At 44.9% G+C, this 576,716-nt stretch overlaps 4 protein-coding genes, 1 non-coding gene and 1 pseudogene across 8 annotated transcripts; 1 reads left to right on the forward strand and 5 right to left on the reverse strand.

Annotated features, from left to right (window-relative positions):
• Window positions 1-7,080: 7,080 nt before the first annotated feature.
• On the reverse strand, window positions 7,081-393,682 carry KIF26B (kinesin family member 26B). The gene is made up of 15 exons (XM_069484638.1): window positions 393,620-393,682; window positions 392,375-392,779; window positions 237,528-238,061; window positions 191,307-191,473; window positions 99,582-99,765; window positions 55,195-55,401; window positions 52,579-52,672; window positions 51,155-51,417; window positions 48,607-48,790; window positions 39,678-39,837; window positions 21,258-21,420; window positions 16,868-20,261; window positions 10,746-10,948; window positions 10,230-10,380; window positions 7,081-7,229 (listed from the first exon to the last, which is right to left on the reverse strand). Exons 1-15 carry the CDS (start codon window positions 393,680-393,682, stop codon window positions 7,081-7,083), a joined length of 6,321 nt encoding a protein of 2,106 aa, XP_069340739.1.
• A 19,448-nt stretch (window positions 393,683-413,130) lies between these two features.
• On the reverse strand, window positions 413,131-450,183 carry EFCAB2 (EF-hand calcium binding domain 2). Its single transcript, XM_069484639.1, has 7 exons — window positions 449,976-450,183; window positions 433,371-433,455; window positions 425,932-426,004; window positions 418,299-418,378; window positions 417,342-417,384; window positions 417,149-417,215; window positions 413,131-413,320 (listed from the first exon to the last, which is right to left on the reverse strand). Exons 1-7 carry the CDS (start codon window positions 449,998-450,000, stop codon window positions 413,205-413,207), a joined length of 489 nt encoding a protein of 162 aa, XP_069340740.1. The 5' UTR covers window positions 450,001-450,183; the 3' UTR covers window positions 413,131-413,204.
• Window positions 422,256-422,559, reverse strand: LOC138393428 (GTP cyclohydrolase 1 feedback regulatory protein pseudogene; annotated as a pseudogene).
• Window positions 429,233-429,337, reverse strand: LOC138393528 (U6 spliceosomal RNA). The gene has a single exon (XR_011235208.1). It is a non-coding gene; the product is annotated as a U6 spliceosomal RNA (small nuclear RNA).
• Window positions 450,184-507,785: 57,602 nt separating the features above from the next.
• On the forward strand, window positions 507,786-525,962 carry HNRNPU (heterogeneous nuclear ribonucleoprotein U). 4 transcript variants are annotated; one of them, XR_011235178.1, is made up of 16 exons: window positions 507,806-508,708; window positions 509,602-509,713; window positions 509,799-509,872; window positions 511,894-512,033; window positions 512,590-512,689; window positions 513,132-513,244; window positions 514,021-514,284; window positions 514,595-514,714; window positions 515,147-515,275; window positions 515,393-515,561; window positions 515,842-516,096; window positions 516,403-516,587; window positions 516,960-517,031; window positions 522,994-523,064; window positions 525,227-525,331; window positions 525,899-525,962. XR_011235178.1 is itself a non-coding variant. In XM_069484534.1 (15 exons), exons 1-14 carry the CDS (start codon window positions 508,021-508,023, stop codon window positions 523,039-523,041), a joined length of 2,469 nt encoding a protein of 822 aa, XP_069340635.1. In that variant the 5' UTR covers window positions 507,806-508,020; the 3' UTR covers window positions 523,042-523,064; window positions 525,227-525,513. The 4 variants fall into 4 exon arrangements, 3 of the variants coding, with proteins under 3 accessions (XP_069340634.1, XP_069340636.1, XP_069340635.1); XM_069484534.1 differs by lacking the exon at window positions 525,899-525,962 and having other exon boundaries at window positions 525,227-525,513; XM_069484533.1 differs by lacking the exons at window positions 522,994-523,064; window positions 525,227-525,331; window positions 525,899-525,962 and adding an exon at window positions 517,471-520,321 and having other exon boundaries at window positions 507,786-508,708.
• A 1,124-nt stretch (window positions 525,963-527,086) lies between these two features.
• On the reverse strand, window positions 527,087-535,428 carry COX20 (cytochrome c oxidase assembly factor COX20). Its single transcript, XM_069484536.1, has 4 exons — window positions 535,356-535,428; window positions 528,812-528,926; window positions 528,619-528,682; window positions 527,087-527,844 (listed from the first exon to the last, which is right to left on the reverse strand). The coding sequence occupies exons 1-4, from the start codon at window positions 535,395-535,397 to the stop codon at window positions 527,706-527,708; spliced, it is 360 nt and encodes a 119-aa protein (XP_069340637.1). The 5' UTR covers window positions 535,398-535,428; the 3' UTR covers window positions 527,087-527,705.
• Between the last annotated feature and the right edge of the window lie 41,288 nt (window positions 535,429-576,716).

Genomic DNA, 576,716 nt, shown 5'->3' on the forward strand with positions numbered 1-576,716 from the left:
CTCTCTCTTCCCCGAGCGAGTGATCGACACCTTCGTAAGCTCTTCTAGTTGAAGGCATTGTTTTTAGAAAACGCTTATGGCTTCTTAACTTACGGTTACTGCTCCTGTGACCCGAGGGGAGCCCAGGAAGTTCTTGCGGACTCGGGGAGAAGCAGGGAGCCCAGGAGGGGTGCGTGCCCAGGGGCTAGGGATTCAGACTGGGGCCCTGCCAGGAGTGGAGCGCGCATTGGCTCGAGTGGCCTCCCAGCCCTGGCCTCTCCCAGGACAGATGCGGCACCAGCAACTAGGAAAGTGCCTCCCTGCTGCTCGGGGGAAACTCACTGCAGTGGAGGGGGAGAGAGACATCGTCCTCGGAGACCTTTTTCTACTTCTCCTCTCTTTTCGCTCCCTTGCCTGAATGTGACCCGTTTCAGTAGAGACAAGCACCAGTGTAGCAGGGGACCCGTGCACCTGGGCCCAGGCAATCTGCAGGGACGGAAACGCCCTGATGTTATGTGAGCCCCAGAGACCCTGCACCCAGGGAGGCCAGCAAACTGTATCACATCAAGACCAAGTTCTGCCCCACTTTGTGTGTGTGATCACCAGCCCCGGGTCCGAGTCTCAGGCACGTTGAACAATGCCAGGCTCGGGGACTGAGCTCCAGCCCTGACTCACGCCCAGCTGAGCTTCTGCCCTCGTGGAGGCCACAGGGGAGCGAGGCGGGCCTCACCCCAGGAAGTCCGCAGGGCAGACCTAGGCCTGGCATTGCTCCAGCGAGAGGAACTCACCCTCAGGCCTTGAACCGCCTTCCCCGTGTAGAGAAACGTCAGCTGGACAAAGAGGAACTCGGGACTCCGCATAGAATAAAAGTGAACATTTAATGCCACCATAGTTTGATTCTTTAAAACACCAGATTTCTTTTTTTGACAACATTTTACACCTCATATGCCACAAAAAGTCAGAGATCGTAGCCAGCAAACATCTTCACACTGGAAATGGCACACAGCTTAATGGGTTCATGGCACCAGTTTGTGAGAACTATGACTCTTTTTTTTTCTGGACTGTTCTGCAGGGAGCCTGCTCCTATTTATCAGGATCAAGCCAATAGTTAACTTCTATATAGCCATGGAAAGGCCCCTGCACAAAAACTAGCCTGCAAGTAGGACCTGCCCGAGTACAGCATTGCTGAATTTCTGACCGTAACAAACGAGCGTTACTCAAAACATGTTAACACTTGTGAACCGAGAACTTAACTTTGAAAATGGCCCCAATCTTCTGTCCAGTTAAACAGTGGATTTAAATCAATGACATCAGGTACCACAATTGCATTTTTTAAAACCAGATTTTGTGAATTCCCTGTTCCTGCTGCGGCAAATGCACTCGGGCAGGCCTTGTCTCCAGGGTTCCAACGGGCCGTTTCCACAGATAAGCATATTTCTATATACATACATACATACATTGCGAATCACAGAGCCAGGGCTGGAGGGAATTACAAAGATCCTTTAGCACAATGTCCTCCTTTTCCAGATTGGAAAACAGAGCTCCAGAGAAGTGAGGTAACGCACCCAAGGCCGAAGCTGGAATCAGAACTCAGGTGTTCCGTCCTCCACTCTTCCTGCACACGCACCTTAGCACAGCGGAATGACGCGCGTGTTCACGTCTACACTCGCCTGGTGCAACGCCATCTAACAGGAAGAGTCCAGCGTGGGAACCTGCAGTCCCAGGAGTGCTAGACGACTACTGTATGAACTTGGGCCCTCTGCCGCTTGACTTCAGTTTCTTCATCTATCAATGATTATCCCCAGCTCCTATACAGACTTGAACTTCTTCGAAGCACTTCCCGTCCGGTCTACCATTTTCTCTTTGGACTGTCCCCCAGGGACAGCTGCATGACCACAGTCTTCCACTGGGGAACCCGAGGCGCAGCAACATGCAGAGACTCGGCCACGGTGGCACCGCGGGCGACGGGGACCAGGCCTGGCGTCCTCCCTCCTAGCTCAAGGCTTTTGCTCCTAGGCTTAGCTGCCTCTCCCATGAGACTACCAACCCCGACCCCTTCCTGCCTCTCCGGGATCCACTGACGGGACACGATGCCTTAAGTATACTGGGTTGCAAGACTCACTAAAGTGCTTTGGTTTCTCCAGAAGAAAACAGGAACCACATGCATCCAAGGTGAGGAACTCTGCTTGCTTTCCCAAACCCCCTTCCGTGGCACCGGGGAGCGGGCAGGAGTCTTAGGGAAACGTAGGCACCTAATGCTGCCCGCACTTTGCTCAGCCATTTAGTGTGGAACCAGCAGGAAGAGGTGAGATTCTCCTCCACACAGAAGAGGATGGGTTTCCAAGCTCATTATCACCAAATTCAAAATGCAGGGTCTTGTCCCTCAGGCTACTCACTACAGAAACAGCTTTGATTTGAACTAAGCCCTGTACTTTCAGGATTGGACCCTAATCCCCATCCTCCTGATTTATTTACCTTTCCTCCCCTCAGCCCGTGTGTCCAAACAGACTTTGCTAGAGTGAGAAAAACACAGAAAAAAAACGTAGCCACAGACAGACCCACCAAATTTACACTCTGCTGCGTAGCACTCGGATAGCATTTCCAACCGTGAGACAGACTTGAATTATGGAACACAAGCAATGAATGCTGTGACTCAATGTCCTGAGTTCACAAATAAGTTATAACTTCTTCATAAGCTGGATATGACAGTGCTGGGTGTTAGCAGTAGGGAGATGAAGGAATGAGCCACTTTTAGTTCTGGGGGTAATTTCTACGAGTACATAAAGTAGATGTGTTAGTGCTGGTATTTCAGGACTCTGCTCGTGTGGACATGGCGAACAACCCATTTAGAGAAAATTATAAGCCATGAAGGCTCGATCCTGCCTCCAGCCCCACTGTGTGTCCGATATTATGACAACACCTCAGGTTCTGAGTAGGGCCACCCCAAAGCAGAATGTGTGTGTTCAGGGAGAGATAAATAAGATTCTAGGAATTTTCAAAAATTTAAGCTAAGATGAGCTTAAATTACAATAGCTTCTCTTGAAGTGGAATTATACTTTTATTATGGAGATAATGAATAGGTATGCTATTTTGTCAGGAAGATTGCTAAGTGACAATTTTTTTTTTTTTTTTTTTTTTTTTGAGACAGGGTCTCGCTCTGTTGCCCAGGGCTAGAGTGCAGTGGCATCATCATAGCTCACAGCAACCTCGAACTCCTGGGTTTAAGAGATCCGCCTGCCTCAGCCTCCCGCGTAGCTGCGACTACAGGTAGGTGCCACCACATCTGGCTAATTTTTCTATTTTTAGTACAGACGGGGTCTTGCTCTTGCTCAGGCTGGTCTCAAGCTCCTGACCTCAGTAGGTCCTCCCGCCTCGGCCTCCCAGAGTTACTACGATTGCAGGTGTGAGCCACTGTGCCTGGCGTCTTAGTGATAAAAATTTTGAGCTTTTACCCACAAATCTTGACAGAGGGGAAAAACAGATGTTAAAATCCAAGGGAACTGTATTTCTATGCTGTCTCCCTTTTCCCCCAAACTTTAGACCCATTTACTAGCAGTGTTGGTGACACCGAATTGCTTGGCTTTGTTTCATTTGGCACAGAGAAAAGTGGGCTGTGCTTCCCTTTCCTCCCCTCCTGGAAGAAAAGTGTCCCTTGCATCGTGGAAAGCTGAGCCCAGGCAGCAAGAGGGAGGCCCCGGGGACAGTGGCCAGTGGACGCCTTAGTAACAACTAATAGGACTTTCAACCAGTTTCTCACGGGCATAGCTGCAAGGTGTAAGAGAGACTGCCTTTAGAAGGGAGGAAATCTTTTGGTGGATGCTCAGAGAATGGGCGTATAGTCCGGCAGGAAAAAAATAATGAATAAGCTCAGGAATTCTCCCATTTTCACTTTTGAAATCAACTCATCTTTAGTCATTTCTTGCACAGTCCCAAATCCTTTTTGGAACAAGAAACCTAAAAACCTTCAATATGTTATTTTGGAAGGCCCGGCTGCAGCTCAGCAGGGCCTGGGCCGCTGGTCTAATCCCCAAATTAAACCCAGACAACCAGGTTTGCTTAAACCGACCTATGGCTCTCGCCAGCCTCGCCTCTGTCCCGAGACACCAAGGTCAGACGGTGGCTTTCCCACAAGGACACCTGGGAGGAGGCCCAGAGCTGGTGGCTGGTTTATCAGCACATGCAATATATACCCACATGGGCACACCTGCCTTTTTTCCCTCAATACTGGAATAGAATCCAGGCTCGTCTGAGATCCATGTGTGGGAGACTTGCTGAGCCAACAGCCTGGCTGGTACCTGTGGCCCCATTTAAGTCGCTGCTGCCTTATGGGAACACAGTGGATTTCAAGCTCAAGGCTAATTTACAACAAGCTGGGCCAGATGCCCGCCTGCCCGGTTCCCCATGCCAGGCTGCATGGCTTTTTATCCCAGCTTCAGATGCAAGGGCCCTTCCTCTGCTGGGGGTTCCCAGTGTGAGTCCCCCCTGTGTCTCGATGGGACCACCCCTGCACTGGCGTCTCAGCCTCCCTACCATCAGAATAGCAATCGGAGATTAAACAACAGGTGGGGTGTTCTGATCTCAAATCCAGAAGAGATCAGAGTTAGAGACGGCTCCCGGCTCCCCCAGGAGGGACCGGGGAATCCAAGGACAAGGAGATTAAGGGTTGGAGCTTTCAGGTGCAGAGTGAGAGCCCAGGATGAAGCGCCCGCCCCCTGCGTGGATTCACTGCCGGGGAAGCAACATCCCTGTTGCCTTTTCCCAATCTGAGTTTCGTTCTGCTGCTAATGCTTCTACCTGACACTAAACTATTAATATTTCGAGTGGGGGTGGCGGACAGGTTCCAGACAGGGAATTAAGGCTTACGCGTCTCAGCGATCATTTCAAATGATGACATAGAAATGGGTTGACAGTCCCTTGGCCTGCTTGGGTTATCTGTCACCAAAAGGAGACCTGGAACTGCCTGTGCTTCAGTGGAGCTGGCCAGACCTCCTTCCTTTGGGCCTAAAGTTTATCATCTCTGTAGTTAATCTGTAGACAGAGGCAGAAACAAGCGCATCATAGCATAAAATGCATGGTTTCTTTAGGTGATTCATCAGTTCTTGGTAAATTAAGATGTTTGCAGCTTATTTAGGTTCTCCTCCCTCCAAAGACAGGAAAAGAGAGAGAGAATGGACACCAGCCATGCCAAGTGGTTCTCTTACACTGCGGCCTGCAGGACCCTGCGAGATGGTCCATCGGACTTGGTAGGTGAACTCTTGGTTTCCTGCAACCTTTTCTGATATCCTGAAGTTGCTACAAACATGTAAAAGCAGGTTTAGGCAGCGGGCGAGCTGAAGGCTGCGCCCCTAGGGAGGGTCCCACGGGCCGAGATGTTAAATCTGTGGAGGTGTCACTTAGTCTCACTCCGGGAAGGGCCCCAGGCTCGGGGGGGTCAGCCTACTCAGGAAGTCCACGCAGCAGGGGCGACAGCTAAGCTCACTGAGGACTAATCAAATTTGTTTCCAACAACAGGAAAACCCAGGACACTCACCTTTGAAAATCCCCAAATCAAAGGCTCATAAAGATAAGATGCATTTGGAGGCAAAACAGAATGGTACACCGTGCAAATGACCCCTAGGCCCCTGCATGAAGGTGGGAGGACACAAGTTTCTATCACTAAAATGGGTACAATGATCGCTAAGGGAATCGGTACAGGGACGAACCTCTGGATTTGAGATGGGGGCCTGCGTTCTCAGGAGCCAAGCTGGCTGTCCACACTCACTAAACCCTGTGCTCTGCCCACCCAGCGTTATACGAGTCAAGCGAGGAATCTCTCTCTGCCTTCGGGTGCCAAGCTTGAGAGGACAAGCCTTGTCCCTTCCTGGGATTGAGGCTTTGGGACACGGGAGAGCTGAAATTCTTGCTTTTAAGCAGGACTCTGGGCCACAAAAAAGTTCTGCAGTCTCAAGAATCTTTTTTGTTCTAGCCCAATAAAACTGGAGTCTCTAACGCACATATGATACTAAACTGGACAAAAAATCCCCCACTCTCATTCACAAAACTAGAAACCAAAGGACTATGGCTCTGTTGAATTGGTTCAAGCTTTCGATGCAGAGTCTTTGGAATGAAAATAAATATGAAAAGTGTCTTGAGGGCCATGAAAACCCCGGATGTGGGGCTCAAGGAGCCAGCACGTGTCTGAGACATTGGAAGCATCTACAGAACAAACAGCCCCTGCCTGGAACAGGCAGGGCCAGGTCGCAAAGGACTCCTGTCCCCTTAAAGACGCCAGTCCTGTCCCCCTCTCCCGCGCACCTGCTCTGCCATCAGCCTTCCGAGTCGGTCCCGGCTGTGCTGCTCCTGGGAGGTGGCACCGAGTGTCACCTGCTTCTCCAAACCTCCTGGGGAAACACGCACTGGCTGGTGCGGCGGAGCCTCTGGGTCCTGTCTGAGTGGCTCCACCGGAGCGACCATAAAAGACAGTTACCCTTGAGTCATCTGCAACACCGATCAGGTAAACCTCTCTCCAAACACAACTTACTCAGAAATAGGATAAAACACCAAGAGGAAACGAGCTGTAAATGTATTTCAAAAACGTGATTTGCTTGTTTGTTTTGTGGTTTTCGTCTGGACTAGCACCATCTGTACACGGGAAAGTAGGAACATAAAGGTTTGGCTAAGAATAAAGATTTGCAAGGCACTTAATCAGTCCTTCTGGGTCCTTTTTTTTTTTTTTGTCGTTTTGTGTCACTATCCACAGCAATCCTACGGCCGCCCTCCCCCTTCCTCACGGGAGCAGGTGGCAGGGGGTCCTCCTTTGCCAGCAGTTGTATGTACAAACAAGGTCTTTAAAGTTTCTCAAAGTGCTTTTTCAGTCTCACGGGGCTTCGACACCCCTCGGGCTTCCCGTCCCTTTCTCCTTCCACGGGGGTTTGGCGCCTGCACCTTTTCCTACAGAAAACAAAGACCCACCGCCTTCCGCGCCACGCTCGCTCCAGACCTGCCACCGACCTTCATCCTCATGCATTGTCTCCGGGGCCGCCGGCACACAGGGCCGGGGGCGTGCGACGTCCCTGCGAAGTCCTGGGGAGCGAGGGGACCGCGAGGCCGGGGACCGGCTCTCTACCGGCGCCTGGAGGTGACGTCAAAGCAGGTGATCATCATGAGATGCGCCTTGCAGAAGTTGACGCGGCTCTCCAGGCGCTCGGTCACGCACTCGAGCGCCTCCAGGTACTCCAGGGAGTCCAGCTCTAGCACCTGCTCCAGGTCAACTGCAAGAGAGGAGGGGCGCGGTGAGACGCGGCGGGGACGGGGCTGGAACCCGGGCCCGGCCCACGGCGGCCGTCCCCCAGCTGCCCCTGGTCCCCAGCTCTGACCCTGCCCGTGTCCGCAGCATCCATGCCCCACCTTGCTCGGGTGGGACACAGCCCGTTCGCCAGCGTGTAGATCCTCAGCATCGTGTCGAGGTCATACTGAGGAATAAGGTGACACTCTGGCTCCCCCACCTCCAGCCAGCCCAGCCCAGGCCTGGAGGACTCTCCTGCACCTCCATTTTCTACCAACCACCGTGTCAGCGGCTCTGCAAGCTGATGTGGGGAGAACCCATCCCTCTCTGGGGTCTCACTGAGGGACGTTTAGCCTCGGCCTCCTTGTGCGAAAGGGCCTGCGGCTCTGCTCCCTCCTTCAGTGCAGCTGCCTGTCGGGCTGCGAAACGGGACCCTGTCTCCCGGCACTTCCTGGCTCAGCCTCCCCTACGCACTGGTCACTCGGGAAATATGGGGATTTGCAAAAGCTATATTAACATTCTTTGACAACAAGCTGGGACTGAACCACCCAGATACCATCCCTGATGTTCACGCCGGCGCAGGGTGACAAGTCTGTGCCCTGCAATTCCTGAAGAGCAGGGATCTGGGGTCAACCCCTCCTGGCCCCCCACATTGCTCAGTGATGGCTGGGCAGAGGGGTGGGCTGCCTGGCCCTGGCCACAGGGGGACAGCAGAGGAGGCCCAGTACCAGGAGGACAGGCACAGACCACAGGGTGGGGGGTGGCCCTGGGATCCAAGGTAGGAGACTTACATTCGATTCCCAGCTTGGCCACACGAGCTCTGTGACCTCAACCTCTCTGGGCACAGTTTCCCCCAAAGTCACATGAGAGTAAAAACTCCTACCCTACCTGCCTTGAGTTGCTGTGAATAAAATAAAAATGAGATAATGAGCGTGAACCTGGTTTGAGAACTGTGACCTGCTATAGGAACGTCAGGGATTGCCATGGAAACTTTCCACAGATGACTTACTTCCCTGAGATCTGGACAGGGAGGTCACTCACTCAGGGTGACACAGTTCATCAGGACAAGTCAAGAGCTGGAAGGAGACCGAGGGCCCCTGAATACCAGCCTAATATGTAAGAAAAAAAAAAAAAAGGCAAAACAACCCATAGGCTGTGACATCAGGCTGTATTACTGGACCACCTTGAAGGCGGCATCAGAACTGAAAACTGAAAATGTGAGCAGACTCCCCCAGGGAACAGTTGGATGCAGCCCTCCTCAGTCCTGGTTTCGAGTCTCCTTAAAGAAACGATCTATTTCCCCTTTCATCCAGCTTTCCGTTCATCCCCTTCCTCGACATCAAAAATGGGCTGACTTCTGACATCGACAAAGACACGAGGAAAGCGATTGTTTCCTGGAAGCCTCCAAACACACCCGTGCTGATGCCTAAGCTCGTTCCCACCCTGGGAAAAAAATACGACTTTGTAAGATGGGGCTGATTTTCAATTCCGCCTTGGGCATGAACAGCTCTTGAAACATCAAATTTTAATGAAAATAGTAAAAATGAAGGGGAAGGGACTGAATGGGTGCCCCTGGGATCCTGGGCTCGGGACAAAAGGGAAAGGTGTCCACACCCGGGAGAGGAGTGAGCCCGAGGCTCCCCACCCTGCCGGGTTGGACACGACCAAGTGTCTGCGCTGGCGCCTCGTGTGGCCCTTGGGTACCTTTGATGAGACGCCCTTGGAGGAAAAGTTCACGTCTTTGTGCAGGTTTCTAGCAGGGGACTGAACACGGTGCCTCGAGCAGGCACTAAGGAAATGTCTCTCCTGCTAGGAACGTCTACTTAGCAGAACTTTGGGGCAATAAAAACAGATACCGAGCGCTCAACCTGGGCCGACCGCTGCCCTAAGCACGTGCCCAGTAAGAACCAATTTACCGCTCACAACCACCCTAGGCAGTAGGCACCAGTCTGTTCCCCATTTTGCAGCTAAGGAAATCAAGGCCCAGAGAGGTTAAGTGTCTTTCCCAAGGTCCCACAGCTAGAACGCGGGAAAGCTGGAGTCCAAAACAGGTGTGTGTGACTGTGGTCACAGCCACGCACACTGCAACCCAGCCGCAGAAGATGCCCCGTAGGTTGGTCACAGTCCCCAAAACCCAGTGAGATGCTCAGGGGTGGTGGTACCATCTTACTCCTATGGAAAAGCCACTGCTGGAAGGCGACCGTCACAGGTGGCGGGGGGGGGGGGGTGGCGACAGCTCTTGCCACTTTCTTCTTCACTCCCAGCCTGTCCCTGGGTGAACACAAAGCTAAGCCTCCAGCCACCACCCTGGGCTCTCCCCACCAGCAAGGACGGCAGGGAGGGGACGGGGACAGAGCCGGGAGGCTGAGGGAGCGTAAATGCCAGTAACGCACGTCACCCCCCAGACTCTGTCCTCCAGCATCGGTCCCCATATCCGTGTAATAGTTTGGGGCCAGACTGAAGTTTCATTTTGTGGCAAATGGAATGGTCAGGAACAAGTAAATAAGAGACAACTAACTGAATCCGTCTTTCAAAGAGAGCACCGTTGTTCTGAATGGTGATCAGACGGTTACCGTCATCCTGGACTTTCTATTAAATGGAAATCACACTGCGGCTGTTATTTTTTTCACTCGGAAATGTTTTCCCTGCTCTCTGAGCTCTATCAATTCTTGTCTATTTCAGGCTAGATATGCAGTGTGATTGGGTGGCCTAGGAGCAGATTTGTAACACAGCTTTCATGTCTGGGTGATCTTCCGCCACATGCAGGGGGAGAAATCTCATTTTCAGGTGCTTTGAACTGAGACACGTAAGAAATAATCTTGCAAGAGCAATATTCACACCCTCCCGTCCTCCCCGAGTGACGGGCGGCGGGTGCCCGCAGATGCAGCCCCGGCCCCGGGGGGACCTCGCCCAGGCCCCGCGCCAGGCCCGGGCAGCTGGCGAGCCCGTTAGCCACGGCGCACGTGGAAGGGAGCCCCGGGCTTACACTCGCTGAGCCACTTGTTGGGATCCAGCATCAGATACTGCTTGGTCGTCTCCAGCTCCTTCATCAGCCACTGGTACTTGGCCCGCACCTCGGCGATCCGCTGCTGGCGGTGCTCCAGGATCTTCAGCTTCGCGTTAAAGCACACGACCTCCTGGCGCACAGAGGAGGAGAAGGGGACCCGGGGTCACAGCCGGCCTGTGCCACCTCTCCTGGAAAGGAGCACTTACGAGCACAGTCGAGGGAAAAGGTCACTGGGTATTACAGGCGTGTCTTAAATTTAGGAAGCAGAAGAGCCCCCAAGACCACTCACTGCCCCAGCCTTTGAGCCTTTAGGACGTGTCAGGAAGAGAAGCACAGAGCTCTCTCCCAAGTCCCTGTCCCTTTCCCTGCCACCCACACCAGAAGCCCGCAGAGACGTCCCTCTGGGTCTGAGCTCTCTTCTTCAGTGCACAGCCTTGGCAACTGCACACGGACTTGCTGGGGACCCGCCCCCCACGTGGGGGGCACAAGCCTCACCTTGCTGGAGCCCCCGCGTCGCCGCTGCAGGCGCTCGACGTCGTCGATCTCGTAGACCTTGATCTCGAACGGCTCCCCGAGGCCCCGCTGGGCGCCCCGCAGGGGGCCGTCCACCCAGCGGACGCCAGTGCTGTTGGCGGGTTTCCTCACGGGCGACGAGGTGTCCAGGGACAGGGCTGGGATGAGCCTCCGTCTCTGGGAACCTGAGGAGGGGATGAAGGCTGCAGTTAATCTTCTTGCATTTTGGTATTTTAAATCTGTTTTTGACACAAGGGACGATGAGGTCATGACAGGCACCCTGGGCACAGGGCTGTATCCGAGACGCCCCCACCTCCACCCTTACACCAGCACTCGGGCTCTGCCTCCCTGCTCAAGCTCTAGGACTAACCGACTCCTGGTTTCCACCTGGGGGACACACAGCCCCCCCAAACACACACAGCCTAGAGCTGGGAGCCACAGTGGCACCCCCAGCGTGGGTATGTGACAAGCTTCTAGTGTTTGTCGTTGTAGTTATGAGCAAATAAACACTGTTTTCTGGAACTTCTATAACAGCAGCAGCAGCGCTAATAAGCACCTAGTATGTGCCAGGCACAATTCAGGGACATTGGGACAAAGACTGCCAGCTGTCTCCCAGTATCTGTCCTCCTCTTCCTCAGCAGCAGAGACCCTGGGCTCTAGTGGGGCACACGGCCTTCCAGGACCGAGACTAAAGTCCCGCATGGTCCGGGTGACTTGAGTGTTGGCCAGGTACCCTTAAAGGCTGGGTGTCTAGTCTTCCTTTCTCCTTTGTCCTGGATGACATGGGCTGGTCCCTGAGGTTCCCATCATAAACAACACAAAGACAAGACAGAAGCAGCCTGGATTCTTGATACCCCAGAGATTTTTCTGTGATCATCTACACGGACTTTTATACGAGAATAAATCTCTATATTGTTTTGGGGGACGGTTTCTGTCACAGACAAATCTAATCCTAAGTGATGTATACATCGTATCTCATTTAATTCTCACAGTAGAGGAAACCAAGGCACGAAGAACTTAAGGGTCCCCGGAGAGGGCTGTAACAGGCCATCGCGCAGGACCGGCGGGGTCAGGAGCCACCGCCCCAAGCGTCACCTTTCTTGTGATCCGTGGCATGCGTGAGTGAAGCTGTGGCCTGGCCTTTGGGGGACAGGCCTGGTATTTTCCTCCCTGTCTGAAATGGAACGTGCCTCTTGCTTTGGGAAACTACAGCGTCTGTGTCACTTGTGTGGCCCCCCTGTCTGGGGGAGGGTTGGTGTCCCCCCAGCCCTGGCTCCGTGGAAGGGGGGCCGGGAGGCTCCTTCAGACAGTCCCGCCTCCTGAGACCACTGCGCGGTTTCCTTCTGGGGAGAAGGGGCGTTTCCGAGCCTCGCTTCCTCCTGGAAGGGGAGGGTTGGGAACAGCGACATGATCCGTCCCCACAGGTGTATCCTGAAGCTGAAGGGAGCCTGATCTCTCACTCTGCATGGACATGTGTCCCCTCCCAAGCTGGGTCAGAGCAGGTGGAGTCTGCCGGACGCCCTGCTGGCTACGCTTGGAGTCTGGGCTTGGCCGGTTCTGCTTCTCAACAGAGCGGACGCGGGTCCCAGCCCGGGCCCGCTGGACTGAGAATAAGAGAGAGCAAGAGGCGGCGACCCACAGGCCGGGCCCATCACTCTGCAATGTCTACTCAGCACCAAAAGAAGGGAAGGCATGACGTCTGATGCTTAGAATGACAGAGGAGAGACTAGGCTAGACGCAACATTAAAGCACCATCACCACCAGGACAAGATATGAGAAAGACACAGAAAAAGAACACGGGCCAACTTTTGGCACTAGACTGCCACCCAGCCAACGCATCAATCAGTGGTATCCAATGGGGACCAAGCAGGCTGAGCCACGTGCAGAACAGGCCTTGGGGGAGCTCACGTCCAGGCAGGTCAAGGCTGGGTTTATCCCAGAACTACCCTGCTTCCCTGGGGTGGCGTCTCCCAGGGCAGACCCTCCCCAGAGCACTCCCAGGCTTTTTGGATGCTGAGTCCCACCAGACCTGGCCTCCCTGCAGTGGGCATGAACTTCATTCAGACAAAGGTGCTCATCTAACTGCCAGACTGCCCCATCCAGCCTGAAAGAAGCCAAGGGGGTAACACGCCAGGTTTAGGGGGAGATGTAAGGGACTGGAGGAAGGAGACCGAGTGTGCCTGGGGAGAGTTCACGTGATGAGTGGGTGAGACAAGAGGGATGTGACAGCGTTAGGATTGGGGGTCGGTTGGCACGACTGTGGCATAACTTGGGTATTTCCATCCTCTTAGCAGCTTACGTGCACACTGGCCAGGACAGACACTTGCTCCCACCCTGGGCTGGTTGTCATCACTCTAATTCGTGGCTATCGGCTGTCTGTGATGCACATTGCTGACCACAGTGGGGCTGGCAGGGAAGTGTGGCTGGATCAATGGAAATCCATCAACAAAAGCAACCCCAGGCTTCTCTCACCTCATCACGTTCCGGATCAAGAGCTTGTGAGGACTCCCCATTGCCAACCACAATACTCTACTGCATATTCTTACTATAGGTCCATAGAAAAATACAGAATAATGTGTTATGATAGTTCCCAGATGTTCAAGATATGACTAAATCTGGGTTTGCGTTCTCTAGTCTCTTGTTACGCTTGTTAGGAACAGCCCCCTGCTTGAGTTCATCTTGCTGGGCTGGGCACAGGCCATGCTCCCGCCGCCCTAAGCTCGTGCTCCCGTGACCGCCTCAGCCCACAGCACCCTGCACCCCCTCCCCCCGTCCAGATGTCAGCGCCCTTCAAGACCTGGCTCAGTCCCGATGCTGCCCTGCAGCCTTCGTCAGCAGCTCTCCTTCCCCAGACCCCGCCTCTGTCTACATGCTCCTCCGCTTGGGTCTGCACTACCCCCATTTGGGCACTCAGCAATGCCCTTCGGTTCCATGGTCTCTGCTCCACGCTTTTCCTCCTTTTCCTCCAATTAGATTACAAACCTCTTACAGGCCTTATCTTCTGTGCTTCCTGCCCACCCCTTAAGCCCCCGTGCCCGAAACTTCTATGTCTCCCAGATGACAGAGCACAGCAGACGCCTGATCAGTGTTCAACAACGGAAAGTGACCCCCGCTGATCACGGGTTGTCTTAAGGAAAGGGTGTCACATGACCAGCAATAGTCTTTGTACCATTTGCCTCGTCGCATATGACATGGGCAGCGGAGAGACCGTGGCTGTCATCCAAACTTCTCACTGTACTTGTACATGAGAAAATTGAAGCCCAGAGAGGATAATTATTCCCAAAAGGCCACACAGCTCAAGACCCCAGATCTCTTGCTTTGGAGGTTAATTTTCGCACTGCACCGTGCCACGGTGCGTGGAACAGGCCCGATTCCATGCTCTCAGCAAGAAGGGGACTGAAATGATGAACCATCACGATACTTGCTTGTCTCTCTTTTATATGTACTACAAAGGAATCAGACAGGCCAAGGTTATTTTCCCATAATTCTAGTTCACTGTGACTAAGGAAATAACCAGAGCATTAAACGTTTTCCAAATTCAGAAGCCATCTCAGACGACAGATAACCACCCGTCTCCTCTGCAGTTCCAAATGTCTACTTGTCACTGCAAACCCCAGCCGTCCAGCCAGGAATTTCCTTTGAGGAGTTTTATAGCTTCTCTTGAAGAAGTTGCTTTTGATTTATGCTGATCACGCCTGACAGCCAGCATTTCTCTTAATAATCATCATAAATAAGCGAGACAAGGTCACCTAACCCAAGACGAGCACGTCTCCACCGCCACATCCATCACAGAGCCCCGGACGCACGCGGCCGACTGCACAGGTCCAGGGCTCTCGAGTTCTGTGTGTGGAGCCGTCTCCAGCACCGCCTGGCCCGCTCACGCCGCCCTGTTTCCTGCCGCAGCCTGACCTAACGGGAGGCCCTCGGAGGACGGCGTTTATGACAAGGCGCAGCCCGGGGCAAGGGCACGTGCAGGCCTGCTACCTGCTCTCCAAGCAGTGATTTTGCACATTGGTTTTTTTCACAATTTTTCTTCCTCTTTACTCCAGTGTAACCACCACACCAAAATATGAAAGTGTTGGGGGGAAAAAAGAAAAAGTCAAAGATACGGAAAGGCTGAACTGGATTGGTAGACACGGGTGCTACATTAGAGCACGTGAAAGCACTCTGTAACTCAGCCCACGTGACCACGTGCAGCCACATGGCATGCTGGACCGGGAGGAACAAGACTCAGTGGATTATAACAAGGTTTAATCAGCCAGGTACTGGGAAGGCCAGCAGGTTTTTTCCTCGCTTTCTTGTTATTTTTAGTAACTAATATCAACACGTTTCGATGGCCCTGGCTCTGGCCACGGGACACAGCAGCTGTTGTGTTGTATTGAGTAGCTTTTCATTTTCAGCTTGTCTTCTACGGGGTTCTGCTTCCAGCTCTGGTGCTGAGACTGGGGGGTGAAATGAAGCACAAAGGGTCTCAACGACTGAGGCGCAGGCCACCTGGGAAATAAAGACGTCAGGGCGCTGACAGCCAGGGCGACTCCCCACCGTGCTCAGAGCCCAGCACCCTTATGGATGGGATCTGCGGCCGGTGACGGGTGTGCGGATGGGGGCTGTCCACGTCCTAACACTGCACAGTCCTTTAAGGTGGATTTCTCAGATTCGAGAAGACCAATGGTTTAGGATGTGCCTTGACCACAGCCCTTGAGTCTGGGTTGGCACACGGAGCCTGGGCTTCCTGTGCGGGAGAACAGAAAAACCAACCCCACGACTGGGAAGTACAACTGCAGGGTGGCTGCCGGAGCAATAGGAAAGGGGAGGCCCCACTTCTGCCTCTCACCCCATTTTTTAATTCCAAACATGCTGCCGGCACTGACATTCTGCAGGGCCAGGGCTTCCGAGAGCTCCCGGAGACCCTGGCATGCCACGGGAGGGCGGTGGGATGGCAGAGGACGGCCCAGGAGGGAGGACCCCAGGCCACCCTCACTTCGACCAAGGCACAGAACTGCAAGTGGGGATCTGCAAAAGATCTCGTTTCATTAACACGAGTCTGTAGGCTAAAGCCAGCAGGGCCCGTTTCTTTGGAAGCCATCTAAGAGCAGAGATGATCCCAAGCGAAATTCTCAAGTAGCTTAAGTTGTTCTTGGGACCTTTTGCCTCTGTCTCTGTCTTGTTCTCTCCTTACCCTGCTTTCACCTCACCTACCCCACGGCTGCCAGAGCACCAGCTCTGACCTGGGTCCCCTCTTCCTTGCCCATCATAACGTACTGTCACGTGTCACCCGAAACTCCAATTCACAAGTCAGTGGGCTTTACACGTTAGATCTTCGGGAGTATGTGCCTCTTGGTAGGAGGTTCCTGGAGGTGGCAAGGACTTCCTACGAAGTCACGCGTTTCGGGCAGCACCCTGGTGTGAGTGTATGGTGCTGCGCGGTGTGTGGGGGAGGGCACTGCAGGCCGAGTGGCAGGTGTGAAGATGTGACTGTCCCCGAGTGTGCTTGCGCTGGAAGTGAGAAAAGGCCTCTCCCATTGCTCTTTCAGTGAGACAAGCTGTGCCTCACGCCATGTCCCCGAGAAAGGCTGCTGGAGTCTTGGAGGCCACCACCAGCCTCACCTGGGCTTCTACAGCCTCTGGGGCACAAGGGCAGTTGCCCTAACGCCATCCCCCAGGAGGCGCTAACTGGCACTCGGTGTTCTTGGTTAGGGAGCAGACAGACCCACGTCTGTGGACACGGGTGTGGGGACCCACAGCCCAAGAGCCAGTGTCCCCACGGCTAGCAGGCGACGGACGGTGTCCTGCTTGCGTCCTGCCCTGGCCTTCCCACGCTGCTGGTGGCCAAGGGGCACTCCTGGCCTTAAGCCTAATGATACCCACCACAATGAGGCAAGTTTGAGGGTTTTTTTTTTTTTTTCAGTGAAACCCCACCTGGTTATGTCCCCAGCTGAGGCCTGCAGGGTGACAGGCTGTGGGGAAAGGAGAGGCCAGGCCTCAGTCCCACGCAGGCCTGGAAACCCCTCATCATCCGCACAGCACAGGGCAACGGTGGGGTCCCGCCAGCTCACTCCCCCGACACCCCCTCTCCCTGCCCGCGCCCCTGTGCCCGCGCCTACCTGAATTGGACCGTTTCTTTGGGGTTTTGAGGCTGCGGCACCGGCCGCCCACGGAGCTGCTGTTCTCGCTCATGGAGTCCTGGGCCGAGGACGCGCTGCCCGTGGCCTCGCTGTCCCGCATCATGCTCTCGTAGCCGCTGCTGCCGCCGCTGTGGTAGAACAGCGCCGTCTTCCCCATGGCCGGCGGGAGCTCCCCGCTCAGCACGCTGCTGTTGTCGCTGCCGTGGCCGCTGCTGCAGCGGTGGGGCTTCCGCGGCGGCGTGATCTTGCTGTAGGGCGACGGCAGCAGGTGCGCGGCCGCCGGCTTGTCGTCCGCGGGGGCCCCGCCGCGCTCCTCCGCGTCGGGCCGGGCCCGCAGCTGCGAGCCCCGGGCGCCCGCGCTGCCCTGCAGCAGCTCCGAGATGCGCCCGTTGACCGCCCGCAGCGGCAGCTTGGAAGCCAGTCCCGAGCCCCGGCTCCTGCTGAGGGACTGCGTGGACCAGGACATGTGCTTCCCGCCGGGGGGCAGGCTGGAGCTCTGGCCCACCGACTGCGGCAGGGACTTGGTGGAGAAGCTGAGGGTCTTGGTGGTGGAGGTGGACAGGCTGCGCGCTTTGGGGCTGGCCAGGAGCAGCTTGCTCACGGCCGAGATCTTGGACTGGGTGGCCTTGGGCGAGGCCCCGGCCGACTGGCAGGGACCCGCGACGGGCGGGGAGGCCCCCGCGCTGCGGCCCAGGCTCCTCCCCGCGCGGGGCATGGTGCTGTCCTTGCCGGCGTGCAGCCGCGCGCTCACGGAGGACAGGCTCTCCGCCCTCTCCAGAGAGAGGCATTCGTAGTGGCTGACGGTCGTCCTGCCAAGGGAGTTGGTCCTGCTGGCCAGCTGCTCCAGCTTGGCGCTGAACAGCTTGCTGCTGGCGTCCTTCATCTTGCCGCTGGGCTCGTCGGGGAAGCTGGCCAGGAAGGCGGCCGGCTGGTTCAAGGGGCTGCTGGTGCCGCTGCTGCTGGCGCTGTGTTGGGGGCTGGCCCGGTTCTTCTGCTCCAAGCTGGATTTCCGGACGGGCGGCAGAGGCGGAGTCGCTTTGGGCCGGGCCAGGACACAGTGCTTGGGGGAAGCCACCTTCCTCTCCAAGGTGGCCTTGGAGGGCTGGGCGCCCGAGGCTGCGCCGATGCCGTTGGTCTCGGCGGCGCAGTGGTAGAAGAGGCCGTCCAGCTCCTCCTGCCTGCTGGCTTTCTGCGACGCCCGGGGAAGGCTGCTCGACTTCACGCTTCTGCTGGGATACACGGGGCTCTGGGCGGCCAGAGCGGGCAGGGCCATCTCACACCCGTCCGCAACCCTCCTGAAGTTGTCCGTCACCGGCGACGCGGAGACTTCCCCGCTGCTGCTGCTGAGCCTGTCGCCGGGGCTGGGCTTCCCGTCCTGCTCCTGCTCCGATCTGGCCTCCGCCTTCGCGGGGCCGGTGACAGTCTCACACCTGATCCCTTCTTCGTTGGGATAAGAATTCTCTTTTTTCACTTCCTCTTCTCGTTTTAGCCAGGGGTCCTCAAATTCCATCTCTTTCTTTGCACTGGTTTCCGAACCCTCCTGGGCTGCTTTAGGGGCCGCTTTGGGGGTGGCAGTGGACGCCTCAGGCTCTTGGACATTCCGGGGGCTCATGGCGATGCAGGGGTACACCGTGATGTTGGTCTTCATGGGGATGTAGCCTTCGCAGCCGCTCAGATTGGCCGTGTTGGAGATCGTGACCATGGCCTTGCCCAGCGTGGATATTTTGCAGCCTTTGATGGGGGTGGCTTTGTTGAAGGAGTCTTCCCCCATCTCGGACAAGATGAGCAGGTTGTCAGAGCCTGCCTTGGGCTTCTCTCTGCACACCACGGCCGTGTTTTGGAAGCTGCTGACGAACTCCGAGGCCGGAGGCTCTGCCATGGCCTCCCCGTGCCCAAAACACGTCTGGGCGATGAAGCTGTGGCACGACTGCTCGCCGTCGCTGCCCGCGCTCATCTCGCTCAGCCAGGAGCTGATGGAGGAACGCCTGCTCCCCGCCTCCCGGGCCTTCTCCTCCAGGCTCAGCTTCGGGAGCGGCAAGAACTGCGTGATGCTGACTTCGGACACGGGCGCCACGGCGGAGTAGCACTCCAGGTCCTCGCTGATGCTGCTGATGATGCTGACGGGCCGGGAGCCCGAGGCCACGGCCTGCACGGAGCAGTCGCTGTTGAAGCTGATGATGCTGGTGGGCCGGCTGCTGTCCAGGACGCCGCTGATGGTCAGCTCCTCCACCAGCGTGAACACCAGCTCGTCCTCGCCGTTCAGCTCCAGCGGCTGCTGCACCGTCACCATGGTGGTGCTCAAGATCTCCTTCTTAGAGTCTGGGGGACTTTCCGCCCGGCGCTCATCATCGCCGGAGGTTTCTGGGAACCCTTCGCTCCCAGCAGACATGGATTTCTTCAAAACCCGGGGGCTCATTCCAACCGGGGGGGTGCGCACCTCGGGCTGCAGCAAGGACTCGCTGGACGCCGTGCCGGAATCCTTGCTCAGGGGCGCGGGAGACGGCAGGACCCCCTTCTGCGTGTAGACCTTGCACCTCTGGGAAGGCGAGCTGGGCGGTTTGTACTCCGAGGTCTTGGACAGGCTGGCGATGCCCAGCCGCGGGGAGCCCATGGGCCGGGGCTTGCCGTCCGCGAAGCCGCAGGAGCTCAGGCTCTCCCGGCTGCTCTGCAGGCTGGGGCTGTGCGCGAGCGGGGTGGCGCCGTGCTGGCTGCTGCTGCCAGGGACGCTCCGGGGCGAGGCGGGGCTGGGGCTGGGGGCGGTGGCGGCAGGCACAGGCGAGTGACTCCTCTGCAGCTTGGAGGCCGGGGGCTCCGTGCCTTCTCTGTCGCTCAGCTGGCCTTCGGACCCGTTCTCTTCCCTGTCAGACTCAGAGAGGGGGCTTGCTCCAGCCGCTTGGCTTAACGGGGGGCACTTGTTCCCCGGCTCTGCCCCAAACTGGACGGGCAGTTCCTCGAAAGGGAACTTACTGGGCTCTTCGCTGCCGTCGATGCAGTCCAGTCTCTCCTGCAGCTCGGCGAACGTGTTGCACTTCAGGCAGTCCCTTTCGGATGTGCTGGCCGCCGCCTCTCCTGCCTCCGCCGGCCGGCTGTCGCCCCTGGTCTTCTGCAGGGCCGGCACGATGGGGACAAAGTCCGGGGGGCCCTCGTTGTCAGTGAGCTCCTTGTCGGAGAGGGCTGTGCCGTTAGGCCCGATGTAGATGACGGTGTCGCAGGACTGCTCGCTGCTGGAGGAGTAGTCGGGGTCGCTGGACAGGTGGGCCATCGAGAAGTCGGGGTCCACCGCGGCCCTGGCGTGGAAGGGTCGCAGCTGGGTGGGCCGGCGCATTCTGCCCTCTTCACAGGAGCTCTCCCCGCCGGAGGAGCTGGACGTGTACTGTGCGTGAGAGAAGAGTGCATTTAACGCGGTGGCTCTTCCAAAGCAGCCCCCCCCCCCCCCCGTGGAGCCCAGTGTCACGTGAAGAGTGGTGGAGGCCACTAACTGGACACAGGCTACCGAAGGCCACCCAGTCTGGCCTCCTGCATGACTTGGGATGTGCCCCAGCGTGGCTGAGTGTGTGAAGGATAATCCCGGACAGCACACGGGGACACAGGCTGCTCCTGGAAGGAGGTGACCCGCCCAGGCCCCGCCTGGCCTTCTAAGGGCCGAGGGGCCACCGATTTGGCACCCTGTACGATGGGACACCAGTTGTGAAACGCCATTTTCTACCAAAAAAAAATAAAAAGGTACAAAAAAGGAGAAGAAAGAAGCAGCCCCTCACATCACCAGCTGCCCCGGGTCGGAGTGACCACAACCTTGGTGACGTTCTCAAACGCCCGTCACGCTACCGTCCTGCCTTGGCCTCCGCCTGAGGACATGATCCCCGTGATTTCCGGCAGACTCTTAGCGTCATCCGGAAACCACTGGACGAACACGACGACCCAGCAGCCAGAACCTGCCTCCCGGGAATGCAGAGGGGCAGGGGCGCTGTGAGCTGGGGGCTCGTCACCTCCTGTGGCTCCACCCCTCCAAGGACACAGTCGGCATCTATGTGGGACTGAGGCAGGCAAGGGAGACCATGCGAATGTTTCCCGTCCCTCCAAAATGATTTCACCTCCCACTAGCATCCACTCGTACCATCTACACTGGAACAAATGCTCCCTGTCCAGGTCCAGGCTGGGTGACCAGGGACAGCTCCAGGTGTGGGGAGGGGACCTGACTTTGTGCCGTATCAGCCTGCAGGTGTCCTTGCCCTGAGCTGGACGCCGTGCCGGGCGTGGGCAGCCCCAGGCACACACCCCTGGTGCCGGGGCATCGGCTCGTACAGACTCAGTTTCAGGGCAGGCTTCGAAAGCTCCTTTATCCACCGCACCGCCCCCGCAAACTCCTTACCTTCGTCTTCTTTTTCTTCATCCTCAAGACCCTCGAGGCGATCTGGATGGTGGACAGGGTCTCCGTGTAGCTCCCCGCCGCGGCCGCGATGTGCGCGATCATGGTGGTGCGACAGTTGACGTTCCCCAGGGACTCGCGCAGCAGCATGGTGAGCTTGCTCTCCCTGCCGACAAAGTGGATTAAGGCTGCATTAGCGGCTGTGCTGCGCTTGGGCCGTCAGGGTAGGACTCCGGGTCTGCACACGGCTATTTTGTGGTGGGTGGCGGTCTCTCTCCCCCTTTTTGATAATGGCACGCTAATTAGCATCCATTTCCAGCATGGGGCTATTTGCACTTGGCAAGCCCTGAGCAAGTGCTTCTAAGTCCAAGGAGGGAATTCATGCAAAGCGCCTCCCTTGGTACTTCTGTCCCCGCGATGGGGTGTGCCTGTGTCCACATGACACCGCACATAACGAGGCCTGGGAATAGAAACGAGAGGAAGGGACCAAGAGAAAATGGCTTTGTGACTGGTGACGGGCCACAGGCTAACGCACACACGTCCCTTCTCCCCGAGTTTCCGCACACAGGCCACCCCTGCAACGAAGAGCGGTCCCCACCACCTCCCCGCCATGAACGCGCACTGAAGATCCAGGTGGCTGTAACACATGCCGTGTTTCTCCTGCCAGGAGTTGCAAGCGCTTCATTGCTGTTGTCTCTCAACTCTTGTATTTGCACCTAGTAGCAGTGGAGGGGAGGCAGTCACATTCACGGTGACAAGCGGGAAACACAGACACAGTCCCAGGCACTCCAGCAGCAACGCAAAGCAGAGCTTTCTACAGAAAGGTCTCCCCTGGGGACTCGGGAGGTGCCTTGTGGGGCCGCTGCCCCAGTGGTGAGAGCGAGGCCCAGGGGGTTGCGCTTGGCATTTAAGAACTGAGCTTCGGGAACGGCGCAGGCTTTTCCACTCCTGTACTTGTCCCGACATTTTCCCTGCCTTGCTTTTAAAAGTCCTCCGCTTACTTCACCAAGAGCACACGTCCTCTCAACTGCTCCAAATGCCATCTCAGCTCTGGATGCTGGAGGCGGAGGTGGCCTCTCTGTTTCCCATGCCCCGTGTGCCTACGTCGGTGTCGTGTCTGTGATGCCAGATGAGAGCAGTCTGTCCTCGTGTCCACGTCCCGCCAGGCTGTGAGTCTGCCATCCCCCGCAAGGCTCCCCGGAGAGGGACCGTCCAGCTCAGCACACTCTGAGACACACAAGGCTACGGCTGGCAGACACGTGACCTGCATCCGGCTCCAGGGAGGAGAGGCTGTAGGGTGCTAGCGATAGTTTTTCCTTCCCATCTGGGACCAATTAAGGTGTCAGTTCAGGGACGCTGGGCTCAGCATGGCTCAGTTCCAGAGCAATTTCAGAGTATGGCCGGGCTTCCCTTCAAGCAAAATAATCAGCGATAAACGTGGCTGTAAACAGTTAACTCCCTTCAAGATGTATCCAGCAGGCATGTCATGGACACCACCACTCAACGAGGAAGTCAAGTCCTGTTCCTGGCAGGCCTTGTTAGCAGAGACACTGCACCTGGGTGAGGGACGTGGACGACGGACTCCTTGGGTTAGGGGGTCCTGTACAGTCAGGCCTTCTTCTTCGTGGTAGTCATATTCGCTACATACCTGTGACCACTGAATTAGTGACTTCTGGGCCATTGTTCTTAAATTAAATATACAGCTTAGGTGCCTACGAACCTCTGGTCATGACGGTTTTGTCAATTGGCCAATACATGACCTTGTTAATTAGACACCTTATTGTATACTGATTTCTTACAAGTAAGAAATTACATGTGGTATTTCTTTATAATAAAATACCAGCTTAAAAAAATTTTTCCTGGCCGGGCGCGGTGGCTCACGCCTGTAATCTTAGCACTCTGGGAGGCCGAGGTGGGCGGATCGTTTGAGCTCAGGAGTTCGAGACCAGCCTGAGCAAGAGCGAGACCCCATCTCTACTAAAAATAGAAAGAAATTATATGGACAGCTAAAAATATATATAGAAAAAATTAGCCGGGCATGGTGGCGCATGCCTGTAGTCCCAGCTACTCGGGAGGCTGAGACAGGAGGATCGCTTGAGCTCAGGAGTTTGAGGTTGCTGTGAGCTAGGCTGACGCCACGGCACTCACTCTAGCCTGGGCAACAGAGTGAGACTCTGTCTCAAAAAAAAAAAAAAAAAAAGAAATAAAAGAGAAAATAAAAAATTTTTCCTGCCCTTGGATAACACGATCATAAATTTCTTTGGTGTTTGGCCTTACAACAATGCTATCGCGCTTTTTAAAAACATTGTCATCTCATGAATTCACAAATTCAACTACTTTTTCCGTCTCTTCCGTAGCTTCATCATGTACCAAAGATGTCCCCTTAGCACTTGGTGGAGTGGCCTGAGATACAGATCAAGAATCTCCTCTTCCTTTTCCTTCATCATTGACTCATCAGCACTCGACTCGCAGCCACAGCACTCTAACTGGTGCCTAAGCAAAGTTATCCAGTGCACGTATTTCCTCCGTAAGACACATTGCAGCCTTCTTGCGCTTCAGCACTATACTTGGAGGCTATTTCAAACAGCAAAACTACCATCAAAAAGAACAAAAATGTGAATAACGTGGCACTAAAGAGACTGCAGAAAAGACCCTTGTGTTCACTGTGAGAGTCGAAACACGAAGGCAGAGCTTCCCCTGTTCCACCTCAGCTGGGACCACGTGCATCGCGTGACTCAGAGTTCTCACCGCTCTGCGCACGTCTGCAAACGACTGAAGCCACCGTGTCGCATTTGCACACGCAGACTCTGCAACCTCTGAGGGCTGACCGCAGGATGAAGCTCCTCACGACAAGCCTTGTTAATCCACTGCACGCGGCCCAAGGCACCCCCCGCCCCCCGTGTCTCCACGTGACCCTATGCGAGTCCTCAGGAAAATGTACCAAAGACAGAATAAAATGCTGTAACGCTGATGTCAACCTGTTTGCCCTGTGCGTTCCACGTGAGTTCCCACTTACGACTCAATCATACGGGCAAATGTTTATCGATTTTTTTTTTTTTGCAGTCCACATTGCTGAAAGCAGCCAGGGCATGTGTGTTGCTTAGCAACCAAGATGTCCGCTGTCCTTGTGGAAAGCCAGCCAGTAAAGCCACCAGTGTACCTCCTACAGTGGACTCTAAACTGTGTGCACAGGGTGGTGGCTTGGAGAGCGCCTTGGTGTCTTCAGCCACAGAGTGTCACTTCGCTTGGAACAGAGACAATGGAGTTGGGGAGGAAGGGGCAGGGTACTAACGGCGCAGCCTGTGGGATGAACTCAGTGTCTTTGGGAGGGAAACAAAAAGGTTCAAGAGAGTTTCCAGGGCAGCGGTCAGCACAAACTCAGCCCAACATTTGCATCAAGACTACAGCAAGAGGGAAAGGAGAGAGGAAGAGGAGGGCAGAGCTGTTGGCCACCCGGGTGCCAGGCTGGAGGGATGGCGGTGGAGGCTCGGGGTCACATGGGAGGGCCCCAGCCAAGGAGGACGCGTCAGGCAGGCATAGGACAGGGCCAGGGACGCAGCAGAGCCGACAGGGGCCTGGGGAAGGACCGTGCCACTCCTTCAAGTAGCCACGTTTATACACACACATATTCCACCTCCGCTTACCGCGCTCATGCACACGGACATTAGGATCAAACAGCTTCATGTGGCCCAGATGTTATCTAGACTTCATCCGCCGATGTGCACAGCATTGAACTATTAAAGTTGTAACTCAGACAGGCGTCTGTGTTGTAAAATGAGCCTCTTTCAGTACAAACACAATGAAGTCGCAGAATAAAGTTAGAAGAGGCTGGGTCTCTCCGAGAATGTCAACTCTTAGTAAAATGGCAAAAGAGAGGCGCTTGCTTAATCCAGAAAAGTTCATTAAGCTCCAGACCGATTTGCAGGAGAGGGATTCCTGTGGGTGGCGGGAATGCAAGTGGCACAAGTCACACATACACACCCCGCCACACACACACAGGAGTGCTCTCTTTCAGAAGAGGGAGATGGTTTCTGTTGTTGTTTTAAATTTTTTAATACACCATTGGTATTTCAGAAGGGAAACTACACACGTAGAATTCTTTTGCGTTTCAGATGATCAGGTCAAGATAACAACTGATATTTAAATGCCAAGACGACACTGGTAGCGCTCCCATTCTTAAGGCCGGAACCCTGGAACTACAGCACCTCCCAGGAACTTTGCCACGTCTGCCGCTCACGCCACCTGTAAAGCGCCGGGATGTGCTGTAGAGACGCCGGACACGGGGCTTGAGGGGCGGGATGGAGGCTGCCAGGCATCAAGCCAGCTCCAAGCTGCTGGTCCCCAGCCTCGTCCCCCAGCCCAGGCCTCTGCGTCCACCCACTGACCACCAGGAGCCGTCAGTGGAGAGGAGGAGGAGGAGGAGGAAGGAACACGGAGGGAGAGTAGAGTCATGGCCTTGACGTACACTTTGGCTACGCACATGGTACTCTAGAGCCCCCCTCCACTGACCCTGCCGCCTTCCTTTCTACGTTCTACTGGCTTGTGAACATCCTTCCCTACTGTCCCCTCAAGGGTCACCAGTGACCCTCTGAGGCCAACCCACGATGCCCGGGACTGGGGTCCCAAGATGCCAGCATCCGCGGCCCAAGGTGGGCAGCATCTCTGTGGTTCTTTACCCCTCGTGAGGAAGAGATTTCTTTCCAAGGACAGATGGCGTCACCAGCCCTGCTGAGCGAGGGCAGTTCTGCCCCATGTGTCTCGCAGGTCCCAGCAAGTCTCTTTATCTCTGACAATGCTGAGTTGTAACAGACGGAAACATGTCCTCTATAGGGGAAAATCACTTTTTTGAGTGTATTTTCCAGGGATTGGATGATCCTCGTGTTCATGACCACTTCAGGGACAGTCACGAGTTTGAGGGAAAACCTTTCCACGGGGAAGCCATCCGCTCTGCATAAGCGGCCTTGGCTCAGCCATGTTCCCCCTTCAAGGATGCTCACATTTTACGGCATGAATTATCCGGTTTCCGGTACTAGAGAAGTACCAGAAACTTGGTAAAAGCCAAGCTATACTGACAGCATTTTCAAAAGTAAGGCACACAAAGTCACAGTACGGGCTGTCCCATTTCAGATACTCCATTTGCACAGAAAATGGCATAGGCAGATCTCTGTGGGCCGCTGGGAAGACGACTAAACAACACTGGCAAACTGGACAGAGAAGCAAAGATCTCACGGCTTCCAACAAGGGTGATTCTGGCTTGTATGATGAAGTATGGGCAAAAATAGCTCCGAGTCCAGCATGTGCGTTGGACTGCCTCCGAAAACACTCTCAGTATTTGAGATGATCAGTTGTCTCGTCAAGGGAGAGCTTAGAAGATGACCCTGCAGTGAACCACTCACCCAGCTGAAGGGACCAGCCTCTGAGGTCCAACGAACATTCCACCTGCAGTGAGTTCCTGCCTTGCTTATCCTAAGACCACCTGTTGGCAGAAGTCTTGAAACCTTAACCACCAAGAGTGGATGAGGTTAATGTATTTATTCCCTCATAGAGCTCTTTTCTTAAATACTACAGAACCCCGACATGCAAGCAGCACCATCTGGGAAGCCTCTGAAGCAAGAGGATACACAGGAGAGGTGTGTTCTTCCCCACGCCATTCTGGTTACCCAGGGCTGGCGCCATTATGGCTCTAGAACTTTGGTGGCAGTGCCCAGTGAGAGGCAGGAGAGATGGTGCCTGCAGGGACCTGCTGTCCTGGGTGAAGCAGTAGTTGCTCCCAGCAGGACCAGGCGAGTGACCAACAGTCCTGAGAGTTCCCTTAGAGACATCAGCAAATACCTGGGAAGAGTTTACACAGTTAACTGGAGGTTTATACATTGCAAGTAGGGGTTGAAGCCAATGAAATCCTAGTTATAACTTTAATAGTTCCACACTGTACACACAGGAGGAGGATGTCTAGATAAAACTGGGGCCACATGAATCCATTTGATCCTAGATGTCAGTGTTCCATTTGTCTCAATAAGATAAAATGAACGTTAATTCAGTCTACCTCTTGAGAAAGACCAGCTGTAAACAGTCTCAACAGAATCTTTTAAGCAGATGACGTAACTAGAATTTATAAATAACAGAAGGTTCCAAGTTAAAATCCTAACTAATCTGCTTTGATCTCATTTCACAAGACTCACAATGACTATAGTGGATATAAAACATGGGTTCACTTACACAAATCAAACATGTTCCCTGAAAACCTTGTTTTTACCACTCACTTGTTTAACAACTCATTTCTTATCTAGGGCAAAGAAAAAACATCAGCCCAGTGGTGACCATGCAAAATTAGTAGAATCTGAACGACTCTCGATAGTCTAAAGTTCTGCTCAGGAAACGTACATTCACTCCAAGGGCACAGCACCCAAGTGTGAGATCAGAAATATTAACGGTAAGTCACAGCATAAGAACTATGATATAAATAGTCCACTAATTCCAGGATACAATTCTGAGTCAAGATTGAAAACTATTTTTAGAACCATGGAGTATTAGAGTTGAAAGAACTCTTGGGGTCCTTGCGTTTCCTGGTAAAAGGGCCATGGTGACAGGCTTTCTGCTTTCTGCTTTAGTATTTTTAACTTGGGAGAACTTACCATCTCCCAGGGCAGCTTGCGTAATATTTCTGAATAACCTCAATTATTAGAAAGCTCTTACTTATACTGAACTTAAACCTTTTTTATAACTTCTAACCCATGGGCTCTAGCTCTCTAGGATTACACAGGGTAAGAATAATCCCTTTTGCTCACACTGGCCTTTCCACTTTTAAAAGACATTTATCATGTCCTCCTTAAGGGTTCTGTTGCTTAGGAACATTCCTTGTTCCTTCTGCTGCTCTTCAAATATTTAGTCGGCCATCCAAGCTCACACTAACCCCTCTCCTGCTCGTCATTTAGCACTTCCTCTCTGCTCAGACTTGAGTAGTAAAGAATTTGGCTTTGCCCAAAGAGAGATCTGGCCTTTTCCATGAGTTTCTGGGAGGTATACTCTGTCATACCCATCAGGAGTGCCTTTGTCTAGGGTGGGTTGGCTACACCTGATAGTCTTAGGGTGGGGGATGGCCACATGGTTAAGATCTACCACGTAATTAGGGCAAGGGCTTTGGGTCACACAGTATCAGTCAACCTAGGGACTGAGTTCAGCCGTATGGGCAATCAATCAATCATGCCTATGTAATGAAGCCACAACAAGAAGTCTGGACACCAGCACACCCTGGTCGGCAATACTCCATATATATTGTCACACGTGGATGCAGGGAAGGTGACATGTCCTAAGGACAATGGAAGCTTCACGTTTAGAACCTTCCCCCACTTGCCCCATGTGTCTCTTCCTTTGGTTGATTTTCATCTGTCCTTTCCATGTAATAAATTGTAGTCACGAGTACTTTCAGGGAGTTCTGTGAGTCCTTCCAGTCAATTACAAACTAGAGGGAGGTTTTGGGAACCCTCCAAACTTGCAGTTGGTGTCAGAAGTGAGGGTGTCTTGTGTGGACTCTTCCAGCTTTGGAGCTGGATCCTGATTCCTTGTAGTTGTCGTCAGAAGTCTCGGGCAGACTTGGGGCAGTGCGGGGATGGAGCTCTTCAATTTTGACATTTGGGTAACACGGAGCAGCTCTTCCCACTAACATCCTGAAATCTGTGGTGGTGGGAGCTGTGTTTTTATTTTGACCTTTCTTTTTTTTTTTCTTTGAGACAGAGTCTCGCTTTGTTGCCCAGGCTAGAGTGCCGTGGCGTCAGCCCAGCTCACAGAAACCTCAAACTCCTGGGCTTAAGCCATCCTCCTGCCTCAGCCTCCCGAGTAGCTGGGACTACAGGCATGCGCCACCACGCCCGGCTAATTTTTTCTATATATATTTTAGGTGGCCAGATAATTTCTTTCTATTTTTAGTAGAGACGGGATCTCGCTCTTGTTCAGGCTGGTCTCAAACTCCTGACCTCGAGCGATCCACCCGCCTCGGCCTCCCAGAGTGCTAGGATTACAGATGTGAGCCACCGCGCTCGGCCTTGACCTTTCTTTATAATAACTCGGCCGATACGTGTGACTTGTTAGTTCTAGGACAGAAAGGAAAAGATCTTACATTTATTTTTATTCAGTTTATCATAGTCAGAAGCTAGGAATGTCATCACTTTGTTGGAAAAAAAAACAAACAATAACTTAGAAGGCAAATTACTAGACCTTATAAACAGAAAATAGGTTCATAGATTTCCTCTGAATCAACAGACTGCCAAAAATTTCACATGCTAATGAAGTTGAAGACGATATAAAGGGGCGCTGAATGGTTCGATAAGATCCTGAGCACTTTCTGAACACGTAGACTATTGTGTCTTAGATGCATATTCACTTAATCCACCTGCAGGACCAGATTAGGAGTAATGAGGTTTTCATCATTATCACTACTGAGATTTAGAATGTAAATACTCCTCTGACATGTCTCACGTTGTCTGAAGTCTCATTTCCTTTTTACATTTTATTTGGCCCAAGCCATTATCATTAATTATCAATGCTTTGCAACAGACGTTTCCATAGCCCTGTCACTTTTTACAGAGCTTTTACAATGGTTTATGACAGCTTTACTCGGGGAGGGATAAGGAAATACCACAATTATGTTGCACTATGACCATTACACATCTTCGGAGTAAAGATGAGCTCACTGTCCTATTGAGAAACTTTGCTCTCCTTCAACTTTAAATCAGCTTTAGGAGCACGTGTTAATCCAACGCCAGATCCCTGCACAATCCAAAAGGGAGCCGGGTGCTGATGGGTTGCAGAGATGGAGCCAAGAGTCATGTTGTCATGGAAACCCAGAGCCTCTCCTTCGATTCTTGCTCACCTCTGTCCTTCTCCACGGATTTCAAAAGACTTTTCAAGAACGACGAAAATGAAGAGCACAAATGGAATTCCTGATATAATGCAATCCTAGTCCAGCCTGGTGCCTTGCGGCTACACCATCTCCCAACCTCCTGGGTCTCCTCCTCAGCAATCAACTTACATTTTTAGAACATTCCTGTGCTTTTCCATGAGTTTTCACGTTTGTTTCCGTAAGAAACATACGTGAAATTTACATGTGATGTGACATTGTGATAGCACCTCTTTCTGTAGTTCAGTCTGTGATCTCCCTTCACAGGGAATTTACGGTTGGATACTCTGATTGAAGTTCTATTAACGTTCAAGACAGTTTTTTAATGAATTAAGCCCCAACTCGTTTGTACGCTCCATCCCTTCCGATGCCTTAATTGTGCCCACATCAAGCCATCCTTGAGTGATCACCAAGCCCTGCGGGTGCCCAGGGCATCTTGGGCTCTCTGTGCGCTGGCCCTGGACTAACCCAGAGCCGCCCTCCTCCTCCGGCTGTTCTCTTTCTGGTGTAGCAATACGATGTGTGATGTGATGATTAGTTATCATTAAAGATAACAATGAGCTGTGGATTCGGGGTCTTGCATTTGGCTCAGCATTTTATCATGATTTGTGCTGGACAATCTCTATCAATGCTGGGAACGACACAACAGCTGTGACTGGCTCAGGCGTTTCGAGGACGGACCACGGAACACTTTGGAAACACAGATGCGTGTGCGTGGAAAATGAGTGGGAGGAGATGAATCACTGCCCCTGCCCAGAGAGCCTTCGCTGCAATCCTTAGGCCTCCCTCAACCTCACCCGGCCCCTTCCTTCCTGGTGCAGCGAAAGTGCTGACGTGTGTATGTTGCCGGGTCTCACCCCGGTGTTTAACGTCTGCATCTCCACTATACTGTAGGGTCCCCAGGCGTGGGGTCACCTGTTATGGCCCCAGTGCCTTGTGTATTACACGGGCCCTAAAAATATTTTTGAATCAACAAATGAATAAATGGATAAAAGAACTTGTATTTTGGCTAGACATTTCTCGAATTATTTTCTGTATATGTTGGGTAGCTGCAATCAGACTTGTAATGCAATCGGTCCCTTAAATTCCTTAACCGGTTTTTTTTTTTTTTTTTTTTTGAGACAGAGTCTCACTCTGTTGCCCAGGCTAGACTGCCGTGGCGTCAGCCTAGCTCACAGCAACCCCAAACTCCTGAGCTCAAGTGACCCTCCTGCCTCAGCCTCCCGAGTAGCTGGGACTACAGGCATGTGCCACCATGCCCAGCTAACTTTTTCTATGTATTTTTAGTTGTCCATATAATTTCTATTTTTTTAGTAGAGACGGGGTCTCGCTCTTGCTCAGGCTGGTCTCAAACTCCTGAGCTCAAACGATCCGCCCGCCTTGGCCTCCCAGAGTGCTAGGATTACAGGTGTGAGCCACCGTGCCCGGCCGCTTAACCGGTTTTTTGGGGCCAGAATCTACCTTGCCGACCAGAACAGTACTGAGCTCTGTGAGTAAGGGAGTTCAAGTTTATGAACCACGCGGGGATTCTAAAGTAGAAGCTGAAATTTACATCATCAAAGGCAGCCTTGAAAATCTCTTTGGAAGAAAACCCTTTTCTCATTAAGTCCAACACAGACAAGTGTTACTTCAGCATTGGAAACTTACTGTCTCTGGCTGAGCACTGCACGTTGTACTTGGCTTGCATTTAAAGGCCAAGATCTATGAAAACTTTGTATCTTTAAACATTTGAATCGTGCCCCCATCAGTGGGGTACAGAGATACAGCTAGGGGTGCAGCGGCGTCTGACCCCCAACACTGGGCTCATTCTCAGGCCCTGTGGACTCACTGAAGGTACAGTCCCTTGCCTCCTTAAATCACTACTTCTCTCTTGTGCAGAGTAGAGTTGAATTCTCTTAAATCAAACATCTGTATCAGGCAGCCACCCCGTACGTGAAGCACACAAACTGCTGAATAAATGCATGAAGGCTCACACTTTAATAAAAAGTAATTCTAATCCACTTGGCCAAAACAGATGCCTACTTTTTAAGGAATAGATAAAAAGATATGCTAGTGCTGGATTAATCCAGATCATAAAATTCTGAAATATGTTGAAACCATGATCTTTTTACTTTTGAAGCATGCTGCTTTAAAGGGGCTTGTCACAGACATTGTCTCCATGGGACCTACAGTATGTCTCCCCTATCGCAGGTGGGAAGAGGAGGAGGATGATTGATTTCACGGATGGAGACACGGAAAGCTCAGGAAGCATCTCGCGGCGCACGAGGTCAGCGGTGGCGCCGGGACTAGAACCCGCTTCTCCCGGCCCCGGCTCAGCTTCAGCTCCGCAGCCCCGGTGGCCGTCCATCTCCTTTAGGAACCTCGGCTGTCTGACCTCACGTGCTTCTCTGGGAGTTCAGTCTGAAGAAACTTCCCAAATTCCAGTTGAGAGGTTGACTATCTCATCTGCCAACGGTGGAAATGTTCAAAGCTTCTATTCTTAGCCAGATGTTTGGGAAGCTCATTCTCTCACGCCCCCCGACAGCCCTGCTGTCATTGTCACCTCTTGCTTATCTTTCGTGTGCTCAGCGAAGCTTCAAGACACAGCCCGGGTGATAACCTTTCCTGCTCCGACACAACCCACCCCCTCAGAGTGGCTCTTCTTGCTCCACCACCCTGGGGACGAGCGACGGGAACTGTCCCATCAGCCAGCCGAGCCCCACGGCCGTTCTCTGCTGTGGGAGATGGTCGCACCCACGCCGGGAACTGCCCCGGGTAAGGCAGGGGGGGGCTTCGTAGGGGTCCCACAGCCCAAGAGAGCGTCACAGGCTCCTGCCCTCTTTGCCATCCTTGGGGTCTGTCACGTGGCTCCCTCAACTTTCAGGCTCTCACGTGACAAACACTGTAGAAATTTAAAAAATGACTCGTGAGCTAGGCTGAGGTTTGCGGACGTCCTCCGTCGGTGGAGCCCAGAACATGGGGCTCGGGCAGGGGCCCCACTGAGCCGTCACTAAGGCTGAACCGAGTCCCAACTTTCCAGCTGCCACCGGGGCCTGCATACGGGTGCGTGCGCGGTCAGCAGAGTCTCGTCGATTTCAACAATCTTGCTGGATATTTCTGATTCAGCCCGGATAGGGGGCTTAGGTCCTGAAAGGAAGATTTCTGTCCCTTCCTTATCTCCCCTATTTCACAGACAGGTGAGCCAGGCAGACCGACCAGAATGTACCAGCTGGACACCGCCAGGCCCACACCTTGGGTCTGTGCTTTCATTTACCATCAACTACACCTGTGTAAGCTCTGCAGCTACACGTGATCCCCTGTCACATCTCACTTGTCATTGCAACACGAGCAATATTCCAGATGCTGGATTCGGTGGCGGTGATATGCTAGCAGGCAGTGGGACAGCTGTTACCCACTAGCTGCATACACGTGGACAGGTTATTCACCCTCTGTGCCTCGGTTTCCCCACCTGTAACACGACTACGACCGCAACAGTACCTGTGTCACAGGCTGTGGTCAGAATCAAATGCCCACAAAGCATTTAGAACAGTTCCTGATGCGCAGTGAGAGAGCAATGACCGTGAGCTATTGTCATGATGTTCACATGTGAACTCCAGAGGGGCAGAACGCGGTCCTCTTGAGAACAAACAAGATGGTGTGTGGAGTTTGCACGTCAAGCCAGAGGAGAAAACAATGAATGCTTGAACCCAGGGCTTGTGACTCGAGCTGATTCCCAGACGGTGTCATTTCTCCCCGAGTGACTTGTGTGGTTCTATAATGAGCCTGGCAGAGTTAATTTCATGGGAGCTCCTGCCTCAACTCTTAATAATAACAATCTCTGGAAATTTCTGTAATTAAATATGAAGATACCACTCGCCACAGAAGCAAACAGAGCTAGAAGATAAAAGAAAGCATGAACGCTAAAAATCTCATAAGAGGAAAAGGGACTTTTATGTCCCAGTGATGTTCTGAACTCACTTTCTCTGCATCCTAACAGTCATTAAAATGTATAAAAATGAATGTTTTTGAAGCAGCAATTCTAAGAATTATCATTGCTACTGTTGCCTGGCAACCTGGGACTTTGGTTATTTTGCTTCTAAACAGGGAATGCTCTAAACTGGTATTTGGAGTTTGTGCAAATAGTTCTAAATTGATGTTCTCCCTGTAAATCAGGAGGAGATAATACCGCATTAATGTACACTTAAAGGAGGTTAAATAAGCACATGTCTGTCTCTCTCCCATTGCACACACACAAGGATTCCTGCACCAGTTTCTCCCCATTTCATGCTATCTTAACTACATCTGGAGAACTGACAGTCCTTTGCATTTTCCCTAGCAAATATCTATTCAATTTCATGGTATCTAAATAATACACATTCAACTCCAGAGGAACAAGCCTCTCCTCTCCTGGATGATCGGGAGAATTGAATGCTGTAGTTAAGAGCAATCCTGAGCCCTTTTCCCCAGCCTCCCAGACCTGATTGAGTTTCCAGTTCTGAGAAAACAGAGAGTAACAACCTCAAACCCAAATGGGTACTGGGAGGAAACATCTCTCAAGGCGAGGCAGGGGCATGTCTGCGATGCACGTCCCGGGAAGTCCTTACGAATTGCAGACCTGCCGCAGGTGCTGCCGCCGGCGCCGGCACCCCATGCCCTCTCGGACTGGACGAGGTGTTCACGTTTTGCAAAAGCTGCCTCTATTTATAAAATGTCATTGCCTCTCAAAGTCACTGACTTGCATTTGAGTTTCTCGTGCTGCCTGCGCGGTGCGAATGAACCGCTGTGCTCTGGATGCTTCTACCTTCTTAAAAATGACCTTGGTGTCTGGCTTCTCCCCAGGGGCTCAGGAGGAAGAGAGTTCCCATCGCAGACCCTGAGGATGGGCGTCTTTATCGCTTTTGTGGAACAGAGGCTTCTGGAAGTGGATGCTGCCTGCAGTGTTTGCTCGCAGCCTGAAGCTTGTGATAACAGACCGCCTCAGGCTCCACCGGCTTTCTCCGAGCTACTCCACCGCTGAGAGAAGGAGGTGACGTCAGCTCGGCTGCCTGAGACCCAAAGCGGGTCAGCAAGTGACCTGAACTAACCAGGATCAGGTCTCGGTCGGAACCACAGACCCGAGCCTTAAAGGAGAGGCACCGGGCATCACTCACATCACGGGACGGTTACCGGGAAACGCATCTCAGACAGGCACAACATGTAACATGACTGTAGAATGGTTTTCTGCCACCTCTTGTTAAGTGGTAGCCAAGACCTTATCAAACACCTGTTGTTTAGAAACAGAGTGCGGGCATCCTGTTGGCAAATACGCAAATAGATCATAGCACCTATTAAAGTAATTGTTTCTCCAAATGGATTAACAGTTATAAATGAAGGTACAGGCTTCAGGGCTGGAAGTATCGCTGCGTGAAGGGTGTGCTTCCTAAGGTTTGGAGCCTTGACGAGACAACACCTAAAAGGCACTAGAAATTCTTTTTTTTTTTTTTTTTTTTTTTGAGACAGGGTCTCACTCTGTCACCCAGGCTAGAGTGCAGTGGCATCATCATAGCTCACTGCAACCTCAAACTCCTGGGCTCAAGTGATCGATCCTCCCGCCCCAGCCTCCCAAAGTGTTAGGATTACAACCATGAGCCACTGCGCCTGGCCCAGAAATTCTATTCTGAGAGAACTATTGCGGTTAGAATTTCTGAGTCTCTGGAATGACTGTGGTTCTTCAGAGGTGCTGGGACATAATAGCACCTTGGCCAAAGCTAAGTTCACCCTGATGGATCCTTTGGGTGGCCCCTGGGCCAACTCCACTGATGTGTGCCTGGAACACTGGTTTTGGCCTGAGAATTCATTTCAGTGCCCCTGCCTGTTTTTTCTTATCAAATGGCAAGACTCTTAGTGCCTTGGTACCCAAGTGGTGAGGGACAGCAAATGACTAATGAATGAGCGATGGAAGCAAATTTGCAAAGACACTGTCAGCGTGCTCAGGACTAGGACAGATTTCCCCAGACATGAGGTTTCCCCTCAAAGTCAGACAGAAATCTGTGCAGAACTGACTAGGGGGTGAAGCCCTCGGTGGTCTCCCTGCCGTCCCTGTGAGCTTTTCTGAATGGTGTCACCAGTCACCAGGATCGGCTGGAAGCCCATGCTGAGGTCAGTGCCCTGCTCTGCGCCTGCGTCTGTCACCTGCAGTGACAGCAGGGTCATGTGCAAAGTCACAGCCATTCGGGGCACATCCAGGGTGCCGGTGGGGGCGCCTGCGATGGGCAACGAACCCAAACTCCCCTCCCAGCTTGCTCACGTGACAAATCGTCTGGTAAAACGATGAAGAGAAATGAGGACAGGCTATAGCCCCTCTGTGCACGTTCCAGTTAATTTCCCAGAAGCAAGCACGAGTGACACGGCTTCCAAGCACAGAGCCGTCCGGGCTGACAAACAGAGAGGCAGAGGGGTTTCTGTGGTTTGGAGGGATGGGGGAAGGTAAAGGACATGGAATTTGATTGTCTGTTTTTTCCTGTAAGTGAGCAGGAATGAGAGGAAACTGCGTGGGCAGGAAACTTCCCCTCTCTAAGGAAGCCCTTGCAAAGGCGAGGTTTGACACCCTGAATGGTGTTTAGTATGCTAACAAAACGCCGCATAACGTGGCTATAGACGCTGACGGAATGGATAAAAGAAATCTGGGCCATCCTGCTGCGCCGAGCCCCCCGCTGTGCAGAGCAAAGGCAGCTAATCTATTACAGAGCTTGATGAGAAGGGGGGAGTGGGCGGGTGTGGGCTCCAAACCGTCAAGGTCTCAGAAACTGTGAAAAGTGCGGCAGTTTGATCCTGCCACCAACTGGCTGGGTGATTCGAGTAAGCCTCAAAAAGGGGTAGTTTCTAGTTGATTAATCACTTTGCAAATGTCATTTGCAGACGCCAAATATTGACTATATGCTGTGGCTGAGTCTCTGAGAAAATATTAGAGCCAGGGTCTTTCAAAGCCTGTATGCAATGACTGGCATCAAGGACCGAGGGCCGGGCGAGGTGGCTCACGCCTGTAATCCCAGCACACTGGGAGGCTGAAGTGGGAGATCGCTCGAGGCCAGGAGTTCAAGATCAGTCTAAGCAACACAGTGAGCCTGTCTCTACAAAACATACAAAAATGACAAGCATGGTGGTTTGCACCTGTAGTCCCAGCTACTAGGGAGGCTGAGGTGGGAGGATCCCTTGAGCCCAGGAGTTTGAGGTCTCAGTGAGCTATGATGACACCACTGCACTCTAGTCTGGGTGACAGAGCAAGACTCTGTCTCAAAAAAAAAAAAATAAAATAAAATAAAATAAAAAAAGACTAAGGGATGTCAGAACAAACACACTGGCCAATGGATGTCTGGGAGAGGACAGGGCTGGCTGGCTGGCCAGGCCACCATGCTCTCTGGTACTGGGCTGCCTGGCACGGTCTAGATGAAGCGTGTTAAGCAACTCACACCTCAGGTACCGAAAAGCATCTGCACCCCAGCATCCAATGGCCCAATGAGGCCGACGTCCATGATGGGGAGAGAAACCTCCATGACTGTGTCTCCCACAGACGCAGCATTTGTGCTAAGTCTGTGCTTACGGAAGACGTAGAGACACTTGCAGCATCACTCTCTTGGTGCCAGAGTGGAAGGAAGGGGACTCCTGGAATTGTGGCATCCGCTGCCCGCAGGGACCAGTGAGTGGAGGTTTCACACTCCGCCAGCCCTCCCCAGACGGCAGGGGGCTGCTTTTTAGGGCTGGCTGATGTTACAAATACGTTTAACAAGAGACCCTGAACTATTAAGAAATTCTTAATGTTTCCCTCCTTGTTTATAATAAAAGCCAACTCCAACCAAAAGGAAGTTGCTTTATCTAAATTAAAAATAATTTTGTATGTTTACATTCATCCATCCTTCCTCCATCAATTCAACAACTATTTATTGAAATCATAAAAGCATGTCACTCAACAGCAACAATGTGAAAGATACAAGTAAAATACATAATCAGTGGCCTCAAAATAAGGTGGTATTTGAATGCTATCTACATCATGGTCTATTAAGTTGTGACATTGATAGACATGATTCCCATTTTATGGAAACCAACTAAGGCAAAGAACTCTGCACTTTCTTTCTCCAGCCTCGCCAATTTCCCTCCTTCCCTCTCTTTCTTCCCACAAGTTGAATTTATTCAACTACGGAAGTGACAGCAAGTGAAACTCTGGAAACCTTAAACTTGAATTTTTCTCTTATAGAAAAGGGTCATTACAAGAGCTGGGAAAACCACTTCTGGGTTTATTCAAAGAGGATTCCAAACTTCAAGGATTGAGACAGACACAGGATTATAACCACTGTTTACGCTCCTAAAGTCAGTTCAGTATGATCCTCCTGGGGGCAAATAAGCTCAGTGTTTTGGCGGGTACGGCATCGACTCAGGGCAGAGGGAAAGGAGAACTCCAGGACCCATCCTGAGTCTCAGTTATTGTAGAACCAACTGCCCAACTGACCTTTTTCCTCCCACACCATAGTAACTTATGTTTTATAGGATTTTTACAGATTAAAAAAGTGATTCTGCATGTATGCACTCAATCCTCATGGCCACTAAGGTAGGCTTTTTTTCCATCAAAAGAGATGAGGATGGGGCTCAACCAGATTGTTGTTATTGGGTAATGGCCCCAGTGTTCTAAATTCTACAAAAAATTTTCACACATACCATATCAGTCTGCGTCTTATATCCCTGACGTAGAGCAGATATATAGCTCGGATCCCCATTTTACGATGACTGAAGGGTCACTTAGCTCACAAAAGGCACATCTGGGCCTTGGCAGGGGCGCGGAAGTCAGCCAAGCACCCAGCGCCACACTGTGGCAGAGCTAAGGTGCAGTGATGGCAGGAGGGGTGGCTTTAGCTGTGCCAGACATAGGGGCAGCTCTCATTTGTCTTGGAGCAGTAACAGAAAGGGGAAGGGTCCCGGAAGTGGAGCAAACATTTACACAGGAAGATGAACGGTAATTCCCGAAGCTTGCTAAGCTCTCCTAAGTAGGGCTGTCAGATAAAATACATGACACCCACAGTCCCGTGTAATATTGGAGGGCATAGTTATAATATCATTTATTGTTTATCTGAAATTCAAATTTAACTAGGTATCCTGTATTTTCAGTGGTTAAATCTGGCGGCCCTACTCCTATGGGAAGGGTAAGCCAGTCTTCCTCACCTTGCTCACGTCACTATGAAACAGACACATCTACATCATGGTGACAATAATCCACCAATAGCAATTGTGATTGGAGACCTCAGCTGAGATAATTTCCTATTCCTTCTGACTTGAGCAGCCTAAAGTTAGACCTGGAATAGATGTATTCCTAAAACTTTCAAATGTGGATGATCATGCCTTATAGAATTATTAGCTAAGGCTGCTCTCTCTTAGCTGGTTAGCTAAGGCACTGAACTAACAATGTGGTCCAGACTGTCCCTCCGTGCCACACCTCTCCTCAAACGACACTGGACCGAGAGTCCTACACCCAGCTGTGGCACCACGCTCCCTCCTCCCACTCTGCGAGCAGAATGGGCACTTACTTGTATGGAATGTGTTTGCTGCCGTTGACGAGAGCCAGGATGACATTGCCCAGAGCAGACAGGGAGAGGCACAACCCGGAGCCTCCTTCACGATTTTTGCTAAGAGCTTTCACACAGCTGCCGAGATCAATGAGATGCAGGCGGCTGCGACCTCCAGACACTGCCACAGGAGAGAGGACAAGAGAAGAGAGAAGTGGTTACGTTTTGGGAAACACACATCTGTTCTTCGTGTAGCTCCTTGGGAAATCGGAGGAAAAAGGAAAAGGTTGAAGTTCATGACCTAGCAGGAAACCCTAACCCTAAATCCTAGTGGGGTTGCATAAAGCATTGGTCCTCGTCAATTCTGTCCATCCCCCATCAATGATCTCCTAAAGCCTATTGACATTCATAGTGTAAATAAATGAATAATTCTGGCAGGTTAAATTGGGTGAGATTTCAGAGAAGTTAAATGTCTAATTGAAAGAGGATAAGGTTTGTACCCAAGTGTCCTTTGAATAACAGAATTATGAAACTCTTCAAGTTAAAACCTGAATGGCCCATGAGTGATTATCCACTTTGGTCATCTTAGGGGACCTAATCTAAAGCTCAGCTGGGAATCAGGTTGGGAACTCCGTGTAAAATCAGGAAGAAGTAACAACCAGGTGCAGAGACAGGGAAAGCCCAAATATTTGCTGAGTATCTGCCAAGTGCCAGGTGCTACACAAACACTACTCTCATTCAATTTCCCCATGGCGAAATCATAAGCTAAATACTATTATCCTTTTTTTAATAGATGAGAAAATAGCACTCCAGAAAAGTTGAGTAACTTGCGCATGAGTACTTCTGCCTTTGAAGTACAGGGAGACCAAAGTGACAACAGTTTACAGGATAGAATACTGGAAAAGAGAGCACTTTGGAGATTTGCAGAAGGTCCCTGGAGTATTCAATTGAGTACTGGCTCAGCGCATGCATGAAACTACCCAAGGCTTGTGAATCAACCACCTCAAAAGATTAGAGGTAATAGCTCACAAGAGGCCAGGAATAGTGGCTTTTCCCAATATCCAGACTGGAAAACCTCAAGATTCATAGAACACTGGGTAGAATACACAGAAAAGTCTTATTTCAGCAGTATGGAATACTTAGCCCTGACCTGGTCCCACCTAACAAACATTAAAAGCAAGACCAAAAACGATCAAACTGTTTTCCAAGTAACCCAACCACATCCTAAAATAAAGCTTATTTCCAAAGTACAAAAATATCCAGTACTCAACAAGGTAAATCCAAATGTTGGCACCTAATCAAAAATAACCAAGCATGTAAATAAATGGAAAACGAGACCCATAATGAAGATAATTGAAACCCGCCCAGCATGAGCATAGATGTTAGAATTGACAGAGAAGGCTATTATAATAGTTACTACACTTGTATTTCCAATGTTCAAAAAGTTAGGTAGAGACATGGAATATATTTTTAAAAGACACAAAACTGAACCTCTATCAGTAAAAACTACCATGTGTGAGATAAAAAATACACTAGATGGGATTAATGGCAGATTAGGTATTTCAGAATGAAAAATTAGTGAATTGAGCATCTGGCAATGTAAACTATTCAAAATGAAATACAGAGAGAAAATCTGAAAACAAACAAAAACACACAGGGAAAAAAAAAGAGCTCTAGGACAACCTCAAGTGTCCGAATACGTGTGATCAGAGTCCCTGAAGGAGAAGACACGGTGCGGTACGGATAAAATATTTGAAGAAATGTGGCCAAAATGTACCCAAATTTGATGAGAACTATAAACCCACAGATCCAAGAAGATACATGAACCCCGAGAAACGTAAGGAAAACTACACCAAGGCAAATCATCATCAAACTGCTCAAAACCAATGATGAAGAGAAAAACCCTGAAAATAGAAGGAAAAAAGCACACCACATGTAAAGGAACAAAGAAAAGGAGGATGACAAATTTCTCCTTTGAACTAATACATGGGAGAACACAATGGACCAACATTTTAAAAGCACTAAATACTGTAAAGCTAAAAGTATACGCTCAGCAGAAGTATCAAGCCAAAACAAAAGTGAAATAGAAAACATTCTCAGGCTTAAAGACGCTGAAAAAGGTCATCATAAGCAAACATAAAAAGAATATACACAAAGGAATGAAGAGCTTGGGAAATGATAACCACGTGGGTAAATGTATCAATTTTCTCTTATTTAAATCTCTTTAAAAGATAACTGTTTAAACAAATTAACAATGTAACGTGTGAATTACGACATACGTAAAATTAAAATGTTTAACAACAATAGATCAAAAGTCAGAGGGGAGAAATGGAAGTACAGTACTGTAAAGTTTTTATTCTATATATAAGTGGTATAATATCATTTGAAAGTAGTCTGTGATAACTTAAAATGTGTATTATAAATTCTGAAGCAACCATTAAGTAATAAAAAGTTATAGCTAATCAGCCAACAAAAGATACAAGGTGGACTCATTAAAAAATGTTTAATCCAAAAAAAGGCAGATTAAAAGGAGAAAAAAGAACAGATGGGACAAAAAGAAAACATAGAAAAGTAATGCTCTGAACCAAACCACAGCAATAATCACATTAAAGGTAAATAGTCTGAATACCCTCATTAAAAGGCAAAACTCAATTTGGATAAAAAAGTGGGACCCTACTATATGCTGTCTACAAGAAATGCATTTTAAACATAAAGAAACAATAGGTAAAATGTATAAGCATGGAAAAGCAAACAGTAACCACATGAGAGTTAGAGTGGACATATCAGTAAAGAGAGAGAGAGAGAGAGAGAAAGAGAGAGAGAGAGAGAGAGAGAGACGGATGGCGGACAGTTGGGGAACTATCTCATTTGTGCCAAGACCTGCAGGGAGACGTCTACCTGTCTGGGCCAACGAGACAGGCTCCCCAGCCTCCATCCCCCAGAGGATCCCGAGGAGTCCCACCCAGTCTCAGCCCCGGTTCTTCTTCTTGCAGTTGAGGGATTAACCCCACTTGTGCAGGGACCTACTGGGTGGCACTCAGTGGCATCGGCATTCTCAGCCGATGAAACAAGTCCACCAGCCTCCTCCCCACACCAGGTCCCAAAGGGGCCCGGGCTCAACTCCAGCCCCTCTTGGTGCAGTCAGGAACCCGTCTAACCTGTGCAAAGACCTTCTGGGAGGCATGTACATGGGGGGCCACGGGGACAATCTTCTGAACTACATCTCTGGCTACTGTTCCCACAGAGCCCTGGTACCCCACTTGGATCTTTCCCTGGTCCATTTGGGCCAGAAAACTGCATCAACCTCAGAGCCCTCATGAGATTCACGGCAAGGCTGGGCACACAGCATCCTCTGAAATGGCTAAACTGGTCACAGACACAGGGAACGTGGCAGCCAGTTGGCTTAGCATACGAGGCTGCCTTCCTGTCCCCCCTACTCTCCCAGAGTAATGTGACCCTCAGCACATCACCTAAATCCTTGACCACCTCCCTTGATCCTCTCCCTCACTCCCAGGCAGCAGCAGACACCCCCCCCCCCCCGACCTCTGGACTCTGATGGTTCCAGATGGCCCAGCTCACACCATCACACCTGGTCCACTCCTGTCGCTTCCAGGATGCCAACTTTTCCCTCTGCCCCTCCCTACTCTGTACAGACGGACGACAGGAGAAGGACAGGTAGAGATGAAGACTTCCCAAAGCTGTTGCAGAGGCCGGGTAATTTGGGCCAAGGTTGACAGGAGTCGGTGGAGAAAGCTAAGGCAGGTATGTGGGTGTGTCTGGAGCATGCGCAGTGTGGGGGGCGGGTGCGGGGCCCCGGGCGCCCACGCGCATGCGGGAAAAGCCCGCAGTTCAGCACTGATGGGGAGGGCGAGGCAGTGCCCATGCTGTAGGATGAAAACATTCAGGAACCGCTGTCCTCACCTTAACCTTGTCTCTCCCCCTCGCCACCCGCGGTTTCCACCCCTAGTACTGACAAGAAAGGTGATGGATATTTACAGAAAGCACAGCAATGAGTGCTGTTCAGGCTCTCCAGCTGCTCTGGTAACGTCTATGGCAACGAACTTTTTACATTAAGGATGTTATATTTTGTTCATCTTCCACTATCCCCAGCAAAACCCCTTAAAAGGGAAGATATGTTACTTCTCTTTTATCCTATTTTGTATCATGCAAGTTTGGGTCACGGCAGCGTGCTAAAGGAAATAGTTATTTTTTTACAGCAAAATATCATCTGTTTTGCAGCCTAATTATATAGAAGGAGCAGCTCAGCTATTCCACGCACACTGCAGATTAAAGGGCAAAGACAGGGACCAATTTGGACTTTCAGACTCTTAATAGTCCATTTGATGTAATGGAATAAAATGCATAATGTACATGTAGTAAAATAGAACACAGAGAACAAAAGGCACAGTTTAGACTGTGCTGAAGAATAATATTATAAAATACCTATAATTATACCTGCATGACTCAAAATGAGAGTCACATTTAGACAATGGAAAATCTACTCTCTGCTCTACACCCGCTGGAGTTACAGTAGTCACAGAACTCTGAATTTCACACATGGTGTGTTTCACCTGAAATGTACGAGCTGAGTGAGCACAGGCCATTTGCTATTATCAAGAATTTACATCACTACAAGTGGCTGGGGAGAAACTAGTTCTGTAACGAATGAAATAGGTGATTATTATTAGCAGTAAGAAGCAGATTCCTTGTCAACTTTTCAGATTTCTGAAAAGGCTACAGGGTTAAAGGGCCATAACTCAGTAATCCTTTATTTATAATATGTATATTTTAAGTCTAGACTTTGACCACACCAAATTACCCACATGCCTTATTCTAACCACAGGAGGCAAGGTGATAATTTTACCTACTCCTGAGCCACACTTTATTAAGCACCTGGAAAGTATCAGGAAATTCTAAACTCTCCTAATATCACTTATTTCTACAATAATCCCGTAATGCAGAAATTAGCCCCATTTTATAGATGAGGAAACTGAGGTTCACAGATACTAAATAAATCACCCAAGATCGCTTAGAAAATTAATGCTGAATATAAGATGAAAATCCAAAGCTAAGTACAAAGCATGCAGAAGTTCTTTTAACTCACTTTCTTTTAAGTGGCTCTCAAACTCAGCTGCACATTGCAATCATCTTGGAATCTTTAAAGAAATACTGAGGCCTGGCTCCCACTCCAGACTTTCTACTTTAATTGGGCTGGACTGCAACATGTGCATTGGGATTCATTTAAAAGCTCCCTGGGTGAGTCCAATGTGCAGCAAAGTTTGGGAAGCACGGCCTTACACCTGGACAAAGGATAGTCAACCTCTGCTATCTTGACTTAGATGTCCAATACACCCGTCATCACAAGGAGCAGCTCCATGATCTTTAGGGCTTTGGGGTCTCATCCTCAATGCCGAAATTCCCAGGGAGGCTCTCACACCACTACAGAGTTAGTTTAGCAAAGCAGAGGAAGGCCTCTATGGTGGCTGAAGACTCAGCCTAATATTCCAGAAAAAAATTATTTTTTTGAGACAGCGTCTTGCTCTGTCATCCAGGCTGGAGTACAGTGGTGCCATCATAGCTCACTGCAGCCTCAAACTCCTGGGCTCAAGCGATCCTCCTGCATCAGCCTCCTGAGTAGCCAGGACTATAGGCATACACCCACCATAGTGCCTGGCTATTTTTTTTTAATTTTTATTTTTGTAGAGATGGGGTCTTGCTATGTTGCCCAGGCTGATCTCCAACTCCTGGCCTGAGTGATTCTCCTGCCTCAGCCTCCCAGAGTGCTGGGATTACAGGCATGAGCCACTGTGCTAGGCCTCAGGGAGATATTTTAAGCTTAACCTAGTGCAATCTGTACAACACTGATACATCAACAAAGAATTTTCTTTTCTATCTTAACTGGACATGTTTAAAACATTTGTCTATGGATATGTGTATATAAGTGTGTATATAACATGCATTTCTGTATGTAAGATTCAGGTGCATGTATACATGATGTATTCAGTATTTGCAGCAGAGATCTCTTCTAACAGTCGGTTAACAGCAGCATGTGCTGCTATCTGCTTCCCTGCAGGGTGACTAATTAATAAACTTTCCTCTAATTGAGTTCTGGCTGCCAAGTCCATAGAGATTATTATATATAAGCAAATAAAATTTCCATTTTAAACACCACCCCAAATCTTCTCATTATATTTTAAACAGTTATAAATTCACTGAAGTCAAGCAGGCCGTGGGCTGGGGGGCTGTGTGCATTCTGGCCTGGGTCCCTTCTCAAGAGGCAAGACGTGTCCCCCCCAGATCTTTTTAGGACTGATGCCCAGTAGCCTGGACTTTTGCCCCTTCTCCGTTCTCATCTACTAAAACATTAGAAAGAACCTCTAAGAGGTTGGAAGCCATTAATGGTATTTGCCTTTTCCTTTAACCTGAATTTATTATTTAAAAGCAATTCTCTTTCACAAGTTAAAAATAGGAAGAAGATGAGTTTGACGCTAAATATTTAATACATGCCAAGGATTCATTAAGTACCGATTTGGGATGGATCATTGAGTTTAGGAAACATCCAAACCTAAACTTCTTTGGAAGCTCAATTTCAGGTTCTTACATTGGAAGCAATTTAATTAACTGTTTCCTGGTTTTCACGATTTCTCCCAAAGTTCAGATTTCAAATTGAGAGCAGAACCAGGAAAAAGTAAAAAATGTAAACCCCAAAACAGAGTTCTTTTCAGTTTGGTTTGAAACCTAGGAAGAGGAGGACATTATCCCATTCTCCTGAGATTTTCTGCTCGGTGCCATTTGGCTCAAGATTCAGATCCTTTGCGAGTCACCCTTTGCTGAAAGTGCAAGAATCCACTGCAGACTCTGATTATTATTATTATTATTATTGATGGCTGCTTAAAAGAATAAAATAAACATCTTTCAGACTCTCACATTCACACCGCTAAGACATTACCCAGAAAAAAACCAACAGGGCAGGATTCAAGGCCAGCTCTCAGACGGTTAGGAGGAATGTGGATAAAATTCTGTTGTGGATTCTAAACTAAAGGTCTGGATCTTCTCATCCCTATCCTAATCCCCCGTTTCCTTCTTTAAGAACATTACTCTAAATGGGAGCGTACTACATGGTGTGAACCCTTTATTGAGAATTAATCTCCCCTGAAAGATTCTCATTCAACATATTCTGCTCTTCCCCGGCCAGTCCTTTCTCACCATCACAGGCTGTCCAGAGAGATCTGGTCCCCTGCTAATGAGGACACCTCCCTGGGACGCCCAAAGTACTGCCAGTGAGAGCCAGTATCTCTGGGGTCCTTGGGCAGCGGCCGTGGCCGGTCGCGCAAGGCTGATTTGCAGAGCTATGAAGGCTTAGCTGGTTAGTGGACCACCAGCCCCAGGTGCAGATATTTGCGTTCAGTCCTGGAGGTGAGGGAAGGAGCCAGGTTTCCCGGCCCCGTCAAAACTAAAGGAGCAGGCGGCAATGTGGGGGAATCACAAATGCACTAAATGAAAGAAGCCAGACACGAAAGGCCACATAAGGACCACAGGATTCCATGCGTATGATATTCTGGAGAAAGGCAAAACTAGAAAGACAACAATCTGATCAGTGGCTGTGGGCAGAGAGAGGTATGAGGTAGGGACAGAGGGCAAGAGGGACCTTGCATGGTGATGGCACTGTTCTATCTTCACAGTGGGGGTGGCTATATGACCACATAGATTTGCCAAAACTCATCTAAAGACACACAAAAAGCATAAGTTTTACTGACTATAAATCATACCTCGATAAACCCGAATGCAAACAGCAACTAAGGAGTAGGAACAATGGCAGGAGACAGGTCAGAAGATCACTGAGATGGGGGGAAGGGAGGAACTTCCACTTGGGGGTAAGAGGCCCCCAAGAGCTATCTCCAGGAGTCCTGGTTTTCAAGTCTTTGGGGCCACAAGGAGACTTAGGGAGAAATGGGGGAGCCCGTCCAGAGGTCCCAGTGGGATGTCTTAATTCCAGGATTCCCCTAGGATAGGTTTGCTGATTGCCTCTGCTTTCGTCCATTAGCTTTACAATTTCCAGGCCAGGGTTAGTCTCCTAACTCAGAGTTCTCTGTCTTTCTGGCACCCAGCGTCCTGGAGACAATCATTCAGAGGCCACTGGCGTCCAGCTGCCCATGTTTTGAGATCCCCACCGAGGTGGACACGGAGAGACGATGGAAGCCACTGCCTGGCCAGCCCCGTGGCCCTGTGGCCCACAGCTTGCCTTAGGGACCCAGTGAGGCCGATAGACCAAGACTCCACCCGAGACACTCAGCTGCGGCCGGCACTGGGCTTGGCTGGGCGTAGAGCAGACACTACTGGACGGAGGACAGAGACCTGCACCAAGGACCGTGCTGACTTTGGTAAAACAGCCCGGAGGGGTCTGTGCAACCCCAGGGCCGGTTCCCGAAGGTGCAGCTCCCGGGGCAGGTGTCGTGCCGGGGCGTTCGCAGGGACTCCGCCCTGACGGGCACAGCCTGGGGGAGGCAGCCAGGGCCCGGGTAGAGTCGTTCAGAGTCTCATTTCTACATTCTTTAAAAACACGACTTTCTTTTGGGCCCCTATAGCAGACTCACGCTAATGATTAACAACATCTTCCAGGGTGCTTTGATGGGTAAATGTTGGTCTTTCATGATAACCACATTTAGGGTTTATGAACAAAAAGATACTATTAAGCAGTTGTTTTTGTTTAAGTTTGTCCTTTCACCTTCTCACGGCAGTCACATTTGTACATTATCTCGACTGAAACAAACCCTTTTCCCCTGGACAGTTCAAAAGTAAAGTTCAGCCCAGACCCTACTGTCATCTTGCATTGCCAATCAGCGGCCTACACATCGTACTCCACTGAGTCAAGGTCACGGTCACCCGGGAGGAGGGGTCTCTGGCTGGGGGAGGAGGGGAGGGGGCTCGAGGGGAGACAGCGGCCACTCACTTCCCCCTTTCCCGCTCTTCTCCATCCGGTACTGGTAGATGTGCAGCGTGAAGAACATGTGTGAGCTGCGGTGGGCGTCCTCGTCGCAGTCCTGCTGGTGGCTCCGGCGGGAGGCGATGGCTGCGTCCAGGAAAAAGGCGGCCTTCTCCGCCGTGGGGGCGCGCAGCTCGCTCTGGTTCTGCAGCTGGAAGACAGAAGCCGAGAGCTGAACGAAGCTGCAGGCTGAGGGGCGTCTGCCTGCCTGTCACCCACGCCTGGGCGCTACGGCTCCATTCAGCCGGCCCTCCCTTCTGTACGGTAAAGCCACACGCTTCTCTAAGGCTGAAAGTCCTTCTGGAACCGGGCGCTCTACGCAGGTGCAATTCTCAGCTTAGTTAATTCACTTCTGAAGATTAAGATTGAGCACACTCAATTGGATACTACCTGTTTTTAGACATTTTACAACTTACAGAGAATCTGTGAGTTGCAGGTGTGAAAAGCAAATGGTGGCATGGGAGTGACCCGTGGGGGCAGGTGGCCCAGCCTTATCTCTGCAGAGGACAGAGGACAGCAGCCCACCCCCGGCTGTCCATTCACCTAAGACAACACGAGGGATGAGGGACGTGACTACATCTTGATCCCGAAGATTAGACTGTTTGGAGACGGGCAGGCTGCAAAGTGTGACTTCAGACCTGAGAGTACTGCTGTCCCAAAGCAGCAAAAAACTTCATTAGCTTTCACGTGACCCCTCATTTTTCAGTTATTTAATTAGAGCCAATATTAGGCCACACTTACTAGCATAAACAAGAAGTGTAAAAGGCACCCTGAAACAGCCCTGTGTCTCCCCTGTATTTAAGAGATATCTATTTTTACCTTTAGTTCCTGAATTCTCATCTCAATTTAAGCGGTATCATCTGTATTTAAGAGCTATCTATTTTGAACGTCTCATCTGTATTTAAGAGATGTCTATTTTTACCTTTAGTTCCTGAATTCATGTTCCTGGCATGACTTATTAATTAACTAAAGAAAGCACAGAGGGTAATGTGTCTAAATCTTACGAGAACACTTGGCAATTATAGTAAACCTGAATCACAACGATCATATTATCAAAATTTGACCAGCACTCTTTTTTGAGGGAGAAAAAGAAACTCTTGTGCCTGAGTTTCATTCCAAGAACTGATTTGCAGTATATGCCTTAGGGCTGGTACAAATTCTGACAATTTTCTACTCTAATTTTGAACTGCGAGAGCCAATATTCAGAACCTGAGACCACTGAAGTCCTTGAACTTCAAGAGAGCTTCTATTGTGTTCATGGTTTCATACTTGCAATAGAAAAATAAACCAAGGGATTTTAAAGATTTTTCAACAGGAAGTGTTAAAGAGAATGTTGGTTTCTTCCTCTTCTCAGCCTTCAGTGAACCAGATCTTTCACCCAGATGGAACTTTGCCCATGGGGTGACCAAGGTGAGTGGAGGTGGCATGTCTGAGTGTCCAGGAAACGCTGGGACCAGGAGCAGTGGCTAGGGTCCTACTGATTCCATCACAGGTGCTGTGTAGCTACCGTCCGAGCACATCTTACACTTCAGAACAGTGGTTCTCAAAGTGTGGTCCCTGGACCGGCCATCAGCATTACATGGGAAATTGGCAGAAAAGCACATTTTGCAGCAGTAGGTCCATCCCAGACCCACTGAATCAGAAACGCTGGGGGTGGAGCCAGTGATGAGTGTTTTAACAAGTGTCCCAGGTGACTCTGACGCAGACTAAAGAGGATTCATAAGGAAAAGGGAAGGATCTGAGATGCTTTAAGCACGGGGAGAGCATGGTGAGGTTTGAGCAGGCGAGTGTACCAGGCCACTGGGGGTGTCCACACCTGTGCAAACAATCCCCGTTGGGATCACGTGGAACACATATGTAGAGGAGGAGGCAGCTGATAAAACTGGAAAATAAAGCCTCCTGCTAGAGCCTGGAAGAGCGGATTGTTCTGGATACGAATCGGGGGCTCCCGAGTCATCTACCGTCAGACAGCAAGGGGGAGACACTCAGGCAAAACATCCTGAAAAGGCAACGGGAGCTTCTCTTGGCTTCCATAGTTCTAGCAATTATATCACGGCTCTGATTAGAAAGCGGTTATTACCGTTTCCTACAGCACCGCTAATCCGACTGTAAACCAGTGCCAGAAACACAGTTTATAGAGCCATAAACAGCCCCGGGAATGGCTGTAGCTATTTGTGCAGAGCAGTAAATATTTCGGTTTGTTGTTAAACAAAAGAAAGATTGTACTCTTTTTTTTTTTTTTTTTTTTTGAAAGGGACGTAAAGAAAGTCAATTCAATTCCCCCCCCAAATGCTACAATTGTGGTCCTGCGCATTGTCAATTAGATGCAAGGTACAAATATTTAGGTTGGGCGGGCAGATGGCCCCGCAGCTGCAGACCATAAAGTTCCAGTCCACTTTAAAGTAAACAGGCGGAAGCCTCCCTGTTTCCAGGGTGATTCCTGGGGTTGGGCTGCCCCAGCCCCTGAGGCCAGGATGAGCCGCTTTGGGGCAAGCCACGCTCCGGGAGCAGTCACCTGCGTGCCACAGATGGGGTCCTCGCACAGGTACACGCCCGGGGACTGGCCGTCCTGCAGGCTGCCCGTGGCCACCTCTGACAGCAGGTCCCGCAGGTTCTCCTCCTTCCCCCACACCTCCACGGCCGAGATCCGGACAGAGAAACGGGCGCCGGTCTTTTCCTTCCGTTCGTTTATGAGCTTGAAGAGCCAAGAGATGGCGCAGGGGATGATGCCGAGGTTCTGCATGGAGTCGTCCTTCCCGATCATGGTGTAGGATTTTCCTGGGAGAGCCGGGGCAGAAAGAACAAGCAGTTTGAGCATCCAGGCACCATTCTACAGTCTTAAACACAGATGCCAAGGCTGCAGAAGGCACCGGGAAGTGGGGAAAAGGGAAGAAAAGGAATGAAAGGGTCAGAGAAATAGTACACATTTGACAAGAACAGAAAAAGGCATTTCCTATTCTACTGGTTCAATGGCTACCATAAAGAAGGCAAATGACACGATCAAATCCCAGTGTCCCTTGAGCAGGGTCCCAAATGCCACAAGCTATCCGGTTTCTGCATGGTTTTACACATGCAGTGTGCGGAAAGCAAGAACTTTTCATCATTATGATTCTTTTTATAGCCACCCCGCCGATTAAATCCACATACTCGCACTTTATCTCCTTCCTCAAGTTAAATGCTGTGTATATTTTTATAGCCTGAGCAAATGTCATTAAAGCCCAGATCATTGCTTTGATGGAGATCCGGGGAAGAGGAAGAGCTGGCTGGGACAGAGGGGCAGAGAGAGGTGACGGACGGGCTTTCTGTCCTGGCCGAGCACTGGCCTCCACGCCCTCTGCAGGGCCTCTGTCATGGACACTTGTCACAGCTCTCCAAACCACTCATGCATCAAGCGTGCAAGGCAAGGCCTGGTGAGCAGATGGCCACAGGTCAGGGTGAAGATGGGACAGTGAGGGGATTTAATTGAAACCCCTGTGTGTGTGTTGGGGGGGCGCTGTCTCCTTCTCTAGATGCTCGTGCCCGGGAGTGTCCCGATGGCGTGCGGATACCGTGTGCTGGGCAGCAAGGGCGGCGGCCACATTGCCCTCTAGCTTCCCCATCAGCTCCGATCACCTTGCGGGTGGAGGCGGGTGCTGGGAGCCCTATCTGCTTCCCTAGCAGCCCCTGCTCCAGAAACGTACATTTTCCCGCTTGCCTCTCCGACCCGGACCCAGTGCGAACAGCCCTGCCACTGTCCTCGGTCCACCTCCTGGACTCGAAGCTTTCCTGCATGAATGGTGTCCACTTAGGACGGACACCTGCATTTCAAACGCACAAATGCTCCTTCAGCACCTAAGAGAAAACCCTTCCTTTCACCTGCAGACCCCGGACTGATACAGAAGAACGCCTGGGGCACCCGGGAACCCAATGAGTAGCACGGAAAGTAAAGCTCCCACTAACCCAGCTTGGCGTGGCCGAAACAGAACACGCAGCCGTCGGCCCCGTTGACCACGGACTGGATCACCTCTGCCACGGTTCCAGCACACACTTCAGCCTGTCAGACACAAAAGGAGACACGAGCTGTGAATGGACCATACGGCCAAGGCACTGTTAGTGACATAAAATTGAGCCCACCTTCCTGGGGCGTAGGGTCCCAATGTCACCGCAGTCCCAGACGGGCCAGCCCTTGCCAGAGGCCTGAAGGGGCCCAGAGTCCTTGGGTACCTTCCACACTTTGCAAGCGTGAGCATTACACGTGTTAATTGCAAACCACCCTTCTGCTGATCTGTGGTACGAGTGAGCCGCTCCATCTGTGGACCAGGCAGGAGCAGGCTGGAATGGGGACAGAGGGTCCTCATGGATGTCGTCACGCCCTTCCCCCATCTGCCATTCCAGCCTCCTGGACAAGGCAATTAAAGTCTCCATTCGCCCTTTGCTAACTGGATCCTTCCTTGCACACCACAGCTTATGAAAGGGGCCAGGCTATGAGCGGGGAAGAGGTGATGTCCCATTTCAGGAGAGACACCTTGGGAAACACAGTAGCTCTAACGTAAGTGGGAACTTTGTGATGTGTGTCTGCTTTCTCTCCCAATCTCTTTCTTCTTTTCCAATCCATGTCCTCCTCTTTCCAAAAACCAGCCTTTTCTTTCTTTGTCTATGGACACGTTCAACATACACAATATCAACCGCCACTTGCCAGGATGTGATTGCGGTGTTCTTCAGCCTGTTGTGTGTATCTCATCTCCAACTGGACTATTATTAATAAATCCTTAGCCAGGGACCAGGCTCTGGATGACTTTCTGTATTTCCCCATTAACCCCCAATACTACAGTGCTCTGCAAGCAACCGCAACTCCATAAATTTTGTGGCCCAACTTGGAACTCTGGGAAGCCTCTCTCTGGTTGGTACCCGAGCCTCTTCACGGCAGCAGGAGGACAAAACCATGCCCTGTGTCCCGTTGCCTTCGTTTCTGCCTCAGGGCCGGAGCCAGGGCTCGCAGAAGCATCTCGAGGCCATGCACACACGGGGGCCCTGCAGTAGGCAGAGCAACGTGCGTCCCAGAGGGAACCTAAAACCCAGCAGCCCAGGCAGTGAATGTAGCCATTCAGCTCCAGGTTTCAGTAGTACAACGACCCTGAGTATTTAGAAATCAATTTTCTCTCCCCAAACTGAAATTAAAAAACCACGCTCCCAACAACCATCCATTGCTCCAAGGCAGTTGCCTCAGCAACTCTGCTGGGGGCTCCTCCTTGGCCAAGGGGGCAGCGGGGCAGGGCTGGCTGTGGGGAACCGCAGGATCTTCCACACCCCCGGGGACCAAGGCAGCGAGACCCTGGCGCTAAACCCTAGACTGAGGCAGCTGAATCGTGATGAACTGGCCCGAAGTGCCACTGCAGAGTGGGGAGAAGTCGCTGCCTGATGAGCTAGGCCGTCTCTGAACGTAAGCGAGACGGGAGTCGGGAGGCTGTGAGCCCACCCTGAGCCATACGTCAAATAAACCATTAGATTCCTGAGTCACCAGGAAGAATGTTGGTTGTACGCGGACCAAACCGCCATCACTGAATCTCCTGCACAGAGGAAATAGAGGAGCACGGGGCTGGTGTTGGAGGGCACAGGTGGGCAGGCGTCCCCTTGCAGAGGTCCTGTCTATCCACCGAGAACAGAGCAGTCAGCAACTTGCCCATCTGGTGCTTGTTAGGAGCTGACCGTGGCTCCGGGAGGCCCCTTGCTGCTTTCCCCTTGGACGTGGAGACGCACGCAGCTTCCTGAGCACAGACCCCGCGGGCAGGAAGCCTCTGATCGATCCCCCGACTTCCAACCCCACCAGCCAGACCACCCAGCGGAGGTTTGTCCCAGCAGTCGGCAGCTAGTGACTACCAAGGCCACTTAGGGGAAATAAGGATGCTCATTCAGGCCACAGGGAACCCGGACTGTTAACAACCATTGCTTAGCTTCAGGAAGCTGATATCCTCAGAAACTGAGAAAAAACAAATTTTCTAACTGCCTGGGGTCACCGTGGTGGCTGCTGTTTCACAGCCTAATGACAAGGACCTCAGAGCAGAGGCCTACTCTGAACGCTTTCTGGGTTTTGACCTTTGTAGCCTGTGGGGGCTGAGCTGACCGTGGCTGGTGGCACGATACAGACATTGACAATGATGTAACGGTCGCCCATCCAAGTACTAACCAGGCCCGACCCTGCTTAGCTTCCGAGATCAGACGAGATCGGGCGCGTTCAGGGTGGTGTGGCATAGCCTGACGATGTCATGGTAAACGTAACATTTATTGAGCACTTGCTATGTTCCGGCACTCACTACTGGCCGGCTCGCTCTTCCTCTCCCCAAGGATGTGTTTTGTCAAAATCCCGGCACTGGCCCAACGGCCCAACGCACGACACCGGTCATTCAAAAGCACTGAACTACTCAATGGGCCTCAAAGTGACTTCTAAAAGTTGTGCAGATGAAGGAATTGGTCCATCAGAATGCCCCGAGAGACACCCTCCCTGATCACGGGTCCTAGCGAATGAGTCAATGCTTCTTTGATCACCGCCAACCGAGCCTGAGCCGCACTTATACCCACCTGAGAGGCGTCTTGCGGAAAAACCGCATCAAAGGCAAACATCTTCGGGGGAACCTGGTTGCCTCTCTTCTGGAAAGCGTTTTGGCCTCCGCAAGTCAGGGGATCGTACAAGGTGATTTGCTTCTTCCGCGGGTCCACCTTGAGGAAGGAGCTGGATTCCGAGGTATCCCGAGCCAGAGTGGAACAGATGCGAAGCATGACTTTCACCTGGCAAGAAACAAAGACGGGCAACAGCACAGATGAAGACAGCTGGATGCTGTACAGGGAAGCACCTTTACACACGGTGGCACTGAACTTCCTCGTGATGAATTACGCTGACGGGCACAGTGAATCGGCAACACAATCCTCTCTGGGTCACGGGAAAGCCGATTTACTTATAATTACCAGGTAGAATATTTTGATACGTCCATTACTTTGATACAGAGGTGGCACATCATGTTCTTTGTCTTCCTATTAATATAAATTGAAAATTAACTGTGCCCTGGTGGCCCAATTACATAGATGAAAAGGTAATCTGGACCGCCGAGCTATAGGGGCTGGCTGGCGTAGTTCCCTTGAAGCTCACAGATCAATAAACCGCGCACATAAAAGTTAGCTCCGTAATTTACTCCTTGGCCTGGCTCATCAGGACTCTAGGAGACAAAAATCCACAGTTATTAGTGTCATCATTAAAGGCCCGTGAAATGGCCTGTTTTTAATGGCCAGCATTTGAAACGTGTTCCAAGGGGCAACAGTGATGAAAGATTGGTTTGCACCGTGTTATTTGGGATCCCATTAAGTGAGTGCAGAGAAGTTGTCATTTCAGGGCATGAAGGTCCATCTCGGTAGGAAACGGGAGGCAGTGCCCTTTCACCCACCCTCTGAGTAATTGATCACAAGCATCTCAAGTGCTCGGCCCCACTCAGTGCTGCTCATGGAATTGGACCGCCTGCCTCGGGGTCCTAAGGTGAGCTGGGATCAAGCTGAAGCCACACACAGGTCTAGAAGCTACAGTCATAGGAAAACAGCATTTGCTCTTACCGGATCTTTGCTATTATGTCGGTAGTTCAGTCCAACTTATGATGGGCACGTTTTCTGAGCACCTACCATGTGCCAGGCACTATGCTAGGCATGGGGAATGCAAAGACGTAATGCATAGCGTGGCAGGGCAGACAGACACAGAGACGGGTAATTTTAGTAATGTAACGTGGCAAGTTTTGAAGGTGTGCACCAAGGTTATTTTTAAACTCCTCTCTGTGTCTTGCCCTCTTTGTTTAATCATTCAGGTCTGGTGAAATCTCCATCATGCAGTTTTTGGAGGGAGATTGTCCATTTTTAAATGAAGTATTTCAAACATACAGAAATGTTCGGAGATTAATATATGCTGTGCAGGACGGAGTGAGGCCATCCTCCTGGCATCGGGACTGACCTGCAGCTTACGCCGCTGAAACGTAAAGAATTCCGAGGGCACCGTGCCCCGGCTGTGCTTGTCCTCTTAACTTCAGAATAGCACTCAGGTGTGGATCTGGAGGTGTCATGGTGGAAGGGGCCCGAGGGAGGGGGGACGCCGACCTCTGGGAGTTCAGATCTTGGTTCTCCGACTGTGAGATCACAGAAGGATACCTGCCATTTTCAGAGGGTTTATTGTGCGCCAGGACTGTGCTATTATTGACGTTATCTCATTTGATCCTCCCAACAATCCAGTGGGCGGCACACTCGTCCCGAGTTTACAGATGAGAAAGCAGATGTTACCCAGCATGGCCCGGCTCACTGAACCCGTGGGTGGTAAGGCTGCCCTCCGAGCCCACCCCCAAAGTCCATACTTCTTCCATCACGCCAACTGCTGCCTCCCACAAATAGTCAAACTTCGCAGAGCCTCAGTTTCCCCACCTGCGTATCAGGAATCACAATGCTTCTCTTATGAGCTGTTGGGAGAATGCAACGAACCGGCGTGTGACAGGCCGAGCGTGTCACTGAGCACACAGTGGGCGGTGGATTCCTGTTTCTCTTCCCGCCTCCTCCCTTTCCTTGCCTCCCTCCGGATCGTGATATCTTATCATTTTCCAAACACGGTGTGAATGCTAAGGTTTCAGACCTCCTTGCCGTGGACTCTGGCTACCATGACTCACACACAGGTTACCACGGGAGATCACTATAGACACGGCTAGTTACTAAGCGCTGGGCTCCTCTTAGCAAAACACCGTCAACTCCCACAGCCACTGCCTCTAAGACAACCCCTACTTTTACCTGCATTCCATTCTGGCGATTTTCCTGTTCACTGCGACTTCCTATAGTCTGACTTCAGTTCTATTCATGTCTATAGATTTGCCCCAGTTACCCAGGAGGTGCGCTAAGAGCGTGTATTCAAAGCGCAACCTTTGGTAGGTGTTTGGGGCCTCCGGGCTTTCTGTAAGCGAATCTCCTAGCCCAGGCCCTGAGCATTGCAAGTCAAGGATGCTGCAATGCCAGGCACAACTGATGGAGCCATGGCCCTATGATTTTCCATTTCACAATTTTGCATGCAATTTCTGGGGACCTCGAGGTGCTGAATGTAAAATATAAGCTAAGCCAGGCAAGGGCCTGCAAGGAGAAGCAGGAAGGAAGGGGCTGACCGAGTGAGCCATTTGTCCAGGAGGAATGCTCCTGCATCTTAATGAAGTCCAAGCCTGCGGTTCGTTTTCTGCAGACAGGAGGAAGATCTTAGCTGCTGGTCTGGCCAAAGAGAGACACAGTTCTTTAAAAACCCACTGAACTCTGGGCTGGGGGAAATGCCACACTCCACTCTTTTCTTTGCAATTCATTTAAATAAATGTGTTTTTTTTCCCCTTAAAAGGAGGAGATTGGGTTTTTCTGCTTCACCTCCTTTGTGTCACTATTCCCTTAGTCCTGCATCCCACAGCCAACTTAATCTGCTGTCATTAAAGTGCTCAGGAGATGCCACTTGTGATGAAGAAAGTCCCTCAGACTTCTTGCCAGGAGCTCTTGCTTTTGTCACTGACACTGTTAGGTTCTTGGCAACACCCACTTCAGCCCCGCCTGGCCCTGCCGCTCTGCACAGAGGGTCTGGGCAGTTGTTAACACGCACAGCCTTCTCCCCGGCTCCCAGGGTCAAGGGGACAGTCACTATTTCACTCCAAGAGCAGACCTGGGGGAAATGGGATCCTGGAAGCTAAAGGAATAGCCCGAGTGGGGGCAAGCAAGGCCTGACACCCCGATTCAAGCGAGAGGAGACTCGTGTCTCCTGCACCCAAGTCCCCACTGGCCGACACCTCACTTTGACTCTAATTATTCAGTGGGTGGTGCGAGACAGCTGTTGCTTTGGGCAGCATTGTCTTTACGTCCTGCTCATTAATCATTTCAGCGCCTCCTTCTAGGTGGCAGTATGGGACAGGAGGAGAAAGGAATCTTGGGACACTCTCCAGGAGAGGCAGAGCCTCGGTCCCCGAACTGCGCAAGTGCTCTGTCAACGCGGAGGTGACTGCAGGCTGCCACCCCGCCTGATTCGGGGCCAATGAGGGGCAGCCGGTCATTGCTCCCGGCTACACAGGGTCACAGCACGCAGAGACCCCTGTGTGCCCCGAGTGGCAGAGCACGGCCACGTGGGCAGACCCACCAGGCTCATCGCTGCCTGTGCCTCCTCCCAGAAGTCGTCCAGCGCAAGGTTTTCTCCAGACTAGGGGGCTCAGGAGGGCTTTGGGCAACTTTGACCGTGTGAAGGACCATCAGCAATCAGAGAAAGACCACGGATGACGATGGGGTGGAGGCAGAAAGAGACAACTCCATCGTTCATGCTCATGCACGAGCTCTGTTTAGATTCTTTTTGTGGGTGCCCACAATGAAGGCCCTTTGCAGACACAGAAACGATGGACTGTTCGCTGATCTGAGTCTCGGCCACAGTAAATGCTCAGTAAGTGTGTGCAGGTGATAATAGTTTTTTTCCTCTACAAAGTTATAGGCCACAGAATTAAATTAACCACTAACATCTCCTGGTTCCTTTACGTCTCTCTATTTTAACTCCCTTCACCTTGATGTCTGAGCTCACAGATTTTTAACAATCAGACCGGTAGAAACCGGTCAAGGTGCAGACGGATCAGCCTGACCAGCAATGCCATTCGGCATCACCTTTGCCTCGGTCTCGGCAGCGTGAGAACTCTCTTTACGCCCTCCACCTCTGTTCTCAAGCTCCTAAAATATGTCTGGAAATTGTCCTCCAAGGCAGAAAAGATTGGGGTGATCACAACACCTCACCGTGAAGAATGCTGGGAAAAGTAGAAAGAGTAAGATTGTCAGAAGCGATTCTAAAACCAAAGGGTCATCAAATGGGACAGACGGCACAGCCCAGAGTGGAGCCAAGTAGCAGCTCACTCCAGCGCGGGATCCGGCTCCCCCCTCCCCCCGGCAAGGCCAGTGGCAGTGACAGCGACAGTGATGCTGGGATTCCTCGGGGCGAGTGTGTGACACAGAGACGTTGAGCCTCCTCTCAGCCTCAGAGGAGAGCGAGCCCACGTGCGGGCAAGAGACTGAGTTGAAGGTGCCAGGCCACGTCCCAGGACAGCCCCGGGTGTTGTCCTTGGTATAGACCAGGAAGCCCCTCCTGGTTTCCACATGGTTTGGATTCAGCCGTCAAGGGAAAAACTCGGAGGGATAACAAGAGGGACGATCGGGCGTCCCCTTCTGCAGGTACAGGGTGTGGACACTGCAGCGAGGCAGGAACGGAGCTCTAACCCAGACGTCACCAGCACTGAATGGCCGTGTGACCTACAGTACGGGCCTCAGTTTCTTTGTCCCCAAAATGGGCCTGTTGTGCTGCCTCCCTTGAAGGACATTTGCAAAGAACCAGAGATAAGAACAGACTGGAAACAGCATCCAGACCTAAAGTATCACTATCTCAAACAAGGAAGGAAGGCATAAAAAGTTCATTTTCCTCAAATCAACTGGTATGAGATTGACTTCCTACATCAAATTCATGACCTCAGAAGCCTTTCTCCTAAGCTTACTATTACAAATTAAAGCAAAAACGTCTTTAATGAACACAGAGACAAGAGAGACAAAGAACAAATGATCCCCCCCGAAATTAAAGAATCTATGGCCTGCTTGCACTTTTAGTAAGCGTGAGTCATCTATGCAAACTTTGATCCGAGCATCTGAAAGATAAATGTGGTATTTGCCACAGTTTATTCCTTTGCTTTCTGTCTTGTTCAGACTGGGTGATAGATGCGCTCACACTGTCTGCTCCGGTACATCAGTCACTACGGGGAAATTCCCAGCCATGCTAGGTGAGATGATTGGAGACAGGAAACCTAAACAGCGTGCGCTTCTCAACGTGTATTCTCAATGCTCGCTTTCCTGATCTACCAAGAATTCCAGCCGCCTTCCCTCTCCTTCTATGCCGTGACGTTCTGACAAGTGTATCAGAAAAGATTTTGATGGAGTGCCAATCGCTGAAAACACACTGTGAGGAATTAAGGGTGCACTTTTCCAGCCATTATTCAAAGAGCCCTTTCCTCTTTAAATACTATAGTGCAAGATCATACTGCTAACCCGACACTGGCACAGCGAACTCCATAAATGGGACTTTCCTTTCCCCTTTTTATTGACCCCGTGCACCTGCTTAACCAGGTAGGAGAGAGACAGGCAACGATGTCAAAGTAAATTAAAATCAAGTTTCATAAGAATAGAAACTTTAAATACTTTTCTGGTAAGATCTACTATAAATGATCTAAAATTACTTTTTCTGAAGGAAGATCTTTATGATTTCATGTCACTGAAAGGTTCCAGAAGTTTGTGGGTTTTTTTTTTTTTTTTGGAGACCAAAGGAATCATATTCCGGATAGTAATGATCTTAGAGGTCTCAAATAACTCCAGTGCTAGGAAATACAGGGGACAATAGGAAGGTTGTAATCCCTAAATTTAGAGGGAGCTTTTACACATACCTTATGAAGTCATTGTTCCGTTAAACTACAGTTACCAGGACGGAATCACAGAGCTGCATCTGAGACGCTATAGAGGTTCTAAGCACAGTTCAGTTGTTACAGAACAAAACTGAATCGGATTTCTTTGCATAAAAACACAATAATAATCCTTCATGGCGTATTCAAAGATCACGGGGCTACATTCACCTGGACAAAGTCCAAAGCCTCGTGATCCTGTGCTGAGTCTGGCGGCTGGGGGCACAGACTAGGAGGCCGAGGTGTCCTCAGCCTATTTGGGGACCTGTTTTTGGACAGTATCTGCTCCGGGTTGACCAAAATCGATCCATCAGCCATCAGCATTGCTGACATAGTTCTTTACAAGTTTCACAAATCTTACGCTTTACAAAGATGTTTCTTACTTCCATTTGGTTCCCCTACAACAACTTTGTTAAGGAAATATTATAATTATTGCTACCCACCTCCTTACTTGGAGACTAAGGAGATTGAGGTTCAGGGTACTTAAGTGACTTGCTCAAAGCCCATTGCCCTGACCCCTGACCCCTCTTCCCTCCGTGAGCATCTTGGGTCGCAGCCAGGGCCGAGCCGCCTTCGGGGAGACCGGGGCAGAGGAGGAGTCTGTCCCTGCACCATGGGCGGGAGACTGGCTTCTCAGAGGTGCCAGCAGGTGAGCCTGCGTGGTGCCAGACAGCAAATAATGAGCAGCAATGCCATCAAAGGGGGAAGATTTACATTATTAAACACCAGGCTGGGGAAGGTGACAAGTGGTGGCACAATGCAGCTGAGGGTGAGGAAGCATGTGCAAGACCAGAAAGTGGAGCCCGTAATGAGATGTGCTCAATCAGGAGCGCTTGGGGGGCAGTGGGGGTGGAATTCCCCGAAGCTCTTCATCAGCACGCGTCTGTCACCAGGCAGGCCCAGCAAGGGACAGCAGCGCTGGAGGGAGGGAGCTGAAGCCAAGGAAGAAAGCCCTTCCCGTGAGGCACCGCTAATGGCTGAGCAGCCATGGGGAGCCGGGTCCCCCACACCAATTAGCAGGCGGGGGCCAGTGCCGGCCGGCCGGGCCGTGAGGATGGAGACAGACGTGTTTCAGGGGCCGGTCTGTCAAGGAGGATTGGAACTCTGACAGCCGTGTGTTTGCAAGAGGCCCCAGCCTGAGCTCACTGTATCAGGGAACTGATTGTAAATGGTACCAAGACACAAGCGAAGACAGGCATCCTCGGGTCTGCGGTGAAGCAGGGTATGGGATTTCTGAGCCATCCCTCAATGACCCACTCCAATGTCGGTGACACTCACTGTCAGAGTGTCCTGTGACTTACGTGGCATCTAGCCCGGAGCTTGGGGGCACGGGCTCCAGAGACAGGCTGCTGGCTTTGGGTTCTGGCTGTACCGCTCACTGCTGTGTGTTCATGGACAAGTGATTTAACCTCTTCTGTGCCACAGTCATCTACTGGTCATGACGACAGTACTGGCCTAGCTGGTAACTGTCGTCATTAAAAGAGCAAATGCCTCTAACATTCCTTGCAGCAACGGTGCCTGCTACCTAGCAAGTGCTCGATAATTATTAGCCATTATTACCTTATTACTATTTTTTTTTTTTTTTTTGAGACAAGGTCTCGCTCTCTAGCCCAGGGTGGAATACAGTAGCACAATCATACATTCACTGCAACTTCGAACTCTGGGCTCAAGTGATCCTCCTGCCTCAGCCTCCCAAGTAGCTGGGACTACAGGCATGCACTGCCACGCCCACCTAATTTTTTAAAAAAAAATTTTTGTAGAGACGGGGTCTTGCTATGTTGGCCCAGCTGGTCTCAAACTCCTGGCCTCAAGTGATCCTCCTGCCTTGGCCTCCCAAAGTGCTGTGAGCCACTGCACCTGGCCTCTTAATACTGTTATTGAGGCTACTGAGTCTACTGGAAAGAGCGCGAACTTTGAAGTCAAACAGATCCTGGCTCTTGGTATCTGTGTGACCAGGAATATACTATTTTAACACAGTTTCCTCATCAGTCAAGTGAAGATACTAACCCTTGTCTTGAAGAATTTACATGATTATTAAGCAAATAATCGTACTAAGCACTTGGCACAAAGTCGGTCCTCAGTAAATAATAATGGCTGTCACAATCAACCCCCATCCATGACGTCGCCACAAGAGCCCCTTTTCCCCAGGAACCTAACAATGTCCACTGCCTTCCCGGGTCTCCCTTCATCTACGTGTGACCTAGGTGTTCAGGATACTCAGGCACGGGATTCTGAATCGTCTCCTGCCCACAGCGCGGAGGCAGACCCAGCTCGGCCAAGGTCGCCCAGTGTTTATAGATGCAGCTATGCTCATGTCTTCCAGCACCCACCCACTCTCTCTTTTCCCTGATACTCACTAAATAATGGGTGAGTGACAACTGGAGATTTTTCTGGATACTGGGTAGGAAAACTATCAAGGGTAGAATGGAGAAATACCCATTTGAAAGATTAAAAAGCGTGGAAGGAATTTTTGAGACAGTGGCAGTGGGCACTCAATCGGAATTCTTTCAGATGTACTCAGTTTGGATTTTGGCACTTACTGTTAATAATGGGCCCATTTACCACCAAAGCTCACTCATGTGTTACAAGTGAGGAACTAAATAATAGATCTGTCGTTAAATAGCGAACACTCAAGAAATGTTGCGTCTGTTGACACAGATTCGTCTGTCACCAAAGAGATGCTGTTCCGCTTAGGAAACAACAGGACCCAGACAAAGCTGTTTTTCTTTTCTGTAGCCCACTTCCTTGTAAATATGAAAACTCCAGCTTGCTAACGTGACACTTGATTTAGCGTCCTCTGTACCTCATTGCCACGTTCTCCCTAGTTCTAGGAATATTCGATGTCCTACTGCTTCTGGCCTTTAACCTAGAAAAATAAAACCCAGAACTCTGAAAATAAGCCAAGTGACCCAAATTAGTTGTCTATCTAGAAATACTAGCTACCAGATCCACCGTGGAACTTATCAAAGCACCACAATGAACCACCTAGTTATCTAAAACAAAAAGACAATGTCTGTGGATCACTTAATAATTAGGCATACTGTGTATCTCTCTGGCATTCATCCCTGAAGGCCATTTTCTCTATAAAACTGTGTCTTAGGGACACTGTCTAAGCTGCCTCCCAAGTTCTCTTAAGTGTGTACAGCTCCCAGGAGGTGACCATTTTGTTTCTGGTAGTAGCACATACGAGACCTGCACAGAACTTGGGGGTGACAGCAGTAGCCGGTGTTCTCAGTGCTGCCTGGGGACAGATGGCAGGTCACCCAGTACCGAACCCATCCAGTTCATCCTTAAGGCCTTTCCAGCCTACACGACTGCAGCCTGGTAGTAGAAAAGGTGTCCTTTGCAGGACCAGCTGGGGAGGTTGGTTCTGTGCAGGGTTGGGCATCCCTTCGTGGAAAACCCTGGGGCAGGCACACTGCAAGAGTGGGCTGTTTCTCCAGCCTGGAACTCTGCGGCCCTAGTTCCAGGAAGGTGGGGAAGGAAAAAAAAAAAAAAAAAAGAAATCCAGGGAATCATCCTAGTAAGAAAGACTATCGGAGGGATCTTGTGGGTCAAGACGTTAAAATCTGGAATGGTCTCACCTAAAATTCAGGATGTTAGGTAAGTTTAGCTTTCACTGAAGCCTGACACATACTCAACAGATCAGTATGCTGAACTCTACGCCTTCCTGACTTCCTCACACTAAAAGAGGGGAGAAAAGGGAGTAAGGAGGAGGAACAAAGAAATGATGCTAGTATTTAAGTCTCAAATCCCTGGACCTTTGGTAAGTCTTAGGGATTTTCATTCTCAAACAAATAAGGAAGAGTAAGAAAGTTCAGTAACTAGCCATAGTTACCCCAAATCTTTCTCCACGACTTCCTCCAAACACCCCCCATCCCTCAGGAGGGCGTCTGCTCACTTCCACTCCGCGTATGCTGAACACACACTGATGCCCTACGCCAGGGCTGGGAGGGAGAGACACAGGAGAGAAGCCCAGAGAATGGAGACACAGTTGGGCTTATGCATAAAACAAAAGAGAGACGGTGGCATTTCCACTTAAGAGTTCCTTTATTTTCAAGTTTTAGGCTTGGAACCAAGGCAACTTCAATTCTCAGCGCCAATGAGCCCCAAGCTTACGGCTGCCATCTTGTTGGAAGGGACCGGAGTGGAGGGGACAGCCTGGGGGAGGTGCAGGACAGGCCAATAAGAAGAGGGGCTCAGTGAGGCCCGGCAGGAGGAGAGGGAAGGACACACGCTGACGAGCTGCTCCTGCCGTCCCTGTCCCCGCTGCAGGCAAGCCACTGCTCACCCCGCTGGCTCCCTCCCCTGCCCCTCCACCTTGGCAGAAGCCACCCTTGCTGGCAGCAGGGGACAAGTTCAAAGCGGAATGGTAAGTTCAAATATAGAGGATCATGAGGAGGACGTTTTCTCTTTATTGTGTTCTTACAATGTGTGTGTAGGATCAGATGGAGGTTAGGGAGGGGTGTACCAAGTAAATGTGATATTTACCTAATTCCAGTGTACTCTGGTGTACATTGGTTAAAAAAAAAAAAAAATTAAGGTAGATGCCCACGTTCCAGCTACGATAATCCTCTCTGCCTGAAAGGCTGGGGCCGGAGGAGGCCGAGAGGGGGGCGCCCCCTCTGCGGCTGAGGGGCTTGGAAACCTTTAATGGGCGGCATCTGATCAATACGGCAGACGCCTGCATTTGAGAATTTAAAAGCCTTCCTAGCAGGCTGCGTCTGAAGGAAATGTCAGAAGCATTTATCATGCGCTGGGACGGACGGTTTGCAGCTGCAGCGTGCCGAGCTACAGAGGGTAACTTTGCTCAGGCCCTCGCGCTGCACGTGGCATCAGAAAGCAGATGGGGGCCGCCTCACGGCTCTGCAGAACAGATCCCCTCCTCCACCCCACCGGGCGCTGTCCCTGCAAGTCGCTCCCATCACCGAGCTTTGGATCTGGGCTCCGGCTTACATAGGCCTGTTTTATCTTGCCTTCAGGTGAACCCACAAACTGTCCTTTTGTGTTTCCTAAGATCCTGAGCTGCTGTCCCCTAATTGGAGCATTGTGTACGGTTCACCTTGTTTGGACTTAGAAACCTCCGTCTAAAACGAAGTCGCCCAGGGGATGTGAACTGGACAGGGCCGTGGCCAGTGGCTCTCCCAGACTCCTGGCCACCCCCCAAACTAGTCCAGTGCATAAACACCCAGGTCAGAAACCCATGTCTTCCCTCCTTAGGCATCTGCTAAGAACTTCCTGATCTGGGCCAGGCACCATGCAAGGCTCTGGGTTATAAAGAGCTTAAACTCTAGCTGCTGTCTCGAAGGGGCTCACAGTTTATCAGGTGAGACAAAAAAGAGTACAATAGAGTAGTACAAAATAATAGAGTTCTGGACTGGGGTACAGTGAGGACCCTGATGGGTCCATTTCCACTTGGGGAGCAGTGGCCAGGAAGGGTTTCATGAAGATGATGATTAGTGAGCTTTGGAAGAGGGGTCAGTGTCAGCCGGGCACAGGACAGGGGTACCCGGGCAGAGGAGCAGTGTGCACCAAGGTGCAGAGGTGTGAGGCAGGCTGGTGCCTGGGAACCTGGGGCCTTGGGACAAGGCACTTAGAGTCTCTGTGTCTCAGTTTCCTCACTACAAAGCAGATGGCAATAGTGTGTTCCCCTCATAGAAGCTATTATGAGGATTAAATGAGATGATGTGTGCGAAGCTCTTGGTAAAGAGCCCGGCACATGGGAAGGGCTTAGTGAGTGGTGTTTTGTATTTCACGCCGACTGTAGTTTAGTGTGGGCAGGGCAATGCCAAATTGTGGCGAGATTTCTTTTCCAAACTGGAAAGTCTGTATTAACTGGACAGTGGGGAGCTACTGGGGGGACACAGAGGGGACATAACTGGGAGGTTCCCATTGCTCTGCAACAGAACACGACCCCACATGTCACCGTTCTGACTTCTCTGTCTGCAACACAATGCTAACGATGCCACCAACTTTCTTCCGATGTGGGGCAATACGGAGTTAAAGATGAAAATGTTCACTCAATTTACACTTTCACAGCACAGCATGTTTAAATGTGTTTTTCGGGGAGTTTTCTGCAGGGATTGTGTAGATGACACACACTATTGCAGAGTGAGGCGCCTGCTGTACGCGTATGTGCGGGGTGCTAGGAGCAGCCTTCTGACTTGACATAAAGGATAATGAATCGGTCAACCAACAAATAAATATTTATTAAGTGCTGATGAGCAACACACTCTCCTTTACCTGGGAAAGCCAAGTATGACAACATATCTGAATTCACGGAAAGAACCAAAGACACATCTGCTTTAGCACTCTCAAGAGAACGCTTGTGTTACAGCCATGCACATAAATCCAGAGGTAGACTGCTCTCTTCTAGCCACGGGACAGAACACACTGGCGGTAGCTCAGGAGCTGCCTGATAGAGGAACATCTCTGTTCTCCTAGTGGATTGGGAATAGCATGCTGGCTCCTGCAGCCTCTGGGTCACGTGTCAGCTCACCGATGAGACATTTCTCCGTCCCTCCTCTGATTCATACTCCCAGTTAGCGACTGCGTTTCCACCTCATAAGGGAAACAGCACAGATTCTTCACTTTGTAAACTTTTATAAGGCAATTGGCCACCCAATTTGGACTCCCTAGACATTTTTGCGTAAGTAACTACCAAGTTGCGGCGAACTGGTTTCATACATGCACACAGGGGAACACTCACGTCTTCTTGCTGAGAGCAGTGGTTCTCAGACACAAGCTATGTGTTGAAACACAGATTGCTGGGCCCCCACTCATAGTTCTGATTCAGTAGATCTGGGGTGGGGCCTAAGAATTTGCATTTCCAACAATTTCCAGCTGGTGTGAATTACGCCGGTCTGGGGACCCCACTTGGAAACCCATGCTCGGGGAGGCAAGTTGGCCTAATCTTCATGGAATGTTCCCTTCTAGCTCCTTTGCAAATCAAAACCACAATGGACGTGCGTGTTATATCCTGGGAAAATCACAGTCTTATCACTTTTTAAGATTCCAGTAACCACGGAAAGAACATTTCTGTGCTGTCAAAACGGTAGTGGTTTCTGACTCTATTCCATAGTTCTAAGTGAGGAAAACTCTGGAGTTCCAAAGTGAAATAAGATCAGGGTTAGCCTTAGGAAGGATCAATAGGTCAAAGAAAAAAGTAGCGCAAGTCCTGGGTCTATACTTACTTGGTTCTGTGGCTTTTCCCCATTGCTTTATTACGATCATGTTAGCACAATAGAATCCAAACCAACTCTTCCTATAGGTTCTTTTCTTTTTCTCTTTCCCTCAAACAATTCTTTGGAATCTTTTTAAAATTATACTCATTAGGAAATATTAGGAAATCAACATTAAAGGCAACTAATAATTGTTCGGAGACCATTTTTGCTCCCAGAGAACACTGTCCTGGCACCGAAACCATGTGTGTGTGCACACGCGTGAGTGTGAATGTGTGCACACGCGTGAGTGTGAATATGTGCATGACAGTGAGTGTGTGTGCGTGTGTTTGAGGATAATGTTTAACTCATTTAACAATTTCTAGACTCAATGAGCAGGTATGGTTGGGTAAGATAATGTTTATTTCATGTGGAAAATAGTTACTAGAATCAGAAGACTTAAGATGATTTCACCAGGGAAGGATCCTCTGCTTCTAGGTCATGGTTCATCCGGAACGATGTCTGAATTCGATGAAAGTATTCTAGAATATACCAGTCACTAAACACAGGCAACTCTCACCGGGCAGGGCAGAGGAGCTGCAAAATTATGCTCTGTTGGGTAGACAAACACTGGCGACCTTCCAGCCGGTTTGTCCCGTTCTGACACACTAAACGTGAGGACGATGATGTAGCCCAGATCCATCCTGAAGCCCATTCAGGTACCAGAAATCTTATTATGATGTCATCCACCTGTGACACAGTCCAGATGGCACAGGCCCCTGGGTAGCACTGGAGACAGCTCTAGTCAACTCCACTCAGAAGGAACTGATTTAATCAACTCTCATTCATGATAAAAAACATTCACCTATAAAAACGGAGTAAGCTGGACTCTAATGAGTTTCCCCCAGAAGGTTGAGTTCAGGGTGAGGTGTCTGGTTGGGGACCCGACGGTGGCAGGCGGCTCATGCTGAGAGCGACAAAGATGCTCAGCTAGGGCTTGGCCCTGGGCCTGGTATTCAAATCCAGCCCTTATCTGTGGCCCTTTGACTCCAGGCAAAAAACCCATTTCCAAACTTGCAGGGCTGTGCGTGCCTTGAGGACGGCCCGTGTCCTATTTATTTGCAGGTCCTCAGCTTCACTGACAGCGCCTTCCACACAGTTGGGGCTCAGTTTTACAGGACCCATAATAAGCTTTTAAGTTGGGAGTTCGAAAGTAGAGACGGAAGTTCCAAAATGGGATCTTTCCCGGGAAGGTTCTGGAAATGAAAGGAGATACGAAGGAAGAGGAAGAGTGCTCTATAAATCATGATGACAAACGAGATCAAAGGCAGGACATGTTTTAAAAACAATCCTCACCGACTCTCGATTCTTTCTTCTTGTATTGTTAGGGGGTGTGCAGAAGGTGGCAGTTACGCTGCCCCCGGGGGGTGTTTGAATTCACCGAAGAGATGGAGCGTGTGTATTCCGATCACTGGCTCCTCTTGCAGGGCGGGACAGGGACGACACAGGCCACCCTCACGCTCTCAGCTCTTGCACGTGGCTTGAATTCAATACACATCTGTTGTATTGATGGCTTTGCCCTTGGTCAGAATAGCATTGGGGTTTTGTTGCAAATACGTTCTTCAGCATTATAATGGTGGAAATAGATAGGAGTGTCCGTGTGTGTGTGTGTGTGTGTGTGTGTGTGTGTGTGTGTGGCTTCCTTCTGCCTTGCCTGTGCCAATCCTCACAGCCGCCCTATAAGGTGGGCATATTCTTGCCGTGTCAGAGATGGGTTCAAAGGAGCAAAATGGCTTCTGTGAGGTCTCATGGTAAGTAGGTAGCAAAAATGAGAATCATACCTAGCTCTGGCTCTGTGTCCTGTGCATTTCTCTACCACAATTGCCTATCTAGGGAGATGAGGCAAGAGGACAAACATAAATCCCTTAGATCAAGCCCAGCCTATGGCATGTAAATTGTACACAAACCAGACCTCACACCGAATATATTTATGGTTGCCTTGGTAAGTTTTATGGAATGCTCTAGTCATTTTTTCCCTTGTGCTGCTGTGGTTTAGCATGCCGAAACATATTTCAGCACTTAAAAAAAAAAAAAAAAAAAGCACAGGCTATGATTAAGTATATTAAGAGACTTTTAAAACTTAGATTAATGGTCTGATAAGTTGTAAAACAACTCAAAATTGTGTAAATTTGTATTCAGGGATTTTCTAAAATCGTAAGTTATTGACTTGATAGATTGTAACAAGGCCTTTGAAACCGTTCTGCTCTATTATTCAAACCTTTACTGTGTAGTTTATTGGCAGATTGGCGAATACAATGACCCCCTTGGTGGGCACACAGTAAACTCACAGCTCGTGTAGCCCTCTGCAAAGGGGACCTGGTGATCACTCGGCAGACACCTCAGAGAGGACTGGGGATGGCTCTGCAGTCACGTGAAGTTTAGCATCCTGTTTCCTTGTCTGTCTGATAAGTCTGACATCCAAAGGCTAGAAAGGTCTTTGCTCAAGTCTCAGTAGTGGCCTGGATGTAACAGAGACCCAGTACTTTAGTACTAGTAAGATGGCTAAGTTACTCCACATTGTTCGCTTGGAGAGTAACTGCCACTTCGCTTATTCTGTTTCCAGATAAGGTCCCTGAGACCCAAAGAGGTGAAGTGATACACACAAGCTCAACAGGTACATGTGGTGAAGCCGGGGTAGCACCCATGCCTCCTCCTCCCTCCGCATTTAATGTCTTTCACCAGAGAGAGGTGTCAATGAGGCTGTCAGTGGTCGTGGACTCCTACAGGAACAGAAGAACCTCTAAGACTGAAAGCCCAGTTAGCCGTCTTGCACATAGAAGCCATTCACTGAATAGAGGTCAAGGCAGGAGAATGGGTGGCTCTAAGAAAATGGACCCCATTCTTTAAAAATAAACACACACACACACACACACACACACACACACGTGCGCGGACACTCCTATCTATTTCCATCATTATCATGCTGAAGAACGTATTTGCAACAAAACCCCAATGCTATTCTGACCAAGGGCAAAGCCATCAATAGCTCTTGGCTGGAACATGGGGATAAAACCAGGGGCGGAAAGCCTGGTGATTACCCGTCATGGTGGCGTCAACTCTTGGGTATCGACCATGTATCTTCACAAGCAATTGTCTAAATGTCACTCAAAGGACCAAAAAGGTTGACATCCAAAGGGTGTGCAGTTGGATTTCTCCTCCCATGTGGACCCTGCATTTTAGCAACTGGCTGGGGGGGGGCCAAAGCTGTCACTGTGCCCTGCGTCCCACGCAGCCAGGGTATGGTCAGGCAGGGAGAAGGATGCCGAGAAGGATGGTCTTACTGAGGGAAATAGGTACACGAACTCGGGGCAGAACTTGTGTCCTGGGTCTGTGTCACCCTAATGGCAGAACAGCCTTGGCCGTCGGCAGCAAGAGATGACGTGACATGGCCCTTAGCTTGCCCGTCCATTATACGGTGCTGGTGGAACGAGGAACGAGGGCAACACACAGGACAGAAAATGACAGGTGGGGAGCGCGAGCTGTATCCATCCGAGGACAAAGAGGGGCGGTGGGAGCTGAAGGCAAGGACGCCCTTTAGTCCCGGACTGAGGAGGGCTCTTCAGAAAGACTAATCCGATCCATGCTGGGCCCTTTTCCTCTGTTGCCCTCCCCGCACTCAGTCTCTGCGCCTGCTGCCAGCCTGGCCCACCCCTCCCTCTCCTCTGCCGCAGAAAACCCCCTCCCCCTAACCCTTCACCCCCAGGGGGACCCAGAGCTCTGCTATTTCTAGCCCTGGGCTAGTAATAAGTGAGATTAGCCCTTTTCAGTTTTCTACACCGTGTCCGTCTGTTGGTAAACAGTGCCTTTATTAAACTCTTCTCAAAGTGCCCCGTTGGAGTGTGACATCTTTTTCCTGTCGGCCCCTAAGTGACACACCTGCTCACTCAGGTAGTACCTGTGTCTTTCCGTTTGCAGTCTGCAGGGAACAGCTGCTCCTGGGGGAGGAGGAGGAGGAGAGAGAGGAGGCTCTCGTTTTGATATCCGATTGGCAAAGGGAAGCACGTGCGTGCTGCAGCAGGGAGAGGCCGGGGAGCGTTAAGTGCTAGGTGGGCACGTTGGGGTGTCAGCCTGTATGATATGGCATTGCTGTGTAAGAGTCGGGGTTCTGTCCCAGCTGTTGCGGCAGCTGTGCTCAGAGCATCACTGTAATGACAGCCGACACGATTGTCATCCCCAGTGTAGCTAAGAAACACGACGGAGGAGTGAGCAGGTGCATCCAAACCCCAGTCTCCTCAGGGAACCGCCATGGCGGAAACCCGGGGCCTCGACAAATGTCCTGGCCCCTCCCTCAACCGCACAGTCCACCCCTGAGAGGACGACGGCACAGACCGGTGTTAATGAAAATCAAGGTCCCTTTAAAACTTGATTTGCTGCTATTTTCCCCCTTAGAAAACACCAACCGCAGAGATAAATACTAATTTTTCTTTGTGTAAAGTTTCCAGAATATTCCTCATCTAGTGGAAAATGGAGCACTGTTGCGATCCACACGCCAATGGCAATGAAATACAGCTCGCAGAATCAATCTAATTTGTTTTTCCCTTTGGATTATGACCAGGTGGCTGGGACGGAAATAACTCAGAGAGACAGCGAATACCCTACTGTTCATTCAAAGAATAAAAAAGAAATAAGACAGGAAAAGTTTAGAAAGGACCTTTCTCCCCCCTGCTAAAGCAATGATTTATTAGGATAAAACCACAGTTTCTAGTAGCATAACCAGAAACCATTTTCCCACAGTTCATTAACTGTGTTCTTAGAGCCTGTTTTTCCTACCCCAAAGTGATTTCACCTAACGGTTCAGTTTCTATTTCGGTATTGCTGACATCACGGGGACAAAAGACTCAAAGAGTTGTGTGAAATGACAGCTTTGCACGTAGGCACAGCCACTAGATGAAACCCTGAGTCTAGAGGAAGGCACCTCAGAATGTTCTGGTAAAGCCCTACAAGCTCAGTAAAGGGATCTTAGAACAGTCTCCACCCAGACTCCAATGCAGAACTTTCTTACCTTTACACAAGGGAAACACAGGTACACACCTAGGCCCGGAATCAGGCCCAGCAGGAAGACTTCTATTCTCTCAGCTGTGAAATCTCTAGAAATTACATTTGTCTCGTCCACACCCCTCATGCTGAGAGCTATACATGTGCTCTGAAACTGTGGCCGAGACAGAAAAGTGAGCCCACATCAAGGAAAAGACAGAACGGAGCCCCGTATGAATTGGGTGTTTGGTTCAGTTCAGGAAAAAGTGCCACCAAAATTGTGTGAATCGGGGCGTCCACAAGAGGCTGGCGCTGAGAGCCACGCTGATGTCTCCCTGGCTGAGGAGGAGCTGCGTCCACTGTATGAGGCTGGCGAAGCCTTGGCCTTGGGGCTAGTCCCAAGTTCTGGGTGTTTCTCCAGCACTCGTGCAGAAACACGCCTCTGCCTCTTGCATTTTCTCCCCTAAATCCGTTCAACTCTGGATGCGCATCTTACGGATTTCTAGAACCTAGCAACCGATAGAAGATCCCTATAGAAGTTGGGTCATGGAGTCACTGGCCAGGTTTGGTAAGCAGATGGGGAGACTGGGTAGGGAGACGCATGCCCTGGAGTTCCACAAAGCCCTTCCTTGCTCGTGGTTCCTTCTCCTCCTAAGCCCTCCATCTCCCCGGTGCTCCTGTCACTCGGAGCCCTGTAGGGGGTTGAGAACTTAATTCTGTTGCCCAACCTGCGTCAGGACAGCTGGGTCCTGACTCCTGGCTTTACCAAGACTTAGCTGTGTGATCTCTGTATCTAGGCCAGTAGTTCTCGACCAGGAGATGTTTTTGTTTGTCCCAACTGGAGAAATGCTACTGGCACCTTGAGGACAGAAGCCAGAGACGATGCCGCACACCCTACACCAGACATCCCCTCACGACAAAGTCACTAGTGCGGCTGTTGAGAAACCCTCCTCTAGATTTCTATTTTCTCATCTGAAAACTAAGAGGTTTGGATGGTATCATTTAAAAATCATTTTCAAAGATACAATTCTGAAGTTGGGGAAGTGCATAATTTCACATTAAATTTAGATTTGAATCCTATCATAAATGATGCTGAGAAACAAAAATTAATCTCCCTGAGTATGTGAGCAGAATTACGGTAGCTCGTATCAATAATAAGGGACTGTGTCCTTGTGGCTCCGGCAGGCCCCGTGCTGTGAAGAAGGGAGAGACTGCACTTTGTCAGTAAGGTACTAACAAGGCGTTCATTTTTAGGAGGGGGGAAAAATCCCAGGTTCCAAATCCCAGGCTTCCCCCTAGGAGAGTCCGGCGGGAAGTGAGACGCACAAACTGCTCTTTGTCTAAACAACGTGCCGAACAGAAAAAGGCCAGAGGTGATTCATGTGGAAATGGGTTTTCAGAGGAGCTGCAATAAAGCACCCCCTTTTCCAAGCCCTGCAGAAATGCTAGCGATAATCCACGCAATGCAGTGGGCGAGGCCGGGGAAGCGCCAGGGCCACCTCCCTGCTGGCCGGACGCACGGAGAGCAGGCTCAGGGGGCGACGGGTGTCTGGCCAGGACACTCGACAGTCACCTTGGCTGTGCAGCGTGGGGCCTGCTCCCCTGGGCTGTCACGCCAGCAAAGGGTGACATCCCAGGTCTTCAAACAAGGGCATCGGTATCGGCGTCCGTCCCTACAAATGGCACTAAATCTCCACAATCAACAAATATGGTTACTGGGAGTCCTGGGGGAACCGAGGAAAAAAGAAAAGTTCTATGAAAAGGAAAGAAACCCCACGCCCCAGGAACAGTGGCCTTCCACGTATAGACGGCTGCCTGGCGGAACAGAACAGTCGCACCCTGCTAACTCCAGAGCCTGTATTCAAGGACGGTCTAGATGACTGAGAAATGCCCGTCTGGCCTCACAAATGACCCCCTGTGTTAACGAGCCTCTGGAGCTTCATTTACTTTTTAGAGACAGGGTCCCACTCTGTCACACAGGCTGGAGTGCAGTGGCGTGATCGTAGCTCACCAGAACCTCGAACTCCTGGGCTCGAGCGATCCTCCTGCCTCAGCCTCCCGAGTAGCTGGGACTACAGGTGTGCACCACCACGCCTGGCTACTTTGTCTTTTGTAGAGATGGCGTCCCGCTATGTTGCCAGGCTGGTCTCAAACTCCTGGCCTCCAGTGCTGGGTTTACAGCCATGAAGGCCACCGTGCCTGCCCGGCCTTAATTTTTATGTTTCTCACCATTTTCAGATTGGGGAAAAGTGGGGCATACAAGAGTTGGCTGGACTTTTCACATGTCAGGGCCCAGAGAGACTGACCCTTATGTGATGGTGTTGACCCTGGCTCTGAAAACCTGTGTAGGAGCAGGAAGTGCAGGAACGGTGGGCGGAGGGTGTCATCGCTGGCTCAGACCCCTGCATGAAAGGTCCCAGGTGGGCACAAGGAAGTGGCACAAGTAAGTGGCACAAGTAAGTGCCAGGAAGGGGAAGAGGCCGATGAAAGTTCCGGCCACAGACTCCGCTGACTACCGCCTCATTTTCATAATTCAACAAAAGTCATTCAGGAATGAATATGTCACACACACACACACACACACACACACACAAAATCGATAGAAAAGGTAACCTCTGCCCAGGTCTGGTTTCCTCCTAGGAACATTTATTAAATTATCGTATTGACAGCACTAATATAATGCTATGGATTTTAAATCTGCATTTCCCCAACATCCTCATCCATCCTCACCCACACGACAAAGCCCCTATGATATGAACAAGGTCATTCTCTGAGGGGAGACTTAGAGAATGCAGCTGTTAGTTCAGTCACCAACTCCAGCAACCTGACATACCCCGGAGCTGGAATGTAGCAAGAGAATCCAAAACCATGTCCAGTAAGCAAAATCTAATTTCCACTGAGCCATGAATAGATGATGGTTTTTATTATTTTTTTTTTTTACCTTTTTCTTTGAAAAAGATATAAGAAAGAGAATCTTCCCCAAACATCACAAATTCCTATTTTCATTGTTCTTTGCAAAGGAGGATGGAAATGCACAGCGATGAGGGGAAGCCATGTCCCCCGATCCCCGCATCCATGATGCTGGCGGTAGGTGCCACTCACCTGCCTTTGCAGCCACTGGGACAATGGCAAGAGCAGTCAGTGGCCCTGACACAAACAAGAGGGGCAAAAGTGGACTCCAACACAGCCTGAACTCTGGAATCTTCCAGGGGAAACACCAGTCCTGATATACATTAGGGTAGCAGCCAGCCTGAGAGTGGGGTGGCTCCCTGGCCACACCCTGCTGTCCTTTGGCCACAGGGACCTCCTCTGGCTGCTCTAGGATCATGTCACCTGCCTCAGCTGCTCCTTGTTTGGGTATTTATTAAAATTAAATGGTCTCTAAGAACTGTTGAGGGCCGACCTAAAACAGGCCAAACCCGAGCACGTCAATCTTCACTGTCAGAATTTACAGTGGTCCCCTCTCAGCCAGGGTTTTGCTTGCTGAGGTTTGAGTTACTGTCAACGACAGTCTGAAAATATTAGATGAAAAATGCAAGAAATAAACAATCCGTAAGTTTTCAATTGAACATCGTTCTGAGGAGTATGATGAAAGCTTGTGCCACCTCGGTCCGTCCCGCCGGGGACACGAATCCTCCCTTTGTCCAGCATATCTGTGCTGTCTACAGTCCCCGCTGTTAGTCACTTAGGAGCTGTCTCGGTCATCAGATCAAAAAACAGAGCGTATACGGAATTCAGCACTTTCTGAAGTTTCAGGCATCCGCTGGGGGTCCTGGAATGTTATCCCTCAAGGATAAGGAGGGGCTACTGTAGAAAACAAACTGTGCTGGCTTCATCCTTGGTCAATTTTCTGTGAACAAGAACAAATTTCTGCGTGGGGGGGTGGGGGGCCGTGAGATATTAGCTATAAAGAAAAAAACAAGCAGTAAGATGATATAGAAGGGACTGACTTCAGGGAAAACTCATCTTCGTTGATTTAAAAAGCATTGTGATTTAGGTAAACTTTGGGGCTTTAATGTGAAAAATAAGTATTTTCATTTAGATAAAATTTGCATTTCTAAGTCCCACGTGTAACCCTCTCGGGGACGATGGCGGAGCATAAACCCTTTGTGTCTCATCTGTGTTCTGGGATTTCTCTCTTTCGCTTTTTATTCTGCGTGTGTCTCAGTTGAGTTCGAAAGGGTTTATGCCTCCTTCAGCTCTGGGCGAAATGTCAAGAACCTTATCAATGTATATATTTATAAAAAAATTTTATGCTACAGAATCGAAGTGTTCGGAGCAGACAGAGGTTAGGATGTGTTTCCCCGTGTCCATGTTGGACAGGGGTCCTTTCCAGCAGAGGACACCTGGCATTTCCCCCCAGCAAACCCATCTGAAGCCACAGAAGGACCTTACAACTTCATTTGCTTTTGGCCAGACGGGCATTTCATAGGGTCATACATAAATAAAAACAGATATACCATCAATACGTATAGGTAACGTATCTTGAAATAAACTTGGGCATTAGACTGTGAGAAGGAATAGGTATCATTGGGATGATTCTTTCCAGGAGATGAGATTCAGTATTTGGTTTTTTACATTTTATTTTTAACTGTTTCAGATAAAATCCACATAATGTAAAATTTCCCACTTGAACCATTTTAATGAGGACAAATCAGGGGGTCTTTTTGTTTTTAAACAAGTCTATACAAAATCTGGTGCAGCCATCAGCGCTATCTAGTTCCAGAATATTTTCATCATGCCCAAAAGAACCCCCTTACCTGTTCGGAGTGACTCCCGGCTCCCTGTCCCCCAGCCCCTTGGAAAGCTGATCCACCCTGTGTCTCTACAGCTACGCCTGAGAATGAGGTTTGGGGGGACCTCACACGGCTGCCACAGCAACAGTCCCTGTGCCCTGGGAACGGTGACGGGTGTGCAGAGGCGGAATGGCAGACCGCTCGCTGGGAGACCCACCGTGAGGTCGGTGATGGCCACAGCGCCGGTGGTTCAGGAGTCCCTGCTGGAAAACAGTCTGGGGAATGACACAAGCGTGCTGTGCCCGGTCGGTTTTTCAGAGGTGACACCCTCAAACCCACCACGCCTGGTCCGGCAGCACCTCTGTTCCCATGGAGAGTCGGGAGCTAAGCGACGAATCCCCCACAGCCTCAGCATCCTCAGTCTCCAAAATACAAAAGCATCTTTTACCTCCTCCTGTCTCCAGAAGGGATTACCACCAGGAGCAGGCACGAAAGGGTGACATGAAACACTCCAGGCCAAATGACAAAAGGTAATAAAGCCTTTGCCAGGGCAAACCCCTCCTATGGCTACTGAGTAAGAGTCAGCCTGTCGCTGCTGGGGTCGGTACACGGGCCCTCGGTCTCGAAGCCTCTGCAAAGCGAGGCCACGAGATCTGGGCGTCGTGAGCATTGGCCGCACTTGTCACGCTTAGCAGATAAAAGCTGTTCCCCGAGGATGTTGTTCTAGCAGGATTCTCCACTGCTCCGGCCAGCAGCCCGCTCCTCTCGTCTCCATCAAGATGGCGCAAAGGGGCAAGCCAGCCACGTGTGCCTGTCATTTGGATGATTAGCTCCTTTGACAGCAGATACTTCTTTGAAAGGCGGGCTCTTACGAGGGCCTGATTTCTCAGCAGGAGATCCTTTCCCCCTCCCCCCCACATCTATCAAGGACAGGGAAGGGTGAATGTCCTTAGAGGGTGTGAACTAGAGGCTCACAAAGGAACCGGTGTAAATACACTGGAGATACCCTGGTCATCTCTGACCACACCCAGAGCCCAAGCCTTCAAGAAACAAGAGAGGCCACAACATAGAATCTACCGTGCACAGAGGCTGCCCATGACTCCTCTCCTGAGCTGCTGCTTAGTGTTCTAGAACCAAGAGGAAGGCTGAATTGGTTCGGTTACGGAAATAAAGTGTTCAGAGAGCCTAACAAAAGGAAGGCGAAAGCTAATGGATAAGCGCCTCTCAAGAAAAGCGAATCAGGAGGGAAAGACAGAACAGTCTACACCTCCAACTCCAACCACTTTCTCATCCATGAAGGAAGAGGCGAGCCGGAACAGCAAAGAGGCTGGATCTGTCCGGAAATCTGGCTTCTCTGCTGATTGATCTAGGGATCAAGTAACTTTTCACAACTGGACAGACCCTTCCTCTGTCAATAGCACTAACTTGGACGTAGTGTGGTGTCACGTAGTGTGGTAAAAACACAGGTGACGTACCACGCCTGGGTACATACATCACTAACACCAAGCAACAACTCCTACAGGACCAGGGGTAAGTCGAGGGCCTTCCACACAATGGGTACCTTCTAGATGTCTTAGTGAACTGAGAACATGAACCAACACGGGCCTTTGTCACCGAGGGTCCTACGATCCAACTGGAGAGGCGGGCATGATAGAAGATAGGATACGATGTATTGATAGTTTTATTATTTCAAACAATGAAAATGTGGATTATAAAGTAGGCAGTATTATCGTTGTGACAGTTCATCTTATTATGATAGGTTTTAAAATTTTAGAAAGATTTGGAAACATCTGGAAGGCAACATGAACTTGGAATTACAGACATGAACATGTGGCCCCAGTATGCAGTCTGTGACGAGAGCCATGAATCCTCATTCTGGGAAACAAAACAACACAAAACAAAAAAACCACAGCAATTTCAGTGTGAGCTTTAGCTGACTCGTGTGACCTGATGTTTAATGACTGTGTAACACTGAAGGGCTCATGGACTCATACGAATTGTCTGCCAGATAGAGGTGCACAGGCAAAAAAAAAAAAAAAAAGCAAACACCAGCAGCTGGTGTGAGTTGGAACTGAGGTGCAGGGGAGACGAGTGTGTTCATAAATGAAGGGAACGGGTGTGGAATCATAGTCCTAAAGTCTGGAATACTCAGGGAAGGCACCAAAGAGGCAAGACTGGTACATGGAAGTTACCGTGGAAATCCAATATGATAGTCCAGGCATGAGGTGATGAAGCCCCAACTGGTATCAGTGGATGTGGAGAGAAAAAAGACAGATGGGGGTAACATCACAAGGAAGAAATTAACAGAATTCGGTGAGGGATGGAATGTGGGATGCAGAGAAGAAACACAAGAATGATGCTGACGTTTCAAGCCTTGGTAGCATCGTCACTGACATCCCTGAATTTGAGCTCTCTCCTCTGTAAAGAGGAAATTAAAAACATTTATCTCCATTGAACACATAGGTTTTCCTCAAGGCAAAGATAAATGATCATTAAAAAAGGGCTCAGATAAAGACCAAAAAAAAAAGAAAAAAATACCCCAAAACCTATATTGGATCATCAGAGTTCTCTTGACTAATCAAGAATCCCCTAGCTGAATTCTTTAGTTTTGTTATCTTTAAGGGGAACTTTTCCTTAAGCCCCAGGGAGATACTTTGGAGAGACAGTCAACATTCAACAGGGTAAACTCCACAAAGAGAAAGGAAGAGAACGTAAGAGGTTACTTGCCTAATCCTCTGCCTCCAAGATCCAATTTCCAGTGCTGGGGCTCTAGGATCCTCACCTAATAGCCTATCACGACATTTACTCATTGACAACACGGAATATTCTTCTTCACATCCAACCAAACTCTTGATGTATCTTAAACCTATTTCTCATCTGAGCCCGGTGGGGGTGAAGCAAAACCACTCATCTTCATCAACCTAAACCTGGCAGTAGCAATAATCTCCTCTTGCTCAGAGTTGGAATATCACAGAATCTGGTCTCTAGTTTCAAAATCACGTGTACTGTGTTCACCTCGTATCCGTCCTGGCTCAGCTCAATTCAGAAGCACAGCTTAGATGAAGCTTTTGAGACTCTCGAAGATTATGAAACTCTGGAGATTGTTTACTATTTCCTATTTCCTTGGTTCTTGCCACGAAGAGTCAGAACATGCAAGACACAAAATAAACTACTTCTCTGCGTAACTTCAATTTCTTTTGAGAATCTAAAGATACCCCCCTGAGATCCTGTCACTCCAAGGACCAGCTGTGATGCTGCGAGTTGGGACCAACCACAAACACTCCCTCTGGCTCCCTGTTCCTTTTCATACCTTTGCACGCAGCAAAGGAAACGCCTCGAACTAGTGATGTGTCACGGGCCATTCAAGCCCTGAGAGCTTTGTTTCCCCTTTGAACGCGAACCCCAAACTCTCAGTTTAGATTAAAATTTTTGAAAAGGCAACGACGATGATGATGAAGAGACAACGGTATGTTTTCCAAAACCCTATCCTACTTGTGCTGTTAGTATTTAACAGACGAGTTTTGTTGTGAGATCCAGCTACTCAAGACTCCAAAATTTTGCAGATGTCAGCTAATGAGAGCCATTTGCCAAATAGGCCAGTTTTTTCAGAGTTTTTTCATGGCCACTGAATTATCGCCATGGTTTGGGTTTGGAGTGCAAGAAAGCCCCTCCAACCAGAACCTCTCTGTAACGGCTATATTCCTGCCCCTGGACATCCTCACACGCCTTTGGAAGCCAAAATAAAATGTCAACATTTGGTGAAACTACTCAGCGGCCCCTGGGGATGGGCGGGGAAAGGTGTCCCAAGGAGGAAAGGTGGCTGGGAAGGCACGTGTCCCACCATTTGGGAAGGGGAGCTTTGTCCACCACTGAACACTGGAAGGGTGTCCAAACCACAAGCCTGACAACCGCATCTCAGAAACCAAACGAGGTCACCTCTGTGGAAATCCCCACGTAAGGAAAGCCCGTCCACGACGGAATAAATCAGGGCAGGAAGAGCGCTGCCATGTCGCGGTCCAGCCAGCAACATCTGGAACGTCTCTGGGGAAACATTAGCCGCTGGCCTTGCTGGGTCTGCTTCTTTCCACAGTCTGGCCTGCAGAGATGACAAACGCTGGCTGTGTCTCAGGACAGGGGCCACCTGATTAATCACCAGTTGCTGCTTCTGACCCTTGACACTGGCTGGGGGCAGGGCTATCTGCTCCGGGAACCCAGGACATGTGAGCGCACATATTGCAGTTCAAGTTCGCGTGTGGCTACAGATGGAAGTTTTAGAAACCACCCTGTGGCACGTATGAGCGTTTGCTTTGGAGGAGAAGAAGTAATAATAATACTTTTGCCCTTACTTTCCCTATGTTTTTTTTAAACAATCTCAGCACGAGCAGAGGTACTTATTTGGTATTCATTTATTCATTCCATTTATATTTTACCTTATTCCAGAAATTATTTTATGTGGCAAGCACAACTTTCATTGAATTTGCCGTTCACTTGCAGGACCCTGAGGGAATGCAAAGTCAGTGGGGAGCCGGTGGCTCTTTTGGGTGGTAAGTCACACCTGGCAGAGAGACAAAGGGGACAAAATGGCGCCACGACCAAAAGTTAACTCATCCTGCATCTCTGCTGGGCTGGCCGCCATTGCAACAGGGTAACTGGCGTCCTATAGGAAAGTAAAAATAATCTGGCACGAACACACTCTGAATAGCTCCAGGGCAGGGCCACACCGGCAAATGAAATCACCTCCTTTGCCCAATGTACGTATATTTTGGAAGGAGAGTAACGTTCAGCAGTACTGATGTCACACCTTTAATTCCTGAGCTGAGGAAGGAACGCTGTACCGATGACTGGTACGACTGCATCACAGACTGAACATTCAATGTACTCTGGGGGCCACCAATAGCTAGAGCATTCCTGACGGCGACATCTGAATTACTACAAAATTTCAACGCAGTGAACAAAAAACTGCAAGAATTCAAATTTGGCTCTTGATGTTATTCTGGAAAGGAAACCCTCTCGTGGAGTCTGTGACGTTTGCTGTGATGGGCGGGTGCACGTATGTATCTCGAGTTTGGGTTTCAGTGAAAAGGCCTTAGCGGATGCTTCATCTAAAGATGCCCAGGTAAGGGAGCCCTTTCCTTATCTTCTTGAGCTACTGCAGACAGTATTTAACCCAAATCTTTCAGATAGGCGATGCTGTTCTCTCCCCACCTGTCAGCAACACTTAAAAGGGGGAGAGGAAGAAACTCCAGTGTCACTCTGGGTACGGGAAATGCAAACATGACCATGGCCCAGGCCTTGCTCTGGCGAAGGTCTCGGTGTAGTAGGGGAGAGAGGACAGAACACGGACAGACCCTGGCAGAGACACGGACAAAGTGAAGCACATGCTGCCCAGGTAGAATTTGCTCACGGGATTAGTGGCGCTTGTGAGGCATGGAATGGGGGTGAGGAGGTGGTTCTAACGCAGAGGGGACAGGTGTAAAGACAGAGACACTAGGGGGTCCGGCATGTGCAGGGGACCCTGAAGCTCACGTACGGCTGTAATACAAGGGAGGTGGCATTCTGGGGTAGGCGGGGACATTGGGAGCCTGACTGGTATTTGGGATTGGATCGTGCAGAGCCCAGCGTGACCTGCTTAGCTGTTTAAATGTAACCTGGCTGTTCAGGAAAATGATCACATTTGGTTTTGTGGAATATAATTCTGCCTGTTCAGAAGACACACTGAAGAGGAGACAGGAATAGAAGCACGCACCGACAGCGAGAGAAAATAGGAACCTGTGGTGAAATCTCCCTGAAAGATGCCGTGGGCCTGACCGGAGGATGGGGGCAAGGTCAGGTTCAATAGAGGACTCAGTGGGTGTCCCTGGGAAGAGCCCTGGACTGGCATGGAGCACAGAGCTTTTGAATTTTGCCGATTTCCACCTTCCATGGACTCATCTCAGAACGATTTACTGATGAATGAACTCACGTTCATTCCCTGAGCAGGAGGAAGGGGTCTCAGCCACATGCACAGTAGACTCAGTAACTGTTTACAGACGTGAAGTTGATCGGTTACGATAGACAGTGGGAAATCGGTGCGCATAAAAATTGAAAACAGAGCCTCGAATCCTGAAGCCTGGTCCTGGCTGGTGGAGTGAGAATGTTCCATCTCAGTAGGGCCAACCATGGAATTTTTGGTAAATTTCTCCCTGAAGCCTCCTTTTAAGCAATGTGAGGGTCCTACCAATTTTAAGGATATAAGAATTGCCATTTCTGCCCGTAGGTTATAGTTTTTGAAGAGTCTGCCCATCATATTAAGTACAAAAGGCTAAAGTCACAAACCCAATTGCCCTCTCCCCTCCGGTACCCCCCCATAACTCCTGACCTGCCTCCAGCTCTCTGCCTCTGGCTATGCTGATTGCAGCCATTTAAGAAACTCTCTGGGCTTTGTTCTTGGAGGTGGCCACTGGCACAGCTGAGAAGGGCTTTAGACCTGACCACGGCCAAGCCCCGCAGAGGAGACAGAGGGGGCCTGGAGGACGGGTGTGGAGTCTGATTTGGCCACTCTGAAGCTGCCACCCGGCCCATCCAGGCATGAAACTGTGATCCACGGTGGCCCATAGGGAACAACTAAAGGGTGCTCTAAAGCACCTGCGGCAGGAGAATGAGGCCACAGAGAGCTGGGAAGGTCCCTGGGCACAAGGTCTGTTGTGTCGAGTGGGCTAAAGAAATTACTAGAAAACCAAAGGCACTGTCCACACATGACAGTCCTTCAGATGCGCACAAATATGCTACAGATCCACATCAAACCATCAGAGGCAGCAAGCGCACATGCAGAGCAGTCAGGAACTGACCTCAGGCACGTGACTCTGTACCTCAGTTTCCCCATCAGTGAAACAGATTATTTAAATGAGTTAATATACGTAAATGAGTTGATGTATGTAAATGAATTGATGTATGCAAATTATTGTGTATGCAAGTGAGTTGATATATGCAAATCATTACATATGTAGATTATTATGTATGCAAATGAGCTGATGTACGTAAGGCATTTAGAACAGCACTCAGCACCCAGCACTTGGATTTCATTTTTTCCTTTTTTAGCTGGGATTGAAATATCAGTGCTGAGTCAGAATTACAGATAAGTCGCTCTCTTCACAACGCGTGGACCTACACTGCACCTTAGAAAAACAGTTCCCGAACCTGGTTTCCAGGCGCAGATGACTCTGCCTTTCTCATTTCAGGTTTGCTCTTGTCCCCAGGAAGAGGAGCGCTGCACGCACCAAATGGCTTCCCTCTGTATCTGCAGCTGCCCAGGCTGCTCCCCAAATGTCCCACTCTCCTCCTCCGCCCACCTACTTACTGTCTGTCAGTTTGTGCCTGCACTATGGCTGTCTCATCATTAATAATCCAAGATCAAACTAGAAATCGCTCTGTGCCGCTGGGTTTCAGCACTGCCTCCTGTCTGCCTCACACCCCTCATGATAAAAGCCGCCTGCAGGCTGAAAAGACTCCCGGCTCCCTGGGGCACCTGGCAACCAGCCTCTGGGGGCAGCACGTGCCCTGCCTGGGAGGCACTCCGGCTTCTCCGGAAGGGTCTGGGGCCACCCTCTGTTCATCTGCACGGGCTGCTATCTGCCAGGCGTCCTGTGGGACTAGAGGGGGTCTGGCCTGGATCACACCTTAGCGTGGCTTCCCCCTCCGGAGCTGTGATTTTGCAGGTGAGACCTCCCCCCAAATCCAGAGCACAGGGGAGTCTGGAGGAGGCTGTCCCTGTGTGTAGGGATGGGGGGTGAGGGGTAGGGGTGAGACTGCCAGGACTGGAGAGAGGGACATTTTCCAGGGAGACAGCTCATCTGACAGCAGGTGGAACAACTTGAGATTCACGTGTCACATGTCCTCGAGAGCGGAGAGACTGACAGGTTGACAGGGCTGCGTTTCCCACTTTCCCAGGAACTTACGGGGACCCCAAGAACCTCCACGGATCGAGGCGAGATGTTCTAAACCTCCGTGCTCTGTGAATGTGACACAAAGGCCAAGTTCCCGCTTTGCTCTTCTTCTAACGTAATCAGGAACAGAGTATCCGAAGAGGATAAACACACAGTCGCCTCTGAATTTCAAAACCATCACGAACATCACGGCAGAATTAAAGTAACACCATAAGCTACACTTTCGTTCCACAGGAAAGCAAGGAAATAGCATCCTGGCGGGCGCAGCGTCCAACGCAGCTCAGCAAGTCTATCCCTCTCTGCAGAGCGAAAGCTCCTTATCCTTCCACACGGGAGAAATTCCTCCCGGGCACGTAGCAGACGTCCACGGAAGTGGAATGAGCAGGGGTGCGGTCACATGAATAAACACACAAAGAGGTAATAAGATCCAGCCCCTTCCCCCCCCCCAACTCAGTCTGCGGCAGGGACCCACGCACGGTGCACGGAGGTGGGACATGGGGGCGGGCTGCAGGTGGCAGGGACACAGGAGCTGGGCCTGGGGGGTGAGCAGCATTTTTCCAGGCCAGCAAACGAAGGGGAGGTGAGCACTGAATTTTAATTTAAATATCTGCACATACAAAGACAGAGAAAACATAACGACTCTCGGTGTGTGTCGTATAACGATGAGTTTTCTTACATAAACTGACCCGTCAATCAGCCCTCTCCCCGTGTCACCACTTCCCAAGCCCGGGGCAAGGGAGACACTGGTCTGAGGGCTTCTGGGTCAAACAGTGTCATGCATTCTGCCCTGTAAATAAACGTGTCTTCCCGACATTACGTTGTTATCCGAGTACAAAGTGACTGAAGTGACTCAATCCGCATGTTCAGAGAGGCCAGGCAGGATAACGACACAGTGGGCTCCGTCCCTGCAAACTTCTGAGCTCTGATCCTGAGTGAACACACATCTATCCAGCACCTTCCATGTGCCGGGATGGACCCGGTGTTGCAGCGCGGTCAGATACGATCTCTGTCCTCAGAGCTCTCCGTCTCGAAGGGGAGGACGACAAATTTGACACAGTGAAATAAATGCCGAGTTAGAGCCGAGCACAGGGCACCGCAGGGACAGCGAGAGGTTGCCGGTGACCAGCCTCCTAGTGACAGCTGCTGTTACCCCTCAGTGTCTGCCCCTGGCCTCCTTGACCTTGGAGGGCTGGTCACTAAGTGCCTCACCTCTAGCTAGAGGGGACAGTCTCTGGGACTGGCCTCAGTTTGGACCTTCCAAAATTACCCGTAACTCACCTATGTTTTTTCCTCTTATAGGTTTAAATCCTAGTTCGAGGCCTAAATATAGACTCACATCACCTGTTACCTATCTGTTGACCAGAGACATCTAAAGCTTCCGCACCTCCCCATGGATCATCCGGGAACCTTAGTCCCAGCCTTTCGTGCTCTGGGACATCTCGCCAAGCCCTGAGCTCCTGGGACTGGTGGAAGTGGCACTTCCCAGAGCCTGAGCCAGGTCTCACACCTTGCTTTCCCCAGCGTGGTCACTGGGGCCTCACAATCCCCCCTGGGAAAGTACGATTAGCTTCTGTGTTTTGCAGACAAGCAACCTAAAGCCCAGAGAAGTTAAGTATCTTCTCTAGGGTCACGCAGCACACAGAGAAGACCCGGGACGTGCTGGCTGTGACGACAGAGGAGGTAAAGCTGGGAGGCCTTGCTGCTGGTGACGCTTCTGCAAAGAGGGCCGGATCATCTCTGCCTTCAAATTCACATCCACTTAAAGTCAATAAACCTGTTCAGATTTTCTGCTAATTAAAGACTAATACATATGAATACCAATTGTTGGTATTATCCAAGTTATATGGAAAACTGTAGAAATCCAGAATTTTTAGAAGACTACATCTATTTTTGCTTACATTGCATAGTGGGTGTCTCGCACACTGCCTGGTACATTTGCGGCGGGCACTCGGAAGTCTTAGTGGACTGAGCGTTCATGGGTAATACAAGGAGTTGGTACACGGCCTACGCTGAAACAGATGTCCCTTGTCCCAAGTGTGTGCTGCACCACGGAGCTCTCTGGTTGGGTTAGTTCGGGAGATTGAGCCCTTCTGGCTGTGAGTTCCACACACGGGGGACATGGGACGGTAGTGGCGAGGCATGGCAGGAGTGGGAAAAGGAAGAAGCAAAATACCTTCATCAAGATCAATGTGCTAAAATTCAGGTATTTTTGTCCTAGACTTGTTTCACAGAGGACGCAGGCTGTAGCCGCAGTGACCGGCAGACGTACGACTGTCCATCCGGCGTCAGCGACCCCAGCGAGCCAGCGCTCTGAGTCAGGACCGCATCTCTGTCTCTTCCCAAAGAGCCACGAGCCTGTCTGTGCCACCTGCTGCAGGAATGCTGAGCAGTCGCCTTTGATTTTCCTCCCGAGACACCTGTCCCCAAGTACTACTCCTGGGTGGATCCCTACACCAGCTCTGTTCTCTAAGCTCTGTCTAATGTGCATGTCACCTTCCTCCCCTGGAAACTGCTACATGATTGTGGAGTAAGTGGTCCATAGAATCAACTTCCCCCAAATCCTCATTTCCAAGGCACTTGCTCAGTAATACTCACTGGGTAAATGACTCCCCTTCTCCCTGGCGCTGGGTCATGTCTGAGTCTGACACGTACCAAGCTCTGCATCCTCCCGAATGCTCTCGAGTGCTTCCTACAAACCATCGCAATGTGCAAGGTGACTTTTGCTCGTCTGCCCTGCCTTCCTGCAGGGAGTATCTTCCTGCAGTGAGACGTGGACCTTCCTCACTCCAACTGTGTATGCCAATCTGGGCTCATCTGATTCCTTCCCTGCAATTGTTTTGAGTTTAGAGCCACAGTGGACAGGAGTTTGTCCAGTCTGATGGTGGAAGCTGTAAGATACGACACTTTGGAGCTGTGGGCAGCTGTGAGAGGGAAAGCTGGCCTGAGATGAAGAAGAAAACGAAGCCAAAATGTTGGAAGAAGCACAAATAAAAGACAAGGAGAGAAAGAGGCCTGGAGCTCTCAGTCTACGCTAGTTCCAGGTGTTCCTGACCTTCCCGCAGTCTGGTTCCACGAGACACCAGACTCCTACCAATCACTCCCGTGCCTGACAGCTTGCATTTCTGTTGCTCAGAACAAAAAAGACTTCTCTGAATATAAAACCCTTCCATTCTCCTTTTTTCTCCTCCTCCCATCCCCAACTCCAGGCTGTGCTACCTTCCAGGACACCCATTCTTCAAGATGACTTCAGAACCTCACCTACCCTCGGTGCCGCCCTCATGGCTTCCCAGGGACACTCTCAAAGGAGACCAGGAAATACCAGGATTTTTAAAGGTATGAAGTTTCTCCCTCGGTGCTAAAAGCAAAGTGGAGATTGCACAGGTGTTGGCTGGATGGAAGAACGTGGACCCAGAATAGGACACGGCTTCCTGGGCGACCTTGAACAAAGCCCCTGGCTTCACCCCGGCAGAGAGGAAAAGTACAACTTCCTCATCGCATATGTTCACGGGAATTCTATCCAAAAGCAGAGGATGTGTGAGTTCTCTTGAGAAAGTCTGTATGAACACACGTTTTGCGTGCCACCGTGACTCATGCATATGAACTGATCACAAGGCAACTGCCTGTAGCCCATCAACGTGTTAAAAATAAAAGTACAACCTTCCCTGATGGCTGTACTATCAGTTGTCATCACAGTGCAACATGAGTACTGTAGGAATAGTATAGTACACTCAGTAAAAAGTGGGGAGACAGCTCAACAGGAAGCCAATTATCTGGCACAAATTTCAGCCTTACCTGCCATGATAAGTGAGAGTGATGACAATAACAACAGGTATTTTTAGTTTGGGTTGTCTACCTAAACAATGATTTTTTTAACTCTTTCAAATAGAGAGAAGAGCACTGAAAGTAGAAACCTAAGAAGCTACCATTGGGAAACTGAGACCGATGTTACCATCACTGGTTTCAGCAAGGAAAAAAGCCTTCCGATGGCTGGCCCAGCGCTCCACCAATGACTCCACCTAACATTCGCTGTTGCTGGTGAACAGATCTCAGCTGAGCTATGTAAGTGGACAAAATTTCTATCTGAATGGTTGGTTGTGGCATGGAACACACAGGTAGACCAAGGAAACAGGAAAAGAGACTTGGCAGGAAATCTGTCCCTAGCACTCACTAAAATGCTACTATAATCACTCTATTTTTGGTTGTTTTTATCTGGAAAGTTAAGACTTAAATTTCAGTGCTGGCATTTACAGGTCAGCGTTACAGACTACAGCACAGACCAAAATTGGACTCGTAAAGCAATACGAGAGAACACAAAAGGTTAGTGTTGTAGCTCTAAGTAGCTAGAGGATTTTTATTTCAGAAACTATTGAACAATCTAAAGAAAAATACATTTTTCTTTTAAGAATGTATTGGAATTATTTCTCCTTCCATAATGATCCACTTCAGTTCAATGAAGCATCATAAAGGGATTCAAATATTTTCTATCTGATGCAAATCACTCAGTAGGCAAGACCAGCATTTCCTACTGTGAGAGGCACAAAAGCAAACTTCTGACTAACTCAGCAGTTTGGACTCACCTTTTTTTTTTTTTTTTTTTTTTAAATAAAACACTGCTGTCAATCCCATTTTAATGGGATAATTATAGCAAATCATGATTAACTTTCCTCTCATCCATTAGTAAGAAAAAGACATAGAAAGATAAGACGCTGCAAATGTTAGCTTAAAATATACCTCCTATTTCCATTCTCTTTATATCAGTAATTGTCTAATTGTGCTGAGTTTGACTCAAATGTGGTTTTTGGACAAAGAGTGATCAAAAGCCCTATTCTGGCATTATCCATCTTATTGCCCTTTGGTTAATTGAGACAGTGGCATATATTCCAGAGAGAATTCCCATACTTTTTCTCATGTTTTCATTCCATAAGTCAGGATGCTAATTAGGAATTACAGGTATTCCAGGTGGCCCCAAACCTATCCTCCAATTAGGATAAAGGTTGCCAGTTTTTAAGAAGTCTCCTTATAAAAATTCTCTTCCTTCTACACACACACACACACACACACACACACACACGCCTACCATCTCTAGTTAATACCTAAAAATACAGAGATAGGAGAATTGAGATTTAAAGTCACAAAATGAGGGAAAAAGATTATGCATTTCTTGTTCCAATTCTGACTTACAGTTTTTATGACAGATCTCATACATTCCCAAGTTTAAACTTCTGTCTTCTCCCACATAAATGAGTGGACCAGTTAGTTCCCCTTGTTAGGCCTGTTTCCTTATATGCACAATAAGAGGCTAGGACAAGACGGTCTTTAAGGAAATTCTTTGGTGAGGTATGTTGACAATGTTTGCTATTTGCTAGTACAGCATAAGGTGTTATCTTCTCCCTGACGTAGCTCCCCCAGGGCACCTCGCACCCTAAACAAGTAAGTGGGGCCAAGAACCAGTGGGGTCTTGTCATTTAGATGTTCTTGGCATTTGTGCATCTTTCTCACAGCTGCCTCTGTCAGCAAGGACCCTCTGTGCCCAATCAGGACCTCACAAGGACTCAATGGAACTATGAAAAAATAATTAACATTTACTGGCTGGGCGCGGTGGCTCACGCCTGTAATCCTAGCACTCTGGGAGGCCGAGGTGGGCGGATCGTTTGAGCTCAGGAGTTCGAGACCAGCCTGAGCAAGAGCGAGACCCCACCCCTACTAAAAAAAAAATAGAAAGAAATTATATGGACAGCTAAAAATATATATAGAAAAAATTAGCTGGGCATGGTGGCGCATGCCTGTAGTCCCAGCTACTCGGGAGGCTGAGGCAGGAGGATCGCTTGAGCCCAGGAGTTTGAGGTTGCTGTGAGCTAGGCTGACGCCACGGCACTCACTCTAGCCTGGGCAACAGAGTGAGACTCTGTCTAAAAAAAAAAAAAAAAAAAAGCATTTACTGAGTGTCCTTTCTGTAAGGTGGCGCAGGAGGGGTATGGAAAATGAAAAGGACACGATTTCTTCTCCAAAGAAGTTAACCACCTGGCGTAGGAAACTGAAAAGGCTATTTTGCCAGAACGTTAAGGAACTGAGCTCTAGCTTGCCCACAGATGTCTCCCACGGAGTGTATCTATATGTATCAGTGTCTGCAGCGGTTCATGTCCCTGAAACTCAAGCCAGAAGGTTTTCGGAAGATCCCAGCTCCTCATGTGAAGCACGCAGGGGAAGTTTAGAGAAGTGGAACCTGCAGAATCTCCATGAAGAAAATGGATTTAAAATTCTCTTTCTGCACCTGAAAGCTCCGATCGCAGCCCTGGGATGCAGGACAAGAAACCCTGGGCTATAGGACCAGACTTATTCCTCCCTGATCTCCCCCAGACCTTTCACCCAGTTTGCTCCTTGTATGTATCTCAGGCCAAAAAAGCCAGAAAAAGAGTCTTTTATATGTAGTAAGATGCCATCCTATCAGAAACCTGATCTAATTCAACTGAAATGTGCTGCTCACACCTTCTAGTTCTCCATCTGATAACGGAGACAACGGAAAATGCCATCCAGACAACTTGATCAACAGAATTAAAGACAGTCATGTTAATAATGAAGAACAAAAATGACTTCACACTTTCTTTACACATGTCTTTCTCATGACTTTCCTATCCAGTGGCCTTTCACGGAGAACATCTCCTAATAGCTCCCCATCCCTTTGCAAGAACGAAGACTGCTAAGTTCAAGAGCGGCCTGGCATAGAAAAAAGTGCTCATGACTTTCAGGTTTGCCCCAGAAACGATATGGTCCATCTGTGCAGTGTGCACTTGTTTTTTTTTTTTTCCCTGAGCTCTGGGAGGGGTCCGGGCAGGGCACGCGGCACATACTGCGCATGTGCGGCCCAGGGGCTGGCGCACGCTAGTACCGGGGATGGAAATTTGCATCAGTGGGAAAAAAGAAACGGAGAGGATTAATGAGTCAGAACATTTTCCCCAGATCTCTTGAGATACGGGTTGGAGGAGGGGTCCAAGTAAGAAATAAAGGAAAAAACAACTACCAACCAACTCTAACTACACGAGCTTAGGAGACTCAACCAAAACCAACTGAGCGCAGCAAAGACTAACTGTAATTAGAGAGTGGAAGGTCACAGTTTATTTCCCAGAAGAGCTAACAATTTAATTTACAAAGCTATCAGGCTAGCTATAGTGATTAACGTGTATATATTATTTATGCCGTGTTTCCTTCCCTCTTTTTTCCCCACAGCACACAAAAAAGGTAACTCACAGTTCACTTCTGGTCTTTAGCGTTTTAAGGATGTAGTGAATTTGAGTGACCAGTGGAATCCAGAATTTTCCGTAACATTTTAATTCTTTCCTTCATATATAACTGAAATGAATTTTTAACACATTAACTGCCGTGTCAGTTGTATTTAACTCACACTAGCTTTGAACCCTCGGCTTCACGAAGCACATGTAACTCACACATCTCTTTACCCTGAGCTGTGTGAACAATTTTTCAAGTTGCATGTAACTTATGCACAGAAAACAATGAAAAACAACAAATTTTTCATTAAATTGGTATCATTTTGTTTCTGAAGTTTTTATTGTATTTTTGTAATAAAACACCGTGGCCCCAGGGGGAAATTTTTTTTTTTTTTTTTTTTTTTTTGTAGTGTGGCAGTCAAAGTGTTAAGACTGGCTCAAACTTTTGCTCTTGTTTTCGATAAAGCTTCAGGATGAGGAAGGGTAGAAATGGTAATGAGGAACTGTGTAGTTTGGATATACTGTTTAAATAACCTGTATCTTAGTGGGCTGGAAGGCATGAGATTTTACCCTCAATATAACCTGGCATCACTTCCTGAACAAGACAGAGCTGTCTTTGCCATTTCTATTTGTTGAATAAGTCAATTATAGCTATATAGTATCTGTTTAAAAATCTTCTTTTAATCTAATTTTTAAGTCTTATTATTAAATATTTTCTTCTTCTTATAATCAGAATGTAAATTGAACAGAAATCTTGTCTTTCTTTCTCATACAGTGTCACAAGGAGTTAGTAACTGAAGGACTCCTACCCTAAAAATGTTAATAAATCTGTAAAGGAAAAGAGTCTCTACTAAAAAACACACCTGGCTCTTTTATTTTTTTTTTCTATGCTATTAGTTTTTACACCAAACAAGACAAAGTTGTAAGTCTAACTAAACCTAGACAATGTAGGACCTGGTGGCATGGGACAAGTAGTGTTTAAGAGAGTGTGTGTGTGTGTGTGTGTGTTAGAGAGAGAGAGAGAGAGAGAGAGTATGTGAGTGAGAGATTTAGCAAATGTAAGTATTAAGAGAGGTCAAAATACGCCAGCACTGGCTTTGAAACACAGTTAGAGACAGGCGACTTATGTGTGAGGGCTAAGGGGAACAGAGAATAATGGTGCCAGCCTTTATTGCTTTAGAAAGATAATGTGGCCAGACGAGTGAGTCTACTTCCCAATCGTAATTCCAACAAGTTCACCGAATTGCCTGCTTTGGGGCTGCACTGCCCTCAGAGGAGAAATGCAGACGCTTGCTCCTTGGTCTTCTGGCCAGGATTCAGTGAGAAACGCACAGGTGAACGGGTGTGGGTGGGGATGGGCAGCCACTGTCAACAGACCCCACTCGCCCCTCCTCTACCCAGACGAGGCTAAGTGGGCACCCTAAGGTCTTGGAAACAGCATTTGTGGCACGGAAGTGGTGAGAGGCTAAAGGCCAAACATGTTGATGGAGATCAGGATGTATCTTCCCCTTCCCGTGCAGCCACGTGGCTTGGAGCAGCCAACCAGCTCCTGTGCCCTGTCCCTATCAGTGGCAGCTACTGCAGTTCCTGGACACAGCAGAGTTGTTACCTGCCAAGTGAATCAAGTAGGACAAACCCTCCTTGACGTGTCCCCAGCTTAATTTCCTGCAATTCCTCTCCATGTTTGCACAACCAATTTTTTATGACACTTCCAAATTCTACAGAGTCTGCTCTCTCGCTGCTAGCATCCACTTACAAGAATTTTCTGATACTCCCAAAACATGTTTGGGTGGGGGGGGAAAGGCTGGCTGCTGAGCATTGCCGTTCTTTGGAGGCGTCCCTGGAGGTTATGAAGAAAAACAAAGTTTTTTCCCTTCAGGCTTCCTGTAGTTCCCTTCAGGTATTCTTCTGGGAAGAGGAGCATCAGCCAACCTGCAGAATGCTTGCCATCAACCCACTATGACTGTCACCATTACCGCTCTCACCCTTGCAAGTGTCTACGCACCCATGGTGTGGCCGCAGAGGTACACACTCGGTGCGCTAAACAGATCGCATGCTTTGCTCTAGAAGCTTGTAATCCAAGACAAAAAGCTCTGACATTAAGCTACGACACACTAACAAATGAACATTAAACATGGGTGTTAATTAATTGTGCAAACAAATTTCAGGAAGACTGTTTACTGACTTCGGAGAAGGAACCATGTTCAAACAGATTAGACGTATCATTTACATATGAGCCAAATCAGTGAAATGTAAATGGGGAATAAGCCGATTTGATCCACTAGTCACTTTTATCTATTCATTAAGAATGTCTCTGTTAGCCCACTTAGTAGCATAATTTCTTTATGTAACTTGAAAGTTAGACAGAATCATTTCAAGTCTGTAATTCTGACTTTTCCTTAAATCAGCTTGTCCCTCGTATTCATCTAAATTGGTGAGATTTCTAAAAGTTTGGTTGGAATAAAGCACATTATAAGTGCTAGAAGGACAGGCGTTCTGCCCTGTCCATCACTGTAAAGCCAGCACTCAACTTGACACATAATAGGTTCTCAATAAATATCCACTGTGTACCAGGCTCTGCTCTAGGTATTGAGAAGCCTGAGATGTTTCCTGTGTGTATGTGTGTGTGTGTACACACTGTGCTTCAGCTCCAGGCACGCTGAAGTTACATCAGATTCTTCCATCACCATGCCCTCTAGAAAAGCTTTTGCCTCAAGAAGTGATTACCGGCCAGCAGTGACTCGGGGTGGGGGTGGAAGGAGATTTGCCCCTGGAGACAGCAGGGAGTGGGAACCAGGGGAGGGGTGGGCTGGAGATCTCCAGCTTCCTGTGTGTCTGTTCTTGGTTGTTATTAACCTTCCTCTCCCAACCCTGACTCTGCAAAGCGAAGCGTGTCCTTCTCCCCGGGATGAAGGCAGCCGGTTCCCAGCGTTGTCTTCCTACCACTGTGGTCCCACGACACTCTCGTCTCTACCCCAAATTTTACAGAGTCACGTATCTCCAGTGGCAGCTCAGTGATACCGTAGAAAATAAAATGGCTTAAAGGTCTCAACTTCTCGCCCAGAAGGAGGTCTTGGCTGGCTGGGTGACAAGGCTGTCGCCTCCGGGCTACCTCAAACATAGGAGCTTCCTTGCTCCTCCCCCAGCCCCACCCCAGGAGGTCCCAGCTCAGGTTTACATCATCGATTTGCTTTTGGCAATTCAGTCAAGCTTGCCTACTTCAAACACGCCAATGTATTCTATGGTGCTAATTATTTATGTTCTATATTGAACTCCACTGTATTTCTTTGAGATATTAAAATATAAATTATGCAACAGAAATACATTGATGGGAGTTTTTCCATATGGGTAAAGAGAATGACAGCTCCTAATTACGGCGAGATGTCAGTGGGGGTGGAAGAGGAGGGAGTCCGGGGAGACGGGCCCCAGCTGGGGTCAGGCAGCCTGGCTTCCCTGTGACGTGGCACAGTAGGAACCTGCTGGCGTGTGAGAGTCAGACGCTGCGCAGGAAGAGGTGTAATCTCTTGTTTCAATCACAGTACGCGTTTTAATATCACAAGCATGTGATCATCATATTAAAACTATCTTCCAAAGGACACACTCCCTCCCATTGTCACTTCCTCCCCACCACTGTCCCTCTGAGGCCTGGCAGGACAACAGGGTGGACTCAGCTGCCATGTGGCCACTGGGCAGATAGAAGCCACCCTTTCTATCACGTGCTGGGACCCCAGGGTGATGCCCTCGTCCACGAAGGATTTCCACGGACAAAGTCAGGGCTTTGATTGCATTTTGGATGGCGAATGAATGAGGGGGCTAATTCCTTTAATTAAGAACAAGTATAGGCCGGGCGCGGTGGCTCACGCCTGTAATCCTAGCACTCTGGGAGGCCGAGGCGGGTGGATTGCTCAAGGTCAGGAGTTCGAGACCAGCCTGAGCGAGACCCCGTCTCTACTAATAATAGAAAGACATTATATGGACACCTAAAAATCTATATAGAAAAAATTAGCCGGGCATAGTGGCGCATGCCTGTAGTCCCAGCTACTCGGGAGGCTGAGGCAGTAGGATCGCTTGAGCCCAGGAGTTTGAGGTTGCTGTGAGCTAAGCTGACGCCACGGCACTCACTCTAGCCCGGGCAGCAAAGTGAGACTCTGTCTCAAAAAAAAAAAAAAAAAAAAAAAAAAGAACAAGTATGATTTGCAGTGTTTACTAGCAAGCATACTCTTCCCCACAAGGCCCCTTACCCTGGTCTCTACATTACGGTACATCATGAAACCAAGAATGGACCAGTGCCCTTTGCCCTCCGGACCATTTCTGTGTAAGTGCTGAGTTCGCCTGCTGGCTGGGAACACGCTTTCTGCTCTTTTGGTCCCTGGCTATGGTGCCCTGACACCCTTGTCTCAGAATTCCCGGGAGGGGGTTAGAGACGGGGAAAGTGGGGATGGAGACGCTGGGCTCGGGGCCCAGGCCCACCTGAGGATGCGTCCACATCAATCCTCTTAGAAACTGCAGGCAAGGCCCAGGTTAGAGACACAGGAAGACAGTGTCTGGCGTGGTGCGTTTTGCGGTATCCCCGACAGGGCCATGCTGGGGCGTATGAGTGCCCCAGGTTGGCTAAGAACCTGGCACCTTTCCAAAGGGACATCAGTTAAACATTTGCTCACACTCATTTAGAGGGAAAGCGAGATGCTGCTTAGAGCACAGCGGGGCAGGAGACTGTACGAGCAGCTCGCTGTCACCTTGCCCAGGGCGGCTCAGCTCTGGCAGAGAAGTTCCAAACTCCTCTTTGCAAAACAGCAGACCATGAACACTTGACCATGGTCAAGATGGTAACTTCTACGTTCTGTGCATCTTACCACAATTAAAAATACAAAATTTCAGAAAAAGGAAAAAGAGCCCCCAAGTTACGTGACACCACCCTCCTTAGCAGGCAGCATGTCATCCACCCCATCACTCCCATGTGCCCCTGTGGGGTGTCCCCGCCATTCCTCGGCGCTGCCACCCACGTGAGTCCTCTGGACAGGAGTCCTGGCCACACCGTTTTCTCCACCTGCTTCCACGGCTGGTGATGCTGGAACAGCCCCCAGAGACCAAGCCCAGGCCACCGCCCTGCTCCTGTGGGTCTGGCTTTACCTCTGGGCCTGGGAGAGCCTTCAGCTAAAAACCTGCCCAACACCACGGACAGTTCCAGGCCTGAATGCTTTCCCTCAGGGTAAGCGTTGTCCTACTCACTGTCATCGTACAATTTAAACTCTTCTTGTGTTCGAGTGAGTACCATGCGAAATTACTATCTTCCCAACAGGGTGGTGAGACTGAGGGTGGGAGAGCATGGAAGGAGACATTCCCAAGGAAAGGAGAAGAGAACAGAGGAAGAAGGCGGTAAAGTCCAGAAGGACTAAGGCCTTCTGAAGACCACAAACCTGGGCATGACCCTGTCGGGGTCCCCGAGATGGGCAGTTGGTGATCTGAATACGCAGAACCTTGACCAGGCAGCTTAGCGGTTGCTCCCTTCAGCAGATAAGCAACTGCCCATGTTCCTACATCTCTAAGCATTTGTAACCATTCAAAATTGCATTTCTTGGCTAGAAAGGCAGCACTGAACGTGCTCCCCAGAAATCCCATTGGTCGTCTAGTTTAAAAATAGAAGTCATGATTTCCCTGAAGGGGAGGAAAAAATGCAAGTGTCACAGGGAAATTACAAAGCGTCTTTATGTCTCATTTCTGTACTGTGTACTGTGTTTTCTCTCGGTCTCATACCTCTGCCTCTGTCTTTTGTGTCTTTGTGTTTTCTTTAAATAGCTACGGTTCTGCCAAATCATGCAAAAGCTGTTTTTGTTTTTCTAAGACAGGGTCTCACTCTGTCACCCAGGCTAGAGTTCAGTGGCATCCTCATAGCTCACGGCAACCTCAAACTCCTGAGCTCAGGTGATCCTCCTGCCTCAGCCTCCTGAGTAGCTGGGACTACAGGGGTGTACCACCATGCCCAGCTAATTTTTTTTTTTTTTTTTTTGCTTTTGCTTTTTGTAGAGACAAGGTCTTGCTCTTGCTCAGGCTGGTCTCAAACTCCTGGTCTCAAGAGATCCTCCAGGCTCGGCCTCCCAGAGTGCCAGGACTGCGGGCATGAGCCACTGTACCTGGCAAAGCTGGGTTCCCCCCCCCCCCCCACCAACATCAAATCAGATCTCCGACACTTTGAATGTCTTAATTTACTACTTAGTCTATGGAACCGAAGAAAATCTTACAGGACTTCCAAATGAATTTCATTTTGTCTCCTTTTCTCCCTGCCACCTTCTTATTTTAACAAATCGGAGCCCCCATTTTCTTCTTTCCCAAACCTGACCCAGAACCCCACACTCTGAGCGGCGGCGGGGACGGAGCCGGCGCCTACCTTGCCCAGGCCGGGCGTGTCCTTCACCTTGTTGACGGCCCTCAGCAGGCAGGGCGGGGCCGGGGGCGGGGACATCTGCAGAATCCCGCTGAAGCTGGTGGCGAAGAGGGGTGGCTCAGCCACCGAGGAGGTCGAAGGTCGATGCTTCTTCTTTTTAGAAGACAGGTTTAACTTCTGGGCGGCTCTGGAGGGTATAACGTAGAAAAGAGAAAATAATGGAAAAATTGTTGTACAGCCAGATCCGTTAGGGTTACTTTATTTTCTTTCTTTTATAAGAACTCTCTAGTTCTTATTTAAAGCCCAATGGTTCCGTCTGTCCTCACCCCCCTCTGTAGCAGCCCCTTCCTGCAACAGAGTGAACTGAACGAGCTGCCTAGTCATTTAGACAGCGGAAAGAAGCCACAAAAATTGCATGGTTCTGCAATCACGATTCACAAAGAAGTGTTTGTGATCCACTGACATTCGGCTTCAGCACGAATAAAGCTGGTCATCTTTGGGGATAAACGGCACCTACGAAGCTAATCATTCCGTAACTTCTCCGGTATGAACTCAAGTGTGAGAGACCTTACGAGCTAACTTAGAAACTCTAACGGATCCAAGCCAGCTTCATGAAGAACCACGTGGTGACCAATCAAGGCATGCTATGTATGTGGCTGAAGAAGAAAAATACAAGCCCTGATGAGAAAGGGAAAATAGAAATCAAACTGGTTTTAGAAATGTAACACAGAATCAGAATATAAACTCCAGCCAGGGTGCAGGGTGCTGAGACTATGGGCTGAGCACGTGGGTCACAGGCTACCATGCAGGGCAGTCCTTAAGTGCAAATTGCAATTCATGGGCAAGTGCAAGGTGAGGGGGTCATGACAACAAATGGACACAGACAGGGACAGGTGGGCACGGAGGCGTCCGGCGTCATTAGCAACATTGGCTGTTCACACGACACCTTCTATCACTCAAGTACCCTGCAACACCCAAAACACGATAATCTTACTATAGAGAAGAGGGCAAGGGGCGGGGTGAGGCACAGGTATTTTACAGACTATGACATACTCATTTCTGGGCTAATTCTTGGTATTTTCACACGACACTCTTGTGCTAAGAATTCGAATTTCCTCATCAAATGTCATTAAACGTTTGAGCTGCTGCTTAAAACAAAAGCACTACCATGACTTTATTCTACAGATCAAAACCTCATCACCCATCCAGTGTGCTTACCAATTACATGACACGTCACGGGAGAGGCAGGTCAGTAAGATGAAATCAACATTGTTGGCACCTCCTCCTCCCCCCAAGCCCAGTCTCTGGAATAGTTGCTTTTAAATTTGTATCAGTAAGTGTCATGCTTTTGACAAATCCCCTGAGCTACAAAATTGCCACTGCACAAATACAGCAAATGGCGTTGTTACCATTTCGAAGCTTAATTTTTCTCAGCTGTAAAACTGAAAATCTATTTCACGAGAGTGAGATACAGAGGGTTGGGATATACATGGGGGATAACGGGTTTTGATGGAAAGATTCTCCAAGTCCCAATACCATGTGCCCAACTTAGGGGAGCCTACAGTCACTCTATCATACGACGGTGGGAAGTGAAGGGCACGGGAAGGAGATTTCTACAATGCTTTCCTTTTCCAATCAGTGAAAAGGAAAAGCTAAGAATATATATTTTTTTCATGATTTCATTGCCACTCTTCTTGATGCTTTCCTTCTAACACCAAGGGCGAAATGGAATTGTTCAATGACTTGTCTAGCGCTTCTCTTGGCAGTTTTCATATTCCTCTTCGAGATTCTCTCCCTAAATGAGCAGCAACTCGTCCCGCGGTGTGTGTCAGTCAGAGACAGGAGGTGTCACATCACCTTCTCTGACACCTGCAAACACCTCTGCTCCGCAATCCCTCCCTGCTTTCCAACCTCACTGCCTGCCTCTCCGACAGCGACAAGAAGGGGGAAGATGATGATCTCCTAGTAACTGACAGGTGGCTTTACCCATTCCCATTTTGGATTCTTTTGCACAGTGGGAAAAGGACCCGGCAGCAGCTGGGGTTCCCAGCCCCTCACCAGCTGGGGTTCCCAGGCCAAGTGGCGAGAGACAAAGGGGAAGGGAGTGACACTAGAGGCAGCTTAGAAGGGGCAGTGGCCCAATGGCTTTTTCCTTTTTCTTATCTCCGCCACCCAGGCTCACCCCACACATCCCTGCAGAGGAGGAAAGCAAGGGGCTCTGAAATTCAAGCACACCCCTGACAGCCCTCCAAGGTTTCCCTCCTCTGCAGTATCACATCTTCCCTCTCTCCTACATCATTCCCAACAGCATACGACATGTTATTTCTGCCATCTTAAAAAATAAAACAAATCCTTCTCTTGATTCTTCTCCTCCGGCCAACTACTATTCTATTTCCTCGCTCATCTTGGCAGCAAAACTCGTGGGAAGTGTCGTTTGTACTCCCTTTCCTCAACCCCTCTCCTTCCCACTGTCTATAAACTCATTGCTGTCAGGCCTCTGTCCCTCTAGTCCTCTGAAACCGCTGTTGTCTAGGTCGCCGATGACCGCCATGGTTGCTGAATGCAACAGTTCTCAGCCCCGACCTTGACCTTTCACAGCACTGAGTGTATCCTTCCTCCTTGACACACTGTCTCCTCTAGGCTTCAGGGACCGTCTGGTCGTTCTTTCCCGTCTTTGTTGGTTCCTTCTCTGCTGCTGCCCAGTCTCTTAATGGTGGGGTGTGGGGGGCCTCAGGGTTCAGTCCTTGTCTTCTTCACGTCCACCCTCAATCCTTTGGTGTTTTCTTCCAGGATCACAATTTAAATAACATCTCTATTAAGTAATACCCCTGTGGCTATAATTTCTCAATTTTTTTTTTTTTTAAAGATATGAGGTCTCACTGCGTAGCCCAGGCTGGAGTACAGTGGCGTGATCATAGCTCACTGTAACCTCGAACTCCTGGGCCCAGGCGATCCTTCTGCCTCAGCCTGCTGAGTAGCTGGGACTACAGGCATACCCCACCACAACTGGCTAAAGTTTTTAAAAAAATTTTGTAGAGACAGGGTCTTGCTATATTGCCCAGGCTGATCTGGAACTCCTGGCCTCAAGCCATCCTCCTGTCTCCCAAAGCGCTGGGATTACAGGTATAAGCTGCCATACCCAGCCACAGTTTGGGGAAAATTTATCACACAGCCACAGTGAACAAACCACCACCCACTCTCAGACTCTTAATTTTCCTTATCCTAGTTGCCCACAAACATGACCCTTATTATGTTTTAACACAGTAGATGATTTACTTAGCTGTCATTTCTATTGTCTATCACCTGTTTTCCTTCTAGAATGTACAAGTTTCATCAGGGGGGTGACCTCATAAGTATTATGCTAAACGAATGAATGAAGACGCAAGGAACTGGGGATATTTAGCCTGGAGAATGAAAACCTGGAGAAAGAGGAAGGAAGAGAGACTTTTCAAAAATTATCTTTAAAGAAATGAATAAATGGTATGTGGAAGGAAGTATTTTTCAAGCAAGGATGCCAGATACTTTCATAAGCCATTTTTTGAATCTCAGAAGACTTTATAAGGAAGGTAATATTACCCATATTTAGCAGACAAAGAAATGAGGCATAAAGATGTTAAATCCAGAGGACTTTCAGGATCTGACCTGAGTTTGAACCTGAGATACCAGGTAGATAATTTTAGGCAAGTTACTTAAATTCTGATCATGTATATATAAAGGGCTTCGCACAGTGCCTGGCATGGAGTTGGCACACAATAATGCTATCACCATCATCGTCATCACTATTATAGGCATTATTATCAAGTCTCAGTTTCTGCATAAGATAAAGCAAAAATAGTACCCACTTTCTTAGACTTTTTATGAAAATTAAGTAAGACAGTGCATGTAAAGGGTTTAGTACTCTAATACGTGATATTTCGAAGGCATATAAATAATTAGAGTTGAGAGTGAATATAAGTTCTCTTGTACCAGATCATATGTGAATAATGGTTACATTTATATAGCACAGGCAGCTAAACAATAGATGAAACATTAAGGCATATTTAGCTTTATAAGCTTAGGGGACATTTTTCTAAAAATTGGAGTAACCCATTAATGATGGGTCAACTTCATAAAGCAGTGAGTTTTTTTGTCACTGAAATTGTCCAAGTAGCGGGTAGAAAACCACTTGCAGGGAATATCAGAGACAAGAATGCATGCAATGGGAAAACCAGATGATTTCTAAAATCTCTTCCAATGCAGAGTTTCTGCAATGAAGCCTGGAATCGCTATTCCATTTCGGAAAGCCTCTGTTGGCTTTGATGCAAGAAACCCCAGGAATAATAGAGGAAATTCTTTCGAGAATACGTTTAAAATTATTTTCTTCTTAAAATTTGCATATAAAATATATCAGGAGATTTTCAGAATAGTGAAGTTAATATAAATCACATTTTTATAGCCACGGATTCCATAATAGCATTTTATTTTAATTTTGACATCATTATAACCGGCTGTTTGATCTCTGTTTTCTATATTCCAATTTCTTGCAGGTCAGCAGCTTCAGCTCTTCATACAGCACTTCAATAACACACAGATAGGAGAAGGTTAAGATTCAGAAATCATTCATGTCTAATTGTATTATTCAGGGGCTTTAAAGGAGAGGCAGTCATGAAAGAATTGAAAAGGTAAAGACATTTTGGCTAGAATGTATTTTCTGTAACTAATGCCTTACAAGTTCTTTTTTTCATAGTAAAGAAGACAGATGAGTGGGTTGTTCTGTAAGATTTCAAATAGCAAAAATACTTAACCTAAAAAAGCTATTATAAGCAATATTTACTTGTCTTGTTCTTACCCAGGATACTATCATATATTTCCTAAAGCTATTCATCCCAGCCTATATCTTTAAATATCCATTAGCTTCATTTAATTGTCTGTGCCTTATTTCAAGGAAAAAGATGGTCTCTCTAGCAGGATGAAATTAATATGTACTGAACGACTATAAAGAAACTGGCGCCATGCTAAGCATTATCAGGCTGTGAAGAGAAGAGCAGTGGACTGTGGTTGGCAAGAATTTAAACCCAGTGAGCTCAATCCTTCCCTCTGTGTTCTAGCCCTTTCTCTCCATATCCTCACCCATCTCACACAGAAGACAACTCTCTTAACACATCAGTGTGGCAACATCTGAATTCAGAAATCAGTTTAGAATTGAAATGACCTTCACATGCGATGGTTACTTGTCCTCATTGGCCAGATCTACCCAGCTCTAAGAAAACTAGGTAAATACTTATCTGGTGAATTTAATTGGTTTAAAGTGGGGAAGTCTTAGGTCTTTAGTTATATAGATTAGAGGGGGAATTTATGGCCATTTGTGGACTTTTTTTTATATTTATGTGATAGGACTATTTGCCAAACTACCACCCTGGATTTTTGAAATTGTAGGATATTCAAATGGAAAACTCATTCTAAGTGCATCTCAGTTGGGTGCAGTGGCTCATGCCTGTAATCTGAGCACTTTAGGAGGCTGAGGAGGATCACTTGAGCCCTGGAATTTGAGACCAGCCTGGGCAACATAGTGAGACCCCATCTCTACCAAAAATAAAAAAATTAGCTAGGAGTGGTGGCAGTACCTGTAATCCCAGCTAACTTGGTAGGCTGCGGCAGGAGGATCATTTGAGCCTGGGAGTTTGAGGTTACAGTGAGCCATGACGGTGCCACTGTACTAGACCCCTGGGTGACAGAGCAAGACTATCTCTAAAAATAATAATAAAAAAAAATAAGTGCATCTCATGAGAATTCAATTGGGGTCTACTGTCCTTAGTGTCTAGAGATTCTTAAAATGTTGACCTAACAATCTTTTAAAAATTATTAGCTTCATGAAGAATAGAACTCTTCTTAGGGAACAGGTAAGAAAAATCAAGCAATATAGTTATTTTTAAATAAGGACCTCTATATCCTTTTAAAAATTCTACATACCATGTGTTGCTAACTATATCTTAAGAATATTTCATCTTGTCTGAGGGGTGTTCAAGTGTAGGATGATCAGATAGGTGGGTAAAAGATTTATAAAAATTAAGAGGTCATTCAAGCTCTACTGAATTCGACCCAGGTGACTGATGGGTGAGATATCCACTGAAAAACTGCGAGGTCTTCAAGAGCGGCTGCACCTGCTGCACGGACAGGGTCCTGACCCAGGAGGGGGACGGCAGGTGCAGAATCTCCACTGTCAGCATGAAAAGGATGATCTGAGCCGCAATTTAATGTGAAAATGCCTGGTGCCGCCTTGGGCTCCACCGTGCGTGAGCCATTACAGAAGTATTTCAATGCTCTGAGGATTAAGACTATCTGATAATGAGCAATGACATGACAGATCACAGCAGCCCCTAGGAAGTCCATGGGGTCAATGACACAGGGGGAGAAGATAATAAAACAGATTATAAACAGCAAGTATATGCGACGAGATCCCACGTTCTGAGGCAGAGTCTCCGGAGGCGGCTGAGATACCCATCCACACGTAACCAACAGCAGTAAAGCTTCGTTTTAAAACAACACCTATTTAGATGTGTTCTGGCACAGCCGTGAAGCACGCTAGTCACTCTGGAACTTCTCCAAATCGGGAGTAAGAGCATCCTCCTCCTCCTCCTTTCTGTTTTCTAATTGGCTGTCAGGGAGGTCATTTCCATGTCCCCAGAGACTGAAAAGCATATGGGTCCGGGTTTTTTTTTTCTGATTTTTATGTAAATGATCCATTTCATTAGTGCAGGAAGATAATTCATGACATGACTTCAAATAAAATGTTTACTGCTAGGAGGCAAAACATGGCTGACCATTAACCTCAAACAATATCGTGTTAAAACACCACACCCAGATACTGGTATAATTTGGAAATGGATCGATTGATTTTTGCAAGTTAATGCATAGTTAACCCATAGTGATCACCGCTGTGAATGTCCCTTTAAGACTTCTCCTAAAAATTTACCCATGCTTCTTGGACTGTACAAGTGGCCCTCATCAACAACGTTGGCTCTCATGGGGCATCATCCTTTTGCCTGAAGTCTTACGGCAGTTGGTCCGGAGAGGAGATGTCTTACGTTTTAACACTTACTGAGATGCTGCTTTGCTGTGTAGTCTATCGCTTCTGCCTGCCTCCATCACTGCATGTTTAACTCATTCAGGGTCAATACCACGTGTTTACTTTCTTCCATAGCCCCCAGACCTGCCCTATAGCTTTGTGCCTTGCAGAGGGGATGATGTCTACACACTCTGTACTTCATAATCAATCGAGCCTTTGGATTTACACCAACAGGCCTGAAGTTCCAGGATTAAGTAGCCTGGAGTTCTACATAATGCTTAGACTTTGAAATCTTTTATTTTTTCTAAAACATTTTCTACGCATCATTACATCCATCCTTAACCCGGCCCTGTGAGGCAAGCAGAGAAGGTAGCTATACCACAAGCTGTAGGTTAAAAAAAAAAAAGTGATTTTACCCATGGTCACCAAACTAGTGATTCTTCTATCTGGGACTTGGATTCATGTTTTCTGTCTTCTAGACCCAGAGTCTTCCCGCCACATCTTGTTATGATGCACTTTGATAAATGAAAGCAGTTATTTTATATTATTTGGACAAAATAAAACCAAATGATCATCATTTGTCTAATAATGAGAAAAAAGCCAGTTACATATTTTTGTATGTAACTCAAATCAAATCATATATAAGCACTTACCAATTACTGATCTAGTTGCTTAGCAACATACCTCTGTATTACAGGGGGGAAACATCTCAGCTGAGTGAGTTAGGTCATGGGCAGAATTAGAATATAAAGGCAAATTATAGGAAAATGGCTCTTCCATTCCTACAACCTGGAGTGGGTCCTTGCACAATAATAATGACAGTAACAATTATCGCCACCGCAATACAACGTTGTTAGGTACGGTCTTGCACAGCCTTGTGCTTCTTCCTCTACATACACAAGAAGGATGCTGGAGGCTGCTCAGAATGAATCTCGGCGCTCTGGGAAACTCAATCCATCAGTATCTGTTGACTGACAATCATACCCAAAGAGCTATGCAATCGGTATGCTATAAATGTCACCAAAGTCCTCTTTGAGTCACCCAGCCACTGTTCCATAGCAAAGAGTCGACTCCTAAATTGCACAGATAAGAATCCACACCACCAAATTTTTTTTTTTTTTTTATTTCATCTTGTTATGGGGGATACAGAATTGCAGGTTACATACGTTGCTCCTGTACCGCCTTTCCCCCCAAGTCAGAGCTCCAGGCGTGTCTGTTCCCCAAGTCATGCGCATTGCACCCATCATGTAGGTATATATCCCTCCCTTCCCCACCCCCCCTTCCCGAGTCAGCACCTTCAAGTGTTACCACTCCCCAAACGGTGCGCAATGCACTCATTGTGTAGGCATACCCCCATCCCCTCCCCCGCCCCCCACCTCAGTCTGACATCCGATTGGTGTCGTTCCCAGATGTGTATTTAGGTGATGATCAGGGAAACCAATTTTCTGGTGAGTACATGTGATGCTTGTTTTTCCATTCTTGGGATACTTCACTTAATATAATGGGTTCCAACTCTCTCCAGGAGAACCATAGAGATGTCGTATCTTCATCATTCCTTATAGCTGAGTAATATTCCATGGTATACATATACCACAGCTTACTAATCCAATCATGTATTGATGGGCATTTGGGTTGTTTCCACAACTTCAGCACAAATGTTATTGATAACTTGACGTTGGCTCCCAGCAGCAGAGATCAAGAGGACCTGGGAGAAGCCTGAGGACTCACAGCAGGTGAGCCCACCACACAGCTAACGAGCTTTCCTATCGGAAAGGGGCTCAAAGCTTTCCTGAACCGTGTTATCTGGGCACTACACCATTCACACTCACGCCTGGAGGTACAAAAAGGGTAAAAAGCAGTATGTGACAACCACACTTGCTGGTGGATGTTGTTAATCCATTTGTGTCTGCATTTTTTCACGGTCAGTATGAGAATACAATGAGTAAATGAAACTATGACTAAAGGCAAAAATCACTGGAGAAAAAGGAGCCCATTCATAGACTCATTTTTTTGTAAAAGCCATTCAGAGTAAAACCTTCTCCTCTGCTTAAAGCCAGGTACCTATGGAAGTGTTTGCCGAGTCAAGCTCCTTGTGTGAAAACAGACGCTTTCATTTGCCAAAGTAAAGCAGAAGGTGTTTGATAAAAAAAAAAAAATTAGCTGTTGGCATGGAAGCCTAAACAGAAGTACAAAGCATGAGTTTGTTGTTTCCTGGCGTAGAGATGTGGATTTTACAAATGCCAAATAAATACTCTGTCAGTGGCAGAATCCATGCCTTGCTGAGGGCCTTTGCTGCAAGGTGGTCAGAAGCATCCTCTAGTTTCTGATAGGTGTGTAAATCCTCTTGGTCTGTCTGATGCTGTGATGTCCCTGGGCTCAGCTAAGCTGCGGTGACGTATATTGGGATTTGAGGCATTTTAGCAATGATTCTTCTCCTTGTCATGCCAGGGGTTAACCCCTCTCGGCTCATCATACAGCAGCTGCTCAGTCCCCCGCCGTCCCCCAACCTGCTCACCTCTGGCTGCAGGGCAGCGGGAGAGCAGACGTTGCGGCTCATCTTCGCGGCTTCCTTTAACGTTTCGTATGACAGGGACTCTGATGGGGCTGCTTTGCTAATGGCCAAGGTGCCATCTGCCAGAGCTGGGTTTCAGGACCCAGGAGGAGGTTGGGAACTTGGGCTTTAATGAACCTAATTTCCCCTAGAACTTGACAAGTTGGTGCCACACTCCACGGGCAGCCTAAGGACATGTCAACTTTCTCATTACACTTTTCTATTTTTGTGTGTCCAGTAAGGCAGACCCACATACTGCGAGACAACAAGTTCCAGGTCAAGACCTAGAGGAAAACGCTCATTAAAAGCAGAGTTCTGTTTCTGAGACTAAATGATCTCAGGAAGGTGATAACTTGCTTCAAGCCTTGGCAATCTTTCAAATTCTTGGGAGAGAACACTCTCGTTTTTCAAGGACAATGGAAGATGGAATAAAGCAAAACTTATTCACAATGCATGTGAAATAGAAAAGTCTACAGTAGTAACATGTTACCAATTTATAAACTGCCTTTGATGCCACGTGACATACACGTTAGCTGGGATTCCATGGCTTATAGCTACCGTAGTATGCATTCATCATTATTTATCTCCAGTCAGACCTACAAAGCTACAGTGCCTTTGCTCCTTGCTGTTCTGGAAGGGTGGGCTCCAGCCTGCCAGTGCAGACTCATAAAACTTTATCAGGGAGGAGAAAAAGCATTAGGAACACAGAAGCCTGAAGGTGTGCCTGCAGGGCATTCTGCTTGAAGCATGCCGAATACAAACGCCCTGGACAATCACAAGTGAGAAGTCCCTACCTGAGAAAGGACAGGGGGGCAGTATCACTCAGCCTGTCCATCCCTGTGGGACAGAGCTTCGCCTGCTCTCTGACCTTGTGCCAGTGGCTGTGCACACAGGTTACTGATGACCTAGCCACTCCTGTGCCCTAGGTTCTACCTGCTTTTGTTGTTGTTGGTTTGCCTGTGCCAAGCCCTGTGTCCTGGTCTTCCCAGATGCCCTAAGCATCTTGATTTTAGCTTCCTGATCTCCCGCACTTTGGCTTCTGCTTGTCTGCTAGACTTTCACGTGCAAGGCTCAGCTCCAGCCTGGGTTCATCTCCCTGACTTACTTTCTCATCTGCACTTACACGCAAAGGCAGTTTTCCTTGTGCCAACTGACCTTCTGGCCATCAATCCTTCTGACCAGACGCTCCCTGCTCTGCAGATCTTTATGCTCCTGGGCTGATGTGCCCGGCACAAAGCTTGCTTAGTACCAGGGCAGTTGGGAAAGCTTATCTCTTCCGAGTCATACCTTTGTAAGTTGGGCTTAATACATAAATTGAAAGAGCTGTAAACACATAGACACTGGACCCAAGTAAATGTAAATGTAAGTTAAAAAAAAAAATCCTCAAGCCGGATGTAAATGATTTTAGTGAATTGACATTATTGGTGTCGTTCATAAATATGAATAATAGAGAACTGGCTTATCTTACTGAATGGAATTGATGCAACCATGAGTCTACATTCAGTTGCCTACAGATATAGACAGAGAGAAAGACAATCACAGGCTAATCCAAGCCCACTCCTTGTGGAATGCCAGTGCCCAGTTTTGCTGCAGAGAAACAATTGTCCATAAAATACATCTGCGTATCTTCTAAGTACAAGGACCATCCAACTAAAATTAAGATTCCTTCAAGGAATAAGCATATTCCAGATAATCTGATTCCAAGAATCTAACGAATCTAATGTTCTTTTCATTACATCATGCTGCCTTTTACATGCTAACTCCAGTAGTTTCTGGTTAAATCATTTATGCATATGCTAATGTAACCTTAAAAGGAAGAAGCCGCATGATTTACCATAAACAGCCTGTTTAAAAGCCAAAGGTGATCACCAATTCCTTGGGCGTTTTCCTTAATATTTATCTTTGTTCTTTTAGCTGTTTGCTAGAAAATTATCCCGAAGAGTACAAGAAACTGAAAAGCAGTTGTTCACTTTTAACATCTTTATTTTGGGGGAAAAAAAAAAGTGCTTTATTCTCATTTCTTCCATATTTTAATCACGTGACATTAAACACTGACATGAAATTACACACTTCAGATATCATTTGTTGCCAGAAGCAGCAAACCGCTACCGAGGGGTGATAGCTCGAATTGGGCAGCGTTAGAGGAGCAAGTAAAGCCTTTAATCCGTAACTCTTCGCTCAGCACCTGTAGCTCTTTCAGAGCAAAGCTAATTAATTGTCAACACTGGGTGACACGCTCTGTGGTTTGGGGGCTTCTTGGTTAATTAAATTTGAATGTAACAGTCTCACCTGCTAAAGGAAGTAATTTCTTTTTTCTCCTTTAATACCAATATTTTTATTTAACAAGTTATTTACTGTAGTTGAAATCTGAAGAAATCATTAAGTAAGTTGTTTCCAAGAGAAAACAATTAGCACGGGATCTCTGCATTGTAAAAATATGCACCAGACACAGAAGTGGGTCAGAGTCCCCACCCCTCAGTCTGCTGCAAGGCTGGATGGCCCCAGAGGCTGGGCAGTGGTTGAGAGTGCCGGCACCTCAGCAGCTCCACTAGAGGCAGAGAGGTAGAAATTCACATCCCCTCCTCCTCTGTTTGCGCTATTGTCAGGTTGCCTGGGATGGAGTCCATTCAGATCTCTGAAAACCATGGCAAACGCACACTGTGCCATCAGATGCACTCGTCACAGGCATGTCAAAGCTCTGAGATCAAGCAAGCAAGCAGTCTTTGTTTTTATTAAATAATAAAAGGGAGAAGCAATCTCCATGAAGATTTCGTGAAAACTTCCTAGTTAACCTCTGTAAAGAAACCGGGGCCATGCTAAATTGCGTACTTAACTAATGTTTACTTAACGGACATATTTGTAGGCAGGTGAAATTTACAATATAATTTCTAATGCTGTGGATACTCTCAGTTATTGGAATCCCAAGTAATTCTCTTTTTTTTTTTTTTTTTGCAGAATCTGCAGCATAATCACATTGTTTTAAAGTAGCCATACAGGTTTAAAGTACTATCTCAACTTCACTAACACATTGTTAATTGTAACTATAATTTTTTGACGCTGAATCCTTGGCTAAGAGTAAAATCACCAAGTCTGATATTACTATGAAGAAAATCGTATTTATGTTCTGATAGAACTTCTAGGAACACACTGTGTGGGAAGAAGACAACACTTGTTCTCTAAATCAGGATGCCTTTCTGCTGCCTCTGCGAACATATTCACGTGCCACTGGACAGAACGTAACACGTGTTATATAATCAATCAATCAATCGGCTTTTCCTTGTGTGGATTCCCACCTTTATATAACAGACATGCTTCGACAAATCGCTTATCATGTGAGATCTCATCAATTGAATCTTACTTCACATTGATTTCTACTGAAATTTCAGAGACATCTTTTATTTATGAATGTTCAATTGAGAAGGGCTTCAAATCCTTTATCTTTAAATACCTGTGCCTTCCGTCCACCCCATCAAACAAATCACTAATGACAACAAATGCAGACTCGTTCGATACTGTCCTTAAACATAGACAGACGTGACGCCTAAGGCATGACTGATGACCAAGAAATGGCTGAGAAACAGATAAGATTCTTCACTTTTTACAGTAGGCTTTGACTCCATAGACAGAAAGCATTTTTTTTCAAGATGTGTTATTCTTGGCTTAGATCTTCATTTATAGTGTTTGGTTACAAAACATATCTGATTCAGGTTTTCAGATTTGAGAGTCTCCTGCATGAGGTTAGCAACGGGAGTTAGGAGAGTGGATGAGATGGCCGTGGGAGGGGCAGAGCGGAGTGGGAACAGAGGGTGGCCCGGGACAGATCCGTGGGAAACCTTAACACTGAATGAAAAGATAGAGAAAGAGGAGACTGCAGAGGAGCAGCCAGAGAGGTAAAGACAAAGATGGAACAAGTGGTTAATAATGTTAAATGCTCCTGCGAGACCCAGACAGAGCATGCAATGTGTCCACTGGATTAGAATTAATGACTTTATCATCGACCTTGAACAGAGTCAGGAGAGGCGGAATACAGTTCAGTGCGTTGAGAAGTAAACGGGGGCTGAAGCAAAGGGGGTCTACACAATTCTTTTGAGAAATCAAGTTGTGAATGAAATGAAAAAATATAAAATATTACATTTTTAAGCCTTTACCTAAATGCCTTGTACTGAATGATGATGCTATGGTGTGGCTTTGTTTTTTACAGAGGTTAATATGAAAGTATCCATAAAAAACAGTTCTATAGCTTATAAAAATTAAAGATGGTATCTTTCATTTTATTAACTATCCATTTATTTATTCATGTTATTCCATAAACTCTGATTGAGCACCTACTATTTACAGATTACTGTGTGTTACCCAATGTTCCCTGTATAAGGATCCATTGAGACAAATACTCAAAGAACGACTAGGAGCCTCCAGACGAGCCACGTGTGTCACTTTACTGGGAGAGAATAACGTAACCTAAACCTAACATGAAAACACAGAGGCTTTGGAGAGTCAGGGGATTGGTTCAGATCCTGGCTCCGCCACTGACTGTGATGTGTGTATAAACAATGACACCTCCCTCAAGGGTCTGTTGTGAGAATGGGGGCAGAACATATGGAGAAGTGGCCACCAGAATGATCTGCACACAGTAAGAGCTCAACACACGTTTTTGTTCCCTTCCCCTTTCTTTTACTCCTCTGTGCTCCATGTGCCTTAGCTTCCAGAAAATTCAGAGCCTCATTAATGTCCAAGTGCAATTACCAGCTTGGTTTAGGTCGGAACTGGTATCTCACTCTCTCCTTCTAACTGCTTTCTAATATATATTTTAAGAGCTAATTTATTTTACAAATATTTAATTTTATAAGTCACTTAAAATCACTTGGGGATGAAAGCCAGTGCAGCTGTGGCCTCTGGATCTGGGTTGTCCCCTGCACGGGCACCCTGGGTGCCACGCCCTGCATGTGCCCCGCCATACCTGTGCAAACCTGCCCCGTGGCTGCCCCAGCCCCGGGACCTCCTCCATCCCGCATAAGCATACTGCCCTGCAGGTCCACTCTGTCTGGACATTCTGTTCCATCTCACACGTGAGCTGCTACCTGCGGGCCTACTCTGTGCCAGAGGCTGCTCCACCTGGCATCACTATGCCCTGTGCACCTGCTATGTCCTGTGCTGCACCCTGGGCAGACCCCCTCCCACCCACACACCGGGTACCCCAGCTGCTCAGGACTGCACGCATGCATGCCATGCCCAGTGGACCTCCTCCATCCTACGCACACGCCCTGTCCTGCCAGCCAGCTTTAACTCGTGTGTCACCTGGTTGCCTGGTGACAACCACAGAGGAACAGGGGAAATGTAGCACAGCGGAATTAAAGGCTCACAGTCCATCTCCCCCTCTCTTGCCTGGTCAAACTTCTGGAGTAGAAACTAAGCATAGCATCCAGGGACCCAACAGTATCTTCACTGAGCAACGGAGGTCCCAGCAGAGGAGAACAGGTGTACCATATCTGCTATCTATTCTGAGCTGAGAGAAGTGGCCCCAGGATGAGAAGGCACCAGAAAAAAAACTCCAGCAACATGAAAAAACAGGCTGTCTTGACACCCCCAAAAGATCACAATAGCTCTCCAGTAATGAACTCCAACCAAAAGGAAATTGTTGAAATGAAAGAAATGGAATTGAGATTACAGATGGCAAGTAAGATGAATGGAATTGAGGAGATGGTAGAAAATCATCTCAAAGAAGCCAAAAAAATAATTCAGGATATGAATGAAAAATTCACTAAAGAGACAGGTAATGTTAGAAAAGAGATAACGTAACTGAAAGAAATAAAAGAGCCATTTAGGGAATTTCAACATATATTAGAAAGTTTTAACAACAGACTAGACCAAGCAGAAGAAAGAATTTCAGACCTTGAAGACAAGGATTTCCAAGTAACACAGTTAGTGAAAAATGCAGAAAAAAGAACAAAGAAAAATCAACAATCACTGGGAGAAATATGGGATTATACAAAGCAAATATAAGAATCATAGGTATCCCTGAGGGAGAAGAAGAAACAGCAGTAAGTACAGAAAACCTATTTAAGAGAATAATAGAGGAAAACTTCCCTGGTATCAGTAGAGATTTAGATATCCAGATACAAGGTGGTCATCAAATACCTAGAAGACTCATAGCAAACAGGACATCACAAAGACATGAAGTCATCAGCCTGACCAAAAGTCAAAGTGAAGAAGAAAATCCTACAAGCCATGAGATGAAAGTAACAAGTTACTTAAAAAGGAAAACCCATCAGACTAACAACAGACTTCTCAGCAGAGTCCTTTAAGCCAGAAGGGACTGGGGTACCATTTTTAATCTTCTTAAACGAGTATCCTGCAAAACTAAGTTTCATAAATGAAGGAGAAATACAGTCTTTCCCAGACAAGCAAACACTAAGGGAATTTGTCACCACTAGACCTGCCTGTTTTCCAACATGGAAAACAATTGATACCCACCAATGTAAAAATCTCCCAAAGTTAAAGCTCACAATTCTTATCAAACATTAACACAAGGGAGAAAACAAAGCAACTAGGTATCATTCAATAAGATAAACAGAACAGCACCTCACATACATCAATACTAAGTTTGAAAGTAAACGGTCTCAATGCTCCTTTTTAAAGATATGGACCAGCTGAATGGATGAAAAAGCACACCCCAAGTATCCACTGTCTCCAAGAAACCCATCTAACCCATAAGGATATTCATAGACTCAAGGTAAAGGGATGGAAAAAAATATTCCATGTGAATGGAAACCAAAAGTGAGCAGTAGCTAGTCTCCTATCAGATAAAATAGACTTTAAATCAACAATGGTAAAAAAAATTTAAAAAAATGACAAAGACACTCATTATACAATAATAAAGGGAGCAATTCAGCAAGAATATACAACAACCCTAAATATATATGCATCTAACACGGGAGTTCCCAGATTCATAGTCAAATACTACTAGACCTAAGCAAAGAAGTAAACAGCAACATAATTGCTGGAGACTTCAACACTCCCCTAACAGAACTGGACAGATCATTTAGGCAGAAGATCAACAAATAAACACTGGAGTTAAACAGCATTCTAGACTAAATGGATCTAAGATGTATCTATAAAACATTCTACCCCAAAACTACAGAATATACATTCCTCTCATCAATGTATGCTACATTTTCCAAGATAGATCATTTGTTAGCTCACAAAAGAAGTCACAGAAAATTCAGAAAAATCAAAATCATTTCACATATCTTCTCAGATCACAGTGGAATAGAACTAGAAATCAACTCCAAAAGGAACTCTCAAAGCTACACAAATGTCATGGAAATTAACCTGCTGCTGAATGATCCTTGGGTCAGTGATGAAATTAAGATGAAAATCAAAAGATTTTTTTGAACTGAATGACAATTATTGCACAAACATACAAAATATATGTGGTACAGAAAGGGTGGTGTTAAGAGGGAAATTCATAGCCTTAAATGCTTACATCAAAAAGACAGAAAGACCACAAATTAAGAACCTAATGTCTCACCTTGAGGAATAGAAAAAGACGACCAAACGAAACCCAAATATAGCAGAAGAAATAACCAAACTCAGACCAGAACTAAATGAAATGGAAACCAATCAATCAATACAAAGGATAAATGAAAAAAAAAAAAAGTTGGTTCTTTGAAAAGATAAACAAAATTGATAGACTTCTAGCTAGAGTAACCAACCAGAAATAGAAGAGAAAGGGCCCCAATCTCAATCAGAAATGAAAAAGGAGACATTACAACAGATACCACAGAAATACAAAATATCATTCATGAAAATATGAAAATCTCTACACAAACTAGAAAACAGAGGGAATGGATAAATTCCTGGAAACACACAAATTCACAAGCCTAAATCAGGAAGTAACAGAAATACTGAACAGATAAATAATGAGCAGTGAGATTAAAGCAGTAATAAAACATCTCACAACCAAAAAAAGCCCTAGAGCAGATGGATTCACAGCTGAATTCTACCATGCCTATAAAGAAGAACTGATACCTATCCTACAGAAATTATTCCATAACTCATTCTATGAGCCAGTATCACCTTGATACCGAAGCCAGGTAAGGACACAACAAAAAGGGAAAACTGTAGACCAACATCCCTTATGAACATAGATGCAAAAATCCTCCAATACTAGCAAACCAAATTCAACAGCACATCAAAAAGAGAATTCATCATGATCAAATGAGTTTCATCCCAGGGATGCAAGGATAGTTCAACATACACATATCAATAAATGTAATTCACCACATAAAGAGAAGCAAAAACAAAGACCATATGATCATCCCAATAGATACAGAAAAAAGTATTTGATAAAATACAGCACCTTTTCTTGATAAAAAAAAAAAAAAAACCCTCAACAAACTAGGCACAGAAGGAACATATCTCAAAATTATAAAATTCACGTATGACAAAGCCACAGCCAACATCATACTGAATGAGGAAAAGTTGAAAGCATTCCCCCCGAGAACTGGAATGAGACAAGGGTGCCTACTGTCACCAGTTCTATTCAACATAGTACTGGAAGTCCTAGCCATATCAGGCAAGACAAAGAAAGAAAGAGCACTAAAATAATGAAAAAGGAGGTAACTATCCCTGTTCACTGACAATAAGATCATGTATTTAGAAAACCCTAATGTCTCCACCAAAACACTCCTAGAATTGATAAATAAACTCAGCAAAGTCTCAGGTTACAAAATCAATTTATATAAATCAGTAGCATTTCTATATACTAATAGCAGTCAAACTGAGAGTCAAATCAAGAACTCAATACTATTTACAATAGCTACAAAGAGAATAAAATACTTAGGAATACACTGAACCAAGGAGGTGAAAGATCTCTACAAGAACTACAAAATGCTAATGAAAGAAATCATAGGTAACACAAACAAATGGAAAAACATCATATGCTCACAGATTGGAAGAATCAACTTCATTAAAATGTCCATACTATCCAAAGTGATTTATGGATGCAACGCAATTCCCATCAAAATCCAAGCATATTTCACAGATGTGGAAAAAATAATCCTGTGCTTCACATGGAACCAAAAGAGAGCCTGAATAGCCAAAGCAATCTTAAGCAAAAAGACAAAATCTGGAGGCATCACATTAACCGACTTCAAATTATACCACAATGCTATAGTAACCGAAAGAGCATGGTACTGGTATAAAAACAGAGACATAGACCAATGGAACAGAGAACCCAGAAATAAAGCCATTTACCTATAACCAACTGATCTTCGACAAAGCAGACAACATACACTGGGGAAACCAAGTCCTGTTCAATAAATGGTGCTAGGGAAACTGGACAGCCATATGCAGAGAATGAAATAAGACCCCTATCTCTTGCCATATACAAAAAATAATTCAAGATGGACAAAAGACTTCAATGTAAGGCATGAAACCATAAAAATTCTAGAAGAAAACAGAGGAAAAACTCTTCTGGACATTGGCCTAGGCAACGAGTTTATGACTAAGACCCCAAAGGTAAATACAGCAACAAAAATAAATAAATTGGACTTAATTAAAAAGCTTCTGCACAGCAAAGCAATAATCAGCAGAGTAAATAGACAACCTACAGAATGTGAGAAAATGTTTGCAAACTACACAATCCTACGAAGGACTAACATCCAGAATCTACACAGAACTCAAAGAAATCAGCAAGAAAAAAACAACCCAATTAAAAAGTGGGCAAAAGACATGAACAGAAGTTTTTCAAAAGATATACAAATGGTCAACAACCATGAAAAAATGTTCAATATCACTAATCATCAGGGAAATGCAAATTAAAACCATAATAAGATTATGGTTTTACCCCTATCAAAATGGTCATTAAAAAGCCAAAAAACAATAGATGTTGGCATGGATACAGAAAGAAAGGAACACTTATACACTGTGGGTAGGACTGCAAATTAGTACCACCTCTATAGCAAACAATATGGAATAAATATTGTTTCCATATTATATCAATGAAATAAATGTAGACCTACCATTTGATCCAACAATCCCACTACTGGGTATCTACCCAAGGAATACTAAGTCATATTATCAAAAAGACACCTGCACTCAAATGTTTATTGCAGCACAATTCACAATTGCAAAGATGTGGAATCAACCTAAGTGCCCATCCATTCGTGAGTGGATAAACAAATCTGAGATACACACACACACACACACACACACACCATGGAATACTACTCAGCTGTAGAAAGGAATGAAATAATACCTTTTTCAACAACTTGGATGGAACTGCAGACCATTATCCTAAGTGAAGTATCTCAGGAATGGAAAAGCAAACACCTCATGTATTCTCTAATAATTGGGAGCTAAATGACGGGCATACATGGGCACAAAGAGATCTAAAGCATATTGGAAACCAAGAAAGGAGGAGAGGAGGAGGGGGTGAGTGGTAAAATCTTACCTGTCAGGTACAATGAACACTATTCTGGTGATGGGCACACTAACAGACCTGATTTAAGCATTATACAAGGTACCTGTGTAACAAAAACATTCATAACCCCCAATATTAATATTTGAAATTTTAAAAATAAAAAAGAAAATAAAACGTGCATGGAGAAAATAATCATGTAAATTGAGACTTAGTGACTCAATATATGCTGCAGCAAACATTTATTTAGTATATATAATAGTACTTCAGTATTTCAGAGTTCTCTCGAGAGAGGCAGAAAAGAAAAACAGTGATGAGTACAAGCTGTGGAGCCAATTGTCTGACTTCAGATCTTTTTTCTCTGCCTCTCACAGCTGTGTGACCTCAGATGAAGTTTCTTAACTTTCTTGTGCCAGTTTCCTCAGCTATAAAACAAGAGTGGCTGTATCATGAATTGTGAGATTTAAATAAGCTAATATACACACACACATATCTTAGAATAGTTCCTGACTCATAGTAAACACCCCGTAAATGCTTGCTCTGTAATTGTTATAATACATTATAAAAATTGTATTCTAAATGTTTCTTTTCAGAGATTCTTTCTCATTAACTTAACATACTAATCCTAAGAGCAAGTCAAAGAGACGCCTTTGCTCTCAGCCCTGCTGCATTCTGAGTCACCTCTGCAGATTCCCAACAGAGCTTGTGAATATCGCGACTGAGTCTATGATCCTGACTCTGATGTCGGTTTTAGGTCCTGGACATCCTGAGTATGAGTTTTGGTTGGGCTATTGGGCTAGGAAGGTCTCATTTATAGCCAAGGGCGGGCTGAAAAGAGGACAGCCTCAAATTCAGCTGATACACTTGGGGTCTTTTGCAGCCTTAAATAAGATGTCAGGAAAATCTCTCGTCAGTGCAGTTGCCTTGCCATGGAAACTACCAGCTGAAACCAGATTCTCACGTCAGCCATGTGTCTGCAGCCTTTGCGTGTTGGAGGCAATTACTTACTTGGTAACGGCTCCTCTGACCGTGTGTCCTTCTGCCAGAATGACCAGGGACAGGGCAACCGATTGTCAACCTCACCAAGACACTGTAGGCAGTGTTCTGGGGTACTGAACGTCGTGCAAAATCAATGCATATGCACAAACAAGATGCTGTGTTAAGCAAACCAACACAGCTGGCTCACGATCTAAATCGGGTGTAGACAGTATCGCTTTCCTTAATGCACTGGAAATAAGTTTTCTGTGCTGGTCACCAAGGCGATAGACTCTGACTGCCATGTCTCTCTCATCAGCCAGCCATCTGCCAGTGTGGACACTGGTCAAGATGAAGAATGGGCCAAACGTGTGACTCACCACACTGCTTCTTAACAATTGGCTATAATTATTTGCATCTTCCTCATAGGACTGAAAACTCCATAAAGTCAAGAGCCATGTCTCTAAGGATTTTCCCAGCTCTTTCCGACGACTGTCTTCCCCAAATTGCCTTGCCCAGAGCACCGTACAAGCACGGATGGATGAATGGATGGGCAGATGGAGTCGGCTCAAAATCACTGACACCACTAAAGTCAGTCTGAGGGGTGTCTTCCCGCTAAGGGTAAGGGCTGGGATCCTTACATCCTTCCCATCCACAGAAGCATTTAGAAACACTGGTCTAGGTGGAGGCAGACTTTTCTCCAAGGATTGCTCCAGCTCAGAGGTTCTGCAAAGCTACATTTTGGGATGTATATGGAAGTATCTAACTACCTTTCCAAACGAGCCTGCCAGATTATATTAACAGGTTCTCCAGCATCTGTAGGGAAGGCGATTATTTTTACTGTGTAGGGGCAAAAGAGATTCTGTGCATTGTTTTCTAAAAGGTGTGGCACAGCCCAACCTTTTAGGGGTTCCCCAGATTCACCAGTATCCTTGCTTCTCTGCCTCCATAGCCACATCTTCTCTCTCCTGCAACACTCCCTCCCCAAGGGAGGGGCACATGGTCAGAGCTGATGCTTTATGTTGCCTGTTCCAATGCAACTTCCATGACGGTAAGAGCTTTTGCTACATATATATATTTTTTATTGCCAAGAATGGTGCCTTGTCTACGATAGAGACTCAATAAACACTTATTGAATAAATGAATAAATGAATGGTTTGTTTTCAAGGTTTGCTGGCTTCTTAATGGTGACAACGCCTAAAGTATTTTGTGTTAGGGGATTTTTCAGGCTATTGTGTTCATAAAGCAAATAGAATTATTACATTCATTATAATTATTTTTCCACATCATTATTAGTCTGTGTCCAACATCTGTCTCGCCAAGCTTTTGGGAGAGGGAATTTTTGAAGTTGCTGGTTGAAGCAAATAAGCTCACTGGGTTCTCTGAGCTAGAGGCTACAGACTTGGGTTTCATAAAGTTAATTTCCAAAGTCTATTTCATTGGGTGATTTTTTTTTTTTTTCCATTTCTGACCTTTAGAAAAGAAACCATTTGCTGCCAGACTAGCAGGGGAGGGCTCTCCCCGTTTCCTCCAGAGGGGGCTCCAAGTCCACATTTTCCTTGGCTTATTCCTGGGGTAGTTCCCAGCATGGTAAGAGAGAGATGCCTTTAGCTGCTGTTCCCATTTATTGGGAACTAACTGAGTTACCAGTTGAGTGTTTGATTTTAGTTGATAGTATGAGTATTTAATTATTTAAAAATACAGATATTTTCAAAATTATATTTTCCAAGTAATCAAATCAATGGTATTCTTGTACTTGAACAATATGTTCTTATTAGGCTACCAACTAATGACAACAATGCAACAATTCAATTCTAATCTTGTTCTGCATTTCCCCAGAATAAAAATATGGGCTAAGCCACATACAGTCATATGCAGCCTAAGGAAATTCTTGTCAATGACAAACTGCATGTAACACAGTGGGGTGGTCCCGTAAGATTATAACCGTATTTTTACTGTACCTTTTCTATGTTTAGATATACTTAGGTACACAAATACTTACTATTGTGTTACAATTGCCTCTAGTATTCAGTACAGTAATGTGTTGTACAGGTTTTGTAGCCTAGGAGCAATAGGCCATACATACAGCCTAGGCATGTAGCAGGCTATACCATCCAAGCTTGTGAAAGTACACTCTACAATGTTTGCACAATGCTGAAATCACCTAGTGACACATTTCTCAGAAGTCATCCCCATCATTAAGTGGCACCTGACTACTTAATTTTACTTGTTTTTTTCTCTGTATGCTCAAAACTTCTTAAATAAAACAAATACGAATGAGTGTGTAAATCAAAGTTAATGCAGTAAATTTTCTATCATGGCCATAGTCATCAATTTTACTTAGAAATCATTTTCCATCTTCTAAATATTAATAGCTCTATTTCATTGTATTTTAAAAATAACTTCCTGTTTATATTCTTTACACACATGCCTTACCTCCTTGCAAAGCTATAAGCTCCTAGAGGGGAAGATCAGTATCTTATTCAGATAAGAAAATTTGTTTTGAGACAGAGTCTCACTCCGTCGCCCAAGCTGGAGTGCAGTGGCATCATCATAGCTCACTGCAACCTTGAACCCTTGGGCTCAAGCAGTCCTCCTGAGTATCTGGGACTACACATGTGGCACCATGCCCAGCTAATATTTCTATTTTTTGTAAAGATGGGGGTCTCACTATGTTGCTCAGGCTGGTCTTGAGCTCCTGGCCTCAAGCAATCCTCCCACTTTGGTCTCCCCAAGTTCTAGGATTTCAGGTGTGAGCCACTGCACCTGACTCTTATCCAAATATTTATCCTACATGTTGCAAAGGCTTTATGAACATTTGTTGAAAGAGTGAATGCATAAATGGACCCAAGAATGAGTGTGTAGGAGTGTAGCACTCCTTCTCATCGACTCCCAGCAGTTTCCCTTCCCAGAATACCATTCTTCAAAGAGTTGAAAATCAACAAAATACACGATCTCTATGGACTCTCCCAGCTCTAAAATACTATTGCACCTTAAGAAAGCAACTGGTTAACAGAATGCTGGCTGGCAGTGTTTACTACAACTGAAAAAAGACTTTCAATTACCTGAAAGGTGCTATAAAATCCTGTGCTTTTTACTGTAAATAGTTTCCCAGTGACGACTTATGACTTTTCAAGTGAAATCAATTGTTTGGACTCAATCTCCTGTTCTCTCTCCTGAATGCTCTTCCTTTTCAAGCAAGGATTTTCAGAAATGGACATACTAATAATACCATCTTAAGACAAACAGACATAATGAGTTAACGAGTAGTCTAGGACTATCCTCCCACTGAGTCCCAAAAGCAAGGTTCTAATCACAGGGGTGGGTCCATTCCTACACCCTCTCTCCTAGTGACCCACGATCAGCTGTTTCCAATCAGCTGTGAAAATGGGACATGATTTTGAATCTTATCTGATACAGTTATTCATCACTATAACATCCAATTTGATGTGATCTATTACTAAGCATTGCCTATTGAAAGTCTGAAAAATACATACTTTTAATCGTCATGAAATACACATACAATGACATGATACCCATGCATTTTTATGCTTCTGTGAGTAAACAGAGACTCATGCCATTGCTCTGCCTAGAATAGTCTCCCTTCCCAGCCACCTCCTACTCATCCTTCCAGACCCAGCTCTAACGTGTGTGACTCTCTCCCTACCACCCAAAGCAGAATTTATTCTTTTTCTCCCATCAATTCTGATAGTATTTTGCGAATAGAACTACCTTGCGGCTTATCACTGTATATTACAATAGAATTAATTTGTGTCTTAACTGCTCCTTTCTTTGATTCACTTTTGAATTCCCAAAACCTTACAAAGTGCTTAGAACATACTAGGTGCTCAACAAACGTTTGTGTACCAAATATCTGCTTTCCACTTACATTTGGTCTGCAGGCCTGTATGTTAATATGAAAGTTGATTGGATTTCTATTATGCTCCCAATAGAGTTTCAAACATAATGCAACAGAGATTGAAATTTGTACAGATTTAGTTGCTGTTGCCAAAAGCAAAACGCTGGTAACTATTTGACTCTCTTCCTATCCCAAGTGCCACACTGCAAAATTCTGCCTGCACTTAGTTACTAATCAGATGCCAGGAGAGAAAGCTCTCGATGGATGGCCGGGTGGGGGAGAGGATGGCTGGGCCGGGAAGAAGCCCGTAGCCGGGGAGAGCAGCCCGAGCAATCAGCCCAGCTCTCCCTCCCCACCTCCCATGCGCCAGCTTTTAGTCCCCTGTATCCAGGGACAGTCTGGCAATTGGAACTTTCGCGTTCAGCTGAAGAGAATGTGCAAATGACAGTTTTGGCTGTCAAGGAGCTTATTACCTAAGCAAGGAGCTTACATATTTATGAGCTGACATCTCACATTTGTGGTTTTGCAGTGTTCCTCAATTTCCCTTTAGAGCAGCCAATAGGCGCAGTGAGGCCTTGCAGGCTCATTACTCCGTCCCACGTCCCCACCCCCACCCCGGGACACAGCAGGTGGCTCATTTGCGGAGACATCCAGGGTCAAAGGGAAGTGAAAAATGAGCCTCCACCAAATTCCTGGGCTGGACCTGAAGAGGTGAATAATAGATCCACGGCGTGTTTGTGCTGCTGGCAAAGGCAGCTGCAGCCGGGCTCTCACACAGATGCATGCAATATTAATACCCGATCCCCACGGAGCTGCCTATTAACAAAGCACACTTAGGGACGTCATCTCATGTCACCCTCTGGACCCTCTCGCGGCTCTGCACGAGGACTGGCCACTGGAATTCACCATTCCTATTGAAACAATTTTTTTTTTTCCCTGCAAAGAGCATTTTCTGAAGGAAAAACAGACCTACTACCAAGGAAGTGCTTGTTTCATCATGAACCAGAGTTGAACCATTGCTACGGAAAACTACAGTCGTTCTGTGGGGAAAAAAAGGGGGAGACTCAGATCTGGCCTCCAAGGCAGGGTTCATGAGAGGGAGAACGAGCCAGTGTCATTTCCCTCCGTCTTGGGGAGTCCCGTGCGGAACAGAAACCCACAGGAGAAGCAGAATAGGATCCAAACCCTCCTCCAGCAAAAGATCTTGTGAATTGCAGCAGAAACCCGGGTCGGAGGCTGGAATCCAAACCCAGGTTTGTCAGACTCGGAAATCTTTGCTCCTCCCTAGACAATGCTGCCGCCATGACGTAGCAACGTGGGGGTTCTATTCCCCAGCACGGGACACCTTTTCCTTCTCCCCCCCATCTCTGCTTTTAGAAACCCATTTCCCTCCTCCATCCTCAGACAGCGATCTGCGGTCTCTCGCTCACGGCCCGGGTGAAGCCGAGTTACAGACGGACCCCTCCCAGGGGCACCGGCTTCCAGAGGCTTCTCTCCCATCTGGAAATGAAAAGTTTTGTTGCTCACAGAGTTTCGAACATCAGAGGCTCGAGCCCACGTAAAGCCTGCCCGGCTTCTGTGACCAAGGACGGGCCTGCACCGCAAGGACGGTGCAGAAGGGAACATTGTCTCGTTTCGCTAAAGTGTACGGATCTCGGTATCTGAGAAACCAGCTAAAACGTTGCTACTAGAAAGACATCGTGGTCACGCTAACTCAGAACCGAAGGCAACGACACGCCCTCTCTGCTCCATCACAGCCTTCACACACGGTACAGCATTTTATCTTCACTCGGGACCGACGCCCGAGGCGGGCAGGTATTCCTCGTCCATTCCTCTTTTCATTTGCACGTCCACGCAGCAAACATTTTTCGAGCAGCGCCCTTGGTCTTGACACCGAAGGCAGAGCTTGAAGACAGAGGTGCCGCGACAGCGTGGGTACAGCCCAGCAAGAGGGGCAGTAACGTCCACGTGGTGGAACCCAGGATGGAGAGACGTCGGGGCCCGTGGGACCACAGAGGAGGGGCCCTGATCTGGGGTCACGAGGTCAGGGGAGGTTTCGTGGAAGAAAGGAGTCATCCAAGAGAAGAAGGACAGGCTGTGCTGGGGGACCCCCATGTGTCACAGTGGGGAGAGTGGTAGAGTCAGGAATAACCTACGTAGGGAAATGAAGGATTTCAGTAGGGCTGGAGCATGGGGAGGGGGACTCAGTCATTTTCTTAAGGTCACACAAGTGGTTCCAAACAAGGCTGGGACTAAAACATCCAGGTCTGGACTTCTAATTCTAGCACTCCTTCCATTCAATCTCGGCATCTTCCCCGTCTTCCCGGGACCCTCACCATTTAGGACCTGGGTCTGTTTGTTTAAGTGTCTGCTCCAAAGGCCACCACTGACAGGACAATACAAGGACAGCACAGATAGCAAGGCCATGGCCAGGCACTAAGCTAAGCGCCATGTGTTAGCTCATTTCATTCTCATAGAACCTAATGAGGGAAGCTTTGCATGTGTTTTATTGATGCAGACAACAGAAGCTAAGCAATTTCCTGGTCAGTAGCTCAAATGTAGATGATAACTACAGGTTCTACTGAATTTAGATGTTACCCAGTAGCAGTTCTTCTCCTAACTCCCAGGGAGGAAATGTCTAGGAGAGAAGGCAAGTCCTTCCTCCGATCAGGAAAACTTGAAGAGCCATTTATCACAGGGCATTTTTCTCTTCAAATTTATTTATTTATTTATTTTTTGTTTTAGAAAAACAACATAAATTCCTATAGTTTAATTGAAAAAATAAAAATTGTACGTATTGTGTACAACATGTTGATCTGCAATATGCATACATTGTGGAATGGCTAGATTGAGACAACTAACAATTGCATTACCCTCACATACTTTTTTTTGGTAATGTTGAGAATACTTAAAACCTACTGGCCGGGCGCGGTGGCTCACGCCTGTAATCCTAGCACTCTGGGGGGCTGAGGCGGGTGTATCGCTCGAGGTCAGGAGTTCGAGACCAGCCTGAGCAAGAGCGAGAACCCTGTCTCTACTAACAATAGAAAGAAATGATCTGGCCAACTAAATATATATATAGAAAAAAATTAGCTGGGCATGGTGGCACATGCCTGTAGTCCTAGCTACTCGGGAGGCTGAGGCACAAGGATTGCTTAAGCCCAGGAGTTTGAGGTTGCTGTGAGCTAGGCTGATGCCACGGCACTCTAGCCTGGGCATCAGAACAAGACTCTGTCTCAAAAAAAAAAAAAAAAAAACAAAACAAACAAAAAAAACACACCACCTACTCTTCACAGCAGCAATTATCAAGATTGTGATCCATTGCTATTAACTCTATTTCTCGTCCAAATTTAATGAAGACATGCTTCTCCCCTGCAGTCTCTTCAGGGAAAGAAGTGGGAAAAAGAAGTTAATGAACTTGTGGGGGCGTGGCACAGGCTCTGTGGCAAAACTCACTAGGAACTTGGGAGTTCTCCGCAGGGCAGATGAAACCAGGGAGGAATGGCGTTCACGGGCAGGAGGAGGTTGGCAGATGTAAAACTGAGGCTAGTTCAGACAAAGGGCAAAAACTAGCACCAGCGATGTCTCTAGTAAGAAAAGTGCGGGTGATCCTAATAGACGTGCTGCTCTTCCTCAGAGTTAAAGATCTGAAGACCACACCTTGTTTCAGAACATTCCTTGAACTCCCAAGTTTTCAGAACAGTAACCCGCTGTTAAGGAAGATGGCTATAGAGAGAGGGAACATTCTAACATAGCAGGGATTGCTGAGCAGTGAGAGAACTGGCAGTGTGTCTCGAGCAAAGCTTTCCAGAGAACATCAGGCCAAAATGCAAGCTTCGTTCCATCTGTAAGGTATTGATCAGTTTGAGATTTATCTTAACCATCTGGCGTTATCAGTGTAGACCTTCTGGGTGCTTAGCAGAAGTTTGCTTGAAACTCCTCGGAGACAACCCGCTGCTTTCTCTTCTCTTTCTCTCCTTTCTTTCTTGCTCTCACTTTGACTCCAGTATTTATTTTTTAATTGCTCAGCAGTTTTCCTGATGCCAATCAGCTGCCTCTCACAGAGATTGTTTGCAGGTATCAGCAGATCTGCCCTCTTTGCTCATTCACCAGTAAAAAGCGCTCTCCACCCTCCACGGAAACCCTGCCCTCGGCAGCTCATCTTTTTACCTTAATAGGACACACAGGAGATTCCTGGGGGGGTTGGCGCTGTCCACCAGGGACACTTCAGAGACACACAGAGGCAGGGCTGGGAGTGGAGGAGGAGGTGCGTGCAGGAGGGGGCAGGGTTGCTTGCTCTGTGACTGTGAGCAAGAACTCAAAAGACTGTTTCTTTCTGCCTTCTCTATTTCTGGAGAAATCTATCTCCCTCCTTTGCTCAAAATCCAAAAGCACTATGAAAGCACTATCTCCACCAACCCAGGAAGGCTAATAATCAGTATCTATTGTAATGGGGAACCAAAAACAAGGATGGGAACTGAAGTTTGGGTACGAAAATGATTCCTTTTCTAGTCTGACTTTATTTTTTAATGATTTCCCTTTTCCCCGCATGTTTTGCTCCAGGTTTTTCACTCCCCTCCAAACCTCTTCCAGATGCGTGAGTCTGGCAGAGTTCACATAAACAAGAAACCAAGACAAAACAGCCCAAGATCGAAAGCATTTCCCCTTGTGCTACAACCACTTTATGTGCAGAGAGGCACCCACGTGACGCTGCCAACATGTGTTTTCTGTCTTAGATTTCCCCTGATAACAAAGGACAGATTTTAAAAGGCGTGGCCCTAGGTATATTTCGGCCAGGAGGGCTCCAAGAGGAGTTTGGGGATTTAGTTTGGCTTTAGGCAAATCCTCTCAGGTACGCAGTGCTGCAGCGCTTGATGGTGTGAAATGCCAATTAATAAAGTTAGGAACACTCTGGGTCAGGTTTGTAAGATATGATCTCATTCCACTGCTCACAGAGCTGATTTAATATTCAGCAATCAACTGAGCTCATTCAGTTCCAAAATTGGCAGCCCTGTGTGTGGCTGTACAGTACTTCCTCTGTCCAAGGCTGGGCAGGGCGTGTTAAAAGGGAATCTTTAGAGGGGTCTTTCATGATGTTCCAAGACTCAGAGAGGAGGATGGGGGCTGGGAGACAGGCAGGTGGGAGGGGCAACAATCCTGCCCGGGGATGGATGTTATAGACAGAGAAAGGCAACGATAGCCCAGAAAAACTCATGACTGTTATTGTTAGAAATCCCACTTCCGAATCCATGCAAGTTTTAGGAAGCCAGAAACAGTTGTGTTAACGCTATTGCATAGGCTGTAAAAGTTGCAAATGGCCATTAAAAAAATAAGCCATCTCTTCTGATGTCCTAAGTGATTTATGATCTTACAAAGTGTCCTTTAACATACTGCTTTTTAATCAAGAAAGCTTCTGTTACTCTTTCTACACAACATTAACCTCATTTCAAATTTCCAAGGAAAGGTAAGTCCTGTTTTTTAATCTGAATTTGTAATCTTCTAGATATCTCTTCCTTTCTCCTGTGAAATAAACTGATTTTGATTTTCAAGTTACTCATTTCCCCTCCTGCCCAAATACTTGGGAATTGAAGTGCTTAAATCAAGACTTAGCACATATAAAGATAGCATAAACCTCTGAATGGCATAAACTAGCAATGACCAGCTTTCAATGCACCAGGGTCTCGAAACCCGAGGGTGACCAGACATTGTACTCTAGAATGGGGAGGTGTCAAGAAAAGCTGCAATGGACCGGGAACATAGTCAATGTTTGACACTAGTTTTAAAAAAAAAAAATCCATCTGCCGTTCATGCAGCCAGAAAGAACCTGTTCTGAAAGCCACAGGCTAACTTCATTTTTATGATCCTATGAAAAGAACACATTTCGATTCTGTCTTTGATTCTAAAATGAGCCAGTGTCAAATATTTTAGCAACTCTGAATAAGTCTGATTATAGCAATGACTGTCAGTTCAAAAACCTGGTTCATTTGTTTTGTGTTTTATTCCCATCCTCCAGGGGATGTTTGTAAATTCTATGTCAGTAGTTTGCGTGTCTCTTCTGATACAGCTGCGTGTGTTCTGCGAGTCGACTGAACAAGATGAAAGCTCATATAACCTGGACCCTCCTAACTTCTTTGGAATACTTCATACATTTCACTTGCACTTTTCTCAAAAGGAAATTCACTGGAAAAGTTAAAGTAAGAAAAAACAAAAAAAGTAAACAGACCCCTTAAGTACAGGAACGTAACTGTTACTTACACCGCTTTCCAATCCATCATCACTGACAAATCATGGCTAAATAATCAAGTGCAGAATCCATTTCTTCCCATCTGCTAATACACAGCTTCATCTCAAATGTCCCTTGTAGATCTGGGGCCATCGCAGGAGGAAGTAAGAGAGCGCGAAGGTGAAGGCGAAAAGGCTGGAAAATTCTAAAATCCATGGGGGTCTGGGAACTCTCGGAGCAGACCCTGGTGAAACATCCCTGTGATTCCAGCCTTTGGCTAAACCGTGATCCTGGCCTCGCTGAGCTCTCAGCCGCCTTCCCAGTGCAGCTCAGCCCCTCCAAGAATGTCCCTCCAAGAACACGGCATCGATGGGAGAGCAGCTCGCAGGGTCCTGCCAGTCTGCACATGCAGGCACGCTTCTCAGAGGAAGCCGCACCAGTTTCTCTCCCTTGTCTGCTATCTCAGAGACAGGCAGGGAGGGAGGGGCAGAGGCAGGCAGGCAGGCAGGGAGGGGGGAGACAGAGAGAGAGAGAGAGAGAGAGAGAGAGAGAGAGAAACAGAGAGAGAGGATCTTTGCTAAAAGAGACAGCAGAAAGAGAAACACTTGCTACAACTCCCATTAACCCACAGTAGCTTAGGAATTTTCTCAGCACAGCAGCTGCAAAACAGACTGTCAAAATCAAGTGTTTAAAATCTTTCGTTACACACCCGTATACACATGTAGTCGTGTGTGTGCAAAGCTGACCGAACCGAGGTTCTGTGCACGCGCGTCACTCCGCAAGTGAACACTCGTAGACAAACAGAGGCAGACAGGCATCCCCGCGAGAATAATATCTGCACGCACGTATTTCATTTTCGGAGTGAAAACGTCTATCTAGTCTCACAGTTCAGGTGTCTCCAGACTGTTCAGACGCTCTCGGTGATGGACGTGCACATCCGACAAATAGCCCTTTGCCCTGATACCACCTCGGATCGTGTCTTCCCCAGTTTGATCTGGGTTCCCGTTTCTTTTTCCCTGGCCTCAGGGTGGCAGCTCCCAAAAGGAAGAGAGTGGACAGGTGAGAGGTAGGGGCTTTCAGTGGGACCACCCACGTCGTTCGCCCCACTCCATTGTTTTTGTCATTGCAGCTCAGGACGTTCCACAGGCCCAGCCAAGGCACAGATTATGTCCGAGGCAGGGAGTGGCATGTAGCAGGGACATGGGACACGCAGATGGGGCTCTGCAGTAGCACAGGGACCGGTGGAGGCACGGAAAGGAAAAGCAGCAGCAAGAGGAGCTGGAGGCAGGAAGGGAGGAGGGAGACAGGCTGGAGGGGGCGGCCACGTGGCAGGCAGCACAGAATGGTCTCCAACTGATTCCCGAGTGGTCTCTCCAGCCCTCCCCTCTCTTTACAAGGAATCCTTTCTCCTATGTTGCTCCACGTGTGGCCCCCATCATCCGCACTCCAAATACCCGGTGACAGACAGTGTCTCAAAACTGCGCATCCTTGGGCCCTACCCCAAAAAGATGCGGATTGAGCTGGTTGGGAATGTCACCTGCAGTTTAACATGCTCCACAGATCTCTCCTGCAGCCTGGAGTTTCTGATGACTCATGTCTTCATCAGTGTTGAGTGAATGAAAAATCGCATGATGTGAGAAGAGATTCTAAGGGAACATCTGTGGGCACGCTGCCAACATTTATGGGGGGGGGGGGCGTGGAGGGGCCAAAGCAAAACCGAGAATGAACGGTCAGAGTGGTGGGAGGGGAGCCGTGTGGGACCGCACGTGCTACGCTGCTCCCTTTGCCTGGAATGCTCTTCCTTCCTCCCCAGGCAAACCACCCCTTAAAACCCAGTTCAAAAGTCACACCCGGTTGGGTGTGTCTGAAGCGGGCAGATTGCATGAGCCCAGGAGTTTATAAACAGCCTGGGCAACAGAATGAGATCCTGTCTCGGGGAAAAAAATAAAATAAAATAAAAAATAAAATAGGCACATCCTCCTTCTGACTCTCATAGGTAATAGTTCCAAAAACATCCTGTTTCCATTTCTTGCTGCAAGTACCTTTATGCATTGCAATTATTTATTGGCCGGTCTCTCCCCTATTTGAGGATGACGAGCTGTTTTATGTAGACTAGATGATCTCTCAATCATCGTTATGTCCCCCAATTCTGGCTACAACTAGACGTTCAACGCGCATTAATTCAAAGGCTAAATGTATCATAAGAGTGTTTCTTAACCTGGGTGATTAGTACAGAGATGTTTGCTCTATTTTTGGTCTTTAAACTGAGCATCCGCCTACATTTCACATATTTTCGCGTAAGATACACTTCACAATAAAGAAAAATTTTTAGGTAAGTCCTAACATCTGGGATTTGGCCTAGTGTTATGACTTAGTGGAGAATGAAGAGAAAAAAATGAGAAAGCGCCAACCTAGAAAGAAGGTAAACAGGACAAAAAGCAAAGAATGATCCAGAGTGTGGTGAACTCAGTGGAATGTGGATTGCAGGGGGTTTTATAAACTGATGTGTCTGGGCTTCAGGAAGGTGTCCCATTGGCAATTAACGGTGGCAAGGAGATGGCCTAAACAGAGAGGAGCTGCTCAAAGAGAGCAGACTCACACTAACTCTTCCGGAGAAGGACCACCAAATAATTAGCAGAAAACAAAATACCTCATTTACTTGGCTTAAAAAATATGGAGGAATTATAGATTAAAAGGTAGGAATCACACTAATAACTGAATGAATGGATGAATGAGTGGAGTGGGAACGGGAGAGGGTGAGAACATCCCCAGGAAACACCACCATTTCAGGGGCATTTTAAATACCATTTTATGTTTTTTAGAGTGTTTCATTCAGTATCAAGTCCTCCACGTACAACTGAGGAGTTGGCTCAGAAAGAGAAATGACTTGCTCTTGGTCACACAGCTAGTAACTTCCTCAACCAGATCTAGAGCCCAACCTTCCACGCACAACCTGCTGCATTTTCCACTGCACCAAATTAAGCCCCAGTGTATGAAAATGGGCATTAAAAGTTGGTGAGCCAGAGATGGAAGTGAAACATATCGACAGGAATCCACCTTGAAACACAGAGGAGAAGCCACCTGAAGGACTGGTCTACTTGTCACACACATCGGGCAGGCAGCACACTTAGCACCCTGAGCTGGGATCCCCTGACCAGAAGTCCAGGGTGGCCTGGCGGGGAAGACTGCCGCCAGCACCGTCCTCTCCACTCTCTCGTGTTACCAGCACTTCCCGGGGCCGTGTGTAGACGACAGACATGGTGCTGTACCTTCCAGACCCTGCTTCAAAGGAGGACTTGTTGCCCTAGGTGTGGGCAGCTGGAATCCAGCTGTCAGCTCCTCCAGCATTTGCCTCAGCTGCAGAAAAGTTGCTGCAGAAGGCCACGACCATGGCTCCCCTGGGTGGCCCACGTTCAGCGACCCAGGGGAGTGAGGGCATAAAGGATCAGCCACTAAGTCCAACGCAGGACTCTGATGGGCCATGTATGCTCCAGAGCTTCCTCGTGGGGTTGGCCAAGGCTCCACTGGCCTATTTAGCAGTTTGAATTTTTCCTCTGCATAATCCCGCATCCCCTTCTCATTTCTACAGGTGTCAACCTCTACTAAGCATCCTGCGTGCTCAACTCTGTCTGAGTAAACCTGCAACTCCACGGGAATTCTGCTCCGTTTGAGACTTAGGACCAGCAATTTCCACAGGTATGTATCTCCGGTGATGTCAGAGCTTCAAGGCAACGCACACTGATTCTTCCTCCCTCACCGAAATGCTGGGCAACTGATCTTACCTCTAGAGGCATCAGTTCTCTCATCTAGAGAGAATCAGAGCCCGTGGAGCCCTCGTGCCTCCTGGGAGGTGTGAGGAAGTCACAGTGCCCCTCGACCCATGCCTGTCAACTAGAGTAGCTCTACTTTCGTCTGTTTTATATGTTGAGGATCTTGTGAGATTTCACCTGAAATGGGGACTTTGTGATTTAAGATTTCCACTGGTTCCAGTGACACCAGACACACCTCTCATCTGTAATAGTCTATGATGCTCCAACCGTCCTCAGAAGGCACACAAAAAAGTAGAACAACATGGTACCTAAGGCCATGCACTAATTTGGAGAAACAAATCAACTCCCACATAAAGACAAGATCATAATCATGTAGGTTAAGAGAGAGATGCCTTCAAGGCTCGATTCTGGTTTATTGGAGGGATAGGGAACTATAAATGATGGTGGAGTTAAGAATTATTTCCGGAAGGAGTTCGGACAATTTATTAGCTTGCAGGGCTAACAGGAGGATTTAAGATAGGCAAAGTGGAAGGAAGAGCTTTCAGTTCAATGAACCAAATTCCTTGGCAGTTACCTCCTCCCTCATAGCCCAATCACAGCAGTGTCTGTGATAAAGGCTGACGTGGGGGACACAGGAAATTAGGCCCCACTGTCTCTGTTAATAGGCCCAAGAGAGAGGACTAATTTCTTTATTCCTCTTTATATAGGAAAATACCAGTCCAAGTAATGGTTAAAAAAGAAAAAACAAGCAGCTAGCTGAAGCTCTAGTGAAACACTTTATCTAAAAAAAATCCATGTATGTATTCTACGCAAGAAAGAAGGTTTAATGGTTACTAAATAGTTATAAATAATGGGAAAAAAACCTCTAAAAGATTCATACCTAAATTACTCGTAGAATTTTCCTACGGGAAATACCAAAAGTGTGAAAATCCTTAATCATTTAAAGACACCAGGATGAAAACGAATCGTGGATTCTGAAAATACAACACAGAGACAGTTAAAAAGAGATCTGTGTCCCTTGATATTCTGTGCCTCCCAATCTACACATTTTATTAGTGTTCACATTTGGTAATTATTTCTAAAATCCATGTTATTCTGAACAGGAGGTTTGACAGAAAGAATGGAAGTGCATTATGGTACATAAGGACATTTGTACATAATGTCTCATATATAAATCTTTCTATGTGCAAAACTTCAGTTGTCCACAAGTATGAACCCCACGTCTGCTAATGAGAAAACTACATCCCTGCAACTATTTGGAGGCATTGTGGAAGCCTACATACTCACTTATTTTTCATTTATTTAAACAATACTGTGTTTTATTACTTCATTTTCCAAGGTTAAATCATCGTGTCATTTGTCTTTCACAGTAGGAAATTCAGGATTTGTTCATTTTCAATTCACTTAAATGTTACCATTTCTTTCGTAGCCTATTAGAGTCTTTGTGCTCCCTGTTTTCTGGGCCTCCTCCCTTCCCAAGGCTGCAGCACTGACCTCCTGGCCCTGCCCTCACCCGCCCAGCTCCAGCAACTGGCAGAGAGGATAGGACAGTTTGGAAAGCCTGGGAACTGACATTTTATCAAGTAGTTCCTAGGGCTGTAAGCAAAGGACCAAAGCAGGGTCAGGTTCCTTTCCTTAGGAAGCCCTAGCGCTGGCTAGCTCAGCACACTCAGCAGAGGAGAAAACCACCTTCTACAGACGGGTTTCGGATAATGGCTCTGATGAACGCCCAGCATAGGGCTACCAGGATAGGTAGAGTCATGTGTCACCAAATCCCACAGTACGGAGGGGTTGGCCTTGGAAAAGCTACCAGATCCTTATAGGACAAGCGACTGAGATTCCAATCTTCCTAAGGGAAGACAGTCACCCCGCAGCAAGGTCAAGAGGAAAACCCCCAAGTTCTAGCTCCAAATCCATTGGTCTGGCCAGTGTTTTGAACATGCCCAACACCATCTCACTTTCTTTTATAGACAATCACCACCCTTCAGATACATAGTGCTGGGATGCCCTTGATCTTCAGTCTGGCAGACTTGACAGAGGGTTTTTATCCCTTTGAAAAGAACTGAGGAATTCTGTACGTACAGTACATTTGAGAACAGAGCTCCTTTGTTGCCAATAGTCAGAACATCAAACATCTTTTTAAAATGAAAGGTCAAATACCTCTAATATGTAGTTAGATCTGTATGGGAAAAAGGAAGTGCTTTCAAGAATATAAATGGTAAATTTAGGACATGCCAATATCTTAAACACCCATTCAATATGAGATATATGCAGAGTGGGTTGGTACTGCCCAAAAGGAACATGAAAACCTTGGCATTTTATATAAATATCAGAGGTTTAATTCATATTATATACAGCCAAAGGTACATGAAATCTATGTTAATTAGGTATTACTCATGAGGACAAATGATACAGGAAAATCTAGATGTAATCTTTAAAACACAAATTAGGAAACCGTGTAATTTAAAAATAGAGTTCTCCATAAGGTTCTTTTCCAATTAACATAAATAATTTTTCACCAAGATCCCTCTTCCTGAAGAGGAGTTGGTACTCATCAATGTTCTTTAGTTCTCCTGCCATTTTATGTCTCTTTCCTTCCCCAGAGGCATCTTCCTGATACCCAGATAATACCTACCATTTTCATTCATTCATTCGACCAACCTGCATGGGGTGCCTGGAACACGACCAACCCAATTTTGGTCTTCACTGAGCTTTGCAGTCTTAATAGACTAGTCATGGTTTTCTAGGATAACTGCTGCTGCTTCTTTGTAAACCTAACATCCCCTCACTCCAAATCGTTCTTGGAAGGATATGAAGAAAGTATGTTTTATGCAGTTCATTAAAATTTAAGTCTCTAGTTGGAAGCAATCATGCCATGCTGACCTTTCATATCGAGTAGTTCTAGAACAACAGACAAGATTCCTTTCTCATCAGAAAGGCAGAATCTAGGACTGGTGTTCGTCTCACCTGAAGTGCACGCTGCCTCAGTTGGTTTGTGTGACAACTAGGGGATAGTTGACGGCCAAGTTCGCAGAGACTTATATAGACATACATCTGGCATCCTTTGAATGTGCGGCAGTGCGGTGGTTACCAAAATATCAGGGCAGCACAATGTGTGCGTGATGAGGCAATTGCCTGGTTCTAAAGACAGAAGTGCAGCAGAACCAAATTTAGCAAAAGGCACAACAATCCTCTGTCTGTGTGTCGATAAAGGAATAGAATTATTTCAGACTGCTAGATGCCTCTAAACATGCGGCTAGCCTTAGCAAAAATGCATGTGTTTATAACTTCAGGGCACCATGTCTAACTCTGATGTGAATTCTTACTATCATACTAGCCCTGGATAGCAATTTTCCTCCATTTAAAACGTTCTCTTAGGGATAAAAATTAATCTCCATGATAAACTCCACATGCAGGATACCTCTGCTAAAGCAGGATTATCTTCTCTTTTTAGGTATAAGAGAAAGAAGTTGATTCCATTTTGCTTTGGAATAAAAAGTCACGTAACAACAGATGATGAAGAACCGTGACCCTAGAATCAAACTAAACTGGTTCAAAACTCTCACATGGGTGAAAACAAATAACCACAGTAACAAATATGTAACTAGTACTTCTAAGGGCTCTGCGGGTATCAATCAGCTTAATCCTCATTACAACTCTGTGATGATCTACGTAACATTGTTGTCCTTATTCTACAGATGAGGAAATTGAAACACAAAGAAGTTAATGGGTCTTCTCAAGGTCACACGGCTAGTAAGTGGCAAAGCCAAGGTCTGGACCCAGGTGGCCTGGCTCCAGAGTCCCCTCTCAAACTGTACTCCAAACTGCCTCATGTAAATTATTGAAGTTATCCAAACAACTGTTTTGTGTGTGAAATGGGAATACTAACGGTATTGACCTCATAAGATTGCCAAAGTATCCAAGATAAAGCATCTAAATGTGCTTGGCACATGACATACGCTTCGTAACTAGTCTCGATTGTAATGGTAAGCCAGCGCTCAGCCCCTCCCCAGTACTTTGCCTCCACGGGGCTAAGTAGTCTATTCTTCCTCTAGGAATATCTGTAAATGACTTTCATGGCCTGCCTTCCTTTCTGGTCTCTGGAGATGTGCCATCACTATGTCCCAGGCTGCATAGAAAGATTCTTCTCTGGCTTTCATGGGAGGGAGGCAGCATTTCAGGCAGCTCCTGCAATGCTGCTTACTGACGACTTACTAAGAGAGGAGCAGGACCTATTGAAGCAAATGAATTTCACCTTTATCCTCGCTCTGACCCTTGCGTAAGACACAAATCAATTAATCGCATTCTTACTCAGCATCTTGCCATCATGAGACGCCTTCCCAGCTCTTCAGAATTCCTCCTCTAATTCAGTTGTGACTTCTCAAGTTGGCCAGGGGCCAGCCCTTGCCCTGGTGAAGTCTGAGAGCTGCATACGCTGCCTTGTCTTGGACGTTCTTCTGAGAATTTGGAAAGAACTCGAAGCCGGTTTTTGACAAGTTACTGGCAAAAGTGGAAGCAGCGCTTGCCAACTTGCTCCAGGCACTGAGCATGTTAACAGGTATCGCACCAGGTGTTATTAACATGTTCCTTACAACAAACCCGGTTTTCAACCTATTGTTTGGGTGATGTAGAGTCATGGCTTTTGTACTTTACAAAGTACTGTGTTTTTTCTAAGTGGGAAGACTTAGAATGTGTGTAGAAGAACTCAATCCTCAAATGTGAGATACATTTATTGCAAATGAGTCTTCCTTCGCAATCAGGATGTGGGCCAAATGACCAATGCTGTGTCTTCAAATGAAAAAAATAACCTCACTTTTTAAAGCTGCAGATTTGGACAGATGTCACTCCGAGGGCTCAGCCGGGCTCACAGGAATGAGGTCAGTGCCCTGGTGAAATAGCCTGCTTGTTCAGTTCTCCTAGGGAAGTCAACAACTTTCATCCAAAAGAATTCCAGAACTAGAAGGAATGCCTTTGAAAGCTCTATACTCTGGGGCTTAGAAAATGGGCATCTAAGACACAACAGTCCTACAAACACCCCATGTTCTTAGCAAGCACCGGGGCTGTCTACATTCTAATTGACAGTGTGCAGCTCCCAGTCCAAAACAAAGTACGCATTGGAAAGCCGGAACAGGCAGGAAAGTGATGCTCCCAACTCAGGCCAAGCCACAGCAAAATCTTTAAAGAGGAAGAATGTCCGCTTAGAAAAATGACCCCTTTACACGCCCCGCACTGTTTACCTCGCATCCATTATTAACTTAGCACCAGGCATCAGACCCGCCAGCCCGAAAACCAAAAGCAAAAACCCAACCAAACAAAACAAGGCCTCCAGCTTTGCAGACCTTCAGGCCCACGATGTCAACCGGCTAATATAAAAGCCATGTGCGCCGATACGCTATTTATAAGACACATGTGATTTGTGAGTTCTGCTGTCTTTGCCTCCCTGGCCCCCCTTAAATTACTCTAAAGTGGAGGTATAGAAAATCTGCAAGTGGAAACTTTTTGGCACACTCAAATCATACAACATTAACAGTTACCTATTTATGCATTAGGTTCTGAGCTGTGGGATTCCCCCCCCCCCCAGAAGTTTTAGCCAAGTTTACCTGTCCCGGGAAAATAAAATCAGGTAATAGTCTCTACTTCATTTCTGATAGAATACAGCAGTGCTAATGAGATGTGAAGTAGGGACTCTATCTGGCTTTACCTCTGAACTACACCATGTAGCCTTGGCTAAATCACTTAGCGTATCAGGGCTGATCTATCTAACCTCTTCATACTCTGATGATGTTGGATTAACCTAGATTACATTTGTAAAGTGTGACCCTCTCCAGGAAAGGACCCCCTCCCCCCACCCCCCACCCCCCGCAACCACACACACACATGTATACTGCTATTATTCTAGCACTCTCTTACATTTTTAATATGGGTCACCGCCAAGGATGCTGGGAACTGCCCTGACCCTGGAGCTTCTACACACCTTTGTCTTTGAGTGAAGGTAACCTGAGCACTTGCTAACACTGAAATAAAAAAGTTGGTATAGATGAAAACTGGTACAAAAGTGCAATCACAGGTCCCCTTTCAGCAGTCGTACTAGTTGGGCAGCTTGCTGCCACATGAATGTAATCGTATCTGCTTTGCTCAAAGAACACCTGCGAGTTTTCCTCTTCCCTTCCAACACGCACACACACACACACACACACACACACAAAACTTCCGCATTTTCTTCACCAGCTCTTTAACCGTGTTTGCTATCTGATGTGAGAGGAAGAACGTGAACCAGTAAAAGAAACCCAGGTAGGCGAGAGAGGGGAGTCCGTTCCCTCCTCTTGTCCCCCGTGCGTCTCAGAATCTGCACCTGGAGGGACAGAACCAAGAGGCAGTGGGTTGAGACTGGCCTTTCTCACAGGCAGCTTAGAAGGGCAGCTACTAAATTATTGAAAGTTTTAGCCTCCAGGGAAGTGAAATATTAATGACCGTATTATGGTGAGGAAGAAAACTGGACAATCCGCACAGATTTAAACTATCTTTTTCAGGAAGAAAGCTCAGTGGACGTGATCGAGTGCCATCAGAGAGAGCTTCAGAGAAATCGTCCCTTTGCCTAACACGCACACTCTGCGACAAGCCTGCCCACTGCTGCCCTTTCTCCCATCCTCGCTTTCCCCGGTGGCTGCTGAGGATAAATAGTCTTCAGTTATGGTTCACAAGCTCTATTTTCAGCCCTTAACCCAGTTGCCTCTCCACTGACGATTTTTGCTGCTGCAGTAAATGATAATATTCCATTAGCTTCTAATTAAACACGCGGAGCCAAGAGTGATAACCCTCACGCACGGGCTGACTCAGCATTTGGGCACCCCCTGAGGTCTCTGATTCCATTTCCAGCTTCCCCGACCACGCTCAAGCAAACTGGATTGAAAATATTAGAATACAAAATGGGGCAGACCAGGCTCTCCTCCCACCTACCCTCCCCCTCTGCTCCCAAAAAAGACTTTCACACAGCGAAAAAAAATCATGAAATTGAAAAAAATTATGAGACATTTAGAGACTGCTGACAATGCCATCCTTCCTTCAGGAGTGGTTCACCCAGTCTTCTGGTAGGCAGCCTGAATGGGAGTGATCAACCCAACCCAATCCAAGACTGAGCTTACTGAGTTTGTGCACGGCATCATTTAAGTCTAGTTTACCTCTATTCCTAGGGTATAGCTCTCCAAAGATTCAAATGGGATATATACCAGCACCTTTTTCCTGTGGTAGTCTTCAAATGAGAGTAGTTTTTACTCCGCAGTGTGACATTGAAAACTTCCCTTTTCAGTGGTTTCTGCTTAGTCTCTTTCTCTGTACAGCTGAACATCTGACGAATGCTTTAAAGAGAAAAACTACTAGAGTTATCAGCTGTGTCTTCCTTTTCTCCAGGATTTTGACCTCTCAAGTCCTGCTACCTTAGCAGCCCTGAAACTCAAGTTTTTGCCTCTTAAAGCCCCCATGATATTGGGGGGAAAAAAAAGTTGCTGCTTTGTCAGCAGATGACCTGAGCGAAAAGCATCTTCTCAACACTCTGTAGTTCCTCTCTCAGATCTTGGCCGCTCAAAGTCCTCGTTGCCTTGGCAGCTCTCTGGGGACAACTCTGGCCCAGCAGGGGGCTTCCAAGATCTAGCATCAGCTGAGGCCAGAACCTGTTCTGATTGGTCAGTGCCTACGCCAGTCCGAGTTATTATTTGAAAGGCTCTAATCAGAAACTTACACTCCAAAGGAGGTTGCTGTAATTGCTTTGTGTATCTTTATTACTGTTCAACAGCAGAGACATTGTTAATTAGAATAATGGAGCTTATAAGTAATTTTTGTTTGGTGCAAACGGTTGTGTTCAAATATGTGGTATTGGCTCGAAATATTGAGCAGGTATTCTCACTCTTGTAAGAATCCAGCAAGCCCAATTAGCCTAGGGATTATAATTAATGGGTCCATCGTTCAGATCGTTATAGGAGAATTTTTTCTGCTTGACTTTAACTGAATGATTATCTGAGTCATGCCATTAAGCGCATTGTCATACCTGTCTCTATAAGGTGCTGCTGTCCAGGTGCCTAAAAGGACAGGGACGTGGCTCTTTATCAAGTTTACAAGGTAGATTATATGACTTTCTTCCGTCAGCTTGCTACCCATGTTTGTAAGTCTGGCCTAATTTGGGTTAAGAGTTACTTTCTTTATGACACAACCTGGAAACAAGTTTTTGTGGGAGAAAACCTATACCCCCTACCTGCCTTAAACTATGGGAGGCTAATAATATCTACCAAAAATAACTGCAGATACCCAAATTGGTTTCAGTCAGTTTGGAAAACGTCCTTTGGTCACGAGTCTGTGCACAACTTCAGTGGTCATGACAGCCTTGTCATTTGCTCTGGTTTTCCAGTTTTGTTTTTCCTTTAGAAAATATTTTTAATGCATCATTGTAATCTTGGCTTATTCTTGGCCTAATTTACCCACATTCTCTTATTAACTCTAGTTGCAAATGAAGAGGAACTGAGGTTATTGAAGGGTCTCCCTAAAGGTGACAGCTGACCACTGTATTTAAGAGAACTGAACTCTTCCCTCTCTCCGTCAGAAGCAAGCTTATAAAGCTTGTAGAGATCATCTTTTTTTTTTAATGTGTTTTTTTCCTTATTGTCTTTGCAATAATGTATATACCATCTTAAGCAAAAAAGAACATTAGAGAACCTGAATCCTGCTTCAACAAATCACCTAGAGACTCCAGAGAGGCCACCAAAGTGGCATTTCTGAACACTGTGAAGGGTTTAAACTGCTTTTTTGGGCAAGAGCTGACGGCACTCAGCCCTTGTCTTCAGGGGTTCAGGGGCACGGCCCCCAAGATGCAGAGATTCAAACAGCATTGCTGCTTGCCCTGCTGTGAAAGCAGACATCAGGAATCTCGAATTCTTAAACTCGGCAGGAACTTAGAGATTTTCTGATCCTTATCTCCATTTTACAGTTAGAGAGACTGAGGGTCAGAAGAAATTTGGTAACTTAGCCAAGGTTACCAGATTGGTAAGGCTTGACCTAGAATTTAGTTTACTATATATATTTTTTTTTTTTATCCATTCTCCAGTTTATAGCTCCTTGTTTTCTCTCCTCCCTGAGGAGCTCCTAGAGGCCAATGGCTCCTGCCCAGGCTATATTGACATTCCCCCAGGCTTGCTTCGTGATGTAGACCAAGTTAGGTCAGGGTAATGCTGAATCCGGCACAGGACTTTTAGGTTATCTGTGTCTATCCAGCCATTTCCGATATAAGCAGAATATTCCAGACAAAGAAAACAGAAGTTTTTAATATCAGAGTAATAGGAAGCAACAGCAGTCAGTAAAATGAGCTACATTTAATTCTGAAATGTCAATATATGGTTGTTTTCTTTCCAGAAGAGAAATAGGAAAATACTGATGTCAGCAAGACAAAGCCACTTATATGTTAGCTTTGACCTAAATTTTTTAGGCCCTACATCTCTGGTTGAGATTCATTTCATTCTTTGGATAGTATCAGCAGAAAATAAATATGCTGTCTCAAAAAAAAAAAAAAAAAAGAATAAACAAACTTAAATCTGTTCCGTAATTTCTCATGGGACAAATTTCAATCTAAGCAACAATATAAACGAGGAAAAAACTCTTTAGCACTGAAGAGGTGGATATGTGTTTGAATTTTCTGTAAAAAAAAATGGAGAAATAAGGATCTGGCTTACTTGCTAATATGACAGGTATTTCAAAACAACATTTACTTGCTCTGTTTTGGTTTCTCCAACTACATTTAGAGTTAACAATGTATTTCACAAATAGGGACATCACCAAGTACCTGGGATTCTTGATAGAAAGGTTCATATATATAGCAACAAATGCATGAAAAAAAATCACTCTTGGGTATTCTCAACTACTTCTCATCGTGTATATCATTTTCTAAGGATTCAGTATTGAGGGTGAAAACAAACCCAAAGTAGAATGAATGGAAAACAGGCATTGCTTTTGATAAGACACTAATATGAAATTGCTGCATTTTATTAACAAGGATTTTATTAACAAGTATTAACAAGCCCTGACAGGCTAGAAATACGAACACGAACCGTGTAATAATGATGTGTTCTACAGAAGCCTGGATGGCGTGTGGTCCAAACAGGAGTCTTTCCATGGATAGTTTAAGAATAATCTAGCATGGGAATGTTAATTTCGTCATTCCTCTGTACTGGATCTACCCATTGTAGGTATCACAAATCAAATACAACACTATTTCCTGCCAAGTTCAATGTGCTTGGCAAAGAGGCCCAGATTTGCTTATAGCTGGCAAGTAAGCCGAACCTGCTTTACTGTTCCAAGTAGTCAAACAAATCTACGCACAGCAGTGCAGTTGCTGCAAGTATGGGCTTTGGACACAGGAAGACCCAGGTCTACACACAGCTCAGTCATTCATTAGTGAGCTGTGCTTGGGCATGTTACCTAACCTCCCTGAGCCTCTGGTTCCTTCCTTCCATAAAATTGGGATAGTCACATCATCTACCCCAAAATGTTCCTATAAAAATCAAAAGACATAATTAGTATAAAGTTCTCAGTAAAGATGCAGGCATATTGTAAGCACTCGATGAATCGTAGCAATTATTATGAATAGGAGGAGAACATGACTACCATGAGCAGTGTCGAAAGAGCGTTCTGGTCTATACTAAATTAAGCCATGCCATGTTGTACTGTGATACCTTCTACCCAGCAAGTTTGCTTCCTCTGGTAAGCCCGGACTTCACATACACACATCCCAAAGGGAATCAGAAATTGAAAATAAATCTGTTTTCTTGCATTAAAAAATTGCAAACTCAGCAAACATTAAAGCTAAATATTTCAAGAAGGCGGCAGTGCTGTATTTAAAATGTACTGAATCTGACTGTCTTGGAAAATGACAGGTTGAGATATTTGTGGGCTGTCCCAAAGTCATTTACTCCATTGTATGGCTTGACACCTCTTAGATTTCTATGCCAGGACTTGACCATGGATTGTATAATTTTAAAACAAAGTGAGGCTGGGTGTGGTGGCTCACGCCTGTAATCCTAGTGCGGGAGGCTGAGGCAAGAGGATAGCTTGAGGTCAGGAGTTTGAGACCCATTGCACTGTACTGGGCGCAACAGAGCGAGACTCTGTCGGGGGTGGAAAGAGGGGGAAGAAAACGAGCCATCAGATTTATTTCCATGAGATGTGAATATTTTTTCCTATATTTGCATCGTGTTCAGTCTGTGTTTATTCATATTTAACATGCAACTGCAATTTAATAAATGACGCTGCGTCCTCTTATCTGCTCCTGAGGGTTGAAAAGGATGCATTTGTCCTCCTTAGGCTGTGTTCCAGTAAGTTAGTTCAAGAAAATGCTAGAAATCCAGAGACTGCTTTATGATGGATGTATTTGTAATGATCGATAAGTGGTCTTTACCTATATCCTCCACGAAGACATCTGGTTGCCAGATGTGGAGCTGGACCATCTGTCCCAGGTCTTGCTTGCAGTGACTGGCAGGAGTTAAGAATTTGCTCCTCTGTCCTTATAAATCTACAGGATCCACTGCAAGGGATCCTAGGGAACCGGAGCCCAGGGAGTCCTCTGAGGAGGGTAGAGGTCATTTGCAAATGAAAGAGCCTGAAGCTTGCTTAAGAGTCACTAGAGGAGCTTTAATCTTATCAGCGTATTTGGCATCTCCCAACTGCACACCCAGCCTAAGGCATCAAGAATCTAGTCTTGGTCCCTCTGTTATTAAAGACTCACTCACAAAATTAACCTCTTATAGATCTGCCCTCTGAGTTTAGTGTCTGAAATGCAAATGGAGCACCACTTCAGTGCCTTGGGATAATTATAATCATCTTGTTAAAGCTAAAATGCTTCACCCTAAGTCTCCTTTGCAGCTTGGACTTCTTCGGTCTTCAGTTCATCAAAGGCCAGACGGGGGGAGGACGGGAGCCACAGCAGACGAGTGACAGCATCTGTGGTTCCGATCTAACCCCACGGCTGGACACAGACCAGGAGGGGCCCGTCCCCCCAGGCTGCAAGGATGACTCGTCCCCTAGAGGCTGTTCCTTTAGGAACCGGACCCAGAAGTGACAGATGCCGGGGTTGGCTAGGTCCCTCTCTCCTCACATTCCCTGAAACAATCCGACACCGTGCGGAGTGTTTATTTGGTTAGAGTTTTCGGGAGCGTATCCTATTGCTGGGATCTGTTGGCAAAATTCTGGCCAAATGTCAGGCGGGTGCAAAGTCTGTTGGTTATTTTTTTTTTTATATGGTTAGAGGAGGTTTTTTTTTTTAAAGCTAAGTGAGCCCAAATGGTGCCACTAAGCAATGAAAAGGCCCTGTACCAACAGAAAGTTTTCATGCTTTGACAAGAAAAAACCTAATAAGCATCCAATTAAAAAATACAGGTTAGAAGAGAGTTCAGGCCTCAGGACTACTTACTACTTTTCCTCTAATCCTTCACCTTTGCGTATGCCAACGAGTAAGGTGTGTAGCCCGGCTTTCCATGAAGGGTTTGGGGCAAGGCCAAAGCCAATCCCCAAGGCACGCAGTGAAGGCCTCTCTCTGCAGAGGGGACTTGTCACTTTTCCACGCCAGCCCCATGGCATTGAATACTGGTGCCATATGGACGTTTCCAATCATTTCTGAACACGGGGCCCAGTGTTCCGTTTTGCACTGGGCCCCGTAAGTTACGCAGTTTGTCCCAGCGGTGATATTTTCCTACTTTTCTCTTTTAGATACGCACGTGCCACTAATCTGTTTAAATCTGTTGAATTCAGATGCAAAAGACCGTTTCAGCAAGATACGGGCATGATCATAGTTACAAGTACACAAAGACGTAGCACACAGTGTGAGCTACATTCATGCAACACTTTTCGGGGGAATCTAAACACCCTCATTCTCAATTTTCCACAATTAGAGATTCATTTCATATACCCATGGAGCCACAGAGGTTCACTCTGGGAGCCAGCGCCACGCAGCAAACCCAGCCCTCAGGCTCAGGACCTCAGACTTTGGGACAAGGTGACGCTGTGGACTCTGCTAGACTTTGATTCTTCTTCCTATGAGCTCTAAGGGCTTGGGCAAGCCACTTGTTAAAGCTGAACCTCCATTTCTTCCCCCATAGAGTAACGATAACTACTTTGCTAAATGGCTGTGACCACCAAATGAGATGCTGCGTATGAAATTACATGTATCTAAAAGTTCTACATAAAAACCATTTATTAGTACTGTACATGGCATTCTTCTTTCCCCATTTTCTTTGTTTTTGCTGTTGAATTGCCTACTAAATCTTATACTCTGCTGAAACTTCTTTCCTAAGAATTATTTATAAAATTGACAGACGCTTGTCTTCCTTCCTTTGTTCCAAATATGACCTTCAGAAAAAGAGGCAGGAACCTTTTTGTGGAGATTCTTGCTGATTTATATAAAATGTTCCACGAAGCAGTTTTAGCCCAAATGGACAAAAGGGGAATGTGTTACAAATGGCATCTTAAAAAGTATGTACTTAAATTAGAAGCAACGTTTCTTTGCTTTGCCTACATTAACCCTTGAGAAAGCACAGTTTTCTATTTTTATCAGGGCACAGGGATTTCTTTAAAGCTCCTTTAGGAAAGGTCAAATCCGGTTTCAAAAGAGGGCTCACTTAAGTAAATGCCAGTACATTTAAGAATAACAGCTGCAGGAGGAGGTTGCTACAAAAAAATAAAAAATAAAAAAAAAAATAAAACACCTCATATTTAATCAGAAGACAAAATGACTATTGATCAAGATGCGAGGCAGTATGGAACCTGAACTCCTTCCTTCGTTCATCCATCAGAGCCATGGAGAAAATGTCAGCATCACTCACGAGGAAGGACAGAATGTGCCTGCTCACGGCCTTGCCCTAAAGGATCTGGGATCACAGAAAACGCCTACTCACGGTCACCAATTTATAAGGAGCTGAAGAGCATCCTCCTAAGGTTGACTTCACATGGCTTTTTAATTAATTTTTTATTATGGTAATAGAGCCTAAAATTTGCATTTTTAACCATCTTTAGGTGTGCAGTTCAGTGGCATTAAGTGCCTGCATTATGTTGTGCCACCATCACCACTATCAAAGTTCCAGAACTTTCTCATCACCCCAAACTGCAACTCTGTATCCATTGAACATTAACTCCCCAACCTCCCTCCCCCCAGCCCCTGGGAACCGCTGTTCTACTTTCTGTCTGTATGAACTTGCCTATCCTAAGTACTTCCTGTGAGTGGACTTACACGGTATTTGCCCTCTCGTGCCTGGCGTCTTTCACTGGGCAGCATGTCCTCAAGGTTCACCCATGCTGTGGCACGTGTCGGAGTATCATTCCTTTCTTATGGCCGAGTAATATTGTGTCATATGTATATACCGCATGTTGTTTATTCATTCATCTGCTGATGAATTCTTGGTCAGTGTCGTGTTTATTTCTGTTGCCACTGGGAAAACAGACTTAAAATACCAAGATGCCTACAAAGAACAATCAGGAAAAACAAAACAAAACAAAAACCAAGGTGCCTGCTTGTCTTTTGTTATTCCACTTAATTCAGAGAAGAAACAGCTCTCAGATCCCCGGGTCACTAGACCCTCTCACACTAATCTACTCTTCTTGGAGCTCTTTTAAAGAGGGGGAAAAAAAAAAAGCTCCAAATTGTTAGAACAATTTCCAAATCTGCAATTTGGAACAAAGTCCAAATCTCCAATCTCCAAACAGTGCTCCAAAATCTGTTTCATTTTGCTACAAAATTTACTTTTTGAGAGCCCAATATTCCAGAGAGGAATTCGTCCTAGAAACTATGTAACTCTGTGTTATGGCAGAGAGACTGGTCACCTTAAAATGCATTAGAGAAGTTACACAGTGTCTAGTGACGGGGTTATGAGGTACATCTGATAGATGCCCAAGAGGGTGAATCTGAGTCATGACAGTTACGTCCCTTCGCTTACTGTTTATGGGCTTTCTGTGAAAGGCAGTTGAGCGGCTACATGATGTGTCTGGATCTTATCTGCATCTGTAAGTGATCACAGATGCGTAATGGTGTGACATTTCATTAGCGCTTTCTTTGGTGAGGTCAGATTTAGAACACTGCCCAGAGTGAGTAAAACAATCAGCCGGAATGACGAACACTTAATAAAGGAGGAAAGGCAGAGAGGTCACAGGTAAATAGAAGGAGAAAGAAGATATGAAGGTAAAAAGTCTTGGAGGTGGGAGCAGAAATCACACTGGGAGAAATAAAAAATGGTTTGGTGTAAGGCCAGGCCTAACAAAGCACTGTGCAAGTGAGGAGCTATCATTTTAAGAAAGGGCATGAGAATGAAGAAAAGACATGAGGAAAAATACGAAGGTGGAAGGAAGAAATTCAGATTTTTATAAAAACATCTTAGTAATATATTTCTAAGAGTAGAAAAGAAAGAGAAAAACATTTGATACAGTAAGATAAAAACAGCTGGGTGTGGTGGTGGGCCTCTGTAGTCCCAGCTACTCAGGCAGCTGAGGTGGGAGGATCACTTGAGGCCAGGAGTTTGAGACCAGCCTGGGCAACACAGCAAGATCCCATCTCTATAAAAAAAATTTTTTTAAATTACCTGGGCACAGTGGCCCATGCTTGTAGTTGTAGTCTCAGGAGGCTGAGGTGGGAGGATCACTTGAGTCCAGGAGTTTGAGAGCCATCATCACTCCACCGTACTCCAGCCAGGGTGAAAAATTCTTCCTAACTGAATCCCAAGTAGTCACACTGCATAATTAGAATTGGGCGTCTCCACACCAAACCTGACAAAATCAGCAAAATGCATGTTCCGGTGCCGATATTTCCCTTTTCCTTTTGAACCGTCTGGTCACTCTGCTGTGACAACCACACTACACATGCCCTTCTTTGCGCACACACTTACGTGCCCACCTGCAGCCGTACCCGTGGCAGCGCACACTGGGGCAGACTTGCTCAACATATCCTCCCAAAGTGAATCAGCGAAATTTCTTACTGATTTAAACTTTACTCCTGCACCTCTCCCGTTCCCCCAAACCAGGTGCAAGCAGCTGTGGTAAAACCACCCTCGGCGAGACTGAAACTCACAGGCACTTAAGTCAGGGCAGGAAGCAGAGCAGTTCAGAGCCAGGGCTCTGGGGTCAGGCAGGCCTGCTCTGCAGTCCCAGCTGGCTGACCTTGGACAATCCTTTTGACCTCTCTAAGCTTCATTTTTCTCATCTATAAATGGGGACGCTAATAGAACCCGTGAGGGGTACGGGAAATAGTGCGCTTAGCACCCTGTTGAGACTAAGTAAATGCTCTATACATGTTAACTATTAGAACGAAGAGAATCTAGACAGAGAAGCCTTATTAGGTTTCCCCACTAGATGTATTAGCCTCAGATCATACCCTTTTCTCCAATAATATTTCTGCACGGCTGTCCATACTTTGTTAAACCTAAGCAGAAAATGGACAATTTCCCCTGTATCTTTGGTCTATCATTCTAAAGGTCCCATGTATACACATTAAATACATTCGTATGCCTTTTCTCCAATGAATCTGCCTTTTTTAGTTAAATTTCCATCAAACCTTCAGAGGACCAAGGGGCAAGTTCCCCGGGGCCCTTCCAGTTTTGTAGAACTGGACACTCCCACTCACTTCCTCTTACGAAACCCACATCAGGGAGCACATTTGCCTTGGGGCCAACCATCCCCTGGTGGGAGCACCATTAGTAACCATCAGCCCACGTCAGGGCAAAGGTACACAGGACATATCAACTGAGGTTCCACAGCACACCGGCCAAGTGAGTCCTCCACGGCCCCTTACCGGCCCTCGTTCATGGAGCTGAGCCCTCTCTTCCGATTCCGAAGGAAGATTCAGGCAAATGGAATATGTCACGTGCGTGCCAAGCAGGGCACCCCCAGGCAATTTCCTCCCGAGCCCTCAGAGCAGCTCGGTTAATAACGTTTGTATTCAGCCCTTTGTGTTTTCACATAAAACAATACGCATCTCCAAATGTCGTCTAGTCCTAATGGTGAGACGTCCAGTTCTAATGTTGGTTATAAAGGATCACTCATTGGAAGGTCTCTCTTAAAAATAAACATCTTTCCCATTGAATTACCTCCCTGACAATCTCCACCTTGGTGTGCATCTACTCCTAGCTTCAAAGACACTGTCCCATGTGTTACTTTTCTCTTCCTTGGCTATGGGCTTCATTAGCAAGGACAGCAGAAATACACTTGGTTCTGAGAAGAGGGGAATTTGGTTAGATGTTGCCGTGCCACCGGGAAGAGAGAAGACTGCAGCGAGCCGTCACGTCACATCAAATTGGGGACAGCTCCAAGTGCCAGAGGACGTTAATCAAGGTCTGTGGGCGAGATTCCCAGCCTGGAGGCTCTGGGGGGGATTCTGAAGAAATAAACACAGCTTAGCGGCTCAGTAATGATAACATTTGTATTCATCTCTTACAATAATAATCAACACTTGGCCACATCTGTCCTCACTTGTTGAAAAAAGAAATCTCTTCCTCGTCTTTATGGTGAGCTGACAGGAGGTCTGACACTCCAGGGAAAGACAGAATTCTCAAATATTAGCTTCATGTAAAAAGATCAAAGATCTGGGAATAGGAACAAGCACGACATCTCTCTACAGTCCGCAGACCAGAGCACTAAGCGATGCTGGAGTCCACACCGAGTTTTCTTGTTTAATGATCAGTTTCTAACCACCATGCTCGCTTCCCCGGGGGAGCAGTTCAAACACGGAAGCCTGAAATTTTATATTGTCCTTTTTACATTACATCGGAGCATTAGAATGTTCCAGGAGCTCCACTGTTCTCTAGACAGATCGACTGAAACAGGGGAATGGAACCTGCAACAATGTGCGAGCCAGCTGGGCTGCGGGCGTTCTCCGAGCCCAGAGAGGGCCTGTGCCAGCTACCATTTATGGAGAAATCCACAGTAGTAAAGATAAGAGAAAAGCCATTTCGTCTGCCATCGGTTCTAAGCAGATGCTTCTCTCTAAAGGATAAATATTCCAAGGATAGCACTAGTAGGTGATATTTTAAATAAGAAAACGCATGTACAATGCGTAGCCAGCACAATGCCTGGCATAGCAGGAGGACTGCTCATATGGTAACTGTTGCCAAACCTTAAACATAATTGTGGATAAAACACTGTAGAGAGACTAAGAAGGGAAGGCTTGAATCCACTAACTGATCTTAGGTAAACCATGTCTGGATCTCGCAGACGCCTTTTCTATAAAACAAGGAAACTGGGCCAGATGACCTTTGTGGTCTCTTTCACCCAGCACCTTTAAGGATTCCAAGGGTTTGTATCCAAACTGTAAACATTTTTTTTTTTTGACCTTCTAAAAGTGTTAGGATTAAACTACTTTAGCACTTGGAACACATAAGATAAATAAAGCATCCCAAGTTCTTTACAGAACAAAGAACAATTCAGGTACAGAGTGCAGAGTGTATTACAGCGTAAGTTCAGTCTATGCACTCAATCATGCTCCCAGCTCTGACTATTGCGCTGGATTACTGCAACCCAACTCCTAGATGTGCTGGTCAAATGATACCAAGCTGCACTATAACCCTTAGAGGAACGAGGGCCTGTCTATATCACTGAAATGCAGAAACTCTCAAACACCTGCTGGAAATCCATCCCATCTTCTGAAGGACATTCTCAGAATCATGGAATCCGTAAGTTTGCAAAGCACTCGGTGGTCCTAGCAAAGCGTGGAAGTTCCTCTGGCTGCACCCCAGACTGGGGGATCACTTGCTCCCAATGTGTAACACCAACAGGGTGGTCTGGGCACTGTGCCAAAACCCACCCTGCACGTGGTTTTGCCGCTTTATTTACAATCTCTTTCTTATTTAACTGGAAATCTGTCTATTTGCAATCCTTATCCATGAATCCTAGTTCTGTCTAGAGCAACATAAAACAAGACTGTGTCCTTTCAAATATCTGAATGTAACTTCTGCTCTTCCTGCCCTTGGTCTTCCTCCAGGCTAAACCCCCCCAGACCTGAAATTATTGCTACATGAAATGGTTTTTGGACCAGTCGGCATCCCATATGTCTCTTGTTATCTCTAAGATTATTAATTTCTTATTTCTTTATTAAGACAGGATTGCTTTCTATAATCTTCTGCCCTCGATGGTCAAACTACTTTCTCTCTGTGGAAACAGTGCAAAATAGTCAAGTTAGACAAGCTTACCACTCACTTTTGGCAAATGTCTTCAGCAAAAAATGATTCCTACTCCTTTACACACTGATCACAAGCCGAGGTAAACATGGGAGAACAGACAAACAACCCCTGGAAAGCATCATTAGGAAACACAGGTAATGAAAGAGACTTTATACAATATTGATGCATATGTCCCTAAGATATTAATGAATGACTTCTGTTCATATATATCCTGGGTGCTATAAAGCTCAACCATGTTGAAATATGCATTTCTAGAAAAGCTTATCTGTGATATGTGTTTTCAGTTATAACATGAGCTCATTGTAGGAACTCAATAAATAGAAAATGTTACCACACGCTATCCACATTTATGTTATTTTATCCTTAAAATAAATGGGAACCTTGGTGACCTTACTCAGTCTCATGATTCTAAATACCATCTAGATGCCAATGACTCCCAAATTTATATCTCCAGCCCAGACTATTTCCTGAACTCCAGACTCATTTATCCAACTCTTTGCTTGACGTCTCCTCTGGGTGTCTAATGGACATCTCAGCCTCAGTGTGCCTTTCCCATCTCACTTAGTGACAGCTCCATCCTTAGATCATGAATGACAGCTCCATCCTGAGATCATGCCCAAGTCTTTAGAGTTATCCTTACATCCCTTGCTGTGCCCCAGAGTAAGTGGAAATGCTACTGGCTCCCTTCAACACGTATGCAGAATCTGACCACTCCTCAACACCTTCACGGCTCCCACCCTGGTCTGAGCCACTGTCATCTCTCACCTGAGTCCCTGCGAGTGCCTCCTAACTGGTGTCCCCACTTCCACTCACTGTTTACTCGCTGTCTATGCTCAACAGGCAGCCAGAGGGATCCTTTTAAAATGCAAGTCAGATCATGCTGAAAAATCCTTTTGGCCCCATTTCACACACACACAAAACCCAAAGGTCCTTTCACTCCTAGGCATGTACTCAGGAAATAAAAACATATTCACAAAAAAGCTTGTACGTGAACATTCACGGCAGCATTACGCACAATAGCCAAAAAGGGGAAGCATCCCAAATGTCCCGCAGCTGGTGAATGGATAAACAAAATGTGGTCTATGCATGCCCTGGAATAGTATTCAGCCACAGAAAGGAATGAGGTACTAATATATGCTACGACAACATAATGCTCAAAAACGTTACATTAAATGAAAGGAACCAGACACAGAAGCTCACATATTGTATGAGCCCATTAATATGCAATGTCCAGAATAGGCAAATCCATGGAGCACAAACACAGATTAGCGGTTGCTGGGGGCTGGGAGGAAGAGGGGATTCATGTGCATGGCATCGGGTTTCTTTTTGGGGTGATGAAAATGTCCTGGAATTAACAGTGTTGGTTGTACAACATTGTGAATAGACTAAAAACCAATGAATTGTAAACTTTGAAGGCTGAATATTATGGTATGTGAATATTTCTGTTTAAAAAAAGGCTAAGTTCTACCAATGCCCTACACCCTACATAATCTGACTTTCCTGAGCCTTCTCCGACTTCCTCTCCTCCCAACGCCTCTCACTCTCTTCTCCAGCCAACCCAGACTTCCTGCTATTCCTTGAACACGCCAGACCTATTCTCCCTTAGAGCCTTTGACCTCGCTGTTCCCTCTGCTGAGAATGCTTTTCCCTCGGAGATGTCCAGGCATCTGCTTGGTTCATCCTCCTACTTCTGAACTCCCCGAAGAGAGTCTTTGTCCCAGGTGCCTGGAACAGTGCCTGACACACAATGGGTACTTGACAAGTATTTGTTGAATATATGAATACATAAATTCTGCATCTTGAGTTTCAAACATGTGCCTTCTAAGCCAGGATTTAGAACAAAGTATTTCTGACTTAGAAAAAAGAACTGGGACTGAACTAAGAGAGAACATCAAGTACAAATTACTAATCCTACATAATTGAAAAATAATGTCGAAAACCGACTCCAGTTTTGCCGTTTGATTTTTACAAACCAGTTGCTTGGTAAACAATTTTACCAACAATGTGCTGGCTCACTCTTAGAAACATCATCTCCCGGACCCATTTGAGACCTCTGCTCTCTCTACCTCTCAGGGGGCAACAATTCTGTCAGTTACTCTCAAGCATTTTCCTCTGTTTTTCTCAGACACATCAACACACATGCTCCCTTTTCCTTTTGAACTGCAGGGGTGTATGTATCGTTTATTCCCTGATTGTTTATGTTCTTTTCCATTAACAGAGTACGTGAGAGGCTTTTAAGGCAGTTTCATAAGAACCCCAAACAACATAAATTTGCCCTCCACTCAATTTTATTAGTAAAATATTGAGATAAAATTAGTAACATAAAGTTCACCATTGTAAAATATGCAACCAAGTGGTTTTTAATACATTCACAGTTGTGAACCATCAGGCATCATAATGACGCAATCATCACAGAGCACAGAACATTTTCGTCACCCACACCCTTTAACAGTCATTCCCCATGTCCCCCAGTGGCCCCAGTTTTAGGCAACCACCACTTTCTGTCTCTATAGATTTGCCTGTTCTGAACATTCATATAAAGGGAACCATGCAACATGTGGCCTTCTGTGTCTGGTTTATTTCACCTATAATGTTTTCAAGGTTCATCTATGTTGAACTCTCAGTAATCGGAGTGTGTGGCCAGGAACACTCTTACTCCTCGAGCTCATCTGAATCCTGTGGGTTCTGCAAGGCCCAAGTCCAACCCCATTTCTTCCCTGAAGATTCTTCCCCCCACCTCTAATCTACTGTGACTTCCAGTTCCTTTAAACTCCCATAGAATTTCCTTCCAATACTACTCATTTGGCATGAAGCCACAGACCATTTTTGCACCTGTTTTGTTTTTGGAGACAGGGTCTCGCTCTGTCACCCAGGCTGGAGTGCAATGACATCATCATAGCTCACAGAAACCTCACACTCCTAGGGATCAGGTGATCCCCTGCCTCAGCCTTCTGATTTGCTGGGACTACAGGTGTGCGCCACGACACTCAGCTAATTTAAAAATTTTTTTTGTGGAGACGAGGTCTCGCTATGGTGCTTGGGCTGGTCTCAAACTCCTGGGGCTCAAGTGATCCTCTAGCCTCACCATCCTGAAGTGCTAGAATTACAGGCATGAGCCACTGCACCTTTTATTTTATCCAATATGATGTCCTGAATTCCGAAAAACCAGGGACTAGGCTGTATCCCCCTCACAGAGTGTAGGTAGGCAGTGAAAAAGTTTTGATTCATTGCTTAAGTAAACCAGGTTTGGGATGTATTGAAATAGAGCTCTAAGTCATCCACTGCATTAAAATAAACGTGCATAGTGACAATCCCATCAATGAAGATCTGGATAATACAAAAGATCTGGATAATACAATACATCACTTGAGGATGATACCAGATACTCTTAGCTGTGCTTAGCACCACCTGGAATGCAGGTAACCACAGAAAGCATAGTTTCATTCTGGAGTAAAGGACAACGCTAATTAAGCCACAGTAGCTCTCAGCACAGGTAGTGAATAATAACAATACATACTAAATATTAATACTACACACGGGATGCCTGAAGATGATGCCAATCAATTCTGCCACCTAACCCCCTCCCTTTTTAAAATGGATGCCACCAAAAAAAATGAACCACGAAATCTCTACATTAAAGCCACTTAATGGCTTGATTTTAATTGAGATCCGAGGCAAGACAGTTCAAGTCAAGGCAGATCACCCCCGCCTGACATTCTCCCCCGAGGAATGCTGTTTCTCTGTATGATGCCACGACACAGGAGTACAGCAGGAAGACAATAGGTAGTACATTTCTACGTCAGAATCTGGTGCTGGTGCTCGCTCTGGCCATGTTGGTGGGGAAGCAGGGAAGTCACTGAAGTTACAGCCAGAGTCTCCTCTTTACCACCCAGTTGGGGAAAGACTCTTATAGCATAGCTACTCTTTTCTTTCTACCCCAGTTGATGCAAAAAATAAAACAGGACAACAAAAATACGTACATACATATGTACACACATATATATAGTGTGTATATGTTTTTAAATACACATACAAAGTATATGTATATTTTCGTATTTTAAAATAACTACTTTAGAAAGTAGTTATTGCTAAAGCAGTAAGACGTATTTCCCATGCAAGAACCCTTTACTGAACAGTCCAGATGCAAACTGTTTAAAAAAGCATAACTAGGGAGGGAAAAAAAACTGCAAACTGAGCTCTTCTTGACAGTTCTACTGCCAGACATTATAACTTTTTAATAAAGAGAAACGTCACTCAACTCAATAACAAAAGCCTCTCTCTCTCTCTCTCTCTCTCTCGCTTTCTCTCTAAGATATGGGTATTCCAGACAGTGATTTTTCTAAGCCTGATTCCCTCTTTTGGCCAACAGTTCCCTTCTTTTCAGCACAAGCTTTCTTATTCTTCCATTCTTTTCTCTAACTTCTTCAGGTTCCCATGAAAACGGCTTATGACTCCTGGGATATTTTGTAGCGGTCCCGTTCTCGGTAGAGTGAAATACGACTGCCCCATGGGTTGCCACCTGCTGTATAAAAAGGAGCCTGAAACGAGGTAATTTTCTCTTTTGTGATGCCCAGTGCAGGGAAGTGACTCCTCAGAGGCATTGAGCTGTCTGGGATGGGGACAGCCGGGGGCGTATTCTCTTTCGCTCTCCTTCTCCAAACCAATGCCATCCTCTGGTTTGGTGTCAGCAACCAAGCAAAGGTGGTTTCTGTTTGACTCCCTAGTGCTCTGTTCTCTAAGAATCACTGCAGAAGGGGTCCTCGTCGAAGAAAAAAAATACTCTCATGATGGGATGGGGAAGGGTCAAAGAAGTGCAGTTGGCCTGGAAGTTTCTGATAATTCCAAACCATTAGATGGGAACTGCAAAAATTCTAGGTTGGCGCTTCCCACCCCCACCCACTTCCTGGGAAAGTTCAAGGGTAGAGGGGACTACAGGTCCAAGAGCAAATACTTCAGAGGTGCTCAACCTGGTTCTCACCAAAGGGCCTGGATCTAACACAAGAGTTAAGCCATTGTGAAAGGCAGAGACACTAATGAGAGCGTCACTGCCAACCAATTTTAAGCCAGACTAATTAAAATATCAGCCTGATGGGGCCTCTTAGGAATTCAGATCCAGTGGTTTCTACCTTGGAGCCAGGAGAGGCAGACAGACCTGGGTAACAGAGAGGACTCCTCTGTCTGCCATCACTCAAGAACCCAATACCGTTGGGCTTCATAAATATATACAACACACCTTTTTCTCAAGGAGCCAGATTTTCATCTCAAACTTCCGAGACAACCAAAACCAGGATTTTTAAGAAATGAAACATACACCAGAGGCATCATTGCTTAAAAATACTCCATGAAGCATCCCCCTAATGACGAAACTGAAACACAGAATAAATAGCTGGCATCATCTCGAGCCCCACTGTTTCCTCTGTCCTATCACATGACCCAACAGGGAGTATAAACGTCTAACATTTAACAGATTTTATTTTCTCATGGAATGTCCAAAAATATTAAGATTCTAGGTGGATTCTCACAGAGTTCCCACTGTCCCAGGTCCGAAGCTTCCCAACTTCTGGTCTTACATCTTTTGAGCAAAAGCAGCCATAAGCAAGATGACACGTGGCTGGACCCAAAACTCTGAGTGATTTTCTTGAATAGGTGAGAGCAAAACCAACGCTAGGGCTTAGACAGGCCTCCTGGAAGTAAGTGTCAATCATTTAAGCAACCAGAGAGTATTTAAAGCATTCATGAGAAAAGGCAATCAAGTATTCAAAGTAAAGATCCTTATAATTATCTGCCCACACATTCACCTTTCATTTAGAAAATCAAATAGAGGAGAATGTTTTTCCTTGAAGATCTTTCCTTTCCTTCTTAGGGTTGCTTTTATTTACTCTGTAAATCCCAGCCACAAGTTTTCCTTTAAATAGCCATCATTTTAAACACTTCCTTAAAATAACTTAGAGTTATATTCTACTGCACCTGATCCTCTCCTCTTCTGGGCTTGTTTATTCCTTTGTGATGCAGAAGTAAGAAAAGAAATGTCTGCTTGCTGGACATCTGAGCTGGGTGCCAGCGTGCAGGCCACTTGTGTACTCAGCTGTCACAGACTTAAAGGAGAGTACAACCCCAAGAAATGTTTTTTATCTAAGAAAAATAAATTTCTATCCATCTAAATCAGGTACTCTCACCTGCGGTCCAGAGACTGGCCGAAAGGGGTGTACAAATGCCCTGCAAACATATACCGCGATTTGCTCATTTGTGCATTTTTCTTGTTCTCACGAAATGCTTGTGCTTGGGGTGTTTCGTTTGCCCAGCGGGGCTCACTCCTCACTTCCTGTACCCTGCTCGGTGCCAGGAGGCAGACAGGCGCAAGCTGTCTCGACTCATTTCCTTCTAGTTTCAGGACAGGCTCAGCTACTGGAGAGCTCAGAAGGACGTGGGAGAGGACAAGGCTTTTGTCCCCCCGGCTCCTGCCCGGTGAGGCCACTAAACGCCAGCTGTGCCTCCCGGCTGATGGTCCCAGCTCTCGTTAGGGGTCCTCTCTCTCTGGGTTGTGGCGATGGCTTCCTCTCCTTGTCCCTCGAGCCGTCCCTGTGGGTGGTCAGAGCCCTGTGGGGCCCGGCGTGGAGAGCATCCCGCATGGCTTCCCTACACCTGCTCCAGCTTTGTGAACAGGCCCTTCCAAGAAGCGTTCATCACGCAGAGGGTGCCATCTGCTTTCTGCCAGACCCCAAGGATGCTCAAAGGGCCGATGACTCTACAGGGTTGTGAATATTTACATGTCACAGGCCCCTGTGTAAATTGGCAGGAAATGGAACAGAGAGAAAACCAGAAGGCGAGTCTCAGGGTGACTGGGCAGAAAACCCAAGGGACATTTTCTCTGTGGTTCCTCTTTTCCATCCTCTGGGTGATCGAACCTCTAATCTCGTGCCTTTGAATGAACCCCAAGCATGAGGCGTGGGGGCTCCTGCCCGCACACAGATGCTGCTGTTCACCTCTCGTCGGGTCCCGAGCTTGGGCTGTGGGCAACAGCTGCTCACCAGCAGTTTCCTCATCAAGAACAGTCCCTGCCCCACAGGCTGCTGGAGGAAGAAGTGAGGCCATGCGGGGATTGCAGCCCTGGAGCCCGGGCAGCCGGCAGCGGTGTGCACGCGGCCGCCGTCACAGTTCCAGCTCTGCCCGCTTTCTGGGCACGCAGGCCGATGCCCTCAGCTCACTAGCTCCCCCTGGTTTAGTGAGCCGGTTTAGACTTGATTTGCAAGGTTTGATGTTGGTGTCCTCCCCGGGACACAAGGGAGGACCCACAACCTCCGTCCGGTAAGAAACGCCCTGGGCTGGACACACGTGTGCTTGCTGGGTTGGGGGGGGGGTGGACACGCGTTCCTCTGTCCAGCCCGTCTCCGCAGACATCCACCCCCTCCCCACCGCTAGCAGGACAAGCCAGAGCGGTACAGTCTTTGATGCATCATCAGCAGAAGCATCTTTGGAAGCAGAGACCAGCGTATTTCCTGAATGTGCATTTTTAAGCTCTTGCTGTTTCTCTGCTAGTATTTGACGTGTGCTCCTCTCATCTGAGAGACACAGAGGTTTGAGGAGAGACTAGGAAGGGCGGGGACGGCGTGATTAAACCTGGGCAAAGTCCGTGCATGTCTTCCAGAGGCGGCAGCGGTAATGGCTTTGAAAGCTCCGTGGCAAAGCAGCTATAAAACATCACTAATTGAGGAATGAATCATGACATAAAAATCATTACAGGGAAGCCTTGGACAACAGCTCTCACAACAAATACTCCCAAGCAGAAATTAGGTGAAATGGGTTCGTCTCTGCAGTGTTTTCTACATAATAAAATCCTGTATTTACCCAACTTTCAGGTTCCTGTAACCAAGTTAAACTACACTCATCAAGCACCAATCAGTCCTGTTTCCACTTCCTCTTGTATCTGGAAGCACGACCCAGACAGGCTGCGGTGGCCCCCAAGAGTGGCCGACTGCCGCTGTCCCCCTGGGCGGCGGGAAAGATGTTAGATCCCAGGTCTCGGGATGAGCCGTGTAGAGTGGCTTCTGTCACCATCGACTCTTCCTGACGGTCCCAATACCTTCATGTGCACGCCTGTGGTCTGCCACCCTCCAGAGCATCAATCCCACGACATTGATCTATATCCAGGGGGACACACAGGTCACGGGGGTCTCACAGGCTTGGACCCCTACACCAATGCATGAGTCCCAACTCCCCCACCCCTTAGCCGCAAGATCCAGCAAGCTGCTTAACCTCCCGGGCCTCAGCGTTCTCTTCTGTAGAAGAGGAATAATCGTCCCTATCCAGTCAGACAGGTGTGAGGATTGGCCAAGGCCATGTATGGAACAGGCTGCGTACAACGGGTCAATGGCAGCTGGTCTCACGCTTACTATCTACCTGTCCTGGTGAACAGATGTAGCGGGTCCTTTCCCTACTGGGTCTGCTGAAGCAGTAGGTGTGAGAAGACACTGTTGGGACAGTGTGGGTGGTGACAGAGGGAACCTCAGCAGTCATCTGACCCATCTCTACTGTGTGCCGTCCATTTACCCATTGTGTGCACGTGTCTCGTATCAGGCCTCGTCTTCCCAACTGAAGCGTAAACTCTGGGCAGGAGTTTTCTATCCCCTAGAGCCTGGTGCCCTGTGCAGGCAACGGGTCATCCATTCGTTCGTGTGGATGCTCAGGAAAGCACCAAGAGCGCAGCCTCTGAAGTCAGTCCACCTGCAGTCCACACCCCAGCTCTGGTGACTTCTGGCAACTTCATTCTGTGCCTCGGCTTCCCCATATGGCTACTGCGAGGCAGGAGTGAAAAATATACGAATGTCTACACTCTGTCTCAAAGTAAAATACTGTCGTTGTCTGGAGAAAGTGTGCGACTGAGCCATTCCCACAGCCAACACTGCAGAGGCCGAAGATGCAACTGGAAGATGCTCTCAGCTTCCCTGAGAACCACAGGGCGGGTCCGTGGGGAGGCTGGGACCAGTCCTAGTCGAGGCTCACGCGGCTCGAGGTAATTGGAACAAAGATGGGTATTCATTTCTTGCCTCCTCCGTGGGTTTCTCTCAACAAACTGCCACTGACTATTGTCAGATGGGCACTCTGGCACACTTACTGGGCACGTGATTAGCTGATCTGATTAGTTTTGAGATTGGGAAAACTGAGCTGACTTCACGAGAAAGCAGAACCGAAGAGTCAGTCCAGATTTCAGCACATCACCCCCTAAGCGATCCAGGCTCTCGACTGTTTGAGAATTGAGTAAAGACCCCTTTTTCTTCAAGGTCTGCTTTGCCTCGAGAGGAAACTGTACCTCCCGTTCTGAGTGTGGCACGTGTGCAGAAGTGTTCAAGAAAAGTCTATTGAATTGATTTGAGCCATGATGGCCACAATGTCTCTGGTGGCATTCGGGAGCTGTGTGTATGCACACACACACACACACCCCCACACCCACCCCATAGCCTAATGTTCCCTGCTGCTAGAAGAACAGACGGCTGGCATCTGTCCCTCTTGTCTGCGTTTCTTTTACAAGATACATACATTCTTCACACAACTATGTTTTGCCAAATGACTCTTCAAAACCGACCTACACTGCAATTCCCTAAAGCCTTTTTTCTGTACTCTAAGGGTGGGCAAACTCTCTAAAGGGCTCAGGTGGGTAAGTATTTTAATCTACATGGTCTCTGTCCAACTACTCAAGTTTTGTATCGCAAAAGCAGCCGCAGGCAACCTGTAACCAAACGGAGGGGCCTGTGTTACAATGAAACTGTATTAATGAAAACAGGTGACTTCAGGCTAGATTTGGCCCTTGCGCCATTCTTTGCCAAGCCCCGATTTAAAAGAGAAATGATCCAGAGAGAAGACAAACTCATTCTACAACAAGAGAACTCCGCAGTCGAATGCCCTGATCCCAAGCTATGCCCCTACCAGGGAAACTCTGGAAATCATCTAGGGCCGTTCTTGACTTCCTCATTTTACCATAGGTTACAGGCAGGAAAAAAAATTGAGGAGGAGGAAGAGGAGGAGACTTCGAATCATAGATTTTACATTATGCAGCAACTTGAATCACAGGTCCACATTTCAGAGATTGTCACCCTTTTCTGTGCCATCATAGAGAACAGGAGCCGAGTGCCGGGTCTGCAGTTTTGGGTTTATGCCACTTTGCACCTCTGTTTTTTGCTACTTTAGGGCTTAGTGCCAGTTTTCGCTTTAGAACTTAGTTCTTCTTCCCGTTCTGGTGACCCCAAAGTATCCGTTCATCCCTTCACTGGCTCAGCCACCCCTAAGGTCCTTCATTGGCCAGGTCACAACCACCCACACTCGCCCCCCCCCCCTTCCTAGTGACTCGCAGTGCCTGGCACGCAGGTGGCTACGTAGGCCACGGAATTGACGTCAACACACTAGTGAGAGAACAGAAACCTGGAACTCCGACCATGGGTCTGCAGGCAGGTTAGAGAGACTCGAACAATAACCGGGCGGGGATGGAAGGGGAGTTAGAGACCCAACCTGAAAAACCAAAACCGAAACAGCGGAGGTAGCTAGACAGTTGGCCTTACTCAAAAACACTTCTGATGAGCCCGTCTCATTTGTGTTTCTCCAGCATGCAGGATGGAAATAATTGGCTGTTGGCAAACAAAATGCAGAAATAGGAAATGCTCAACCTAAAGCTGTAATTAGTTTGTCAGCGCTGTGTGTCTGTGACATGCGTGCAAAGAGAAATGCATTCCTGAAGTGCCTTCCTCTTCTACCTCCCCTTTCTCTTGCCAAAATGGGCTTGAATAATAGAAAGCAAATGGTTCTAAGTCTTCAGTCCTTTGGTAAGCCTGACTCAGGACATGGTCCCATCCACTGAGCCGTAAGGCCACAAACAGTTTCATCACCAACTCTTAGCAAACACTGATGGAAGCAATAACCCTAGGGGAATTACAGTGTGGAAAGATTTAATTCTATGCTCTTATTTGGAGGCTAAGGACGCTAACGTCTCTCCCAACTGGGCCCGCGTCATATTTGATGAATGTTCAAACATGACTGTACCAGTAGCGTTTTTCTCTGCAAATGGCAGCGATTACTCATTAGTAAATGAGGGCCCTTAGGCGAAGGATCTGATCAGAAGACCGAGGACAGAGTTACCAACAGATGCAACCAATTAATCCCCAAAGTTTGGCACTTAGAATGGGGATTAAAGTGCTGCAATTAAAATTTACATGTACAAGATTATATCCATTACGACTCCTAAAAAATTTATTTGACCTTTCTATTGTGAGCTGTCTACTCTAGGCTAAAAGAAATGGAAAGCACGTGAAGATGAAGATGTTAGCTATATGTCTTCATGAATACATTTGAGGGGGGGAAGGGGGAGAGACGGAGGAGATGGGGGGGGGGAGAAAGAGAGAGAGAGAGAGAGACTGAGAACAACCAACCTGGCTGTCACGCTGCATCTGGACCCTGAAATTTAGTCTTGGATCAGTCACTAATCGATAGACACTGGACAAATTAAGCAACCTTCTGGTTTTCCTTCCTAATCTGTATAACCAGCAATGTTCTAGGTAAGGCTGCTTCCTTCTTCAGGTTTCTCATAGGCTAAGTAGCTGGTGTCTTTACACCACTATAAGCTGGCATGGGTAGTATCTTTCCAGCATCCGGAGCTTAGCCTTGGTATGAGAGAGGGCTCGAGAGCTACACTGCCAGGGTCTGAGTGAACTATGACACTTGCTGTATGACCGTGGACAAGATCCTCCACTTCTCTGTATCTCAGTTTCCTCAATTGTAAAATGAATAGGTGAGGATCAAATGTTTTGAATCATGTGAAACTCTTAGAACAGTTCCTGGCCCATAGTAAGCATTCCAAAATATTAAATACTAACTGGCATAATTTCTGTAAAATGTCTTGGGGAAAGCTCAGTTATTTATCTAACACCTTAAAAACATGAAAAACAATTTGGTGTTTTCTGAAGAAGGAGATGCACATACCTGTGACTTAGCAATTCCACGCTCATATTTTAAAGAAGAGACTCACTTATGTGCACAACGGGACGTGATCGACAACGTTCACTGAAGCAACATTTGCAAGAGCAAAACATTGGAATGACCAGGAGCGAGAGAGTGGATAAGTTGTGAGATTTCCATATGATAGAATACTCTTCGTATTAAACCGAATCAATCTCAAATACTCAATATTGAACGAGAAATGTTGCAATAGGAAACGTAACGTACGATACCATTTGTAACAGGTTTAAAAATGTGAAACGATACTCCACATTGCTTACAGATATGTGGCTATGTCATAAAAGTATAAAAACGTGCACTCAAATAATAAACACCATATTCAGAATAATAGCTACCTCTGGAAAGAAGGATGAACTTCAGGGATTTCCAGGCTTCAACTCTTCTCTCATGTTTTATTTCTTTTAGAAAAGGTAGAAAAAACATTAAGATTTGATAAAGTCTTTCTTGTATCAGTCTATTTACATTTTGCAAGCATAAGATATTGCTTAATTTGAAAAAAATTCTGAGCTGTACTTTTGTTTTGATTTGTAATATTTGTCCTCTATGATGTTCTGCTAACACAAGGTCATGTATGTGGAATATTGTTTATTTTTTCTCTTTTAGCTTCATTCTGGGACAATTCATTCTAAAAGCTTTCCTTATTGTAACTCCTAATGGACTAAAATTCTGATTGTAGCTTCACTAATCAACATTGTACATCAATGACATGTTTAGATAATGGACCATTCTCTCATTAAAAAGTATTTACGCAGCCTCTCGTGTACGCGTAGCTCTCTGCCAGGCACAAGAGTTGGGGAAACGATAACAGAGTTACATTATAAAAGGAGACCAGCCATTGCAGCTTCATTAAAATTTAAGTATTTTGGCAACTTAAGTTCATATTTCAAAATGTTTGGATTTTAGAGTTCTTAAGAGTCAATAAGAAAAACCCAAATAACCTATTGGAAGGATGAATAAGAGAGAAAAATTTTAGCAGGATAATTTAAATGGCTGATGAACACATGAAAATATTCAACCAACTGAGCAATAAAAGGAAAAAATGTAAAGTGAGATGATTTTAAACTACCACCAGGCAAAGATAATGTTCAGTGTTGGCATGGGTTCATGAAATTGGGCATTTATATAGCACTGGTGTATAATTTGACATTATGTATGAAGTGCCTTGAAAAACATCAAAACACTTTGACCCAATGATTCTTCTAAGATTATACACTAAGGAAAATAAATAGAGATATGTGCAAAGATTTATGTGCAAGGATATTCACTACGGCATCATTTATCATAGCCAAGCACTTAAATATACAATAGGGTATTCATTAAATAAAATATACTCCACCTAATGTAATAATCTGCAGTCTTCATAATATTTATTTTTCAGTTTATATTAAATGACATGGACAAATGTCCAAGAGATAATGTTAGTGGAGAAAACGCTGCATATACAGGAATCTAATTCTGTAAAATAATAACACATGCATGAAAAAAGATCAGAAGAAAACACACTAAAAAGCCACCAATGGTTATCTCTGACTCCAGGAATCATGCGTGTCTTTTTATTTATACCATGACATGGTTTTCAAAATTTTTTCAGTGGGCTGGCTTTAAAATGAAACATCAATTATCAGACAATTATAGAAATTTAGATCTAAGAGGGACCCCTTAATTTTTATAGATGAGAAGAGGTTAAGAAGTGAAGGTCATACCACCATTGAGTGGCTGAATGTCTTTCCAGACTGGGCAGCCATGTCTTGAGGGAGATCCAGGGAAGACCAGCAAGGCCTCTGTGGGTCCCAGTGGTTCTGGCAGAACAGAACTCTGGACTCCAGGGCAATGGTCGCGACCTCTCACTTCTTCAACTCTTAGTCTTCTTGAATATGCATCCACCTGCATCCACTTGGACTCATCTCAATGATTGGTAGAAGGCAGCTCCATAGGGATTTTATTTCTCTTGGCATTGCCACGTTAAACATTTGCTTATATTGCAACTGTAAGTAGAAGCTAGTGTAGTATAGTTTTTAAAAAGCGATAGATGCTCAGAAATTCAGAAATAATTCAATTCAATTAAAACCAAGCCAGGGGTGGTGGCGAGGGATCAGATACCCATGCGAACACGACACAGAGCCAGCCCGGGGCAGCGTGCAGACCGCAGGCCAGCGAGTTGTGGGAAAGGCTCCCTATTAGTAGGCTGAAGAACCAGTATTCAATTTTCAGGTGCTTTTAAAAACCACACACACAACACCTAGCATGAATTTCTCCTTGAACTCCCATGTTTGTCCCAAATAAGGTTGTCATAATCTAAAGTTGAGATTGGTTTGACAGAGGGGATATGAGCTATCTAGGCATTGATCCATGTTAGAAAACAAAGCTCAGCTTGAGAGTATTTTCATTTGAAGAGAGTTCCCACAATTCTTACAATAGAAAGGAGAGGAAAAAAGGAGAAAGAAAAAAAAAACGGGGTGGGTACAGGAGAGGCGGGGAGAGGTGGGAGAGGACTCCCCTTCCACTGCTGGAGGCTCTCCTGATAGAACTGGGGCAGTTTCTGGGGCAGATCAGATCCTCCCATTGAGGCCTCCTCAATGGTTTTCTCAATGTTCGCCTGGAGCAGGAGTTTGCTGACAAAGTGCTTTCACACGCATTGTATGAAGGCTCCCAGTGGAAGGTATCAAAGGAAAACACTAAGTTTTGTTCAGCCAGGGCTTTCCTGCTCTGTTATTGATGCCTCTGAGCACCTCAGAGGGAGACAAAGAGAAGAAAACCTGCTGGACCCAAATGTGTTTTTTTTCCCTTCTCCCATTCACGCAACAAGATGTGCAGAAAGGAGGACGAATGCATTTAGAAGGGTCTGGTGAGGCCAAGACCGAGCCATATTTTATTTCCATCCTTCTTCAGATTTACCTCCCTAGATGCTCAAAGACACGGAAACGAGGACTACTAGGAAGCAAAGCCCTAGTAGTCTCAAATGCCACCGTGCTGCTTCAATGAAGCCAGGTTCATTAACTTGGGGACTGCAAGCTTATGGCAAGAATCACAAAAGGGAAATACAAGGAGACTCTATTCTGCAGAGTACAGTAAAACAACTCCCTTCTTCCCATAAAACTTCTAGTAGCTCTAAAGCGGAGCCCCAGGATCTTGTTGCTAAAACCAAAATTCCAAACTACTGGTGTGGGCAGAATCCTCCTACTTCAACTGACTGGCCTTCCTTCAGCTCACATCCTTTGTCTTTGTACGAGTTGCATTCAGCCCAAAGGGTACCCAAACCAACCCATCCCGAGGCTTAGTTGAGTTTATGGCCCATGCCTTGCTTGAACAGGGTGAGGATAGTCACTGTAATTTTTATTGACACAATTTCAGAATGATACCCTTTCCACATTGAAATATACTAAAGCCTTTACTATAGTATCTGGACTTAGAAGTCATCGGCATTTTTTAACTTAATGATCATAATTATTTCAACTGCTACCAAAGTCCTTGGGCCACAATTTCATTATTTGTAAAGCGGGGACTTGTTAGAATCCCAAATTTCCCCTTATAGTTTGTGATCCTGATATCAGACAAGGTAGAATCCATGACAAAAAGTATTAACTGAGACAAATGGCACTGCAATACCAAAGCCACAATTCGTAGCAAAAGTATAACATTTATAAGTATCCTTATACCAAACACATAGCAACTGCTTTCAAAAATGCAAAACCACATGAACTTTAAGGAGAAATAGAGAGAAACACATTCACAACAAGAACCTTTAACCCAAGGTTGGGACTAGGGTGAGGTGATAAGGCACTCTCTTTGGGCACACAATTTAAGGGGGTGCAGAAACTCAAGAACCAAGATAAATTTTTTTTTTTTTTTTGAGACAGAGTCTCACTCTGTTGCCTGGGCTAGAGTGAGTGCCATGGCATCAGCCTAGCTCACAGCAACCTCAAACTCCTGGGCTTAAGTGATCCTACTGCCTCAGCCTCCTGAGTAGCTGGGACTACAGGCATGCGCCACCATGCCCAGCTAATTTTTTCTATGTATATTTTTTAGTTGTCCAGCTAATTTCTTTCTATTTTTAGTAGAGACAGGGTCTCGCTCTTGCTCAGGGTGGTCTCGAACTCCTGACCTTGAGCGATCCACCCGCCTCGGCCTCCCAGAGTGCTAGGATTACAGGCGTGAGCCACCGTGCCCAGCCAAGAACCAAGATAAAAATTTTTTAATGTAATCTTTAAAAAAATTAACATACAAAAATCTATAATGAATAAAATATGAAAATTTTATATAAATATCAGTGTTGCTGATTTTTCCTTTTGCCTTAGGCTACTGTACAGCTGAGCATGACACTGCTTTAACCTGCTGCTCTTAGTTCAAGATAATTCAAGAAGGTAAAATAATAAGTAAGGCTGGAGAAGACCTAAACAACATGATCAATAAAACAGATCTTTTGTTATGCTGGGATAATTGGATTTCTACATGCAAAGGAATGAAGATAGACCCCTACCTCACACCATGTACAAAAATTAACTCACAATTGGTACACAACCTAAATGTAAGAGCTATAAACTATAAAATTCTTAGAAGACAACATACAGGTAAATCTTTATGACTTAGGACAGGCAATGGATTATTAGATATGACACTAAAAGCATGAGCAAAAGAAAAATTGGACTTCATCAAAATTAAATGCTTTTGTGTATCAAAGGATATTATTAAGATAGTAAAAAGACAACCTATAGAATGGGAGAAAATATTTGCAAATCATATATCTGATAAGGGCTTAACATCCAGAATAGATAAAGAACTCCTACAATTAAACAAAAAGACTGTTTTTTTTTTTTGAGACAGAGTCTCATTCTGTTGCCTGGGATAGAGTACAGTGGCATCATCATAGCTCACTGCAATCGCAAACTTCTGGGCTCAAGTGATGCTCCTGCCTCAGCCTTCAGAGTAGCTGGGGCCACGGTTGCCCGCCACTACACCTGGCTAAGTTTTCTATTTTTTGTAGAGACAGGGTCTCCAACTCCTGGCCTCAAGTGATCCTCCCACCTTAGCCTCACAAAGTGCTGCAATTACAGTCATGAGCCACTGCACCTGGCCCAATAAGACAGTTTAAAAAATGGACAAAGGATTATGAATAGACATTTCTGCAAAGAAGATATTCAAATGGCCAAAAAACACATTAAGAGATGATCAACATTGTCACTCATTTTGGAAGTGCACATCAAAATAACAAGCTACTACCTCACATGTACTAGGATCACTGTGGTTTTTTTAAAAAGGAAAATAAATGTTGGTGAACATGTGAAGAAATTGGAACCCTCATATATTGCTGATGGAAATGTAAAATGCTGCAGGTGCCATGGAAAACAGTTGGGTAGTTCCTTAAAAAGCTCAACACAGAATTAAGACATGGCTTAGCAATTCCACTCATAGGTATATACCCCAAAGAATTGAACACAGAGACCCAAAGAGATACTTGTACACCAACGTTCATAGCAGCATTATTCACAATAGCCAAAGGTGGAAACAACCCAAATGTCCATGAACAGATCAACGGATAAACAAAAGGTAATATATACATATGATACAATGATACATACTATAACATGGTTAAACCTTGAAAACATATGGTAAGTGAATGAAGCCAGACACAAAAGGACAAATATTGTATGATTCCATTTATATGAAATGTTAAGAATAGGCACATCTATAGAAACACAAAGTAGACTGGAAGTTACCAGGGGTTAGGGGGAGAGGGATGGAGAGTTATTGCTTAATGGTTATAGAGCTTCTGTTTGGGGTAATAAAAAAGTTTTGGAAACAGATAGTGGTAATAGTTGTAACAACATTATGAATGTGATTAATGTCACTGAATTGTACACTTAAAAATGGTTAGAATCACAGACTTTATGTTAGATGTATTTTATCACAGTATTTTTAAAATGGATAGATCTTCTGGATACATACCATACTTTGCACCCATACAATAGAAAATACACTTTCTCAAGTACAATTCGTAAAACTTGACCGTACATTAACTCACCAGGAAAACTTCAGTAAGTTCATAAATTAAAAATAAAAACGATATTCTCTGATCATAATGAAACAAAATTAGAGTAAGACGTAATAAAACAAAAAGGCTCTTATTCCAAGAGATTTTAAAATTCTGTATTAAATTCTTTGGGCAACGGGAGAGATACCAACTCAAATTGCAGAATTTTTATAACAAAATATTAATAAAAACATTACATATCAGAATACATAAAATACAATTAAAGCAGTAAATAGTGGGAAAGTCATAGCCTAAATGTTTATATCCATAAAAATAAATGCATTAAATTCCACATTCCAAAAGTTACAAAGAGAAAAAGAACAACATAAACCAAAAGAAAGCAAAAGGAAGGAAATAATAAAATTCAAAGCAGTAATCAGTAAGGTAGCAGACGGAAACACAGTAGAACTAACAAAAAATAAATCAAAATGTTGGTCTTTGATAAAACAACAACAACAACAAAAAAAAAAATCAAACTTTCTCCTGCAGTAAATGTAATGGCAATGGTCACAGAGAATTAGTTCCCACAGGACGGCAAAACCAAAAGCAGTCTAGATCTAGCAAATTACCTCGAAGTGCATACTCTTAAATTCATTCAAATTTCATATTGTATTTCATACTATACACCTCTTTTTTACTTAAAAAAAAAAAAAATGGTTTCCTTCCCCACACCACCAAATCTTCAAGGAAAAACTAATGCCCAGGAAGACGTGTCATATCATCTTCTTGGAGCCCCTGGTATGTTGCTCTGCATCCCTAGAGGTACAGCAATCTGAGAAGATCCCTTCAGTATTAACACTCTTTTATTCTAAATCTGGCCACAGAATACACCTACCCAACAGGTATAACATCACCAGTCTCATTTCCCTAGTGAGAAGATTAAGTCACAAGGAAGTGGAATTATTCACCAAAGGCCCCAAATCAAACAGCAGCAGAGATGGAACAACAGTTCACCACCCATCATTGTTCTCACACAGCCACTGGGACCGCGGGACAGCAGCGTAAACTTTATAGAAAGGATCATTCAGAAAAAAAATTATTCTCCCCATCTAATTAAGCATGACTCCTTTCTCCCTCTAGCATTAAAACTGAGCAGAAATGATACACTCCACCTTTTGGAACACCTGAACATCTTTTCAAATTCTAATTCCAGCCAACTAACATGGGTGGCAAGCAAGTCCCTCACCCCTGTTAATCCAATGTTTTGGAAGGAGCCACTGTGTTGTTTCCAAGCCAGACCGGGAAAGCAACTTACAGATGGAACCACAAAGTCAATAGTGAGAGAAGCAAGAGAAAATGGCCATCAAAAATACCAACTAGAGGAAACAGTCGATTGCTGCAAGCTATTCATAGATGAGAGCATGGAAAACTCACGGCATTCTGCCCAGATGTACATCAACTGTGTTTTATTAATACCTTACAACGTTGGTGCTCCCCAAGGCAAAATCTGAAGACCACATTGATACATTTTTCTTTCCTCCTCAGTAAGTAACACACCCACCGTGTGTGGACATACCTCAGATGGACAGAATACCTCATTCCATGTATGGCAAACCCACTCACAATGAATCCATTAGCAGAAAGCATCGGCAATAATTGCCTAAGGTAACAAACAGACTGTGAAAAGTATCTTGTGATAGGCGAGTATCGTTGAGACAAAGTGTCATTTAAAATTTATGCTTTTGTCTTTCATTGGCTATCTTCCCCTCCAGCAGTAACGTATCAAGGATATTTTACCTCCTCATTCAACTGAGGGCTTTAAAGTGATCTTGATTACAAAATTCCATAATCCAGCTTAAAATGGAAAAACCATTATAATTTCTGTCTCCCAATTTTGTTGAACGTAGAGACCTTCCGGCTAGCAGCGTGTGCAGTGAACGCCCTTCCCAGCTCCTAGTAACTTATATCTGATTAACAGTACAGTGTGGAGATGTACGTTGGCCATGGAGAGGGTGATAAAATGGAGCTCTTCCAACACACGGAGTGATGGAAACTAGATCTGCGAAGAAAGCACAGCCAGCTACAACGGAGGTGATTACTACGCACTTCATAAACAAATGCGGTTCGAAGGCAAGTCATAAAAAGCCTCCTCCAAAAAAAAAGTTACTGGGAAAATGCATTTCCTTTGTGATGTGTCCAGCTTGTTTCTTGGCTCGGGCTTGTAAATTGTTCTCACTGATTTTTAGAAGCATCCTGGTTCTTTTCACTCCGCTGCTCTCAGCCTATGCGAATCACTTCCATATGACGACGATGAAAGCGAGATCCTTGATGCCCACGGCAGGCAGGCTCCGGCCCCTTCCTATTATTGTGAGAGGCTGTCTGTTGCCGTGTTCATTTTGGTTCAAAATCCACATGATGTGATTCTGAACTTACTGGCCAAAAGCAGCAACGCAGAATCAATCCTCAAGCACAGATGTGCTACATTGAACAGTCTCCTTGTTTCAAGCATAAGAGGTTCTCTACTCCGAGAACGCTATGGCTCGGAATATTTCATACTGCTACAAGGATTTAATAGCTACTAGGTGCTTCTGGTTTTAAAACTCACAAGGACAGCCAAAGCCAAGCAGACCCTGGTATCTGGACTCTACAGGTGTTCAATAAATGTCCTTTTAAGTGAATAAATTACATGAAGTTATTAAAATTCAAAGTCGCTCTGTGTATGCAAGAGAGGACTCAACACTTTGATTACAGGTTGTGATGCCAATTCTCAATCTAAATGACAGCGATCGAACTCCAGACCAAACTGGGAAGAGTCGCGGTAGTGTTTCTATCACACACCACACCGAGAGGACTGCAGGGTCTCCTCCAATCTTTTGGACATCAGCCATAACTCACAAGATCTTTATTAATTCCTTCCTCCTGAGATTAGTCCTCGTCATAGTCCATTCCTGCAGCTTTAACAAAATACCTTTGACCCGGTAACTTATAAACAACACAAATTTATTGCTCACAATTCTGGAGGCTGGGAGAGCTAAGATCAAAGTGCCAGCAGGTTTGATGTCTGGTGAGGGTCCACTTCTCCACAATGGCACCTTCCTTGTGTCCTCAACATGGCAGAAGGGAGGGACAAGCTCCCTCAGGCCTCTTTGATAAGGGCATTGAGGAGGAAAATTCGCTCTCGTCTCTACTCAGTCACGACACAAAAACCATGACATGCTTGGCTTCCAGAGGCCTCGATGTTGACGGGTGTGACAGATGCAATGCGAGCACGGGACAGAACTGGATTCTGCTATGAATTACACAGGAATCCGGCGTTCACGGTCAGCTGGGACACACGTGGGGGTCCCCATACTCCATCATGAAGAGTTGACATTTCTTTAAAATGGAAGAAATCTGTTTTTACTTAAGTTGTTGTTGCTGTAGGTTCATATACCATATAATTTTTTTTTTTTTTTTTTAACATGCAGCTATTGGTTTTGAAGAAAAATACACATGGATTTTGGAATCTGTGGCACTTCAAATCACAGCATGGTTTCAGACGGGGGGGTGGGGTGCCCCATCTTGGGCAATGCCCCCCTTTTCATCTTCCCTTTTCATTTTCCCACCTTGTGGGAGAACACAGAGGTTTGCTTAGGGACAACCTCCCTTCGGTCTCGAGAGATACTCGTCTGCCTTGCCCCGATATGCCATCCGGCGTGAAATAACCCGGCACTGCCGTGTGCTGACTTGGTTTGGAGGCAGCTCGCCAATCAAAGCATCTGAGCTCAGGGCTGAAAACAGCACCCCCAGCATTCAGGAAAACCAGCACCCTTTCTGTGGAAATACAGCTGATGGTGTTCCTCGAAAACGTCAGCCGTACCTGGTTCATCTTGAGGCTGTTTTCCTGTCTCCATCTCGTCAGCCCACTCTCCTGCCAGCTAGGTGCCGAGGAAGGGCAGGTGTGGGCCATCGTCCTGGTCCTCACCCAGACCCCCTTTGCATGGTGGTCCTCTTGCAAATGCTTCTGCTCCTAACCGTCAGCACCTGCACCTCTTTTTCCAAGCCCTCCCCAGCCTGCCTGCAGAGCTGCCTGCAAGTGTCTGGGACCCGCTGCCCTCCTCCTCCCACACCAGCCGTAAGAGTTAACAGTTGGGGAGAGGACAGCCCAGCTCTATGGCCTCGGGTCAGCACAGTCCCCCCAGCATGGTCAGGCTGACGCTACAGCCACCCTCTGCCGGACTCTGCCCGAGTCTGTACTCGACAGTCTCCTCCCCTCTGTCCTTTCCCCCCAGCCCCCTCACGCCCTGGCCGCTCTCCCCAGGGAGCACATTCTTAATAAATCACTCGTACAGGCATCCTCGCTTCAACATCTGCTTCTGGGGAACCCGACCTAAAACAGGTCACTGAGGACGCCCATCATTTGAGTTTCTGGAAAACAGCGTTCCTTCTCCACGCACACGTGCACAGAAACCCAGGGAACACGCGCCCCATACATACCCAGGGCGCGGACAGGAAGCAACTCGCATCTTCCTCCATCTCTGCAGCAACAGGGGAAAGGCCACTGGGCTTGGGGATCTCAGCTGTCCCTTGCCAGCACCGTGACCTGGATGTTCCTTAAGTAGCCTAGGCCTCTGTTTTCCATCTTTTTTTTTTTTTTTGATACTGACCTCGCGGCTGTCAGGATGAATGAGATAACCTAACCCATGCCTGGCACGTAGCGGCTGCTCAGCGACCACCCGCTAACTCTTCATCTGCGTTTTACAATGCCCCCTGGAGCCGAAGGTACCCGATGCCCATCCAGGCAGCCAGATGCCTGTGCCGTGGGGCTCTTCCCCGCCCCCGCCTGCCTGCGCCTGTGGATTCGCTGCACTTCCAGGGACAGGAACCAGATGCTATCATAACTGCATGAAAAAAATGGTCCCTCACCAAGAAAAAAGGCCCTTGACGGACTTTACCGAGGCTTTATGAGCCATCAAGTGCCACAGCTGTACAGTTCCAGGGAATGTTTCCACCCAGCGATTGTTAAACAGCAGGCGATATTTTATTATCTTTTCCCCTCTGTTTAATGTGTGGTTCACCTTCTGCCGGGATTGTTGGCCTTGATTATCAATCTCCACATAAAAATATGGCAATGTCCTATTCTTGTTCCCCTCTCAGGATGGCTCTGCGTTGCTGGTTACTGTCAGAGTCACACGCTCGTCAGCCAAGAGAACTGGAACCTTCGCTCCCAGGACCCTGCAGGTGAAATACGGGGGAGGACAAGGAAGCACCGGCCATCACGGAGCATCAGAAAATTCCATCATCACAGCAAACACGATGGCAGCAACAGAGAAAGAGACTCTTACTCAGTTGTGGCCGAGGTATAGACATCTTGGAAAAAAGTTTTGTTTTTGTTTTTTTTTTGTTTGTTTGTTTGTTTGTTTTAAACCGTTTCCTTCCATTCCTCTTACAAAGGCAAACCTGGCGGCTGTGTCCTTCAGGAGCCATCGGGCTTCCTCTGTGTTCACTTTCCAATGCGAATCTCACACTCAGTTCCTTCCTGGTGATTAACATCGGGCAGTGGTGTCTGCATGAGCCACACCCCTCTTAATTACGGTGGCAGACGCCAGCTGCATTGCTCTCCAGGTTCCAAGTGCGCAGATGGCTGGAGTTCACGATCCCCAAGTGCCACTTTGGAATTCCTCAGGAAGCCAACGAGAGAATGCCAAGCCATCACCTGTCCTTTCTCCGAGCAACTGCACCGATTTGGATTTTTATACCTTCCTGTCTTGCCTCCTTTTGGGCATGAAACAGCCCAGGGGCTAGGAGGAAATGCTGAGCACCTGCCATGGTGACAGTCACGTCCCAAACACGGGACACCAGAGTCATTCCACACCAGCCTGCCCAGGCGTCCGTCTCCTACCAGAGAACGCCCGTTACATACGTCCAACCTGGACTTGCCCAAGGGGCTTCTAAATCCTCACCCGCTTTCAGCCAACTTCAAGCACTTATGTCAGCTGATTTGTTACTTGATAAAAACGCTCAGAATAATGGAGCCACTCTTTAAAACGACGCAGAAAAGACTTTCAGAAACCGACGAGAACAGCCATTATATCGGACTGGAGTCCTGATGTATTTAGCCGAGAATTCCATCCCTTTCTGTTCGAGAGAGAGGCAGGTTGTGACCCTCGATGGAGTCCGAAGTTGGGGATTTGCTCCCAAACGCTTCTAGCTTTGTCCGAGAGCTTCCAATCAGCCTGGCATCTGGGAATGAATCCGGACCTGCACATTTATATTCTCAGTTGCGACTACGTTTTAGGATGTGCAATCCAGCTTGTTTTGTTTTTCCCTAAGGCTGCTTCTTCCCAGTTTTAAGAGATAATTCCAAGACTTAATGAATAGTCTATCCACATGTCAAATGAGCTACTCAGATTCCCTCCTAGGTCTTGTCATCCAGCCTGCGGCGGAGTTCTTCCAACTGCCTGTTGGCAAACAGAAGTCCCTCTACCCCCCACGGTCTTTGCATCCCTTTTATATTTTAAGGTATCCCTATCCAAACTTCCTAAGAACTTCTAGGTTCAAACAGAGTTTTATTTTGTCCGAGGGTAAGATGATGCCTTTCACTTTGTTTCCGATATTCTTCCTGATAACATCCAAATTTTATTATTGTTTCCCTAAGTCGCAATCTTAGACTGAATCTGCAGGCAGATGAGTCCTCAAGTTCCCTTCCTCCATTGTGAAGTTTCTCAGCGTCTATCACCTCATAAGAATAGTCTGAATTATTGTACCTGTACCCAAAATGTTTCTCCTTGCTCTCATGAAAGCTCCTCTGCCCATCTCGTCCGCTTGTTTATTCTACCTTGATGATTTTTGTATTACCTGGAAGAATTTAGTCTCATGTACAAATTTGGACATTTCCTATGGTTATCTTGATCCCTTGGAAAAAATGTTAAATGAGTCCAATTCAATATGGTTTAATAGGGGTTCTTATTATTAACACTTTTTTCCCCCCAGAGAAAATGACCATTTATCCTAACTCTATATACTAAGGCAATTTTCCTACCATCTCAAAACATTTTCTCTAATCCCAACAAAACTCATTTATTAGCTCTAGTGAAGCATCATTGATATATAATAAACTGCACAATCTGATGAGTTTTGTCACGTGTATCCACCCGAGAAACCACCACAATCAAGAAAGATAACGAGCATGTCCATTGTCCTCAAAAGGTTTCCTTATGCCGCTTTGTCACGAGTTCCTCCCTCCCACCACCATTTCCGGTCAACCACTGATACACTTCCTGTCACTGTTTTTATTGTCTATACTTTTACATGGATGAAATCGCAGCATGTGGAGTCTTCCGTTTGTAGAGGGGGAGTCTGGTTTCTTTCACTTACTGTAATTATTGTGAGGTTTATCCCCATTGTTGCATGTCGTAATAGTTTCAGTATTCTGAAGAACATTCCTTTGAATGGATAGCCACATTTTGTTTATCCACCTATCAGCTGGTGGATATTTGGGTAGTTTCCAGTTTGAGGCTCTAACAATACCGCTGGGAACATTTGTGCACGGGTCTCGGTGTGAACACGTGCCTTCGTCGCTTTTTGGTAAATACCTAGGAGTGAAAGGGCTGGGTGGTCTGGGAGTGGAAACTCAATTCTATTGCCCCTGGCATGGCGTATTTTTAAGGACTTCCTGAAAATCTAAATAAAGTGCATCGTCCTCTCTTTGGCCTTTATACATTTTCTCAACAAAAGTAAACATAGTTCTCAAAGAATAAGATGAAGCAAAAATGCATGGGGTATTGAAACTGTGTCTGTACTTCTTTCAAACTTTCTTTATCCACCAGGACTGCCCAATCTCAACCTCTGTAAAGTGGCACACAGCAGCCATAGGGCCCCGGTCGCCGTCAATCAGTTTCCCCTCTCTTCGAAGTGCTGCAGAGCACAGGTGCTAAAACATTCAAGAGGCCAATCAACTTCATCCCACCAGCCCAGCTGGGCTGTATTATTTGAGTACATGGAGGAATTTGTGGCTCAGAACATAGTGGAAAGACGCCTTTCCTGTGTTTTGTTTTCTGATGCTGTTAGACTTGTTTTAAAATTTATGTAAAATGAAAAGCCAAAATGTGTGTGAGAGAGAGAGAGAGAGAGAAAGAACTAAGAAAGCTTAGAGAAAAAACGTGAAACTCACTTCTCACATTCTGCGCTTCAGGTGAGTGACTTCCCTTATCTTGAAATAGTTTTTCAACCAAAGGTCAAAAGACACGAGGTGAATTATTGCTTGGATTTCAGAGCCATAGTGGAGATCTTGTTTGAGTTGAAACCCTCAATGCCTCTTTTGTGAAGGGGGCAATCACAGAATTAACAGGTTGTAATTTTGAAGCTCCAGGTGCATAGGAAATAGTCCTGTTATTTTTAATTTACGAGCTCCTATAGCAATAGACTGAAGTTGGGATTTTTTTTTCCCCCCAGAATGTGTAAAGAAATACTAGTGATGTTTAAATTTATTGCAGCTTGAACAACACTTCACTTTCCTCCTCCACACCCACCAACCAAGCAGGATCTAGGCTCCATAAATCAACGTTCCTCACATGCCCAGGTCTAAAGGAAGTAAGGTATATGCAAAGCAGTAAATCCACCACGGACCTTTGCGGCTGCGGTTGGCAATCAGGACCACAGGAGAAGCATAAAGATTAATGGTATCTGTTTTTATTTTCTCTATCTTTAGTGTGAAAACTAAAACTAAATGCTCAGCATCTTAAGTAATAAATGATATGAGAGTCTCCGATTTACCCAAGACACAAGGATTCTGTTCAACACATCAACAGGTGGGGACCCTGAGGAACCGAGGACGGAAGACTGGCGGTCAGCAGAGGGAGGGAACGATGGGCTCCACCTGGGAGCCAGCAGGTGCGTCACCCTCAGTAGCCTGAATTTGAAAACCGAGCGCCAGGAAGCCACCTCAGCCAGTCTCAGGTGAATCGCACTGAACGCAAAGTAGTTTCATGTTCAACCGAGTACTGATTTCAGGCGTGGTGGTTCATCTCATGCATCAGCTTGGCTTAGGCTACGGCGCCCAGTTCTTTGGTCAACGAGCAGTCTGGATGTTGTCGTGAAGGCATTTTCGAGATGAGATTAACATTTACCATCAGTAGGCTCTGAGAAAGCAGATCGCCCTCCATGAAGCGGGTGGGCCTCATTCTGTGAGTTGAAGGCCTTCAGAGAAAGGGCGGAGGTGGCCCCAGAAGAGGAAGGAATTCTGTCCCCAGACTGCCTTTAGACCCCAGGCTGCGACATCGAGTCTTGCTGGAATTTCTAGCCCTGCCGATTTGGGACTTGCCAAGCCCCACGATCACGCGAGTCAGCTCTGCACACCACAGCAGGGAGGACGATGGACAGTCCCTTCTGAGCCTGGTGACGTCTGTCTACATTCCAAATTCAAGCTGCCCTTTCCGCTGCCACCGCTGACAACGAAGGGGGCTGTGAAGCCGTTTCGGGGGTTCGTCACTCGGCATCACGCAGGCTCGGGCGGGAGGCTGCAAAAGCGTGTTTCATCGGCAGAATCTCCCGACTGAGAATTCAGTATTCAGTGTACAAAGAAATAAGGAAAGAGACTCAGCAGGCTATTTGGAAGAAAATTCTTCTCAGCTGAGTAATTCTTTATGTTAAAGGAAAGCGCTCACCTTAGGGACACAGTTGGGCAAAAGTACTTTGTTCCCAAGGAGCAGCGGCCAGAAGGAAGCCCTCTGGCTTCAGGGCGGGTGGAGCACTCGCCTCGTCTCCTGCCCTGAGCAGAAAGCTCCACGGTGCACCAGAAAACACTACATTCAGGGTGAAACTTAGTTCTGTTTCAACATGGATGAAACGCCCCCAGCAGGGACAGGAGGCGGCTGACCAACTCCCATGGCAGACTCCATGGCGATTCCGAGACACTCACCCAACGTTTGTCACGCACCTGCCACATGCCTGCACCCTGCTCTAGGAGTTGAGGACGCAGCAATGGAAGAAGCTAGGCAAGTGCCCTTTTCCATGGATCTTACTTGTAGCGGGGAGCCAGGAAATAAACTGGCAAACAAATAGACAAATAGGACAATTTCTGATATGTGCTGGGAAGAGGCTGTGATTTCTAAACAACCTAATGACTCGGGGAGAGTGATACTGGACAGTCTTGTGAATTTCTCCGTCCTGAACTTCCACGTGGTTTCTAACTGCCCTATAATGGGACTGGTTGTCTCGCTGGACTGAGAGCTCCCTGATGGCAGTGGCTGTTCTCTTGCTACCCTTGGTGTCTGAGACAATGCCCAGCATGTAACATGGGCTTATGGAATCCTTGTCAGATGGATGCATGGGTAGATGAATGAATGAATTAACGAAAGGATGTACTGCCAGTATCTTACCCTAAGTTCCCTCAGAGGCATCCTTGAATGGGGACGAGGGTGCCAGTGGTTTTAAGTGGGAGGTGACTCCAGGAAGCAGCCGTAGGAGAGTGGGGAACTGAGACAGGAGGGAAGGAAGATACCAGAGGCTGTTACCAAGCAGGTTACGGACGTCGGCAACTCGGGCACAGTCCTACGTAGGAAATCTGAGACACAGGGTGGACCATGTCCCAGAGCTGTCCCAACCAAGGGACAGGGGAGCTGGGGCGCGTATTCACCAACTCCCGCCAGTCTTATCTGGAGCTGCTCCCAAGAGGAATGAACCCCTGGCACAGCTGGCCCGCCCCATGCATGGGTGAGGGTGGCTGCAGCAGCCAGGAAAGACCCCTGGGCAGAGCCACTGGGGCTGGGCCTCGGGGCGGTAAGGGTTTGTGCAGGAGAATGTTGAGTGGCAAGGGGACAAGCAGATGGGGGAGGGGGACCAACAGTACCTGCTGTGGCCACTAGATTCTTCTCGTGAATTCCTGGGGACTTAGAGTGGTGTGTGATGGGCCTGCAGAGGCGGGGGAGGGGGCTCTCGCAGCCAGCTGGACCTCACTAGGCCAGGTGTCATGACACACTGCAACTCCCTGGTTCTCTTTCACTAACCTCTCCCAATTTTTAACCTGATCTCTGGAGTTCCTCAACGGTGGAGACACGGTCTTATTTTTATTTTTAAACAATTTTAGGTGGCGAGGGTAGGTGTACCAACTTAAGACCACCGAGTGTGCTTGTCCTCCCTACAAAGTGCCTCTAAAGTTCGGGATAGTCAGCTTAAAAAATACCGTTTTCCCCACAAATGCCACCTCATCACTGTTGCTTGAGCACCGAAGAGACAGCTATTATGATAAATGGAAATTTGAGAAAAATGAACACCATTTGTATTTTGAAGTGCCTAAAAGACTAGAAATAAATTTTGAGCGATGGTTTATTTTTGCTCTTTTTTTTTTTTTTTTTTCCGTATTCAAAGTGGCTGGCCTGGTGCTGATTACATCCTTTGTCACTACAGGCCCCAGAGACAATTGTTCTTTGTCACCGCCAAGGCCCTTTCTTTCCTTCGCTGCGGCTTAAAAGGACAGACCACGGACTCTTAAAGCTGTGGTTTTGGAGGATGCCAAGAAAATGACATGGGCTATTATTTCTGGACTCTTGAAATTATATTTCCCGAATTCCAGTGTACTTCATGGACAAGCACAGCAGGTGCCAGGGAAAAAGCATCCATTACCATGTGATAGTAAGATCATTCTTGCATACGCTAAAGAAAATGATAGATCAGTATCAGAACTAGTGTACTTCTGAGTCTAACCATGTTGAAATCAACAATGAAAAATATTCCATTTATTATCACTAGTACTAGGTACCTGGCATGAGGAGGACTCGGGCTCTACTATAAATGTTGCTATTTTCAAGCAGAATTGCATAGTTTCTTTTAAGTATTTGACTCTTTTGAAAAGCAAGACAGACCTAGGCTTTCAAGCATGGTTGGTTTGTTCTTTCAACATTCATTTGCTGAGCTCCTACTACGTAGCAGGCTTGATGCCAAGTACAGTGGGCAGGGTTCGACTCAGTTCCTGTTCTCATGAAATCAGATAAAAATAATAGAAACATTCATCAGAGAGTAATCAGATGGAAGAAATAGAAACATTCATTATTTCCATTTTAGAGGCAAGAAAATAAAAATCCCACCTTCAGGGACATTTCTCAGTAGAAAAAGCAGAGGTGTCAACTTGGTCTCTCTATGCTTCAGTTCTACCTATTTCTAACCAAATTATTATAGCAGCATCCCTTAAATTCCTCCTTCCTACACCCTCAGTGAGGAGCCAATTTCGCATTCAGCCAACAGACAATGCCACGGACAGATTCGTGTTTTCGTCAACATATGATTCATCGGCACACAGAACCTCTCCCCAACACCACATAATATAATCCATCTTTAGTTTCTATAATGCCTTCCACATGATTTTATCCCTGAATGCTTTACATACTTCACTAAGACAGCTATAGAATTAAAATAATAAATCAAAGCAGGGGGGACAGAAAGCAAAGAAGTTTATTCAAGAGAGGAAAAGACAGGTCTTCAACATGACAGGAGAAAGATGGAGAGCCTCACTTGGTTTGTGCGAGTCCTGTAACTAATAACTCTTTTCTCCATTTTAACTCTTTCTTTGGTTTCTCATCCCTGGCAGCAGCCCTCGTCCCGTCCCTTACAAATCCTCATCTTGAAATGACAACCAGGTACTTAGACTTTAATAAGAATCTCAATTTCCCAACGATGCTCTTTGTTTTTCATGCTCTGTTACCATGGTATCTCCCAAAAACGTCCTCAAGCTGAAAGATTTTTTTTTTTTTTTTTTTTTGAAGCAGAGTCCCACTCTGTCACCCTGGCTAGAGTGCCCTGGCGTCAGCCCAGCTCACAGCAACCTCAAACTCCTGGGCTCAAGCCATCCTCCTGCCTCAGCCTCCCGAGTACCTGGAACTACAGGCATGCACCACCACGCCCAGCTAATTTTTTCTATATATTTAGTCGTCCAGCTAATTTCTATTTTTTAGTAGAGACGGGGTCTCATAAAATAGTTTAATTCCTGAGCATGTCACCTTAACTGAGTGGGAAAATATGCAAATGTCTCAAAGAACTTCAGCGGAGGACAATCTGGAGACTCAGCCGCTTGTTTCCCTTTTGTCTGGAGTTCATTCAATTCACTCCACAAGTATTCATAATACAGAAGGTATTATGCAGGGGGACAGGGGTTGCAGAGGCAGGATGGGTGCAATGTTGAATAGGGAAGTCAGGGAAGGCCTTACACCAAAAAGGTGTCATTTGAGCAAAGCCCCGAAGGCGGGGCAGGCTGAGCCACTCCGGTATCTAGAAGGGCAGAGGGAAGAGCAAGAGCGATGCCTACGAAGAGGGAATGGTCTGGGCACTTTTTGAGGAAACGCGAGAGGTCAGCATGCCTAGGTCAGAGTAAGTAAGAGGGAGGGTGGCGGAGCCAGAGGGGAGGGGACAGATGGTACGGAGAGAGCCCCGAAAGTCATTGAAAAACCTTTAGCTTTTACCGAGATAGGAAGCAGTATTTTAGTAACTAATAAAATTAGAAGAGTAAAGAATAGTTGGTCAAAATGTTTCCCCCTACAGCTTCTGGGGCACACTTTGTATCCATTCTCTACTTTGGTCTCATTCACCATCCTCGCGTTGATACAGCCCATCTTGAGTTTGGAGGCAGGAAATACGGTGGCTAACAGCGTTTGTTTGATCATTCAACAAACATCTCTTGAATGTTCTTTTAGGTACTGGGGCTTCCAGCCAAAAACATAGCGACAAATGTCCCCACCCTTTGGAGCTTTGGAATCAGACAGCCTGGATCACATACCTACTCACCGCCTACAGCTGTGTGACCTTGGTCAAGTTACTACACCTCTCTATGCTTCCGTTTCCACATCTAAACAATGTGATAATAACGGGACCGACTCATGGGAGCTTTCAAAGATTAACTGTACATAAAGAACTCAGAAGAGTGGTGGCATAAACGTTTAACCCTCAATAAATGTAGGCTGTGATGATTTTTAAATGAGTATTGGCCGGGCATGGCGATGCGTGTCTGTAATCCCAGCTACTTAGGAACCTGAGGCAGCAGGAGGATCTGTTGAGCCCAGGAGTTGGAGGTTACAGTGAGCTATGATCATGCCATGACAGAGTCTCTCTCGGTCACCCCAGGTGGACTGCCTCAAAAAAATAAAAAGCATCACTGGGATCCTTCGGGCTCATTGAAATGGCTTTGCCTCCAACCATCCACACCAAGACACGACTTGGGTTTTCAACCCAGGCGAAGCTGCGCAAATGATTCCCAGATGTTGGGAGCCGACTGCCAACACCCCAACCAGCCATCAGTCAGACAAAGGACTTGTTTAATCAGAAAATGCCCCGTGTGACACATTCCCTGCAGCAGGAGATGCGAAGGGGGCTGAGAACACTGGTGGTTTTCTTCAGCACAGATCACCGGCCCAGGATGGTGTGCGCCACGCCATGAATGCCATTTCTGTTACCGTCTGCACGCCCCAAAATAGAACGGTCCTGGGGGCTTGCATATTGGATGTTAGGGTTATCTTTCTGAGGTGTTTTAGGATTTTTTAACACAAGGGATAGTAGTGTAGATGTTGAATTATGGCCACATTTTCTGCAGTACTTTCGCTGTCTCTCATAAGCAATTAGGACGTACTTCATGCAGGGAACACCCGAAACTCTTTCCTGGAGCCCTTGAAATCCGAGGGCACTAAATATATACTTGGCTGCTGCTTAATGATTTCCTTTCATACGGCAACCGAGGTGAGTTAAAGTCAAACTATATTCATGCAACTATGATTCCTGAAAATTCACATCCATATGCATGAGTAGGAGCCCCTTTTCCAAGAAGTCCAGGGGAGTCTTTTCTAAGAAAAGTAAAGCTATGACCCATCAGGAATAAATAAACAAGAAACCCAGAAGGTAGGGGGTTTGGCTTCCAATCTAGGCCTTCAAAGATCTCTTCCCCGACACTGCTTGAGCCACCAGGGAAGGACGCAGGAATGGCTGGAACACGTGAGCCCAGACTGTGTGTGCCACTGAGAAAGAGATGCCCGCTCTGCAGACGGAGCCCACGGGAGGCCGCTCAGCTGGGCCAGCACAGTGTTGGCTGGATTCAAGGCCCCCTCTCCCCTGCAATTGGATGTCCCTGTTCCGTGAGCAAATGGCACAATCACGCATGTTGGCCCTGGCCACAAGTGTCCCATAGGAAGCTCAATGGTAGCCTTGCCTCCATGGGAAGCCATGGAACAGGCAGACAGAGCTGGAATGGGGGGAAAGGGGACAAGAACAGACACCAATTCAGAATGGGACCCTGGCGAGGTTGGGGCAGGGGGGACCCAAGGGTAGGTATCATATGCTTGGGTGAAAACAAAACAAGAAATGGAAAGAATAATAATAATACAGACAAGCTCTGTAATATGACCTCCTAAAAGCTCTTAGGCTTTTTTTTTTTTTTTTTTTTTTTTGGTAGAGTTATCTCCTGATGGACACGGTGTTGGAAATTAACTGTCCCAAGCTGTAAAACTGGAGGCAGGAACCATGCCCCGTCTCTCCACAGCAAACTGATGCCCAAGAGTTGGATCTTATGCACCCGGCTCCATTTTTCTCCTCCAAGATCACTGGAGACCAAGTGTGGTGTGTTTAGGATAGTTTCTCTCTGTACTGTTGCTGGTGTATTTGTAACAGGAAGACGCAAGCATCCCTAAAGGGAACTGTACCCGACAGAAGGACCAAAGTGTCAGCAGTGCCACGCTCCTCCTCATCCTTCTTTGACTTAATAAACCCCTAGCGTATGACCAAGTACCACCGTTACGTGTTACATGCCCAGGGACTAAAGGAAGCCTTGCAGTGTACGAGATTATATATGAAAAGCATTCGCCGGAACCAGCACAACAAGCTGCTATTCGAGTTGGCTGTCAGCAAGAACGTGGAGATGACAGTCATCATCCCCGTAATAGCTGTCCTTGCGGTGGCATGTGTACACATGGTACTGAGAGCAGGCCACACAGGGGGCTGACAAGAGGAGCCACGTGGTCCTGAAGGCAGGGCCTTGGAGCCAGGGGTCAGGCCTCTCCGTTCAGCTCATCCCCTGACCCCAGGACCCGAGCGGGTCTTGGTTTTAATGCCACGGCAACCTCTAGACTCAAGGGCACACTGGTCACATCAGTCATCAAAGTCTGAGACACACTCAAGAGGCTTGGAGAACGCTGCCAGGTAATGCAAGGAGCCGTTTAAAAACAGAGATTGAAGAGATAGCACAAGAGATGGAGGTGGACAGAAAACCTAACATCTCTGAGAAAAGAACGAGTTTGGGGCAACGGCAAGGAGAGGGAGGAGTTGGCGGGAGCAAATAACGGACACTCGGCAAGTCAGAGAGAGAAAGCAGAGCACACGGATCCCACAAAATGGCTTTGAGGACAATGTTATATGGAAGTGAATATCAAAATTTACCCAGAAAATTCCAAACCCAGCACAGACAGATTTTTAATCAATAGTAAAAAACTGTGTAAGGTCAGAATCTCCACCAGGAGGGTCAATAAGGGGACAGAAAAGAGGGGCCCACAGAGCGGGGGGCCAGATTTAAGCCTCACTCACCCATACAGCTGGATGCCCAGCATCGAGGTACCACATGTGGTGTGCCACATTGAACATCATAAATTTATACAATTTTTATTAATCAAAAAAATGTTTTAAAAGCCTAGTATCACAGACAAGGGGGAGAGAGAGAGAGAGAAGCTCTAACCAATGTGATGGACCCAATAATGAGCAAACCTATTCTGGAACATGGATTTGAAGGTAGTGAGTAATCCGAAGTCATCAGAACCCACGGAAACAGAATGGAAAGGCATTTACTTCCATGAAGAAAATAGGGAAAATTTCAATACAAGTCATTGATAATCAAAAATGCCCTTCACATGATCTGGCTTGAAACTTTCATTTGAATTTGGTAGAAAGGATGGAAACTAAACATAAAAGCTGTGAACAAAAAATATTCCAATCAGAAGTGATGCCTGAAGGCAGAACAGAAAGTCCACGTGATCACGAACTGCAGAGCCGGCCACACCCATTTTGCCCAAACTCGAAATTGTCTTTGAAAGGCTCGTGTCATTACTGACCATTTTCACCGTTTGTCAAACACTTGCTCTGAATGTAGAATGAAAATCTTCCGGAGGCTCATTTTCTCCATAAATAAAAAAAACACAATCTTTAATGGTTGTTTGGGAAAGAAAAATCAATACAAAGATACAAAGTCATCCAATAGTTTCATTTTATTTTGCAGGGTTCAATTCTATGCATAATCTAAAAATCGGCTCATTACTCTTCCAATAAAAATGGAGATTCTCCTGCCTCTACCAACAAAGCTAGGGTTTCACCCAAGAGGTTTTATTGGGTTTTGTGCACTTCATATGTTATAAGGTGAAGTACACAATTAAGCAACTCTTTATCCAAAGTGAAAAGTCAACAAATGGGAAAATCTAATCACACCCTACTTTGACCACTTCCTATTAATGTGAAAATCATGCAAAGCAGAGTCCCCATCTGGAATGTTCTTTATGTTCAAAGCCAGCACAAGATAGTTAACTAACTTGAGGTATGATTTTGCTAATCCCTTTCTAGGTCCACTGTTATTTTTTTCTAGAAAAAATGTTTTTCCAAATAATAGAGTACTGAAATTCTTAAGCAAGGACAGCTACTCAGAAGCTGATTCTTTAAAGATACAAAGAAATTTGGGCAAGAGAGGCATGAAAGGACAGGACAGGTGCTTTGGGCTCCATCATTGTGTACAGCAGTTCTCCAACTGCCTGTGGTGAAGGACCACTTTTCCCTTTATTTCTAGTTACACACAAAATACAAGCCCCAGTTTATTATCCTTAGATTCAACAGATAGAAAGTTACTCTGTCAACAGATGTTCCTAAATGGTTCCTCTCAATTTCTATCCTCATCCCAGACCAGAAACTGCACGTGGACCAGCATCAGTCCACAGACCACACCTGGAGCCACATTGTCCAAAGGCATCATTGCTTATTCAGAATTGGAATTCTTTTTATAGATGCTGAATTTGAGATGCAACAAGGTCCACCCAGACCTCCACCCATAGTTCTGAAAAGCAAACATTGAAAATCAAAGGCTCATTCCACAATATATACATATTTCAAAATACATTATATACCATAAATATATATAATTTTTGTTAATCAAAAAATGTTTAAAAAGGAGAAAAGTAGATATATGTAACACTCAACAAATGGGGTTTTTTGGTTCTTGTTCTACTCATCTTCTCAAACAATTCCATGGCCCACTAATTTCAAGGTGTGTTTTATAAGCAATTATCATCAGCTCATGATTATGGTGAAAAACTCCTATAATCAAGTGTCTCATTGCCTCCACCCAAATGGCATGAACATGACTTCCCAGGGAGCCCGGGGTCCCTGCTCCATGGTCCAGGACAACACAGAGGTTCCATGTACAGACAGAGCTAACACAATGGTCCCCGTTGTTGGGTGGCCAGCATATACATATTTCCTGTTACTTTCCACACATTTAAGTTGGCCACGGCGTTCAGAAGACAATAAACATGGCACCACAGTACAAAGCCAATCTTTCAACAAGCCCCATGTGCTGCCCTTATGGTATCTTAATCCAGGATATTAGAGCTCTCTGTTCCTGCTCTCCTAATCAGAGCCCCTTCCTCCTATTTGTATTTTGAATCTTACCATTTAGAAGGGTAACAAGAAAAGCCATACAATATTCCTTCACAGCAACACACTAGCTAAGTCTATATGGAATTAACATTTGTACAGTACTTCGTAATTTTCAATCATCTTATTTTAATCTTCACAGCAACCCTGCAGAGTCGGTGTTATCCTAGTTTTATACATGAGGAAACTGAGGCAGAGCTGGACCTTGAACCCACGCAGGCTTCTCATTTCATGTCTGGGTGCTACTGTACTTACTCTACGTTCCATTTCCTCAGGAGCTTATGCATCTTAGGTCGAGATTTCCTAAGGTTAAGTTCCAAGCATCAAGTAAAAAAATGAGTCATAGAGGAAAAAAAGTAGAGGAATCTGGTTTCTATTTCTGGCTCTGCTATTAACTAACTCATAGCTGAACCTTCCTGGTCCTCACTTTCCTCATTCATAAAATAAGGAGATGGAATTAGACAATCCCTGAAGTTCTTCCTGCTCAGCTGTTCCTCGTCTCCTGCTCTGTCTCTGCCATGGTGCTAAAATTAGGCAGAAAACATTGTTGGAATACCTTTTTGTTCCTCGTGTTTTCAAAGTTTCCAAGATTAGCTGAATAGTATTTAATAACTCTCCAGCTCGTCTGTCAAGAAGGAAAAACAAACTGCCGTCTATTTAATAGTTTTTCAGTGGTGCATGTTTTGTAAAGGGAAGATAAATCTGGAAACGCCAGCCATAGCACTGCACCCTCCACACGTCCTGGTCCCGAGGAGGACCATCTTTAGAGCCATGTAAACTTAGAGCAGTGGCTCTCGACCCCGGGGACATTTGACAATGTCTGGAGACATTTTGGGTAGTCGCAACTGGAGGAGGCGTCTAGTGAGTAGAGACCAAGGATGCCTGCCACACATGCTACAACACACAACACGGTCCCCACAACAAAGTGATCTGGTCCAACATGTCAACCGGGCCAACATGGAGAAACCCTGTCTTCAAGAGTGAAGTCAAACAATGGCCCCAAAACTCTTAGTGTTTTAGCTGAACTGGTCCACGGGAGAGGCTGAGCAGACGGGCTCATATTAAAGAAACAGGGATCTGAACACGTCTCTTACCGTGCGAAGAAGGAGGCGGCCACCGAGGTGCCTGTGGACGTCTCGCTGGCCACGCAGGAGCCTTGGGAGGCCGGGACGCTGCTGGCGGAGGGCTTGTCTGCGTTGTAGCGGTTCAGCGCTGCTTCCGTCAGCCCCTCCCGGCCACTCTCTGTCATCAGCTGAGAGATCTGCCAAGGAAAACAGATACTGAGCTCACCACCCATGGCCCACGGCACTGCCCGACCGACAGCATCTCCGTCTCTGGGTGGGGAAGGTGAGAGGGAACAGGTTTACATCCCACCTGCATTCGGTTCCATGGCGGTGCTTAGGGCTTCTGGAAGGCTATTTTTGCAGCATTTTAGCTGGGATAGTTCCTGAATTTCATTAAAAAATAATGGAATAAAATTACCCCCTGACATTGTCAGTTTCAATATGTCCGAGTCTCCCCTCCATTTGGAGGGGAGAGCACGAACCATTATCGACACACTTTTTGCAGCCCAAGACCAGGAAAGTAACATCAACTAACGCTGGTTTCTTACTAGGAATGGCCCCGGATGCTCTCAAATGGAGGAGTGGGGCAAAGGTGTGGCTTGATGAAGGGAGAAGCCTGCTAATGACAAACGTAAGGAATTAAACAAAATGCTACAGTATTTGGGAGGGGTGCTTTGCTACGGGAAGTGAGCAACACAGGCGACTTAGAGAAGCGAATAAAAATAAACAGAGCCATCGTGAATTACCAATGGCTTTTCTGAAGAGTCTAGATCATTTCAATAGACTTCATTTTCCCACTGGTTCATTAAGATAAATGGCTTCTGTTTTATTTGCAATGACTGCCTTTATAGCAGAAGTTCTAGTGGACGGGGCTGGGTCCCTTTTGCCTAAATCTGCATAATAAGCTATGCAAAAGTATGCTTCTGGGAAAAATGAGAATCTCGTGTAGAAAGAGACTTTTGGAAAGTGCTAATCCCATGACAAATGTCATAATTAGGCAGGCAAAGTCTAACTGTGCTATTTGGAAAACCTGTTACTTTAAAACTTCAGTCTATGTGCAAAAGGGGAAAATGTTAAAAAAAAAAAAAAAAGAAAAGAAAATTTAGTTCAAAAAATGTTACCAGCCTGCTCAAACCATTAATTGCTAAGTGGAAAATGTTTCTTACCACCTAGAAGACACAAGGGCAATGAAGCAAAGATCCGCAACGGTTTCCACTTTGTAACCGAGCAGGCCAGTAAGCTAGGGAGAGAATCCCATTTGTTAACCTTTGAACACAAAAACATTTGTACTGTTCATTATTAGCAGAATAGCCATTACTCTGAGTCCCATTGACTTGAAATTTTGCTCTGCTTCAATTCATGCTCTCGCTCAGAAAGCCTTGGCATTATTCAGCTGAAATTCTGCCAACACACCCTTTCTTATTCTCATTCATTCAACGCATTGTAAGGAAACTTGAGCCAAGTAAGAGAAACCGGGGAGAAGGCAGCAAAAGACGATGGCCTGAAGGACATTCCCTGCTGAGTCTGCAGAGAGCCCACGCCCCTCGCCCTGGGCTTCCTCTCCTGCCAGTGGGGTGCGGGCTCCCCTCCACCAGCTGCTACTGTCCCAGAGGAATGGGGCAGGAAGAAGGGACAACTGAAACAACCTGCCGTCCCCACTAACAGTAATTATGAAGTTCCAGGTGGCACATAATGCCATCCTGGACAATGTCCAATGTCCAAACACAAAACGTAACCCAAAATTCACGGTATCGTTTTTGTTTTTTTTTTTTTTATCAAGAAGCTACAATCTAACACACACATCTCACTGTGACACACAGTGACATTTGAAAAAAAGCCAGTAAGCCAGTCAACGAACATGGCATGCAGTTTGTCACACCTTACATACTTTGATGGGTTCACTAAGGCGGCTCTCATCCGATCTCCTGCTTGTGTTGTTTCCTGCTCATTACTGTATTTCTAATCCAACATTTGGAGGGAGGAAAAGTGAACTCCTCTGCCTCCACACGCGTAGACTGTCCTCGCAGACCCAGAGGGAAGCCGCCGGGACATGTGTGGTGCATGGCAAGAAGCCTCACACAGGATTATTCAATAACCAATTGTTTTTAGAAATTAGAATCACGTGATGTTTTAGAGCTAGAAGGGATTTCCAAGATCATCACCTTCAGAATTCTTTTCTACAGGTAAGACACCTGAAGACCAGAGAAGCGATTTGCACAAGCCAATTTGCAGACAGGAACGGGTTCCTGACTCTCGGGACGGTCCTAGCCCCTCCCCCACCCTTCCTTTAACTGCTTCTCACCCCATTATTTTTTTAATTTCAGCATATTACGGGGGCACAAATGTTTAGGTTACATATATTGCCTTTGCCCCCAACTCAAAGGTCCAAGCGTGTCCATTCCCCAGATGGTGCGCACCATACCCTTTAGGTGTGAATATACTCATCCCGTCCTCCCCCCAAACCTGCCCCCAAAAATCAAATAATAAAACATACACACGGGTATCCACCACTATTAACAAATGTTAACGTTTTATCTTAGAAAATATTTTCTAGAAGAAACCAAACATTATATAGAATCAAAATTGTCCGTGTCCCCAGTCACGTTGCCCTCCCTGCCCCCCTTTCCAGACAAAGTCAGTATCATGATTTCTGTTCTTAAAGGAACGCTTTCCATCCTCCCCTGTAAGAGCCTGGCAGCTCGCTTTGCTGCTTGTTTGTTTTGAGCATGATCCAGAGTTTGTTCTGGCTTATTCCACAATGGGGAGAGGGCAATCCTCCCGATGCCTATTCCCATAGACTCTTACCACCTCCAAGTGCATGTTCTTGTCTGTATTTACACTCAATATCCTCTTCAGGGATTATAGACTTTCAGAAATAATATGCAACACTTTGGCTCCTGCAACTGTTAATTTCCCGCCCCCCTCACTTTTGCACTCCTGGCTCTGCCTCCCTCAAGGTGCTTGAGTACACTTCCTGCTACTTCTGCCACAGGGCCTTTGCACATGTCTTTTCTCTCCACCTAGAATGCTTTTACTTTTCCTTCAGATCCAAGGTCAAACACCATTTCCTCAAAGAAGCCTTCTCCCAGCCTGTGGCTGCTCTGCTGGATGCTTTCACAGAACCGCTATCTTTTCCTTCAGTATCTTTGCTTTCATTCATATTATACAGGAGGTCACCTTCTCCCACTACACAAGTGGCCCGGGTCAGTAGGTCTAGGGCTGGTCTGCCCGCCACTGAACCCCAAGGTCAGTACAACGCCTGGCACACGAAGATGCTCAAAACGTTCGGGGAATGTTCTGAGCTATTCTTACTTTCTACTGCTCACACTTATCTACTTAAATTTTCTTTTCTTAAGTAAAAAGAAATTTCTTTTTGAAATTTTATTGCTTTTCTATTTTGTTTCATTATTAAGATACAGCAGTACTTCCCCTCATCCTTGTCACTGCCAAAGGATATTATTTTGGCTCCACTATGTGATAGTTTGGGGATCAAGAGCGGCCTCTTTTTTAGTCCAATGAACGAAGAGGCAGCTCACTTGTATGAACAACGAGGTACTCATTTGTATGAACAACCATGTACTGGGTGCTTAGTATGTGCTAGGCACTGGGGCAGCCACATGTGCAAACATTTCTTAGAGTCCCTGTATCTTCAACATTTATCTTTCTGTTTCTTGCCATTTGTGTACAACCCCCTTGGCAATCAGTGTCTTAAACAAAGAGTTCACAAGGTATCTGTCCAAAAGCAACTTCTATTATCTCTATTTAGCTGTATATCTCTATAATTCTGAAAAACAGAAGAGCTAGGTTTGCTCACAGTACAAGCAGCTATAGATGCTTTTGTAATTAAAGTCACAGCAGCTTTAGATGATTCTGAGGACACCTCTGTGTCAGATAAACTATTTTTCATGTATACCCTGGCATGAAGGCCTTCAGAGTGCTGGGTTTTAATGGATAACGTTTTGCCAAGGTACTGTTTTGCTTGTGACCAAGATTTTACTCTTCCTCAACCCAGCAGACTATCGCTAGGACGGTATCACAGGTGACAACTCAACTGTCTCACTACTCAAAGAAATAAATAACTGCCTACTAGCTGAGATTTAGCTCTGGAAGCACTTCCCCAATCCAGATTCTTTCTGCGGCTCTCTGAAACTGTGCTAGTTTGTCCCTGAATTGCTTTTATGTGAAGCAAAGAAGGTTAACAATCCATATCTACGACGATTACATCATCATTAACAGAATAAAGGATGACCTGTGTGGTCGACCCCCTTCAACGCTGATCAGCATCTCATGAGGTTTGAATGAAAGCTAGACAGAAAAACCCAAGTCACAGCCAAAGACATGTGTTCTCTCTCATCTCTAAAATGTTGGGGGTGGGGGTGTATGTGTGTAGAAATATCATCTGTGACTTGGTAATGGGGAGGCTTCCAACATGCGTTTTTAGCCAAATCTTTAGGTCCAAGAGAACCTCAAGTGGGTACTGGAGGAAGGAAGGGGTCCACGCCCACCTGCTCAGTGTCCCTGGGGTGAGCGGCGTAGTGCCAGGCTGGGTGTGGAGGCCTGAGTGGGAGGACGTGCCAGAGCTTGGTCAGTTCCCATGGGTCGAAGGAAAGACCCTGAGCCCACCGGCTTCAGCCCCGCCATGCCAGCACGAGTGAGCGCTCACATACCTCGGGCCCTCACTGCGAATTCCCTCGATTCTGCTGTCTCCCTACCCAGAGTGGTTCTCGGGATGGCATTCCGCTGGGTTCCTTAAGGGATTTGAGCAGCTTGTGTTCCACAATACCGGACATACCACCTACTGGACAGCACACCTCCTCCTCCTGGCTTCTCAATTTTATCCCTGGGCAGTGGCCTTTCCTACCAGTCAGTAAGGCCTCCCATGCTTCAATAGCTATTATACAGTGAAGCTACCAGCTATTACATAATGAAGACTCTGTTCTGTATGTAAAAACCTGCCTTGAAAGCCCAAGCTACTCTAACTCCACCAGGCGAGGGGGTGGGTTCCAGAGAACTCCTGCCCCTTTCTCCAGCCACTTCCCCAGCGCCCAGGCCAGGTGGGTGACAAGAGACGGAGCCAAGGGTGGGCTTCAGCGGATGCCCACAGAGCCCCCACTGCAGTCCTGAGATGGTCACTTGCAAAAATTGGATTCCAAGATCGTTCGACCATTTCACCCATGAGGGAACCGAGGGTCACAGAGACTGAGCTATTTCCCCAAGGGGACAACAGCCAGTAAAAGGAAGAGTCCAGACTAGGATGCCGAGCTGCTTGGGGTGGTTTTCATCCCGCATTCTACCCCTCAGTTCAATTTCCCTCCCTTGAACTCTCCCTGCCAGACCTTTTTCCTAACTCGGGCTGTTCCCAGGGCCTCTTCCCTGCAGTCCACTGTTAGAGAACATCCCCACGACAGCAGGAGTTCTCTTGAAACTGTAGCTTCACTGTGTAATTCTGAGCCAAGAGCCTTATTTTTAAAGGACCATGGTTTACCTCTAAGCTTTTTAGACTGTTATGCATTTACGTCTTCTCTCGTGGTACAGTGAGATACATGATCCTTCCTGATTAAACTCAGGTTCAAAAACCTCAAGACATTCATCCAACACATGTGAAAAGCCTGAAATCCTAGTGAAAAGGACTCATTCTCTTGGTTACGTGTCATCGTCATAGTGTAAAAGCAGCAGCTGGAAACACACCAAGCAGTCCTAATCACAAACTTTAGGGGGACTAGGTTTCCACCGCAGGATCCGTCTAGTTTAGTTCTCATTAAAACCTGCTTTGAGCTCCGTCTTGGCTGCAGGAGACCATTTCACTACTTAACGGCGTCTGTTACTTTCCAAACACATTGTATCCCTTGGGTGGTGGCAGGGGTGGTCAAGTGAATACAGGGTGGCCATAAAAGGGACCAGGCTACAGGGAGACGGTGTCCATGTGCCGACATGCACAGGTGCCAACATGTGTGTGCACGCGTGTCCATGTGGGGTCCTCGATGTGCGTGAGAATCCCACGCACCATGACGTGTGCAGTGAGCTGCTATTCACAGACCACACAGAAATAAAGCTTCTCTCTGTATTGTCACCTTGGCTAAGAGTCACGTCTTTCAACCGCATTTGCATTTCTGCACAGATACCTCAGTCTGAGCTTAGTGCTTGTCCCCAAAGAAACAGTGAATCTTAAATGTGGCTGTGATCTTGACCAGGGAATCAAAACAAAACATGATCGGCTCCTACAACGGTTGCTTCCATGTGGCAAACTGCAATCTGCAAACCATTGACCTTTAACCTCCCCATGAAAGAAAGGACTCAGAGCCACCAGAGTGTGTCAGCATGGGGGGGGGGCGGTTCATCAGAAATGGCATTACTGACCCAGAAAGCCACCTCCCTCTGACCCCACCAAACAGCAGGGAACGCCGAACGGTATCCATTTCCTGCGTACAGACATCTACGGACGGCAATTGCTTCCTACTCAGTCCTTAATTAAGTATGTTTAATGACATTATGCCCCCCACAAATCCCAGAAAACAACACTTAATAACATTTTCTCTTATACAATTAATACCTCACTGTCTTGGGAGATCTTTTATTGCTATCTGTTAATTACATTATCACTTAATGTCTTTTACGGTTTGTAAACAGTGGGTGCTTAATAAATATTTTCGATCTACATTAGAACAAATCAACTCACAATTATCTTGAAAAAGATCAGTCACAGCCAATTTTTAACCCTTGGTATTGTCTTAGGATGATGCTCTGCGGCCAGTTGTTGTGCTCTAAGGGAATTAGGATGCCAGAATACACTTCTATATACATTCTGTAAAATATGAATTATGAAAGGAAATCTGGAAAGGAAAAGCTCAAACAATGCATCCCAAACTGAAGATAAACCACGTGTAGCTGCTTGTGCAGATGTTCCACTGTGGTCACACGGACACTAGAAAGCTGACAGTGGACAGAAGCCACCTTCCTCCAGCAAGCACAGTGCAGCCGCCGTGTGGGCTCACGTCAACCTTAGTTTTTGCTCCTATCAGAGAGAGAGAATGTATGTCCCCTCTTTCTACATAGGAGTCCTTGCCTTGACTGCAGGAGTATGTCTCAGTCCCTGCATCTAGTCACTTCTGCAGCTGACTGTGAGTGTATCTGGCAGAGGGGGCTCCAAGGACAGGCTCCCCTCAAGGAGTGACTGTCACTTTGCCACTCCACCAGCGGACCTAGGACAAGCAGCTATGAAGGACTCCTGCCCCAACGAGCACAGGTGCATGCTGCTTGCCTTAGTGCCACTCCCCTGGGGACCGAAATGCTTCATTTTGTGAGTTACGTTTATTCCATTCTTGCAGGCAGAGAAACCAAAGAAATGACGCCCTTCAGAAGGAAGCACTGGGACGCTCCCTAAGCTGGGACGACTTCCTGTCCTGCAGGGTCTGTGTCCCTCAGCGTCTCCGAGGGACCTGGCTGCCTTCTGCCCTCACCAAGTTTTCCACTTGCCTCTCTCCTTCCCGCGCTTCCTGACCCCAAGGTGTTGAGCAAACTTGTTGATCCCATTTAGACTTTCATCTCGCCCTGCTTGTCCTGTCCCCGCCTGGACAGCAGAGCTTCCCGGGAACCACAGCGACGCCTTTCAAAGGCGGGGTCGGGCGCTCTGCGGCAGCCCGGTGGACCTTTCCCAAGCAGGACTTGTGACGGGGGCAAAAGCTGCCATCAGCCACACAAGGTTTTTTTTAGAAGTCTCAGCAGACACCGCAGCAAGTTTACTATTGCTCGATTCTTCTCGCTTGAATAAAAGGTACTGAAAATTAGAGCCATAAAAGGAATCTTCTCCCATCTCATCAAAAGAATTTTTATTTTTCAAAGAAAACACAAAAGGACAAACACTGTATGATTCCACGTATCTGATACACCTGGAAGAGTCCAATTCACAGAGACAGAGAGCAGAATGGTGGCTGCCAGGCACTGGGGGGTCACGGGGAAACGGGGGGGGGGGGGGTTATTGGTTAATGGGGACAGAGTTTCAGTTTGGCTGATGGAAAAGTCCTCAAGACGGATGGTGGTGACTCTTGCACAACAATGTCAATGTACTTAATGCCACTAAGCCGTATGCTTAGAAACAGTTAGGATGCTAAGTTTTAGGTTATGTATCTTTCACCACAATAAAAAGGAGAAAGAAAAAAAATCCTCTAACACAGAGAAGTTGATTCCTTTTAACTTGTCCCAGGTGGCCATGCATGGCACCTGCTTTGCCATTTTAGAGAGGGTGGCCCTACGGACTGTCAATGCTGAGGCCCGACTCAGAAGAGGGTCAAGAACCCGAGGTTTCTCTCCTCCGTAGACCCTGGTGGCTCTCTGCACATGTCACGACCCCACCTAGCCTGTCTGCCAGGCCTGCAGAGCGGGCAACGGGGAGGGAAGGAAATGCAGAGAGGAGGTGAGCCAACTTGGCTCTTTGATTAAACATCATTTGATTTCTTTATATTGATATAAATAAAATACCATCCTTCCTCATCTCCCTTCATGCCTGCCAAGCCCCACCCGGAATCGCCGGTTAACATTCTTTTCATAATGTCGTCTTCCACAACTGGCTTGATTCGGGTCCTTTCTTGGGCTCGTGGTTTATGTTTAGGCATTTAAATATGACATTTATTTTCCCCAGTGCTCCCGGCACACTGTCCTGGGAACATGGGCAGGGACTGCCTCGCTTGGAGCTTGCTCCGGGCCTGGCCCAGGCCTCACAGCCGGCATGGACACAAATCACCCCCGAGACCGGCCTTGAGTCGGGCAGATAAACTCCTTCCCTCCCGCGCTGTCCACCCCCCGGCCAGCACCGACAGGCCAAGCTGGGATTCTCATGTCGCAGGGCTGGACGTGTGATTACCCGTATTATCTCAGCTTGCTTTTGGCTATAAATTTTATTAGCAGCCATAAAATTATCCATCCACAGCATTTGACTCGGTGACCTCTTGCAAAAGAGAATCCTCCAACTGGCGACGAGGGCAGAGGAGGGCTGCCTTTTCTTCACCCTGGATTTACGGCCTCGTCTCCATCCCGCCTGTGCCTGCTAGATGAGACTGGGCAAATAGGAGAGGCTGCTCAGGTTTCCCGACACCCGTTATCAGGGCTTCAATCTGGCCCCTCAGTGCCTGATAACTGTTCTCTTTTATTCTTTGTGTTGCTAGAAAGTAAAGGGGCAGGGCCTCCCGCCTGCTTTAGGAAAGACCCAGAGGCAGCAGGAATCCCCAGGCCATTTGCATTTCTATTTTGGACTCTTCCCTTAGATTTCTTAGTTCCAGCACGTGCAACTTAAGGTAGAGATCAAATTGTTTTTTAAAGAACCTCTTTGTAACAGATGATAAAATCTTACCATCATGTTCGTAGTATTTCTACATATGCATTTTAATTCACCATGTAGGTATGTTGAATCACAATACTTTGAATACTTAAATCCTCACTTATGTTTTGTGGGGTGGTTTCAGGGACACATTCAGGCCGTTATGAGGACACAAGGAGTCCAGCTGACACGATGACATCAGCTTCAGCCTGGGAAAACTGAGGAAGTGAAATCAGGAGTCCTCACAGATCAACACCAAAATCATTAGATTTTTTTGAGCATTTCTCCTGAGCCAGGTTCCATTCTAGGAGTTTTACACGTATTGCCATATTTAATCCTGGCAACAACCCTATTAAGTAGGTGTAACTGTTATCAAATAAGAGCATAAACTGTATCTGCCACATGGAAAAATCCTGAAGCTGCTCATCTGCTGGGCCTGGTTTCTTTCTACCTTTGAGTATGTATTGTGCAGATCCCACCACCATCCAGAGAGCGTACAGCTCCTCAGCTGTGGCTACCCTCCACCCCCTCCAGAAAATGTGCTAACAGCAAAGATTTCATAAGGGAAAGAGAACAGGATCGTCTGAATAGTTTCTCAGTATGCACAATAGGATGTCTCTATCCAGTGTCTCATGATTTTTATGATCAAATGAAAATAAAATCAAATGGTCTGAATCTTGATGTAATTGATTTCACTTTCAATTTGCAACTCCGCAAACTCAGAGTGAGAAGAACGGTCAGGATTAAGTCTCAGCCCTAATCAACTCAACCCTGACATCAGGGATGGGCCAGAGGCTATGCCTAGGTCAGCTCCCGTGTTTCTTCATGTACAGAATCAGCCAGGGGCTGCCCTTCTACTAGGGGACAGTTAGCATTCTTTCCCAACCCCAAAGAATCAACCAAGAGCCAGTATCCCAGGAAGCATAGCCTGACCATTGTCCCCACGCTGAATGATAGGTGTCACCTGCCTCCATGTTCCCCAAACCTATCCTTGTGCTCTATCAGACCATCTCTTTTGTTTTTTAAGTGCTTGTCACCAGCCTCTCCCCCAACTAGAGGATGAGCCTTGTGTTGAGTAGGGACCTTGTCTGTTCTCCTCAGTGTTACCAGCATAGGTCAGTGTCTGAACACGGAACATATCTAATTAATACATTAATTAACAAATACATGCAAATGAAAATGAACTTAATTTATAATTGGAGTTGCTGGAGTTTTGTTTTTAAGAGATAAGTTATTTTCACTTGATTTTCAAAATTATGAATAGGGTAATCTTTACGAAATAAAAATAAGGTATTTCAGCATATATTTAATTCAATATAGTGGTAACGTGACAAATTGCTGGGGTAGGGGAAAGAAAAGGCAAACCAGGAACAAAGAGAGGAACAAAAGGAAAAAGAGAAATAGGAGAAAGAGAAAAAAAGAAAAACAAAAGATGAAAAAAGGGGAGAAGACGCCAGTAATTGTTCCTCTCGGTCAGTTTGAATGTGAGCTTGTGACGGCCGGAGCCGTAGAGCTGGAATTCTCTGGAATGTGGAACCAGTGATCATAGGAACATGGTTTCCAGGAGAGGCGGAATCAAGGCCAAAGGCTAAAGTCCCACCACCCTGCCCCAGTTCTTCCCCCATCAGACAGGACTTTAGCTAAACTCGGGCTCCTGAGGTGCTAGAAGATAAGGTCCACAAACTGACCAATATTAAAGATCCATTTCACAAAACTGAGCCATCTTCTTCCTCTTTTTCCATTTAAAAAACAGTCCTAACCTTTGAAGAAAAGAGCTTGAGATTTTTGACTATCTGCCTACTTGCTTTTTGTAAGTAACTTTTGCAGAATGGCATTGTTTATTAGTTATACTGCCGAGGGTAAACACAATGAGATTAAGAGACTGAACATTAGATTAGCTGGAACCGATGCAGCATTTAATTCTAATACAGATCATGGCCTTTTCCATGTATGTTTAATCTGCCGTGTTGTCCTTGTCTGTAGAGGTCATCATCATGCATCTCTAGGGAGCTGTCCCTTCCCAGGGTCTGTGTCACTCTTCTTCCCCAAGTCTTGGCCAATGCTTGGCAAACTTTCCAGGAAATCAGCAGTGCATGGAATTGAAAATGTGCATTCCTTAGAGGCATTCCACTTCCTCATATTTTTCTCATGCTCTTATGAGAAAAAGCCATGAGGGACTTTGTGGATAATACTGGCTGTAAGTGGCCCACCTAGGTCTGCAGAGCGGCCAGTGAGCTGAATGCACAAGTGACCTTGCATTCTGGGCAAAACTGAGGAGACAACGTTGGGAACCTAACCAACAATGACACATAGCATGCAGCACAAATACACACACACACTTTCAGGCATGTGTAGAAAGCAGAGCCCATACAAGGCATAGGGGCGAGCGAGGTCTGATGCGGCCAGAGCCCTGACACCAGGAGCCATGACAGCAAAGGTCTGCAAGGCTCACTTCAGCAGGGGAAAGTGCTTTTCCATGTTTGGGGTCCTTCAAGGAGCCTGCCAGCTTCGGGGCTGGCTCTAGATTGCATGATTTACCCTGCTCTGCTGTGGTCAACCCCATATCACAGCCACGAAGGCTGGATGACCAAATTGGTGACATGCTGGTCCAAATGGAATGACCAGTGTAATCCCAGGGCCTAGCAAAGGGGTGGCAGGTATTGGGCCCTCGCTAAACGTTGCATTGAGTGATGATAAGAACTAATTCAAGGCCTGGCTTGGCTGAAACAACACAAGAGGCTTTGGGCTAGTCATTTCCCCTCTCTCAGCCCCAATTTTCCCAGCAAAAGGAAACTCATGAGACTGTCTGGGATGAAATGAGATCATGTAGCTGAATGTGCCCTGTGGTTCCTAAAGTCATAACCAAATATAAAGCAGGAATGTTTAGAAATATTCTGTAACATCTTTAAAATGTCCCCAGTTTAACATCTGAGTAGCCTTTGTGCAACAATATGCAAACACATTGACGACAACAAAAACATTCCCCACCATTGTCCCGAACCTGAACGGTGAACAAGGAATTGATTTTAAGAGTCAGCCGATTGTTCCAGAGTAATGTAAAGGCTCACACGGTTCCAGTTGTTACTTAACCTCCAACTTCATATCTTCTGTTTACCAACTGCAGAGATGCCAAATCCTACACAATCCAGAAAGCAATTTTTTAAGAAATGGAGCCAGAGAAGTTCTTAGATACAGTCTAGGACAACTTTCATGGGTCAACATGGAGACTCTGAGGCCTGAATTGGGGAGGTGAGTTATCCAAAATCACACATCTAGTCTGTGCCACAGCCAGTTAACTGCAGCACTTAATCATGCATATCCAAAAACCCGCAACAGGACAGCAGAACTCTAAGATGATTGAACATCCCAGACATACACAGAGGAAGAAAAACAGTCATTCTTTGCAGGTTAGCAATAAGCCAGGGGGCTCAGTTCTACCCAAACGACCAGCTGTGGGACCTTAATAAAGTCCATTAACCTCTCTGCATCTTAGCTTCCAAAATCAGAGACCTGTCATAAAGAACATTAACTAAGAAACATTCTCAAGCATCCTTGTCCTCAAATAAAAACAGCTTAAGAATCAAAACCCATGCTCTAAAGCCTCTAACTGCAAACCTGCACACGAGCAGGCAAACATTTGCGGGCTGGCCTAAAATAATCCTGTGAAGATGTTTGAAATAGTTTTTCTATCTATTCCTTTCTGAGTGTAGGATCCTTTACTTTATAAAGCTGGTCATCTGAACTTTCACATACCATTCCTACATGTCCAGAATTTAGACGACAGCTTGTCAGGGTTGCTGACTGGGAAACTGTTTCATTAATCCTAATCAGGACTGATCCTCATCTTATCACCAGACCCATGACAGACTTTGCATTCTCATGTTTTTCTAAATTGGTTCACCCAGATTTGGATTAATAAAACATACTTACTTACGTGTGTGTTTTCACTTTATATTTCACTAGTAAAATTATCATTAAGGATGTTTTAAGCAATTTAAATAACATTTGAGTATTCCCCTAGTCCTTCCTTAACCCCAAATTCTTAAACTGAGGGGTATTTAAAAATCGTGGACCTCACAAGTTATGAAACTAAATTCCAAAATCGGTTTTTTGCAGTTGTCAGATTTCTTTAAGTCTGTACAATTTTCTTAGCACCCATCCCTCTGCTTTTTGCATCGTTAGCAAGAGAAAGATCTTCTGTGCAAGGTGACACCAGAGAATTGTATAATCTCAGTATGTGTGAGCTCACTAAATAAATATTCTGCTCTCTCTTTTCTGCTGTGGCTCTTACATTCCATCCAGTGTCCTAATTTCTTCACTTGGTGGTTCTGCTCAAATTTCTCCTCTGTTCATTTAAGATGTTGGTTTTGAAATGATTCTATTGTGCATGCTATGGCTTTTCCCCAAGCTCAGCTATACTTTCTTTCCACTTGTTAGAACTTTATAATACGGGTCACGCCTAGCCAAGTCAATACCAACCAGCTTATTGTGAGCCTATCTAACTAGATTCCCCGAGCTCTCGAGCCAGAGCCAGCAAGATTGGCATTCCCCAGCACCTGAGGGATCCCAGCCAGCGCGCTTCATTCTCTAACAGAGCTGGACCCAGGAGTTCATCTCTTCCATATCTGCCCTTCTGTTACAAGCCTTGAGTCCCTGGAGTCTGCAGTTTAAAATAGAGCCAATCTTTTGGGATTCTTGCCTTTCATATACACTTGAAAAGCCATTCATCTAATCCCGAGTTAAAAGACTCTACACTGCATTAAAAAAAAAAAAAAAAAAAATCAGTCTTGTTACAATTCCCCAAAATTGAATTCTTCTCTTAACAACCTTTTGAGAGAAAGCAACGACCTCTTCAAGCTCAGCCTGTCATCTTTTCTCACTGTCCTCTCCAACCTCCAGGACAAAAACCAGGATTCTACTCTTAACACAAAGTAACTTGAAAGTCCGCAGTGTTTGCACGTATGTAGGCCAATCCTACAAACCAACCCAGCCTCTCAGATCCGCAGTCTGGCATCAACCAGGCCATCTCTGAAAGCAGCTGGAGGCCAAAAACTCCAATTTTCAATCCCAGCTGAGAATGCATCGTGCGTGCAGTGACCCCTTGTTAGCATGGGCAGCACCGTGTCAGTGCCATGAGGACAGGAAATAAATTTGGCCTTTAGAGTAACTTTTACTACCCTGAATAGCCGCCTTGGAGTAAGTATTGAATATTACGCTATTGAAGTTCTACAGGGCTCACTACCAGCACAATCAAAATGCTGGCAAGAGTGAGACGACATGTACACATTTTGTAGTTAGCTTAAGATTTAGGAGCGTTTTTTTTTCCCCCAGAGCCTGAGATGAGGCCAAAGTCAAGAAATACAGATGCGCGCGCGCGCGCATGCGCACACACGCTCCCACAATGGCTCTTGCAACAGGGAGGTGGCTCGAGCAGTATCTTTGAGAAACAATGAAAACTACTCCTCTGGGAGAAAGAATGCTAAGAGATAGTTTATGAAATATACAAAGACACATCTGAGAATCCAGTAAACAGGCCCACTGAGGAAATGCGCAAAATAAAGAACCTCCAATTAGTCCGAAAAGGAATGCTTCCGAAACGTGGGGGTGGAGGGTGAGGGGGCTCCTTCCTTCTCCAGACCTTTAAGGACAACACGGGGATGACCCCAGCGCAGACCTACGTGACGCGGGAGATGCACCGGATGCCTGGAGGAAAAAACTGCTCAACCAGGAATTTTTTGGTGTGTCAATACTTGTGAAGTCTAGAATCTAAAACCATTGCAGCCCTGTAAACATTAAGCTGTCATTTCATGCATGTCCCAGACTGACCTCGGCCTAGACCATGTACCATGCCTGCTCCTTTTCTCAGTCGCTTTCTGTCCAAAATAGCCTTCAGTGTTCCTGATCTGCAACCATCACGTGTCTTTCATTTTTCTAACTCAACTGAAGGTATCTCTTGCTATTGTTGCCCCACCTACGTTTACACCTGTCAACTCCTGCCTCCTGAATGTTGGTTCAGGAGCGAGGCTCAAGCGAGAATACAGACTATCAGTTTTTAACTAGTCATGGGGAAGGCAAAGGCAGCATTTGTGCAAGATGCTTTATCTTCCACTTCTAGCAAAACCTCCCTCCCTGCAGATCACCGTGGGGATCCTTTGCCACATTCGAGGGTCAGACATGAAAAGGCCGTGGTGGGAATGAGAGGCGTGGGCTCGCTCCGCAGCAAGCCTGCCAAACCCCACAGACAGAGGGGACTCAGATGAAGGCACCCCGTTTAAAGGAACTTTGTTCTGTTTGTGCTTTGTTTAAATCCCAGAGTGGGAGACGACCCACAATAAGCCACTTGAACCTTTTTTTCCTCTGTAATGCTCCAGCTGAAATACAGTATGTGGGAGTTCTTTCAATCGTCGCTATGCGGGCCTTTTCAGAAACTAAATTGGAATACGCCACAGTTCCCAACTGGGAGCAGAGCCGATGAGGGCTGCCCGGGCCTCACCCCACTGAGCTCCTGGAGGGCCTTCTGGGGAGCCCCAACCTCCCCGGCCCTGCGAGACCCGGCCCCCCTCCCCGTTTGGCTGCTACTATTTGCACTGTTGCTTATCTATTGGAAGCTGGAGTAATAAGAACAAACTCAGCTAAACTAAATTGGTCCTTTGTTTGCCATTATCATAAAAATTTTATGTAGGAACTAATAAAAACATGCTTTACGTGCACAGTTACATGGGTTTACACAGGCAATAATATCCAGCAAGTTATATCCATAAATTCAGTTATAGACACTCAGGAATAAATATTTTATCTTTCCCGATGTTTTCATTTATCGGAAGGAAGGTGTGAACACAGAAGCGTACGGCTGATCTGCGGCTTCTAAGGGCCCCTAAGTCGCCCTGGATGCCTCGTCTGTGAGACCAGAGAGGTCCTTTCAGAAGTTTCTGGATAATTTTCACAATTCTTTAGTCCCTTCGGAACTGTATCTTAATCAGACCTCCAATCCACGTAAATGGAAAGCTTTCTACAAAGCTTTCAAAAATAAGTCACTTTGGAGATGAGTTCAGGATTTTCTTAGAATTTTTTTTTTTTTCTCCAAGCAAACAAAAAGTCAATTCTCTTCCCAACTGGGACCTGGGGCAGATTTGCAGTAGATTTCATTAAAGCAGCTTTAATGGAATCCAAACCTAACAACAAAAATAGAACTGTTGGATATTCAGCTTCCCTTTCAGTAACTCACTCTAAAATACACTGAATGAGTTAATTTTTTTGTTCTGTATTTTCTTTCCTTCTAGAGCTGAGCTGCCCAATGGAAATATAATGGTAGCCACACAGGTGAGCCCCATGTGTAGTTTTGGATTTTCTAGTAGACATTAAAAAAAAAAAATTGAGAGGTGAAATTAATTTTATGAGTATCTTATTAACCCAACATATGAAAAATTATTTTAACATGTAATCAATGTTAAAGTAACTTCTCACTGAGATATTTTACATTGTTTTCCATATACTAAGTCTTTGAACCCTAATGTGTATTAATATTGTACACTTACAGCGTAATTCAATCCAGAATAGCCACGTCAAATGCTCAATTAGCCACGTAGGGCTGATGGCTACTGTGTTGGATAACACAGGTCTAAGAAAATCTTTGACTACCAAGGAAAAGATCATATCAGAAAAATTCTGTATGCTATTGTATATCCTCTGGGCATACCTCCCTCAAGGTTATGATTATGAATTTAGAAGACTAAAAACTCAGGAAATATTAAAATTGTATGTCACTTTAAAAGTCCAAATTCTTGGTCTATAACCCTTAATAACATAGGCAAAGGTAAAGTAAACCAGGTGAAAAGGAGCAATAGGGCAGCCTCGAAGGAAGCTGGCTATCAGGGGGACACTAGAAAGTGCTGCCAATCTGAACTTCCACCAGCATTTAAAGCTCCTGCAGCTGCTTAAATGCAGGCCACGCTGAAGTCTCATCCATATAAAATTGCACCCTTGGAAAATGAGAATCCAGTTTTTTTTTTCCATTTAACTTAATTTTTTTAAAGAAGCTATGTTCAAGGCAAAAAGGGCCGATTGAAAAGCATTAAAGTTATGTTCTGATAACACAATGCTACTGTGAGAACCTTCCTCAGTAGTTTTTCCTGAGTCACTGATAAAGGTGACTCAGGAAAAGGGTGAGCTAGCAGGACAGCTATTGAATGCCAACAAATCTCGTTTGTTGGAAAAACAAATGCCTTCTACTTTTATTTACTAAGTTAAAAACCTATTTTTATGGCATGCATTTTTCTTCTAACCCCGTATGTTCTTTGGGATCACGCTCTTGACAACAGTGGTTTATTTGCTGAGCACAGTACTGTTTAGGAATATAACCTCCATATAATTGATGAAGGATTATCATACTGCTTTTAGATTTAAGTAAGGATCGTTGGTATTGTAGCTGTGAGTTTTTTAAGCAATCTTTGACAAATTATTCAGCTTCTCTATGATGAAATGTTGCTATCTAAAAAATCATCTCAATAATTCTATGTATTTATGTCTTGCAAGTGTTAGGCATTTTACTTGATGTGTTATATTTAATAATGCATATTGATGCATGTTAAACAAGGTGTTCTGGAGGGCAGGGACCAGAATAGCTGAATATACCCTTTAGTGAGCTAACCAAAGCGCCGCACGCACAGAAACGCCTAATTATCACATGCGTGACTCATAACACGCATGAAGCGCTGAGATAAGAGCTCTGAGCAAACATAAAGGTATTTTTCATTTGTTTCTAGATTCATAAGAGTGTGTTGTCTTGATTTAAAACAAAGATACTCCAAAATGATCTCTCTCTTTCCTCAAGGAGGAAGAAAATATCGTCTTGGCAATAAGTTGAATTGGCAACAGGAGAATTTGAGAATGATCTCCAAGGATTTGATCCGTTTTTGTGTGTTCTAAATCAAAGAAAGTCAGCCATGCCTAAAATGCAAACCCAAAATTCCTCACCCCCATCCCTTCGACCCCACATGTAAAACACTTTCCATAGAACGGGAGCGGGTTTGGACTCCAGAGAATCTAGCTTGCTTTTCAAGTGAACGGAAAGGCTGGTTATAAATGAAATAGACCCCAAGATAACAAGTACTTCTAGCTAACAATTTACAACAAGCTGGTAAGATGACCAATAGCTATAATGATGTTACCAGTTAAAAGAGCTTCAAAAAAAAGACACATGACAACTAAATGCAATCTGATCCCAGACTGCAACCTGGCCTGGAGAGGAAACGAGGCTATAAAGGACATTATCGCGTCAATTGAAAAGAATCGGAATAAGATGGCAAATTATATTATGTAAAGGTATTCATCGATGCTAATTTTACTTAAGTTGATAACTGTACTCTGGCCGCACAAGAGACTACCCCATTTCCTAGGAAATGCACATCGAGTACTTAAGGATAAAAGATCACGGTGTCTGCGTCTTACTCTCAAATCATTCAGAAAGAATAGTTAATTGCACACAGGGGCTAAGGGTGTTTTCTGTACTATTTTTATTCTTGCAACTTTTCTGTAAGTTGAATGTTTCTAGAAAAAAATATACTCTAATTCTTTTAAGAGTGAATAACATTGGGGGAAAAAAATTCCCCTGAGTCTAATTTCTCTTTCAGGACTTCACACAGGGCAATTTCTTGTCCTCTCTATGTAATTTCCGCAGCAAGCCCCTCTCGACCTTGACCTACAAGGTGTAAAGGATGGCACGGCTCACACCTGCAAAGGTCTCCCTCCCAGCAGCCCAGCCCTCCCCAGCCACGAAATAGTCCCTCTGCCTGACCAGTGCACAGAAGGAAGCCGGGCTTTGGGTCTTGGCATGAGCCCGGGTGTCTGTCTCCTGCTCTCATTTCCGTGGCGGGAGATACAAGAGTCGTCTCTGCCAAGGGTTAAAGCGATCCTTACAGCGGCCTTGGAAATCAACAAGACTCCCCTTCAGAGATAACCACAGGCTCCCTGAACCCTGGCCGCCCGCACCTCCACGCGGGCCGCTGGGACCATTTTGTCAAGGGTCAAGCGCCTGTGGGAACCGCCTGGGTCACTGAGTAAAGGACCTGGTTTGTGAAGGCATTTTTATTGCCTTCTCCCACCGCACCCACCCCGAACTCCCGTGTGCTTTGAAACCACCTAATCCTTCGGGTTAATACAGCAGCCTCCAAAGACAAGCGAATCGGGGAACAAGAGCAGGGCCAAACCCCAAAGGTGAACAAATCCGTCCTCTCCCCTGAGGCAGGAATATTTTTCAGGGAACTCGGTCATTCAGCCCCTTTCTAGGATCCTCCAGAGATGGGAAGGTTCCTACTTCCCAAGGCAGCACATCTCATCATTCAATGACTCTGTTAGAAAGTTCTTTGCACGTCACCCAAAAACTACTTCCCTAAAATGGAAGAAATTTGAGGGCAGGGAATTTCTGGCTGGGCCTCCTCTGCCAGCCTCCAGAGAGCAGGTGCACAAGAAATAACTTGGAAATGAAGGAATCAATTCATGGATAGTCCATTCACTGGCTCTTATTTTCAGGAGCGATAAAAGTCACACCCACTGTCTCTTCCAAACTGCAGCACCTCAAACATTTGAAGACACTGTCCTGTGCCCCTTCTGTTCTCTCTTATCCAGCCTAAACTTCCCCGATTCCCACAACCACATCGTAAACTGGGAAAATTGAACATGTAACGGATGGTCAGCATCTAGACTCAGCGTTCATAGCAAATGCCGAAGCAAAAGCTAAATAGTCATTTCCTGCCATAATTTATGATGGGGGCTTAAAGGCATGAGATTAAGACACAATTCAGAGTGATTATAAAAAGGATTAGATTTATTTGGTCCCAATGTGTAAATATTTGCTTCAGTATTTTAACTTTACTCAAAGATGTAACCTAGGATAGATAATTGGCTAGACAGACATTCTTTAAGTGACTGCCCCTCAACAAAACTGCTCCTCTCCTGGGACGTGGAGCACTGGAGAGAAATCATCTTAGATCATAATCTCCTGTGAGAGTCTCAAGGACACTGATCCCGTATTTTTGATTAAGTGACTTCATGAATTTTGGGAAACAAAGATAAATAAACAGATAAACAAGAAGTTCGTATTTTGTTATAAAATAAGGACCCTAACAAAGATGCACAATCCTGCTGCCAAACAAAAACAGGTCACAGAGGTACCTGCTCAGAAAGCCAGGGCGTTCTGCAGGACAGAGTTTGGAGAGGGCAGGCTGTCACAGCAGTTAATCTGTACAACACCCCTGCTAGGTACAAACTGAGCTCCAAGGTAGAAGCTGAGGCTCCGAGAAGTTTGCCAAAGGTCACAAGCTAGAAGCAGGCAAGGAAGGATCTAAATGTCAGGCTGTCTGGCTCCAGATTTCGCCCTTTGCCCACTCTATCAGCTGCCCTCCCCGGGGCTCACGGTGTGCTGAATAAATACAGTGTGGTGTTGGTAGGACGACGCGATGATGAAGCTTTGGGGGTTCATCAGGCTGCCCTGAGCGTGAAGTCGGGTTTAGGCAGTAGCATGAGCCGATAAAGATTTAAAAACCAGATTTCCAGGGGGGGAAAAAAAAAAAAAAAAAAAAAGAGCCCTGATTTTATAGCATTTGTCAATTTCTGAGGTATAAATACTCCCACCAGGGCACACGCCCGGGCTCCCCCACACCACTGGATCTACAGGACTGGTTCCAGCAGTGACATCTGGCAAAGTCCGCTTGGCACCTGGTCTGCTCCTCAGTAGTCAGGAAAGTTTGTTATTTTCCTTATATTGCACCTCCTCTGCCATCACCTAACTTGTCTTTTAAATTGATGTCATAATCTGAGCCGTTTCTAGAAAAGGAAAGGGAAAGAAGAGAATGGATTATATATGAACCAAGTCAGGTACATTATGATCCCAGGAAAGAACCCTGCCCTCAATATCCATCCTGGCAAACCAGAGCATCTTTAAAACACTCCAATAGTGACTTTATTTTCGACATATATATGTGCCCAGATCTACTCAAGTTCGAACCTAGTATCACATCATGATTGCTGAATGTTGGAACCAAAATCAAACTGCTTGCTTTTGAATTAGGCGTATAATATTGCAGACATAGGTAAATTAAGAAACAACAACTTTGTTCAAGTAGTAGTACAGACTGAATAAATGCTTCTTACTCTTAGCAATTTCACCTAAGAAAATGCCTTGAAGGTTTTTTTTCATGCTTTTTAGATATTTTTTTAAAAATCTGGTTAAAGATGGCGGATTAAATACCTGCATGGAACGCTGCTCTCTCCTGATCCCCTAATAAAATAAGGGATTTTTAAGCAGGCATAAATTTACAAGGACAAAGAAAATGGGAGAGAAAGCAACTGCAACAAAACTTCGAAAGCTGGAACCAAGATGAGTGATAACTAACCTAGCAGATGCAGGAAAGATGAGTTTCGAGTGAGTGACCCGCAAAGCTGCCAACAACTCACTTTAGACTTCAAAACCCCCAAAAGGCTCAAGAGTTGATGGCACCAGAGACTGCAGGCAGTAGGGGTGATGGTGGCACTAATGCCAAGGGGACATCGGAATCTGTTTAAGAGCAGTTAGAAGCCTGGATCCCTCTCTCTGCTCTAGGTAACTGGGTGACTGCACCTCCCCACCTGGCAGATTTTAAGGTTTGTTCTCCAATAGGATAAAACACAGTAACAAGAGTAGAACACACTAGGTGCAGTCAGAAGTAGGAAACTAAAAACAGGGGGATTAAGTCACAGTTCACACGCCAAATTTGCAATCTTCCTCGTCTCCTTTTCCTCTTAGCTCCCCAAAACTGGCAGCCCCAATTTACACCCACCAGGCTCGAAATTATGAGAGTCTTTTCTGGGGGATTCTCAACAACCCCAAAATAAATAAATAACTGAAGAAAGAGCAGAAAATGGTTTCTTCAGGTCACCATACAGGTAACACCACACTCAGCGTATTTCAGCTGTTTTGTGCATCACTCATAAATATGACCTGTCAGCCAAGAATCACCAAGTATTTGAGGAAAACATCTAATACAAAAGAAAAAAAAAAACAAAAAGGAAAAAAGAAAAAAAGCCAACTTTGGGGAAGGAGAAACTACACAGGAAGAATAAAACTAAAGCAGAACAAAACAAAACCAACTATCAATTATTCTCAGAGAGCAATGAAAAGACTGCATCCATGAGACAAGAACAGAGCACCATTAAAAAAAGGAATATGCAGAGACAAATGAAGTAACAGAGAGCAGCTCTTGGAAATTAAGATAATTATAACAAATGAAAATCCCAATAGTACAAAAGATGAAACTTTGAAGAAGTTTGACAAATAGGAAAAACAAAAAAATAATTTGAGCCAGATGATAAGAACAAATAAATAGGAGTTGCAAAAAGAACAACGACAATGGAGGGAAAGAAAACTGTCAAAGAAATAATTAAAGAAAATTTCCTAGAACAAACCAGAGTTTATAGACTGAAAGACCTGCCAAAGTGCCGGCACAATGGGTGCCATTAGATCCACAGCAAAACACATCGCTGTGCAATTTCACAGCACTAAGGAGAAAGGCTTCTAGAAGGATGGGGAGAGAAGAGGGAAGGGAGATGTTTAAAATAAATGATGAAGATTCAGACTTCCAACAGCAACCTTGGAAGCTCTGAGACCATGGAGAAATGCCTTTAACGTTCTGAGGGAAGGTGACTTCCAACCTAGAACTCTAGTACCCAGCCCAAAATCGCTCATCAAATGTTAAGGCAGAAGAGAGAGATGTTTCAGGTCCGAGTTATCAAAAAATGTATCCTTCTTATACAGTTAAAGTAGCCACAGTTACATGGCTCAGCTGCAAATAGCCTCTAGGTAGTCACAGTAATAGCTGTGGATAGCCTTTACATGATCATATTATCGAGTATTGAGCAAACTAAAATTATGACAAGTTATTAGAGCAATAGGAACACAAGAATTGATCACTTACATGACAGGATTGGGGTGGGTAGTGGTGAAAAAGAGAACTAAATCTTTGTGTTTTCACAATGGTTATGCAAAAAGGTCAATGATCCTCAAAGTCTTTAGTTTCAGGAACTCTTTATAATCTTAACAAGTATTGAGGGTCCCAAAGAGCTTTTCCTTTACCGTTCAATAGTTTTATCTTGTTTTTTCAATTTGCTTTGCTTTCTATGTATTTATCACCAATCCAACTCCAAATTCCATTCCTTATTCTCTAACTCTGTTCTCAAAATGCTCACTCACACGACTTATACCAGTCATTACATCCTTCTGAAGAATTCCAAGGGCTTCCTGACCTACTCCAGTCTGGATGGGGTGGTTCCATCTTACACCTATTGACATGCACCCATGCTAGAAATTAAACTAAAACTTCAAATATATATTTTAAAATAATAAACCCATTGCACATTTTCTTTATCCAGTCCTCCAGTGACTGACACTTAGGTTGATTCCATATCTTTGCCATTGTGAATAGTGCTGTGATAAACATACAAGTGCAGGTATCTTTTTGATATGATTTCTTTTCCTTTGGGTAGACAGCCAGTAGTGGGATTGCTGGATCATATGGTAATTCTGTTTTTAGTTCTTTGAGAAATCTCCATACTGTCTTCCGTAGAGGTTTACATTCCTACCAACAGTGTGTAAGAGCTCTCTTTTCTCCACATCCTCACCAACATCTGTTTTTTTTTTTTTTTTTTGTCTTTTTAGTATCCATTCTGATTGGTGTAAGATGATCTCTCATCCTGAGAAAAGTCTTTTAGTATTGGAAAGCTTTCAGGCTTATGTGATAGAATCAAGTTTTCAAAAATTTCATCTTTCAATTGAAAGCTCTAATTTTATGATTGATAAACCAACCCTGTTAGTTGTTTTGCTTTAAAAGTGGTAAGCTCTTTCATTCTTTTTTGAGAAAAGGCCTTCAAAAATACCCAGGTTTGAATAACCAGGGTTTGTCTATTTGTTATTCTTTCAAGTAAAAATGTATATACCATGGCAGGGGGAGGGGGGAGAGTCGTGGAGTTTGCAACTCCAGCAACTGCACAAGTGCTTTCCCGAGACAACCATCCTACGTCACCCAAGTAGTTCATGTGTCAGCAGACGTTTCTTGATTCAATAAAATCAGTCATTTTTACTGCCTCATCAAGGATACGCTTTAGTGGAACTATACTTAAAAAGAAAAATCCTCTAAATGTGTGATGATGAAGAATACCATGCCAAACATAGTTTGGTGTCACTGCCTTGATCTGGGCTAAGAAGCCAGCAGTTTCACCCACCATTGCCTTTGCACCACCAGAGCAAATGTCAACACAGCAAAAAAGGCAAATAGTGTCCAAATATTATGTGAAAATAGTTTTGACCTCATAAACCCAGTGAAAGAAAGGGTCTTGGGAGTCTACGGAGCACACTTTGAGAACTGCTGTAATAGGAAATCTATAACTAAGTAAATGGCAAGTAAATTCTTGGCATCCTGAGAATATTATAATATGGAGATAAATGTTAACGAACCTTGGGAAAGCAGGAAACATCCATCACATTTGCAGTGCCGGGCTGGTGTCTTTCATATAGTCTTGTCAAATGCTTTAACTCTTTAAATTATGAGCATAACTTTAATTTTTAAAACTAATAGAAAAAAATTGTTTTAATTTAAACTTCGTAAGTAACTTAAGCATTCTTCCCCAATACAATTTACTGCCTCAAATATTCAAGGGATTAGAGTATCCTTTCAAAGGGTAAAACACGATTATACACCATGAGCTTGAAATATAATTCCATTTGTAACGTTAATGCAATTATAGGCTATGGCTCTCTGTTGGTCAATTCTAGTAATGAAGGTAGATACATTTTAACTTATTACAATTCTGCCAGGAGGAGCGTATACTTGTGCGCACTTGGCGTGTGTGTTGGCAGTTTTCAAACCGTGATAAATGCTAACAGCATCGTATGTGCAAGATGAGAAAAGAGAGCAAATCTGGGCAAATTAAGACTATGACATGAAGATGGGCTTTTTTGCTCATGGACACAGTGTGAACTATTAAGCACTAGATCTAACAAATATGCCCCATCCCGAAGACCGAGAGTGGCATCCTTCGGAATAAGCTTTTACTGCAAGCCTGACTTAGGGATGACCCTTCCAGCCCCAGGGCCACTGCCTCTCTCCTCCAATGCTTGCTGTCCCCGAGTCAATTACAGGAGACAGGCATACAGGTGAAGGTGAGCACACTTCAAATCCCACACTGACTTTTCTTGAAATATTCCTTGGACAGGTGCAAGTGCAGAAACAACCTATCGATCCGGTATCTTCCCTCCTACAATGTAATATATAGACTCAGAGGAGCATTCCTAATAGAAACGCAATTTTAGACAAACTGAACGTGAAGGTCAGGTCTACCACGGTGCAGAAAGGGACACGCGAGGAGGGCTGGTGTCTTCCCCCACGAGGTACAGTTGAGGCACCATCTTTCCATGGCAACTTAGCTTCACTTCTCCCCAGGGAAGGCAGGAGACAGACGTGGAAGGAACCAGGGACCTACCCAGTCACACTCCTATTTATGGTGAACATACACTGGGCCAGATTAATTAACATAGTCATTATCTTGGCAGTTTTCAAACACTGCGGTAAATGCTAACAGCATCATATGTGCAAGATGAGAAAAAAAAAAAAGCAAATGTGGGTAAATCAGGACTGTGACATCAATGTGACTAAGCATTTAAAGTAGCGGCTTTGTCTTCAGTAATTAGAAGTGCGTGCTTCTGATGGTCCCATCAGTCTCATTTACTCATCACAGGAAAGCATCTTCAACATGGGCTACTTTATAGACTTTTCTACTCCTTCAAGAACTATTCACCCAGAAAGAAAGTGACCATGTAAGTCTTCTCCTTACAAAGTCTTTTTAATACTACAACAAAAATGTGGAAATGGTCACATTGTGGGTCTTTTTCCCAGTGACATCGATTCTCACTCAATACTGAAGGGAAACTTTATGTGCCAAAATACCTCTATCTCAATAGTTTCCATGTCGCTACTGAAAACAGCGCTAGTGTCATAGAGATGAGCACCGAGGAATCACCAGGAAGAGAAGTAACAACTCTGCTGTTTGTTTCTCAAGGGGAAGGCATGGAACCAGAGGACCTTTTAATGCAAGGCTTCAAAATGGCCTATTCCAGCCTCAAAAATATAAGCACGTATTAGTCCAAAGTTGGTAAACGCAGCCCAGGGCCCTTAACACTTCCTGGGTGAATGACCAGAGGTTGGGCAAAGTGAACGAGGGAGGAAAATGGGACTTTGTCCTTAATTTTGATGCCTTCGCATTTTGCCCAAACTCCACACATCCACACAAACATCCAATTACGCTTTGGGGAGGTGCCAGGGCAACTCTGTCTGTTGAGCAGAAGGATAGTTTTAAAGGTGGAATCACAGGCTGGTTGGGGCAGCTCAGACCTGTAATCCCAGCATTTTGGGAGGCCGAGGCAGGAGGATCACTTGAGGCCAGGAGTTCGAGACCACCAGCCCGGGCAACAGTGAGACCCCCATCTCTACAAAAAAATATTTTAAAAATTAGCAAAGTGTGGTGGTGTGTGCCTGTACTCCCAGCTATTCGGGAGCCTGAGGCAGGAGGATCGCTTGAGGCTAGGAGTTTAAGGCTACAGTGAGCTATGATGATGCCACTGCACCTATCTAGCCTGGGTGACAGAGCGAGACCCTGTCTCAAAAAAAAAAAAAGAAAAGAAAAAAATAAATGCTTATATATATGGTGGAATCAAGAGCTAGACTGGGTAATATAGCCTCTACTTCATGCAATGATACAATATTTACTATTTATTTCTGGATTACCACTCATATAAACAGTTCATCTAACTGACAGCTATGGGGATAGCCAATGTTAAGAGACATGCTTCCAGATACCTGGCGGGATTCATCTCTGGCCTCCATCTATTCTCCCGCAGCGCAGCACCTGCGCCCGGCCAGGGCACTGACCCCGGTCTGACCTGCGTCGTGGAGAGCTGCCCTTGGCGAGATCCTTAAAGGGAGGGACTAAGCCCGGCTCTCTTTACTTCCCCAGCTCCAAACACCCGGAACGCTGAATGAACTAAAATGCTGAACGGAATATTCAGTACTTTACATGAACTGTTTTTTTCCCCTCCCAGGATCAGAGCGATACAGTAAGTAGCGACATTTGTTTTGCAGCAGTTTAAGCTGATGAAGGCTTCGTTGCTTATCTTATCAATGGATAGCTTTAAGGAGGAGGCTGTTTAAAGGAGGAGACAATGCCAGTGGGATCCCATCTCCCTTGCTGTGTTTACCCACACCACGACCACGGTGGGGGAGGGGGACGGGCATATTCTGCACCGTGGATGGTCAAAGTCTAGTTCTCTTCCACAGCAGCCACCCAGGTGGGCAGCAGGAGACCCCCAGCCCTGACCCCAGAAGTAGTATGGTCCCCCCAATGCCCAAGCGTCTGGGTCACAGCCCCTGCTCACCAACAAGGGGACGGCAATCACTGTGCTGGTCCTTAAAGATCACCACTGGTGAGATGACAGTCAAGGGTACAAAGCCTCAGTCAGGAGAACCAAGTCCAATTTTTTTTTTTTTTTTAGCTCAATTGCACAGCATGCTGAATAGCAGCTAATAATTGAGTACTGTATATTTCAATATTGCTAAGTTCGCAAATTTCTAATGTTATCTCCCAAAAAATGTTAAATACCTAGGATGATGGATATATTAATTAGTTTACTCATTCCACATTGTATTCAAAAACAGTAACACCACTTTGTACTCCAGTAACATATAACTGGAGTACAATTGACAATTGTAATGTGACAATAAAATTTTTTTTTTTTTTTTTTAAGACGACCACCACTGGCTGCCCCTCCCCCGCACATACACACACACATTAGCCTGGGTCAAGGAGAGGTGATTGGAGCAGCCCATCCTCCCTCACCCGATTCCCTGCACCAAGGCACGCTGGTCACAGGCAAAGCCCTATCTCAAGTGTCTGAAGGAGCCCTGGTCTTTCGTATCCCCAGGAACAAGCACAGTGCCTGGCTCAACAGACGTTTGCTGAAGGAATGATCCATGCGTGACTTTACACACTGTGGTCGGAACGTAGCAACACAGCTGTTCACATGTAGGTACTGACAAGGCAGCGGAACAGTGGAGAGGATGGCTAGACCGGGAGACCTGGGTTCCAGAAGAACCAGCTCCGTAACCCTCTCTTACCCACTGAGCCTCATCTGTACCCAACTCTGATACTCAGTGAAGCCTCGCCTCTAAACAGACTCTCATCCGCATCCGTCTCTGGTCTGGAGGGCCCCACAGATACCCCAGAGCCCCCGTGTCCAAAACCGAGCTCTTCCCTTGTCTGCTCAGCCTTACTCCTCCATCCTCCCTCCACTGGTCAATAGCTCATCGCCCACGCAACACCCCGAAACCCGAGTATCAGCTTCAACTGTCCTCTTCTTTGGCCCACACACAACAAATCCTCAGGGTCTTTGGGATTCATTATGATTATGTGTGAAACCTGCCTCCCCCAACCCAAGCCCCCTGCTGCCATCTTCCTCCCAGACCAACCATCTGCCCACTTCCCTCTCTCCACCTGTTGGAGTAGCAGGCTCCCCCCTACCCACCTGGGCACACAGGGCTTCTCATCACCGGCCTACCAAGGGCCTTGCGTGTAGTGCCAAGGGACGAAGCCAAACACACCCTTCCCATGACAGTGCCTTTATAGATCTGTTCTTCTTTCCATCTTCTCTCTCCAGACTTCCCTTCCCAGTGGTAACAGGTGTGTAAATTCAGGATGCTTCAATGTAAACACACTCTGGAGAGAGTTTAAATGCTTGATTCTAAGCATGATATGTTTACAATTGATATGTATACAGTAGATGGTGTTTATATAGGTATTATGCTAGTAACACATATACCTTATAAAATATTTAAAGACTAGCTACTATAATATGTTTACACCAACTAATTGCCTTGGTCCATTTTCCACTTAGTCTATTAGTTAGATATTTGTAGCTACACAGAAAGAGGTAGAAAAGTTTGCAATGTTTCAGTAAGTGACTTTCTTTTTAATTACTCTATTTTAGTTCCCATTTCCTTTTCTGCCAAAACTTTTATATAGGTTGGGAATAAATGACAGAATTAACCGATTTTCATTGAGTCCTTTTATTTCTTTTGCCTACTCACCCACTCTCAGAAATCCAAATAAACTGTGATAGATCAAATTGAAAATACAGGGATGGAGTGAGGGGAAAAGTATGAATGTTTTATGATCTAAATAATTAGGTCTTAGAACTAGCAAGAGATGAGTGTGTAATTTAACATAAAAAACGCAGAAGAAAAAAAGATAGAAAATGTCTCCGGGAAAGGTGAGGACAATGAAGCCTGAGGAAAATGTAGCTAAATAAGAACAATCCTAAGGGTATAACTTCCTAATATTTCAGGACAAACAAAACCAGATCTCCTACCCAATTTTAGTATTAACATAAAACTTACATTATCATTACCTTGTAGAAATGCTATCCACCAATCTTAATTCCAACCAATAACGAAGTAAATGCTCAAGAAAGCATTTGTTAACGAAATTTTTAGGAGTCCAGAAATGTGGAATTCCTCTGTGCAGGTGGGTGAGGTTCGTATCTATCTATACGAACTTGAACCTCAGTTTCCTCATCATTAAAATGAGAATAATTATCTACTTACTTTATAGGAATGTTGTGAAGCTTAACTGCATTAATACACACAAGCACTCAGCACAATGCCTGGCATACAGGCAATGCTCAAGTATTAGCTCTATTTTTATTTATATAACACTAAATTAATGATATTCACAAAAGCCTCTTAAAATTGAGAGAGTGGCCTTGGTAACTTACGATAGAAACAAAACCCGGTAAGTAGGGGCACACTGACAGGGCAATGTGCAATGTTAGAATGTCCTCTCGCAGGCTGAAAAAGCCAGGAACAGCGTGGGACTTCCGTTTTTCTTTTTGCAGTTGGAAAAACTGCCCAAGGTCATAATGAACGCAGTACACGTGGGAAGAGAATTAAGATTTTAGTGTCTGTACTCTCCTTCATGGTCTCCACGGTTTTCCCAAAGGAAAGAGCATTTCGACAGCTGAAACACGTTCTGCTGGTTTTAGCGATCCAGGCACATGTCCAGGAAGGAGTCAGCGATCACCTCCTCAATCCAGAGTAGACTGGCCGCCCTTTTTCTAGAACGGGAAAGCTTGTGAACTGCACTTATTACAGGACAGCACCTCCTGCCCTCCTGTTCTTCAAAGAGCCTCGGCAGCCACCCTTCATCTTTCCTACTCGTTATTTGCGCACAAGAATTTTCATTCCTCTGCTACCGATCCTCCTCTCACCTCCTAATGGACTCAGCAAAGTGGTTGCTGCTTCTAAATTGCCAGGTTCATAAACTATGATGAAGCGCCGGCTGTTTGAACAGAGTGTTGGGAGAGAGTGGGCCACCGAGCCTAATAGCAGTGGCTAATCCCTTGAAGCACCTGCACTCTATCAAAAAAGCTATTTAGATGAGAAAGTACAATCTATCTTTAGAAGAAAACAAAAAACGGTTGTCTTCAACAAAAACCCCAATGCACAGTCTCAGCTGCCTTTGAAGTGGGCTATGAATGAATCTCTATGCTACACAGTGAGCCCTGCAAAAAGGCTATGTTCGAGATATTAATCCTGAGATTACTGCTAAAAACAGTGTTCAGATACGAGATGTCTCAGTTGTATAAAGTCATCAGTTCCATCACTGGTTTTCAGAGGCATGTTCATTTTTTCAGGTATGTCTGCCCCACCCCTAAACATGTTGTTAGGCTACAGTGAGGCAGAGACCCCTGCTCTGTGAGTGGTCTGTGCAGGGTGATTTATAGCGCTTCATCAGTGTAGGATTTTGCATCTCTCTATACATATATGCATGATTATAGACAGATATAAAATGATTATAAATAGACATAAAATGATTTATATGTGTAAATGATTTAAAACCAGTGCTTAGAAGTACACAGAACTAAAAAAATTCTTTAAAGAATGAATTTAATCTTCACAATAATCCCAGGGGATAGCTACTATACTACTGGGTAGGTACCATCCCCATTCTACCAAAGAAGAAATTGAGGCTTTGAGTGGTCAAGTAATTTACCAAATATTACTCAGCTTACAAATGGCCAAGAGGCATGAAAAAAATGCTTAACATCACTAATAATTACACACATGCAAATCAAAACCACAGTGAGATACCACTTTGTACCCATCAGGGTGGCCAATTTCAAAAAGAAAAAAAAACAGAAAATAAGAAGCATTAGAGAAGTTGTGGAGAAACTAGAAACCTTATGCACTCTTGTTAGGAATGTAAAATGGTGCGGATGCTATGGAAAAACAGGATGGCGGTTCCTCAACAAATTAAAACAAAATTACCATATGATCCAGCAATTTCATTTCCGAGTATGTATCTAAAAGCATCCAGGAAAGCAGAGCCTTGAAAGAGTTCTGGAGATGGTGGTGGTGGCACAACAATGTGAATGGACTTAATGCCACAGAACTGCACACTTAAAACTGATTAAAATGATAAATTTTATATTATGCATATTTTACCACGAATAAAACCACTATTACTCAGCTAGTAAGTAGGTGAGCCAGAATTCACATGCGGATCTGCATGCTATTTCCGCTATGCCAAAAGCAAGTTCCTCTGCCACAGAAGATGTGTTCAGGCCTTTCTAAGGGACATGCGTCAGGACACGGGATTTAAACATATGCTATGCTGTTAAGTAAGGACATTATTGACGAGGAAATAGCCCCGTTTCCTTTGATTCATCTTAGTCAACTGCAATGCTTTGTTGCAATACTTTCTGGAGGGATTCCACCAGGCCTGCGAAGCCTACGTCCTAGGTGAGCTACAGTGTGTCTCACTAGGTGGCAGCATTGCTCACGCAGCCCTTGGGTCGTTTTTTGGTCCATCTTTGTCTCAAGCTTTATCCCCACTGGCTCCCCACCTCCCAGCGAGGAGATGTACTGCAATACAACGTGAAACCTGACTTGGAAATCCTAGTCACCCAGAATCGCCCCAAAGAAATCCTGTTAGCAGCGTGCGCTTGAGGGCAGCCCTCCCCAGAAAGGCTGCACATCTGACCAGGCTGGGGAACCGGCCCCCTCCCCGTAGGAGAGCGGTGGGGGCAGAGGCAAGTGCACGGGAGATCCGAGTTCGACTCCAGTCTCGGTCACTTCCCAGCTGCGGGACCTTGGGCAGGTCACCTGGCATGCCCGGGCCTTGGTTTGGCATCTCTAATTCGCAAGGGCAGCCTTCCCATCCGCATCTCCGAGCTCGGCTTGCTTTAACAGAGAGGGAACATGTCATGAGCAAGTTAATGAGTTCGACCTTCCCAGGGATGCTGCTCCCCGGAGCCTAATGGGCAGTGGAAACCAGGCTGCCTAAGGTGATGGGGACCGTCAGGTTGGCTCCGATGAGTCATCCAATTAGAAAACTCCAGGTCACAGCCTTGAATATCGATGGGGCTCGCTGCTATGCTTGCTTTTCACGTGGTACCTTTTTTCCTCCCCACTGACTCAGCCAGGCCCAGGCACTCAGATAAGCCACTGAAGGACACGTTAACTCTTCGAAGCCAGAGGTGCAGCAGAAATATACTACACCATCTCCAGAGTCCCGAGGATGGTGACTAATATGCTTCCTAAACACCTCAATTACTCCCTGGGAGTGACTTGGGCATAAGAAATATATGACTCATTAATCCTCACAAATACCTCTATGAGATAAAAGCATGCTAATTTGTCACGCTAAAAACTGTTAGCACAGTAAAAATCTCAATTTAAAATTAATTAGGTATATGTCTGGGAGGGGTAGGTAAGGAGGAGTCTCTAATTTTTCAATTTATTGAAAACCGAATTTAATAATCCTAAAAGATTTGTATTTTATAAAGATGTAAAAGAATATGAAAGCAAATGCATTAAAATTATATTTTACCCTAGCATATAAATTAGGGAAGAACGAAACGCCTGAATGGTCTGTTTTTCAAAGTGTTCATTCGATAAGAATGAACTAGGCCTGAATTACCTTATATTTCAAAGTTAGTTCCAAAATAAGGTTTTACTCTTCTGCATTATTTTAAATGTGACCGCTCCACTATTCTGTGGAATTTTAAATGATTCGAGTCTACATGCTACTCCCCCGCCTCCCCTAGGAAGGTCCCAAAATATGGGGAAAAATTGGTCAATGAGGCTTTCAGTACTTTATCAATTAATTCACTAATGATGCAATGAGATCTTGTCTACTGAAAATATGACATTCCCAGGTAAGATGTGATATAGATACGGAAAGTTAGTTTCTAGTAATATGTATAAAGGGCTGGCATTTTCTGAGTTGCTGAATAACATTTACTTTATAAGCTTGATATGCATTTTGCGACACTGGTGTTTTTGCACTTACCGCTGGTTCCCATATGGGAGAAGGGGGTCCCCATTCCATTCAAGTGAGTCATGTGACCCTGCACTAAATGAAGACGGCACCCGAGGTTTGGCGAGCTTTACCGAGGAGTTACCATGCGTCAGACACAGCGCTAAGTACGTATGTTATCTCACCCGATTCCCATAACAACTCTGCAACTTTCCACCTTGCAGAGGAGAAAATACAGACGCATCACGGTTAAGAAACGTGCACAGAGGTTGCACAGGAAGCTGGCGTTTTACTTCCGGTGCATGAGCAGCAAATCCACTGTGACCCCAAGCCTCTACTCCCTCATTGGGTGAGGCTGGGATAAATCATTGGTAAGTATCAGCCTCAGACTTTCTAAAACAATCTGTTTTCTTTGTCGTTAAGAAAACCCCATAGCTGTTGTCTCCCCCTGGCCAGCTCGCTGTGGACCGCGGATACTCCCTAGCTCTGTAATAAAGTCGAAAATTCTGCTTGAGGAAATGGGGACTGGGGAGGGTGGCTGAAATGAAGAGTGATGTGGAAAGCTGTCAAAAACAAAAGTTGACTGTGAAAAAGCATCTACATCCCGACAATCTTCTCTCCGACTGATTTCACCTCCCAGTGGAGCAGTTCTCAGCTCTGCCCTCCACCCAAGCCTCGCCTGGGAGGGCGAGGGGCACAGCAGGGACCAGGGACAGTAACTCCCGTGTTCAGAAAGAACAGCCTCATTCCCACCACCTCACCACCCTGCCCTCTTCACCCACACACGGGGCAGGGGGCAGGAACTAAGAAATCTTGTTTTAAGGGGCATCGCATTTTACCTACCGTTTCTTGACTCTTTCTGGAGCTTAGAAATATTTTAAAGAAGAAAAACAAAAATATAGACCACTCCCACCAGCTCAGCCCAAACCATCAGCCCGGTCAGTAGAAAAGGAATCAGCCTCCTCTAGCACTGGTTATATTAGGCCCTTACATTTATCTACCTCCAGGTAGCGTTCCAAGAAGTGCCATTTGCATTTATAACTAGGGTTGTGAAAGCAAAAATGACTTAAAAGGTATTTCATAAGTCTCAAAGAGGCGGCTTCAGAAAAAACCGCATGTATGTAAGTTGATCATTCGACCTCAGCTCTGAGTGTTTTTTCATTTTGTCTGGCTCCCGAGGTGTCCCCTTCAGCTGTATCCGAGTATATGCCAATAGGACACTTTCCTCCCTCCTCCCTCCTCTTTGATTTGCCCATTTTTATCCTTTCCACCTGTTCCCTTTATTCTTCTCCAACCACGGAGCATGAACAGGAACCTCCACCGCCGGCCAGCTGCGTATACTTCCACCTGCTCCTCCTTCAGGATCGGGCCAGCGAGGAAGCAGCCCACATTCCTCACCCCTTCAACTTCACTTTTCATCCACCCATCTGTTAACACCCACCTACCTACTTACACACAGTCAGTTAGTGTCCCCCCGCAATTCATATTCACTTGGGACTTCAGAACGTGACCTCATTTAGACACAGGGTCTTTACAGACGTATTTAGTTGAGGATTGAGATGTGGTCATATTGGATCAGAGTGGGCTCTAAATCCAACGACTCATATCCTTGTAAGAACAGGAGACGCAGAGAGACAGGAGGCCACATCAAGAGGGGCAGAGATGGGAGCCATGTGCCACTAGCCGAGGAACGCCTGGAGCCACCAGAAGCTGGGAGAGCCAAGGAAGGATTCTTCCCTGGTGCTGTCAGACGGAGCGTGGCCCGGCTGACACTTTGATTTCTAACTTCTAGTATCCACACTATAAGAATACGTTTTTGTTTTAAGCCACCTAGCTTGTAGCAATTAGTTACGGCAGCTCTAGGAAAACTAAGACACTAGCTATCATCTACCTCTATTCACTGTTCCCTTCCCTGTACTTATTATTCCAGCACCAGATTAACTGTTTCTTAAAGCTGTGTTTCTTGGCCCTGCCAGTTCAGAACAAGGCCTGGGTCTCACCCGCACGTATTCCCGTTTAATTGGTCTGGTGTGACTCAGGCGTTAGGAGTTCTTGCAATCTCCCAGGTGATTCTAGTGTGCAGCCAAGATTGAGAACTCCTGCCTTCCAGCGAGACAACCTTCCCATTCCCTCTACAAAATCTCCAACGGCTGTCGCCTGCCTCCCGAATGAGGAGTGATACCAATTAACACTTCCATTCTGCTCTACAATTTCTAAAGTGCTTTCAAATGCATTTGACCCTCAGGATCTCACCAGATGAGGTCAGCTCTGGGAAAGGCCCCATGAAGCAGATGAACTTCCTTGTGTGCATATTTCACTCAAGTCTCTCCCCAGCCCTCCTGCCACTCCTCCCCTCCCCACCGCCCCCAGCTTGGAAGGATTTCTGCAGTTTCAACAGTACGAGAGACTTACATAATGTAATTGCTAGCTACCAATGCAGAGTGGCGGCGGCGTGCTTGTTATTTCGGTTCTGCAACAATAGGGAAATCTGAGACAATTGAAAACCAGCGGGGCAGCATGAGTAACCTCTCGTTCTGGGGAGGCGCCCAAATGAAATAATCCGACTTGCTAATGTACTAGGCGCTCTGCAGGGTAAGGTAGCTCATCGTGTGGGAAAAAAGGCCCGTGTTCTTGGCCATCCTGCAGGTTTCTGTGGTAACTCTTGGGTCTGCATGCCCCACGCCGCTTCTCCTTACAAAGCTTTTCAGTCCCCAAACGCTTACCACGTGGGTCGGGTTCCTACCGCTGCTGAAGCAAATCACAACAAGTCTAGGAGCTTTAAAACAACACAAACTGGTCTTCTTAAAGCTCCGGAGGTCAGAAGTCTAAAATGGGTCTGCAGGGCTGGCTCCTTCTGGAAATAAAGGAGACATCCGATACCTTGCCTATTCCAGCTTCTAAAGCAGCGGTCCCCGACCTTTTTGGCACCAGGGACGGTTTCCATGGAAGACAATTTTTCCACAAGGGGGAGGGGGGAGATAGTTTCAGGGATGATTTAAGTGCATCACATTTATTGTGCACTTTATTATCATTATTATATTATTTTATTGTAGCATATAATGAAATAATTACACAACTCACCATAGGTTGGGGACCCCCTCTCTGGGGAAGTCGTCTGCTCGTGGTCCTCGGTCATGGAAACCAGCAGTCCTGCACCTTCTCTCCTCTTCAACCTCCACTTCCCTCTTCTCTCCTTGGCTCTGAGTGTCCTGCCTCCCTCTTTTAAGAGCTTTTGGGATTACATGGGGCCCACCTGGATAACACGAGCTACTCCTCCCACCTCAAGATCCTTAATTTAATCACACCTGCAAAGCTCCTGTTACCACGAGCGCTAACACGTCCACAGATGGTGGGGACTAGGACACGGACATCTTATCCCTTAGTCAGCCCATCAAACAACCAAAAATAATGTGAATTTTCCTGACGAAGTTTGGGTGCTCCTTGCAGACCACAGCCCCACCCATATTCGTAAGATATGTCTACTCTAGAGGTGGGGAACCTACGGCCTTAAGGCCATGTGTGGCCTTCTAGGTCCTTCTGTGCAGCCTTTTGACTGCATCCAAAGTGTACAGAACAAATCCTTTTATTTTTATTAATACATTTTGGCTCATCTTTTATATTTTTATTTTACTTTTAAAGTGAACATATTTAAAATACCAAAAAATAAAATAAGTCTCAACAAAGTAATCCCCCAAGCTTGACCAGCACAATTAGAACATGACTAAGTCATAAGGGCTAAATTCATGGCTGCTACGCTCATGATTTAGTTCTAACTTCCCCCACCTGACTGTCTACACGAGGCTGGTTGGCCAGAGTTTATGGGGATCGAGTACACCGGTATGTTATTGGCTTTTGACAAAGGTGCACTGTGTTTCTGGTTGAAGTGGAATTTGTGAATAGTTACACAGCTCGACAGTATTTTTTAATTCTGTCAGCTTAATGGCCCATCATTTTCAAAGACGACCAAGTAAACTCTAAAGAAAGAAAATAGATTTTTTTAAATGAAGATTGGTAATTTTAATATTATCTTGTTTCAGTCCAGAGAATAAACAGACCATCTACAGAATGGGAAAAAATTTTTGCATACTACACATCAGATAAAGGACTGATAACAAGAATCTATTTAGAACTCAGGAAAATCAGCAAGAAAAAATCAAGCAACCCTATCAAAAAGTGGGCAAAGGACATGAATAGAAATTTTTCAAAAGAAGATATAAAAATGGCTAACAAACATATGAAAAAGTGTTCAACATCTCTAATCATCAGGGAAATGCAAATCAAAACCACAATGAGATATCACTTAACCCCAGTGAGAATGGCCTTTATCAAAAAAACCCAAAACAACACATGTTGGCGTGGGTGCGGAGAGACAGGAACACTAATACACTGCTGGTGGGACTGCAAACTAGTGCAACCCCTGTGGAAAGCATTATGGAGGTATCTTAAACAGATTCAAGTAGACCTGCCATTTGACCCAGCAATCCCATTACTGGGCATATACCCAAAGGAAAAAAGGTCATTCTGTAACAAAGGCACGTGTACCCAAATGTTTATAGCAGCACAATTCACAATAGCAAAGATGTGGAAACAACCCAAATGCCCATCAATACATGATTGGATTAGTAAACTGTGGTATATGTATACCATGGAATATTACTCAGGTATAAGGAATGATGAAGATACGACATCTCTATGGTTCTCCTGGAGAGAGGTGGAACCCATTATATTAAGTGAAGTATCCCAAGAATGGAAAAACAAGCATCACATGTACTCACCAGAAAATTGGTTTCCCTGATCATCACCTAAATACAAATCTGGAAACGACACCAATTGGACATCAGACTGAGGTGGGGGGCGGGGGAGGGGATGGGGGTATGCCTACACAATGAGTGCATTGCGCACTGTTTGGGGAGTGGTAACACTTGAAGGTGCTGACTCGGGAAAGGGGGGGTGGGGAAAAAAATATGAAACTATTGTTTTTAACTTGCATTGTTCACTTAATAATTTATCATGAATATTTCCCATATTATTTCATATCATTGTACAAGAAATAATGTATACATTATGAGGACATACTGTATCTAACAAGATATACTGTTAGACTCTTTGATTCTGTAAAATTAAATTGAAAAAAAAATAAAAAATAAAAAAATAATAATAAATAAAAAAATATTATCTTGTTTCTACTAAAGATAAGATGATTTGCTTGCTTTGTGATACTGCAATATCAACATTAACACATTCACTGCCATGTGAGTTGTATTTAACTCATGCTTTAATTGGTCTGGTGTGGCTTAGGCATTAGGAGTTCTTGAAATCTCCCCTGTGATTCTAGTTTTGAGCCCTGGGCCTCGTGAAGCATATGTAACTTATAACGTGTCTTCATCTTGGGAGCTGAGGGAACTATTTTTCAAGTTGCATATAACTCATGTACAAAAAACAACAAAAAAATTTTTTTCATTAAATTAGATAGGATCGTTTCATTTTCAAAGTTTTTATTCTGTTTTCATAATAAAACACTGTGCCCCCAGGGGAAAAAAAATTTTTCTAGCGTGGCAGTCAATGTGTAAAGAAATGCAATGCTCATCAGCATTATAACACTCATAAGGACCACAAATATTTTAAATTAGAAGGAGAGGTGCACAAAGTTGCACTGCAGAAATTAAAAGATGCAAAGACAATTCTTTCAAACAGCAATAAGACCTGGAAATAATGCCCTGAAGCAACTTATAAAGTAGCTAAATACTCGGAGGGAAAGGGGAAGCCATTCAGTGATGTAGAAATTGTGAAAGAATGCATTGCTGAAGTTATGGGATGTTTAGACCCCAACAACGTCTTCAAAGGACAAATAACTGCCTCTTTCAAGGAGAACCATAACTGATCAACAGCATGAATCAGGCTTCAACGTAACAAAACAACTTCATGCAATACTTCAAAAGGAAAATATATAATGTTCAATCACTTTGGACGAAGCAACTGATACTACTGACTCAGAACAGGTTTTATACTTCATTTGGGTCAGAACAGAAGATTTTCTTTGCTATGAAGAATGACTCACTGGGCACTCTTAGGAACAGAACACGGGGAACAAATACCTTCAACAACTTTCAAGATAAATGTTGTGAATTTGGACTGAATTTGGTAAATTTAGTGAGTGTACATATAGATGGTGCACTTTCCATGACAGGAAAACATGAAGGGTTTATTGCACAGATAAAAAAAGTATTAACAGATCCAGATGCTCTCATTTCTTTTCATTGTATCTTACACTAGCAAAATCTCTGTGCTAAAGTTACTATTTTAAGTGACACTTTGCAACAAGTTGTAAGTTTTGTTAACTACATGCATGCAAATGCAACATGGCACGGTCAGTTTTGTAACATGCTAAAGTTGAACCACGAGGTATTCAGTTTGGATTTGCCATATCATTCTAAAGTGCATTGACTATTGCAGGGACAGGTGTTGGCCATAATTTTATCTCTGTGAGAACAGATAGTTAAATTTTTTGAAGAATAGAATCAGCAATGTGAATTATTGAAAGAAGATTTCGACAGGAATGCAGCATTTCTGTGTGATATCACGTCAAATCAAAAACGGCTTGAATATTTCTTTACAAGGTAAAACTAAGTCTATTATATGATATGTGGCAAAAAAACCAAGCATTTCTAAAAACGCTACCTGTTTTCCAAACACCTCTTCAAAAGGAAATTTTAGATGAACCTTTTTCCCACTTAGCAAAGGTCACTGATGAGCAGGATGATATATGCAAATCATTTGAAGAATATGCAGCTATTATAGACCTATTAATTGGAGAATACAACGAAAGCTTCACTGACTTTGAGAATCATGACATCACCCTCAAATTAGCATTTCAGCCTCACCTAGTTGATATCACCAAGGCACCAAAAAAACTACAGATGGAATTGATTGAGCTCTTAGTAGATGACATTTTAAAGTCATTTTTTGATGCTAAGAAAGATGGACCTGAAATATGGAAAACTGCAGTAGAATACCCACGCCTTGGGCAACATGCCTGAAAAATGCTTTGTTGCTTTTCAACCTCTTACTGCTGCGAATCTACATTCTCCTACCTAACCCAAGTCAGGATGCCCTGAAGGTCACACATGGCTGACACCCATCTAGAGGATCACCTGGAACTGTGGACCTCCATGCTGCAACCAAATATTCAAATGCTTTCCAACAAAAAGCAGACACAACACAGTCATTAAAAGGTGAGTTAACTTCAAAATTAACAAATAGTTTTCATTTTTTGAAACTATTAAGTACATAGCAGTTAGATTTTTACAAAATAATGTACATTTTTAAGTCTATCTAATTGAAATTTCTTGAATGCAGCCTTATTTGATTATAGCTAAATTAATGCTGCCTTCCAACATGAAAAGTTGCCCCGCCCCTGGTCTATCCTTTTGGAATTTCATCCTGAGCATTATAGCCTTGAGACAGGCTGGCCATGACTGAATATCCAAACGGATTCCTTTTCCTGTATTCATGATTTGTCAAAAAGCATAAAGCTAAATAATCTCATGCCCCTTGGCCGTCTACAAACAGGAGAAAACAAAAACGCATGGTGTTAAAAATGCTTCCATCGTCATAATTTGTCTGATAGTGGCATCTCACGCTATTGCACTGGCCAACCAGAAGCAGTAGCACATGGGCAGCCACTGACGCCAGGGCTGGCCCAGGAAGGGGCATGTTGCGTATTTCGGGAGACAAGTGGCTGAGCCCTGGAAAGCTGGCCTGCCGCCAATACCCACCTCTGCACCTTCTTGGAAAGCGGTTCAGCCAGGAGAAGCACGTGTAAACCTCACCCTCCCCGGACATCAGCTGTGCTAGAACACGTGCCTCTGGTTTCCATGAACCCACCGCAGAAAACGCCTCTGAGCACAACAGCGCTTGGAGGGGCTCCCAAAGTGTCACCTTCCTCCTGCAGGGGAACGTGGAAGTCCTCCATGAAAGGTGCCAGCATCAAGTCCCCCCAAGGCTTCTGATCTCTGAGGAGCAAGTTTTAGGCACCGCATAGATCCTACGGTTCAGCCGACCTTGCAATGTTTCGAGGTTGGTGCTGCTTTCGAATTCTCTTGTGCCCGTGTCTTAAGATGTGAAGTCCTCTAATGACTGTGCTTAACAGGCACAATTATTCCTAAAGATGTCAGAGAGACAATCCCACAATGACTGCAGCCAGAGTTCAGTCTCACGACATTTCTGACATTGATTCCAATGGATGTTTTCTCAGAAACCAGGATAATTTTTATTAAAGATGTTTTCCTGTAACTCAAGGAATGCACATTGATTGCCTTCATTGTATTCACGATCTGTTATGGATTTATTTATCTAACATCTTCTTGAATTTTCTTGACCAGTTCAATATATCAAAATCCTATGAAATAAAGTTCTTCTACCTTTTCAAAATGCCCATGTGTGTATAGATTGTGCTAAATGTCCATGAATTGATAAAAGAAAGTTTCTTTGAAAGTTTCATTGTCTAGGAAATCAATTCGCTAAGGTAGTTAGTGACAAATTACCTTTGCAATGTGGTCAACATTTTTGATGTAATCTCAGTGTCTCCTAAATTACTCTTTTTCTTATCTTTCTGGATAGATTCATATTTATCTGTGATGCTTATAGATTCTTGCTCTTTCTAGAGGTACTATAGAAACATGAAAGATATAGCAAAAAAGAATCGAGAATCTTCTTACTGTAACCTTTGAGGATCATTACACAGTGGTGTGGGCAAGAGGAACTGAGGGATTTGAGGGACCTTTTTGTTACCCACACGAAGGTTCCTCCAGGCTCGCTGTTACAAAGCCTGTTCCTATCTTGTTGGTCCTCACTGCATCTGAGCTGAAGAAGGACAAATGTCCTCTTCTTCTCCCTCATTTTTATAGGCTCAGGTTCTGTGGGTGTGGACCAGGACCCTTAGTGGTGACAAAGTCTAGATGCTTCTCTGCCCAGGGAACAGCTTTGGCACGAATCCAGAGGCCATCTGCTCTGCGGGGAGGGAAGTGGGAGTAGGGTGAGCAGGAAAAATGAGGTCAGCTTTCAGAGCAGTCAGCCATCTCTGACGCGCTGGCTAGACTGTGAACTGCAGAATATTTACTGCAGGGAGATGTCCACGACAGGAGACACTCAGTCTGGCCAGGCCCAGATCCCCCACCCGAGGGCATCAGGATGACAGTCACAGCATAGGGGACACGGATTCATAGCCAGGCACCAAATCTCTTTATCCCGGAGAGATTTCCTCTGGTCCGTTTCATTATTGCTCAGGGGAAATGCACGAATTGGTCCGTTCTAGCTAGAGTTGGAAAGAAGCAACACAATGTACCCAGGACAATTTCAAATGGGTGGCTTGCATGAATCATCTTTATATCTGGCTTTCGGCCACATCAACCCTGCCCCACGGGCTGGATTACGAGCCCTGCATGCTCACAAAGCAGCCAACCGGGCACCTCTCCACCTTTGCACTCACCCGCGGCCTCGCCTGCCCCCTACCCCACTGTAAGGACCTCAGGACAGAAACCCGGGTTTCCAGCCCAAGCCAGCAGCCCCACCCAACACCTAGCACAGTGCCTGGCACGTGGCTAGAGCTGAGTAAATACTTATTCTTGTACAGGACATTCTCTTTCATCTGAGGTAGGGGAGGAAGTGGGGAAACAGAATTACCATCTGAATAAAAGAAATGCATCAATAATCCCTCATCTTCCTTTTAAGCAGCATCTTCAGCATTTCCTCCTCCCACACAAACCTTCACTACACTTTGGATATTTTATATAAAAGCCCCAGTTCCACGTTCTTCTGTCCTCGTTCATCAGCGCTGGTGCAGCGGCTGAGTCTTCTAACGAGCCCCCGATGCGTGTTCCCAGTGCTCTGGGGCCGTGCAAGGTGAAATGTGAGTTGTCTATGTAACGTGAGCATGCGGCTCGCACAACCCGGGGATGTGCTGAAAATCTGACCTGGGTAAAAGGATGTTCACCTGAGCACTTTATTTATAGCAGCAAAAATCTAGACTCCAACAACTGATACTTGGTTATATAAATTAGGACATATTTATAGAGCGAGTAATATGCATATAATGGGATATTATGCTACCACTGAAGATCATATTTTAGAAAAATGTATAATGGCACAGGAAAATGACCCAGTATATTAAGTGAAAAGCAGGTCACAGAATTGAATGTGGTCACAATTTTACAAATTGTGAGCACATAAAATACTAGGAGGAAATACACCTAAGTGTTACATAGTTTATTTCTGGGTGAGGTTCACTTTCAAAGTCTTATTTCAACTTTTTCATATATTTTAAATTTTATTCTATAATAAACAGGTATTACTTTTTATAATTTTCAAAATAGCATATTTTAAAATTGCAAACAAAAAAAAAAGTATATGATTCCCCAATGAAAAGAAATCCTATCTGTTCCTGCCCTAGATGGTTCTTTTCAAGATTAGACTATGCAGATTAGACTATGAAGCCTCCTCCAAGATGCCACTGGTTCCTTACTATATTTATATGTGAGACCCAGAAAATTCCATCCACAAGTCAAGTAGCAGCAAGGCCCCTGCAGGTCAAAATAGGAGTCCTTGTCTTTGGTGTGTCAGGTCTGAAAAAGAGCCATATCTGCAAAAGATGCTAACAAGAGACCGCTGCAGGGTGAGCTGGAGAAGGTGGACGCAGCCGTGGTAGGAACCCCATTCCCCTGGCGGGGGGAGAGCTGGTGCTGGTTCCGTCTGTCACTGGCTGTGTGGTGGCCACGGGTCATTCAACTTCTCTAAGCATCATATTCCCCCATCTGTAAAAGAAAGATCTAACATTTCCCCCTCCTACCTCACAGGCCTGTTTTGTGGGGTTAGATAAAACGATGTGTGAACTTTATTTTGTAAATGACAAAGCGCTCATAAATGAAAAGTTTGGCAGTCCAAGAATGCTAACATCTTACGATAATGATCAGTGCTTCCCACTTTCTTTCAAGATATCAAGAGATAAAAGCTACATTCCCTCTCAAAAGGGAAAAGTCTAGAAAAGTCACCAGGAATTTTATCAGCCATGTTTAACTTGCTTGCTGTGTCCCTGTACCTTTGCTCCATGTAACAAAACTATGCTGTGTGTTCACTCGCCTTGTTCCTTTTTCTCCTGGGCACCTGGGCAGATTGGCTGTCTCAGCTTCCCCTGTGGGAAGGTGGGCCAGGAGACTGATTCTTGCCATTGGAACATGGATGGAAGCCATGTACCTCCCTTCACGGCCAGGCTGGGCCCCAAAACCCCCCTGTGACATCCTCCATGCTCTCTTCCCTCATTTCCTGGCCGGTTACAGATCCGGTGGAGGACTCTGGAGGCCCCCGGAAGACAATGACACATTTGAGGGAAGAAGCCCAAGTCCCTACATCACAGCAGAAGGCCACCCACCAAACACTCACATGGACAGGGACACAGATGAAAACTAACCTCAGATCTTTAGGATCATTTGTTACATCACTTATCATCCCTGACTGATACACCCGTGACCACAGCCACCTGTCCACTCCAGTGACAGGCAGTGCTCTCTGCCGCTTGCCACGCAACTGACGCAGGGGACACAGGAAACACGTAACGTTACAAACCCAACCCTCACTCACCAGAAAACTCACCTAGGAAAAATTAAGACAATTTTTTTAGATTCCTCGGCAGATTTAAGAACTGCTCCCTTATTTCTATAGGTAAACTTGGGGGTGTGTGCTCATTTTAAAAAAACAGAAAAGGAAAACACACCATTGGCAACCCAATCCCAACAGTATTTAAGGTGAGTTGCAAACAGAAAAGGGTGAAGGTCCGTCGAGGTAGGAGAGGTTAGGAGGGGAGTCTACACCTCTTTTCGAAGGTGTAGACAATGCAAGCAGAGCGCTAACCTAGATCATTGGTCCCTTGTGTATTTTATCCTTAGCAGTGTCCAGCACCATGATTTTAGGGACTCACAATATTCTTTGGTTCAAAAATCTCTCACCCATCTGCCTTAATTTCTAAAATCTCTGTTAACAGGCGTATCAACAATCCCCTGCTCTCTGGCAGAGACTGGGCTGCATGTCTTGCGTACATTACACCTTAGTTAACTTCACTACTTACACCCATTTGTAAGTGAGCCTGAGAGAGGGCGAACCCTTTGTGCAGGGTCAAAGTGCCAGTAAGTGCACAAGTCAGGGTTGGACTCCAGCCCAGTTACCTCCCGGCCCTACACTCTACCTTGCTGCACCATGCAGCAAACCTGCTGGGTGGGACGCCCTTGACATTGCCTGGGCCCACAGGGTCCCTCAGAACGGGAATACTGAATGAGCAGAGAGAGGGCGGGTATAGAAGGTTGGGGGGATGCAGTAGGCACGCTCTCAAAGTAGGTGGGCCTGGGTAGAACACCTGGATTGGAACCCTGTGGGGACCACAAGGAAACATTAAGCTCTGAGCTGGGGAGTTCCCAGGAGAACGTGGAGAAAGGAAGTACCGCCCACCTCTCCGCTTTGAGTACAGCCAACCATGCTCTTCCCAACTCCCAGAGGCTACGTACCTGGTATGGGTACAGGGTGACCCCGTTGGTTCTCGATAGGGACCAAGTGCCATCCAGGTATTGGTGAGCCTGGATGGCCACCGAATTGAGGATGTTCCCGTTGCTGGGACTGGTGGCCATCTGGAGGCTGACCTTGGCCTGGTGGGTTGGGGACCCGCTCTTCTTTTCCACCCCATTGCTGACCCCAAGGCTGTTAGGTTTGCTGCTGTGCTTGCTGACGAAGCCTGTGTAGTTGGAGCTGGCATAGGCGGCGGGCACGAAGGCCCAATCCCGGGGCTGCTGGAGCCCACCCACGTGCCGGGACCCCACCAGGGCGGGGATGCTGGAGAGCGGCGGGGGTGAGCCCGGTGAGGCATCGTAGTGCTCGCTGCCGGCTGCCTGCTCCAAGGCCAGCACCATCTGGATGGCCTCCTGCTTCAGCTGGTTCAGGTGCGTGGCACAGATGTCACAGCGGTTGTTCCGGTCATTCCACGCCTTCCGGATGGTGTTGGGGACCTGGAGTTTGTCATGAATCACGGCCGAGAAAGCAGGGTCCTGCAGAACACAGAAGCAGAAGGAAAAAAGAGAGAGAGAGAGAGAGCCTGTAACTCAAGGCTGATAAGTGCATTTCAGATATCTGGTTTATGAGTTAAGCCCTAGACACATGCAAGGAACTGGATTGTTTGATTGGCATCCAACAGACACGAGAAGCCAGGCTGGCAGAAGAGCTTCTATGGCTGACAAACATGTTTTGACAGATGCCTAAGAATTTTGTAGTGAAAACTTTAAAGAAGATTAAAAAAAAGAAAGGTTCCTAAGTATCCTCCTCACCAGGCCAGTCAAATGAGAACCTTCTGGTTCCTGTGTCCACTAAAGAATTATACCCATACCTGGACCCCCCCCAAGGTGTTCAATCAGAGACATAAATGTTTGCCAGGCATGATGGGGTTGGTGAGTACGATCACTCTGGACCCATGCCTTGGGGCCCCCTGGCCCCAGTTACCCACAGAAAGTTGGTAACAGATGGAGGTGCTACCTGTGACCTGGGACAGAGATTCTATTCTGAGAAAAATCTCAGCCTCATTGGCACTGTGTGCTAAGTGCCACTGGAAGAAAACCAACAAAACAGATTCTGGATCAGAGATCCAGCCTGCTCCAGCAGCCCAGAACCTTCTGCAGGTGAAGTCATGTTGACCATTTGCCCCAAGGTAAGCTGACCATGTCTGTATCCGTGTATCTGAGACCCTAAAACATGAAAACAAAAACATCTCCCTGACCAACAGTCCAAGATGCTTTTTCACACAAACCTCATCTAAAACTACTATTGTAAAAAATCTTTAGAGGCCCCTATCTTTTGAAAAGATCAGAAAATTTAATGAGGATGATGTCTTTCATTTACTTGGCTTCCGTTGTCACAGGAAAGCAGGATGACCCGGAGAAACAAGCACTGGGAGTGTTAATTGAGTGTCAAAATATTTTCTGGTTCCAATCCTTGTAACTTGCAGTTCTGTGTGATCTTCGGCAACTTACTTAACCTCACTGAACCCCTCATCTGTTACTCCAAGGACATGGCGTGTCCTTGCTGTAAGGTCCTTCCAGCTCCATGACTGTTTGCGGGGAACTGGGACAGGGAGGTACAGTCTGTGCATGCAGGGACAGAGCCACCGTGTCATCTGGGGGGCCTGGCTGGATTTTGGAGGGCCAACAGTTGCTGCACATAATGAATGGGGCTCATCCCAAGGCTTCTTTACCTCTAGGGCATGGGAGAGGAAACCCGCCCTTCTGAGATTTGCTGTCAGCTTTCACGGGGCGGCCCCGCCAGAGCTGAACAGGGTCAGGGGTCCGGGGAGCTGTGGGCGAGGGTGAGGTGCGGGGCAGCCGGGGTGGGCAGGAAGCTCGGCGGCAGGGGGGGCCGCTCTTAATTACGATCCATCTTGATTACGGGCTCCAGCATTTTGTTTTCCCTGTTTAACTACCCCGAACAGCTCCTCGGCATGCGCTGATTAATTGATTAATAAATCAAGAGGCCTCTTTACACAGCAGCAGCAAGGAGTGGCTCAGGAGGGAGAAACTCAAGACAGTCGGATGAAACGATGGGAAACAACAGGAGGTCAAGGCTGATCAGGTCTTGGCTGCCCAAGTGATGTGAACCATATGGGCCCCGCCTTGTGGCCGCCGTCTCCCGACAGCTGCTGTGTCCAGAGAGTCTCTGATCACAACGCAGAGCACTGGGACCCGAAAGGGCCCCTTAAGGACTATTCTAGAACAGATTATCGCCTCAGTTTACAAACAGAGAAACAGCTCCAGAAGGGATGCAGGTTTGGACTGTGCCCAGACGTCGTGACCAGTCCACGATCTTTCACTTCAAGAGCCAAGAGAGCCACAACCATCAATAGACTTGGAGTTTTCGCACAGACATATATGGCGGTCACCCCATTCACCTAGGAAATGTTCATGTATTCAAAGGGAATTTATTTGGGCCCCGTATGTGCCAAGATATAGTTTCTTGCTTTTTCACATAACATTACAAAATGAACATTTTCCCCTTATCAATAAACATCATTCTAAATGTATTTTTTGATGACCACATGGTACCTTATCCTTTAGTTGTTCCATAATTCGCTTATTTATTCCCACATTCTACTGCGTAATGGAAGAAAATGTGGGCAATCAGGAGACTGGGATTAAATGCAATCTGCAACCAATGGCTTATACTTGCAAGTTATAGAACTATTTGGTTTCAAGAAGCCTCAGATTAATTGCTTATTTAGAATGTTTTTGGTACCCCAATCCCATGGAAGAAATGCCACAGTAAGGAGGCAGCTCTGAGAGCAGGTGCATCCACACATCACGGTTTATGTCCCTTAGACTCTGGCTTTGACTCTGACAGAGACACATCCACTCTACAGAAACTGCATTAGTCACCCCTGGTTCCGAGGACTCCTGTTCTCCTCTCTTCCTTGTTTTTACTTCTGTCCCTGGAAGCAGAACCTTCTTTATTCAGCTATTGCCATTTGTTGCTCAGCTTTCGACATGTAGCAAATAGGTATTCTATGCTGGCTTCCAACATGCCAGGCGTTGCCCCACGCCAGGGACCTGAGGATACAATACCTGGGAACAATTCCTGTCCTCTGTGAGTTCACAGTCCAGGGGCTCTTCTTGGTTTGGGGACCACCAACTGGCACATCCCTTCCTGACGTCCCTAGTCCAGTCTGTAGGGACTCACAGGAGCAATCCCTACATACTCAGACACAGGAGCTCAGCGCTGCCCACGGTTGATAAGATGTAAGCGTGAACCCCTGCTCCCCACCGCTCTCCTCCACTCACACCTGCACCAACCAAATCCAGCCCCGCAAGTGCCAAGAAAACCATCCGTGAGTGCAGAGTTGAGCCCCCTCCCAGTGTCACTGTCACAGACAGCCGAGAAGGAGCCAACGACCCATTACCATCTCATCCCGAGGACAGCTGAGACTGGGTCCGTAAAGAGTGTGCGACCGCTGGCTGATAGCAGAGGTGCTCCTTACATTAAGCAACCTTTGATCTGAAACCCTACGTTAGTTCCTACCATCAAAAGGCCTCAGTACGTCAAGAGACACATCTTACGGAAACCAAAATCCCTTCCAAATGCTTGTCCACACGTGATAAATATTTTAGTGCAACTCCAAACTTCAAAGAGGAATGGCCAGCAGATAGAGCTTTCTGGAAGTACTGAAATAAAGAGGATACTGCTTCCAGGGAGAGTAGTAATCAATGGGAAGAAAAGAGAAAACAAGTCCTCAGAGCTAGGGATGGCTCCCATATACTGTGCTTTGCTGACATGGGCACAAAGAGAGCTGCAGGAGCCCCAAGAGACAGACTAGGGAAGCACCCTCAGCATCAGCTGGCACCAAAAGCAACCTGGTCCCAGAGGAGGAATGCATTGAGCATCCAGTGTGGCATGCTACCTAGCTCACGGGTGCAAAGACATCCGCACTGTCTGGTTCTGACTCATCTGAGACCTCACGAAATAGTCTAATGGGAACAGTGATGAACCCACCCACAGGCTAAGCCTCTATTTTTGTTTATTTTATTTTTTTGAGATAGAGTCTCATTCTGTTGCCCTGGGTAGAGTGCAGTGGTGTCATCACAGCTCACCCCAACCTCCAACTCCTGGCCTCAAGCCATCCTCCTGCCTCAGCCTCCTGAGTAGCTGGGACTACAGGCACATGTCACCACACCCGGCTAATTTTTTCTAATTTTGGTAGCAAAGGGTCTCTCACTGTTACTCAGGCTGTTCTCAAGCTCCTGACCTTCAGCAATCCTCCTGCCTCAGCCTCCCAGAATGCTAGGATTACAGGCGTGAGAGCCTCTATTTTTAAACCCCAATTTTTTATTTCAGCACATGTAAAAATGGGCTGTTGGCATTTGGACAACATCTTCATCCTATATTTTTAAATTTAGGGGTTCTACACTCAAAGCACTCTCATCTTTCAGAAAAATATACAAAATCACTTTTGCCCCACCTCCCCCAGGAAGAGGAATTCAAGAAGACACTTAGGAAACTGGCAAGGTTCCTCGGAGCGAAGGTTAGGGATAAATGAAGTTCATGTTCAGACGCCTCAATCTGCCCAAAGAATGATCGCTCCAAAAGAGCAAAGAAAACTCCGTAAGATGGGTTTCTGATCCCTTTACCACTCTTCTGTTTCTTCTCTGGGGGTATTTTGGGAAAATGAGGTCTCCTGCTACATCCCCTAGGGGTGTCCCATAACCTAGTGACTCTCAGGTTGGCTCATCTTCTGGCAGACTTATCCAACAGCTTATAACTGAATCCTCCTTTCTTCTCACTGGCATTCATTCTCCAGGTGATTGTGTACAGGCCCACGGCTTCAGCAGCCAGCCATGTCCCGGAGATGTGGGACTCTCTACCTGCAGCCGGGCTGGACCTGTCTGCTAAATTCCACACCTGATCCCGACAGGCCCCCTGGACAACATCACCCAGATAAACACCCTTCAACATGACAATTCAAAATTAGTTTTCTCTGCCCCTAAACCTTCTCTTATTCCAATAGTCACTAGCTAAGTGTCATTATCCACCCAGGGGCCCAGGCTAGAAGCCTAGAACCTTCCTTGTGTCCTCCTTTTCACTCATATCCACTCACAGTACTTCCCAAGAGCTCCCGAAGGTCCCTCCTCTCCGTGCCCACTGCCAAGTCAATGCTTTTAGCATCTCTCCCATCACCGCAGTCTCCCGGCTCTGTTTGACCTCACCCCCACGAAAATGAGCTTACTAAGATGCAAATCAGATCATGTCATTACTCTGCTTTCCTATACCTCCGTTCTAAGGGTTATCCTGCTGTCTGGAGTTCTTATCTGTAGAACTATTTCTCCAGTAGACTCCCAGCTCCTTACGGGAAAATATTCTTTCTTTCCATTTTCTGGTCCCTAGTGTCACACCGACTCCATGGTAAGGACTCAATAAATATTTGGAATGAAGGAATGAAAGGAATTCAACCAAGGCCCGAACAGCCAGATAATAAAGTCAGTTTGTATCCGTTATTCATTTATTTTGCCTAAACGAGTTAGTCACCTATTATATAATCGTCATGAAAGAAACTTTCCAATCTAAGGCTGATACAGTTTTCCAACCCTGTTTGTTCTACCTGGTTAAAGAGCTTCATGTGAGTCAGCCATAGTCTGGTGATTCTTCTTTCACTCATTATTCCTTTAACTACTAGAATAGATTCTCTACCCTCAGTACAAAATCCACTGATCTTTTTCTTAAATTCCCAAGCAAGTAATGTTTACATAGAAAGGATTTTATTTAAAAAATTTTTTTAAACATCAGCCCAGCTCATCGACAAGAAGACAAGAGAACCCTGCCTAAAGGAAAATTCCAGACCAGTGTTGCACACTGGGTCCAGCCAGGTCAGACACCCAGCAGGCAGGGGGCAGGCTCATTGTCCAAGCGCTGGCAGCCGGCTTTCCGTGCATGAGGTGGGACGGGCAATGAGGGCTGCAGAGTCTGCAAATTCAGGCAAGAAAACAAGAACTACTGCCCAGGAAACGCAGCCATTCACGAGTGCCCCTCCTTCTTTCTGTTCCATTTCAGCCTCCCAGGGCTGTGTTGCCCAGCAATAAATGCTAATGCCACTTTTGAGGACAGGCTCATTTTCCACGTTCTTTTAGCCAAAAGAGTACGTTGAGCCTGTTCCTCCAAAGCCTCCGGGTCTTTGACGAAGGCAACAGCTGGAGTCAGCCTCCGGCATGTGTTGTGCAAATTCTTGTTGATGTTTGCTTCTGGTTTATTATTCTAGAGGCCTCCAGTGACACGCTCAAGAGGATTTAAGCTGTTCTTCAAAGACAGTTTCTTCCCACTTTGTTCCTAAATTTTCTTCCTCCATAAATGCTGCCCCACAAGTTGGAGGAGAGAGCCCTGAGAACGAAATGTTTTGTTCCCCACTGGGTCGGCTTCCCAGGAGATCAACGGAATTTACCTTCATGCTCTTTATAACCCTTCCACCGCTTGGGTTTGCTTCCCGCCCCTGCGGCCCGGGTCGCATTCCCCCTGTGTTCTTTCTTCCTCAAGAACCTCAATGTTCATCATAGCAAGTCTATCCCCAAACGCAGGTGTCAATAGTAAAGACTTTCTGTTTTAAATGGAAACTGCAAAATTGAAAGTTTGCAAAACAATAGATAGCAAACCTTAGGTGGATCTGAACCAAGAATACCAATCCTCTCATTCGTAAACAATCAACTCTCTGGGCTCAAATGTCTCTCTAAGAGTTCCCCCCCCCCCCCAGTAATCTCAGAAAAGAAAAATAAAGATAATTTGGCCAAATCTTAATTAGCCATTGTCAGAGAGGAGAGTTTCAACATGTGAAATCTAAGGATACTCCCAAAATGCCAGTTAGCGAATGTTGGTGACTTCTTCCTCGGGAAGATTCTGTGCATTAGGACATCTCATTTTCCACCAGTGTTTGATGGAGGAGGATCGAGAGGACACAGAGGGTCGTTGTCACCTGGAGTCGTTCTCACAGGGAGACTCTTTACTCACCCAGTTACCATGTTCAATCTACGCAGCGGGGAATTTACCGATAGCTAAACATCAGTATCCCTGACTCCTGTTGTTCACGGAGTTCCATGAACAAACAAGGCGTGTGACTATCTCCCAGGGAAGCCAGGGAACACATCCACTGTTTGCCAAAGTAATGGCGTCCCATTGCTCTTTGTGGGGAAGAATTACCACCCTCAAGAGTTCTGCCGTTCTCTCTAACACAATGCGTGCAGGGAAGAAAGTCCCTCTATAGTTCACTCTGATTGGCAAAGAGGACACAAGTGTGGCTCGTTCTCCAAAGTTAGCAGCTGTGACAGGGAGGAAGAGGGGCATGATTCTTGAAAGGACCCAGGGTGTCTTGTAATTAGGTTTGCTCCAGGTGAGGCCTGAGATAGCCAAAATAACAACCGCAGCAGTGACAACCATTAGGCCATGCTCTGATATCACAGGTGGGTGGCTGACACTCCGGCTTCATTAGCATAAAACTTCAGTAGAAACTTGCTTCTGGCCTACCAGGCAGCATCTAAACCCAAGGTTTGTCATCTTTGTTAACTGTCTGCTCTGTAAGCCAACAGCACTTCACCCGGTAATGACAATCACACACTGATGTGTGTGCATGAACACGGATCCTAGCAGGTGAAAAATACGAATATAAAAGGCATAAAGGCAGGCGAGACAATGAGCTCACAGAGACCAAAAAAAAAAAAAAAAACCTGCCAAAGGAGAAATGTTCAATGTCAGACCAAAGTTGTTCTACAGAAGAAGCCAAATTAGCCTGGGACATAATGACAGTGCCCAGCCTGGGCGACACTGCTCTGGATGACTGCAGAGAGACGTGGTCCTATTAAAGGTGGTCTGCGCAGCTTCTGGTTGAATGACTGTGGTCGGGAGGGCCAAAGCCTGGTGGGAATGCAATTAACAGGGCTGCTTGCTCTCACGGGTGACAGATGTTCCAGACGCTAAGACTTTTCTACTTCAAAAGGAAAGGGAGATTTTTAATTAGAACTTGATATGATTAAGAACAGTTTATGAATTACTCAAAAGAGTAGGCGAGGTATCTCTCATGAAGACCACAAAAATTTTTTTTTTTTTTATATCTAGGTCTCATCTTTTCCAACTAGACGGTATGGACAGCGTCTGTTGATTCTTTTGAAAACTTTTGGTTAAGAGCATGAGAGGTTCGAGTCCTGCCTCGGTAGCTGTGTGACTGAGAGCCGTTTTTTAAAAACCTATCCAAGTATCATTCTTCTTAAATGTAAAAATGGGAATTGATAATAGATAATAATAATAATAATGGTATCAATGGGAATTGATGATTAAGTAAGAATTAAATGTGATAAAATGTGTAACATGTTTAACACAGTTCTGGTCCTTGGCAAATGATAAATAAATGGTCGTAATTATTATCAGTGTGACAATTTTCAGTACCTAATACAGTACCTTGTACAAATTTAGCATGTCACATGATGGTAGTGGTGATGAGGAGGAGGAGGAGGAGGATGGCAATGATGACCTTAGAGATTGCTTTTATCCAGGAGAATTTTTGGAATTAAGAGGGGAGAGAACGGTAAGGAAGGGAACATAGGACCTTTAGTTATTCGCCTCCTACATCCAGGCAGGTCCAAGTCTTCTTAACAGACATCCACATAAGAACAGGTCTCTGGATTCCAGAGCTGGTACCTCTGAGCATGGACCGAATGGCTCCCAGCAACCTTCTCTATTTTAAGAGATAAAATAATCCAAGAGTCGTTCATTTCCATGGAACTGAGGGTATGATTCTTCTCTCCATAATAGGCCAACTGAAGAATATTCCTTATTGCTCCCTGAAGGGTAGGTAATGCTCTAAAGGGGCTTTGCTTTTTGGAATCACAATTGGAACTACAGAGCCATCAACTGGTCAGTGTTTCCTGGGAGCTGCCAACCTGTGCCCAGGAGAAAGATGATTTCACATTAGCATAACTATCTTCAAACCTGAAAATCCTGTTCTCCACTTTATCCCCTGGCCCTGGGGAAACTGGATCCACTCACAAATAGATTAAGAGCTTAAGACTACGGCAGAGTAGACTCCTACTTCAAATGTTTCTCTTACCTTTAAACTTCATGTTCTACATAACACAAAAATAAAGTGCTGGGCTTTAAATATAGCAGTACCAATCAAGATTCTAACATGACACACTAAAATGTTATCTTTAAATTATTAAAGTCTATCTAAACTAGACGCATTTTTTATGGGTAGGCTTTAGTGTACCAACAGGTGGCCAAGGGAATTATTTTCAATCTGTAAGTAGTTGTATTAGTATAAGGCTATTAAGGATTCTGTTAATTATCTAATTATGAAATTGCATAACAGTTTCGTTTTCCTTGAATTGATTTTATAGGCATGAAATACCGCATGAATGTACTTGGCTGTGTTTTCTGGGACTTACTACAGAAAGATAAAATAGCAAAAATTTGGTGTTGTTGCTGTTGTCTTTAAAAGATGGAAATTTTAGCACATCAGCCCTGTTTTGACGATGTCCTGCAACAAATTTATACTCTTCCACAGTTCCCCTGTGACCTAACTCTGGTGGCCCAGTGTGTCAGACCTTCCATAATGTTCTTCAAGCCATCTGACCAGCCGCCTCTCATATCTCCTCGTGTCTCCCCCCACTGGATTTCCGTAGCCCCTCTCTGCCCTGACTCATTCACGGCACTTAGCAGACACTTCCTTATTGGAGCTGTGCATGTCCTATCTCCACAATCACAGTGAATTCCCAAGGGGCAGAAACCATGCCGTAATTTTAATAGCAACGATAATTTCTACTCTTGCCCCCCTTGGAGTCTACTCTCAAGACAGTAGCCAGGGTGATCCTTTTAAATGTTACATCTGATCTTGGCATTCCTCGGCTTAACATCCTCCCCTGGCCCCTACCCCAGTTCCCTCGGAGTCAAAGTCAATGTCCTTGCGCTGGGCCCTGCAGGATCCGGCCTCCTGGTCCTTCTCTGATCCCAGCTCCTACAACCTGCTTCCTGACCTACTGTGCACCAGCCACCAGAGCCTTCGTGCTGTTCCCTCCAACACACCAGGAACGGGCACTCCCAGCTGGGTGGCTCTGCACTTTCTGTTCCTCCTGCACAGAAACCTTTCACCTACAGATACCTGCTTGGCTGTCGCTCATCACCTTCAAGGTGTTCAAATAACACCTTTTAAACGAGCCTTCCCAGACCACCTAATCAGACCTGCCAACAAGCCCCAGCACTCACTAACCCCCTCCTCTGCTTTATTTCTGTCCACTGCATTGTCACCTTCTGACACACTAGATTCCCGTTCGTTGTCTGTCCACCGCCCCTTCCCGGCCCCCTGCAAAATACAAACTGGCCGAGAGCATGGACTTTTGCCCATTTTGTTCACTGCTAAATCCTTAATGCCTAGAACAACACCTGACGTATAGCAGGCGCTCGGAAAGAATTTGTTGCATGAATCAACGAATCAATTTTCAGTGAGAGGGGTTCCTACATCTGTCGGCTTCATCTTTCTTGTGGATTTTTGTCACTTTTTGCTTCGTAGTGAAGTTGTCTTTTTTTGTTTGTTTCTGTTAGGTTTTAGTGTCCAGAGCTTGATTATTCTAAAATCCCTGCAGGGCCTTGTTTCTCAAGGGGTGGCCTCACCATGAACCTCTTCAGGAGAATCACCTGGGAAGCTCGTAACAAGGCCGAGACCCAGGCCCTCTCTCAGATCCTCAGTATCGGAGTCTCTGGGGACTGGGGCTCTGGAACGTGCATGTTAACAAGCACCCCCAGTTGATTCTGTGGTGCACTGTCCCCAAGGAAGGATGGGAGACCAAGATGAGAAAGGGAGAGGAAGGGCCAGGTGCAGTGGCTCATGCCTCTAATCCCAGCACTTTGGGAGGCTGGGGCAGGAGGATCACTGGAGGCCAGGAGTTTGAGACCAGCCTGAGCACCATAGCAACACCCTCTTCTCTACAAAAAATAAAAATTTACCAGGCATGCTGACACACTCCTATAGTCCCAGCTACTTGGAAGACTGAGGCAGAAGGATTGCTTGAAGAAGTAAAAAGGGATGGGGAACGGTGGCTCATGCCTGTAATCCTAGCACTTTGGGAGGCCAAGGCAGGAGGATCACTTGAGGTCAGGAGTTGAGACCAGCCTGTGCAACATAGTGAGACCCCGTCTCTACAAAAAAATAGAAAAATTAGCCGGGCATGGTGGCACATGCCTGTAATCCCAGCTACTTGGGAGGCTGAGGCAGGAGGATCGCTTGAGCCCAGGAGTTTGAGGTTGCAGTGAGCTATGATGACACCACTGCACTCTAGCTGGGGTGACAGAGCAAGACTCTATCTCAAAAAAACATAGGCGGGGACATCTGCCTTTCCCTTTCAAGTACCTAACCTAACCCTAGCCACGGCCTTCAGAGAGGAGCTATGATTTCTCGAGGAGCTCTCCACTCCACCCAACAAATTGCAACCTCTGAAAACCTCGGCACTGAGGCTGCTGCTTTTGACAGGCAATAATGATAAATGGTTCTTGAGACACAGCCCAGAGACTAAAGGTATGATGCAAATGTCTTTTCGCCAGATTCCCTCCCTACTCCAGTAGTTTGCAGCCACTGGTGATTTTGACCCCCAGGGCACATCTGGAACTATCTGGAGACATTTTTGTTTGTCACAGCTGGGAGGAGGCTACAGAAATCTAGTGCGTGAGGTCAAGGATGCTGCTAAATATCTGGCGGTGCACAGAACAAATCCCCGCTGCCCTCACAAAGAATTATCCTGCCCCAAATGTCAGCTGTGCCGAGGCTGAAACTCTGGTCCCAGTCCCTGCAGCTGAGTCCTTCTCACCCTGCTCGCCCCTCATGAGGCAGGAATCTCTGCAGGACAATGAGATGAGTGTTCTAAATCCAGAAGCTAATCCTGGCTCTCCGCTACCTCAGTTTCCCTTAAGTCTGGAGATGCTAAACCCTAGAAGCACATTCTCTTACCATTTGCTCTCCCATTGCAGCTGACAATGGGGTGGGGTGTGGGGGTGTGTATGGCACGCATGGGTGGGCGCAGCCCCCTGACTGTTCAAACCCCATATGCCGGTGGGGTCAGATCCTGGACTGCCCGCCCCGGCCTCCAACCTCCCCCTATCTGGCTCCACAGGCTGTTGCCCTTCCTGGTGACAGAGGCGCTGCTGACAGTGCCACCAGCTGTTTACAAGAGTGTGGTGGGAAAGGCTGACGTGGGCCCCAAGGTCGCAGCCACGTGAAACCGTGGATCTGGGTCACGACTCATGAGGCTGCTTATGGGCTTGTCGTTTCCACCTCTGCCTCTTGGCCTGGGTGTGCGAGGGGACAGCTGAGGCTGCTTTTTACTATGAAGTCACTGCAAGTCTCTGGCCAGAGTTCACATCATGGCAACTTAGCAGTTTTCCTCTTGGAGAAGGAAAATCAATGCCACAGTAGGACAAAGTCATCCTGAAGATGTAATTTGGTGCAATTATGGAGAAGACCAAAGGTCTCTTTGTTCCTGAAAAAAACCACATGTATGTAGCTCAGACCACATGCCAGGCTCTGTGCTGGCATCAGTTTGGTGAGGGAAGTCACAAAGGCTTTGGCCCTAAGCGTCCCAAGCCATGAGGGTCTAAGTGACCCTTAGAGGATGAAGACCTGAGCTATGTATGTTTTTCACTCGTGATACATCAGAAGTGACCTGCATCCTTGAGAAGAGGATAGAATATCTCGGCAACATCCGACACAGGGCGCCTATACGCACAACTCCAAGGCCTACCTAGGAGTCCAGAATTTACCTATGCATCCTCAGACACCCCGTTTGCTTATTCAGGGAGGGACGGGTTAATCGTGGGGTACTCGGCCATACGTCTCACCCTTCTTTCTTCTAGAAGGATCTTTAGTGGAAACGCCTGAACTGAAGATTCACTGAGATGAGCAAAGCATCACTGAAACAGCTTTAAATACAGCAGGAGGGAGGGATGGGGGTGCAGGGTCAAGAAGCCTTTCTCCAGGGCTTGACCACACCCGTCCCTCAGCTCCAGTCAGTAAGCGTCACCCCTGAGAAGCCAGTTGCCACCAACTGTTACATCCCCGCAAAGTCGGAGGATCAGCTAGCCACTCCCGTTTCAGACTTCCACCTCTTGAATCCTGATCAGGAATTACTGCAGGGCAGGCAAGGATTTCTGGACCCGACCATGGGCATGTGTCACGCTTTGGCCTCCTCCTTAGCGTGTGCCACCCCTACCAAGCCCCTGACGACAGAAGCTGACCCCTTTAAGGGCCGCAATCTTCATCGCTGTCTCAGAAGACCCTCATGGCAGGGAGAGCTGGCAGAACACACTGAGGACCTGCGCAAAGGCTGCAGCTGACTGTTTTGCATGACCCTTTCTAGATGTTTCTACACAGCCTCAACCACAACAAGTCCGTGTTAGCACGTGAACGAGAAAGAGGGGGAGCAAACCAGGACCCCGCTCCATGCTGCCTCCAGCCATTCCAACACATGGGAGCCTGCAATTTGACAAACCACAGCTGTATTTAGCTGCTGTACTGTGAAATGATTGATCCTCACATTTTAAAAGAGAGCTTTCTAGGCCAGGGCAGTGGTTCACGCCTGTGATCCAGCACTCTGGGAGGCTCAGATGGAAGGACTGCTTGAGGCCAGAAGTTCAAGACCAGCCTGGGCAAGACCCCATCTCTATAAAAAAAGAAAAACATTAGCTGGGTGTGGTGGCTCACACCTATAGTCCTAGCTACTCAGGAGGCTGAGGCAGGAGAATCTCTTGAGCCCAGGAGTTCGAGGCAGCAGTGAGCTATGATCACATCATTGAACTCCAGCCTGAGTGACAGTTGAAGGCCCTGTGGAAGGGAGGGAAGAAAGGAAGGAAGCAAGGAAGGAAGGAAGGAAGGAAGGGCGGATGGGCAAGCTTTCTGACTATCTTTAACAGACCCTACAAGAGACAGATTTGAATCAGTCAATTCATGTGCATGGTCTACCGATGTAAATTAATTACATAAGAAACTTAAAATAACAGCAACTATAACACCAAAACCTCTGGTGCATTAATCTTATGAAAAGATATGAATAGACTCAATGGGAAAGAACATAAAGCGAAAGTCTATGAATGCACTCAGAGTAGCAAGAGAGCCACAACTCACATTTTCCCCACCCAACAGACACAGACACACACACATACATGCACACACATACATGCACACATATATCTCTTTGGGAGACAGTCAGCACGCTGGCTCTGGTGGAGGGGCTCTGGGGCAAACAGTACTGGTAAGAAGCTCAAGAATGGAGATTAATGAGAAAGTCCTTCCCCCACCCGCCCGCCTCTACCAGTTTTCCCCAGAATCAATTCTGACAAAGTTAACTACAGAAATGTTCATAAAGTGATTTGTGAGGTCCAGTGAGAGACAAAGATTACAAAGCTGTGCCCCAAGTATTTCCTGGGTGACTTTAAAGTGGGGGTAGGAATGAGAGACTAGGAGCATCGAAGACGTTTTAAAAATAGATTTTTATTTTTATTTTGGTTACAGATTTCAACACAATTTGAAAACATTTGTGAACCATGGTGTGAACCTGATTTGGACCTTCCATCTTGGTAGGCAATCAGAAGAAATGAAAGATTTAGGGCAGAGCCCTCCTACACACATGGCCAGATTTTAAAACTCTTTAAAACACCATTCTACAAGTAGTCCTTTCTGATACAAATGCCTGCTTAATCTATTTTCTCAATATATTCACTCATTCACCTCTTTATTCACTAATATCATTCATTTATAAAACATTTATTAAGCATCTAGTTGTGCCAGGTCTTTCGGTAGGTGCTAGAAAACAAACATGGTCTCAGCCTTTATGGAATATTACAAAACCACTATCATCAAAGATTCAAACCAGAAACAGTCCTTCCTCTTTATCTGGGGAGCTGATGAAGGAGTCACGGGCTGGACAGCGCTCCAGACTCGAGTTCTGGAGACTGGGGTCTCCGTCTAAGCTTTGCCGTTTTCTAGTTTCACAGACTTGGCCAAATCACTCAATCTGCTTGAGCCTTAGTTTCCTCATCAGTAATACAGGGATCACACTTATCCCTTGGTGTTGATGTAAAGATTAAATAGAATCATAGACATCAAAGCACTTTGCGAAGAGCTCTACAAACCTAGCAGGTTGTTATTACAAACACCGAGTTTTTCCTATGTTGAACACATGAAAAGCATAGTCAGGGCCTAAGCTATGCCCTAGTCAATGTACTTACCAGCTTGCAGCTTGGGAGCTCAAGGCCAAAGTATGAAAAGGGGTAATAGAAGAACAGGACCAAAAGGGCCCACCCAGGTAAGCCTTTGTTTGGTTCCACAGAAGGCCAAGATCAAGGTGGCAAGGCCAGCTTAATGTCCAGCTCTTTTCTACACCCTCCATAGGATAGGAAAACGCTCTCAGCTAAATTTATCACGATGCACAGGTCAGAAAAGACAAAGCCAGAAGTGGTCAGTGTCTTCCCTGGCCTGTAGTTACGACCAATGTCATGCATGCTCTGTCCATGCTCGTTGGAGCACACGTGATTACTCACTTCCCGCCCCTCACTGCTGTGGTGGCCAGGCAGAGGAGTGAGGTTTTCCAGAAGGACAAATCAACAGGGTCCCACGCCATCTGAACTTCTATGATAAGCTCACTTCTAAGCCAAGCAAACAGAATCATTAAGTGCTTTGGAGACAGTCACCCAGAGCCTCTGTACCTATGAAGACATCACACGCATGTACCTTGGGATCTTGGCTTTGCCTCAGAGGAGCAAACCAGAGACAAGAGATGTCCCCCATCAGGCAGATGGGCCCCTCCATATAACTAGTGGTCATTGTCAGTGACCAGACCTGGCATCCTGGAGCAGGGCCTGGAGTTGTCTGTGGCCAAGAAAATGGAAAGGGCACACCCCAGGACATGCCTGGCTAGAAGACCTCCCGTTGCAGCCTCACCTGGGCTTTTGTGGCCCCAGGTCACACACCTGAGTCTACCCACGGTCAAAGGTCAGCAGTGGGGCAGGCCTTCCTGCTCCGGAGACACCAGCCCAAAGACTGGAAAGACACTTTGGAATGGGATGAGATTTTAATCAACCACGTTCAGAAGGACTGGCAAAAATGTCATAGCCCAAGACACAAGGCAGGCTTCGAAGAAGGTCAAAGGTTTCAGGGTGGTCTGTGAAGCCACATAAGGACCTACTTCTTGGTGAGCCCTTAGCTATCCAGAGGTGGCTGAGCTGACACAGGTGGAAAAATCTCAAGATTTTTTTCAGGAAGAAGGAGACTCTGATTTGGCAAGATCTGTCTTCATCTGGCCACTGCCCAGACGGATGACTCTCTACTATGCCCAGAATGTCCCAGGCAAACTGTGCACAACTCAGTTGAGCTGGCACCTGACCCGGACTCAGGTGGGGCCACCACTATGAACAGCTCCAGGCCAACTGAATTCAGAGCCACTGGTTGACTCAGATTATATCCTTAGGGGAAATCTGAAGGGCAATTATTACGCAAAACACACTGTCGCCACTCTCTGTATTCCCAATGACATGGTCAAGAGGGTTCCCCACAAGATTTTTAACAACTGTTCCAAGACAAAGACTTTGGGAGTAGGATTTTGTAAATGGGTCTCAGGTGCAATCCCCTACTGATTTTTAACAAAAGCTTGTTCTCAAAGGACCCCCTCGATTGTGTTCTTTACACTTCAAATACAGCTACTCAATATTAATGCCACCGTGTTTGGGAGCTGTCCACACCCAGCTGTGGACAGTGGCTTGATTAATAATAGATCTTTCCACATTATTATTTACAGAGTTTTAGTTGCTTTTTTATGCAAACAGTATAACCTGATTTATTGTTAACTAAGCCCGGGCATTCTTCTTAGAACCAAATTCATTAAGCCAGTATTATTGAGGCATGATTAAAAACCTTTAAACCCAAAGTAGTTAATATCAGGATGAGTTTTTGTTGGTTCTTTTTTAAAAGTTTATTTCTATGAAACAATTCAACATTAATAAGTACTGTGTGTTTCAAAAGATTAGGGATGTAGTAAAATGGGATTATTGAAGTTTCCCTTTTAAAAATACTGTGGTCCTTTAGCAAAACCATAACCTGTTAATGTTGTTATTTCCACTATTACCATCAATTGAGAACACGCTGTAAAACCTTCTGGAATCTGTTGCTACAATTGCAAGTGCATTTATAAACGTCTTACAATTTACGGGGACAGGAAAGAAGACTCGCTTTGAAATTTATTACCTTATTCCATTTGTAAATGTGCATCAGTTTACAATCAAAGAAATTTACTTTTAAAAAACTAACCACACGGGGTTTATGCACTCCCTCCGGTGAGGTCGTTCATTCACTCAGCAAATATTTATCTACCCAGCACCTACTGTATACCGAGCTCCAGTGATAGAGCAGCGAACAAAGCGAGGTCCCTGCTGGCCAGGAGCTTTCCTCGGGAGAAAAGAGAGTAAATGAGCAAACACGTGAAACGTCACAAGTGACACGTGGAGACTAAAGCAGGATGGGGGAAGGGACGTTGGGAGCTGGAGTGAGGGGTGTTTCCACAGGACGGTCAGAGCTGGCCCCCCTATTAAGGGACATGGCCTGAAGAAGGACAGGTCGTGAGCCACAGCAGGCATCCTGGGGGCACCGCCAGGGCGGGAGAGCAGGTACACACGAAGGCCCCGGGCTGGGAGCCACATTAGCATAACTGGGACAGCAGGGAGTCACATATGTGGCTGGAGTGGGGTAAGGCAGGGAGATGCTGGAGATGAGGTCAGGGACTATCAACTGAAGGTTACGCTCCCACCCCCAGGCCTATGCTGAACTCTAATTCCCAATGCGCCAGCTGGAGGTAGAGCCTTTGGGAGGTGACTAGGTCATGAAGGCAGAGCCATTATGAATGACATGAGCGCCCCATAACAGATAGCCCAGAGGACCCCCACTCCCCTTCTGCCACGTGAGGACAGAGTGAGAAAGTGTTATCCACGAACCAGGAAGAGGTCCCTCGCCACACACCAAATCTGCCAGTGGCTTGACTGTGAACTTGCCAGTCTCTGGAACTGTGAGGAATAAATTTCTGTTGCTTAAAAGCTACTCAGTCTGTGGTATGTTATTACAGCAGCTCAACTGGACTAAGCCAGAGACTATCAAGTCTGGAGTTCAGGGATGAGGTCCAGGCTAGCGACTTAATTTTGGACGTCAACAATATATCGACAGTGTTCAAAGTTACGGGCCTGGGGAAGATCACACAGGGAGGAACGGTAGGTACAGAGAAGGCCTGATGAACGAGCTCTCCAGGATTTATTTAGAGCAGCTGAGAGGAACCAGCAAAAGATGCGGAGAGGAAATAGCTCATGGGGTAGAAGGAGAAACCAAAGAAAGTGATACTCAGGAAACGAGGGAAAGAAAGTCTTCCAGGAAGGAAATGATCTACTGGTAAAAACACAATGCTACCTGGCAGAGGCCAGTGTGCCACAGAAAAACTGGGAAATGGCAGAGAAATGGTGGACAGGTCAAGTAAAATGAGGACTGAGAATTGGCTATTTGTATACTATTTATGGAATAGAAGGTCAATTCTTTAACCTATTTCTCAGTTTCCTCACCCATAAGATAGGGATAATAATGGCACCCACCTTATGGGCTTCAGTGACTTAGTATCTGTAAAGCACTTAGAACAAACAGCCTGGCATGCAGTAGGCAGTCAGCAGTACTTGTTGAATGAATGAATGTATCGTCATGATCATACCACTATAATTGTTTAACATTTATTATTATTTAGCATTTATTATCACTGATGACCTTCACAAGGGTTTCTGCTTGAGTGGTAGCAACTAAAGGACGAACGGAGTAGGCTCAAGACAGCGTAGAGATAAGAAATTGGAGGCGGAGAGTATGAACCAGTCTTTTTGTAAAAAAATACATCTGCTGCAAAGACAAAGAAATAGGACCGTAGTTACTGGGAGACATGAGGTCCAGAGAGCCTTTAATTTTTTTTAAAAGTTGAGAGTTGTAAAAGCATTTTTTTAATTCTAAAAAAAAAAAAAATGATCCAGTAAAGAGAGAAGAAATGATGACTCAGAAAGAAGGGAAACTGCAAGAGGGTGTTCTCGAACAGGTAAGAAGGGATGGTATCTGGTACACCAGTGTGTTTCAAAGCACTGGGCGAGCCAAAATAACAGTCCCAAGGTAATTAGCTTGCACCTCTTTTCACTTGAGTCTCTGGCACTGATGACATTCAAATATATGTCAACGGTCACCATGCTGACTGAGCAAGAGAGGGAACAGCTCTGGGGAATAGCTCAAAATATATACTTAGTGCCATCTCCGTGTGTGAAGATACAATGGAACCATCCACCTCCCCCGGAATTAGCTGAGTTGTGTGTGCAGAGGCATCGGGTGGGGATGGGGGTGAGGGAGGTAGGGGCATCAACTCAAGCGGGGGGGGGGGGGTATAGAACGAAAGGAGCAGCATCACCTGTTTTTTTTACATGAATCAACATAGACAGATCTGAAAAAAATATAACTTTGAGCTAAAAATTCGAGTTGTCAAAGGACATGTCCGGCATGATACCACTCATAGAAAAAGACACGGCCGTGGCGTCCAGCCTGTCGGTATCCTGAAGTTTCTCCCGCACCGGTAAAGACTATCTGTGCATCTAAGTGGAACCTAATGCTGCCTGGCAGAGGGCCAGAGTGCTGGCAGAAAAACTGGGAATTATTGCAGGAATGGTGGGCCCAGCAGCGTGGCAGCTGCTGAAGTGGAAAAGGACTCCAGGATCACGCAGGTGGGCAGAGCAATCGCCTATTCCCATTCCTGCAAAGGATAAATCTTTAGGAACTGTTTTTAAAGGGAGACAGGACTTTCTTTTTCAAACAAAATGGTACACATCAGTCCAATGAAAGAAAGAAAAAGGAAAGAGACAGTGAAACAGGAAGGAAGGAAAGAAAGAAAAAAAAGAAGGGGAGGGAGGGAAGGAGAGGGAGACAGAGAGGAAGGAGAGGAAGGAAGGAAGGAAGGAAGGAGAGGAAGGAGAGGAAGGGAGGGAGGGAAGGAAAAGTCACAGTAGTTCCGGTTAAAGCAGAGGCAGGGCCAGGGCGCCCCCCACCCCCTCTGTGCTCTAAGAAAGCCGGAAGGAAACCCCTGGCCTCCCCCGAGCTGCTGCTATGGCGGACTGCATGTGTGCAAAGCATTCTGGATTTTTATTTATTTTTTTTTTTTAAGCACTGTTACCTTCATCAGCTGTGACAGCAGAACAAAGGTTTTCGTGTTTGTTTTCTGGCTCTCACCACATAAATCAAAACGATCCCTCTGCCAATTCTTCTCCTTTACAGGTGGAAGGTTGCAATTTCATGAATTATAAGTCAACATCTCATGCCCAAATATATCTATTTTGCTTGCGATTTCCTGGCCTGTCAAACATGTCAAGCACTGACAAGAATAATAAACTGGGTTTCGCGGCTGGCATGAATGAAGTCGTTGTCAATTATGAGAAAAGAAGTTGTGTTTTAAATGTCAATTGCAAAGATGATTTCTATCTATAACCTACTGCTAACAAATTAAAAATCTACAGCTTAAGAATTTAGCATGAATTTCATGAAAATTATATATATTTTCACACTAGTCTTCATTATGCTGATTTGAACACAAACTTTAATGTGTACAGGATAATAACTATCCTAGCAGAACAGAGGCAAAAATGGAGATAATTTCTCATAAATGCATATATTATGGTAGGAAAAAAAATTGATCGTATGGAACTTTTAAATATTTTAAACTGTTTTTAGGTATTAAAGGCACTGGTCGGCTCTGATCTTAAATCTTAAAAGATTTCCAAATAAAATGTTCCATTGAATACCTTTCTTCTAAGGCATCACACGCAAGTAACTAATGTACTCAAGAGACCAAAGGAAGTTATTTTTCAAATCCAGCCATAAACGAACACAGTGAAGACAGACACTCGAAATATATATTTATGGTTGTTTCTTTCCAAAATAAACATTAACCTAAATTCTTAATCTCTGACTCTTCTTCTCCAAATCATCCTACAAGTTCATTCCCCCTTCCTCCCTCCCTCCCTGTCTCCCCACCAAGGCCTCATTCAGCCACGTCACTCCCCCGCAGGGCTCTGCAGTCCTGAGTTCTAATCCTGCTAAACTGGCCTGGATTGCTGGGAAACTGTGGAATGGTCCCTTTACCGGCCTCCAGGCCCAAGTTCTTGGGAAAAATAGGAAAAAAAAGCAAAAACAACAAAAACCAGCATTGAATTCAGAGGCACGGTAGGAAGCGGAATGACTACAGACCACAGACTGGGGAGCCATCGTTGGTGGGGACGGTCCTATTCTCTCCCCATCCACACTGCCCTCTCCTGATCAGCCAACATCAGCAACACTCTTAATTATACAATGTATTTTTTGCAAAAGCAAATGTATATAAAAACACTGAAGATTGTTTCTTTTCTGGGCTCCTGGATTATAGAAAACTATCTGTCTGACTCTAATGCCTTTAACCTTTTCATTTCTTTATCCTGGTGCCATAGTTGCTGGTCTTAAAATAAAAGCCCACTAACGGCAAGAAGCCATGTACTCGTTAAATGTGTGAAAAATCCTACAGTCACGGGTGTATGCAACTTCTGATGCAAACACAATCTGTATTTCGCATCGCCATCCATCAAGGGCTCAGAATGAAATGCCTACAGTCACCGCCGGGCGCACTGGCTCACGCCTATAATCCTAACACTCTGGGAGGCCAAGGCAGGAGGATCGCTTGAGCTCAGGAGTTTGAGACCAGCCTAAGCAAGACAGTGACCATCCCTACTAAAAACAGAGGGTAGCAGGCTCTCGATGAGCACTTGCGAATGAGCGAAGGAGTGAACAAATGGACGGCCACTTTGCGCAGGGCAATTTAGGACAAGGAGTTAGGGGTGGGCGCTAGAGAAAGGCAGGGCTGGTCCCATTTACATGTCAACATACAGTCAGGCCTCTGGATCCACGGGCTCAGCATCTGTGGACTCAACCAGCCGCGGATCCCGCGAACCAACACACCAACTGGTAAATCTCAACAGAGCATAAATATTCAGAAAAAGAAAAGATGGTCGCATCTGTGATGAACATGTATAGACTTTTCCTTGTCATTATTCCCTAAACAATACAATATGACAACTATTTGCATTGTATTAGGTATTATAAGTAATCTAGAGATGATTCAAAGTATACAGGAGGATGAGCGAAGGTTATATGCAAGAACTATGCCTCAGACCCTGCAGCCAGTATTGGAGGGAAAAAGAATTCCAGAAGGTGGGGAGGTTGGTCAAACCCCTGGAGTCTGAGGTTAGGCTGGAGGCTTGGGACACTGGACCCTGGTGTTCTCTGGCACCACCCAACTGCGAGGAGCAATTTGATACATATATAAAATAAACCCAAGGGACCCACAACCGGCAGAATCCACACTGATCCAATGCTGTGGCACACGTGCCAACTGGAATATCTTCACAGACATAAACATGTAGACTTCGGTACAACTCTAACATCCACTTTATATGGATTACATGGAATTCCTCGAAATGATCCAATCTTCTTGTATTAAAAAAATATATAGGTGATTGTGTGACTTTGTGAATACACTAAAAACTACTGAATTGTACACTTTATTATTTTATGGTACATGAATTATATCTCAATAATAAAATGGTACTTCCTTCCCCACCCCAAATCCAAATCATGTTTCAGTGCTCATTTTAATAAGTATACATATTTTACCCGTAGGAGTCCACAATTTCAGAAGCTTACCTTCCATAATGAGTTTGCGATCTTGGTACTTGAAAAATTAAGAGGGTAAAGTGAAGTGTATTAGCTAGACTGAGCAAGGAGTGTATTGAAGTGAGAACTAGTAAAAGCTAACACCAATGCAATATTAGCCACATCAGTAAAGAATAATGGAGGAACTTTCTCCGTGAAATCAGTGATAAAGGCTACAAGAATGACTTGAAAGCAAAATTCTACCTAATGAAGCATATGATATTTCTTGCCACTAAAGTACACTTCCAGCACCATTTAAATATCTCACAAGACCCTACCTAGTGTGGGACCATAGTATTGAGTCCTTCACAACGCAAGGACATCTATTTTACGTAGGCTTTGGGTGCGATCCATATGCCTGTGCTCAAGAAGCTATTCTGAGGACCGTGAATGTGTAGTGAGGTTTCCAAAGGTGCTACGGTTCCTCCAGAATGTCTTTGTCCTTTGGGTTAGAGATCACAACATACTGCTCACTGCCATCGGTTGAGTGAAGCAGGAAGAGTTATAGCACGTTTCATCCAAACTCCTCTCGAGCTATGTTTGAGAATGTGGCAGTCAACATTTAGTTGAGTTTGCCACCACACAGAAATGTGAATGTGTACACACTCATGTATACAGATCGCTCGGTAATGCATGCAAATGAATCAGATGTACACACAGCAGAAACCAACATCTGAAAAGAACCCAACATCTAGATCAGGGATTGGCAAACTTTCTCTGTGAAGGACCAGACAATAAATATTCTTGGCTTTGCAGGCCATATGGTTTCTGTCACAACTACTCATCTCTGCTGGGAGGAAGATGAAAGTTGCCACAGGCAATATGTCAATGAACGAGCATGGCTGTTTCCAATAAAACTTTATTTATAAAAACAAGCAGCAGGCTAGATTTGGCCTGCAGGCCATAATTTTCTGCCTCCTGGTGTATATAATGAAAGCATGTACTCTTTAAGAAACATTTAAACCATTTCGAAGGAATCCTCCCAAAGAATTAGAGGTGATCTCATCTTCTTATAAAGTCATGAGACATCATTTAAGCTTTTGACAATTCGGTGTCCACTATGACTGTGAATTAACTTTGTACCGTGCGCTACATAATTTCCAAATGCACAGTAAAGTGTAAAATGCTGTTTGCCCTAAATCAAGTGGTTCCAGGCAGCTATTCTTAGAGTATTTGTGTCTGCTTTTTGTCCTCTCTCTTCCTGTCAAGCTGTTAGCTGTCACCTTGTTGGTTTTGTCTTTGTGATTGTCTCTATCTTTAATTTGCCTTTTCTGAGCTGCTCAGGACAAGAACAATATCTATGGTAGACCTAGCTATGAAGGATGATAAGTTTCTCTTAAAGAAACATAACTGAATTTTGTCACCTTTATGCTTCCACTCTGTGGCCTTTTGGACTATGTTCTAATTCCTCATGTATTTTACATATTAAAGGTTGTTAGACGAATGGCTTTATGGGTGAGATAGTACTCTGTGTGTAGACATGCAGCTACGTATACACACACACACACACACACACACAGTCATTTATTCATTCATTCAATAAATATTTATTAAATTCCTATCTGCCAGTCACTGTTCTAAGTACTTGGAACACATCAGTGAACAAAAGATTAGAAAACCAAAACAAACATACACAAACAAAAGCAGACATCGAGGGGCTTACATTACAGCAGAAGACAGACAATTCAAATCTACAAATCATCTTTGCTCTAAAGTAGGAATGGCTCTAAATGACTAAACACACATAGCTGTTCACAAGGCTCAGTCACACACACACACACACACACACACACGATGCTCACTCACTCCAGTTTTCTCTTTGCCTCTCACTTCCTGCCTCCTTTCCTCCCCCTGGGCCCCCATGGAAGCAAAGGTAAGTCACAACCCCCCCCCCCCCAAAAAAAACAGGAGGCCTGGCCGACTAGCCGGGATTGCAAGTGGTCAGCTTGTTCTTGGATCATTTAAAACTGCTTATTCAACTGTTAATGAGGCAATAAATTCCTGTGATCTGGGAGGTGAACCAAAAATCCTAGCCTGGGTTTCAGTTTCATTTAAAATGGACTCATTAGCAAAGCGCCAGTCTTTCCAGCTTAATGAAGCTGCATTTGCAGACCCTGAGCGCTTCGGGAAAAGAAAAGAACTCGTGGGGTATCAATCAGCAGCAGTCAGGCGAGGAAAGCCAAAAAGCACGTCGATGCAGGAGGTGGACAGGAAAAAACAGGAAACGACCAGACCCCAAGGACCTTTCGGGGCCCCCCCAGAGCCAGTGCTCGCGGAGCTGCGGCTGCGTGGACGCCACAGCAGCGAATCATTGTCACGGAGAGCACCGTTCCCCGCCCCTCATCTGGCCGTCGGTCCACGTCTGTGAAGACGGCAAAACCGCACCCCGTCCCCAGAGCAGGCCAGGGCCTCTCCAGCCTTGACCACGTGCGCGCACGACAGCTGTGACGCTCTGTCTTGCACTGCGCCCTCAACACGACACACCGATCTCTCTGGTCCCTCGGGCGGTCCTTCTTCTAAAGAGGGCTCAGCCACTCCTGTCTCCTTCCTCTCCCTTCTTTCCGGGAACAGTGGACGGTGCGTCCCTAGAGAACATCTGGGCGGCATAAAGCCCAAGAGCCACACAGAGTGGGACAGCGGTCACTATGTCGGACTCTTCTTTCCCTTCAGGCATCGGAGGGCAGGGGGTTCCACTCCAGCTCACTTTCCGACTCACGGTCCAGACTCCTCTAGATTCTTCCACCTCATCCATTCCAAAGATGCTGATCCTTGGGCTAAGAAAACCAACCTCTTCGTTTGTCATGTTTGATCCTGGAGTGAGTGTGTGTGTGTGTGTGTGTGTGTGTGGTGTGTGTGTGTGTGTGTGTGTCTCATGCAAACCAGAAACAGGGATGCCAGGGATGGGAGTGGGGGGGGCCGGCACAAGGCAAAGCCATAAAGGGGAAGTGACAATCCAAGATTGGGATTGGATCGAGAGAAGTACCAAGAGGGTCCGTCACCCTAGCCTTGCTCCAGATAGCGAGGCTGATCTGGGATCCCCAAATTATGCCTTCACGGTTAGCGCAGAAGGGCCGCTGGGCAGCAGAATCCAGAGATCAGATGACAGTCTGAGGTCCCCAGAAGCGAGCAGGGCAAAAGCAAGGCAGAGACACTCCATTGGCTCTGGGTTAGCTGTCTTCTTTCTTAAGATAACTGAAATCACAGGCCTGGTGCGACAAGCTGGGAACGGGAGATGAGGGTCCAATTCTTACCAGCCGTAGAGACATGAAGTCTGGGATCAAATCCCAGCTCTGACACCTAATACACGTCTGGACTTGGTCCAGTGACCTGCCCTCTTTGCACCTGGTTTTCCTCCTCTGTAAAAATGAAACGGCGGTAATACCCACACAGGGTCAGCATGAGGCTGACAGGAGAGTAATTATGGAAAGTACTCAGCAGAAGTAGACACAGAGCAAATACTCAAAAAATGTCACCATGAGTAGCGAACAGACTAACAGACACACACGGTAGTGCAAACTCATGTTTCTGGTCCTTTGCCTGCCTGGCAACCATATTCCTCTCCAGAAGAAGATCCTTCCCTGCACATCTCCCAGCGAGCCGGCCTGACCCCAGCCTGAGGTCACCCCTCTGCAGACTCCCGCAGGGCAGCTTGTCCTGCATCCTTCCTGTGCACCCCCATGGCTTCTCACCTACGTGTTGCATGAGGAGGCACTAACTGATTGAAATTTCACTCTTTGCAGAAGACATCTGCTTGGAGGGCAGTAAAGGCCCAGGTGGCACTGTTTTGAAGGCAGCGACATGAAGGGCAATTACCTTGCCGTTAATCAACCAGGCTGCAAGGACTGCACGGCATTAGTTAAGCACAGGAAAGAACATTTTAATAACATTCCTGGGTATTAGGAATGAGCAAAACACAAATTAAGCGAGGAGGCAGCTAGGAGACTGCTTGAAATATGTCGGTGTGGATTTTACAGCTGCCTCGTAGCCTGCGAGATGCGAACGGGAGTCACCGCCACTTCCTCTGCAAAATAAAAACAGAGTGAGGCCATGGCTGCCTCCCACACACGTTGTTTCCTGTGCCTGACTGTGTGGGTAACAGACGACTGAGCTGAACTTTCTGCTTCCTTGTAAGCCCCCAAATAAATTCCCCACCCTATCCCACCCCAACTCATAGAGGAGATATTTAAGTTAGGGATCGGGAGAGGTTAAAGGTTAAGGATCTAAAGATAGAACATGGAGGCCGGGCGCGGTGGCTCACGCCTGTAATGCTAACACTCTGGGAGGCCGAGGTGGTAGGATCGCTTGAGCTCAGGAGTTTGAGACCAGGCTGAGCAAAAGCGAGACCCCATTTCTACTAAAAATAAAAAAATTAGCTGGACGCAGTGGCAGGCTCCTGTAGTCCCAGCTACATGGGAGGCTGAGGCAGGAGGATCACTAGAGCCTGGGAGTCTGAGATTGCAGTGAGCTATGCTGACACCACTGCACTCTACCCAGGGTGACAGAGTGAGACCCTGTCTCAAAAAAAAGATAGAACATGGAGAGTTCCAATGAAGTATGTGTGCAGGGCAGGGGTAAAATATACCATACAATTTTCCATTTAATCATTTTTAAGTGTACAGTTCTGTGGCATGAAGCACATTCACATTGTGCAAAACCACCACCATCCATCTCTGGGAACGCTCATCTTCCCAGACTGAAACTCTGTAGCCATTAAACACTGACTGCCCCTCCCCGCCTCCCCAGCCCTTGGTAACCACCGTTCTGCTTTTCTGTCTATGCATCTGACCACTCTAGGTACCTCGCATAAGTAGAATCACACAGTATTTGTGCTTTTGTGACTGGCTTATTTTATTTAGCATAGCGTCTTGAAGATTTAGCCATACTGTAGCATGGGTCATAATTTCATTCCTTTTTAAGGCTGAAAATATTCCATTGTATGTCTGCATCACATTTTTATCCTTTCGGGGGTGATAAACATTTGTGCTGTTTCTACCTTTTGGCTGTCATGCCTAACGCCGCTGTGAACATGGGCGTGAGACCGCGGGTGTGCAAACACCCACTGGGAGCTCCAATATTGTACGAATTCAGCCACGGTGTCTCTGTCCTGCTTTTCTCTTGAGTGCTGACGCTGCTTTCTTATTTTCCACCAGTTCCCTGATTATTGCTGCCCAGTAAATCCTTTGTACCACCATGACGGCCTCATGTTGGCACCCCTAGTCCGTATTTTGCCCTCGTTCTGCTGGATTTGGTTTGGAGAGACCCACATTGAAAACACACAGCCGTCCCCCTGGGAGATGTCCCTGCGCAGTCCTCTCTCCTTCCGAACCTGCCTCTCATCCCTGCCATCGGCCAACAAAGCCAGCCCCTGCGCAGAGGAGAGGCAACGAGATGAAACAGGAGCCACAGATACCCTCTCAAAGAATGGAAAATCATAAGCCATGAACAGAAGCCAAGTCCCAGTGCTGAAGGCTAGCAAACCAGCCAGGACTCCTTGCTGTCCTGTGCTAAGCACGACATTCGCAAGGGACCCAGTCACCCTGCGTGAAGCTCAGCTGGGCCGTGGCTTCTAGGAGACGATTAACGTCATGCTGGCGGTGGGGGTGGGGGTGGGCCTGTGCAGGGGCAAAGGCAGGAGAAAGGTGGAGGAGGGGAAGAAGGTTAGACCAGACAAAAAGCTCCTTCCCTAAAGAATCTGCTAGGGGAAAATAAAAACCAAAAGGAAGCGTTTACTTCTGACATTGAGAGGCTCGTGAAAGAACGTATTTCAAACTGCAAACTCAGATTTGCAGAGTGAATACTCAGGAATAGCGAGAACCCCTGCTCGGACCTGAAATGTTACACCCACCTCTCAACCTGCCCCCTGGGAGACCAGTGGGGTTATGTCATTTTCAGTCATCTGCCTGAAGGAATTTGCAACAGTTCAAAGAAAGGTTCACAAACCAGCAGTACGCAAATGGCCTTGGAAGAAGATTCTGCAGGAGCTTAACTCAGCCCATAATCATATACTTACCGCATTTCCTAACGTGGACTTTGGACCAAACACGAAATCTCGTTTAAGAAACCCCTGCATTTTCTACATATATAAAAATGTACAAACTATCACACTGCATGCCTTATTTTATTACTACACATTATATAATAATAGTACACAGTTACTATTATACAGTGGCTATCTACCCATCTATTTATCACCTATATGCAGTTGTTGATCTAAAAATCTCACGGACAACCAGAGCCCTCTTCAGCACAGCAGGCTCCGCTCCACTCTGTCACCCCAAATCGCCCCGGCCCTTTCCAAGTCTATGTCATGTCGCACGCTCCCGCCACACCCGAGTCACTGCCACGTTCCCGCTCTGACACCTCTCCCTCCTGGACGTCAGCATTTCGGGATCAGGGTTTGGAGTCTGGCCGTGTGCATTTTCTAGCCCGCTTCTCCGGAGTCTCTAATCCCTCCTGTTTCTTGCACGAGTTTTTCTCTGTCTTTGCTGCGGTTGCTCCCACCTCATGGAGGAGTGTGTCTTTTTTTTAATCACTTAATTTGAAATCATTAAGAGAACGAGTGACTAAGTCAGACCTCTTCTGCCAGGCCCACTCCCGCCCCGCCTGCCCGCCACGTGCTGCCCAGGCCGTCTGCCTGGGATCCCTAACATGAAGCTACTGCTCATCCCCACCCCACCGGCGGGGCCTTGGCCCACAGGCTCAGCAGCTCCCCTGTGCTCTGAGACGATGGCGCCCCTCCACCCCCTACCCAACCCCCCCGTGGGCCTGTGCTCTAGGAGGTGGCTGTTCTACATGGAGCCTCAGGACCAGCCAGCGGACTGTGTCCACTCAGAAAACTCAGGCTCCTCTAATTAACATCCTTTGATGGCATTACCGATTGGATACATGTCACTCCATTGTTTATCTAACCGTGTAGTTAGTGTCTACCATGATACCATCTAGTGACGGAAAGAGTCGAGCCTGAGAGGGGCGGTGGCCGGAGAAGGGAAATTGACGATGGGTAAAAGTGGCCCCCAGCCATTCAGCCAGGACAAGGGCTGGACATGCCCCTTCCTTCCACCCACGGAGTGTTAGGCCACCTGCCTCATCCGTCTGTGGTTCAGACTGAACGAGATAATGTGGGGGTGGGAATGTTCTCCAGGGACTAGTGGCCACCTCCTCTCCTGCCCCAGCTCCAGAAAAGGGAAAATCACAGAAATGGCTGACGCTTCTTAAACGTACAGCCACTCTGAGAGCCTGTGAATTCAGCTGGCATTTTCCAGCAATATCCAGATGCCCCCTCCTTTTAAGCCACAATTTAGTGCCTTTTACACAGAACTACAAAATGACAGAGAGTTAGAGAAAATCACTCTCTAATAGATTATAATATACTAATAAGAACACACAATGCATCACAGGTGCGTGGACACAAAGAGCGGCAATAGAGACGCAGTTGTCAATACAAGGACGAAGGAGCCATCCTGGCTGGTTCCTGGTCGCTGCTCTCCTGCCCGTCTTCTCGAGTTCCTGATGAGAGACGGCTGGAGTTGCCTGAAACCCCAGTGTCCCTCCTTGTAACGGGAAAGGCCCTGCCAGTGTGGCCAGCAGGCACTGCAACCAGGAGAATGATGACAGTGCCGAAGTGAATGGCCTGCTCGTTCATGCCCATGGGCGCCAGGCCTTTCTAAACCAGTTAGGGGCATCAGCGCACCCCCCGGTCTTTGCCAGAAGAAGCCAAGTGTCAGAGGGTGGTCAAGGTGCAGCCGGCAGCTCTGGGAATTATGCAAACCACACACGGACACAGTGTGGATTAAGGCAGGCAACGCTTACGGCTTATACACAGGCGCTCAATCTAGCTCTACGCTTGACATATCCAGGTAACTCAGAAGTAAAATTAAGATGAGGTACCCCAAAAATAAAATCGTACAAAATAAAATTACAACTCCTAAAGTCTTTCATTATCTTGGCCTATGTTAGAGATATATGTTTATGAATAAGAACAAACAGAAAGAAAGAAACAGATTGAGGGCTACAAGGAATGCATAGCCCTAGCATAATCCCTATTTTTACAAATGTTAGACCTAAGATCACCAAAAAATAAATGATTGTAACATGCTCCAAATGGCACAGGAGTGAGTGAACCTGAGTTTCCTGCCTCCCCCGAGCCTGGGCCTCTGCCCTGCGCCCTCCTTAACTAAACACAGCCCTTCAGCAGAACTGCTCACTCGGGGACCCCCTGCCCACCCCCACCTGTCACTGTCCTGACAGGGCCCAGACAGCGCCTGCACCTCTCTTCCCTTCAACTTGGTTGAGTGTTGATTGGCATGTCTAGGATAAAGACATTCCTTCCATCCCAGATTAGACCATTATTGTTTTCTCAAAGTCATAGGTTCTTGAGGTCTGATAAAGCCAATTTTACTACTGAAAACATTACCTTCATAAAAATGTAAATTCTCTTTTTTTCCCATTGATCTACTGTCTTAAGGCTCTGGAAAATACATTTAGTAGGAAAAAAGTAGCTAAAAACAGGTTGGTGTTTTGACTCCCCAGGGGTGCTCAACTCTTCCCAGGGCCACAGAGCCCTCTGAGATCCTGGGGAGGCAGAACCATGCAGTGCCTGGCATACTGAAAGCATTTAAAACACGGGAATTGTCATAATCATGCAAACAGTGAGATCCTCTCTGAGCACACAGTTATCAGGGGAGTCGGGACTCACGCTATAACCCCTGCTGTAGCCTCAGGCAGACCGACTGCTAGAGATGTCTCATAACTAAAGGTTGGGGAGAGACCAAAATGCAAGGGAGGAAAACAAGGAAGGAAGGAAAAACTGAAACAACCTATGCGATAGTGAAATGTAATAACTAAGGCTTGCTTACATTTAATCTGCATGCTCTGATCATCTAAAACGATACCACTATGTAAAGAAAGGCTTTTTGATTCAAACCGTCCGATGTGTTTCATATGACATAGGGCATGAGCGGGACACAATGAAGGAAGAAAACGTAACCTTGCTAAGCCCGTAACAATTTTTTTCACTTCTTCAGACTGTAAGGAGTGGGAAAAGAAAGAAGTGAAGGCAAACTGTAGGAGATAAGAAAGAGCGGACTGAGAGGGGAACGTGAAGGCCAGGAGAAGGATCCCCGTTAATCCCTTGCTCTCCTGGGGCCTGATCCTTGATCTGAAAAAGGAGGAATTAAGCCTGGCCAGACGATCTCGAGATCACCTTCCAGTTCTATGATATTTCCCAGTTATGGATTAATGTTAATGCATGGATTTTTCAAATCATGAGCACCATTCTCAGGAGCAGAATAATGTTTGCTAAATCTGTGGCAGCTAAAAGATTGTCCTCCTGAATTCAACACTGTGAGAAGCATGTGCCATGGAGGCTGGACTGCCCTCTGTCCTCACTAGCTGCCGGTCCCTGTGCCGAGCCCACAACCAAAGCCTTGGCATATGTTCGGACTTCTCTTGGCCTCTTCGTAAAAGTCAACATTTCTGTGCATTATGAGGCCACAGATTTTGAAAAAGAAAATGGCCCAGAACCCGTGCTTGGATGCTCTGGAGTAAATCGGACAGCGGTTGGCATTTAAATCCCTGGGCTGAGGCCGAGGTAACTACCTGGGTGGGAAGAGATAAAGGCCACTTCACTGCGTTGGTGAGATGCTGAACAAATGTACCGCCGTCCAGAAACGCCGTTTCTTTGCTGAGTAACCCTAAATAACCCGCCCGCTAAACCACGCTAATGACATTTCTGTTGGAATATTCCAACAGCTTGTTTTCTTTCTAAATAGAACACCTCTGTGACAAGCAAAACAGGATACAAACTGGTGCTGCTTTGATGGCCTTGTGTTTACATTTGGAAAACATCAGTTAGGTTGACCGCAACGGTGCTAAATGTGCGCTGAAAAGAACATACTTTTTTAGGAAAATCGCACTCAAATCTTTTTGTGGCACACCACTCTTCTGAGTGGGGGGAGAGGTGGTCTGTGTTCCTGCTCATCTGTGCATCACATCAGTTTGACCATGTCGTTGCTTTCACAGAACAATCTTCTCCGTTTTCTCTCCACTTAACAATAATCGAGGGAGCAGCAAGAGAAAACAGTGGTTTCCAAGGAGCCCACGTGTAGCAGGAGGCGATGGTCAAGCCTGCAACATCGCTCTGCTTGGAAAATCTCCACCACAGCCCACAGCCCACATCCCACGCACACTCTACCTGACGCATAGAAGACTGCCCAAATATGCCCTGGATTGAACGGGAGCGCATTTTCCTACAAACAGAAGGCTGTATGGAATGGATTCTTAAGTCCGCCTTTACACATTCGTGGAAGGCAAAGTGGCATTCCGTGGAACAGGCTTGGTTTTAAGTTCTCATCAACAAATGAACCAGCTCCTAGTGAAAACTATAACTTACCCTCCAAGAGACTTTAGGATCTTACCCCAAAGTTGGAATGACTTGAATAAAACTCATGATTTTGTCATAAGAAAGGACCTCTAACCAAGTATTTTAAAATATAAATGCTTCAGAAAACTTCTCCATCTTATGGCTATATTTTAAAGTACATGTATAATGTATAAATTTGCAGGCGAATGTGATTCACTTATGTGATTCTGATCTTTTTCTAAAATGCAGTTTTTAGTTAGTTGGATAACTGACCCAATCAAACATTTTACGGGAAGAACTTTTAGCCTCTTTCCTACTCTTAATGTGTATTTTTATTAAACATCTATGTGTCAGGTACCGTATACTGAATGATATGGATGCAGAGATAAACAATGAGAAGATCCCATTCCACTGTATGCAGAACCATACATGAACAGTTTGAATGTCATATAGAATACGTTGAACTACATGAAACTGCCATTTTTTGTGGGTCAAAATGGTGAACACCGACAATTTCATATGGTTGAACTCAATGTATGTCAAAATCAGTACGGGTCCACACATGGGGAAATGACTCGTTCCACTCTGGGTATGGTATAAGGGGGTGAGCGGTGGATATCTGTTTCCTTTAGGGACAGCGTAAACCTTGGATAGTCCTGTTCTGTTAACAAGCCCGCACAATCACAGCAGGCACGTGGCTGAGGGACGGCTGAGTTTCATGCCTGGCCCTGTGGTCAGGCTCTCAGGAGCCAGTGGACACTCTAAAGGCAGTGCACTGCACAAAAGTGGGAAATGTCTTAAGGGAAGGAAGATGACAAGTGACCCGGGCACTAAGCTAAGAAGAAACAGCAATAGAGGAAAAAGAATAAATCCCAATCAAAAGCACTCAGCTTCATTCTCTTCTCCACAGCCTCTCCAATCTTGCAGTACAGAGAATTTCGCATTCTGCAGAGATACCCAGCCCCACTCAGAGACACTTTCGATGACTGTGTGAATTTTGTATGAAACACCAACACTATTTATTGCTTCTGCTGAAAGAATTCTCTTTCCCCTCCAAGTAGTACACCCCAAAAGCTCCACAGGAAAAGGATTCTCTGTCTTGAAGATCAGATGCCCTAAGGGACATATTCTGATTTTACTCTTTTTCTAGCAACTCTGTCCACCATATGGGGTCTATCCCGAGTAAAAAATGTATTTTCTGCTCAGCCCAAACTGTGCAGAACCCACACCAACTCCAGTCCAGCTCCACTATCTGCTTCCCCTCCGTGTTCCCTACAGCTGGACACTCCTTAAGGGCACACAGTAGGAGCTCGGTAAACGCTTTGGAGTGAATGGTTGAATAAACAGATGGAAAAGTCAATTAACAAATTAACGACTACATGAACAGGTGGTACCTTTGAGAGTGGGGCCTTTTAGAATCTTGCTTAACAAACAAATTGAAGCAGCATTTTCAGGTTGATTGAAAGACACTCTCCTGAGCAGAACCTTCCCCAGAAATCCAATCCAACATGCAAATCTGTGGTTCCGTAAAAGATAACTGCTCAGCCTTTCCATCAAGAGAGACCTCTCTCAAAAGGCTGATGTTGATTTTGTTCAACGAATTTCTTGCCAATTTTTGCAAACTTGTTCACAATTTGGTTACAAAAGCACTTGAAATTGTGACCTTTGTCTACAATGAAGTTCTTTTCCCTGTAGTTCAGAAACTTGGTAATTGTATCAAGTTTCAGGAACCATAACCTCTCTCAACCACATGTATAAAATGAATGCAAGAAAGTCCCCCTTCTGAGAGATTGCTGGGAGGATCAAATGAGGTCATGTCTGCAAAACAGCTTTGTGAAACTATAAAACACAAAATACATAGGTGTATGTATACACACACATATCCACATATATATACACATCCATACTTGTAATGAACATGAATAGATACATAGAGATATCAATATATATCATACAAATAAAATAAATATTAGCGGTATATAATGCTTTTAGTCTAGAAACACACTTGAAGTTGTCTACTGACAGCACAAAACTTAGTGCGTATTACTCCATTTGCCGTAAGTCAAACCCACATATCACTACCATTGCCCACCTTTCATGCACATGGCAAGGGAGATCAAAAGAAATCAAGTGACTTACCCAGGGTCACCCAAATAGAATGTCAATAAGAGACTCAGGAGCAAGTTGGAAAAATTTTACCCACAAGCTAGAGCTGTTTTCTACCTAGACTGTGCTGCCACCTAACTGACAAGGTTAAAAACACCCATATTTTATTAGATCAGCACTGGAAGAGTGAGCATTAGCCATCAATGAATCCCTGGTTATCTTTTTCACAAGGTACTCTGCCCTTGCCAAAAAGCAAGAAGTGTTTTGAAACGTTTATGATCCTTCATCTTTCTGTCACTCTGGGCATCTCTAATAACTATAAACCACCACCACGCAAACAGCAGAAAACAAGATCATTAAATATGCCACGCAAATGGGTAATCGGTCGCGAAATCACATCAGTTACTAGATGCATGCTTTGTTCCTCTGTCCATTACAATGCTGACTTCAGAATGTAGTCTCTTCTATCAACCAATGCTAAGTATTCAATTCTTTCAAGCACAAAAATAATCATGTGTTGATCTGTCCCTGGTAGGACATGTGGTTTGAGCTGTTTTATACCTAGATTTGAGGTGAGAGGGAGATGAAATCTAAACTTATTTTCTTGGTTCCCCATATAATCCCGTGGTGCCCACGTGGGCCCTAGCAGCTTCCAGGAGTTTAAAGTGAGTTCCATGGTAACACTACTTTGCATGCAGATCAAATCCATGGCCTTGGCCACAGTACTCAGGGCTTCCGTGCTGCATCGCTGAGCTAACTGGCCCGCCCTGTCCTTCCCAGCTCTCTCTTTTGGATTCACCAGCCAATCATTGCTAAGGTCAACAGCATCTCAAACGAGAATAAGGAAGCCTTGGCTATTAGCTTCTGTTCTCCTAACGGTCTTTACTTGGGCAAGCTGTTTCCTCTTTCAAAGCTCAGTTTTCTCAATCTCAACAGACAAAATTCTCTCCTGACATTCATAGTTTACAAGAGACTATCACGGTTAGGCTACATTGGAACTGGAAAGAGTTTTGCTAATTTTCCTCAGAGAGACAAAATGGTATGTGTCAACAGTCAGGTCTGTTATATTAGGCAGGGACATCCTCCCAGGAGGTGACTCTGTTGACCACATTCTAACCAATCATAAGACCAGGCACAGGAGATGGTGGCAAAGCAGAGACTTCTTTTCTTTACATATGTATCTTCATGAAGAAATTTTAATTCAAGTAGAAACAAACTTAGTGAATTTTTGTTGTTATTATTGACATAACCAATGAAGGAAAAGTACTATGGTTTAAAATGGTAGAAGTAGAGGCACAGTATATGATTAAACTATGCATTATTCCAGAAAAGGCAAAACTACAGAGAGAGTAAGAAGTTCAGTGGTTGCCAGGGGTTACGGTGGATGGCGGGAAGGACGCCTAAGTAGACCACGGATGTTTGAGGCAGTGAGACTACTATGTATGATCCTGTAACGGTGGACACATGTCATTATTCATTTGTCCAAACTCATAGAATGTACAACACAAAGAGTGAATCTTACTGTAAACTCTGGACTTTAGGGAATAACAATGTATCGATATTGGCTCTTCAGATGTAACAAATGAATCCCACTAATGCAAGATGTTAATAATAGGGGAAATTGAAGAGAAGAAGAGGCACATGGAACTCTTCGCACTTTTCATTCACTTTTTTTTTCTATAAGCCTAAAATTCCTTTTTTTTAAAAAAAGTCTATTAGTTTAAAAAAAATATGCTAAAGGGATGTTGAGGCAGTAGCTCTGGACCAGGACTCAGAGGTTTGGGGTTCCAGCCTGCCTGCGGCAGCACGCACATCACATTGCTACTGTGAGCCTCCAGTCTCTCATCTGGAACGAATCAGAACAACAACAGCTGGCTGACCCCTCAGGGACGACCGTCGTAATGGCCAAATAAAATAATGTACGTAAATGCACTTTGTGAACAGTAACATCCTAAATAAATTTAATTTACGATGATTTTTAAAAACACAATGTCCTTTCATTCTTATGAAGTATCCTTATAGATTGGTAGAAACATATATTTTCTAAATGAGCCTATGTCTTCAGGCTCCCAAATCGTTCCCACTTGAGGAATCCACACCTAAGCGACAACAGAAAAACACGGACTCAGAAATCTTATCCTCCAAATGCTTCCATTCACGTGTTCTCCAAGGCACAGGGTTGCATTTTCACATACAACCGTTTCTTCTCCAGCTGGACTTCAGAAATGGACCAGAGACTCCGTTAAGTAGTGAGTTACAGCATTAAAGTTATTGTCATAAAACATCCCTGGAAAATGACCTGCAATTCTAAACAGGGTTCGTCCCCGGTAATTTGTGGAGACATTTTTCCAGGGAGAACAGAGATTGTGTGAGAGTCACACACACAGGAAGACAAAGCCCCGGGATCGCTGAATATTCTATAATCCAGATACAGGAAAACATTTTTATCAATGTTTGACTTTAATTTAAAAAACCATTTAGTGTGGTAATCATTTTGCCAAGCACGAAAGATGCAATAATGAAGTAACCTCAACGATCATTTTTAAAAATCACTTTATGACAAGTCGTTTTCACGGCTGCTTGTCAGGCCTGGCACACCGCCAGTGGCAGGAGACTTCGTGAGGAATGCTGAGCAAGAAGTAGCAAAATGCCACACTGTCACCCACTCTCCAGCAGGCTGTTATTTACGCTAAATGATGACAGCTGTGAAAAGTCCCAAAGTCGAAAGTCCAGCAGATGAACGCACGAGAATGGAGGCCTTGGAAGTTTGCGTAAATCAGTGAACTGGATCAGGACACGTTATTATATAGTGGATATTCGTTCAGCTTGTGTTTTGCTTTCTGTTGTTTACACCCTGGGAGTTGCAACTTACAGGTAAAGAATACCCAGGGCCCCACTGAGTTCCATCTCTTGGGTCTACTTCCGTAAGCAGCAGAGTGATTACACCCAAACCCTAGGCATCCAAAGATATGCGGGTTTGCCCCCCTCCAGCTAAGGGCCCTTGCAGTCCACAGAGCCAGCCCCCACCTTTAGCTCTGCTGGCCTCCCACCCTCACCCCCTCAATGGCCTACGTCAAGACCTTTACAGAGATCTTCTCTTTCACAAACAACAGTGTGGTTCTGCCAGATCTTCTAACTCCATATCACTCAAAAGTAAAGCTTCATCCTCTTCTTGAACCTCTTGGCATGGGAATGCATTTTCTGTATAAAAGAATTCCTGTAGGCCGGGCGCGGTGGCTCACGCCTGTAATCCTAGCACTCTGGGAGGCCGAGGCGGGTGGATTGCTCAAGGTCAGGAGTTCGAGACCAGCCTGAGCGAGACCCCGTCTCTACTAAAAAAATAGAAAGACATTATATGGACAACTAAAAATCTATATAGAAAAAATTAGCCGGGCATAGTGGCGCATGCCTGTAGTCCCAGTTACTCGGGAGGCTGAGGCAGTAGGATCGCTTAAGCCCAGGAGTCTGAGGTTGCTGTGAGCTAAGCTGACGCCACGGCACTCACTCTAGCCTTGGCAACAAAGTGAGACGCTGTCTCAACAAAAAAAAAAAAAAAAAAAAAGAATTCCTGTAGACTCAATTTTATACTGTTTCCCCCCACCCACCTACACCTCCAAGCTCTTTCTTCCAGTGCATGATGCTTCATGAATCGTAGCTTTTTCCTCTAAGTTGAAGATACTTCTTAACCAGGGGAAAAAAACACATAACAGTTGATATAAATCCCCAAAAGAACCATGATGGAAACATCCCTGTATTCTCCCTGTTTACAAAAGTTTCCTTCTTTCTAGGAGTAAAACGCAATAGATTTTTTTGTTGTGGTTGTTTTCCTGGTCAGCCTTGGTTCAGGCTGATTTCAAATAGTAAAAGTTTCGCCTGCTATTGAGAAACTCTTTACTTTGTTTTGTTAGATCTTGTCTCATTAGCCCATGTTGACCTAATCTGGCCCCGTGAAAACTCGGGGATGACAGACACACAGCAGGCAGGGGAATTAAGTTATGTACGGTTTACAAAGTTTTCAGGACAATCTTTTACCCTGGAGCTCTAATGCATATGCTGGAGTCTCCAAAACTCATCGTTGCTGCTTTCCAACTCAGCCCTACGACCTTAAGGAGTCACAGCAAAGTCCCCGCTTCGAAAGGCCAGAAATCACAATGCTCAGCTCTGGGACAATTCCAGCGCTGGTCTATTACCTAGATCAGGAGCCAAGCAGACGCTAGTGGGCAAGAAGGGCAAGTAGTTCTATCAAGTTGTACACTTCTCAGGGCAAAGAAGCCCCTTAGAGGAGCAAGGGAGGTACCTGGCCATGCCCCGGAGGGACACTCAGGTTGGTGAAGGCAGAATTCTCCCTTCCTAGAATCTTCTCTTCCTGTTGTCTTGCTGAGGCTAAGTGGAATTCACATATGCACGTGCCAGTCATTTACTGTATTGCTTTTTTCCCCCAACCAATGACAAGTGTTGATAGTGACTAATTGATTTGCCTTCTAGGGACCTGTCTTTTGTATGTACTTAATATTTGCTGATTTGACCCAGCATTAAATCCTAATATACTTAGGGCTCTCCTAGATCTTCTCAGAGTTCCTAGTCCCCGCAACAGAGGCAATCTGAACTAAGACGAGAAACAACGGACTCGCCTCGTCTATGCTTCCAAACGAGAGTGCCTCACGAGAGCGACCTGGCGCCGTTCTAACCTGGAAATCAGGTGGAGTGTGACCCGCAATCTTAGAGACATTAGCTCGCTTCAAAGTGTTAAAACCCCATGCGTGCCCCATATTTTTCAGGGCCACTGAAGACAGAAAGATAAAACCCGGCGGCCACTCTAGCAAAGTTTTCTTGTTTTGGGTCTTTACTGGTCCGAAAATCTTCAAATTGCAGGCAAGAAAGGTAACATCCAAGGCACCCTAGACCTGTTCTTCTGCGCAGAGCACCTGCCCCTGAGCAGGCCCCTAAATTCAGCACCAGGGTCTGGGGGAGCTCGAGGAGGGTGAGCAGAAACATGCAGAGAGGAGTCGGCTTCTGGAATTGGTGGGGTGGGGGTGGGGGGGGTCTTACGCTCAAACAGTCAAAGAAACCGAATTCCTTCGGCTGCCAGGCCGGAGGCACCCAGGAGATGTGTACTTTTGCTCATCACTCAGCCGCTGGCTACAGCCTTCCAGGTTTTCCTCTTCTTTCCAAATAAATGCCCAGGCTCCATTCCGTGTCTTTTCAAGCTACTTCGTTCCCCAAGGTGGTATTTAGGTGATTCCTCTGTTTTTCTCAGCAGTGCCCAAAACAAACGGCCTCCCTTCCAGCTCTGGCCTCCAGCTTAGAATAAACAGATCAATCAACCCCGGGGAGGATACAACAGCCCCCGTGAAAACCCACCGCCAATGAGCCCTCTGGGCCTGTCAGACAAGAAAAATGCCAGGGATATTGGGCCCGTTAATATTGCTATTTGTTAGCTAGAATTTTAGCATCTCTAGAGCTCATTTCTAACAAGGGACCCTCAGCTCAACTTCTTCCTTCTCCTGATAAGAGAATGAAGGCCTAGCTTTTAAGATCTTTTAATAATACAGAATTGAATACGGGATGTCTATGTTTTCAGCAGGTTTCTGGATTTATTTTCCTCTCGTTGCACAGTAAAGCACAAAACAACAATGCAGCACAATTCCAGCCAGGGAGTACAGGAAATCCAAATCGACCCTGAAATGTCGAAATCGTACATCACCGCAGCGTAACATATCCAATGTGCACTTCTGATTACGGCATCCATCACCAGGGCTCCGGGAGCCCCTGCACTGGGCGGACTCCCCGGGCGCCTGGACTCTTAAAGGAAACACACAAGGAAATGCCAACCACCTTGTTTTCTAGAAGGGGACTGGTGGGGGGTGGGAAGTGGGGGAGTCCTTGAGCTAGTTCTGATGTGTCAAAAGCCCCACGGCAATCACATTCTTATTCATACTCAAGTATTATATCAAATGCAGCAATGATATCAAAGCCATGTAGAGCAATTGGCCATCCAAGCCCGTCAAGGACACTGCTGGGTGCTTAGGTGTGTCTAGGTATGTTAAGCTTGGCGGTAGGCGGCAGGGGTGGGGGAGGGTGGGGAATGGACTGTTACTTTATAAATGCAGGGACAGGAAATAGTTCAGAACTATTTTTTAAGGCACATTCTGTCTAGTTCACAGAAGATTTGGAAATCGCTGAGCTGGATTTTCATCTTGGTTTGAAAAGAGGCGGGAGAAGTTTTCTATTGAGCCAAAATTAGTCTCATTTGGAGAATAATTTTCCTGACTAAGAAGTCTGGAAACCAAAACATAACTCAGTCTCAGCAATTTTCCCAGCAGTGCAATGATATACTGGCCTGGTGACATGAAGCAGACTGTGGCTAGTTAGGTCACACTACACTGTAGAGTCTGCAGTCACGTTCTAAGTACCTATTCCAATTGGTATTCTGTTTGCATTTGTGGAATTACTGATATTTTTATAACGGAAATCTATTTTTATCATGGTAAAATATGTTGATACATAAAATTTGCCATTTTATTTATTTATTTATTTATTTTTTTTGAGACAGAGTCTCACTTTGTTGCCCAGGCTAGAGTGAGTGCCGTGGCGTCAGCCTAGCTCACAGCAACCTCAAATTCCTGGGCTCAAGCGATCCTCCTGCCTCAGCCTCCCGAGTAGCTGGGACTACAGGCATGCGCCACTATGCCCGGCTAATTTTTCTATATATATTTTTTTAGTTGTCCATATAATTTCTTTCTATTTTTAGTAGAGACGGGGTCTCGCTCTTGCTCAGGCTGGTCTCGAACTCCTGACCTTGAGCGATCCACCCGCCTCGGCCTCCCAGAGTGCTAGGATTACAGGCGTGAGCCACCGCGCCCGGCCAAAATTTGCCATTTTAACCATTTTTAAGTGTACAGCTCAGTGACATTAAGGACATTCACACTGTTGCGCAGCCATCGCCACCATCCATCACCGGAACATTCCATCACCTCACACTGAAACCCTGTGCCCATTACATAGTAGCTCTAATGGGGATTACAGGCCAATAATTCAGGCACCTAATAGCATTTTACCATTAATTATGTATTATCATCTGAATTTAGACCTTGCCAGAGAAATATAAAATGATTTAATATGTCTTAAAATATAAGCCATCTCTTCCACTTTTAAGGAAGCGTGGTGGGATATAAGGCAACTGACAAATTAAGGGTGCTCTACAGGTGGGCATTAACACTAAAATGCAAGAGAAATCATGGTCTAAGCTTGAGAATAACCACCCTGACTGTAGTTTACAGCAGAGCCAACAGGGACGAGTGTGAGGCCCAAGAGACCTGTCACCTCATCCTTACAAGCATCCAACTCTAAGGGCCTCATGTATCCATTCATACAGCCATCCATTTATGTCACCTGCCTCTGTGTGTTAGCTAAGCCCCATACTGAGTTCAAGTTCATAAAGGCCAGTGCCACCGCCAGTCTGTGCCACCTCACCCCAAGGAGTCTGCCATCCAGTTGGGGACTCAGAAAAGTGAGCAGGCCACTAGGTTATAGCTGATAAAGGTCATTAGGGGGCTGACAGAGCACAAAGGAAGGGGGTTAGCCCCATCGGGAAGATGCTGTTCACTGAGGCCTGAAGAAAGGGGTGAGAGAGAGAGAGGGAGAAAGAGAGAGAAAGAAAAAGGGGAAATGCTCCTCTGTGAGAACTGGAAGGTTGAAAGGAGCTCCACAAACCCGGATTACAGCAGGAGGACTGGGGAAGGTGTCAGGGGCCACATCAGGAAGGTGTCACTTAGTCCTGTGAAAGAGTTTTCACTGTTTCCTCCGGACAAGGGGAATCACTGAACGTTTAATCAGGAAAATGGCATCCGTAAGTTAGGAATCACAATCTTTGGATGATAATGTGCAGACACTTAGGATAGACTGCATGGTTTATATCTGTTAAATATCTGTTAAACACCGAGGTGTTCTTCCAAAGGAATTCCAGACAGTATGGATTCTTTCTTTGGGATCAGTGACATGGGTATTTTGGGGTGGGGGTGGTATTTCAATACATTTAGGGGGTACAAGTGTTTTTTGTTACATGGATGAATTGTATCATGCTAAAGTTAGGGCTTTTAGTATACCTGTCACCAGAACAGTGTACATTGTACCCAACAGGTAGATTTTTATCCCTCACCCCTACACCCTTTCCCTTTCTTAGTTTTCAATGTCTATTATACCACTGTATGACCATACATACCCCTCGTTTTGCTCCCATTTATTAGTGAGAACATGTGGTATTTGTTTTGCCATTTCTGAGATACTTCACTTAGGATAATGGTCTCCAGTTCCATCCAGTTTGGCACAGCCTGAAGTCTCCCCCTGATACGGCAGGAGGCTGGGGTTGGGGGCAGGAGATCAATGCAGCTTAAAGATACAGAGGGTGACTTCCCTGGAGAGTCACCTGGACCCACAGGGGACTCAGCATAGACAAGCTAAGCTATAGACAATCTGGTGTAGCCACAACTTCACCCAGCTTATCCTGGCTGATGCGGGTGGGGTACAGTCAAAATCCATCTTACCTTGAGTTCTGTTCTCTTACAAATACTATTATAGTAATGTTTGCATTATTACTACTATTATTGCTATGAGGCAACTGGTGGGGTGGAGCTTCGAGCCAGGTGCTGAAAGAACTGGGCTCTAGAACTGAGTCTGCAACCTCTTAGCCACATGAACTTGGAAAACCATATAACCTCTCTGACACCCACTGTCTTCTATAAAAAGGGGGAGTGACACTTGCCATCGCCACCCCCAACTCAAGAGTTGGTGTAAAGTTTAAAATAAAAGGGAAAATGTGTGTGAAAATGTTGGGCAAGGTACTACTCCTGTGATCACCTTCCTACAGCTGCTAATGGTAGTGTCCTGGGGGAGAAGGGAAAGAATGAATTAAAATTTTTTTAATCTCTCCTCTTCTCACAAAGGAAAAAAAAAAAAGGCAAATGACTTCTGTATTTATGTAGATTAAAAATCTCATTTTGTTGCTCGAATCATTTCAGGTTTTGCGAAAGCTCATGTGAAAGTTGATTATCACATGCAGGCTCAGATAATTTCCCCAGAGAGCTAAACAAATTAAAATATAGTTTTTAACTCCAACAAGCTGACACGGGCCATCAGTCGCATCCTCAGTACAAGTTCCATCACGTAGTTTTAATCAGAAGCTGAGCGTCTGAGCAGTATTTACCTGGCAGGAAGGGAGGTGTCAGTAGGTGTCAACGGACCAGGAAGTGGTTCACCAGGATCCTCCCATTCCGGGCCCATTATTCCCAGAGAGCCATCTCCAAGCTGCAGCTAGACCCGGCTGCGCTCTTTGTAGGAGGACTAAGTCATCAGCCCACCACCTCCCTCAACCGGAAATACGAGCAAACTCCCCCCAACCCAGCCTGGCTGATTCTGAGTTAGGAGGTGATTCCAGATGGAGGCGATTCCAGAGACAGGGGAGGGACGATGACAGAAGGGTGACCAGCCTCAGCTTCGGCAACAGCTTCGCTAAGTACAGATTGACGCATTCATTGCCGTGAGAACAGCCCTCCAGACCCACCACGGGCCACCCTGCCACCATGCGAGACACTGGCCATTGCTCCGTGGGTCACGCTCACTCTTGCTGCGCTGAGGTCAGAATCAAGGGTCAGAATCATCTAAAAGGAAAAATTCAGTGAGAACAACTCCTACCAGGGAGAAGCGAGTCTAGCTTCTCTCTTCCACTTTTGCTTTTCAAGAACACCCATGTGCTTCGTCGCCCCATTTCTTTTCTCCTTCCTCAGCTTCCTGCTGATATTTAGACAGACTCTCAACAGCAATTCCTGGGGTACAGTTGGAACTGGCAAGACAGTGAGGAAATCAGAGCTTAGCGTCAAACAACTTAGGTTTCCAACCCTGCGCTGATACCCGCCAGCTGTGTGACACCAGGAAAGTGCTTTGTAAATTACAAGCAGTGGGGAAAATGAGTGGTTCGTTGGCAGCTGCTCTGCAGGTCACCTCTCCACAGAGCCCGCCCAGCGGGGTGTCCCAGGCGTCCTGCCGGCGACGCCCTCCTTCCCCTGGGCTCTCTCACCAGCATCCTGGGTTGCGGCTGCTACCTGCACTCGCCACATAAACAGCCGACACCGCACACGTGCCTGTGGCTTCCCCCTTTCAGAGAGAGAAGCCTCAGAGCATAAACGAAGGCAACATCTGAATTATCTTCCAATCCACAGCCCTCCCCTCTTTTCACCACTAAGAGGTAAGATCTGGTTTATTCAGATAAGGTCCCTGAAAACACTACATCATTTCCTAGCTGCATGACCTTGAACCCCTAACCCCTGAGTGCCTCAGTTCCCTTAGAATATGGCTATGCGGCTTACGTGAGCTAATATATGTAAAATGCTTAGAGGTATGCCACAAATGCTACTATTATTATCATAAGAATGCTTAAGGTTAATGGATGAGGAAATACAAAATCCTCCCCCTATTCAATGATATCAGCCCATGAACCTAAAGATTTACCTCTTCAAGTACAAAATAATTTGACAATTAGTACCTAAGACCCACTATCTCTTTGCATATAGAATGTCTGCATTAGTCAGAGTTCTCTGGGGAAACAGAAGTAATAGGAAGTATATAGAAAGAGGAAGAGATTTATTACAAGGAATTGGCTCATGTGATTGTGGAGGTTGACAACCTCCCCGTCCCCCGCTGCTGGCCAGCTGGGGACCCAGGAGAGATTATCACCATAGTTCTAGTCCAGGTCCAGAAGCCTGAGAACCAGAAGGGCCGATGGTGTAGCTCCAGTCTGCAGGCTGGCAGCCTTGAGACCCAGGAAGAGCTGACGTTTCAGTTTGAGTCTGAAAGCAGGAAACAGCCTGTGTCCCAGATCAAGCAGTCAGTTCCCTCTTACTCATGGGACGGCCAGCCTTTTTATTCCCTTCAGGCCTTCAACCAATTGGAGGAGGCGCACCCACATGAGAGAGGAAATTTGTTCACAAACATGCCCAGAACAATGTTTGACCAAATATCTGGGCACCCCGTGGCCCAGTCAAGTTGACATATAAAAGTGACCATCAAAACGTCATTGACAACATTATCAGCACAAATAACCCTTGGTATTCCAGACATTCCTGATGCACAGGAACCCCTCTGTCCCCCAGCTGTGCTCCCTGCAAATACACACTGCTCTAGAGCATCCGGCACATTTGCTAGAATGTCCTCCTTGTCCACCAAGAGCAAGGACAACATCCTCAGGGAAATGGCTCTCTGGCATCTGTGCAAGGAACAGCCATTCTTTCCGAGGCAACTGGTTTGCTTTTATCTTAGGGACCCTAAATTGTGTGACTGATCCCTTCATTGTCTTCCACTGTCTGCTGAGAAGCTCATGACCCAGTCTAGCCAGAGCTTCTTGCCTGGTGGTATGTACTCCACATGATGACCTTACCTTAGAATGGAACTTATTTTTCTAATCCTCATTTTCCCTTAACTTTCATTTCCTCACCTCATCATTCTGTCTTGTTCCACTCGTGTATTTTAAAGAGACACCTCAGATTTGTTTTTGAATGAAGCAAGTACATATGCACATATGACGTATGAGTACATATATACACATACATGTGTCCACACAGGTTATTTCATCTTCCTCTCTCCCCTACGTAGCACCTTGACATTTTCCCAAAAACTGCTATTGAATTGGCTTGATATGGTTTTTTTTTTTAGAGACAGGGTCTCACTCTGTCACCCAGGCTGGAGTACAGCGATGCCATCAGAGCTCACTGTAACCTGGATTTCATGGGCTCAAGCGATCCTCCTGCCTCAGCCTCCCAAGTAGCTGGGGCTACAGGCACCTGCCACCATGCCCAGCTAATTTTTCTTATTTTTTTTGTAGAGACGGGGTCTCACTATGTTGCCCAGGCTGGTCTTAAATTTCTGGACTCAAGTGATCCCCCAGCCTCGGCCCCCCCAAAGTGCTGGGATTACAAGCATGAGCCACTGTGCCTGGCCAATATATATTTTTATAGTCTGTTAAACTGCACAATATTTGCCATGTGAAGGTGTCCTACGTGTCACCAAACTTTTGTATTTCAAAGACCACACAGCCTTCTTCCCGTTCTTTCCCAGAATTCTAGGAATGTGGAAGGGGGGTGTCTCTGTAACTGTCGTGGGAATCTATAGGCCTGCCCTTACGAAGAGGCTGATTTAAACCTGCTCAGGGAAAGATTCCCATTGAATGGGTTTGACTCACCATAAAACAAGTCAGATGCACAGTTTTGAAGTACAAAACTGTCTCAAGAGCTAATAATTGACATCAAAGCTGGACTGAAAGATTCATCAGTTAAAAATTCCTAGAAGATAACGGTTACTTCTGAGGAAAGTGAAGGGCCACAGGAATTGGGAAGGGAAGGAATCATTCAACTGTCTTCAAAATGTTTTTCATTGAAAAAAAAAAAAAAATCCAAAGCACATATGGCAAAACGCTAGCATTTGTTAAACATGGGTGGTGTGAGTTTGTTTGTTATGTCATTCTCTGCCTTTCTGGATGTTTGAAATATTTTTAATTTGATAAATTTACTTAAATAATTCTAGTTTAAACAAAGATCTGTAGAGAAAATGAGCTTTAAACTGAACTTGAATAGATATCAGGGGCTTATCACCCCAGACAAGGAATCTCTGGGGCCCCTTCATTAGCAGAGGAGCCGAGGAAGGGAGCAGAACACTAATTTGTTTTCCAGATCCCAATTCCTCCTCTGAAACGGATTTAAGTGTTTTCACAGAGCTTCTGGCATCCCATTCCCTCTTTGTCATGGTCCCGCGTAGGAGACAGTTTTGTTTACAACTATGAAATGCTGCCAATCCCTTCGAAGACAACTGTACCCAGAAAAAGTGCATTACCTCATCTGACAAACCAATGTGGATGATAAGGCATCTTCAGAGTGCCGCCAAAAGCTAATTGACACTAATGTGAACAGTTACCAGGGTTACAGATAGTAATAATACCCTGCACAGAGTTTTAAGAGTTTCAAAAATGTCTTTATATTATACGTTTCATCTTGCTGTTCCTGAAAGACCCTCGTGAAAGGGGTTGGTAAAGACAGTGTCATTTCTGGATCACTTCTGATAATGTCACAATCCATTCATTCTACCAAGTGATAAAATTTATCAGGTGCCAGTCAGAGAAGATTAGGGGTCAGGTGTTCTGAGAGGCTCACATGAGCAAGCATTCTCCCTGGCCTTACAGAGCTCTCCATCAGATGCAGATAATCTGACACATTCAGAAATAAATACAACACCAGGCAGACTATGCTAGAGGCTGTAAGAAAGGGATGAAGGAATATCTATCTGGAGGGAGAAGACACATCCAGTTTGATGAATTATGGCATTTGAATAACGTGTAAGGTTTACAAATGTATACATGAAAGGGGAAAAAGTTCCATATAAATAAAAGGACTTTAAAGCCAAGCCGTGAAGTTTAGACTATATTAAGAAGGCAACAGATAAATTTTAGAGTATAGACACACAGGTCTAATATATTTTTCTACATTTTTAAAATAGCTTTAATGAGGTATAATTCACATACTATACAATTCACCCATTTAAAAACTGTACAACTGTGTGCTTTTTAGTATACTTACAGGGTTGTGCAACCATCACCAATTTTGGAACATTTTCATCCTCCCCTAAAAGAAACTCCGCATCCATTAGTTGTCATGTCCCACCTCAGCGCATGGCAGCCACTAACCTACTTACTGTATTGCAGATTTGCCTATTCTAGACATTTTATATTCATATAAATGGAATCATGCAATACGTGGTCTTTAGGGTCTGGCTTCTTTCACTTACTGTAATGTTTTATGAATGGAACACACTTCATTCCTTTTTATTGCCAAGTAATATTCCATTATATAGATAATACCACATTTTGTTTATCCCTTCATTAGTTGAAAGGTTGCTTCCATTTCCGGGCTATAATGAATAATGCTGCTATAAACATTCGTCTACAAGTCTTTGTGTACATTTTTTTTTTTTTTTCATTTCCCTCGGGTATGTACCAAGGCATAGAATTAATGGGTCACATGATAACACTATATTTAACTTTTGGAGAAAGTGCCACGCTGTTTTCCATAGCAGCTGCATCATTTTACTTTCTCACCAGCAGCATATAAGGATTCAGTGTCTTCACATCCTCCCCAGAACTTCACATTGTCTGTCTTTTTTATTCTAACTATGCTGGTATAGGTGAGTGGTATCTCATTGTTGTTTTGATTTATATTTCCCTGATGGCTAATGATGTTGAGTATCTTTCTAAGTCATTTATACATCGTCTTTGGAGACATGTCTATTCAAATCTTTTACTCATTGTTTTATTTTAGTATTGAGTTGCAAGAGTTCTTTATATATTCTGAATACAGGTTCCTTATCAGATATACAACTTCCAAATTTTTTCTCCCATTCTGTGGGTTGGGTTTTTTGTTTTTGTTTTTGTTTTTTGGTTTTTTTTGTTTGTTTGTTTGTTTGTTTGTTTTTCATTTTTTTGAAGGTATCATTTGCAGCAAAAAGTTTCAATTTTGGTGTAGTCCAATTTATCTATTTTTCCTTCGTCCCTGTGCTTTTGATTTCCCTACATATTGTCAGTATAGTCTTTGATTTTTCTCTTCATATGACAACAATTTTGTAAAGTCAGTTTTTATAGAGAGAATAGAAGCATAATTCAGTCCTTTCTCTAGCATTGCTGGTGATTTTTTAAAACTGATGGTTTAAAAATGTTTCCACATCCAGCTTTTGGCTCTGTCATCTTTCTCGTCCACGATGCCCAAACTTCTGATGCTGCACAGCACACAACATATTCCCACTGATGCAACCTTTGCACCTAGGTGAGTTGGTCCAATGGGCAGGAGGGAAACATTGCTGCACTAGAACTCCTGGCAATAATTTAACTAAACATACAAGGGACCGAGAACCACATAACTATAACCCACAAAATGGAAACTAAATGTACCCCCAGCTCAACTTCTACTTATCAAGATGCCAAAAATGCCAACTGCTCCAACACCTCCTGACAGGAGGGAAGGTGTGAGGGAGGTGAGGTAGGGTGTCAAACCAACTGCAATCAAATAGCTCACCTCTAAAACTCAGAGAAAAACACATGGCCATGCGAACATGCATAAAGCCACCCACACAGCTTGGAAGCGGCCAGTGCAAGCGAGAGGCCGTGGAGCTCAAACTTCATGAGTATAACAGCAAATCCATTCTGCGCGCATTTTAAGAGAGAAGAAGCGTTAAGGAGAGAAGGCCAGGGAGCTGCCTGTATGTAAGGAACAGAAAGAGTAAATAAAAACAACATAAAAGAAAGAGGCAGGGACATAAGTATTAGAAAGCACCATGTCCCAGAAAAACAACAACAGCAGTTAATGTTTATCGAGTAATTCCATGTGAGTAATTTCTAAGTGCTTTACACACATCACTTGATTGAAGGCTCATCATAACGCGATAAGAGAAAACCAAAGACAGAAAAACTTTTCCAGAATGGAAATATAGTCAAGAATATCAGATGCTGTTAAAAAAAAAAAAAAAAAAAAAAAAAAAGTCAAAAAATGATGAGGGTTCGCAAAATTGCTTAGGAGTTGGTGGTTCAGTTTGGTAACCAGGAAGTTGTTGGTCACCTTTGATAGAGCAGTTTTCAGGACAGTGTAAGGAATTTACAATCAATTGCAGAGGATGAAGGAGTAAGCTAGCTGTGAGGCAGCGGACGTGGCAAGTATAGATTTTTCTTTCAAAAAGCTGGGCAGTGGGTGGAGAGTTAGGACAACAATAAGAGGCTTGCAAGATCAGGTGATGTCTGCTTTTTATTTAGACTTGGACTTGCCTGTAAACTGATGAAGAATCGGATAAGGCCAACTCCTAGAGAAAGCAGAAAGGAAAAGATCTAAAACCAAAGAGGAGAAGGGGTACTACCGCCTCAAAGTCAGTGAAGGCAAATATTTCTGAGGATTCAAGAGCCAAACCTAAAATGACACCAACTCCATTCTGTATCATTGGTCAGATACAACTTCCTGGAAAAAAAAAAACAAAAACGTCCTCCTGATTCCCCAATCACAAGGCAATTCACAGAAACGTTTACCATCAACTATTGAGCCTTTTCCTGGCCTCGTTTAGCAGCTGGATTGATCAGAGGGGACAGGGGGTATACTTGGATATCTGTGGGTCTCCTGGTTTAGAAACATCTCCAGAGGGAACATATCAAAACTTAGCTCTCTGCTATCACAAAAGAATGAGGCTGAAATTCATCCGAAATCCCACCAGACTTATTTGTTATTAGTATCTTTCCTTTCTCCAAAAGACAGCGCAAAATTTGCCCCCTGGGTCTGTGGCTGGTTTATATTCCTGGAACTGGAATGCCTTTTTGTTTTTCTTTAGTGTAAGGTGATCTGCTACTCCGAGAGCTTCCCCCGGGATGCTCATTGGAGGTGGGGATGATGGCGGAGTTGGAACACTTTCCAACAGAGTCATTAACTTGAGAAGTATCACATTTGCTCAGTGGTGAAACCTGCACCTGTACCGGGTGTCTTCACAGCCTCACACTTCCTCCTCTCTTTATGTGGTGTCACACAGACGAACACGATGTCATTTCGTGGCACGAAAGCCAGCAATAATTCTGCACACCTCAGCATTTGCTGAAGGGGGGAGAGGGTCCAGCATGGCTAGAGTACCTTTATGTGTATTTTATCTGTGCTTATTCTAGAAGGGAAGTTTCTTCTAGCTTTGGTTTTTGGAGGATCCCATGTTTCCTGCACAGCACGTTTAGTATAAGAAACCACGACTATTAGATATTCTCTGGGTGTGCAAGCAAATAATTAGCCAGATGCAAACAATTAACCAATCCAAATTAATTCTGCTAAGATTGTGTAAATAAATCACGTAAGTTGATGTACCGAGTTCAACGTCAGGGCTGGAAAGGTTCAAGAACATTTAATTTAGTTCAACAATTTCTTTTTACAACAGATAAGGGAATTCAGGTACAGCAAAGTAAAGAAATTTGCTCGAGGTCACTGAACATGTTACGAGCAGAACAGAATCCACATTTCCTGGCTTATTCTACTTTTAAGAATCGTCATACAGGCCGGGCGTGGTGGCTCACGCCTGTAATCCTAGCACTCCGGGAGGCCGAGGTGGGCGGATCGTTTGAGCTCAGGAGTTCGAGACCAGCCTGAGCAAGAGCGAGACCCCATCTCTACTAAAAATAGAAAGAAATTATATGGACAGCTAAAAATATATATAGAAAAAATTAGCCGGGCATGGTGGTGCATGCCTGTAGTCCCAGCTACTTGGGAGGCTGAGACAGGAGGATCGCTTGAGCCCAGGAGTTTGAGGTTGCTGTGAGCTAGGCTGACGCCACGGCACTCACTCTAGCCTGGGCAACACAGTGAGACTCTGTCTCAAAAAAAAAAAAAAAAAAAAAAAGAATTGTCATACAAATGACTGTTCCCCATCTCTCTTGTTCTGGAAGAGATACCAACTTCCCTGATACGCTGGGAAAATCCTCAATGTGTCTTACTGCTGCCATGACACATAAACCAGGAGGAGAGTGGTGTGACAAGCAGGTTATTACCTTCCTTGCTGCTGAATTTACAGAACGACCTTCCTTCAGTGCTGGATCCAAACAATACAATGTTCGTATTTTTGGCTGAATGAAACTGGATGCTTTCACCTGACTCAATTGATCTGGACACGTATGTGTACTATACAGCTATCATGTTTCAGAAATAATCCCAGAACGAGTCCTTCAGTATCTTCACCCCATCACCAGCTTTCTCTCCCAATAAGAGACCATGTAAGCCAAAAAGGGCCGACACCCTTTACGGCATTACAATAAAAGTGATATTAGGTTTTGCTGACTATCACGATAATAACATGCTGGCAGACATGATCCTGTTGCTATGCTTACACATCAAGAAACAGGACCTTGACTGCGAAGTAGCAAATGGGTTGCTGTAATGTACATCATAAATCCAAGAAATGTGATGGAAAAATGGTTGCTCAAAGACGTACTCATCCAAGCCACAACAACACATCAAACAAAATACTTCATCACTGATAAAGTGGTGGAGTTTATTGACATTGCTATTCCACTGGATTAGAACATCGTAGACATTGGCAGAAAACAATGGAAACAGGATAGAACTAAAACAAAAGCAGATTCTGAGGGCATAAAAAGCAAATAATAACTGGAGGTTGATTCTACTTCGCACCTTAAAGTGCTAAGGATTCGGTTTTCACACACTCAACAACCATCGAACAATCCCGAGGTTGCGATCTTAACATTCACTGGTAAATAATCAGGTCCTGAAAGGCAGAGGGTTTGACCAGGGATTTCTTTGTGATCCAGCCGAGCTTTGTGGTTCACCCACAGGCTGCTAAGCTTTGGACCAGATTCATCTCACGTTTGAAATGATAACAGCAATATAACATTTCCTGTCTTCTGAAGAGCTCTCTGATGCAGGCTTCGGAGAACAAAGCCCAACTGACATATGAAGAAGTGCCCACAAGTTAAGATAGAGGGCAAGTGACAGGATGACCTGGGACTCCAGCCCAAGTCCAGGAATTCTACCAGGCTCAACCCCTGGAGTAAAACCAGGCAAGCACAGCCAGACTTTGGGGGGGTTGGGGGGGCAGCCAGTTTATTGCACTGCCTGGCTGTCCATTTATATAAACACACAGCTGAAGGGAATCCAGGACTATCTCCAAAAAAGAAAGCCCTGCTTTTGTCTGACAAAGCTGCTCTGACCCCAAAGGAACGCACAATAGGAAATGAAAGTTGGACAGAAAATCAATTCCAACAGGAAACAGGATGATCCCTGTTCAAGCTCAGCTCCAAGATATATGGCTGCAACAACCCAGAGCAGCTCATCCAGGCAGCCCCGGCTTCAACTCTCGCACACCGCAGGTAGAGGGGACAAGGAGGCGGCCCAGACAAACCACCGCAGTTCACTGTCACTTCAATGAGATGTAGATTCATCTGTGCCTCTGCCCAGGAAGGGACGAAGAACTTCAACTAAACACAGAAAAACCTTTTTAAAAAGGAGGGGTAGAAGAAGTAATGAGTGGGCTCTGTCTGAAAGCTTAATAAAATGAACTTGCCTTGAGCAACTCAACAGATTGTAATTCCCCACAAGAAACTGATAGCTTCAGAGGTTCCGCTCAACAAATCGTTACTGTGCTCCTGTTACGTCAAGCACTGGGCAAAGTACTAGAAATTGATGAATAAGACACACTTGTTCCTCCAGCCGTAGCAGAATTTCAGCTGGGCAGCTGGACATTGCATTTTCACCGAGACTACTAGAAGTCTCTGGAAGGCATCACAGAAGTACATTTTGCAATGTATACTCCAGTTTCCTTGCTGGGACCATGGGAGCCCAGTTCAAGAGGCCAACACAGATATTGCTATTAATAAGAACCTTTCCATCTCTCCTCACCATCTCTGACTCACTTTGCCAACCCACTAAAATGGGTCCAGTGCAGACCCTCGTCACAAGAGTTACTAAAGCACGAAGGTCAAATGGTCACTACGACTTATTTAATAAAGGACAACAATGGCCTAGTCATTGGCTCAAAACGGTAGATAATGCTGAGTTATTTGCCCTAAATTGGATCTTCTTTTCCTGCAGGGATAGTGGAATGGTGGAAAGAAATCTGAATGTGGACCCAGAAGAGACAACCTCCTGATCCAGCTCTAACCAATGGTAGCTTGGCAAGCTTGGGCACACCCCGTAACTTCTCTGTGCCTCAGTTTCCTCATAGGAGATGAGGATACCTGCTCAACTCCTTGTGAGGACTGCTGTGAGAACTGAAAGAGGTTATTTACGTAAAAAGTGTTTTGAAAATTCTAAAATGTTTTGCAAATATTTTTATTACAGCCCTCCTAATAATGTTTTTTCTTATGTTATATATAAAATTAATTTGTCTTTCCTATGAAAACACCATCTGATGATGATGGAAGGTCGGCTGAGTAAGGAAAAGCCAACAGGGGATTGGAAATCGTCCTTTTGTAACCCAACAAGCAGGTGACCGAACCTCAAAAAAGTAGATCCAGAATCGGATATAAAGGCAATGTGAAAGCCATTCATCCGATCATACCTATTGGAAAAAGGATTTCATTTTCTAGGCTAGACTCCAGGCAGGCAAATAGGTCTGGAAGCAGTAGAGGCTGGCACTGGCGCAATAATAATGAGAAAAAGAAGAAAAACAATGGGCCTGTTCAAACCAAGCTCTGGGAATAAGGGTTAAGCTAAAAGGCAGGCAGGGAGGCAGGGAGCTGGGTGAGGAACACAAACAGGTTTAGTAATCAACCCAAAATCACAGTTGTGAAAACCACATAAAATGCCATCTGGCCTCCTGGATCGTGTGGAACATTAAGCAAAGGCAGCCTTCCAAGACACATGTTCTCATTTCTCTGAGAGCAGCTCTTCTCCTTACCCAATCAACTGTGAAGGAGTCACCCAGACCCCGGTCCAGTTCCTCGGCCCCTGCCAGAATTGTTCTGAACGCTCGCGAAACAGCTCACGGATCACGGGCGGGCTGCTCGTTCCTGGACGCCTTCTGGATTCTGAACACGAGTTGGTGACATGTGGGGTCTCGTCCCCTTTCCAAAGACTGCTTGACTATTTCCACCTTCCTCTTGCCTCAAAGGTGTTCATAAGCATAGCTGACAATACCCTGGAAACTAACTGTTTTGTGTGTGGTATACACACAACATGCAAATGACCAATTTAACCATTTTTAAGTATACAGGTCAATGGCACTAAGTATATTCATATTGTTTCGCAACCATCACGACTATCTATATCCAGAAACTGTTCATCTTCCCAAACTGAAACTCTGTACCCATTGGACAACAACTCCCCATTCTCTCTCCCTCCAGACCCTGGTAACCTCTATTCTACTTTCTTTCTCTACGAATTTGCTGATCACATGAGTGGAATCATATAATATTTGTCCTTGTGTGTCTAGCTTGTTTCACTTAGCATAATGTCAAGGTTTGTGCTACAGGCTGTAGCAGGTATCAGAATATCATCCCTTTTTAAACACAATAATATTTCCTTGTATGTGTAGACCACATTTTATTTATCTATCCCCCCAGTGAACCCTAGAAACTTATATTTGTATAGTATAAGCTTACTCATAGTGAACGAAGATAAAATTTGCCTATCAGTTGAAATATTCGGGGTTAGTGTTTCAGATCCACCAGCACACAGGAACTCTGCCACCATGCTGTTCCACCTCCTGGCCACTAGGTCCCACACCTCCTGAGCTCCAGAAGGACATGACAGAAATAATGTTGTTATTTGACATGGTTCCCATTCCCAACAGCAAGCACAGTGCCCAGAACAGGATAGGCACTTAAATGTTTGATAAAGGAACAAGCAAACCTTGAGAATACCTTTTTTCCCTAGTCAGAGCCTACTCCTTTTCTATAAGTCAAATTATTTTCTAAAAAAAAAAAATCGTAACTGCTCAGAGGATATTTCTTCCTAAGGAAGGCTTCCTTTTTTTTTTTTTTTTTTTTAACTATGAGTCTAATTTTTAGAGGCAGAATTTATTTTATCAGCCAACCAAAGAGACAGCATATGGTAATGGAAAGAATAATGGACATGGAGTTGGAAATCAAGGATTCAAATCCTGCCTCTGCTTCTCACCTGGCTGTGTGACTTTGGTTTAGTCATTTGACTTCTCTGAATTCCAGTTTCATCATCTGTAAAATAGAAGTAATAAAAATTGCCCTTACAGAGCTATTTTGAGAATCCAGTGAAATCTCCCAAATTGAAAATCTGTATGACACGGCTCTTACTGTTACATTTGTGAGGTCAGTTCTACTTGCCTCAGCATACAAACCCAAAAGGCATATATCGCTCTTAAGTGTGCTATTTAAAAAGCCAAAACATAGATGAAATCACTAAAGTGCACTTACAAGTTATGTGTGGAATAACTACAAAATTACGTCATCATAGAGACCATGAAAAGAATTTTTGAAGAGTTGAGTTTTGACTGAGCTCTTTATCAACAAGGAGCAGAGAAGATGGAATTCTAGGCTCTCACCTCTCACCAAAATCAACTCACGATGGATAACAGGCTTAAACCTAAGGAATGAAACTATAAGAATTCTAGAAGAGAATGCTGGAAAAAGTCTTCTAGATATTGACCTAGGCAAAGAATTTATGAAGAAGACCACAAAGGCAATCACAGTGACAACAAAAATTAACAAATGGGACTTGTTTAAACTAAAAAGCTTCTGTACAACCAAGGAAATAATCCATAGAATGAAGAGTCAACCTACAGAATGGGAGAAATATTTGCATACTACACATCCAATAAATAGCTAATAACCAGAATCTACAAAGAACTCACACAAATCAGCAAGAAAAAAAATCAAACAACTCCATAACAAAGTGAGCAAAAGACATGAACAAAAGACATTAGTATATCCTTTTCAAAAGAGGATATACTAATGGCCAATAAACATATGAAAAATGCTCAAAGTCTCCAATCATCAGGGAAACGCAAATCAAAACCACAATAAGATATCACCTAACCCTAGTGAGAATGGCCTTCATCAAAAAGTCCCAAAACAACAGATGCTGGCATGGATATGGAGAGAAGGGAACACTTATACACAGTTGGTGGGACTGCAAACTAGTACAACATCTATGGAAAATAGTATGGGGATAACTCAAAGAACTAAAAGTAGACCTACCATTTGATCCAGCAATCCTACTATTGGGTATTTACCCAAAGAGAAAAAAGTCATTTTATCAAAAAGACACATGCACTCGAATGTTTATTACAGCATAATTCAGAATCACAGAGATGTGGAATCAACCCACGTGCCCATCAATACATGAGTGGATTAGTAAAATGTGGTATATGTATACTATGGAATACTACACAACCATAAAAATGGTGAACTAATACCTTTTGTAACAACCTGGATGGAACTAGAGATCATTCTTCTAATCAAAGTATCACAAGAATGGAAAAACAAATACCACTTGTACTCACTATTAAATTGGAACTAACCCATCAACACCCACGTGCACATATGGTAGTAAAACTCAACAGAAACCAAGTAAGTGGTGGAGGGGGGACAGGTAAATTTACACCTAACAGGTACAATGCACACTACCTTAATGACAGACACACTTACAACTTTGACTCAACCACACAAAAGCAAAACGTGTCATCAAACCATTTGTAGCCCCATACTATTCTGAAATAAAATAAATATACAAATAAATAAATTCTAAGTTAAAAAATTAAAGAGCAAAATCTGAAAAAAAAAAAAAAAATCACAACACATCAAAGCTTCCAGAACCCTAAGGCTTCCTTCCCCAAAGTCACAATTCCTAGCAGCAAATAGTGCCCAATTCAGCGAATAAATTCAAATGGCTTAGGGTGGCAACCAACCAACTCTGAAGATTTATTGAACACTTACCCTGTAATCAACATTATGCCAGATTCAGGGGTACAAAGATGAGGAGAGGCAGCGGTGTCTCCATGTAAGTTCGAGTCTAAACCAGAGCTGTCTCAAGGAAATCCAAATTCTAAAAACAGCTTTGCTCTCAGGCAGGCCTCTTTATACCCCAAAGCTTGATCAGGTCAAAGCGATCTACCAAGCCACTGTCAGAATGACCCAAAACAAGTTTCTTAGGCAAATCCAGCATACTGAAAACCAGATGGGAGAAGTTTTCTAAATATACTTAAAGGATAACTTTCTTTCAATTAGTTCAAGTCCCTGAAAAGTAATGTTTCTAATAAGGACTTAAAAAAATACTAAATAGAATCATCATCCTCTCGTGCCCAAATGGTCTCTGCAGAGTTCACTCTCGTCACCTCCATCTTGGCCCGCCATGTGTCTAAATGTGTTAATACCTCGTGCGCTTTTCAACACAGATTGAAAATACCACTGCATGTGAAACCAGAGGAGACCTCAAGGGGTGGGGAATTATGATTGCATTTACCATTTCAGGAGTTGCTGATACGGATCCACGGGTAGAGTTCTCCATGTCCTCCTTAAGTTTGATCACAGCCATTGACCACTCACCAGTTTAACCTTATTTCTCTAGGCCTGTGTCTACATCACACAAACGACCAGTTGATTCAAGCAATTGACTGGTTCAGTTTTGTTAAAAAATCAATTAAGAAGCTGACTGAATTGACCGTTTGTTGAACTGAAGTATCTAATTAATTCAGCTAAAATGTTAAAGCAATGGTGTGTATAAACATTTCCCTAGAATGTATGAAGTTATAGCTAATGTTTGAAAAGGGGAAATTTCTCTCCATCCCAAATAAAGGTTTTTAACACATCTGTGCTTCATTATTTACGTCTTGATTGGCGTGACATAATACTCTGGGCGCTAACTCTCTGCAACCTTTCCCCGTGAGTTGAAGGAGATGAGGATACGCTTAATAAAATATCAGATCAGTCAAAACCTGGAGTGTCCGTGGAACTCAGACCTGGCCTCCTGAACGACATTTCCTTCGAGAACTGGTTTCAACCCTTTCCTCACCTCCACCTTCTGCAATTCTCCTCTCCCTAGTCCCGAGAGAGGCAGACCTGGAAAAGAAATTCAAACATTCAAATGAAAAAGCAAAAGCCAGCCATGTACCTCGTTCGGCTTTCTGTTGTTCAAGGGTAGTCTCATTAACTCTGACTCCTTAGGAAGACAAGTCGGCTCATAAAGCAACTCAGGAAAAGGAAAGGAATCATTGTAAAATGTTGAGAGAATAGCTGTCCTACTCTTTCAAAGACGTAGGATGGGACTGTCCAGATTAATTGTTGAAAGGACTGTCACTGTCACGTATGGTTAGACTCTGGTCCTTTGATTCTTTCCTTGAGAACAGAGTAAGAGGGAGGGGGTGGGGAGGGAAGGCTTGTAACAGATCCTCTCTCTTTATGACTTGGAGTGAAATGAGAGCCCGGAGGCTCCGTGGGAGGTTTCTAACACGCCTGCACCCCATGTCTATGGCTCCTTTCTCTGAAAAACCTCCAAGTGTTTTATGAACCCTGCCATACACTTCCTGTCCACAGCCCCTCAGGATACGAAACAGGGCCACCATTATGGTCTACACTCCTTAAAGGAAGAACTCAGGACCGTCTCACTGCCTTGTTTCTCCAGGGATTCTGCTCACGGGAAATCGGAGTTGTAACTTGCCAATTCAAAGACTTATTCATATCGATGCTTCTTCCAAGAAGGCAAATCAACATTGACTAAATTCTGTTTTATGCAAGTTCCTAAAAAGAAAAAGAAAAGGAAAAAAGAAAGAAAGGAATTTTCTTTCCTCATTGCCAGGCTTCTACCCTAAAGAATCTCTTCGCTCCTAGGAGCCATCTGCTCTAAGGCTGAATTCTAGCTTGAAAGATCTTGAAGCCTCCAGGGTTGGGAGAATCAGACCTGGGCACACTGTCCACTGTGTCAAGAGCAAAGAGCCCACACAGGTCACTTGTTTGCCACATCTGACCAAGTCTACGCCGCGAGAGGTTCCAGCCCTGCAACCCCCACCCCTGCAGCACCGCCCGACCTCCAGATGCCATCAATCCCGGTGTCACCTCTGCTCCCAGCTCCCCGCGCTCGGGCACCACCAGAACAGATCCAGCAGGACATTGCCAAGCAAAAACAAAATCAAAGAGACAAACCAAGTAGAAGACAGAGCAAAAACAAGGTTTTCCGTAGCCTTGAGGATAGGATTATAAAAGATTAAAAACACACACATACACGAGGCTTGCGTTGAAAGCCTCTCTAAATTATATTTCGCAGGTTTTATTATATTATCTTTGTGGCACAGTTATTAAACATTAAAGATAATGACTTCATTCTGCAAGTAACCTAATATTGGGCATGATTGATAAGCAGGACCTGAGCTCTAACTCTGAATGTCGCAATTCGGGAGCAGGGGCAGCAGGGAAGCGGCGCTTGGGCCACTCTGGGCCGGAGAGGGGCTGTAAACGTTCCGTTAGGAAGAACCTCGGTCCTCCCGTGACCCACGGAGAACCAAGGGACCCTGGAAAGGGCAATGGGCTGCAGACACACGCCAGCTTGACTCCATCAACCGTCAGTTATTCCCAGAACAGTCGAGTGAGGCTTGAGAAGCGCTGTTTAAAGACCTCCCGGGAGACAGTCCCAGAAGGGAGACCTCTGCGTCACCTTGAGAACCAGGTGAAAGGTGATGACAAGTTACAGAATTTTAAAAATGACACCTGATGAAAAGGTAAAACAGTGTCCGATGGAAAGAAATTGGCAAGGGAGAAAGAGCAGCAGAGGAAGCACCTTCCCTGAGACCCCCAGGAGAAAGAGCTCCTCACTATCCCCACCCCGATGAGCCACGTGCAAGGCCTGTTTGAGGACTTAGGCAGCTACGTCAAGCCCCGCAGCCCTCTCCCCAGCAGGGCAGCCCAGGTCAGAATGAACAGAGGTGGCACCTGGTAGCTGGCAGTGACAGCTCCCTCCCCTCCCTGTTCCCGCAGCTTCTACGCATTCTGTGTGCACCCACAGGCTGAGAGGTTACCCTGGAACACTGGGTTTGGAAGGACTCTAAAACTACACAATAAAGATTTCTCAGCCAGGCGTGGTCCCTCATGCCTGTAATCCTAGCACTTTTGGAGGCCGCCGCAGGAGGATGGCTTGAGCTCAGGAGTTGGAGGTTGCAGTGAGCTATGATGATGCCACTGAACTCCAGTTGGGATGGTAGAGCAAGACTCTGTTTCAAAAAAAAAAAAAAAAAGAAAAAAAGATTTCTTTGAACTAATTCTACCAACAAGGTTATCAGTAACTTCAATGTGGTCAGATTGCTTTCTTCCTCACACCTTGCTGGGGAGTGGTGTTTTGTTTTGGGGGAATGGAAGGGATTCTCTCTGCAGCCAAGGAAGATTTTTATTTTATTTATTCATTTGTTTGTTTATTTCTGAGACAGGTTCTTGCTCTGTCTCCCAGGCTAGAGTGCAATGGTGCAATCATAGTTCACTGCAGCCTCGAACTCCTAAGCTCACATCACCCTCCTGCCTCAGCCTCCCAAGAAGCTGGGACCACAAGTGCACACCACCATGCCTGGCTAATTTTTTATTTTTTGTAGAGATGGGCATCTCCCTGTGTTGCCCAGACTGGTCGCAAACTCTTGGCTCCTAAGAATAAATTTAATAAGACCTGTGCAGGCTGGGCGCGGTGGCTCATGCCTATAATCCTAGCACTTTGGGAGGCCGAGGCAGGAGGATCGCTAGAGGTCAGGAGTTCAAGACCAGCCTGAGCAAGAGCGAGACCCCGTCTCTACTAAAAAATAGAAAGAAATTAACTGGACAACTAAAAATATATAGAAAAAGTTAGCCAGGCATGGTGGCGCATCCCTGTAGTCCCAGCTATTTAGGAGGCTGAAGCAGTAGGATTGCTTGAGCCCAGGAGTTTGAGGTTGCTATGAGCTAGGCTGACACCATGGCACTCCAGCCTGGGCAACAGAGTGAGACTCTGTCTCAAAATAAATAAATAAATAATAATACCTGTGCAAAATCTGTATAAGGAAATACTTAAAAATTGCTGAAAAGTAGAGTTGTTTGAAAAAATGTCCTTAATGATTCTCCTCCCTGTACCCAGCCCCTTTGCAACATGACTTTGCAGCTCTTCTGCTCAAGGGTGTCTATTTCCCATCCCTTAAAGTCAGGACTGGCCCTTCTTGAGCTAATGAAATACAACAGAAGTGATTCTGTGCCAGTTCTGAGCTTGGACCTCAAGAGACCATGTATGCTTCTGCCCACGTTTTAAAACTCTGCCCAGTTGCCACTTCAACAAGCCCAGGCTAGCCTTCTGGAAGCTAAAAGATCACATGGAAAAAAGAAATGAGACCTCCCCCCAACCCCTGCCAAGGCCAACTGAGATCACCTCACCCCAACTGACCTGGAAGCTGACCACAGACACATGATGGAGACCAGCTAAAAACCGGAAGAACCGCCCAGCTGAGCCTGCCTAAATTGCTAGTCTGCAGAATGGTGGCTAATTAAATAGCTATTGTTTTAAGACACTAAGTCTTGGAGTGGTTTGTTATATAGCAATAGATAAAAAATAAACCAAGTAGGCACTGGAGATGCAGAAATGAATAAGGTATGCAAAAGCTTACCACCTAGGAGAGACAGGCACTCCTTCCAGGCATTCATTCATGTGTTCACTCATTCAATAAAGGTTTTATTAAGCACCTACTGAATGCTAGGCTCTGTATTAGATACTGGAGATATAAAGGTGATACAACACAGCCCCTGATCCCAAGTAAAGGAGGGTAAGGACAATAAGTAGGCAATACCAAAACAGAGTATATAAAGTACTAAGACAGGGCTAAGGATGCCCAACAGAGTTGGAAGCAGGGTTGAGGGTACGGTGGCAAAGTTTGGAAAGGCTTCCCAGAGCCAGTGATGTCTAAGTAGAGACCTAAAGGATGGTGCACTTAGGAAAAATGAAAAGGTTTTTCTAGGCAGACGCTGCTACTTAAATTTTCAATCTACACTGCTTGTAGTCAAAAGGAGGATAACATGTATTGTTTCCATTACATCTCCTCATATTGGTCTTTTGCACAAACTGAGAAAACTCAGGGAATAAACTGCCAATTCTCCTGCAGAATAATTGGCAATTTGGAACCTATAGCTCCATAAAAAGAGTTTTAATTGAACACCCTCCCCCCATCCAAAAAAAAAAAAGGAAAGAAATTCAGATGGATGGGAAAGAAAAACACAGAAGCTCTAACTCTGTAGTTATTCAAGGGGGAAGGAAAAAAAAAAAAAAGACTTCAAGACTGCAAAAACTCATTGGAGCCACAAAGTCACAATTTAAGTTAGCAATTTTCACCCTTGATGTTGCATACCACTCCTGATTACACCAATTAATTAAAGTGGGTGCATCTGGTTCCTTCTAATTTTCTGCTATCAGGCAAAGAGGAGCTACTAATAAATGTTTATTAGATGATTTTTTTCAAGTCCATACACTTACTGAGTAGAAAAGCACAATAATAATAATAATTAGGGTAATAGAAGGGTTCTACAATGCCTGGATTCCTACAGCTTGCCAGTAATTTTTTCCAATGACAGTCCTCTATTCAGGGGACAGAAGACGCTTTCAAATCCCACCCTATAACCATGTCTATGACTATACCAAAAAATACAATTTCATTATACTTTATGAAGAAGATTGCCTGGCTTGATCAATCAGCTCTGGTGAGAATTACAAAATTACTCTGGTGATTCAGAGGAAACATTTTATTGCTGAGCTACTTTTAGTCACCAATTCTAATAGCTATTGGCTACAAATGAACCAGATTTCTTCTCCGTGTAAGTCATGCAGAAAAAGGTAGCATAAAAGTAATCAAATACAATGGAGCCCACTGTGTTAGCTGCCTGTGTTGTACACCGGGAAGATACAAAAAAAAAAATAATTGTTGCACTATTTGGATTGACTTTCCTCTTCCCAATAAAAACACCCTTCCATGAAACTGCAACAGTAAACCAAAAACAGGGCATTCCATTGCCATGGAGGTTACAGTTTTTTGGCAAGGAATCAAGACCTTTGGGTTACTCTTGTTGCTCTTAATAACAGGGAGGTTGTAACTGTTAATTCACAGATCTGTGCATGGCATAGCTCTTCCTCCTCAAAACACAAGGAAACTAGACGTAAATTAGAATCAACTCATTTAGACTTAATCCATTCAGAACCCTGTCATCCACCCTGTGATGCTGTCTCCAGGAGTCCTACTGGCCCAGTGGCAAGACTTCATCTTCGATGGACCCAATCTCAATGTTTGTGGTACATGTTCCCATTTCCTTCTTCCACACGAGTGCCACCTTTTCCAGGGAAATTTGCTCAATGCTATTTGGTGTCAGCTATCGTTTCTGGTTGAGAATACGTTCTGGAGGCATTTAGAACCGATCATTAAATGGGAGGCTGTATTCTCCTCAATCCATTTATGCCATCCATTCTCCTGTCTTGTGTAGGTTGCTAAGGAGATTGGTGTGAAATGAGGTCCCTGTCCTAAGGGGTTAACCATTTGACGCTGCTCACTCCCCACACAACTCATAATCTGCTGTGTGTGAAATCACATTTAGTTGCTGTGAAAATGATTACAATGCTTGGAACGGAACATCATGGCTTCAGGTGGGAGCTAAGCAGTGAGCGCAGACAGACTCCTGGGAAACACAAATGCTCTTCCCAGGAATAATGCTCACTCCTAAAATAGAGTGGGATGAAGGGAGGGTACATCGTAATATGTAAGAAAACATGAAAGATAATAATTTGGGACCTGGAGATTGCCTTTGTTGGTGGATTTTCTAGCTCTTTCCTTCTCTGTTCATTATAAAAAAAAAAAAAACAAAACCTGTAAAAGTATGATTGGACTACTCGAAAGATAATTATCACAACCAGAAGCTGGTGGGGAAAATAAGGACGGGGAGATGGAAAGGAGTAGCCACTTTTCAATGAAAGCTGGAGGTAGGACCTTCTTCCTCTTCCCTGAGCACGTCAGCAAAGAGAGGAGGCCTGCAGAGACCCTCAGATCAAAGGCTCTTGACAATGACATGGTCCCTGCACTGTGCCAAAAGTATCATCCACCATAGAGCAGCTCACAAGAATCTCTGAATCGGTAGGTGAACTTGAACAAAAACCCGTCCTCTAGAGATGAACTATGGAAATACAGGCCTCTCTCGGACTGGACTCTAGTGGAATGGATGAAATGAAGAAAGTCCCACCAGAGTTTGGGGCTGGAGTCCAAATGCACACTGCCCGTGTGTTCCAAAACACCCACACATTTGGTTGTAAGAGGCCCTGGGCTGGGAATCACACACCAAGTGCCTGGGGAAATAAAACCCAAATCATTTCTGGAGGACGGCCCTTTAAACTCAAGACTCAAAAATTCCCCAGAGGCAAAATTATAAGGAACATGAATCCCAATTAAAAACTTACTGTAGCTAAAGCAACACAAATCTTTTCAAAAGCCATGTTTAGAAAATGAACAAGCTGCGGAAAGATACATACTGTATACCGTTTACATAAAGTTCAAAAGGAGGCAAAACTAATTATTGAGATATTCAGTAGGTGGCAAAGAAAGTATTAATATCCAAGGGATTGCATGGATGTTCTTTTCACTACTATTTCCTTCAACTTTTATTTACACACTATATACCTTTTTGCACATATATTTTACAATAAAAGTGAAAGTAAAAAATACAAAAGTGAGAGGCGGCACAGGTACCAGGCCGCCTGCAGCCCAAGCCTGGACAGTCCCCCAGAGCAGTGATTGCCCATGACCAGCAACGCTTTTCGCTGTGCCTTTCCGGTGGCCTTCCTCCTTTGCAAGGGGGTGAAAAGAAAAAGCAGATGGTCATGGGGCTTGTCGTGAATGGTTTGGGAAGCAACACTCTAACAAGAAAGCATATGGGATGTTAAGAATTATGGGGGAAGAAATGAGAACAGTCAGCTTTTGAGGCAGATCTGTGCTGCCACTGTTGCATACAGACAGAATAAAAGCACCAGGCGCTAACCTCTAAATGCCTGAGACTCTGAGTGCCATCAGGAAGTGAGTGCACTGTCAGCTGACGAGCATGAGCGCCTGAAAGAGTGGAGGAGAAGAGCTAAAAAGACCCCTTCTCCTCTTGGCTTCAGCCAAGTATGAGACCTTTTCAGACCACATGAGCTCCGAGACTACCTGCTGCGTCTTAGTTCCCTGCACGGTTCCATTCGTGGGACCGGTGGTTACCACTCCACGACTCTTCCCCAGCTCCTTCAAGAGAGCCACGTGCTCCGTGAGCATGGCAGAGGCTTCGTAAGCAGCTGGCTGTCAGACACACTGAGAGGACGCTGGGTTCGAAACAGAATAAAGCAGGAGAGTCTGAGCTGTGGGCTTAGCGTTCAGCTCGTTTGAGATTGATTCATTCATTCTTCCTGCATGGCGGTGCTTCTCACGATGGTTAGTTGGGACTGCATCAATTAAAGCACTTCCCAAAGAGATCAGTGAGTCTCCACTGTATAGGAGAGAAAACAGAAGGACGAGGTAACATTTCAAAAGCTGCATGGCAAGCGTGTGGCAGACAGGGCGGCAACTAATTAGCCTAGTGCACTGGTCCCAGGAAGAAGTTTCCCTTCTTTGCAAAGGAAAAACAGAATGCAAGCAAGGTGTAAAGGCTCAGGGTAGGAGTGGATAGAGTTTCTTTTAGAGGGAATCCCCATCACCAGTTTTTATCTTCATCTTTCCCTCTAACAAATTGAGACTTACTAAGCATGCTAACTGTTACCCACACTGGACTTCTAGAGAGAAAAAGAAATTTCTGATTCAGGAAAGGAATTGCTAAAGCCAAACAGAGACAGCAGAGACCTGTCTTTATGTCAAGGCTATTGATTTGGGCCTGAAATTCTGAATGCAAAGTAATGAAATAAAAGAGCTCTGAAAATGATAAGTGATGTACAATAAAGAGTATACTTAATGATGTCCGTGACTTGAAAAGAGGACACTTTGGCAGCAAAATCAGAGCAAAGAAATGAATAGTCAACAGTACCGGGGGATAATGGATGAAATGAGTCCTGCTGACTGATCCACGAGAAAGAGGATTGTGGATGACACAGAGCGAACAATACAGGTAAATTGTTCTCCTCAAATTTATGCATGGCATAGAGTCTGAAGTGTGATTTCTATGGCAATACTTGGGGAAAATTATAGCACTCTAATGTAGGTACAGTTTTTCCTTTTGTTATCACCCCGCCTCCCTTTCCCCCTAACCCTTTTAAAATAATTTTCCTGCCTGCCTACTTTTCCCCACCCCCTGTATTTAATAATTTCCCCCCACCCATTCCTAATGTTCTTCCCTCCATGTTTTGCCAGGGGTCATCAGTGAATATGAGGCGCCACCTCGGATGGGGTTATTTGCACGATATTGGTCATGAGAGGGGACAAGAATCTACAGGGTGCCCCAAAAGTCACTGTACGTAGGGAAAATGTGAAATTGTAGCTAAAGGTACCTTTATTTGCAAAATATTCATTATAAAGTTTTACAAAATATTCATTACAAATGTTTTCCTTTGTATAATACAGACTCATGGGCAGAGATGAGAACAGCCGTACCTCCTTGTGGTTTTATCTGAAACACTGAGAGTTCTTCAAACTCCCAGCCTCCCTGAGATTCTGCTCCAAGCTCCCTCCCCAGTTCCATTCATGCTACAGAAAGTCGCTGTGACCCAAAAGCCGATGCACCCCAGAAGGGCCCTGGCGGAAAATGGCAGGGCAGGGAATGGCATGAGAAGAGAAAGAAGAACAAGAATGCAACCTGTAGGGATTTCATGAGGTTTCTTTTTCTTTGACTTTCATTGTTAAATGGAAGAGCATTTTTTTCTTGTTGTTTTTTTTTTTTCCCCAAACAAAATCCTCTATTAAACCCTCTAAAAATAACTCATCTAAAATGGAGACATGTTAGGGAACAAAGCAAGACAATAAATTTAGGAAGTCTGAAACTATACCAAGTATATTTTCTGATCACAATATGATGAAACCATAAATAAATAGCAAATAAAATAATAAACAGCAAATAAAAACTGGAAAATTCACAAATATGTGGAAATTAGCAACTCACTCTTACACAACCAATGAGTGAAAGAAAAAAAAAATCACAAGGGAATCTATAAAATATCTTGAGACAAATAAAAATGAATACACAATATACCAAACATATGGGATGCAGTAAAAGTAATACTAGGAGTTTATAGCAATAAACACCTATGTTAAAAAAGAGCAAAGATAACAAACAAGTAACCCTACTTTATACCTAAACTAGAAAAAGAAAAATAAACTAAGCCAAAGTTAGCAAAATAAAGGAAATAATAAAGATTACAGCAGAAATAAATGAAATATAAAATATAAAAACAATAGGAAAAAAACAGTGAGGCTGGGCATGATGGCCCACACCTGTAATCCTAGCATTTTGGGAGGGCAAAGTGGGAGGATCACCTGAGCCCAGGAGTCCGAGGCCAGCCTGAGCAACATAGCAAGATCCCATTTCTACAAAACTTTTTAAAAAATTAGCTGGGCATGGTGGTGTGCACCTCAAGAGGCTGAGGCAGGAGGATCACTTCAGTCCAGGAGCTTGAGGCTGCAGTAAGCTATGATGACACTATACTCCAGCCCAGGTGACAGAGAAAGGCTCTGTCTCAAAAAAAAAAAAAAAGAAAGAAAGAAAGAAAGAAAGAAAGAGAAAAAAAAAAACAATGCAACTAAGAGTTGGCTTTTTGAAAAGATAAACAAAATTGACAAACTCTCAAGTAGACCAAGAAAAAAAGAGAGAAGACTCAAAGAAATAAAATCAGAAATAAAAGAGGAGACATTACAACTGATGCCACAGAAAAATTATAAGAAGGATTACAAGAAACTACTCTGAATAACTATACACCAACAGATTGGTTAACCTAGAAGAAATGGATAAATTCCTAGAAATACACAAACTACTGGGACTGAATAGTGTAAAAACAGGAAATCCAAACAGAGTTATAACTAGCATGGAGGTTGAGTAATCAAAAACTTCCCGTTGAAAAGCCTAGGACCAGATGGCTTCACTAGAGAATTCTACCAAACATTTAAAGAATAATTAGTGCCAATCCTTCCCAAACTTTCCCCAATAAAGAAGAAGATGAACACTTCCAAACTCATTTTATGAGGCCAGCATTAGCCTGATAACAAAGCCAGACAAAGATATTATAAGAAAAGAAAACTACAGGCCAATATCCCTGATGAATATAGATGCAAAAATCCTCAACAAAATGTTGGAAAACTGAATTCAACAGCACATTAAAAGGATAATACATCATGACCAAGTGGGATTTACCCCTGAGATGCAAGGATGGTTCAACATACGAAAGTCAGTCAACCGGATACCTCACATTAACAGAATGAAAGATAAAAATCACATGATCATCTCAATATACGCAGAAAAAGCATCTAACTGAATTCGATACTCTTTCATGATAAAGAAAAAAAAAAATCAACCAAAAAACTAGGAATAAAAGGAAATTACCTCAACATAATAAAGTCCATATGTGAAAACTCAACATCCCGTATTCATGGATTAGAAGACTTAATGTTATCAAAATGTCCACACTACCCAAAGTAATCTACAGATTTAATATAAATCCTATCAAAATCCCAATGGCACTTTTTGCAGAATAGAAAAGACAATCCTAAAATTCATAAGGAACCAAAAGGACCCTGAATAGCCAAAACAATCTGAAGAAAAAAACCAGAAAGCTGAAATCCTCACAGTTTCTGACCTCAAACATCTTACAAAGCTACTGTAACCAAAACAGTATGATACTGACATAAAGACAGACATATAGACCAATGGAGCAAAGCAGAGAGCCCAAAAATAAACCCACATGTACACACTGAAATGATCTTCAATAAGGGTACCAAGACTACACAATGGGGAAAGAATTGTCTCAAAAAGTGGTGCTGGGAAAACTAGATATACACATGCAAAAGAATGAAATTGGATCCTTATCTTACACCATATAAGGAGGGGAAATTTATGACACTATTGTACAAACATCAACTCAAAATGGATTAAAGGACTTAGATGTAAGATGTGAAACTACAAAACTCCTAGAAGAAAACACAGGGGAAAACTTCATAACATTTGTCTTGGCAATGATTTCTTAGATATGGCACCATATGCACGGCAATAAAAGCAAAAATAGACAAGTGAGACTACATCAAACAAAAAAGCTTTTGCACAACAAACGAAACCATCAACAGAGTGAAAAGGCAACCTACAGGATGGGAGAATATATTTGCAAACTATCTCTCTGAAAACAGGTTGATATCCAAAACGCATAAGTAACTTCTATAACTCAATAGCAAAAACAAATACTCCAATTAAAAAAATAGACAAAGGACTTGAACAGACATTTCTCCAAAGAAGACACACAAACGGCCAGCAGATATTTGACAGGATGTTCAACATCATGAATCATCAGGGGAATGCAAATCAAAACTGCAATGAGATACCACCTCAGGCCTGTTAGGATGGCCATAATCGAAAAGAAAAAGAAAAGAAAAGCAGAAAATAACAAGTGTTGAAGAGAATGTATAGAAACTGGAACTCTTGCCCACTGTTGGTCGTAATATAAAATGCTGCAGCTGGCCATGGAAAACAGAATAAAGTTTCCTCAAAAAAATTAAAAATAGAACTACCATATGATCCAGCAATCTCACTTCTGGGTATTTATCTGATAGAATTGAAAATAAGATCTTGAGGAAATATTTGCACTATCATATGTTCACTGAAGCATTATTCATAATATTCCATTGTGGTAGAAACAACCTAAATGTCCACGGATGGATGAGTGGATAAAGAAAATGTGGTATATACATATGGAATACGGAGTATTGTTCAGCCTTAAAAAGAAGGAAATGCTGTCACTACAACATGGATGAGCCTTGAGGACATTATGCTAAGTGAAATGAGCCAGTCACAGGAGGACAGATACTGCATGATTCTACTTAGAGGAGGTACCTAAAGAAGTCAAACGCAAAGAAGCAGAGAGTAGAATGGTGATAACCAGGGACTTCGGGAGGAGAATAGAGGTGGTTGCTATTAAATGCATGTAGAGTTTCAGTCATACAAGATCAAAAACGTCTAGAGATCTGCTGTATAAGAACATCCATACAGTTAATAATAATGTATTGTACACTTAAAAATTAGTTAGGAGGGTAGATTTCATGTTATTTTTTTAAAGACTCTAATTCCAAATAAGGTCACATTCTGAGATTCTGAGCAGACACATCTTTTTTCGTGGACCACCAATCAACCCAGCACACATGTGTGCACAGCTGTGGCTCACCTGCAACAGATATACAAAGGAGGTGTCTGCTAGGATGACTGGCCACCCCAGTTTGCTCGAGACTGCTCTAGTTTTAACGCTGAAAGTCTCCTGTCCCATGCAAACCAGGATGTATGTTCACCCTAGTGTTGGCTCAAAAAGATTTGGATTTATAATACAGTATTTACAAAAGGAAAATCAAAGTGTTAAATCAGGAACGGCCGGAGGATTAGAGGAGATACCTGGACAGAAGGTCCAGACTGGTTCAAACGTCAGATCTAATCCTCTTTGGCTCTGATTGCCGTGTGCTGACTTGCGTGTTTGAATGGGAACAGTTACCGGGAGCCTAACAGCGCACTCTGGAAACATGGCTTTATGGAAGGCCAAAGACGGGAATGGCCCAGCTCGTGAGACAGAAAAGCCGTTCAAAGGGCCATGCTTCTAATCTCCCTCACCCTGGTCTGAAATCCCTACCGTTATTGCCACTCTTTGAGGATCTTCATAGTGATGAGGAAGAGCTTTCAAATCTTTGTTGAGCAATAAAAAGCTTGGAGATAACAAAGTTCTCAAAATGCACAAGGGAACCAGCATCAGGCCCCAGGTCCCCTGAGTTTATTCTTTAAGCTCGCTAAAAATACCTCCTATAATATCTGTCACTACAAAACATTTAAGGGGTCAAATTATTCATTCTCACCTGAAAGGCTCATTAAGAATTTCTCAGAACTTGCCAAGTCCTTGGAGTATGTAACTCACTTGGAATTGCTGCCTCTTTATCATTTTTCTCCTGTTCTGTTATACATGACTCAGATGGCACCGGTTGTGTGTGTTCTTAGCTGATCTTGGCTTTTTAATACCTGGCTGAGCCCAGCAATCACATACGCCTGCATTTTCAGGTAACTCCAGATAAGCTTCTCTGCCCTCACCAATGTAAAAAAGGAGATTTCAGAAAAGAGTGTGGAGGTGTCCCTTAACGCCATGCACACGTCAGCCCTCTGCTCCACGGTGTACCTGGCAATGCTGGGTTTGCAGCTTTCAAGAAGCATTTAAGGCACACAGTAATAAAGAAAACAACGCTTCCCTTCACTGTAATCACCTTTTGTGTTCTCAATGTGTACACTACCAGCTAATGGCTGACACTATAGCTGACTTCATTGGAAGAAAACAGCCACAGGGAGGGGAACGCAGTGGGCTTGGAGTTTCACATGTGAAGAATATTTTGTATCATGGCTTGGAGGTGGCAGGTGGCAAGGAAGTTTGTGTGGAATGCAATGCACATGGTAAGAATTGGGCAGCTAGTGGAGACCCCGTACATCCAAATCAAACCTAGCATTTGTGTCTACCTCCTATGTGCACTAAGGGCAGTGACAATGGAGGATGAGACCAGGTCCGCAAGGAGCTTACTCTCCAGTCACATACTAATATTAATAAAAACAGGTGCATTTAGTGAGTTTACCATTGAGCCATGAATTTTCAGTCACTACGCACAACATTCTCTCATTGTACAGATGAGGGGATTGAGACAGACGTAGGCTCAAGGTCACACAGCTAGAAAATGGTAAAACTTGGATTCACATCCTGGTCTGACTCCAAAGCTCATTCTCTTTCCACCAGGCTCTAGTCCCGGGAATGGAACAGAACTGTGTGCCCGTTACTTGGTAATAGAGGTAACAAAAAATTGCTTTCCAAAGTTGAAGTGCCAAGTTATTTTATTTGTATAGAGATATATAAAAAATTCTACCAGCTGTGTTTGAGAATTTCCACTGACCAACATCCCTCACCAGCACTTGATAATATCAGACTCATATTTTTGCCAATCTGGTTGGTACAAAATGGTGTCCCATTATGGCTTTAATTCTGAGTTCCCAATTAGGCACCTTTTCATACGTTTATTAGCTGTTCCTGTTTTCTCTGAAATGCCTGTTCAAGTCCTTTGCCCATTTTCTTTTGAATTATCTGTCTTTTTCTCATTTATTTGTAATAGCTCTTTATATATTCTAAACACTAATCTTTTTTTAGTTAACTGTATTGCAAATAACTTCTCTAAGTTTGCGGGTCTTTTTGTTTTGTTTTGTTTTGTTTTATGGTATCTTTGACAAACTGATGTACTTTGTTTAATGTAGTCAAATCTTTTAGTTCATGGCTTATGCTTTTTGTTTATGCCTCAAAAAGATATTCCTTATACCAAGGTCATAAAAGTATCTTCTTTTAGTCTTTCCTAAACTGTTTAGAATTTGCTTTTCACATTTACATCTTGAATCTACTTGTAATTAATTTTTCGTATACAGTATTGTTAGGGACCTGACTTTACTACAAGCCTCTTGAAAATATGACTTTCAAGTTGTCTCAGCAGTATTTATTGAATAATCTTTCCCTGTCCCACTTGTCCACAATGCCTGTCATAAACCAAGTTTCCTTATCTAAGTGTCTGCTTCTAGCTCTCTATCTTGTTCCATTGGTCTATTTATTTCTCCCTCTGTTAATACCATACTGACATAACTATTTATGGATTTATAATAAGTCTCTATTTCTCAACTTTCATATAAATTTGAGAATCAGCATACCAAATCCCTCTCCCTCCAAAATCCAGTTGTAACTCTGATATTGCACTGAATCTTTAGATCATCTTGTGGAGAACTGACATTTTACAATACTGAGTCATCCTATCATGAACATGGTATAGCTTCCATTTATTTGTAATTCTTAATGGCTTTTTAAAAAAAATTATAAATTTCTCCATAGCAGTTTCTGTATACCTTTTGTTAGATTTGTTCCTCCTGGGTACCCTTCCATTGTCAAACTGTTTGTGATGGAAATAAATACAACATAATTTTTTACATTCGTTTTGTACCCACAAACCTTGACAAACCTTTCTTTTTCTTTCAGAATATTATGGACATACAGTTTGATTACATATATTGCCTTTGCACCACCTGAGTCAGAGCCATTAATACAAGCGTGCCCATCCCCCAGAAAGTGCACAAACTTTTGTTAAATTAATAATCTGTTTGTATATGGGGGGCAGGGACTGTATAAAAAATTTAATCTGCGAATAACAATAGGGATTTTCTTAAGAACAATAATCTGGAATCAGTTAAAATGAGACTAAGACCAATAGTTTCCATTTTTTTTTTTTTTTGAATAACACTTAAATAGTGTTTACAGTGGAAAGATCACAATAAACTTCAGTTCTCTACTTGCCCCAAGAGAAAACAAAGATGCAGTAATGTGAGGAAAGGACCATGCATGTTTAACCACGAATACATCTGCTAGAGTTACTGACAAACACAGTCATCAGAATCAGTGAGCATTTGCTGTAAGCAATGCAATGCTTTACGGATCTTATCACATCTAAGGCTATGGGTAAAGACGGAAGAAAGGAAAAGAAAAAAGCTAGGGAGACTGAGTATCTTTTAAAAATGTCATTTATCTTTAAAAGGTCTCTTTAAAAAGAGCTCAGAATTCTTTGGAGATAGATACCATAACATACACGCCAGGCATTGCTGTTTTATAACACAAGCCTATAATGGAAAACATTTTGAAGAGAGAAACAATACGCTATTGTGTCTAGCAAAGTTTTGGTCCAAATCTCAGTTTTACATGTGTTTGTATTTAGAGAAATAAATCTGTCTTAACAATTCTTTAATCAGAGGCATAATAATTTAGAAGCTGCCATCTGTGAGTTTAATCATCTAAATACTGGAAAAAACTGACGATGATCCTGGGGGGAAAGGCTGGGTATAAGAAAGCTGAGCAGAGGCACACAGACCATGCCTGCAAGATGACAAAAGAACGAGTCAGCTCCTTCAGCCAAACCAGTTATCTGGCATTTTTATATCTGCTAACTGTGCTTCTCTTTTTTTCAAAAATGAATTTTTTTTGGTATCACCCAGATGGGTTAAATGACTGATACTTGACTCTAGGAAGAGAATCCTCGATGACAATTCTTACCCTTTTTTTTTTTTTTTTTTTTTTTTTTGGGAAATGGGTCTCACAAGTCTCCATCTCCCACGGGGTCTCAGAAGCCTAATAGTCTGTGAGCTCCTGGACCAATTAACCCACGTCCTGAGGGCAGGATGCAAATGGAATCAGCAGCAGGGACCGCCTTTCATCTCCGTCTCCCCAGTGCCCACCTCCATGCCTGGCACTCACTAAGCATTCAATCAGCGTTCGTGAGAGGTTTCCGCGCATCTCTTTGGACAAGTCCGTGATGGAGACTCTGAGAACGGCTCGCTAGAGCATGTCAGTGCATCAAACGTGCCAACGTTGTGACTGCCGAGTGAGAGAGCATTGAAACGCCAACAGCCCAAACCTACAGCTCGATACAGCATCTGTGACGGAGGCATGACTTCAGATACAAGCCCCACTGCCCCATCTCCAGACTGGAGCAAGCAAGTGGGATGGGGACTGGGATGGGGATCACGACGGTTCAGGGGCATTAACAGGCCAGAGGAAGGAGCCCATGCAGAGGACATCGGCATCCACCTCTCGCTATTAACGAGGGCGCACCTCCCCATGTTTCCCCTACTGTGCTGGGGCTACAAAAGCAGCCACCTCTAAGTCTGATGCAGGCTTCTGACGTTCCCCTGTCATCACACGCCTTGTCTGCAGCCTGCCATGAATCACTGAATACAAGGGTGACGGTAATAGTAACAAGAACAATGAACACCCACAGAGTTTTTATGCTGTGCTAGGTATGGTTCTGACTGCTTCAGCACACAGATACATGAACTAATGAGGATGAAGTTCTCCTTCTAACTAAACCCCAACCCTGGCTGAACTGTCGCTGTTGTTGAGGTTGCATGTGAATAAAGCATCCTGCTCTGTGACATGAACATCTGCCTCTCATCCTTCTAAAAATTCCATTCTACTTCCAGAGAGGCTCCTGAGAGGTCCCATGAGGAAATCATTCCCTCACTGGAGACTCTACCTGGAAAAGAAATTAAAAAGTGAAACACAGGCAGATGTTTAAAAGATCTTCCCTATGTCTTCCAATGCCTCCACGAGTCAACAAGGAAGGAAAGAAGTAGCTCTCACCAAGGAAATAAAATTGTATACAAAGCAAAATTACAAGTAATCAAACTTAGCAGCCCGGGGTCTTTTCCTGAATCAGACAATTGCTTCGGTAGGAGGCTGTTTCCTATGCTATTTATAAGAATAATTCCCATGCATTTCAGTGTATGTATTACATACGAGGACAATAAGGCTCTCCAAAGACAAATGCAAAGACATGCCCAGTCTGTCTGTCATCATGGGAATCAGTGGTAACAATGTGCCCCACCTGGTCTATTTCATGCCCCAGTGCAGAAAGGATATTTGAAAAATGTTGACAACACTTCTCAGGGACCAAAGGAGCATGCGGCAAACTGCTGTGGAGCAAGATGATTTTAATGTTGGATCCAGAGGCCACTGGTGGCTCCCGGATTTTACGCTTTGCATGTAAACAGCTATCATGAAATGCAAAGGTTGACGTCTGAGGCTGCATCCATTAGTCAATCAACAAGCCTCTATGACGAGCTACAGTCACAGTCCTGGGCTAGGGATGTAAGTAAGGAAAGTAGAAGACAATAAGGCTGTTGAGCTAATAATCTAATGACAAAGATGTCGCAGCTGAAGTCCACCAGCTAAATGACGTGTCTCTGCAGTCAGGAGCTTGGGTCTGCGTCTGTTTAGGTTGATCCCTCGCCCTATCCAGGCCCAGTACAAGGGGACACTGGTGAGATTAAGACACACATACCAGCATGACATTTACACTTGTCAGAAGGTAACAGATGTACGAGAAGAACTTCCCTCTTCCTGCCACTCAAAGGAAGGAAATTCCACTAGGTGGTGTGAGGACTGACAGCAAACCGGTACACAATCCTCAGAAGATATTCATCCGACAGGCCTCGCTGAAAGGCATACATAATATTAAACATACTATGTTTATAAAATGTCAAAGTGTTCTTATGGGTTATTCTTTCCCGGTCCCCAGAGAGAGTCCAACAGGCTCACTGCTCTTCTTACAGGTACCTGAATCCCAGAGAAGTTAAGTGACCTGCCTGGGCCACACAGTCCGTCAGCAGAAAAGCTGAGATAAACCTCCAAGCGCCAGCGATGCGCCCTGCCCCCCGCCACATCTCAGCACTGCACCGGCTGGAATTGCATCATGCTCTTCAGTGGCAGAAAGGCTCAAAAATGCTGCGTCCTTACAGATTAACCAGCATGGTTTCCCGATTCTGTAGGCCGGCGGTCCCCAACCTTTTTGGCACCAGGGACCGGTTTTATGGAAGGCAACTGTTCCACAGATGGGGGAGGAGGGGACGCATGGTTTCAGGATGACTCAAGCACATTACATTTATTGTGCAGTCAAACCTCTCTGCTAATGACAATCTGTATTTGCAGCCACTCCCCAGCGCTAGCATCACCACCTCAGCTCCACCTCAGGTCATCAGGCATTAGATTCTCGTAAGAAGCACAACCTAGATCCCTCACATGTGCAGTTTACAGTACAGCTCGTGCTCCTATGAGAATCTAATGCCACCGCTGATCTGACAGGAGGCGGAGCTTATGATGCCAGCGATGGGGAGTGGCTACAAGTACAGACGAAGCTTCGCTCACTTGCCCACTGCTCTCCTCCTGCTGTGCAGCCCGGTTCCTAACAGGCCACAGCCTGGCACCGGTCTGCAACCCAGGGTTGGGGACCGCAGCTGCAGGCCAATCTTCTACTGAAGTCCACGCGAAGTACAGGGAGGGGCAGGCAAAACAGCCCACGGGGACAGTCCAATTTCTCACAAGTCAAGTCGACCAGTCTTCTGATCCGTCCTCTTCTCGCCTGGATCACCAGGGTCCCCTCCACTCCCACCCCACCGAAAAAGCAGCAGGAGGTCGGTCCCTTCACCTCTCAGATAAATAAACAGCGTCCTATCCTGCCACGCTGTACCCCGGCGGTGCCGCCCTGCAAGGAAACTCAGGAGAGAAAAACTGGCCCCTTCTACACAGGTCTTTGTTCAGTTATTAGCAACACTGCAGGATGCTTTCTGAACATCACAGGAGGTTTATTACCCGGGTACCAGGAGGTGAAGTTTGTTTCCAGTGACCAGGCACAGCCAGGCCCAGGGCTCTCTTCCCCCGTTCTTCAGTCTCAACGTGCTCACTTCTCGGGCCTTGTTCTCTGGAATCATGACAGCTGACCTGACCAGGGTATTTGTGTTCACAGGAACTGGCCCGAACAACCCTTCCCAGGAACACGGGTGCCTTCCAGCGACGTAGCCGCAGCCCTCGCCGTCCTATGGGAAGAGGCGCAGTGGCAGCCCAGCGGGGCCAGGAAGAGAAGACCTTTGAGGCCACATGGAGTCTCTCCCCATTCCTCAAGTCAGACCTCCTCGGCAGGCGCCTACCAGCCACCCTCCAACAATCGGACAAGCACAGAAGGACCGAGCTGGGAAAGACTTTAACAAATCATGCGTTCCAATGCAGCTTCTTTCAGTGATCAGCAGAGTGAGGCCCAGGACCCCTGCATAACCCCCCAAACCCACCCTACCAGGGGCACAGCTGGAGGTCTGACATCTGCCAACCCACACCTGGGGGGCTGCTGCGGAAATGCGACTGGCTCATCCGCTGCAGAAAATGAGGGGTGCCTGCGATCTGTACGCAGCCTTGCTTTTGCTTTCTACGCCAGCAGGCCGGTCAGCGTGCCAAATGCTGAAGAGGGTTCACGCACAGGGAAACTGGAGCAGAGACAGGCTGAGTGACCTCCCAGACACACGGTGAGTCAACAGCCGTCACCGGCAGCCGCTTGTTCTCGCCCCCACCTGTGGGTCCTGAGGCCTCCCCGTAGCTGCTCTGCTGTTGTTGTCCTTGGCAGACACGGGGGTATTGTTACCCAAGGCCCTGGGTCAGACGCCGTGAGAAGAACTTGGAAGGAGACACCACAGCTCCATGTGGAGCAGGTGGAATTTGGAACGGGGCCAGTTGCTAATCACAGTAAGACAAACTTTCGTTTTAGTCTCCCTCTGGTTTATGATTCCCATGTGTGTACCTGCTCATCTCTGCAGGTTAGCGAGGAATGAGCTTTGATCCTGCTCCAACACCAACACCCCTGTTTGCCCACGGCGCTCAGCAGAGGAAGCTCGGCGAGCGGAGCGGGTCGGGAATGAGCCCCTGCGTCAGGTCCCAGGGGGACCCAGCAACTTCCCCCACATGCACCCTGGCACCCGCAGTCCACATTTCGCTTGGCCCCAGAGGCCTAGTATGGTTGTTTATTTTTTATGTGTTGGACTTGCATCTCGGGGGGATGGACAGCAACTTCTGGAAGACAGGGCTCTAGCTAACAGCTTGGGATGCTGGAGCTTCACGCCGTAGTTACTCAATAAATATTGTGGGTGATGATCATGAGGAGGAAATGACAATGAAAACAAGGAGAATGACAAACTCAGCACAGTCTAGAACAGCAGCCAGGCTCCCTGGGACCTCCCAGGCCTGGGCGGCTCTCAATCCAGAGAATATGAGAAGCCTCTGACCGACAGTGTTTACAGCACACACCTATTCCCGCCCTCTGCCATCGGAACAATGGCCACCGTGATGTGTCCAGACACCAGAAGCTTCCATGGGAAGCCCAATGATAGTTTCCAGCCTTCCCCCAAGCTGCTATGGAACAAGGTTTTTCACGTCATGGACCCGTGAAGAGCAACTTGATAGGGACAAGAATTTCGGGGCAAAGGAGAGAAGCTTCTCTAGTCTCTTCCCACTAATCGAGAGGCGAGCTGAGAAGATTTCAGAGACCCACCCGTGTGTCCACTAGGGGTGGGATATAATCCGTCAGTCCCACACGGGTCCTGTAAAAAGTCAACCAGCTTCACCAAAGACTCACCAAGTAGGAGAGGCTGAAAGTGCAGACCAGGGGCGAGGAGGACTGACCTCAGCACTGCAGCCCTCGGGGCCAACCCTGGCCTCAACTTGCCCAATCTGGACAATGAGCCTGTCGGGCTGAGGGAAGGCGAAGGCCCCTCCCAAGTTTAACATTCAACATCCGCCTCCAAGTATCCGGAGACAGTGTGTATGTCTGCTTCATGTTTGCAGTTAATACCTGTCATGGACCAGGTGACATTAGGTCAAATCAGGATTTTTATGTCCCCAAATGCTGGTAATATTCCTGGTCTGCAGCAGTGGTGAACGAGGAACCCAAATTGTGTCATAAATTCACTGGCCGTTTGAAGGGTAGGATCTTAGGTTTTACAGATGAGAAATCTGAGACCCTGAGAGGTCAAACAGCTTGCTCAAGGTCACACAACTGGAGAGGGCATCCCAAGTGCAGTGGCCTGTCCAGGACAGGGCAGATGGGAAGGAGGGAGGGAGTGTAAGCAGCAGGACACCAAGGGCAAAAACAAAAAAAGCAAGAAAATCCTCCAGAGGATGATTTCAGTGACTATTTAATCTCCAGTGCTTCCCCATTTCTACTTCTCAAGGAAGAATTTCAACCATTTGCTGACTTTAAGTACCATGTAGAAATGGGTTATATGAAACCAAAGAAGCACCATGTCTAACAGTTTAGAAATTGCTACTCTGTGGGCAAAATAAAATGAGAAGAAAACATTAGTGGTCCCATCTTTTTTAAAAAGAAAAAAAGGAATTTTTCCACGTCCCCAGATTTTTTTTTTTTTTTTTTAAGAAATGGTTTGTACATGAGATTTTACACATATCATCTGCAGCTGGCTTCTTTTCTAACTCTCAAAACGAGAATGCTCAAAAGAAGACAAATTGCTTTTTGTAAGAGAGCTTGGCAAACACTGCCTTCTGGCCCTCTCTTTACAGCACGAAGCCACTGGGTCAGCTCACGTGTTGGCAGTGGGGTGCCAAAGGCTGTGTCATTGCACCAGGCAGGAAACATACAGACGACACGATGTACAACGTGCTTCTGAGAAAGGGTGTGTGAGGATCAGGGAAGGGTCTTTCAAAGGAGAACTCACAAGCCCGACCACGCTTCTGATTTCAATCTAAATGGGTTTCACACCGCTCCGATCAGGAAACTCACAAGGGGTTTTCAGAGACTTCTCCTGCAAAGGGCACTGGCCACGATGACCTGGACGCTGAACTGATTTGGGCTGGTGGAGGGATGGCTGGAGGGTGTCTTAGTCCATTTCGTGATGCTATCACAGGATACCTGAGACTGGGTAATTTATAAAGAGCAAAAAACTTATTTCCTCACAGCTCTGCAGGCTGTGAAGTCCAAGATCAAGGCACCGGCACCTGGTGAGGGCCTCCGTGCAGTGCCATTACGCGGCATAACGCGTCACATGAGTGAGCGAGAGCAAAGTGGCTGAACTTGTCTTTTTATAAGGAGCCCACACCCATGAAAACAAACCTACTCTCAAGACAATGGCATTAACCCACTCCTGAGGGCTCTGCTCTCATGACCTAATAACCTTTTAAAGGTCCCCCCCCAAACACTGTTGAACTGAGGATTAAGTTTCCAACACATGAGCTTGGGGGACATATCCAAATGATAACAGAGGGAATGTTCTTAGACCTTTAAAAATGTTTTGGGTTTTGGGTTGAGAGAATGTAATTGCTATGTCATATGCCCAGCTCCACAGTTCCAAACCCGAAACAGGCACGGCACAGCCTCAGAAGGGAACGCCATGACTCCTGGTACACAGCACCTCTTAGAACGCACGGGCAGCAAAGGGCACCAGCCCCATGTGAGCATCGAGAACAGCTCCACAGAAAATTACACGCTACAGCATCACACCTGAGATCAATAAAAGGGGAAAACATGTGTCCTTTCCAGGTTATTCTTCCCCCAGAAGAGCAACTGTGTATCAGAACCTGCCACTCTTACATGCACTTTTGGAAATAAATCTCTACAAATGTCTTTCAACAGAAATTGTTCAGGCCCAACAATCTGAGCTCATCAGTTCGGGCAGGATGCGCTTCAAAAGTAAGTCATCATTCAAAAAGAATGTGTTATTTTTCCTTTAGCAAAAAGGAAAGCACCCCCTCCTTTGTCAATGTTCATAGAACTGCCTTTAACCTCACCCTGTGAACCATGAGGAAATTCCAACTTTTTGCTCTGGAAAGTTACAATACCAGGTTAGTTCTAGGCACAATGTCCAGCAGAAATTATTGTATGTTTACTAGGTGCCTGGCACTGTTAGTTACGCTATCTTATCTATGTTACATATGTAACCTTATAAAATTCTAGAAATAAAGTTAATCTAAAGAAAAACCATTGCTAAAATAAATGCTTTAAAAGTCATCTTGGCGAATATTTAGGGAAGCAGAGAAGTTCATAATGTCAAAAGAAAAAAGTAGGACTTAAAATTCTACATACAGTATAATCAAAAACAATTTTAATCTGTATGTAATTTAAGAACAAATAGAAAAACCGAACAGTCCTATAATGATTTTTAAAAATTTAAATAGTAGTTAAAAATCAACACACTAATAACCCTATGTCCAAATGTCTACAGGGAAATTCTGCCAAATTTTATCAACCCAATCTCATGTGAACTCTTCCAGAAAGTAGAAAAAGAGAAAACATCCTTCAACTCATTTGATAAAGCCAGCATAACTTTGAAACCAAACCACACAAGGATAACACAAGAAAATTACAGGCCACGTTTACTCATGAACACTGATGTGAAACTCCTAAACAAAATTTTAGCAAGTCAAACCCAGCAGTGTATTTTAAAATAATAATAATAATAATGACCAAAGAATCTTCAATGCAATAGTTTAACATCAGAAAATCTCTTGATGTAGCTCTCCCATTAATATATTAAGGGCAAAAATTAATATCACCTCAATAGAGGCAGAGAAAGCATTTCATAAAATTCAATTCACATTCATGAAATTTAAAAACAGTAGCAAATTGGGGCAAAAACTTCCTTACTTGATACAAGTTATCTACCCATATCACACAGCAAACATCACATTTAATGGCTAAATGACAGAAGCAATCCCTTGCAAAATTTAGAACTGACAAGGAGGCCCACTATCACTACTTCTATTCAACGTGGTACTAGAGAACCTAGCTAGAAGAATATGACAAGAAAAATCAATAAGAGGAATAAGGATTGAAAAGAAAGAGACAAAAGGTCATAACTGCAGATACTATAAAATATGATAATCTACACAGAGAATTTAAGAGAATCCACAAAGTTTAGACTAAAAAGAGTTTAGTAGGTTTGTTGCATATCTCACTAATATATACAAATTTATTCAGATCAACAGTAATCAATGAGGAAATGTAATTTTTAGAAAGAACAATCTATGGAATAGCCCTAAAGTACCTAGGAAGTATTCTAACGAAATATGTTAATGCATTTATGGAGAAAATTATAAACATTTACTGAAAGACACTAAAGAAAACCTAAATAAATGAGGAACTATAATATGTTCCTGGATGGGAAGAGCAAATATTTTTGGAGATGTGAACTCTCCTCAAATTAATCTACAAATTCTAAACAATTCCAATAGAAAAAAATAATATAATTTTTTTGTTTTTGTAGAATTTGACAAGCTGGTCATAAGAGTCAAGAAAAAGCAAGATAAAGGGGCCACATATGCTTTTAAATATTAAAACTTCTAAAGTGATAGTAAAATGGTGTGGAATTTAGTGTAGACCAGTGGAACACAAACTTCATGAGAAGTGGGTATGACAGAGAAAACATCACAAATCAGTGAGGACAGGATGGACTATTCAGTAAACAGTGAAGAAACAACTGGATACTTTAATGCAAAAAGATGAAATGAGATCTATACCTTTCACCAGCCACAAAAATAATTTCCAAATGGATTACAGTCTGAAATACAAAAAGCAATTTGTTAAAACTATTAGAGAAAACTATAAGGAGCTACCTTTATGAATGGGGTAGACGAGAAATTTTTTAGACATGACATTAAAATAGTAAAGCATTGAAGAAAAATATATTACTGCTGTATGAACAAAAGGCAATATAAATACGGATTAGGAGGAGATATCTGAAATGAATGTAACTGTGTAAAAACAAGTTAGCATTAGAAAGGACTGCCTGCCAGCCTGGCCCTTGGCTGACATCTAGGGACTTGGATTTCAGGAGGGTTCCCACCATTCCCAGAACTGATAAGGGTGACTCACTGTGCCTCAACTATTTATACAAATGCTGTGGTTTATGCTGAACACCTGGCTTTTAAAAGTCAACAGACATTTGAAGGATAAAGTGCAACACAGATATTAAGCAGGAAAATAGGATTTGTTCAGTTTCACGACATATAGATTTATAGACACCCTAAATAAGGGTGCCTTCAGACCAAATGTTAGTATTACTCTAACCAGTCCTGTACAAACTCCAAAACAAAGTGACCCTTCCCAGATCAGTTCTGACATCCAAATTAAAGTGTATTAACATATAGGCAGGCAGCCGACATGAATTCCATCTTGCTGCATCCCTGTTCGAGATGCCCCCGACCTCCTCCCCCACCACTCCTCTTTCCCCCCTCCCCACCCCAACCTTACTAAGCTAAAGTGAAACCACTTCTCTGTTCTAATTTCAAACCTCTCTCTAAGGAAACCTACAGAAGTTCTCCGGAGATGCAAATTCTCCACAAAGGCCTCTTCAGTAAAGAACAGAACATACTACATATATTCACGTCCCAATGACCAGTTTCCACTTGGGGGTATAAACTGATTCACCCTTGATTTCCTTGATGTATCTATTTCCATAGGAGAATGTATGTCAGAGATAGCGGCAGATACCACAAACAGAAAAGGGAGAATACACTCACAAATCAAGTTCAGTTTAAACTACTGTGGGGGATAATCCCGTGTTAGCTTAAAGAGAGACTTTTATGAGGAGGTTTAACCATAAAAGCAACAAAGTGTTGTCTAAGCCTAGATCCCTGCTGTGAAGAGCACATGAGCATTTCAAGCTCATTACAATTTAGTTCTTGGCAGCAACAACTTAATCACGGCAAGGCACTCGAACGGGAGAGAATTTATTTGATAATGATGAATATTTAGTGCATTTGGTACGTATTGTTGCCAAGTTCAAGCAGTAGCCAGAGTTCAGTTTCTGGCCAAACATACGTACGTTCATTGAAAAGCTGTTTTGAAATAGTTACGGAAACACAGTGTGAGCCTAGAGGAATCTGAGAAACCTAGAAGATAACTGTGCCTCCTCACAGGCAGATGGAAGAGTGCCAAACGCCGTTAGTGGTTCAGTGCTCAACACTAGCTCCCAGACCTCTGAAGGCAGCTCCCTCCAAAGGGTCCTGCTAGTGCCAAAACAGAACTCCAACTAATATAGCTAAAGTTCCCAAGTAGGTCATACTGTCTCCCATCAATGTGCTCAATTATTTGGGGGTGTAAAAGCATACTACCAGCATTTTTATCACAGGGAGGAAAAAAAAAAAAAAAGCATTCTGTCTTAGCTGTAAGCCTCAGACTCACCCAGGATGTTAAGAGCATAATGAAGCCATTTGAATGAGCATGGCTGTGTTGGCACTGTCGGTGGTGTGACTAATAGAAGTGGTTTTCCCTTCTCTTCCCCACCGCTCACAGTGACACTGAGGACCGGAACAAGGGCCACCGCGGGCTCTGGTGAGCCGAGGACATCTGCTGCGACATCTCCCGGCAGACAAGTTCAGAAAGGTGCGTGGAGCAAAGAGAAAAGGGCAAGGATTTGTGCAGAACGTTGCAATAAAAGAGTGGTTGAGGCAGGGGCTCCTCCCTCTGTCCTCTCTTCCCCAAAACAGGTAAGTTTGACTGTTCTGGGGCAAGGAGCCTGCCCTCGAATTTAAGAGATGGCTGATATTTCTTCACTGTGTCATTCTTAATTGATTTTCATATGAAATTCAAAATCCGGTGTCCAGCCTTCAGGGTCCTGCAAGGGCTCCTCTGTGTCCCTCAGGCCCGTTCCCCATTGTCCTTGTAAACAACTGCTGCGTCGCCAAACTCACCGCAGGGACAGCCCAGAGCTTTGACCCCCGCTCTGCCCTGCTCCTCACACAGAATCTCAGCTCTCCTCTCTCTCCATCAACCTGTCCTGCCGCAAAAATTCAGTGACTTTATATCCCCCCATCAATTAAAATTTTAACTATTTACTAAAGTCCCATGCAGCCATCATGGCAGGTACCACGAGGAGCAAAGAAAGAACAGAAAAGGGTTCACATTCTAGAGCGATCTGGTTGTATCTTTACACTCCAGCCCTCGGCACCTGCGTTCTAACATCAGTGTCCATGTGCTGACACGTTGCTTTTCTAAGTGTGTGTGTGTGTGTGTGTGCGCGCGCGCGCGCGCACACGCGATTGTGTGTGTACAATGGAATTCCAAGGGCCCAAATTTTTGTGTTGATATTCACGATGTTTAACAGCTTTCGTGGCATGGGCATCAATGGATCAAAACGGATTCCTCTGTGACCATAGGAGGGGGGACTGGGGGTATCTGTCTTCCTGCTGGAGTACAAACCAGCCAGACTCCTGCGTAGGGTCCTAGAGAGCCGCTGCTCCATCAGATGTTAACCCTTTAGTTGCTGATTTGTGGGGAGGTCCCAGAGATCCTAGAGGCAGGGCCTGGGTGGTGTGGGGACTCAGACTCACAGCGGCAGCTCCTGACCAGCACGTGTAGCAGCGTCTCAATATTTCAGCAACTGGTGCGGCTACATGTATGCATAGCAGCTACCTATTAGCCTTGCTATTGATGCTGCTGAAGATGAGGATGATGAAGACAATGGCATCACACATCCCTGGATGAACTGATGACTCTGAAGAGCACGGCCTCGGGTCAGGTGGCATCTAAGTGGCCTGGGCCGATGCCTAAAAAGCGGAACTTTGCCGGGAGCGGTCATTTTCAAGAGTGACCTTTGAAGAGGCAAAAATTCCAAGGCTGCATCTTTAAGTCCTTTATTCTGCTGTAAACCTTAAATCTACCCACAACTGATCCAGAAAGCCACACGGTTGCTCTGCAAACCTTTCACAGGTCCGCAGCCTGGATCCAGCCAGGTGTGTAAATAGAGCCCTACCCTCTGCTGGGAACCATCAACACATGTTCCAGGAAACCAAACTCCAAACTGGCATCACCCCATCCAGAAAGGTCAACGGCAAGGCCCAGCATTCCCAAAACCCTCCCTCTTGGGGCTCAACCGAGGGGTGGCAGCAGTGCGCACAGTCAAGGGCTTTGATCATCAGTAGACCACCTGCTTGGCGTCTCAGGGATACAGACTGTGACAGACAGCTTGGGCAGCCAGGGACAAAGGCTCAGACAGACACCAGACGAAGCCACGGACCGGTCTGGCATCTGCAGACGTTCGGTTGTTCCATTCAGACCCCATCTGTTAGAGAGTCAACAATCTCCATCAGGTTGTTATTTTATTCGCAGTCTTTCGTCAACCCACTATTGAGGTTCCTGCGTTTCCTGTGCAGAATTCTATGGCTTACACATATTTAAAAAAAAAAAATGAATCTCAGTACTGAGGTGACTGAAAATTCTTAAGAGTTAAAAAAAAAATCTCATCCTCTTCTCACCTGATTTCATCTCTCTGACTTAGGGATGAGGATGAAAGGACCACCATTCTGAGTCCCTCTCGGGACCAAACAGTAGAAGGGCCTGGAAGAACAGAAGGACCAGAGGCATCCCAGGCCAAAGCAAATCCCTGGGTGGGTGGGTGTGTCCCCTCTCACAAACATTCTCATATTGTTTGGAATCTGGTTACAAGGAACACCTAAGACAGCAGTATGAGTAGAGAATGCAGAGGAGACAGGAGTTACATTGGAAGTCAAGGGAAGGAAGAGTCCTCTGTCACTTCATGGGTCTCCCCTTGTGTTCTATGACATAAATGTTCCCCTCATTCTCTGTGCCTGCCTCCCTCTGTCACCGAGCTAAGCACAACAGGATTATTCTGAACTAGACCAGTGGCCAGTAGCAAAAGTCTTCCCCAATTGTTGCTGAAGCTTATGGTGTTATTTCTACAGTCACATAACTTCAAAAAGCAAAATCTCTATCCTTTCATGGATTTTACAGATTCTATTGCGATAGAACTAGACATCAGGACAACATCCAAGATGTCACTCCATATTTCTCAAGAAGAGACTGACATATCTTAGATTGTCAGTAATCAAACGAATGGGCTTTTGGAAAAAATATAGAAGGATATTTAGGGACATATTTCTTAGTTAAGACACTCTAAAAGCACAGACAATACTGAAGAATAGGAATAAAACAGAAGTTAAAAACTTTTGTAGGCCGGGCGCGGTGGCTCACGCCTGTAATCCTAGCACTCTGGGAGGCCGAGGCGGGTGGATCGCTCGAGGTCAGGAGTTCGAGACTAGCCTGAGCAAGAGTGAGACCCCGTCTCTACTAAAAATAGAAAGAAATTATATGGACAACTAAAATATATATATATACAAAAAATTAGCCGGGCATGGTGGCGCATGCCTGTAGTCCCAGCTACTCGGGAGGCTGAGGCAGTAGGATCACTTGAGTCCAGGAGTTTGAGGTTGCTGTGAGCTAGACTGACGCCACGGCACTCACTCTAGCCCGGGCAACAAAGTGAGACTCTGTCTCAAAAAAAAAATAGAAAAAAAAAAAAAAAAAAACTTTTGTACACAAAAGACTCTTTAAACAGAGTGAAAAGACCAACCACAGACTAGGAGGAAAAACATGCCACACACATAGCCAACAAAAGATTATTATTCAGAATAAACACCTGCAGTGGTAAGGACAAGACAAGCATTAACAGAAAAATGGGCAAAGGATATGAACAGGTAGTTTATGGAGGGGAGACCCTGACGGACATATGCAAAGATGATCAGTCTTACTAGGAATCAGGGAAAGGCCAATTAAAACAATGAGACACCACTTCTCACCCATTCATTGGCAACTACTTAAGAGTTTGATAAAAAACGAGTGTTGGCTAGGGAGAAACAGGATGGGAGGGTCCACCGGATCCACCACTTCAGAGAGCAATTTGGCAAATACGAGTAAAAGTGAAAACATGTACAACCTATGACTTGACAGTTTCTCCCACTCTCTAAAAATACAGACAACTTCCTTGTAGTTGCACAAGAAGATATATACAAGAATACTACTTCTAAAGGAGGAGAATGGGAGGAGGAAAGAGCACACAAAGAGCCTCAGCTAAATTTCTGAGACAGGGTCTTGTTCTGCCTCCCATGCTGGAGTGCAGTGGTGTGATCACAGCTCACTGTAACCTCAAACTCCTGGGCTCAAGCGATCCTCCTGCCTCAGCCTCCATGCATAGCTGAGACTATAGATGCATGCCACCATGCCAAGCTAATTTTTTTAAAATGTTTTGTAGAGATGGGGGTCTTGCTGTGTTGCCCAGGCTGGTCTCAAACTCCTGGGCTCAAGCAATCCTCCCACCTCAGCCTCCCAGAGTGCTGAGATTACAGGTTTGAGCCATTGTGTTCAGCCCCATTTCAATTCTTTAAAATAAAATAGGATCTAAAGTAAATATGGTATAGTGTTAAGATCTAAAAAAGCTTGTGTCAGGCATTCAACACATTGTTCACTATTCTTTTCTATATGTTTGAAATATTTAAAAATAGATGCTGTTCTAAATCTAACAGTCTGGCATTTTTCCCTTTTGTTCCCCAGGAAAAGACAGATGTCCCAGGCAGAGGAAGGGCATGAGGAAAAGCACAGAGGTTCTAGAATACACGGGCATTTCCAGGAATAGCAATGAAGCCATGCATCTCGAGTGGCTGGAGATGAGGCTAGTGAGTCGGAAATGAGCCTTGAAGGCCACCTGGGGAATGTGGCCTGAGCTCATGCCTCGGACAAAGGGGAGCCACCAGGGCCGACTGCCCAAAGCAAGTGCTACCAAGACACTGCTCCTAGCTCTGCCGCTGCTGCTGCTGCGAAGCACCTGCCTGGAGGAGAGAGCGAGCAGCCCGCGGGAGCTGCCACGGGCCCTGCACAGGGCTCTGTCTGCTGCTGCAGCTGCTGTCCTGTGGACCTGTGCAGTGCCCAGGACTGCAGGGTGGACACAGCATGGGCCACTGTCTCCTCAGGACATCGGGCTGCAAGGTAAGAGGGTTTGGGCCAGCTGTGCCCTGCAGGTGAGCCGGGCACCCTTCTCCCGCCTGGGGGCCCGGGATCCTGCCGCTCCTGCTCCCTCCCATTCTCTGAGCACAGCAGCGGCAGCTGGTGCCCGACTCCAAGTCCCACCTCTTCTCCCACTGAGAACCAGACAACCGCGGGCTGCGGACCTCCCGCCAGCACAGTGTCTGGAGAACGGCTGATCCAGCTGACTCCCTCTGGCCAAGTGAGTAACTATTAATAAAACCGCCAGCTGCCCCTCCTCTCCCTGGGCGTCCTCGGGCTGTGTGGTCTTCCCCTGGCTCTGGCCACCACGGTCATCCTCCCTCCTGGCTCTCTGCTGCTCTCTTTGGGAATGACACCCCCAAATCCTTCAGAGCCACACTCGGGAAGTACTGACATTCACTGGTAACGAGGGAAGAAACTCCTCATCACTGATCTTCCTGACAAGGTGCATGGTGCCTCCAACACAAGGAACAGCTGTGTCATAAGACTCAGCGATATTCTGCTTCCGGATCCCGACACGATGTCGGACCCACGCCCAGGCGGAGGTGGAGCTCCAGGATCCACGGGAGGTGGGTCTGAGGGCAGGTACCTGGGGCCAGTCCAGAGCCCCCATCTTGGTGTTCAGGGCACAAAGAAAGAAGCGTACTTTCCATCTGGTTCCCCAAGTCACGTGAGGCTCTCTCCCTGGTGGGTTCTGACCCGCTTCCAGCCTCCCTGAGCCTCCTGGCCCACAGCCTCCAGCCTCCCTCCAGCAGGTCCCTGTAGCTGTCTGGCTTCCTCCCCCAGTGGCATCCTCTGCCTCTCCCAGCATTTCTAAACGCATTATTGCCTTTCACACCTGTGCCTCTCTGCTAAGATCGTCTCACTACAACCTCCCTGTTCTTTTCCCACTCATCGCCAGCCCTAACAGAGCTTTTGCTAGAAATGTTTTTTTTTTTTTTTTTTTTTTGAGACAGAGTCTCGCTCTGTTGCCCGGGCTAGAGTGAGTGCCGTGGCGTCAGCCTTGCTCACAGCAACCTCAAACTCCTGGGCTTAAGCGATCCTACTGCCTCAGCCTCCCGAGTAGCTGGGACTACAGGCATGCACCACCATGCCCGGCTAATTTTTTATATATATATATTTTAGTTGTCTATATAGTTTCTTTCTATTTTTAGTAGAGACGGGGTCTCACTCTTGCTCAGGCTGGTAGAAATGTTAATATATCATGAGTTCCCTCTTTTATAAATTTTCCCCAGAAAGGAAAAGATTAAATATAAACAGAAGAGGCTGAGGAGAGTGGAATTTCCCCACAGTAATTTTATACACATACACAAATATGTGCATACATATGTGTATATATGCACCTTATTCTAAACAAACCCAAAATGCAAGATTTCAAAATTCCAGGATTTACGACATAGAAAACTAATTCTACAAACCCTAAACTTAATGTTAACGATTTTCAGGAATTTCCACATTAGGAAATTTCCTGAGAGGAAACGGCACATACTAAGTTAAGGTGATTAAGGGGCAACTTTGCAACCCAGTTCTGCAGGTTATGGCTACGCCCTGCCTTTCCCCTCCTGTAAGAAGAGAAAAATAAAGACAATGCGGTCATGCAAGCTGCAAAAGTGGACTCAGGAAGTCACTAGGCATCAGGATAATTCCCAGTGACAGAGGAGGACAGTGCAATTTCACAGTAAGTGACTCTTTATCCTGCCAAGGAAAAATATAGTCAGGAAAGACAACTTCTAGGAGGAAAAACACTACACCCTTCAGAACATCATTTTATTTATCCTCATCAGCAGATCAAAAACGTGTCCTGGCCAGGCGTGGTGGCTCACGCCTGTAATCCTAGCACTCTGGGAGGCCGAGGTGGGCGGATCGTTTGAGCTCAGGAGTTCGAGACCAGCCTGAGCAAGAGCGAGACCCCATTTCTACTAAAAATAGAAAGAAATTATATGGACAGCTAAAAATATATATAGAAAAAATTAGCCGGGCATGCTGGTGCATGCCTGTAGTCCCAGCTACTCGGGAGGCTGAGACAGGAGGATCGCTTGAGCCCAAGAGTTTGAGGTTGCTGTGAGCTGGGCTGATGCCACAGCACTCACTCTAGCCTGGGCAACAGAGTGAGACTCTGTCTCAAAAAAAAAAAAAAAAAAAAAAAGTGTCCTATTCACCTATTGTGGCATTTCTACTAAATTTGGTATAAAAATCAATACAAAGAAAGCATTCACTTTCTAGTAAATCATTAAAATATAGATCTTTGGGAGAGTCAATTAGATAATCATTTTTATTAGCTCATGACCTCCTTTATTGGCCTCATGTCGATATCTGCTTTTTTTTTTTTTCCATGTGCAATATTGTTATTTTCTGTGGGATTTCGCCTGGTATCTGCATGGATGAAAGAAGAACGTGGAGTCATTCTCGGGGACAGTGACCGCACGGCGACTCCTTCTACCCATGTCCGTCTTCCATGGAGGGTCATGGCCTCCCGGTGCACGGGCTGTGCTACGATGGGAAGTAAGATAAATGGGCTGGGAGGGGGACAGAGAAGTGAGGCAGAACATAAAACCCTTTTGGTACATGGTGGAAAACAAAATTTGAGGTAAGTAGCCACGTCTCCGTATCAAGAGCTCTTCCAAGTCGGCCGTGTGGACAGTTTACCTGCTGACCACACCCCACCTCCAAAATAAGTATAGAAATTGGGAGCAAGCATTTAGAATCTTATGCAACAGGCCGGGCGTGGTGGCTCACGCCTGTAATCCTAGCACTCTGGGAGGCCGAGGTGGGCGGATTGTTTGAGCTCAGGAGTTCGAGACCAGCCTGAGCAAGAGCGAGACCCCACCTCTACTAAAAATAGAAAGAAATTATATGGACAGCTAAAAATATATATAGAAAAAATTAGCCGGGCATGGTGGCGCATGCCTGTAGTCCCAGCTACTCGGGAGGCTGAGACAGGAGGATCGCTTGAGCTCAGGAGTTTGAGGTTGCTGTGAGCTAGGCTGACGCCACGGCACTCACTCTAGCCTGGGCAACAGAGTGAGACTCTGTCTCAAAAAAAAAAAAAAAAAAAAAAAAAGAATCTTATGCAACAATATGAGTAATTTTAAATCCAGTCTTCTTAATAATAAAAAAAGGTGGGGTTTGCATTTTTTTTTTTATGTCTTCTGGGTTTTGGCTTTCTTTTTTTTTTTTTTTTCCATTTTTCTATTCACTTTTATTGTCTTTGACAAATTGTTAGTCTGCAACATATTGGAGATTTTAAAAACCGGTCCTTCATCACCGTTTGAGAAGCACTGCTATATATGAATCTTCTACGTTGAAAAAAGCCAGAGTGTTGTGATTCTCAAATGACCATATTCTTATTTGCAGAGTCCCTGGAATAATCCAAACTAAAGCTTTTTGTACAAAAGACAAGTGTTGCCAGCAAAAGATGGGAGGGAAACATGCTCGCTTCCAAAAGGCTGAAAGGAGTAAACTAGGAAGTCCCGTGAAAGCTTTTTTGCCATGATGTTTGCGGGGCCCCTGGGCTCCAGTTTCATTGTCACCAGTCACAGGGGTGAAATTTCACTAAGCCAGGGAAGCAGGCTGTACCACGGCTGGGTGATCCCTGGCGCCATTACCCACCCAAGGCTTCCTGGGTGCTGGAGAAGCACTTTCCCCGGTTACAAAGACTCCACCCAGATGGCCTCCAGGAGCCAACGGTACCTTGAAATTGGCAGCAGGAGGGTAGACCTGCCAACAGAGAAACAGGGATGTGCCGTGTGTCCAGAGGGAAGGGAAGTTAAACACTCACATCTGCTACAAGGTTTAGTCTAAAGATGGACTTTAGAGGTGTTTGGACAGAGCTGTAGGTTACATCTGCCCTGGTGTTGGCAAAGGACACACCACCTCAAGGAAGAAAGGTGGGAAAGAGGGGGAGAAAGAGGGAGAAAAGGAGGGAGGGAGGAAAGAAAGGGAGATAAACAGCCAGCCTTTGTGCGACTTAAGACATCCTGATCTTCCTTTCCAAGGAATTCTGTTTTGTGAGCCTTAGAAGCATTCCTGCTCCAGTCCCACGTCTGTGTGAGGTAATACTGGACAAGTCACTTCACTTCTCTGCACCCCATGTTTCTATCTGCAAAATGAGGGTGTTAAGCTTTGTGATCTCATTCATTTATTCAAGCAATACACACTTATTAGGCACCTACCATGTGCCAGGCGTGGTGCTCTGCCCTGGGGGTACAGCAGTGAGAAGACAGACCTGGTCCCTGTGGTCCCTGCCCACTGGGGCTCACAGCCCAGGGGACTAAGCATTCCCCAGCACCAGCACGCCAGAGCTCTGTATCAGGTACTTTTATTTCTATACTCCGGTGTTTTTAGGTTGAGACTTTGTTACCAAAAGTAAGAAGGGACAAGGAAAAATCAAATACCATGCATTACACAAAGCAAGGCAGATATTCTTTAAGAAAACTGACTAAACCAAACTTCTTATTTATAAAACAAATTTAGGCCGGGCGAGGTGGCTCACGCCTGTAATCCTAGCACTCTGGGAGGCTGAGGCAGGAGGATCGCTAGAGGTCAGGAGTTCGAGACCAGCCTGAGCAAGAGCGAGACCCCGTCTCTACTAAAAATAGAAATTATCTGGCCAAATAAAAAATATGTAGAAAAAATTAGCCGGGCATGGTGGCACATGCCTGTAGTCCCAGCTACTTGGGAGGCTGAGGCAGGAGGATCGCTTGAGCCCAGGAGTTTGAGGTTGCTGTGAGGTAGGCTGATGCCATGGCACTCACCCTAGCCTGGGCAACAGAGTGAGACTCAGTCTCAAAAAAACAAAAACAAACAAACAAAAAAAAAAAATTTAATTCATAACTGATCGGAAACAGGCTTAAAAAGAAATTCACTGAAAGGTTCTTTCAGGTGACAAAAATCCTGTAGTTCACATATTAATAATTATAATACTTACTGAGCGTCCGCAATGGCCCAGGCACTGTGCTGAGCTATTTGATGTTCACTATCCTTTAATTTTCACAATAAGCCTATGATGGAGGTAACATTTCATTCCCGCTTTACAGCTGAAAAAGTTGAGGCTGAACGAGGTTAGGACTAACTTGCTCAAACCCCCACAGATAGGAAATGATAGAACCAAGGTATGAACTTGGCACTTACATGCTTAACTTTCTTACCTGTACACAACATTGTTCATCAAAACATAAGCGATACACTGTGTAGAAGCCGCTTGTAGTGGTGGTGTTTCGGGAAGGTGATAGATAGCATTTCTTATTCTAACCACTCAAACCCTTATCCAAATGACAAACCCGGTATTTCGCTCACAGGTCTTAAAATTGCACACGTGGTTCCTGCGTAGTGACTATTTGAGGAGCTTTATACTGTACTCCAGCTGCCGTTATTGAAAATATCATAATACAAAGCCATTGGATACTCTGTGGACTTTTCTTTTTTTATCTATATTCTAAACATATTTCTTAACAGAAATTAAAAAGCGAATCTTATTGAATTGACATAAATTTTCACTTAGAATGACAAGGGAAATTTAATTAACTGGGGCCTTTGAAGTACAACCTTGAAGCAAGATCTAATTCACAAAAATCTAACATATACAAATATTTTCCTGAACACAACAACTCTGCCAAGAAAGGCAAGTGGCACCCCTCCACAGGCGACTAGACCCAGTGCAGGGGGAGAGAAGAGGGAGACCAAGGGGCAGTGTCGGTTGACACTTCTCAGCTATTTCACCAGACAGGAGGGTGGAGAAGCACAGGCTCTACTTTCTGAGAGACGCGGGAGGCCAGGGCGACCTCCTACAGAGCTGGCCTGTGAGCCACCCGGTGTCCAACAGATTGGCCAGGGGGCCCACTGCTGCTGGTGGAGGGCAAGTCCTTTTAACACAACAGGCTTTTATTCTCCTAGAAACACTTAATAGCAGGCTGGTGTTGCAAGGCCTAGGAAGGGAGCTCCCCTGCTGAGCTCATGCAAGTCAAAAGCTTTCAGTCAAACCAAGGGAATTCACAGCTGAATAAATCAGTGCCCTGCTCCTGGCCATCCCTCCCTCTTCGTAAGCCCCCAGGAAGAGGACCTTCCCACCTGGAGACTAAAGCACCCGCAGCCAGGAGGCCAAGGTGCTGGCCTGTCCCCACCCCAGGCCTGCCCACATGGGGCCCAGCAAACACTGCTGTCTCACCAGCAACCCTCGTCATGCCAGGAAAACTCCCCCACCAGGTCCTGTGGCAGTTGCTCACAGCTCGCAGAAACAGGAGGGGCAGCCAGGCAGCTCTGGGACCTGGGAGAAAGAGCTCCATGAGGTGTTCAACAGGGCAAGGCGCAGCACCCAAGCTCACCCCAGGCTGTCACCCCTGACGTGTGTGCAATGTGTGTGTGTGGGTGCCACCCAGCCCTGCAGGGGTGCTTTAGGTACTATATTATTGGGTATTTGCTTAAAAATATCAAACAAGAGTCCAACAACTAGAAGTTCAGAAGTTCCTCTAAGAACAGGGTAGGGTACTGAAAGGTGATTTTTAAGCCCCAGTTTTCCATTAAACTAGTATCCTTTATATCATTCACAAAGGAACATTTACTTACTTGGCCAGGCACTATACAGAACACCATACAGCAAATTGCTAATGGGACATGTACTAATAGTATTGACATTTTATAATCATATCTCCATTTTACAAATAAGAAAACGATGGCAAAGAGAGGAACTGATATTTGGAATATGTGTCTGTGGTTGGTTAAGAGATTGTTTTTTTAAGTGTGGGTGGGGAGAAAGAAAACTGGCAGGTGGCAAACAATAGGCGTTTGCTCTAACTGTGTTCTAATGGAATACGCCCCCCTCCCCCGAGCCTGCAGTGCTTCTCAAACTTCAGTGTAACTGACACGAGTCACCTGGGTATCTACATAAACTATAAATTCTGTCTCAGGAGTTCAGCGATGGAGCCTGGGATTTTGCATTTCTAACAAGTACCCAGGTGATGTCTTGCTACTGGGTCTTCACACTTTGAGTAGCAAGGTACTAAGGATGAGGATAAAAAGAATCACTTTACACAAGAAATTTTGCATACAGTTTTGCCTTGCCTAGAACTTGAGGTCTATGTGATTCCATGATTTTTCTACAAAGTAGAATAGTTCACGATCCCCTCAATGTCTGATACAACTTAAACGTAACGCATTCACAAGACAAATTTTACAGAATCGTTCATTTCCTTCTGGGCTCCTAGAGGATGGGACTGTGTCCTAATCATTTTGTTATGCCTGGTGCCTCACAGGGTCTTTGTCACTTACTAAGTGACTACTAAATGCTTGCTGAGAAAGTATGTCTATAATCCGATTAGTTTCCACCAAGCAGATATAGATGCCAAATAATGAGGCCACAAGACCCCACAATTAGAGAAGGGATAGCAAATATACTTCAACTTACACCAAAGGTAGACAGAATCGTGACGGTCGCCCCGTGTGCTACGTTGAATAGAACTGTGAGACTTCATTGGAACTCAGTATACAAGAGAACCACTGCCAAGATCAACTATTAATGTCCAACATGACTTTGGAGGAAAGGAGTGAAAGCACATGAGGCATGTATTTGTCACCTTTTCTAGGTTAGGATCTTCCCAAGTCGAGCTCACTAAACGCGGTAAGTGTGCAGCAAAGATTTTCTTCATTATCTCTTTAACACAACAAAATATTTTTTATGTTTGTAAGAACTATAAGCCCAAATGTGACTTTGCGTGCCTCCTCTCAATAAAACTTGCCAAATTCAAAATTTCTACTTCTTTTCTTTTCTTTTCTTTCTTTTTTTTTTTTTTTTTTTGAGACAGAGTCTCATTCTGTTGCCCAGGCTAGAGTGAGTGCCATGGCGTCAGCCTAGCTCACAGCAACCTCAAACTCCTGAGCTCAAGCAATCCTCCTGTCTCAGCCTCCCGAGTAGCTGGGACTACAGGCATGCGCCACCATGCCCGGCTAATTTTTTCTATATATATTTTTAGCTGTCCATATAATTTCTTTCTATTTTTAGTAGAGGTGGGGTCTCGCTCTTGCTCAGGCTGGTACTTCTTTTCTTAGAAAATTCTTTTCTACGTTCCCAAATGTAGTGCTCAGGTCTTTCAAAGCCCCATTAATTACTTCTATGTTCCCCGTCTCCTGCTTTACAAATCTGGCCTCCAGAGCTGCCAAAGCCAAGTCCTAATCTTTCAGAGATTCTGGATTTGATGAAAACACTGCAACTTGGCTCCATTGTTTTATTACTCAAACTTTCTTGGCAAGTTTCAGGAGGTCTAATATGGGGCCTGGGATTCTGCATTTTATGGATGAATATGTCCAGTTAATCTCTTAAACCTGATGTCTTCTTTCAAAGCAGCACTGCAGCTCCTTTTATTCAAATCACCAGTTATTTTGACACATTTCCCCAGTCTTCTCTCAGTTTGAAGGTGCCAATCCTCTAGTACATTCTTCAGGAAGGAGTTACCATTACATATTCCCTGACTTCTTACATGATTAAAACTTTTTTTTTCCTATAACCTTGATACCTTCTTGAAGGACAGATAGGCCAGAGAGAAAATCTTTGGCTCATATGTTCCTTAAGTTTTTTGAAAATACTGTTCCATCACTGTCTTGCTTTGCATGTAGCTGTTGACAAGTCTGGTGCCAACCAAATTTTCTTACTTTTGTAAGTGACTTGGTGTTTTTACTGGAGGCCCAAAGGGTGGTTTTCTTCTTCTTCCTCCTCCTCCATTTCTTCTCCTTCTCCTTCTTTAATTTTTAACTGCTAAGTTTATTAGGACATGCCTAGATTTTTGGCATGCTGGGTCAATTTTCCCAGATACATATTTAAATATGTAGAGTCTTTCAATATGTAGAACTGTTGGCGTGGACAGACTGAATTTTGCTCCAGTGTGTAGCTCTGCTCTTACCCATGAAAGTTCACAAGTTGAAAGTAAGTCATGAGCTCCTTACTTGTAGGAGTTATGAACTATAATGTACCTCCTTTTAGAAATTGTACGTATATCACTCTAGGCAAAGTGTATCCTGCTTTTAAAAGATCTTTTGGAAGGAAAATTAGCAACTTCCCTAAAAACACAGTTCAATAATTTGACAGTGTATCCTGTCAGAGAAGTATGGGTAAAATAAATCCTTCTAGCTGAAACGTAACCTTATTTTCTCTTGTTAAAGCCTTCAGGCTACTATTAGGAGAGAGTATCATGTGTTCATTGGAGAATGGGCTCTGGAGTCAGAGAAAGCTGGGCTTCTGTCCCTGTCCTACCACTACTAGGTGTGTGACCTCCAAGGCTGAAGCAACTTTGCTAAATTTCAACTGTAAAATGAGGGTAACATTATCTCCTAGGATTACTGTGACGCTTCAGTGAGATAACAGATGTAAATAATTAAGCACTATTTCCTATACACAGTGAGCACTCAACAATTGTGGGTGGTTTATTGCTATATTAATGTCATTACTCTTTCCTCTAATCCTATTTATAACTGGGGAAATTGCCCTTTGTTTTTTAGCTGAGAACAGATGGGAAGATATGGACCTAGAGATGCCCCTTACATACAAACATCTAGATAAGAAGGTGATTTCACTTACCGGTATGTACAATTGTAGAAAATTAACCAGGTTTCTGAAAGAGGGCCCTCTAACAAGATGCTAGAACCACAGAAGGAGCAAGGCAGAGTGAACAGAGATGTCTTTCTGGTGTCTCAGTATGCTTTAGAATCTGTTATAAGTGGTATGTATGTGACCCTATTAATACAGGTGGCTTTTGAAGACAGGTCTAAGAATTTTATGTCATTGTGTCCATGAATAAATATCATGACAGTTTTAAAAAAAAGACTACAAAAGGGTTTTTAGAAAATAACCCAACTATAACAAAGTCTGATGCATTTAGTGGCTCCAGAAATAATGTGTCTAAAGGTTTAACTGTGTTGGTTCCTTCTCCTGTCATTACAAATTTCAAGTTTCACCCACTGGAACAAAGCAGGGAGCAAGTTCAGAGGGCACAGCTCTGCCTAGGAGGAATCCAAGTAGCAAAAAACCATCCTGAAGGGCTGTGTGAGAAGGGGTAGGAAGGAAAGAAGAGATGGCAATGAGGGAGAAGAGAATGGAGACCGCAACCTTCAGGCCCGTATGCAAAGACACTGCTGAGTTTCCTGGTCATACGGGCTCACCCCACTGACGCGTACCATTGTCACTTGGAAGGTTTTGTTATGCTGTTGATGTTAGCAACATTACCGACTTGAAATCCTCCGGCTGTGGAATGAAGGAGATATTTTTTTTCTTTACCATACAGGTAAACAAGTGGTGATTTAATCTACCCCAGGGACATCCTTCCTTCCTTTCTGACCTGTCCATGGCTCAGCTCACCCAGAAATTCACGCCCCTCAGGATCTTGATAATATGGTCACCTGGTACTGAAAAGGCAGTTTTCCTAGAAAATGCCAAAAAATCACACACGACTGGCCCACGCTAGGGGTGGCTTGAGTTCCCAGCCTGCCATTCCCTATAGTTCATTTAGAACATGCTGCCTGTCTTTCAAGAATCCGAAAAATGCCGCCTGACAAAGCAGTGACGTGGAATTGGATGTCCACGAGGGCATCTGAAGGAGAGCAGAAACAAACTGGTTTTACGTGGGCCACCTTTATGGGCAACGGGCAAAGGAGACGCGTAAGACCATGCAGGAGAATGATATCATCATGATAATTACCGGCCGCAAGAGGCTCCGCATAATACCCTTTTCATTCCAAAAGTCAAAGAGATGCACACTCCACTCGAATGCAGACTGAGGGCTGAGATGCCCAGGCACGCATGGCAAAGAGAGAAACCTCGCCCCCTGACGGCCAGGAAGACTGACTGCATTCCACCTCTGCAGGACTAAGCTAACAAGACCCTGTGCAGTTGGCTCTCTGCAATCCGAGAAGGCCAGCTCATGTGCAGGGCCCAAATTCACGTCCTCGTTTTCAGTTTCGTCTCTTTCACAATCAGGGGATTTTTAGGAGGAAAAGCTGTCACTGTTAGACTAAGTCTGGCTTCCAGATCTTCCCCCCTTTGCCCAAATTCTACAGGTAATAAGGGCCAGGTGTTTAGCACTGTCGCTGCCCCTAGTGGGGAACGTGGCTGACTGCTGGGATTGTTGGAAGGATTAAGTGAGATAATGGATACAAATCACTAAGCGCAATTTCCTGCAAACAATACGCACTCAACAACTGTGGGACTACTAAGCACCCTCGTTCTGTATTTTTTGAACACGACGTGTTCAGTGAAATGCAAAACAAATTTGCCAAGAGCCTGCACCCTTAATCCTGAACCCCTTGTGCGTTTTAAGGGAAACTAAACCATATGGTTCAGATTTCACTCACAAATAAATCAGCATGATGTTTGTTCAGTAAAAGCTGTTTTATGCTCTTGTTTTTTATGGGCCTTTTTATCCCGAGTCCTAAAATAATAATAATAATAATAATAAAAGCTAGTTGTGTTTTGCTAAGGGTAAATAAACTCAGGCTTAAATTCTTCTAGCCCCATGGACTGGGGCAGGGGGATTGCCTCTGGTCATAGCTAAGTGAGTCCTCTCTCTGGCCTCAAGCCACCTGCACGGGATTTGGAAGCTAGAGGAAGAATCTCTAGCAAGGAAAGCCAGAAATTTAGATGGGTGAGGGGAGCCCAGCAGAAAAGTAGTCATTGATTCCCAGTAGGAATCGTGAGATGGCTGGGGCAATAGGCTCGTTCCTTCTCTGATGTCGCCAGTGTAAGCATCCGAAGCATGTTTTCCCCATCAGCCCTCCTGCAGAGGGTCACAGACTGCTCTTTGTAGAAATCTGGAGCCTCGCAAGGCTTAGATACATAGAGAACGGACAGTAAAATACAGCCTGTGGCCATGTCATTAGCCGCAGATGCTGATACTCTGGGAAATAGTCTCTGTCAGAATTACCACTCCCAGAGACCCCCTCCTTGGTGTATAAGGCAGTGCTTCGTGGTGGGGCCTGTCCCCGGCAATGCAGAACTCTGAGCAGCATCCCTGGCCTCTCCCCACTAGACGCCAGTAGCACCCCACCCACCCCAAGTTGTGACAACCAAAAACGTCTCCAGATATTGCCAAATGTTCCTGGGAGGCAAAATCAACCCAAGCTGAGGATTATTGAATTAAAGGGAAGATTGGATGGATGTGTGATAAAACAAGTATGGTAAAATGTTACTGGTATAAACTAGATACTGGGTGTATACAGGTAGTCACTGGAAAATTCTTTCAGCTTTACTGAATGTTTAAAAATTTCATATTAAAACATTAGGTTAAAAATGCCATTGTGTTTTAAGCAATCCTTTTTGCACTTTGTATTATATTGTGTTGCAAAGATTTAGCCAGAGGATTGTATGTCATAGTAGTTCACGAATTTGGGCTGTTGTTTTTGAAAATTCTGAAAAAGATTGTGTGAAAAATTCTACAGTTTATCCACTCTCTTCTCACTAGACATTTGGGCTGTTTCAAGGTTGTGCTGCTACGAATATTCTTGTACAAGTAATTTGTAATTCAATTTATCCGTCTCATTCATTGATTTTTCTTCCCTTGCTGTCATATTTCAATGAGGCTTCCCTCTTGTGAGATCAGACAGAAATTAACCTATATTTTCTTCTAGTTCTTTCAAAGTTTCATTTTCTACAATTAATTGTGTAAGCCCCTGGAGTATATGTTGGTCTCCAGCCTTGTCCATTCCAGATCATTTGTGAAGAGTCTTTCTTCCCACGGTGAGTTGGCCTGCAGTATTTCTTGATCATTACAACGCACCTCTTCCTACACAGATAAAAGAACTGAGGATATACTCCAGAATTATGCTCTTCACAACCTGGGAGAATGACTACTGACCTTCCCTGTGCCCACATGCCAGTCTCCACGTTCTGTCATCGTGCGTGCCATGCAACTGTACATGACTGACTCTACTGGTATATTATAAATTCCAATTAGCTCACAGAACAGTCAGTCAGACCTAGAACCCAAGGCTACTGGGCTTCCCTATGCTTCAAAGGATTAAAAAAAAAAATCATTTTAAAGATTTTACTTCAAAACCCAGAACTGAATCTCACAGATACTGGGCTATTTGATAAGGCTGCCTGGGTTTGTCAAGTGAAAAGCTGAATGCAAACAGCAAGTGCTAAAGTAAGGAAGAGTAGAAGCTGAGCAGGAAATAATATTTTTACTTCCCTTCAAACGTCAGAGAAAGTCAGACCACCTCTGTCTGAAGGGCCACCAGGCTTGTTATAAATATGTTTTCAGCATGTGAAAAACTGTTTCCAAAGATGCTGCTGTTAGTTTTGCTCCTTTATTCCTTTCCTTGGTTTGACCCCACAAGTTTTGTTGGTGACATGAGCTCCCCTGTTTGCTATTTCTGTTATTGCTATTTCAAAAATATTTGGATATAGGCTGCATGTTTTTTACGATTGGAGAGGGAAAAAAATTTATTTCCCAATTAACAAACTTATTTATACACATGCCACTTTGGAACTTAATTGACACCATGTGCCTCCTCTGACACCAGCTGATGGAAGCAGTCATTAGAGGTCACACCCAACAGGGCTGTCCTGGGTCGATGTTTGGTTTTTATGGCCACTGGGGCTTGCTTCTTCCTGGTCCCCTTCTTTCCCAGGCTTAAACTTGAGCATCCTGCAGATAAAACTGAGGACAGTGGAGCCGTGTGAAACTCATTACCCACGAGGACAAAAGTGCTCCAGCTGTGGCCCTCCCTCCCCACGCCTGTCCACACCCACCCCAGTCCCCAAAACCCACACCACCCCACACTCTTGGAATTTCCATTGTGTTTGGAAATTCTGTGGCTTTCTGAAACAATGCTGGTGTTTCTGGTAAAGGAACCCAGCTGCACAGCTCAACCTCTTTTTGAAGGAGACAGTATTTCACGCCTGAAAGGACATATCTCAACCTCGCCCGCCAGCCCCCCACCCCACACCCGCTTTACTGGGATGTTGCACAGTCACGTGTCCCGCCTCTTCGGGGTGCCTGACTAGTGGGGGATCTTCTCCATCTTGGCCTGCTGGTCAGTGGGAAACGTCATCCTCCTGTGGCCGTCACAGATGACACTCCCACCGCTTCCCTCCCCAAAGTAACGGGATCACCTATCGAGCCGGGGAAGGAGCTTCCCAAACCCAAAGCCAGCAGAGAAACGGAAGGGAAAGGAGCAGAAGGCGTGAGGACAGCGGACCCTGCATTCCAATCCTTTGGTCACTTTACCTCTCTTGAGTCCCAGTTCTCACGGAGGTGACAAATGGAGCCAGGGATGATTCTTACCTCTAAACCCCACAGGGTTACTGGGAGAATTAAACAGGAACGTCCACGGAGACTTCAGAAACTGGGCAGTATGACATTTACATGGTGGGTATTGTTACTATTGGTCTAAACTGTCAAGGAGAAAACGAATCATTCTCAAGGAGGAAAACAATAGCTTGTTCCCCTTATTTTCTGTTCCCACACCCCCAAAATCACTCACTGGTCTTCCATGCAAACTGGACAACATACCGCTGAGACAGAGGCCGTAAGCATCCCTGGGAAGACCCAGCAAGCTGTCCTCCTGAAGGCCCAGCGGTCTTGTGGGGACTTACCCCCTCGAGCCTCCTGTGAAGGCAAAGGAACGAGCGCACCAGAGTCTGGGCTGGTCAGAGCTGCTCAGGAGCCCAATAAGGTGGCATCTGCCTACGTCCCCAAAAGCCTGTTGAGACTAGATGGCCAGTTCCAGCCACCTGGGCGGGGGAGTCACTGCTCTCTCCTGCCACAGCCAACGCTGCCCTGGGAAGGGGGACCTGCCAGGAGAAGCAATGACCAGGGTGAAAACTCAGGCAGGCACATCTAGTGCTCTGGCTTCTGATGTAAGCAGGGGTTTGGTGATGACGATGCTTTCACCGCTCAGACTCGGAGAAGAAACCCAAGGTCAGAACGAGACACTCGCGACTCTGGGAGAGGACGCCTTCCCAGAGAGCAGCTGGGGGCAGAGGCTCCCTCCTGGCACACACGGTCTCAGAGGGGTCGGTACCAGCCGAGAAGGCAAGTCAGCCGCACCGAGGGGAACCGGGTTTCAGGAGCTTGTCACGATGCACAAAAAGCAGGAGTTAAGAGCCAATAACTTTTTAGCGGTTCGTTCTGCTCCCAGCTCCCTTTTAAAAACAGGCTCATCCTGCTTATTAATTCATAGGTTTGGAAATATAAGATCCCCCTACGGCAAGGAACAATGTATATTTGTTTATTAAAGTTCTTAGGTAGCGAGCGCATGTGAAATGATCGGCGGAGAGACTGTCCGTTGCAAAGCAGTCCCAACTTAGGACATTCCATGCACACCCTGCAGAGCTCCCGGGGTCACCCCGGCTGGACATGGGGCAGAAGGGATCACCGGGTTCTTGTTCTTCCATAGACAGTTGATGTTCAGATCTCCCGGCGGACTGAGTGAAAACCATCGGGCCCCACACCCAATACCCTTCTGCTTTTTCTCTCTGTTCTTTTATCTCTCAGATGGGTGGACAGGTAAACACGGATGATAAAGAGAGCCATAGAGTTCCCTTCTGTTTTTGACCTGAGCTCTCCCCTCCCTCGGGGTGACAGCTGCTGATACTGCCTGCTCATCTTATGCAAAGCAGACCAGGAAATCGAACCCCATCGCCCAGGTGACCCCATGGAGAAGGCACAGGCATGGTCTGCCCCGAGGGCCCGGGGTTTTACTGCTCAGGTGACATGAACACACAGACAGAAAGCTGGAGGAGCCCCTGGGACTCACAGCCTCAGAGTTCTGGGGATCCCACCATGGATACGTGTGTGTGGACAGTGGGCGGACTCTCTTCAGGAGCATAATGCAAACAGGACAAAGAACAATGGCCAAACACAGTGTTGCCGTATTGGGACTTTGGAAAGAATGCTGGACTAAGTCCCAGTCCTCCCAGCAGCTGATTAACCTCTAATCACGGGCAGCTCATTTGCTGTGCTTCTGGTCTGAACATGTAAAATGAGGGTGATAGGAAAACCCAACTGGCAGGGTGGTGACGATCAAACCGGGTGGCGTATCTAGGTGTGCCACTGCTGGTAGCTGGGAGCACTGTTACTAAGTGGGTGTCCCTGGGCAGGTCACTAAGCTGCCCTGAGTTTGAGTTTCCTCACCTGAAAAATGAAGTTGTCAGTCTTTACCAGGCAACCCCTTAGGGGGAAAAGGGGCTTCGTGAGATTACAGAGTCAGAAATTCTATGTGCATTGTGGTGTGAAAATAAAACAATCACCACCAAAAAAGAGGATAAGAATCCTTTGTCGTCCAAATTCTAAAAGGATAAATTTTTTTAACTAAAAGCATCTCTTCTCAACACTGGGTTTCCTGTTTCACTGCTAAATTGGATGGAGGGTTTTGTTGTTATTGTTTTAATCGTCTACACCTTTTTCTCCTTTCAAGTTCCAGCAGCTGAGAGCAAATGAGGCCTCAGTCAGAGGGGAAGTAGACATCATATCACTGTCCCCAGACGAGCAGACAGTAATAGGGACCTCCCTGCTGAGACAAATATCCTTCTCCGTGGGTGGGATGCCTCTGGGGCTGGAGGAGGAACAAAGGGGGCTCTCTCAGAACCTCAAGGGACTGCGGTTGGGTGGTTCCCTCACTCTGCAGCGCCCTCTGTAACAGACACAGCAAATAGTACAGTGGTCTCAAATAGGAAATAAGGCAAAAGTGAAACAATTTTATATTAAACGCTTAAAAGAAAACCGTAGTCGCAGTTGAGGCAGGAGTATAGCCTTCCTTTGAAGATTGCTAAATCTCTCTACACTGATGTAGCCCCAATAGAACCAATTTGCAAAAGGAGCCAAGGTCAAACAGGACGCCACACATTGCAGAGCCAAGTTGCCTATTTCCAGGGGAAGCAGCTCCCCATCTGATTAAATGAGTTCTTCTGCATTTAAAATCCAAAGATAATTCCAGGGAACATAAACCATACTCTCCGAAAGGCTACAATAAATCAATTTTTCTTGCCTGCGTAGTACCATCTAGACTCAGCCACTTAGTCCATCTTAATAAACAAGTTACTCATTCAAAGGAAAATAAATGAAATGTTTTGCCTTGAGGGACAGTTTTATTTTTAATAGTTTGGTGCTACGGTGGCAGAAGTAATATTCTGCAATCTGAATTGCCTTTTGTTCCTCAGGACCTCTTGAGGATGGGGTTGGGGAGGGTGGGGTGAAGGGTTGCCGGTCTCTTTCTGAGTTTACCCTGTTCGTGCACATAAATGCAAGATCTTTCTCCTGCTCTTTTTGATACAGATACATCTGCTCTTGCAAGGAGCTTATTTAAAGAAATAGCAGTTTATCTTCATAAGATATCAATGCAATGTTGGGTGGCTGGAAGTTGTTTTCTGTTTTTGCTTTGTTTTGTTTTTAAGCACATCATTCCAATAAAAATGGAACTCAAAGAGAAGGGATTTCTCTTAAAGAAATAATGGATAATATGTACAACTATGATGTTGGGGTCTGACTCTTTTATTTGTTTATCTATTTATTTTTATTTTTACTTTTTTAGAGATGGGGATCTCGCTGTGTTGCCCAGGCTGGACTCAAAATCCCGGGCTCAAGCGATTGTCCCACCTTGGCCTCACAAGTAGCTAGGACTACAGACTCTTGACGCCGTACCCAGTTTTGACTCCTTTTAATGTAACATCTTGAAGGGAAGATTAGGTCATGCCAAAATTAAATCATTCTAAATGGTAGAGAAAGTACAGGCCACATTTTCAAATTATCTAAGAAAATAACATGATTAGTACAAAAAGATTCCGATCGTGTAATTCTCCAAAGAAACACAGAGATGTCACACAGCAGCCCAATTTGTACTGTCCCAGCTTTCCGGGTCCAAAACACACCCTTAAAAGACTACGAGTTTCTCCAGAGCAGGAACCAGGTTCAGCCTGAGCCCAAGGTAAGAGCTGACATTGAATGAACGAGTGAGTCGGTGAGTGAGCTAACAAATGAAATGGAGCCCAGAGGAGGAAAAGCACCACTGGCTTTAAACCATGGAAGGGGGCGACATTCCCTCTCCACAGGCCCTGAAGAGGAGAATCCGCTTAGTGACCGGACACCAGGCCTCCCTGGTCTCAGAGAGGCACGTTCCCTGATCAGGCAGCTCTGTTCTTCTCAGGAACTGAATCGACTTCACGCCAATCCTTCCAAACATGCTCACAGTATCCCGGGGAAGGGAGGTTACTAGGACAATGCCATGTTGGGGCCCCTGGCTGGGGAGGCACCTGGCTTGGTCACCAAGGAGACAGGCTGTTAAAGGCCTTGACCGCCATTCCTTCCAGGGCTGCTGCCATCCGGCGCCAAGCCTAAACCAAACCCGAGGACGTCTCACATCACAGCCTGAGACGAGCAAGAGAGCATCGAGAACAGGTGAAGAATTTTAGTCTGGGAAAACAAAGAGAATCTTAAGGAAAGGGTTAAGGAAAAAAGATTTTAGCAGGGAAAAAAAAAAAAAAGGATAATCCTACTGGTTCTTAGTGGTCCAGCTTAAACGTCACCTCCTCCAGGAAGCCTTTCCTTATTCAGCCCGTCAGACACCATGCCGCCCTCTTCTCACACCCCGACTGTTCTCATTCTGTGTTCAGCATTTCCCCTTTTACCACCTACCATATTGTCTTCGATTGTAGTTACGTGTGTACTTTCCTCACCCCCTATAGACCCAACAGACCGTAAGCTTCCTAGGGACAGGACCATAATCTTACTCATCGTCATATTGTTTGAGAGCTCTTGGCCCCGAGCAGGAACATGAGTGCATTTAAAAAACAGTTACTGATTTACATTCACTTCAAATTGAGAGTGAAAGGAGGACAGACGCAAATGACAAATGCTAAGGGAGCCCTGGGAAATTCTAGAAAAACTGGATTCAAGCCATATGTCAAAAATTTAAGAAAAGGATCAAAGGAAGATGGAACAACAAACACAAATCATCAAGGTAAGATACACCAAAAGAAGAAGAAAGGATAAAATGAAAATCAAACCAGAAAGTGAAGGAAATGAAGATATTAATCTTCTTTATTAATTTTCATGTGGAATGTTATAATACAATAAACCCATAGGCACTGATATTAAAGATATCTAATCTGCTCACCCTCAGAGGCTAGAGAAGAGAGATTTTAAATGACATCTGACAACTGGAAGCAGAGCAACACATTTGCTAATTCAGTAAAACGGTGTCATTTTGACTGGCACCATATGAGCAAGACACATACATGGGTGGAGAAGTTTTTCTCTTAAAATTCCTTTTCAGTTGCTAGTCAACACTGTTCAAATATAACTTGGTTTTGGAGTTCTACCAGGCAGGAAAAACATACTATACTTTGCTCAAAATTAAATGACATGTAAGTATTAGTATAAATGCAAAAAAACTTTTGTGACCACTTGTGTTTTCTATTCTTTAAGCTCCTTCAGTCTACAAGAAGGTAAAAGAAGAGCCAGCGTTTCACAGGGCATTCTCTTTCCTTGACACAGGGCAGTAGCTGTCGTCTGATGCACGGACACCGGTAAACCAACCCCTGCAAACCCAGACTATGAAACAGAAATAGTGCTCCTAAACAGAAGGTCTGGCTTCTAACCTAGGCCCAAGTTTTGGAAACCTGTCAGGAAGGTAGACAGAAGACGCACCAATCTCCAGAAAGAAAAATGCCCAGGCCTTTTGGAGACCATAAATCAACTGCAAAGGGAATAGTTTTCTGGGTGTGGGCATTTCTGTGGCACCTGTGGTCTGGACACCACATATATGCAAACACGAGGATTTAACTAAGCATTGGAGACACCAAAGTATGCACCAAGTGGCGTTAAATCCAACCGTACCCGGGACTCTCAACCACTGAAATATCTATCGCAAAGGGCCCTTCCCTCCATCACATTTTCACCAAGTTATAAATTTAGATGTTTAGGTCCCTTCGACACATCCTTCCTTCTTATGAGACAGATTTCCCTGCTAACGAAATCTCAGCTTCTGGTCCCTTTGAAGAAAAACCAATATCATGGAAGTATGGACGAACTGTGGGAGTCGTACTATAGGGAAACTTTGGAAAAATGCACATTCCAGGTATAATGACTATCCCACAATTACCTCGAGATAGCCCCAGGCTCCATCCTCAATCAGGAAATTCTGCAGTCAAGTGGAACGTAAAGTTGGGACGCCACAGCTTTCATTATCGAAATAAGGAGCAAGGACTGGGCAGATCAAAGGCGCAGCTCAGGGCCACGTGCGCATCCTCACTGCATGAAAGCTTCCTAGGGAGGGTGAAAGGCTCTGAGGACTCTGAGGGTGATTTACGGCGCAGGGTCCAGCGAATGATGGTCCAGCTCCGAACGCAGACAGGAGCCGGCTCCGCCTTCCTGCTCTGCGCCCTGTCTTTTCCCTTCACGCCCCATCCCGACTCCTCCACCTCTGCTTTACGTCCACCTGGGCAGGCGCTTCCATCCCTGAACCCCACCAGAGTCCCCTAAGAGTTCAGAGTTTGCTGACTCCTCTTCTCAGGAAGAGAGAGAACACAGTCTGGCTTAAAAGACAAAAAGAGCATGAGAAATGGGAAGACCCTCAGCTGGTGTTGTAGCATGTAGAGTTTATTTAACCAGCCAGCAAGAAGGAAAAGAGGACACTCCCAGCAGGGTCTCCGTATGAGCAGATGGCCTGAAGTGGTCATGTGGCCCTTCTCCGTGGCCCCCCATCGGCCTGAGAATCTGTCTTTTGGGTTAACTGTGGTAACCAAGCCCCCTTAGGGCCGAGTTAATTTCCTTTCCCTCCAGAGGTTCATTCTTAAAAATCTGAAATTGACCTAAATTGTTCTGAACCAAACGGAAATCAAAATGAACGAGGTTAATTGGAAAAAAAAAACAAAACACAGCGCTCTGGCTACATTAAGGTTTTATTTTTTTTCCTCCCTTGGAAAACCACGCTGATTTAAAGGATATTGGTCAATGGACCTAAAAACGCATTAATGCTGTTTATTAACTTGTGCTTTAAACTAACTGGGTCAACTCCTCACTCAGTGTTAGCTTCAGGGAGAAGCCCCATAAATGATGACTGGAATCCTTTTGTAATTACAGTCATGGAAAATGCCAGCTGTAAAATAATTTCATTCAATTCGTGGGTATTAAGTGCTCATTCAGTGGATGGTACTCCACTAAAGAGCGACCCGCGATGAATAGCAACGGGGTAGAGTGCACAGCGGACTCGGCCCTGCTACCGTGACACCTCTCAAGGTGACGTCACACACAAACCAAGGGGAAACTTGCAGAGTGCACATAGCAAAAAAGCTCAAGTTAGGCAATTAGGCTGCTACTCTTCAATGGTAGCAAAAAAGAAATGCAAATCTGGCTCACCCTGTAGGACCTGGGGTGATGCTGTGTCCCAGGGGGAGAAGAGGAGAGAAAACCTGCATTCGCTGCTCACTGTGAACTCATTCCGTGCACCACAACCCGTGTGTCAATACGGGGAGGACGGGAGAGGGAAATAGGGCTGCTGAGAATAGAGCAGGAGACTCAAAGGAAGCTCTCAAGGGTCTGCTTGCATCTGTCACAAGTGAGAGCAGGCTGCAGAGGCGGCTGGGTGTCCTGCAGGAACGCAGAATTTGAAATCCCCCCTCTGCCGCTTCCTGCTTCCTATTTGATCATGACCAAGCCAGGTTTTTGTTTTTTGGGGGTTTTTTTTGGGGGGGGGGGGTTGGGGATTTTTTTGGTTTTGGTTTTTTTTGTTTTTTTTTTTTTGAGATAGGGTCTTGCTCTGTCACCTGAGCTAGAGTGCCGTGGCATCAGCCTTGCTCACAGCAACCTCAAACTCCTGGGCTCAAGCAATCCTCCTGCCTCAGCCTCCCGAGTATCTGGGACTACAGGCATGCGCCACCATGCCCGGCTAATTTTTTCTGTATATATTTTTAGTTGTCCATATAATTTCTTTCTATTTTTAGTAGAGACGGGGTCTCGCTCTTGCTCAGGCTGGTCCTGAACTCCTGACCTCGAGCGATCCGCCCGCCTCGGCCTCCCAGAGTGCTAGGATTACAGGCATGAGCCACCGCACCCGGACCACTTAATCTCTTTAGGCCTCCAATGACTAACCTTTAAAATGGGGATTGGCCGGGCGCGGTGGCTCACGCCTGTAATCCTAGCACTCTGGGAGGCCGAGGTGGGCGGATCGTTTGAGCTCAGGAGTTCGAGACCAGCCTGAGCAAGAGCGAGACCCCATCTCTACTAAAAATAGAAAGAAATTATATGGACAGCTAAAAATATATAGAGAAAAAATTAGCCGGGCATGGTGGTGCATGCCTGTAGTCCCAACTACTCGGGAGGCTGAGACAGGAGGATCCCTTGAGCTCAGGAGTTTGAGGTTGCTGTGAGCTAGGCTGACACCACGGCACTCACTCTAGCCTGGGCAACAAAGTGAGACTCTGTCTCAAAAAAAAAAAAATTAAAAAAAAAATAAAATGGGGATGAACAGTAAATATACTTCTCTCCCAAATGGGATATGAGAAAGTGCTTCTAAAAGGGAAGACTCCAGCTGTGAAGCTACCAAGCACCGAAACCTGAAACGGAGGCCAGTCCCCACTTCCCACTCCCACCTGGAGCATCCCAGACAAACTGTCCTGTCTGGGAAAGGCAGGGAGGGGCAGGGACGGGCAGTGTCCCTAGGGCCTGGCTAAGGAGGGCCCCTTCCTCGAGGCTCCAGACTGCCATGCTGGGGCGCGGGGCAGGGAACCCCGCTTCTCGCCAACCCCGGGCCCCGCTGCTCCCTCCCAGGTCTCCCCCACAAAGAACAGCCCTGCACGGCCCCCTTCCCTGGTACCCACCGAATGGAAAACACACGTGTCTGATCTGGAGCGGGGCCAACTACCAGGCAGACTGCATTTTCCAAGAAACTGAGAAGGAAACAAATGTTCCCCAAGAAAACAAAGTGGCTCCTGCTGGAAAGTTCTTTCCTTGCAAAGTAAGGGAAGAGGAGGAGAAGAGAAGGAAGAGAGGATTTAACTATTTTCTTTAAAAAAAAATTATCATGAACTCTTTCAGAAATACGAAGGAGCATAAGGAATATGATGAACAACATGTATCCACAATCTGGCCTAAGAAATAAAACACTGCCATCGCATTTGAAGGATTTTTCCAGAAGGCAAGTCCACGAACAGGCCTCTCGCGCAGATGCCCAGAGAAGAGCCCCAACTTCAGGCCTAAAATGGGACCATACGGCACGTGAAGATGCCCGAGCTCTCCCTCCACGGTCACTACCCGTCTCTGTTGTCTTGAGTTTTCCACGCAGGCCTCCAAAGCCGGATCGGTTCTGGCCCTGTCTCAGGGCAGACGGCGAGACGGTGGCGGGTGGGCAGGGGCGAGAGGGTGGCGGGTGGGCAGGGGCGAGACTCCAGCCCTTCGGATCCCGTGTCTCCAGCAGGGAGAGACTCTCCATTGCCGTTACTAACTGGGAGAGCCTCGGGCCACACAGGGCTCAGACAGATGTCTGGGGCTGCTGTGGTGACGGCTCCGTCCCCACACCCAGCCCAGCCAGATCCCGGTTTGGCTGGAAGCTGGGCCTTTTTATTCACAGGGGAAAAGGGCGTTTAGCAACAGCTGACTTAGCCTCTCTCGTTCAGGCCCATCCCTGGGAAATATCACGACAAGAAAACACAAAGCCCATACAAACATTCCCTTGGTATGAGCTTAAGCACTGCCATACTTCCGCGGGGTATATTTTTGGTCTGGAAACACAAATAAGGCTGCGGTATCCCAAGGAGAACAGAACATCACCGGTGGCAAAGAATAGCGGGTGGGGCTGTGGGGAGGCGAACGTCGTAGGAAAGGACTTCCTGTGTCTGGGAGGTTCCTCTGGGGGAGAAAAAATCACAGAGACCTGGATGCTCTGCAAACCTCTTCAGAACAGCTGGCTGAGGACGGGTTTGGAAATGCCCTCCGGCCCTGCGCTTGCACCCAGCTGCGCTCCCCAAGCAAGGATGGGGCGGCCACAGGCCCCGGGGCTCCCTGGCTCTGCGAGTCCGGCTTCTCCTGCTTTGGCGATGGCCTCCTCTGGAAACACTCTCATCCTCCAGCTTCAGTTCTCACCTGACCGTAGGTAACACAGACTCTGGCCCTCAGAACCGAAAGGAGATCATGCTGAACTCTGCCAAGGAGAAAACAAATTCCCCAAACAGAGAAAGTTAGATCAAGATGTTAGTCTAAGGGTCCTTTGCTCCTGCCTTGCCTAAGGCTTATCCTCCTTCCTATGGCTCCGATAAAATCCTGTAAGGGCCACATGGAGCATCACATCTCTGCCCTCTTCCATCCTCCCATCCCTTCTGTGTCCTAGGTCAAAAACGTAACACTTTAGCTTGCGTCACCGCAAGAGCCTCTCTCCAATCCATCTTCCACAAAGCCACCAGCTCAACGTCGCCATGTGAATGATCATATTCAAAAATCTCTACTAACTCCTCACTGCCAGTGAATCCAGTCCATCCTTAGCCTGGTGTTCGAGACCTCAACGTCTTGCCTCCAACCTGCATTTCCCCTTTGATCTCCAACCACTTCCTTGCAGACGCCTAATGCTCAAGTCAAAGCCAAAGGCACTTTGCATTATTCCTTATACATGCACGGTGTTCTCCGAATTCACCCCTAAAATGCTTGACCTCCCCTCTCCCCCTAGCAGGATCGCTCACCCTGCAGGCCAGCCTCTGCATCATGAGGGCTTCCTGGCTCACCGAGACAAGACGGACGTCTTTGTCTAAGTTCTACCGCTCTCTCTGTAACCTTTTAGAGTTCCCATTATGTTTTTTTTTTTTTCTTTTCCAGTTCTGCATGTGTGTCTGTACTTATCTTCTCCCGTCCATTTGATTAATCCATTTGTTAATGGTTTCTAAATGTCTACTGCATTCTAGGTTCTATAGAGAATACGAAGACAGAACAAAGAAGACAAGGTCCTTGATCTTGAGGGACTTACAATCTTCTGGGGAAAAAAATAACACTCCCAGCACCTCACATACCCAAAGGGCAACAGCTGGATTCATCTTCACTTTCCCTGAGCGCCCAGCACAGAGCAGATGGCCGCACAATGCTACGTCAACACATGAGAGCAGCCGTGGGCTTCAGCTGTGAACACACCAGGAAGACAGGAGCGGGGCCGGCCGAGCGCAGGGTGCTCTCCGGTGTGGCCCGCACGGGTTATATTCTGACATGCGACACGGAAGGAAACGGTAGCCTAAAGCCCCTTCGGCAAACCTTCCCCTGAATCTTACCTCTAACTGCCCCAGAAACCTTGCTGTGCATCCAAAAAAATCAGCTCTACCTAGAGATGTTGGGCTCTAGGTGGCAGGAAGCAAAGCAAAGGAAAAGAAGACACGTTTTCTAACTATGGCTATTCCCTTGCCTCTCCAGGCCTCTGCCTCAGTATCTCCAACCTGAGGACTTTCTGGGCCTGGGCCTGGGCCTTGTCTCCTCGGGAAAGAAAGGAAGCTCCGAGCAGAAACAGTCAGCTGGCTCTCAGGATGAGGCTAAATCAATGACGCTCTCCAGCAAGTCTGTTTATTTTACGTCCTTAGAGAGAGAAACCCCCCCCTGAAAATGACCAACTTGTGTCAATTATAGAACACAAGGGCCTGGTGCTGTCAATGGGAGAAGATAAGTGTAAATTACAGCACACTGAACTCCAGTGAATTGGCTGTTAAGTGGGACAATGGGCTAAAAGATGTTGTTTAGAGCACCTCATTAATAAAATTCGAAATTGTTTTCTGCAATTATGTGCAATCATTGGTTATTTTACCCCCAGCCAAGTAGAGCCCCACTGCCAATCTATCGCTTTGCTTTCCATTGCCAAGACAATTTCCCTGGCACAGAGGTGAGAAGACGGAGCTCAGATCTGGATTGGAGGAGCCCTTGATTAGCTAACAGGGAATTATCTGTCAAGAAAAGACACCTGCTGAAAAAGGAACCCAAGAGTGTTTCCCTAAGGTAGTGCCGGGATGCCCAGAGGGTTCTGCAGCCAGAAGCAAATGGAAGGGCTACTCTGCTGACACGCCCTAACCGTGAGTGCACCTGGTGAGAGACTGACTCGTGCACAACAGAACGGTACACATTTCTGCACCAGAAAGGATGCTGGCGTGAAAAACGGAAGTGTATGTGTGTTGAGGAGGAACTGTGGGAAGTAAGCCATGGAAAGTGGAAACTACCAACCCAGCACAGAGGAGAGAAAAGCTCTCAAAGCCTATAGAATGTAGATCATTTTATTGTTTCATGCACAGTGAATGCCCCGGAAATTCTATCATGTCTCTTCTGCCTTAATTCCATGCATTTTATTCTATTTCTTCATTCACTCAGCAATGCTCCACTCTACCCTTCCCTGTACCAAACACCGTACTTAGGCTTCAGGGCCACAGGCTTCTTTCTCCCTCTGAGGACCTGGGCAGAGACCTTCAAAGCAAAACACATCCCATTTCAATGTCACCAGGCTAAATTCTGACTTATTCATTCCAGCCAGCCAAAATAATTTGGACTCTCTTATTTAAAATATAACTTTATAAACTGATTTAAGATATTTAATTCCTTTTTTTTTTTTTTTTTTTTGAGACAGGGTCTCACTCTGTTGCCCAGGCTAGAGTACAGTGGTGCAATGATAGCTCACTGCAACCTCAAACTCCCAGGTTCAAGCGATCCTTCTGCCTTAGCCTCCCGACTAGCTGGGACTACAGATGCATGCCACCACACCCAGCTAATTTTTCTATTTTTTGTAACTATGCGGTCTTGCTATGTTGCCCAGGCTGGTCTGGAACTCCTGGCTTCAAGTGATCCTCCTGCCTAGACCTCCCAAAGTGCTGGGATTACAGGTGTAAGCCGCCACATCCAGCCAGATATTTAATTTTTTAAAGAGTAAAGCAAAACAGAATAGAAGTAGCCTGCGGTCAGAGAGTTCGTGAGAATTTGCTGGTCCTGCCTAGGACAGTCTGACCTGAGGCACAATAAATTCACACAGCTGCAGTAAACAGCAGCGTCAAGATCCAGGGTTTGAGCTTATCTGTCCAGACACACTCCCCAGTATTCTCATGGTCTCCTTCAACAGAGATGCATCTTATTCCTCAAAGCAGCCACTGAGGTTAATTCTTCAGATCAATAACTGCCTACATAGCTATGTGCAACTGTGCCTCGGGCTACTCCACAGCCCGAAATTGTTCTTTTAATGTCAAGAACATACTACTGCATGAGGAAAACACATTATCTGATTCAACAATCGTGTTCTATTCCCACTCCCCCTTCCCTATTCACAAGGAAAATCATTTATTAATAAGCCATATCACATGAAATGCATTATCCTTTGTGCAAAGATAGTGGAGGGTGCCCAGGACAGGTGCAAAAAGAAGAATGAGTGGAGACCACTCTGGGTGCGGTTACAATGACAGCCCGGGGCCCGGACTCCATTACCTCATTGGAGTTTGAGTAAATGATTTTCCCAGGGTTATGCTTTCAGCCTTTATGGGGAACTGGAGAAAAAGAAGGGGTTCCCGATACTTCAGGACATTAAGTCCAAGTAAATATGAGCGAGCCCAAGGTACAAGCCAACAAAGAACAACTCTGGGTGCCTCGCCTGGTTCTCTGAGCAGGGCAACGACCAACCATCCATCAGAAAAGTTTCCTTGGGAAGGTGCCCTGCTCCGTCAGCCCAGGACAAAACACAATGGTGGATCCGTCTTGGAAGCAGTTTCACCCGGGATGGTCTGGTGGCTCGTACACCAGCAATGTTAGATGGTTGTTTTGTTTTCCCAGCTGCATGGAGCAGTTGTGTAATTATTGTGGAAACCTAGTTTGCAACCACATCATTCCTGTGGTAATTGGTGTTGCTGGTGGAGCACATTATTGTTGTTATCATTGTGCACTTCAAGCATTATTTCCCCTAGAATCTTATGAGAAGATTCAATAAGGTGGTATTATTTCTGTGCCTTCGTTGTTTTTTCCTACAGAATAGGAATTAGTATACTTTTTATATACCTTAATGATAATGCCACTATGAATTCTAGAAATAATTCTGGCATATAGTGTGCTTAGAATAAACCGCATTTACAAAAACAATAAACTCTTTTAATAGAATCTGATACCCTGGTACACACAAAATCCAGCGTCTCAGGTAGACTGGGCACTAGAAGGTGCTCTAGCGGCTGAATCCACAAAGGATGCTGAATACACACATTGACTCTCTTCACAGCCCCAATCAGGACTGTCAGATGAGCAATTAATAAACATCACACAAAATAAAGCCCTGTACATGGAAGGGTTAAAAGTTTGAGATTTTAAGGGAATTATTTGTTTTGAGATTGAGATGGAGCCATCAGAGGAATTTAAGGGATCCTGAACCACAACACAGAAATGCATTTCAATATAGTTTCCAATCAGTCCAGTTTCTAGGGTGATGCTCCCAATAGCATTTCTACTTAGCGCTCTACCTGGAATGCTTCACGTGGGAATCATCACCATCCTCGAAGCCCCAGCGCTGCTTTCCTTTGCTCCTCTCTCTTATGCGTGAAGTGCCTTCCAGACCCCTCAGGAGAGGAGTCCCCTCCACGTCCCTACCCAGTATTTCCCTGCTCCTCCAGCACCTGAGCCTTGCAGACAAGGACCCCAGAAGGATTTACGAAATAAACCTGAAACATCTCTGCATAAAGATGTGAGCTAATGGCCAGCTCCGTGTAAGCTGCTTGTGCATTGGCCGATGCGTGAACAGCCTGGGGATTCGTACTCCTCTGGGGAACCGGATCCAGCTCCCATCGACATTCAAGAAGCTCTGGTTGGTATCAGCTCCTGTGAAAGCTTTATCCTGAAGGTGGTTTACCACCCAAGTTCACTCGGCAGCACCGACTCTCCTCTGCGCTAGCCGCCGTAATATGAATGTGGCCACAAAACATCCAGAAAGTTTTCGGATTCATGGGAATAAATGACGTGAGGGGAGATGCCAAGACACAGGATGCAACGGTCAATGGAGAGGGAGCTAGACTCCCGGGGACAGGTGCTTCCACAAGGCACCTCCAGGGAACAGGCAGGAGGAAGACCGTTGCGGAAACTGCATACATGATATAAAAAGTCCACTTCCTAATTCAACACGAAAGACAGGTAAGAAAATCTTTAAAAGCAGATAAATGCTAGCTGTGCAGTAATTGGGGGTTCCAGTGATGCAACCCACACCCAACCATAAATATCTCCCCCATGGCTTGTGACAGCTTGAAATCTACGCTATCAGGGCACCTGCCCAGTTAGAACTCAAATGTGCCCATCTTGAAACACCATAGGATGATCAGTAAGTGTTTGTTGAATGAAAACCTAAGGGAAAAGTAGGGAGAGGGGAAAATAACATACAGTTTCAGACATTTATGAGTCAGAAACCATCCTCATGGCCACCCAGGCACAAAGCAACTATCATGGTGCCCATTTTTCTTATGGATGCACAAATCAGCTTCCTGTAACTCCATCCTATTTTCAAACAGAGAAGCTGAGATTCAGAAAAGTGAAGTTTTCCAAGCTCCAACAGCTAGATTGGGATTTGGACCTAGAACGGCCAGACTTTAAAGCCCATGTTCTGTGTACTCCAGTGCAAATGAATTTTTTCAATCATTTTCTTGGAAAAAAAATTTAGTTAAGGTAAAGAGTACACAAAAAGGAGCGTTCTGTAGTGAGGACAGCGAGGAATGTCGCGAGAGGCCAGGGATATAAATTTGAATTCCACGCTGTCAGGGCACTTGCCCAGTTCAAACTCAAACGTACCCGTCTCGAAACACCATAGGACAATATTTTCCAGGTCTTCCTGAATGTGGGTAGTAACAGTGAATGGCCTCGTGGAAGGGCTTGGGTGTACAAAGGGCTAGATGTGTACAAAGGGCCAAGTCGTTCAAAATGGGATAATTGAGTACATATGGTCTGCCTAGCAATCCTAAATAAAGCTGCTCTGTAATTCTAATGCCCCCAGGCCAACATAACGTAGACCAACAGGCCTCCTGCCTTTAAATATTCAGGCTGACTTATAAAAAGGCAACAACCTAAACAAGGGCAACTTTAAAACCCCAGCAGGAAATAAAAGGCTTCTCCCTAAAGCACAAAGTCAAGCTGCCTCCTCAGATACAATCACACTCCTGTGGTGCAGAATAGCTGGGAGTAAAAAATTATCCCTATTAAAAAAAATTCCTACAGAAACACGGCAAAATTAGAAATGGATCCCCTTACCCTACACACCCCTAAAAAGGAGGCTTGTTTCCATCTTAGAACACACTTTAAATAGCAGATAATGACTTCTGGGAATGTTTGGCTTTGATTTCTTCAGGTTGCGAATCTAAGGAAGTAGAAAGCTGGTTTTATGTTACAGCAAAGATCTAAGACCTGAAATTACAAGTCGTTTATCGTAGTCATCCTCTGCCTCTAGGTGGGCGTCTTAAACGTTATAAAGGTGCAATTATCCACGTGGCTAATAACCTTGCTGAATTCAGAATTCCGGCAGTCACAGAAGAAACCATGGCCAGGGCTGAAAGTTAGAAGGCGAATGGGACAAATCTGGAAATAGCAGGAATTCAGAACTCAGTAGCAACCCTTTACCAGCATTAAAAATATCTCTGCCTCCTCTCGACTAATCTATAAATCTTTAAGGCAGGTAACTGTGCTTGCTCTAATACCAGGATTGTTTTGTTTCAAGCATAGTATCATCCATATTATTTCAAAATGGAACTGACCTGTCCTATTTTGTTGTATGTTTCACTTGTAATAACTTAAAAATCGGGAGGTGCGGCAGTGGTGATCTTGAGAGTGTGTTTAACCCAGGCAGGTGATCCAGACCCCCGAGCCGGATCGCAAGCCTAACGCCAATTCTTAGCTGTGTGGCCTCAAGCACGTCCCTCAGCTGTTGTAATCTTAGTTGTCTCATGTGTAAAATGAAGATAATGCCTCTTTCTAAGGGTTGTTGTAAAGAAATATTTGGCACATGGTATGGGCTTGATAAACTTTTTTTAAACCATTATCTTTTCCGAAAAACAAGAATAAAGAGGCATCAACGGGGTTAGCACAACCGCCTTCACCCCATTTGGAAACTGCCCAACACTACGGTGTCTTCAATGCAGCCAGTGGTATGCCTATCCCGATACGTTATCATTTTGAGAATGTTGGAAAACCCTAAACTCCCAAATCCGCCCTGCCCACGTTGTAAATCCAACAATTATACAGTCATTCCTTTGGAGTAAAGTTTTGATCTCTATGAAAAGGTAAATTCCCCCAGAAGAGATAACAATAACAATTAAGCCTCTATCAGTCATGTATCGTAACAATTTTGTATCCTTTGCTGAGAACAAAGAGAAAAAAATGTATATTAAGGTAACCAGGGGCTACGGGAGGAAAGTAGGGGTTATCCCCAAAGGGGAAAGAGATACAGAATTTGGAGGCTGGAGAAATTTATGAGTATATGTGTACATTTCCATATACAAAGATGTTGACACATTCTCTTGGGATGGAGATTGTGCTGAACAGCATCTGCTGTATAACCCTTGCATTAATGATATTCAAAAATATTTAGGATTTCAGCCACAATAGTCCTTCCCCAGAGTCCCTAGAGCTGCAGAAGATTTAAATATTTTGTCTAGGAGATTACCAGGGCTCTAGACAAGATCACCCAGACTCAAGAGACCAGAAGGGAAATAAAACATGGTTCATGAAATTCTGTTCCCCGTTGAACGCAATGTGCTGCTGCAGTAGTCTCCTTATCCTTCACTGAGCATCGTGAAAAATGAGATTGAGGAGAGAAATGAGATTTGGGAATATCACTGCCCCCATCTGGGAAATTAAAAATAAATAAGCCGGCCGGGCGCGGTGGCTCACGCCTGTAATCCTAGCACTCTGGGAGGCCGAGGTGGGCGGATCGTTTGAGCTCAGGAGTTCGAGACCAGCCTGAGCAAGAGCGAGACCCCATCTCTACTAAAAATAGAAAGAAATTATATGGACAGCTAAAAATATATATAGAAAAAATTAGCCGGGCATGGTGGTGCATGCCTGTAGTCCCAGCTACTCGGGAGGCTGAGACAGGAGGATCGCTCGAGCTCAGGAGTTTGAGGTTGCTGTGAGCTAGGCTGATGCCACGGCACTCACTCTAGCCTGGGCAACAGAGTGAGACTCTGTCTCAAAAAAAAAAATAAAATAAAAAATAAATAAGCCAGCAAAGAAACAGCCTTGTGGGATCAACAAGAGGGTGCGTTCCTTGTGGGTGTTATAACCATCTCGAGTATTTTCTGAACCCCACAGCACACTGATAGCACATATGAGTACAGACACACGGTACGTTCCTGGTAATTTATTGCTGACAGACTGTAAACTGCATGAGGGCAGAGACCAGGTTCGTTTGGTTGACCATCAAAAATATCTAGAGCAAGTGCTTGACTCATAGACGCCCTTCAATAAATATTTGTGGGTTGCATGAATAAATGAATGAACAAGTAGATGGATGGATGGGTGAATAGATGGAAAAGGAACGCATGGGTCAAATGATTCAAACCTGGAAACAAAGGAGCAGCTGGAATTCTCCCCTGTCCAGCTGCCCACTGCCACCCAACGTATACGTCGGAGTTCTACCTCCCAAAGACAGGAGGTGGAAAGGAGGAAGGAGGGAAGTTACGTGTGTGTGCACACGTGTATGCAGGGGAGGACATATCACACACACTAACGTTTTGCCCTCTTTTGGTAGGAGGACCTGCCATGTCTAAGGACCTTTAGATTTGCCTCTAATAGGAATTGAAAGTGATGAAAGTTTGAGGGTAAAGCGCTTTCTAGCATCAAGAGTAAGGAGACGTGTGTCCTACCTTAGCTCTGTCACCAGCCTGGTGACCTGGGTAAAGCAATCATCTTCCTGGGCCTGAGTCTCCTCATCTCTAAAATCAATGAAGTGGGCCGAGTGCGGTGGCTCACACCTGTAATTCCAGCACTCTGGGAGGCCGAGGCGGGAGGATCGCTTGAGCTCGGGAGTTCGAGACCAGCCTGAGCAAGAGCGAGACCCCGTCTCTACTATAAATAGAAAGAAATTAGCCAAACAACTAAAAATAGAAAAAATCAGCCGGGCATGGTGGCGCGTGCCTGTCGTTCCAGCTACTTAGGAGGCCGAGGCAGGAGGATCGCTTGAGCCCAGGAGTTTGAGGTTGCTGTGAGCTAGGCTGATGCCATGGCACTTTAGCCCAGGCAAGAGAGTGAGACTCTGTCTCAAAAAAAAATAAAAAATAAAAATAAAATAAAATGAATGAAGTGAACTTAGATGTCGTTAGGCCCCAGCTGGTCTAGCCCCTGCTTGGAACTCCAGCCTCAGCTCAGCTCAGCTCACACTCTCCCTTCTCCCTTCTGCCGTGTGGGCTTCCTCTCCACCAGTGGCTGTACGCTGTGCTTCCTCGACCTCCCAGTCCACATTAGCACCCCTGTTATAGTCGCATAGCATCCTTCATCTTTCTTTTCTAGCACTTGCCTCAGTTTATGACTTCATATTTATTTATAATTATTCACATAATGCCTGTCCCCACCGCAATTTTAAATAATAACTAACGTTTATTTAGCACTTACCAAATACTTGAGGCTCTGTTCTAGTCACTTTACATGCATTATTTACTTTAATCCCTACCATAACCTCTGAGGTAGGTGCTTTTATCATTCCCATTTTACAGGTGAAGAAACTGAGGCCAGAGACACAAGTAACTAGCCTGAGGGCACACAGTGTAGTAAGTACCTGATCTGGACTCAGGCTGTCTGGCTCCAGGGATTGCGTTGACGCTGGGATCCGGATTTGAACCTCCCAAAAGGCAGGCACTGCTGGTCTGTTTTGCTCACCACCGTACCCTTGATGCCCAGCACAGTGCCTGAGTGGGGAGGCATAGAGTGAGCTCTCAATGAGTATCTGCTGAAGGAAAGAGGGAGGAAAGGAAGGAAGGGAGGAAGGGAGGGAGGGAGGAAGGAAGGGAGGGAGGGAGGAAGGAAGGGAGGGAGGGAGGGAGGGAGGAAGGAAGGGAGGGAGGGAGGGAGGGAGGGAACAGGATTCCTTAGCCTTTTCTGCCCCATAGCTTGATTAATCTGCTAAAGAGAGTGCTGGCTGAGGCTAGAAACCTCCAGAAAATTCTCAAATGTGAAACTAAAACATAGCTGTGACGCTCACATATGTCTGGGAGTGCTAATAATTTTGAGGATGCCAGAAAAACTGTACGTTGATTATCCTGGGTAACGAACCTGGAGCTGACTGTCTATATCGTGAACATCATTTACCTTACTTGTGGGCATTAACATGTCAAACTATCTCCATATATCACTGTAAATTATATAAATATACTTCCTCAAGTGTACTTTAACTTTTGACTCTATGTCTGTACTGTTTGCATTGTTTACAATGAGCATCTATTAGTCTCATAAATTTTTAAAATCAAGTACTGAAAAATACTCAAAAAAAAAAAATACTTTTCTCTCTAGCTTGTCCCTGCTTCTCAAATTTTCCCCATGGGTAACTACACAGCCACCATTATTGGCCATAAGAGACTTCTGAAGAGTGTGTGTGTGTGTGTGTGTGTGTGTGTGTGTTAAAAAATGAGGTTATTATAATTATATTGAGCTAAAATAAAAGATTGGTCTTCACTGCCCTCTTCAAAGTGCTTTTCTCTGGAAAAGCAATAACCTGAGGCTGAAACATGCCCTGCCCCTCCTCAGATCTTCCTGATGGATACTATTCTCGGCTAAGGGTTGAAGGATAATAAATAGGTTTAAATTATGCCACACACCAGTTCATTAAAAATAATAAATGTTCTCCTAGAAGGCCCACAGTTTACAAGAGGATTACAAGAATAGAAGCAAGAAGGGTATGCAGAGCTTTCTCCTTATTTCTCAGGCCTGAAACATCTTGAGTGTTTAAGGTTGTTATTCATGTCAACAAATATTTAGTATGTGCCTACTGTGGGCAAGGAATTAGTCAGGTGCTACAGAGGATTCAACTATGAATAAGATATAATTCCTGCCCTTATACAGTCTCAGAGCAATTGCCAAAATCTTTAAATGCAGAACAGAATCAACAAGAAGTAGGGTTTCTTATCTCAAAACTGTTATTCTACCGAACACTGAAGAAGTTACATTTTGTTCCTCTCAAAGGATGTACCATCCAGAAGGGGGAAATACGATGACATATAAATAACGATACAACGTGGTACCTCTGGTGAAAGAGGTTAACAGGATTGTGGCCAAAGGAGGGTGTGCTCAGAGCCATTTGGAGGGATTAGCAAAATCACTTCCTGAAAAAGGTAGCGTTGTGAAAAGCTCTAATGGATGTGTAGGATTTTGATAAGATTTTCGTAGGAGCCAAGGAGAGTAATCAAAGTGAAAGAAGCAGCACTAAAAAAAATGTCCAGGGAGAATTCTGCGGTCTGTTAAACCACAGTTGTCTCGTTTGGCTACAGCGGTGGTTCTCAAGGATCACCTGGAAACCTATTAGAAATGCAAATTCTCAGGCCCCTCCCAGACCTACTCTGGGGGTGTTTTAGTAAGTCCTCCAAGTAATCCTGGAGCAAGCTGATATCTAAAAACGCCTGGACTAGAGCATAGTAGATGTAGGGGATACACCTTGGAAAGGCAGGTGGGTAGGAGACCTGGAGGTCTAAGGAATTTATGCAGTTTGCCATTCCGTGGGGAGCCACTGAAGGTTTTTGAGCAGATCAGTGATATTATAAGAGCAATGCTTGAAAGTAAACCTGAAAATACACTTGAAAAAAAAACACAGTGAAATTTGTTTTCAGAGCCATTGGGAATGGGAAAAAAATGGACCCAGGGAGACCAGGTAGGAGACGAGGGTCCTGGACTAAGAGACAGGTACTGACATTGATCGTTGCAAAATGGGGAGCCACAGGATTCAGCCACAGAGTAGCCACTGGCAGGGAACAGAAAGACCATATATTTTAACTCTCATTTATCAGGAAAATAGTGGTCTTGTTAAACAGGGTCTTTCTATGGGGACAGCAGCCAGTCATTGTGTCATTGTATCTGTAACCGTAATACATGAGGTCCTAAAACTAGACAAAAGAACACTAGAAATACAGTTATGTGATCCTCTTTCTACAGAAAGACATCCTGAAAAACCTAGAAAATAACCTCAGGTCCCAGGCTAGGGCTGCAGTCCCTCTGTTTCCCACAAAGTAGCACGACAAGCCAATGACCCTTCCCCAGGACACTGGACACAGCCCTGCCTCCTCCCCCCAGCACTGAAGGGGAGACCAAGGGGCAAAGAAGAGCCAGCTGTTGCTTAAATGCCCTCTCCTGAGAAGATCAAAGGAAGGATTGAAGAAGTGGAGATGCAGACGCCCCTCCCCCAATCCTAAAAAAAAAAAAAAAAAAAAAAACACAGGTTCATGTTTATGTGACCCATTTCTCCCAAGGAATTCAAGCCGTGTGCAGTTCAAAGACCGTAACCCACCTTGCACATCTCACCACGTCAGATGAGAACAAGGTTGCTCACCACCACTGCACACCCCCTATTTAAATGATGGTGAAACTGAGGCACGGCAAACAACTCATGTCATTCCTATCTTAGATAGAAGACGATTCCCCCAAGTGAGTGCCAAATAAGCAGTAGGAAAACATAAGCACAACTTGAAGACGCTGCTGGCACAAGTTGCGCGCACTTGAGTAAAAGTAACGCGCAGTGATGGATGAGGTTGTAGGTGGAGGAAGGAAACCTACCAGGGATATTCATCAGATGCAACTATACAGGAATACTACGGGGGCTTTTTAAAGGCGGTGTATAAAGGAGTCTCCCCCAGATCACACTGGTTCCTACATAAAATCCTAGCAGAGCCCATAAAAAGCAACAGTGATTGAGGCCTCCCAATTAGTTGCCTTCCTAAAGTAGCTGCTTTTTAATTTCTCTCCACGTGCTAAATGCCTCCAAGCTTTATATATTATGTTTGGACTATATACAACATTGGTCAAACAATTGTTAAAATCTACAATCCTCTCCCAACACACACACACACCCCCCACAGAGTGAGGAAATTGCTGATATTGCTATTACAGCAGAGTTTGGCTTTTTGAGAAAACATAATATTTAATTACAAGCATCTTTATTTTTTTGGCTATCCAGGTGCCAGGGCCAATGTTTTCATTTGAGTCAGTTAAACCTTGTTAACACTATCAGGCTAAAATGTCAGATTCAAAAGTAAAAAACAACATATTCTTTTGTTTGCATACACTGAGTTTGCAGTGTCACTATTTTACCAAAGTCTGTGCAACTCTAATCCCAGGCAACCCGCTCAGAGGTGGCCTCCCTTCCCATAATTGGCTCCTGCGTCAAGGAGTCTACGTAAAATGAAACTCCAAATCAATTCCAAACAAGGGGTGGATTTTAAAAGTGCATTTGCCACAACGATGAGGCATTAGTCAGCCCTCTTCAAAGCTAAATTGTAGCAGAAATGAAGTTAAAAGGGGAAATAATAACTTTGGGAGAAAACTATCATATACCTTCGTGCAAAATCAAATTTTCCTACCAAAAAATTAAATTATCAAGTATCCTACATGGAATGCTTTAAAAATTATGTTGGTATTATCTGGGTATTCTTCTCAAAAGCCCATGGAAAACTCATAAATGCTCGTTTAAAAGCAAAAAGAAACTTTCCAGGGTAGATGCAATTTTCTAGCTCCACGTGGTTCAGTTCCTAACACGATAAACGGACCCAGCTGTATCTCTGCTCCAACTTTCTCCGCCATTGATTTGCCAGATGCTTTGTCGGATGGCAGCCTTTGCCAATAAGCTTGGCACGGAGACGGGGAAACTCTGGAGTCAGATCATCTGGGTTTGCACACGGGCTTCTCCATTCACTTGACTTCCCCATGCTTCAGCTTCCTCATCTGTAAAACTGAGTTAGTAACAGTACCTACATCTCATGGGATTGCTGTGAATATTAAATGACATAGCACATCTAAGGTGTTTAGAGCAGCGCCTGGCTCTTCATAAGCTCTTAATATATGCTGGTATTGTATTCCTAAACAGAAAAAAAAATATGAAAATTTTTAAAAGACTATTTGAAAATTAAAGCATAAGCTTTCCTGTCTACAAAACCAACTGAAATAGACTATATTGTATCTGATGGTGAGTTTAGTGAACACAGTAGCATTAAGAAGTCAAGTAGAGAGAATAACTCACAAACTCTTGTCTAGTGACATATTTTGCCTCCTCTTCCCCAGAAGGAAGGAGTTACTGTGGGCTCTGAAGGCACCTAAAATAAACATAGTCCTTCCCTCCTCCTGGAAGATGATATTATTTTAAAGAGTCATCCGCACAGGTGATCATTTAGCAGTTTTACACAGTTTGAAAACTGTAACTTCTCATAGGATGGTTTATAAAATATAGACATTCCTAAGAAAGATAGATGAGAAACAAATTTTTGCAAAGTGAACCAAAATTTTAAATGTCAAATGTATGCCCTTTGAGAAAACTTTAGAAAACACAGTTTACTAGAAAAGACTAGCACCCACCAATATTGTCCTCTGTCAATGTTTTAGCAAACATTCATTCACATTTTTTCCCCGTGAAGTTTTTAATTGTCTAGACGACAACATACTTATATTCAATGTTGCGTCTTGCTTTCTTTTCACTTAGCATTAGTTATATCATGAGCATTTTCCCTGAAACATTGGAAACTTTATATAGATGTCATTTAACACATTAACTGCCACGCGAGTTGTATTTAACTCACACTAATTTTGAGCCTGGGGCCTCTTGAAGCAAAACTTGGGCAAAACCCTGCAGCTGGTTCATGAAACTCTTACTTGTTGATGTTCTTATTATTATGATTAATATTGATAATTTAATTCTAAAAACGTGGATTAAATGAATAGCAGTAACAAATTTTTCATTAAATTAGAAAGGATCTTCCAGTGGACTTAGGTGGAGAAAAAAAAAAAGAAAAAAAAAAGAAATTAGAAAGGATCATTTTATCTTTGAAGTTTTTATTCTATTTTTGTAATAAAACACCGTGGCCCCAAAGAAAAAAATTTTTTTTCTAGTGTGGCAGTCAATGTGTTAACTGACCACATAGTATTTGACCAGATAGATTGATTATAATTTATGTAGCCATTTCACTAATGCTGAACATGCAACTTCTTTCCAAGTCTTTATAATTATAAATAATGCTTCAGGAAATTTTTTTTTTTACATTAATCCTTGTCATTGTGATTATTCTCTTAAGACAGATTCTCAGAAGTAGAATTACTAGGTCAAGGAGTAAGAATAATTTTAAGGTTCTTCATACTGCTTTCCAAAATGGTTATATTAGTTTACCTTCATTATATGAAAGAATATCACATTTTTTTAAATCTTTGCTAAGCCAGATCAAAAATGGTATCTCAATACTGTTTCAATTTGCATTTATTTGATTACTAATGAAGTTGAACGATTTCTCTTATATTTGCTAGCCAGTTGTGTTTCCCCTTTGAAAAGTCTGCTCATATACTTTGTCCCTTTATCTATTGTGGTCTTTATATTTGCAATTTGTATAAAAAATTATATGTATGTTAAGGATATTAATACCTTATTATTAATTTTTTACATTCTCTGAAGATGATTGCCCTTTGATTTTATTTACCAACATCCAGATGTTTCCTGATATACAGAGCTTAACCATGTAATCAAACCTGTCTGTATTTTCTCTTGTGCAACCTTCCATTCTTTTAAGCTTAGAAAGTTCTCCATCCATAGATTAATTACCTATATTTCCTCCTAGACTTTAATTATTTTCTTACACTTAATTCTCTTATCTATTTAAAATTTATTTTAGTGTAGAGAGGCCACAGTGTTTGTTGACTGAAAACAAAGCTGACTTTCAGAGGAAGGTATTTAGATCCACTCAGTCCCAACACAGCTTGTATCTTTGGATTATATCCAGACTCTCCCTCATGCTATTCTTGAAGGCCAGAGCCAAGTTTTATCAAGTATCTCTATCACCTTGGTACACAGTAGAATCTCAAAAACGTGGGGTGAATTAAATTTGAATTGATTAGCATAATCCCAGAGAAGTAATAAAAAAATTTGGCTCTGAAAATTAACTATGGATTTGAGTGTCTTGGATTCCAATCCAGAATCCTCTGGTCTCCCGCTATGCTGGGCTGCAAACACCCAGAAAAATGTGTAACTAAGTGCTCTGGACAGACTTTTCCAGTGCAAACAAGACATAGTCTCTATCTGCTGCAGCAATAACAAACTTCTATCAACCATCTCAGATTGAGGAGGAAGAAACCAGGCAGCTAAAAACAATCTTCCATTCATTATACAGCCTCTGATCCCCAGGAGATAGAAGGAGATACGCACCACTTCCACGTATAATAAAAGAATTCCTGAAAAGTTCATTTCCATTGCACCAAGGAGAAACTGCTCTCTGAAGATAAACAATGGATAAATTCTTTTGCGATGAGAACTGATGCTCCATATTTCATTTGCTTCATAAACTCAGATTTTAAAATACTGACTCTTTATGCAGGAGAGATGAGTACATTTGATTTTCAATACTTTCCCCAAAGATTTTAAAATCAAATGGTGGATGAAAGAACATTTAATGTGAACCAGGTTCCCCAGAGATTATGAAGACACATGTGTACCTGTGTGCACACATGATGATGTACAAACGCCGAGACCATAGCCTAAAGTCCACCCAGGGTCCACTCTCTATCAACACTCAATTTGCAATGGGCCTGCGCTATTACATTTCTGGCACTATGCCTAACATGTTTTGAGACCTGGCCTCCTGCTCAACTTACGAAGTCTTAAAGTTCATCTTCACACCCTACCACTCAATTTGCATTGTGATTAGTGCCTCAAGAAAGAATATGCAGGCCGGGCGCGGTGGCTCACGCCTGTAATCCTAGCACTCTGGGAGGCCGAGGTGGGCGGATCGTTTGAGCTCAGGAGTTCGAGACCAGCCTGAGCAAGAGCGAGACCCTGTCTCTACTAAAAATAGAAAGAAATTATATGGACAACTAAAAATATATATATAGAAAAATTAGCCGGGCATGGTGGCGCATGCCTGTAGTCCCAGCTACTCGGGAGGCTGAGGCAGGAGGATCGCTTGAGCCCAGGAGTTTGAGGTTGCTGTGAGCTAGGCTGACGCCACGGCACTCACTCTAGCCTGGGCAACAGAGTGAGACTCTGTCTCAAAAAAAAAAAAAAAAGAATATGCTATGAGGCAATTGCACCCAATGACTTCTACCTTGTGACACACCAGACTTGGATTTTGGTAAAAAAATAAAATAAAATAAGCCCAGCATCTCACCTCCCCACACTTCTCCAAAAGTTTTATCTGGTCCTTAGGGGACTTAAAGGAAAACCAGAGGTGTACTTCAGAAAGCTCCTGTGCCTCTTGCAGGAGGTTGGGGGGCAGGGTGTAGAAAAATCCACTAAAAGCAAGAACGCAGTCAAAAAGAGAGAGACAGCTTTATCAAATAACTACATGACGGCACCCGGGCAAAAGACTTGATCACCCTGTCCCCCTTCTGACAGCTTGCTTGGCAGACTGCCCCGGGGCCGTCATGACTTAATTGTGCCGCCAGGCTCTCTCCGATGGCTCGTTTGCTGGGTTCCCTCTGAAGCTGGGGAAGAGGTCAAGCTTTCTTCTGATTAGTGCCAAGGTCCTGCGTCCATCTCTCGCCTGCAGGTTGCTTCTGTGACAGTTCTCCCGCCCTCACAAGATGTGTTAGAGATCTTGGCAGGACCTCCAACTCCTGCCTGCTCCTGTGCCAAACTCTTACATCAACCGTTGCAATTCTGACCCTACCTGGCACGTGATGGCCACTATGTTTATTTTGTTAGAAAGTACAGAAAACAAAATCCACAATGGTCATTCTGAATCTGTCTTGTTGAAACTGAATGAGTCTGGGAAAATTTTTTATTACAGGAAAAAGGAATGATCTTAATTCAAAATGGATCATAGACCTAAATATTGGAGCTAAAACTATAAAACCCTTAGAAGAAAATACAGGAGTAAATCAGGGTCATGAAGATTTACTCCTATATTTGCTTAGATAGGACACCAAAAGCATGGCAATAAAAGAAAAACTGACAGATTGGACCTCATGAAAAAAAACTTTTGTGCTTCAAACAATACCATCAAGAAAGTGAAAAGATAACTCACAGACCAGGAGAAAATACTGGCCAATTGTGTATCTGATAATGGACTTAGATCCAGTATATAGAAGAGACTCTTACAACTTAATAACAACAGCAACAACGACAACAAAAAATAGCCCAATTAAAAAAAGTACAAAAGACTTGAATAGACATTTTTCCAAAGAACATATATGAATAGCCAATAAGCACATGAAAAGATGATCAACCTCATTTGTCATGTAAATCAAAACTGCACTGTGATACCACTTCACATCCACTAGAATTGAAAGATAGACAACAACAACGGTTGGTGAGGCCATGGAGCAAGGAATCTTCATCTTGCTGGTGGGAATACAAATGGTGCAGCCAATAGAGAAAACAGTTTGGAAATTTGTCAAAATGTTCAACATAGAATTGCCATATCAACTAGCAATCCCACCCCCAGGAGAAATGAAAACATATGTTCACACAAAGGTTTATACACAAATGTTTACAGCAGCATTATTCATAATAGCCAAAAACTGGAAATAACCCACACATCCATCAATTAACATATGCTTTATCTATACAATGAAATACTATCTGGCATTAAAGAGAAATAAAGTACTGATCCACGCTACAACATGGTAAACCTGGAAAACATCGTACTAAGTGAAAGAAGTCATACACAAAAGACCACGTAGTATATGGTTCCCCTTAGATGAAATGTCCACGGTAGGAAAATCCATAGAGACAGAAAACAGATGAGTGGTTCCCTGCGGATGAGCAGGGCATGACTGCTGATGGGCACGGTATTTCCTTTTGGAGTGACAGAAATGTTCTAAAATTAGATGGTGATGATGGCTACAAAACTCTGGAAATATATTAAAACCCACTGAATTGTACGCTTAAAACAGGTGAAATTTTATGACACATAAATTGTATCTCAGTAAAGCCATTAAAAAAATGAAAACAGGATGATCTCAGAGTCCTAACTCTCCAACAGTTGGGCCCACACACAACCTCCCTGGCCCACAAAATTGACATTAGCCAGCCCCAGCGGGCAACCTCTCCTCCTCTGCCATCCTCACCATCCCTCTCTCCTTCCTCTGTCTCACAAAGCTGACACTAGAGGGATCCTGTCATAGCAAATTCACCCAACAGTCTCACCTTTTCCCTAACATCATGATTTCTCCAGAAAATCAATGCTAAGAGGAATCAAAGGCATAAACCAGAACCATAAAGAACTTTAAAACCTGTTGCTAGGTTTCCCCCTGCCTCAGGACCACCCCAGCTCCACACACACACACACACACACACGTACCCCATAGTTTTTTTCAGAACATAGTCAGGTGCAGCCATGTTTATTGTTGCCTGGGCTATAATAGAATGCGAGAAATACTCATTTTCTTGTGACTTTTTTTTCCTTTAACTTCACTACATTTTTCTCCCCTCCATTCTCCCCAGCTAATGTGATACAATCTTGAAAATTTACACCATAATGAGATCAAGAGGCTTTGGCAAGAGCCTGTGCAGTAAATTGGCATCTGTGCTAATCGATAACCTGCTTTCGAATGAAAAGAGGCAGGCCCACTCCATCCTCTACACCGAGGCTGCCAAGCAACAGAGCACGCCGCCTTCTTGGGGTGAGAGCTAATTGCTGCTCTCACAAAGACAGGGGCAATCTTATCCAGGTGATCCATTAGCTAGAAACTACAAGAAAAGGAGCAAGAAAGGAGGGGGAAAAATCAGGATAAAGAGGTTAAACAGCACAAAAGTGATTCAAGGGGGGGAAAAGGGTTTAAATTTGTATGTGAAAGAGATGAAGAGAAGAAACTTTAATGCAGAAAGATCACTGAGAGCTTTGGCAAATTCTTCTCTGGCTACAATAACTGTCGCAGCTCTCAGGCCTCTCAATGTCTGATGAGGTCTGTCACGGGCTGGGGAAGGGGAGGAGAGGGGGGTAGATGGCCCCCTGCCCCCCGCATCTTGCCCACAAAAAAGAACAAAATTCCTACAGCACTGACTCCAGAAGGACTCCAAGTCCCGCTCCGGTCATGAACAAGGATGTGAATATTTCTGTGGTTGATTTTCTTTCTGATTCTCCTCTCTTACCATTTCCATGGTGACCACTGGTCCATGGACTGCACATCTACCACGGGCAGAAAAATTAACACAGTACTCCAGAATGCACGAGCAGATCTGAACATTTAAAAAAGTAACTACAAATCCCCTCTCTTACAGCACTGGGTCACATGGAGTGGAGGTCACAGTTCAGGAAATAAAAACTGGCAGTGATAGCTAGCAGATATTGAGCGCTTACTCGTGTTAAGTGTAAGTGTTTTAACAGAGATTACCTCATTTAATCTTGTCAATAACCCTGAAAGGAAGGTGTTCGCCCCATTTTACGGATGTGGAAGCTGAGGCAAGGACAAAGCTGAGTAAATTGCCCAAACTGTGGCGCTATTGAAGAGGAGAGCCAGGATTGGAGCCCGGGTGCACTGGACTCCAACACCCACTCTTAACCCTCCTCACTGTTACCTCCAGGATCTAAAGCTGAATCTTCACCCCAAGGAGAGAGAGACACACACACGAGTCCCTCCCACACTTAGAAACAGGGGAAGATCTGACATCCTCAAAATATTTCACAGGAAAACAAAAGTTCCAGTGAAACCAAATGTTTTAAAAGTATCATCCCTATAGCCTCTTGCCTGGCCCCAGCTGTGATCTTGCCACCTTCCAATTCTTCTCCTTGTTGCTGCCAGCGATGACCCCAGGGCACAAAGCTGGTCCCTGCTTAAAATTCTTCATCACGATGTAGGAGGGTCCTTGGCCAGGTCCACCAGGCACTGCGTCCCTTCACTCTCCTCTTTGCCACCAGGGCCCACACTGCCCTGCTCCAGGTGCTTCGCGCCTCGCTGCCTCTGCTCCTGCAGCTGCGGCTCTCCGGGGCGCCCTGCCCACCCTCTGTCCCCGAAGCAGACACCTGCTTGTCCTTGCAGCTCAGATGAAGGAAGCACCCCTGGTCTTTATGACACCTCCTCGACTGCCCTCATTCTACGCTCCCCTCCGGGCCCCCCAGGCTTTGTGATATTTGAGACTTGTGTGCTTGTTTCCCCTACTCGTTGGCAAACCTCTGGAGACCAGAATCGGGGTCTCATTTGTTTTTGAGTCTGTAGTATATAACACAGAGACAGTGGCCCACGTTAATTAGGAGCTTAACAGACATTTGATAAATGAATAAGCGAATGAATGAGCTCATTTGGGTCTTTCTCTTAAGAGCATTCTCTGGAGTGTTTCAAACGCGATTGTGTTTTAAAATACCTTAGGGCGGGGAGGGGGGGATGGGGAGTTATTTTTTAATGCATATGGAAATTCAGTGTGAGATGACGAAAAAGTTCTGGAAACGGGCAGTGGGGGTGGTCGCACGACGATGTGAATGTACTTACGCCAACGAACCGCACACTTAAAAATGGCTAAAGTGGTCACTTTTATGTTACGTATATTTTACAATCATAAAAGAAAAAACTTAGAATAAGGATTACCAAGAGACCGCTGACTGAAGGGACGACCCACAAATCTGATCACCGAGAAGACTGAGAAAAAAGCGCTTGAACAAAACCAAAGCCTTAAGGACATGACTGCTTTTATTTTAAAATGCAGCCCCAAACCCGTGACAACGGCTCCCAAGTCAAACTCAGTTATTTGGTTCTGCCTGAAAGTTCTGAACTCCCAGCTCAGCACCCAACACCTAGTAAGTGGTTGCTGTAAATATTTCCTGAATGCGTTGAGAATTGCTTAAGTGGCTCAAGGCTTTGGAACCATTTTGATGTCCAGGTCTTTTTCCTGTGACAAAGCAGGGATAGTGAGATTTGACTTCCGAGATGTGATACTCCCCTGAGGGACAAAACACCTCTGCCCAGAAACGTCACAATCTCTCACTGCCAAAGACAGCTCCACTCACCTGCACAGCCCGGCCTTGTCCTCCGTCTTCAGAGTTCTCTTTCCTAGGCAGAAGCCAACCCTGTACCAACTCCTAATATAACCCCTTTACCTTCTCTCCAAACAAAAAATTGTAATCCCCCCAGACCAAGTCTTTCATTTTCTCAGCAAAAACATAGGACCTGAGGCCATTAAGCTTGTGATAGAAAAAAACAGGGTTCCGGAGGTTCAGGAGAGCATTTTTCTCCTAGGCTCATTTGAAGGGTCATTTTACTAATCAGAAACAGGCCCAAACTGCCATCACTATTATCCATCACCGTAAGGCAAAGGGAAAAACACACACACACACACACACACACCCTAGGACAAGTAAAATCAAAACCAAAAGGCAATGAATCCTACCCCTTCATTTCATACAAATAATGGCTCCATAGAGGCTTCATTCACACAGAGAGCCAAGGATGCTGAGACGGCGTCTCGCCTCCCTGACTTGCTCGGATAAGCCATTCATCAGGGTGCGCCATTTGCACCGTCATGGTAACATGTCCCCACCACAATCCAGGTTCTTCCTAAGTGTGACACACCATGATCCATTCCCCTAAACAAAACCTCTCAATAAGGGTTACTTGGCAACACTCTTTCATTAAGAATAATGTTATCCTACAGGGAATTAGGGATCCATAAAGACAAGGTTGTTTTTAAAATAAATACATAAATAAATAAGGGGAATGGCCACACCCCTGTGTGTCTACGCTTCATGACGTTATGGTGGATAGTTGGCCAAGGCTACTGTAGAGCTCTCTGCAAACCATCTATTCACAAAAGAACCAGAAGATGTTACATGTTTCCTAGCAGATTATATTCAGAAGTAAACATGCACCTTTAAAAGTAACAGAAGGACTCATCTGCAAGTCAGAGTCCCCGTGACAGGCTAGCCTGTCCTCTGAGCCGTATTCCTCCCACTGCAGCTGAAGCCACAGTGAACAGGAGGAGCTGACCCACCAGGTGTCCCCAAAGCCTTTATGCTGGGCACGAAAGAGGGGATGGGTTCCCATGCCTACACGGTGTCCTGTTGTGGGGGTGGCTAACGTGGTGTATTACACAACACCCACCAAGGCCTCAGCAACTTCTGTCCCTCCAGCTCCAGGCTTGCTACCAAGAGTGCACCGCCAGAGGCATCTGGGATGAGAAACAGAAGGAAATAAATCCCACGACAGACCAACGGACGCAGCTTTCCTGAACCTCTCTGGTCCCCTTCCATGGACTATGACATTCTACTTACCAGTAAGTTCCAGTACGACCTTCATAGATCTGACACTGTTTCTCCCCACACAAATATTTTTTGAAAAATAAAATGCCAATGCCCCATAGGGAATTAAACATTGAGGTAAAAGCTCTCAGAATAAAAATTCACCAGCTTTAAATAAAGCTTGTGGCTCCTTTCTTTTAACTCTGGACAAGAAGAGAAAATAATCAGAAGTAAAACAAACAAAAGAGGTTTCTGAGTAAATATTAACATAATAAAAGAAATCTTAGGAGTCGGATTACAGCTTCTTCATTATTTTTTAATCATGGCTGGACTCAGGGTCCTTCTACACCTTACCACAAAACTTTACCTCCTAATTTTTCATACTTGCTTTTTTTTTTTTTTTTAATCTTGAATTGACAGAATCTCAAAGGATCTCAGCCAACAGAAATTTGTCCTTGGCTGGCATGCGTGAGGAGAGCTGCCTGAAACCTCAAAATAAATGGGCAACCCTGTCTCCAATTTACTTTCCATCCTCCACGCTCCCCGTTCTGGTCCTGTGCTCACACCACCACTTCACCTGCGTGATCCAACACAGTCGTGTTCGCAGTAACGGGGACCCCTTTAGCCTCCCAAAGTGAATGAGGCTGAACACTGGACCCTGAGACCTGGAAAGGAAGTGACTTTTAACCTTTTAAGATTCTTGTTTCAGACCTACATTCATTTTTGGTGGAGCTAAACTAGGTAATAAAGATGCCATCCTTTCTCCAATCTATAGCAGGGAAACAAAAAAAAAAAAAAAATGGATCTGAACCTAATACTTTGTAAGTCATACGTATATCCACTATATATGTTCACATGTAATATGTACATAGACGTTAGCTATATGCGGCCTGTGTTCCAGGAATACACGATTACATCACAGATATTTTTGTATTAACATTAACATAAGTCATGCACCTTACAAAAGCATCTCTAGAAATTGAAGCTCCATTCTTAGATTTTCCCATACCTATTTCCAGCCGCTGCCTAGTGTGTATGTCACCTTATCCTCCTTCCTTTCTCTGCTGAAATGCACGGCAGTCTGGAGGCTGAGTGGCTCAGGGCTGTAATGGAATATGTAGCCTTTCACCTCTGGGTCCCAATACTGAATCTGGGCCACATCAGCGCATCTGAAAGCAGTTACTGTACCATCTAATGGCCTTGCTTAAGACAAAAGCCACTGTTTCAGCGTTTCGCCCTTGTGGGAAGTCTCAACCAGCAAAGGCAGCAAGGAATGAGCGACGGGCCCCCAGGAGAAACTCCCCATTAGCTGCAGCCCATGAGAACGGTTCGAAGGAGCCCCCTGCAAGAAAAGCTCCGGGGCTTTACAGTCTGACGGTGGCACTTCATCTGTGGGCAGAGACCTGGGGTATGTTCCACTGCGGTAAAATTCCCTTTCTTTAACTTGGGAAGTATCAGACACCTATAAAAAGGCAGGTATCTCAATCAGCCCTGAAATCCTACAAGCTCAGAAGGGCCCTTCTTTAAGAAGGAGAAGTAAAGCCAAAAGAAGAGGCAGGACTCTTGGGCTCTGACTGTGCTCCCTGGTGACATGGATCAAGGCAAGGGTCCAGGGCCTAGAAGAGTGACTGGTGCAGAGTAGATACTGTATAAACAGTTGTTGAATGGGGGAAAAACAAGCCATATAAATGCAAGGTCGTATTAACTTATCAGATCTTTGAAAGGGTCCACTTGCTCTGACTCCAAAAGAGTCATACACACAGAATGCGCTGGCAAACCTGGGAAAGTTCTGCTGCCGTTGAACGTATTGCCATCAAGTACCCAAGAGCTCATAAATCTTTTTCTTTTGGAGCTTGCTACAAAATGTGCAGTGTAATTATAGTAAGGTATTCATAACTATGATGCAGGGAACCATTTAACGTGCGGCCCTCACAAAGACTGATTTGCCAGCTTAATGTGTTTACTCAGCGGTGATGACTGCCTGTGGAAAACTTTTCAAACTATCACAGGCACAAATAAAACAGTCGCCTGGCACCGAGTCCTGCAGAACAGAGCAACGCGGGTCTGGCCCACGACCCACATTATCCCAGGGCGAACGCGGAGCCAGCCCTCTGCTCAGGTCAGCACAAGTGAGAGAAGACAGAGAACGTCGTGGGGAGGGCAGGGGGATTCCTACATCCCTCTACAGCCTCCTCCCGGCCCTTTCCCTCCAAGGGTGAGGCTCACGGGCAGGGGTAGGGGTGGGGTGGGGAGCAGCGCAGCGGAGGGGGCGGGAAGGGCCGTGCAGCAGCAAGCAAGGGGACCACGTCCTGCCCCCGCCCACGGCTCCAGCCAGGACCCTGGCCCAGGCATCTAACCTTGCTGAGTTTCCTCATCAGTAACATGGGGACCGTGACAGCGCCTACCTCCCAGGGTGGCTGTGAGGACCCAATGCGATACTGCTCATAACGTGCTTAGAAGTACCTGGCGGTTAGAGCAGTAAACATTCCCACGATGACCCCTCATGAGCCAAGACTGATGTTCAGTCCACAGGGAGAGCTCCGCCCTCAGAACACCATTCCGTAACACAACTTGTACTGCTGTACTTGTGCGTGTGTGGAAGATAACATAAAATCTGCCATCTTTAATCCATTTTCAGCGTGCGGCTCAGCGGCAGCACGTAGTACGTGCCCGTGGTTGTGCAACCAACAAGACCCTCCATATCCACAAGGTTTTTCATCTTCTCAGATTCTCGGTAACCACCATCCTGCTTTCTGTCCCTATGAATTTGTCTGCAGTAGTTATTTCATAAGAGTGAAATCATACAGTATTTGTCTTTCTGTGACTGGTTCACTTTACATACTGTCTTCAAGGTTCCTCCGTGTTGTAGCACGTGTCAGAATTCCCTTCCTTTTCAAGGCTGAACAACATTCCATGCCATGGATACGCCACATGTCGTCGTTCGTCTGCAGTGGACACTTGGGTAGCTTCCGCCTGTTGGCTACTGCAGATAAGGCTGCTGTGAACACGGGATTGCACGGATGTGCTTGCCGTCTTACCTGGTGTCATCGTCTGTTAAAACGTTTCTATAAAGCTGACACGGGCATTTAATGTCCGGTGAAGGCAGTGTGGTGGGCCACCCTCTTCGGGCACTTTCAGTCCGTCAATATTGCGTTTCTGGGGGTTCCTGCAGACCCGCGAGGCTGTTTCTGGTCTCTGGCCGTGAGATTCTCACCTTCTTCAGCCTTCCCTCGCTCACTCCTCTGCATCTTTTCTGACTCCTCCCCGCCGTCCCTGCCCACGCCATACCCAGCCGTGACGTCCCTTGAAGGGCTGCCGTAAGGAAGCAGGGAAGGAAGCTGCACCGTTGTACTGGGGCCCGCAGCTATGACGGCCGCTCCCCGTGTGCCCGCAACTCTGCACCCGCCAGCCCGTTCCTGTGCCCACCCCGCCCCCCAGACCGGGAGGGACTGCAGGGCAGGGGCTGTGTCCTAGTCGTCTTTGCATCCCAGGCCCATGTCCGGCGTCCACACGTATATACGGTTAAGGCCAGAGAAACGCTGGACAGGTAACTGAGTGGACAGACGGACAGACGGGCGATGAAAAAACAGAACCTGAATGAACTGAATGTTAATTATGTAGAATGAACCCCGGGGTCCGGAAGTCACCGTCTACATATGTAAGTTTTACTTTTCTATGAGATGGCAGCTTGGGATGAAAGTTTGGATACTAACGTTTAATGAATGCCTACTGTGTGCCCAGACAAGACATGCCTGTGAGGCAGCTGTTATTATTAACACCATTACGCAAGCGAGGAAGGACGCAGAGAATGGCTGGAGCCTTCTCTAAATTCCCAGAGCTGGCAAGTGGCAGAGCAAAGATTCTGACCCCGACAGGCTCCAGGAACCATGCCCTTAACCAGAGAATTGTAAGGCAACGCGGGACGACCTCTAAGTTTCCTTCTGTGCCATTGTTCTGTGATTATAAAATGGTAACAAATTAAAAAGAATATTCTGAGGCTCCCAGGAGTAAAGGTGATGTACAATGTTAAAAATTAATGGTGTTTGTTTGAACTGACACACGATAGTGAATTTTGCCCAATGCAAGAATTATAAAGAGGGTTTGGGAAGTCTGTGATCCCACTAAAAAGATACCACTGGGTGATCTTAAATAGTATGACGAACTCTATTCCATTTCTTTTCAGAAGAACTAGCATGACTCCATTAAGCTCCGTGGAAAAATCCTCCTTCCTCCTTGTTACTCTGCACGGAAAGACTGGAATAGCCCACTGCATCTCCTCTCACTGCAAACTCTACGGTAGTCGGAAGCCTTTAAAGGGAAAGAGATTCCTTTATTATTCCAGCCCCTCCTCCACCTGTGATGTGATCGTATGTTACCATCTCACCAAATAACGGAGGCAGTGCAGATTCAATTCCCAGAGAAAGGAAAAACATACACCAAACGTGAACACTCTCTGAGGGGCCAGTGTCTGAGTAAGAGGCCTCATGCTGGCTTCAATGGACTGAATGCTTATGTTCCCCCAAAATTCATACGTTGAAACCTAACACCCCCAAGGTAATGGTATCAGGAGGGAGGGCCTCTAGGAAATGTATAGGTCATGAGGGCAGAGCTCTCATAACTGGGATCAGTGCCCTTAAAAAAGAGACCCTGAAAAGTCACCTAGTCCCTTCTATCACGTGAGGCCCTCTTCTACTACAGAAAGAAGGCACACTGTGTGATCCAAAAAGCAGACCCTCACAAGACACCAAATCTGCTGGAGTCTTGACCTCAGAATTCCTGGCCTCCAGAACTGTTAGAAATAAATGTCTCTGTTGTTTATAAGCTACCTAGTTTGTGATATTTTGTTAGAGCAGCACAGATGGACTAAGACACTTGTCCTCTCAGTTTAGTTCTGACCAGTGATAGTAAGTTTCCTCCCTGGAATACCTGGGACCCATTGTGAGCATCCAGCGAGCAATCCCACGTTCCCTTATCCTGCAAGAGTAGAAATGAATACAAGGGAATCAGACCGAGCAAAACCAAGGACACACTGACTAACAAGAAATGCAAGGACCCCCAAACTAGCCAACCCATAAATGCCTAGACATGGTCCACCAAGGTGACGGGGCTGCTCTCACTCCTTGCTGTGAATTTCACTCTTTTCTGGAGAACAGGAGGCCTTGTCATTGGGATGGCATCATGCCACTCCCCTGGACTGACCCCGGCAACACCTCCCACCCCTCCACACATCACCAACATCCCCTCCTCTATTGTCCTCTTCTCTCACTCCAATAATGTTCTCACTACACAACAGTGGACAGACTTTTTTTCTCAAAAGGCCAGAAATCCTTGGATAATTCATGTATTCAAAAAATAATTACTGTTTACTAGGTGCACAGGCACCAAACCAAAGATGAATAAGATAGGATCGTTAACTACACTCATGGGGTTCCGTGTTAAGAAGGAGATACACAGGCAAATAGTGACATAAATTAATTCTATTAAAACCTCGATGGAGATTCAGAAGCCAGAGGTTTTCTAGGTGACCCCAGGCAAGCCTCCTAAACCTCTTCATCATTCTGTTATCTCCTTCCTGACCGCGATAAAGGGACATTATGGAAACTCACTAATAACTATGAGTACTCTATAAAAAAGGTAAATTAGCGCAAACCACCACCACAAAAAGCCCACAATCCAGCAACTTCCTTCCCCCAAGTGGCTGCCTCACACAGGAAGCAGAGAGCCTGATTAGGCACATTAAAACCATGGCTTTGTATTACATTTACCACCCCAGCTGCAAAAAATGCTCGTAAAGCCATCATGGGCAGACTAGCAGCTGCCAACCGTTTCCTCTGCCCTCAGCCGGCCGAGACAGTGAGCCGTCCTTCTCTGCTGAATGCCCTTTTAATTGCACATCCCACTTTATTAGCTGCCTTGACCTCCAATAAAAGCTTCAGCCTAACAATGTCTGAAACCTGGGACAGGATGTCTACCGTGTTACCAACTTGCACGCTGCCTACAGGGCCTCAGCAAAGTGTGCGCACACACATATACACACACACACACACACACACACACTGCCCCGTTAGAAAGTGTTCTCCTTAGAAATGTCAGACCTGATTGCAGGGACAAATTTAGGGGCAAAGATTCAAGAAGAGTTATAATAAAGGATACAATGTTTGAGGACATTATCAGCAAAAATTTGTGTGGAGGGTTTGCTGTGCTAAAGCCAAAACTCTGAGTCGGGTGTGTTTGGCTGCAAAATATTCTATTCATGTTCCGTTAATGGATGTGCAGAGACTTTGGTGGAAGAAGTAGGAGTAACAAGTGATATTCCTGCTGCTTCCGCTGCTCTGTGCCTGGTCTCAACTATGTCTGCTCCAAAGTCATAATGTGCTCTGGGCTAGTAAAAGCCAAACGAAGTTCTGCTTTTAGTTTCTACACTCCCTAAATTGTTTACACTCAAACACAAAGTATTATATTTGAAATAAGAGTCAGGAAAACATTCTCCAGGAACCAGATATTTTAAAGAGGCAACCTGGGGTAGCGATAAAAGAAAAAAATAAAATCAATGATAACTGCATGGACCTCATTGACTCAGCAGGCAGCTACCTGCTACATCTTTTCCCAGACTGCAGCATCAAACACTCCAGGGTCATTAAATCCAAGTCAGGGGCATGTGATATGTAAATATTGGTCTAAACAATTATGGCCCTATCTAGACATTTAAAAGAGCAGGAAAAGTGGATGCAGAGAGATAGGAACACTCATACACTGCTGGTGGGACTGCAAACTAGTACAACCTCTGTGGAAAGCAATATGGAGACACCTCAAAGAGCTAAAAGTAGAACTACCATTTGATCCAGCAATCCCATTACTGGGCATCTACCCAAAGGAAAAAAAAAGACATATAAACGTCTATAAAAAAGACATCTGCACTCGAATGTTTATAGCAGCAAAATTCACAATTGCAAAGATGTGGAAACAACCCATGTGCCCCTCAGTACATGAGTGGATTAAGAAAATGTGGTATATGTATACCATGGAGTTCTACTCAGCCACAAAAAACAATGGTGATACAGCACCACTTGTATTATCCTGGCTAGAGCTGGAGCCCATTCTACTAAGTGAAGTATCCCAAGAATGGAAAAACAAGCACCACATGTACTCACCATCAAATTGGTATTAACTGATCAACATCGATGTGTACATTTAGTAGTAACATTCATCGGGTGTTGGGCAGATGGGAGGGCGGAGGAGGGGATGGGTATACGCACAACTTAATGGGTGTGTGTGGTGCATACTGTCTGGGGGATGGACATGCTTGAAGCTGACTCGGGTGGGGCAAGGGCAATATATGTAACCTCAACATTTGTACTCCTGTAATATGCTGAAATAAAAAATAAATTAGAAAAAATAATTTTAAAAAATTTTAAAAAATAAAAGGGCAGAAATAAAGAGAAATCAAAGTGGGAAAAAAGGTTTTGGAAAAAATTTAGATGGAGAAATTTTTTTAAAAAAGAAAAAAAAAAAATGTTTGAAGTTCTGTTGTTCCTGTACTGCTATTCAGGATGAACTCATAAATTACTTCTAACTCCTAATCAATATGGCAGATATTTTTAATGTAAAACAAACTACAAGCAGTCCTTGTATCTAAGGCAAGCCTTTTTCTCAAACATTCCTTACCAAATTGCTCTTATAAAGTCAATTGTCCTTTTGTTTGTCCAAGTTTATTCCTGCTGACAAACACAGAAGATAGTAAAGCAAATAGCTTTATTAAGAAACAGGAAGAATCTTGTCTGTCAGCTTATGATCCAAATTCCAAAGGCAGAAACATCAGCAATGACAGCGCTACCAGGACCCTCACCTGGTTGAACAACCAAGGAGGACACCTTGGCCAGCTGCAGATGGGACGTCCCACAAACATGGCAGCACATGGAACAACTTCAGGCTCTCAGCCAGAAATCCATCTAGGATTTTGTCAAGCATATCCTTGTGGAACCTGGGTTCAAGAAATGGATTCCATAAACGCTTGTGGCTTTCTCCAGTTTCACAAAGATGCACAGGCCTGGGAGAAGTTTAGAGACCACGGACTACCATCCTCTTAGTTTACATACGGAAAATAAAGCACAGGTCAGCTAGGCAACTGTCCCAAGATCACAGTGCTTATTAGTGCTGGAAGCAGGATTGCACTTCTATCTTCAGATCTCAGGACAGTCCTTTTCACCTGAACATCTGGGTTTTTTGACAATCTCTGATGCTTTTATCATCCACTTTTTTATTTTCTGTTTCTCTCACACTCTCTTTCATACATCCTCCTTCTCCTACCCTCTATTTTCCTCCTCCCCTTTCTATGCTTCTCCCATCTATTCCTCAGCCCCATTGCCACACGGCCTGGCTTGGTGGAGAAGTGATGCTCCAGTTCACAGCCAGGGGACCACGGAGAAGACATTCAACTCCCTGCTCAGGACTGAGACTGCCCTCTACAGAAAGACACATAACTGAACCAGGCAGCTGGTTATTTTTCTTAAACAATGGTGGCTGCTAGTTGTTCGCCTGAATTTGACTGCTTATTTTCTATAGAACCATTTGGTTAGATAGCTCAACAGCTTTTGGTGGTGGTTGTTATTGTTGGTTTTGCAACAGTTAATATGTAAGTCTCCTACTGCTGCATGAAACTACCAGTTAGATCGAGTAGGGGATAGGTAGGTAGTGATTATAACTCTAAAGAAAGTAGCCACTATAAATAAGATGATAGTGTTTCACGGAAGAGTAGCTGCTCATCACTGCTAATTAAAAGATGGAATGACACCACAGAAAAATCTCAAGCTCCTATGTTATCTTAGAAACAAGTTCCTATGTTATCTTAGAAAAAAAATCCTGAATTAGCAATTACAAATCTCAGACATTGCTCCAATTAGATAAAGAATTATTAAAATAAAAGTTTATGTTTGTCCGCCTTGTGGTAGAAAAGCAGATTTTAATTTATTTGCAGTTCATGTTTTCAAACAAACAAAAAAAAAGGTTAAATAAAAAGAAATGTTGTGTGTAAAAATCATCAAAAATTTTAGAATTATGCTGTGTGGACAGCTAAAACTTTTTCCAAGAACATTTTGTGGTCAGCAACAGTACTGAACTTAAACTCCAATAAGTGTAAGAGATGAATACAAATAGACCCTTAGCTGTAACCTAGTGTATAGCACTTAAGATATACTGAGATATAGTTCTGCTTATCAAAAGAATTTAGTCTCCCCCCCAGAGCTTTCTGCTATGCTAACCTATACAGCAGCATTCAGAGTATCTCTCTTTCTAGGCTAGAGTTCACAAGAACCCTCTTCGCCCAAGTCAACTGCAACTCCCACAGCTGAGACATGTGTAGCAAATACTGCGGGGTGGGGGAGGGCGACTTCTTTATTTCCAGACTTCTTCCCAGAGTCTCGTTGGAATCGATGCGATAGGATCAGCAAAATGTAACTGCAAAGAAAACCGTCTAAGAAAGATAAAACTGGATTGGAAGGCAGATAAGCCCAAATTCCTGGTGCTGCTCAGATCTGCACATCGCATGTGCGGTCACTGGAGGAAATCTGCTCTCCCTCACCCAGCAGAGCCGAAATGCCAAGCGCAGCATCTGCAAGGCTTCCTGGAGGGCCCCGAGAGGGCAGGGCTTAAAGAAGGGATTTCCATCTGTGACAAAGGATCTCGATCCATATTCATGGCATCTCAACTCAAAGGCGTCGCTATTTTCATCAAGTGAGCTCTCCTAAACTTTCTGTGGAGCCACCCTACGAATGAATAAATAAGCATGAGATGCTTTATTCACTTGGAGGTGAAGAAACAGAAGAAGAGAGGTGCTGAATGGTTTCAGTTTCTCTGACTGCTCCTCCTAGCACTCTGGGAGGCCGAGGCGGGAGGATCACTTGAGCTCAGGAGTTCGAGATCAGCCTGAGCAAGAGTGAGACTCCGTCTCTACTAAAAATAGAAAAAATTAGCTAGGTGTGGTGGTGTCCCCCTGTAGTCCCAGCTATTCGGGAGGTCGAGGCAGGAGGATTGCTTGAGCTCAAGAGTCTGAGGTTGCTGTGAGCTAGGCTGACACCATGGCATTTGCCCGGGCAACAGAGCAAGACTCTCTCAAACAAAAAAAAGAAAAGAAAAAGAAAAGATAGTGGTAAAAAGGAAATTCATTTCGTATTCCTGAAAAGAAACCAGGAACCCTCACAGACACCAGCCAATTTGTAAGCTTCTCGAGGACAGAAGAGAGCAGGAGTCTGGCAGCCCTGCTCACACGGCCCTGAAATGTCCAGCTGAAGAACTCTTCCTCTCGGAGGGTCAAGGACAGGGGCCTCGGGCGGGGTTTTCTGTTCAGGAAGGGCTGACAACAGTGTCTCAACTAACTGAATATAAATATAAGGAACTTCCTTCCCCCTCCATTACATTCCAATGAAGAACATTACTCAACTCAGAACTTGACAGTCACATAATTCCCCCTCCCCCACCTCCCCGATCCCCAGAAGTGAAGTTACCATCTGGGAGCCCAGGAAAAATAATAACATTCTCAACCAGGGTCTCTCAGTCAGTTCTACCAATAGTGACCTCCTCACCAGATTTTGGGGGGAAAGTATGCTTTGATATGATATCTCTGTTCCTTGTATCTTTTTTCTTTTTTTTTCTTTCTTTTTTGGTAAAAGAAACTTTGTTTATTTTTCTTTTTATTTTTTTTTTCTTGATCACTAATTTTCTTTTTTTCTTTTTTTTTTTTTTTTATTTCAGCTCATTATGGGGGTACAAAAGTTCAGGTTATATATATTGCCCATGCCTCCCCATCCCCCCCGAGCCTGAGCTTCAAGTGTGTCCATTCCCTAGACCGTGCACATCGCACTCATCATGTAGGTGTGCACCCTCCCCTGCCCCCACCCCCAAGCCCCCCAGTCAGAACTTCAAGCGTGTCCATTCCCCAGGCAGTGCACATCACACTCATCAAGTAGGTATACATCCACCCCCAGCCCCCACCTCTGTCCGATACCCAATAGGTGTTATTCCCAAATGTGCACTCAGGGAAACCAGTTTGCTGGTGAGTACATGTGGTGCTTATTTTTCCATTCTTGGGATACTTCACTTAATAGAATGGGTTCCAACTCTCTCCAGGAGAACCAAAGAGATGCCATATCACCATTATTTCTAATAGCTGAGTAATATTCCATGGTATACATATACCACATTTTGCTAATCCATTCATGAATTGATGGGCATTTGGGTTGTTTCCACATTTTTGCAATTGTGAATTGTGCTGCTATAAACATTTGGGTGCAGGTGTCTTTTTTATAGAATGACTTTGGTTTTCATGCCTCCTTTTGGGATCTTAACCATTTCAAGCACCTGGAATGCCAGGGTAAAGAAAAGAAGTCATATTCATCTTCATTTTGCTATATGATATTTTATGTGTGCAGGTGTGTGTGTCTTAGTGCAGTAGTTTCTGGCACATAAGGACAATAATTGTTAGCCATTTATCATATTACCATCACCATTATTATTAGCTGATGAATGGTACGATCTGTAATACAATGCCAAAGAGCAACTGATGTTGCCTAAATTTTAATTGACTTAATCCTTCCAAATGCTGACAAACTACCAGCCTCAGCCATTTAGAAATCACATTTCTAATGCAATAATCCTATCTACAATGAGTGTGGAAGAAATTACTACAGGCCAGGGATTTTTCCAAAGTGAATTAAGTCACTATAAAAACTGACCATGTTGGTTTACAATTAAAAGTCTGGTAGAAGGAAATGCCATTATTTCATAGCTTGCTAAGCCTTAAAGAAATAGATTACTGCTCACATATCTCGACTGGGAATGTTTTTATAAACTCCTAAAGTGTTTCAGAAATCTTTTAATGATAAATGCTGCAGGACTTTTTCAGGACTGATATTATCTACTGGCTGCTCCTTTATCTAAAATACTTCTGAAATGGGAAAGACTCAAATGAAGCTTTTTGAGAATAGCCATGTGTTCTCAGAAGAGGAGATTTCAGCTAGCATTCCTTCATAATTAATAAGTATTTAAAATGCAACGTCTGCTTTATCTATAAAGTGTTTTATGATGGCTTTCGGAGGACCTTTTGAGTAGAGTTATTTTTTCATATCCCTCTTCTGGAGCTGGCAAAATACAGAAATATGTGCGTGGGGATATATATATCTATCCCCAAGTCTAGACTTACTTGGGCCCTGGCTATTTAGAGCCCACGTTTGGTGTTTTGAACCTCTGTGACGCATTCCTTTCTTTCATCTCTGTGACTCCTGGCCACCCTTCTCAGCATGCCTGCCTAACCTTCCTGATATTTCTGGGGCATAAATGGACTCAGGATATGTGACTGAGAAAAAAATCAGATAGCAACATAGTTCTGGACCCTTTTTTTTTTTTTTTTTTTACATAAAAGAAGATTTTCTTTTATTGATATGGAAATGAACAGATGTCTGATAACCTTTCGCCAACTTGAAGCATTTCTGTTTACTCCAGAGAATTTCTTTGGGCTGACGTTTCGTAAGACTTACCCAGTCAATTCAAAAGTTCTGTCACAGATATCAGAATGATCTTGGCTGGCCCAAAAATGGGAGATTCATTTATTTCTGGCTTGGTGCCTCGACTGTCTATAAAACAGGAAAGATACTCTTGCCACTGGACATGAAATGGTTTTATATTTACACACTGGAACACTACAATGGGTAAAAGACTGTTCTCACTTAAAATCCCAACACTTTAGACATCCACATTGTTTTACCTGAGCCCTTCCACTTACCAGCGCCAGAAGAGAAATGATATAAACCCAGTAAGTACTTTTTTACTGACTGAGGTAATAAACGTCAATCAGAGTATTTCACAAGCTGCCACTAGGCACAAATCTCTACTCGCCCAGGTAAGCTGCGGTTGGAAAGGACGAATCCAGAGCAACAGTAACAGAATCACGTGAGCCCACAGTTGTCACGTCTGCATTCCAGTCTTGAAATAGCCAACAACAAACTGTTTCATTACTAAAATCTGCTTCCACTCTCCATCTCTTTCTAGAAAACTCAAACTCAATGCCTGGAAAACCAAACCCAGCATCATCCTTACCTCTGAGCTCCATCCAGTTCTTTGTCTCCTCCTAGTTGCTGCCTCAGCCAACACTATCACCACCCACCTGCTTCCCTGCAAGTCATGTCACCTTCTGCCATGAAGCTCTGTCCTCCTGTGGCCACATGACTACAGAGAGTGCTCACATAGGGCTCTCCCTCTCAGGCCACCAGAGCCGGTCACTAGCTCCCTGGACCAACCAGATATCCCTGCACCGGCTCTCTAGCACTTTGCCTCTCTCCTTAACCAACTGCCCCAAAGACACAACTGGGGGAATTCAATGGGGTGTGCTACCTCCCAGTGGGCTTAGTGTGAGAACTCATATGGCAGTACAATATTTGGGAAATGTACCAATGAAATTACAACCTGACGTTAATAAAAATCTTAAATTCTGTAAACGTAAATCTAACAGAATCTTATTTAATTAATAACAATCAACCTTCAGATCTTTCTCTAAAGAATGGAAGTGCTTTTCAAACTTTACCTTAGATAATCTTTATGACATTCTAACAGTCCAAATCATTTTTTTTTTTTTTTTTGGTATATGAATGGGAAAGTTAAATAGTTGAGAGGAAACCTGGTTAACTCAATGTCACAAAGGAAATCCGTAGTGGAGAAAGAACTAAAACCAAATCCATGCTAAAAAAAAAAATAATAATAAGGTTCCTGCATGTACTATTTTGCTTCTGACTTTTAAATACCTACCCTAGGAGACTTTTAATATGACCTAGTAGAATTTAATACTCTATTCAAGAAAATATTCCCCAAATGCAGTTAAGCATCTTAAGTGAGTTACAAAGATGATTTTTGATAATTACCCCTCAAAAACATGTCTTTATCTTCCAGACTTTTACTCTCCAGAGCAAACTACATATTGGAGTCACAATAATGTCTCTTGTTCTAAAGGAAACGTAACTTCTTCTATGCCTGAGGGCTACAAAAGTCCACAATTTGCTCATAAATCCAGCTCTAGGAAGAAAGGCCTATCATCCAGTTATATGGCCTTCCATCCATGGTGTACCAGAAAACATGGCAACTGTTTGGTTAAAATGTTGCAAACCTTAAAGGTATAATAGAAATTATACCTAATTAGAGGGTACAAATGTTTAAAATATACACATACACACACACACACACACACACCCCTAAAATTATTATTCCCAAATACATACAGAATATTTCTAGTTAAAATTGAGGCCCCAAACCTCATTACTAACAATGAGCTAATCCAGAGCACCCTGGCTATGTCCTGTACTCTCCCCTGTGCCAAATGTCATGCTTCATTGTGCTGCTTCACCTATGAAACTCAGGCAACCGTGGCACTGTGTGATATTCCTGTGTGTACTTAAATGATCCCCTGTGACTGTCCCCATGACTGACAGCTCTTCTCCAGATGCCCTTGGATCACTATAAGTCACTGTAGAGCATTTTCTACAGATCCAATGTTTCTTCTAGAGCCATCACCTCACTCTGACAATATAGTCAGTTTCCCAACTTTGCTTTTATTTCACCAGGTAAATAAAATTGGCATACATATTGAGTTGTCTCCTACAACACTGAATGAATTTTCCAGACGGTTTCAACAAAAACAAAATTCCAATCTGTCATGTCGTGACTCCATAAAACATGATGGATGCATTTAAGTTTCAACATTTGTTTCTTCTTCTTGTAGATTTTCCTTCTTTTCCTCCATTTTAATGAAAACAGTACATTTTTATTTACCTTTGCACATAAGGAGCACTCAAACAACAACACAAAGAACCCATTATAAGAATGGGTCCTTAAAAATGGCCTAAAATAATTTGGTAGGCTGCAACTTATTATGACTGCCAAATATCAGTTGTTGTACCTTTAAGAACCAAGTTTCTTCAAATCTTTATCAGTTGGGTCCAGTACCATTAAACAAGCTCACAGCACTCTGTGCTCCCTCCACAAATGTGAATAAATTACGAACCATGCATTTTGTGGTTAATATCTGTATCCTCCATTAGATTGTAAGCTCCATGTGGACAAGGGCTGCATGTACCTGTTACTTTCATTGCTGTGCCTGCCACAGTGCCTTGAGTGGGGTAGGAAATCATTGGGTATTGATGGATGACAAAAAGAACAAATAAATCTGTGAGTGTTAAATCTGTGACTGTTAAAAGGTGTTAAATCTGAGGGTCTAGCATGCAAGGGCAAAATAAGTTTTTTGATTCCCTGAGATTTATTCTTGGGATGTCTTAACAGATTTATTATCAAACTACAGAAATGACATGGTGGCAACAATCCATGAGTTAATGATTCTTGAGATAAGTTCTGCATTCATAAAACCAATTCTCCTGGTGATAATTTTCCCCATTTTAAATGTTATGGCGCCTGTGGATATTTCTTTAATTTAACCCTTGCATATGAAAACATCAACGTGTGTGTTTGGATAAGCAGAAGAGGCAAACAGATGCAGTTAGTCCTAAACTCCACTACTCGAAATCACAATGTTTCATTTCCAAAGTCACGGAAATATAAGCCAGAAAACGCCATTGAACGGTGTCAGAAAAAAATCCCACAAGAATCCACTCTGTTTTCTTGATATTGCTCTCTAACCACTGATAAAAACTCTTTGAAGTGGAAGAGTAAATATTATCATTTGATAGTACTTGGACCCAACAGTGCAAATACAATTGCATTGTGTGACACTCTGGGTGCTCGGGCCAGCCACACACCGCCGGCAGGGTTGCTATGGAGGAACCAACGTACTTAGCGCAGGAGCAGGCCAGGAGGCTGCACTGCTCGGAGGAGGTACCCACCTCTTAATCTTCCTCGGCTAGACAAACGGAATGTTAGGGGGAAATGCTGGTTTGCACATATGTGTTTCTGTTTCTGCAATCCTGGGAAGGAAGGACCACAAATAGGCAAAGGGAAACGCCAACTCCCGAGTATCAGCTTGCTTTCACAGCTCCCAGCGACATTTGTGTAAAGGATCGCAGGTGGGGGTGGGGAAAAAAATCTAATGAGCGGCCTGCAGTCCCGAGTGGGGGCCGGGGACCCGGCAGCAGGACAAACCATCCGGAGGCACCCCCATGGACCTTGAGGCCTGAAGCCGCGGGCGCCCCATCGCCCCTGCCCCAGGCGGCCTGGCTGAGAAGGACGCGTGGGGTCGCCCTGGCGTGCCAGAGCCCCCTGGGGTGTGGAGCAGCCCCCAGCGCCGCCAGGGCCCCACGGGCGGCGGCGGGGCGCGCGGTCGCGGCGGGCTGGGCAGCTGCCGTCCCCTGCGGAGCCGCCAGAGCCCTGGGCCGCTGCCTGCCCGGCGCCTGCCCTGCTCGGGGGCCGCCCTCCCGGCCCGCCCCGCCGCGGCGCTCACCTTGCCGGGGAAGGGCCCCGGGAGCAGCAGCTTCAGAGCCTGCCTCTTCAGCTCCACCAGGCGGGCGTTGCAGTTCTCGCACCAGACGCCGCGGTCCGAGCCGGGGGAGGAGCCGCCGCCGCTGCCCGAGCCGGGGGACCCGGTGCCGAAGCCCGGCGAGCCGCCCAGGGAGCCCGGCGAGCTGGTGCCGATGCCCGGGGAGGCGGGGCCCGGAGAGCCCGCGAAGGAGCTCGGGGACGAGGTGCCCGAGCCGGGGGACGGGGTCCCCGACGAGCCGAGCGCTGAGCCCGCGCCCTCGGGGGTGGGCCGGCTCCCGGCGCGCGACTCCTCGTACGCTTTCCTGTACCAGCTCTCGGGGGAGAAGGGCGCCGCCGGGGGCTTGGTGGGCGAGCAGACTTCGTTCACCTGCGGGGGAGACACGCCGGTGTCAGGGGCCGCAGGGCGGCCGGCGCCCGCGCCTCGGAACCAGGCTGGGATGTGGGCACCCGCCCGCCCGCCGGGGAATCCGCGCGCCACCAAGGGTCTGGCCGGTCGCCCACGGGCGCCCACTCGGGACCGCTGCGACCGCTGCGGCCAAATCGCCCTCCACCTGTCTCGTTAATTGTCCTTAAGTGAGTCCCCACCTCCCGGGTGACCCCTGCGCCAGTTCCCGGGAGCCGGTGGACTCCTCGGGTCAGGAGGAAAAAGGCTGCTCCGGGGTTTTCAACGGCTTCTGCAGGGGGGACCCATAGATTCAGCGCCCGGCGCTTTCGAGCCCAGCACCCACCCCGGCAAGAGCCCAGGTACAAGATCCTGGAAGACTCTATCCCGGGAGACCTGGGATTTCGGGATTTTTATTCATTGGGGGTACGGCCCTCGGGATCCTGCAGGTAAATGAACGGATCTCCCGGCTCCAGGGAAACGATCCGAGGAATGGGCAGAGCATTCGCGGTAAACCCTCCCCTTTGGCTGAACTCTGCCTGCAAGTGCAGGAATGCTGCAAAAGTTACGGGTGCGGAGAAGGCAAGGAACAAGAGGACTTAAAAAAAAAAAATTCCGAGAGCAAGGCGAGTGTGCGGGAGTCCCCGCGGCAGACCCGCCTCCGCGCACGCCCAGCCCCGCCGGCCGGCGGAGGCGCCCCTGCCGCGGGAGCTCGGCCGGCTCCGCGGGGCTGCCCGGCCCAGGCTGCACGTCCCCGGGAATGGGGGGGTCCCGGCCGACGTGGCTCCGGTAACGCATCTCCGCATTGTGCCCGTCACAACTTACCCCGTATTTCTTGCCCCTGGTGGAGACCGCAAGCCTCTCTTTATTCCCAGCTACCGAATTCATGATGGCTTTTCCAGAGGAGAGTATCTCAATGTTCCACCAGCGCTACATCCAAAAGGTCTTCCCACCCGGCAGCGTCCCCCCCGTTGCAGGGGGCTGTCTCTTGGCCCTCGAGTCAAGGTTTCTTAATGGAGGGGCGGGGAAGGGAGATAAAAGCAAATGGACCCCAGAAGTAATAGCACCAATTTGCAGAAAGGGCTGGGGTAGCTGCTATAGTCCTCTCTTCAAATAATGCTTTTCCGCACCCTCTTCTGCCTCTTCCAGTCGCACGTTCTCTTTTCACAGTCACATCCAGATGACTGGCGTTTTCCCCAGCCAAGTCAGTCCGCTCTCCGCCACGCGGGAAGAGAGGAAATCGCGGCGCACGGCGGCTGCAGGGAAGGTGGGCGAGCCCTCGCCGAGCGAGCCGGCGGTGGGAACTTGTCTCCCTCACCCAGCTTGCTAACTGAGTTCAAAGAAATTCTCCCAAAATATAAAGATCCAGACTCGGGGAGGAGCCTCCGCGTGTCGCCGAGCCAATATCCGCCGGCCCGCTCCGCCTGACAGTTGCGCGAGAGCAGGGAGAGGGGCGGCTCTGCGCCGCCCGGGAGCCGTCCGCGGTCAGCGCGCGCGTGTGCGCCCGGGCGCAGCGCGGAGCCTGGCGACCCGCGGCCCCGCCGCCCGGGAGCCCGCCGCCTGGCTGCCGCCGCCGCGCCGGCCGGGCTCCATTTTATGCTGCGGCGCTGCCGCCTGACAGCGAGGCCGAGGGCCGGGGCGGGGGCGGGGGCCGTAAATCTCGCTCCTTGCGGGGAAGTTACCGGCGGGCGGCCCGCGTCCGGGGCTCTAGCGAAACGCCGCGGCGCGGGCCGGCGCGGCGCGAGCGCGGCTGGACGGAAATGCGGCGCCCGAGCCTCCCCCGCCCCCGAGCTCTTTCTCTTCCTGGAGAGGCTTGCAGGTCTGCCTTTGAAACGCCGTGTAAAAGGGACTGAGTCACAAACAAGTCCACAAACATGCCGGGTCCTCCCCCCGCCCTTTGTTCTCCGAGACCTGCCCTGCAAACCTTTTCTGGAATCGCCCTACCGGCCGGGGGCCACTCTCCCCGACCGCAGCCGGAGGAGTGGGGGCCTTCGCGCCCCGCCCGGCCCCCCCGAGCCCCACGCTGCGGTGTGCTAAGCCGCCCGGGGCTGGGACAGGTGAGCCCGGGGCCCCAGCGGGCCGCTGCGGGGCAGGGGAAACCGAGGGGTTCGCCACGCTGCACACGCGCAGCACGGACGGAGCGGGCCTGCAGAAGGGGGTGTGGCGCGAGCCGGCCTTGGCCTCTCCTTGCGGGGGGTCGGTCCCCTCGCCCCAGCTCCGCCCTTTTCCTCCCGCGCGTGGGTCTCGCGGGGTCTCCCGAGCACCTAGTCATCGCCCCCTCTCCTGTCCCCCGCCCCCACCCCCAGCGCGGCGCCCGGGAGCGCAGGACGCCGGCATATGCCGGGCTCCACACGTGGCTGCTCCGGGGTGTCATTTTTCATTTCCCGGGAGGACATTTCTTCGGGTGAGCCGGTAGGTCTGTTTGGTTGTGACCTTTAATTAACACCCCGCGAGACGCCTCCTGAAGGACTGGCCGGGCGCGGGGATCACGTGAGGTGTAATGGCATCTCCGCGCCCGCGGGGACCGGCCTGGGGGGAGCGGGGGGGCGCGGAGGACGCTTGGCGTTTTCCGGTCGCTGGCTTCCTTCTGCGATACGGACGAGGCAGGCGGGGGCAAGAAGACAATAATTTGGGGTGCCGAAACTCTGGGGCAACGCCCCCCCCCCCCGCCTTCCTCGGGGAAAATTCCTCCCTCGCCTTCCCTTTGGTGCCGCCCCCTCCCCCCACGCCGCCGCAGCCCTCGCGTGGCACTAGTTCACAGCCGCCAAAGCGAGGTGAAAAGGTCAAAATGAAGATGTCGAGATGTGTGCAAGTTTCCGCTACGTTCCTACTTCCAATTTAAAAGCGATCATATCAATAGAGGACCGGGGGCGGGGGGGCAGGTACGCCTCCGAGCAGCACGCGCTGGCTCCCCGCATCCGTGCTGCCATTAGCCACGTGCCGCCAACAGCCAAAAGGCAGCGTGTGGCCAGGTGAAGTGGACGAGCAGGCGAAGCCGTGGGTGGGGATGGGGGTGTCGAGGGGAGTATCGGGGAGCTGCGCGAGCCACCTTCGAGACCGAGGAGCCCAGCGCTGGGCTGATTTGCATCCCAGAGTGGCCGGGCCCCGGCGCGTGTTCGGTGGGCTTAGAGCGCCCTCTGTCGATCACAGTTTACACCCGGGGGCTCCTCGGGAGTTTGATTCGAGGCTTTTTAAAATGGGTGGACAATGTATATACATACAGTGAAATGCACAAATTTTAGGTGTGCAGTTCTATGAATTTTGATAGATTTGTATTCCCGGTAGGCCACCGTCTCAATCAAGATATAAATTTCCTCTCATTCCAGAAAGTTCTCTCCTGCCTTTTCCCAGGCAATCGCCTACCCATTGTAAGCGGCCACTATTCTGATTTCTATCACCATAGATTAGTTTTGACTGATCTTGAGTTTTTTAATTCATAGAATCCGTACAATGTGTACTCCTTTGTATTTGACTTTTTTTTTTTTTTTTTTTTTTTTGGCTTAACGTAGGTTTTTGAGTTTCATGTTATTGCTAGCATGGGTCTGTTTTCTATTTGTACTCTCTGGGAGGTTGGGGGGGCTTGATTGGTTGGTGGAGTGTGTTTAGAGACAGGGTCTTGCTCTGTTGCTCTGGCTGGAGAGCAGTGGCGTGATCATAGCTCGCTGCAACCTGGACCTCCTGGGCTCAAGGGATCCTCCTGCCTCAGCCGCCTATAGAGCTGGGTCTACAGGTATTCTGTTTTCCATCCCTCCGTCTCTCCTGCCTTCTTTTGGTTAATTGATTTTTTTTTTTTTTTTTTTTTTTTTTTTTTGCTATTCTACTTTTATACCTCTATTGGCTTGTTAGCTCTAATGATTTTAATATGCGTTTTTAACATATCATGAGTACGTGAGAGTTAACATTGTGCCCCTTCACCTAAAATATAAACTTGCAACTGTTGCCATTTTACCTCCCTCCTTTGTGCTACTATTTTGATATATTTTGTAGGTGCATACTTTGTAAGACCCATAATACATTCTTATCAATTTTGCTTTAAACAATCTGTCATCTTTCACTGAAACTAGAAAAAAATGTTTAAGTTTTTTATATTTACTGAGTTTTACCATTTCTGGGACTCTTCATTTTTTTCTATAGAGCCAAGTTTCCAACTGGGTTATTTCCTTTGGCATTTCTTATAGTGAGAGTTTCCTGGGAACAAAATTATCTCAGATTCTGCTTATTCGAAAATGTCTTCGTTTCACTTTTGCTTTGAATAATGTTACATAATAGTTAACTGATGTAGAATTCCTGGTTGACAGTTATTTTTCTTTCAGCCCTTTAAGAATGTCAGTCATTGCCTTCTGGGTGTGCTTGTTTCTGATTAGAGGCCCGCAGTAATTGTTATGGACATTCCCTTGTACGTAATGTGCCCTTTTCTCTGGGTTCTTTGAAGATTTTCCCTTTACCTTTGGTTTTCAGTAATTTGACTATGATGTTCCTGGATGTGGTTCTTTTTTATTTATCCTGTTTAGGGTTTGCTAAATTTCTAGAATCTATAAGTTGATCTGTAAGTTTTTCACCAAATTTGGAGAATTTTCAGCTATTTATTCAAATATTTTTTTCTGCCCCATTCTCTCCCTTTCCTCTCCTTCTGGGGCTCCAAGTACATGTTTGTTATTATGCTGTATGTTATTGATAGTGTCCCATAGGTTACTAAAGCTCTTTTCATTATTTCGATTTTTACCTCTCTGTTATAAAGACTGGATAATTTCTATTGATCCTTTATTAAATTCGCCAACCCTTGCTTCTGCTGTTTCCAATTTGCTGTTAAGCCTATCCAGGGAATTTTTCATGTCAGATATTGTGTGTGTGTGTGTGTGTGTGTGTGTTTCCATTTCTCTGCTTCTTTTCCTTTAAATCCTTGAACATCGTTACAATAGCAGCCTTAAAGCTCTTGTCTGAATTTCAAACTCTGACTCATTTCGAAGTCACTCTCTATTAACTGACTTTTCTCCTGACTCTGAAAATCATATTTTCCTATTTCTTTTCATATATAGTAAATTTTAACTGTGTGCTGCATATCGTATTAATAAATGCTACATTGTAGAGACACTGGATTCTGTTATCTACCTTGAAGAGTATTGATTGTTCTAGCAGGCAGTTAAGTTACTAGCAGATCACCTGGAACTTGGGGAGGCTTCCTTTTATGCTTCGTTAGACTGGTTCTATTTCACTCTTTCCTTAAGATCTAAGACAAACCCCTTAGTCCTGGGACTTGTTCTTTATCTCTAAACTGTGGTCCTTCTGTGATTTCGATGGAAAGCCTAACGGGTTTGCCGGGCACCTCTAATTTGGGACTCAGACCCCAAGCTCTGCTCCCCTGCAGTTGGCGGCAGCTAAAATCTCTGCTCAGTTCTTTTGCCTAGGTGCTGCTTTCCCTGAACTTCTTGTACTTTTGTATATTCAGAGTTCAAATCTATCATCCAAAGATTTGAGGGAAATTTAATGTGGATGTCAAGGCTGCCGCACTCTGGCTCTCTCCTTTCCAGGATTTTCCTCCTCCTTTCCCAGCTACTCTGACTGCCCTGAACCACCATGCAATGCTTCAGACCGGTCAGACTGGCCTTCCGCTTGCGTTCTAGCTCATGATGCTCCCCAGTGTCTAGGATCCTTGAATCCCCTCCAGTCTCTGCCTGCTTTGGGCCAATAGGTTTGTTGTTGTTGTTGTCCAGTTTCTGAGAATTTTCTTTGGGAAATTGAATGTTATATAGAAAGTACTCCCTAATTCTAGTTTTAGTGGCGACTTTTTCAAATCTACGTTGGGCTTTCAGAATTTCTATAGTTTCAAAGGTTTTTTTCTGTGAGTTAGCATCCTATAGCGGCCAGCGATAACTTTATTTCCTATTAGACTGGGAAATGCCAATGATGTAACTGAAACCTTCACTGAGAGGTAGGTAGATAGGTGGTATAGATTATAAATAGAGATGTACTTCTCACTTCACATTCAAGGATTTTAGCAGCATTACCTCAAGATTTAGGTGAAGAAAAACCACTCATTTTAAGAATGAAAAAATTAGGAAAAAAAACTTTAATAATAAAAAATAAAAAGAATGAAAACATTAGGCCAGGTGTGGTGGCTCACACCTGTAATCCCAGCACTTTGGGAGGCCAAGGTGGGAGAATCGCTTGAGGCTAGGAGTTCAAGACCAGCCTGGGCAACATAGCAAGATCCCTTCTCTTCAAAAAGTTTTTAAAAATTAAAAAAAAAAAAATTAGATGGGTGTTGTAGCATGTGCTTGTAGTCCCAGCTACTCAGGAAGCTGAGGTGGGAGGACTGCTTAAGCCCAGGAGTTCAAGGTTATAGTGAGCCAGCCTGAATGACAGAGCAGAGCAAACCCCATCTCTAAAAAAGAAAAAAGGTGGGGTGTGGTGGCTCACACCAGTAATCCTACACTCTGGGAGGTGGAGGTGGGAGGATCGCTTGAGTTCAGGAGTTCGAGACCAGCCTGAGCAAGAGCAAGATACTGTATATCTACAAAAAATAGAAAAATAAGCCAGGTGTGGTAGTGTGTACACCTATAGTCTTAGCTACTTGGGAGGCTGAGGCAGAAGGATCACTTGAGCCCAGGAGTTAGAGGTTGCCATGAACTATTATGACACCGCTGCACTCTAGCTGGGTGACAGAGCAAGACTCTGTTAGAAAAAGAAAGAATGAAAAAATTATTTATTGGCTTCTAAAAGCCGAGAGCTTCTAAGAGTACCAATATATTGACACCCCTGGGTGAGAAACAGTATCTCTCTGGTCTCTCTGGTATATGTATAAATACAAAGTACAAAAAAAGTTAATGTCCATTGCCTGGATAAGAATCAAATTCTTACTCCATATTACTTGTAGCTTAATTATTAAATAGACTTAACTTCTTTGGCATTGTTTCATGGAACTTTTACATTTTCAGAGAATGCAATTTAGCATTCCTCATTATTTGTACCTCAGAGGTGAACAGCTGATAAGTTTCATAGCTAAAACATATTGTTACATCATTGTGTTTGACAGTCTAAAAGTATAAATCAGAAATAAAAAACCAAAATCAGGCCGGCAACTTCTAATTGCTAAGCAGAATGCAGAATATAGCAGATTCCACTCCCCTTTAATATTTTTCTTTGGAAATAATTTCCATACAGCTCAGGCACCAACATGCCAACGAAGCCAGTAGAGTGCATGTGCTAGAAGCGGCTGTGTTTCTCCTTGGAAGATAATTAAAGCAGCTTACACTGGCCATGTGGTATCTTGATGAATATGCAGACAATATTTGCATATGATCTACTGGTGTTCTGGGGACCATATGATCATGCTTGGGCTGCCAAAGAGTCAGCAGTAAGCTGATAACTTTAATCTGTGCGCTTGGTCACTACGGCAGAGAAAGGTTGTTATCCTGCAAGCTGAGCCGGGCTTTCCACTCTTGGAATCTCATGTCAATCATCTTATCCTTATAAATTCCTTTCGTGCTAAACTCCAAGTCTTGATTTCAGTCCAAAATTGACAGTTCAGATGATAAAGATATATTAATAGAAAAAGAAAAGATGTAAATCAAATTTGTGTGGCCAGAGTGATAAACTGAGACATTTTTTTGGTTGTTAGTTTTATTTTGCTTTGGGGTTGGGGAGGAAAGACTAGTTGTTAATAAGAGTGAGGAGGATCAGACAATGAGTGCTTAGCCCGCTGATCTTGGGCACCAGATGCTGACAACCTTGAGCTGTGCTGCCACTTGTCACAGGAGGTAACCTGCCTTGAAAGGGATCACAACATCCTATGTGTCACTGTTTATAGTAGTGAAGGAAGAAAAAACCTGCATGTGCCACAGTAGGGGATGGGTTTAATAACTTACAGTCGAAGCCAGGCAGGTAGTGCGTCCCCGTAGTCCCAGCTACTTGGGAGGCTAGGGCAGGAGGATCACAGGAGCCCAGGATTTCAAGACTGTAGTACTCTATGATCACACCTATGAATAACCACTGCACTCAAGCCTGGGCAACCTAGTGAGACCCATCTCTAAAAAAAATAATAATAATAACTTACAGCCTAATCAGATGGTGGAATACCATGCAGCCCTTAAAAATGTTTTCCTAAAAGAATAACAGAATGGAAAGATATTGATGATATATTAGTGTTAAGTAAAAAAATGAAAAATAAAGAAGTATGTACAGTATGATGACAATTCAGCAAAACCAAAAGAAAATTATGGCCGGGCGCGGTGGCTCACGCCTGTAATCCTAGCACTCTGGGAGGCCGAGGCGGGTGGATCACTCGAGGTCAGGAGTTCGAGACCAGCCTGAGCAAGAGTGAGACCCCGTCTCTACTAAAAATAGAAAGAAATTATATGGACAACTAAAATATATATATACAAAAAATTAGCCGGGCATGGTGGCGCATGCCTGTAGTCCCAGCTACTCGGGAGGCTGAGGCAGGAGGATCGCTTGAGCCCAGGAGTTTGAGGTTGCTGTGAGCTAGGCTGAAGCCACGGCACTCACTCTAGCCCGGGCAACAGAGTGAGACTCTGTCTCAAAAAAAAATAAATAAATAAAAAAAATAAATAATAAAAAAGAAAATTATATATGCATCAGGGGAAAAAAGACTAGAATTTAACACCTAAATATTAAGAGTGTAACAGTTCTCTCGGGGAAGTTGCTTGTTCTGTGTTTTCTAAGACAAATTTAATATTATTATAAGAAAAAGGTTACTAAAGTAAAAAAGGGAATTCAAGCAAGTTTCAGTTTTTTGGAAAGGGATTCCAAGGAGCTGGAGGGTAAAGGACGTGTGTGCTCCACGAAGCATCCATGACCAGGCGTGTCCAGACACACATAAACACACGTATGCAGATGCACACACATGTCTGCAAGCCTAGCCAGAGCCAGAGTACACACACAGGCAAAGCTGGAGAGGGAGCTGAGTAGAGAATGTTGGTGATTGAAATAAATATTTTACAATAAAATAGGATTTCAAAGCATTTTCCAAATAATAATAATACCATTTATCTTTACAACTTCCTGAATTTGGAGTTAGGAAGGGGGACCCCAGAGGCAGAGTGGCTTGCCTAAAGACAGCCAGGGAGAGTACCAAGGGAAGCAAAGACCCTTCCTTGGTCCCAAAGCAAGAACCACACACAGTCTCAAGATCAGAGGTGCAGGACATGTGGCTGGCAGGCAGGACATAGAAAGTTGTGAAAGTCCAGGACATAGAATAAAACAAAATCACTACACATCTGGTTATGACGGCTCCAGTGAATTTACAAAAGAACTAGACCAGAATATCATTCCCTGGGGCAGTGCCTGGAAACATTTTTATTTAAAACTTCTAAAAAAGCACTCGGCTTACAAGTCAGGTAAACAGGCCAGCAGAACAAAGGAAAAAGACAAAAAGTTAGGGGGAGATCAGAGGAAGGTGAGATATTCCCAGTGGAAGGACCAGGGAAGGACCCTTGGGGAAAGTGGCTTTGAGCCAAGCCTTGCAGATGGATTGGAGATTGAGGCTAGGATAGGAAGGACACAAGAAACAGTAACTCAGAGGAAAAGGACAGGGAGGTCACCGGTGAGCCATTTTCCCAGATCTCAGCGTGGCTACGGGAGTATGGGAAGGGATGGAACCACGTCATGTATTTGCAATGCCAAGTTTAGGAGTTTGAACTTTAGGCAGTGGAGAAGCCAAGGGGGGTTTGAGTATGTGAAGGGCAGCGCCAAGGCCATGTGGTAACATCGGTCTGGTGGCAGTTTGTAAGAAAGGCTGAGGCAGTTGTACAGAAAAGTAGGCACACCAGGTAGAAGCTAAAAAGTGACGAGACATTTAAGATGATGGTCTTACAATTCAATAATTAGAAAACAACCTGGCCGGGCGCGGTGGCTCACGCCTGTCATCCTAGCACTCTGGGAGGCCGAGGTGGGCGGATCGTTTGAGCTCAGGAGTTCAAGACCACCCTGAGCAAGAGCGAGACCCCACCTCTACTAAAAATAGAAAGAAATTATATGGACAGCTAAAAATATATATAGAAAAAATTAGCCGGGCATGGTGGTGCATGCCTGTAGTCCCAGCTACTCGGGAGGCTGAGACAGGAGGATCGCTTGAGCTCAGGAGTTTGAGGTTGCTGTGAGCTAGGCTGACGCCACGGCACTCACTCTAGCCTGGGCAACAGAGTGAGACTCTGTCTCAAAAAAAAAAAAAAAAAAAAAAAAAGAAAACAACCTAATCAAAAAATGGGCCAAAGATGTGAACGGGTGTTTTATCAAAGTAGCCATACGCTTGGCTAGTAAGCACATGAGGCAACGTTCATCATTAGTCATTAGGGAAATGAAAATTAAAACCACACTAGGGTACCACCTCGTACCCACTACAACAACCGTTATCAAAAAGACAGTAACAACATGGTTGAGGATGTGGAGAAATGGGAACCCTCTTACGTTGCTGGTGGCAATGTAAAATGATGCAGCCATTTTGGAAAATAATTTGGCAGTTTCTCAAGAAGGTAAATGTAAAATCACTGTGCCATCCATCAACTCCACTCCTAAATATCTGTCCCAAGAGAAACAAAAACATATGTTCACACAAAGACTTGCACACAAAAGTTCATAGTAGCATTATTTATAAATAGCTAAAAAAGTGGAAACAACCTAAATGTCCCTCAGCTGGTGAATGGACAAATGTAGTATTCTCTATCCAAGGGAATATAATTTGGCAATAAAAGGGAACGAGGCACTGATACGTGCTATTAATACAACACAGATGAACCTCAGAAGCATTACGCTAAGTGAAAGAAACCAAACATGAGAGATCACGTGTCATATGATTTTGTTGCTATGAGATGTTCGGGAAGGGCAGATCTACAGAGATAGCAAGTAGCTGAGTGGTTGTCTGGGGCTGGAGGCAGGAATGTCTGGGGCTTAACCGTAAATGGACATGGCATCGTTTTGGGGGGATGAAACGTTCCAAAACTGATCGATGACGATGGCTGCACCACTCGGTAAATTTACCAAAAAATATTGAACTGTGCATTTGAATAGGGTCAATTTTATCATAGGTGAAATATGTCACTGAAGCTGTTTTTAAAAAGAGATGGGAGCGGCACAAGAGAGGGTGGGAGCGAGTGGTCCGTTTCAGAACCGTCCACACTGGGAGCCTGCACGGAGGTGAGGGGCTGGGAGCAGGCAGGGCTGATCTGGGGGCATGGGAGCTGGGTGGGAGAGATGGAAATAGCGTTTCCAACAAGAAAAGGGGGATGACCATGACGTGTTGACTTAGAAAAGATACAGCCACAAATATCCAATTGTCTTTTCCCTCTGAAGCAAAAGTCCCAGAGTGAGTCACCCTGTGTGCCCGTTTCCGAAACCCCAGCATGTCCAGCTGGGTCCCATGGGGGCTCGGTTCATGTCGAGCAGAGCGTCTTGGGAAAGTGAACCCGGCACTGGGAAGGGCGACAGAGGACACAGCTGGTTGCTGCTGGGAATAGATGAGACTTTTAAAAAAAAAAAAAAGCAAACTGAGAACATGTGCTTAATTTTTTTTAAAAAGTTGTGACATTAGGTCATCTGTAAGGAACTGCTGGAACAAGGTCGCCGGGGCTAGGAGGGGGAGAGCTGTCTCCAACCAAGTCCCATGAGCCTCAGCAGGTGCAGGGCTGCCTGGGAGCAGCCGGGGGAGTCAGACCCTCCCGAGTCAGCTGTGGGCATGGCGGGCAGAGAGGTACACGCAGCCCAGGGAAGTGCTTCAAAGGCCATGCTGGAGACTCGGGAGCCACCCCAGGAACCGTTCAGGGTAGAGCGGGATTTGCAGGGGGTGCGGGAGTCCAGGAATTCCTGCAGTGGGGCTTACAGTCAAGACCTGTTTTGCTAAGCAGGGCTGTTGCTGAGCACACCCTGGACTGCCGTCTCATAGGCCGGGAACCAGCACCACTCTGGTGCTCCTCTGAATTGCTAAAGCCTCTACCGTCACTGCAGCCAACACTCCCTTGGCCACCTCCGCCTCGATGGCACCAGCTGTGCAGGACCTGCTGTCACACCTCCATCAGCCAAAGAAGTCCTCTCGGTTCTAAACCTTCACTAGAAAATCAACAGTCCTGACCTACTCACGTTGGGCTCATTCAGCTCATGCGCTGGAAATGCAGTGTGTCTGGGTGGATGGAAGACGCATGACCTTGGGGAAAAGAAAGAAAGGGATCAGGTGTTCCTGGGTGGGGCGCGGTGACTGCTCACACTGTTCCTTACAAAAAGACTGAGGTGGAGATCAAGTTGTGATCCTTCTTGTTACTTTTCTAATATTAAAAAAAAAAATCACAGGATGTAAATGTAAAGCCTCATTTAAAAACAGCATAAATAAGTGTCAGGGAATTCAAGAGTTATGGTTTCCACAGCAACATGCACGTGACCACCCAACTACTATGAAATAAAGGAAATTAAGCATTTATATTGCCCTTGACATTCAGCCATATGCTAAGCAATCACTTTATTGGTTTATAATTCCTCGTAGCCACCTGTGAGGGGGCAGCCTTCTCACTCCCACGTTAAGGATGGGGAAACCAAGTCCCGGGAGAATAACGATGTGCCCAGAGAGCCCCCGGCCATAGGACTCGCCAGCTAATCCGGCCCCCCAGGTAGCGGCAGGCTGCAGGGGAACTGTCCCTCGCAGGGTTGCACGGAGCGCACCAAGACTGATCGTCACTACATGCCTACCGTGCGCCCATTCTGCTAGTGCGGCCTTTCCAAACCCCTGCCCATGAAGACTGCGTCCCAGGCAACTGAAGAAGCAATAATGAAAAGCAGACGCCTCACAGTTCTGAGTGGGCAAGGACAGGTGAAGAGGGGAGGAGAAGCAATACCCCGTAGCCTTGGTCCAGGCGTGCTCCCATGTAGCCAGTTCCCTGCCTGCGCAGGCCTGCGGACATGCACTGAATGCGAAGGGGGACGTTCCCCCACTGGTCCGGAAGAACGAGGAGCAGCACACACCCAGGGCCTGCAGGAAAGCAGCTGTGCCTCGCAGACCAGATCACCTTCGGGTAGTTTCACTTATTTGACAGATAAAAAGGCCCCACCCGAGGTGAGAGAGCTTTATCTGACAAAGCTTTTATTGTGGAGAATCTTAGCAAATCTCATCTCGCCGATGACCGCTGGTGCATGGATTAAAAGCACAACCAAAGGCTCCGGGCCACAAATTGTGACATGTGCCCCACAGTCCCAAGGCGTGGAGGCCTGAGGCCAGCGGTGGCTCTGGCCTCGTTTCTCATCTTAAGGAAGGATCTGGAAGGAGGAGTAGAGAGCAACAGATGAAATGCAGAGACGAGCTAAATTGAGAGGTGTTGCCAACACTCCCGCAGAAAGTAAAATAAAGTGTGAAAATGAGGGTCTCGAAGGTACCAGAGAATCAAAAGCACAAACGCAAGCCAAAAACATCAAACTGCTACATCAAGGAGATAGCTTCTGAACCTCAGCTTCTGCACGGTGCGCGTTTGGAAAGTAGGTCTCCCCAAAGACAGCAAGAGATGAGAGGCTCAGAATTAATGTAAACTTTTGCTGCATTCAGGCAGGCCCACTTCCTGCAGGAAGCTTCTTCCAGTTAGTCCCATGTATCCGTAACCATCTCCACAATCCCTCTGGGACCGCAGTCTCATCTTCCCCGTAACACCGTAGCTGTGCTTAAGCTGTGCGTGAATCTGTTTTCATTTGCCCTCTTTTCTCTACAAAATTGATGATGCCTTGTGTTAGTCCGTTTTGTGTTGCTATAAAGGAAACACCTGAGGCTGGGTAATTTACAAAGAAAAGAGGCGAGTTTGGCTCACAGTTGTGCAGATTGTACAAGAAACATGGCACCAGCATCTGCTTCTGGTGAGGGCTGCAGGGACCTTCCCATCGAGGCAGAGGCGAAGGGGAGCAGGTGTGTCACGTAGCTAGAGAAGGAGAAAAGGAGGTGCCAGCCTCTTTTAACACAATGACTGCCAGACTAGAAAAAAAATTTTTTTTCCTTGGAGCCATGGTTTTTTATTATGAAAATAGAATAAAAACTTTGAAAACAAAACGTTGCTTTCTAATGTAATGAAAGATTTGTTATTTTTTATTGTTTTCTATGCGTGTGTTATATGCAACTTGAAAAATAGTTCTCTCGGCTCCCCAGGTGAAGAGACGTGTGAGTTACATATGCTTCATGAAGCCCCAGGCTCAAAACTAACGTGAGTTAAATACAACTCACGTGGCAGTTAATGTGTTAAACAACCAGCTCTAATGTGAGTTAACAGAGAAAACTCACTTACTACCAGGGGGAGGGCACCAAGCCATTCATGAGGGATCTTCCCCCATGACCCAAACACTGCCCACCTAGGCTCCATCTCCAACATTGGGGATCAAATTTGAACATGAAGGCCGGGCACGGTGGCTCCTGCCTGTAATCCTAGCACTCTGGGAGGTCCAGAGGGGAGGATCGCTTGAGATCAGGAGTTAGAGACAAACCTGAGCAAGAGCGAGACCCTGTCTCTAACTAAAAATAGAAAAAACTAGCCAGGTGACTAAAAATAGAAAAACTAGCTGGGTGTGGTGGCACGCGCCTGTAGTCCCAGCTACAGGTGAGGCTGAGGCAGGAGGATTGTTTGAGCCCAGGAGTTTGAGGTTGTTGTGAGCTGTGATGACGCCACGGCACTCTAGCCTGGGTGACAAAGTGAGACGCTGTCTCAAAAAAATTTAAAAAATTTAAAAAATCTTTTAAATCTCAACATGAGATTTGGAAGGGCCAAATATCCAAACCGTATCATTCATAAAGAGTTCTAAAGCCAGTGTATGATGCTAAGGTGCAATATGATTATTAATTACAGAGCTCTGATTGAAGATTTGAGATGTCCACTTAATGGGACAAAATTATGTGCACCATCCCACGTAAACGGTGAGCTCCCTGAGGCCAAGTCAGGTCCTTAATCTTTATGTCCCTAACAGCACGTCGCTGGGTGTGGCTCTTATTACATGTATATGGAGGAAATCTATGTGTATTATGTTTCCAATGCTTTGCTTTTCGTGTGAAATCGCTCAGTTGAAACTTCATCTAAAATATTGCATTCTGTTCTGAACGTCTTATAGCCCAAAAGATAAATGTAGTGTATGATCACAATAATTAAAGAACTTAGAGGGGATGGCTTAAACGTGAAGACGGAAGCAACTAGAATATGTATAAAGTCTAAAAATAACTATGATAAAACAAGACTATTTTCAGTAAGTCCATTTCTAGGGGTGAGAACAAAGAAACACAAATAGTTTAGGAGATTAAAAAGCAGTGATGAGTTTAAATTGAAGTTAAGAACGTGTAGGCAAGCTTTCAAGGTAAAAATAACGACTGTGAAAATCTAGCAGACTGTGAAGTCATCTTCCTGAGCTACTGGAGCCAAGCCCATCACTGCTGAATTTCAAATGACACCTGCAAGATCCTCCGTTGCAATATTCAATTCTCTGCCAGCTTTGAACAGTACTCTTCAGCAGTTGGGTCTTCAGGATAATTTATACTCAGTGATTAGGATTTCCCCCTGTTCTTCTGTGGGTAAAGTTAACGTAATTATTTCACTTATCACTCTGAGGAACCCCCAAACACAAAAAGACTAAATGATATGCCCAACATCACGAAAGATGTCAACATGGCAAGGAAAGGGTTAGGAATGGGTTAGAATTCCAGACTGCAAAGCACACATCTCTCTTCTTACCTCTCTCTTTGCTAACAGTGAGCATGTAATGTTGCTGCTCCAGGATTCCCTGACCCAGAGTCCTGCTCCTGGCTTGTGTTTCAGACTGTCAAGCATTACGTTCAGATAATCTTTATTTTTACGTTATTGACAAAGATACATAGATTTATTAAAACCCTTCCCTCTTGCACATTCCTGTAGCTGAGATCCCCAGAACTGGTGTTTCCACTCCTTGGGGGTGGAGGGCAACGTAATCTAACATTTAAGAACTTGAGCTCCAAAGTCAGACAACCTGGGTTCAAATTCTGGCCCTGCAGTTTTCTAGCTGTGCAATCTTGAGCAAAGTACTTGGCCTCCATGTTCTCCCTCCTCGTCTATAAAATGGGGATGAATAATAACGCTTGCCTCATGAGGACTAAATTAGGCTATTTATATGAAAGGCTTAGGACAGGGCTTGGCACATAGTATAGTTTGATAAAATTTCAGCTATCAAGTCCAGCACCTGCACATTTGAAAAAAAAAAAAAAAATCAGCTACAATCATTACCTTTGGTGATTGGAGGCAGACATTCCCACCACTTGGGGACACTGAAGTCTGACAGACCTTAATCCTTGAAATCAGCCTGCGTCACCGATCTCTTTCTTGGAGAAAGTCATTTTCCACCAAAAAGGTACAACTGGGGAAAAAGCAAGAAGAGAACGCAGGGTGGACACGTCCTGCCTCCGGTGGACGGTCAGCCCGTTCTCCGCTCTCGCGTACCGCCTTGGTATCGCGGGAGCGGGAAGCCCGGGGACCGCGTCTCCCAGGTATGAGCGGTCCAGGTGAGACTGGCCGATGAGAGGCACGCAAGCGACACTTGGACGATGGGAGAGATGCAAGCCTTCCTTTGGCTCCCCCTTCAGCAGCGGGCAAACACGGCAGCTTGCATTTTGCTCTGGCGTTGGAGCGTGTCCCCAGTGCCGCAGGCAAACGTGACATTGGCGATGGTTCCTGCGTGACATTGGCGATGGTTCCCGCTTCTCTGTAGCTAGTGGTGGGCCCGAGAGGTACACACGTCTTTCCCTTCCCTTTGCACCTCCACCCTTCCGGTGACTTTGCAATCCCCCAACTCCTTCTGTTAAATCTCTTCTCGCTCTGAATACCTAGAGAGGTTTCTGTTTTGCTGATTGATTCATTGCCCACAAGGTGGGCAGTCTCAACATGTTGATTCAACAACTATTTATTGTAGTACCTAAGAGCAGGGCAATGTTCTGGGTGTTAAGAACACAGCAGCAAACCAAACAGGAGACCCTGCCCTCCTGGAACTTATATTTTAGTGGAAATAAATGAACAAACTAACAAATATGTTAGGAGTTGATAAGTGCAGGACAAGGAGGATAGACAGTGTGGGGCGGGGCAGGAACTTATTCTCATAAGTACACTTATTTCTCACAGCCGGGAGGCTGGGAGTCCCAGATCGGAGTGCCAGCATGACCAAGCCTGGCGAGGGCCTGCTTTTAGTCTGTAGGCAACTGTCTTCCCGTATCCTCCCATGGCAGAAAGAGGCGGCTGGGTCTCTGGCCTCTTCTTACAGGGCACTAGTCCCGTCCATGAGGCGCCACCCTCGAGGCCTAATCACCTCCCAACAGCCCCGCCTCCAAGGACTGTCACATTGGGATTAGGATTCAACTTATGAATTTGGGGTGGGGGGAACAAACATTCAGTACATTGCACCCCTGGAACCTGTGAATGTGCCCATATTTGGAAATAGGGTTTTTAGATGTAACTGGGTTAAGAATCTGCAGATAAGATCATCCTGGACTGAGGGTGGTCCCTAAATCCAGGGGCTGGTGTCTCTGAGAGAAAGGAGAGGGCGATGGGAGACTCAGGCACCGAGGAGACACACAGCAGGGAGGGCCGTGTGAAGCAGGGGCGATCAGTGACGCTGCTGAGCCTGGAGCTGGCAGGAGCTGGGAGAGGCAAGGAAGGATCCTCCCCTGGAACCTTCCGGAGAGAGCGTGGCCCTGCTGTCTGTCACCTTGATTCTGGACTTCTGGCCTCCAGAACTGGGAGAAAATAAATTTCTTCTGTTCTGGGCCATCCAGTTTGTCACACCTTGTCCTGGAATCTAACGTGTTAACGCATCGCCTCAGTCCACAGAACGACACCCAGACGCACCTCTCACCCTAACCCTAACCCTGGCCTCCCGTCCTTCCAGTCTTTTCCTTTGTCTTTTCCTTTCCTTCGTCCTGCTGGGCTTTCCTCTCGCACCTCCCACCTCTGGTCCCCTTCTCTTTTCTTCCTGCCTCTCTTTCCTAGCCTCCCCTGGGCATGCCGGGGCCGGGGGGACCCCTGGACCCCGTGCCGGCCCCCCGGAGTCTCCCATGATGAACGCTGGCTTTATGCTTTCTGTGCTCCACACTTCACCGTGGGAGAGCAGGAACCTCTCATTTGCAGCAAAAGCCACAGAAAATAAGCAAATAACTGCGCAATCGTGTCATTACTGAGTCTTAGCCCACTTCCACCCCGGCCCCCCTCGCCGTCTCTCTCGTCCGGGTCATCCTCTCTCCTGATACCAGTAATTTCAGTCATTTTCTGTTGCTTTCCTGAGAATTCTCATTTTCTAAAGGAGAAAGGCCACGTCGTCTCTCCCCGGCCTGGCGGGTGCAGGGGCTGCCGTGCTGGGGGAGAGTACAGTGCGACGAGGATGGGTGGGGAACCTGTCACCCCATTTTCTAGCAGCAGGGAGTGAGCAGAGGAAACAACCTAGGGGGAAGAAGAGACTTCTAATTCCTCCCTTCCTGGTTTCTTTTCTTCCCCTGCAGCCTTCCTGGGCCCTCGGGTTTTCTCTCGCCCAGCCAGAACAAAGAATAAGATGTCCTAGCGGTACATATAAAATGTCATTAAATGGCCTCGCGGGGCTCTGCTATCACCCCCCAAGCCCCATTCATAAATCACCATGGACAGGTGTGTGTGCGCGCAGAAGTCCTCTTTTTGTGTCCTTTAAAATTCCTTTATTAGAGAAATACGTGCACAATGGTTTAAAAATCAAACAATTATCAAAAGGCTTATTTTTTTCAACCCCCTGTCGCAGCCATCCCCTCCCCGCCCCACCGGGGCCCTCTCCTCTGAGGTGGCCGTTTTGAACGGTTTGAGGCCTTTACTTTCATTTTTCTAAATGTCATCACCCTGCTGTTTCTGATGGAAACGTCGAGACGTCAGCTCTGTACTCTGCGGCGGCGCAGGAAGGTTTAGCTGCTATTCCCCAACTCCCCGCTTGTCCCCCCCCCCCAGCAGTGACACTAATAAAAAGACAACCAGCTCGTATTTATAGAGCCCTCACCAGGCGTCAGGCGCTGCTATCTTCTGACGTGCTCATCTCCCTTTCCTCCCTGGGGTCCTTCCCTGGCTGGGCTCCCTCATGGGGTCTGTCCCTTCTCCCCATCTCTGAAGGACAGGGCACCGGGCTGGCCCTCAGGCCTCCTCCCTTCTCCATCCGCCCTCCCTGCGCCCTGGCGGTCTCTCACCAGGCTCATGCCTCCAAGCGTCACCCCGACACTGGTGGCTCCCAGGCTCCTAGCTTCAGCCCTGACCCCAGCTGCTATTTCCCAACTCTCTTGTGCGCAGGTAAGTTCATTCTGTCCCCTCAACAGCTGTACCTCTTGTACACCATAAAATTTCCCAGTATTCTGACTCAGTAAGGCCAGATGTTCAGAACAGGTGAGGCTTCTAAAGACCAAGAGACAGTTGCCACTACCGCACACGCCAGTGTCCGCTCAGTCGTCTTCTCTCTAGATTCAGTTAGCTCAGCTCCTTTAGCTGCTGCATAAATGGGGACTTGGACAAGCTGGATCAGCAAATTAAAATGTCTACACTCAGTTATGATCATCTCAGATGAGATTTGTAATTGGCCCTTAAGGAATCAATTATTGGCCGGGCGCGGTGGCTCACGCCTGTAATCCTAGCACTCTGGGAGGCCGAGGCGGGTGGATCGCTCAAGGTCAGGAGTTCGAGACCAGCCTGAGCAAGAGCGAGACCCTGTCTCTACTAAAAATAGAAAAAAATTATATGGACAACTAAAAATATATATATAGAAAAATTAGTCGGGCATCGTGGCGCATGCTTGTAGTCCCAGCTACTCGGGAGGCTGAGGCAGGAGGATCGCTTGAGCCCAGGAGTTTGAGGTTGCTGTGAGCTAGGCTGACGCCACGGCACTCACTCTAGCCTGGGCAACAGAGTGAGACTCTGTCTCAAAAAAAAAAAAAAAAAAGGAATCAATTATTGATAGGCATTTCAATCACTCTCCTTCCACATTCAAATTGCTGAAGAGTTTGTTGTTGTTTTGAAAAGAAGCCTTTGTCCTATCGCTGCTCATTTTCAATCTGTGGCCATTCTGCCTCCCTCCAGACCTTTATATGCAAACCTGGGGTCGTTACAGTCATTCTTCATTTTGTCAGTTTAATCAATTTGAAGGTAACATGAGTTTTATTGCAGAAAATAAATAACAACCCATTTTCGTGTTAAAAGGTTTTTAAAATAGTTTTTAAATAAATAGCAACTTGTCAAATCTGTTATTCCATAAGTCTAGACATACTAAAATTTTACGTTTTAAATTGTTATGATCATCTTTAGAAAACAAAACATCTTGAAAGAGTTACATCACAAGGTATGAAATATCAGATACAGAAACGGCAAGGTAAAATGTAAAGTTAGTAAGGACAAGCAAGTTTTTAAATTATCCTTCCAATTAGAAATGCGAACATTTAACTTTCATCTATCACCATCATTGTTATGTAGTCCCTGTAATGAATTGCATTCGAGTCTGGGTCAATTGCAGCGGATAACATTTCTTCCATTTCCTCTTGAGAAAAAGGCTCACCTGGAGGGACAAGAAGGGAAAATCGTCACTTACAATCATCTGATTCTCTTTTCTTTCTCCTTCCACCAGCCAGCTTGACCGCCACGGAGCCACACAGGCCCGCACTGTGTCACTGGTCACCCTCCCTGGCGCTGCGCAGCCATCATTGTGATACCCCAGACACTCAGCGCGCTGTCAACAGCACAACAGAGTGACTACAGTCAACAGTAAGTTACGGTTTAAAATAACTAACAGAGTAAAATTGGAATGTTCCTAACACAAGGAAATGATAAACGCCTGAGGTGATAGATACCCCAGTTACCCTGATTTGATTAATTCACGTTGTATACCTGTATCAAAACATCATATGTACCCTATAAATATATACAACTATTATAGACCCATAACAATTAAAAATTAAAAAAAAATTTTTGTTTAAAGACCATTCTGTTGTACACCCTGGCAGATTCTGGACTTATTTTCCCCGCAGATATCATAGATAAGCAACTTACATTAATAGAATCCACCATTTGGCTAAAACAGCAGGAGTACATAAACACATCATGAACAGGATTGCTTGAGCTCAAGAGTTTAAGACCAGTATGAGCAAGAGCAAGACCCTATCTCTACTAAAAACAGAAAAAAATTAGCCAGATAGAAAAAAAAAAAAAACATTAGCCGGGCATGGTGGCCCACATCTGTAGTCCCAGCTACTCGGGAGGCTGAGGCAGGAGGATCGCTTGAGCCCAGGAGTCTGAGGTTGCTGTGAGCGAGGCTGATGCCACGGCACTCACTCTAGCCTGGGCAACAGAGTGAGACTCTGTCTCAATAAATAAATAAATAAATAATTTAAAACATTCTGAGATCTTCCCTGTTGCTAAATACTATCTGATGCAATACACATTCCTGGACACATGTGGACTTCTATCTTGTAGGAACTTGACTCAGTGTGATTTATGTTTATCATAGGACATCTGGGCATTTAGAATGCGTATTCTCAAACCGATTAATGTGTCTGATGCTCCATGGGGACTGTGAAAAGATTGTGCAAGTAACTTTAATCCATATTGTTATAAAGCACAGATATATTCAAAAACACTTTGTGGAATTCTGAGAATCTAAAAGCACCAATTCTTACCAGGCTATTTAACTAGACTAGTCAACTGTGATTACACTTAGCTGATGGGTCTGTTATACTAAATAATTCTATAGTACTTTACATCTTATATATCACTATTAGACATATGAGTTCATATAATATGGAAGATATTCAGTCATATTTGTTGAATGATTGAAACCATGTGTATTCTTATCTGAAAATAATTGTTGTATGCTTAGTCTACTGAGATACCTAATAGTTGATCTTTAAGTATTAATACTATTAACTCTGTAAATATACCTTTTTGGAAATTGTCACACAGCACCTCCAAGCAATCACATGACTGTATCGTCACCGTACACACTGCAGTCTGTTCCTGATTTCCCCGTTTTAGTCAGTAGCGTAACCATAACACCTGTCCTCCATGTCAAAGCCTTGTTACTTTTGACTCAGCTCCCATCTTTGTCCCCAGCACTTTGACCCATGGATCCTGATGCAGACAGTCCCACGTATCAATCCTTTCTTTCCATTGCCATTGTCCTTATTAGAGTACCTTCAAAATGCTGAAACAGCCTTCTAACAGGTCTCCCTTGTCTAACCTCTTTCTCCCTCATCTAACAAACCTACCAGCACCCGAACAGCCTTCCCACAATCACTCTTGCACCTTGTGACTCATCTGCTCAGAATCCTACAATACTTCTCCATTGCCCACAAGATGAATTCCAAAGTCCTGAGCCCAAGATTCTACAATTTAGTCCCCGTAACTCTATCTAAATTCATCTCCTACTATTTGCTGGCTTTACCCTCTGGATGAGCTGGGCCTGTCTTCTCACAGGCTTCTGAAATACCAGGCTCATTCCTACCTCCCAGTTTTTGTTCAGACTGGTTTACCCATCTATAATGGCTCCCGTCAGCCGCCCCTCCACCTTGTTTTCCTTCAGCTACTCATTCATCACTTAATTCGACAAACATTTGTTGAGATCTCCCATGTGTGAGGGTACTATAATGCATTGGGTTTTACCCCTGCCCTAAACAGCTCACCGTATAAATTCCACCATGTTAAGAACCCTGTTTTCTCTGGAAGTCTTCCCAGACCAAGCCTTCCAGGATGGTGTAGCCTACACTGATCTTCTGATATTTATTTTTCTATTGTCTTCTACTGTGAAATGTTCTATAAGTTTTATTTCCCCAATAAGATTGCAACATCCTTGAGGGAGAAGCAGAGTTCAGTATCATCATACCTTAGTATCCTCACTAAATGCCACACAGTAGGTACACAATAGTAACGAAATTGAACTGCTTTGGCCATTTTGACAAAATTCATGTTGCCTGATATAACCTAGGATGTACTTCCTTTAAAGTTAATCTAATCCTTAGGATTAAGAGGCTGATGCTTTGAAAGTCATGGCATTCCCATCAAAATTAATCCCTAAGAGAGTTCTAACAATGGCCTAAGAGTTCCTGGGAGGCAGCTCTGATCCTCACGTCATTCGCACCCCCACTGCCTGTATTCCCATCGAATGGTGGAGCGAGTAAACATGGTCAAACCAGTTGTGCATGTACATGCAGTCTTAGTCGTCCCGACTCAAAACTACTTGCTCTCAGATTCTGTCTCAGTTTGCTCAGTGACTCTGAATCATTCAGGACTCAGTTTGTAAACCAGCGAACTGAACAAAGGAGACAGAACCCTAACATTGTATGGGAGGAGGAGGGGTGACCAGCCTGAGCATCGTTTCAAGAGATGCCCACCAGGCTACAGACCTTCAGGGAAAACAGATTTACACATCAGCCTAAACAGGGAGAATTCCTAAAGGAAATATAAGTGTGCAGGTATCATGCGTGTGTATGTGTATATTCCATGTTCACAACAAATATATATAGCTGCATTAATATAAAAATTTTTTGCGTGACTTCATATTCAGTTGAGGGTGTGTTATCTGTACCTTCACCAACTGAAAAACTCTTTAAAAAGAAATTTTTTTTAAAAAAGGAATTTTTAAGGCCGGGCGCAGTGGCTCACGCCTGTAATCCTAGCACTCTGGGAGGCCGAGGCAGGTGGATCGCTCGAGGTCAGGAGTTCGAGACCAGCCTGAGCAAGAGCGAGACCTCGTCTCTACTAAAAATAGAAAGAAATTATCTGGACAACTAAAGATATATATAGAAAAAATTAGCCGGGCATGGTGGCGCATGCCTGTAGTCCCAGCTACTCGGGAGGCTGAGGCAGGAGGATCGCTTAAGCCCAGGAGTTTGAGGTTGCTGTGAGCTAGGCTGACGCCACGGCACTCACTCTAGCCCGGGCAACAGAGCGAGACTCTGTCTCAAAAAAAAAAAAAAGGAATTTTTATATACTCCAATTGAAATCTTCAGTCTAGTAACAGGCACTAATTATGGAGGTTGATAGTTGATGTTTTCCAGGTTGCGTAACTTTTATCTGGAGACACTCTGAATGGAGTGACTGCAATTTATAGAAGTTATCACTACACTTTACAAAACCCTATGAGGCAACCAGTCCCTCTCCCCTTACTTTACTCTTTGTCTTCTCAACCCCCACAAAACAGAAACCATCCCAAAACAATAGGAAGAGTTTCATCCACCTGGGTGACTGAAACAAAAAAAAAGAATAGGAAGAGTAAATAACTTTTGAACCAGAATGACTGATTTTAAAAATATCCCCTGGAACTTTTGCATAATTATTAAAATTATTAATTCCTTTACATAAATCACTGTTATAAGTAATAAATCACTCTTACCTTCTTCAGTCATATACTTGATCAGTTCTTCCTTAGTAAGAAACCCACGTTTGGCAGAATCTAAAACCTAAGGGGAAAGAAAAGATATTATATTTTTTGTTTGGTGAATAATTTCTACATGAGGAATTTGTCATATAAACATATATATATATATATATATATATATATATATAAAAATCTGGAGCTTACATACTTCAAAAGCTCGAAGGAGGACATCCTCTGGAACTGGTCTGAATCTATAATCATGCAATAAAATGAGTAAATGCCATAGTATTTACCTCAGTCTTTACAGAATAAATGACCACCTAAAACAAAATAAAAGCTGCTAACATACTGGGGTGATAATACTTCCCTCACTGAAAGCTTTTTGGATTTCTAGACATGAAAGTTGAAAGTCTCACACCGCTACAGGAGATACTTAGCGCAAAATCACTGACATGTTTGATGTGGTCTACAAGCTTTTTGGAAATCAATTTATCTGGGCACAAAACCTCTACAATAAACCAACTATGGTAAGCTAAGGCTATACTTGTGCTAGAAAAATAATTAGGATTCATATTTATCATTGATAATTCAAAACAGAAGATAATAAGAATGTTGATTTATGTTATGTGTAGCTTATCTGCCCTTTAATCATGCTTTGCTTGGACTAATAATAATGTGGCTGATATTTCTAAGCACATACCATCTGGCAGTTCAGAAGTATACTGAAAGGTTACAAGGAAGCTATCCTAAGATTTATTGGTTAAATATAATAGACAAAGTGAAAACACCAAGTGTTTTGAAATTAATGTAATTCTGATCATTACTTTGTCTTAACAATTGCATTTACTGGCCGGGCATGATGGCTCACGCCTGTAATCCTAGCACTCTACGAGGCCGAGGTGGGAGGATTGCTTGAGATCAGGAGTTCAAGACCAGCCTCACCAAGAGTGAGACCCCATCTCTACTAAAAATAGAAAAAGTTAGCCAGGAGTGGTGGCATGCGCCTGTAGTCCCGGCTACTCGGGAGGCTGAGGCAGAAGGATCGCCTGAGCCCAGGAGTTTGAGGTTGCTGTGAGCTAGGCTGATGCCACGGCACTCTAGCCCAGGCAACAGAGCAAGACTCTGTCTCAAAAAAAAGAAAAAAAAAATGCATTTATTTATTTACCTCCGTTCTAGTAGTATTTCAGTCATCAGTGGAAGAAATTTTTCGTATCGAATGTATCCAGTGGGTTCTTCATCCTCCACCTAAACATTCAATAAATAGATAGCCATTTATTCATTCAACAAATGCAACCACTTTTTCCAAGCACTGTGCCAAGTGCTGGGGATTTGCTGGTGAGCGCACTCGGGCATGGTCCCTGCTCGCAGAGCTTATGTTCCAGTAGGGGAGGCGTATATTCATCAGGAAACAACAAAGCAGAGAGACTATAAATTTATACAAGCACAATTACGTGAAGGAGCAAGGGTCTATAAGAGGACATAAGAAAGGAAGCTTTTTAGACCAGGAGATCAAGGAAGTCATCCATGAGGAAATAACACTCGAGCTGGTTTATAAAGGGTGAGCAAAAGGTAACATGACAAAGACAGCGGGGGAGACTCTCACACGGGAGAAACTGCGTGCACTGGGACTCCGCGGTGACACACAGGAGGCTCCGAGGCTGTAGCACAGGGAGCCAGGAGGAGAATGTTTCAAGATGAGGCTGGAGGGGGGGAGGGTGAAAAAAAAAAAAAAAAAAAAAAAGATGAGGCTGGAGAGAGAGGCAGGGACCAGACCCTGCATGGCCTTATCACCCATGAAAGTGACTTCGGTTGTTATCCTAAGAACAGCCGGAAGTCGCTGACGGTCTCATAGATGTGCGCTTTGCAGGGTCGAGGTGGTTGAGGGTGAGGCAGCTTCTTCAGCATTCTGAGCAGATACGACGAGGGCTTGGAGGGGAGCGGTGGCCAGGAAGAGAGAAGTGGATGGTTTCAAGAAATATTTAAGCAGTAAAATCGATAGGACGTGGCGCTGCCTCCATTATGGGTAAGGATGAGAAAAGCGTGGCGTCAAGGACGACGCCCGGGACACTGACCTGCACCACTGGGTGAGGTGACGCCTTCCCCCGAGACGAGGAACCCTGAATCAGGGACCTGGCTAGGGACCAATCCCTACATCAAGGACCAAACTATATCTCAGATCACAATAGTTATTAAATACCTACATGGCAAATGGAACCTTGTTTACCAGCACTAAAGAGACCACTGTACCTGAGAAAGAGAATTCTTGGCACTTGGCACTATTAGAGGAGAATGAAACAGATCCCAGCCCACGGGTTTAACTTTGATGGAAAAGCTGAACAAAACACCATTGACCTTAACTTTTAAGTCAGGCCATTTATAAGGAGCTATAAATTTTCCACTGCCTTTCAAAAATCCTATTAAAAGACTCATAGATCCCAATTCAATGGATGAGCTTTTAACAGATTTATTCTTTGAGCAAAAAAATAAGAAATCTATAGGATGCTACTAAGTGGAACACACTGTCATCCAAATGACAACTATTTTTTAACGTTTACATTAGATTCACAACTAGTGAGAGTGGAGCCCCCAGACTACACTATCAGCAGAGAAAATTTAATCCATTTAATGGCAGAATGATGTGTTCCGGAATTTCTGAGCCCACCAAAGCATGAACAATTGTCTTCAGCTGCCCCTAGGTCCAAGGTGAGCATTTTGCAAATTAACGTTCATATAGCTCGGATGCACTTGAGCAGCAAGCTCTCTGCAACCCCGACCCCGGAGCCTCTTACAGATCAAATGTCAGTCTCATGAGATTACCCATGGAGTGATAATTTTAAAATTAAAATCTTGAGTTGCTACTCTGATTCCTGCAGAAATTTTCTCCAGAAGCATGAATAATGGTTGCTTCCCCTTCCTCCACCCCCAGCAAACCACCGTAGAGCAGACAGTCTCACCCTTTAAAAGGTCCAAACCCCTCTTTATCTTACGGGCATCCTCATCAATCTAAAACTGCTTTTAGTTTTTCCAAAGGAAAACTAGACAGCTCTAGTTATAGATGGTTATAGACAGCTCTATAATTCTGTCTCCATCATGTAAGAACTCGCAAAGGACACATAACATGTGCCTCACGTTGCTTCCTGGTTCCCTCACAACTCACAAATCTTCACTGAGGCGAACACTACGGTGAAAACTGCAGATTATTCTTCCCTGATAGATCTTTGTGGAGCCAAAATTACACGAAAATAAGTTAAAACAAGATAGCCAACTAATCAAAATAACAGAAGAGGCATAAATTTTCTTTGGCATTTTTTAAAAGAGGCATGATGAATAAACAGAGGCCCGTGGTTAAAAAGTAAGAAGAAAAATGGTTAAGTCCACCTTCAGCTTGGGTAGAAATTGTAAAAATCTTTCCATGACTCAACACTGTCCTCTAGAGGCCATATGTAATGTGTTCATTTGTACAAAAACATGTATAAGCAATGGCATTGAAAATAATATATGATAATTCTAAATATAGCATTCATGGGGTGTTTGATATGTGCCAGACACTATCTTATATTATAAAAGGATTTTTATATTTAAATAACCTTTTGATTTTAGAATAGTTCTAGATATACAGAAAAGTTGCACTGACCTCTCTTTACCATGCCCTGGTAGAGTTTTTGCTCACTCTCCATGCCCCCCTTCTTGGATCGGATGAGGACTTTCATTTCACTCCTAAGTAGTTTTCTGCTTTGATCTAATCCTGAAAGCCAGGAGCAGGCCATGGTGAGTTTAGAAACAACAGATACAGAGCAGCCAACTTTTTGGTCCTAGCCCTGGACACTCAACACCTGGTTCACAGTACAGCTCTTTCAGACGACAACTATGGTAGCCATGGCGATGCACCTCTTCAATCTCCAAAGGCAGGAAACCTTACTGAATGACGTCCCCGGCCATCATGTTTGAGCCAAGGCCACACTTCCCGTGGGCTTCTCCCAGCCAGTAACTGAGGGTTAAATCCCAGCACGATCCGGCTGGGGAAGTGCTGGGCCAGATGAGGGAGGACAGAGACTGCACGCTGACACAGCGGGAGGAAGAGCTGGCCTGGACTCAGAGGAGCTGCGGCGGTGTCCCTGAGACCGGATGAGAGCGCTTGACCCAGAGGGCTGGAATACACGACTGGGTAAGCAAAAACCCATCAACTTCAGGTACTTTCTCAGGATACAAAACCTAATGATCTGGCAAGGACCCTAGGAGATAGGGCAAACTACTGCTAGGGTGACTGACTCTTAGAGACCTGGAACAAGTGGTATCAAGCAGAAGCAAAGTTGAAGAGGGACCCAAGGGGAATCGTGGAGATGGTTAACAGAGCACAGCATGTTTAGGAGCAGAACAGACGGGCAGCTAACGAGGATCCTGCCTAATGTCTGCAACTAAAAAAGGGCAAGAATGGGGGAGCAGAGGCTGCCAATGGTCACGCCAGTAGAAGTCATAATCCTTGCCTAGTTGCTAAGCCTGAGTCAACAATCTTACCAACATAGGTCTTATTTTCCAAAGATCTTTTAGTTCTTCTTTGTAATTAGTTTAAATTCTCCCTAATGCCACTTAGCTTTGAACTTCAAAGGACGGAGATCTTTACCTACGTAAAGGATGCGGGGCTGTGCCTCAGAGAGCTCCTCCCAGGCCCGGGGCCCTCTCCCTGGGAGTGGGCAGAACCCCAGGGAAACAGTCCACGTGGTGGGAGTCCAGGCACCAGCAAGAGCAGAGGAGCAACCACTCACCACAGCCCTTTGGCTTAGACTGGCCATTGCAGGACCCACCTGCCAGGTCCTGGGCCACCCTCCATGGAGTGCCCAGCGCCAGGCTAGGGGCAGCAGCCTGCCCACAGAACACAAGGCCCTGGCTCAGGCCTAAAGCAGGAAGGCAGCTAGGTAGGAGCAGCAGGGCAAGGGCCCTGTCTCCCCACTGACCAGGCAGGGCGGCAGAGAAGAACCTTCACTACCTACTGGGGCCGGGCCGGGGGCAGTGACAATCTGGGAAGAGAAGGGGAAGGCAGTCAGTGAGGCAGGGGCTTGGAGGAAGGGCCCATAGCGGCCCCTCCAAAGAAGGGGTACCCTGTCCACAAATCATTGTGAGAAGGTCACTCCTTGCGCAGGCACCACTCCAGCGTCTGGCCCACCCCTGTCGTGCTCACCACACAGAAGCCCCTGCATTCCAGTTGTCTAGGACTGTGCGGGGAAGGTCACTGACGTAGTCCTCACAAAAGTTGTTTCCCAGGATGCTTTGCTTTGAGGCCCCTAGATGCTGCATCGGCTCCGCAACCCAGTGCTCGTCGCCTACCACGGCCGGGGGCTCGTCGCCCGCTATGTGGGGCTCGTCGCCCGCTATGTGGGGCCCACCTCCCTGAGGATCTGGGTGCTGATGAGCAGGGGGGCACGGTGCATCCCCGCCAGGCCTCCACCCCATGGCTCTGGGCCGGGCGCTCACGCCAGCCCACATCGGGACTGTGACCCGCCCAAACATACGTTTAAATAGTTTGATATCTGAGACTATTACTGAACATTTAGCAATATGACACTTACCCTTAGATGTTTACTATCATGGAGCTTTGACTTTCTAAATGTATTTAAAAAAATGTTTTTGAGACAGTCTCACTCTGTCGCTCCAGCTAGAGTGCAGTGGCATGATCATAGCTCACAGCAACCTCGAACTCCTGGGCTCAAGTGATCCTCCTGCCCCAGCCTCCTGAGTAGCTGGGACTACAGGCTGGTGCCACCATGCCTGGCTAATTTTTTCTATTTTTAGTAGAGATGGGGTCTCACTCTTGATCAGGCTGGTCTCGAACTTCTGACCTCAAGTGATCCTCCCACCTTGGCCTTCCAGAGTGCTAGGATTACATACGTGAGCCACTGCGCCTGGCCTAAATGTATTAAATATTAAGTGTACTTAATTGTTTACAAATACAGATTTGTACTTACCATCACAAACTTGATAAATACAAATATGTATGCTTTTCCCCTCTATTTGGGAAAGTTCAAAAAGGGTGGTCACACTCCAAGCTATTTAAGTATATTGCTAGAATTTAATGAGAATAAATCATGTTTGTATAAAATACAGAAGAAAAAAATTGCAGCTTAAAAGCTCAGTGATCCCCACTGGTCCATAATGTTGTAAATATCTGTAATTTTCATGGGTTGCATCAATGTGCCAAAGAAAAGGATAAAAATCAAATGAAACTGTGGGGTCTAAGCATCACTGTGGCTAAGCGCCCACACCAGTGGGCTGTTTCGGCCGAGAGCCACCCACAGAGCAAGCACACCCCGACACGTGCTGAGTGCTCGCCGAGCGACAGTTGATTCCTCACAGTTATTAAATTTAATCCTCACAAAACACTTGATATTATTACACTCCTTTTGCAGATGTGGAACTAGGCTTTGAAGGATTAAGCAGCTCATCAAGAGACAGCAGTAAGGGTTAGCTGTTGGGTTTGAACCCAGATCTTCTGATACTAGATGTGGCATTTGTTCTACTTTGGCATAGAAACCTATAGATCAAGAGTTGGCAAACTTTTCCCGTGAAGAGCCAGAGAGTACATATTTTAAGCTTTGTAAGCCTTATGGTCTCTGTTGCACCTGTTCACCTCTGCCCTTGTAGTGTGAAAACAGCCAGAGATAATATATAAATAAGAGTTTAAGGCCAGGCACGGTGGCTCACGCCTGTAATCCTAGCACTCTGGGAGGCCGAGGTGGGCGGATCGTTTGAGCTCAGGAGTTCGAGACCAGCCTGAGCAAGAGCGAGACCCCATCTCTACTAAAAATAGAAAGAAATTATATGGACAGCTAAAAAATATATATAGAAAAAAATTAGCCGGGCATGGTGGTGCATGCCTGTAGTCCCAGCTACTCAGGAGGCTGAGACAGGAGGATCCCTTGAGCTCAGGAGTTTGAGGTTGCTGTGAGCTAGGCTGACGCCACGGCACTCACTCTAGCCTGGGCAACAGAGTGAGACTCTGTCTCAAAAAAAAAAAAAAAGAGTTTAATTGTGTTCCAATAAAGCTTCATTTCCAAACACAGGTGGTGGGCTAAATCTGGCCAGGGGCCATGATTTGCTGACCTCTGATACAGGCTAAAACATACAAACAAATCACGAAGTGACTAGGCTCTAAAGACCCTCCTTTTCTGACCTTCAGAGGCATTTGTCGTTACTGCTCTGCTTACTCGACTGACCATGCAATAATTATGATTTCACTGTAAATTCATCTTCCAGTTCCTATGTCTTCCATAGTGCCAGCCTGCCTCTCCCTGCCACCAATTCCAGTGTTGTGGTTAAACACTTCAAGGCAGTGATTAGTAACTTTTTTTTTTTTTTAACATCAGCACCAATTCAGGAAAAATAAGCTCTTCCCCCTACACTTGGTAATAACTGCTTTGCTGAATCCCAAAAACAATATATTCTTACAACTTAGATTCCTTTAACAAATATTTTCAGAATGATCTTTCTAATTTTCCAGTCCTTAATTTTATATAGTGCTTTAGGATTCAAAACATGTCTTCTAGAGACCAGGCACAGTAGCTCATGCCTGTAATCCCAGCACTTTGGGAGGCCAAGGTGGGAGGATTGCTTGAGGCCAGGATTCCAAGACCAGCCTGCACAACATAGTGAATCCTCATCTCTACAAACAATTTAAAAAGAAATTAGCCAGGTGTGGTGGCACATGCCTGTAGTCCCAGCTGTGTGGGTGGCTGAGACAGGAGGATCACTTGAGCCCAGAACTTGGAGGCTACAGTGAGCTATGATCACGCCACTGCAGTCCAGCCTGGGCAACAGAGCAAGACCCTGTCTCTAAAAACAAAAACAAACCAAAAACATGTCTTCTAGTAAATTATCTCATTTATCTTTGAAGCAAACTTTGAAGTAGGTATTATTATGGAGAAACCTACACTCAACAGGTTAAGTGACTTGCCCAAAGTCACAATTCCTTCCCTTCAACTTAACATTGAACAAGCAAGTACTGTGCTGGGTGCAAGTAATAAGAAGATAATTAAAATCCCAATTCCTTGCCTTTCTCCCTTATCCTCTTTGTTAATCCCTGGCCTCTGCTAAAACCTATGAGCCTAGATAAGCAATTCTGGAAAGATTCTTCTCCTAGTGGTGGTCCAGGAATCTTTTTCCCCTTAAGGTCTCTGCTTTGTTAAAATGAAAGCTACATTTGAAACTAGATCAGAGACCTTTCTGAAAAGCCAAATAGGGCATGAAGCTCTCTTGTCTGAGGATGCTCATCCATTGCTTCATGGAATTCTCTCCAAGGACTCATCTGTGGTATTATAAATCATTTTTAAAAATTATTAGATTGTCTGGTCAATATAAAGTTAGTTCTTGTTATTACATTCCGTTTACTACTTGTTCTGAAAGTTAACTTTATTTCCCCAAATAAATATAAATTCTTTCTATATCCTTTGAAATGACATCATTTACTATATTCCTTTCATCTGTCACAACCTTTCTGCATATGGTCAGTCCTTGTGTCCACTGGCCTTTCTTCAACTAATTTTAAAGAAAGGAGACTTTCTAACGTGGGTTCTTTATTTGATCAGTTGTGTTACTGGTTCATAGTTATTTCTTCAAGATCTGCTCTTAATTCTTTCAGATCCTACTGGCTGGCTAATATGCATAGCTGTACAGCTGTCCTAATATTCTCCCTGAGCACATTCAGTAGTTTAGGGTATTTTTAGTTTCAGGGAAGGATGGTTTTTAATTACAAAGAGTAGCTGTCACATAGATAGTCTTCTGAAAGAAACTTTCTTCGCCCTACTTACCTCTGCAATCAGATCATGCAGCTCTCCTTCACTGGGACAGCATCCTAATGACCTCATAATTGTTCCAATCTCTCTGGGGAAAAAAAGCTTGTCAATAGTTTTAGAATACAAACTCTGAAAAGGCAAGTGCTGTATTTCTCTAAATTATTTCAGAGCATATGTATTATAACATAGCAACCAAATCACTAGGATATTGCCTCATGATTATAAAAGATGCTTTCTGGGAAGAGAAAAAGGCAGGCAAGTGAACCAAAGACAGATGAAAGACGTTTTCACTGACTGGCAAATGCAAGCCCTGCCTGGGCCAAAATCAAAAAGTTCTGGAAAAGGAATAGAAAGGAGAGGTGAGGAGTAAAAAAAGAAATGTCAGCCCCTGACCAGCTGATTTTTAGTGTTACTTAACTCTTCTGAGCCTCAGTTTCCACATCTGTAAAATGGGCATGATGATGTCTACCCAGGGGTTTTGAGGCAAAGTTTACATTAGTATCACAGCGCTTAAAAAGCATGGCCCCAGGCCGGGCGTGGTGGCTCACGCCTGTAATCCTAGCTCTCTGGGAGGCCGAGGTGGGCGGATTGTTTGAGCTCAGGAGTTCGAGACCAGCCTGAGCAAGAGTGAGACCTCATCTCTACTAAAAATAGAAAGAATTATATGGACAACAAAAACTATATAGAAAAAATTAGCCGGGCATAGTGGCGCATGCCTGTAGTCCCAGCTACTCGGGAGGCTGAGGCAGGAGGATTGCTTGAGCCCAGGAGTTTGAGGTTGCTGTGAGCTGGGCTGATGCCACGGCACTCTAGCCTGGGTGACACAGTGAGACTCTGTCTCAAAAAAAAAAAAAAAAAAAAATTCAGCATGGCTGGAACACAAGGTATAAGAGGGAGAAGAGCAAGAAAAGAAAGTAAAATGGAATATTTTGAAGTAGACAAAATAAATGGGACCTTGAAAATTTTTCAAGAGCTACAGGGTGATATTAAGGGCTTTAAGTAGGGTGATGACATGAAGAGACTTAAGTGATAGCTCTATAGTCATATATGCAGAAAACGATATGTTATTCAGTGCAGCATTATTTTTAATAATAATTGCTTAAAAACAAATCAAGTGTTCAACAATAGGAGACTGATTGAGTTATGGTTCATTCATGCAATGAAATAACATTCTGGAAACAAGAATGAGGTTCTTTATATTCAGATATGAAATGATGTCCAAGATTTTTATTGTGAAAAAAATAAGGTGCAAAAAAACATTTATAGTTTGTTACCACTTGTGTTAAAAAGGAAACAAAAAGAAAATTTATGAAGAAGATCCCCAAAGCAATCACAGCAGCAACAAAAATAAATAAATGGGACCTGATCAAATTAAAAAGCTTCTGCACAGCCAAGGTAACTATCATTAGAGCGAACAAATTAGAGAGAAAATATTTGCATGTTACACATCTGCTGATAACTAGACTCTACATAGAACTTTAGAAAATTAACAAGAAAAACTCAAACAACCCCAATAAAAAGTGGTCAAAGGACATGAACAGAAACTTTGCAAAAGAACACAGAATAGTGGCCAGCAAACATATAAAAAAATGCTGAACATCTCTAATCATCAGGGAAATGCAAATCAAAACCACAATGAGATATCACTTAACGCCAATGAGAATGGCTTTTATCAAAAAGTCCCAAAACAACAAGTACTGGCATGGATGTGGAGAGACAGGAACACTCTTACACTGCTGGTGGGACTGCAAATTAGTACAACCTCTGTGGAAAATAATTTGGAGATATCTCAAAGAACTAAAAATAGAAATACCATTTGATCCAACAATCCCACTACCAGGCATCTATCCAAAGGAAAAAAAGTCATTTTATAATAAAGGCATCTGCACTCGAACGCTTATGGCAGCACAGTTCACAATTGCAAAGATGTGGAAACAACCCAAGCGCCCATCAATGCATGAGTGGATTAATAAAATGTGGCATAGGTATACCATGGAGTACTACTCAGCCATAAAAAGCAATGGTGATCTAGCACCTCTTACATTATCCTGGGTGGAGCCAGAGCCCATTCTTCAAAGTGAAGTATCACAAGAATGGAAAAACAAGTTCTCCCATGTCCTGAAATACACGGCTAGAGGCACAGAACACCAAACAATCCCATGAGCTACTCTCAGATCATCATTCCGGTGCCAAGAACATGGGAGTGCAGCAGAAGGGGCCAGGTGGGCCCTGGAGGACTCCAGATGGTATCTGGCTGGAGCTGGGATCCCGGCCATCGTGGAGGAAACCATACTGCTAACAGCTCAGCCTCAGGAACAGTAAGGCTACTAAAGGTGATCGAGGAAAAAAAGAGAAGGGCAAGAAAGAACACAGACCAGAAAAAGATCAGGTCATTGATTTTGATAAAGAGATAGAGGTCTACAAATGGAAAGAACTGAAAAGAAAAAAATGTACGAAAACACTGAAAGAAGTGAAAATAAAGGTACAGGAGACAGGAAATAAAAACTTATAGCTTAATGATGAAAATGAAAGAAGTTCAGAAATAGGAAGAAAAAGTAAGATATTAAATAAGAATTAGAAAATGAAACAAGAATATAAAATAAGTAATTGATAGACTCACATATAATATTAAGGTTGAATAACCTATTTCTTTTTTTTTCTTCAGATTTTTTTTTTTATTTCAGCATATTATGGGTGTACAAAAGTTTAGGTTATGTATATTGCCTTTGCCCCCCCAAATAACCTATTTCTACTAAATGAGATTTTAAATCAAGTAAGTTGATCGAAAATGATATTAAAGTAACCTTCCTTTTAAAATTAATATTACACTTATTAAAATATTTAAAATTGTTAAAGTAACCTTTTCAAAAACTGAAGCCAATGTACTAAAATAAAATTAAAAGTTTTTTTGAAGTTTAATAATTGCTTCTTTTTGTCAAATTTTTGGGCTAGAGAGAAAAGACATAAACTCATTTGTATACAGTAATGTGCTAGTTATCAACTGGCTTCTCCAAGGGAAAAGGCTCTGATTTGTAGCATTTGTTGATTTCCATTGTGTACGTACATCCCCCATGGCCAACTTCCAGCCACCAGTTGAGGTCAGGAAAGGTGGAGTCTGGAAGAGACGCACAATAGCTGACATCATATGGCATCTCCACCATCCATACACTAGACAGAAATAACCTCAAGAGCATAAATAAGAGTAAAATGTAATAAAGTAATTAGGAAGTGATAAATTTTGAGTATTTTTTACCTTTCTTTTATTTTAATTGTTAATAAAAACATTTATTTTGCATTTTATACAGAATAACCTGATAAAAATATGGAATGGTCCTCAAGTTTATGTGTCAACCTTGTGCAGGGGCCATGATAATTTTCTCTGGGTTGTTTTCTCTGTGTTTTCTCTGTGTTGATTTCACTATAAGTGCTGCTGAAGAAAGCACCTTTGTTTTTAATAAAATTTAATTCAGTTTAAATAATTTATTTCTTAATATAAACTAGTTTTTAACAATGGCTTGTAGAATCCCTGAAAATTTAACGGTCAGCTCTTGTGAGCTAGTACGAGTCAGCGCAATGTGGCTGTACACACCACTGATATTGCCAGTCACAATCACTCCAGACAGTTACAGTGGCCTCTCCCAGGCTCAATCTATACTGGTTCATCTCTTCAACAACCAGAGTGGTTAGGACCAACTCACTTAGTATTCTACCATGCATACAAAACAGAAATTGAATACAACTTTTGTAAAAAAACAGCAACAAACGTTTTCTTTTGGAAAATTATTTTCTTCCCTTTAAATCGATTTCATGAGATTTTTTTTTTTTTAAATTGCCAACTACTCAATTTTGGTAGAGTTTTCAGAGAAAATGAAAATCAACTGTTTCATATAAAGTCTTTAAAATATGCAGAGACATTTCATTTATTTTGTCAAAGTAAATGTCATATTGATAAGAAGTACAAACTAACTCCAAAAGCCTTTATGGTTTAAGTAGAAGGATTTGTTTCTGCACCTGCACCATATATGGAGTAGTGGATATGGGTGTGAAATTATTTCAGAACAAATGAGTCACAGTAAGGTGGCCCAATAGTGGCGTCATCATTTAATTATATACAGCATTTGGACCACTTCAAATGTTTGAGGACTGGTTCTTCGCCGGCTGGTATTCAGTGGGTGTAGTATCACGTTCCTGACACAAGGTGGAGCCAGTGCCATTGAGCTAGGCTAGGGCCAGGCTGTGAGCCTTCAGTTTAAGGGCAGTCTAAGGTCAAAACACCCCAAAGTAAAGATCTGATGCAGGACATTTGGTGCAATGCTAAGAAACAAAACAATAGTTATAATATAATATATCTTTGTTTTTGCTTCTGTTTATGTGGTGAATCACAATTTATTGATTTATGTGCACATCCTTGCAGCCCTGGCACGAAGCCCACTTGGTCCTGGTGGATTTTTTTTTTTTTTTTTTTTTTGGTGTGCTGATGAATTCAGTTTGCTAGTATTTTATTGAGTATTTTTGCCTCTATATTCATAAGGGATATCGGTCTGTAGTTTTTGTTGTTGTTGTTGTTGTTGTTGTATTCTTTCTTGGCTTTGGTGTCAGGGTAATAGTGGCTTTGTAGAATGAGTTGGGAGGATCCCCTCCTTCTCAGTGTTATGAAGTAGTTTCTGCAGTATGTGCACCAACCAGCTCTTCTTTGCAGGGCTGGTAAAGTTCAGCTGTGAATCCATCTGGTCCGGGGCTTTTTTCTATTGGAAGATTTTTTATTACTGCTTCAATCTCATTGCTCGGCGCTGGTCTGTTCCCGAGTTCTGTTTCTTCCTGATTGAGTCTTGGGAGGTTGTGTATCTCCAGAAATTTGTCCATTTCCTCTACATTTTCGAGTTTACGTGCTGTAGAGATTTTCATAGTATTTGCAGATGGTATTTTGTATTTCTGTGGTATCAGTTGTAAAATCTTTTTCATTTCTGATTAGATCCTGATACATAAAACGTAACATAAAGAAAGCCTAACTATTCACAAAATAAATAAATAAACTGTTTAGTAATTTGAAAAAAAAATTCTATTTAGACCTTTACTTTTAATAATAAACCAAAATAAATTCCAGATAGAATAGCTGCTTTTACAAATGGAGACAGAGCTGAGGCCAGGAAAGGCAGGACCAGACCTCACTCACTGCGTTTCCAGAGCCTTCCCTGGAAACACGGGTGCACACTCTGCCCCAAAAGAAGAAATTCATTTGAGTTACAACTCCACTGCTAACCCGCTGTACAATCTTGGGCAAGTGTTTTCGCTTCTCTGTACTGAATTTCCAACCGATAGAGTGGATGGTAATGATATCAGCAGCTTGACAACACTCATAAACTTTAAAGTGCTACACAAATTAATATACAGGATAGAGATTAAAATACCACAGTCGTCCATGTTGCTACTCCTCAAATATGCTTAGTGTCAATATTTTAATGCTAAAAATCATGCTAATTTTCTTAGTAACCATCTTTTTTTTTAATTTTTTTTTTGAGACAGAGTCTCACTCTGTTGCCCGGGCTAGAGTGCCGTGGAGTCATCATAGCTCACAGCAACCTCAAACTCCTGAGCTCAAGGGATCCTCCTGTCTCAGCCTCCCGAGTAGCTGGGACTACAGGCATGCGCCACCATGCCCGGCTAATTTTTCTATATATATTTTTAGCTGTCCATATAATTTCTTTCTATTTTTAGTAGAGATGGGGTGTCGCTCTTGCTCAGGCTGATCTCGAACTCCTGACCTTGAGCAATCCTCCCGCCTTGGCCTCCCAGAGTGCTAGGATTACAGGCGTGAGCCACCCCACCCCCACCCCCCACCTCTTAGTAACCATCTTTATTTAATAAAGTAGACCATTTAAGTTGTAAGAACATACACTTTCCCTCCCAGGGCCTCAGTAAAGTTATTTTAATTTTGAATGGAAAAAAGATGCAGCCCATAAACTTGTTTATTTGTCCTGAATTGGCCCTTTTACCAAAAAAGCCCTGGCGTCACTGCTCTAAGGCATTTGGGAGATTTTCTTTTCACTGCTACTGTCCGGAAGCCTCAAGGCAGAAGATGTCCTTGAAGGCCTGGGGTGGGTAGGGTGGGCACCTTAGCACAACAAAAGATTTGGAATTAGAAATACCCTGATATGACATGGAGCAAACTATTTACCTTCTCCTTGTCTCCAGAAACTGGAGATGCCAACCCTTACGACACAAATAAGATTAAAATGAAGCCCACGACAGTGAAGGTGCTGGAAAGATGCACTTAACTCCACTGTCCACCTTCACCACTGCAGTACGGCCCACAAACACAGCTGAGGTATCAAACAAAACTTTATAAGGTGTGATTAATACTATAAGGTAATAAGACCAATTGTACTCATCAGTCTTGTACCTTTAGGCATGAGGAACTAAGGAATACGTATGTTAACAGTTACAACTTGTCATGAATAAAGTCTCTTATTGTTCATTCAGTTTTGCTCAAGTTTAAAGCATTCAGTCCCCTGACTAGTCTGGTTTAGTTCTGGTTTATAAGCATCAAACAATTCCTTTCCACTACCATTTCTTTCTTTCTTTTTTTTAAGAGATGGGTCTCGCTATATTGCCCACGTTGGCCTCGAACTCCTAGGCTCAAGTGATCCTCCCGCCTCAGTCTCCTGAGTAGCTGGGACTACAAGCGTGTTTCACCATGCCTGGCTTCCAGTACCATTTTTAAATCACTTCCCACTACTTTGCTGACCTCTGTACTAGATACTGAGTCTTGAGATTGTAATCCTATCAAATAATCTTCATTTAGCCTGGCCTCCTAGAAGAATGGTTTCATTTCTTTGATCTGTGTGGCACAGATCCTACAATTCCTATAGACTCTAATCTCCCCTACTGTTTGCCTTTTTTTTTTTTTTTTTTTAAGTCTCAAGCTATGTTTTGTCTCTTGTCCTCCATTCCAGATCTACCAGTATTCATGTCTTTCTCTCATCTTTTTATCTTCTTCTGTTTGAGTTCTTTTTGCTATTTTATTGGGGGAGTGTACCATTGTTTAAACATTATTAATCATTCTTTGTAATATCCCATTCATGACTTGATAATACATATTTATATATTTTAAAATGCAAATTCTATTCATTCATTCGCTCAACAAATATTTACTGAAAGCCAACTATGTGCCAAGCACTAAAACTACAGTAGAGTTCATCTCACTCACAGAGTTTACAATCTATAGGTCGGAATGGGCAATACAAATACAGTGTATTCTTCCCACCAGACTATGAAGAATAAGAAGCAGTATTTATCTGAAGCAATAGTTAGCAAAGGTCTTTTACAGAGCACAGGAAAACAAATACTCTAAATAGCATAATAAATCCAAAGTACAGTATAAGAGAAAAGAGCCCTCTTCTATTTTATGAGTTGTATCAGTCATTTAGAATAGTAACAAAAAAGTATTTCCAAACCTCACATCCACTGTATTATTCGAGTCATGGTCAAACACTTCAAATGCTTCTTTGATTTTTTTGTGAAATTCTGCTACTATAGCCTCTACAAAAGACAAAGTAAATAAAAATTATTTTCCTTTAATTTTGAATTCAACACAAAAATTTCAATAACCAAACTAGAAATCTTTTTGTTTTCTTTCTTTTTTTTTTTTTTTTTTGAGACACAGTCTCACTTCGTCCCCCAAGCTAGAGTGCAGTGGCGTCATTATCGCTCACTGCAACCTCAAACCCCTGGGCTCAAGCAATCCTCCTGCCTCGGGCTCTGCCCCCATGAATGGATTTATGCCATTATCTCAGGAGTGCGTATGCTATGGCGGGACTGTGTTCCTTACAAAGGATGAGTTCAGCCCTCTCTCCCCCCATATGATGCCTTCTGCCATGTTAGGATGCAGCAAGAAGGCCCTCACCATGTGCCAACCCCTTAATCTTGAACTTTCCAGCCTCTAGAACTGTGAGAAATAAATTCCTGTACTTTATAAATTACCTAGTCTGTGGCAATCTGTTATAGTAGCAGAAAACAAAACTAAGTCACCCTGTTTTTTAATGGAAGTGCTTGTGGATGTTATCCTTTGCCACTGTACGCTGGATGGTAAGGGGCAGATAACGTCCCTTTAGTTCACAGTTCTGCAGACGGAGAGGAGCCGTATTCAAGGGGCTACACTTAAGTAACCATAGCCAGGGAACCTCATCTGCACCTGGGCTTGATTTAGATATGACATTGTGGATTTTGAGCTGGTGCTGTAAATAGATGGAAAGCCCCTTGTGGTGGCCCTGGGAGAGGGCGAGTGTACTCCACACGTGGGAGGGATGTGAATCACTGGACCCCAGAGGGCCGACGGTGGTAGCTAGTCTCCAAGATGGCTCTCAGTGACCCCCGCCTCTTGGTATGCACACCATCGTGTGGTCCTCTCCAATATTACACCAAGGTTAGTTTACGTCACCAATAGGATACAGCAAAAGTAGTAGTTTGTCATTTCTGAGATTAGGTTATAAAAGATGCTGTGGCTTCTGTTTTGATTTCTCTCTTTCTCATTCTGTGAGATACCAGACGCAGTGTTGTCAGAATGCTCAAGGGGCCATGTGTCAAGAAACTGAGGCCTCGAGCCAACAACCAGTAAGGAACCAAGGCCTCCTACCAGTAGCCATGTGAGCAAACCCCAGACTTGTGAGAGACCCTAGCCAGAATCAACAAATAAAGCTATGTCCAGAAATTATGGGAGATAATACAAATTTGTGGTTTAAAGCTGCTAGATTTGAGGGTAATTTGTTACACAGTAGTAGCTAATACAGGGACTATGTCAAATTCATTCTCCTACTTCTGCAATCCTAGTTGTTGAACAAGTTTTGCTAAATAGGATTAATTTTCCTTTCCCTTTTCTCTCTCACCTGAGCTCATCACTTTCTCAATTTTATAAAGAATTCAAGATTTGAAAATTATTTTGGAGGTAGTATAAAAGAACTTTTCCTCACTTAATTGTGTTCTACTGCTGCTATTGTCTATACTTTAAGGAAAATGTGGTCCAACTTAGCTTTAAAATGAGCAGGGTGGGTTTCTGTCTTCTCATGGTTTGCTACTTTACTGTAAACAGCTTTTACAAATTTGAAGGAAAGGTTTTCCTTGCTGAAAAAGTTATCAAGCCTAAAAACAGTGTGCAATCACAGATATGTCTATAAAAAGATGTCTGTCATCTGCGTTTTATAGTGTAGAAGAAAGCTTATTGCAGTTTCCAGCTATTCCTATCTATGGTTTTTGGTGTGGTTTAAGACACATGCAGGCACAAAATGTTAAAGGCCTTCTAGAAACCAACTGATTTCTTTTTTAATTAATCAGTCCAGAAAGTCTATTTTAACAGCTTTAATTTCTATACTATGAAAACCCGAAAAACCCCTTTTTAAAAGGTTCAAACCACATCAAAATGACTTGAAAGGTATTGAATGTCAAGAAAAAAAAACATAGTTTCCTTATGAATATTTGTTTACTGATTTTAAATAAATGTCAAGATCTCTACATGATTCTCCAGAAATTTGGAGCTGTTAATGTAAGAATTTAAAAAACAGGTAACAATCAAATGCTGACCAAACAGGCTCTACTTCTCACTAGCCTGTTTCTTTATCTTTTTTTTTTTTTTTTCCAGAGACAGGGTCTCATCTGTCACCTAGGCTGGAGTACAGTGGCTGTTCGCAGGCATGATTATGGTACACTGCAGCCTTGAACTCCTGGGCTCAAATGATCCTCCCGTCTCAGCTTCCCGAGTAGCTGGGACTACAGGCGCATGCCACCACGCCCAGCCGGGAGCTACTACTTTCCACTGGCAAATAGTGTACTTCCATGGGGGGCAGTCCTGTGGGACTGAGCCCTTAACTCGTGGGTCTGTAGTAACTGCAGGTAGTTGGTGTCAGAATTGAGTTAAATTGTAGGACACCCAGTTGGAAACCACAGAAAACTGGAGAATTGTTTGGTATGGAAAACCCACACATTTGGTGTTAGAAGTACTGTGAGTAGAAACAGATCCTAGTGGTAGCAGAAGTGCTTAAAAAAAAACCCACATTGATGGGGCTATGTCAAAGGGACATAGGAGCCAACTGAAAGAGCTCCCAATGACCAAAGCTGGAACAATTTAAACAATATAAAGTACTGAATTACAACCCAAAGAGTATAAAATAAATATCCATGAGACCACACTCACAGAAATCAATGACTGAGTACAGTCCCCCCATATCCACAAGGGGATGTTCCGAGACCCCCAGTGGATGCCTGAAACCTCGCATTAATATAATCACACACCTATGTATACTATGTTTTCCCATATACAAACCCATGATGAAATTTAATTTATAAATTAGGCACATGAAAAGATTAGCAACAATAACTAATCATAAAATAGAATTATAATATACTATAATAAAAGTTATAAGAATGTAGTCTTTCTGTCTCTCTCAAAATATCATACTCGCCCTTCTTTTAGTGATGATGTGAAATGACATGGCACGTATGTGATGAGATGAAGTGAGGTGAACACACAGGGATTGTGATGTAGCACTTGGCTACTACTGAACTTCTGATGATACGGCAGAAAAGGATCATCTGTTTGGGGGGATCCTGGACCATCCTGGACCATCAAGGAGGGATCCTGGACCATCAAGCCCAACGTGACGACGTTGATGGCTGGATGTCAGGAGCAGATGATGTCAGTGACCGAGGGCAGGCAGCATAGATAGTGTGGATACAAGGGATGCCTCACGTCCTGGGTGGGACCCGGGGAGATTTCATCACAAGACTCAGAAGAGCGTGCGATTTAAAATTTAAGAATTATTTCCGGGATTTTCCATTTAATATTTTCAGACCTCTGTTGACCTCAGGTAATTCAAACCAGGGAAAGTCAACCACGAACATGGGGGTATGACTGTAACAAATAATTAGGAGAGAAGAGACAAACCTCCTGTGCAGAAGAATTCCAAATAATTCGTGTAGATATTCCGCCCTCACGGAGTGGGAACACAGGTCCACACTCGTTACGTGTGGCCTGCACAAATGACGTCCTTCCAAAGACTACAGTATGGAATGGGGAAACACAGTAACTCCGTTTGTCAGAGAAACCTGACAAGCACTACCTTAGCCAGGTGATCAAGGTTAGCATCAACAGGGATAAACTATACTGACAGTATACACGCTTGATACGATGTGATGAAAATGGCACTTGACCTCTGTGGTCTTCCCTAAAGTCCCGTTCTACCAGTCTAATCATGAGATGAACATCAAGTTCTAAGAGTGGGGCATTTTGACCAGTTCTCCCCAAAACTGTCAAGGAGCTTATCAAAAACCAGGAAAGTCTAAGAAACTGTCACAGCCCAGAGGAGGCTCAGGAGACAGGACAACTAAATCTAATGTGGTTGTCCTTAATGGGATCCTGGAACAGAAAAAGAGCATTAGGTAAAAATTTAGAAAATCTGGATAAATTATGGACTGTAGTTAATTTTAATGATTACCTTATTAACATCTTTGAATAAATTTTGCCACCATTTCTAGGTTGCAATACAGTGTAAAGGTGAAGATCACAGACTCTAGAGCCAGACCACCTGCGTTCAAAGATCAGACTCAGCACTTACCAGCTCTGTAATCTTTTGGACAATTTACTTAACTGCTCAGATAGTCAATGTTTATCATCTGTAAAAAGGACAATATCAAGAGTATCTGACGAGGTGGTTTTGAGGGATACTATCTGAACCATAGTAACCGTCAGTAAAACTTACCCATTATCATTACTAATTGTCTCTAATTTGGGGAAGTGGCTTAGTATCTCAGGGAAGTTAGGTTATATAGATTCGATTGAGAGAATGTAACTTTTACTCACTCACATGAAGCATACACAGAAAGAGAAAAGTCTAATGTCACACTTAGTGTTATAGCATTAGCCTTCAAGAAGTTACTTTACTGGAATCTGCTGACATTTCACTAATAATATTTTTGAACTGGTAATTACTATAATTTTTATCTTGGGATAGATATGTAAATCGACTTTTCTAAAATAGTCAATAAAATTATATATTTCATACTCCTTTAAAAATATATTCCTCGTCTTATTTTTAGTTGTTTCTACTCTACTGGGCCACAAAAAATATATAGTAGAGTTGCTTATTATAAAATAAACATAACTAAATTAATAGGTCAACATAATAATAAAATGTCTAATTGATGAAATCCCAGTTGACACAAGTTATACCATTATAGAATAATTTTCTACCTACCTGGGAGGCTGAGGTGAGAGGATTGCTTAAGCCCTCAAGACCTTGCCTATCAAAAAAAAAATTTCCCTTTTTCTCTAATTCCATACTAGGTATTATTGGGTATAAGAAAGCCAACAATTTCACCTTGTATTTGTTTTTTGGCAACATAAATGCTAAGAAGGCTACAAATTATGTATTGTACTAAGTTAAAATCAAACTATAGAAAGGAAAAAAACTTAACTTCAAAAGAAGAAATTGATAATAAACACACAGTAGAGGTCATAAGCAAAATAAAAGTGAAATCACCTAAGGATATAAGAGAAGTTTTCTTTTTCTTTCTTTCTTTCTTTTTTTTTTTTTTTTTTTTGAGACAGAGTCTCCCTCTTTTGCCCAAGCTAGAGTGAGTGCCGTGGCGTCAGCCTAGCTCACAGCAACCTCAAACTCCTGAGCTCAAGCAATCCTCCTGCCTCAGCCTCCCAAGTAGCTGGAAGTACAGGCATGCGCCACCATGCCCGGCTAATCTTTTCTATATATATTGTTAGCTGTCCATATAATTTCTTTCTATTTTTAGTAGAGATGGGGTCTCACTCTTGCTCAGGCTGGTCTCGAACTCCTGAGCTCAAACAATCTGCCCGCCTTGGCCTCCCAGAGTGCTAGGATTACAGGTTTGAGCCACCACCCCTGGCCAAGAGAAGTTTTCAAACAAATAGTGCAGCTGAGTTTTTTCTAAAGTGATGATACCTGTATACATAAACATTTAACTAGGTGCTCAAAACCCCACCTACAGAAATTAAGATAAAATAATAAGCCCCTAGAGGAATACTTACCATGAGAACTGTTTAAAGTATACAACAAGGAAGATAAAGAAATGCCCTCAAGGTTAATTAACTGGAAGTAAACAAACGTTACTGTTCTGTTTGACCCAGGTAATGCCAACATGGTATTCCAGACATATGCTATTAAAAAAAAATAGTCAAGAACCTAATTCTTGTCTATATTTTGAGGGAGGGGGTAGTTCTTAGTGTATTCTTATTACATAAACAACTCGATCCAAAGACAATACACCACCAAAACACTGGGCTTAAAATGAAATACTACATTCAGTCATCAACTAGTTTTACATTAATTTGTGCTTTCATTTATCAAATGTTAATTGATCATCTACTATAAATATGTTTTAATTTAAAAGGAAAACAGACCAGCTTTAGTAAATTATAACAGATCAGTGCAAAAACTCAGTGAGGCATGTAGATAGTACTATAGAAGCACAAGAGTAGCATCCACCTCAGGCTTGAGGATGGGACTTAGATAAAGAACAGAAGAAAGAGTCAGAAGTTGGACTGGAAGTGTTAATTCATCCCTAACTCTCTCCTCCAAATCCCCACATCCAGTGACAAAAAAAGTTTAGAATCTCTAGACTCTAAAACCTTCTCTGTGATTTCCTCTGCTGCCACCTGTAAGGCTGGTGGCAGGCACCCTTCCCCTCCCTAATGAAAAAAAGAAGCAGCCCACCAGACCTGCGGAAAACAACACCTGCAGGGCCCAGCTAAGTTAGAGAATAGCCACACCTGGATGGTTGCCCTGATACGGGTCTCAGTTCCTGGAATCCACACATACCACCGGCCCCTCCTAGTTCTCAATACCCGCCCTAAAACCGTAAGGGACCAGAAAACCCCCCCATCCTCCCAGCTCTAAAACATATATAAGCCCACACAAAACTTCTGGGTGGCGTGACTTCTCGGGACCCGTGAACTTTGCCCAGGCCCCTCTCCTGGGACCCGTTACCCTCGCCCGGGAGCGCTCAAATAAAGCCTCCTTGCTCACCCCTTTCTACTATGCTCATCTTTCTTTCTCTGGCGCCGACCATCCAAAAATCTTACACCACCTAGTCTAAGACACCACCATAATCATTTGCTTGTGTCCTGCTCCAGTCTCCCACACTGCAACCAAGCGACCCCCCTCCTTATTTTTTCTTGAGGCAAGGTCTCACTGTTGCCCAGGCTGGAGTGCAGTGGCTATTCGCAGGTGCAATAATAGCACATTGTAGCCTCGAACTACTGGCCTGAAGTGATTCTCCTGCCTCAGCCTCCCAAGTAGCTGGGACTACAGGTGTGCACCATCATGCCCAGCCAAGTGACCTCTTAAAGACATAAAACAAATTGTATTATCTCCCTGTTTAAAAGCTTTGATGGCCTCCTCTTGCTCTTGGATAGAGGTCGGCCCCCCCAACCTCATTTCATTTAGCTCTTCCCACCCTAACCTTTCCATTCCAGCCACACTGGCCCTCACGCAATTCCTCTAATGAGCCATGTTTCTTTCTTGCTTCAGGCTCTTGAACATGCAGTCTCCTCTGCCAAAAACTAGTAGGTTTTCAGCAGAGGGAATGCCACGCTCAAAGCCACTGAAGCAAAAAAAAAATTAAATCAGATGTCCTCTTCTGGAACTACAAGCTTTAGTGAACTATTTATCCCAGGTGTAGTTAAACAGTTATGAAAATTTTTAGTGGCTCCCTCCTCTAGAGTAAGTAATCTCTAAGAGGGCAGGGCCCAAATCTGTTTTACTCCACAATATCTAGCACGGTATCTAACACAAAAAGTAATGATTGATAACATTTACAGAGCTCTTAGTACACATGAAGTTCTCTGCTAGTGCTTCACCACCACATGAGGCAGATTCTGCTATACTCCTCATTTGACATGTGAAGAAACTGTAACAGTTAGGTACCTTGCCTAAAGTTATCCAGCTGTTAAAGTAGCAGAGCTAGAATCTGAACCCATGAGGATTTACTGTAGATTTCGTGTTCTTAACCATTAAGCAATACTAGATGAAACTCAGAATGAGGAAACAATATGTACGCAGGCTAGCACTTTCGTTTTGGGAACAAGAAGTAAATTGTTCACTAAGAAGAAGAATAGAATGCATGGAAGGTGATACTAAACATGTGATCAAAAAAAATACCCTGGAGAAATAAGATACCCTAGTTTGTTTTGTTGGAGTTTGGACTATCCTAAGGGTAATGGGAAAACATTGAAGGGTTTTAGGTAGAGAACTCATAACCAGAAAAGCATATTTTCAGCATGATAAATGAAAACAAGTAGACCAGTTAAGAGGCTTTTGCAAAAATTCCAGTAGATGCAGATAAATGTGTATGTGTCGGGAAACTGAGGGAATTTGTATTTTATGGCTTATATTTTCTCTGCCATGTAATAAGAGGTTTACAGAGTGAATGGAGAGGTGAGGAAATTAGAGGTATGAGGAGATCATGAATTTGTACAGATGATCCAAACCCTTTTTGAATCAATGTTAAATGTCATGACAGACAAAGAAAGACTAAAGTACTGCTCTAGGTTAAAGAAGACTACACAGACATGACACCTAAATGCAGTATGTGGGCCGGGCGCGGTGGCTCACGCCTGTAATCCTAGCACTCTGGGAGGCCGAGGTGGGTGGATCATTTGAGCTCAGGAGTTCGAGACCAGCCTGAGCAAGAGCGAGACCCCATCTCTACTAAAAATAGAAAGAAATTATATGGACAGCTAAAAATATATATAGAAAAAATTAGCCGGGCATGGTGGTGCATGCCTGTAGTCCCAGCTACTCGGGAGGCTGAGACAGGAGGATCGCTTGAGCTCAGGAGTTTGAGGTTGCTGTGAGCTAGGCTGACGCCACGGCACTCACTCTAGCCTGGGCAACAGAGTGAGACTCTGTCTCAAAAAAAAAAAAAAAAAAAAAAAAAAATGCAATATGTGATGCTGGACTGAAACCTATATTAGAGGGGAAATGCTGTAAAAGACATTGTTGACAATTGGGACAACTGACAAAATTGGAATACAGACTGTAGAATTAAACAAAAATATATTATCTAGGGTAAAGTACACAGATACTTTCCATAGGAAACTATCTTTTTTTCTTAGGAAATAACACACCAAAGTATAAAGGGATGAAGTGGCATGATTGTATGTAACATACTCTCGACTAGTTCAAGCGGAAAACTGATAAATATATATATAGTTATATACAGAAGTGGAAAAAAAGAATGATTAGAAAAATATGGCAAAAGGTTAAAATTAAAGAATTTGGATAAAGGAAATGCGGGAATTCTCTGTACATACTCTTCTTGCAATTTTTCTGTAAATTTTAAATTATTTCACATAATTATTAAAATTATTTAAAATAATAAATGTTGAATAAGGTTATACGCTGAGAGCAGAATGTCTGAATTTAAGATTTCAGAGGTGGCACAATCCTAGCTGATGGCAATAGCCACTGTTTGGCCGGGAAAGTGAGTGGCTGAAGTGTCATAGAGAAGTCACTGAAATTGAGGCCACATTTTAGTTTTCTTCTCATTTCATTATATAGCATAGTTTCGTGCGAAATTTCATTTTATTTACTGATGTCACCAGAAAATTTTTAATCTCTAAATTCCTTTTCTCTTGAGGCATTTAGTGTTTATAACTATTTGACACTGGAGTTACCAGTGTAAACCAACTAACCAATTAAAGAGGTACCTAGCTACTCTTCCTCATTACTTATGAGATCTTAAATGAGAGAATTTCAAATCTCCATTACTCTGACATCTATTAAGACATACTACCATTTTTCAGATTTATTTCTTGAGTCCTACTCAGAATATTTATTCTGCGAGATAATATTGAGTTTCATACAAATGTTAACAATATTTCAGCTACTGCATCAAAGACAGTAATAATAATAATGGCACGTCATCTCCACCACCAGCCGTGCCAAGTAGCCCCAAGTCCTGAGCCTCTGTGATCTGCATGCATGGAAGGGCAGTGGTCACCTGGTTACTCCAGGGGACGGCAGAGAGAACCATTTGCTTTATGACTTTCATCCAAACCTCCTATATTTAGCCTCACTTTACATGCATGCCTTCAGAGACGCCTGCTGCCTCTAATCCTGAGCCTTTCAAGGGTTTTACAAGCTAAAATTGGTTTGTTTCTTTTTGGCTCTCTCCTCTACAGGCTTACATGTATTTTCTTTGGTTCTGCTGCGTTAGTTGCCCCTAGTCTATCCATTTATCAGGTTATTAGGTATGAAATGTCCGATTTCCTTATATACTAAGACAGCTGATATCTCTGACATTTCACTTTGATACTTTTATTTTTATTGTGAAGGTACATCCTCATTCTTTCAAAAGCACGATTTGGCTTGTGATTATCTTTCAAAATTTTTTGAGAGCAATTTTTGTGAAACCATGGATAAGTCAAAAATTCGTGTTATTTTCGAATATGAGTCCTGTCGTGGAAACAATGCAGCGCAGACAGCTCCAAGTATCAACGAAGTGTTTTGGGAGGATGTGGCTAATGAACGCACTGCAGGATGATTGTTTAAGAAGTTCCGTTCTGGCTGGGCGCGGTGGCTCACGCCTGTAATCCTAGCACTCTGGGAGGCCGAGGCGGGTGGATCACTCGAGGTCAGGAGTTAGAGACCAGCCTGAGCAAGAGCAAGACCCCATCTCTACTAAAAATAGAAAGAAATTATATGGACAGCTAAAAATATATATAGAAAAAAATTAGCCGGGCATGGTGGTGCATGCCTGTAGTCCCAACTACTCGGGAGGCTGAGACAGGAGGATCCCTTGAGCTCAGGAGTTTGAGGTTGCTGTGAGCTAGGCTGACGCCACGGCACTCACTCTAGCCCGGGCAAGAGAGCGAGACTCTGTCTCCAAAAAAAAAAAAGTTCCATTCTGGTGATTTTAATCTTGAAAGTGAGCCACGGGAGCGACCTGAGACCAAGGTGAATAATGATGAGCTGAAAGCTGTAGTGAAAGAGAATCTATCTCAACCCATGCACAAATTAGCAGCAAAGTTTGACATTACTATTCCAACAATATTGGACCATTTGAAACAAATCAGCAAGATAAAGAAGCTGGATAGATGGGTTCCGCATGAATTAAACGAGCATCGGAACAGAAATCGTCTCCAAGCTTGCCTTTCTTTGCTATCACGACATAAAGGCGAACCATTTCTACATCATATTGTTACATGTGATGAAAAATGGATTCTTTTTTTTTTTTTTTGAGACGGAGTCTCACTCTTGTCCGGGCTAGAGTGCCGTGGTGTCAGCCTAGCTCACAGCAACCTCAAACTCCTGGGCTTAAGTGATCCTCCTGCCTCAGCCTCCCGTGTAGCTGGGACTACAGGCATGCGCCCCCATGCCTGGCTAATTTTTTTTCTATATATATTTTAGTTGGCCAGATAATTTCTTTCTAATTTTTTTTTAGTAGAGACGGGGTCTCGCTCTTGCTCAGGCTGGTCTCAAACTCCTGACCTCGAGCGATCCACCTGCCTCCCAGAGTGCTAGGATTACAGGCGTGAGCTACCGAGCCCGGCCGCATGTTCTCTCTTCATGTCTTTTTACAAACCACTATTATCTCCTCTCCTATTCTCTTTGTACCTGTATGTCTATTCCTTTTTCATCCCTTCTTTACTGTCATTTTAGGAGGGTTTCAGGAAGAGTAAAAACAAACACGTGTGCCCAATCACCATGTTGAAATGGTAGTGCCATTTTAGGATTTTTTTTTTTTTTTTTTTTTTGAGACAGAGTCTCGCTCTGTCACCCAGACGAGAGTGCAGTGGTGTCATCATAACTCACTGTAACCTCAAACTCTTGGGTTCCAGAGATCCTCCTGCCTCACCCTCCCAGAGTGCTAGGATTATTCTGTTAGGGGACATGTTTTTGTTCTCTGTTTCTGTTTCTACTGAGGTTAACAGTTGTATTTGTATAATATCACTGAGATAACCTATTATTATATCCTGTTTTAACACTCATTGTAAGTGAAGAACAGGTTGACCATGAAATGAATGCCTTTATTCAAAATAAATAAATAAATAAATAACAAATAAATAAATAAAAATAAATGCCCCAAGCCGGGCTCATGCCTCTAATACCAGATCTTTGGGAGGTCAAGGTAGGAGGACCTCTTGAGGCCAGGAGTTCAAGACCAACCTGAGCAACATAGCAAGACCTCTACAAAAAAATTAAAAAAATATCTGGGCAATAGAAAAAAAATTCCCAGAATAGGAAGGCAGGCCTCTGTATTCAAAGGGCCAACCCAGCAAAATGAATGAAAAGAAGATCTATACGAAGTCATATTTTCATAATATCTCAGAACACCAGAGATAAAGAGAAAATGCTGAAAGTTACTATAGAAGGAAAAACTAAGTCTCACATATAAAGATTCTGGAATCAGAATGGCAGTGGAATTCCCAAGAACAGCATTGGAAACTGGCAGACAATGGAGCAAGGCTTGAATATTTCAAGGAAAAAGGATTTTTCAACCTAGAGTTCTCTACCTCACCAAACTATTAATCAAATGAGAGAGTAGAATAAAGACATTTTCACTTCCTGGCCACCCTTACTCTGGAGCCACTAGAGACCATCCTCCACCAAAATGAGAGAGTAACCCAAGAAAGAGTAGGATGTCAGAGTCAGGTAAAAAGGCATCTGTCACAGGAGAGAGGCGAAAGGAGCCTCAGGACAGCAGCTGTACCCAGAGTGCCAGTCCAGAAAGGAACCGGGGCCAGAAGGATCCAGTGGGGGGGGCGGGGAACAGTGCCCAGGGAAAAAGGACACCTATAGGTAGACTACTCGCTGTGTTTGACCACGTAGAAAATCGTATGCAGGAGGTTTTGCAATTCAGTTTGAAAGTGTGAAAAGAAATAGTAATAATGACATGAGAAATTGAGCAAATGAGAAATTAAATATTAATAGTATAAGAGAGGGATTATAATGAGAATGCATTACTCAGTTCACAACAGTGAACAAGATTTAAATAGTAATAATAAGGTAATTGGCTTAACCAACATTTTGATAGACTTATGTTTGCAGGGTTGAAGAAGTGGGAGTGTGGGATATTAATAATATTATAATACCATGCCAGGTACAGTAGCTCATGCCTGTAATTTCAGCACTTTGGGAGGTGGAAGGATCGCTTGAGCACAGGAGTTTGAGACCACCCTGGGCAACATGTGAGACCCCGTCTCTAAAAAAAAAACTGCTGGGTGTGGTGGCACATACCTGAAGTCCTAGCTACTCGGGAGGGTGAGGTCAGATGCTCACTTGAGCAGAGGAGTTTGAGAAGTTCGTGGTTGCAGTGTACTATGATGGTGCCATTGCACTCCAGCCTTGGGGACAGAGCTCAACCACTGTCTCCCCAAACAAAACAATGCATGCAAAGTACCAAAGAATATTTTAATAGAAACAAAAATAGTAAATCCTAGAGTGGCTTTGAATATCTGCAGTTTACTAAAAAAGTTGACATACTTTCCAAAGCTCATTTGCCTGCCAAAAGTTAGAATTTTATACCTAAGCAGTTTGTTTCCTAGATGTGATTCTAATTACAAAAGAAGATCTTCCCAGTCCTATATAAAATCTTCTAGGAGACAGAAACAATAAGATTTAAGGATCTAAAGAGTCAATAACTGCATCGATTTTCCATTTAAACAAACAAAACGGAAAAGAAAGAAAAAAAACCAAAAAATGTTCTGGGTGAGGAAACTTTGGAGAAATGATAAAACCCCCAAAATAATTTTTCCTATCCCATTTCAAGCATTCTTCTTTCAGTTAAAAAAAAAAAAAATTAAGTGATCTTTAAAAACAACTTTATTCGGTCCCAGTGCGGTGGCTCACACTGCAGTGAGCTATGATCATGCCACTACACTCCAGCCTGGATGGCTCTAAGCACAAAAATGCTACAAGTAACAACTTCAATGTACATAATCTTATGGAAAAGTTTTGTAAACAGAGTATGATGGCCCCTCTAATAGATTTAGTTAATTTTTCTTACCAATATTCGTATCAAAGTTAATCCCTAAATGTTAGAGAGAAGCTGGATATGATGGCTACCCAGAAACTTATCCCTTCTTTACAACTTAGTGTTAAGATGAACTATTTAAAACATATGTGTATTCATACAAAGAGATTTTTGTAGTTATTGTTTTTTAAAGACATGCCAGTCAATACCTTGGCATTGTGAAAAAATGTTTTGTTGTGCCAGATGAAATAGAAACATATAATTTACCTGTAAAGGGAAAAAAAGACCTAAAACTAGTTTTGTGTACTTTTAGGTATAGAATAGATTTTGGGGAAATAGCTAGAAATGCTTTGGTTAAAACATAAACTGTCTTTGATTAATTCAAAATGTTCTGAATTTGACAAATATTTATTTAGTACCATGTGCTAAACACTTTGCAAGACACTCGGTATAGCAGATCAGAAATGGTCCCTGCCCTTTTGGACTTTACAGAGTAATGGACATAGTCTTCAAAACTATCTTTTCTTCTGTGTGACTCCATGCTTAAAAAGCAACTTCTGAAATATAAATTAATATTCCCCCAAAGCTTAATACTCAGAAAACAGTATATTACATTGCCAAAATCAGCTTTCTAGTCAATGTATCAACATACTCCTATTTAAATTAATAAATCATTCAGGTTTGTACATCAGTCTTTCATGATTTTATAGTTAGCTTGAGTGAATCTCAAAACTTAAATCCTTTTTTTTTTTTTTTTTTTTTTTGTAGAGATGCCGAGATGGCATCTCACTCTTGCTCAGGCTGGTCTCAAACTCCTGACCTCAAGTGATCCTCCCTCCTCAGCCTCTCAGAGTGATGGGATTACAGGTGTGAAGCCACTGCACCCAGGTATTGATCAATTCTGATTAACGCTTAGATGTAATTTGTGAAACTTCAGAGCTAAGAATCAAATACAGAAATGGAAGATGTCCACACAAAAATCTTATCACCAAAGTATTTAATTTATCCTCTGACTAAACACCTTTAATTTCATCATGCCCTTTAAACTTCATTTATAGTTAATTCATAAAACTGTTAAAAATAAATAAGATATACCACGTAACATCCTCAAACTTTAATGTACATAAGGATCACTGACAGATATGTCAAAATGAGGACTCTCTGATTCAGTAGGGCAGGATCTGAGATTCCCTTCTGATAAGCCCCCAGTGATGTTCAGGCTGCTGTCCACAGACCACAAGGGTCTGTAACACATCTAGCACAATGCCTGGCACAAAGGCTTCTCAGCCCAGTTAACTGTTCCCTCCCATTTGTCTAGGTCTTATTTCTCTTACTGATCTCGCCTTTCTTGGGAGCAAAGACAATGTCTTTTCCATCTTTGGAGCTTCCAAAGTTCTAAACAGAATACCGTCCATATGACAGGCATTAAATATACGTCAACTGAATGAATGCCATCCAGCTTCTAACAGTCAGTACTTCTTCGATTACAGACACAACTGTACCTTCCCCTGAACTAACGTATTTTAAATTGAAAAGTATTTTTCAGAAGCTGAAAAATCAGGAAAGCTCTCAATCTACTTTTTAAAAAAATAAAGAGATTGTGTTTGCACCAAACTCCAGTGCATTTTTTCGCACGTTGACCTAACCAAATCTTTTTTTTTTAAGTGCATAATTGTTAATCTCCTAATGATTTTCCTTTTTCTTGTAAATAAATATGAATTTAATAAAAGTCACAGTTTTCTGGGGAAGTTTTAAAATTAATCTTTTCTTAGTAGGTGCCTTCTACTTTTAAAATAGCACCAAAAAATTATAAAGGTATCTCAGTAAAGGTAACACCTGTAAAATAATACTGGCTTCTCAGGTGAGTATTACTATGTTAAAATAGTATTTCTGTTATCAGTAGGCAGATAGCTGGCGCAGTTTCATGTGTTTCCCCACTGATTTTCCTATCACCTTAATGAGTGACTAAACATCTCAGAGTTGTTTTCTTCCCTCGTAAATATTAGCTGTTAACCTGACTACACTTTGTCCCATGCTGAGAAAAAAGGTATGCTCGTAGGGTGTTTTGAGCACTCCAGAAAGAAAACAAAGGAGGAATATTATTTTTCTTTCTAAGATGTTCACCTTTACTGTTTCATGGCTTGTTTTGTTTTTGCGGGGACTGTGCCAATTACCAAACACAAACACTTATTTTTGAGTAACTGAGCGGATGGTAACCCCGGATCGGGTTTTAAATCGTACGTAAATAAAAGTGGATAATCAGGTTTTCGCATCTCCGCGCCGGCAACAATTCAGTCCTTCGGATCCGGCGACCTTAAGCCTCGCAGCGCAGTCCCCCCTCTGCGGGCGGCGACCCGCGGGGACCAAGGGAGAGGCCTCGCCGGCGCACGGCGGTTCGACACGTCTCCTCCCGGTTTTTGCCTTTTTGTCTTTATTAAAAATTTTTAATAATAAAGACAAGACACCAGACAGACTGTGGGGCGCGGGACGGCAGCCGCGCAGGAATTTCGGAGGCCTGAGAGGCGCGGGGGGAGCGACGGCGACCTCAAGGCCGTCCTCCCGCGTCCCCACTGAGGCAAAATGGTGGCCGCCGACGCCGTCAGGGTGGGCCCGGGCGGGGCTTGGGCGCGACCGGAGAAGACCCGCCAGACTCTGGCGGCCAGAACTCGTCCTCACCCCGGCCGCCCCCCGGGGCCCACAGCCTGGACAGCTGCCCGCGTGGCGCCGGCGGCACCCAGCCCCCGGGCGAGGGTGTGTGGGCGGCGGCCACTCCCCTGGGACCCAGAACAAGGACGCCATTATCAGCCCCCCCTGCCGGCGCCTCCGCCGCAGCCCGAGCGGGAGCCGACGCGGGGAGGAGGATGCGGGGGGAGGGGGCGGGGAGAGAGAGGCGGGGCTGCGGGGACGGGGGACAGGGCGGCCTCCCCTGCGGGGTGGGCCCCGCCTCGGCCAACCCTCCCCCTGCGGCGGGGGCTCAAGATGGAGGGCGACCCGGCCCACCCGGCGCTTCCCCGGCGCAGCTGGGGTCGCGGCGGGCGGCGGGGCGGGCGCTCCTGCCTCACCTTCCCTCGCTCTCTCTTCCGCCATCTTGCTGCGGCGCCCGTCGCCCGGGAGATGCCTAACGTTAACCTCGCTCGCGCGTCCTCGCCCGCTCGGGCCCCAGCGAGCGGCCTGGCCTGGAGGAGGGGGCTGCTCGGAATCCCAGGGAGGAAGACCCCTGGGGGTGCGGGGGGAGGCTCCGAGCGCGCGCCCCGTCCCCGCTTCCCGCCGCGTCCTGCCCCCTCCTGCCGCCGCTGCCGGCCCTTTCCCCCCGGAACCGAGGCCGGAGCCGGGATTTCTCGGGGCCTGGGAGAATCACTAAAATAGTCGGGTTCCCAGCCCCTCCTTTCCCGTATTTCTGATCCATCTGGGGACAGCACACACGCAGCCCTCACCCCCCCCCCCATCCTGTTTGTACGACGTGGCGTTGCTGGATTTTTGTTTTAAACTGCAGATTTTTTAAAAGCAGCCGGGGAGCTACGAGAAGAGCTCAGCTCCCGGGTGGGGGATGGAGCCGGCCCCTTCCCGGTCCCCGTCGCAGCCCGCCTCGCGCGGGGCAGCGGCCCGGGCTGCGGCAGAGAGGCGGCGCCCGCCCCGGCCCTGCCCTGCCCTCCCCTCCCGCTTTGCTCCCGGCCAGCCCTCGCCGCCCTCCCCCGGAGAAAGCGACAGCACCGCCCAGGACAACTGCAGTTAAAACGGAAAAACTAGGCCGGGTGCAAGAGGAAACCAGAGCCACTCGACTATTATTACTAAAGGGGAGGACTAGCCGGAGAAAAACATGTGCCAAATAGGCGCAAACATTGCGTCGTCAAGGCTGAAATTTCTAATACCAAATAAAAGGTTCTCATAGCAACAAAAACGTGTCCACGTTGTGCTCAGTTTTATGTATATTAAAATGTTCTTCGTTGTGAGATTTGACGTGACCTCCCGCCAAAGTTGCATTGCAAGTTTTAAATCCATTCCTGAAACTGCAGCTATAGTATGATGTTAAATTTTTGTTTTATTTTAAGGACAAGTTTACTGTACTGGAATATTTTCTTTTTGAAGAGCTTTGACTAATGCCTAATGTGGTTCAAACGAGTGTTTTTAAAACTAATCTTAAATGACATTTTAGTGCCCATGTGTACTAATGAAACGACTTGATGTTATGTGAAAGCAATTTATAAACTGTCAACTAAATTTTAAGAGGCTTTCGAAACACAAGGTATTAGTCTTTAATGACTTTATTAGCAGTGTTTTTAATGCTGCTTTTATTAATTATGGTACTATAATCTCTCAGGAGACCCTAAAGCAAAGTGACTACATATTCCTCTTTATTAAAAAAAAAAAAGTATTCTTTATATAGAAGTTTATTTGGTGATGTGTCCAGCATTCTATTTGAAATAATGTAAACAACTGAACTCTCACAAAATGACTCATGTTAGAAGATAGCTACTTATATAAAATGAATACATTGCGTACAGTGAATCTTAACACCCAAAGATAACAGAAAAGTAATCATTAGCATTCATCTAAATTTCATAGTCAATATGGTCTAGTTACTTCTTTTTACAGACCTCCCCTCTCCGTATAGATAATGAAGGACTTTGAAATAAGTGTAGGAAACCTCTGCTCTCAGACTTACTATTCACTCACTATGGCTTTTCATATACTGTTCAGTTTCCTTTTTCTGGAATGCCTTTCCCTCCTCTCTCCTTGTCCCAACGTTGACCCTCCCACAGACACACATTTGTCCCCTCCTGGTTGTCCTGCAGGAAACCCTGAAGCTTTCCCTCTCGGCCTCTTCTTCTGTGGCCCCATAACTCTTACAGCCTCTCTATTGATTGGCAAAGACTTTGTTCATTTACTTGTTTCCACCTGCCAAGCTTTAAGGACTTCATTTTATTAAGATCTGCTTTCTTCATCCATATATTCCCAGTGCCTAGAAAAATTTTTCTGTCTGAAATAATATATATCTTAAAAATTAATATGACTCCAGGGACATGAAAAAAATGAAAAAAGCTAAGACAAGAGGTTAGTCTTCCTGATGACACTTTTTAAAAGACCCATATTCAGATTTATTGCAAGCAAGACATTTTCCTTTTACATTATATTTTCATGTCAATAAAAGTATCAGTAGTTCATGCTAATAACATGAAATTCTTACATAAACATTTATAAATAAAAACTGAATTATTATTTTAAGAATTGAACAGATTTCTCTGGAACCTCCCCCATATTTTTATTTATTTATTTTTTTACTAACTTTATTCAGCAAAGCTTTCTATTACTTAAATTATTTCAAACCACATTAATCTCTATTTCTCTGAACTACTACAGCACATTTAAACCACTACTCTAGGTAGTGTTTCTCTAGGTTTGAGTGAGTAAAAGAAAAAAAATATTTAACACGTTAATTAACGCACCCACCTACCCTTGGTTTGAGGATAGGTAGGAGCCTTCACTTTGATATACTCTTTTTTCTACACCTATAGTACCTAGCCTAATTGGGGCACATACTAGGTGCTTATTCATACTTTTCAACTGCCTAATTCACTGATTAGACATAAATGTGTATAATTATCCTGGAAAACTTTCCACAAGGTGAAAATGATTATCCAAATAACAAAATAGAGGCCCATGATACCAATGAGTGAATCATCTGCATTATGCTATCTGACTTGACTTTCAATTCTCTTTGGTTGTGGCAACTTGACTGCTGATTATTACGTTGCACTTTAACTCTTTTTAAATATTGTTAGCTTGCTTTGGACCCTAGCAAACTAACTACAACCATTTTTTTTCCTTAGAATATATTTTGTTTCTGAGCTATAGCTTGAGTAACCTGTAATATCGTATGCTGCTAAGGCATTTTGTCGCTTACGAATCTCACAGTGATTTTCAAAAATTCAGAATCAGAAAATTATTTTTGATCCCAGTCATGGATATTTAGCAAACTTAGGGCCAATGACATAGTTTATCATCTTCTGTTTGTGGTTTCCACCTTGTCATTTTTAAACCTTACCAAGTAGGAGAGGCCTTGAGGTGTAGCTAGATTCCTCAATCTCTTGACTCAGGACAGTGAGAGGGAGGCAGTTACTTCTCTGGTCTAATTCATTTCCTGAGGGTACATCCTTTCCCTGGGTGATCAACACAGAATGTCCAGCCCTTCCAGGAAGACACCACTCCTCCCGTAGATGAGTGGCCTGACCCTGTGATCTTAAAAGGAAAACCTTATTAGAATACAGCAGAATAAGGGATATGCTTTCATTACAGTTGTGATAATAAAATAGCTCTTCTTTATTAAGCTACATGAGGTACTTTGTATACATTATCTCTTTTAAGCCTTATGAGGTTGATACTAGTATTCCTGTTTTACAGATGAAAAAAACATCTTCACACAAATGGCTTGCTAAGGTCTCCCAGCCAGCAAGAGAACTGGCTAGGACTCTAGCATAGTTCTGATTGCAGTCACTGTGCTTTACTGCTTCCTTCTAACTATAACATATCATCGTTAGACCCTTGCAGTAACCTGAATGTTTATCAAAGAATGTTAAGGGCAAAAATTCTCTGCAGAATTAGTCACCTCCCTCTTTACCTTTTTTTTTTTTTTTTTTTTCTTTTTCACTACTTCAAAACATCAACCAAAGCATCTGGCAGAGACTCTTAGAGGCTTTAAAGAAACCAGATAATGGCTTGTCTGACAAAGAGTTAAACTAAATGCCCGGCCAGATGCTGGCTCTTGGATGGCAGGAGAGGAGGCGAAACTTACCCTCCTGCCTTCTCACTTCTCTTTCCTTCCCGCCTTTCTGCAGTTTGTGGTCTCAGGCCTCTGAGTCGGAAGGGAGAATTGTGTTAAATTCTTGGCCCTGGGCAAGAGCATGTTGAATGCCAGAGCTCCTTCGGGCTGTCCAGGGAGACCCGTTGCAGGACGCCAGACAGCAGCACTCGTGGGCAGCTTGCAAGTGACTCTTACATGAAACCACAGCTCTTAAAGCGTTTGGAAAAATCACACCCCAGCCCTATTTCTCTCAAAAGCACATGTTTCTTTCTGTTTCTCTTTAAAACACACATTGACACAGCAAGTCGCTATTTGATTCATTAAACACTTCCTGTCCTCAGCAGCACTTTTCAGGGACACTCATTGCTGAGCAACTTTTGCTAAGTCTCTGTTCTTTTTATTTTTTTTTTTTTTTTGAGACAGAGTCTCACTCTGTTGCCCAGGCTAGAGTGCCGTAGCATCAGCCTAGCTCACAGCAACCTCAAACACCTGGGCTCAAGCGATCCTCCTGCCTCAGCCTCCCAAGTAGCTGGGACCACAGGCATGCACCACCATGTCCGGCTAATTTTTTTTTATATATATTTTTAGCTGTCCATATAATTTCTTTCTATTTTTAGTAGAGATGGGGTCTCGCTCTTGCTCAGGCTGGTCTCGAACTCCTGACCTTGAGCGATCCTCCCGCCTCGGCCTCCCAGAGTGCTAGGATTACAGGCGTGAGCCACCGCGCCCGGCCTAAGTCTCTGTTCTTGATTCATTAAAAATAAGACCTCCTAGGTGAAGGATGGCAGCTGATCCAACGATTCAGTAAATGTTCATGATTGCTCACCCCACCTCTTCCCCCTCAAATGGAAAATACAAGAGAAGTGTAAAATTATGCTGTTAATTGACTTTAGCATGTTTTGTTGGTTCCAGCTCCAAAAATAAATCTTGGAAATTAGGTTTCATTTATGTTAACATTTACATCAGGAGATGATGCTGTACGGAAGAACAAGTAAATGATCTTAGGAGGTGAAGAGACTCAGGGTTGACTCTCAGTCCACTAGTCATTAGCTATATGACTTTGGACGTGTTACTTCTTCTCTGTAACTTCAGTTTCCCCATCTGGAAGATGGAGATAAAGACATGAGTCACCATTTTGGACATGGAGGTCATCTGTGGTTCTCCCTTGACTTGCAGCCTGATTTAATTTCTCTGGACTATGTCCAGGTGACCCTCTAATGACTCTAGGACCAATAGTGGTAATATTTGGAGCATTTACTATGTTCTAGGAAATATGCCAAGCATTTTACATGGATTATCTCACACAATCATCGCAATAGCCCTAAAAGAAATATACTAACATTCTCATGTTAAAGATGAGGAAACCAAGAGTTAAGATCCTAAAATTGCTTGTCTGAGAGGAGAAACCCCTCTATTGCTCAGCTCCAAAAGCCTCTCCTGAGATTCTCCCACAGAACCTTACTGGGTTTTACTTTTTCTCCCTATATCAAGGCCCAGAGACTTGGCCTGCTCTCTACCCTCTAGAAGGAGGCATTGACCATCCAATGGGATGACGAGGGGTGCTGAGAAGGGGGCTGGATCACTCCCTTCCTAGCACCCACTTTCTCTGCTACCCTTGAAGGCAACCAGGTAGGCATTTTTAAAATCTGAAGAGTTTTACTGCTGATCTATGGAGAAAGAGTTGGAATAATAAAATTAGCAAATAGAAATGTTATAAAGGTTATGGACTCTTAGAAAATTTTTGCAGACCTGGTCCCTGATTCAGAAAGTTCCTGACTCTCTCTGAGATGATAAGGGAGGGTGCCTAGCATGTGGCACGTGTGTCTCCTCCGTGATTAATTTTCCTTCCCAGAGTTCACACAGATGAATGGTGGACCACGGAGCTCTTACAGGACAAAGTAAACATAGCCCGGGGATGAATAAATAAATAGTTATAGAGACATGTATTCAGTATATGCATTTTTAAATTACTGTATATAATCAATAAGCAGATAGATACTAAAAAGTGAAATTGGACTATATTTTATATTATAGACGATTCCAATACCATTTTCAGCTTCTAAATTGATCAGAAAATGACTCAATGCTGTGCCTGACCTCGACTGTGTAGGCCTGGCCTGTGATCATGGCCACTTCCACTTAATAAAACGCCTAAGAATAACAAACAGTTGAGACTAAACATTCTTGTGAATTGGCAGCTAACTCCTTGATAAAGCTCCACATTACCGAGTCACTGCTCTAGAACAAGACTCTGCAACCCCATCGCCAACAGAGCGTGTCACTGAGCAATAAAAACATACAAAGGTGAAAAATCTTCAAGGTTTTCCTGGGCTTTTCTTTATATTCTCCCACCTCCCACCCCCGCTGCCTTTATTTTTTTTTCAGGTCAGCTATATTTTCAAGGAAGTAGGGGAAGGTGTGAGATTGGAAATGAATAGTGGTGACAGGAGGGAGAGGTTAGAAAAAGAAGTTATTTTTAGGAAGGCTTGGATGGGAAGGGAAAAGTGAGTTGTGCTCGGGGCATGGGGGTGGGGAGGAAGCCAATGCAAAACCGGTAAACTGGTGAAGGGTTTACCTAATTCTCTAGTCCTTCTCATTTCTCCTTACATATTTGTAATCCTTCCTCACCAAGTAATAAAAGCAAGGCAGCCACAAACTCCTGGGAGGCTCTTGTTCATTTCAGCCTCTGTCTCCATTCTTAGAAGAACCACTCAGCATTCAGGAAATTTTTATGGTGCACCTACTAAGTGCCGGGCAGTCTGTTAGGTACAACAGGACAAACACAAACAGGATAGCGGCTCTGTGTTTGCTGAGATACTTTTAGAGCTGGTAGTTTTAAGCTAGCGGTTTGTGTTTTGTTTTGGTTTTTGTCAACCATCCCTTTTTGTCCCAAAGTTTGCCAAATCAAAGACCCACAAACTGAAATACTCACCCACCAAAGCTGCCTTGTCCTTCAAATGGCATACAATGTCTACTGTACCCTCACCGTGGCCACGGCAGGGCCAGCAATGGTTTGTATCAACAATTTGTGAAAAAACCAAAACTGGCAATCCAGAACTCCATAGAGGTATGTCACTAAAATAGACAAATGGTATCTTTCCCAGAAGACATGTGGTGAGTTATACCTCATTTGTAAAGAGCAAGGGATTTAAGCAATTTGACTAGTTTTTTTCACTAGGTTGTTTTATTTCAGTGCCTTAAGTGGGTCTGAAGGCCTTTGAATTCATAGGCCTTTAACTAAGTAGAATATTAACTAGAAACTTAGTACTAGTTATGGCTTATTTCAGACTAAATTTAGGACTAGTTATCGTATTTATCTTGATCATACAATGTTTTTCATGTTGTTGTATGATCAGGGCAATACAATTTTTAAAAAAAGGTGCAACCCAAAATTTAATAAATACTTTTAAAATCAATGACAATAAGGACCAAACCTTCACTGAATCATAAATAACTATGCCTATACAGAATTAAGGCTCATATATATTCTTCCTAATGCCCTTCTCTTTAAAATGTGAGTGCCCAAAATACCATGACCGTGTCCTACTTCATATTAGTTATTTTTTTAAATGATCACTTTAACAATGAACAGCATGATTGCAAAGCCAAGACTCTAGAATCCTGGATTTTATTTCTATTTTTGCTTTGGCATCATTTAGGAATGTTAGACCTATATACCTTCATTTCTTTAAAATGGGTATAATATTTTTACCACTTGATATTTATGCTTTGAAAGCTTAGGATGATAACTGTGATCTTTTCCATAATTATCACTTACCTAATAAGTGACAGAATTTGAGGATCAAATAGAATTTGAGGCTCTAATAGAATTTGAAGATCAAAATATGTAAAATAGAATCATTATCTTGATAATGTTAAAGACAAATTTTATTTCCTATCCAGGGCTTATACACCTATACGCCCTCCAAGTCTCTTGTAATCTCATCTCTGCACAAAATCATAAATGTGCCAAACTTTCCAACCTTGAGCTGTCCTGGCCTTTAATGCTTCTTAATAACCCCTAGCAAAACACTATGGCTAAAATAGAGTGAATGAGAGAGATCTCAGATAGATATAATGCAATTTTTAAACAGTACTATGTCTCAATACCTTTCTTTGTTTTTACTATTGGACTTTATTTTTTAGAGAAGTTTTATGTTTACAGAAAGATTAAGCAAGTAGAATTCCCATATACCTCCTTTCAGCACCTCCCAGTTTCCCCTATTATTAACATCTTGCATTAGTGTAACCACATTCTTTTATTTTATAATTTTTTTTAAGAGATAGAGTCTCCCTATGTTGCTCAGGCTGGTTTCAAGCTCCTGGCCTCAAGTGATCCTCCCACCATGGCCTCCCAAATGGCTGGGATTACAGGCATGAGCCACACGCCCAACCACATTTGTTTTTACACCACCACGTCCGGCTAATTTATTTTTAAATTTTATTTATTTATGTGAGACAGGATCTCACTCTGTTGCCTGTGCTCAAGTGCAGTGGCATCATCACAGCTCACTGCAGTCTCAAACTCTTGGGCTCAAGAGATCCTCCCTCCTTAGCCTCCCAAAGTGCTGGGATTACAGGCATGAGCTACTGTACCTGGCCATCTTTTTTCTTTCTTTCTTTTTTTTTCTTTTTTTTTGTAGAGATAGGGTCTTGGTATGTTGCCCAGGCTGGTCTCAAACTCCTAGCCTCAAGCAATCTTCCCACCTTGGCCCCCCAAAGTGCTAGGATTACAGGCATGAGCCACCACACCCAGCTTCATTCCAATTTTATATGGAACAATATGTGCTACTGAAGTGAGCACTGTAGTTTTTTTTAAAACATTCTTTATATGGTACCCAAAAAATTTATTCCTCAAATGTATGTGCTTTCCTATTTGTATTTTTATGGAAAGGTTTGTTCGTTGTGATATGGCATTACTTCAAGTTACAGTACACACTCATCTGTCATTCCCTTCTTGATGTACATGGAATTAGATTATGTGATTTAAGGATACACATCTCGTGGCTTCCTCCCTAAATAATCCTGCCCACAGCTGAAGCACCCTGGCAACTGAGAGAAAAGTAAATGTGTGCTCCAAACAGCATTTTAAAAGTAGGAGACGAAAGGAGAACCTCAGCTCCACGCCTTCTCCTGAGAACCACTTGTGACTCTGGGGAAAGTGTCCTTGGCACCGTGAGTGGAGTTTTTATCTTGCATACTGGGGGTTTCAAATGACAGAGTGTTCACCCAACTTTCTAAGGCTGCCACTGTATGTTTACAGAGCACAGAGGGAGTAGTTATGAATGTAGCTGGGTCCCCCATCCTTTCTAGTTATCCACCTGTCTAGCCATGTGTTCATCTGCACCCCAAATATTCCACCTAAAGACTTTAAGGAACTGCATATTGTTGTAGTGTATCTACTATGTGTTAATAAGTACCAAAGCCTCAAAATTAATAGGTTTGTAAATGATGTTATTGCAGACAAATAGGAATATGTCATCTCAGTTTGTTTATTTGCATACCTACGTGCCTGGATACATGCCTATGTGTGTTTTCTGCTGTAGAGAAGGAATAGAGTGAACCTGAAATGGAGGTGGATAATTTTATCCAAATGCACGATCAGTTTATGAACGCTCTTCTTTTTCTGTTGCAACCACTGTCATTGCTTTCCATGACTTGGTATCTTAGATTGGGTTTCTGCTCTTGCTATGTTTAGAATCTATTTTTAACTTGGCCAACTGATTTACTATGGAACCATGTGAGTGTTGCTATTTTTAAATATATAATAGTTGTCCCTAGAACCCACTAAAAACACTGTAGAAAACCACTGTGTGCCCGTCCCACTCTACTGCACATGTTCCAGGATGTAAAATAATGATTTAAAAAAATAAATATTTGCTGAGTTCCTACTGCAACAGGCCGTGTGCTTATGTGTGTTTTCTTAGTTAATTCTCAAAAAAATCCTGTGTCAGTAAAGATTTCTTGCCTTACCAAGCACATTATCACCCTACAGATAAAGCTGTTGTGCTGAGTGCAAAGATCATGGGTATTCATGTCAATCAGTCCTCAATTCAAATCCTTTGTTTGCCACTTGTTCGCTATGTGAACTTGAGCAAATTACCTAACCTCTCTGAGTCTCAGTTTTTTCATTTGCAAAATGACAACAATAATACCTCCTTGCAGATTGTTATGAAGAAATATTAAGTTAGTTGATGTAGCATATTAGGCACTTGTACAGTGTCTGGTGCAAGATGCCCACAGTAAAAGGTAGTTACTGTTATTTTTTATTATTCTGAGTTTTTTCATGTCCTGGAAAAAAAAAATTTTTCCAAAGAGTCTGGAAGATGCATGTTAGTTAAAGGATCACTTCACTGCTCCTAGAATGCTCTGACTCGGGCTGCTTCCATGTGAGTGGCTGGAAGCTGCTGCAGTAACCCAATGTGGCATTTGAACAACTGCCAGGCCTTTCAGTTGGGGCCTTTTGCCCCTGGGAGTCCTCAGACATCTGCTGGACACTCATGAGTGATCTCTGGTTGTTGTTTAACAGAATATTAGCTTTGAACAGGTGTGTTGCTGTTTAATCTCAACACAGCTTATAAAGAAGCACCTCCGCATACACCTGCAGGGGAAGTCCTCGGCTCTTACATCTATATCCAGCTGGACCTGGGTTAAAACCACTTGTGATGATGGCAGAATCCTTGCAATGCTTGGGAGACCAACTGGTTGCTTTCTGGATCAAGGGCCCAGGGAGCTTTTCTGGGTGGTCTGAGGTTATTATGCCTTATGACTTTGAGTTTTCCCTGAATGCCAAAATAAAGAACAGATTTGGTCCACCTCCTACTCAAGTGGCTCTTTAAGTATGGCCTTCTCTAATGTCTGCTACTGAACTGTCACATTGGGAGACACTGATACAGTTTCTTCAGTTTCAGGGCAGGGGTTAGGAAACCTTGGTTCCTGCAGTTGGTGAGGAAGGAGGAAGAGGTCTGATATTTGCTGAGCACTCACTATTGTGTCAGGAACTTCAGAAAGGAGGTATTATATAGCATTACAACAGGTAAGTTGGTTTTTGTTGTTGTTTTTTTTTTTGAGACAGAGTCTCACTCTGTTGCCCACGCTAAAGTGAGTGCCGTGGCGTCAGCCTAGCTCACAGCAACCTCAAACTCCTGGGCTCAAGCGATCCTCCTGCCTCAGCCTCCCGAGTAGCTGGGACTACAGGCATGCGCCACCATGCCCGGCTAATTTTTTCTATATATATTTTTAGTTGGCCAGATATTTTCTTTCTATTTTTAGTAGAGACGGGGGTCTCGCTCTTGCTTAGGCTGGTCTCTAACTCCTGACCTCAAGCGATCCACCCGCCTCGGCCTCCCAGAGTGCTAGGATTACAGGCGTGAGCCACCGCACCCCGGCCCAGGTAAGTTGTGTGTGGGGCGGGGGGCCCAACTATGTTTGCTTAGCATCAAATCTCATAAAAGAAAATTGTTTTATATGGATACTACAAGAAAAAACCATTTTCTTCTGGGTATGTGAGCAAAGTGAAAAAAATCATTAAGTCGTTTTCCATTAAGTGTCTGCTGATAATCCGTGTCTATTCACTATACTTAAGAAATATTTGCAGAAAGTAATTCAAATCTCTGGTTCTGGTACTTTGCAGGTTCTTATGGACTTTCTCAAGCAGTTATTGTCTGCTCGGGTATTTATTCACTCCTCAAGGCAAAGATTTTGGCTTTAAGTTTTCTGGCATTTCCCAAATCACCTAATACAATCTCTGTGTTAGTGTCTGCTCCATAGCAGCTGCTGAGACAATGAAAATTGCTGTGATGTCGTGTAATAGCTCAAGACTTAAGCATTTTCTAAATAAGTATTTGCATGAAATTTTACAAACTGAAGGACTCTTGTTTTATATCATAAGACTAAATAATCTAAGAAGTCCTCAGAAATGGTTACTTTTAATATCTCTGTCTTGTGCACAATCTTGTTTTATTTGCCTTAAATAGGCAGCCAGGATTTATGTTAATTGTTGATTGTTCATATGATATAATTTTGTTAACAACAATCAAATATACAATCACAAAAGTTACACAGTTGCCCAGAATATTTTTAAAAGTAGATTTTTATATTTTAATGTCTACATCTAGCTTACTATCCAGTTGATTGTACTTTAAAAGTGTTCGTGTTTAAAAATTTGCTGTTCTCAGTAAAGTTTTTGCAATGAGTTGGACACCTTTGTAGAAACAATTTAGTTTTCATTTGAATGCCCAGCAGGCAGAGTTTAGAAATTGTTATGAAGTAAATCTATTTTCATGTGGTTCATTTAACTGGTTTAACTCATATACTATCAACCTTGAATGGGACTGCTCAGGGAATCTAGTTTGCCTTCTTTGTATTCAAGGCTTTGAGATTTTATAAAAAGAAGCTCTCAGTGAAAAGGATAGTGTTATTTAAAATTCTTTTTCCACTACTTAAAAAGGATTAACTATTTTTTGAATCAGTAATATATGCACATAATACAAGACTCAAAAGGTACAAAGGCTATATAGTGAAAAGACAGTCTCCCTCCCTTGCCCACACTTATCTAACAGTCCCCTCTAGATACAGCTATCAGGGTTTTTTCTCTCTACTTTTTAAAAACCACATGCAAATATTTAAATTCTTTGAGTAGTGTCTGGTTACCTTCCTTTTAAAATAACTAGAAAAATGGCATAGCATATAATCATTCTGGAATCCTACACAAAGTCCTTATTTTACATATGAAGCCCAGAGAAAATAAAATCTGCTCATTTTCTCTGAGCCTTGGGAAAATCTTCTATTGCATATTAATACAATAATGACAGTAAATTGCACTACAGATTATGAAGGAAATAACTACAATGACCATATTGTGTATTTTAAATAAGTAGAAAACTAGTTTCATTGAAGTTAAAAATAATAAAATATTTGAAAAATTATTTGATAATCATTTTTGCATATACTTTTTCTCTGAGTTGTCAATCCCGGAAGTAAAACTCTCATGAATTTATATAGGATTTGAAAAAATATCTAAGTTCCCCTAACTGGAAATCCTACTCTTCCCAATATTTTTTCATGTGCAAATTCAAAAAGTAGCATGTACTGAATAAGTTAAATATAATTAGATCTAATCCTTATAACAACCTTGCAAGCTTGGGTTTGCTGCCCTCTTGCAGAGGAGGGAACTGAAGCTCTGAGAATAAGGAAGGTTGTTCTGAAGCCAGAGGCTCAGAGCAATCCGAGCAGAGCTGGGACACACACCCAACTCGAGTGACCCACGCCACGGCCCACAGTGATATCTGAAACACGGAATCTCCTAGTCTAGAAAAAGGTGGGATGCTTGACAATGCGGGTCTCATTTTATCAAGGCATGTGCCAAAAGCCTGAAGACACATTCCTAAACAAAATGGAGTCAAGGATGCTAGGTGAAAATAGATTCAGGTGAAGTGATAATGGAAACAATAACCACATTCTCCAAAGTGTTGATTAGCAGCCAAAGTATTTCCGGGAGTAAGTGCAATAGGGCTCTGTTCTTGGCCCTGTGCTGGTCACCGTTTTATTAATGCTTGGGACCAGAGCAGCGACCATAATATGGCAGGATTTATAAATACCTATTGAATACATGAATGAATGAATAAGGATATTTGTATTGTGCTGATCGTATCTTCTAGCTGTCACAAAGTTTCAAGCCACAATAATTATAGCAAACAAGAAATTTAAGATTAAAAAATTATAATAGGCAAATATGATAGGCCAAGTCTAAAGCAATGAAATTTAACAGGGATGAATGTTAAATCCTAAACATAAGCTTCCATAATCAATTTATGAGAAAATATGGGCATTAAGGCTTGAAGTGTGAAAAGAAGGAAGAAAAAGAGAAAAGAAGGGAAGGAGGGAGGGAAGGAGAAGGAAAGCCAGCTTTGTATTTTAGTGGATAAGAACCTCAATATGAGGCCAATAATATGCTATAGCTACTGAATGAAATTAATAAGACAATTAGGGAACAAAATAAGGGCAGGTAGTCCTCATATTTGCTCTGCAATAGTTAGACTCCATCTGGCACATGTTTCAAACTCTGGGCTCCATGTGCTAACAGGAACAACGACTAGTGCAGAATCCATAGGAAAGTGACCAGGCTGATGGGTGGAATTAATACGTGATGCATAAAGAATAGTTGACGGAACTACGAATTTTAGTGTAGAGAAAACTAATTTGGGGAAGCACAATAGTTATCTTTGAGAACCTGAATGGCATATGGAAAAGAGATTATAGTTACAGGATGGTACTGGACCATAGACTCACAGGATGTGAAGAATCCTCAGAGGTTATCTCACCCCCCTCTCCATCTGCAGCTTGAATTACTACTTATAACTTCTGCACGTATCTCAGTCAGATTATAACACCTGTGGTCACCCTGCCTGTAGTTTTGTTCCATCTTCCCCACTGCTGTCCGTCATCTTTCTAAATCACAGGCATGACCAAGTCACTTCCCAGTTCAACAATGCTTAACAGTTCTCTATGACCTATAGATGAAGTCTGAAATCCCAAATGCTTTATACTGCATTTTGTAATCTGGCATCAATATAACTTTCTAGCTTCCTGCCTCAACCCTTCCTCCCCCTCAAAATCTTTAGTGAAAAGAAATTCCTTAATGCTTTAAATTCTTGTGGCTTTTCTCATCCTGTCCCCTTAACCTGAAATGCCTTCTTCCTTGCATAAAATAATAAGTAACCTTTGTGCAATGCATTGCAATTCATAAAGAGAGGCTTTCCTGTAAATACTCATTTTAGAAAGTTCATGTCAGTGATTAAGAGCTCTAGCTAAACTCCCACGTTTTAATTCACCAACTTATTTGCTATGAAACCATGGACAATTTAACCTCTATAGGTTCCTCATCTTTAAAATGGGGATAATAAGGGCATATTTTTCCCAGCGTTATTTTTAAGGTTAAATGAGTTAATACATTGCCAGACATGCAGTATACACAAAATAAGTCTTAGCTGTTATTTGTCTTCACAACACTCCCACTGTTCAGCAAAAAACAGCCCAGAGTCTCTGAGGTTAGGATTTAGGTTATAGGGGTCTAGGCAATGGATTCCACCATAGCACGTTACTTTTTCACCTAGCAAAAATCCTGCTCATTCTTCAGAGACCAAGCCTCAAGAATCTCTTTATGAATCTCCCCTATTATGTGTGTGACCTTGATATACACTCAACATGTTTAATTGAAATATCATTGATTGTAAGATGCACCATTATTTTATGCAATATTACGGAAAAAACATGCCAATAATAATTATGAGACACCATCTATTGTAAGATGCATTCTGATTTCAGAGACATTCATGTGCATTTAAGAATAGATGAGGCCGGGCGCGGTGGCTCACGCCTGTAATCCTAGCACTCTGGGAGGCCGAGGTGGGCGGATCGTTTGAGCTCAGGAGTTCGAGACCAGCCTGAGCAAGAGCGAGACCCCATCTCTACTAAAAATAGAAAGAAATTATATGGACAGCTAAAAAATATATAGAGAAAAAATTAGCCGGGCATGGTGGTGCATGCCTGTAGTCCCAGCTACTCGGGAGGCTGAGACAGGAGGATCGCTTGAGCTCAGGAGTTTGAGGTTGCTGTGAGCTAGGCTGACGCCACGGCACTCACTCTAGCCTGGGCAACAGAGTGAGACTCTGTCTCAAAAAAAAAAAAAAAAGAATAGATGAAATAGGCCGGGCGCGGTGGCTCACGCCTGTAATCCTAGCACTCTGGGAGGCCGAGGCGGGTGGATAGCTCAAGGTCAGGAGTTTGAGACCAGCCTGAGCAAGAGCGAGACCCCGTCTCTACTAAAAAAATAGAAAGAAATTATATGGACAGCTAAAAATATATATGCAGAAAAAATTAGCCAGGCATGGTGGCGCATGCCTGTAGTACCAGCTACTCGGGAGGCTGAGGCAGTAGGATCGCTTAAGCCCAGGAGTTTGAGGTTGCTGTGAGCTAGGCTGACGCCACGGCACTCACTCTAGCCAGGGCAACAAAGCAACACTCTGTCTCAAAAAAAAAAAGAATAGATGAAATAAAGTAATCCTTCCCATAACTGGATTTAGGTGGCAGGCTGTGCGTATCTCTAATAAACACACATTGTACTGCATTATAGTTGGTTATTATCAGGGCTGCTTTCCCTAATAGATATGAGTACATTTAGGCTGGGGAATAGATCTTACTAAGTTTGATATTCCAGTGCTTAACACTGTGCTTGGCACAAGATAGACGTTCAATGTCTAGATGCTTAATGTAAATTGAAATCTCACTACATAATATCACATTAGACACTGTGAGGGATACACTGAGAACAAAAGATATGTACATACTTTGCATAATAATAAAGCTTCCATGACCCAACAGCTCAACCAGACATCCCTTAGCGAATTGGTCTTCCAGCTTTGCGGTACAGAAAAATGAATGATGTCATAGGTTGCCTTCCATATCGGCCCTACTTTCCACAGGAAATGGGGACCTTACCTTGCTTGGAAGTGTTGCAAATGCATGCACATCTTATATAGGGTTTCAAAAACAGATGGCCCCTCTGTCAGCAAGAAAAGACTAACAATATTCCTAGTGGCCTGTAGATACCTACTTTTAAATTAAATGTATTAAAGGGCATTTTCATCCTTTCAGAACTTCTGGGTGTACCTATTCTTTTGCTTTCTTTCCTTTCTTCTGTAGGGGTTGAATGACCTGCCTTTGAAGGTTTAAAAATAGGTGCCCAGACTATGCTTTGAGATATTTCAAGAGTCCAGCATCACAGGAATCCCAGATTCTATAAAAATTTTAGCTGCATTTTCTTCTTTACAAACACTGTGACTTTTGTCATCATTTCAAAAGTAATAGCACTGTTTTGTTTTGTCTCATCTATCAATTAATCTTTCGGTGAAAAGAAAACGTCAAGTAGTGCAGCAAAGTTGCTTCTAGCTTCTACTGTTTATCTCGAGCATGCATGGTGCAAACTGGTGGTCCGGGAACACAAACTGACCCGCCTGGAAAATGTCACTGAAAAGGACATCTTCAAAAGGGCTTCTTGTCCATGCCAATGTACACTTTGGGTAAAAAATAAAAAAATAAATAAAAGAGGTTCTTGGCTGGATTTCTTAATGACAAAACAACTGTTATAGAGATGTTGATTCTGTTTTCCGTCTTTCTTTTTAGATGTGTAAAATCAAATAGAGAAAATAGTAGATGGTCTAGGTCATGCTACATGTATGCCCTGCCCATATTTTCCCTCTGAGATGTGGGTGTTCTTTGTGCATGTCACCTTGCTTCATATCCTGTAACCCTGTGACCTTGGCCACATGAGACTGTCCTGTGAAACAGCCTTACCAAAGCCAATGAGCTATAAAAGGGAGCTATCAACCCAGGAGGTGGCCTGGTATGAGAACCCTCCGCAGCAGGACTAATCCAGATTGAATGGTGACGAGCCAGCCTGTTCAGGTCCCGTATCTTGGGGAATTCTGAAAATGAACCAGAGAGAAGGCATTGGAAACCGAATCTGAGAAAATGAGTTAGCAGCATGGGCATGAGACTAAAGCAGGGTACAGAAGGCTTCTGCTTCAGAGGACAGAATAAGATGGCCAAGTCATTGAACTGCTACTGCTTCATCCAAAGCATTGCTTGGAATTACTGTTTCATATGAAGCCTGGATTTTTCTGCTGCTGGGACATTTTCTTGTTTCTTTATTTTCCTGATGTTTTTCTATATTTAAAAATATAATTTGAAAATTATAAATATGATACATGCTTCTTTAACAAATGTCAATAAAGAAATTTATGTCGGTGTAAGTGAAAGTACAGAGCCAGGTGTGGTGGTTCACACCTGTAATCCCAGCACTTTGGGAGGCTGAAGAGGGATGATTGCTTGAGGCCAGGAGTTCAAGACTAGCCTCAGTAATATAACAAGACCCATCTCTACAAAAAATAAGAAAAATTAACTGGGCATGGTGGTGCGTGACTATAGTCCCAGCTACTTGGGAGGCTGAGCCAGGAGGATCGCGTCAGCCCAGAAGTTGGAGGCTGCAGTGAGCTATGATTGCACCACTGCCCTCCAGCCTGGGTGACAGAATGAGACTCTGTGTCTAAACAAAAAATTTTTAAAAATAAGCAAAAGTCCATCTTTTCCTCCATTTTAATATTCCAAAGATAACCACTAACTATTAAAAGTTTTGGTATAATATTCTTGCATGTTTGTTTTAATATGGTATGTTCCATAATTTGCTTTATTCATTCAGCAATAAATCATGGATATATATATAAATTATTCTTTGCAACATCTGCATAGTATTCCATTGTATGGATACACCATATTTTACTTAACCAATCTGACAGTGATGAATGTGAGGACCATTTCAACTTTTCAAAATAACAACCAACAATACAAAGGTCACCCTTTTCCACACATTTATGTATTTATGCAAACATTCTATCCAATAAATTCCTAAAAGAGGGATTTGGAGGATCAAAGAAAATGTGTACTTACAATTCTAATAGATGTTGCCAAACTGCCTCCCTCCCGCTTGAGATAATCTGAGCCTCACTTTGCTTCTTGCCATCTAGAGAATGTAACCACTGTGGATTTGGGTACACTGAGGATCCGTCACTCCATCACCATGAAGTTGATTGCGCCCAAGTTAATAACACCCAGTGGAATCTATCCTCATCACCTGGGAAGCGAAGGTGTGTCTTGTTGGGCTCTCACTCAGTCTGTTTTACAGCGCCTTGCTCAAGTAAGTTACCGTGGAATGAATACCTTATATTAATACATTTTGAAAAGTCCTTGTGGTTGTCATTCAAGACCTGCTATACACTGGTGTCTGTCATCATAAAAGGCAACAGTCAAAAAGACACGCACATTGATTTCGAATGTATGACTTAGTGTAGCCGTATGCACTGATATCAAGCCTAAAGAAGAGAAACAATTTATACAAACCTGCTCCAGGCAGATTTTATATATGGAGGATGAAAGTTAGAAGCCATCCTTGAACTCTGCTAGTTGGAGGGGCTACGTCCAGTGATATTCAAATAGACAAAGCAAAAATTGAATTCCAAAGGCTGAGCATATCCTTTTTAAATGTAGCTGACTAAAGTGTTGATAGAGAAGCCAGGTCTAGGCTAAACTGAAGGTCTTCACTCAATATCCGTGACTGAGAACCTATAGGGCAGCGGGACATGTCCCAGGGACTCAGAGACAGTTAAGATATCGTCCTCAAGCTCAGAGACATTTCAGATCTATGAAAACCTGAAATAGGAGCACAGAGTTGGGGACAATGAACGAGACCTGAGGGGCCTGGGGTGGATTTCATGGAAGTGACATCTGAATGGAGACTCGAAAGGTAAGTTGACATTTTCTGGGTGCAAAAAGAAGGGGACAAGCATTAGAGGCAAAGGGACAGGAGATGTAAAAGAATCTGGCAAGTCTAGGGAATGTGGGAAATGGGATAAATTCCATGCTTTTCTAAGACAGTGATGATACAGGTTTTGTCAGAAGTGCTCCATCTGACGAGCATCTTTAATGAGCCATATGCCTCAAACTGGGTCCCTTATTTCTGTCTTCATTCCCCGTCGGGAACGTGCCGCCCAATATGGAAGCCACTGGCCACATGTGGCTACTGAGCACTGGGAATGTGATGAGTGTTATCGAGGAACGGAATTTGAAATTTCATTTTAACTTAAATTTAAAAATAGACACACCCGATATACTCGACTCAGTTGTTGGAAAATTTTTTAGTATGTACAGAATAACTTGGAAACGTGAATCTACTTCTTCAACCATAAATTTCATGCAATCTAAATACAGATTGAGTATGTCTGATGAAAAGTGAACATCTGAATTGAGAGGTACTGTACGTGTAAAATAATACCATTTATGGTGGATTTCAATGACAGTGCAAAAACTTGATAACTTTTTTTTTTTTTTTTTTGAGACAGAGTCTCACTCTGTTGCCTGGGCTAGAGTGCCGTGGCGTCAGCCTAGCTCACAGCAACCTCAAACTCCTGGGCTCAAGCGATCCTCCTGCCTCCTCCTTTAAGTGAGTTAAATGCAAGCAGGCATGGTGGTACGCGCCTGTAATCCCAACTACTTGGGAGGCTGAGGCGGGAAGATCTCTTGAGCCCAGCCTGGGCAACATAGCCATACCTCATCTCTTAAAAAAAAATTTTTTTTGAGTTAAATGCACAGAAAGCACCTGGCACAAGCCCAGAACATACCTCAATAATATAAGACAGAATGATTCCCCTTGCCTAGTCCTTTCCTCTTAACTCTACAACGGCAGCTGGCAGGTGGCTGGCACATTTCTGAATTAGGCAAGACTTTATTTATGGAGTTGGTGGAGTTCTACCATAATCACTTCCTCTTCAGCTTCCTTCTAGGGTAATCTGTAATCTGCATGTTAAAATAAATTTTAAACTTTTTATTATGCAATTTTGAAACACATTTAAACCAGACAGATGAACATAGTGAACCCCTGTGGACCCACAAGCATCAACACATGGCTGACTTTATTTTACCATACCACCGCCACTTTCTCTCCCTACCCCAGCTAGATTATTCTGAAACAAATTTCAGATACAATTTCATCCATAATATTTCAGTATACATCTTTAAGATATAAAGAATTTTTTAAAATTTTATCCTAACCACCAAGACTACCAGGGAAAGAATCTTTTTTAATGTAACCACAATGATATTACCACTTCTAAAAATTTTTAAGGTAATTTCTGAATGTCATAAAAAAAGCTAACCAGGGTTTAAATTTCCTTGATTTTCTAATAAATTATTATTTTTAAAATGTATTATTTTTTTATCATGGCAAAATACACATAACAAAATTGAAGCATCTTAACCATTATGTATTTATTTTATATATTATAATCGTACATATTTTGGGGTGACGTGTGATATTTTGATACCTGTTTATAATGTATAATGATCAAATCGAGATAACTGAGATATCCATTACCTCAAATATTTGTCTTGTCTTTGTGTTGGGAATGTTACAGTTCTTCTCTTCTAGCTATTTTGAAATATATAATGAATTATTATTAACTATAAGTTTCCTACTATACTACCAAACATTGGAACTTATTCCTTTTATCTAACTGTATTTTGTACCCTTAACCATTTTTAAAGTGTACAATTCAGTTGGATTAAACACATTCATAATGTTGTACAACCATCACCATCATTCCTCTCCTTAACTCTTTTTTTTTTTTTATAGTTTTTAAAAGAAAATCAGCATCCAAACAAGGGCCAGATACCGCGTTTGTCTGCTGCTGTGTGTCAGTCTCTTCCAGCCCACAGGTTTCACACCTTCCTTTTTCCCCTGGCAATTTATTGTTGAAGAAACTGAATGTTTTGCCTGTAGAGTTTCTTGCATTCTAAATTTTGCTGAGTGCTTCCCCACGATGTCATTGAATATGTGCCTCTGACCCACGTCTATCGTATTGTATAGTCCTTCACCATATGTCAAAGACTTCTGGGGTCACGTCAGAAGGGCACAGGAGCACTGGCTGAAAATGGGATATCAGAAAGTACGTAAATAAGCACTGCAGCATATTGAGACACGTCAAGTATGATAATATCCACAGGGTCATAGTAATGCTCCGGAAATAGATTCACTGGCCACGTCTGGAGGATGCTAAGGAAACACCTATTTATTCCAAAAATAAAAAGAAAGAATCAAGCATTTATTCTGCCTCTCCTATATATATAAACTGTATCTCAGGCTAACCAAATAATTGATAAGAAATGATCCTGCTGATAAATGAAAGAAATGATTCAATTAAAATCTTGCCATTTTGGGCAGCCCCTAATAAAATAAAGTATCTAAGCAATGAGTATCAGAGGCTGCTAAAACTATAGATGAAAAGCTGATGGGGAACTTTTTAACGCACGTATCAGGCTGACAGTCTCTGAAGCCGTTGATCAATCTTGACACCCCCCAAAGACAGGCCACCAGGTATCACGTGCACTGGCTGCGACACAGTAGGGAGTTTGCACCTGTGAAGCAGTCGTGCCAGAAAAGTGAATTTGAATCTGATCAAGCTTCTATTAATATTATGTACCTCCCAGGGTTTAGTTTGTACTTTTTTCCAAAATGAGCAAATACTAGATGAAAGGTCAATAAAAATCATTAGGCGCATGTCCAACTGAATACCTCCCATTGGTGGGTGGGTGAAAGGGCCCCCACAGTTACCAGGCCAGCATAGCTCTGCATGTGACAAGCGGAAATTGCAGAGCGCGCTGCACTTTGGACTTTGGGATGTGCACAGGTATCTTTTGTTTAATCGTAATAATCCACAAGGTAAATTTGTCTTCCACATGACATGGCTTTCAAACACCTGGTGACTCTGATCAGGAAAACGGTGTGACGGAGGCATCTGACAGCAGAATCATCCGCCAAGAATCCCTGTCCCTGCGAGAGGAGAGCCGAGGTGGCTCGGCCAGCACGTGACGCGGCTGTGGGTGTGCCCGGGCCGCAGGCTGCGCCTCTGCGCGCTGTCGTCAGGGGTGGCGCGTGTCCCCGCCTGCCTCCCTGGGTCCCGCAGCGGCTCCCGGGAAGCGCAGGGCCATCCCGTACGCTGCTTGCCTCCTAATGTCCTGGAGACTGTTCATATTTATTATTCTATCCCAGAAAACCCAAGCCCCGTAGGCTTCCTCCTGTGCTCCAGTATCCAATTCTGCATTCTTGATTAAGGGCGCTGCAGATTCAGATATCATTTTGACAGATAACTGAATTACATATATTTTGAAAACCGCAACTCTCAAAGATTACCAGCTGGCGGGCAGTGCCTAACATATTGCACATTTTGGAGTCATTTAGTACTCCACTGTGTCTACTTAAGAACACTGATACTTCTTTTAAAAAAAAAAAAAAATCAGAGATCACATGAAAAGAATATGAATTGCAAGGAATGAAATTACAATGCAAAAATGAACCCTAGATCCTTACCTTGGGCAGACTTTAATAATTTTTAACGTATAGAAAGATTTCAAAGGCCGCAGGATGCTTTCATTTGCTTTCTCGTTTTCAAATGCATGAAAGAAATAACCCAGGCCAGGACCGGTGGCTCACACCTGTAATCGTAGCACTTGGGAGGCCGAGGCGGGTGGATCGTTTGAGCTCAGGAGTTCGAGACCAGCCTGAGCAAGAGTGAGACTCCCGTCTCTACTAAAAACAGAAAGAAACTAGCTGGACAACTAAAAATATATAGGAAAAATTAGCCAGACATGGTGGTGCATGCCTGTAGCCCCAGCTACCCGGGAGGCTGAGGCAGGATAGCTTGACCCCAGGAGTTTAAGGTTGCTGTGAGCTAGGCTGACAACACAGCACTCTTGCCCCGGCAACAGAGTGAGACTCTGTCTCAAAACAAAAAAAAAAAAAAGGAAAAGAAAAAAAGAACCCAATAATACCTTTAAAATAATTTTGAAAAAAAATTATTTGATCCCAAAGAGTAGAATTCCCATCTTTTTCTGCTCTTGTAATTTCGGCCACAACCTGGCAAAAGATCCAAGATGTAAGAAAAGATCCAAGACGTATCCTGGTATTTATCTGGGTTCTCTTTGCCATTCTCATGGAAATGTGCTAAATGCAATTCCCTCTTAATGGTAGTATTTAGCTCAGTTCTGTGTATTTGATTTTTTTTAATTTTTTATTTTTTAAGGAGGTGGAGTGGGATACACATTGGAACTGAGTCTAAGCTTTTTTGACTTGGACCTGTTGAATCCAAAGGGAAGTTTCCTTGCGCTGGATGAAAGGTAAAAGATTAGTCTGCTAGTTTACCATGAGCTCAGGGCAGAATAATTATTCGCGGCCTGACATTTAATACACCGGAGATCCCAGATATTGCTACTGAAAGCTTTCTCAACAAAGCGGGAACCAAAGAACCTTACAGCGATGTCTAACTTCTTTAATTCGCAAAAGTGAGGGAGCTTGGAGGTGAAGGTCAACTATCAAGTGTCTCTTCAACTCAAGGGCAAAAACAGCCCAGCAAAGAGAACCGTATGCACATAGTGAGTATGAGCTTACAGAGTGCGTGGAGCACCCAGATGCAATGTGAGAGTCGGACTGGGAAGAATTGTTTAAGGTAGGTTATTTTACCCAACCCCCTGGGATCCCACCTTATGGGAATAGTGTCTGTGTTGCAATCTCTAACAAAAAAAAAAAAAAAAATAGACTGGGATGAAGGGAAAGGTCAAATTCCTTTTGTATAGCTGCGTATTTTTTTCTTCGTCTAAGTTGCCTTACCCCAATAGCTCTCTTTTATAAGATAGCCTGATAGGATTTTGGGAGAGGGGAAGGAAAATATGATTCATATAGATAGCAGCTGTCATTTTCATGTACTTGTCTTTAGTGCTTTGTTAGTGGTGCTTATACCAAAATATTATTAATTCCTTCAACCCACTCACTATCTTGTTTCTGATTTTGTTTTGACAACCACAAAGGGATGTTAGGAGGGCTCTGCTTCAGGCCAATACCATGACTGTTGAAGTTTCAAATGTGTATTTCATAAGCAACTGCTGCTAAGGAATTTTTGTGTAAAAGATAAAAATTACCATTCATTAAGTGTCATCGTTATCATGACATCAATAAGCTGGATTTGGTTGCCACTTTGTCCAGTGCCTGGAGAAGGTGATGAGCTTCTCAAGGTAGTGGCCACCCCCTCCCCTCCCAGCGTCCTAACACTGCCCGCACTACAGGATGTGCTCGGAGGATATTTGCTAGATGAATGGCTCATGATTCAACTTAATTCATTTTTTGTTATAAGCAGTGGGCACTGGTGAGAGATCATGGAGCACAACCAAAGAGAAAGCATTTAAAATTTCAGCTCTACAGAGAATGTGGGAGGAGAGGAAAAGCCTACCTGGTAAAAAGAAACTTATCTTGCAAATTAAATATAAGAACTAAAGCCTAAAAGGGAGAAATGAACTCCCCAATGCACTGGTTATCTTAACAGAACATAAGAAGTTAATTTAGCATGCTGATATTCACAAAAACAAACAAACATAATGATTAGCTTCGGTTCCCTTAAAATAATTTGCTTTTAATTACACATAAGTAGATGCTTACTATGCTGAATTAATTAATTTTAGAATAAATTGATCTTAATGAATTCCAGTGCAGGGCATATTCTGTGTCTAATAATTAACCAGAAAGTGCTCTCAGTTATGACGGACAGCCTGCGGTGCCGCATTGTGCGGTAATGTATGTCTATGTTGGATTCTTTGACATGCAAGGAAGTCATCAGCTTCTAGAGCTGGAAGAAATGTTGGAAATCTCGTGCTCCAACAGCTCTGATTTATTGGAGAAGGAATTGGGACCCAGAGGGGTGTGAGGACCTGCATCAAAACTAACAGTTGATGAAAATGCAAAGGCCAGAAACTCTAGGTCCTGCCCTGGTCCTGGGCCAAGTTCATTATGTGTCTCTTCATTGGGACAGAGCCTACATTAATACCCTTTAATTAACTCATCTGGGATTCTTCTGCCTTGCCAAAACTTTTCGAATACAAGTTTTAGAGAATTTCTGATTAATAATAACAATAAGAAGCAGTTATAGAATGTCCTCAAATTTGTAGAAGCATTACATATCATAGGCAAAATCATAGTCCCTTCTAATGAAGAGGTTTCATGTTTTGAGATAGATATATCAAGTAAGAAAAATGTAGAAGGGATTTTGTCAAACGTGCTCAAATCAAGCCTTTTTGAGTTTTAATCATAAGCATCAATATAAATGATCAAACTGTATAAGATTAGGATGTTGCTAATGGGTGTCAATCAATAATTTTCAAACTTTGATTCTTCAACATATATTGCTCAGAACCTTAAAACGTGTAACAGATAAAAGTGGAACTGCTCTGCTTGAAGTTGAAAAAGAAAGTTCCAGCAGCTCAGCCTCCTCTTCTTTGCCTTGTTGGAGGCTGTATGGCACAGTTGGAAAAACCAATGATTTAATGGAATTCCTAGCCGCGGCCAGAACCGAGCCTAGACCAACAGTGGCGAGCGAGTGTGGCTGAGCCAACTGTTCCACTTATGTTCACGACCAGGTTAATCACGATAGCATGATGACTTTAGCTTTGCCTGTCTGTGATGGCAAGCTCAGATACACTCTTCTCTTTTTTTTAAAGCTTTATTTGTTCTTTCATTCTCCGTGGCAGGGTTTCAAATTGGAAGGCGCATAAGAATCACCTGGAAAGCTCGTTGAAAATACAGCTTCCCGGCTCTGTACTGTAACTTCTCTTTCAGAAGATCTGGGGTGCGGCCCATCAGTCCTTACTTCTAACTAGTACTCCAAGTGAACCGTGGTCCCCTCTTTGGGAAACACCACGGAGGCATCTCATGAAATGCCCTGCACTTACGTGTCATGCTTATGCATATACTTATTTCCTGAATTTAATTTGTACCATATTCATTAAAGAAGGGCTTCATATTTTCAGGCCCTAATGATTATGCAAATGATGACAGTACTAATTGATAATCCAATAACGTGTATTAAGTTGGAATGGGGTCCATAGAGCTCTTGACCAAAATGAGACATGTTGGACTTTATGGAAAGTGCTTTTAATAAATAGGGGCCCTAATACAGTAAAGTATAATAACAAATTGAAAAACCGTTAGGAACAAAAAAGTAGAAGGAATCTTCTTTCATGTGATAGAATTCTTCTGTCTGAAATCAACAACTAATATTGTACTTAGTGGTAAAACCCTACCATGGTCATTTACAAATCTGAAACAAGAGTGGGAGATGTCCAATGGGAAAATGTCCAATTCAAAATATCAACCAAAGAGTATATAACTCTAGGTATAAACAAAATGAGAAATGTAAGGAACATTTAGGAAGAAAACTAAAAATCTCTCCTGAAGCACACAAAAGGCTTGAATGACTGGAGAGTCATGCCCTGTGCCCAGAGCAGGAAAGATTTAATATTAAAACACTGTCAATTCTTCCCAAATTAATCTACACATTTTACTCAATTTCAACAAAAAAAAATCCAAAAGAATTTTATTAGAAATTAGCAAAACGGGCCGGGCGCGGTGGCTCACACCTGTAATCCTAGCACTCTGGGAGGCCGAGGCGGGTGGATCGCTCAAGGTCAGGAGTTTGAGGCCAGCCTGAGCAAGAGCGAGACCCCGTCTCTACTAAAAATAGAAAAAAATTATATGGACAACTAAAAATATATATATAGAAAAATTAGCCGGGCATAGTGGCGCATGCCTGTAGTCCCAGCTACTGGGGAGGCTGAGGCAGGAGGATCGCTTGAGCCCAGGAGTTTGAGGTTGCTGTGAGCTAGGCTGACGCCACGGCACTCACTCTAGCCTGGGCAGCAAAGTGAGACTCTGTCTCAAAAAAAGAAATTAGCAAAACGACTTAAAAGTTAATCTGGAAAAGTAAATATATGACACTATCCAAATACAGTAATTATATTTAGCAAAAGTCTCCTTTGAAAAGGAACTTTAACACTCCTTTTCTCCTTTTCTAACTTTGTAGAGTAAAATTGCCTCCATTTAATCTCTTTTTCTTTCTTTCTTTTTTTTTTTTAGTGCAGTTATATGACATCCACTTAATCTTCATTTGATAGTTGGGAAACTGGGGCATAGAATAGCTAACCTTCAAAAAGCCACGTCCCATGAACCCTCTCCCTGAGTGTGCAATGTTCTGTCCACAAGACCAGTGCTGTCTCCAGCAATACTTAATTTCCCCATCATTATTTTTCATTATTTTCTTTTTATTTCAATAAAATTTTGATTCAGTGCTTGCATCTCCCATGGAAATCATGAAGCCTGGCCCAAACATCACTTCTGGCGTCTGTTACGATGATGCGGACTCTCACCTCTGTGTCTTTGAGAGTAGTTGCATATATCCCAGTCGCTGTGATTTCCACATGGCTCAACTTGCAACCTCTTTTTATAGTCCTCTGCAGACCCACCACTGTTTCCATCCTTCCTGCATGTTCTCCTTCATCTAGAGTAAAATACAGCTCTCCCATCAGAAGTTATTTTTGCAAGGATTCTGTGCTTTGCCTATATTTAGTCACCTCAATCCTCTCACCTGTTTCAGTTTTCACCATGAAATCTAACTCATTGAAATATCCAAATATTCTCTTCTTCCTCTCGAAAGAATTTGGTAATCATCATGAAAAAGGATTTATCATCACACGGTAATTTAAAAAATAACATTGTGTTACCAAAAGCACTAAAGTTTCTTTTCTTTTTTTTTTTTTTTTTTTTTTGAGACTCAGTCTAGCTCCATTGCCTGGGCTAGAGTGCCGTGGTGTCAGCCTAGCTCACAGCAACCTCAAACTCCCGGGCTCAAGTGATCCTCCTGCCTCAGCCTCCCAAGTAGCTGGGACTACAAGCATGCGCCACTGCGTCCGTCAACCGGGAGTTTACCTTAAGCACTTTACATGCATTAACTCGTGTAATCTTGACAACACTATTCTTCAGTTAAATTTATTGTCTCCGTATTACAGATGCCGAAGTTGAAGGACAAGAAGTAATAGTGACTTGCTCATAGTGAAAAGCAAACAAATAAGACAACCATAGCAAAACAGTTGCTAAATGACTGAGCTGCGATAAATTTTTTTCCTTCCATGCAGATTATAACTGAAGCAGTTAATATCAACTACTGTGCACATTTAAGGCAGCAAATTGCAGATTGCAGTTTCTTCAGACCTGTTATTCACCCAAAGTACTGTACTAATTTTGCATTTAAAAAAAAAACCCATAATTGGAAATTAAGGCCCTATTCAATTTGAAAAATATATCCATGTATTATGTGGGACAGAGGTCACTCATCCAGGAGTATGCAAATTCCCCCAAATTGCCTTTCAAGTATTAGAATAGCTTGACACAAATAGAAAGCTTGTCAGGCTTCTTTTCCTCTCCTAGAGAATGATCTTTCCAAATAATTTGCAGTGGAAACCTCTGTTCCCACTTCATACAAGTGGTGCTCTTTAGAGTCTTTGCTGGCCATGATGTTGGATTTCCACACAGTGCTGCTTTTGTGACTCTTCAACCTGTCCATGAACCTGGCTACTTTTCCATGCATTAAAATTTTTGATACTATGTGCCTCCTGTATATTTCCTGCTCAGTCATACTTTCCTGCATGGGTGGTTGGATGGAAGGATGAATGAACAACCTCATTCTTCATTGTGCACCTGGTGGTTGAAGCAGAGGCTCGATCATCAGAATGTACAAGGGGAGTGGTCTCTGAGCAAACTCACCATGTTGTTTCTGATTGATGGTGATCCTTCCCCTCTGGTATCTAAGAGAACATTTACTTTATAACACTATAAAATCATCCCAAGTGGACTGACTTTAGGATGTCACCATTTTTACCCATGCAAGCAGAATGAACATCCTGGAAGTCGTCTTTCTTAACATCTCTCCTTGGAAGGCTCTTTAAAAAAGTTATTAAAATGGCAGCTGGAAGACTAACATCCTTTCCGCACGTTATATTTGAATGTCGTCTTCCTTCACATGCCTTGGGAATATAGTGAATATCCTTAGAAATTGTTAATTTTATGTCATGTGAATTGCACCTCACTAAAACTAATTCACATAACCAAACTCACCATCTTAACCACCTTAAGGGTGTATAATGTGGTGGGTTTTTGTAAAAGGGAGTATTCACAATGTTGTGCAACCATCACCACTATCTAATTGCAGAATATTTTCATCATCCCCTGCCTCCAAAACCCCATACCCATTAAAAGCAGTCAGTCAATCCCCATTCTCCCCTTCCCCCAGCCCATGCAAATACTAGTCAACTTCTGTCTTTACAGATTTGCCTCTTTTGGACATTTCATACGAACAGAACATGTGGTCTTTTACTCCTGGCTGCTTTCACTTCGCATAATGTTTTCAAGGCCCATTCCCGTTGTAGCATGTCAGTGGCTCGTTCCTTTTCCTGGCTGAGTAATATTTCCCTGTATGGACATACCACATTCTGTTTATCCATTCTTCAGTTGATGGACATTTGAGTTGTTTGCACGTTTCGGCTTTTATGAATGATGCTGTTACGAACATTTGTGTACAAGTTTTTGTGTGAATATATGTTTGCAATCCTCTTCATATTTACCTAGGAGTTCAATTGCCGCGTTCTATGGTAACTCTAGGTTTAGCTTTTTGAGGAAACGCGGAACTGTTTTCCGCCGCAGCTGCACCATTCTGCATTCCCACGAGTGGGGTGTGAGGGTTCCGATGTCTCCATGTCCTTGCCACACTCATTATTCCTCCTCCCTCTTTTAATTATAGCCATCCTAGTGGGTGTGAGGTGCTATCTCCTTGTGGTTTTGATTGGCATTTCCCTAATGACTAATGATGTTCAGCATCTTTCCAAGTGCTTATTGGCCGGTTGGTTCCTTCTTATTCTTCAGGTTTCATCTTCTCAAAAAGAACTTTCCTAACAACCTGTCAAAAGTAAGCCTTCCCCCTCTAATTATGTTCTAGCTTTCTGTTAGGGTCCTTCAGAGCATTGGTAGTGACCCCATTCTGTTATGATTTGATCATTTGTTTTTTGTTTTTTCTTCTTCTTTTTTTTTTTTTTCAGACAGAGTCTTGCACTGTTGCCTTGAGTAGAGTGCTGTGGCATCAGCCTAGCTCACAGTAACCTCAAACTCCTGGGCTCGAGCGATCCTCCTGCCTCAGCCTCCCGAGTAGCTGGGACTATAGGCATGCGCCACCATGCCCGGCTAATTTTTTTCTGTATATATTTTTAGTTCTCCCTATAATTTCTTTCTATTTTTAGTAGAGACGGGGTCTCACTCTTGCTCAGGCTGGTCTCAAACTCCTGACCTCAAGCGATCCTCCCACCTTGGCCTCCCAGAGTGCTAGGATTACAGGCGTGAGCCACCGCGCCCGGCCTGATCATTTGTTTATTCCACTTTGCCAAAAGCAATTTCTGGCACATAGTAGAGGCTCAGTATTTATTTAAGGAGCAAATCAGAAGCGAGCGAAGCTTCATCTGTATTTACAGCCGCTCCCCATGGCTGGCATCACCCCTGAGCTCCACTCCTGCCAGATCAGTAGCTCTGGGGACATTAGATTCTCATAGCATGAACTGTGCACGCGAGGGATCTAGGTTGTGGCTCCTTAGGAGAATCTAATGCCTGAGGATCTAAGGTGGAGCTGAGGCGGTGATGCTAGTGCTGGGGAGCGGCTGCAAATACAGATTGTCATTAATTAGAGAGGTTTGACTGCACAGAGACCATAATAAATCAATTGCTTACAGACTCATATCAAAACCCTATCAGTGAGTGGCAAGTGACAATGTAATAATAATAGAGATAAAGTGCACAATAAATGTAATGCACTTGAATCATCCCGAAATGCCCCTGCTCCCATCCCACCCCACCTTGTGGAAAAATTGTCTTCCATGAAACTGGTCCCTGGTGCCAAAAAGGTTGGGGACCGCTGCTGTATAATATTGTAATGGTGGATACATGTCTTCATTCTATGGGGTTTGTCAAACCCCGTAGAATGCACCGCACCAAGAGTGAACTCTAATGTAAATTATGGGCTTTGGGTGATAGCGATGTCTCGATGTCTCAATTCATCAACTGTGACAAATGTCCCACGTGCTGCAGGATGTCAATAGTGGGGGAGGGGGCAGGACTGGCCGTGGGGAGGGGGCACATGGGAACTCTGCTTTCTGCTCAGTGTCGCTCAAATGGCTCTAAAAGTTGAAGTCTATTAAAAAAGCAAGCTAATTGGAAAAACAAGACATTTCAGAAACATGGTGGATTTTCCATTCTGATATGTTATTTGAGAAAAGGGGATTTAAAAATTCACAACTAACATTTATTGCTAATGTTTAGTAACTGTGTCAGCACTAAAGGCAAGATCCAAGCGTGGAGGCCGGGCTGGAACAGCGGTTGCATTCTACGGTTCGAGGAACAGTAGTTCTGCGGCGCTTCCGTGGGCCTCATTTGAAGGAGAGTGTTTGGGAAGCCCAGGGGGTCATTTTTGTTTTCATGTTTTTTCATTTGAGAACTCTTCAGGGCTCCCAGAAGCTATTGGGGATCGGGGATCCCTGTGGGGGTTTTAGTGCATGTGGCATTTCCTAAACTTCTGTCACCATAGAACCCTTTTCTTGAGGGACATCTCAAGGGACTATTTCGCACACCCTAATGAGTCGTTCCGGTTGGGTATTAACGTGGTCTTCATGGCCCAGGCTTTACCTCTGTCCCCTTGTGTCCTTATCTGTAGGTCTCTGTTCGGGTTGCCGCTGTCATTTCTCCCAGTACCATCATCTCCAAACCTTGCCCCTGCAGGCGACCTCTGAGTGCGGTCAGTGCTCCCTGCGAGGAATTCCCAGCAGGGGTGACGGCACAGGTCGTGGCAATTTCGTCGCTGTGTGAGACTTCCTCGAGGGCCTCCCGGCCCCGGGTTTCACCTGGGGCCAGTCCTAACCGAGTAACAAAGGTTCACACGCTTCCTGCGACCTTGCACACTGACCTTGCGAGCCCCGAGCATGCCTCGCTGCCTCTAAGAAAGAGAGGCGTTGGATTTCATTTTCTTCCCATTACGGAGGAAATTCAAGTCCTTTTTAGTGGTGTTGGGTAAATTTTCCAAGTAAGCTTCACTAAGGGCCGGGCGCGGTGGCTCACGCCTGTAATCCTAGCACTCTGGGAGGCCGAGGCGGGAGGATCGCTTGAGGTCAGGAGTTCGAGACCAGCCTGAGTAAGAGCAAGACTCCATCTCTACCAAAAATAGAAAGAATTAGCCGGGCATGGTGGCGCATGCCTGTAGTCCCAGCTACTCGGGAGGCTGAGGCAGGAGGATCGCTTGAGCCCAGGAGTTTGAGGTTGCTGTGAGTTATGACGATGCCACTGCACTCTACCCAGGGTGATAGAGCGAGACCCTGTCTCAAAAAAAAAAAAAAAAAAGAAGAAGAAGAAGAAGCTTCGCGAGGCCTGTCCCCTGACGATGCGCCCCGTGCCGATGGCACAGGGGAGTCCCTGTGTTTTGTGAGTGGGTGAGCCTGTGCTATTCTGGATCTCTCTTTCCTGGCTGCCAACAGAGCAGGTGTTTTTCATGGAACGCGAGAGCTGCCAGGATCCACGCTGCCTCCCGCTTTGTGCTTAGCACTTGTGTCTGGGCTGTCTGGTGCTGCCAGGACTGCAGTTTGATTTCTCCAGCCTTCTTCTCCCATTTCGTGAAAAGATGAAGCAATCCGTCAGACAGATCCACAGTTTTCTCCTTTGTCTTCCTAGGGGAGAAAGAGAATTTCCAATCTTTGTTTTCTTGATATTTCAAGTGGCATATGCAGCCAACCCCTTTGGAAGTATTCCCCCCCCCCCAAAACTGAATAATCTCTGAATGTGGTTGCCGTGTTTCACATCATCAGGCATTTGGGAACTGCTATATTCCAGGCACTGTGCTAGGTGCCGAGGGTAAAGAGATGGGTAAGACACGATCCAGAACTGGAGGTGCAACAAACAAAAACAAGCAATTTGTGTAGAGTAGGCAGTGCTGTGAGAGCTCTGTGCACAGGGACCCACGGGGCACAGGGACAAGCAGCCCACTCAACTGAGGGCTTTGGGTGAACCCCAGGAAGAAGCCCTGAGCTGAATCTGAGACTTTTTTTTTTTTTTAAATGAGGTCTTTCTATGTTGCCCAGGCTGGACTCGAACTCCTGGCTCAAGGGATCCTCCCACCTCAGCCTCTCAAGTAGCTGGGGCTACAGGCGCTTGCTACTGTGTCTGCTTTTAAGAGACTTTTGCCAGAACTCCGAGCATGATACATTTCATTCAGGTTACCAACCGGTATTGTATTTTCAACTTCTTTTGTATAACACATACAATTGGGAGCATTTTACTTATTTTCATCTTCATTACAATCTTAAGGATTTTTGCTAGATGGCCAGCTGCCATTGCTGAAGTGCTCATTTTGTCAAAAGTAGCAAGAGGAAATTCACAACAGACAAATCTATTAATATCTAGGTGTCTTAGGAATCAAGTGATAATAAATCACATTTGGATGACATTTGAGAGTTTGCCAAGCACTTTCACATACTCTTTGATGATATTCAATACCAACAATAATCTCACAAAATATTATAGGTAGGGAGATTGCTAATTAAACACGGCAGAGTCAACGTGTTTATCTCTATGGCCTTTTGAAGCTTTACTAAAATGATAGAAAAGAAATAAAATGGGTCTAAATCTATAGGGTCAAAGAGAACAGAAGAGAACCTAACAGTGGATGAGAGGTAGCAATACATTTCGTGACTGCAGAAATCAGATGAAGCGGGTAACTCCCATATAAAGAGGGAGCAGGTCAGAGGAGGGCGCCGATGGGCTCTCAGAACCCAGAAAGGTTCAGGACGGGGAGAGGCGGGTTCTGCTGAGTGGGGCTGGAAACAGGGGATGGGTTCCAAGTCCCTGTAAGATTTCCCATCGTGATAGCCCCGCCTCTGTTCTCAGGTAGAGAGAAGAACGAGTCTTCCTTGGAGAAACTGTTCTGTTCAAATACGAAATAGCTGGCTGGGCAGGGGTGGCCCTATCACCCTAGAGTGAAAGTCAACATTACCAAGCTCACCCATGTTTTCTTCGAGCTTTGGAGTGAGTCACTGTTTAATCCTGCAAGGAGTGCTGGACATTTGAGCCAGGCCTCCCATATGAAAGATAGGAACTAAAATAAAAAATAGGGGAAAAAAATTGAAAAAAGGCAATGCAGGAAACAGACAATAACTTCCAGAAATAAACATAATTGGTATCCTCAGAGCGACAAAATGACAGCAAATTTTTTTAAAATGAGGAAATTTCCCACAATATGTTATAGAAAAATGGGCAAAAAGAGAGAAAAGTTTTAAAACTAAAGGATTAATCCAGGTAGTTTAATAGCCAATTAATAGGAATTTAAGAAATAAAACACAGGAGAAAATTATCAAAGGGGCCGGGCACGGTGGCTCACGCCTATAATCCTAGCACTCTGGGAGGCCGAGGCGGGTGGATCGCTCAAGGTCAGGAGTTCGAGACCAGCCTGAGCAAGAGCGAGACCCCGTCTCTACTAAAAATAGAAAAAAAAATTATATGGACAACTAAAAAAAATATATATATATAGAAAAATTAGCCGGGCATAGTGGCGCATGCCTGTAGTCCCAGCTACTCGGGAGGCTGAGACAGGAGGATCGCTTGAGCTCAGGAGTTTGAGGTTGCTGTGAGCTAGGCTGACGCCACGGCACTCACTCTAGCCTGGGCAACAGAGTGAGACTCTGTCTCAAAAAAAAAAAAAAAAGAAAAGAAAATTATCAAAGGAATAGTAGAAAATAATTCCCAGAATAGGAAGGCAGGCCTCTGTATTCAAAGGGTCTACCCAGAAAAATGAATGAAAAGATCCACATTAAGTCATATTTTCATAATATCTAAGAACACCAGCGATAAAGAGAAAATCTTACGCAGGGGGTTTTGCAATTCAGTTGGAGCATGTGGAAAGAAATAGTAATAATGACATGGGAAATTGGGCAAATGAGAAATTAACTAGTATAAGAGAGGGAATATAATAGGAATGGATTATTTAGCTCAACAGTGAACAAGACAAATAGTGATAATAAGGTAAAAAATAAATGTTGGCTTAACCAACATTTTGATGTAATTATGTTTGCGGGGCTGAGGAAGTGGGAGGGTGGGATAATATGAGTATAATACCTTCATCTTCCAAAACAGGAAGTCAAATTGTAATATGTCTGAGATGTATAGCAATATAAGCATATTATTGCTAACTATGGCATTATGGATAAGGAGGAGAAACAGATAAAAGAATAGAGGCCTGGCCCAGTTGTTCATGCCTATAATCCTAGCACTTTGGGAGGTTGAGGTGGGAGGATGGCTTGAGGCCAGGAGTTTGACACTAGCCTGGGGAGTATAGTGAGACCCCATCTCTACTACAAAAAAACAAAATTAAAAATTCGCTGAATGTGCAGGTGTGCACCTGTGTGCCTACCTACTTGGACCCCGAGTTGGAGGCTGCAGTGAGCTAAGATCACTCCACTGCACTCCAGCCTGGGCAACAGAGCTAGACTGTCTATTAAAAAAAAAAAAAGGAATAGAAGGAAGTTGCCCTCAGAAGAGCAAGACTGAGAGATAAGAAGGGTCAGGAAATGTTATGGTCACTATTGTACTATTGCTTTGTAACAGCTCACCCTAAAATTTGATGGCATTAAACAACAGCAATCATTTGCTATATTATTGCTCATGGTTTCTGTGGGTCAGGATTTCAGGAAGGGCTCAGCCGGGCAGTTCTGGATGGAGGTCTCTCAAGATGTTGCTGTCAGATGTGGGAACTGGAGCTGAAGCTGAGACATTAGGGGTGGGAGCAGCTCAGACCTGGCCAGGCATCCCTCTCTCTTCACGCAGTCTCGGGGTTTCTCCATGTGGTCCCTCCTGGCAGCCTACTTAGGGCTTTTCCATAGCATGGCAGCTCAGGGCTATTGGACTTCTAACATGGCAGCTCAGGGCTTGAAAGGTGAGGTCCCAAGAGAACAAGACGTCATGTAACATCTGTGATGGTTAATTTTATCTGTCAACTTGCCTGGATCATGGGATGCCCAGATATCTGGTTACACGTTATTTCTGGGTGTGTCTGTGAAGGTGTTTCCAGAAGAGATTAGCGTTTGAATCAGTAGACTGGGTAAAGCACACTGCCCTCCCCAGTGTGGGTGGGCCTCAGCCAATCTGTTGAGGGCCTGAATGCAACACAAAAGTGGAGGAGAGAAGGATTCACTCACTCTCTCTGCCTGAGTGCTTGAGCTGGGACATCGGTCTTCTGCCCGAGGTGCTCCAGGTTCTCAGACCTTCAGACTCACACTGGAATCTACATCACCAGCTCTCAGGCCTTAGAACTACCCAACTGGCTTTCCCGGGTCTCCAGCTTGCAAGCGAAAGACCACAGGACGTCTCAGCCTTCATCATCTCACGAGCCAATACCTTATAATAAATTTTATAATAAATCTCTTTATGTTTGTAGTTAAATAGATCAACATAGATATAGACAATCTCCTATTGATTCTGTTTCTTCGGAGAACCTGGACTAACACAGCATCAGTTCTGCCAAGCTCTGTCAGTCAAAACAGCCACAAAGATCCACCCAGGTTAGAGGGAAGGAAACAAAGACCACCTCGTTCTACGGGTCGAATGTCAAGGTCTTGTTGGAAGAGGAGCTTTGTGAGATGGGAGATGTCATTGTGGCCATCTTTGGAAAATACAATCTGTCACAGGTAGGGAATTGCTGTTCTTTTTTTTTTTTGTAATAAACCTTATAGTACTATTTGACTATTTAAACAATGTGTGTGTTTTATTTTTATAAAAATACAAATTAAGTGGATATAGAAGGCATTCTTTTCATCCTTTGGCAAAAGAGGAAAATGTTGTCAGAAAGGTTAAGAGAATGCTTGAGATAGGGCTAGGATTTAAATCGGACCCATTGATCCTAGTTCAGAGGTCTTTAGTGCTGACCAGATAACCAAGGAGAGTCATTGTCATTTACATTAATGACCACAGCCTATCTCAATTACAATAGTTAACAAATAGGCTTGCTCTCCAATCTCAGCATTTTAGCCTTGTCCATTGGCCTGAATATTAGCATGAACTTTGAATGCAAATGATCCGATGTCAGCTAAGCAAGATCAAAGCAAAGACACTGTTGCTGTCTAACGTGATGCTTCAGGCGTCTGAGAATTGAATTTGTTTTTGCAGGCAGTAGACACATCCTGGAATTAGAGTTGCACTTAGCGTCCTTCAGGGTGATTCTGCCTTAGGCTGGGACTTTTTAATGCCAACTTAAAACACACACACGCAATTGCCAAACTAAAACACAAAACAAAAACGAAAACGGGAGTCTTTTAAATAAGGCTCTGCCTAGCTAAGGAGTGCTACCCTTGCCCATTCTCTAAACATCTGTCTGCACAAACCACCAAATTTTTCAGGAGAGGACATTGAACTTGGTCCCGTGGTAGCTCAAGGCATGAGCCACACGTCTCCAAACCCATTCCCATTGCCAGGACGTTGCATCACTCTGCACTGACTCACTCCTTGTGAGGAGCCACCACTGCTCCCAGACCACAGCCAAGGGCCAGGATGTGTAGCTCCTGGGTGGCCTAGTATATTCGTCCAGTTTGAACCTTGTCCATGAAGCAAAAATGCCTCATCCAAAAACACAAACAAACAAACAAACAAAAAAACAAAAACAAAAACAACAACAACAAAAAAACCCAACATAAGCTGTAAGTTGAAGCAGGAGGAAGAAGAGGAGGAGCTCCCAAATTACACACTTGAAATGCTGAGTGGAAGTTGGTCTTGCCTTCTTCATTGAAAATAATCGTTATAATTTTCTGACTGGACAGATAATGTATCTGAGATTCCACATTCAAGCTGTGTGGAAGTGAGTGGGATTTAAGTAACTGTTTACAGCAAAGAGTTGAGTAATTCGCAAAGCTGCTCTTAAAGAAAACAAGGACATAGAAGGGGAGAAAAAAAGGCAAACAAGAGTGGAACACGATATCTCCAAAATTCCTTTGCAAATATGTGAGCTCAGAATAGTCTTCAGAAGAGTCCAAGTGAAAAATATCAGAAAGAGGGGAATAAAAGACTTCTGTCCGTACTGGGCAAGCTGAGCTGGTGACGGGGCCGCGACGGTAGAGCGGTGACAACCAAAGGTGGGCACGGGAGGCTCCACGTGAAAAGACGTAATTCTGCTTGAGACCAGATTAGGGCGTGGCACAGAGCTCAGCCTGGCAACAGGCAAGCGGAAGTGGGGTGCTCACGTAGAAGGGTCACAACAGGGGCTTTGAGGTGCACCTAGAAGGAATTTGTTAGAACTCTGAGTGCGAGGTGACATTCTCACTGTTCGTCATGGCTTGAATTGTGTTTCTCCAAAATTCACATGTTGCCATCTTAACACCAAGGACCTAAGAATGTGACTCTATTTGAAGACAGGGCCATTAGCGAAGTCATTAAGGTTAAATGAGATCATATGGGTGGGTTCTAATCCAATCTCATGGGTGTCCTCGTAAGAAGAGGAAATCTGGACACACAGAGAGACACCAGGGCCGCTCGCACAGAGGGAAGACCATGTGAGGACAGAGGGAGACGACGGCCATCTATAAGTCAAGGACAGAAGCCTCAAGAGAACCCCAACCCTGCTGACACCTTGGTCTTGGACTTTCAGCTTCCAGAACTGTGAGGAAATACATTTGTGTTGTTTAAGCCACCCAGTGTGTGGTGTTTTGTTACGGTGCTCTGTTTTGGTCTGTTTGCGTTGCTATAAAGGAATCCCTGGGGCTGGGCAATTTAAAAGAAAAGAAGTTTATTTGGCTCATGGTTTCTACAGGCTATACAAGAAGCATGGCACCCGCATCTGCTCCTGGGGAGGGCCTCAGGAAACCCCCACTCATGGCCGAAGGGGAAGGGAAGCTGGCATGTGACGTGGCAAGAGACAGAAGGAGGGGGTGCCAGGCGCTTTTCAACAACCAGTGCTCATGGGAACTAGGAGTGAAAGCTCACTCACTGTTGTGACAATGATACCCAGCCAGGCATGAGGGACGCACGCCCACGATCCTGACACCTCCCACCAGGCCCCACCTCCAACTTCGGGGATCAAATTTCAACATGAGATTTGGAGGGGCCAAACATCTAACCTACATGACACCCCTAGCGAACTCATGCACTGTTTGACAACTCTAGGTAGTTTGTAATCTGAAATTTCCTCTGGCTGTAGTGAAATTTAATTATACACCTGATCTGACTTTGTAGCTAAACCACAGGGGACATGAAGGAAAAGGCACAATACCATAGAGGCAGTGGAGACAGGGTCACGACGGAGGATGTTGGTTCTCCTTGCAGGAATGGCCTTCCTCTCCCCCACCGGCCTGCAAAGAAGTGCCTTAGACTCCACAAGACGCAGGAGACGGTCAACTTCATGCATTCCTTTATTATGCACATTTTGATGTCAGGTCTAGCAAGAGCTTCCAAGTGCATAAGTTGATACCAGTTTTTGAAAAGCTTGTTAAAATAAAAGACACAAATAAAGAAGACACTCTGGTGAATTTATTTATTTGGCACAAAGATGGAAAAGAGAGTTCTCTTTGCCACTCATGCCCTAATTAAAAAACAAAGCATGATGTGATTGGAAAGCCACAGTATCAGTGACAAACTGAGGCCTTAGTTGGGAACGGAGGAAGAGCTGGCTGACCGGCAGGCAGGACACCTTTACTGTGCCATCTTTGACTTCCAAGAAGCACATTTCTTAAGATGCAAAGGAAAAAAAAAAAAAAAGAAAGAAACAGTAATAAAGTAAGATGGTAAAGTGACTTCATAAATATAATATTCTGAGGGCTCAGAATAGAGAAAGTGGCAGCAGAGACGTGTGTCCTTATAGATTTAAACTGGATCGTCTGATGAGCTTTGACTCTCACTGTGTAGACTTATTCTGGAAGCAGCTTGAGGTGTCAAAAGTGCCAAGAGGTAACCATAACCGCAGTTTAAACTTAACCCTAAAAGCCAGAGGGAAGGGGCTATGGGACGGTGGTGGGGGCGCCCAGAAGTAGTGAAAGCAGTTAAGAAGTTTTATCGTCCAATCAGAGATGAATAGGACCCGAATGAGGGCAGGAGCCAGGAAAATTGGCAGCACATATGGATTTTTCCAGAGATACTCCAAGGTAGAAGCAGAAGCCCTAGGTGACTTATTAAACATGGGGAGCTAGGGAAGAGTTGTCAAAGGTGAAGTCAAGGTTTCTGGCTAAGGTCGTGTATTAGTTTTTTATTGCTGCTGTAACAAATCATCACAAATCTAGTATCTTAACACTGATTTACCGCCTTACAGTTCTGGAGGTCAGAAGTTTGATATGCGTCTCACTGGGCTAAAATCAAGGTGTTGCAGGGCTGTTTCTTTCCGGAGGCTCTTAGGGAGAATTCATTTTCTTGCTTTTTCCAGCTTCTAGAGGATGCCCTCATCCCTTGGCTCATGGCCCCTTTCCTCTGTGTTCAAAACCAGCAATGGCAGCCTGAGTCCTCCTCACTTTGCGTCTCTGTCCCTTCTTCCATGGTCCCGTCTCTCTCTCTCTCATCATAGCCAGGACAGGTTCTCCACTTTTAAGAACTCATATGATTAGACTGGGCCACTTGGATAATACAGGAGAATCTTCACATCTCAAGGTCTGTAACCTTAATCACACCCGCAACGTCCCATTTGCCGTGTAAGGTAACATATTCGCAGGTTCCAGGAATTAGGGTGTGGACATCTTAGGGCGACCTCTCAAAGGTAGCAAAGAGCAGAGTGTTTCAAACTGAGCCATTAGTGGGTTGTGAAATCAATTTAAGTGGGCCCTACCATTTTTTAAGAAGGGGAGTAGAAATTAAGGGAATGCAAAGCATGTAGTAAGAATATTAATTTTTGGGACACTTCAATTTAGTTGTGTGTGTGTGTGCATGTGTGTGTGTGATATAAAATGTATTTCTTATTGGAGGTCACAGGCAAAAATGTTTGAAAGCTATTGACTTAGACGAGAGGATGATGGGAGCGTTAAGCAACACAGGACATAACCCTAAGAGCTGACGTTTACTGAATGTTTGCTGTGAGCTATGCCTGCTCTAAGTGCTTCACATGTAATCTTCCCAATAACCCACTAAGGTAGACATTGCCATTATGTCCATGTTGTGAATGAGGAAACAGAGAGATCAACTGTCTTGCCGAAAGTCACACAGCTAGAAAATGGTGTAGCTGGGATTCAATCCCAGACAGTCCAGCTCCTGGCTCCCAAACCTGTATACTTAACATCATTCTGTAGTGTCTAGGAGCACCCAGGGCCCTACAAAGAAGGCAATCCTGCCTCTCTGGTTCATCCAGCTACTCTGAGAACCTTCACCCATGCATGGTATCCTATTAATATTTAAAATAGGAACTACCAATCCTGCAGAGCAGAAAACAAACTTCTTACATAACTCCAGGTACAGGTGTATGTTAGGGAAGAAGGGAAAGACCCAATCCAGAGTCCACAGTGAGCCTCCCCCTGCAGGCTGACAGCCCGAACTTCAGCCTGGAAGTCCAGTGTAAGTGTAGCATTCACCATCACGTCTAATATGTGTGAAATTAATATTGTTTCCTAAAAGTTCTTAGCAATAATGGACTTAATGATAGATAGGTAAACTTTCTTAGAAGAGTAACATGCAATATGACACACAGCATAAATACACATACACAAACTGTTTTATTTCCATGGGAAGTATTATATTTATTATCATAGTAATCAAATAACTATTAAGTGATTGACCACCCTGTTCTTTGCTATGGTAATAAGAAAAAAAGGTGCTGATCCTTTTTCCTTGGAGACAGTGTAGAAAGAAAATGCTCATTTTTCTTTCTGATCAATTTTGTCTGAAAGCCATCAACTTCACAAAACACCTAGCAAACTTCATTTCTTGATTCATAGATAAAGGTAATAATACCTACTGCAGAATTGTGAGGATTTGATGAGGTGATATATACCAAAATTGATTTGCAAACTATAGGGTGCTAAGATGTGATTTAACCATATTTTTAATTTTATTTACTTATTAATCATTGATGTAATACTTAGGAGCCTGGCATTGTTTTAAGTGCGTTGAAAGTATTAATTTATTTAATGCTCATTAAACTCTTTGAGTTATGTCTTATTATTCTCATTTTGTAGATGAGGAGGGAACTGAGACATAGACTGGAAACTCGCCTGAGCTCACGGAGCTAGTAAGCAGAAGAAAAATGATTCTTCCTCAGGCAGCCTGGCTCCAGAGTCTGTGCTCTGAACCTCTGTGCTGTGTGTCGCCTCTCGCAGGAGCATTAGAATGAGACCTCTGCCTACATGTCACAGGCATCAGGCATACGGAAGCCAAATGAGATCTCCAGCTTCTTATCCAACTATTGTCACCTCTCTGCTTCTTTCCATTGTGTCTATCTTAGTCCGTTTTGTGTTGCTATAACAGAATACCCAGACTGGGTAATTTTTAAAGAATAGAGATTTATTTCTTACAGTCCTGGAGGCTAGAAAGTCCAAAGTTGAGGGGCCGGCATCTGGCAGAGGCCTTCTTGCCACGTTATCCCATGGTGGAAGATGCAACAGTAAAAAAGGATGAAGTGGGTGAGGGGGAAGACAGAGAGAGAGAGAGAGAGAGAGAGAGAGAAAGGAAGGGGACCAAACTCATCCTTTTATCAGGAACCCAATCCTGTAGTAAGGGAATTAATCGACCTCTCATCACTGGTGCATTGTGAATTAAGTTTGCAACACGTGAACTTCGGGGGACACTCTCAAACCATAGCCTTGTTTAGGATTGACAACCAGGGTTTAAGGAGGTCTTTCCTCCTGGTCACCATTTGACATTAAACTTTGAAAACAGGGAATTTTTTTTTTTTTTTTTTTTTTTTTGAGACAGAGTGTCGCTTTGTTGCCCTGGCTAGAGTGAGTGCCATGGCGTCAGCCCATCTCACAGCAGCCTCAAACTCCTGGGCTTAAGCGATCCTCCTGCCTCAGCCTCCCAAGTAGCTGGGACTACAGGCATGCGCCACCATGCCCGGCTCATTTTTTCTATGTATATTTTAGTTGTCCATATAATTTCTTTCTATTTTTAGTAGAGACGGGGTCTCGCTCTTGCTCAGGCTGGTCTCGAACTCCTGACCTCAAGCGATCCACCCGCCTCGGCCTCCCAGAGTGCTAGGATTATAGGCATGAGCCACCGTGCCCAGCCAAAAACAGGGAATATTCTTTACCACTCTGATTCATCTCATACTTTTGGTATTCTCTTTTCTTTATGATGCCTCCTAATATTTTATTACACGGTATTCTTACTTACTTCCTTACTTTATAAAAAGACTGATGTTTATTCAGCAGAAAATGAAAGAAGAAACCGGAAAACATGACCACCATGCAAACTACTGATAGTGAACAAATGGTGCATAATACTTGCTGTCAAGGATGCCCAGAGGCTGTGCAGCAGGTGGAGGGGTTCTCACGATTCTGGAGCATGTCGCCCAGTTCAACTCCTGCTAGACTGACCTTTTCCCCAGTAACAGGTCTCGCGCCTCAGCGTCAAGTATAATTGTTTTCTGGGACACTTGGACTTTGTTAAGTGGAAAGGTATAAAGTAGCAAAATTTTCTTAGGCATGAGGGACTAAGAGCTAGAAATGAGCAGTTGAAAACAGCCGGTAAGACGAGGATGAAGACATGGAGGAAGCTGTGTTGATGCTGGCCACAGAAAGTCAGGAAAGGGGTGGCTGTTAACAAAGGGAAGGGAAAAGAGAAGAAAGGGTAAAAGTAAAGAAGTCTCGATGGGCCGGGCGCGGTGGCTCACGCCTGTAATCCTAGCACTCTGGGAGGCCGAGGTGGGCGGATTGTTTGAGCTCAGGAGTTCAAGACCAGCCTGAGCAAGAGCGAGACCCCATCTCTACTAAAAATAGAAAGAAATTATATGGACAGCTAAAAATATATATAGAAAAAAATTAGCCGGGCATGGTGGTGCACGCCTGTAGTCCCAGCTACTCAGGAGGCTGAGACAGGAGGATCGCTTGAGCCCAGGAGTTTGAGGTTGCTGTGAGCTAGGCTGATGCCACGGCACTCACTCTAGCCTGGGCAACAGAGTGAGACTCTGTCTCAAAAAAAAAAAAAAAAAAAAGAAGTCTTGATGGTAACGTGAGATATTATTTGTGGAAGTGTTTTGTAATGGGGAAAGGCCTAAGCAAATACTGTATTTTTGCCAATAACCTATTTTTGATTTAGCAAACATTGAGCACATACGAAGTGCTAGCTGCCTGGGCTGTAAGGATAAATGAGACCCGTCTATCTGGTTTTTTACACACAAAGGGCGATTAGGTTTGACTCTGAGTGTATTTTATCTATTAATACTAGCACATTTAAGTTCAAGAGTGCACCGTTTTGTCTTACCCACAGTAGGTACTCTACGAATATTTATTGAATTGAAATATTCGAGTTGGATAGGACCTGGTTCAAAATTATTTGTATATTTACTCAGCACTTTTTTATTGTGGTGAAATATACATAATGTGAAATTTAGTATTTTAACCATTTTTAAGTGCAGAATTCAGTGGTATTAAGGGCCTTCACACCGTTGTGTGACCGTCACCACCATCCATCTTCAGAATGTTCCCATCGTCTCAAACTGAAGCTCTGTACCTATTAAATAATAACTCCCCCCCCATTCAACTCATTTGTATATGTTCCTTCATTCAAGGAGGATTTATTGAGCACTTACAATTCAGCCCAGTTCTCATTATGGGATGTCTGGTTACAGAATAGACAAGAGCGGACGATCTAGGGGGGAGGACAAACACGACCAGGAACAATAGGCAGAATGCTCGATGCTCCTTTGAGGGAGGTACACATTCCTACCAACTCCCAGGACAATAAGCACTAGGAAAAGGGAGGTGCGAGCTGCTCTTTGGGACCAAACTCAGTCTGGAGGACATGACTTGGTCAGGGCAGTTGGGGTTACACTGAGACCTGACGTGTAACCCTGGAATGACACCAAGGCCAGCTCTGGGAACAGATGACCCCATGAAGCCCGGAGAATCCTGAGATAAGAATGGAGAGATAGGCCGGGCGCGGTGGCTCACACCTGTAATCCTAGCACTCTGGGAGGCCGAGGTGGGCGGATCGTTTGAGCTCAGGAGTTCGAGACCAGCCTGAGCAAGAGCGAGACCCCAACTCTACTAAAAATAGAAATAAATTATATGGACAGCTAAAAATATATAGAGAAAAAATTAGCCGGGCATGGTGGTGCATGCCTGTAGTCCCAGCTACTCGGGAGGCTGAGGCAGGAGGATCCCTTGAGCTCAGGAGTTTGAGGTTGCTGTGAGCTAGGCTGACGCCATGGCACTCACTCTAGCCTGGGCAACAGAGTGAGACTCTGTCTCAAAAAAAAAAAAAAAAAAAAAGGAAGCCACCGAAGAGCTTGTAGCAGAGGCTTAAAAGGATCAATCACCCTGGCGCCTTGTTAACAAGTGACTCACTTCTCTGCCTTCGTTATTAGCACGCTGATGGCGAGGACACTAACTTAGAACCACCCATGGTACAAAAATCACTAATATTTACACCGTAAAATCTTTCTGTATTTATGTTTGAAGTTCCTGTCCTGGGAATTCCCATTTCTTTAAATAAATGGTATAACCAAACTCTGAAAAATATGACAAAGGGAAAAAAACTGGAAATCAGTCACCTTTCCCAGGTTGGGAAGAAATCTATCCCTTCTCCGACTGATACAGAGCATAAGCCTGAAACATACCTGGTCTCTCCCAGCTTGTTGACTCAGATCTTCCCTGGGGCAGGGAGGCAAATTCCCTCAGTTCCTTCTGGGCGAGAGTAAATGAAGATTCTGTTTACAAAGTACTTAATTAGCTTGCCTAGGCGATATTATCCATCATAATTTGAGGGAGAATTTGCTGCAAGCTCATCTGTTGTAGGACTGCACGGGGCTGCATGAGCACATATGTGATAAAGGCCAGGTTTGGAGGTTCAGTTTCTTGAGGGGACAAGGATCGGTTAAGCACCTCTAAAGTGAAAGTCCATTCTACACCCTGAGCGTGTGCTGCGTGCAGCCCATGGGGCCTTCGTGTCAAACCGAGGGTCACTCAGCAGTCTCAGGTAAGAGCAGATGGTTGTGCAAATTCATTCCCCTTACGGGAAGGAAACCTGTCCCGCTTGATGGGAAGTAGGTACCTTTATCTCCATATTTTAAAGCACAAACATTATCAGCTTTATTATATTATATTTTATTTTTTTTGAGACAGGGTCTTGCTCTGTCATCCTGGCTAGAGTGCAGTAGCATCATCATAGCTCACTGCACCCTCAAACTCCTGGGCTTGAGCGATCCTGACGCCTCAGCCTCCCGAGTAGCTGGGACTACAGGCATGTGCCACCATGCCCGGCTAATTTTTTTTCTATATATATATTTAGCTGTCCAGATCATTTCTTTCTAGTTTTAGTAGAGACGGGGGTCTCGCTCTTGCTCAGGCTGGTCTCGAACTCCTAAGCTCAAACGATCCACCCGCCTCGACCTCCCAGAGTGCTAGGATTACAGGCGTGAGCCACCGTGCCCAGCCTGCAATGATGTCTTGAATGCTTCTCTCCCAGGCCAGGCTGAGGACGCACAACAGACACCCAGCAGGGCCCCCCTGGAGAAGGTCGGCCAGTGGGGGAGACAGACACAGAAACAGGTAATCATGAAACTGCGGGACAAGAACAGCATCGGGGCGGGGGGGAGGGGTTGGAAGCTCAGAGGAAGCATACTCAATCGAGGCAGGTTCAGGAAGGGAAGATTTTCTTGGGGTAAACAGGGAAATCTTCCTGGAGGAGGTGATACCTAAACTGAACCTTGAAACAGAATAGCATAAGCAAGGCCTAACCTCTTATCTCAGAATCATTGTGCCGATGAGATAATGAGACAATATTTATATGTTTGATATAGGAAAAGTAATTAATAGATGACACAGCTGGGCGGTGAGTCAGCTGGGCGGTGACTCAGGGAGATGGTCGGTGGAGAATGTGGCCTCTCCGCAGCTGAGACCCATCTAATGAGACTCTGCTTCCTTCTCTCCACACTTCGCCGTGTGACTCCATTCCACGTCAGAGCTCTCCTTCGCTGGGCATTTAATCCTATTTCAACTGTATAAGCACGTGGGGAAGAATGGAAACACTTTCCCAGGCCTGACATGATGCTAAGTCTTGCATTGTTTCCTTGTCTTCATTCGTGTGCCTCTTAATCTGAATTGGCCAATTGTGGGGATGAAAAGAATGTAAGGAACTGATTCCAGGCTGGATACCTTCACATAAGCTCGTCCAAAAAGCCCAAAAAGCTGGGCATTGCAGAGCCTTTTTCCTCGTAGTAAAGACTGTGCCTATTCGCACAAATTATTCCTTCTCCATTCCAACGGCAGCCCTGTTTAGAGAATCAACCCAAATGGCTCTATTTGCCAGGACCCGGGGGTCATGGCAGAGTCCAAACAAACAGGGTCTAAGAAAGCCCCAGGAGTCTTAAGTGATCTTTGCTCACAGCCCTTTTGTCCTTCTCAAGATTAAATGGATCAATTTGACCTGGGTCAGAGTGGCCTTCACCACTTCTCACCTGTTTAAATAACCCCCTCGCTGGTCTTCCTGCCCATGCCCCCTTCAAGAACCTTTATCCCAGGGTTAAAAGTGCATGGGCAAAGTTAGAGTTTTTTGGAGTGCATGGTGTCGGTCATCTCTAACATTCAGTGGATGTCTATAAAAATAAATATTTTCCAGTTCACTTAAAAAAATGAGAAAAACTGATAATCCTGGGTCCCATTCCACATAGCCATAGGCGGTTGCCCCCTTCAAATAGGGGTCCTCACTCCAGTTCTCCTCAATCTCCATCACTCCCGATGGTGTCCTGACCTGAAGCCAAGTGTCACTTGTCATGTACTCATGACCGCCGTTTTTATCACACCTGTTCCTCTTCATCTGTTTCCTGCGTACAACCTGTAGGCTTGTGAGTTTTCAACACGCCGATGCCTCCATGATCTTTCTAAAATTCAGACCTAATCATGCCACCTCTCAGCTTAAAATTCTTTAATGTCCCCACTCCCCACCTCTTTATCAGTGGATGAAGCTCCATCTCTGTATCTGGGCTGGGTTCTTTGCAATCGGTCTCTTCGTCCACTATAATCATTTCCTAGCCCTGCTCCTGCCCCCGCAACCTTACCCATTCGCACTGAATTCCAGCCACAGGAGTGACTCTCACCTCTGTGCATTTGCAGAGGCTGTTCCTACTGCCTGGAATGCTCTTCCCTCTCTCTCAGCCCTGCTCACTCTTTGAAGACTCAGCTCAAGTGCCTTTAGCCCTAAGAACCCCCTTTTTTCCCCCATTTCCCATGCTGAATACATACCTCTATCATATCACATAGCACTCTTGTAATATAATTGTTAGTTGGCCCGTCTCTGTCTCCTGTACCTATACTATAAAATCTTGCTGGATCAGAGCATGCAGTTTTTTTGTTTTTTTTTTTTTGAGACAGAGTCTCACTCTGTTGCCCAGGCTAGAGTGAGTGCCGTGGCGTCAGCCTAGCTCACAGCAACCTCAAACTCCTGAGCTCAAGCGATCCTCCTGTCTCAGCCTCCCGAGTAGCTGGGACTACAGGCATGCACCACCATGCCCGGCTAATTTTTTCTATATATATTTTTAGCTGTCCATATAATTTCTTTCTATTTTTAGTAGAGATGGGGTCTCGCTCTTGCTCAGGCTGGTCTCGAACTCCTGAGCTCAAACAATCCGCCCACCTCGGCCTCCCAGAGTGCTAGGATTACAGGCGTGAGCCACCGCGCCCGGCCAGAGCATGCAGTTTTTAACGTTGAAACTCTAATGATTTGAACTTTTTCATGCAGGAGAAAAAGCTTGGGTGTGGAAGTCAGGCAGCCCGGATCTCAGCGTTACCACTTACGAACCTTGGCCAAATTTCTTAATCCCTCTCATTCTCGGTTTCCATATCCATACACTGAGACTAACGATTCCTGCCTTTCTGAGGTTGCCATGAGGATTAGAGGTATAAAATGCGGAGCACAATGGTTGGTACATAGCAAGCGCTCAATCACTGGCTGCTAATATCACAAATAAATGGATCGGGACACGACATACCAGATTTAAAAGATAGCCTATATGAAGTGTGTTTGGATGCAGCAAAGTGAAAACAAGAAAAAGAAGGAAAAGTTATATAGACACAGAGAATGCATAGTGCACTTTCAGTTTGATGTATTTTCCCCGAGAGCCCTGACAGCTTTTGATGAAGGACGTGCTTAGTTACCGGCTGGCAGAAGTCTGCAAATGACAGGCAGCTCTGTATATAGACTAATGAACATCACAGACGATAATCTTGGCTAATGACTGTTTACTTGCAAATGCCATACAACTGGCTTCTTGAGTGTGTTGTGTGTGTTGGGGGTGGTTTTGTTTTGGTTTTGCATGTGTGAATGTTTGTGTGTGGGCAAGCATGTGTACAAACCTATGCCATAGGAGCCCTCCAGACAATGGCTCGGCAGTTGGTCAAGATGACTGGGTCCCTCGAAGCTGTGCTAGTGTTCCACGGCGTCCTGGTTATAGCTTGTCTTTCTCTCCAAATTGCAAGCTCCTGGAGGCCCAGGACTGTGTCACTCATTTCGGTTTTCCTTGCACATAGAATAATACTTGGTACGTAGTAGATGCTCAATAAATACTTGTTACATAATATTTGTTATATAGATAAGTGGATGAATCAGGAGTTAACTATGTTCCATATGTTAATATATATCACACATTTACTCCCATTCCTGGGGCCAACTTTCCATTAAGTCTAGCTACTGAGTCACATATAAACTATATTGTTTCTTACTTGGTGCAAGTTATACCTTCGAAACAATCAAAGCAGGGCTGTCCCAAAGAAATTTCAGTGATGATGGAGATACTCTATTCTTTTTTTTTTTTTTTTTTTTTTTTTTTTTTTTGAGACAGAGTCTCACTCTGTTGCCCAGGCTAGAGTGAGTGCCGTGGCGTCAGCCTAGCTCACAGCAACCTCAAACTCCTGGGCTCAAGCGATCCTCCTGTCTCAGCCTCCCGAGTAGCTGGGACTACAGGCATGCACCACCATGCCCGGCTAATTTTTTCTATATATATTTTTAGCTGTCCATGTAATTTCTTTCTATTTTTAGTAGAGACGAGGTCTCGCTCTTGCTCAGGCTGGTCTCGAACTCCTGAGCTCAAACGATCCGCCCACCTCGGCCTCCCAGAGTGCTAGGATTATAGGTGTGAGCCACCTCTCCCGGCCGAGACCTCTTTCTTTTTTTTTTTTTTTTTTGTTGAGACAGAGTCTCACTTTGTTGCCCAGGCTAGAGTGAGTGCCGTGGCGTCAGCTTAGCTCACAGCAACCTCAGACTCCTCGGCTTAAGTGATCCTACTGCCTCAGCCTCCCGAGTAGCTGGGGCTACAGGCATGCACCACCATGCCCGGCTAATTTTTTCTATATAGATTTTTAGTTGTCCATATAATGTCTTTCTATTTTTAGTAGAGACGGGGTCTCGTTCAGGCTGGTCTCGAACTCCTGACCTTGAGCGATCCACCCGCCTCGGCCTCCCAGAGTGCTAGGATTACAGGCGTGAGCCACCGCGCCCGGCCGAGACCTCTTTCTTAAAGTCAAGAATTATTCGGTGGACATCGGGGTTATGGTGCGGTTCATGCATTTTTAGAGGATATGTTTCGTTCCTGAGCATCCATCTTGATCCCCAGCGCAGGGCTGGGCGCTCCCTGAACGGTGGGGGAAGACACCACACGGGTCCTGTAGAAGTCAAGTCCAGCTTGCTCCTTGTCCCCAAGGAACTCAGACCAGCTTCCAGAGAGATGACTGTGGTGTAGACAGAAGATGAGAACTTACAAAGTCAACTCAGTTCATTCTTTCATATCATTCTCGGCCTCTCAGCTGTGTAACTCAGGAGGGTCTAAATATTTTCTTCATCATCCTTTCCTTTTCTTTTTTAGAGAGTATGTCTCACTCTGTCACCCAGGCTGGCGTGCAGTGGCCCAACCATAGCTCAACGCAGCCATGAACTCCCGGGCTCAAGGGATCCTCTCACCTCAGCCTCCCGAGTAGGTGGGACTATAGGTGTGCATCACCACACTTTTTTTTTGTAGAGACAAGGTCTTGCTATGTTGCCCAGGCTGGGCTCCAACTCCTGGCCTCAAGTGATCCTCCCACCTCAGCCTCCCAAAGTGCTGGGATGACAGACTGTGAGCCACCACGCGTGCTGTCATACCAGCTAGGCACTCACACCTGTGACTGTGTAGACTTTATATGCTCTGTGTCACTCAGTTTGCTACTTCTCCTCATTGAGGATTTCTTCTTCTTTTTTTTTTTTTTTTTTTTGAGACAGAGTCTCTCTCTGTTGCCCAGGCTAGAGAGCCATGGTGTCAGCCTAGCTCACAGCAACCTCAAACTCCTGGGCTCAAGTGATCCTCCTGCCTCAGCCTCCCGAGTAGCTAGGACTACGGGCATGCGCCACCATGGCCAGCTAATTTTTTTCTATATATATATTTAGTTGGCCAGATAATTTCTTTCTATTTTTAGTAGAGACGGGGTCTCGCTCTTGCTCAGGCTGGTCTCGAACTCCTGACCTCGAGCGATCCACCCGCCTCGGCCTCCCAGAGTGCTAGGATTACAGGCGTGAGCTACCTCGCCTGGCCTACGATTTTTTTTCTTAAATCCTATTAGTAGTTGATAAATGCACCATTCTTAACACAATAAAATTGTTTTGGGGGAAAAAAAACCCATGTGCTTGTGAAATTTTTTACTCTAGCAAAGCCTGGCTTATCCAGTCGCAAAGGTGCTGGTTCACGCAGGAATTTAAATGCTTCCTCATAGTATTCTGAACCAAAGTTTCTGATGAATAGGTAGCACTTGCCTGTCGATGACTGGCATTTGACTGACTTTCTGCTTGTTCACATTGGGGTAAGCATCACAGCGCATTTGCCAGAACTGGAGTTGGGAGGTCAGGTGGGATGGAAGTCAGGAAAAGAAGACATGGTTTATTTGAGCTTAAGCAACTTAAACTGAGTGGTTGTGAAGTGCGGGGAATCAGGGAAGAGTGAGCCACGGTCCTATCTTCAAGGAGTTTCTAATCTAATGGGGGAGACGGTAACGGAAACAGACAATTTGAAAACAACACAGCAAGTTTGAAGGCAGCGGTATCTGAGTGCTTAGTTCTTCCACGGAAGCATTTGCCACAAGTGGGTCATATATGGTTAATGGTGAACGTTCCGGATGCCCATGAATTTGATATTCCAAAGACAGTATGGTTATTTCCTTTGTGTAAGGTGAATTTTGGTGAATGTTATCAGTCTTCACCTGGTAAATATTTTAGTTATCAGAAAAGGCCTGGTATCTTGCTATTAACCACATGATTCTAGTTTGCCAGCAACTTTCTAATTGGCACATCTTATTCTACAGAAGTCACATAATTTACATGAAGACAAAGATTCAAAACGTCAAAGACAAGAGGACTCAAATAGATGCCATTTACTGTAAAACTTTTACCCTATTAAGTCAGGTGCAGTGGTACATGCCTGTAGTTCTGGCTAGTTGGGAGGCTGACAGGGGAGGATTGCTTGTTGGGCCCAGGAGTTCAAGTCTAGCCTAGACAACATAGCAAGACCCTGTCTCTAAAAATAAAAATAAAATAAAATAAAATAAAGAAGTATTTTGTACCATTTAAAATTAAAAACGTGTAGTACAGTAGTTCAAATTTCATGTCTACTAATTATTTGTAAAATGGTTTGAGACTTAAATCTTTTTAAAGTATTAACAAGAAAAAGCTGACTATGAATAAACAATTATTTCAAAATTTAACAAGGCTCACCCATTTACAGTCTTCGCCACGTCAGCAAAAAAACTCATAGAAGGTTCTCCCTGGGGGTTCTCTACAAACCTAGTCTGTTCTGCTTTGTTTATAGAGGAGGAAACTCACACGCAGAAAGGTCATGCAATTTGCCCCAGGTCACGCAGCTTGTTGCCCTGACAGCGCCAGGCCTAGAAGGGAAGTCTGCACACCTTTGGTTAGACTTTGTTTCACTTTTTCCCAGACTGACATCTTACCATGAACAATTTATTGACAGTTCACAAAATGTATATAGTCATAATTTCCTCAGTAAGATTTTAATGTTAATAATTTAATTATAGATTTTTTCTTAACTTCCTTAAATTGCTCAGGGTATCTAATGAAGACTATTATTCATCGGACTTTACCATGTGCCGAGCACCTCGCTGAATTTTCCCAACAACCTCAGGCAGCAAATATCATTTTTATATATGAGGAAATTCAGGCATAGAGAAATAAATACCTTGTGCAAGATTACACAGCTATTATGTGGGATAGCTGTGAGTGTCTGATTTTAGAGATTGTGCTTTTTTTTTTTTTTTTTTTTTGATACTGGGTCTCGCTCTGTCGCCCATGCTAGAGTGCAGTGGCGTCATCACAGCTCACTGTAACCTCAAACTCCGGAGCTTAAGTGATTTTCCTGCCTCAGCCTCCCAAGTAGCTGGGACTACAGGCGAGCGGCACTATGCCCAGCTAACTTTTCTATTTTTTGCAGAGATATGGTCTCTCTTTTGCTCAGGCTGGTCTCTAACTCCTGGCCTCAAGCGATCCTCCCGCCACCAAAGTGATAGGATTATAGGTGTGAGCCACCGTGCCCAGCCTGGAGCTTGCACTTTTAACCAGAACTTGGTACAGCCTCCCTCCTAATTGGGCTGTCTTGGTTTTCTATGGAAAAATGTCTACTTTTTAATGCTTAATAATTTGGAGGTACTTGTAATTTTTCAACCTTTTGTAAAATACATTGGAAAATGTATTTCAGCATATTTCATGCTTCTTTGATTAATTTAATTTGGGCTTAATTGTGCTATAAAAAAATAACAGAGTTAAATGGAATACCCTCTGAAGTCCATTTAATTTAGCATTCTTGTCAATTCACATCATTCCTTTGCTAACCTCACGGGAGGTATTTTAAGTCTGTTTGGGCTGCTATAAAAAAAAATACCATAAGCTGGCTAGCTTATAAACAACAGAAATTTATTTCTCACAATTCTGGAGGCTGGGAAATCTAAGATCAAGGCTCCGGCCGATTTGGTGACTAGCAAGGGCCCACTTCCTCATAGACGGTGCCTGCCTGTCCGGCCTCCCATGGTAGAAGCAGCAAACTCTGGTCTCTCCAGCTCCTTAGAGAGGCCCCAATCCTATCAGTGAGAGCTCCACCCTCAAGCCTACTCACCGCAGAAGGCCTCACCTACCTCTTAATATCATCACAGGAGGGAACAGGTTTCAAAATACAAGTTTGTGGGAACACAAACATTCAGTCCATGGCAGGAGGCATATCCTGTCATCTCCCCTGGGCTCTTGCCTCTGCTGTTTCCTTCGCCTAGTCTAGGTTCTTTGCTTTCGTGTTACCTGATTTCTTTTGTCTTTTTTCCCCCCAGCTTTATTGAAGTATAATTGGTATACAAAATACTCCACGTAACTAACATATACAACTTGGTGGGTTTGGACAGATGTATACACTTGTATTACCATCACTACAATCAGAGTAATGAACATAACCATTACCTCTAACAGTTTCCTTGTGTCCCTTTGGGTTTCTTTTTTCTTTTTGTGGGGGTAAGAACATTTAACATAACATCTCTACTCTTAACAAAATTTGAAGTGCACAGTATCATATTGTTAACTGCACGCCCTGTGTTGGACAGCAGATCTCTGGAGCTTACTCATCTTGTGTCACTGTAAAATGTTACTTTATTTCTCAGGCTTCCCTGACCACCCCGTTTATAACTGAAAAACTCACCCTGCCTCTCTCCTGTTTCTTTCTTTTTCTTTTTTTTATAAGATGCCATGAGTGAGATCTCCTGTTTATTTTTTTCTATCCTATTTGTCATCATCTCTATTTTATTTGTTAAGTCTCCTTAAGAGAGTAAAGGCATAATTATGGTCACTGCCATACCCCTGGTAGACTAGTGCCAGTCTGAGAGAAGGTACTCAAAAAATATTTGCTGAGTGAATTGGGTGGCAAAGTATAGCGTTTGGGTACATTCCTTTGCTTTGACCTTAAAATGTAAGTTATATATGTTGAGCACCATAACTTCGTAATTACCTGTCACAGATGTATTATCCGTAGCTAATTCGCTAATCATTTTTTGCTATTTTGTCTCCTCTCCCACTCTGTATTCTTGGTAGTCTCCAGGATTTCAAGAAGAGGGAATTTAAAGTTGCTTGTACCTCAAAGATTTAGAGGAGGTGACCTGTACTTCTACTGGTCTCTGTAGAGCAGGACTATCATAATAGCATTAAAAATATAAGAAGCAAAAATAATTAGTAAAATGAAGTCACCATTTGTCCTTTCAAGTGGTAACATAAAATATAGAATGGCAGATTTCCCGTTTGTGAAAAGGACAAGTAGCAAGATGATGGTTCTTTGGGTATTTAGAACTAACCGTTTTTCTTTCACAAGTCGTCTAAGGCAGCGCAACGTAACATTGTGGTGGGAGGGAGGGTCTCAGCTCTTGGGCTGTGAAATGAGCAGGCGGAAGGTGATCTCTAGGTCTCACTCAGCTCTAAAAGCCTGTAAAGGTCTCGGAAGATAAAGCCATGGAACCATCTCGTGTGCATCCAAAGTTATACTTCATGTTTATTATTACAACTGACTCAATGTTCCAAGAATGACTGTTACAGATCTATTATACTCAAATGCATAAACTTAGTTTTCATAGTTTAGTTTTTTCTAGTTAAATGAGAATTGTTTTCATATCACTCATATTTAAAAATGTAAACAATATCTAAGGACACATAAAAAAACATCATAATTATTGTATTTAACTCTGATTCACTAAAAGACTCATTATCTGGTGTGTCAACGTGTGAGTCCCCTGTAGCTCTTTCCCATTTTTGAACATGAACAAAGAAGAGTTCAAATTCCAGTTTGTGGCTTGGTCATAAGCTTCAAAGACATTATAACCAAAGGTTAAAATGAGGTTTTGGCACTATTTGGGAGTTTTATTTTGGGTGCTATCCTCACCACTTAATTTGAACTGAGGATTTCACTAACTTCAACTGAGGATTACTGGTAGTACTGTCATTAATTTCAACTCAAATCATTTCACAAATGTTAATATTTCATCTTTGTACATGCTTGCATCGTGTGATACAATGCTTTTTAAAAAGCTACTGAAAGGAAACTAAAAATAAAATTTATCAATCACTTAGCCTATGGGAGAAATTTCACAATTCTATACTTGTAAATTTCAAATTAATATTGGGCCAGTATTATTGTGCCAGCGAGAGCACCAAGCAGTGGGTACAACCCATTTCCTTAGTCAGATAGTAGAACACAGGCTGGACACTGTGCAGACTCTCTAGGGTTTAGATGTTAACTTGTATCACAAATCTACATTCTGGCATCCTTATCTGAAATGTCAAGAATATACCTTACCATACCTTTCATTTATTAAAGAGAAAAATCAAACTTCAAAAATACAACAAAATGGTTTTTTTCCCCCCGAGAAAGATAGTCGAATTTTTGCTTTTTTAAACAAAATCACAGCCCTTTATTCTTCATGAGCTGTAAGAGTTTCAGCATGATTTGGTCAAGAGTCTTTCTACAGGAATAAGAAGCTCCAAGCGTATGACCCAGCTGGGTCTCATCCTCACCGTTATCTATCTAGTAGGACTTCAAGACGACTAGGTCCTAAATTGGACACAAGTCTTACAGAAGGGCCGTCTTTTTGGTAGGCATAGAAAACTTACAAATGCAATTCCGAGGCTTATTCCAGGGCTATTAATACCATCAGAATAGCTGCTATGAAAAGGCCGGTAAATTACGTTTTGCAGTACGGGGTAGCAAAGCAAGCCTCTAATTCCCAGGCCCTGCACAAGGGGTTGTGGAAGAGACAAAAGAAAAGCTCTGCCCTCGCCCTTCTCGAACTCAAAATTCAATTCGCAAGGGAGGCCTTCCAAAAATTAACCTAAATGCAGTATTATGCAGGGAAAAAAAAAACCTCCATATAAGATTTGCCAATTTGTGCTATACCAGTCAAAATCGAACAAATTTTTAAGGAGTTTTAAACGAATAGCTGGAGAAAACACATAAGAAGGGAATCTAAGATGGAAGAAAAGGTGGAGGATTCGAGTCGAAACGCCAAGTTGAAGACTGAAGGAAAGCATGTGGGTAAAGCAGCCTCCAGGCTGGAAAGGCAAAAAGCAAAACGAGGACTGCCACCAAAGAACCAGAAAGGCCAATAGACTTTGCAGTGGGCCGGTTTAACCGAAACGCGGCTTCCTTTTCCCCATTGCTCGGTCCCAATTGGAAACGCACTGCGCGCCCCGCGCCGCGCTCTCGCCCGGGGCTCGGCGTGGGGGCGGGGAGGGAAGTACGGTAATGGGCGGGGCCGAGCGCGGGCGCGCTCCGGCTTCCCTCCTGCGCGGCGCTCCCGACGGCGCAGGGGGCGGGGAGGCTATATTACGTGCGCGGCGCCGCCCCTGCGAGAGGACGTTGCGTGCTCGCTCGCGCCAGGCGAGTCTCCGCGTCTCCCTCGCGAACTCGGTGAAAGGAATTGGCGCCGTTCGACACCAGGCGGATCCGCTCTGCAGCACGAACCCACCTCCAGCCGCAGCCGCAGCCGCCGCCCGGGCCGAGGAGCAGCCGCAGCAGCCGCCACCAGTGGCCGAGCGAGCGGAGCCCAGTTTGAGCCAGCGCCTAGCGGTGAATTGGGTCCTCACCATGAGTTCCTCGCCTATTAATGTAAAAAAGCTGAAGGTGTCGGAGCTGAAAGAGGAGCTTAGGAAGCGGCGCCTTTCTGACAAGGGGCTCAAGGCCGAGCTCATGGAGCGACTCCAGGCCGCGCTGGACGACGAGGAGGCCGGGGGCCGCCCCGCCATGGAGCCCGGGAACGGCAGCCTAGACCTGGGCGGAGATTCCGCCGGGCGCTCGGGAGCAGGCCTCGAGCAGGAGGCCGCGACCGGCGGCGACGAAGAGGAGGAGGAGGAGGAAGAGGAGGAGGAAGGGATCACCGCCCTGGATGGCGACCAGATGGAGATAGGAGAGGAGAACGGGGCCGCGGGGGCGGCCGACTCGGGCCCGATGGAGGAGGAGGCCGCCTCGGAAGATGAGAACGGCGACGATCAGGGTTTCCAGGAAGGGGAGGATGAGCTCGGAGACGAGGAGGAAGGCGCGGGCGACGAGAACGGGCACGGGGAGCAGCAGCCTCAACCGCCGGCGACGCCGCAGCAACAGACCCAACAGCAGCGCGGGGCCGCCAAGGAGGCCGCGGGGAAGAGCAGCGGCCCCACCTCGCTTTTCGCGGTGACGGTGGCGCCGCCCGGGGCGAGGCAGGGCCAGCAGCAGGCGGGAGGTAAGAAGAAGGCGGAAGGCGGCGGAGGCGGCGGTCGCCCCGGGGCTCCGGCGGCGGGTGAGTGCTGCGTTGTACGTTGCGCGCGGCGGGAGGCCCGCGCGGGTGGGGACCGTGCCCCAGGCCTGCCGGAGCCCCGCGGGGGGAGGGAGCCCCCGGGCGGGCGGAGGCCGCTGCGCGGGTGGCGGGCGGCGGGCGGAGGCCGGCGGTGGGGGAGGGGGTGCGGGGAATCCCGGATTAGCCGGGAGGCCTCGGGCTCGGTGCGTGTGTGACGGTGGTGGCAGCGCCTCCATTATGTGGCACGGGAGCCGGGGGGAGCTGCAGCTGCCGCTGGAGGGGGAGGAGCCGCGGGCGGCGGGAGGGAGCCCCGTCGGCCCGCGGTGGCGCCGTCGCGCTGCGTGCGCGCGGTGCGGGCACATGTCTCGGGGGGAGGGGAGAGGCCCGAGGTCCCGGGGCGGGCGCGCTTTGGCGGCTCCTGGCCGCTGTATTGTGCAAGGAACGCAGGGGCTCGGCGTGACGTCACTTCCGGCGGGAGGAGCCGGGCGGGGAGAGTGGGGCGGAAGATCAGTACAATGCGGCCGCGGGGCGCGCGGGCCCGGGTGGGGGAGGGGAGGGCCGCGCGAGCTGTGCTCGGCCCCTCCCCCCTTCCTGAACGCTCGTCGCGGTGCACGTGGGCTCTGGCCCGGGCCGCGCTATTTTTCTTTATCTTTCTCGAATAATCGAGTAGACTGGGAAAATTAGTAACGTCTTTAGACTGCGTCACTGACTCCAAGCTGATTGTTCTTTGAGTTAACATTCGCTTCATCGGTTAAGATCTGATTAACCGGTAAAGTCGAGCTGCTGTGCGCCTCAAAAGAGAAAAGGTGGCTTTTTATTTATTTATTTTTTTTTAGGGTTTTTTGTTTGTTTGTTTTTTTAGTTTTGGCCTCTTATGGCGGTGTTGTGTGTTTTAGGAGACGGCAAAACAGAGCAGAAAGGCGGAGATAAAAAGAGAGGTGTTAAAAGACCTCGAGAAGATCATGGCCGCGGATATTTTGAGTACATTGAAGAGAACAAGTATAGCAGGTAGAGGATGCTAACCTAGTTTAGTGTTGCGCGTTATTTATTCCTTGATGGGAGAGCTGTATCAGGAGACAATTCTGTCTTGCAGAGCCAAATCTCCTCAGCCACCTGTTGAAGAAGAAGATGAACACTTCGATGACACAGTGGTTTGTCTTGATACTTGTAAGTGAAGCTATTTCTCCCCTTCTCTCCCCATGTTATCAAATGGCGGTGGTTTTTTTGGTGCCAGCATGTTAAAAAAACTTAGTGCAGTATGTTGAATTTAAGTGTAAAAACTTAGGTTAGTTTTTTAAAAGCAGGGAGATAATGGCTTATATTCACATTACAGGACTTTAATATTTCGTTCGGCATGGGTTGTATTGATTATTTTACAGGCTCTAGCATTTTATTTTTATGACTTGGAAGTTCTCAGGAATGTAAAATTAATGTCAATTTTTGACTAGCTAATGGAAACTTGTAACAAAACTACCTATAACTTGTTGTAGGCTTCTAAAATAAAGTAATTTCATTTTTTGTGGAACTATATTAAGTGAGCTGTTTGGGCTAGTTAAATATTTACTAATGACTTTTCCCATTAGCACACCAGTATATTCCCTATTCTAAAAGATTGTAATATTATTTTTTCAATAACTGCTCTTTTGTTCTCAATTCCAGTTCAGTAGCTGCTGCTTTAACATAAGTTGATTTCTTCCAAAGACCTGGGGCAGCAGCAGTGGGCTATCACTGGGCCACTAGCTTTCTTCAGCAGCGACTGGTATCAATGGCAGCACTGTAAATACTGCTACTTTACCCAGTTGGGTTGCAATTGAGTATGAGGAAGTATTGCAAACCTCTAAATGGGCCTTGGCTGTCAGACTTGTAATTTTTTTGGTTAAAAAAAAAATTTGTTGGTTTAGTAATTAGAAAGCACACAACTTTCATTGTGATAAATCGAACAAAGAGTAGAAATAAGTGCTTGAAACGTAAGAGGTGAGGTGTCATGTCAACGTGCTTTGTTAGATGTCAGGAGTTGAAGCTTAGATTGTCATGTTTTCTGGTACAAATTGCTTTTATTCAGATTTGTAAGAGTGTAAATGTAAAACTCTGGGATTTCTTATTGAATATTCCTTAAGTTGAGATAGTCATTTGAGCCTTTTAAAAGAAAAAACTGCAGGTGGAAAAGTAGTTGATTCAAAAGATTAATGTCAAATTTAGTTGCTTAAGTATTGTCACTAGGAGTTGGCGGGATACCGAAGCATTGATTTAAGAAGGTAATGCCACTGTCTTAGGCTTTTAACAGATCAGCTGGGAAATCAGTTTGTTGAGTGCAATATTGGGTTCAAACACAGTTCGTTGGATTAGGAATTCTACCAGTGATTAGGAATTTTAGGAGCAAAGCTAATTTAACAAAAATTCCAAACTAGATTTAATTCCCCCTCATCAGTAAAAACTCCTGAAGAAAACAGCTTTCTAACTTGACTTAGCTGTCCCTCAAGTGAGAACTCTGAGAAGGGTGCATGCTAATGAGCCAGTGACCCATAGGTAGCTAGGTTAAAGACACTTTGGATTTGGATAATCCGGGAAGTGGTTAATCCCTAATTGTAACTAACAGGCAAACCAAGGGAAAGAGGACCTAGAATGCTGTAGTATTAACAGCATTTGATGACCAAGTTTGTACTTTGTAGATTTAGGCTGTCTTCACAAGGTTTAGGAAAGCATTCAGGACTTAGACCCCGGGTGTTAAGTTACAAAGTGCGGAATCACCAGCTCATACGTTATTTTGAAATATTTGGTCGTGGCCTCCCTTCAGTTTTATTGTGGCACTGGTAAATTCTACCTGGTTCTGGCATGCTTCACTTTGATTTCCTGCTATCCTCTACTGCTTGCCTCTAAATCAAGGTAAAGAGCAGAGCAGGTATGTATTAATGTCACTTTGTCTTGATTATCTTATAAACTTAAAATACACATGTTAAGCCTTGGTATTAGTTTCATAGGCAGTTTACTCTTTAGTACATAATTGAAGAGTGACTTCTTGGTGGGGGTGGGGCTTAAACTGAAAATTGGAACAACAGTGTAATTTGTAAAAATGTTACATGCAGCATGAAGAAATACATGCAAAAATTTAATAACCAAGTTTTGTCTACATAGCAGATACGTTTACATTGGGTATCAAATGAGTAATATGATATTTGATATGCTTACAGATAATTGTGATCTACACTTTAAAATATCAAGAGATCGCCTCAGTGCTTCTTCCCTTACTATGGAGAGTTTTGCTTTTCTTTGGGCTGGAGGAAGGGCATCTTATGGTGTGTCAAAAGGCAAAGTCTGTTTTGAGATGAAGGTAAAAGCAATTTTGTGGATTTTTTTTCTTTTTTCTTTAAAAGAACCTTCGTGAATTTTCATTTGCCTGGCACAGCTAAGCGTCAGTTTTCTGTGAATTAGGGGCTTTAGAACCTTTGTTTTTGAGACAGACAAGTTTGTTATATCAGGACTTTCCATATATAGAGCCCAGGTCATTTTATCGGGCACTTGAAATGGCCACCAAAGAGTTAAAAAAAAATTTGGTTAGATTCTTGTTTAGAAAACCATGTTAAAGGTATATTTTAACTGGCTTTAAGTTGAGAATTGAGAAATGTACCTTAAAAATATTAACTGTTCTTTCAAATGTGAGTCAAATATTTAACTCAGACTTTTCCAATTTCAAGTCGTAGGCACTTACATCAATTTTTAAACTTCTTGTAATTGTTGGGGATAGGGAGGGGAAAGGTGAGGCAGAGTTGGGTGTCTTCGTATAACAGCTAGAGAAGAATTAGCTCAGAGTCGATGTGAAATAAGCCAGAGTTAAGGGTTTACCTGCCTGGGTTTGTAGTTTAATCATTTAATGATTTGACTTTCAGGTTACAGAGAAGATCCCAGTAAGGCACTTATATACAAAAGATATTGACATCCATGAAGTTCGGATTGGCTGGTCACTAACCACGAGTGGAATGTTGCTTGGTAAAGTTTCCATTTTTGACTTCCGTGGGTTTATGAATGTTTAGGGTCTGACTTAAGTATTTTATAATAGAAGGCATTCTAAAACTTTGAGCTGTTTTTATCCATTCTGTTAATATTTTAGAACTAGGTAATACTAGCACATAGCAGGTGCAGACATGGGCATAATTTTAGTCTTTGTTCCTTCGTGGTTGATTAAGTTTATGACTGATGGCTAAGATAGACTTACCCATGACACAATTTGTCAACTGATTTTATTTATATATATCTGTGTGTGTGTGTATCTCCTATCTCATCAATTCAATATTTGGTACAGAGGTAGATAAATGAAAATGTCAGTAAAAGATTATTAAGTTATGTACTGAATCATTTCTCTTGCACCTTACAGCTTAAGTATAATACAAAATAGATTCAATTGTTTTTAAAAATAAACTATTTTCCTTAGGTGAAGAAGAATTTTCTTATGGTTATTCTTTAAAAGGAATAAAAACGTGCAACTGTGAGACTGAAGATTACGGAGAGAAATTTGATGAAAATGATGTGATTACGTGTTTTGTTGTAAGTTATAGCTAAATTTCTATGTATAAATGGCAAATTAGTAGCTACAACTAGGAATTTTTAAAAAGCCTACATCGTTAGCCTTCAGCGTGTTCTGTAAATACGTGAACTAGCCCTGGGTTAAAGACTTAATTTAGCGGTTGAAGTGGGAGAATACAGGAAATATTTAAGGGAGAAATCACTGAGTCATTTTGACTGAAAAGTTTTTTTTTTTTTTTTTTGAGACAGAGTCTCACTTTGTTGCCCGGGCTAGAGTGAGTGCCATGGCGTCAGCCTAGCTCACAGCAACCTCAAACTCCTGGGCTTAAGCAATCCTACTGCCTCAGCCTCCCGAGTAGCTGGGACTACAGGCACGAGCCACCATGCCCGGCTAATTTTTTCTATATATATTTTAGTTGTCCATATAATTTCTTTCTATTTTTAGTAGAGACGGGGTCTTGCTCTTGCTCAGGCTGGTCTCGAACTCCTGACCTTGAGCGATCCACCCGCCTCGGCCTCCCAGAGTGCTAGGATTACAGGCGTGAGCCACCGCGCCCGGCCGTGAAAAGTATTAAACACAAAGTTGACCTGAAAGTCTGTTCCGTCTTCCAGGACAAATACCATTTCTGGTTTTGGGATACGTATGTGTTTCGTTGTTTATGACCATCCGAGATTTCTTAACATGTAACCTAAATATATCCTCTACAGGATAAGCTTCCTTATTTGAATTTTAAAATTTTTTAGAAAGTTTACAGGAGGTAGCTTTAAACTCTTAAATTATTTTTCCTGTCTAACAGAACTTTGAAAGTGATGAAGTAGAACTCTCCTATGCTAAGAATGGCCAAGATCTTGGCGTTGCCTTCAAAATAAGCAAGGGAGTTCTTGCTGGGCGGCCGCTCTTCCCACACGTTCTCTGCCACAACTGTGCAGTTGAATTTAATTTTGGTCAGAAGGAAAAGCCATATTTTCCAATACCTGAAGAATATACTTTCATCCAGAATGTTCCCTTAGAGGATCGAGTGAGAGGACCAAAGGGGCCTGAAGAAAAGAAAGATTGTGAAGTAAGTGGTTTTTTGGGGAGGGAGGGAACTGTAGCATTTGATTGAATGTTGCTTTTGTTTGGCAAAAGTGGCATTTAGAAGAGCTGGATTAATCTTGTTCTGCTGTATATATTTTTCTCAACTAATGATTTTCTCTAAGTAGCTTTTTCCTTTACATGCAATGGTAAACTTTAAACAAATAAGCATAAGGACCATGAAAAATTAGCTACCCATTGTTAAGCATTGTAAGCTTTAAAATAATATTTTTAAACATTAGGTAGCCTCTAGTGATTGAATTGTGAAATAATATTTTATTCTTTCCATTATATAGGTCGTGATGATGATTGGCTTGCCAGGTGCTGGTAAAACTACCTGGGTTACCAAACATGCAGCAGAAAATCCAGGGAAATACAACATTCTTGGAACAAATACCATTATGGATAAAATGATGGTAAGTAAAGTGTTCAGGGCCTGATCTCAGCATTTAAAATATACCAGGAGGTATTCTGGGTACGTAACTCATCTGCCCATTGGTACTATCCATTTTGTTAATACAATGTCTTAAAGATAGGTGTGTGGGCATAATTAAGAATTTTTTTACTTAAACTCTTTATGTGTAAGGTAAACTGTCTTCCAGTGGCAAGGCTTGTGTTTTTCCAATAGATTTTTTTTTTTTTTTTTGAATTCTTAAGCATCTTGCAGCTAAACAGGATTGAATAGCATAGGGTCTTGTTACAGGATTAAGTGACCTTTTTTCTATAACAGTATAGATGAAGATAAAAAGTTATAATTGCCTGCTTTTCATAATAGATCTAAGCTGGTATTAAAGGCTTGACTTGAGAGTCACAAATTTAAAGGAAAATTTTAACTTTTGAAAATACAGGTGGCAGGTTTTAAGAAACAGATGGCAGATACTGGAAAACTAAACACACTGTTGCAGAGAGCCCCACAGTGTCTTGGCAAGTTTATTGAGATTGCTGCCCGAAAGAAGAGAAATTTCATTCTGGATCAGGTAAGCTGTAGCTTTCTAGTTGAAAAATGTTAACTGATAATTGGGTTTAGTGAAGAATTAATGCTTAGGGATACAAATTTAAAAAAAAAAAAATTTTTTTTTTTTTTTTTTTTAAAGACAAATGTCTCTGCTGCTGCCCAGAGGAGAAAAATGTGCCTGTTTGCAGGCTTCCAGCGAAAAGCTGTCGTAGTTTGCCCTAAAGATGAAGACTATAAGCAGAGAACACAAAAGAAAGCAGAAGTGGAGGGAAAGGACCTACCAGAACATGCAGTTCTCAAAATGAAAGGCATGGAATCTAATTCTACTATTACTGTGTTAAATCTGTTTATTTGATTTGTATCTGAAAAATTAACATTTTTTCCAGCTATACTGTTTTCAGGAATTAGAATAATTTTTGGTAAATACGAGTATGTTTGGTTTATTTATTTTTAGGAAAATGTTAAGCCATAAGTAGATATTGTAATCTATTGAAAGAATTAAAGCCATTCAAGATTGGAAAACTTTAGGATTGGAGATACTTGCTGAGGCGGCATTCTAAGTTAATAATTTGACTTTGTATCCTACAGGAAACTTTACCCTCCCAGAGGTAGCTGAGTGCTTTGATGAAATAACCTACGTTGAACTTCAGAAGGAGGAAGCCCAAAAACTTTTGGAGCAATATAAGGAAGAAAGCAAAAAGGCTCTTCCACCAGAAAAGAAACAAAACACTGGCTCAAAGAAGAGTAATAAAAACAAGAGTGGCAAGAACCAGTTTAACAGAGGTGGTGGCCATAGAGGACGAGGAGGATTCAATATGCGTGGTGGAAATTTCAGAGGAGGAGGCAAGTTAATTTTGACTATTTCGTATATTTACTTCAGGATGGAAAAGAAGTGATAGCTTTAATGGGTTTAGCTAAATTTAGCATAGGAAGTCTGTTGCTCGTTGGTGCTGTGCTGTCCTAATTTAAAGTATTCGTGTAATTTGACATTAAATACACTTGTTAAGTGAGTGGTTAAAATTAAATATTACTTTTGTCTTTAAACATGTATTATGTTTTTTTCAAAAATGAAGGAATGATCCAGAACACCAATCTTGTGTGTGAGTAGGGTATATAACACAACAAAACTAAAACATTTCTTGTCTTTAGCTCCTGGTAATCGTGGTGGATATAACAGGAGGGGCAACATGCCACAGAGAGGTGGTGGCGGTGGTGGAAGTGGTGGAATCGGCTATCCATACCCTCGTGGCCCTGTTTTTCCCAGCCGAGGTGGTTATTCAAACAGAGGGAACTACAACAGAGGCGGAATGCCCAACAGAGGGAACTACAACCAGGTAATGGCTTAAGATCCCCGGAGGGCACTGGCGTATGTGCATAATTTTGTCTGGAAAGTTCTAGGCCTATGTCGTGGGGTCTCAGTAATTGTAAGGAACATTGTGTATGCATTGGCATTAGCAAAATGCAACTAGTGATGGTAAAATTAATCCACTTAACTTCGATTTTTCAGGTACACTTACTAGCAACAAGTCAGGTAGATTTCTTGTAGTAAATAAAAATTAAAACACTTAAGCCAGCAGAGGGTGCAGCGAGTTTCTGTATTCCCCTAAGACCAGTGGCCAGCAGCCTGTCCATTTCTGCCCCCTTTCTGCCCCCACTGACCTAACAAGCAGCTGGGCTCAGAGCTCCTGAATTTTTCCTTTTTGTAGAACTTCAGAGGACGAGGAAACAATCGTGGCTACAAAAATCAATCTCAGGGCTACAACCAGTGGCAGCAGGGTGTAAGTAATTTCTTACGTGCTTATGTACATTAATTGTATTTTGAGTTCCTAAGAATCAGTCTTGGAAGAGATCTTGTTCAGGCATTGAAGTGTTTAGAAGTGTTAATAGGCGAGGTGTGAATTGTGTTGCAGTCGATAGGTGCAGTTTGCTATAACTTAATTTTTTAATGAAGTAATATTATGTAATACATATGGTTCTTTTTACTACTAGCCTTAATTGTGTAAACTAACCAAGTCATGGCGTGTTTCCTTTTGTAATGTTTATTGATAATAATGGAATATTAAAACTAACTAAATGTGGTTTGATAGAAATCAGAGGTATGACAGGTATAAATTTGTTTCCAGCAGTTACTCTGAATTAGATTCATTGTCATTTCCTAAAAGCAGTTTGAGTGGCTTATTGATGTTTTTTCTTTAAAAAAAAAATTTTCTCTTACAGCAATTCTGGGGTCAGAAGCCATGGAGTCAGCATTATCACCAAGGATATTATTGAATACCCAAATAAAACGAACTGATACATATTTCTCCAAAACCTTCACAAGAAGTCGACTGTTTTCTTTAGTAGGCTAACTTTTTAAACATTCCACAAGAGGAAGTGCCTGCGGGTTCCTTTTTTAGAAGCTTTGTGGGTTGATTTTTTTTCTTTTCTTTTTTGTACATTTTTAATTGCAGTTTTAAAGTGAATCGTAAGAGAACCTCAGCATTGTGCACGATAAGAGAATGTGTCAGTATTTCAGGGTTCTACATTTTATCTGTAAAATGTGACTTTTTTTTTTTTATCACAACAAAAGTAAAATGTTGCTTTGTACCTGGTGTCTTTTATTAAGAATTTACTCCCCCCATTTCTCACAGAGAATAACAGTCGGGAGTCATTGTCACAATATAATAGAAATGTTAGCAACCAGATTCATGTAAGGACTGAGTGGTCCTCATGAATTGCCTAAGACTCTGTACTGCTCATATTACACTCCATCCTCTCTGCAGTTTGCCGGGTAGCGGAGGGGGTAAGCTAAATAGTTTCTGACAATAACTGGGAATGCTTTTTCTTGCTGAGTAACGATGGAATTGGCATAATTGGGAATGAAGACTAAAAACTTGGAACTAAGATAGAGAAGATGGAGTGTATGTAGAAGGGCTGTTAAAAATGTAAATCTTGGTTGCATTATTTGTGGAGGCTCAAACTTGTGAAGGTTAAATACCATAATTTTTTCATTTGTTCTGCATTTTGATTCTGAAAGAAAGCTGGCTTTGCCCATTTCTTATTAAAAAAACTTGTTGTAAATCCAGTTGTCTAATGGGATCTATATGAAGTTAGCTATGTCTGTATGCCCTTCTCCCACGAAATACTGTATAACTAGTGTGCTTGTAGTAGTTAACTCCACCATCTTTGTAAGCTAATGAAATTGTGAGTCACCCATTTATATCTTAATTTTTAATCATGTCAGTTCTTGAATGGGTATCTCCTTAGCCTGCTGATTTCTTTTTCTTTCTAAAGAAAGTGGGTGGAGAAATTAATTTAGACGTTTGTTTGCAATAAAAAGAATTCATTTTACTCTTGTTTTGGGATTCTCGCCATCAAGGTTCAAAATCCCTTTATATAACTCCCAAAGTGGAGAGATTTTAAGTGTGTGCTTTCTGGACAGCTTATTCTTTACTCTGTACTTAGAACATTTAGGTTTTAAAAACTTAAATGTATGTTGACAATTGATTTATAATTACGAAGTAAAGTCGAATTCTTCCCTTCCCCTCCCCCACAGACAACTTTTATCATTTAATGAGGGGAAAAGGTACTGGCTGGGAGAAGTTAACACTGAGTTTATCATCTTTACAAAATGCTAATGGCTGTCCTCAACCGATTATTTTATATACATATTTGAGATACATGAAACTCTGGGAACAGATGCTTTTAGAAGCCATCATGCAAGCCAGTCATTGATTTCACTACTACACAACACTGCTAACTTAACTGTAGCTATGTGATAACATTAGATCCCCTAATTGTAATTTTATTGGGTTTGCACAGAACACTTTAATCTGCCCCTCACTAAGTGAAGTGAGGAATAAGGAGTCAAACTGTAGAACTAAAATTTGACTTCAGTCTAGTGTTTTGTTGGTGTTTTTAGGTTGCTTCTGGTAAGTTTAGGTGTGCTGTATTTCTGATGGCTTAGAATTTTGTTGTAGCCTTTTCAAATCAGATTTTTAACTTGAATTCATATTCCTAGGAAGTTTTTTGCGGCAAGCTAGAGTTCTAGATTGTGGTGTAGGTTTAGTTGAGAAATTTCTTGAACAAAGGCTAATCCTTGATTAATGTAGGATACTTAACAATCTCAAGGTAGTGTCTCATGAGTTTTTGTCTTTTTAGCAATTAATGCTAGCAACCATTGGACTGAGCTACTTTTTCAGTATACATTATTTTTAGGATTGCATAGATTTATTTACCCAGAGGAAAAATTTAAACTTGATTCCAATGTTAGGTGTCCTAAAGTTTTCATTTGTGCCTTTTAAAAATTTTGAATATACCTTCTAGTAGAGAATTGCTTATTAAGGAATTCATTTCATAATCACAACAGGAAAGTGATGGTCAGATAACACTAGGTAGACTATTACGCCTATATAGGCCACAGAATTTTGGGAGCAGAGAAAAGGGGATAGGTAAAAATGCTGTTCAGAAAAAAACTGTTAAGATTTTTAAGCAATCAAGATTAGAATTAAGTTATATCTTATATTTATGTGGAACAAATCTTAAAAGTATTTAAAAAATTGAGAAAAGAGAATACACCAAATAGCAAGCAAAGGGGAGAAAAATAGGTTAAGTTAAGATGCCAGGTTCTCTAAGAAAAAGATCTGTGAATGAGAAACTTGATTTACATTTGTTGTTCATCCAATGGCATGCCACCGCCCCCCCACCAATAGCAAGCAAAAATCTGAACAAAGACACTACAGACTTAGTTATGAACAAATTCTGGATGACCACAGAAAACTGAGATTGTGGTTGGTTGAAGGGGCAGTCTCACTAGGAAGTTTTGTGGGTAACGCTACATGCACTGCAAAAAATTGGATTGGTTTAGCTACAGTAGTGTGAAAACAGTATTAGTGAAGAAAGGAAACTAAAACTGCTGCAAGGTAGAAATGGAAAAAAAAAAAATTATGTAGAAAGTTTTTCCTCATTGGTAGGTTATATTGTACCCAGTCTAGCTTTTGAAGGCCTCTGATTCTAACTTACTAAGAAATCAGTGACCAGCTTCTTCTGGCCTTAATATCCAGATAGCAAGATGAAATCAGGAAGTAACAAAAGGAAGCAATATTAAATCTATAAAAATAATAAGCTGATTTGCCTAGAATATATCCTGTGTAAAAATTAGGAATATGAACCTAGATGTCCTGAGCTCTATCTAGTAACAAGGTATTTACTCTTAAAGGCAATTTTCTTTGAAAAAGTATTTAAAATTTTTCTAGGAAATATATCTAAGAGTATTTTTAAGGGCTTTTCACCCTGGGGATTTTATACTTACGGACTGATAGCCTGTATTTAACATTTGCCTCACTTGTGTGGGAATTAGATGGCGTGTTTTTCTGTAAATTTGTTCATAACATAAACTGGCTTTTTACCTTAGGACCACGTCTATAGTGGGTTCCTCTGCATGAATAGATATGAAATATTTTAATACCTTGTAAGGCAGTGGTATAGACATGGATATAAAGACCTAATTGTAGTTCTTCTAAGAGTATGTTTGATTTTTTTTTTTTTAAGCCAAAACTAGAATAAACGTAGCTTAGTGAGAAAAGAAAGCATAAACACCTCTTAGAGCCCACATCTTCAGTGCCTGTTATTGGACATGATAAGTGGATATATTACAGAGTTTCCGTAAATCTCTTCCTATACATAAATGTATACAATATTGTATCTGAGTAAGCCTTGTCATTTCTTGTTCATAATGCTGGAGCTCTGAGATTGAGGTGTTGAGAGTTTGTGAAAAATGGTTTAAGTTTTAACATTCTAATAGTAGTTAATAAAAGTAAGGATATGTATATTAAGGCCTAACAATAGGTTGCAATACTCATGCATTGGGACTCGTACCTAAGCATAAATTTTAAGGAGTGGTAAACATTAGTGCTTTCAGCAAGAGTCAGTTAATCTCCAAACAGTAATTTAAATTTATTCGTCTTGTAAAACAAAAGTCTGTTTAAATTGCCAATTGCCTAAACTTACCCTAAAATACTCAGTTAAATTGCAGTACCCTTTGTAGAAAGCCTTTTCCTTAGTTTTTAGCTATTGAGGGGTTTTTGGCCATAGCTATTCCTCACCTACATTTTTAAAACATGAAAGTGAGTGATCGATCTAGCTAGCTTAGTGCTTGAGGTTTTAGTTTTGTAGGCTGCTCTTGGATCATCCTCAAAAGTTTTATTTTTAATCTATTAGTACTACAGGTCCATTTTTCTAAAATAAATAAGCATTAAAAGTACTTTGTCCAGCTCACTCACATTGGATTGACCTTTGTCTTATTAACCCTTGCTGGTAACCTTGATCTTTAAGCCCTTTAGAATTTGAAAGTGAGTTACAATACTTACTGGAGTGTAATGTGTGTCCCTTGAGTGTGTTGGAATAGATTAAAAACGAGGGCTTCCCAAGTATGTTGACGTTCTGCAGTTTAAATTATGTGCGTGTTTATGAAATAGAACAATTGAAACAAGCTACCTTAAGGTGTAGTTTTTGTTATGTTTAGCTACATACGTATGCTAGTTTATTTGGGGTTGCACTTAGCTCTATCTCAAATCATGTAGAACAGCAGGACCTCAGAAAATAAGAGAACTTATGTGAGAACTAGCTAAAATAGATTGTATGTTCACATTAAGGCATACTTTCATGTCCTAGCCAATTGACTAAAAATATAAGTGATTAAGCTTAATTAGTTGCCTCAAGAACTTCATTTAGTCTATAAGGAATAGTAGATTGGAAATAGGTAGGTTGGAAATTTTAATTTAAAAAATTAAAATGTATTATGTTAACTAGAACTGTTCAGAAAATATGGCACCTTTATAGTGGAATTGATAGTTGGTAGGAAAACAAATGTTAGAAGATAAGTGACAGGCCAGAACCACTGATCGCTGCTTGGTTAGGTGAGTAGTTAGGACCGGGAACGTAACCATGTGTTTGATTTGTTATCTAATTACTGCCTAGGAATGTTGTTTAATTTCTTTTTTTTTCATGCCAGGATTCAGCTTGGATTTTGACAAGAAATGAGTTTTGCTTTTAAACAAAGCTGAATCTGGGCATGAGAAACTATATACTATAGTTGGAAGTGATGAGGTAAATGAGAGTCTAGAAATGTTTCTAGAAAGGTCCAGTTCCTTGTTATCCCATTACAATCACTGAGCTGTCCAATGGCATAGTTACTCATGAGCATGTCCGGCCTGAGTGTCGATGCTCCCCGAAATTAATGCAGGGATTACAGGCTGGAGAGCCAACATAGCATCTAACTGATAAACACTGAATTACTGTTTGTGGCATGTTCTTCTCCTGCTTTTCCTCTAACCAGTACCATTCCATGACCTTAACAGGAAGTAAAATCAGTTTTTTCCAGTAAAATACACTTTGCAAACAACATTGCCACAAGTTGGTATCAGCCAAACAATTTTTCAAAATTTAAAAAGCCATCAAGAACAGATTACTGACTAGTATAGACATGTAACTTATAACTGTGACAAATGCTTTGAAAGTATTCAAGCATACATAGAGAAGATGAGATAAAATCAATACTTTGCATGAATGATTGGGGCTTCTTTGAATGGCAACTAAATGATTTTTTGAGGTAGCCTGTATCAGATGTCTGTAAAGGGAAACTGGAGAGTCATGGTCAAGTACAAGAACACAAGGTTCCAACTTACTTTTTTTTTTTTTTTTTTGAAAAGTAATAAAGCAAAAAGAACTGTGCTGATTTAAATTTCATCTCCTTTTCCTTAGTCTGTCCATGTGAATGTGCTGTGTGGAAGAGTTAAAGGGCCCAACTAAATGTGTTCCAGTGATTCCAATAGGTATTCCGAATTAATTGCTGCTTGTACATTTAGCAATTGTTATGTTAGGCATCCAGGATCACCTTAAATAGGACTCTAATTGTTTTAAAAAGATGTAGGGGAGAAAGTCATGGGTAATCAGATGGACAGATTCTCTGTAACAGAAAAAAAGGTGTTCTGGTTTCTCTCTTGCATACCTGGAGTATCTCTTAGCAGTTGGTACTCTAAGGTTTAGGGGAGTATATGCAAACAGACCTGAGTCCTTTCAAGGTTAGATCCATTTTCTTGGTGGCTCCAGTTCCTTCTCTTTAGCTTTGCAAAACATTTAACATCCTCCCTACTTGTAGGGCTTTTTTAAAAAAAAGCTGAATTTAAGATTCAGACTTACAGGGTTTAAGTAAACACTTCCTTACAGTGTTCTAATGAAAAACAGTGAGTCTAGGTTAGGATACCTTTCCGTCCTCAGTTTCCAAAAATCTTTTTTGCATTTATACTAAATACACTCCTTTTTACTAGCTTTTGAAAAACAGGTTGAGGTCCTTTCAGTTACTGAACTGATAGAATCTGTGTCTGGAGGTATATAAAATCAACTAGGAAGTAAATTTAAAACCAAAAGGCTGAGGGAATAGGCAAGCTTGGGGTGAGTTTTGACTGTGTCAGTCCCCAGAGCATTTAATTTTCAGCTTCCCTGAAAGACTTGATAAGCTTAGAGAAAATTTATTTTTCCCCACTACATACTCCAGAATAATGTCTTTAGGTGAAATGAGAGGGCTTGGGTGCTGCTGTGACTCCAAATGTACCTGTCAGGGTTTGCTTCTTAATGAAATACGGCTCTGCTCACAAATAAAAAGCAATATAATGACTTCTGAAGAGCATGTAACCTGAGGTTGCATAACCAATTCTGTTCATTTGAGGGGGAAAAAAACTCATAAAACTAGAAAAGGCAACATTCAAAAATAAGCTTTGAATAGAGATGGTAAGGCTAAGGCATGTTTTATTTCACATGACTTTCATAATGACTTGTCTTTATAGGGGAAGAAACATTTCTGTGGAAACTTAATCCTTTAAGAAACCAGTAGATGCAGAGATAGGTTATTTTGATATCCGTTGAGGGTGTGCCATATAATGGGCGGTTTATTCCTAGAAAAAGAACAGACATCAACCGTTACACTGACGCAAATTTTAAAGCGAACAATAGAAACCTCTTAAAATTAGTATTTGCCTATTGTATTCAACAGTAGCCCTCTCAAGATAAAAATACTCATGTCATCCTTACTCTAGAAAATGGAAGAGTAAGGTGGATGCGATGGTTGAAAAGCACTCAAATATCTGCAACACGTATATCTGTAGTGCTCATATTACAAACTTGAAAATGTAACACTTTCACGATAAAACTTTTTGTCCCCCATCTTCCCTTTTAATGAAAAACCTAAAAACATTTTAAGATGGAACTTAATGTGCAAAGCAAGCTGTGTAAAATGCCAGTATTTGGGTGGTAGAGAATATTGGTATATATATATATATATATATACATATATATATTGACCTGACCTGACATGATTACTGGACTATTTTAAGATGCTTCCAGAAAATACTTTATTCTAGAGGACCATTGAAAATCATAATTATAGCAATCGTTTTAATTTTTCTACTTTCCTTGTTAAGGTCTTCTGCTTACCCCAAAATAGTGTATGTCTTAACATGACTTTTAAAGGGGTGTCTCGACCCCCATCGCACATTTTTACCTAGGAATAGAAGGATTCAAACCCCATTTGTTACCTAGCTCTTTGCTGAAAAGCGCATAAACAGGAGTCCTGAATTTATTATGTAGACCTCCTCGCATTATATAATCGAAGCAAAGGGAAACCAGCGATGGAGTAGAGGTACGTAGACTAAAGAGATGCTTGCAAATCAAATAATGGTACCAGGGATAGTCAGTTTCTTGTTGACAAACTCAAGTCATTATAAATTACAAATCCAGAGAAAAGCTAGTTAATTTGAAAGTCCCTGAGGTCCTTTTACTGAGATGGAAAACCAAGTAGTCGAGGAGAAACGAAGAGGGAGGGGCGAAGGGAAGGGGGAAATGCATAAAGCACTAGAAAGATCTTTTTAAAAGTAGATATGATAGATAAGCCACAGAAAGTTTTTAAGACCACTAATGCCCACAATTCTATTTTAATCAGCTATTTAGCTGGTACCTACTGCTCTGTCACCTAGTGTGAAATTTCGGAATTAATGGAACGATGGAGGAAGCACAGTGCTCTGGAGGCTCCACGTGGGCGTGGAAGGTAGGTTACTCTTTACGGTTTAAGATTTGCAAAGTGTGAAATGTAGGTGAGAGGGGAACGTGGACACCATTTGGTGGTGAGCATTAAATCTAACACATTTTTTAACTATATTGTGCCAGATACTTGGTTAAGAATGTAAAGGTAAAAATGGGGACAAGGTTCTTGCCGACAAGAAATGTAGGCTGTATACACTAGTGGTAGCAGACACCAGTGACCGATAAAAGTCAACTATTACAACAGTGAAAAGATGATCAATCCCCAGAGGTCAGTGAGCAAAAGAATAGAAAGTTACAGAGGAGGTAGGAAAGGCATTTCAAGTGGAATGAACAAATTGGATTAAGGTAAGGTCGTGATGGGCTGAAGTTTCAGCATAACTTAATACAGTTTGAACTTGGAAGTTTTATGGCAGAGTAGAAACGAGTTACTGGAAGTGTTGAGAACAACTATAAAATACATTTTGTAACATCTTAATAGTTCAAGAAGAAAATAAAGTTATTAATGATCATGCAATGCCATTTTAAAAGTAATCTGACCAAGTAAGTGTGTTACACCTTTGTTTTTATCCAGGTCTCCAATTTATACAATCATTCTGCTGTGAAAATGAACTAACCTTGTAATTGGTGAAGGCGTTGGAAATTTTACCAGCGGAGAGGTTTGTTTCTCTCTTACTCAGGGTAAGATGTAACTGCAGTATGCTAGAGCTAGAAGGGACTTTAATTACTTAATCCATCTGCTTAGTTTTACATGTTCCAAACATTAGAACATCAGCTGTCCATATCCTCCAGTTCCATATCCTCGGATTCAAGCAACTGCTGATCGAAGGTATTGGGAAAACCAAACAGTAACAATGCAACAACAAAAAAATACAAACGTTAAATAATACAACTAGTTACATAGCATTTCCATGGCATTAGATACTATAAGTAATTAGGGATGATTTATGGGACCCGGCGGGGAACAGCAGACACCTGTAATCCCAGGTGCGCAGGAGGGTAAGGCAGGAGTTCGAAACTAGCCTGGGCAACAAAACGAGACACTGTCTCATAAATATATAAATAAATAAATACAAACTATATGGGAGATTGTGCATATTTAATATGCCAATACTGTTTTATATAAGGAACGTGGGTGTGCGCTGCAGAGGCCCAGGGAGGACTGCACACAAGCTGAGAGCGTAAGTGATCTGTCCGTACAGCTTGTTAAATACCAGATTATTAGTGCTCCAGATTGTTCAGTGCTCTTCAGTGATTCCCCCTTCGTGCAGTGCTGCCTCTTACTACGGGTGCACGTCACTTGGAATTTTAAACTACTGTTTGGTTGAGATCAGTTTGAATAATGTAGACTGCACTCAACTTTGGTTTGTGCTAGTAAGAGTGGGCAGATCATGCAAAATTGCACTTTCCTTTCTGTTTACCTTTTCTAAGCCATGTCTAAATCCCTCCTTTGGTGGCTGCCAGATTAGAATCAGTAAAAGTTTTCTCTCAGAACATGTGTCTGACAATGTCATTCACTGGTAGCTAAGGCACACGGTAAACCACTCAACCGCTGTACCCTAACCCTCCTAGTGACAGCTAAAAGCAGGTGGGCATGGGAGGGAAAACGCTCTCGTCAATTGACTTGGAGCAAGCCCCCCTTTTCCTGGAAGACTCTTCTTCCTTGCTCTATTTCAGTGGCTTGCTATGATATTTCAAAGTAACAGGACCAATCAATAACGGCCACAATCCTGTCGACTGACGTCTTTTTTTTTTTTTCTTCAGTATTTCTTTACACTTAAGCACCTAGCTGTGTTTTGTTGTATTAAACAGATCCTGAAAAATAATGTCGATATTAATACTTTTCAAGAAAATAACTTCATTTCCTTAGGGAGAATTTCTTCTGGGTGAATAAATACTGAGGATTTACTTGGATGTTGGGAATTTTATACTTGTATTTTAAAGGATTTTTTTAATAGGGGCAGCCAATTGACTTCCAAATGGCTTGTTTACGTTAATGTAATAACATTAACTATAATTCTACGATATTTCCATTGCACCAGTCTACCAAACAAGTTCTGAAAGTACTTTTATACATACCATGCGCATAATTTGAATTCAAAACCAATTTTACTTAAAAATTAAGACCGTGCATACTTGCGAAAAACATTTAGGGCACTTAAAAAATTAAGTATGACAAGTCCACTATATGCAACACACAAGGCCAGGATAAACTGACGAGTTATCATACAAGTGTGAACAAAATAAAAGACTACAACTTACACATATTTTATTTACTTGATTGCGAGCTTATTGAACATAAAATGTTTTATGTGATTAATACCAGCTTTGTTCACACTGACGTCAGGGAGTTGTGTTTGGTATTCTGTGCTCCAGATTGCTTAACTGCTGCTGTCGCTGTCAGTTTGTTTTCTCTCAGGATCAAGGTGGGTGCTTTCATATAATATCTTATTTTTAATTCCTTCTCTGGCAATTCGTTCCTGGATTCTTTGCTTTGCATTATTATACCTACAGTGGAACCTTGTAAGAAAAGAATATGAAGGAATTATTAATATAAAGTTCCTATAGAGATTAGTTTATGAAATTTATTTATTGTTCTTTATAATCACACAGTTTAAAAATGCCTACAGATAACTACCCCGAGACTGGAAATACAAATGTATAGTTTGGAGTGCTATTTTGGGATGGTTGTCAAAATACCTATGAACACATGCTTTTTTAAAAATTAAGGGATGTCTACATAAAATGAGGCTTTCTGTCACTTTAGCTTAGTTCATCTGTTAAAGAACTGCATGTATAAATGGAGCCATAGAGTATGTGCATCATGCACTCTGGAATCTGGCTTATTTTGCTCAAGAAAATATGTTTGAGATTTGAGTATCTTTCTTAATACTCATCAGTAATTGTGAACACTCTTAAAGCAGCACTTTAAGATGTGATGAATAAGCAGGAATGCTACGTAGGCATTAGGGTAAGGGAAAGGTTGAGGCCTTCCTGAATGAAGTGTAGAAGCCATGACTTTGCTTTGTTTTAATGGGATGTCTAATGTCATGCATTCATCTGTTCAAGCGTGCAGTGAATGACATGATATATGGATAGATGTGTTGAAAAGGTAGAGGCTTTCCAGCAATGTTGTTTTGTAAGACAGATTCCATTAAAAAGTCCTTAATCAAGATTCGTTCTTCATTTTAGGTGGGACTCTCCCAATGGGAAATAGCTCTGAAAAAAGCATGTGCTTCGGTATTAGATAACCTGTTATAATCATGGATTTTCTTGAATACTTAGCAAACATACCAGCATCCTAAAGTCACCAAGATAAATCCTCCTACTCCAACATCACATGATCTTCTAATTCTACCTGTTTAAATAAGCATAAACAGTATAATTAATTAGAATATAAGTACACATTATAATTACTCTAGAAAAAAATTATTAATCAACATAGAGGATTTTTTTTAAAACAGAGAGAAATAAAAAAGATACTCACTAGTTAACAAAAAATGTCCAAGGCCAGCCACAACAGATCCTAATGAACCATATAACACCGAATCCCGCGCACAGGGAATGTTTTCAACATCTAAAATTCCTAGGAGCTTAAATGGCTATGATTAAAAAAAAACAAAACAAAAAACAACTAGATTGAACAAGAAAATAGTTTATTTCAGGGTGGGTTGGCAAAGATTACAACACATTCCCCTTGTTACCGTTAAGAGATTATTGAGCTAGAGTACGTGCAGCGTGACAGCCTGGAATCAATTTGTGCTTTTCCTGCTTTTGGTACACAATCTGAATCTTGAAATTGAAACCCTTGAAAACTTGATCAGAAAGCCCTAGGCAGTGGGATAACTTTGTGTTATATCATAATTTGCTGATCAGCTAATTTGGAAATAGGAATATACATATTTTATGTGGTCTTCAAATGAAATTACTTGGGAATTTGGCTATCACTGAAATTAAAAAGCATCATAGTTTGCTCTAATAATCCCAGTAATTTGGATCACATTTGCTTAAAACATTAACATGCTGTTTTAAATCCCATTTTTGTGTTTTGTTGGTGTTAACCAGATGAACGACAGTTGTGGTTGCAGCAGGTAATTGATGTGAAGATAAACATGGGCAATGTATTTATCTCTTCTAGTCTGGGTTTTCTTGCCTGTGAAAAGTGAGGTTGCCCTTGATCCTGCATTCTCCCTACATGGTAGCCACAGCCCACTGTGGTGGGGACAGCCGGGAATCCCAAGCTGGGTTTTGTTCCGGCTCTGCCACTAACTTCTCCAACCCTAGGTCCTCAATCTGTTCTAAGTTCCTTCAACTGCTAAAATGGCTTTTTCTACAGTCTTCATTGGATTTATGGACTTGTTTTCCCCATGTTGGACTGGGATGTCTGTCACTAGAAACTGTATTTTAGGGCAGCAGCAGGACAGACATTTAACAGTCATGTTTAACTGGTATTTCTATTGAGTAAAAAAAAGGTTAGAAATGATATTTTCTAACACTTGATTACTGTAAATGTAAGTTTTCAGTAACATTGCTTTCAAGGTTTCAGTTATCAAAGTGGGTTAGTACTGTGTGGGGTAGGACATGAAGCTAGAGGAAGAGGATTCTGTAGGATGAGTTGATACCTAGAAGGTAGTATATTTTAATATTTCTAGGTAGGTAGAATTTCTATAAGTATTTCTAAGGTAGTATATTTCTAATAGAAATGGGGAAGGGACAGTAAAGGCAAGTCAGGCAGGTTTTAACCTTTAGGTTGAAACGTGAAAATATTCTCAATTGTATTTTTTGCTTGTGTTTGGTTCTTTGGCTCAAGCATCTGCTGGAAAAGACAAAATGTGACTTGATTCATAATAAAGCAAAAACCGTATCCATACACTCGTTTGGGGTTGTCATTCTATTTCTTTTGCCTCTCCCTGTTTCCCCCCTGCACACTCAACAGATTCCTTCATGCGCACAGCAGGTGCTCTCAGCTGCAGGCTTTAAAAGCTCTGCAATACAAAGAGGTGGGGGGGGGGTCTTAATTCTGCTTCTAGCTTTTTCATTTAACAAAAACGACTTTTTTTTTTTTTTTTTTTTTAACCATATCAGCTCAAGCCCAGGGGACTATATGGTTGTATAGGGGTAGCTGCTATGCTGATAAGGAATGCTGGACTCTGCACTCCAGTCCAGAACAAACGGCCTTACTTCTAAACCAGTTTATTTCCCCAGGGGTTGGATGCTGTGGCCAGAGGGAGTGGTGGTACTATCAGGTCTTGGGTGCAAGCGTAACAACAGCAGCTCTGGTGGTTTTCACATATCAGGTTGGCCATGGCATGCCCAGCCCTGTGCCCCTCCCCAGCACAGTAACACAAAAGTTCCTTCAAGGCTTCCGAGCTTTCTCATTTGGATTCCCTTCCAGGATGGTGGAGCACTTGGACAAAACAGTGGTTTCAGGCTTTAAAGAGTAAGGAACTCTTAGACCAATTTTTTTGTAGACTGTTACTTTTAAATCTTAGAAAAGCAGCTTTAGGCCGGGCGTGGTGGCTCACGCCTGTAATCCTAGCACTCTGGGAGGCCGAGGTGGGCGGATCGTTTGAGCTCAGGAGTTCGAGACCAGCCTGAGCAAGAGCGAGACCCCATCTCTACTAAAAATAGAAAGAAATTATATGGACAGCTAAAAATATATATAGAAAAAATTAGCCGGGCATGGTGGCGCATGCCTGTAGTCCCAGCTACTCGGGAGGCTGAGACAGGAGGATTGCTTGAGCTCAGGAGTTTGAGGTTGCTGTGAGCTAGGCTGATGCCACGGCACTCACTCTAGCCTGGGCAACAGAGTGAGACTCTGTCTCAAAAAAAAAAAAAAAAAAAGAAAAGCAGCTTTACCAGCTCACCCCGATGAAACAAGCCAGCTAGGCAACTAGGTATCTTGAGCTTTTTAGAAAGATTTTCCAGTGTCACCCTGAGATTTTGGTTTAGATTTGGGATGGGCCATTGGAATCTATGTTAGAAACAATGCCTTAGGGCTGGGCACAATGGCTCACACCTGTAGTCCTAAGAACCCTTGAGGTCAGGAATCTGAGACCACCCTGAGCAAGAGTGAGACCCCAGGCACTACCAAAAAAATAGAAAAAAAACTAGCTGGGCGTGGTGACTCGTGCCTGTCTGCAGTCACAGCTACTGGGGAGGCTGAGGCAGGAAGATTGCTGAGCCCAGGAGGTTGCAGCGAGCTACCAGGACACTTGCACTTTAGCCTGGGTGACGACCCTGTCTCAGAGAAAAGGAAAAAAAAAAATTGCTTTAAGGAAAAAAAACTTTTTTAAAAAGTAAATTTGGAAGTGCTAGAAAGGATCTCAGCTCACTTTAAAGACATCTTACAAAAGTTACATATCATTTAAAATGGTACCTTTTATAACCAGGAGAGCCAGCGATGGTGCTGCTAGACACACCCTCCTCTGATAGCTACATCAGCCCCACACCCAAGACTGTCTGGTCTTAAATGCTGATAGTACCGAGACTGAGAAACTCTGGTCTAATTAAACAATCTCATAATTTAGAGCTGGCAGGGGGTTATTACTGCCAAGCACGCTACACCTTTCTCCTCTGATCATCCGAGCACTGCGGTTTCACATTTCCCAAGGAACTGGGACTGCAGGTGCGCACCACTACACCCAATAATTTTACCACCTCTCTGAGATCGTCTCTGAAACAGGCTCAGGAACTTAAGGCAAATAAGCGCTGGCAGGAGTGGAGGTGGAAGTCAGTGTGCCCCCTAAAAGGCTGTCATTGCCACCGAACTAAACTGCATCTATAACTCTTTGGCTAAATAAAACAACCAAAGCTCTATCCTTTCGGATCCGCCGTCTGCGGTGCAACTGCTACCAAGATGCAGATTTTCGTAAAAACCCTTACAGGGAAGACTATCGCTCTCCAGGTCAAACCCTCGGATACAACAGAAAATGTAAAGGCCAAGATCCAGGATAAGGAAGGAATTCCTGATCAGCAAGACTGATTTTTGCTGGCAAGCAACTGGAAGATGGACACGTACTTTGACTACAACATTCAAAAGGAGTCCACTCTTCATCTTGCGTTGAGACTTCCGTGGTGGTGCTAAGAAAAGGAAGAAGTCCTACGCCACTCCCAAGAAGAGTAAGCACAAGAGAAAGAAGGTTAAGTTGGCTGTCTTGAAATACTATAAGGTGGATGAGAATGGTAAAATTAGTCGCCTTCGTTGGTCTTAATCTATCCCAAGCTTCAGTCTCAGTCTGCCTGTTGACACCTCTTACATGTCTAATAAGCACCTTGAACCTAATATTTGCAAAATCCAATTTTTACCTCCAAACTTGCCTCTTAATGGCATCACTACTCAACCAAGTTTTAGGCCAAAAACCCAGGAGTCATCCTGGAGTCCTTCCGTCCCTTCATCAAATCCATGACCAAGGTAGCAGCAGGTCTGGAAGGAGCTACCTTTAAAATGTATCTTGAACCAAACCACTTTCACCAACTTTGTTACTACCACAGGTTGAGCATTCTGAGTCTCAAATCCAAAGCTTCCTGGGCACTGCCATGACATTCTAAGGAAATGTTCATTGGAGGATTTTGGATTTGGGATGCTCAATTGGTATAATACAAGTATTCCATATAATGTGAAACATTTCTGGTTGGTCCCAAGCATTTCAGATGAGGGATACTCAATCTACACTACTTACCAAGTTACTGTATGTCAACAGTATCTTAAGTCTTGATTGTACACTTAAAAATGTGTATCAGATGACTGTCATTCTCCTTTCTAAACCCTCCATAGCCTTTGATGATGCCCAGAATAAGGCATGTACTCCTTACGATTACTCCCAAGGCCCTACAGGATCTGGCACTTAGCTCCTTTTGTATCCCACTCTTTCCCTTGTCCTCTAGTCTAGGCACACTGGCCTTACCATTCGCCTAACAAGCCTAGGTGGTTATTACCCACCATGTGCTACCTTTCTTCTGGATCTTTGCATGGCTGGCTCAGCAAATGAGTCTTACTTTATTGATTCCCCCACCTAGTTTAGTGCCTAGTATTAACAGTAGGTACTCTGTAAATATTTTTTGGCTAGATGAATTAATGAATTCAGAATTTTCCTGAATGTCAATTCACCTGTATATACTAAATCTTACATTTTAAACTTTCTTGAAGAACAAGAATGAGGGGGCAAAGCAAAGAGGTTTTAAGGGCTACTTCTATCAAGGTATGCTAGCTAGATAATCCTAACAATCAAATAGTCCTTTTCCCTGGGTTGTACTAGCATGATCACTGATAAATTCTTTTTAATAACTGCAGGCCTCCTTTTCTGACATTGCCCTCAGCTGTTGATCAGGCATAGCTTACATTATATCAATTTTGTTATGTTTTTGATGAGCTTTGATAGGTACTACTGTTTCAAGAGCAATTTATTTGCAGGTCTTTTTTTTTTTTTTTTTTTTTTGATCTTTGATCCCCAAAACCTGACAGTGCTATTTCAAGGACTTGAAGCTATCCTTCATTTCACTGACTTCAATAGTGTTTTGCTACTGATGGGCCAATTAAATAGGTCAATATTGATCCAGTTTTTTCTTTCACTGAGTTCTTTTTTTGATTTGCCATGGCAGTTATCTCCTGTCAAAGATGAGTAACGAGATACAGAAGGAATAAAAAGTCCCATACAGGACAAGATCGCAGTGTTCATCACAAAGCTGAACTAGGATTTAGTGTCTGTAGTTATGGTGCACCTTGAAATATGCAAGTTTTGAACACGGATACATCTTTTGTTTAACACTACACCTATTCCAAATGGTCAGTGTGTGAGACAGTAAAAACAGAAAAGGCACCAATAGTTTATGAATTGACAAAACTTGTTTTGGTATTAAATATGGAAACAATTTATGTAATATTTGTTCATATTAACCATACGATCTGCTGTCCTGGCCAAATTTAGATGGAAATGTCCAAAGAGAAGCAAGCAAGAGCAAGAAGTGAGCAAAATTTCCAAGCCAAGTAGAGAATAACTTTAGAACTATACATTAGGGTGCCATGGCACTTGCCTATAGTCCCAGCTACTCGGGAGGATCGCTTGAGCCCATAATTCAAGCCTGGGCAACATAGCAAGATCCTCTCTCTAAAAACAAACAACAAAAAAACCCGTAGATTAGGAGCCATCTAGCACACAGTAGGTCTTCAATAAATGTTTGCTCATGATTGATCCAATGTTACTATCTCCACAGTTTACTATTTAAAATTTTTTTTCTTTTTGCATTTTTTTTTTTCCTGAACACCTGTGATTTGTTCTGCTCTTACCTCCCAATACGATAAATGCTGTAATGATAAATGCTCGGGAGGCAGAGGAGGCCCTCCTAGGGAGACCAGCCTGGTTTAGCTTTACTATACTGAGAATTTGGGTTTTAAAGAAAGGGGCTGCTATAACTGGATTTTCGGCAGAGGGGTGAAATTTTCCAGTTCGCAGGTTGGAGCACGCGGACGACTCAGGAGCGGAGAGCACAAGCCAGGGACACCAGCTAGGCAGGACACTGGTCACATACAATGCTGTACACTCCTCTCGATCGAAAGAAAGCTAACGGGAAAAAATCTCAACCCCTCATCCTCCTGCTGGATATAAATCCCAAGTTCTCAGACCTCCGCATCTACCTCCATGTTAAGTGTGAATACAACATGAAAGACAGGGTACCTGTCCTCTTCGCCTTTACTATTAACCTTCACCAGCAAATCGCAGCGCAATGCGCTTTGCAAAATTTTTTCGCCAAAGGATTCAGCGTTGGCTGTTCCATAAAGACCTGCAGTCCAAGTCACGAGCACCCCTGGTCCCCTCCCCTACTTTGGGTCGCTATTGTCCTGGCGATTTAGATAAGAATGCCGGGGGATGACACGAGGGGCTGGTAAGTTGCAAGTTTCACGCGCACGGGTGGCGGAGAAGCCGGGGACACGCGCTCCGGGCCCGGGCGCCGCACCGAGGCCGCGTCCTCCCCCGCCGCCCGCCCCGCTCGCCCCCGGCCCGCCGCGCGCGCCCCGCCGCCCCCCGGGTTACCTTCCCCTTCCCGGGCTCGCCGGGCTCCGGAGCGGCAGCCATGGGGACGAGTCGGGCCCCAGCCCCGCCCCGTCCCCGCCGAGGGCCGCGGCGGCGGAAGCCCGGCCCGCCGCGCCCCGCCCCGCGCCGCCCGCCCGCGCCGTCCCCGCGCGCCGGCCGCCATCTTAGGGAACGTTCCTCATGCTCCGCGGCGGCCGCGCGGGCCGGCGGCGCCTCGGCTGCCGTCTCCTTTGTTCACCCGCACGGGCCACTCGTCTCTCCCGGCTCGGCAACCGGCCGGCAGGGCCGGGAGCGAGGGAGGAGGACGCCCAGCGAGGCTCCGGGTCCCCGGGTCCCGGCGGGGCGGGGCGCCGCGGCCCCTTTTCCCGCCCCAGCCCCAACCGCCATTTCCAACCGTCCCCCGCGCTCGCGCTCGCGCTCGTGTGCACGCGCGCCCGGCGCGCGCCGAGGGGCGGTGCCGCCGCTTTGTCCTGCGGGGCGGGCCCCGCGGCGGGGGTCGGCCCGGCCCCAGCCCACCGGCCCGGAAGTCGCCCCGCGCTGGCTGAGCGGCCCTTGTCCCCCAAGTGTCCTTTGTCCTTCCGGCTCCGGGACGAGCCCCCGGTGCCGTGCCGCGGGCCCCTCCGCTCAGCACCGGCGACCTTTTAGTCCCCGGCGGCGGCGGGGCTCCCAACGCCCACACCTCCTTCTCCCTTTTTTAGTTTCATCACTCGGTGTCTTTAAAATAGCGCCGCTCAGTGCGCCTAGAGGAGACTGGGGACAAAATGGAGGGAGCAACTGCTAACGAACATGCGTCAGGACGTCTGTGTCCTCCAGTGCGGCCTGGGTGGGACAGGGAGGGCGGGGACGGCGCGGGCGGGGTGCTGTGCTTTGGCGGCCAAGGAGAAAAGTGCCTTCAGCGTGCATTTTTGATGCGAAGCCGTGTTCTGCGTTAGATTCCTCCGTGCGACTGCGGCATAACGTGGAACAATGCTGCACGGTGGCGAGCGCGGTCGGCAATGCGTGCACGCTGGTGCTGCGCAGCACAGGGCGAGCCAGTTTTTCGGCCATCAGAATAAACCCCATGCAGTTTTCTTTAGTGTTTAATTTTTTTTATTCAACTTGATGCCTCCTTTACATATGTACCTTTAGATGTCGCGTTTAGGCTTTATGTATTCCAAGGATACGGTCTGGTAGAGAACGTCAGTCTTGTAGAGCATGTCATTGTGCAAAGTCATGCTGCTTCTAATTATGCTGCTGCCTGGCGCACAGTAAATGCTCAGTGTTGGCGATGATGATTTAATATTAGCAATCATTAACTGAGCGTTTTCTTACTCTGTTAACTGAACATTTTCTTACTCCTTATTTTCATGTTCATGTAATACGTTTCTGCAATCCCAGTACAACATACACTGTATGATGTGTGCTTATGTGTGACATTTAAAAAAAAAAATGAGTATCTTTTTTGGAAATCAGTCACAAACTACATACTTTTCTAATATTTATTAGGGAATAGAAAAAAATTAACCTTACCGGTGATATCCTGCCTTATGCTAACGATGCTTTGAACTCTAGGTCTGGAAGGTAGTAATCTTCCATAAAGGAGAGAGGAATTCTTTAGAAGTAATTGCTAATTATGTTGTAGAGGAAAGGAAAACTGGAAAAGTACCAGGTAAAACACCACAAAGCCTTCCTATTTTTTTTTTTTTATTAATTTGTTTTTGAAAAGTATTTTCCTATGGATTTTTTCTTTATATTAAAAATTTTGTTTTCACAAAAATTGCATAATACTTTCATGGTTTTTTTTAACACTTTATAGAAGTCGAAAGTAAAAATCTTTCATTCTCACTCCTTTCTCCTCTCTCTAAGGTAGACACAACCAATAATTTGATGTATCTCTTTCCAAACTATTTTCTTTTTTTCTTCTTTTTCTCAAATAATACTACATAAATACATACACTATGTGTGTACACACACATATATAATGTATATATATAAGTCCTTGAAATATATGTGGTAAAAAGTGAAAGTCTCCACGCCACACTTGCCCCAACACATATGTATACATGTGTCTATTTGTGATACACATATATCCAAATGGCACTGTACTATGTCATTTGTATTCATTACTTTTTGCCATTTAATTCTTATCTTGGAAATTTTTCCCATAAGTACCTGTAGATTCACTCATTCATTTTAATGACTGCTTAGTAATCCCTAAACCATTTTCCTTCTGATAATTTCCATAGAAAGTTTTTTTTCTCACTAATCCAAAAAAATTCTTCAGGGACCATCTTTATACATATATCTTTGTACACATGTTCAAGTATTTTCATAGGATAGGTTTCTGGATGTAGAATAACTGATTCAAAGAGGTCTACACAATTAAAAATGTTAACACATACTGCTAATTTGTCCTGCAAAAATACTACCAATTTACACTTCCCATCAACAGTGTATCAAGCTGGGCCTGGTGGCACATCCCTGTAGTCCCAGCTACTCAGGAGGCTGAGGCAGGAGGATCCCTTGAGCCCAGGAGTTGGAGACTGCAGTAATGAGCTAAGCTGGTGACACTGCACTCCAGCCTGGGTGACAGAGCGAGACCCTGTCTTTTAAACAAAGCAAAACCACATGAAAGCACTATACGAGAGTGACTGCTTCTGCACAATGTTTTCAACACATATGATCATGTTTTAGAATGTTCTATGTGATGGGTGAAAAATGGTGTCTTACCACTTTAACTTTCTTCACTATATTAATAGTATGGTTAAGCATTCCTTCAAATGTTTATTGGCCCTTCTTTTTTTAGAATTAACTTTGTATAGCTCTTGTGCATTAAAAGTTTGGGTCTCTGTGACTTTCTTAATAGTTTATAGCAGCTCTTCACAATTATAGCTTTTAGCTGTTTCTCATATACGTAACAGTTATTTTCTTCTTGAACTAGAAGAAATTTTGTTCATGGAGTTTTTCATTTCTCAAAAATTTTAACTCTTCTTTTCTGTGGGGTCAAATCTGTGAATGTTTTCTTTTGTGGTTTTCAATCTTGTGTCTTGCTTAAGTAGGCATTTTTGACTCCCGTAATACAAACATACTTTCATGATTTTGAAAGTAATCTTTATATGATCCCTTTCTCCTTCGTAATTTTGATTACTTTTCTTCTTTCTCAAGAGACCAACTTTTGGTGTTAATAACCAAGTCTATATATATATATATTTTTTAAGACTGGTCAAGTGAAGCAGTGGGAGCGGAGAAGGAGCAAAGGAACCTGTACCTGGTTGTGATCAATTAGTTATAAACACCACTGCACTCGAACCAACGTATTTTTAAATCTCATTTTCCATTTACTTCGTGTCTATGCTGTTTTCTTTTTTCTACCTTTTTGAACTGACTGCAGAGTTCACTGATTCTCCATCTTACTTGGTTTCTAATGAAAGTAGTTCTGGCTATAAAATTTGCACTTCCTTGCACATTCCCTGCTTTTTCTGTGTGCTTTTGGTGGTGATTTTGCTGTTTAAAATGGCCCCAACCACACTGTTGAAGTGCGGTCTGGTGTTCTTAGTGCAAGAAGGCTGTGATGTGCCTTACAGAGAAAATATGTGATAAACTTCATTCAGTCATGAGTTATAAGCACTGTTAGCTATGAGCTCAATGTTTGTGAATCAACAATACATACGGTGGCCAGGCGCGGTGGCTCACGCCTGTAATCCTAGCACTTTGGGAGGCCGAGGTGGGCGGATCATTTGAGCTCAGGAGTTCGAGACCAGCCTGAGCAAGAGCAAGACCCCATCTCTACTAAAAATAGAAAGAAATTATATGGACAGCTAAAAATATATATAGAAAAAATTAGCCGGGCATGGTGGTGCATGCCTGTAGTCCCAGCTACTCGGGAGGCTGAGACAGGAGGATCCCTTGAGCTCAGGAGTTTGAGGTTGCTGTGAGCTAGGCTGACGCCACGGCACTCACTCTAGCCTGGGCAACAGAGTGAGACTCTGTCTCAAAAAAAAAAAACAAAAAAAAAAAACAATACATAAGGTGTCTTTAAACAGAAATACATATAAACAAGGTCATGTATTGTTGGGTTAACCAAAACGTTGTGACCAGAGGCTTGCAGGAATCTACGCCCATTTTCCCCCTAAGAGCAATCAATGGTTCGGTATTGTTAACTCAGTGTTGACAGCAACTTTATATAACATAACTTTGGTGAATAATGAGAATTGATTGTATATTTGAAACACGTTATGGAGTGTCATCTGGTTACAGAGGTCTGTAAGAGTTTTGAAAAAGACAAAACAAACCCCAATCCCTTCTAGAACGACTTAGATGTAAACTAAAGTATTACGGTATTTTGTTGTTGGTAAAACCTTAGTTAAATCTCTAAAGCTGTAGTGATTATTGCTCTCTCTAGAAGGAGAACGCTGTGAGAATTTAAAACAGTTATTCTTACTGTCAGTTTCTGATTGTGTGCTGTAATTTTAGTATTCTTATTTTGTGGCCTTTCCTAAGTACAGCCACACGCTCTCATTGTTAAAATGGGAGATAATTATAGTAGGGTGGATTGAGCACTCAGTTTGGAGTCAGAAATTCTGGGGATGAGTCAAAACTATTAATACCTTAAAATGTATAACGTTAAGCAAATCTCAACGGTTCTGACTTTCAATTTTCGAATCTGTAAAAATGGAGATAATAGCCAGGCTCACCTAACTCTGACCTCAGGTGCTCTAAGAGCTTTTCATTTAATCCTCACAACACCATGAGGGAGACACTGCTACCCCATTTTACAGAGGAGGAAACAGAGGCCCAGCGAGGTCAAGGGTCACACAGCCGGAGAGAGCAGGTGGGACTCTGAGCCCAGCGTGCTGGCAAGAGGAGACCTTACCATCTGCCATCTCAAACAATGGGGTAAATCCCAGGGCTAACAAAATGTAAGGTGCTACTATTTCTGCCACTAGGGTTAATATTTTGAACGTTATAATTTGAAAAGGAATTTTCCCTTAAAATATGTGATTTTCAAAAAGTTTGTTGAAATCATTTAGTATGCCGTTATTGGCCCAGGGACTTAGATTTTTTTTTTCTTTTTAGTAAGACTCATATCTAATTTTAAATTGAAACTGGATTGAAAAAGAGGATTTTAAGTGGACATTTTCTTTACAACCATCCTTCGTGGAACTTGTTTTGCATTTAGAGTGGAAAAATTGGGTTTGTATTTGAGGCTGATTTTTCAAAGGCGTAAGCCATGAAGTGACAACCCGGAGAACTGTTTCACTGGCTGCAACGTAAACTAATTAAATTTGAAAAAAGAAGAGATAAAAGGAGAAGGGGGTGAAAACCAGCAGCAGACAACCGGGGAGCCACTGACCTTCTGTGTAGACGAATAACCCAGCTTGGAAACGCTGCCCCTCCCTTGAAATGAAAGTTTTCCCACTAAGCTGAAACTACAGTTTTCTCCGGTGGGCTTCACTCGCTCACTCATGAACTCATTCACTGATTTGCTTAAAGATATTTTTTGGCTGGGCGTGGTGGTGGCTCATGCCTGTGATCCCAGCACTTTGGGAGGCTGAGGCGGGAGGATTGCTTGAGGCCAGGAGTTCGAGGCTGCAGTGAGCTGTGATGACACCACTGCACTCCAGCCTCGGTGACAGAGCAATACCCTGTCTCCAAAAATTAAAGAAAGGTACTTTCTGATCATCTGCTATGTGCTTGGCAGTCCTCTAGGCCCAGAGGGTACGGTGATGGACAGGACAGACGCATATGGCCCCTCCTCTCAGGAGGCTGACTTTTAGCGAGAGGTGGTGGGTAAAAGCAAGTAAAATAATCCGAGATGGTAGCAATGCTATGAAATGCCACTGTCTCGGTGCACGCTCTGTCTCTCTCTCTTTTAGATCTTTCACTCTGGGGGAAGCAAGGTACCATGTTGCAAGCAGCCTAGGGAGGGGGCCAGGTGGTGCGGAGCCGTAGCCTCCTGCCAGTGGACAGCAACAACCCAAGCCTGCCAGCAGCCAACCACGTGAGGGAGCTTGGGAGCGGATTCTCCCGCCTGGCGAGCCTGGCGATGGCCCGGTCCCCAGGAGAGACCTTGAGCCAGAGCCATCTAGCTTAGCTGCTCTGAGATTCCTGGCCCTCAGAAACCATGTGAGATGATACATGCTTGTTTGAAGCTGCTAAATTTTGATTTAGGGATGGACCTGAACATTCTTTTATGAGCTCAGAACCAGGCTGCACAATATTGCTGAGAACACCCACAAAACAGAGCGTATAGTTTTCATGTTCATCAATGTCATTTTTTAAAAAATTAATTATTTATGTATTTATTTTAATATGACTCACTGGTTGTAATCAATGTCATTTTGATCCTTAACACTGCCCGACAGTGTTTCCCTAGTGAACTCTCTCATTTTCAAATATCAGCCCTGGTCAGGCGTGGTGGCTCATGGCAGTAATCCCAGCACTTTGGGAGGTCAAGGTGGGAGCATCATTTGAGCCCAGGAGTTCGAGACCAGTCTGGGCAATACAGCAAGACCCCATGTCTAAAAAAAAAATTAGCTGGGCATGGTGGCTTGCTCCTGTAGTCCTTGCTATTCGGGAGGCTGAGGCAGGAGGATTGCTTGAGCCCAGGAGTTAGAGATTGCAGTGATCTGCACTCAAGCCTGGACAATGAAGCAAGACCCTGTCTCTAATAAATAAATAAAACCATATTCTTTTCCATTCTGTGATGTTACCTGTCAGTAAAGACCCTGCAGCATGCATAATATTTAAGTCTAGAATTTAATGTGACAACTTGGGTGAATCGCAGAAGGTTGAGTGAAAAACGTCAAGACATTAACGTGTCTACACTGTAGGTTACCATTGATACAAAATTCAGAACCAGATAAATCTGTGCTCTAGACGTTGGAGGGTGGGGTCAGTGAGTGGGGGCAGGCAACAGAGCTGGGTGCCGGCGTGTTCCTGACCGGGGTGTTGGTTACAGGGGTGCGTTCACTTTGTAAAAACTCATCTAACTGGACGCTTGCGACGTATGCACTTTTCTGTCTGTATACTTCATTAAAGATTTATTTTAAAAAAAAGATTGAACCTGTGTTGAATCCCATTCCCTTTACCTAATCTTAATCTCCTCATAATCTGTTTCGTTTAGTGGTCTTTTTAGCTTTTTGTTGTTGTTGTTCTAAGACCTATCCAGTCATGAGTTGTATAACAACGTTTTGGGCAGTGATGGATTCCACATAAGACAGTGGTCCCATGAGATTACAGTACCGTGTTTTTACTGTTTCTTTTCTATGTTTAGACATGTTTCAATACACAGATACTTATCACTGTGTCTGTCATTGCCTGCAGTATTCAGTACAGTAACATGGTGTACAGGTTTGTAGCCGAGGAGCAATAGGCCGTACCAGAGAACCTAGCCGAGGTGTGCAGGTGGCTATACCATCTAGGTCTGTGTGAGTCGCTCTGTGATGTTTCACGGTGCCAGCATCACCTAACGATGCATTTCTCAGAACACTTCTCCGTCCTTAAGCGACACATGACTGTACTTTATTTTTGTTTGTTTATTTATTTATTTTTCTTTCTTTGAGGAGAAATGAGGTCAAAATTTCTTTTTATTTTCTTTAGGTCTCTGGCACTTTCCATCCAAATTTGGAGGCAGGGCCGGGCGCGGTGGCTCACGCCTATAATCCTAGCACTCTGGGAGGCCGAGGCGGGTGGATCGCTTGAGGTCAGGAGTTCGAGACCAGCCTGAGCAAGAGTGAGACCCCGTCTTTATTTAAAAACAAACAAACAAACAAAAAAACTGGGGTCAAAAGTTAAGGTTTTCTGTTGTATCATTTATTGCAGCCTTGTAGAAAGACTCTAAAACTCAAAGCATTTTTTTCCCCCACATCTTGTGAACTGTTCATGAGACGTTCATTTCCTTGGCAATACAAGGCATTTGAGATCCATGATTTATGAACAGAAAGAAATTGTATCACCTGTTCTTCTCCTTTGAGAAAAGATAACCAGCCATTACAGGAGAGCCTCTTTCTCACCTAAGATGCAGCCCTGTTGAGCTTAGCGTAAGCTCATGTCAATAAAATAAAACTTATTTCAAATGAGGAGAATGCTACAGTATTTTCACTGCATGTACACTGTATGTATGTATTTACACGTTGGCCCTAACTTTCCAAATCAAATGTGTTAGTATTGGCACTCACTTATGTAGACCATGATCAAAGAACTGTGAATAATCTCGCTCTATCTTGATACTCAGGTGGCATTACGGGAAGCATTTAAAACCACACCTTTTCCTCATTAGTACAGTGGTGAAAGAAATAAAATGAAGGAAATTTTTACAAAGTTATATATTAAAAAAAGAATAAAATCCCCCCCTTTTCAGTGCAAGCACAAGTGCTGAGGGCAACAAATTGCGCACCCTAGTGGCCAATTTGAGTAATTCTCATTGCAATATTAATTGTAAGAGTAAAAACAAAGTTACAAAAACCCACTGTATATTTAGGTTGCTGTGAGAAGATTCCATATATTTCTGCCGTCTACTTTCTTTCTTTCTTTATTTTTTTGTCTGAGACAGAGTCTCTCGCTCTGTTGCCTGGGCTAGAGTGCAGTGGCATCAGCCTAGCTCACAGCAACCTCAAACTCCTGGGCTCAAGCCATCCTCCTGTCTCAGCCTCCCGAGTAGCTGGGACTACAGGCCTGTGCCACCATGCCCGGCTAATTTTTGCTATTTTTACTGGAGATGGGGTCTCGCTCTTGTTCAGGCTGGTCTCGAACTCCTCACTTCAAGTGATCCTCCCACCTTGATCTCCCAGAATGGATTAGAGGCGTGAGCTAGCGCGCCCGGCCCATCTACTTTCTTTATATTATTTTTAAGCTTTTTGTTGGAAAATAAAACACAAATGCAGAAAATCTCACAAGAACAAACGTATAGCTTAATGAAGGCAAACACCTTTGTAACTACCATCCAGGTCAAGAAATAGAATTTTGCCAGCCACTGAGATCTTCCACACACCCAGCCCATTCATGTCCCATTCCCACCCCCTCAACCCCCAAAGAACAAGACAGGCACAATCACTTGCTTGTGTTTCTTTATCACTCTTTTGCCCACGTGAACACCTGGGACTCCACAGTTGTCCATTTAAAAAATTCGATTTGATTTTAAGTCTCTGAAACTGCAGGTTTTCCTGCTATTTCTCATTCCTACAATCTCTCTGTTGAAAAACCCAAGTCCTGTGACTTGTGAAATTTCCCACAGTCTGGATTTTGCTGACAAAATGTTCTTGGTGCAGTGCAACGTGTTCTGGGTTTCGTACAATTTGGCAGCTGGATCTTGAGGTTTAGCTGCAGTCCCTTTGGCAGGATTATAGGTCATGATTTGGTCTTGAATTAGGAAGCACAAAACATCTGGTTGACTCTCTTGTGATGTTAACAGTCATTGATGCTTAATGCCTAATCCATTAATTCATTGGGAATTACAAAATGGTCATATTCTATTAATGATTCTATCATTTCTTTTTCATTTGTTTGTTGCAATACTTTCTTAAAGAGATACCTCCTCTCATCTACCATTTCGTTACCCAGTGGTACCATTCATGTAGGGAAGGCAGAAAAAATATGCTTAATTCTTTTCTATTATTTACAAGGTCTTCAAGGTAAAAAATTGGTTTCCTCACATCTACAAATGTGATTTTTTTTTTTTTTTTTTTTTTTGAGGCAGGGTCTCACTCTGTTGTCCAGGCTAGTGTGCAGTGGCATCATCATAGCTCGCTGTAACCTCAAACTCCTGGGCTCAAGAGATCTTCCTGCCTCAGCCTCCCCTAGTAGCTGGGACTATAGGTGCATGCCACCACACCCAGCTAGTTTTTTAAAAAAATTTTTTGTAGAGAAGAGGCCTTGCTATTGCCCAGGCTGGTCTCGAACTCCTGGCCTCAAGGGATCCTCCCACTTTGGCCTTCCAAAGTGCTAGGATTGCAAGCATGAACCACTGTGCCCGGCCACCGATAGTCTTTATTTTGACATCCCTCAAAAAGCTCTATTTATGCCAGGTTCATTTTCCCTGTAAAAAGAGGAGGGAAAAACATGACCAATATGTCCATGTTGACATGGTTGACACATAGTAAATAACATTTTATAACGCCTACTTAGTAAAATTCAACCTGCAAACTCTGTGAACTCTCTTGCACACATGAGTTGGAGAATTTCACATTTATGACCCACTATCCAGTTTCGTGGTGGTTGTTGATGGTGGCGGTCAGGACAGTAGGGAAAAAGAAAGTGACTTTCTCCCTTCCATCCGCCTAGACCAGTTCCCCGACCTCAGCGCTGTTGACATTTTGGGTCGGATAATTCTGTGTTGGGTGCGGGCTGTTTGTACCTTGTAGGATGTTGAGCAGCATCCGTGGACTCCACCTGCTAGACACCAACAGCACTCTTATTCCCCGTTGTGACACCAGAAATGTCCCCAAACATTGCCAGATGTCCCCTGAGAACAAAATCACCCCTGGTTGAGAATTCCTGCCCCAGATGCTGCTGTTTTGACCCTCATGGATTGAATATATCGTAATTTTAAGCAGTTAACCCCTAAGTAAAAGGAACGTATTGTAAAGTACAAAGTGCAAACTATTGATGTCTCACCTTCAAGTAGTATTACAATTCCATGAAAGGAAATCTGTAGCTGAGAGCTAACTTTGTAACAATTACCTCTATTATAATAAGAGCTAATATTTGTAATAATGGCCAACATAGTATAACATAATACTCAGATAATTCACAAAACATTTTTCACTTATACTATTGAGTGAATTAAGTAGGGATTATTAAATCTTCCCATTCTGCAGATGAGAAAGCTGAGGCCCACAGTGGTGAAGTATCTTGCACAAGGTCAGAATAACAGGAAGCAGCAGGATAAATGACCAGGATCTCATCTTCATTAACTGTGTCTCCGGTCATGTCTGCCCTTACTGCACAAGTAGAACCACACACACACACACACACACGTTGACACATATGCACGTTCACACATACACCATTTCTTGCTGCTAAACCTTTGGGATGGTTCTTAAAATTTCCACATTGTTTAATTTTATTTCAGGAGTAAACCAGGAATCCGCCATTAGAGGAGGGTCATGATGTCATCGCATATCTCACCACCAGGTGTCGCCACAGTACACGTACACGTTTCTTCATTGGTGAATTCCTCATTCACTAAATGCTCCCAGGATTGGTCGTTCAGCTAATTTAAATTAAGTGTATCATGCAACTCGAAACAGCCAAAGAACACCAGGAGGATTCAAAAGATGAAGAGGGTGACGTTATGAGAACGCCAAGGAAATAGGAACCATGGTAAAAAGAGATTTTTTTCCCCCACACTTTGTGGTCCGCTTTACATAAACCAGAAAGGCAAATGCTTGGCCTTTGCCATGATCCTTTTTGGCAAACAGAAACTCATACTGTTTTTCCCATTGTGATTTTCAAAGGATGTAGGTGTAAATTTTTTTAAGGCCCTTTAAACATGGCCTTCGGATTCCTAAGCACTGGGGTTTAATTCAGAACAGCGTTGGGAGATGGAGGTGGGGTCGGGGTGCAAAGGCTGTGTCTACTTTCAGGAAGCTTAGAGTCTGCGGTGGAGACAGAAACATCCTTGTGAGAACAAAGTCTACAAGGCAGCTTAGGATCAAGGAGCAAGTGACGTTTCAGATGGTCAGTGCTGTGGGGCAGGCTCTGAGATGGGGGTGGAGAGCACGGTGTTTATGAGGGACTGTCCTTAGGATCAGCACCTGTGCAAGGGAGGGGACCGGAGCAGGAGGGGCGGAGGGAGAAGCTGAGCTGTGAGGCCAGTGGCAGCCTTGGCCAGCCCCGGGGAGCTCTGCCACAAGAATGGCCTTTCAGAGTCATCTCCAGCTGGGCTGAGATGGCCAGGCCTGTATATGCCCTCATTTGTCGGCAATGGAGGGGGGCTGCTCCAGGAAAGGGGTGAGTATTAGAGAGTGAATATTGACATATTGATACTAAATCAAAATGGCAGCCTGGAGTATTATTGACATGTTTATGCTGGTAACATAGATGAGTGATCACCGGATCATTCACTGGTCACCACTTCGCGGAGACCATAACCATAAATGACATGCAAGTAGGTGGTTTGACCTTCTGAAGGTCAAGACCAATCCAAAGCCAATTACCAGATTCGGGCCAAATACTGAAATCAAAGCTCAACTTGAACGTGTCTCTAACCTTTTGACCTGGAAATCCCACGTCTAGGAGTCTGTTCTAACTGTAGTGGACACGTGTGGCCTGTGTCCACATCCATCCTCGTGTGGACAGTGTCCCCTTACCTCGGGGAATTGTCACCCTGGGCTAGGAGGCTCTCTGCTGCGGAGTCCCATGGCACGTGAGCAGCAGGGACAGTAAGTCCTCATTTGAGGGGGAATCAGAAGGGGGGTATCACAGTGTCCTCCACTGGCTACATGAAGTTGTCACTATGGGAGGGAGGGAGCCAAGTGGGCCCAGATGGACGGGGAACAAAGGAGGCATCACAGGGGAAGGGGCGGATGCGGAGAGACGGGAGGGCAGGCGAGGGCAGCGTGTGTTCGAGGAACCTACCCAAGAGGAGCCGTCATGCGCAGACTGTCCCTCTCCTGTCGTGCTCATTCGTGCTCATTCACGTGGAAGGTGGAGGGGTGGATTGAGTTGGTGGGAAGAAGGTGGGAAGAGGGGAAGATTGTCATGCAGTTTGTCCCCAAGGCTGTCATATCCTCCATGCCTCTGGCTGTTGCTACCTCCAGATTCAATCTGACTTTCAACTGGCCAGTCACGAGAAGCAAGACGCCCACCGGGCTCTCTGGCTTCTCACTTGCTTCACCCAGGGCCTGTTTCTTGCTGCCGAAACACCGTGGGTGGGGGGCACCGTGTCTCGCTGTCTTCCTCGCTTGAATTGATTGCACAGAATCAGTAACGGCTTAGAGATCGCACCGATTGATCTTAGAAGCAGCCCTGGTTTCTGCCGTACTGTTTCAGATAATGTGAAGTCACACGTACCCCCCTTGGGGTTCAAAGATAATGGACACGCGGGAGAAGGTGAAAATGAACTGTAAGCGTTTGTTGCTGCTTTGAAAAGAAACTTGTTAATTAATAATTCATGCATTCATTAATTTTTATTTCAGTAGATTTAGAGGGTACAAGTGTGTTTTGTCTACATGGATGAATTGTATAATGCTGAAGTCAGGGCTTTCGGTGTACCTGTCAGCAGGACTGTGTATATCGTACCTGACAGGTGGATTCTTATCCCTCACCCCCTTCTCCGAGCTCCTTAGTTTTCAATACCCATTACAACACTTTATGACTATGTATACCCATTCTTTAGCTCCTACTTATAAGTGAGAACTTGTAATATTTTTTCCATTCCTGAGATACTTCACTTAGGACAATGGTTTTCGATTCCATCGAAGTTGCTGCAAAAAACATTATTTCATTTCTTTTTGTGGATGGATAGTACTCCATGGTGTGTATGTATGTGTATGTATATATCTATCACATTTTCTTTATCCACTCATCAGTTGATGGACATTCGGGTTGGTTCCAGTTCCTGGCTGTTATGAATAATGCTGCTTTGAACGTTTATGTTCAAGTAATTGTGTGGATGTGTTTTCAGTCTAGGAATGGAATTGCTGGATCATATGGTAACTCTAGGTTTAACATTTTGAGGAACTGCCAAACTGTTCTCCAAAGTGTACCACTTTTACATTCTTAGCAGCAGTATATGAAAGTTCCAATTTTTCCACATCCTCACCAACATTTGTTATTTGCCTTTTTTTTTTTTTTTTTTTTAAAGACAGGGTCTTGCTCTGTCACCCAGGCTGGAGTGCAGTGGCACCATCATAATTCACTATAACCTTGAACTCTTGAGCTCAAGCGATCCTCCTACCTCAGCCTCCCAAATAGCTGGGACTACAGGCATGGGCCACCATATCTGATTAATTTTTCTTATTTTTTGTAGAGATGGGGTCTCACTATGTTGCCCAGGCTAGTCTCAATCTCCCAGCCTCAAGTGATCCTCCTGTCTTTGCTTCCTGAAGTGCTGGGGTTACAGGCGTGAGCCACCACACCTGGCCATAAGGGTTCTTTATATGTTTGAGTACACCTCCTTTATCAAATACATGAGATGCCAATATTTTCCCCCCGTCTGTGGGTTGGCCTTTCACTTTCTTGATGGTATCCTTTGAAGCAGAAAAGTTTTTAACTTTGATGAAGTCCAATATATCTATTGTCTTCTTTTGTCACTTGTGCTTTTGGTGTCATATCTAAGAAGGCTTTGCCCAACCTAAGGGCGTGAAGCTTTACTGCAACGTTTTCTCCTACGAGCTTTGTAGTCTTAGCTTTTACATTTGGGTCTCTGATCCATTTGGAGTTTTCTGGTTATGGTATAAGGAAGAGGATATCCAATTGTCCCTGTACAGCTTGTTGAAAAGATTATTCTTCCCCCACTGAATTGTCTTGGCACCCTTGTCAAAAATCAACTGACCATCTAAGTTAGGGTTTATTTCTGGACTCTCAATTCTGTTCTGCTCATCTGTCTGTCTTTATGCCAGTACCATGCTGTCTAATTACTCTGTACTAAGTTTTGAAATTGAGAAGTGTGAGTCCACCAACTTTGTTCTTCCTCAGGATTGTTTTGGCTGTTCTAGGTTCCTTCCATGTCCATATGAATTTTAAGATTAGTTTGTAAAAAAAAAAAAAAAAAAGTCCGCTGGGATTTTGATAGGGATTGCATTAAATCTGTAGATTCATTTGGGAAGTATTGTCTCATATTAACGTTATTGATTCTTCCAATCCATGAACATAGGATTTTTTCCCTATTTATTTAGGTCTTCTTTAATTTCTTTCAGCAATGTATTGCAACTTTCAGAGCACAAGTTTTGCACTTATTTTGTTACCTTTATTCCTAAGTATTTTATTCTTTGTGATGCAATTATAAATGGAATTTTCTTAATTTCATTTGTGTACTGTTCATTGCTAGTGTTTAGAAATACAATTGAGTTTTGTACATTAATCTTGTACCCTGCAACCTTGATGGATCTATTTATTAATTCTTTTTTTTTTTTTTTTTTTTTTGAGACAGAGTCTCACTTTGTTGCCCAGGCTAGAGTGAGTGCCGTGGCGTCAGCCTAGCTCACAGCAACCTCAAACTCCTGGGCTCAAGTGATCCTCCTGCCTCAGCCTCCCGAGTAGCTGGGACTACAGGCATGCGCCACTATGCCCGGCTAATTTTTCTATATATATATTTTTAGTTGTCCATATAATTTTTTTCTATTTTTAGTAGAGACGGGGTCTCGCTCTTGCTCAGGCTAGTCTCGAACTCCTGACCTTGAGCGATCCACCCGCCTCGGCCTCCCAGAGTGCTAGGATTACAGGCGTGAGCCACCGCGCCCGGCCTATTTATTAATTCTAACAGTGTTTTTAGTGGATTCCTTAGGCTTTTCTATATGCAAGATTATGTCATCTTCAGATAGAGTCAGTTTTGCTTCTTCCTGTCTAACAGATGCCTTTTCTTTCTTTCTTTCTTTTCTTTTCCTTTTCTTTTCTTTTTCTTCCTTTTTTTTTTTTTTTTTTTTTTTGCCTAATTGTCCTCCCATCAGATTTTTAGGCTGTTGTTACCATCTGGATTGGTTGAGTCCTTGATATGCCAAATGCTACACGTTTGGAGTCATGGGCTGAGATTTGGGTTTCTGGGCTGAGCAGACTTTTCTTGTAATAAGCCGATGGCCTCTATCCCCTCCGAGTGGGGGTATCAGCGCTTCCCCCAAGCTCTGCTAATTAATGCAGCAGTGATCTGCGGTCAGCTGCCTTCACAGTCAAAGCAGAGCGTCTCCCCTCTGAACCCCCCAAGGCACACGTAGCCTGCAGTCCCCTGGTGAGGTGTCCCCATCCCCGAGTTTGCCTTCAGCCATCCTGGTCTTCTTTTTCAGCACTCTCTGCTCATCCCTGTCACTCGACAGTTTGCAAGGGACCGAGCTCCTTTTTTTCTGAACACTTAAAACACATTCAAACATTTTAAAAACTTTTCACAGTGGAGAAATGTGAGTGTAGTCTCATTTTGGACTCCCAGGAAAGATGTAGGACCAGAGAGATGCTGATGTAACTGAGTCTCCATCATGCACACGAACACACACACACACACACACACACACACAGTCGAACAAAGAGCAGAAACCCTCCATGACTGTAATGGGAGGTGGAAAGAATGTTCTCGTCTGTCATTCTGCCTTCTGCGCAGACCCCACTGCTGGGACGCGTGCAGGCAGCAGGCCCGGGCCTGGAGGAGGGGACGCCCCAGGGAGCGGCTGGACAGCCTGGGCAAGGCATTCCCGGGCTGCCCGCCAGCAGGGCAGAGTGGCCGCCTTCTCCTTCGCTGCCTGGGCATCTCGCTGGACCTCCAGCACAGTGGCGAGGAAGAGACCAAGGGTGGTGACTTTTCTGGCACTGACAGTTGCTGGGCTTCTCTCCCTTGGCTCTCTCGCCAAGCAGAATTCGGATCGGTACCTCTGGAGTGCCAACGCGCGGCGCAGAGCGGTTATGTTAAACATCCATCACTCCCAGCACGCTGGGTCTTCTGTCTCGAGATCGGTGGCGGTCAGTTACAGGGACGAGCGGGCAGAGGATCTGCTGATCTGTTTGTTTTCTTGCTGTCCCCGGCGAGAGCTTGTTTTCCTGGCCAGTCTGCAGCTAAATTGATCACACTGCAATCTGCAGTCTGACAGGGCGGTGAGCTTCTTATCCGATTTGCATATATCATGATAATAGTACGAGCACTAACCCTAACCCTAACTGTTCAGAGAGGAAGAACTCTCACTGCCGTCGTCACCTCACTTCCGCTCAGGTCCTGAGAGGTTGATTTGTCTCAGAGGGACAAGAAGAGGGGTGACTGCCACCCCCAACCGTCACCATCAGTCCCTCACCATCCGCAGAATGGCACTTCCCTGCCCCTCTGTGCAGGGTCCCCCATGCACAGGTGTGGTGGCCTCTGTTTTCCATTGAAGTCCAGGAGTATAAACCATATACGGTTGTATGAATTGTCACACTCTTGAATTCAGTGCTGCTAGAACTTTCTGCAGTGACGGAAGTGCTCTGTGTCTGCACAGTCTGATACGCTTGCCGCTAGCCCACGTGGCTATTAAGTGCTTGACATGTGGCCGTCATTCCGAGGAACCGAATTTTTAATTTTATTTAATTTAAATTTAAGGAGTCATACGTGGTTAGCGGCAACAGCAGCGGACAGCACAGCTCTGTATAGAAAATGTAGAGACAGACACAGACACCAAAGGCCTCCTGTGTCAAAGACACGTCTATTCCCAGGACAGCGTTGCAATAAAAAAAGGTATCATCTTGAAAAGTTTGCGAGATCTAAATAAATTAAAGTAAGTCTTTTTTTTTTTTTTTTTTTGCTAATGAGGATGAAAAGTGTCAACCCCCCTAAAATAAAATTTTAAGCGCCGGGAAAAGGTCTCATTGCAATGAAAAAAAATTCAGAATGTTTAAAAGAAAAAAAAAAATCCGACTTTTTTCCCCCCTAAAAATAGGATCTTAAAATTTTAACACCAAAATAAAAGGGTTTTTGGGATTGTGGAAATGATATATTAAGAGGAATTATAGCTATAAATGGCATGAGAGTTTGGATTAATCTGAATAGTCTCTTTTTTGGTAATGAAGCTTCTTTCGTTTGTTAGGAAAACTCTAACAAATACAGTGGTAGAACTCTGCTCCAATAACTCAGATATATAATATGTGAGTTGGTCCCACTGGTGGTTCTCAGCCCTGCTGGTACATTTGAATCACCTGGGCATCTTTGAACAAAACACTAGTGCCTGGGCCCCCTCCCCAGGAATTCTCATTTAATTCTAAGTGGTCCAGGCTGAGCCCAGACCGAACTTTCTAGGTGATTCTAATCACTAATGACTAATCTATGTAATCACCACCAGGCGGTTCCGATGTGCAGGCAAGATTGAGAACCCCTGGTCTAGAAGGCAAAGCTGTGTCTCTGGTTGTCCCAATCTGCTAATAGCATTAAACTGAGATACAGACTCTAAAACTGGCTTAAAGAAAATTCGAGAGTCCTGCATTTTAGCTTACCTCCTTGCATGGGGGAGGGGAGGGATAATAACCCCCTTCTTGCCTGACACAAGAAAACTCACAAGTGTTTAGAAAACTGAGAGGGCAATTGTAATGGTATTACTACCAGGGAACAAATTAAAGGAGATGATCAGTGTTATAAATATTTTAAAGAATAAAGGTCATTTTCAAAACAATCTCCAAAATCCCAGGATCTTAGGAGCTCATTTGCTTAGAAGTCATACTTGCAAGGGTGGGGCTATGGTTTGAATGTCTGCTCCAAAAACTCATGTTGAAACTTAATTGGTGTAAGAGTGTTGAGAGGTGGGACCCTTAAGAGGCAATTAGACGATGATGAAGGCTCCACCCTCGTGGGTGGACTCATGCCATTATCAAGGGAGTGGGTTAGTTGTCACGGGAGTTGGGCCCCTTTTTTCTTTGTCTCTTGCACGCTCGCTCTCTGCCACGTGATGCCTTCCACCGAGTTCCCACGCAGCAAGACGGCCCTCACCGGATGTCGCCCCTCAACCCTGGATCTCCCAGCCTCCAGAACCGTGAGAAAGAAATTTCTGTCCCTTGTATGTTGCCCAGCCTGTGGTCTTGTGTTGTAGCAGCAGAGAGTGACCGAAGGTGGCTTAGGATGCAGAACGGCATCTGCTCTTTCCAGCTTCCGTGCAAGAGAGCATGCTTTCCTCCTTCTCGTCTTCAGGTGATCTCTCTCGCCGGGCGTTCGAAAAGCCTGCAGTTTTCAAGGCTAAGTGCTTGAATTCCATCAGTGAGCACCGAGAGAGTGGATGAAAAGTAAGCTGAGATGCTGAAAATTTTAAATATGGATTTTTTTTTTTTTTAATAAACAAAGGCAGAGTATGAAGTGGAGTCTGGGGCTTGCAGTGTTTTGCAATTGCAGTGTAGACCTGTTTGTTCACCGAGGTCTGGTCTGGAACTAACCGTTTTGCCATGGAATTTGCAGCTTGTACGTGGAAGCATCACTTCTTTGGCTGTTTTCCCATCCCAGACCTTTCACCCAGAAAGGTTCAGGGAGTCTGGGACTAGATAAACCAGGGCATACCCATCCTTAAAGATCTGTGTTGATGAGATGTCACCGCCTCTCTGGATAAGGCTGCTCCCGTGGCTGCTGCTACTTAGAATTGAACGAGTCTTCCATGGGTTAACTTGACCCTTCCTTTGTGCTAATGTGTATTTTTTCTGTGTTAGCTTCTGTGGAGACAGTGATTGATCAGTCTACATCCTTTCCGTAGTAAACAAGCTGCTTTTAAACCACCAGTGACAGTTTTCCAAAGCCAAACACCTGCAACTTTTCTTACTACTAATAAAAATAATTTCATCTCTCCAAGTGCCTGCTCTGTGTCAGGCATTGTACTAAGTACTTCACACAAACTGTTTCATTGAATCCTTCAATAGTCCTATGAAGCAGGTAGCATTATTCCTATTTTACTAATTAAGAAACTGAGGTTTAGGGAGGTGAAGTGTTTTTTCCGTCGTCAAAATACTAAACGTGCTGGGCACGGTGGCTCATGCCTGTAAATGCCTGCACTTTGGGAGGCTGAGGCAGGAGGATCCCTTGAACCCAGGAGTTCAAGACCAGCCTGGGCAACATAGCCAGACCCCTTCCCTACAAAAAATTAAAAAAATAAATAATTAGCTCGGCACAGCGGTGTGAATCTGCCGTCCTAGCTACTTGGGATGCTGAGGCAGGAGGATCACTTAAGCCCAGGAGTTTGAGGGCTATGATTGCACCATTGCAGTCCAGCCTGAACGACAGAGAGAGAGACCCCGTCTCATTAAAAAGAAAAAAAAAACAAAACCCCAACTCAGCCCAGGCCCTGCTGACTCCATAGGCTCTGTCTGCCGCCTTGCCACGTAGGTTCCAAGGACGGGAGGCCAGAGAGGGGTCCCACTGCAGCCGTGTTTCTGCAGTACATGAGGGAACAGGCTCTGAAAACCACACTCTTATGTCTTAGGCTATGGGATCGCCCCATTTGCTTAGGCACAGGCCTTCCAGCCTGCAAGCAGCACGCACCTGGAGCACCCACCGCGGGGCTGCGTGAACTTCCCTGGACGCTGGGACGTGGCGGTGACCCAGACAGACCAAGATCCCCGCCCCCCACTGGCGTTTGAGAGCAAAGACAGACCCTTAACGAGGGAAGCAAGTGCAACGCATGCGTGTCAGGCGGCAGGAAGTGCTCAGGTGGGCAGAGGTAGCAGGAAAGGGGGCTGGGAAACGTTGGGGGGGGGGACGAAATTTTGAGGAGTGGCACGTCTGGGGCAAGGCAGGGGAAGCAGGAAGTGCCAGCCCTCAAGCGGATGCCCTGCACGTGGTCCAGGAGGCCAGCGCGGCGGCAGCAGGGTGGGCGGGGCCGGCAGGGCACAGGGCAAGGTCAGGTGCGGACCGCAGGTCCCTATAAAGGTCTATGGCTTTTCTCTAACCAAAGGGGAACGCACTGGAGGGTTTTAGGTGGTGGGGTGACAGGATTTAACCAGATTGCTCTGAAAGCCCTGTCGAGAACAGACTGCAGGGGCCCGAGGACGGAGCAGCGGACCTGGTAGGAGCCTACTGCAGTGACTCAGGTGAGGGGTGACCGTGGTGGCAATGGGGGAGACAAAAAGTAATTGGGTTTGGGGCATACGTATTTTGAAGGTATAGCCAACAGGATGGCCTAATGAACTGGATGTGTGGGGTGGGGGAAAGAGAGTTGGGGCTGGTGGCAATGTCTTCGGTCTGAGCAACTGGAATAATAGAGTTGCCTGGAATGGAAACGGGGAAGATGGTGGAAAGGCCCAGCAAGCGGAGAATCAGGGGCTCAGTTAAGCCGGAGACCCCCCGTTAGCTACCCAAGCAAGGGTCTAGGCTGTTGGATGGTGGGTGAGGAGCTCAGGGGAAAGGTTCTTGCCCAGGATAAAAATCTGAGAGTCGTCATGGTATCTGTCATCTCCATATACAGCTGTCAGACGCCCAGTGTTTGAAGCCAGGGGGCAAGATGAGATGCCCCCAGCGTTGAGTGCAGATATGCAAGAGAGAAGGTCCGAAGCTTGAGCCCTGGAGCGCGCTGACAAGTGGAGATGAAGGATCAGAAAGAGAATCAGCAAAAGCACTTGAGAGAGGGTGTCTAGGAAGGGAGGGGGAGAACCAGGGGCATGTGGCATCCTGGAAGCCAAGAGAAGGAAGCGGCTCAAGGAGAGAGCATCACGTGTCACTGATAGGCCACGCAAGAAGAGGGCTAGAGCTGGGCTTGGTGGCACGTACCTGTAACTCCAGATTCTCGGGAGGCTGAGGCAGGAGCATGGCTTGGGGCTGGGTGTTCCAGGCTGCAGTGCGCCATGATCCCACCTGTGAATAAACACTGCAACCAGCCAGCCCCTCCCCTAAGGAGAAGAAGAAGATGGCTGATGGGTGACCGTGGAATTCACTAGTGACCCGAGGAACCATTTAGTAGTCAATTCTTTCAAGGAGTGTTGCTGTAAAAGAAGAAAGAGAAACAAAGTGGAAGCTAGAGAGGGATGTGAAGAGATGGTGTTTTTTTTTTTTTTTTTTTTTTTTGAGACAGAGTCTCACTCTGTTGCCTGGGCTAGAGTGAGTGCCGTGGCGTCAGCCTAGCTCACAGCAACCTCAAACTCCTGGGCTCAAGCCATCCTCCTGCCTCAGCCTCCCGAGTAGCTGGGACTCCAGGCATGTGCCACCATGCCCGGCTAATTTTTTCTATTTTTAGTTGTTTGGCTAATTTCTTTCTATTTATAGTAGAGACGGGGGTCTCGCTCTTGCTTAGGCTGGTCTCGAACTCCTGACCTTGAGCGATCCTCCCGCCTCGGCCTCCCAGAGTGCTAGGATTACAGGCCTAAGCCACCGTGCCCGGCCAAGATTGTTTCCAAGATGAGAGAAATACAGTATGTTTGTGAGCTAATGGGACTAATTCACTATAGAGAGAAAACGGCTGCTAGAGCAATGTCCTCGAGGAAGCGAGAGGGTTTGAGCCCCTGTCCTGCGGAGGTGCTGGCGAGGGCAGGACAGGGCAAGGTAGCCACAGGGAGGAAGGAGGCCCTGTGTATTGGCTCAGGCTTGGGGGTGGGGGGTGGGGGGTGGAAGGGATGGGGGGTGGGTGGAGCACTGGTGAGAGCGTGTAGGAGTTCTTTTCTTGTCGCTCGGATGTTCTTGGTGACGTAGGAAGCGAGGTTGCTGAAGGGGAGGGTGGAGTGGAGGTGTTGGAGGTGTGGGGAGAGAAGAGAAGGTATGAAATCATCACCTGGGAGAGTGGGCAGGAGAGAGAAAAGCCTGGATAAGTATAATATGTTTGTGGGGTGTCATTCAGGGCCTGCTTGGCTTTATCACAGATTTAAAGGCTGGCTAGAGAGTGGGATTGGGTGTTTTTCTCCAGCCATCGTGAGACGCAGGACCAGAGTAGGCAGAGAGTTAGACTTAGCCAGTGTTGCGGTTTCAGCAGGAGACAGCCTTAGAGAGAGGGGGCAAGGGAGTGGAAGGTCTAAGCAAATGAGTGATCCTAAGGATTGGCTGTGGAATAAGGGGGGTCAGGAGGGAGGAGAGGATGGAGGAAGCCGGGAGACAGAAGGTGGTGAGGCCTCTAGGTCTTGGTGGGGACACAGGGTTGTTGGAATTGGGGAGCTGAAGGAGTGAGCTGGACAGATAGAGGGCGTGGTCCTCGAGTGGTCTGAGAGTGTGTATTAGGGGATGTAGGTCTGGGTAATGACAAGGTTAAGGGCATGACTCTGGGGGGACTGACACAGGAGGAGAGGAGGTCCAGGGCCTGGGAAGCCGGGGTTGCCCAGGCTACGCTGACCAGGCTCCTGCGGGCCAGTCAGGACCCCGGAGAGCTCCTGGGGAGTTGAGTAAGCACCATGCTCTCTCTGCACAGCTGCCAGCATCTTCGCTTGGGAAAGGGACCCCAGCGGTTACCGGGGGGGCATAAAGAACAAGGAGAGAGAGAGGAGAGGGTCAGAACAAAGAAGAATCTGTTTTTACATTGAGCACCAAATTTATGATTTTGACTGCTTAACTATATCTCCCACTCTGTGATCATAGGCAACTGATGAGTGATTGTTGAGTGAATGACTGAGGTACTCAAGGAGACATTTTGTGGGAGTGTGCAGCTCTGCAGACACTGCCAGGCCTGAAGGGCACTATGCCAGGACAACTACCTTTCCCTTTATTCGAACTCACCGGAGTTTTCTGGGTTTGTTTTGCAGTAGTAACTGGCAGGTGGGGAGCAAAGAGATGCATATCCAGTTCCAGGAGAGGCAGGTGAAGAGGGGGAGGTGTGTGTGTCCATGTGTGTGTGTCTTGGGGGGACAGGATAAATAGGTACAACCCTCACCCTGTGAGAATAGCTGAGATGAGCTTCTCTCGTCTACTGGGGCTCTCAGTTTGCATAGATGTCCTCCAAGGCTGTCCTTTCCTGAGGACCTGCAGACCTGGGCAGAGGCTAACTCCGCCTGGGAGTCAGCCGTGCTGTCTCCCGAATGGCACAAGCATCTCTGTAAGTTACTCTGCTCTTTGCCACGAAAGAAACTATCTGCTTTCACCGCGTCTGTTAGCATTTGCCCGTCCATCGCTCATTTTTCTGCAGTGATAACCATGCAGGCTGGTGTCCATCGAGCTGATGAAAGATGTGATTGACTTGGAATAAAGCGGCATTCAACTTTGGGAAGTCATTTAATCTCTCTTGGGCTTCAATTTCCTGATCTGTAGAAATGAGTAATAATTTATATTTTTTAGGGGAAGGGGATAAAGTGGGAATGGTTAATAGGTACAAAAATAAAGTTACATAGAAGGAATAAGATCTAGTATTCAGTAGCACAATAGGGTGGCTATACTTAACTGTATATTTTAAAATAACTAAAAGAGTGGATTGGAATGTTCCTAACACAAAGAAATGATAAATGCTTGAGGTGGTGGATACCCCAGTTACCCTGATTTGATCATTACACGTTGCATGCCTGCATCAAAACATCACATGTATCCCATGAATATATATAAGTAGATGTACCCATGATCGTTAAAAATTAAAAAAAAATTAAAAACATTTTCCTATAAAGATGCTAAGAGCATCTTGCTAAGATGCTCAAATGAGATATTTATGAGAGTGCTTTGTAAACTGTAAAGCTCTAAAAAATGTTACTTGGTATTGTTTTGCTGTCTTTGTAGAAATAGCAGCAAATGAGTACAAGAAAGGCGAGAGAGAGGGAAAGAGGGAGAAGGGGAGAGAGCAAGAATTGCATACTGGGTAGAAGGAGACCCTAAATAATGCAAGTCCAGGAGGAGCCAGCCAGCCTAGACCAGATTCCCATAAAAATCAAACCAGGAAGAAATAAAGAAAAGGAGTTAAAGTTCATTGCTGAAAAACCATGTGTTTCTTTTGGCCTCTGTGGGAGGGGGTTATTATTTTAGCATGGGAACAGGACTACAATTCATTTTTTTCCCAATCAGAGCCTTTTGATGTGTTTCCATGATTCACAGGCTGTGACTCACATATTAGAATTCTCACTAGTATATTACTAATAGTTTATATTCCTTAAAAAGGACATAAGATGAAGAAAGATTACATAATTATTTTCGTTTCAGCTTATGCCTTCGGTTTATCTGACATGATAATTGCAGAAAGAGAAAGTTTCTCTCCTCCTGCAAAGAAAAAGAAACGCTCATTACTTTTTTCAGGGATCAAATTTCCAAAACGGTCGTTAACCTCAGTGCTTTTGTAGTCATGCTTTATAAACTACTGCGTAAGAAATGAATTTTTCTAAGGTCAGCAAGAAAGTTAAACTGATGCAAAATACCCCTCCCACCCCCAAGATTTCTGTACAGTCAATAGTCATTCTGAAACACATTTATTATGTATTTTTGAATTATATTTGTTTTCATGAATTTATGAAGATTTGAAAATCCATCAGTTCATCAAAATGCAACTAAATACATTACTTTCCCACCACCCACCAAAAGGATCGATCGAATGTAATAAAAATGCCAAGCCAGCCACACTAAAGTTATTTGAAAACAAATTTTATTTATTCCATTTTATTGAAGATTTCAGCTTACCTAATCACAAATATTCTAATCTGATAGATTCAAAGCCTGTTGATGACTTGAACCTTATCTAGATTCTATATAAGTGTCTGCTGTTGAAAGTGAAGCTAAAAACTTCCTGCAGAATAAAGGAGTTCCTGTACTTTTTTCGTTCATCCATCTTGACTTCATTAGGCCAGGTCTACACTGACTTCACAGGATATTGAAATGATGATGATGATGAATGTATATTATTTACCTGGAGTAACTGCAGTGGCTTAGGCCCTTTGCATATATGCATTTTTTTTAAGAGACAGGGTCTTGCTCTGTCACCCAGGCTGGAGTACAGTAGCATATCATAGCTCACTGTAACCTTGAACTTGAACTCCTGAGCTCAAGCAATCCTCCCATCTGAGACTCCTAAGTGGTTGGGACTACAAGCACACACCGCCATGCCCAGCTAACTTTTTTTTTTTTTTTTGTTGAGACAGAGTCTCACTTTGTTGCCCAGGCTAGAGTGAGTGCCGTGGCGTCAGCTTAGCTCACAGCAACCTCAGACTCCTCGGCTTAAGCGATCCTACTGCCTCAGCCTCCCGAGTAGCTGGGACTACAGGAATGTGCCACTATGCCCGGCTAATTTTTTTCTATATAGATTTTTAGTTGTCCATATAATGTCGTTCTATTTTTAGTAGAGACGGGGTCTCGTTCAGGCTGGTCTCGAACTCCTGACCTTGAGCAATCCACCCGCCTTGGCCTCCCAGAGTGCTAGGATTACAGGCGTGAGCCACCGCGCCCGGCCCAAGCTAACTTTTTTATTTTAGTTTTCTGTAGAAATGAGGTCTTGCTATGTTTCCCCAGCTAGTCTTGAACTCCTGGACGCAAGTGATCTTCCCACCTCAGCCTCCCAATGTGCTGGGATTACAGGTGTGAGCCATCGCGCCTGGCCCATAGGCACATTTTAATCCATTCCACAACACTACAAGTTTGAGGAAACAGCCTCCAAGAGGTTAAATAATGTACCAAAAGTCACTCAGCTAGTAGATGGCCGAGCCGGAGTCCTAAACCATGTCAACTTCTTGCCAGCGTATGACATGATGCCTAAACAAATATTCTACCAAATGAAAGGACAAGCTTATTTTTGAAGACTTTTAACAAGACACTCGATTCAGGCCAAAATTTTAATTTGAAGTCCAAATCATTCAGATTGGCTCTCTGCCTTGGTTACCCTAACCTCGGTTTAGTCGATTTCTAGTTCATTGGGTGCCTGTGGATTTGAGTCTCAAAGAATATGTGCTTAAAACAATTAAGAACAAAAAGTCCCTTAGGACAGGATGCCTTCAAAAAATTAACCAAAGTGCCCTGTTGGGCTGTGGCTGTCCCTCAGAATCAGACACAAATCGGGTCTTAAATCAGTGTCTCTCTGTCCAGAACTTTCAAAGCAACAGTGTTCAGAAGGAGACTCAGGGAAAGCAGGACAGCAACAACAATGGGAGAAATTTTGACTGCAAGGTTCTCGTGTGATGTTGCTTCATCTTGCTCAGCTTGTCCCGGAATTTCCAGTTGTGGCCCCTGCTGGGCTTGGACTGGGCTCCATGCTTTTGGTGGTGGCGTGAGTGCCCCAGAGCGCACGCTGTCCTTCCTGGCAGGGACTCCTCCTAGGGCGAAAGAGATGCCTCTCAACCTAACTGGGCTTTAATGTAATAGAATGACAGCAGGAGGCAAATGACTCAACTTCCCATCCAGGAATCCTGAGAGGCTGATGGGTACTAGCCAAGAAAACATAAGTTTCTTGGAAGGAATTTATAGCAGTATTATCTTCTAAGACATTTCAACAGATGTTTCTAATAGACCGAGTACCCACTCCCATCACCCCCTTTAAAATACGTTGAATTGGAGCATAAAGCATTCAGAAAGGGGCATAGATCCCAAGCGTATAGCTCAATAAATTTTCACAATGTGAACATACCTGTGTGACCAACAGCAAATCTGGAAATAAAGACAATACCACGAACCAGAAGCCCCTTCGAGCCCCTCTCCTTCCTCTCCAGAGCAGACATTCATTCTCCTGACTTTGTTGCAGAAGAGATTCATTTTACCTGTTTTTGTACTTTATATAATTGGAATATAACATCATACTATGGGATGATTAATCTTATGTGTCCACTTGACTGGACTATGGGGTGCCCAGACTCTTGGTTAAATGCCATTCTGAGTGTGTCTGTGTGGGTGATTTTGGATGAGGTTAGCATTTGAATTGGTAGCTTATCTAAAGTAGATGAGGCCTCCCCACTGTGGGTGGGCCTCATCCCATCAGTTGAAAGCCTGACTAGAACAAAAGGCTGACCCTCCCAAGAGTGAAAAAGAATTCCTTGGCCTGACTGTATTGGAGCTGGTGTAACTGATTTTTTTTTTTCCTGCCTCTGGACTCAAACAACAGCTCTTCCTGGGTCTCGAACCTACCAGCCTTTGGATGGAAACTCCACCATCGGCTCTCCTGGATCTCCAGCTTGCCAACTGCAGATCTTGGAACTTCTGAGCCTTCACGATTGTGTGAGCCAATTCCTTACAATAAATCTCTTTATATATCTATTGCTATGGTTTGAATATTTGTCTCCTCCAAAACTCATGTTGAAATTTAATCCCCGATGTGGCAACAGTATGGAGAGCTGGGGCCTTTGAGATGATTGGGTCTTGAGGGCTCTGCTCTCATGAGTGGATTAATCCAGTCATAGATCAGTGGATTAATGGGCCATCATGGGAGTGAGACTGATGCTTCCTGAGCTAGCACGCTCAGCCCTCTCACCACGTGATACCCTGTGCTGCCTGGGGACTCTGCAGACAGTCCCCACCAGCAAGACAGCCCTCACCAGATGCAGCCTCTTGACCTTGAACTCCTCAGCCTCCATAACTGTAAAAGATAAATTCTTTTCTTTATAAATTACCCAGTTTCAGGTATTCTGTTATGAGCAACAGAAAATGGACTAAGACATCTGTATCTACATATATCTTTACCCTCCCGGTTCTGCTCCTCAGGAGAACACTAATGTGTACACTGCTGCTTTGGCAATATTTTTACTTAATGTCATGAACAAAGTCTTTGATTTGACCTGAGCATCTACAGTATGTGGAGTACTTATCGAGCATTTATCATGTATTATAAACAAAAGGTTTATTTTTCCTAGGATTATAACATTGATAAAATTGAAGCATCCAGAGGACTATGCATCCCATTTCCAATGTAGCTGAGATGGCAGAATTCACACCTCCTCAAATGAGGATACTTGGAAACCACTGGACCAGCGAACGCCAGATTCCATCTGCACCCTGAATGTACCTGAACAGCCACCTGAATCCAAGCTAGCAGCCGGAGGTACGCTCACTGAATGGATGACTTACCTCATCATAAGGTGAGCTAAGAACCAAACCCAACTCAGTGAAAAATGTGGAGTGAGTTTTATCAAATAAAGACTTTGTGACTACCTGTCATTCTATAGAATCCCACTTGGCCTTCACTTTAGTACTTCCTCAAATAGACATAGTGGCGTGGAGGACACAGGAGGCACGTATATCTGGGACCAGTGAGCCATCACAAGCATTTCCGTGATAATTCTCCGCAATGGTCAATCCATCATTGGTTGGAATATAATCCAAATGCCAGCCACGGCCTCCCTGTCCATCTGGCTCCTGCACACATAATGTCTCAAAACCTCACATTACCCTCCCTATAACACTTGGCCCCTTCCCTGGTTTCCACCAGAAATCCACCCATAACAGCTGTTTCGTGAGTTTCAGTGGAATCTTACTGAACGTTTCCGGGGCAGGGGCTGGTCCCTGTAATACAATGTGCAGTGTCCCTGTCCCACTCTCCACTCCCCTTTTGCTTTCCCATTTTCTCAGAAGCTCCAGAAATTACTCTTTTGATCTTATGGATGGTAATTTAGCAAACCTCTTTTGTTGCTTGAGAATGCCCTGGGAGGCCTCACTCTTATCCTCAGTAAGCTTGTCGAAGGGTTTCTTCCAAACACACACAGCAGTTTCCCAGAGAGATCTAACAAAATAAAAAAAAAATTCCTCATCTCTTTATAACTTGATGGATGACAGGATTTCTATATGCTCAGCATTAGTCTAGGCCCAGGGAGAAACACAGGGGAATAGAAGATATTGCTGTACATTTCATGCATAGACAATTACTATACATGAAATAGTTGGGAAACACTTCAGTGCCAAGCTGGGTGATAATGTCTATGCAGTAAGGGGTGAGAGAAGGGCTGGGTCAGCTGGACTCAGCTGGGAAAAAGGGTCTCCATCTTGTGGGATGGGCCGAATTCGGTTTGGCTCAGTGGTGGGAGGAGAAGGGTGCAGGGTAAGGACACAGCATCGACACAGTCATGAATATGGCCAGAAGGAGAGAGAGAGCGTGTGTGTGTGCGTGTGTGTGTGTGTGTGTGTGTGTGTGTATGTATGTCTGTCTACTGGGATAGGATATTGGGCGCTTGCCGAGTACTGATGAGAAACAGACCTGGCTGGGAGGGTGGAGTGAAATTATGCAGGGTCTCAAAAGCCAGACAGAGACATGGACCGTGGGACCAGCAAAAAGCTGGATCATACGAGGAACCCCATCGAGAAGCCCTGACAGCCAAGTACAGGGTACACCGTACGAGACTGTCGGACTGTCGTGTGCTACAGCCGAGCACTCGGGCTGAGGTGTTGACCGTCTGGGTTAGGAGGGGCAAGGGGAAGAGAGACGAAAAGGCAAGTGTGTGAAGAGAGGAAGCATTGTCAGATCCGCTCTCCAATCCGCTGCAGGAGCAAAGGAGAGGGGCCGAGGGAGGCGGCCCCCGTCCGGGTGCCCTGCTTGGAAACAGAGTGAGGTGGGCACCGGGCTGGGTTCAAGGTGCTTTTTAGCCTAGATGTTTGTTTTTCCCTCCTCGTCCCTCTCTACCCTCCCGTTGTCATTCTCTCATCTTCTGTGTTAATTCCTACCAGGGTGGCCTCTTGAGGCTCAGCCCGGACAAAGGATGAAGGGGCTCCTGATGATGGATAAATAATAAGGGAGTTGGTCCTGTGTCATGCTGGGAGGGAAATCCTTTTTAAATTCTTGACAGCCTTGAATTGTTTGCACTAAGGAAGGGATTTTTTTTTTTTTTTTTTTTTTTGAGACAGGATCTTGCTCTGTCACTCAGGCTGGAGTGCAGTGGCCTTATCATAGGTCACTGCAGCCTCCAATTCCTGGGCTCAAGTGATCCTCCTGCCTCAGCCTCCTAAGTAGCTGGGACTACAGGTGGCCCAGCACCACGCCTGGCTAATTTTCATCTTTTTTGTTTTTTTTTTTTTGTAGAGATGGGCTTTCACTATTGCCCAGGCTGGTCTTGAACTCCTGAGCTCAAGTGATCCTCCTGCCTCAGCCTCCCAAAGTGCTAGGATTACAGGTGTAAACCCCCGTGCCTGACCTAAGAAGGGACTCTTAACTCGGGGACTATGGATAGATTTCAGGAGGTTTCGTGGACTTAGATAGGAAATTTACTAACCTCTAGGTGCAATTGAGCATTTCCTTCCATTATAAATGCCAGCCGCAAACCACAGAAGCATCATAAGTCCCTGTGTCTTGGTCACCAACAGAAATTACAGACCTTTTTTTTTTCACATGGCAGTTGTTTCAAATATCATGAACAATTTAGGCACTCATGCCTACTTCACAAGTTTTTAAAAAGTTTGAAAAAATCTTTTTTTCTTTTTTGTAGAGTCAGGGTCTCACTATGTTGCCCAGGCTGGCCTTGAATTCCTGGGCTCAAGCGATCCTCCGGCCTCTCAGCCTCCCAAGTGCTGGGATTACAGGTATGAGCCACTGCACCCCTACTTCATAATTTTGATTAGTTAGATTTAGTCCTGCTCTATCTTGTTACTGAATGTGTTAATTTATCACAAATTTCAAATATTTGATATGATTTGTTTCCTTTATGATGCTATCTATTTTACTTTTAATGCATCTGGAAACATTATTCTCAGAAGAGGGTCAGAGACTTCACGAGACTGGCAAAGGTGCAAAGAAGGTTAGGAAAGTGGCTGAGGTCTCGTTCGTTGGTCTAAGCCGTTGGCTCTGCACGGAGCTGCTGCGGTTCACCATCAATATGACTCACGCATCAAAGAACTGCCAAGACGTGGAACTCAGTGGAACATGGTTGCCTGGAAACTAAAGCCCTATCAGATTGTTACTTCTTCTTCTTCTTTTTTTTTTTTTTAAAGGAAAGAAAGCGCCCAGTGCCTATGGAAGGCTGACACTGGTCTCTTTGCTGCCATGGATCTCGTAAGACCACCCCCAGGAACCTCCAGCTCCCACCAGGGGTCAAAGGCCACTCTTCCTCTCCTGCACATCATGGTCCACCACTGGGGGTGGGGATTAGCACACTCTGAAATAATCATAATAATCCTCCTTCCCACATGTTAAGTATTTCCTTAAATAAAGGGCCTCGTGCTAGATGCTAATATATTACAATGAGCCTCACTTTCCTCGTGAATTCATAATAATATCTCACTTTTCAGTGCACTTAACAAAATCCTTTCACACCTCCCATTTAATTCTCACACCTTTGAAATTGATAGTATAATCATCCTCGTTTCAGGAATGAAGAAACTGAGGCTCAGAAAAGGGAAGAAACTTCCCCCCTGGCGAGTGGCAGAGCCCGGGCTGGAAAACCAGCCCTGCTCTGCTGCTTCCGCGGGTCTGGGGTCTCGGTCTGTGCCTTGGCGCGGGGACGACCCCTCTGACCCACCACTGGGACCAGGTTCTCTGACAAACGTGCCCTGGGACCAGTGTCATACCCCGACATGGTGGCTGGGACATGGGAGGGGTCTGTGGCCGTGGCTTCCCTCATTACCCCAAGAGAGTGGCCCAGGAGTCAGAAGTGACAATCTGGCAACTTGGAGAAGACCAGGGGGTGTGCTCCTGAGCACGACCCTCTTCATAACCTCTGCAGAAATAAATCCCCAATACGCAGTGAAGCTACTACCCTGGCCCAGCGCCCGCTGGCACCTTAGGGTCCAGGGAGGGAGCTCTGGCCTCCAGAAAGGTCCCCCTGCTGGAAGAGGCACATTTCTCAGGCCCCACCCGGGTCTGGGGCAAATATGTCCCAGGACCCTCCAATTCCTTCTGCTTCTCAGTTAACCTAATTGCAGTTTTCATTTCCCTGAATGTTAACACCTCGGTTGACTTTTGTAGATGGATTATTTGCGTCGCTGTTGCTGAACTGGAAGATGATGAATTCAGCCTGGGTCATGTTGAGTTTAAGGAGATTCCCAGGTAAGTTGTCCAGTTGTAAGACAGATCCTGTCACATTGCATGGAAATATGAATGTGGTGTGTTCTTTATAGAAATCCAAGCCGCTAACTCTGTACTTTGTTGTGAAAACAGTTCTGCTGGTGGTTTTAAAATTCGGAAGTCAAGGAAAACCACATTCTATTTTTTCAGACTTCTCAACAGCTTCATGCCCCAAAAGACTAAGTGTTAATGATTTAATTTGCAGACCTTGAGGAATATTCCAATTACAAAGAGTGTTAAGTATTCTACTACATAGAAGTAGAAATTTTTCCATCTATTTGCATTACCTTTCAGAAATGTTTTAAAAAAGTGCAACCTGAGAAATTGTACCATTTCTGTCTCTGAGATGCCAGGTGAGCAGTTCACACTTGATAAGATTCTGTCACAGAGATTTTTCTCTGTTCTTGCAAATGCTTTTGTAGGATTGGAAAGCTAAAAATAGAGCAGAAGATAACATTCATCACCTAAAATACACAAAATTCGAAAGGTCTGCTGGGTACAGTGATTTCAGGGGCTGGCAATTTTCTGCGGAATGCTGGCTGCTTTGATAATCCCTGAGATCTTTCAGGCTACAATGCCACTTGGCACTCAGCACTGTCAGACATTTTAATTCGCATTATCTGGGTAATCGAAGCTATGTATGTGCGGCATTCTAAGGGAGGAAGCGTTTCTGATTCATAGGGTATAAGCTGACTCTGCATTTGTGAAATTTAAATTCCAGTTGGCTTTTCTGAGAGTTTTTAGGTTTTTTTTTTTTTTTTTGAGAGAGGGTCTCACTCTGTCATCTGGGCCACAGTGTAACAGTATCAGCCTAGCTCACAGCAACCTCAAACTCCTGGGCTTAAGCAATCCTCCTGCCTCAGCCTCCTGAGTAGCTGGGACTACAGGCATGCGCCACCACACCTGGCTAATTTTTTCTATTTTTTTATAGAGATGGAGTCTTGCACTTGTTCAGGCCAGTCTCGAACTCCTGGCCTCAAGCAGTCCTCCGGCCTCAGCCTCCCAAAGTGCTAGGATTACAGGCGTGACACACCGCACCCAGCCCTCTAGTGAGTTATTGAATGACCTTGAGGAATTGCTTCACGTGTCTGTTGAAAATTTTAGTTTCTTCTATCCAATAGTTGACTACTTCTTGCTTGAAAGGGCTTTGAGTACATCGAAGGGATAGATACCTCTGGGTCTGTGTTTTATATACTAACATAACACACCATAAATCTCCACATCTGTAAAGTTTGGGTGTGTAGGGACCGAGGCTCCTGGCTCCCTAAGGGTTCGCTGAAAAATCACTGACATGAGACAGTTGATTAATAGAAGAAACGACATACACATTTATTTAATGTGTGTACACAGGAACCTTCAGAATGAAGACCCAAAGGCACAGGGGAAATTGTCCATTTTTATGCTTAGGTTCAACAGCATGGACAGCCATGTAGAAAATAGGATTGGGGGAAAAGGGTATGATCTAAAGGTAATAGACTGAGTGGGGAAACCCAGCGAGGCCTGTCTGTCTAGATTCTTCCTGGCCTCTCTGAGCTGCATGCCCTCCTTCTGGCTGGGGGGGGGGACCCTCTTTGGAATGGGGGTCTTCTGACCTACAGCCAGACAAGGTAGGTCAGGTGATTTCTTTAGGGCCAGTTTTTCCACAGACTAATTTTATGTTTTATGACTGGCTTTTAGGAAAAGGGGTTCTGGCTTTTATGAGCCAGCTTGGGGAGGAGGGATTCTAGTTCCCACGGCCAGCCTCGGGGCAGAATGGGACTGACAGGCAGCAGGAAAGAAGGTCAGAGAAAAACACTCGCCTCTGGGGCTGCCCCTGCAGCCCTCGGCCTGGGGAACTGTTCTCTGAGCTCCAACAGGGGCAGCGGCAGGGACAGTGGTGGATACAATGGTGTCCTCGCCCCCAAATCAACACGCCCTTCTGGCTCCCACACCCACTCCTGCCTAGCCAGAATCTCTGTCCTAATTTCCGGTTCCTGGGCAAGAGACTTTCTCAGAGGCAGTTTGGGTTCTGTCGTCTGTTCTGGGAGGAGTGGGGTCGCTTAACAGGAAGGCCGAGGGCCCGGGACGGTCCTCAGAGGCGGGGGAGTGGGCTGGGAGGCCCCGTTTCCATGTCTCTTCTCCCGGGGACGCTGCTCTCATGCAGACACCGAGAGTTGTCCTGCCCGGCAGAGGGGACAGGGCTCCCGTGTGCAAGAGAAAAGCCACAGCCAGACGGTGGCTTCCCATCTACCCGGCCCTGCCACCTTAGCCGTCTAACCCACAGAGATCGAAGCCTTGTTTCTTTTCAGAAACAACATTACCTACCCAAATGTTTTCTTTTGAGGCTGTGATGACTGTTGAGTGTTCAATAAGGAATCTGTGGGTTGAAAGAAAGGTTTTCGGTTTCCTTAAGTAAAATGTTTGCCAAAAAAAAAAAAAAAATGCAGCCCTTGGCCAAGTCTCTCTCGACGGAGCTGAGATTGGAAAGGAGCCACGTATCCTGCCTGGCCTTCTAGAGCTTGGCCCCAGATTACTGGAGTCACCTGGATTTTATGCACAGCCACCTCCGGGAGGTACCTCTGCAGTCTGCACCTCAAAAACTCAGGCTGCCCACGGACTCACGCAGCAAACGGCACAAGGGCCAGGGAGGCACCGGGGACCCGTGTGGCTTCATGTCATTGTACAGCTTGCGGCTTTGTACTCGTGGCTACACCCAAAGCCTCACAGCTGTCCTTGGAAGGGTTCAAATCTGACTGTCCCCATCTTCGTTGTTATTTCACACTTGAAAAAAAAAAAATTCAGAATATGATGGGGGTACAAACGTTTTCGTTACATAAATTGCTTTTGTACTGTTTGAGTCAAAGTTATAAGTGTGCCCATCCCCAAGACAGTGTACATTGTACCCATTAGGTGTGACTTTACCCATCCCCTCCTCCCCCCTCCTGCTTGATTCCGATGCATGTTATTTGCATATGTGCACATAAGTGTTGATTGATTACTTGCAATTTGATGGTGAGTGCACGTGGTGTTTGTTTTTCCATTCTTGCGATACTTCACTTAGAAGAACGCACATTTCACACTTTTTCCACATGTGGAAACAAGATACCAAGAAGGAAGTCATTTGACTTTATGGTAATCATTCTAACTGTGACTTGGAAGCTCCGAGTGGAGCGAGAAAGCCATCCCCTGGGTGTCTGGCAGGAGGCTGGCTTGCTGTGGCCTCGGGTGGTAGAATGTGGGGGCACATCCCCCCTCCTCCGAGCCTGCGTCTTGGGATTTCCTTAGGGCCACGCATGTTGCCAAATTAGGTGGAGATCTCGGTCACTGACCCGGGCGAATCTCTTTCTTCTGAGATGGCTCAGAGTTGAGGAAGGTGGTTTCAGCTCGTCAGACCACTGGGTAAGTGTGTCTGTTTTCCACATCACACCGAACGAAGAAGACCCAACAGCAAACCAAGCACCTTCTTCGCCCCAATATGCATAACGACAGGGAATACACCAATTCCCGTGTCCCCGTCACCCCAGCTGTAACAAACCATCTATGTTTTGTCAGGCTTGTGTCACCCACTGATCTGCCCTCCTTTTTGTCCTGGATATTTTAGAGTAAATTCCAGACATCATGACGCTTCGTGTTTAAATTCTTCAGTGTGCACCTAAAAATTTTCCAGTGGAAAATTATAATGCCATTATCCCACCTAATGAGATTATTAATTCTTTAGTGCCATCTAATACCAAGTCTATATTCAGACTCCCCCGTTCCCAGTTGATTTATTAATATTTAAATCAGTAACCTTACAAGGCCCATTGTATGGGTCGTCACGATCTCAAAGTTTTGGGTGGCGAAGTGAGGGCAGCGGGCGGGGGAGTGTGCTGCCCCGCTACACTGTATCCCAGACGCCTCCACTCTGAATTTCACCGTTAGAAATTCTCTCTGGATTCCTTCTGCCATTACCTTACCTGGATACAACTGGTACACAGTTCCCATTTAAAAATTGGTCCCAGTGACTATTAAAAAAATTCTCCCTTTTCTCTATCTTCCTAATCCTAAATGAAGTAGGCTGGTGTCATCTAGGAGAATATTAAAAAGACATCAATAGAAAAATGGAAATTAATAAGGCACAGAAGGAACTCGACAGCGTACAATGTTACGTTTACAGTCTAGAGGTCAATGACCCTACAACAGCTAAGGGGATTAACGAGCAAACAGAGCTGGTCCCCTTCCATGCCCTCGTTGAACAGAACTATTTTCTACTCCCAGGAACCTCGTAGAGCTTCTTCTGGGGCCCTTTCCTTCCAGCTCCCTGTCTCCACAAGGCCAGGGCCTTATTTCCCAACACAAGACAGCATCGAATTGTGCAGTGTTCTTACCTAAGAACAATATCCAAGCTGCTTCTCCATAAAAGTCCCGTATTTTTGCCTATTCGAGTCTTACAGACCTCCCTGTACCCCCACCCTGGTCGTTCCTGGTGGTCCAAAAGTCAAATTCCCAGTCGATCCACAAGGCAGGGATTGTAGCCACAAGCCTTTCGAGCTTAGCTGTCATCGCTGCTTAGCTGTAGAGCAGTCAGTGGCCATTTACACTTGACTGTCCTCATCTGTGAGACGAGTGATTCTATCGCCCTCACAGGCCTGCTGTGAGGCTGAAATGAGCTCATGCACGTAATGCCCTTGGATTACACAGAGTAGCAAGAGTTCACGAATGGCAGTGAGGACGGCGGTGGTCAAGCCACCACCTTGGATCTTACGGGGGAGTAATCCTGCAGAGGTCTACATTATAACAATAGAAACAGCCTTACTGGAAGGGGGTGGAAAAGAATTCTTCCTAGGTACAAATATTTATCTCTAAGAAAACATCAGGCATGCTTGAGGCAGGGAAAATCCCGAAGTCAGCCGTCTACAAGTGTCAGGATAACCGTGGAAGGGGGAAGCTCCATTGGCTATGGACGGGGGAAAGAAATGTTTGTTTCCTTCTTCTTCAAAAGAGGAGGAAAGAGAAAGAGAGAAAAGAGTAACGAGAAGATGTGGGTTAAAAAGAGCAAGGAAGGGCGGGCACGGAGGCTCACACCTGTAATCCTAGCACTCTGGGAGGCCGAGGCGGGAGGATCGCTTGAGCTCAGGAGTTTGAGACCAGCCTGAGCAAGAGCAAGACCCTGTCTCTACAAAAAATAGAAAAATCAGCCAGGTGTGGTGGTGCGCACCTGTAGTCCCAGCTACTTGGGAGGCTGAGGCAAGAGGCTTGCTTGAGCCCAGGAGTTTGAGGTTGCAGTGAGCTACGATGACACCACTGCACTCAACCCGGGGCGACAGAGCAAGACTCTGCCAAATAATCAATCAATCAAAAGAATGAGAAAGGCTGGGGTTTAGCCACCGAGGCTGAGGGCACCCTGAGAACTGTGATACTTACTGTTCTTTGGGAAGTTGTTTGTATCAATTCTTCTTCCAAAATCTCCATGAAAGCCTCTGAATTTCAGAACATTTTATGCTTCATGTGGGAGGGGGTTCTGTGAAGGTCAGAGACGGGGGCAGAGAGAGGAGTATGTGTAGAAAAGGGACTTAGGAGACAAAGGAGTTGTAGAAATCTTGGGGGAAGTGCTTTGCATGTCCGTAGACCATGGATTCGGGAGGCTTCCAAACAAAGGCCCCGGCTGACATCAAGGCTACCCTAACATTTCAGTCGCCTTGACACCCTGGTGAAAATATCTGGCCACACCGCACACAGTAAGGGGGAGAGAATCTGGTTCCCTCACGTTGATAGTTGTTATTACATCATATAAACATTCGAGGGTGTGGTTACTCAATGTCCTTGGATGTAAAATTTACTTCCTAATATGGGAACCAGGCCTTTCCTGGTGATGCATTTATTTCATCAAAATTGCATCTCCAAATATCTGGAGAAAACATTTGGTTCTTATAATAAAGAGCAGTTTGGAAATGTTAACCGTGCAGAATCTATACGCTAGAATGGGAGCAAAATCCATTCTATTTTGTTCCGATTCCACAGCCCACGTCTGGCCCGGTTATCTGGGTAACGGCAGGTGTCGCGATGGCTGATCTCATTCTCTCACTTCGTGTCTCTGCTTACAAACGTGTCCCTGTTCACATACAGAGATGTCACTGACCCAGCCTTCCTGGGACCCAGCATAGGAGCTTAATCTCCTAATCCCACGGCCTGGCTGGCACCGTTCCGCCTGTTCCTGGTCACATGGTCAGTAGGTGTCTGAGACAGGGCAGGGGTCGGATGCCGAGGTGAGGAAGGCCGTCCCCTGGGCTGGGTCCCCTTGGCACCATGCTCCCTCCTGCAGAGCTCGCTGACCTTTTGCCGTTCATACCACCAAAAATACGGACACCATCTGTTCTTTTCTCTCACATAGCTCCACATCCCGAGTTTTCCTGGGAGAGTTTCCAGGAGTTTGAGCTCACAGAGCTGGTCATTAGCTCTAGGCCTTCGGAAACAAAGGCACTGCTGGGACCCGTGTTATGAGACCAGGCAAAAAGGACAGGTTCCATAGCTGCAGCCGCCACCCCTTCCTGAGCACCTGCCTCGTGCCAGGCACCGTCTTAAGCCCTCTGTGCCTTGTCTCATTGCTCCCCCCAACGACACTGCAAGAAAGGTAGGAACGGTAACCCCACGTTCTGATGAGACGACGGGGGTTTGGAGAAGTCTGTGACTTATTGTAAGGCCATGCTGGTGATTTGGAATCAGGTGTGTATAACCTCAAAACTTATGGTCTTAAATGTACTATTCTGCCTCTTTTGCTGGATTTTGGGCTACCATGAGCTATGTCCAAATCTGCTGTCACTTCTTTAAAATCCTGGGGAGGGGGAATGGGGGTTCCCATACCCCATTATTTTATAGGGTGAGCCTTTCTTGTCAACTTGGCAGACTCTGGGTCTCTGGTGCTACTTTGGGTACCTGGGCTGGGACGAGGTGGGCCTGAGAAGCCTGCTCCTGGCTTGGGGGTCAGCGAGTGTAGACAGTCCCCATCTTCTAGACAGCTTTTGGCCCAGAGTATCTTCTGAGGGACGTGAAGGAAAATTCCCCCAAAGGGGCTTTATGGGAGGACACTGGACTCTCCCCACGACCCCGGTAGGGTGACAAGACTGCAGGATGCCTGGTTAAATCTGAATTTCAGATAAACAGATGTTTCTTTTTAGTATAAATAGGCCTGTGTGGTATTTGGGATATGCTTGTATGAAAACATTACTTCTTGTTTATCTGACATGCAATTTCAACAGGGCGTCCTGTATTTTTTTCTGTCAGTGTTAGACCGAGGGTCCTCTGGGACTAGCCCGAGCCGCTGTGGATGGTGACAGGTGTCTGAAAGCTCAGGTCTCTAAGTCAGGCCCGAGGCTCTGTCTCAGGCTGCCCAGACCTTCACTGGTGGGGACAGTGGGTGGCTTGAGAGCAGTGGCAGACGCCCAGGCCTGGCGGGAGTTGCACAGAGCGTGCCCACAGAAGGAGCCTGAGCACCTGGGTGCCAAGGAAGTGCCTCCTAGTGTCTTGAGGGTGGAATAAGAGAGGAGTTTGAAGCAAAATAAAATGGGAGGCGAATGCCAGTCAGCCAGTGCAGTTATTTTCTAGGGCCACCGCGATACAGCACCACAGAATAGGTGCCTTAAACAGCTGACATTTTATTTTCTCACAATTCTGGAGGCCGGAAGTCCGGGATCAAGGTGTCAGCAGGGGTGACTTTTTCTGAGGCCTCTCTCCATGACTTGTAGGTGGCTGTCTTCTCACTGCGTCCTCACAGGCTCTGTCCTCTGTGTCTATGTCCTGATCCCCTCTAATGATAAGGACACCAGCCCAGCCTCACGACCTCATTTTAAATTAATTCCCTCTTTAAAGGCCCTATCTCCAAATACAGTCACATTCTGAGGTCCTGGGGGTCAACATATGAACTGGGGGGAAGGGTACAATTTAGCCCATGACAGCCAGAGGAAGATTCGAGAAACAGGTGAAGTGGTTTGTACAAGAGACGAGCACCTGGGGGCCTTGTACAAACCCACGTAGGCCACGCTTGAATTACAGGTGAATGTAAGTCTGGATCATCCAACTTAATCACCCCGGATGCCCTGGGAACGTGAGGGTAGGACGGGAAGCTTGGGAGGCGCCGTGAGACCATTTTCCACTTGTCTCCTATCTTCCTGGGAGGAGGTCAGGAGTTCGTCTCCTGTCACCTCTCAGGTTTGAGAAAGAAAAGCAAAACTTTTTATCTAAGGAATGTGAGCTCCTCTAAATTATTAGGCCCAGAGAAGCATTATGTTTGCAGTCAAGAAAAAAAGTATTGGGAAAAAAAAAAATCGGTCGTAATCCTGCAAGGAAGAGAAGAGGCCTTTGGATGAGGCTGGATGAAGACAATCAGGTTTCGAGATCTTTCCCGAAACTCTGGCTCCCTACTCGCAGGAAAGTACGGAACACCTGAAGGCGGTTCGCCAAATATAAACCACCTGGGCAACACGAGCCTGGGACTCAAACGCAAGGCTCGATGCGGTGACGGCTGCTCGCCACCTCCTCGGGGGACGCCGGGCGCATCAGCGAGCCAGGTAAGGCCCTTTCCTGCCTGTCTAAGGCCGTGTCTGAAAGTCACTCGACAGCGACCCTGGCCTACCGGCCTAGGGACCGAGGAATCATTTGAGTGTCTGGATGCTGGTGAGTCCCCGGGGGCAGAGGGTGGCGGGCTCCGCTGGGCATTGTTGGGGTCACCGTTCGGGTTTCCCTGGCAACGTGAGCCTGTGCGGGAGGCCTTGGGGCACGTTCCCCGGAGGAGGCCGCAAAGCGGGACGCGAGGCGCCCTCGTGAGTCCTGGAGGCCGCGGCGGCGTCGCCGAGCCCGGCAGTTCCCGAGACTTGGGTCCCCGAGGGGAGGCGGCAGCCCGGCATGGCGGACGACGCGTGGCCCGGCGGCGCGCGGCACGGGCCGCTGGCGGAGGTGGCGCGCCAGCAGCCGGACGTCGCCGGCGGCGCGTGCTCGGGCGGCT

The sequence above is a fragment of the Eulemur rufifrons genome, chromosome 11, assembly GCF_041146395.1.
Source record: "Eulemur rufifrons isolate Redbay chromosome 11, OSU_ERuf_1, whole genome shotgun sequence".
Lineage (NCBI taxonomy): Eukaryota > Metazoa > Chordata > Mammalia > Primates > Lemuridae > Eulemur > Eulemur rufifrons.

Bases quoted from the DNA above. Each gene is read 5' to 3' on its own strand.
- KIF26B (XM_069484638.1), bottom strand. From the start codon at position 393,682: ATGAATTCGGTAGCTGGGAATAAAGAGAGGCTTGCGGTCTCCACCAGG. The intron at 191,474-237,527 runs GTACGTAGCCTC...TTTCCTTGGCAG, and splicing joins TCACCCTGTACCCATACCAG to ATCTCTCAGCTGATGACAGA. The intron at 99,766-191,306 runs GTAAGAGACGTG...TATACCCTCCAG, and splicing joins GCCGCCTCCTTCTTCGCACG to AGCCGCCCAGAAGTTAAACC.
- EFCAB2 (XM_069484639.1), bottom strand. From the start codon at position 450,000: ATGGCGGAAGAGAGAGCGAGGGAAG. The intron at 418,379-425,931 runs GTAAGTAGGGCG...TTGAATGTTTAG, and splicing joins TGCATGATCTGATTGCAGAG to GTGGAGGATGAAGAACCCAC. The intron at 413,321-417,148 runs GTAAGAGTGATT...TTGTCCCTCCAG, and splicing joins CAAGTATATGACTGAAGAAG to GTGAGCCTTTTTCTCAAGAG.
- HNRNPU (XM_069484533.1), top strand. From the start codon at position 508,021: ATGAGTTCCTCGCCTATTAATGTAAAAAAGCTGAAGGTGTCGGAGCTG. The intron at 514,715-515,146 runs GTAAGTAAAGTG...TTGAAAATACAG, and splicing joins CCATTATGGATAAAATGATG to GTGGCAGGTTTTAAGAAACA. The intron at 517,032-517,470 runs GTAAGTAATTTC...TTTCTCTTACAG, and splicing joins ACAACCAGTGGCAGCAGGGT to CAATTCTGGGGTCAGAAGCC.
- COX20 (XM_069484536.1), bottom strand. From the start codon at position 535,397: ATGGCTGCCGCTCCGGAGCCCGGCGAGCCCGGGAAGGGGAAG. The intron at 528,927-535,355 runs GTAACCCGGGGG...TTTTAATCATAG, and splicing joins GCGAGCCCGGGAAGGGGAAG to CCATTTAAGCTCCTAGGAAT. The intron at 527,845-528,618 runs GTATGTTTGCTA...TTTTCTTACAAG, and splicing joins TTGGTGACTTTAGGATGCTG to GTTCCACTGTAGGTATAATA.